Consider the following 531,181-nt stretch of genomic DNA (forward strand, 5'->3'; position numbering starts at 1 on the left):
AGACAGACAGACATGAGTTTGAGTCCTGACAGGCTTTGTGCCCTTCGGCAAGCAGCAAAGCCTCTCAAGTCTTAGTTCCTTCAGCTGAAGAATGGTTTCATGACATCATGGGGGATACCTTCGGTAATAAATGAGATGGCATGTTTAAGGAGCTCACTCCACAACTGGCACCTAGCAGTGCTTTCAAACGAGAGTTTTCCTTTCCTCTCAAATGGATAGGGCAACCATTATTGGTCCCATTTCTCAGATGCACAAACTGAGGTACCAATAGATTAAGTGGCCTACAGCTAGGAGAAGGGTGCCATCTCCTAACTAACAAGCCAAAGCTCTTTCTGCTACTTTTTAATCTGGCTCCTCAAAAGCAAAAACAGGTTGTTCTCCCCAAAACTGCTGATTTTGCCTTGAATATGTAGTGGTCTTCTTTCTTTCTCCTTGCTCCCCTTCTCCATATTCTTATTTTGCCAGTCTCTTTGCTCACAACTCAGACTGATCATCATAAAGCAATAGAAAGGGCCATGGGCAGAATGGGAGGTAAATATAGTCCTCTCCACAAGCAAGACAAGCCCTCCCTGTTGGTGCACAGTCATGACTCACTCCAGGCCTTTTATGAGGGCCAGATGCTGAGCATGTCTGAATTGCTTAGAATTGCTTCGTCTTCACTGTGTGCTGGTTGTGGGGAGAGGAACAACCAACATCTATATATATTTATACATTTACCAGGAAATGTGTTTATATTGTTTTCCAATCAGGTTTTACCACAAGCTGGGAGTTCCACACCTAATGAGTAAGCCAAACCCAGCCCATTGTCAATAGAGAGAAGTACATCTCAAACATAAAAGATTTCAAATCAAAATGGATATTAGAAGAGCATGATTCTTGTCATTGTCAAGCAGCCAGAGTTGTCTCCAGCAGCTGACAGAGTTAGTAGTTGTTTTGAGGCTCAGACTTCATCCTGGATACCTTAGGAGCAAGGCAATGAAGGCTTCCAAGGAAGGAAAGCATCTCTTTATAGCCTGCAACTGCTCGACATTCAAGCCTTTGGAAATCCCTAGTGTGGCCACTGACCACTGAGAGCCCATCCCTGAGTTGGCCCACAAGGCAGTAGCCCTGCTTCAGCATGTCTGTTGCTCTGGGACCACAGCTTGGATGTTCTCTAAGACAACTTGAACCCAGAGCTCTGGATCTTGGACCCCTCACATCCAGATATTGTTACTTTCTTTTTTTCTTTCTTTTTTCTTAAATTTTTTTTTTTTTTTTTTTTTTTTTTTTGTGTCACTCAGGCTGGGGTGCACTAGCATGATTACAGTTCACTGCAACCTTGAACTCCTTGGCTCAAGCAATCCTCTGCCTCAGCCTCTCAATTAGCTGGAACTATAGGCATGCACCACCCTGCCCAGCTGATTTTCAAATTTTTTGTAGACAGGGTTTTACCATGTTACCCAGGCTGGTCTTGAAGTCCTGGTTTCAAGGGATCCTCCTGCCTCAGCCTCCCAAAGTTCAGGGTTTACAGGCGTGAGCCACTGCACCCAGCCCAGACGTTACATTTTGTAGTCTTCCGTCTATGTCCAAAATATAACCCTTCTCATTTGTTCTTTCTCACATTCTCAATGCCACACTATTCTGTGTCCTCTCCCAAATACCAGCTGCTCTCTTTCCCTTCAAGGCTTTCCTCTGTGCCCACTGGATCCTCATTCCATGGCAAATCAATTCCCTTTGTCCTTCATCTTCCTACAGAATGCTCTCTCCTTATCTTGGCCTCCCTAAGGCCTGGTCATCCCCCAGTCATAGGTGTGACTATCAGCTATCTGTATTGATGACTTTTTATTCTCTTACACCTGTGTATCTACCTGAGTCAGCAGATTAGGCCTGCAGGTAGGGTCAGTGTCCTCACACTCCTGTGCTCCTCTGGATCATTACTCTCCTCCCCCAGGGAACTGCCTTAGGGATCACACCATCTGGCTACACCAGCTTCCCTATATTTTGTGTCTCCTGCCATATTCCTGGAGTCCAGTGTCCAGGAAGAGGACTCTCCCAGGCCATGCCTTGCCCTCCTTATACTGAATGACTCTCATCTCCCTTCCACATACATCACCCACTGCCACAGCCACATTATCTGGTTTTTAATCCCTCTGAGATCACTAGTCGGTTGAGCCCTCCTCCTTCTCCCAGCCTATCATCCCCCAAACAGGATTCTCTCCTTTCCAACCTAGCTTTAACTATTATCTCACCCATACCCTCCATGCCTCGTACCAATATTCTGCTGCCCCCCAACCCCTTGTACCATGTCCCATTTGCCTTCTCCTTTCTGCACTGGTAGCTAAGAAGAGCTACAGAAAAAAATCACGTCTCTACCACCCCACAATTTTGCCTGCACAGAGGCTGCTGACTACCAACCCTAACATGTCTATTACTACCAGCTTAGAATCTTGATTTAGAATAAAAATATTTCCCAGCATCCCTTAGAGCAAAACATGGTCACATCACTCAGCTCTGGTCAGTAAGATGTGAGTAAAATTATTATGTGACAGCTCCTGGGAAATTTCTTTTTTTTTTTTTTGAGACAGAGTCTTGCTCTGTTGCCCAGACTGGAATGCAGTGGTGCAATTTTGGCTCACTGCAACCTCTGCCTTCTGTGTTCAAGTGATTCTCCTGCCTCAGCCTCCTGAATAGCTGAGATTACAGGCATGCGCCACCACACCTAGCAATTTTTTTTGTATTTTTAGTAGAGACGGGGTTTCACTATGTTGGTCAGGCTGGTCTTGAACTCCTGACCTCATGATCTGCCCACCTCAGCCTCCCAAAGTGCTGGGATTACAGGTGTGAGCCATCACACTCAACCAGAAATTTCTTTAAAATACACTGGAATGTGCCCTTCATCTCATTTTCCTCTCTTCCATCCTTCTTCTTGGAACATGGACATGTTCATCCTGGACCATGAGGATAAGGGTCACACCTGAAGGGTGGCTGAATGGAAAAGATAAACCATGGAATACTATGCAGCCATAAAAAAGGATGAGTTCATGTCCTTTGCAGATACATGGATGAATCTAGAAACCATCATTCTCAGCAAACTGACACAAGAACAGAAAACCAAACACCACATGTTCACACTCATAGGTGGGTGTTGAACAATGGGAACACATGGACACAGGGAGGGGAACATCACAAACTAGGGTCTGTTGGGGGGTGGGGGGCTGGGTAGGGATAGCGGGGGTAGGGAGGTTGGGGAGGGATAACACTGGGAGAAATGCCTGATGTAAGTGACGGGGGGATGGAGGCAGCAAACCACCATTGCATGTGTGTACCTATGCAACAATCCTGCAAGCTATGCACATGTACCCCAGAACTTAAAGTATAAGAAGAAATTAAAAAAAAAAAAAGATAGAAGCAGTCTGGGTCCTGCAGAACTATAGAACCTGGATTGCCTACAATAGATTTTCTTTTATATGAGAAAGAAAGAAATGTCATTCTTATTAATCCAGTGTTTTTAGGTCACTGTTACTCACAGTTCCTCACAATGGAACTGACCCCTACCAACGCAGTGCCCTACACACAGTCAATTCTGCTTTTCCTTGCTCTTCTTCCTTTCCTGACCCACTCAGACTCCAGGGCAAGACAGTATCTCACAGTTTTCAACACACTCAACTGCCACCCCTTCCCTAATCTCACCAAGTGACCTTCCAGCATTTAGTTAGGTGGCTAGATACAAGATAAACATTTTAAAATTCACAACCTTTCTCCATTCTACCAGTAAGCACTAGCAAAGGAAATGGGGAAAGTATTACCTTTAAGCAACCAAAATTATAACACATTTAGAGATCTATTTAATACAAAAGACACTGAAACCTAAATGAAGAAAATGTATTAGAAGATACAAAACAATATCTGGGTAATAGAAAGCTATGCCATTTTCTTGGAGAAGACCTACTAGCTTAAAAAATATCCGTTTGGGCCAGGGATGGTGGCTTATGCCTGTAATCCCAGTGCCTTGGAAGGCTAGGGCAGGCAGATTGGTTGAGCCCAGGAGTTTGAGACTAGCCTGGGTAACATGGCATGGTGAAACCTCATCTCTACAAAAAATACAAAAATTAGCTGGGCATGTGGCATGCACCTGTAGTCCCAGCTATTCAGGAGGCTGAGGTGAAAGGATCACTTGAGGCTGGGAGGCTGAGGCTACAGTGAGCTGTGATTATACCACTGCACTCCAGTCTGGGCACCAGAGTGAGACCCTTTCTCAAAACAAAAAATGTCAGCCAGGTGCTGGGGCTCACCCCTGTAATCCCAGCACTTTGGGAGGCCAGGGTGGGCGGATCATAAGGTCAGGAGTTCAAGACCAGCCTGGCCAATATGGTGAAACCCCATCTCTACTAAAAATACAAAAATTAGCCAGGTGTGGTGACAGGCGCCTGTAGTCCCAGCTCCTCAGGAGGCTGAGACAGGAGAATCGCTTGAACCCAGGAGGCAGAGGTTGCAGTGAGCTGAGATCGCATCACTGCACTCCAGCCTGGCAACAGACAGAGACTCCATCTCAAATAAATAAACAAATAAATACTTTTTAAAAAGTCAGTTTCCTCAAAATTTGTGTGTATGTGTGATTAGTTCCAATTAGAATCCCAACAATGTTTTTAATAGAATTATATAAAGATCTCTGAGAAGAATAAATGACTGAAAATGCTAAGAAAATTATTTAAAAAAAAAAAAAACAGTAAAGGGGACTTGCCTTGCCAGAACATATTATAAAGTCAAACAGAAATAGAGAAATAGATCAGTAAAATAAAATAGAAAATCCACAATCAATAGAATAAAACAATAAAATTTACCATGATGCATATGAAAGTCCAATTTGGTGGGAAAGAAAGTTGACTTTTTTTATGATATACAATGTGATCTTTTGATATACATTGTGAAACGGCAAAATCAAGCTAATTAGCATACTTATTACCTCACATACTTATTTGTTTTTGTAATGAGAATATTTAAAACCTCCACACTTAGTAATTTTCAAGAATACAGGCCATGGCCAGGTGTGGTGGCTCACACATGTAATCCCAGCACTTTGGGAGGCCGAGCTAGGAGGATTACTTGAGTCAAGGTGTTAGAGACCAGCCTGGGCAACTCAGCAAGACCCTGTCTCTAGTTAAAATTTTAATTTAAGAAAAGACGCCTATGGCCAGGCACGGTGGCTCATGCCTGTAATCCCAGCACTTTGGGAGGCCAAGGCAGGCAGATCACCTAAGATCAGAGCTTGAGACCAGCCTGGCCAACATGGTGAAATACCGTCTCTACTAAAAATACAAAAATTAGCTGGGCTTGGTGGCAGGCACCTGTAATCTCAGCTACTCAGGAGGCTGATACAGGAGAATCGCTTGAACCTGGGAGGCAGAAGTTGCAATGAGATAAGATCACGCCACTGCATTCCAGCCTGGGTGACAGGAGCAAAACTCCAACTCAAAAAAAAAAAAAAAAAAAAAAGAGAGAAAGAGAGAAGGGAAATAGAAGTGGGGAGGTAACCAGCAAATGCCCCCCACACAGCAGGGGTGTGAAGCACCCAGAACTGGAGAGCAAGGTCACAGTCAAGCTGAGACCTGAAAGAGAGAAAGGAGTTAACAGGAAAAGAGGAGAAGACATTCTGGGCACAGGAAACAAACGTACAAAGCTTGGAGGTAAGAGATAATATAATGCATGCAAGAACTGCTAGTATTTCAGTATGCCTAGAGGTGACAGGAGAACATGCTGAGTTGAGTAAGCAAAGAGCAGACAAGGATTGTGAGCTCTTTGGTGTTGGGAATTTATATCTCCCAGGCAGTTTAACACAGGCTTCAGATAAACAGACCTGGGATTGAGTTCAAATCCCAACTCTGTCCCTCAATGATTTTGGACAGCCTCTCTGAGCTTTAGTTTTTTTATGTCTAATTTTATAATCTATAAAATACAGCTATTAATAGCTCTTTTTCAGAGTTGTTGGAGGGTTATACAACAGGGTATATGTATGGCCTCTGACATATAGATAGTCTGGATAAAAAGTAGCTGTTATTATTACTATCAGTGCTTCTTTCAGGCCTGCCATCCCTGCCCTCAGAAACCAAACGACCTAAGTAGTATCAGTAAACGTTTGTAGACTGAAGGACTGGCATCCCCTGTGAATCAGCCTTGCCCCTGTACCTAGCTCCATATTCCAGCAACCCCTTAACCCCTGACCCCTGTTCTGCAGTGTCTTCCTCAATCTCACAGTGCTCACAACTGCCAAGAAGCACCCAAAGCACATACAAAATATTGGGACATCAGGCTGTTGGGCCTGCAGAGATGATTGACTCTGTCCCATAGTGGACTCTTGCTGGCAGGTCCTGAAATGACACAGCAACCACTGCTCAGGAGGGACCAAGAGAAAAAGGAGGACACAGCTGCCTGAGGAAGATTATAGGAAAGCTTGGCTGAGTCAGACATCCCAAAAGTGGTTTTTGTTGGCTCCTCCAGAGCCCAGGAGATGAACTCTTACTGGCATATATTCTGGGACCTTAGCACCCCTTTGAGGGCATTTGGAAGTGAAAAGGGTCACCATATCTGAAGATCTGGACATCAAATCTGTCACTCACTATCTCCCCAGGGGCTGAAGGCCTTTAGGTATCTCTATTCAGAAGCTGCTGGACACAGACCTTTTTCAGGTGCTCCTAAAGGATCTAGGGAATTGGTAAGTATTGACCACATTATATCTGCCTGATCATCAGTGTGCACAGTGCATAAGAACTTGTACGTGGAGGCCAGGCATGGTGGCTCATGCCTGTAATCCCAGCACTTTGGGAGACCTCACTTGAGTCAGGAGTTCGAGACCAGCCTGGCCAACATGGCAAAACTCCATCTTTACTAAAAATACAAAAATTAGCTGGGTGTGATGGCATATGCCTGTAATCTCAGCTACTCAGGAGGCTGAGGTGGGAGAATTACTTGAATCTGCGAGATGGAGGTTGCAGTGAGCCAAGATCACACCACTGTATTCCAGCCTGAGCAACAGAGACTCTGTCTCAAAAAAAGGAACTCTCACAGAACTGGGCTTGAACCTCAGCTCTACTACTCCATATGTGACCTTGGGCAAGGTACTTTACATCCTCATCCTCAATTTTCTCATCTGTAAAATGGAGATGGCAATGCTGAGAGTTAAATAAGAAAAAATATGTGAAGTGTGGCCAGGTGTGGTGGTTCATGACTGTAATCCTAGCACTTTGGGAGGCCAAGCCAGGTGGATCACTTGAGGTCAGGAGTTCAAGACCAGCCTGCCCAACATGATGAAACCTCGTCTCTACTAAAAATTAGCCAGGTATGGTGGCATGTGTCTGTAATCCGAACTACTTGGGAGACTGAGGCAGAAGAATTGCTTGAACCCAGGAAGCAGAAGTTTCAGTGAGCCGAGATCATGGGCCACTGCAGCCCAGGCAACAGAGAGAGACTCCATCTCAAAAAAAAATAATAATAATATATATATACACACATACACACACACACACACACACACACACACACACAAATATATATATGTATATATATGCAAAGTGCTAAAGATGAACATCCTTCATACATATTAGTTCCTTTCCTTCCTCTGATGCAATCAGGCTTTTTTCCTTACTCTTGGGTCCTTTCTCCTATTCTTCAGCACTCATCCATCTTGTTTCCTATTTTTGCTGTGTACTGACTGTCAGGAAGCTTCATAGTGCTGTCCTCTTAGATCAACTTCCTCCCAGTCCAAGGCACTTGCATTTCAGAAGAATCTCCACAGTAAAAAAGAGCCACAATTATTCAGTCATCCAGATTGAGCACTCTATGCTAGGACTTATGCTAAGTGAAGGAATTACCAAGGAGAATAAGGCAGTCTGTTCCTCATGAAGCTCCACCACAGTGAGAGACACCAGCACAAAAGAGCTCATAATAATGCTGTGTAAGAATGAAGTGACTGTGGTGAAGGAGGACCTACCTATTGGGTCTGGGAGCCTCTAGGAGGAAGCAACACATGAGATGAGTCTTAAACGACAAGTAGATACTGGCTAGAGGAGGGAAGGTAAGGGGGGAAGCCTAAGCAAAATCAAGGAGGAGACCTAGAGCCTGGCATGTGCAAAGAAACAGGGGCAGTTCTGCATTGCTGGAAAATAAAGTGGCACATTGCCTATAGTAGATGCCCAATTAATATTTGTTTGGGTAAGCATAGAAAGAGACTGATGGACAATAGATCAAACTGTTCACTACAATTAAATTGAGAACAGGAGGCAAGGGAATCCTTCAGTTTTCACATTATACACTACCACGTTGTTTGAAATTGTTACAAGCATGTATCAATTTTATAATTTAAAAATATTGGCACTTTGGGAAGTGAGGCAGGCAGATCACCTGAGGTCAGGAGTTCAAGACCAGCCTGGCCAACAGGTAAAACCCCATCTCTACTAAAAATACAAAAGATAGCCAGGTGTGGTGGCAGGTGCCTGTAGTCCCAGCTACTCAGGAGGCTGAGGCAGAAGAATTGCTTAAATCCAGGAGGTGGAGGTTGCAGTGAGCCAAGATTGCACCATTGCCCTCCAGTCTGGGTGACAGAGTGAGACTCCACCTCAAAAAAATATATACACTTTTTAAAAAATAATAAAAAGTTAATTTTGGATGCAATGTGTAGAACAAGTTGGAGTAGGGGTAATTCTGAAGCAGAGAGATCCAGTTATGAGGCTACTGCAGATGATGAAGGAGTTTTTTTTGTTTGTTTGTTTTTTAGTATTTTTAGTAGAGACAGGGTTTCACCATGTTGGCCAGGCTGGCCTCAAACTCTTGATCTCATGATCCACTCACCTCAGCCTCCCAAAGTGCTAGGATTACAGGTGTGAGCCACCATGCCCAGCAGATGAAGGAGTCTTAAACCAGAGAAGTGGCTATGGGGGTCAGGAGAAGAAAAAGTCAAGAGCTTCAAGATTGTACAGCTGTGTAGGTGGTGGTCCTTTACTGAGACAGAGACCATGAGAGAAAACAGGTCCGAGTTAGGAGGGGTAGAGATAATGAGAGCAGTTTTGCCCATGTGGGAGCTGAGATGCCCATGAGATAACCAGCTGGTAACTTGACTATATGAGTCTGATGTTTAAAAACAGACAAGAAGGGCCAGGTGTAGTGGCTCACACCTGTAATTCCAACATTTTGGAGGCTGAGGAGGGTGGATCACGAAGTCAGGAGATAGAGACCATCCTGGCTAACATGGTGAAATTCTGTCTCTACTAAAAATACAAAAATCAGCTGGGCATGGTGTCACGTGCCTGTAGTCCCAGCTACTCAGGAGGCTTAGGCGGGAGAATCTCTTAAACCCAGGAGGCAGAGGTTGCAGTGAGCCAAGATCGTGACACTGCACTCCAGCCTGGGTAGCAGAGGGAGACTCAGTTAAAAAAACAAGAGAGACAAGAAGGAAATGTAAATTTGAGACATACTAGCATGTAAATTAAAACCAAGAGAATAGATATCATACAGGAAAAATATGGCAAAGAAGAAAAAGAGAGGGTTTGGGATGGACACCAGCTATTAAACTCAGGCAGAGGAAGAACAGCCAGAGGAGTAGGAAAAGACCAAGAGGTTATGCTCCTCGGAGGAAAAATGGTTTGGAAGAGGGAATAGATACCAATGTCAAATATACTTCTGAGAAGTCAAGGAAGATAAGGCCTCAAAGTGATCTTGATATATCTATCAAGGCCTCTGGGTTTCCTGGGAGTGTCACTCAGAATAATCCTAGGTAGGAAGGTCAGATACTGGAGCTTCCATGCTGCTAATGGCTGTATGTGTGAGCTGACTTTTGCCTTTTCCTTTCTTGTCCCAATACTGCAGGACCCAAACCTTACCACTACACTCACCCTGGCCTTATACATTCTGACTTCTAGAAAGTCTCAAATGGAAAAGGCTACAAACCACAGTTGGACATCCTGGAAAGGGCGCCAATCCTGGCACATCCCTAACTTTCTCTTTGACCCTAAGCAAGCCATAGTTCCTCTGTTGGCCTCAGTTTTCCCATTAGTAACTAAGAGGGTTAGAGGGAATAATCTGTAAGGGCCCCCTCCCAATCCTCATATTCCATGATCCAGTAAACCCCATGAAGAGATAGCGTAGCTTTTTCTGAGCAGGGAGCATTTTAAAATCTGGCTTTTTGGCTGATGCCTATAATCCCAACACTTCGGGAGGCTGAGGCAGGAGGATTGCTTGAGCCCAGAAGTTCAAGATCGGCCTGGACAACATAGTGAGACCCTGTCTCTACAAAAAATTTTTAAAAGAAAATAGCTGTGCATGGTGGCACATGCTTGTAGTCCCAGCTACTCAGGAGACTGAGGCAGGAGAATTGCTTGAGCCCAGGAGACTGAGGCTGCAGTGAGCCATGAAGGCACCACTGTACTCAAGCCTGGGTGACACAGTGAGAACCTGTCTCAAAAAAATAAATAAAAATAAAAATTATCCCAGCACTTTGGGAGGCTGAGGCGGGTGGATTACGAGCTCAAGAGATCGAGACCATCCTGGTCAACATGGTGAAACCCCGTCTCTACTAAAAATACAAAAAATTAGCTGGGCATGGTGGTGCGTGCCTGTAATCCCAGCTACTCAGGAGGCTGAGGCAGAAGAATTGCTCGAACCTGGGAGGCGGAGGTTGCAGTGAACTGAGATAACGCCATTGTACTCCAGCCTGGGCAACAAGAGTGAAACTCCATCTCAAAAAAAATTTAAAAATTAAAAATTAAAATTAATTAATTTAATTTTAAAAATCCGGCTTTCTGATGTAAAAGCTTGCACAGAGATCACAGGCTATGGTTTTCTTTTTTTTTTTTTTTTTTGAGACAGAGTTTCGCTCTTGTTGCCCAGGCTAGAGTGCAATGGCTCAATCTTGGCTCACTGCAACTTCCGCCTCCCAGGTTCAAGTGATTCTCCTGTCTCAACCTCCCGAGTAGCTGGGATTACAGGCATGCACCACCATGCCCAGCTAATTTTGTATTTTTAGTATAGACGAGGTTTCACCATGTTGATCAGGCTGGTCTCAAACTCGTGACCTCAGGTGATCCGCCTGCCTGAGCCTCCCAAAGTGCTGGGATTATAGCGTGAGCCACCACACCCAGCCACAGGTTGTGTGTTACTTAACCATAGGCAACAAATTACAAGGCTTTGAGTGGCTCCCTAACTCTGCAGCCAGGTGCAGAGCACTCAGAAGTCATTAAACACAATTATGAAAGGATATCACCCGAACAGGCATTTGACTTCAGAGAAAGCCCTGCGCTTTAAGTCTCTTTTTGGTGCCCTTGTACAATGAGAGATAGCATAGGATTGGTGGTTAAGTACAGCTTCAAATCCCCATTTATGAGCTGTGTGACTTCAAGCAAGTTACCTTAGCCTTCCTGTGTACTGCTTTTCTCTATCAAAAAATTAAGAAAATAATACCTACTTTGTAACATTATGACTAAATGAATTAATATTTATAAAGCACTTAGAACAGCAGTTGACATGTAACACACGATTGTTAAATGAAATAATGCACACATACAAGTATGCACATGCTGTTTCACCTGTGTCTCTGCCCTGTCTTCTGGGGTATCAGCTTCATTTTTACACATAGCCCTCAGGCAGCTCCATGCACCCCCCTCATGCTAGCAAAATAGACAAACACTATCTTTATATTACATCATGTAGGGAAGGAGAGACACATCCCCCCCACTTTTTTTTTTTTGAGATGGAATCTCGCTCTGTCACTCAGGCTGGAGTACAGTGGTGGGATCTAGGCTCACTGCAACCTCTGCCTCTCCGGTTCAAGTGATTCTCCTGCTTCAGCCTCCCAAGTAGCTGGGATTACAGGTGCATGCCACCACACCTGGCTAATTTTTGTATTTTTAGTAGAGACAGGGTTTTACCATGTTGGCCAGGCTGGTCTTGAACTCCTGACCTCAAGTGATCTGCCTACCTCGGCCTCCCAAAGTGCTGAGATTACAGGCATGAGCTACGATGCCCTGCTAAAAGCACATCTCTTCTAATTGCTTCCACAGAACAGAAAGGAAGCTTTTCTTTCCAAAAAATGTTTATTCTCTGGTTGCCTAAGGAGAAACAGCAGGTCAAAACAGAGCAGGTCAAAACTCCCATGCTAATCAGTAGTGGGATTTCACCTGTGAATGGGCACTGTACACCAGCCTGGGCTATACAACAAGAACCTGTTTAGAAATTTTTTTTTCATTATAAAAATTTAGTATGTTTTCTTCTCTCTTGCTGTAATTGGCTAATGTGGCTATAGGAACCTATTCCTGAAGGTAGGATGAGGTCAGTCCCATCCAAACCTATGGCTCAACAGAAGACATGACTCAACGTGGACAGGTCCCCAGAGGAAGATCAGGGTATGATTTGACCAAAGGATGGAAGATGTTTACTACAGTCTCTGCTAGACACCAAGCACCATGCTACATTCTGTAGACATAATGCTCAAAGACACAATTCCTGCCCTCCAGGAGTTCACAGGAGAACAGTGATGAGGAAACATTTATAACAACACAAGGATAAAATCATGAACTTGAGAACACAGAGGAGCTCACACTGCTCAGCCTCCCCAAGGAGTGAAGGGGCATAAAACAGTGAAAGTGGGGGGTTGTCATGGAGCTTCCCAAAAGAGGTAAATTTAAAAAAAATTTTTTTACATTAGTTTTTACACACAGTCTCCCATAGGAGAAGGGAGTGCATCTTGAAGGATAAGTAAAGCTTTATCAAGTATAGATGGAAGAAAGGATTTCTAAGCACAGAGCAGCACATCAGCAAAAGCACAAAAGAAAACACCAGAAAATGGGAGTAGCTGAGAATGACTGGAGCATAAAGTACATGCAAGAGCAAAGAGAAGAGGAAGCAGTCAGGGGAGAATGGTGAGGCACAGGGCTGGAAAGGTGGGCAGACCCCAAAATCAGGCCGTGCTGACATTTATGCCAAGATTTACATGGCATTGACATAAACTCAACAGTTGAAGATCTGGGTAAGTGTAAAGAATGAGGAAAAGATCAGGCAAAAAAAAAAAACAACAACCCTGAAAAGGTGTTACCACAGAGGTGGAAGGACCCAAGTAAAACAGAAGGAAAAACATTTATTTTTTTTTGAGACAGGGTCTTGCTCTGTCACCCAGGCTAGAGTGCAGTGGTGTGATCTTGGCTCACTACAACCTCCACCTCCTGGGTTCAAGCAGTTCTCCTGCTTCAGCCTCCCGAGTAGCTGGGATTACAGGCGCATGCTGCCACCCCCGGCTAATTTTTGTATTTTTAGTATAGACAGGGTTTCACCATCTTGGCCAGGCTGGTCTCGAACTCCTGCCCTCATGATCCACCCGCCTCAGCCTCCCAAAGTGCTGGGATTACAGGGGTGAGCCACTGCGCCCAGCCAGAAAAACATTTAAAAGGGAAAGATAAGAAGTGGCAGTTGCTGCAAAGAGATTAGGAAGGCTAATTCCTGAGAAGACTTGTGATTAGTAATTAATATTGACCTTGACCTCTGACAGAATGGTTTCAGTGATAGTAAAAGGGCCAGGTTTGCTTGGAATTTAGTGAATGGGATTTAAAGTTGAAGTGATGATGGTAGGCTACTCTTTTGTTTGTTTGTTTGAGATGGATGCTTTATTGCCCAGGCTGGAGTGAAGTGGCACTATCTAGGCTCACTACAACCTCCACCTCCCAGCTTCAAGCAATTCTCCTGCCTCAGCCTCCCGAGTAGCAGGGACTACAGACGTGTGCCACCGCACTCAGCTAATTTTTGTATTTTTAGTAGAGACGGGGTTTCACCATGTTGGTCAGGTTAGTCTTGCGATCCACCTGACCTCATGATCCACCTGCCTCGGCCTCCCAAAGTGCTGTGATTACTGGCGTGAGCCACTGCGTCTGGCCAGCTACTCTTTGAAAATATTTATGTTTTGCAAAAGACATGCATCCAAAATAAAATATGCACTCAGTAATTCCCCTTCAGAAATTTACATTAAAGAATCAGAAATATGTGCAAAGATGTATCACAAAAGTTGTACTATTATTAATTATTGAAAGTAATAGAGAATAACTTTGTGGTTATGGTTTAAAATGGCTAAAATTGAGAGAGAGATCCAAGATGGCTGATCACTAGCAGCTCGGGCACGTAGCTCCCAGTGAAAGCGCAGAGAACGAGAGGACGCCACACTTTCAGACGAATATTTGTTGCTCACGGACCAGGAGATTCCCAGCAGAGGAACCCCGCGGGTCACCAGGGCGACTCTTGTGGCCTGCGCAGCGGTTTTGCTGGCGCCTTAAAGCACCAGTTCTTGGTGCAAAGTCTGGAGATTCCCAGGCAGAAAAGCACCATCAATCTTAACACCGCTGTTTTGGCCGGCGCAGTGGATTGCTCAGATTTCGGCGCTGGGAACCAACAAGTTGGACGTCAGCTCAGAGACCTAGTTAGAAAGTCGGTAATTACAAAGATGACAGACGGATAAATACATAATGAAGGGAAGAAACCAGCGTAAAAAGGCAGAGAATACTCAAAATCAGAATGCCTCTCCCTCTACAGGGGATCGCAATTCCTCATCAGTAACGGAACAAGGCTTAATAGATTATGAGTGTGTTCCAATACAGAAGCAGGTTTCAAAACGTGGGTGATAAGAAACTTCTGTGAATTAAAAGAACTTGTTCTAACCCAATGCAAAGAAACTAAGAACCTTGAAAAAAGGTTTGAAGAAATGTTAACGAGAATGGACAATTTAGAGAGGAATATAAGTGAATTGATGGAGCTGAAAAACACAACACGAGAACTTTGCAAAGCATGCACAAGTTTAAACAGTCGAATTGATCAAGCAGAAGAAAGGATATCAGAAGTCGAGGACCAGCTCAGTGAAATGAAATGAGAAGACAAGAATGGAGAAAAAAGGATGAAAAGGAATGAGCAAAGTCTCCAGGAAATATGGGACTATGTGAAAAGACCTAATTTATGTTTGATGGGTGTACCTGAATGTGATGAAGAGAATGAATCCAAGTTGGAAAATACTCTTCAGGATATCATTCAGGAATACTTTCCCAACCTGGCAAGGCAGGGTAATATTCAACTCCAGGTAATACAGAGAACACCACAAAGATACTCTTCAAGAAGACCAACCCCAAGGCACATAATTGCCAGATTTATTAGGGTTGAAATGAAGGAGAAAATACTAAGGGCAGCCAGAGAGAAAGGTCAGGTTACCCATAAAGGGAAACCTATCAGACTTACAGCAGATCTCTCAGCAGAAACCCTACAAGCCAGAAAAGAGTGGGGACCAATATTTAACATCCTTAAAGAAAAGAACTTTCAACCCAGAATTTCCTATCCAGCCAAACTAAGCTTTATAATCGCAGGAAAAATTAAATCTTTTGCGAACAAACAAGTACTTAGAGACTTCACTACCACCAGGCCTGCTTTACAAGAGCTTCTGAAAGGAGCACTATACATATAAAGGAAAAACCAATATCAGCCTTCCCAAAAATATATCAATAAGCAAAGAGCATTAACACAATGAAAAATTTACACTAACTAATGGGCAAAACAGCCAGCTAGCATCAAATGCCAGTATTAAACCTATATATATATTCTAATTGGATAAAAAGCCAAAACCCATCAGTATGCTGCATCCAGACCCATCTCACATGCAACGATACACAAAGACTCAAAACAAAGAGGAGGAAGATTTATCAACCAATCAGAGAGTAAAAATAAACAAATAAACAAAAAGCAGGAGATGCAATTCTCACCTCTGATAAAGTAGACTTTAAAGCAACAAAGAGCAAAAGAGGCAAAGAAGGACATTATATAATGGCAAAAGGATCAATGTAACAAGAAGAGCTAACGATTTTATAGATCAACGAGACAGAAAATTAACAAGGACATTCAGGACTTGAACTCAGACCCGGAACAAGTAAACTTAATAAACATTTACAGAACTCTCCACTTCAAATACACAAAACATACACTATCACCTTACACCTATTCCAAAAGTGACTACATAATTGGAAGTAAATCACTCCTCAGTAATCGCATAGCATTTCATAGGTTTAAATGAAATATTGGTTGGCTGCTTGTTTGTTATTTTCTTCCCTTATTCCTTCCTGTCTACATCAAGTATAATTATTGGCATAAAAGAGGTTTTCAATACCCATTACTAAACTGCATTCTAGCCTGGGCAAGAAAGCAATACTCCCATTCTCTCTCTCTCTTTCTCTTCCTTTTTCTTCCTCTTCTTCATTTTTTTCTTTCTTTCTTAAAAATAAAATAAAATAAAATAAAATGGCTAAAATTACAATGCATTCATATAATGAAAAGTTTAATGAAGTGATTAAAAATTAATGTTGCAGAAGAATACTTACTGGTAAAGTAAAAGTGTCAGATTACAAAATACAACATCCAGAATGCTCTCAATGTTGAAATAAATGAATATTATATATGCATAGAAATAAGATTGGAAGGATATAAACCATAATGTGAACCTTGGTGGCTACCTCCAGAAGTGTGATTACAAGTATTTGAAACATGTTTGGTTATTTGTACTTTCCATTTTTCTACTATAAATATATATTACTTTTGCAATGAAAAATATTAAGAGCTTGACAATAGTGAAAGGAGAAAGGGATTAGCTTCAAGGGAAATATGAATGAGGCTTCTATAGTTTGAGGAAGACTTGAGCTTATTTATGGGTCAAGGGAAAAGGAGAGGAGAAATTAAAGTTATATGAGAGGAAATAATGGGAGGAGCCTGCCCTGGGGAGAGAAAAGGGAATCTGGGGACAGAGGCCCTGGGGAGATGAGGTGAGGATGGCAAAGAACCCAAAGGCAGCAGGAAAGAGAATTGTTCACGGATGCATGATCACCTGCCACTGTGTTGAGAGCAAAGAGGGGATTAAGGAGATGGAGGAGAGTGGAAAAGGTTTATAACAACTGCTGTGGGGAATTAGGAAGTCAATTAGCAACAAAAAAATGTGGGGGGCGGATTACAGAAAGGCTCCAAGGGAGGGCCCAGCTGCCTCTGAGGAGCAGGACTTGATTCCATTGCCAGTTAATATAGTAGCTGCAGCTAAAGAGGAGGTATGTGGCGTGATCCATCCAATGAATGTCCAAATATCCAGAAAGTGGACCCAGAATAACTAAAACCACTAAGGACTATGTTAACGTATTAACTAATTGAAGCACTGCTTCCTTCTTCTAGTTTGGCCCCAGGCAGTTGTACATCTTCACTATAATTATTATTTTTAAAAATAAATAAGGGAGGTGAACAAAGTAAAAGGAAAAAGGGTTTACAAAAATGACATTTTATCAGCCCAAATGAAGAAGTGTCAAAATACCACTAACATATTCAACCAAAAGACAAGCTGTTCTCAAGGGTTGCTGGTGCTTGTTCACATCTAGATGAATGTCTGTAGAAGCCTTCCTAGTGTCTGACTGTAAATACTCTTGTTGTTCTGCTTTGGCCTTACAGGTAGGTGATTACAAAGGATTCTAGTCACATAAATAAATGATACCAGATTTTTCCAATCTGGCCAGTCTAATCATTATAATTCACCTGGAAGGAAAAGTATAAGAAATTCAGGATTGCTAGCAATCAAGCAGAATCCTCTTATAATGTAGTTTGTGCTTAAGGAAGTTATTTCCTGGACTGAAAGAAAAGAGCTACCATCTGTTAAGCACCTACTATGTGCATGTTCTTTGTTAAGCCCTTTATGTTCACTATTTGTATGTAATCGTCACAACCGTTCTGCAAGGTAGATATAATTTTCCTCACTCTACAGATGACAGAAGCAGCTCAGAGGTGGTAAATGGTAAAGATGATAGTACCTGCCTCATAAAACTGTGTATTAAACAAGGTAACATCTGTAACACATAGCACTTAGTATGCAGTATACTCCCCATAAGCATTAGTTATTCTAATGATGTAGCCATAATAACATACCAGCATTTATGCTATTGTTTGACAACATAAGGTGGATCTTCTTATCATCATACTTACTTCACAACAAATAAAACTGGTTTACCCAAGGTTCCAGTGAGCTCTCTCTAGTCAATATTTCAGTAATCACTTTCGCTAGGTTCTACTGGGTCATCATGCTTCCGCACTAGATTTGAATTTATGTTTTCTCTGTGTTCGCAGTCAAATAACTTGGCAATCCCTTAAGCACACATTGCTGAGGCTGATGACAGCCCAGAGAAGCAGCTTAGGTTCCAGCTAGAATAAGTCTGGCCTCAAAAAAGTGCTGCACATAGGGAAAGGAAAATCTTTTTATCAAATGGTGTCAGGGAAACCAGATGTCCCCAGACACAAGAATGAAGTTGGACTCTTACATTATATCATATACAAAAGTTAACTCAAAATGGATCAAAGACATAAATATGAGACATAAAACCATAAAACTCTTAGAAGAACACAGAGGGAAAAAACTTCATAACAATGGATTTGGCAGAGAATTATTAGATACCAAAAGCACGGACAATGAAAGAAAAAATGGACTGCATCAAAATTAAACACTTGTGCATCAAAGGACACTATCAAGAGAGAAAGGCAACCCACAGAATAGGACAAAATAATTGCAAATCATATATCTGATAAGAGATTAATATCTAGAATATATAAAGAACCCCTATAACTTAAGAAATAAAAACCAAATAGTCCAATTAAAAATAAACCAAAGACTTGAATAGCAATTTCTCCAAGGAAGATGTACAAAGAGTTAACATGCACATGAAAAAACGCTCATCACTAATCACTAGGAAAATGCAAATCAAAATCTCAATGAGGGCTGGGCACAGCGGCTCATGTCTGTAATCTCAGCACTTTGGGAGGCCAAGGCAGGCGGATCACGAGGTCAGAAGTTCAAGACCAGCCTGACTAACATAGTGAAACTTCGCCTCTACTAAAAATACAAAAATTAGCCAGGCATGGTGACACATGCCTGTAGTCCCAGCTACTCAGGAGGCTGAGATGGAAGAATCACTTGAACCTGGGAGGCAGAGGTAGCAGTGAGCCGAGACCACACCATTGCACTCCAGCCTGGTGACAGAGTGAGACTCTGTCTCAAAAAAAAAACAAAAAAAAACCAAAAAACCACCACCACAATGAGATTCCACTTCACATCCATTAGGGCAGCAATTATCAAAAATTGGGAATAGGCAGGGCGCAGTGGCTAACGTCTGTAATCACAGCACTTTGGGAGGCTGAGGTGGGCGGAACACGGAGGTAAGGAGTTCGAGACCAGCCTAGGTAACATAGTGAGGCCCCCATTTTTATTCTTTAAAAGAAAAATGGAAATAACAAGTGGATGTGGAGAAATTGGAACCCTTGTACACTGCTGACAAAATGTAAAATGGTGCATTTGCTATGGAAACATATGGTGGTTCCTCAAAACATTAAACGTTGAATTACTACATGATTCAGCTATTCCACTCTGGGTATTTTCAAAAAAGAATTGAAATTAAGGACACAAACAGATCTTTGTACAGCAATCTTCATGGCAGCATTATTCACAAAGGCCAAAAGGTAGAGATAACCCAAATGTCTACTGACAGATAAATGAATAAACAAAATATAGTATATACATACAATGAAATATTATTCAACCTTAAAAAGGAAGGAGATTCTGGTACACGTTACAACATGGATGAACCTTAAAAACATAATGCTAAGTAAAATAAGCAAGACATGGCCAGACTCGGTGGCTCAGACCTGTAATCCCAGCACTTTGAGAGTCCGAGGTGGGCAATCACCTGAGGTCAGGAGTTCAAGACCAGCCTGGCCAATATGGTGAAACCCCGTCTCTACTGAAAAATACCAAAAATTAGCTGGGTGTGGTAGTAGGCGCCTGTAATCCCAGCTACTTGGGAGGCTGAGGCAGGAGAATTGCTTGAACCCAGGAGGCAGAGGTTGCAGTGAGCTGAGATCGTGCCATTGCACTCCAGACTGGGCAACAAGAGTGAAACTGTCTCAAAAAAAAACAATAATAAAAATTAGCAAAACACAAAAGGACAAATATTGTATGATTCCACTGATATGAGTGCTTAGAAATATGAGGTCCAATTCATAGAGACAGAAAGTAGAAGAGTGGTTGCCAGGGGCTGGGGAAGGGACTAATGGGCAGTTAGTTTCAGTTTGGGATGTTGAAAAGTTCTGGAGGTGGATAGCCATGCCAGTTGCACCACAGTGTGAATGCACTTAATGCCACTGAATTGCATGCTTAGAAATAATGGTAAAATTTACATTGTGTATGTGTATATATGTATATGTATATATACATAATTTTTTTTTTTTGAGACAGAGTCTTGCTCTGTCACCTAGGTTGGAGTGCAGTGGCATAATCTCAGCTCACTGCAACCTCCCCCTCCCTAGTTCAAGCTATTCTCCTGCCTCAGCCTCCCAAGTAGCTGTGACTACAGGCATGTGCCACCACACCCAGTTAATTTTTGTATTGATATTTTTAGTAGAGACAAGTTTTGCCATGTTGGCCAGGCTGGTCTTGAACTTCTGGCCTCAAGCGATCCACCTGCCTTGGCTTCCCAAGGTTTTGGAATTACAGGCATGAGCCACTGTGCCTGGCTGGTACATTGTGTATATTTTATCACAATTAAAAAATGTAGTAAAAAAAGTGCCACAGATAGAAAAACAAAGACAAGAAATAAGTATATTTAAAGCCTCCCAACAGTAATCTGTGGAGTGTGCATTACAGGCAATTTTGTTTTCTTCTTTATACTTTTTCTTATTTTCTACATTTTCTTTGATGAGCTTTTAAAATGAGGGAAAAAAAGTTTTGGGTCTTTTTTTAACTGCTGTCTCTCCACTGGGATGACAATGGAAATGATGTCATCAGGCACCAATTTTTAAAATGCCAATAATGATTTTCTCCAGAAGAAATATGGAGTTTATCTTAATATTACACATTAAAACAGTTCAAAAATATTCTGAAAAGCAGACAAGCAATTTTGATACTTTAAGGAAGATGTGGAATTTTTTTAAAGATGAGTGATTGTTCACTGTACCAACAAAAAACTTTAAATTACCCAATACATACTGAAGACATGATCCATTTAATCATGTCTTAATCAATTTAACAGACATTAGTTGAGCACCCAGGATGTGTCAGACCTGAGCCATGTTGCCCAGAAAACCCTTTTCCTTTGAGCTGAAAATGTAATGGTGTGGCTCTTGACTGCTGAAAGTTCTCCCACTTCCATCATCACTTCCACCCCAGGGGTAACCATTGTTAAAAAACTGGAGTATATGCTTCCAAATCTTTTTGTAATGCACACCATATAAAAATATTCTTTTTACAAATACAGTTACAAAAATTACTTTTTATGTTTCTAAATTTTTATTTTTGTTTTAGAAATAGGATCTTGCTCTGTTACCCAGGCTGGAGTGCAGTAGCCTGATCATAGCTTGCTGCATCCTCAAACTCCTGTGTTCAAGGAATCCTCTTGCCTCAACTTCCCCAGTGGCTAGGACTACAGGCAAGTGCCATGCCAGGCTAATTTAAAAAAATTTTTTTTTTTTGTAGAGACAGGGTCTTGTTATGTTGCCCAGGCTGGTCTCAAACTCCTGGCCTCAATCAATCTCCACCACCTCAGCCTCCCAAAGCTCTGGGATTAATGGGCATGAACAACCATACCTGGCTCAAAAATGACTTTTTAAATTCCACACTATGTTAGTGACATCTTTCTATGTTACTACATAAATACCTACCTTTTTAACAGTTACAGAGCATTTCAAAGTGAAGGTATTCCATTATTATTTCTTATTTAGTTAAGCATGTCCTTATTGATGGACATTTAAATTGCCTATAATATACAATAAAAACACTTTAATATTTACCTTTGTAAGCACCAATGACTTTTTTTTTTTTTTTTAAGAGACAGGGTCTCGTGGCTCACTGTAGCCTCAATCTCTCAGGCTCAAGCCATCTCCCCCTTCAGCCTCCTGAGTAGCTGGGACTACAGCCATGCACCACCACACCTTGCTAATTTTTTAATTTTTTATAGAGGTGAGGTCTCACTGTGTTGCCCAGGTTGGTCTCAAGTGCTTGACCTCAAGTGACTCTCCCACCTTGGCCTCTTGAAGTGCTGGGATTATAGGTGTGAGCTACTGCAGATGGCCTCCTGTGACTGTTTCTGGAGGACAAATTTCTAGATGTGAAGTTGCTGGATCATGTCATATACTTTTAACTTATACTATTTAATTGAATTTTTATAATCTATGTAGGCCACCTTAAATCTATCTTGTAACATGGTATAAACACAAAAAGAACTTTACTTTTTCGACACAAGACCAAGAGGGACCTTTTGTCTTCTCAGGAAGCCCACAGAACTGGAGGTGGGTCAGGAGTGTTTGGTGAAGGCAGAGCAGATGAAGGGATTTTATTCAGTGTGGTCATCACTCTTCTTTGTAACTCTCTCTTGTTTAGACAACAGGAAACCATTTTGGACAACTGTCTATGGTTTGAACCAATAAATAAAGGGAAGACATTCTAACGGATGAAGCTGCTCAATGACAGAACCAGGAATCTTCTGAGACAGTGAGCTTCCCATCACTGGAATGGTTCAAGCTGAAGCCAAATGGCTTACAAGAGAGGTCACACAGTGTGCTGGTTAAAAGCACAGACCCTGGAGCCAGGATGCCTGGATTTGAATACTGATTCTGATACATAGCTGGGAACCTTGGGCAAGTTACTTGACATTTTTGTGCCTCAGTTTCTTTCTCACCCACCCCCAGATGAAGTCTTGCTCTGTCATCCAGAACTGGAGCGCAATGGCGCAATCTTAGCTCACTGCAATCTCCACCTCCCGGGTTCAAGCGATTCTCCTGCCTCAGCCTCCTGAGTAGCTGGGATTACAGGCATGAGCCACCACATCTGGCTGATTTTTGCATTTTTAGTAGAGAGGGGGTTTCACCATGTTGGCCATGCTGGTCTCAAACTCCTGACCTCATGATCTGCCTGCCTTGGCCTCCCAAAGTGCTGGGATTACAGGCGTGAGCCGCCGAGTCTAGTCGTGCCTCAGTTTCTTCATCAGAAAATAGAAATAATAAAGTACCTACCTCATAGAGTTGTTATGCATCATTTGTTCTCTCCATGTTTAAATATACCTTTCAAAAGAAACAAAGAAGAAATTAGTTTTCTAAGATTATATACCTTGTAACAGTTTTTTTGGTTTGTTTCGTTTTTTAATCCCCATAGAAGTTAAATCACTCAAAATAAGGTTGGGAGAGGGAAGGCCCTGAGAATAAAAAACTGATCAAGAACTTGGCTCTGAATCCCTCAGGCCTAGGTCCATTCCAGAGTTAGGGGAGCAGCATCATAAATAGAGAAACTAACAAAACAAAATATATTTAAATACTTCTAGGAAATTCTCTACAGGGAAGTTGGAGGTCAAGCATCATATCTCATCATGGTGAAGTGAAAAGAACACTGGATGGGAGTCAGAGACTAGGGTTTTAGTTATAAATCTGTCACTGTGCCACCATGGTCAAGTGACTTCACCTGCCTGAGCCTCGTTTTCCTCAAAATAAAATCATGTCTATGCACTTTACACCCATCCGCTCCCCAAATCTTTGATTCTAACAATCAGTACTCAAGTTCAGAAGATAGCAGCTGGGAAAGCCCCTTCACACTAAGACAAATGAAGGGCTGCAGTAAGCAAAGCCCCTCCACCAAGGAAGCAAATCAAGGGAATCCTAGAGGGCTGAAATGTGGAATTGAGTGCTTATTAAGGATTCCGTTCTCTAGGGAATAGCTTGACATAGATGCTTTTTTCTAACCATAGATTGTCAAAACTGGAAAGTACCCACTCTTACCCTTTCATTCTGCAGGTTCACAAAGGTTAACTAACCTGGCTGAGGTCATCCAGCCAGGAAGTGGCAGAGATGGGACTAGACCTCATGTCTCCTGACAGGTCAGTTTTGCCACTACCCTTCTTATCTGGAAGTGTGGGGCTCAAGGCCTAGCACACAGCAAGTGATCAGTTACATTTGGCTTTTAGTTAAATAGCATCCTGGACACAAGCTGGGCTGGGACTAAATTGAGGCAATAAGGCACTTGTATCAAGGACAAAATTTTAAAAGGGCAGGGAGCAAAATACTAAGTATTCTAAACAAATAATATTTTACAGGTTGAATATCTCTGATCTGAAATGCTTGGGACCAGGAGTATTTTGGATTTCAGTATGGCTGTTTGTTTTTGCATATACATAATGAGGTACTTGGGGATGGGACCGAAGTTTAAACACAAAATTGATTTATGTTTTCATATATAACTTATACACATAGTCTGAAGGTAATTTTATACATTTTTTTTTTTGTTTTTGAGACAGAGTCTCACTCTGTTGCCCAAGCTGGAATGCAGTGGCACAATCTCAGCTCACTGCAACCTCTGCCTCCCAGGTTCAAGTGAATCTTCCCCTCAGCCTCCTGAGTAGCTGGAATTATAAGTGCCTGCCACCATGCCTGGCTAATTTTTTGTGTTTTCAGTAGAGGGGGTTTCACCATGTTGGCTGGGCTGGTCTCAAACTCCTGGCCTCTGGTGTTCCACCCGCCTCAGCCTCCCAAAGTGTTGGGATTACAGGTGTGAGCCTCCGTACCCGGCCTACAATACTTTTTAAAATGTGCATAAAACCTAGTTTGTGTACATTGAACAATCAGAAAGCAAAGGTGTCACTATCTCAGCACTCATATAGACAATCTGTGGTTGTTTGGCATCACCATCACTCCCTTGGGGATATTAAATAAACTGTGTGCTGTGCGCCTAAGTTTTGACTGTGACCTGTCACATGAGATCGATTGTGGAATTTTTCGCTTGTGGGGTCATGTCACCACTCAAAAAGTTTCGGAGCATTTTGGATTTTGAATTTTCCAATTAGGGATACTCAACCTACAATGCACTATTAAAATTTTTTTTAATCCATTATAAACAAAATACAAAATTTTAATCAAAGGCAGGATCTGACCCTGCACTTGCACAATCCTGTCTCACCCATCTCACCCTACTTCCTAGTTCAAATAAAATGTTTACAAAAAAAGGCAACAATCCACGGTTTGCAAATATGATTGTTTAAAATGCTACATTAAAATATTATCCATCCTGTCCCAGTGGGGTGGCTCATGCCAGCACTTTGGGAGGCTGAAACAGGCAGATCACTTGAAGTCAGGAGTTTGAGACCAGCCTGCCTAATGTGGTGAAACCCTGTCTCTACTAAAAATACAAAAATGAGCCAGGCAAGGTGGTGCATGCCTGTTAACCCAGCTACTCAGGAGCCTGAGGCAGGAGAATCACTTGAACCTGAGGAGTGAGATTGCAGTGAGCCGAGATCTCACCACTGCACTCCAGCCTGGGAAACAGAGAGAGACTCTATCTCAAAAAAAGAAGAAAAAAGAGAAAAGAAAAGAAAGAGAAAGAGAGAAAGATATGAAGGAAGGAAGGAAGGAGGGAAGGAAGGAAAAGAGAGAGAGAGGGAGTGAGGGAAAGAAAAGAAAGAGAAGGAAGGAAGAAGAGAGAAGGGGAAGGGAAAAAAGGGAAAGGAAAGAGAAAGGAAAGGAAGAAAAGAAAAGGCCAGGCACAGTGGCTCACACCTGTAATCCCAGCACTTAGGGAGGCCGAGGCAGGAGGATCTAGACTATCCTGGCCAACATGGTGAAACCCCAACTCTACTAAAAATACAAAATTTAGCTGGACGAGGTGGCTAGAGCCTGTAGTGCCAGCTACTCGGGAGGCTGAGGCAGGAGAATCGCTTGAACCTGGGAGGTGGAGGTTGCAGTGAGCGGAGATAGCACCATTGCACTGCAGCCTGTTAACAGAGCGAGACTCCATCTCAAAAATAAACAATCTTGATTTCCATCCACTTTTGGATGGTTCCTAAAGTCGTGTGTCCAACGCGTAATTTGGCCTCTCCTAGTCAAGAAACTCTGGGTCCTTAGGCCAAGTCATCGGGACATGCAGTACCTAGAATCCAAGGTTTCCTAACCTGGGGTCCATTCTCTGCCCGAGGTGGAAGTCTGTAGATGGGTTCCTCTGATTATAGGCAAAATACTGTGTTGACATTCTCTTCCCAGAGAAATGGCTCTTAGTTTTCGTCTAAATCTCAAAAAGACCCCAAAAAGGTTAAGAAATGCTGCCACAGAATGTGGCACTAAGTTTGCTTCTAATACTCTGAACCTACGCCCCTCGCCGCCCCATTTTCCTACGTCCCCATTCCCAGACTAAAACGTGCCTCCTTAAACAAACCGCCCGCACGTGTTTAAGGCCGGGAATGGGAACGCATTCCCGCAAACGTGCAAATGACTTCAGAGGACACAAAGCCCAAAGCACTGTTCGTTCACTGAAGCTCAAGAGCCTTAGGCCAATGTCAAGTCTCCTAAGGTAGCGATTAAACCAGTGAACACAGGCCTTTCCCTCAAACCACACCTGTCGCCATGCCTAGCGGAGGCCTCCTAACCCTCCCCTGGTGTGTCACGACACCTCCAGATGGCCACAATCCACACCCTTTCGACATGTCGTGGGGCGTGAGCAAAGGCAACACCTGCTTGAAAAGGTCATTAGCTCCGTGAAGCGAGAAACTCCTCTGGCACGCGGCCCGTCTCCTCAGGTAATCGCCTCTGAGAAGCGCAGGCCTCGAGGCCGGAAGCGCGGGGGCGGTGCCCACGCGGGGTCTCACGGGAAAGGGGTGGGGCCGGGACGCTCGAGCAGCTGCGCCGGCCGGGATTGAAAGATAAGTGGTTCCCTGTTTCGCGCTACCGATGTTACTGCAATCGAACTGGCAAATATTTGCCTTGGGATTAGAGTGACTGAAAATATTTGGTTGAAGCCAGATGCGTCGCGTGTCTGTCCCTGAAATATTAGCTAAAGGAGTGATTTAGCAAAATAAAATGGTGGGTGGGGCCCTGCCTGGCGGAGCTGTTTACTTTACTCAGAGTGGAGCTTCTTACAGTCCTGGAGGGAAGTTGAACAGCTGGGAAGCAGGCCAGACCCAGAGGGAGAAAGGGTCTGTTTTGCTTTGGGGCGGATAGTTTTACATAAATCAGAGATGTGGAAATAAACACATCTTCCTTAAAAGTTCATTGTAATATTCTCAAAACAAATGACTCTGGAGGTAAACTCTGAAGTGGTTTTATTATATATAATTGTAGAGCTCATCTGAAATAAAGGCGCTTGCTGCTGTTCTCTGGCAGGCTTGTCTGTTTGTGAGGTGTGGGTGAGCCATTTCATACAGCTCAGCGTTGTCCAACATGCCCACCGCTTCGTGCCTAGCAATGTGGTCACCTCTGTTGGCGCATTGTCTACCAGTCTCACAGCCAGCACAAACCCAGGATGAGTTATCATTAGCTCCATTTTGTAGATGAGGATCAGTCTCTGAGCCACAGCAAGATATGCCCAAGATCTCACAACTCGTGAGTGGCAGAGCTGCGATTGGAACCTAGACCTTCTCTGGACCCCTTGAAAGTCCAGGTGATTGTGACAGGTCCTATAATTCTACATATGAGGGCAGTGGGACTCATGCTGCTGATTGGGACACTGTGTGTCTGTGGCCAAAAGTAAACTCTTTTGCTGATCCTTTTTGCCATCTATGCAGTGCTGGGAGATACTGCTTATGAGGAAAATAAAACTAAAAATAAAACAAATGCAACTACAATAAACTGCTAGTAAAGAACTCAGGGCCGGGCGCGGTGGCTCAAGCCTGTAATCCCAGCACTTTGGGAGGCCGAGGCGGGTGGATCACGAGGTCAAGAGATCGAGACCATCCTGGTCAACATGGTGAAACCCCGTCTCTACTAAAACAAAAAATTAGCTGGGCACAGTGGCGCGTGCCTGTAATCCCAGCTACTCAGGAGGCTGAGGCAGGAGAATTGCCTGAACCCAGGAAGCGGAGATTGCGGTGAGCCGAGATCGCGCCATTGCGCTCCAGCCTGGGTATCAAGAGCGAAACTCCGTCTCAAAAAAAAAAAAAAAAGAACTCAGAAGAAGTGTGCCAGATGCGTTTGCTCACGCCTGTAATCCTAGCAGTTTGGGAGGGCGAGGCTGGCGGATCACTTGAGGTCAGGAGTTTGAGACCAGCCTGGCCAACATGGTGAAACCCCATCTCTACTAAAAATACAAAAATTAGCCAGGCACTGTGGCGGGCATCTGTAATCCCAGCTACTTAGGAGGCTGAGGCGGGACAATCACTCAAACCCAAGAGGCGGAGGTTGCAGTGAGCTGAGATCACACCACCGCACTCCAGCCTGGGTGACAGAGTGAGATTCTGCAACACCCCCCTCCAAAAAAAGTGAATATTTTATTTCTTTTTTTGTTTTCAAATGTAAAGAGAAAACAAGGTTTGTAGGGGCATGGACTTGATAGTTTTTATTTCCTAAGGGCAGACACAAAGATTGAGAGGAGCCAGGCAGGGCGTGGTGGTTTATGCCTTTAATCCCAACAGGGAGGCTGAGTCGGGTGGATCACTTGAGGTCAGGAGTTTGAGACCAGCCTGGACAATATGGTGAAACCCAATCTCTACTAAAAATACAAAAATTAGCCAGGCATGGTGGCAGACGCCTGTAGTCTCACCTATTCAGGAGGCTGAGGCAGGAGACTCGCTGGAACCTAGGAGGCGGAGGTTGCAGTGAGCTGAGATCGCACCACTGCACTCCAATCTGGGTGACAGATCAAGACCCTGTCTCCAAAACAAACAAACCAACCAGAGGAGGCAATTCAAACACCTGATACCTGTAACAGAGTGTGTCCACTTTCTCCAACCCTAGCTTGCTTTTAAAACTATAATCTGTGTCTAAAGACATGACTTTTATTTTAAAAGGTTACTTTCCAATCAGTTACTTTGTAACAACTGATTGTCTTTCATTAAACTAATAATCTTTCTAGAACTGACTCCGTTTATATAAGCCATGTAATATGTAATTACAGTTACCACAATGTAATTTCCAACTTCCCAATCACTTGGCCTAGAAACCTTGAAATTAGCTTCTGCCCCACCTTTACCACTCACATCCTGCTCAAAACTTTTAGTGACTTCCCTCTGCGACGCGACAACTGCCTAACTCTAGCCTGGCATTCAAGATACTCCTTGGTCTGTCCCAACCTAACTGAAAGCTCAAGCATGGGAGCCAGGAGTCCTTGAGGTCTAATTCCATCTCCACCACTGAGTAACTGAGAGGACTCCTGTCTCTGTGAGCCTTAGTGCCTTCATCTGTCAAATGAGCGTATTGGGATAAATGATTCACTGGCCTTTGTAACTGGAACATTCCTGGAATCTGCTCTTCTAGCCTTCTTTCCTGTGTCTTCCCTTCACGTATCACACGCTCTGGCCCTTATGCACCCAGACACTTCAAATGCTCTGAACATTCCCACTCCTGATTTCCTGCCTTTATTTAGAATGCCCTTCTCCCTCTTCTCCAGATGACCAAATCCTTCACTTAAAGACTCAAAGATACTGCCAACCCCCCAGGAAGTTTCCTCAGTTTCCTTGGTAGGAAGTCATTTATGTAGCTGAGGAACTGCATAGCCTCCTATCTGACACCACCACTACCCCCTTATATGTAAATAAGCCATATCTAGATTATTTACATACCATCAGAGTCTAGGTCATCTTTGTGTCTTCTCCAATGCCAGGTTAAAAGAAGGCATTTAACCAAGTAACAGCAGGTAATAAATGGTTATTAAACGTTAATCAATATTAACTATCAGCAAGTGGTAAATACCTATTAAATTATGAACTACTATTTTTTAATACTAATGATAATAACAGATGTTTGTTGAATAAGTAAATGAATGAAATAAATTGCAAACCAAAAAGCCTATGAAAATATGTCAAGTTTTGTTAGGCTGCATCCCTAGAAACAAAGCCAAAGGACATACATTCCCTGGAAACATCCAGGAAACAGAGCCAGTTTTGAGGCCAAGATTTCCAGTTGTACATGTGTAGATATGTTTAAATTTAAAGAAGACCCATAGGAATCTTAAAGTTTTGAATGGGTAGTTTACATCAGATTTTAATCTGATCACCTTGAAATTCTCCATTCTTCCTATTTGAATAAATATCCTCACATACTGAATACTTTTAAAAACAGGATGGCTCCTTTATTAGTTTACCTGAAAATGATATATAAATGAATTTCAAATTCAGTGATCAAATATGACACCAAGCTACCTCAAGTATTTTAATATATAAATGTCTACAGGAACATGCCTGGTTGGAAACAGTCATTGCAAATGAATGAAGGCAAGAAGCTGCTGGTGAGCACTGTGGAGTAAAACCTGCAGTTATGAAAAGAAAATGTCTCTGGGTCTCCAGGAAACTTTTTTTTGTATTGTTGCTTTTTGAGATGGAGTCTTGCTCTGTCACCCAGGCTGGAGTACAGTGGCCAAATCTTGACTCACTGCAGCCTCCACCTCCTGGGCTCAAGCAATTCTCTTGCCTCAGCCTCCTGAGTAGCTGGGACCACAGGCGTTCACCACCATGCCTCGCAAATTTTTGTATTTGTATTTATTATTATTATTATTTTGAGATGGAGTCTTGCGCTGTCTCCCAGGCTGGAGTGCAGTGGCATGATCTCTGCTCACTGCATCCTCCACCTCCTGGGTTCAAGCAATTCTTCTGCCTCAGTCTCTTGAGTAGCTGGGACTACAGGCACCTGCCACCATGCCCAGCTAATTTTTGTATTTTTAATGGAGATGGGGTTTCAACATGTTGTCCAGGCTGGTCTCGAACTCCTGACCTCAGATGATCCACCTGCCTAGGCCTCCTAAAGTGCTGGGATTACAGGTGTGAGCCACCACGCCTGGTTCAAGAAAACGTTTTACCATGAATTCGAATCAGCACCAAATCCTTACCTTGGCTAGTGAGAGGGTACAGCAAGCATTAGTGAGGATAGGAATGGAGAAATGTTTCTAATACTGCCTTTCTTTCTTCCTCTCTTTCTCTCTCTTTCTTTCTTTTATCTTGCTTTTTTGCTTTATTCTTTCTTCCCCCGTCCCTTTCTCCCTCCCTCCATCCCTCACTTCCTTCCTTCCTTCCGATTCAAAAGTAATACAAAATTATATAAAATTCAAACATTGCAGAGTACATAACACATATATCGTAATCTCCCCAAGTTCCATCCCACTTCATCCTATCCCCAAGTAATCAGTGTTAACATTTTGGTGTACTTGTATGTTACTCTGATTTTTTTTCCTATGTATACTAACATTATTGTTATCATTGATTTTTACCATTATGCAATCATACTTTATATACCACTCAGAAACTTGTTTTGCTTCATGTCAAATCCCTAGCATTATGATATATGGACATACCCCTGTCTTTGCTGGGCAGATATTACCAATGTTTCACTGTTTTAAATAATGCTTTGGTGAACATCTTTGTGTGTTATATCTTACGACATTACTTTCAGACAGGGCAGACTCCATCTTCAAAAGCTGTGGAGGAGGAGATTCAGTGGATTTCTCAGTGATAAAGCAGTTAGTCAGCAGAGTAGTTTCAAGGAAGATTAGATAAACCATACTTGAGAACAGCAGAAGGAATCGCACCACACCCAAATTCAAGGAAACTTTCCTAGAGGTTTGGATAAACCCCGGCTCTCTGCCTTCCTCCCTCAGCAGCCACTAAACAAGACCAGATTTATGTTTGGAAACCAAGCCAGTTATCTTCCATACCCAGTTCTCTTTGCAACACCTAGATCTAGAGGGCATTATCATACCATAATGTATGTAAAATCCATAAAGGGCAGGCTATTGTACCTGTGAATTAGAAGGATGATTGCTATTAGGAGTCAAGAAGTTCAACATTGAAGACTTTCAGTGGTGGTGGGGGCAGCAAGGTGGGGTTCAAAAAGTCTTTGTATAATTAGGAGAAAGAGTGGCAGCTTCACATTCCATCTAGCAGCCCAGACCCAGTGCTTCCATGCAGAGCTCTGAGCCTGCAGGCTTCTCCGAGAGCCTCTGGAATTCCTTCCAACCTGGCCAGAAGGGTCCCTTCTCAAGCAAGTCTCCTCTGAATGGGGGTTTGCTTTGTCCCTTCTCAGACAGCCTCCAAACCGGTCAGATTCTGGTATAAGAGAGAAGAGAAGAGCCCCTGCTTCCTACTTGGTGAACCTGAACTTCTGAACTTGTGAGTGCTTATGGTGTTGTGAGGGCTGCTCAAACAATTTCTGATTTTTTTTTTTTTTGGCTTGAGTCAAATTTCCTCTTTCTCTGGGTTCATGAGGATTTAAAAATACAGCATCATCTAATTTGAACTTCTCCAACCCTCTCATTTTACAGACAAGGGAACTGGGGCCACATCATGAAATGACTACCCTCAAGTTACACCTTGTTAGTAACAGAGCTCTTCAGTTCCTCCAGATGCCTTCATTTGAATTAGTATCATCAACTTGTTCACAATGGCGCTATCAAAACAAGTAGACTTGCCTATTAAAGGGTCCCTGTATTGAATGCCACAGAGAGAGATTTATCAAAATAGAAATAACAGCAATAATAAATTATTACATATGTAATAAATATATTTTTACTATTTGATATAATAACAATTATTATTATGATAATATGTCAGGCCCTGGTCTAAGTGCTCTAGACCCTGTTAGTGTCTGTTGCTTTTTTCTCTCTTTCTTGCTTTGCCTTCTTGTGAATTGATTTTTTCCCCAATTTTATTTCTCTCAACTTGTTTGGAAAGTATATGCATTGTGTTTCTTATTTCAGGAGTTACACTAGCTAGTTTAGCATTCTGACTTAATATAAAGGCTGAAGTTGATATCTTTACCTTACTCCTAAATAATCAAGAACCTTGGACAACTTTAATTCTAGTATAAGCCCAGTATGTTAATTTTCTATTTTTCCCTCCAAAAGTTGAACATTGTTACAGTTTGTTGTTCCATAGTCAATGTTTGCTGATATATGACCTCATATTCCATATTCACCTCTCTTATTTATTTATTTATTTTTGAGATGGGGTCTCACTATGTTATCTAAGCTGGAGTTCAGTGATGCAAACAGGCTCACTGCAGCCTGGACTTCCTGGACTCTAGTGATCCTACCACCTCAGCCACCTGAGTAGCTGGGACTACAGGTGCATGCCACCACACCATTTTTTTTTTTTTTTTAAGAGATGAGGTCTCACTGTGTTCACCTGTCTGGTCTCAAACTTCTAGTCTCAAATGATTCTCCAGCCTTTGGCCTCTCAAAGCATTGGATTACAGGTGGTAAATTTTCAAGTTATTGGGGAGGGAGATGTTTTTATTTTTTCTGTTTTGTTTGCCTGAAAACATTCTTTATATAATCTGTTTTCTTGAAATATAACCTCACTGGGTATGAAATTCTAGGTTGATAGCTATTTTCTCTCAACTCATCAAAGAAATTATTACATTGTATTCTCTTTCTTAGTTGCTCTTAAAAAGTGAACTGTAGGAAAGGGGGGCGTGTCAAAAAAAAGTGAACTGTAAGCATAATTGCCTATTTTCTTATAGGTGATTTGTCTTTTCTCTCTGGCTGCTTTTAAGATTCTCTCTCTCTCTCTCTCTCTCTTGCTCCTGTGTGTGTGAATATTCTGCATTTTCACTATGATGTCTCTAGGTGAAAAGTTTCTTTAATGTATCTTCCTTGAGATTCACTGGGTTCCCTGGTTCTGAGAAATACTGTTCTTTCCCATTCTCATTATTATTTTCTTCTGCAACTGTTTGTGGACCTTCATACTCTAGTCTTAGTTTCCTTATAACATATCCCTCTTTCTAGCTTTCTCTAATACGTGTGGATAAAATCTTCACATCCAGCTTTTTAAATTCTTTCTTCAGCTATGTTTAGTTTCTTTTTAGTGCATTGAGATTTTTAAAAGCAGCTTTATTGCTGGGCATGTTGGCCTCCGCCTATAATTCCAGTACTTTGAGAGGCTGAGGCAGGTGGATCACAAGGTGAGGAGTTCAAGACCAACCTGGCCAACATAGTGAAACCCCATCTCTACTAAAAATACAAAAATTAGCCTGGTGTGGTGGCATGTGTCGGTAATCCCAGCTACTCGGGAGGCTGAGGCAGGAGAATTGCTTGAACCTGGGAGGCATAGGTTGCAGTTAGCCAAGACTGTGCCATTGCACTCTAGCCTGGGCAACAGAGTAAGACTCCATCTCAAAAATAAATAATACATACATAAATTCAAAATATATAAATAAAATAAAAGCAGCTTTATTGATGCATCATCAACATAAAATCAGCTGCACATATTTAAATTGTACATTTTGACAGATTTTGACATGTGAATGTGCTTAAGAAACAATTACTACAACCAAGATAATGAATAAATCCTTCACCTCCAAAAATTTCCTCATGCCCCTTTCTAATATTTTCCTCTCATCTTTCCCCACCCTCACTCCCCACCAAGCAACCATTAATTTGCCTTCTGTCATTATTAGTTTGCATTTTCTAGAATTGTATAGTATCGAATCATACAACTTCTTTTTTTGCTCTGGCTTTTTTCACTAAGCAAAATTATTTGAAAGTTTATTCATGTGTTTATTAATAGTTCATTTCTTTTTATTGCTGTATAGTACTCCATTGTATGGATATACCACAGTTTATCTTGTCACTTGGATATTTCCAGTTCTTGGCTATTACAAATAAAATTGCTATAAACATTTGTGTAGATCTTTTAAAATTTTTTTAAATGTTTCTATTGGAGGCCAGGCATGCTTGCTCACGCCTGTAATCCCAGCATTTTGGGAGGCTGAGGCAGATGGATTGCCTGAGGTCAGGAGTTCGAGACCAGCCTGGCCAACATAGTGAAACCCCATCTCTATTAAAAATACAAAAAATTAGCCAGGCATAGTGGCAGGTGCCTGTAATCCCAGCTACTTGGGAGACTGAGGCAGCAGAATTGCTTGAACCCAGGTAGTGGAGGTTGCAGTTAGCCATTGCACTCCAGCCTGGGCAACAGAGCAAAACACTGTCTCAAAAAAAATTTTTTTCTATTGGTATATAATAATTGTGCATATTTATGGGATACATGTGATATTTTAATAAAATGTGTGATGATAAATTAGGGTATTTAGAGTATCCATCACCTCAAACAGTTAACATTTCTTTCTGGTGGGAACATTTCAGATCTTCTCTTCTAGCTATTTTGAAATACACAATAAACTATTGTTAACTATAGTCATCCTACTATGCTATCAAACACTAGAACTTATTTCTTCTATCTAATTGTATGTTCATATCAATTAACCAACCTCTCTTAATTCCACCCCACCTCCACCCCCACGCAGACGCCCTTCCCAGTCTCTGATATCATCTTACTTTCTACCTCCGTGAGATCCACTTTTTTAGCTCCCACATCTGAATGAGAACGTACAATATCTGTCTTTCAGTGCCTGGTCTATCTTATCTAACATAATGATCTCCAGTTCCTTCCATGTTGCTGCAAATAATGGGATTTCATTCTTTTTTATGGCTGAATAGTATTCCTTTGTGTACTAATAATGTGTGTGTGTATATATATATATGTGTGTGTGTGTATATATATATATGTGTATATATATATATATGCATGCCATCTGTTCTCCTTGGAACTTAACCTGTAGGAATTCTTTGAGGTCTGAATTAAAGTTAAATCCTTCCAGAGAAATTTGTTTTTGTGTCTATCAGTTGCCCCAGGTGCTACCAATCTGGGACTATAATTATAGTTGTTTAAAATTTTAGGCTGGGTGCAATGGCTCACGCCTGTAATCCCAGCACTTTGGGAGGCCGAGGCAGGCAGATCATGAGGTCGAGAGATTGAGACCATCCTGGCCAACATGGTGAAACCCTCTCTCTACTAAAAATACAAAATTAGCTGGGTGTAGTGGTGAGTGCCTGCAGTCCCAGCTACTCAGGAGGCTGAGGTAGGAGAATTGCTTGAACTCGGGAGGCGGAGGTTGCAGTGAGCCGACATTGCTTCACTGCACTCCAAGCTGGCGACAGAGCAAGACTCCGTCTCAAAAAAAGAAATTTAGACTGAATTCTCACAAACACACATGAAGGCCAGCTTGCTTTACGAACTGTCAGGGAAGATTTCCATCCCCTCCACCAGCAGCAAGGTGGAAATAGGCATTTCTTCATTATCTCCTTCTGTGCAGAGTGACTCCTTATTCATCCTTACACTGAGGATATAATGGGGTGAGTTTCCTAAGATTCTCTGCCTTAGCTAGCCCTAGGCCTTAAATCCTGATTCTGTGCTCTCCTTCATACAGCTTAATGCAGCCTCAAAGAAGGAAGGACTCTCCAGAATTTGTAAAAAGCCTATTTTCCCAACCAGATTTCCTACTTTCACTACTGTTTTTGAAATCAACAAATTCCTTATTTTGGTGACAGATTGGTGATTTATTTATAATTATGTAAGAATACCCAGAATTTTGGTTGTTTCAATCTAGAGAGTTATTCAGGATATCTAATCTGTAATACTGCCAGAATTGGGAGTTTCCAGCCCTATTTCTTTTTTACTTTTTTTTTTTTTTTGAGACAGAGTCTCTCTCTGTCCCCCAGGCTGGAGTGCAGTGGCTCGATCTCAGTTCACTGCAACCTCCACCTCCTGGGTTCAAGCGATTCTCCTGCCTCAGCCTCCTGAAGAGCTGGGATTACAGGCGTGCCACCACGCCCAGCTAATTTTTGTATTTTTAGTAGAGACGGGATTTCGAAATGTTGGCCAGGCTGGTCTCCAGCTCCTGACCTCAGGTGATCTGCCCGCCTCAGTCTCCCAAAATGCTAGGATTATGGTTGTGAGCCACTCCACCCGGCCAGCCCTGTTACATTTCAAAGCCACTGATTAAGAATAATAGGATAATAACTATTATATGTGATTGTTTCCTCTGGTCCTGGCATCTTGCAAGTATCTGTAATCCTCTCAATAACCCTACAAGTAGGAATTATTCTTCCCAACAGACAAAGCGACTAGGATTAATTTGTACAAAGACACACAACTAGTTAGGAAAGGAATTTGAATTCTGTTCTTTGCAATCAATCCTGATCTACTTCTCAAGCCACAGAGCCTTTTTTCTTAAGATTGACAGATCATAGTGGCTTTTATATTTTAGAGGAGGCACTGAAAGCAAGGTAAGCAAAGAGATTTTACGGGGTCTTTCCACTTCAGAGTTCCAATATATGGGCTCCCATCAGCTCACCCCATATCCATGATAGCTTTCATCAGATTCAGAGTGCTCTATAATGAAATAATTGTGCAGAAACTGACTTCATGATATTAGCAGTGGGAACTCTCAGATCTCCCTTGTTCTCTATTATTTCCAAAGGTGATCTTTGCTTCAGACACAAAACTAGTTCCTTCGTCTGAATTGTCTTTTAAACCCTCCTGTATCTAATGGGACTTTCTCTCAAACACAGACTTTAAATGTCGTTTTCTTCATTTTGGGGGGTTGGTGGCTTTTGTCCTCAGCAGCTGTGGCCTTAGACTTTATCTAGGTTTGCAATCAGGAAGCTGTGATACTTCCTGAGACTGTTCTGGGTAAAATTTACACAATACAAATTGAGTTCTCTTTCTTCACTTTGGAGCTGCTCTGGGCTCTTGAAAGGACAGGCTGCACTCTGTCCAGTTTGCTACAGGTTGAATCCAACAGTTGGTAAGAACCATCCTCTGTGGTTTACAACTACTTGTGCTTCCTGAGCAACATTCGTGGAGAATTTGGAAAGAATGCAATGATTAGGATTAGTCTAGAAAACCGTTAAAAAGGAGGAAGTTTATCAACTTAGTGGGAGTAAATCTCCAAACCACTCTCACAATGCTAACATGCAGAGTTTCTCTTTGCCATGACCAATTGGCAGGCTGATGAAGGAAACCAACCTAACGGCAGAGGCAAAGGGAAAAGCTGGAGAAGAATAATCATTTTAAAATATTCAGATCCTTTGACCAAATAAATAAGTCAGGAATGGACATCGTTGGGTGCCACCTTTTTATTTTTAGTTGGAGTCTTGCTCTCGCCCAGGCTGGAGTACAGCGGCACTATCTCAGCTCACTGCAACCTCTGCCTCCCGGGTTTGAGTGATTCTCCTACCTCAGCCTCCCAAGTAGCTGGGATTACAGGCATGCACCACCAAGTCTGGCTAATTTTTTTTTTTTTTTTGTATTTTTAGTAGAGATGAGGTTTTGCCATGTTGGCCAGGCTGGTCTCGAACTCCTGACCTCAAGTGATCCACCCACCTTGGCCACCCAAAGTGCTGGAATTACTGTGCCTGGCCCTAGTGCCACTTATTATACACAAGTTTTTCCATTTGTGAAATGCTCCCAAAGTTGTAACCATCATTCTGTATTTATATATTCACATATAGACAGGGTTTCCCTCTGTTGCCCAGGCTGAAGTGCAGTGGTGCAACCATAGCTCACTATAACCTCTAACTCCTGGGCTCAAGTGATCCTCCTGCCTCAGCCTCCCACAGTGCTGTGATAACAAGCATGGGCCACGGTGCCTGACCCTATCATTCTATATTTAAAAGTTCCTTCCTTGCTGGGTACACCTCAGAACTCTCTGATGAACTAATCTATTTTTATACTTATTGATAACACATTTTCATACTATCTTAAATACTATTAAAAGTTTCATGAGCTTATTATTGTGTTTGTGTGCTAGGAGTCTAGTTTCTGGGCCTTCATCTCCAGAGTGCTGTCTTTGTTTCATGGTGGTGAGAGGACTTAGAGGAGTAGGAGAGGGGAAAATACACAAGTTGGAGTCTGTGTAAGCAGACTTGGTAAATGAAAATGAGTGAGAACAGGGTGGCCTGAGTTTTGGGATCATGTCTGAATTAGGGGTGTTCAGTTTTGCTGGCCTCTACAAACAACAGTAATACAGAACAAAATGTCAACTCACTGCCTATCAGAAAATAGCATAAATAATGCCTTTGACAACTATAGTATCTGTCTTCTGAAATTTAAAGTATTGCCTCACTAAATCCCATAATGCCCCTGTGAAGTGAATAGGATAGGCATTAGGATTTCCACCTGAAATCCCTTATTTCAGTTAGGGGTAGATTAGGGGTAGGGAGAAGAGCAGAAGAACCAGGTATCTGGGAATGAGACCGCCCGACCATTGTGAGGCTGAACCTGTCCGCCCATCACATGCCTTTTCACCATCACATGCCCAGAAGACCTGATTTGAATCTTGTTTCCACCACTTAGTAGCTCTTGGAGTTTCAGTTTTCCCATGTATAATAAAGGTGTAATGACAATTAACTAACAGGAATGTTAAATTGGGAAAATATTGGCAAAACGCTCCACACCTAATAGGTGTTTAAGATATGTATGATCTCTTCTGTATGAACTCACAACTGACAGTTCACAAAACCGAAATTATCATCACATGTTTTCTATAATTGGAAGGGAACAAAAGTAGTAGAATATCCCTAAGGTTGGCAGATACCACAGTCAAACCACACACCATTTAAGATATGCTACATCAGGTGTTTAAGAAAGTGACCACATGGGGGAATAAAAGAGACATTTATAATGGCAACCAAAACAGACAAACCCCACAAGGACACAATGAAAACTGAAACCAAAATAATCTCTAAATAGAGAAGTAATAATTGTAGCCTATGTTTAAGTGTACGGGAAGCAAGGGTTTAGGTGGGTAGGGTTGCCTGCCATGGCAGTCATGCTTAGTATTTCAAAATTTGTAGAGAGAACTAGAACTAATTTCTTTAAGTCACAGAACATTTCAGGTCTTTCCAGTCTTACAGAAAACAAAAAGTATAGAAATAAAATAAGTAATAAAAAGTGAAGCTAGGGGGATGGGAATGGATCAGGGCAGGAGTATACAGGTAGAGTCAATCATATTCATAAAATTCTTGTGTTTAAGCTCTGGCTGGGATCATGGTTGTTTAATTTTATTAGTGTCCTCACAACTTTCAGTTTCATTACAGATATTCTTCTGCATATAGCAAATGCTACATAATAAAAATTTCTTGTTTTCCTTTTTTTGAGATGGAGTCTCAAGGTTGCCCAGGCTGGAGTGCAGTGGTGCAGTCTCAGATCACTGCAACCTCCACCTCCCAGGTTCAAGCAGTTCTCTGGCCTCAGCCTCCCAAATAGCTAGGATTACAGGTGTGTGTGCCACCATACCTGGCTTTGTATTTTTAGTAGAAATGGGGGTTCACCATGTTGACCAGGCTGGTCTTGAACTCCTGACCTCAAGTGATCTGCTCGCCTCAGCCTCCCAAAGTGCTGGGATTATAGGCATGAGCCACTGCGCCCAGGCAACATAATAAAAATTTCTAAGTGGATTTAAAATAGGTGGTCAAGTTACAATAAAAAAGAATAATCGATATCTGCGAGGAGCTCTGTCTGCAACCAAAATCCCACTTTCCAAATGCTGCCAGAAAACATACTTGCACTTCTGATTTTTGAGTTAGTTAACAAAGAGTACAGCTTTGCTTCTGGACATGAGTGAGTTGCTGAATCAGTTGTACTTATTCAGGGACATAGAGAAGCCTGGTCTCCATCAGGCAGATGGAAACAACTTGGACTATGGCATCAAAGGCCACCAGGCAATGAAATAGTCCTGGGCATGGGAGAGGTGGTCTGTAAATTGCCACCATGAACAATGAGTGGCTAATTTCTTAAATATCCTTGTGAATTTTCAAGAGAAAAAAGTATACCAGGATAGACTTAATTGAATGCATGTGCTTTAATAATAAATAAGATTATCAGGATTTCCAGAATAAAAATTTATCATGATCTAATTGAGAAATAAAATCAACCAGTGACATGAGCTGACCCCAAAGAAATAGTACAAATAACCTGAGATCAGCCTTGAAAACCAGACTGCCTGGTGTTCAATCCTAGCTGTGTTACATATTCACTATGCGACCTTGGAAAGATGTTTAACTTTTCTATGCCTTAGTTTACTCGCCTATAAAATGGTGATATATCTAATGATAGATATATAATGATAGATACTTGGCTTCACAGGAATATTGCTAGGATTAAATGAGAAAATACATGCAGAGCATTTAGTGCATTTCTTAACACAGATCCAAGTCTTAATAAGTGGTGGTAGTTATTCATATTAGAAGATATCAATAATGATAAAAATAGTCATGAATGTGGGCTATTTATTCAGTGTCTGCTCTGCACCAGACTCTTGACACAGATGATATGGTATATATTTTTTTGCTGCAGATTTACCTCACAAATTAGGTTTAATTTTTAAGGTGAGGTGGTGAGCAAAGGAAACTAGACTTTTCAAAGGGACAACGATCACAGTGAAATTGAAAGCATAAACTAAGGAAAGATCAATTATGCCCTTTTTTCAGGGATAAGACAAGTTTCAGGAATCCAGATTTTCTTTATTTGATACACACATAAGGAGTAACTCTAAATCCTATACTCCGTCGGACTAAAAAGAGACAGCTACACTCTCCAGTTTAGAAATGCCTGTTCATACTCTGAAATTGATCATCATCTAATGTAAGTACAGCAATGGCATAACTCTACTAAGGTAACTGGAGAAAGTGCAACCCGACTGAACGCTGACAGCAGATGCTTTCTCGCTTGGAGAAATAGCAATTGCATTCTTAATTTTAACCTTTTTGGGCCCCATGCTTAGGATAATATAGTCTGTTATTGGCCTGCTTCTCATATTATCCTGAAATTTCTAGTGCCCATCTTGTAAGATAAAAACATTACTGGCCAGGCACAGTGACTCATGCCCATAATCCCAGCACTTTGGGAGGCCAAGGTGGGCAGATCACCTGAGGTCAGGAATTTGAGACCAGCCTAGCCAATATGGTGAAACCTCTACTAAAAATACAAAAATTAGCTGGACATAATGCTGCATGCCTGTAATCCCAGCTACTTGGGAGGCTGAGGCAGGAGAATCACTTGAACCCGAGAAGTAGAGGTTGCAGTGAGCTGAGATCATACCACAGCACTCCAGACTGGGCAACAGAGCAAGACTCCATTTCAAAAAAAAATTACTGAGTACGTAAATAGATGTAGGAATTTAATCATACTCCCACCTCCCCAGCCAAAATCCTATTGCACTGAACTTAGGCTAGATTTAACAACATTTAAGTAATACATATCTTTCAAAAAATACTTACTTTATAGGCCCTAGAGATGCAGTAGTAAATAAGATAGACATGATCTCTGTCAGATACGGAAACATGGGAAGTCAGATAATAAACAAGAAAATAATAAATCAAAAATCATCAGAAAATACAGAAGGGAAGGCAATTTGCGAACACAATGACCCGACACAAGCCAGCCTTTTCTGAAGCCCTCTTCCAGGCTAATCTGGGGCCAGGATGATATATCTCGGTCCCTCTCTGATTGTACTCTAACACATCAGGGGAGGAGCCCTAGGGGTCATCATTTTTCACAGCATGAGAATCGGAAGGAGAGGAAATAAGGGCAAAGTGTCATGGCCACATTAGTATTCGCACACACACACCCAGGAAGGGTGCTGACGCTATGACCTAGGGTAAGGCTGCACTCTGTAGGGGTGTGGGTGTCATCCTGATTCTTGGGAAACTCAGGAAGTGAATGAATTTCCCAGGCACTGCAGGTTTCAGCTAGAAAATCCTGGGGGAAACTCTGATTCTTGTTCTTCCCTCTTGGGCTGGGAGAGACCACCTCCAAGCTGGGTGTTTCCAGGGCCCAGCCAAAGTTTTGACAGAATCATGGGACTTAGATGGTCAGAGCTGGAAAGTCCCTTTGAGAGCATTTGACACATCCTCCTCACTTTACAAAGAAGAAAACGAGCTCAGAGACAGGATAACCCCAAGTTTAAAAGCTAGCTAGGGGGCAGGCATGCTGGCTCACGCCTGTAAGCCCAGCACTTTGAGAGGCCAGGGTGGGAGGATTGCTTAAGACCAGGAGCTCCAGACCAGCCTGGGCAACAGGAGGCCCTGTCTCTACAAGAAATAAAAAAGTTAGCAGGGCACGGTGGTACACACCTGTAGTCCTAGTTACTTGGGAGGCTGAGGCTCCAGATTTCTTGAGCCTAGAGTGTTGAGGCTGTAGTGAGCCATATGGTGTCACTCCAGTCTAGCCTGGGTGACAAAGCAAGATCCTGTATCTTAAAACAAAACAAAACAAAACCAAAACTACTTAGGGCTCTAGACAAGACTGGCTAGATGCTCACCATTTTTTCTTCTTCCTTAGCAGAAAGGAAAATTACACTTCCCAGCATCTTTTGCAGCAAGGTTGGGATTTTGTGTTGGGGTCTGATCAAAGGAAGAACAGAAGTCATCTATATATTGCCCAGTCTGGCTTTACAAAGGCCCCATATGATCCTCTACCCATCTTCTGTCTTCATTCACCAGCTAGCTAAATGCAGACAATGCCGGAGAGCCAAGAAATCCCTGGAAGATGGCAGCACTACAAGATAAAAGGAATTGAGAGCTCTCAATTGCCAGTAAAGAAAGCAGTCTGAACACACACAAATCAATGGTGATACGTGTAAGAAATACACTTTACTGTGTAAGCCAGTACCACTTTGGAGTTATTCATTACAGCAGCCACTGCTCTTTACTCTGATAAATACACTGGCAATTTGGAGACCATGATGGTTAGTTTTAGTGTCAATTTGACTGGGCCATAGGTGCCCAGACAGTTGGTTAAACATTCTTGCTTGGTATGTTTGTGAGGATGTTTCTGGATGAGCTTAACATTTAAATCTGAGTAAAATAAACTGAATAAAGTAGACTCCCTTCCCTAATGTAGGTGGGCCTCATCCAATCAACTGAAGATCTGAATAGAACAAAAGACCGAGTAAGAGGGAACTTTGCCTGCCTGACTGCTTGATCTGGGACAGTGTCTTCTCTTGGTCTTGAAGTGGAACTATATCACTGGCTCTCTTGGGGCTCCAGCTTGCCAGTGGATTTCCTGACACCCAAATTCAATGCAGTTTTTAACTAAACAATCTGCCTCTCCAAGCTAATAGAAGATTCCATAGAAAAGTTCAGACACGCCGGGCGCGGTGGCTCACGCCTGTAATCCCAGCACTTTGGGAGGCCGAGGTGGGTGGATCACAAGGTCAAGAGATCGAGACCATCCTGGTCAACACGGTGAAACCCCGTCTCTACTAAAAATACAAAAATTAGCCGGGCATGGTGGCACGCACCTGTAGTCCCAGCTGCTCGGGAGACTGAGGCAGGAGAATCGCTTGAACTCAGGAGGCAGAGGTTGTGGTGAGCCGAGATCGAGCCATTGCACTCCAGCTTGGGTAACAAGAACGAAACTCCATCTCAAAAAAAAAAAAAAAAAGAAAAGAAAAGAAAAGAAAAGTTCAGATACACTTCTCATACCTGGAACCTGCTAGTCTTGGACCAACAGTGACCAGTGGAAAATAAACCTCCATATAGACCCCAGGGGGCCCTTAGTGATGCACAAAGGATAAGTTTGTAGGTGCCCTGAAATCACATCAGCTAAACCTTTGACACTAGGTAGCATTTGGATTGCAGAGAGTCTCCCAGTTCACTGCCCACTGGTTTGGTTTGTTTGTTTGGAGACAGGGTGTAACCCTGTTGCCCAGGCAATTAAAAACATGTTTAGGGACCAGGTCTCATAATGTTGTCCAGGCTGGTCTTGAACTCCTTGCCTCAAGGAATTCTCCCACTTCAGCCTCCTAAGTCACTGGAATTACAGGCATGAGCCACAATGCCCTGCTCCTGGATTAAAAGAGTTTTGAAGGTCATCTGATTCTACTTTTATTTTCAACTTTTTTTATTATTATTTTTTTATTTTTAAATTTTATTTATTTTTATTTATTTATTTATTTTATTTTTTAAAGATGGGGTTTCACCATATTGGTCAGGCTGGTCTCGAACTGCTGACCTCAGGTGATCCACCCGCCTCAGCCTCCCAAAGTGCTGGGATTACAGGCGTGAGCCACCATGCCAGCTAACTTTTTATTTTATATGTTATTTTATATAGTATCTAAACACATGATGTAAACAATAACCATGCAAAGATGGCATGCAAAAATATTACACTCTGGTGAGACTCCCTCAGCCGAGTTAAGAACTTGTTACTCTCGTTCATTAGAGTCCCATGAACAGTGGTTTTTAGTACAGGGAAAGAGGAAGTCAAGTTTCTGTGAAGTCTCTGGGAAGGTATATCCAAGAGGTGAAATACAGAGACAATTTTACTAAGGATTAATGAAAGGATGGTTTCTGGCTTTCCCAAAAAGTCACAAGAGGCATCCACTCAGACCTTCCTTACTCTAAGAAAAACTGAATAATTGCTATTGCAGCAAATCTCATAAAGGTATGCCAATCAGTTCTTCTCAGAAAGGGAAACCTAGGAAATTATTTAATTCCTGTTAAAAGACAGAATTGAAACCAGACTTCCTACTTTACCAAAAATTTAAAAAAAATTCTCAATGAAGTTTGTAAAACTAGCATCAAGAAACAAACCTAACTTCCTGCTTTTGCTTCTCCTCTAGAGTTAAAACAAATGCAAGCTTTAAAAAACCTTTCAAGGGAGAATCCTTCCTCGAATACAAAAAATGGGCTAGCAGAGTAAAGCAGTAAGCATCTTATTCTTTTGGGCAGAGTGAGTACTTTTCTCTCCTCTGTGTGTGAGTGTGTGTGTGTGTGTGTGTAATTTTTTTTCTCTTTTACTTTTTTTTTTTAGACAGGATTTCACCATCTTGGCCAGGCTGGTCTTGAACTCCTGACCTGGTGATCTAACCAACCAAACAAAAAACTAAAGACAATGAGTACAATAGAATGAGGATAAAAAAGGAAGCATTCACCAGGAACACATAATAGTTGAAAATTTTTGCACCTAATAACAAGCCTCAAAATAGGTAAAAGAATTAACAGAATTCAAAGGAGATTTTCTCAAACTCACATGGAAAAAAGAACTCAAAGGAGAAATGTATACCTTAATAATCACCATAAGAGATTTAAACCTATCTCTCTCAGTGATTGGTTGATTAAGCAGACCAAAATTATTTAGGATATAGAAAATCTGAACAATATAATCTAACAGACATATATAGAACTTGCACTTGGCAATTAGAATATACACATTCTTTTCAAGCACACATTGTCTATAAAAACTGACCACAGAGAAGGCTACAAAATAAATCTTAACAAATATTAGAGAATTAATATCATGAAAGTCATGTTCTCTAATCAAAATATAAATTATAAATCACAAAAAGTTACTGAAAAAATGTGTTTAAAATTTTATTTTGCAACTCTAAGGCAGAGAAGTTTAGAAATTTTAAATGTACTTTTAAATAATACATCTGTCAAATAAGAAATATTGTTAGGTAAGATATAGAAATTAATGACAATGAAAATATACTGCAAAAACTAATAAAATAGGAACCTTTGGCAATATTAAAGCAAAAAGATAAAGATACAAATGAACAATATTGGAAAGAAAAATTGAACATAATTATAGGTAGAGTAGACTTTTTTTAAAATTAATTAATTAATTCTTTTAATTTTTTTGTTAGCCAGGATGGTCTCAAACTCCTGACCTCAGGCAATCCGCCTGCCTCGGCCTTCCAAAGTGCTGGGATTACAGGCGTGAGCCACCACACCTGGCCGAGTAGACATTTTTTAAAAATCAAAGAAGTCTACAAAATGTGGGAATTAATTTGGATACTTAGAAGAATTAATTTGAATACTTATAAATATGCTTACATATATATATATAAATATATGTATACACATATATATATGATACAGCATGTTTAAGAAAAAAATTAAAAATCTTAATAGACCTATAGTCACTAAACCTTAAATATACCCTCCTCTTTGCTATCCCTAATCAAAAAAATCCCAGGTGAGTTCTATCAAACATTAAAGAAAATATAATCCCAGTCCTTCACACATTGATCCAGAAAACAGAAAAAGAAGAAATATTACCCTGTTCATTTTGAGACATATTAAACCTTAAACAGTATAAGAAATAAAAATTATAAGCCAATTTCACTAATCAGTATAAATGCAAAAATCCTAAGTAAAGGTCAGCAAACCAAATCTGCAATGTGGCTTAAATGACTAAGTCGGAGTTTGCTCCCTCTAGCTGGGAGTTTATTCCCCTAATAATGCAAGTATAACTTAAAACATTAGAGAAAATTATAAATATCATTTGCCATGTTGACAAATTAAAGGATAAAAGATTAAAAATCTATTGATTCTCTCAATAGATGCAGAAAAATCATACAATAAAATTAAATACCCATTGATTAAAAACACACATGCACAAATGGAAATTCTTACCAAATAGACACAGAAATTCCATTCCTAACCTCATTTTAAAAAAAGTTATCTACCAAAAACCATATGAAGTTGTGAAAAACTAAAAATACTCCCTGGAATAAGGGAAGAAGACAAAGATGCCTATTATTCAGCCCTATTCAGTGCAGCCCTGGCCAGTGCAGCAAGACAAGAATAAGGTGGAAAGGACAAAATAAAGCCATTATCACTTGAGCATCTCACTCTGAAAATCTAAAATAATCTGCAAAACCTAAAGAGAGGGTTCAGCAAACTTGCAGGATACAAGATCAACATATAGAAAAATTAATTTTGTTCCCATACAAGAATAATTACAAAATTCAATTTTCAAAATAAGAACTAAGAAAGGAAGTTTAGACTGGGCATGGTGGCTCAAGCCTGTAATCCAAGCACCTTGGAGGCCAAGGTGGGCGGATCACCTGAGGTCGGGAGTTCAAGACCAGCCTGAAACCCCATCTTTATAAAAAAAAAAAAAAAAAGAAAAGAAAAGCAAACAAAAAAAAAGAGAAAGTTTAAAAAGTAATTAAATTATGCAGACAATAACAAAGTATTATTGAAAGACATAAAAGAAGACTAAATAATCAATATATGGATGGCAAGAATCAATATCAAAATAATTTCACTTCTCCCTAAATTAAATAATAAATGTAATACAAACCAAAATTACAACAGAGTTTATCATATGCAAGATGAAGGGCCAAAAGTAGCCAGGATATTCCTGAAGAGGATGAAACAGGTCACAAGGCAGCCTTCCCTACTAGCTATTAAGAGTTTATTATCACTTAATTTATTTAAGACACTATGGCTTTGGCATAGAGATAGACAAAATGACCAGTGGAACCAATCAGCAAGCCTGGAAATAGAACCATACAGAAATAGAAACTTGACATATGACAGAGGTGGCATTACAATCAGAGGGAAAGGATGAAAATAGCAATACATAATGTTTGGATAATTGGTTATACATTATTAATGGTGAAGAAAATTTTTAAAATTAGGTTCTTATTGTATACTATACACATACAAGTGGATTAAAAAGCTACTGTTGGCTGTGCATGGTGGCTCATGCCTGTAATCCTAGCAATTTGTGAGGCTGAGGTGGGCGGATTGCCTGAGCTCAGGAGTTTGAGGCCAGCCTGGCCCATTGGTGAAACCCCGTTCTAATAAAAATACAAAGCCAGGTGTGGTGGCGCCCACTGTAATCCCAGCTACTTGGGAGGCTGAGGCAGGAGCATTGATTGAACTGGGAAGCAAAGGTTGCAGTGAGCTGAGATCGCGCCACTGCACTCCAACCTGGGTGACAGAGTGAGACTCTATCTCAAACAAACAAACAAACAAACAAAAAACCCTAATGTTACAAGCAGAAATTTAAACACTTTTAGAAGAAAATATAGGGAATCTTATGATTACCAATTAGGGAAAGAGTTCTTAACTGAGACGTAAGAAGCATAAACCATTGAGGAAAAGACTAATACATTTGATTACACACAAAAACAAAACAAGCAAATAAATCCTCTCTTCACAGTGAAAAGGCAAACCATAGACTCAGATAAGTATGTAACACAAAACAGTGAGTGTTTAGAATATATTTAAATAACAAATTGATAAAAAGCAAGCAACCAACAGAAAAATTGACAAAGTACCTGAAGAGGCATTTCATAGGAAAGGAAACCTGTCAGGCCCATCAACTTATGAAAAGATACTCAACCTCACTAGGAATCAGGAAATGCAAATTACAATGACATTTCACATCCATCTGATTGGCAGACATGTTTAAAGTTTGACAATACCAAGTGTTGATAAGATTTGGAGTAACAGGAATTCTCCTACATTGTTAGGGAGCCTGTAAATTGGAGAAACCATTTTGAAGAGCAGTTTGATAATATCCAGCATTTTCATTCCTAAGAATACATCCTAAAGAATCTCTCACAAGAGATACGTAAAAGGTTGTTTGCTTCAGAATCATTTGTAATCGGAAAACCTGGAAATGACCCAAACTCTCCCAACAGGAGAAGAGAGAAATTACCAAGCATTCATCCAGTGGAATTCTATATGCAGTATTTAAAATAAAGGAACTAAACTGCACGTATCAACATGAATACATCTCAAAAACAACATGTTAAGCAAAAAAACCAAAAGGTGCAGAAGGATACATAAACTACCATCCATTTACATAAAGTTAAAATATGCTAAATTACATATTGGTTATGGGCTTGTGTATCAATTAAAGGCATACGAACATTCATGGCAATTATATATACTGATTTTGGAATAACGGATGCCTCTGAGGAGAAAAGAAAGGATATGGGGCTAGGCAGGAACATATTCCAATAAGAAATTCAACTATATCTGTAACATGTTATTTCAAAAGTAAAATCTAAAGTAAATATGGCAGAATGGTGGGTACACTAACGTTTATTATTCTCTGCAATTTCCAGTATGCCTAAAATGTCTTATTTAAAAAGTAAAAAAAATTAAACTTCAGAAAAGACTTTTTCTCAATGATTGACAAGATTCCCAACAAAACACTAATATTTCAATAAAATTTGGTCACAAAATTGTCCAAATTCTCATTGTGAAATATCTGTTTTACATATGTCTATATAATAAGAGAGTTATCTAGACAAAAATTATAAAATATAAATATACACACATGTGCCTAAAGACCAGAAAGAAACACATACAAAAAGAACATAAACTTTTAAGATGGAAGGATTTAGGGTGCAATTTCCTTAAACTTTTTTTTTTTTTAAAGACGGGGTTTCACCATGTTGGTCAGACTGGTCTTGAACTCCCGATCTCAGGTGATCCTCCCGCCTTGGCCTCCAAAGTGCTTGAATTACAGGCGTGAGCCACCACGCCCGGCCCAAACTTTTTAATTTTTAAAATCTGACTTAATGAATGGAAAAAGGCGGTTAAAATAAACATATACTTCCTAAAAAGTTTTTACTGTAGAAATAATATGGCAGCACAGATTTAAACAAACAGTGTTCTAGAAATGCACAGTAAAAATTAGTGAAGTCCATTCAGTTCTTCCTCTGAGTTCATCTCTTTCTGTTAAATGATCAGGTTGAACAAACAGGCACACAACAAAATGACTGGGGTCAAATCACTATCACCACCCAGTTTTCAAGGGCAACGGCGGTCAAGAACTCACCGGGGCATGATACTCTGCTATCCCTTTAATTAAGGCGGGGCTTTTAAAACTCAGTTGTTCCATTCGTGTCTCAAATCAATCAGATGAAATTCACCTTTTATGTGGCCTGAATCCTGATAGCTCAGCACACTTGATAGGTAATTTAATCATGTCTGGTGTAGATGAACACAAACTCAAATTAGCTGCTGAAAGAGTTGGTCTTCTCAGAGATAGCTGTGCTTTTCCACTTTTATGCAAGAGCTGAGCTTCACCAACTGGCTAGCTGGAGGTGTTATTAAAAATTTAGTGAAAGAAACAAAGGTGTGCTCTGGTGTCTCTTGTTACCCTTTCTACTGTTACTCCAGCAGACAAAAGGCATAGAGCCTGCCTCATGAATAATGTGACATGGAATATTCACAATCTATTTTTAATGGAGTCAAGTAATAACATTGAGAGATATTTGCAATCTTCAAATTTCACACGGTAACAGGCACAGTAATTTGTTTTGATTCTGAACTGGGGATATCAAGATACATTTTTTACCAAAAAAAATAAAAAAGGCATACAGTTAACATCAAAGTTACAATTCCTCACTTACAGCATACACGGGGATAATGAAAATGGACCAAATGTTCTGTTCTGAGGGAAGAGCAGGGCAGTACAGACGCCTAGATTTCAATCAGTTTTACTTACCCCTCAGTGCGACTTCTTTACTTTTCGAACCAGGTTGGAAATAACCAACCAGTGTGCAGGGTGACTTCTGTGGGAAGGATGTTTTTGTCATCTTTACTCACTGGGAGGTTTGTCTCCCAGGACACTAGGAAGTGGTTCCTGGATGCTGCAACTGTTCATCATCCATCAGTTCTGAAAAACTATCTTAAACTCCATTACAGAGTAAACACATTTAAATTCTGAATGAAAGTAAACTGACATGGAGAGACGTGGTGCTGGCAATCAGGTGAGGACAGCCAAGAACTGAGATTTGGAGACACCAGAGACAAGCACATTCAAGCCCCGCTTTCCCACCAACCCGAGAGAAAGTCCTGTGGATTCTATTTGTTTCCCAGGCTTTCAAGCAATCTCACTTCCCTTTGTGCTGTAGAGAGCAGAGCCAGCCCACAGGATGAAGCAGGAGTTCATATTCTGTTTATTCACTTACCATCTCAGTAAATATTTATTGATCTCCTACTGTGTGCCAGGCACTATTCCAGGAACTGAAGATTCAGCAATGAGTAAATAAATACTCATATGACATTGTCCTCACTGCTGTATCTCCACCCCCTAGAAGAGTGCCCAGCACATAGTCGGTGTTCAATCATACAGGTGAAATCGATTTGAGTTGGAAATGGGCAATCTTCTGGTCCTCAATATGAGCCATGCATACCTTGAGTATCTGGCTGGGTGTTAAAGCACTAGTAGTAGGGATTTGGGGCAGGACCTTATTCTGGTTTCATTCTCTTAAAGGACTGACTGATATAAAAAGCTCCCACAGGTGGGACAGACCAGAAATAACCCAGATCCTCATGTACCTTTAGATCTGTTACTTGCATTAGGGGAGGCAGCTAACCAATCTCATACTTTTTCTCCTTTCCAGTTTTCACAGAATCAAAGCAGTCAGGGTTGGACTGCAATGACAGAGCTGTCTCCACATTACTTGGTCAAGGAAACCAGTATCAGGGAAGTCAAAAGATTTACCCAAGTCACATGATGTGTTGGTGACAGAGCTGTGACTAAAACTAAAACCTCTAGACCTAAGATCTGTGATTTCTATATTCATCTGGGAGTCTTCAGGCCCATAAAAAATTATGTTGAAATTTTTAGAGGAAAGAGCGTACTTATGTGCCTGTGGAACCATCAGGGGCTCTACAAAGTAGGAGCTTAGTTTTCTACACCTCCTAGTTTTTGTCTTGTTAAAGAAGTATCTCTGAGGGGTAGAAACAAAGGAGAAAGTATATGAAAAACCAAAGCAACTGGATTTTACACTCTTCTGGATGTTAGCTCATCTGCTTCTCTTTTATACTCTACTGCAGTTTCCTGCAGTGCCAGCTTCCCCCCACCCCAGACTAAAACAAAGGTCTTCCCCAAATTCCTTTCCTAAAGGAAAGGCAATCTGTAATAGTCTTAATAGTTTATTAACTTAAAACATCACTCTAATAAATATGTATTAATAAACATAATGCATACCAGAAGATCTAAAAACATTTACCAACCTCATCAAACTGAAAATACCACTTTTTACCCTCTCTATGATACACATGAAGGGTCAAAGAGTTGAAGACAGAGCCTTCACTTCCACATGCCTGCTAGCTCAGACATCTTTAAACTATCAGCTTAACAATAAAAAACTGAATATACACACATATCTTTGAAGTAACTGTTCAGCTGCTTTTTGTTTACACCTGATAAAATCCAAAAGGGTCAAAAGGGAAGATTTACAATTCTGTGTTGTCTTCTCAGAATTCTCTCCAAGGGTAAGAACAGACCCAGCCACTTGGAGGTGCAACTGTTGGATTTTGAGGAGCAGAGTCAGGAGTTGTGACTTCAGTCTCTCTTCCCCGGTACCTAGCATGGCGCTTGGTACCTCGATAGCCAGTGATCCATGAACATGTGCTGAGTCAATGAATGACATCTTGGCCACAGGCATTGCTTGTGCTTTTACCTCCATTGATGAAGCCTTCACAGGCCTCCTGAAGGGAGGACCTCTAATCCCCTCCCATCACCAACTTCTCTTCTGCTCCTTCTTGGGGTAGCCTTGATGGTGCATCTCATGACTTCAAAAGTATTAAACTTCCCAAAATCAGTTTCCGAGTCAGTCTTTGAGGAAGAGAAATGATTCCTCCAAGATTTATAGGCAGCACCCAAAAGAAGGGGGTCAACAGACGCCCCAGAAGAAAAAAAATAAAATTTAACACTCATTCTTCTTTCTAGATAAAAATATTAGCATGTGTCCACCTTGTAAATGATGAGTCCTCCTCTTCCACACAAATGACTGGAGTAGGTCAGGAAGGGGAGGGAAGAACCCTAAAGGACATTCCTGTCTAGATTAGTGCTGGAAATGGGAAGGAATGCGAGGGCTAAGATTTCTTCTGGTCCCCATTTGACTATGCCTTTGTCTTCAGGTGTAGAGGAGCCTATTTGTGTCTGAAGCCTAGAGAGTCACTTGATTCTTACTCTGGGCTGCACTTGAAAAGGTACCTCATCTCCTCTGGCAGCTCCAGGAGGTAAGGCAAAGGAGGAACACCCTGGCGGGATCTGCAGACTGGACCTGGGGCCTGCAAAATCAGGAGGGAGTGATGGCAGGCAGGGAGGCTGCCCTCTGTAGTGTGGTGTAGCTGCTGCTTGCAGCCAGCCAGGGTGCTCATTTGAGCCCGTGCTGCGTCTCCCGGTGCCTCCGGAGGTCCACCTTCCTCTGGAAACCCTTCCCACAAAGGTCACAGCCAAAGGGTTTGAAGCCTGTGTGTTTGCGGCTGTGGGTGATGAGGTTGGAGCTCTGGCTGAATGCCTTGCCACACACCTGGCACTTGTGGGGCTTCTCACCTGTGGGGATGGGAGGGGGAGGGGAGAAAATATGAGCCTATGATAAAGCTAGAGGGGACCCACTGTGACCCACGCGCTCTTAGCAGCAGCTGGCTGCACCACAGTCTAAGGCCTTCAAGCAACTTGGAGGGTGACGTGTTGCAACATGAACTGACTCCCAGTCTGCAATGCGAGTCCCTGGAAGCACCATGGGTGCACCAGGTGAAAGAGAGGTTCCCAGCCAAAGGCCTGAGTGGGGGTTCCCAGCCAAAGGCCTCAAACCGTTTCCTGCTAAACGGAAGCAGAGCAAAGGCCACGTGCCCTCCCCAGCTGAATCTACCCCAGGGAGGGCTCCCCTGACTTTATAAGCTGTGAACACCCAGAGCAGATGTTCAACAGGAAGGGGAGGGGGAAGCTGTCCTAAAACCGTGTGACTCCGTTCTAATTCAGAGGAAGTTTTCAAATCTGAATTTCCAAGTGGATGTTAGTTTGTATGGACCAGTGAGCCTGTCTTCTTTCTTTTTCTTGAAGGACAGCAGAGTATATCTGAAAAACATCTTAACATGGACATTTTTCTTTCTTTCTTTTTAAATTTTAAGTTCCAGGGTACATGTCCAGGATACATTTTTCAATATCTTATTTTAAAAATCCACATTTGGGCCACAAAGTATTTCTTAAGGTAGCTGATATTTTTCTGTCTTGATTTTTCTTTCATTTTATGAGGTTAGTCACATGATTCTTTATATACCAGCAATTCTTTACCACAAATTAATAAATCAGAGAACACAAAAAGGTTTTGTCTTTTTCCCCATCTCATGTGTTGTTGGTTAAATGGCATGAATTTCCAAATAGCCCCAGCATGGCATTTTAGTCAGGGCTCAGCCTTGGAAAAAATTATAAAATAGATGATGTTTGTTTTTGAGGAACACTCTGTACCCCTTGATACACTATTTTCTGTTTTCACGCTTTGGATTTCCTCGATAAGAAACAACCCATCAAAACGTATTCTATCCCTTTAGGGTCAAACAAATCTGAGAAACAAATTCTAGGTATAATGTAAATGTTTGATAAGGGCTTAATGTTTTATTCAGTCAAGATCCTAGTTGCATTTTGATAAGTGTCCTGAATACCTTACTTATAAGGAGTGAATTACATGGAAATTTCAGGTAAGAGGGAATGATTAAAGTAGACTACTTTTCTGGGTTTTCAATGGAAATATATACATTACCCAAGCATATTTATAAACATCAAGGGTGGGTGTTTAGAATACACTGTGATTTGTTCTAAATCAGTATTCATATTCTGCAATACAATTTTCAGAAATTCTGGGTCTCATGTAAATGTCTTTCACTATTAGAGTGTTCTTGGCATTGAAGCTCCCACCCACACACAAAGTGTTAGGCAAAGAGTCCAGAATTAGAAGCCAGAGCATTACATGGCTCCATTATTCGCTCAGTCTGACTTTTGATAAATCATTCACTCTTCCTGAGTTTCAGGATGCTAAGAGTGGCTCATTCTACTTTATTGAGTAGCATTAAGAATCAAATGAAATGATAGATTTGAAAGTACTTTGTAAATTATAAAGCATTGGGCCAGGTGCGGTGGCTCAAGCCTGTAATCCCAGCACTTTGGGAGGCTGAGGCGGGTGGATCATGAGGTCAAGAGATCGAGACCATCCTGGCCAACACGGTGAAACCCCGTATCTACTAAAAATACAAAAAATTAGCTGGGCATGGTGGCGCGTGCCTGTAATCCCAGCTACTCAGGAGGCTGAGGCAGGAGAATTGCCTGAACCCAGGAGGCGGAGGTTGCGGTGAGCCGAGATCCCTCCATTGCACTCCAGCCTGGGTAACAAGAGCGAAACTCCATCTCAAAAAAAAAAAAAATAAATAAATAAATAAATAAATAAATAAATAAATAAATTATAAAGCATTATAATAGGTAAGGAATTATTATTATGGCATAAACTTGCAGATATTTTGAAAAGAGCAATAAGTGAACAGAAGCTTTCTATGTCTACCAACCCTCATGACTCTAAACATAGAATACAATAAACAGTGGTCAAGAGTGGACATTTGAGAGGTCAGACCTGAATTTGAGCTCTGACCCTGTCATTTGCTAGCAGTGTGACCCTGGGTAGATTACCTGGCCTCATTTTTTTCATCTCTAAAATGGGGAGAAGGAGTAGTCTCTACCTCCAAGAGTTGTTGTGATCATAAAATGAAATAATGCATTTTAGAAATGCTCAGCAGAGAGTTTAATCACATCTGTCATTATTTGTTCCTCCTCAATCACAATAAGCTCTCAGACTCCTAAAAATGCAGCTAAAGAGGCCACATGAATCCCTCCCACAAAAGGCCAGGTGGTTAAAGAAAGTCCTCAATCTCTAGGTAAGCTTTAGAGTAACTCTCTTTGCTCTTTAGAGCAGATCTCTAAGAGGACCCTGGAGCTTCATATTTCACCCAGAGCAGGCAGCAGTGGAAGCAGCTGCCAACCTAGAGGAAAATGTTCCTTCCAAGAAGAGAGAAACTGTGAGCTGACCTGCTGAGTAGCCTTTGAGACACAACCCCAAATCAAGGTGGCTCTGGGGAGATTTACGTCTATAAATGAACTTAAGAACCCACCCCTTTGTTTTCTTTAACACAGAGCAGTGATTAACTCCATCAGGAAGGTCTCATCCACCACTCACTGGGGCCAGAAATCAGAGAAGGTGAGTTACGCTGGCCTCGGGATGTTTCCTACAAGCCAAGGGCCTTCAGCTCACCAGTGTGGATGAAGGTGTGTTTCTTCATGTCTGACTTCTGGTGGAACCTCTTGCCACAGTACTGACAGGGGTAGGGCCGGGTGTCTGAGTGGATGAGCAGGTGCGTGGACAGGGTGGATGACCTCTTGAAGCTCTTGCCACAGATCTTACAGTCAAAGCTCCGTTCCTGCAGAGAGAGAGAGATGTGGTACTCCTGCGGTCACCTAGACTGCTGCTCTCCTCGCCCCTGAGCTGACCCTAAAATCCCTTCAACACTTTTTCTTTTTTTTTTTTTTTGAGACAAAGTCTCCTCTGTCACCCAGGCTGGAGTACAGTGGCATGATCTCAGCTCACTGCAACCTTCGTCTCCCAAGTTCAAGCAATTCTTGTGTCTCAGCCTCCCAAGTAGCTAGGATTACAGGCGCCACCACCACACCCTACTAATTTTTGTATTTTTAGCAGAGACGGAGTTTCACCATGTTGGCCAGGCTGGTCTCGAACTCCTGGTCTCAAGTAGTTCGCCCATCTCAGCCTCCCAAAGTACTGGGATTACAGGCATGAGCCACTGTACCCGTCCCTTGAACACTTTTTCTACCAAAACATTCTTTACCCACAATCTTCCACACCCCATGGCAAAAACATATCCACACCCTGCTTTTTTTGACACCATTAACACACACTTCTCCACCCTCTTCAACAGGAGGCTTAGACCTCAGTCACTTCAGATGCCTCCTCCCCCAGCCAGTGTGGGTTCTGGGGGAGATGGGCTGATATTCTTTTTAGCCTTCTCCTGTCATAGCATTCTCCTGTCATAGCTATTGTTATATTTATTTGCTCATCTACTCTCCATCTCTCAGCTAAACTGCAATCTTCACGTGAGCATGCTGTCAAGGACCTGATGTGCTATAGGATTCTTAAGTACTTGGCACCTGGAAGTTAGGCAACAAATATTTATTCATGAAAGAATAGCAGGGGCGGGGTGTGGTGGCTGAGGCCTGTAATCCCAGCACTTTGGGAGGTGAGATGGGCAGATCACTTGAGGCCAGGATTTGGAGACCAGCATGGCCAACATGGTGAAACTCTATCTCTACTAAAAATACAAAATTAGCCGGGTGTGGTGGCGGCTGCCTGTAATTCCAGGTACCTGGGAGGCTGAGGCAGGAGAATCACTTGAACCCGGGGAGTGAAGCTTGCAGTGGGCTGCGATGGTGCCACTGCCCTCCAGCCTGAGTGACAGAGTGAGACTCTGTCTCAAAAAAAAAAAAAAAAAAAAAAAAAAAAAATTAACTGTGACGTGTGCCTGTAATCCCAGCTACTTGGGAGGCCAAGGCACAAGAATCACTTTAAACTGGCAGGGGGAGGTTGCAGTGAGCAGAGATTGTGCCACTGCACTCCAGCCTGGGCAACAGAGCTACACTCTGTCTCAAAAACAAAAGAGAGGAGGGGAGGGGAAGGGAGAGAGAATAGCAAGGTAAATATGCTACTGTATACTCTAAATGAGCTGAGATCCCACCTTTTCAGTCGGGAGGGGTCAATGCAAATTAAGTAACAACCATTTGGTGAAAAGAATAGGCACGGCTGGGTACACGGTGGTTCACGCCTGTAATCCCAGCAATTTGGGAGGCCGAGGCAGACAGATCACGAGGTTAGGAGTTTGAGACCAGCTTGACCAACATGGAGAAACTCCAGCTCTACTAAAAACACAAAATTAGCCGGGCGTGATAGCATGCGCCTGTAATTCCGGCTACTCAGGAGGCTGAGGCGGGAGAATCGCTTGAACCCAGAAGGCGGAAGTTGCAGTGAGCCGAGATTGTGTGCACTTCCCAGCCTGGGCGACAGAGCAAGAGTCCGTCTCAAAAAAAAAAAAAAAAAAAAAAAAAAAAGGCTCAGAGAAATAGAGCTAATAAGTCTGACATATCAGCAGCACGAATCAGTGCATACAAACCTTCTTCAAGCCCAGGATCGCACTCTCCAGGCTCACAGTGATGTGACACCAAAATCTAGGGCTGCCTCAAGACCTAAGCCGGCCACGTGTGTGTAGGGAACGTTATCTTTCCCAGGGCAAGGAGACGCAGCGGAAGGGCTGGGGGAGGAAACTGGGGGCAGTCAGGGAGAAAACTTCCAGGCAAGAGCGAGCGGCTGGCGCTGCACCTAGGAGATGCAGAAGACCCCAGGGTGCAAAAAACCTGAGCGAGGCCGCTCGCAGCGGCGCGCCCGGGGCTTACCTGCGAGTGCACGGCTTTGTGCTGCTCCAGGCTCACCGCGTGCCCGAAGGTCTTGCCGCACATCTCGCAGGCAAAGGGTCTGGTACCGCTGTGGGACCTGCGCACGTGCACCTCGAGCCCATGAGGCGTGGAGAACACCTGAGGCGGGTGGGGCCGGGGAGAAGGCCGCTGAGCGGGGCCGCGGGGCGCGGGGCGGGGAAGCAGGCGCAGGGCGGGCGACGCGGGGAGCTCGGACGCCTCACCTTGCTGCACTTGATGCACTTGTAGGAGCCGCCGCCCAGCAGCAGCCGGGTGCACAGCAGCTCAGACTCCACCTTGACGCCGGCGCCTTTGTCCGCGCGCAGCCCATGGCCACGCTCCGGGTACAGCAAGCCCGCGGCTGCAGTGGGCCGCTCGTACAACCCGGCCGCCGCGGACCCGAAGTCGCCGTAGAGCCCTAGGCCAGGGCTGGCGGCGGCCCCGGCCCCTGAGCTGCAGCTCCCTGGAGCCCCGGCCCCCACGCCGCCCGCTGCCCGCTTCGGGCCGTACAGCGTGGCCGGGTGGCCTGGCTCCGGGGCGGATTCACAGAAGAGGCCCAGGCCGGCGCCGCGCTCCAGGGCCCCGCAAGGTCGGTAGCTCTGCACCAGGTGCCGCAGGTCAGAACCCGCCAGGCCGCTCCATGAATACGGTTTGAAAGGCAGGGGGAAGGGCTGGGCTTCGTCCATTGACGGGCACATCGACTTCTCCGAGGCTGTGGAGGCACAAGGGAGCGGCCGGTCAGGCTTCAGAGGGCAGAGCGGAGGCCGCCGGGCTGCAGCTCTGCAGCTGCGGGTGTGGCCTGTTCGCGGACTGCGGGGCACCCAGCTCTGGTAGGACACTGCGTGCTCCAGGCGCCAGGCCCACCCCAGGGTAAAATGCGGCCCAGGCCCTGGGGCCTTGCCGGCCACTAGAGGAGGCAGAGCAGCAAATACATCATTGAAAAGACCTCGGGAGAGGTCGTAAATTTTGTGCGAGGGCAGCTGAGGCGCTTGGCGTTCTGAGGATCTTTTCTGGCTGAACCTGCGCACCTGGAGATCCTATGGGGAAGGTCACGTCACTAAATGCCCCATTCGGCCTCGCACAGCACTCGTGGGCGAAGGGTCCAGCCAGCAGCGCAGGCATTCTCCCAGCCCCTACATGTTCCCACTCAAATTCTTTTTATTCCCCGAATCCACGAGGAAGGAGGGAGAGGGTCCATAAATGCGGCCTCGAACTACCCGAAAGGTTGGTATCTGAATAAACCGGAAGGTATTAAGGTTTCACAAAGTTAAATGCCCAGTGTACACAGCAAAGGGGCAGCAGGAAGGGGGCTTTTGGGCTTAAGCTGCCCGCCAAATACTCCCAATTCCTGTTATAGTTTGATGGAGGTGGGGAACCCGAATTTCTCAGAGAATAACTGTATATCTCATAAGGTTTTGCCACCACCTGCAAAGAGACAGCTCTGAATTCTCACCCTGCTACGCTCCCACTCACATGAATTTTGCTAAAACTAGTGACCCAACGCACGTGAGTGCATACGGCATTTACACACACACACACACACACACACACTCACTCCATTTCAGGCTGGCCACTTCAGTGAAAGGCTGTACCCAGAGTTTCGTTCCGAGGGGTTTGGGACCTAGTCCTTGCCCGGCCACTTGACGCCCTGGCAGGAAGAATCCTCCCACCGCCGGCTCCCAGACACATTCGCTGGAGCTATGGGTTTAGCCAAGTCAACTCACTGATTGTGGGACGGGTGGTGGTATCTTTTAAAACTAGCAAACATTCTGGGTATAACCGGCCCTTGTCAAAATCTGGCTGGTTAGCTCACTCCTTCCCCAGGCCGGGACCGAGACGCCCCCACCCAACGTGCAGTCACTTCGTTTGCCTGAAGCTGGATTGCTCGCTGGAAATGAAACCTAGAGGGCAGGTCCCTGAGGCTGGGTCAACCTGGCAAAACGAAAAATGAAACAGGGCCCCAATCTGCGCCTGTGAAGACCAAGCCGCGGGCTGAGATTTTCGTCTACCCTAGGACCTCCCTCCTGCCCCGCGCCTAGCTCCTCTGCCTGGCCCTTACTGCCCTCCTCTCCGTTTGTTTGAGGTCCGGGGGTCTAGATTGTGGGATCCTAGCACTTTATGAAAAAATCAAGTCTGGTCAGAAAACGAAACATCAGCGTTGCAGCCAGTCGAAAACCCTGGTTTGTTTTCCGTCGCCAGCCAGCTCCACGCAAACGACGAGCAGCCAGGGTCCCGCCTCCTAGGATGAAGGCAGCGGCCCCAGCGGGCAAGCTGTCCAAGTCCCAGAGAAGCCGGATGCCTCCTTCTGGCCTCCTTCCCCTACGAATCAGCTCGCTCCTCCCGGAAAGACTCTCCAACTCCCCGTTAGAATTTCTACGCCCAAGATCGCTCCCATCCGCCCTACCCCCAAACCACCCCCCCACCCACCAAACACTGCCCGGTCCCTGCAGCTCCCGCCCCAGCAGTTCCCAGTGGGTTCCTACCTGGAGACGCAGAGGGTGACGGGGGCCTCCAGAAGTCCTCAAACTCTGAGCTCCGTTCACAGACGCTGCCCTCGCAGCTGTCTGGGGATGTGGAGGCTCTGTCTGGGGCTTCGGTCAGCTGCGATTCAGGGGACAAACGGTCCCCGGGCTCCGCCTTCGTCCCACCTGCATTTGAAGTGCTATCTGCAGAGAGGAGGCAGGTGAGGGGCTCGGGTTGGGACTGGTTGAGCCTGGGGGTTCTGAAGGTTCCCCCAACCCCCCTGACCAGGGCACCGGAGCGTCTTCCCCTCTCCACCCAGACCCTGGCCAGGAACCATCTCGGATCTGAGGACAGGCGCAGAGAGACCGTGGCACCTAGGAGACAAACCCCGAGGAACCAGGACAGCAGGAAACAAAAACGGCAGCCTAGGGGACGCTGGGGCAGCCCCTCCCAGCTCCCGGGTAATGGTGTGTCAATGTGCAGTCAGAGTCCCCGGGAGCAGCCCTGCCGGGCCCCGCGCCTCGCACCTGCTTGGCTGGGTGCTGGTACATTTTCTAAACGGAGGGAATAGTCTGGTCCTGGGGAGCGCGGCTGGTGGTAGCTGTGCGCCTTCTTGCTCTTGACGAGGAATGAGCGCGGCATGGTGGTCTGGGGCTTTCCCCACTCCGCCCCAAGAGTCCCTGGAGCCGCTGTCACCCACAGTCACTCCGAAGGCTTGCTCAGCCACAGCCCGGCGGAGACCTGAGAGGGGAAGAAAACCAGGTGGAAACGCGGGTCAGTACTCTCAGGTGCTGGGGACTGGGCACCCAGGCAGAGGGAGAGCACCGGCCGGGGAGGAGCGCAGAGGGCCCATGGGAGGAGGGGCTTGGCCCCGCTGCGCCGCGCTTACCAGGTGGCACTCGGACAGGTGGCGCGAACCCGCCGCCGTTGCCGCCGCCGCCACTGACACAGCTCAGCGGTAAAACCTGTCCCGGGGCCCTGGCTCGGGCCCCTTTCCTCCTCCCTGCTCACGCCCCCCAGCTCCTCCCCCTTCCTAGCCAAGCTCGCTCCGGCAAACTCTCTGGAGAGCCGTAGTTCCCATCGGGTGGGTCACCTCAACTCAGCTACTCGTTGCCTGCCTGGCTGTGCTTTATGGCTGGCGAGGGAGGGCGGGAAAACGAGAATCGGTTTAGGGGTCGGGGATGCCCAGTGGTCGAGGACCCGGAAGGGGCAAGGAGCCAAGACCTCCAAGAGCCAGCTACAAACCGGAGTGAAAGGCGGCGGGGCAGGGACGAAACACAAAACAGGGGCGGCGGTGTTGGGACCCCAGCAAAGGGACAGGAAAGTGAGGGGAGTAACAGACGACCAATCCCCACCTCAGGAGAAATTCGCATCCGGGTGATCCCTGTTGCCCCTCACTTGTGCCCCACGTAGGAGAAACTTTGGCCCCGGACTCCCGAGTGCTGCGGGCACCACCTGAGGTGGCGGCGAGCCATCCCAGACCATGGAGACCTAACCTCGGGAATCAGGTCCCGGGAAAAAGCACTTTCCATTCTTCTCACCAAAAAATCTTGTCCTACGGAAGTGAAGCCCGATCCACGAACACTGACTGGGAAATGCTAGGTGTCCCGAATCGGTGGTGCACTGATAATTTAGCAGACAAGTAAGACACGACGCCAGAGGACGCAGGCTGCACTGGCAGAGGGCGAGGGTCGGCCAAGCCGCCCAGGGGGCCGCTCTCATTCACCCCCAATCAGTTCACCTAATCCCAGGTCGAAATCTGAGCCCGGCGGGAGGGCGGGGCTGCGCCAGCCTCGGCTCCAGCCGGCTCCGGGGGGCGGGCCCCCACAGTCAAGGTGGTCTGGGGTAAACGAATCTGCCTTCCTCCCGGGGTGAAGGCGATGGGGACCCGGTTCACACGTGAGCTGCGGTACAGCAGTTCTCGATGGCTTCGGTTGGTTCAGAAACAAGGGTGCTGGGGGCAGGACCCTCAGTCCCCCAGCTTCGTGCTGTTTCCACTGCTGTACTAAGAGCTGCTCGGCTTCCTAGGCAAGACGCAGGCCACAGAGTCTACGTCTGTCTTTCGGAGCTGTCGGCTCAAAACGAGTTCTAGCGGCCTCGGTCCCCGTAGGGTGCAGGCCTCCTGCTTCAGATCCCCAGCCCCATTGTGTCCCCTTCTCTGGAGGAATGGGAACAGACGTGGGAGAAAAGACGCCTGGGACGTGTCGCGGGGCACCAACGACGTTTCCGTGACCTAAGCGCCAGAATGCCCCTAGGGACTAGGGTGCCATCCGCCTCCGTCAGGGTTGGCTCCCGGGGCTAGAGCTTTGCCGCTTCCTGCACTTCTCGGCCGTACAATTAGATGCCACAAACCCCAAACCCAATTCTTTAAACAGCCGCGAAACTCAGAAGAAAAGAAAAACGGAGTGGCGTTGTCCCGAGGGTCCCGCTGCGGCTGGGACACGCGTTGGCTGTGAGCGGGACCGATGGGGACGGGGGAGCTGTCAGAGCCAGAGCTGGGTCTGGGCTAGAGCCGCGAGGGACCAGGCGGACGTGGAGGCCGCCTTCCCACCCGGGCTGTAAGCGCGCGCCTCTCTCACAGTCCGGCCCGCTTCGCTGATTCCTGTCGGGAGGGACGGAGGCGGGGGAGGTAGCGGCGCCGGGCCACCGCCGAGCGCGTGGGAAGGTAACCCCGCACTGCAGCTGGCGCGGGAGGCGGGGCAGACCCTCCGCGAGCTGAGGCCTCTCCTCAACGTCCCAGCCCGGGAAGGCGGGAGCCGAGGGCGCTGAGGGGGTGGCCTCCGAGCGCAGCTGCCGCGGCCTCCCACCAGATGCTTCCTTCCCGGGTGGATTCGGCTCCCCTGCCGAACCACTAGGCTGCCTGCCGCGCGCCTCCGGCTCCAGGTTTCCAGCCGCGCTGCTCGAGTCTCGCCCTAACCCAGCTGCCGGGGCTCTCGGGGCTCCGCACGGCGGTCCACAGCAGGTGGGAACCCGCCCGCGCCCTCTGGTCGCCCCCGCAGCGCCAGTGCTCCGCGAGTCCCCGCGGCCGCCCCCACCAGGGCGGGAGGCGCAGAACAACCTTGGCGGACCTACCTGCGGGGTCAGGGCGCGGGCACCGCGCTAGGAGAGTTTTCAAACGAAATCTTGCTTTTGGAAGAGACCGCTCTGTCTCTCTGACCTTAAAAAAAAAAATCTCCTTCCGAGCTCAGCCCCCAAAACCACAAGCTTCACTTCCTGAGCGTTATTGAGTCGTTCACACAGCCCTCCCAGACCTGCTCCCAACCCCGGTCGGGCGGCCCGGCGCGCTACTTTGCGCAAGTGGCCAGGCGGGTGCGGGGGGCCTGGCCTTTCCAGCGTGTCCCTTAGTCGTCCTCCCAGTTCGCTCCCTGTGGGTCGGCGGGGGATGGGGGAAATTGGAGGTCCGGACGCTCAGGCACTAGAAATGACTCGAAAGAAAATAACTATTCTTGGCTCCGGGGAGACTTCCGCAGCGAGAGAAGCCACAGATTCAGGACAGAGATTGACTGCCGAGTGAGGGGTGGGGGCGCACAGCTCCGAGGACCCTCCCTGCTCCTCTGGCATCCGTCCCCTGCCATGCCCCCCCAACCCCGCCCCCTGCTAGGGCTGCACCACCCCCAGCTCAGGACTGTGAATCACCGGCCCGCGGTGCCGCCGGCCTGGAGCCCGGCGAGTGGCCACGGCGTCCGCAGAGCGAAACCTGCCCTGCAGCCCCGAAATAGCTTGTTGTGGAAACACTTCGGGATAAATACGCCCAACGAGGCTGAAAATACCTTGACACCCAATCCGAGAGGTTTGCTCATTTCCCTTCGGATTTAGGTAATGGTTAAATTTGGAAGAGGTGGGCGAGCGCCGAGCCCCCGGCGGAGAGGGCCCTGGCGGCGCGTCCTGCGGGCGCCCGGCGGGACCGGTGGGCGCACCCTCCCCGCGTGGAGCTCGCCGGCTCGCGGCTGGGTCCACTCAGGCTTCGACTAATTTCCGGTGGTGGAAGCTGCGAAATTAAAGGCAGCGCGGGAGGGAGCGCGCGGGGGCAGCGCCGGCGGCTGCTCTGCTGACTCCGCCCTGCCGGGGCAAGCCAAGGAGAGCGGGACCTCGCACGCGGGCTCTGCCAGGTACCGGGTGCTGGCGGGAAGAGTAAAGCACCATGAAAACACAACTTCATGATCATGAAATTCCATAAAGAAAAGCTTGAGTAAAATCTTAACCCCAAACTATATTTCCTCTCCAAAGCCAGACCAATGAAACTTTGGACAGTAACAAGATTTGAGTTTTGAAGTTCATTTAAGGCATTTTTTAAAAGAATTGGTTTGTGAGCTTTTCTACTTTGTCTTATAAAAGACAATGAACTATATGTGTGACTTTCCATCAGAGTTTGCAGATGTAGCTGACGGGAGTTAATGACTTTTTCAATTTCACCTGGCAAGATAAAACAGCTGCCCAAGAGTTTTCCTGTAGCCGGGTGACTGGTCAATACCTTGCTACTTGCTCTGTCAATGCCATCAAAATATTGTTTAATAATTTAGGAACAACATGTAATTTTCTTCCCCAGCAAGAGCAAATTAGGCACTTACCAAATAATTGACAAAAATACCTTAATTCTAGGGATGTCTTGAAAATGTGCTATTATTCAAAAGGAATTTAAAATAAAATTTTCTTTCACCTAAAAAAAAAACAAACACACAACTTGACGACTATCGCAAAGTAAGCCTTCTTCGCTTGGATTGTATGTTTCATGAGGGTAGACACTGGATCTCCATCTTTATGTCCTCAGCAGGCTCTTAACAAAAAGGCTGTGGACTGAGTAAATGAATGAGTGGGGTTAATTAATTAATTCTATTAATAGAACGGGGGGAATATCTTAAAACCTAGCTCGTAGACACATGAACAAACGCAGCGACCTCCAAAGCTAGACTGTATGTCATGACCCATAGTGTGTGGCGGGCTGTGTATACTTAAAGCCTACACCCTTTGCTCATTGGAGTGGATGGATGTTGTAGTCATGTTACTTTTCATAATGAATTGAGTTGGATTTTGATCACAACTTCGTGCACGATAAGCCTCCAATGTCAGACACACACAAGGAGATGGGGGTGGTGCTCCCCCCTTAAAATAACTATGTCATGTTTTAGGTTAATCTTAAATTGCTATGGTGGGGGGGAAGCCCTTAAAAAGGGCTATTTTTCTAGAAATAATTTTTAAAATTTTTCTTAAAATTTTCTATTTTTCTAGAAATAGTTTTAAAAATTCTTATTTTACATTGTAAATTTAAAATTTTCAGGGAATATTTGGTTAGTATAGCAGTGCTTCGAGCATGTTTTTTTTTTTTTGAGACGGAGTTTCGCTCTTGTTACCCAGGCTGAAGTGCAATGGCGCGATCTCGGCTCACCGCAACCTCCGCCTCCTGGGTTCAGGCAATTCTGCCTCAGCCTCCTGAGTAGCTGGGATTACAGGTGCGCGCCACATTGCCCAGCTAATTTTTTGTATTTTTAGTAGAGACGGAGTTTCACCATGTTGACCAGGATGGTCTCGATCTCTTGACCTCGTGATCCACCCGCCTCGGCCTCCCAAAGTGCTGGGATTACAGGCGTGAGCCACCGCGCCCGGCCCTCGAGCATGTTTTAATAAATTATACGTTTTATTAAGCAATGGCCTGTACCCCTATTGTATGTCAGGTGCTGGGCACATCTTGTCTGCCTTCATTTGCTTAACACACCCATTCTTTATATATAAATGGAGAGGCAAGTGATCTTTGTCAGAAAGGAAAATTAAGGACATGTTGTTAATATTTTATTTCTTGTGTGCTTTGTCCTGGCCTAAGGTATAAAAATCTCTAAGTAGTGCAAAAACAAATCTTTCTCTCATTGCCTTCTCTCCTACCTGATAGCAGAAAAAACAAATTTTTAGAAGAAAATTATAAATGAGACAAAGTAAAATCTTATCAACCAAGTTCTAGAGAAATGGACCATTTCCTTTGCACATTAGCAAGTTCGAAGTCAAGATTTCTTGGAAGATGCTGTGACTATTTCATAGTTTAGTTGAGTGTTGCTGTTTGAAGTCTCAGAAAACTTGAGGGACCCCATGAGGAGGGCATGACTAGACTAAATCTAAATGAAAGGGATTTATTCTAAGGTGATACTGCTCACTGCTCTCGAGGTGCTTATCTAAGCAGTGAGCAGTATCACCTTAGAATAAATCCCTTTCATTTCATTCAGATTTAGTCTAGTCATCTTGCTTTTCATTTGCCCTTCACAGACTCTTGAGATTTCTAAGTTTGCAAAAGAAAACTGAGAACTGGAACAGGGACACCCAGAGAGAAGCAAGTAGGTGGGAGAAGGCACCAATTCTCCCTTTATATCTTTTACATATTGAACCATGTGTACGTATTACTAATTCAAATAAACAAATACATGTCCTAAAGTATTTAACAAGAATTTAACATGTTTAAAAAGTATTAAACAATACTTTTTAATAACAGAACACTCCCAGGTGTATAGTGTTGAAGCGTGACTCCCACACTTGGAGAATAGGAGAAAGGTAAGAAGAGGGGAACCCAGAGAGCTTAAGAACTTTGCCAAGGAATAGTGAAAAGCTAGGACTAGAAGTAACGACATAATGAACCCACCCCTGACTGCCCACTACTACAAACCACCTCTTGCTTCTATTAAACTGAGGGCAAAGAGAATAAGCCACCCTTCCACAAACATTTTGAAAAGACTCCCTCTCCCTCCATATACTCCTTTAGAACTGAAATAGATCTAATGGTAAGCAAAATGTATAATTGAGGCACAATTTTTTATAAATAGTCTTCCCAAATAAATAATTTTAAATTTACGGATTTTTCAGTAATTTACTAATTGTTTGTAAATAGCAATAATAATGTATCTGAAGATGCCAAAAAACAGCTGCCCTTCTCCTATCACAAATATTTCCAAGCCCTGGCCAGTAGCCCATTTATTTCAAGCAGCCTCTCATAGATCAGAATTTCCCTACAACAGAAGTTTTGAGACAAAAAAAAAAAAAAAAGTGGAGATGGAGTCTTGTTAAGTTGCCCAGCCTGGTCTCAAACTCCTGGCCTCAAATGATCCTCCTGCCTCAGCCTCCCAAAATGCTGAGATTACAGGTGTGAACCACTGTGCCTGTCTGAGACATTTTCAAAAAGAAAATTGTAACAGGATATTTTACCAATCTCTCATTTATTTTTTCACAAAGCTTTACAATTATGATCTCTGTCCTTTTGAGGGAGGGCATGGGAAAAGTGGGTGATTCTGAAACCCCTGGAAGGGGCAATGCCCCCATTTCCAGCATGCATTTCTATGTTTGCCTCATTTGATTCTTGCCATGATGCCACCAGGAAGGGAAAAAGGAGTTCAGGCATTTTAAATGCTAGTCGGATGTGATTGTCAATCTCTGTTCTGCTAGTACCAGCTTTGTCTCTGTTGCTCAGGCTGGAGCGCAGTAATGTGATCTCTGCTCACTGCAGCCTCCACCTACAGGGTTCAAGTGATTCTCCTGCCTCCGCCTCCCGAGTTGCTGGGAATACAGTACCAGATAATTTTTGTACTTTTAGTAGAGATGGGATTTCACCATGTTGGCCAGGCTGGTCTCGAACTCCTGACCTCGTGATCCCCTGCCTTGGCCTCCCAAAGTGCTGGGATTACAGGCATGAGCCACCATGCCCAGCCAAAACAGTCTTTTAATTTGCACTCTTTACCTGTTCATCTGGGCAGCAAGAATGGAAGAATGCTCCAAAAGAAGGTTTCTGAGTTTTAAATATAAACATATAACAAATTATGCTATATTATTTGTAAATTATAAATAATAATATATTACAAATTATGCTACATGTAATCTGATAAAGAAAAGAATAAAACCCAGTGAAACAACTTTCAGGCTTTCTTGCTCTATTCTTTAACAAAAATTATAGTCATATCTCAGATACAATTGAGTAGTCTGCTTTTCTCCTTAAATATTATAATTTTTTTCTTTTTCCTATTGTCCTTATTTTCCACATTTTCTTAGCAGAACATAAACTTTATAGTAAATATTATTTCAGTAGAAATCATGACAATCATCCTTCTTGTTTGTTATACACAATCTTTCATCGTTTTCAGTTGCTATAAGAAGTTCTGTCAGCTAGTTTACTATCATTTACTTACTCTGATCTTAGTATTTAGCTTGTTTCCATTTTTTACTATGTTAAGTAATGCAATGAAAAGATTTTGAATATAGCGTTCCCTACATTTGGAATAACTTCCTTAAGATATATTTTTAGGGATGGAATTTCTAGATCCAACAGTGATTATTTTTATGGTCCTTGATACATACCAGAACAAGTGTTTTGAATGGTGCTTATGTAATGCATAAGGCAAAAGAATTCATAACACTTAACAGTTAAAAGACTGCAAAAATAAACTATGGAAAAGTTAGACCTGGATTAAAGACCAGAAATAGAACTGGTCCTTATTTTATGTACAAGCAGTACTTGTTAGACAGAGCCACACCCTGTCATATTGCCATGGTTTTACCCTCACGTATACTAACAAACTATTAACTTCTGTCTTTGGATTAGCTGTCATGATGGGTGTAGTCAAATTGAAATAAGAATTACATATCTTTTAATTGTATTAATTCAAGGAAAATAAATGCAAAGTGATAATTGTGTGATGCCTTAACTTAAATGATAGGTAATATAATTGTCCCCCTTCTACTCTTATAAGAAGCAGGCTATCAAAATAGAATTGAACTGACACTGTAAGTCAGAATATGATTTAATGGCACCCTCATTTGTGGGAAGTGGATAATGTTTTCTGTACTACCATATGCAAAAATTGGGAAATGAAGTAAAGGAGATACGTGGAGATAAGCAAGTTAATAGAAGACTTCTGGTATAAGAACCAACTTTGTATTAACATTTTTTACTTTTCAAACATGAAGGAAAGCATTATTTGCTTTTAATAAACATTTTGGGATTGATATATTTAAATCTCATTACATGTAAAAATATTATGTGTTACTATAAAATTTAAATTAGGCTTTTACAAAAAGGATTTCAAACATCTGAAGAGGAAGGAGGCTGTCAGCTTTGGTGTTCAGGGTTCAAATAAGAAAATTGTTAATCTTACCACATATGTATTTTTACATTGTTCCTAAGAATAGATTGAACGAAGTGTCATCTTACTGTGGGCTGCATGATATGACTCCTCAAAGAAACATACCAGTGTGAACTTTTATAGGGAAAAAAAGGTGTATAGTTTGCTTAGTGAATGGAAAATGAAATGAGAGAAAATGCAAAAATTATCTTTCTTTCAAGTTTTTCATTATTTCCTTCAGTATGTTTGGTGATCAGTTCACCCTACCCCAGATGATACACTTCCCTTTAAAACAGTACAGCCTATATATTGTAAATTTTAAAAATTACTCACAAAACACAACTCCCCTAGAGGATATATATGACCTCATATCTGGAGGTAACGTGGGAGATGAGGCTCTTACAAATCTCTGGCCACTGCTGTCTGCATAAGGCGGGGCTTGGAGGATCAGCCCACATGAACACTCTCAGGTGCCCCCAAAGGGACAGACAGACAGAAGGACAGCATGAACCGGGGTAGGTAGATGCAGCCCACTGGGTGTTCCACTTCTGCTGCTGTCCTGGGCTTCATGGAAGAGAAGGAAATGCTGGGAGTTTTATGGATAAGGACATTTCTGTTTTACGGATAAGGACAACGGTGGTCCATACATGTTAAAGGAAGGGAATAAAAGCAGCGGACACCAGTGGTTTAAGAAGTCCAGGTTCTGATAACTAGCAGCTTTCTTATTCCACCCAAATCTGTTGATTCCAAATACTGTTTCTTTCCACCAAGTCACATCCAGCATAGGGTAGAAAAGCCTGGAGCCAAAAGTAACGTGCCTGTCACAGACTTGAGGGGTGGAGAGGATGGGATGGTGGAAAGGGGACACATTTCCTCCCCTCGTGCTGCAAGGCCCAACCCAACACTCCAACCATGTGGACTTGGTGGGCATGCTGCTCATCCGAAGGTCAGAAAATAATAGCATTAAAGTTGCTGAAAGCAGCATAGTTATGTTAATTCAACAGAACATTTGTAAAGGAGGCAAAATAAAAAGTAAAAATACACCTCTATATCTCACTACCTTAGTTCAACCTCTAGTAACATTTCAGAGTGTTTTCCCCCCAGTCTTAAAAAGAGTCTAGGTGTATATTTTCTATACTATGATGATATTGTATAATTGTCCATTTCGATGATATGCTGTGATCTTTATTATGTTATTGGAAAGTTGGATTATTTTCCTTTTTCCCTACTATAAATGATGTTGTGATTTTTTTTTTTAAACTGTACTTGAGTTTTGCTACATGTAGGATTATTTCTTTCAGATTGATAACCAGAAGTGATTCCCCTGCTGGATCTAAGGTTAGGAACCTCCTTTTTGTTGTGTTTTATTTTTTATGTGTTTGTATGTTCTCTCTGTAGAGGAAGGGTCCCACTATGTTGCCCAGGCTGGTCTTGAACTCCTGGCCTCAAGGTGATCCTCCTGCCTTGGTCTCCCAAAGTTCTGGGATTACAGGTGTGAGTATCCATGCCCAGCTAAAGGCTAGCAACCTTTTAAAGTCTATGAACACATATTGACAAATAATTTTCCTAAATGGTTGTAATAATTACACCCCTGCCAAGAGAAATTATAAATACCAGAGTAGCTAAGAGGCAGAAGAGTGTGGCAATTAAGAGCATGGACTTGAAGCCAGATTTCTAATGTCTGGAAATTCTGGCTCTGCCATTTTCTATCCTTAGACGAGTTCCTTAACTTCTCTGTACCTCAGTCTCTTCATCTGCAAACATGGTTACAATAACAGCTCCTACTTCATACGTTCTCATACAGATTCAATGAGTTAATACATGTAAAGCATAGAGTAGGCATTTGCTAAGTGTTAGTTATTGCCACTATTACAACAGACACTATTGGAGGCCCTTTTTATATACATTATCTCTAACAGGCTGAGAGAATAGACTCAGAGAGGCTTGCCTTCCCTGGATTGCATAGCTGGAGAAGGATAGCGCCCCCGTTTCAACCCAGGCCAGCCTGACTACAGACCCTGGACTGCTGCAGGACGTAGGGCTCAAAGCCTTCCAGTGTCGGGGCAGTAGCTTTGTGCACTGCAGGCAGCCCCTGAGATTTGCCGGGAAGCATTTTTATATGAATTTCTTTCTTTCTTCCTTTCTTTTTTTTTTTTTGAGACAGAGTCTCACTCTGTCCTGAGACTTGCTGGGAAGCATTCTTATACAGATTTCTTTTCTTTTCGAGACAGAGTCTCGCTCTGTCGTCCAGGCTGAAGTCTAGTGGTATGATCTCAGCTCACTGCAACCTCCACCTCCCGGGTTCCAGCAATTCTCATGCTTCAGCCTCCTGAGTAGCTGGGATTATAGGTGCCTGCTACCATGCCCGCCTAATTTCGGTATTTTTAGTAGAGAGGGGGTTTCATCATGTTGGCCAGGCTGGTCTCAAACTCCTGACCTCAGGTGATCTCAGAAATCCATATAAAAATACTCAGCCATTTTTATATGGCTCACACCTGTAATTCCAGCACTTTGGGAGGCCAAGTGGTTCACACCTGTAATCCCAGCACTTTGGGAGACCAAGGCAGGTGGATCACCTGATTTCAGGGGTTCGAGACCAGCCTGGCCAACGTGGTGAAACCCTGTCTCTACTACAAACACAAAAATTAGCCAGGTGTGGTGGTGCGTGCCTGTAGTCCCAGCTACTTGGGAGGCTGAGGCAGGAGAATCGCTTGAAACTGGGGGGCAGAAGTTGCAGTGAGCTAAGATCGTGCCACTACACTCCAGCCTGGATGACAGAGCAAGACTCCATCTCAATAAAACCCACATGAACATACACCCCACCCCTCATCAGTTGGAGAAGGAACAGAGCTTCTGTGCAAATAGGATTTGCTCGTGTACCTCACAATCACTTTGACAGTGAAAGAAATAACGGGTTGGTGGCAACAAGGAGACACCAGAGATAAATCTGCTCAGGATGCTAACCCAGGGGTAACCAGTGTGGAGGGTGGTTTAAAAGCAGTCACTGAGACCTGAAGAATGGAAAGGCCCAGTGCTGGCACATGTCCTAAAGGAGGACAGAGTTTGTGGACTCAGTTGTACAGTTCAACAAATATTCACTGAGCAATCTTTGTCATACACCATGCCAGATGTGGAGTATATAGATTGGATATGGGGTCTCTGCTCTCCTTCAACTCACTGAGAAGTGAATGTAGCAAGGAAGGTGAATAAAGGAGAGAATAAATAAAAAAAATTTCCTTTCTATCGCAGGCCTCTGAGATGGCTGTCTGGCCTGGGACACAGGACTTTTCTTTTGACCAATCAGCATTTTACACAGTTTCCACTACAGATCTCAAACTCACCTGATATGAGGCTGGGGTTAGGATTTTGGAGCATCAAAATATTCTACTGGCTGCAGAAGAATGAGATCTTCTTTTGGCACAAATATATTTTTGCCTCTGGTTTGGGAAGCATTTAGCAGTTTGGATTGTAGAAAGGCATTTGGTATGTTCTGTGATGCTTCTCTAACCCAAACTACTCATTGTTTTTGCTGAGATTCTTTGAGGAAGAAGTTGGAAGACAGGTGGAAATTTTTTCCTTTCCTTCCTTCCTTCCTTCCACCCTCTCTTCCCTCCTTCCTTCCTTCCACTCTCTTTTCCCTTCCATCCCTCCTTCCCCCACTTCTCTCCTTAATCACAAAATTTAGATAACTGTATCTATTAAGTATTTTTGGTACCAAGAAGAACAGACATATTTCCAACTGGGATCCTTAAAAGTGGTTATTGTGATAGAAATGAATAGCGTTCTTATACAATCTTAAAATAGTTGTAACAAAAGTTGTTTCCCATAACACTCAATATACATTGTTGACATCACACAAAAGTGCAATTTGGTAAAAACTATACTTTGGGAAACTATGACACCGTCTAGCAAGGTACCAGCTGTCTACTGATCCGGTTTAATCCACGGATATGTTTGAGACTCGACTGTCTGAAGAAGTGCATAAGCTGATATATGCTTCAAATAATCCTCCCTGAAAATTGCTTCTCCTTACTGAGTTTTTAATAAATATTTGATGACAGGATGAGATTGTACTCTCAGCAAAATCCTGGAACACAGCTATTCTGTATTGTTTAAATTCAGATCCATATGCCTTAATGGACAATTCAAAGGTAGGTTTGACCTATTGTGAAAGCTGAGGTACCTAAGAACAGCTGGCTGTATCAAAGGCTTTCTCACCCACAAGGGAAAACCAAAGTCAGGTGTAAGCTTTACCCCAGGAAATTGTTTTGAGTCTGCATAGCACACAAATGAGACTAGGACCAAAATAGTATTTCCCTAAATTTGTAAATAGAGAAAAGTTTAAAGAATGCTGCAATGAACTTCCAAATAATCCAACTGGATTTGACATCAACATAATTTTAACATTAAACAAATTTAAAATATTAACACCAAATAGAAAAATCTTAATTAAGCACTGTTGGGATTTATTAGTTTGAGTAGGACTACCCCATTAAAAAGTAGGCAAAGAACATAAAACAGACACTTCTCAAAAGAAGACATACATGTGGCCAACAAACATGAAAAAAAGCTCAACATCACTGATCATTAGAGAAATACAAATCAAAACCCCAATGAGATACCATCTCATGCCAGTCAGAATGGCTATTATTAAAAAGTCAAGAAACAACAGATGCTGGCAAGGCTGTGGAGAAATAGGAACGTTTTTACACTGTTGGTGGGAGTGTAAATGAGTTCAACCATTGTGAAAGACAGCGTGGCGATTCCTCAAATACTTAGAACCAGAAATACTATCGACACAGCAATCCTATTATTGGCTATATACCCAAAGGAATATAAAACATTCTATTATAAAGATACATGCACAAGTATGTTCATTGCAGCACTATTCATAATAGCAAAGACATAGAATCAACCCAAATGCCCATCGATGATAGACTGGATAAAGAAAATATGGTATATATATGCTATAGAATACTATGCATCCATAAAAAGGAATAAGATCATGTCCTTTGCAGGGACATGGATGGAACTGGAAGCCATTATCCTCAGCAAACTGACACAGGAACAGAAAACCAAATACCACATATTGTCACATATAAGTGGGAGATGAACAATGAGAACACATGGACACAGGGAGGGGAACAACACACACTGGGGCCTGTCATGGGGGTTGGGGGGGAGGGAGAGCATCAGAATAGCTAATGCATCTGGGGCTTGACACCTAGGTGATGGGTTGATAGGTGCAGCAAACCACCATGGCACACGTTTACCTTTGTAACAAGCCTGCATGTCCTGTACATGTATACTGGAACTTTAAGTTAAATTAAATTAAAAAACAAAGAATGGAGCCAGATGCAGTAGCTCATGTCTGTAATCCCAGCACTTTGGGAGGCCAAGGCAGGAGGATTGCTTGGGCCCAGGAGTTTGAGACCAGCCTGACAACATAGTGAGACCCCATCTTTACAAAAAGTAAAAATAAAAAAATAAAAAATTAGCCAGCTGCGGTGTTGCACACCTGTAGTCCCAGCTACTTGGAGGCTGAGGTGGGAGGATCACTTGAGCTCAGGAAGTTGTGGAGCACCACTGCACTCCAGTCTGAGCCACAGAGGGAGACCCTGTCTCAAAAAAAAAAAAAAAGAAAAGAAAAGAAAAGAAAAGGAATAACGACTGTTCCTAACAATGGTTTTTGGGCCAAAGAAAAATTATAGAAAATCTTTAATTTTATGTGGGCTGAGTAGCCATTCCTGATTTTGGTTTTATTCATTCATTAATTTAAATTGGCAAATAGAGATAGTATATATTTATGATGTATGACATGATATTTTAAAATATATATACATTATGGAATGGCTAAATCAAGCCAATCAACATATGCATTACCTCACATACTTATTATTTTTTAGTGAGAAAATTTAAAATATATTCTCTTAGCAATTTTCAAATACAGAATATATTGTTAACTATATATACTAGCTATATATATATATATATATATATTATAGCTAATAGACAATAGTTAATTGTCACCATGTTGTTCAACATATCTTTTGAGTTTATTCCTCCTGTCTTATTGAAATTTTGTATCCTTTGACCAACATCCCACCCCACCCCAATCTCCTGGTAACCACCATTCTACTCTCTGCTCCTGAGTTCAGCTTTCCTCATGTAAGTGAGGTCCTGTGGTATTTATCTTTCTGTACCTGACTTATTTCACTTATGATTTTCCGTCATTAAACCTACTAAAGTTTTCCTGGCTGCCCAGAAGTCCTTGACAAATCACTTACTAGGAAGATGATACCCTCATTTGCAGTGAAAACTGACAACAAGTTTTCTATATCCAAAGCAGTTTACTTAAAGTTCAGCTAATGATAAATCACTAGGTATCTGAAAGCTCTCAGCCATTTCACTCTTCTCAGTGCCCTGAGCACTTTAATCTCCAGGTATGATGGCCCTAGGACAGGGATGCTCTTAATTAAACCAGAGAAAAGATAACTCTATATGTAATTCATAATATTCACTCTAAGGATGGTAAGAAACATGATAGCAATAATATATGATATAACTACGATCTATGAAGCTATCCCTATGATTAGAGAGGAAAATTTCCCCAACTATGTTCAATATCACAAATTTCTATTTGTAATGAATATAAGTTTTCAGCCTAAATATTAGTGGAAAAACTGGTAGAATCAAAGTCCGTAGTTTAAACTACTGTACAATTGTTAACTTATTAGTTTTAACAAATGTACCATGATTACGTTAGCCATTAGAGGAAGCTGAGAGAGGGGTAAATGGAAACTCTCTACTATCTTTGCAAGTTTTCTGTAAATCTAAAACTATTCCAACACAAAAAATTATTTTAAAAAGCACTTGATTCCTACCTCTCACCACATACAAAATGACTCATCAACCTAAATGTAAAAGCTAAAACTGTAGAAGTCCTAGAGAAAACATAGGAGTGAATCTTTGAGACCATGAATTAAGCAATGGTTTCTTAGATATGACACCAAAAGCATACGCAACCAAAGGAAAAATAGATAAGATGGATTCATCAAAATTAAAACTTTGTGTTTCAAAGCACACTATTAAGGAAGTAAAAAGACAACTCATGGAATAGTAGAACATACTGCAAAATTTACAAATACTATACCTGATAAAGGGTTTGCATGCAGAATATATAAGTAGTTCTTATAATTAAGCAATAAAAAATAACCCACTTTTTAAAATGGGCAAAGGATGTAAGTAGACATTTTCCAAAGAATATATATGGAGGATCAATAAGAATATGAAAAGATGCTGAACACCATTAGTCATTAGGAAAATGCAGATCAAAGCCACAGTGAAATTCCACTTCACACCCACTAGGTTGGTTAAGATAAAAAAAGACATAAAGTATTCAGTCTGACTTAATCATTCTACATTGTAAACATATATCAAAACATCACATTGTATCTTATAAACATGTACAATAATTATTTTGCAATTAAAAATAAAATTAATATTTAAAAAACAAAGAAAAAACAGTAAGTGTTGATGAAGATGTGGAGAAATTGGAACCTTTATCATACTTTGCAGGTGGGATTGTAAAATACTATGGATACTCAAAACAGTTTGGCAATTCCTCAGAATGTTACATGGAATTATTATATGACCCAGCAATTCTACTCCTAGGTATATGATCAAGAGAATTGAAAACCTATGTCTACATGAAAACATGTACATAGATGTTCATTGCAGCATCATTCATCATAGCAAAGGAATGACAACAAACTAAATCTTCATTAACTGATGAATAGATTAACGAAATGAGGTATGTCCATATTATGGAATATTATTCAGCAAATAAAAAATAAAGAAGCGCTAATAGATGCTACAACCTGGATGCCTCGGAGACATTATGCTAAGTGAAGCACCCAGAGAAAGCCCTGTATTCTATGATCCCATTTATATGAAATGTCCAGAATAGGCAAATCCATAGGAACAGAAAGTAGAATAATGTTTGCCAGGGACTGGGAAGAGGAAATGGAAAGTGGCTGCTAATGAGTATTAGGTTTTTTTTTTTTTTTTGGAGATGGGGTTTCACCATTTTGGCCAGGCTCGAACTCCTGACCTCAAGCAATCCACCCACCTCAGCATCCCAAGTGCTGGGATTACAGGTGTGAGCTACCTCGCCCAGCCAGGTTTCTTTTTTCATGGTGCAAATATTCTGAAATTAGGTAGTGGTGATCGTTGTACAACTCTGTGCTGTACTATGCAATTGTATACTTTAAAGGCTGAATTGTATGGCGTGTGAATTATATCGCAATAAAGCCAGTGTTTCTAAAATGTACTCAGAGTAGTCGGTACAGAGTAGGTATTATGTTTCCACATATTCACTGCCTCTCCCTAGAACGTCTTTGCATGTGACTTACCTTAGCCAATGAAATGTACGTCTGGCTGTGCGCAGTGGCTCACGCACTTTGGAAGGCTGAGGCGGGAGGATCACGAGGTCAGGAGTTTGAGACCAGCCTGGACAACATAGTGAAAGCCTGTCTCTACTAAAAAATACACACACACACACACACACACACACAAATTAGATGGGCATGGTGGTGTACACCTGTAGTCCCAGCTACGGGAGAGACTGAGGCAAGAATATCGCTTGAACCTGGGAGGTGGAGGTTGCAGTGAACCGAGATCACTCCAGTCTGGGGGACAGAGCAAGACTCCATCTCAAAAAAAAAAAAAAAAGTGCCTCGAAATGATGTGTATCACATTTGGGCAGAAGCTTTGGGAGCCAACATGTGGTTCATCATATCCCTTTGCCCTCTGCTGCAACATTCAGCAATGTTCAAAATACAACTGGCATCATCAGCCTGGGTCCCAGAGTGAAAACAGCATAGAGCAGAGCTGCAGCCGGCATTTGATGGACACACAACATGAGTGAGAACTGATGTAAGTCACCGAGATTTTAAAGTATTTGTTAACACAGCAAAATCCACCCTATCCTGACTAACACAGGATATTACTGTATAATAATAACTACTATTATCATTACCTCTACCAGCAATCAGGAAGTAGAGGCTGTTGGGCCATCGCCTCAAACAACACCTCCAGCGGCACACATGTGGAGACACCAGGCAGACAGAGGAAATACAGAACAGGGACACAGATGGGAAGTCAAGTCAGAAGGAAGATTCACATCAATAAATATGTACCGAGCAGCCTGTACTGGTTCTGGGGAATTCAGAGATGCCGTGCACAACCTCTCTTTCTCGGGGAACTCAGCTAACAGCAGCAGCCACTGTTGACTGAACACTTCCTACGTGCCAAGCCCTTTGGGCTGCAGTTCATGCATTGTCTCTCGTCTCACCAAAGCGCAGTTTGGTGATGAACAAGAAACTTCTCCAATTTTCACCCACAAACAAACAATTCTATTTTAGAGAAATTAGTGAAGCAAATGAAAGGTTGTGGAATCCGTTTAAAATAGCTGCAGAGTGTCAGCGGCTGTGAGCCAGACCAAACAGCACACCTTCCCACACACCCCACTTGGGCCTGTGATTACTCAAATCCCAGCACTGGCCTGGGAGGTTGCCCGCCAAGAACATCCCTCCACAGGACAGATGGCAGCTTGCCAGAAAGGGACAGAGTTGCACTTGCCTTTAGCTTCTGAATGGACTAAGAGGTAATGGGTGGAAATGCATGAAATTGTTCTTTAAAAATTTGTGCTTAGCATCATGATGCCCATGCTTTGGTTTTCTACCACTTCAATTGGCAGTTTGCTTTTGCAGTTCTGGCCAAGGGAGCTGGGAGAAGGACGTGGCTTCCAGACTCCTGGGTAGCCTAAGCTTGACCTTGAGTTTATTTGGTGGTAAGGAGGCTGCAGAGACAAACATTCATTCATGTGCTAAATGTTTTAAAACTCTCTTTTTGTAAATGGAGCATGGTTAGTCTGATTCTGTACTCCAGTGACAGGCACAAGGACAGATGCTGGACCTTGAGACATACAAAAGTCACAAAGCAGGCCGAAGAATAAGATATCATCTCTTCTACCCACGAAGAAGTCATCCTGGTTGAGGTTAGGCAGGGAAACATGAAATGGTGCCTTGAATGTAGAAGTACAGCAAGCGCCAAGGGGATGCATCTGTTCCAGTCCTGGGGCGGGAAGGGCAGAGGTGACGCCAGAGAGCGGGAAAGCCTCTGCTGGCGGGGAAGAGCCCCGTGGTCGGGGGAAGAGACAAGGTGGAGACACGGTGGCTTGACTGGTCTGCTGTGGAGGGGCGGTGTGCGGTGGCTGCTGTCCCGCCTTCTGAGGCAGAGGCAGGGAACAGTTAGGAGTCCCAGGTGCATCTCAACTGCCACAGCATCTCAGCCTTGGAGTCTCTCATGTGTACAGCGTGCATTTCCTTTAAAAAAAAATCAGAGAAACAACATCCTTAAAGCACCAGTTTCTTTCCACCTGACCCTGCTTTCTCCTGTAACTGAGGACAGCCTCAGAGAAGACCCTGTTCAGTCTCTGAAAAAGTGGCCAACCATAGGCGATGGGAGTGAGGACACAGCAGCCTTCTGATCTCACCGCGGACACAATAGTGGCTGCCTTCTGAGAGTCAGTTCAGGAGGATGTAAAAAGGTTCTCTGGGCTTGGTTTAAGATGCTTCATTTTCAGACATTCTTGGTAAAATCTGGAGTGCAGGAGAGAGGCAGCTATAGACCCAGTTAGGTGACATCAGCAGGTCACCTATGAGCAGGTCATAGGGTAGGAGAGAATGGGGCATGGCACATAAAGATTGTTGCAGGGTCATGGGCACTGCCCTGGTACACAGGGTGGGGAATGGGTAGGGAGGAGGTAGGGGTGCAGAAGCCCCTCCCTGAAGCTGGATGTAACCTCTAAATTCCCACGGCGGTGGATCTGTACCCCTGTATCTCTTGCCCTGTGTGAGAGTAGGAGTTGGTCTGGTTCGTCTTTGCTTCCTCAACAGTAACTGATTTGTGTCTTGTGCCAAAGCAATGTTGTGTAATTAGAGGACTCTGGAGCTAGGCTGGCTACACTGGAATCCTGGACTTTTTTTTTTTTTTGAGACGGAGTTTCACTCTTGTCGCCCAGGCTGGAGTGCAACGGCACGATCTGGGCTCACTGCAACCTCTGCCTCCCAGTTCAAGTGATTCTTCTGCCTCAGCCTTCTGAGTAGCTGGGACTACAGGCATGCGCCACCATGCCCGGCTAATGTTGTATTTTTAGTAGAGCCAGGGTTTCTCCATGTTGGTCAGGCTGGTCTTGAACTGAACTCAGGTGATCTGCCTACCTGGGCCTACCAAAGTGCTGGGATTACAGGCGTGAGCCACCGCACCCGGCGGAATCCTGGACTTTCTACCGACGTTTAAATTTCACAGATGTTTATCTCGTTTCATTAGTGAAGACCTTGAAGTAAAATGATTTCTTCAGTTATTCATGCATTCATTCAACAAATATTTACTGAGAGCCAAGGCACTGCTGGGATAGAGAGAAAAATCTCTGCACTTATAAAGCTTGCGTTCTAATGTGAGGAGATAAACAATACATCAACGAATATGCAAAATGGGCAGGATGTCAGGCTGTCATCAGTGCTATGGAGAACAGTAAAGCTAAGAGGCTTTTTCAAAGGAAGGATCAGAAAAGGCCTCCTGTGCAGGTTGAGCGGAGACCTGGCAGAGGGGGTGAGCTGCCTTGTGTTATTGGCTGAGCATCCTAGGAAGGGCAGGGTCCTGCTGGGAGTCTGGTGTGTCCACGGATCAGCAAGGAAGTCATAATGTTCTGTTATTTGTCCAGGATTAATCAGTACAAAGCTGGAGTCCCAGTCTAGTGCTCTAGGGCTAGAATTTTCTGCCTAAACATTTTCTTATTTCATGGGCACTGCAAATTTTATAACTGCAGGTTTTATATTTTTTTCCTTCTAAATATCTTTATTTGAATATCTTTAATATATAAATTGACTTTAAGTTCTTTCTTTTGAGATGGGGTCTTGCTATGTTGCTCAGGTTGGTCTTGAACTCCTGGGCTCAAGTGATCCTTCTGCTTCAGCCTCCCAAAGCGTTGGGATTACAGGCATGAGCCACCATGCCTGGCTGACACTAAATTCCTACCATGTCTAGTATTTTTTTTTTTTTTAGACAGAGTCTTGCTCTGTCACTTAGGCTGGAGTGCAATGGCGTGGTCTCGACTCACTGCAACCTCCGCCTCCCAGGTTCAAGCGATTCTCCTGCCTCAGCCTCCTGAGTAGCTGGGATTGCAAGCACCTGACGTCACACCCAGCTAATTTTTTGTATTTTTAGTAGAGATGGGGTTTCATCATGTTGGCCAGGCTGGTCTCAAACTCCCGACCTCAGGTGATCCGCCCGCCTCAGCCTCCCAAAGTGCTGGGATTACAGGTGTGAGCCACCGTGCCTGGTCAGTTTTAAATGTACAACTCAGTGGCATTAAGGACAGTCAGTGTTGTGCAGCCATAATCACTATCCATCTTCATAACTTTTCCAGCATTCCTAACAAAAATTCTGTATCCATTAAACCATAACTCTCTTCCCTCACCTCCATTGCTTGGTAATGTCTATTCTATTTCGGTCTCTATGAATTTGCCTATTCTGGATATCTCATATAAGTGGAACCATATTGTGTCTGGCTTATTCACTTAGCATGTTTTCAAGGTTCATCTATTTTGTAGCATGTAGTAGAATTTTACTTTTTTATGGCTGAATAATATTCCATTGTATAGTGACATTTTACTTGCCCATTCACCTGCTGATGGTCACATGGATCGTTCCCACTTTTTGGCTATCATGAGCAATGCTGCTGTGAACACTGGTGTACAATTATCTGAGTTACTGATTTGAGTGTATGTGTAGAGGTGGAATTGCTGGGTTACATGGTGATTCTACAATTAACATTTTTAAAGACCACCAAACTGTTCCTCACAGAGGCTACACCATTTTCTGCTCCCGCAGCACATGTACAAGGGTTCCAGTTCTTCCACATCTTTGTCAACAGTTTTTTTTTTTTTTTTTGAGCTCCCTGGTTTTCACAGGGCATATTTTCATGTTTTAAGTAGCTGCCCTTAATAGGTGTGTACCATGCTGTGGTCTAGATACTACTGTTTTCACTGACTACTGGAAATGGAGTCAAACTTGTGATGCATCTTTAATAGATACATATATGTGTAATTTCTTTTTAAAGAGACTGGGGGCTTTCAATAGATGCAGCGAGGGAGCTGCTCTGCTATGTATGAAACCCAAAGTGATGTATATATGCTTACATTTGGCCCTAGTGGCTCTTTTTTTTTGACCCAATTCTAAGAAATTTATAGCAGTGGTTCTCAACTAGCAGTGATTTGCATTCTCTGTCTTTCCTGCTGGTGACATTTGACAATGTCTGAGACATTTTGGGTTGTCACAACTAAAGGAGGAGGTGCTATTGGCATCTAGTGGGTGGAGGCCAGGGATGCTGCAAAACATCCTGTATACAGGAGAGCCTCCCAAAACAAATAATTATTTGGCTACTTCCAAATATCAGTCCCAAGGTGGAGACTCCCTGGATTATAGCTTGTCATATTTCAGGTATCTTCAAAATGTGCCTTAATTCCTTTTGGGAATAAAGAGCAGAATATAAAGTAAACTCTTGCTTCTGCACTAAATGACATTAACATTGTGATAAAGATGCAGAAGATATAACTTGCCTTTTATAATGGTCTGTATATGTGTACTCAAATTATATATAATTGAATATATTTATTGAATTAGTTGCTAATTAATAACCTAAAGTACAATGTGCGATGAAAATACTGCTACTGATATTTCAAAAATATTACCATGTTCCTGAAGGAAACAAATCTAGACATTTTTCACTAAAGATGGTCTTTCATTAAATTAAAACATTTACTGAATACAATCACGTACCAGACTGTTTGGCACTAAAAATATGTGGGTGGACCAGGTGGATGTAGTTCCTGTACCTCAGAGCACAAACCTTGCTAATGAACATTTCACATCAGGCTAACCTTTTTTTTTGAGATGGAGTCTTGCTCCATCACCCAGGTTGGAGTGCAGTAGCATGACTAGGATTCACTGCAACCTCTGCCTCCCGGGTTCAAGTGATTCTCCTGCCTCAGACTCTCCAGTAGCTGTGACTACAGGCATGTGCCACGATGCCCAGCTAATTTTTCTATTTTAAGTAGAGATGGGGTTTCACCTTGTTGGCCAGGCTGTTCTCGAACTTCTGAGTTCAAGTGATCTGCCTGCCTCGGCCTCCGAAAGTCCTGGGATTACAGGCGAGAGACACCACACCCTGTCAATTTCTTAACAGTGTTTTGATGCCCCTCCTCTTTTAAAGCTGAAAAGGTGAAGGAAACAGAAATTCTTATAAAATGGAAAACTTTAATTATTTAAAGCAAAGGCACAAGTAAACATTTCAGGTTATCATACAATGTTACAATAAAAAATCCCAACAGTAAAATAAAACACATCATAATTTTGCTTCTTGGTAATATAGTGAATGTATTATTCTACCATCTCCTCTTTGGAGTGAAAAGATGAGTGGATGTGATATAAAAACTTGGATGATAAATAGCATCCACCATACCTTTAACCATTAAATTTTTAAAACTTAGTTTTGTTAATTATAGAGCAGCAATAACTTTCAAGCTAAAACTCATTGTTTTAATAATAACTGATTGCATGAAATGTTCACTGTCAATGTCTGGTAAGTTAATATACTTTAATTAAGCTGGTCATGAAACAGCTTTATCAAAATATAATTCATATACTTATTTTAGTTTAAACCTTAATATTACAGTGCATTATATAAAAGATAAATGTGAATAAAGAACCAAATTATTTCTTATGATATCAGAAATAATATACTTAAAAAGGTGTAGACCTTATTTTCAATCAAAGGCACTATCTGGAGAGTTAATAAGCTGCATCATGTTCAGAGCTGAGAAAAAGTTTTACTCCTTCCCAAATAACTGGCCGATTAGTTGAAACCCGACATCTCAGCAAACACTGAGTACCTAGTATTTAGCCATCACCGCAACCTCCGCCTTCTGGGTTCAGGCAATTCTCCTGCCTCAGCCTCCTGAGTAGCTGGGATTACAGGCACGCGCCACCATGCCCAGCTAATTTTTTGTATTTTTAGTAGAGACGGGGTTTCACCATGTTGACCAGGATGGTCTTGATCTCTTGACCTCGTGATCCACCCGCCTCGGTTTTTTTCTTTTTTTAAAGAGGGTCTTGCCATGTTGCCCAGGTTGGACTGCAGTGGTTATTCATTCACAGGTGTGATCATTACACACTACAGCCCCAAACTCCTGTACTCTCGTGATCCTCCTGCCTCAGCCTCTTGAGTAGCTGGGACTACAGGAGTGTGCCAATTTTAAAAAAGGCAGTTGAAGTGTTTTCTTGATCTAAAAGTGAGTTTCATTAATTCAATGCAATTTCCATTTTATTCATATAACTTGTATCCTTTACCCCAGCTTGTCAACCTAGGATGGCAATGACACCAGGAAGGTAATTATCCCAAGGGGGCAAGCTTTCATATTATGAGTCATTTCATTCACTTTTCCCCCCTGAATATTACTCAGCTCTAAGTGTTTAACTTAATAACATTTAAATAACACAAAATGTCAAGGATTAAATAAAATGTATCAAGAAAACATTGTTCATGCCTCAAAGTCTTGAACAACATACTTACATTAATTTGGATGAAATGAAGTCAAACCAGGGCATAATATCCTATTGCATCCTAAAGGCCTGGAAGAGTTGAAGCTCTTCGAAGTGTATTTGAATCAGATCTTCAATGAAAAGAGTGTTATTTCTAGTTTTTTGTTGTCCAAAGTACAAGAGTTTCAACAGATTAAGCTTTCCTCACCATGATTCCTTTAACACCTAATTCCTAATCAGAAATGGTACATGGTTTAGAATTCAAACATGATTCTAGAAAATTCCTTACTTTAAAGTCAGATTATAACCTTTACTCAATAAAGCATACCCTAAAGGTCCGTGATGCATGCTTTAAAGAACAGTGATAGGATTCTGGAATTTTTTTCCTTTCTCCCTCTCCAAAGACACAGATATCTTTCTATAATTTTCTATGGAATAAAAGACTTCATCATATAAAATGCCTGGCACATTTTCCCTTTTGAATAGTTCTGAGTATAAGATCCACCACAAAGTTTTATGTTTCCAAATCATAAGCTTAAACGCAAAAGCAAACAGTTTGACCTACCAATGAGTCACACTGAAGTAAACCTGCATTTCAGAGTGTCTGTATCAAAGGTTAGCAAATTTTTTCTGTAAAGGATCAGACAGTAAATATTTTAGGCTACCTGGGCCATATGGTGTCCCTTGCAATGACTCAACTCTGCTACTGTAGCACAAAGCAGCCACACACAGTATGTAAACGGGTGAGCATGGGCGTGCTCCAGTAAAACTTTACTTATGGACACTGCAATTCAAATTTCATATAAATTTCGTGTGACACAAAATATTAGCCTTTGGAATTTTCCCCCCAACTATTTAAAAAAGTAAAAACTGGCAGCTGACTGGAATAGCTTGTACGCTGCAGTTTGCTGACCCCTGAATGATGTCCAGATCATTCAGATTTCTTGATGTGAGGGTCAAGGCAATAATGTGGCCACAAATCATCTCACTTCACTTTGGCATTGATATCCTTTTGGATTGATTGAACTCCAAAAGACAATCCCCAAAGCATGAGACAATCCTGCAAGTAAGTATCTACATTCCTAAGCTCTGATACTCATATATCTATCTGTATATATATTCAGGAAACATTTAAATCAAATCTATTTAAATTACACTGTCAAAAAAGCAGGGAATTGCCGGGCATGGAGCTCACGCCTGTAATTGCAGCACTTTGGGAGGCCAAGGTGGGTGGATCACCTGAGGTCAGAAGTTTGAGACCAGCCTGTCCAAACATAGTGAAACCCCATCTCTACTAAAAATACAAAAATTAGCTAGCCGTGGTGGTGTGCACCTGTAGTCTCAGCTACTTGGGAGGCTGAAGCAGGAGAATCTCTTGAACTTGGGAGGCGGAGGTTGCAGTGAGCCAAGACTGCGCCACAGCACTCCAGCCTGGGCGACAGAGTGAGACTTCGTCTCAAAACACAACAAAACAAAAACAAAAACAAAACAGGGAATTGAGAAATTCTTCAGCTGAACCTTTTCAAAAACTTTGGTGTCAGGGAAATCAAGGTTAAAATCTTGGCCCTCGCTAGGCACAGCAGCTCACAGCTGTAATCCCCACATTTTGGGAGACTGAGGCAAGAGGACTGCTTGAGGCCAGGAGTTCAAGACCGGCCTAGACAACACAGTGAGACCCCTAAAAAAAAATCTTGGCTCTGCTACTTACTAGCTTGTAACCACAGGTAATTAACCACCAGGATTTAGCCTGGTGTTAAGGACAGACATGGGGGCATGTTTACAATTTCATTCCTCAGGCAAGCAAACTGCTACAAAAACTTTGCTGGAAAGCCTAGTCCACAATGTACCTGAAGTCTTAACTCCTAGTTTCTGACAGAAAACTACGTTTGTCTCTTCTACTCTATTGCACAAGTTTTTTTTTTTGGCATGCAACATACGGTGCAAAACTGTGTCTCCATACAGACTGAATTCTATTTTCTCTTCCAAGGCTGCTTTTTTCCATAGGTTAACACAGTGTTTTTTTCTACAGGCTAACAAAAATGAGAGTAGAGCGTATCCAGTCAACATTTTCATGTCGTCTTTCCGTAGTGCAAGTATAATGTGGGTGCTTTCTCTAATTTATCAATGACAGGCATCCTGTTTTCTAGGAAACGATATTGAAATGATAAAGGTAAAACTGGTAGGAAAGGATTCTTAGGCTTTATCTATAGAACAAAAACTAGACCATCTGAAGATCATGTTCATAGATTATTTGTAGATATAACTGCTATGTTTCTTGGACCTTAGCCCATTGCTTAAATTACATTAAGTAAAAATTAGCACTAACTAATATGCGCTATAACCTCTTCAATCATGAAAAATTTAGTTACATACACATGAAGTAAAAGATTTCACCAATAGTGTTTTTGAACAGGCATCGGTTATGAATCTGCTAGTGTTGAATGCTCAGCAAAATACTAAAGCTCTTCAAATATTAGTGTTTTATTTTTCAATTTTTTAACCTATTATTTATAGAAGTCCTGTTAGATGCCAAAAGAGTCATTTTGCAACATGTGTGTTCTTCATATAAAATGATGTTCGATGTTAGGTGGTACAGATCTATAAATACGTACAAATAAACATTATGTCTGTAGTTAACCTTCTACTCTGGTAACCAACACATGGAAGCATCATATGCACATAAAAGTTAAACATTAAAACCAAACTTAAAACTCTCAAAACAGATAACCATGAATTTGTGTTTATGAAATTATACAGAATAAAGGCTTTGTGTGTGGTTGCGTTCAGTGGCCTACTAGTAATTTTCATGAAAGAAAAAAAAAAACAAAAACAAAACCTCCCAGACACAAAAAAGGTAGGCCGGGTATGGTGGCTCACCTGTAATCCCAGCACTTTGGGAGGCTGAGGTGGGTGGATCACATGAGGTCAGGAGTTTGAGACCAGCCCGGCCAACATGGCGAAACCCTGTCTCTGCTAAAAACACAAAAAATTAGCTGGGCGTGGTGGTGTGCACCTGTACTCCCAGCTACTAAGGAGGCTGAGGCAGGAGAATTGCTTGAACCTGGGAGGCGGAGGTTGCAGTGAGCTGAGATCGCACCACTGCACTCCAGCTGGGGTGACAGAGTGAATCTCTGTTTTAGAAAACAACAGCAACAACAAAAAACAAAATACAAGGTGGATCAGACGTACGTCTTGGTCAAATGTCTGTAGACAGACGCCTTGAGAACAGATTGATAAACATAAATATACAATTTGCTCACTGAGCATAAAATATTGCACGAGAGCAGTTTTGTCTGAAGAAAATTCAATTTTCCATAGTTTTGAACTTCAAAATGGTTCCCACATATATAGTTGCATTTTCTAAACAAGAAACATTAATATTCAGTAATACTGTTAGAACCTTGTTTTACACATTAACCATATACCAGTCTACTTTATGGCAATGGTAAATCAGTGGTAAAGATTTGGCAAAGATAAAAAGGCAGATAAGACTGTAAAATATTATATATATATATATATATATATATATATATATATGTACATATGAAACAGATAGTTCCAAAAATCCCTAATCACATGATAACTGATCCCTTAAAGAAATCCATAGTCTAGGTCACAGTGATGGTCAGACAGTGGTTGAATATGACTCTTTTCTTCTCGGGGGGTGCTCCTTTGGAACCACTCGATCGCTCTCTCTGGTTTCCGGCACACTGTCATGTGTTTCGCTCGCACTACCATCTGCCACTGCAGGGTCCAAAGACATCAAGCCAGATTTTCCGTGCAAAGGAAAACCAACACCAGTTTCCCGTAAGGGATTATCTATAAAATCTTCATCGGAGGAATGGAATGATTCATCATCTCCTATTAAATGGTTGACAATGTGGATTCCATCAAAAGGAGGTTGGCCCGAGAAACCCCTCTGGCCTTTTAGGCACCTGAGCTGTTAAAACAAAATCCAAGTTAATAGAGTCAAATGGGAAAAACATACACGCCAAAAAGCAAACATTCCATGTTTAAGGAGGAAGATGCCTTATTATTTTTCTATTTACAGGTATAATAGTAGTTACTAATTTTTGAGTGCCTTCTATATAATGGACTTATAACTTACTTTTATTTCATTTTATTTTTTGAGATGGAGTTTTGCTCTTGTTGCCCAGGCTGGAGTGCAATGGCATGATCTCCGCTCACCGCAACCTCGGCCTCCTGGGTTCAAGCGATTCTCTTACCTCAGTGTCCCAAGTAGCTGGGATTACAGGCACGCGCCACCATGCCCGGCTAATTTTTTGTATTTTTAGTAGAGACGGGTTTCACCGTGTTGGCCAGGATGGTCTCGATCTCCTGACCTCGTGATCTGCCTGCCTCAGCTTCCCAAAGTGCTGGGATTACAGGCGTGAGCCACCACACCCGGCCACTTTTATTTTTTTGAGACGGGGTCTCACTTTGTCACCCAGGCTGTAGTGCAGTGGCGTGATTTGGGCTCACTGCAACTTCCGCCTCCTGGACTCAAGCAATTCTCCCGTCTCAGCCTCCTGAGTAGTTGGGACTACAGGCATGTGCCACCATGCCTGGCTAATTTTTTTGTATTTTTTTTAGCCATGGTGTTTCACCATGTTGGCCAGGCTGTTCTCAAACTCCTGGGCTCAAGCAATCTGCCTGGCTCAGTCTCTCAAAGTGCTAGGATTACAGGTGTGAGCCACCACACCCTGCCTATAACTTATTTTAATTGAATCATAACAACAGTCCTATGTGGTAGATTTTAGTATTTATTTTTCTCGTTATACAGATCAGGAAATGGAGACTCAGGAAAAGTAACTTGCTAAGGACATAGAGCTAAGTTGCAGAGTTTAGATTCAACCTGAATCTTCATTATACTAGAGATAATATAATGGACTCCATGTACCTATCACCTAATTTCCACAAGTAACACCCGTCATAGATGATGTTGTTACATTATACCCCTCTTGTTCCTGGATAATTGTGAGGTAAACCCCAGACATCCTATCAGTTTATCTGTAAATATTTTGCTGTGATTTCCAGAAGAGATGAACTTAAAAACCATACTATCACACACACTATCTTGAGAGCATGTCTCCATAGTTCTGCAAATGATGAAAATGATTTACAAATCATTAAAACTTTGCTAAGAGTCTCCATTCTGTTATAACAGCCCAAAGGCCACCATATCAATATCACTCACGGTGGGGCAGAAATGCTGCTTCCCACTCATGAGGTTTCCTTCTACCTGGGGGGGAGTGCCAGTCCTGTGTAACATTTCTGCCTTCTCTCCCCAACTTCCTCTGGGAAGAAGGGGCTTCTCTTACAGGGGAGGATGAGAGACGAATGGTATGCATAGCTCAACTCTTTTCCCTTCCTTTCATCTTTTAGAATCAGGCTCTAGTCCCCAGTCCCTGGAGTTATAGTGCAAGACCCTCATATGAGGAGGCTTAAGGAGGTCAAAAGCTACCTGTTACTGGGTGGGCAAGTCTGACTAATTCTAGAGTTTAGTTTTGAAAAAATTGTTGCCACATTTAAATCTAAACCACATTTTCCAAAACCAGTTTTATCAGGATTAAAACTGATTTATTTTCATCATCTGCAACTTCTTTGCCCTAGTTTCCTCAAACTCCCAAACCCACAACCATGATAGTATCACTTCTACTCACATACAATGAACTCATCAGCTCTGCCCTCAAGAGTTTATGTTTTTTGGTTTGAGATGGAGTTTCACTCTTGTTGCCCAGGCTGGAGTGCAATGGTGCGATCTGGGCTCACCGCAACCTCTGCCTTCTGGGTTCAAGCGATTCTCCTGCCTCAGTCTCCTGGGTAGCTGGGATTACAGGCATGTGCCATCATGCCCAGCTAACTTTATGTTTTTAGTAGAGATGGGGTTTCTCCTTGTTAGGCTGGTCTTGAACTCCTGACCTCAGGTGACCTGCCCGCCTCAGCCTCCCAAAATGCTGGGATTACAGGCATACGCCACGGCACCCGGCCAATGTTTTAAATATAAAGTTTGATCTTGACATTCTATCACTTCATTTCTCTCATACACCATGAATTTTCTCCTACAACAAAGCCAAAGAGTGAAAAACCAAAACCAAAAACAAGAATTAGCTACCAAATTATCTACCCTATTAAAAAATCTTGCTAAAATATGCTCCACATCTCCTATCCTCATCCTTGTTTCTCAGGGACAAACTCCTAGTCACAAACTTTCAATTCTTTAGATAAAGGCAATGTGAAATATTCAGGAAATGTTACATACACTTTCAAAACTAACGGCTCTGAGAATAAAGACATTACAGCCTCACCCTAATACCTCCCACCTTTCCTGAAAGACTTCCAGGAAGAAGTGAAGAGACCTTAGCACTTCCCTGCTTGTATATGATAACAAGAATCAACAGGAATGCCGGGACTCAGTACAATGATGTCTGGCCCAAGCAGATCTTAAGTATAAAGGAATTCCTGTGCCCTAGACCAAGTGGACAAATTTATTGTGAGGTACAATGTAATTTAAATAATACCCTTCTCCTTGGCAGCACAGAGGGATCTACAGTTGGAGCTGCATCTTTAGGAAAAGCGCACGGCGCACCACGAAGGCCTCCTGAAGGTTATGATGCCCGCTGCATTGTTACAACTGCCACGTTCTGATGCAACATCCTATCGCCATCTTGCAACACACGATTTATAGCTCCAAGTGTTAAATTAAGTCAGTTAATCTCTTCCTTTCTCTTTTTCCCCCAGACCTTTTTGAAGAAATCATATGGAACATGTGTCTTCCTTCTTCCTGGCTGTTATAAAGGAGGAGTATGGCAGAAGAACCACAACGTCCCAATTGTTTGGAAAGCTGCAGCTTTCCTTTGCTCTAGCAAAATGTATTGCAATTAAAACACTGCAGCCTCATCATCAGATGTAACTATAGAAAATTTTAGGTTGAAGGGTAATTTCCTCAACATCAAAGGAATCTCATTGAGAGCTGTTAATATGGAATAGCAAAGGTAAAGGAATTTATTGGTGGAGAGAAAAAATGGTGAAGGTAGGCAACTATAAGCTATCCCTGAGTTATATGTCCCTTAGACTTAGGTATGTGCACACTGGTTCTGATGAGGGAGGAGTCCTGTACTGGGCCTGGAAGTGGGCATTTGGGGAAGGAATTTCAGGGTACTGAGTACCCAGAGTATGTTCTAGAAGGGGCTGCATGAATTTCAGGTAGGCATGTCTTCTGAAAGTCCTCATTCTGTGGAAAGGGGTTTGGCTAGAAGACAGCCGTAGCTAGGCCCTCTAAAGTATAGTCCTGGTTGTCTGATCTAAATGGTATATTGCTTATCCTTGTTACCAGACTTTCAGAGGCAAACTATATCTAGGCAACCACAAAAATCAGACAATCAACCTTCCCAACTCCCACTTTCCTCCAAAGAAAAAAAAAAAAGAAATCCTTCATGGGTATTATCAGTAGCAAACTGAAATTAGCATATTTCAAAATGTAATACGCTAGTCATCTGCATAAGAACTGAGGCTCTCTCTCAAAAATGTAGAATCCCTGTTGAGATCCAGGATTCAAAATCCTGAAAGTGAAATCCCAGAATATGCATTTTTTCACGTCTCTCAAGAAATTTTGAAATATAGTTGGCTCTCTGTATCAGTCGAATCCAAATCCATAGAGTCAAACAATTGTGGGTCCAAAATAATTAGGAGGAAAAAAAAAAAAAGGACAGTTTGTACTGAACATGTACCAACTCTTGTCATCATCTCCTTAACGATACAGTATAACAACTATTTACATTGGATTAGGTGCTACAAGTAATCTAGAGATGACTCAAAATATATCGGAGGATGTCTGTAGCTTATATGCAAATACTATATGATTTTATATAAGGAACTTGAGCATCCATAGATTTTGGTATCCACAGAGATCCTGAAACCAATCCCCCATAGATACCAAGGGATGACTGTGCTCTAAACTCTGAGAATCACCATGGTAGACCTTTCGGTTCAAATAAAATGGGGCTGCGACAGAAATACGTTGATTTAGCTGAAATGGAATTCTTATTTAGGACAAAAGTCCTTCTGAAGTATGAACATTCAACTAGTGTCTGGTATATAGAAATGGACGCCATCTTTCCAGTAGTACAACCAAGCTGTTCTGGGCCAATTCTACCACCTGGTGGTTGACAGAAGGAAAATTGTTTAAATGAACTTCTGCAATTTCTCCTCATATGGAGGTAAGGTCTAAAGACCTATATGTTCAAAAAGCCTGAGTAACTCTGATGCAGATCTCAGAACAGGGACCACTACTCTAGGCTTCTGTTTGTATTTTGGTTTTGTCTGAACTCTCTTTGGGCTGATCAGGGAATCACAAATCTGATAAAAACTACCCACTTAAAATTATGATAGGTAATTTTCTTTTTTTTTTTTTGAGACAGGGTCTGGCACTGTTGCCCAGGCTGAAGTGCAGTGGTGCAAACTCAGTTCACTGCAACCTCTGCCTCATGGGCTTGAGCCATCCTGCTGTTTCAGCCTCTGAGGTAGCTAGGACTACAGGTGCATGCCACCACACCTGGCAAACTTTTGTATTTTTTATAGAGATGGGGTTTTGTCACTGCTGCGCAGCTGGTCTTGAATTCCTGAGCTCAAGCCATCTGTCTCCCTTGGCCTCCCAAATGCTGGGATTACAGGTGTGAGCCACCATGCCTGGCCAAGCACATGCTTTTGAGGCCCGTTGTCTTTCCTGATTTTTGAAAACATCCTACCTGAGTATCTTCGAATATTGAGCAACAACAAAACTTCTTTGTGAAATGCCAGTAAAAACAGTATTGTATTTCCAGGTAAAACGAGACATGGGTTTTTAAAAGTCACTGAGTGTGTGCGGAAGTATTTTTGAGATTCTCTAAGGAAACAGGCACCAGCACTCTCTGTAATTTTTAGTAAAAGACTCCTATCTGAGGGAATCTTGGGATTCCCCTACAAAGGCTCTCAGCTTGATCACCCTACAATGAAGGTCAACAAGGCCTACCCAGGGATTCAGAACACCTGTCAGTCTTTAGTTTCCTGTCTTAAAGTTTGAGCAGAGTCACATATTATTGAAGATATGAGTACAGTATCTAAGAGAAGCCAGAAAAAAAGGCAACTAGGAGAGAAGAGTCTATTTGGGAGGAAGAAAACTTTTAAAAATCATTTACGGCCTCTGCAGAAACTGCATCTATGTAAAAATAACAGGATGCTCTAAAAAAAAAAAAAAAAAAGAGGTCTTAGACATAAATTTCTCTTACCTGAAAGTCATGAGCTTTGAGGATGAAAAGGCCTATCAAGTGTCCAGGACAGTGGATAAAAGTTGGCCTATACCATGATACATGTATGTATTTAGACTCCACTGTTTTTGCCCATTATAAAATTGCTTTTTATATGTTAGACCATTAGCCTAACACTTTCCTGTTTAGTATATTTCCGTATCCTCTTCATATGGACCCATATGAGAAATTTCTTTCAAATTTTAGAAACAGAAAAAGAATAACTGGTTTGGCTGTGTCTTACTAGACAACATGAATCTTCAACATATTATGCTCCTTACTTTGCTTTGGCTACCAAGTATGTGACTCACTTTGATACTGTATGCATTTTTGGGTGCTAATATTAACTCTCATCTTGCCAGATTTCGCCTTAGCAATGATTCTTTTAACTGTTAGACTGAACCATATACTGCCACTTTTTAAGTGAATGTCGAATGTCGAGCATCAGTAATTTAATTCTGTTTAACCTAATATTTGATTATTTCTGTGTCAGATGTATTCATGCCAACTGCCTAAAAATCTATGGGGAACAAGGTAGGGCATAAATATAAAAATAAACATTTGTCATTGTGTATAATGAGTCTCAGTTTCAATTATTGTTTGTTTGTATTCTATGAATAAGGTCATTAATAAAACAATCAAATATGGCTCCACATTTACTGGTAGCCTGACCATTTAGACAATAATAGAAAGACTAGCCAGAACCAAACCCCTAATCCAATAACAAAATTTAAAAAACCTGTTGTTTTCATTTTAAGTCTTTTGTTTTCTACTATGATGCTGATAGTCACTTTAAAATATTAGCATTTTTATAAACCATTTTAAAATAATGTTTATAGCATTTAAAACAAATCAATGGGCATATTTTCATAAATATTGTACTTAACACATATGATTGAATATACATAGGTAAACTTTTTTCTATATCAGATGATTTGACACTAAGGCTAAATATTTAAAATAAGCACTGTTTGGAAAAATATGGAATAATTTGTTGCTGTAGATATATTCTATCTTTTCTGTTAGTAATAGGGATTATTTCTTAATCATTTCTGTATCCTAGAACTTGGTATTCTTAGTTGATAAGATTAGGCACATAAATGTCGATGAACTACACTGAAAAGATGGTAGGACTCTTGAAAAAGCCCTAGGTACTAATTATTTATCCCAACCTTTTAAATGCTCAATGAGAATATTAATAAGTAGACAGATGGGAGTACTAACCATACAAGACCCAAATAACATATTAGTTCTTACCTGATGTGGACTGTTTCATCATGTTATGCATTAAGAGACAAAGTATAAAAAGTAAAAACATGGAGAATTTATTTAAATATTTAAGACATCTGATACACATGGCACAAGTTTAATAGTTAACGAAATCTTTTTTTTAATAACCTCTAAATCTACTTTAGGTTAACGAAATCTCAACTTTTTGCATTATCAATAGAGATCAGATTTTAGAATCTCTCTGTGTATATTAAACAATGCTGCCCCCCAAAAAAACATTTAGCAATGAGAAAAGGAAAGCAATAAGTTACTATGCAATTTACAAAGAATAAAGCATAAAAATGCAGTATAGTTAATAAGAAAACAGGAAACTGTCATGTTCGTAGACTGATGAAAGGTTTTGACAGGAAACAGCAGAGTTTCTTACTGTAAGATAGTAAAAAATTCAAACATTAAAAAAAATTATTTTAAAAAGATTACGGCTATTCCACACAAAAATGATCATTAAAATTCTACAGCAGGGAGAACCTGTAGAGATATATATATTCTGAAGACCCAAAGGACTTCATAATCATTAAGGATATGTAAGTATTTTTAAATTTTTCATTAGTCTACTTTATTGGCTAAACCACTAAACATTAAGACAGAAATTTCTTTTGTGAAACAGAGAAGTGTCATGGTTTCACAGTTTTGTAGTCTTTAAATACAGGTTCTTTATAAGTGATACAGAAATCTGTGCCGAGAAAATATGATCACCTGGGCAAGTGTTCGTGTGGCTAGAGGAGACAATGTGCTATGTGTCTGCTTTCTTTCAGCACATCATAGGACACTGGCAACTTGAAAAAGTTATGGTTGATTTTTTTTAACACTTGATTTTAAAGAACCATTAAGTTATCCTTCTTCAATTTTAACATTTTGGGTTATGGAATTAATAATACAATCTTATATTTATATAGTGCTTTACAGTTGAAAGTCCTTTCATGCATATTATTTCACATTAAAAAATTTTTCCCCTGTGTGTGATTGGAGGTTACACTCTGCAGACAACTACCACTTTCTGAGATTCAAAAGAATAAGAGGAAGGGCTGCATTGGGTATTTTGAAAGACAATCAATCCACAACAAAGTGGAAAAAAGTCATCCACACACCAAAAAAAACCCCTAACCAAATGAACTTTGATCACTACTAGACAGGGTTTAAACCACTGAAGTGAATCATGTGACACTGAGTGAACTGCAAAACAGTTGCAGTAAGTTTCCAAGACTGAGTCATATCAGATTATAAAAGCTACTTGTACATTTGAGTGTGTATAATCAATCTTTGTAAAACAAAGAGCTATAGCTTTTTGAGCTAAATGTAACATTTCTGTAAGTGATATATAAAATTTTAAATAACTATGTATTTTACTTTTCATGGAAAGATCTAATAATTACATAGTTTGTATTTCTAAGTTCTAGAGGCTTTACTTTTTCTTTTTTTTTCATCCTCAGAGTTTGGTCAGTAATTTTGTTGGATTCCTTACAGAATACATTTAATAGTTTTCTCAGTTTTCAAAATCTAAAGTAAATGTAACGGGAGATGATATGCAAAATTTATTCTTAATTATCAGCTTCTTTAAACACTGAATTGTAAACCTGACAAAGATTAAGCTAGCAATAACCACACAAACAAAATGATTTCCAGAGAATCAGAACAGGAAATCAATAAAAGTGATCAACTGGAGGTCATGATTTCTTGATTACTTTATTACACATACAAGAGCCAAAATTCCAATCTACAGTACTTAAAACTTAAAAAGTTCAAGAATTTTATTGAAAGTGATATTAGGTACGCAAGGCTAAAAACAATTTTGGCTTTAAGCTAAGTAAATCATAAAAAATATAGAACATTTAGAATGGAAAACATTGTAGATTTCATGTAAAATGCATAAAATCCAATAGTTGAAGCTGACATTTTTAGATGGAAAAAACATGTACCCACATTAATAAGTAAAAAAAGTAGAAAGGAAAGGAAAGTTTGGAATTGAAGAAACTTACAACGGCACACTTTTTACCTGAGAAGAAGAGAGAGGGAGTCATTTACAGAGAATTCTTAGTCTTTCTACAGTGCACACTTAGATGTATTCAGTACTGTGGGCAAACAAAATGAAACTGCCACTGAATGTCTTCTTCCTGGCAGCTGACACTTCTTGATAAAATTGAAACCATTAACATTATTTAGAAGGTATTCTAAGGTCAACGGTGATGAGACTAGGAATATGTGAGGTTCTATGTAAATTTATGACCAATTACAGGAAATAAATCACTTCACACTTTTCACTCTGAACTTTTAAAGCTACATCAAAGTGACATGTAGATTTCATTTAACCTTTAGCAAAATGAAGCATTTAAAAATTCAAACCTTTAGCAAAACACCTCATGAAAATGAAGTACTTCTTTTCTATTTGGATTGAATTCTGTTAAGAGGAAATTATTGTTCTTTAAAGCTGTATCATAAATTTTATTGGTCCATCAATCAATTAGCCAAATATGCACTGAGTGCTTAGGTGACAAGTGTTGTGATGCTGGAAAGGCCTGGAAAGGCAAAGACAAATGACAAGGCTCCTGCCCTCAGTTAAAAATCTGAAGGGCAAGACAAAAAAAAAAAAAAAAAAAAAAAACCACACACACACACACACACACAAAACAGCCGATTCCAAAGTGGCATACTGCTAAGAAAACCCCTAGGAGAAGCAATACACTGGCTAGAAGGGATAATTCTTAGGGAAGGACTAAGATTATGTTTGATTTGGATCTGAAAGGATGAGCGTATAGGGAGGAGAAATCAGGCACAGGTGGTATGGGGAAAAGCATAAGGCCAGAGAATGCATTATGTGTTAAGAAACTGCAAGTGGTTTGGTGTGGCTGGATATAGGTCTCAAAATGAGAGGCGAGAGATGAAACTTGAAAGAAAGCTGGGGCTAAACTATGAAGAATCTTATGCCATGTTAAATAATACAATTTTACCATGAAGGCTATGGGTGAGTCACTAAAGCTGTGGAGTAGTGTCATTAGATTTTATCTAATCATTTATAATACCACACTGTGACTTTATAATGTGTAAGTGTTTTGTGGTAAACTGGAATAATAAGAACACTTATTTAGCCCTTACTACATCCCAGGCTGTTTTCCAGCATTAATTTACTTAATTCCCCCAATATCGCTCACAATGTAATTGAGGGATGGAGGAACACTTTTTTTTAGGTGTTAAATCACTCAAGAAATCTGATAAAAATATTGAACCCATTCCCCAAAAGATCCACTTATGTTTATACATAAAATATTTGTAAACACTTTAATAGACCTCATCCATGGGTCCCAGGTAAGGAAGCTGTCCAGAAGAGAAAGACTGAATTTTTTAAATGGCTTTGAAATATAATTTGCAATCCATACAATTTACCCATTTAGAGTGTACAATTTGATGGCTTTTAGTATATGCATAGAGTTGTGCAACCATCACCACAACCAATTCTAGAGTATTTTCATCATGCCATAAATAAACTGCACACCTCTCAGCTGTCACCCGCTAATCCCCCTCTCTTCCCCTCCAACCCCAAGGAACCACTAATCTACTTTCTTTCTCTACAAATGTATCTATTCTGGACATATAAATGAAATCATACAATATGTGGCCTTCTGTGACTGATTTTTGAAAATTTATCATCCATGTTGTGGCATGTGTCAGCACTTGATTCCTTTTATTGCCTAGTAATTGATCATATGGATATACCACATTCTATTTATCCAGTGATCAGATGATTGACATTTGGGTTGTTTCGACTCTCTAAATATTATTAATAATGCTGCTATGAACATTTATGCACATATTTTAATGTGGACATGTTTTCATGTTACTTGGGTATATACCCAGGAGTGGAACTGCTAGGTCATACAGTAACTCTATGTTTCACCATTTGAGGACCTACTACGCTGTTTTCAAGGTGGCTGTACCATTTTACATTCCTACCAGCTGTGTACGAGGGTTCCAATTTTTCTACATCTTTGGAACGTTTTTTGTTGTCTGTTTTATTATAGCCATCCTAGTAAGTGTGAAGTGGAATCTCATTGCCATTTTGGTTTGCATTCCTTGATCACTGATGTTGTTGGGCGTATTTTCTTGTGTCTACTGGCCATCTGGTATATCATATTTGGAAAACAGTCTATTCAGATCCTTTATCCATCTTATAATTGGGTTATTTACCTTTTTACAATTGAATTGAAAGAGTTCTTTATATATTCTAGATACAAGTCCCTTATCAGGTAAATTATTTAATTTTTTTCTCCCATTCTCTAGCTTGTCTTTTTACTTTCTTGATGGTGATCTTTGAAGCACAAAAGTTTTAAATCTGATGATGTCCAACTTATCTATTTTCTTCTCTGTTGCTTGTGCCTTTAGTGTGATATCTAATAATTTTTCCGTAAGTCTCATTTCCTTTTCTATAAAAACAGAAGCCTGGCCAGGCACGGTGGCTCATACCTGTAATCCCAGCACTTTGGGAGGCTGAGGCAGGCAGATCACCTGAGGTCAGGAGTTTGAGACCAGTCTGGCCAACATGGTGAAACCCCATCTCTACTAAAAATACAAAAATTAGCTGGGCATGGTGGCAGGCACCTGAAATCCTAGCTACTCAGGAGGCTGAGGCAGGAGAATTGATTGCCTCTGGGAGGCAGAGGTTGCAGTGAGCTGACATGGCGCCACTGCACTCCAGCCTAAGTGACAGAGTGAGACTCTGTCTCAAAAGAAAAAAACAAAAACAAAAAGAAAAAACAAACAAACGAGAAAACCAGAAGCTTTATCTATAAAGTCAACTACTCTCACTTTTAGTGTTCCATAGAAGAAAGTCTGAAAATCATTCTAGTCATATACAAGTGTTTCAGTTTAAAAAATATAGTGAAGAAAGACACTTAAAAATCAGAAATCATATATCTGATTAGGAACACGTATTTAGAATATGTAAAGAACTCTTGCAACTCAATTATAAAAAGACAATACAATTTAAAAACAGGTGAAGGATCTAAATAAGACATTTATCTGAAGAAGCTATAAACGGCCAACAAGCATATGAAAACATGCTCAATATCATTAGTCACCAGAGCAATGTACATAAAAACCATAATGAGTTGCTACTTCATCAAAAAGATAAATAATAAATGTTAGCAAGAATGTGTATAAATCAGAACACTCATACACAGCTGGTGGGAATGTATAATGGTACAGCTACTTTGGAAAACGGTAGGGTAGTTCCTCAAATAGTTAAACATACAGTTACCAATATGACCCAGCAATTCCATTACTAAGCATATACTCAAATAAAAATATATGATTATATGGAAATTTGTAAATGAATGCTCAAAATAGTATTATTTATGATTGCCAAAAACTGGGAATAAAGCAAATATCAACTGCTGAATGGATAAATGCAAATATCAGAATAAAGCGAGTCAAATGAATTGTTTCCCAGTGCATATAAAAGTTATTTTTATACTATACTGCAGTCTGTTAAGTGTGCAATAGTATAAGTTTAAAAACAATGTACCTTAATTAAAAATAGTTTATTGCTAAAAAATACAAATAATCACCTGAGCTGTCAGCAAGTAATAAACTTTTTGCTGGTGGAGAGTCTTGCTTCGATGCTGGTGGCAGCAGACTGGCCAGTTACTGAAGGCTGGGTGCCTGTGGCAATTTCTTAAAGTTTGCTGCGTTTACTGACTTTGCTTTTTATGAAGTATTTCTCTGTAGCACTAGATGCTGTTTGGTAGCATTTTTCTCACAGTAGAATTTCTTTCAAAATTTGAGTAAATGCTCTCAAACCTTGCCGCTGCTTTATCAACTAAGTTTATGAATATTCTAAATCTTTTGTTGCCATCTCAACATTGTTCACAGTATCTTTACCAGGAGAAGATTCTAGCTCAAGAAACCACTTTTTTTTTTTCTCATCCTTAAGAAGCAACTCCTCATCCATTCAAGTTTGATAATGAGATTGCAGCAATTCAGGCACATCTTCAGGCTCTACATCACTAATTCCAGTTTTCTTGCTTTTTTCAGTACATCTGCAGTGACTTCCTCCACTGAAGTCTTCAATCCCTCAAAGGGTTGGAATCAACTTCTTCCAAACTCCTGTAAATATTGATCTTTTGACTCCCTTCCATGAATCACAGATGTTCTTAATGGCATCTAGAATTGTGAACCCTTTTCAGAGGATTTCAATTTACTTTGCCCAAATCCATTAGGGGAATCGCTGTATACGGCACTGTATGTCTTTTGGACAACCTGCTGCAGCTATTCTACATCAGCACTCGCTGCTTCACCTTGTACTTTCCTGTGATGGAGCCTTATGAAATGATGTCTTAAATAATAAGACTTGAACAGTAGGATAATGACTCCTTGATGTTGAAATGACTCCTTGATCCATGGGCTGCAGAATGAATGTTTTGTTAGCAGGCATGAAAACAACATTAACCGCCTTGTATACCTACATCAAAGCTCTTGGGTGACTAGTTGCATTGTTTGTGAGCAGTAATATTTTGGAAGAAAATCATTTTTTCTGAGCATTAGGTTTCAACAGTGGGCTGTTGGCAAAATATTCCGTTTACCATGCTGTAATCAGATGTGCTGTCATCCAGGCTTTGTTTCTCCATTTACAGAGCACAGGCAAAGTATATTTAGCATAATTCTTAAGAACCCAAGGATATTCAGAATGGTAAATGTGCACCTGGCTTCAACTTAAAGTCAACAGCTGCATTAGACCCTAACAAGAGAACCATCTGAAGCTTTGAAGCAAGGCACTGACTTCTCTGTTGCTATCAAAGCCCTAGATGGCATCTTCCTCCAATATAAGGCTGTTTCATCTACATTAAAAATCTGTTGTTTAGAGTGACCTCCTTCAACGATGATCTTAGCTAGATCTTCTGGCTAACTTGCTGCATTTCTACATCAGTATGTGCTACTTCGCCTTGCACTTTCATGTGACGGATATGGTTTCTTTCCTTAAACTTCACGAACCAACCTCTGTTAGCTTCCCACCTTCCTTCTGCAGCTTCCTCACTTCTCTCAGCCTTCACAGAACTGATGAGTGTTATGGCCTTGCACTGGACTAGGCTTTGGCTTAAGTGAATGCTGTGACTGGCTTGATCTTCTATCCAGACCACTCAAACTTCCTCCATATCAGCAATGAGGCCATTTTGCTTTCTTACCATTTGTGTGTTCACTGGAGTAGTAACTTTAATTTCCTTCAAGAACTCATCCTTTGCAATCACAACTTGGCTAACTGGTGCAAGAGACCTAGCTTTCAGCCTATCTCACCTTTCAACATGCCTGCCTCACAGTTTAATCATTTTTGGCTTTTGATTATATGAGTGCAATTTGTGGCACCCGAAAATGATTACAATAGCAACATCGAAGATCACTGATCACAGATCACCAGAAGACATAACAGTGAAAAAGTTTTAAAAATTGTGAGAATTACCAAAATGTGACACAGAGACATGAAGTGAGCACATGCTGTTGGTAAAATGGCATTGAAAGACTTGCTCAATGCAGGTTTGTGACAAACCTTCAATTTGTAAAAATCACAGTATCTGTGAAGCATAATAAAGCAGAGCCCAATAAAGCCAGGTATGCCCGTATATCCGTATGGCAGAACATTATTAGGTGCCGAAAATGAATAAAGCACTGACACACGCTACAACACCAATGAGCTTTGAAAACATTATACTAAGTGAAAAATCCAGTCCAGAAAACCACAGGTTCTCTGATTCCATTTATATTAAATGTCCAGAACTGGGAAAACTGCAGAGACAGAAAGTAGATTACTGGTTGCCTAGGGGTTGAGGAAATAAGGCTTGGGGAGAAATAGGGAGTGACTAGCTAAATGAGCACAGGATTTCTTTTTGGAGAGATGAAAATGTTCTAGAACTGATTGTGATGATAGCTGCATAACTGTGAATATACTAAAAACCACTGAATTGTAAACTTACATGGGTGAATTGTATCACATGTAAATGTCTCAGCAAAGCTGTTATTTATATATATAAAAGTAGACAGCCATTCTGTATATTTCTTATAGAGATGATACCAGATTGAAAATAAGTAATTTTCTAATTAGAAAATGTAGATATAATTTTTATTATATTTTAAAAATATCCATCAACAATATAAATCTTTTCCATCCAGTTGTCTCCTCAACAGAAAAGACATGGTGGTTATTTGCAATAAAAAGTTTAATGCTTTAGACTGAAATATTAATAAGTAGAAGATGAGTGCATTTGTAATATTCACTTTTTTCAGAAACTATAACTTCTGATGGAAAAATAATTTTTAAAATATGTGATATACACATATAGCCATATACCCACACGATTCTGCCACTTAACCCAAAATAAGCTTGCAAATAAAGTCAGTATCCCTCTCTTCCTCCCGCTGAGGTGCTCACAGTCTGCTCAGTCAAGATTGGGCACTTGCAAACCACATGACCTCATGAATGCTATCTTATCTTATCACAGGTTCCTCAGACTGACCACAATAACTTAAATCAGACAGGCAGCAAAGTAGCATGAAGTCTTTGGCACGTACTATTGGCATGACATTTCTAGCTGTCCAGCTTGTGGGGAGTGACAATCTGACTGTCTCATGTCCACCTGCATCTGTGAGATATTGTTCATAAAAAGCACATGATTTACTGTACTACAGACTCCCAACCACAATTTAAATTTTTTTTTTTTGTAAATCTGAGAGAGCTACTTATTCATCTTTTATCAATTCCTCTTTAATTGACAGTAAATTAGTGGAGCACATTTTCAATTTGAAAAACTGTCAATACTATGTTATTTTTTATTTTTAAAAATAATATTATTAATTAATTTTTTTAAAAAAGAGACAGGTCTTGCTTTGTTGCCCATGCTGGTCTTGAACTCCTGGACTCAAGTGATCCTCCTGCCTTGGCCTTCCAAAGTGCTGCGATTACAGGCCATTGTACCTAGCCAGTTTCTTTTAAAAACTAGTATTTTATTGAACCAAATTCCTTCTCATAGAAAAGAAGAAAAAAAAAACCTAGTATTTTAAAATCAAATTACTTGATGTAAAAGAAAATACGGTTTTTAAAATTAATACTGTATTTCAAAATCATGGTATAGTCAAAGAAATAAGACTTATATTTAAGAATATAGAGACTTAAAAAACAAGTGTGATATATTGGGTAGCTTAGTGGATAACAGCAAAACAATATGTAAATCAGACTGAAAATATTCAGATTGGCTCTGAAACACACCTCAAATGGAGGAAGACCTCAGAAGTAACATAATTCCAAATAATTTTTAAAAACACAATTAAGAAAGTAGATTATATTTTATGGATTTCCTCGTTTGATTAAAAAAGCTTTACGTTCATGGGGAGGAAGGCAGCAAATCACACTGCCATGTGTGCACCTATGCAACAATCTTGCATGTTCTTCACATATACCCCAAAACCCAAAATGCAATTAAAAAAAAAAAACTGAAGAAAAAAAAAAAAGCTTTACTTTCAGCCATTAGATCAGTCTCTCTGAATGCTATTTTCAGTACCACTCTCTAAAAACAAACTAAGCAGTGGAAATCTCTCTCACTTTGGCCTCAGGAGTGCCCCTTTCTACTGATTTTCCTCCTGCTTTTCATACTAATCCTTCTTGGTCTCCTTTATGAATTCTTTACTTGCCTCCAAGGCTCTGCATACATGCCTCTCTGCTTGAAATATTCTTCTATTCTCCTTTTCCTGGCAACCTTCTACTCCTTCTAATACACACTTTAGGCAGCCCCATGATCAGAGGTTTTCTGACATGTTTTTGGGCCATGGAGCCATGTGTTTCTACCACAGTACTGCTCACAGTAACTACCTTTCCTTATCAGTCTGAACTCAACAACTGGAACTATAACTTTTATACACCTAGCACAGCACTGGGATGGAAGGGGCTTTAAGTACCATTTAGCATAAATGCTTTGTGATCAAGAAACTGAGGCATGGCCTAAGGAATCTCTGTGAACTAAAAGATGTTCAAGTATTCACTGATTAAATAGATGTATGAAGTGAATTGGCATCCTAAGGTCATCCAGCTCATCAGTGGCAAAGATAAAACTAGAATCCAGGTACCCTGACTCAAGCCCACTGTTCTAAAGGTAACAGTTTCTCAATCACCTGTAGCATGATGGAGAACAAAGACACACAAAATCTGGAAAGAAAACTAAACTTATTAAATGAAAAAAACACCGGGCACGGTGGTGCGTGCCTGTAGTCCCAGCTACTCAGGAGGCTGAGGCAGGAGAATTGCTTGAACCCAGGAGGCGGAGGTTGCAGTGAGCTGAGGTTGTGCCACTGCACTCCAGCTGGGGCAGCAGAAAAAGACTCTGTCTAAAAAAAAAAAAAAAAAAAAAAAAAAAAATTAAACAAAATCCAGAATCAAGATTAAGAACCAGATAAATTGCATGAGTTTTTTTCTTTTCTCTTTTTCTTTTTTTTTTTTCTGAGACGTGGTCTCATTCTGCTACCCAGGCTGGAGTTCAGTGGCATGATCTTGGCTCACTGCAACCTTGACTCCTGGGTCAAGCGATCCTCCCACCTCAGCCTCCCAAGTAGCTGGGACTATAGGTGTACAGCACCACACCCAGCTACTTTTTGTGGAGACAGGATTTCTCTATGTTGCCCTGGCTGATCTTGAACTCCTGAACAATCCACCTGCCTCAGCCTCCCAAAGTGCTGGGATTACAGGCGTGAGCCACTGTGCCCAGCAACTGAATGACTTTCTATTCCTCCCATTCTCCATTTTATGGATGTGCTTAGAAGTACTGACATGATAATGGAAGAAAAAGTGGAAGTTAGATGAAGAGTAGGAATATTTGAATGAATGGAAAAATATTTAAAAATGAACACTCAAGCTTTGAAACCTGAGTAAGTTCACAGGATTTTAAAACTGTAGCTCATTTTAGCATCCCATATCAAGCTGAATGACACATTTGAGCACATCCTATCACTCGAATGATAAATATGCTTAATACTACAGTCATGCTAAAAGTTTACATGTAATTGAAATGGTTTTTTCTTTTTTTGAGCAAGTCTCGCTCTGTTGCCAGATTGGTGTGCAGTGGTGTGATCTCAGCTCACTGCAACCTCTGCCTCCTGTTCGAGAGATTCTCCTGCCTCAGCCTCATGAGTAGCTGGGACTACAGGCACGTGCCACCATATCCAGCTAATTTTTGTATTTTCAGTAGAGCCAGGGTTTCACCATGTTGGCCAGGATGGTCTTGATCTCTTGACCTTGTGATCCTCCCGCCTTGGCCTCCCAAAGTGCTGGGATTACGGGCATGAGCCACTACACCTGGCCGGTTTTAGATGTTTATATTTCATTTTCCTTATGTCTGGGATCTATGAATATGTTATTAGTATGGTCTCTTTATGGGAATGCTAAAAGACAGAGAAGTCTCTTCCACTCTTAACGAATTAAATCTGCTTAAGAACTGCTGTAAAAAACTACAAAGCCTGTCACTACAGGCTTGACAGTTAGCTCCATTTCCTTCAAAAAATGCTCATCACCATCTGCCTTTATTTCTCATAAACCCAAGTAGTACCTTGACTTCCAGTTTCCGTTGCAGTGATTTCTCATGACTTAATATTTCCATTCTAATTGTCAAAGCGTAATTGTTGGGACCATCTCTTAAGAAATTTACTGATCAGTTTTAATAAACAGTTTTTCAGCTACATTTGAAATCTAGCTCTACTCATGTAATGTAAAGTACTATTAAAAAACTTGCCATCTAATGCCAGGAAACACAGATGTGTTCAAGGACTAATGGGGTTGTAGGAAAAAAAAAAGACACTGGAGCCAGCTTCAAAGAGTTCCGATTGGCCAAAATTGGGACAATCTGAACACCAAGAGAACTGACTGAATTCATGAGTTCAGAATACTGTGCTAGGACTTTCAAAAGACCCTAAGAAATACAATGCTGAATAAGATAATTTTTGCCATCAAGAAATTCACAATTCAGCTTGACTCTGAGCATCAAAGAGGATATAACAACCACTAATTAGAATAAATGAAATTAAGTGCTGTGTTATCTCCCATTTCTGAACTATTAAGTACTCCCTATCAGTGCCAACCATATAGTCCTTATCAAATTCACTTTTCCACTTTTCTCTACCATACTAAAAGTTCTTTGGGTGCAGGGCTGCTCTTCTCATTGTGTCTATAACAATGTTAGAAAAAACCCCATTTAATGCAGCTTAACATCCAAAACTGACTTTACAATTCCACCTGGTTCTGTTTCTTGACCAGTGTGATATATCCTTTGAAGGTATTTATTTGGTCCTCTAATTCTGAGCACCAGATTCAAATCCCTTGTTTTATGTTGATTCTGTATCCTCTTAGTTGGCTGCTCACTCGGATTTCATCCTAGAAATCTCTTAAGTCTTCTGCAAGCATATCCTACCTTAGTTAATATTCCTAAGAGGCTTCCTTACTTGGTTTCTTACATTTTAAAGTTATAATATTTTTCCTCACCTGATTTTTAATTGAGATCTTTTTCTTTTCTAGGTGGTTTCCTTATCTAGCACCTTATCCCTCTCCTACTAGATCTCTGTGTTCATGTTTTCATTAATCAACTCCAGTTTCTTAATGAAATTACTATCATTAGAGGCACATGTTTTCATTAACAAGTTAAAAAAATTTTTTTTATCTATGGCAGCAATTAGATACACAGATGCATATAATGGGTAGAACACCAATTACATTTTATGAATACACCATGAAACTGAAAAGTGGCCGGGCACGGTGGCTCATGCCTGTAATCCCAGCACTTTGGGAGGCCGAGGCAGGTGGATCACGAGGTCAAGAGATCGAGACCATCCTGGTCAACATGGTGAACCCCTGTCTCTACTAAAAATACAAAAAATTAGCTGGGCACAGTGGTGCGTGCCTGTAATCCCAGCTACTCAGGAGGCTGAGGCAGGAGAATTGCCTGAACCCAGGAGGTGGAGGTTGCGGTGAGCCGAGATCGCGCCATTGCACTCCAGCCTGGGAAACAAGAGTGAAACTCCGTCTCAAAAAAAAAAAAAAAAAAAACACTGAAGAGTGGTCTAAAAGTCTTGAATAAAGTAAGGTATCCTGTGTGGGATTATGTATTTATTTATTTTGAGATAGTGTTTCACTCTGTCACCCAGGCTGGAATGCAGTGGTACAATCTCAGCTCACTGCAACCTCTGCCTTCCAGGCTCAAGAGATCTTCCCACCTCAGCCTCCAAAGAAATATAAGACGGTATACAGTAAGTCCTCCCTTAACGTTTTCCATAGGTTTTTGGAAACTGTCATTTTAAGTCAGATGATATATAAAGAAACCATTTTTTTCCCCTCATCATTATTTTTAAAATGACTTTATTCACAGACATGTTATATGTCCTTCGCTTGAAAGTCTCAGTTTCCAAGAACCTACTGATAATGTTAAGTGAGGACTTACTACACTGTCATTTGATTGTTAAAGTTCCTTATTTCAAAAATTCCAGTTTAATAACAAAATGAGTATACATACTAAAAACCATAGTAAGAATGTCTAAGACATTAAAAATACTTTTTGAAAGATACTTAAATCCATAGCTCAGGTTTATATAAACAGATATCAGAATTTAAAAAACTCAAGGAATATTCACATAATTTTTTTCTTACGTTTTTATTTTATTTTTTTAGAGTTAGGGTCTCACTGTCACCCACCTGGACTGCAGTGGCATGACCTTAGCTCACTGCAACCTCAGACTCCTCGGTTCAGAGCAATCCTCCAGCTTCAGTCTCCCAAGCAACTAAAACTACAAGGCCCACGCTATCATTCGTGTCTATATAAACATTTTCGAAGTCAAACTTCAGTAAGGGAGTTATTTAGATTTCTTTTTATTTACTCAAATTACTAATCACACGCTTATCTGGTAGAGATAATAAAAAAGATTCCTGTGACATAAGTTACAAAAATTACCTTCCCAACAAAAAAGACAGGATGACGAAGACCTCTGGGTAGTAGAAACCAATACGATGATCACTCCTAGAAAGCAAGTCGGTTCTATCTACCTGAGTTGTATGTTCTTTACAGCATACTAAAATAGTAATTTTTTTTTTGGCCAGCTTTGCCTTGAAATAGCTTACATTTCTCTCTCTCTCTTTTTTTTTTTTTTTGTTTTTTGGAGACAGAGTCTCCGTGGCTCAGGCTGGAGTACGCTAGTGAGATCTTGGCTCACTGCAACTTCTGCCTGTCAGGTTTAAGCCATTCCTGTGCCTGAGCTTCCTGAGTAGCTGGGATTATAGGCACATGCCACCATGTCCCGTTAACTTTTGTGTGTGTGTTTTTTTTTTTTTTTTTTTAGTAGAGACGGGGTTTAGCCATGTTGGCCAGGCTGGTCTCAAACTCCTGACCTGAAGTGAGCTGCCTGCCATGGCTTCCCAAATTGCTGGGATTATAGGTGTGAGCCACCTCACCTGGCCAAGAAAGCTTTCTTAGTAAGTTTATTCTTCAGCAGGATCAGGGAAGTTTAAAATCTAATTTAAATAATTACACTGAAATGCTCGCTTCTTCCTTCTGGGACTCCTATGTCTTTACTCTCTCCAGTTTCCCACTTATCTCCCTTGTGATTTTGGTCCTCTCCTGGCTCTCTATTCCTTAAAGGTTAAGGAGCTTCAGAAATTCCTCCTGGACACCCTTCTCTTTACATATAAATGCCATTTATATGCCACTGATGACTACACCTATTTTTTAGCCCTGACCTCTCTTCAGAATTTCAGATTCACATATCCACTGCCTATCTGATATCTTCATTTGAATGTTTAATGGAAATCTCAACTTTACCACAAACCTTGGCATAAAAATAGAGCTCTTAGGTGGAGCTGGTATTCCATGCCCGCATCTCTTTGGAGCTGTGAGTACCTTGGCAACTGGAACCCCAGAGCTTTCCCCAGCACCTCCTCTCTAATTTTTATAATTAAAAAAAAAAAAGAAAAAAAAAGAAAAGTGAAAAAATTTAAAAAAAAAGAAAAAAGAAAAAAATAGAGCTCTTGCTTACCTTTCTCTATCTTAGTCAATGGCACCAACTAACCATTCACTCAATTACTCAAGCCAAAACTCTCTGGAGCCACTGAATGCTTTTTCTTATGAGATAAACATACTTCTAACACAGCCACATTACGTTTCCACTTCTTCCATCCTTCTAAGCCATGTTTGATCTTGTCTGGACTGTTGTAACGGACTCCTGATGAATTCCCCTGTTCTCAATCTTTCTCTTCTACACTCAGTTCATCATATGGCAGGCAGAACAAATGAAATTATAAAATTTTCTGTTTGAAACCATCCAAAGAAGGCAGGCACAGTGGTGTGGCCATGCAGTCTCAGCTACTCAGGAGGTTAAGATGGAAGCATTGCTTGAGCCCAGGAGTTAGAGGCTAGCCTGAACAACATAGTGAAACCCCCACCTCTAAAAAAAGCAAAAACCAAAACAAACCCAACCAAAAAACCCCCAATAACAACAACTACAAACATCCAAAAGCTTTCCACTATACCCCCTGGTTTACAAAGTCCTACATAGTTGTCTCCTCGTATCTGTGGAAGATTGGGTCCAGGATGTCCCAAGGATACTAAATCCCATGGATGCTCAAGTCCCTGATATATAATGGCATATTTGTATATAACCCATGCCTGACTTCCTGTATACTTCAAATCATTTCTAGATTACTTATAATACCGAATACAATGTTAATGCAATATAAACTGTTATACTGTATTGTTTAGGGAATAATAAGGAAAAAAGTTTGTAGATGTTCAGTACAGATACAGATACAATAGTCTTTAAAAAATATTTTTGATCCATGGTTGGCTGAATCCACTGATGCAAAACTCATGGATATAGAGGACCAACTGGAAATAATCTGACCTCACCTGGCTCTCTAATCTTATCTTATACAATTTTTCCTACCCTTCACTATACACCAGACACACTAGTATTGTTTCTCAAAATGACCATTTCATTTTCTTCTAGGGTCTTTGGGCTAGTTGTTTCTTCTGTCTGGAATGCTCTTTCCACTGATTTTCACATATTAAGAAGCTTCTTGGCATTACCATGCAACTTACATGTTACCTCAACTGCAAAACCTTCCACAAACATCATTTTTTCATTAGAAATATTTTCACAAAGCACCTACTACATGCCAACATTGTTCTATATACTGGGAGAAAAGTACTCAACCTCATTAAACAATCAGGGAAATGCATATTAAAACTATAATGAGAAATCTCTTTATAGTCACAGAATGGCTAAAATAAAAAAGACAGACAATTCCACATGTTGATGAGGATGCAGAACAGTAAGAACTTTCTTCACTGTTTATAGACAGTATAAACTGGCATAAATCACTAAAGCAATGTTCTTAACAGACCAAACTGGAAATAATCCAAATGTTCATCAACACATCATGGTATATTTATACAAAGGAAAATTGTACAGTGATGAAAATGAACAATGTACAGCTACACTTTAAAATGACACAGTAAAATCTCACAAATAATGTTGGGCAAAAGAAGCAAGACACAAAAGAATACATACTGCAGGTTGGGCACGGTGGCTGGTGCCTGTAATCTGAGCACTTTGGGAGGTCGAGGTGGGCGGATCACCTGAGGTCGAGAGTTCAAGACCAACCTGACCAACAAGGAGAAACCCCGTCTCTACTAAAAATACAAAAATTGGCCAGGCGTGGTGGAGCATGCCTGTAATCCCAGCTACTCAGGAGGCTGAGGCAGGAGAATCGCATGAATCCGGGAGGCAGAGGTTGCAGTGAGCCGAGATCGCACCATTGCACTCTAGCCTGGGCAACAAGAACGAGACTTGTCTAAAAAAAAAAAAAAAAAAAAAAAAAAAAAAAAAAAAAAAAAAGAATACATACTGCAAAAAGCCATTTATATAAAGTTCAAAAACTTAAACTACTGTATTAGAAGTCTGAGATTATGGTTACCTTTGAGGAGAAGGGAGACAGCAGGGGTTGAAAGAGTATAAACAGGGATCTGGGTCTATTTCTTGGACCTGGGTAGTACCTACATGAGTATGATCATTTTGTCATAATTTATTGAGCTTTTGACTTGGACACTTCTCTGTATGTTATGCTGCTATACAAAACTTTTTTTTTTTTTTGAGATAGGGTCTCTCACTCTGGCACCTAGGCTGGAGTGCAATGGTGTGATCAAGGTTCACTGCAGCCTTGACCTCCTGGACTCAAGCAAACTTCCTGCCTCAGCCACCAGAGTAGACGGGACCACAGATACATGCCACCACGCATTTTTTTTTTTTTTTTAAAATAGAGACTAGGTCTCCCTATATTGCTCAGGCTGGTCTTGAACTCCCGGGCTCAGGTGACTCTCTGACCTCGGTCCCCCAAAATGCTGGTATTACAGGCATGAGCCATTCCCAGCCTACATACTTTTTTTTAAAACTTCTGTTCTTTAAATTATTTAACTTTTATGATTATGAAGCCATTCTATTCCAGAATGTTAAGGATAATAACCAGGGAACTCATACCAGGTCTCCTTTGAGGAAGCAATGGATAAACTGTTAGTTAATCTTAGTATCAGGAATAGTTGTGGCTCTTCTAGCTAACTGGTCTGTTCTCATCACTTCATGAAATGAATCTACATTTCAGTGTAGACACTCTGAAATGTTTAAGTGACCAGGTTTTCTTTTGTGCTAAAAGCCTTTGAGCCAAATCTGAGACCCACTTACAGGAAATAGGTATTTTTACGGTATGCATTTTTATAGTGGTCTTATTCATGCTTCCATATTATATTCCTACAGTTTTTTCCTTTTCTTTTTCTCCCAAAATTATAGTTTGTTATTTGCAGCAGTTGCAAATTTCCTTAATTCTATCTGCGATGAGGAAGGGTATTAATAAATAAAAATGCTTTAAAGGTATTTTTTCTTTCTTTTTAAAAAGAAGCAGTTGTTTGGTTTCTACTCTTCAATTTGCGCAATCTAGCTTTTAATTTTAACAGTAGAAAATTCTATCCTGTTGATTAATTTTCTTTTCATGTTTGTATAAGGTAAGGCTCCTTTCTTAGGCCACACATAAAAAACTGACATTAAAGTTAAACTTCATGTGAGTTATTTTCTGGCAGTCCTGATGAGTGAGTTTGGTTGGTTGGTTATTTATTTACTTATGAGAGTCCCACTGTGTTGCCTGGAATGCAGTAGCGTGATCTTGGTTCACTGCAACCTCTGCCTCACAGGTTCAAGTGATTCTCCTGCCTCAGCCTCCTCAGTAGCTGGGATTACAGGCACACACAACCATGCCTGGCTAATTTTTGTATTTTTAGTAGAGACAGGATTTCACCATGTTGGCCAGGCTGGTCTCAAATTCCTGAACTCAAGTGATCCGCCTGCCTCAGCCTCCCAAAGTGCTGGGATTACAGGTGTGGGCCACCATGCCCAGCCAGAATATCATTATTTTTAGTCAAAGCATATGCCAGGGAAAATTAATGTTTGTTGACTGATTTTTAGATTAGTTTTAGAAATAAAGTCAATCTATATGTAACTTTCTTGTTTCAGCAACATTAAAGCTTCCTTATCATGAGATGTCAAAATTTTAAAACAGGAGGTTGCTTTATTTTACTCACAATTTCCTTTGAGAACACCTTTTGAACATAAATAATTCCTAAGGTTCTCAAAAGAATAAAGACTTCTAGAATACACTTATTTATAACTTGTTCTTTCACACTATGGCTATCGATTTAAAGAGATTATAAGAAATAAATACAAATAGGTAAAGGTTATATGTAAGATGCTGAATCCCTCAAATGTTATCATGGCTGAAAATTAATATTTACAGGAATGATCCACCAAATTTCAAAACAAATCAAACTGAGCCACATCTAAGATTTACTGTTTCTGTTTATGCTTTGTTTCTCCTTCATTTAGAATTTACTCTTTGACCGACTACCCCCAGGAGGTATTACCCAAAACACACAGACTTTAACTGAAGGGTGTAATACCAGGAAAGGGTAATGTCTAAACTTTTTCCTTTGAGCTTTAAATTCATTTAGTGTTCAAAATGAGTGCTCTTTTTTCTTTCTTTTTCTTCTTTTTAAACAAATGAAAGTTATATTACCCTCTCAAGTCTCATCACTGTGAATAAACATTATTTTATAAATAATGTAAAACAAGAAATACAGTGTTTCATTAGTGTTCAGCCAAATGTTATCATTAGAATAGAAAATAATAAAGGACAAGAAAATTGACCTAAAGACACATTAACAGCAAGTATCTCTTTAATCAAAACATATTAGCTTAAATTACTCAGTACAGTATTTAGTAAAACTGAGAATTTTGTGAGTTGAATCTCACAGATTCAAGGTAGTGCCAGTTTAAAAAGCATTCAGATACTAAGAAATCTGTTAACTGATATTAGGCAAGTGTCCTTTTTTGCAATCTCAGTACCACCACCACGAGGGGAAAGAAGGCAAGGGTAGAAAGACTTCCCTCTGAGCGCAACGTAAACACCACACACCTACTCTATAGGTGTAAGCAACATTTTAGCTTAGTTGAAGTAACTTTGACATCTATGCAAACTATCAAGAGTTTTTATACCACAATAAAAAAATAAAATATTTGCCAGGAAAATATTAATTGATCATTTTAGGTCATGCTAACGAGGTTAAAGGTAAATAAATCCCCAATATTAGAACAGAAGACCTTGCTAAAAAGAAGACAATCTTCAAAAATATTATTATAACCAATAATTCATAGAAGATATTCAGCATGAGTCAGTCTTATAACCAGTAATTAAGTGTTGTTACAATACAGAGGAAGGAAGAAAGAAATATGTGAAGATCAAAATTTATCACTTACCTCATGATTCAGCTCTGCTATCTGATCTTTCAGTTCCCTAATATACTGGTTAGAATCAGACTTGTTAAGCTGTCCTTGAAACTTTCCTTCTTCTTTCTGTTTTGTGGCAAAACAACAAAGCAAAAACAAGAGGCGATTTTTCACAGCATGTACTCAATTATTTCAAGGTATAGGAAAACTGCAGGCACGTACTCTTTAATCAGCTGAATTCTGCACAAATCCATTCTCAAACCACCTCTGACAAACAGTTCATAGCAAATTATGCTGAATTTCTTTAAAAACGCTTAATAAAGGTTTACAATAAATATAATTTATAAAATATATCTTTTGAAGGAGTCTCAGAAATCAGTAATTGAATGGGTGTACGGACGAAAAAATTATCATAGAATTTCAAAGCCATTTATCTAGTTATTTTGAGGGGAGATGATTCTCTATTCATACCGTAAGAGATTCAATACTAAGTCAAGAAGACAGCAAGCTTCCCATAGCTTCATTGGGAATCTGCTTTTGCTTGGGGAACAGAAGAGGGGAAAAAAAGAAAAAGTTGTCCAAATCACTCTAAAAAGGGGAAGACAGCTTTGAGTCTCCTCTGTTTAATTAGCTCTCAATGTGGATTGGAAGTCTCAGATATAGCTGATTAAAAGCTGCTTCTGATCCTTTTGTTTCAGATGAGTGTTGGGACTATTTTCTAGGGATATAGATTGGTAAAGAGACGAACTTTTTCTTATACTACCTGAAAACAAATATAAATTATTTTTCAGATAAAGAGCTTATTCAACAGTGAAACTAGAACTGTTTTTGATGTCTCCAGATTATTTATAATTAGGAAGCCATGTGTCGATGCTTAAAATGTTAAGCAGCTCTGATCCGGAGCCTTCTACTCAAACTACTGAGTAAGCGCCTGATACCAAAAGAATATGGGCTTATTTTAACAGTTGCCAATCACCCAGTTTCCTTGCATGGAGATAACCATTGTCAATAGTTTTCTGGTGTAGTCTTTCCATTATATTTTACACATATATAATCAAACATACATGAATACATGCACACATGTATTTATCCATACTACAGAGAGTAGGTATGCTATTCTGTACTTTGCTATTCTCTCTCAATAATACAACTTGAAGATCATTTAATATCAATACATACAGAACAGAAAGATACACATTCTGACTTTAGAGAGCTTTGAAGTCCCTGTAAAAGTTACCTTAGTACTATCCAAGTATTCATAGGTTTTTTTTATAAAGTAGGTTTTAAAACGTGTCTTACAATTACCCTGAGAGTAACGGGTTGCTGTGAAAAGTATTTGTCAATGTGCAGATTCCTCCTATCTTTAAAATCATAGTCAGAAGGGACCTTGAACATCCTCTGGTTTAGTTCTCTGACTGAAGACAAGTCCACCCTCCACCTTCATCCTACATACTATTCACTAACATCCTCAGTAGGAAGTACCAAATAGAACTGTTCTAGCAATAGGCAGGGCACAGTGGCTCACACCTGTAATCCCAGCACTTTGAGAGGCCAAGGCGGGTGAATCACTTAAGGTCACAAGTTCGAGACCAGCCTGGCCAACATTATGAAACCTCGTCTCTACTAAAAATACAAAAAATTAGCGGGGTGTGGTGGCGTGCACCTGTAATCCCAGCTACTCAGGAGGCTGAGGCAGGAGAATCGCTTGAACCTGGGAGACGGAGGTTGCAGTGAGTCGAGAACATGTCACTGCACTCCAGCCTGGGCAACAAGAGCAAAAATCCATCTTAAAAAAAAAAAAAAAGAGTCAAGCATCTTTCCAACAAGACTGCTGTTCCATGTTAACAGTCTTTCCTACCCAAATTGCATCTCTAACTACCCTTAGTTTGTTCTTCAAATCCTTTCATCAACTTATTCCTATAAACTCCCTGTTTGTTTCACTAGAATATGGCCTGCTGAAGTGGTTTAGTGTAACTAATATTTGCATAGACACAAAAGGCCAACTACAGCTTCTACAGGCTTAAAATTCTTTTCTCATGTAGTCATGTTCCACATAATGATGTTTTGGTCAATGACAGAATGAATACATGAAGGCAGTCCCATAAGAGTATAATAAAAAAATCCCTAACGCCTGGTGACACTGTAGTTGTACAATGTCATGGTAAAACGCATTACTCATGTGTTTGTGGTGGTGCTGGAGTAGAGAAATCTACTGTGCTGCCAGTTGTATAAAAGTACTGCTATACAATTTTGCACAGTACATAATACTCGATAAAATGTTACAGATTTATGTTTTTAATATACTGTATTTTTTATTATTTTAGTATACTTTTTACTTACACAACACAAATTAACTGTAAGCCTCAGCCAATTAGCCAGGTCCTCCAAGAGATATTCCAGAAGAAAGCACTGTTCTCATAGGAGACGACAGCCGAATGTGTGTTACTGCCCTTGAAGACCTTCCAGCGGGACAAGATGTGGAGGTAGAAGACAGTGATATTGATGACCCTGACCCTATTTAAGTCTAGGATAATGTGTGTGTTTGTGCCTTCGTGTGTTTTTTTTGTTTTGTTTTTTTGAGACAGAGTCCCCCTCTGTCCAGGCTGGAGTGCAGTGGCACAATCTTGGCTGACTGCAACCTCCACTTCCCAAGTTCAAGCAACCTCCTAAGTAGCTGATGCTACAGGTGCATGCTACCATGACTGGCTAATTTTTGTATTTTTAGTAGAGATGGGGTTTCATCACATTGGCCAGGCTGGTCATCTTGAACTCCTGGCCTCAAGTAATCTGCCTGCCTTGGCCTCCCAAAGTGCTGGGATTATAGGCATGAGCCATTGTGCCCGGCCATATGCCTAAGCTTTTAATAAAACAGTTTAAAGAGTTAAAAAATAGCTTATAAAGATATAAAGAAGATATTTTTGTACAGCTGTACAATATATTTGTATTTTAAACTAAGTGTTATTACAAAAGAGTCAAAAAGTTAAAAAAAATTAAGTTTATAAAGTAAAAAAGTTACAGTAAGCTAAGGTTAATTCATCATTGAAGAAGGAAAAATTAAGAAAATAAATTTATAGTATAGATTAACTGTACTGTGTTTATGAAGTCTACAGCAGTGTGCAGTAATGTCCTAGGTCTTCATATTCACTCACTGACTCACCCAAAGCAACTTTCAGTCCTTCAAGCTCCATTCACCATACCATGCTCCACACAGGTGTACCATTTTAAATCTTTTATATTTTTATTGTACCTCTTCTATGTTTAGATACACAAATTCTGACCACTGTGTTACAACTGCCTACAGCATTCAGTAGAGTAACATGTTATACAGGTTTGTAGCCTAGGAGCAACAGGCTACACCATATAGTCTAGGTGTGTAAAGGGCTATACCATCTGGATTTGTGTAAGTATACTCTGTGATGTTCACACAATGATGAAATTGCCTAAGGATGAATTTCTCAGAACATATTGTAGTTGTTAAGCAATGCATAACTGCATAGTTACACATACTAATATCAGATACAGTTATCTAAGCCAAAACTGTCTTATTTAACAATTACTATATTCCAAATATGCTAGGCTTGTAAACTATATACAAAATACACCTTACGCTTTTTAGTCAAAAGCCTGTATTTAGGAAAAATACATATTCTTCTTTTGAAAATTTAGTTAGAAATATTAGTTTGACTCAACTGCCACAGAAAGGCTGAACTAACAGAATAGCAGAGATACTCAGTCAGAGTCCTCATCACATCATCTCTGAGGCCTTCCCTGTCTTCTCATTAACATGGAACAATAACGTCCCTTTATTATTTAAACCAGTCTAAATATAAATTTCTGCCTGGGTATGGTGGCTTATCCCTGTAATCATAGCACTCTCAGAGGCTGAGGTGGGAAGACTGCTTGAGCACAGGAGTTCAAAACCAGCTTGGGCAACATGGCAAGACCCTGTCTCTACAAAAAAATTTTTAAGAATTAGCTCGGCATGGTGATGGGCACCTGCGGTCCCAGCTACCAGGGAGGGTAATGTGGGAGGATTGCTTGAGTCTGTGAGGTTGAGGCTGTAGTAAGTTGTGTTCATGTCACTGCACTCCAGACTGGGAGACAGAATGAGAACCTGTCTCAAAAAAAAAAGAAAAAGAGAAATACAAACTTTTGCCACTTGCAACCAAATAGCTATTATATATTGAACACTTAAAACACAAGCCCTTCTCATTTGAGATTCCCAAAGGATTAAGTCCTAATGTCTAAAGCATCATTGTATGTGTACGATTTAATGTCTATGCACCTAGAGTAAGTACCATGTACCATCGCTGGAAGAAGTGAGAAAATACAGTTGACCCTTAATATGGGTTTGAACTGTGCAGGTCCACAAATAGATGGACTTTTGTCTGCCTCTGCCACCTTGAGACAGCAAGACAACCTCTTCTTACTTTAAGAACACACTCTATAATGCATGTAACATACAAAATGTGTTAATTAGCTGTTTATCAATAAGGCTTCTAGTCAAAAGTAGGCTCTTAGTAGTTAAGTTTTGGGGGAGTCTAAAGTTATACGTAGATTTTCCAATGTGCAGGGATCAGCATCCTTAATCCTCATGTTGTTCAAGAGTCAGTGTAGTTTACTCAAACCATTTTCTGTAGAGTTTAATTCTCTTGTGGAGCTCTCGTGGAGAAATATTGGCACTTACAATGTGCCAGGAATTTTCTATGCTTGCTTATGTGTAATCATCACAACGACACTGTGTGACAGGTAATATTATTCCTACTTCATAGATGAAGAAATGTAAATGAAAGACTGAGTGAATTGGTTGCCTAAGAGTCATAGAGATGGTTAATACATTTTTCACCTTAATTTATAGCATTCTGAACATGAGAAACAATGAAGCAGACAGAGATTTATGCAAAGAATCAAGCAACTTTGCTTTCTTGGATTTGTTACAGAAGTTTATGTATTTACTTATATATATATATTTAAAGATGGGGTTTCACCATGTTGGTCAGGCTGGTCTTGAACTCCCGACCTCAGGTGATCCGCCCGCCTTGGCCTCCAAAGTGCTTGGATTACAGGCGTGAGCCACTGCGCCCGGCCTATTTACTTTAATATTTATTTTAGCCCCTGATAATTTAAATTCGAACTACAGTATATAAAGAATGAAGATGAAATGCTACAGTCACTTGCATTCATGGTCCAAAGCTAATGACTCATATTAAACAAGTTGTCCAACACCATTTACATGTGCTTATGTCTGCCTCTTATTTTTAATCACCCACTTTTAAAATGAAATATTTCAAAGGCACAGAATAAGAACAAAAGAGTACTATAAGTACTATAAGAAAGATAAACTGACCATTGAAATTCAGTCTGTTTCATGACTATCTCACCCTAGATTTTCACTGGCTCTAGACTTACTCCATTCTCAGTTCTGTCTGTATACCCTCAAAGTGGAAAAGGATGATGTCAAACAGAGAATAAGAGAGTGAGTGAAACAGGAAGGAAGAATGTAGAAATGAGGGGAAAAAAACACAAGGATGAATCCTCATTCATATAAGAAAAACAAAACCATTGTTCTTTTTTTTTGGTTTGTTTTTAAATTAGAGATAGGGTTTCACCATATTGGTCAGGCTGGTCTTGAACTCTAAATCTCAGGTGATCCACCCGCCTTAGCCTCCCAAAGTGCTGAGATTACAGGCATGAGCCACTGTGCCCGGCCCTGTTCTTTTTTTTTTTTTTTTAAATGTACTTTGAGTTCTGGGATACATGTGCAGAGCTTGTAGGATTGTTGCATAGGTACACACACATGGTGGTTTGCTGTCTCCATCCGCCCGTCACCTACGTCAGGCATTTCTCCCAATGTTATCCCTCCCCAACCCCGCTATCCCTTCCCAGCCCCCCACCCCCCAACAGACCCCAGTGTGTGACATTCCCCTCCCTGTGATCATGTATTCTCATTGTTCAACACCTGCCTATGAGTGAGAACATGCGGTGTTTGGTTTTCTGTTCTTGTGTCAGTTTGCTGAGAATGATGGTTTCCAGATTCATCTATGTCCCTACAAAGGACGTGAACTCATCCTTTTTTATGGCTCCATACTATTCCATGGTGTATATGTGCCACATTTTTTTTGTCCGGTCTATCATTGATGGGCATTTGGGGTGGTTCCAGATCTTTGCTATTGTAAACAGTGCCGCAGTGAATATATGTGTGCATGTGTCTTCATAACAGAATGATTTATAATCCTTTGGGCATATATCCACTAATGGGATTGCTGGGTCAAATGGAATTTCTATTTCTAAATCCTTGAGGAATTGCCACAGTCTTCCACAATGGTTGAAATAATTTACACTCCCACCAACAGTGTAAAAGTGTTCCTTTTACTCCACATCCTCTCCAGCATCTGTTGTTTCGATTTTTTAATGATTGCCATTCTAACTGGCATGAGATGGTATCTCAACGTGGTTTTGATTTGCATTTCTCTAATGCCCAGTGATGATGTGCATTTTTTCATATGTTTGTTGGCCTCATAAATGTCTTCTTTTGAAAAGTGTCTGTTCATATCTTTCGCCCACTTTTGAATGGGTTTTTTCCTTGTAAATCTACTTTAGTTCTTTGTAGATTCTGGATATTAGCCTTTTGTCAGATGAGTAGATTGCAAAAATTTTTTCCCATTCTGTTGGGTGCCAGTTCACTCTGATGATTGTTTCTTTTGCTGTGCAGAAACTCTTAACTAGATCCCATTTGTCTATCTTGGCTTTTGTTGCCGTTGCTTTTGGATGGTAAAATGATCAACGCAACAAGAAGAGCTAACTATCCTAAATATATACGCATCCAATACAGGAGCACCCAGATACATAAAACAAGTTCTTAACGACCTACAAAGAGACTTAGACTCCCACACAATAATAGTGGGAGATTTTAACACTCCACTGTCAATATTAGACAGATCAACGAGACAGAAAATCAACAAGAATATCCAGGACTTGAACACAGATCTGGACCAAGCGGACCTAATAGACATTTACAGAACTCTCCACCCCAAATCCACAGAATATACATTCTTCTCAGCACCACATCACACCTACTCTAAAATTGACCACATAATTGGAAGTAAATCACTCCTCAGCAAATGCAAAAGAACGGAAGTCATAACAAACAGTCTCTCAGACCACAGTGCAATCAAATTAGAACTCAGGATTAAGAAACTCATCCAAAACTGCACAACTACATAGAAACTGAACAACTTGCTCCTGAATGACAACTGGATAAACAAAGAAATAAAGGCAGAAATAAAGATGTTCTTCGAAACCAATGAGAACAAAGACACAACGTACCAGAATCTCTGGGACACATTTAAAGCAGTGTCTAGAGGGAAATTTATAGCAATAAATGCCCATGTGAGAAGCAAGGAAAGATCTAAAATTGACACCCTATCGTCAAAATTGAAAGAGCTGGAGGAGCAAGATCAAAAAAATTCAAAAGCTAGCAGAAGACAAGAAATAACTAAGATCAGAGCAGAACTAAAGGAGATAGAGACACAAAAAAAACACTTCAAAAAAATCAATAAATCTAGGAGCTGGTTTTTTGAAAAAACCATTATTCTAATAGGAGGATTCTCCAAATCCCATATGTGACATGAGAAGTGGCAGCAGCATCTGAGTAAACCGATATACTTCCAAGGGGGACTAATTTGATAAGAATCGCTCATTTGGATACGTAAGCTCAGCTATCCTTTTAGATGGTATTTTTTTCTTTTTGCGGGGGGCAAGGGAGCCTAATTTTTGTATGAGGTCATACTCACTTCCTTGGTTGATTAAATGAAAAGTGAAATACACTTCTGGGAAGAAACCCTTCTGGATGAGATAGAAAGGTTAGATGTTTGCAATATGGAATCCGACTTGGAGAAAAGTACCTTTGAATCCGGTCCATTAAAGGTAAAGTTCTTGAGGATTTTGGACATCTCACAGCTATAAAATTAGGGATAATATAACATTTTCAGGGTAAATAAGATGACAATGGCCAAGGTAAACTCTAACATTGTAAGACAGAAGTTCAAAAATGCAGAAAAACTTTAGATTTGAAAGGCTGTAGAATGCCTAGTAACAACAATTAATACCAATTCTGTCCTCCAGAACAACTTGCAATGAAAATAAATTCTAGTAAAACAGGAATCAATAAATTTGTTTTACAGAAAGCTACCAAGTGACTCCAAAGATGTTTTTTTCCAAAGGTGGGTCTTAGTAGAGTTTAGCTTAAAACTTTGTAATAGCATTTTATTTGGAGGAAAAATGGCATTTGATGAAAAACACAGAAGCTAAGAAACTTTATGATAAAACAGATGGAATATTTTTAACTTTAAAAGTGTTTCCTGGTGTGGTGGCTCATGCCTGTAATCCCAGCACTTTGGGAGGCCGAGGTGGGTGGATCACCTGAGGTCGAGAATTCGAGACCAGCCTGACCAACATGGAGATACCCTATCTCTACTAAAAATACAAAATTAGCCGAGTGTGGTGGCGCATGCCTGTAATCCCAGCTACTTGCAAGGCTGAGGCAGGAGAATCACCTGAACCCAGGAGGCTAGGATGAGCTGAGATCACGCCACTGCACTCCAGCCTGGGCAACAAGAGTGAAAGCACATCTCAACAACAAAAAAGTGCTTCCTGGACTTCTATTCACTGTGGAAAAAAGAATTTCAAAGAGGAAAACTATATTTTTTATTAAATCCAATTATTTTGTTGTCCTATTTAGATTTAAATAAAATTTAATAAAGCTTAATGTTGGGTTTCTTCCGCGAAACTTCCACAAACAAAAAGTTGGACTATGATGCCCATTAAGTCATTGTTTCTGTGGTGATGCACACATACATAAACACATGCACACACACGCAGAAAACAAACAACATTTAAGGCACACTGGATAAACTGAGGAAAGAGAAAGGGTGATTAAGCAACTCCAGGCTATGGCAGTAACCCCTGGACAAGACAATTACTATCTCAGCATATTTGTTACACATTAGTAGTACACTAGTGTGACAGACCAGTTAGAAAGCTCTGCATGGGATATTCTGATTCAACAGTCTGCCTTAAGGAAATACAGCTGACATTCCAAAAACAGAAGTAAAAAATGAGATGTCCTAAATGCTATTTAATAAATCAAAATGTATCCATGACCATTTATCTAAAAGTCTGTGATTTTTATGTTCTACTAACAGGCTCTCATTTAAACATGTTAATTCAAAGTCTTTTAGGATCCTCTTTAGAAGTTAAAACAGGGTAACTATATTTACAAAACCAAAAGACATTACCAATGAACTACTATAACCTAAGTGGATACCACTTTCATTTCAGTTCTGGGACAGTTCATTTAATTATCTAATGTTTAAGATTTTTTTCCTAAGTATTTTTATAGCTTTCTATTTTCAAACAGTGTCCACATGGTTGCTTCTGATAAGCAGGTGGGAAAATGTCAACTACAGTAATAAATTTGCCAGAAACCTGCGTTTTCTTGAGGTTTTCTTTTGGTCTAGCTGATAACAACAGATTGCCAGTTAACTGGTTTCCTAAGTAAAACAATTAGGTAAGTAACAAACTTAAAGAAAAAGAGGCCCAACATATCAACAATTTAGGTATTCTGCACTTTCACTGAAGAGACCTTAAATACATACCTTTTCTCAAAGCACAAATAAAACCTTCTACTAAGAGGGCATAATGTAACATGTGTAAAAGGTATACATGTATATTTCACTCTTCGTTCTATCTTTGAATAATTCTTTCAGCAATTACCATTATAATGTCCATAATAATCTGATTCACACTAAGGCCTTAAGCCAAGACAGCTTTATATGTATGAAGTTCTTAATCAAATGGTCATCAATAACTCAGTTAATGATATGCATATATAACTGTTTAGGGGCAAAGCATAACAATTTAACTTTGAAGGGAACTTATTAAAAAATAAGATCCCTACAATGGTAGATGAATATCTGATAAAGCAACAGAAAAAGTAAATATATCAAAATATTAATAGAATGGAGATAGTGGCTTTACAGTTATTCACTGTACAATTCTTTCAAATTCTATATGTTTGAAATTTTTCATAGTAAAATAGTGGGAGGAAAAGTTATCAATGAAAAACAATTCATCTCCTCTTTCCTACTATCATCTGCTAAAAAGTAAACACTGGTCTACACTGCCCTTCATGTACACACACGAATGAGATGTAGGTCCCCCAAATATTAGAGTAGGCTGAGTTACAGTTTATCTCTTTAATATTTTACAGTAGATTTTGTGGAAGTTACTTCAAGATCTATTTGCTCTCTTCCACTACATAGTGGTGAAAGGATTGGAATGATCCCACCCTAACTCCATGGGTAGGATCTCACTGGTCAAGTCTAAACCAAACAGGATAATCTTATCTGTTTTGTACAGTGATTGGTTCAGGGGTTGTTCAAATAGCATGACTAAAAACTTTTGCAAGTAATTATAGAGTACAGCTTCTTATTCTGAACTGTACGATATATGGATATAAAATTCATCTGTTAGCCATTTTAATACAATGAGATAAACCTCCTGAGGATAGAAATGAGAAAGACAGCAGAGCCTTCAGAATCATGGCTAGTTACAAGTTGGAGCCCAAATCAAACTTTTCCTGAAGCATATTTCACTTCTAGACTTGTTAGCTATATAAGCCAATAAATCCCCTTTATTTAAGCCAGTTTGAACTGAATAGTCCATTATCGGCAATAAAAACATACTACCTAATAAATATATTTTAAATGGCTAAGAAAATGAATATAGTAATATGAACAACATACCCTAGAAAATATTTAAAACAGTGATCCCCAAAGTTAATTAGAGAAGTACCACTTCAGGAGTTTTATAAACATACAGATTAAGGAAACTCACCCCTGACCTACTAAATATCTAGGAACAGGACTTGAAAATCAGTGTATTTTGAAAGCTACACAAAGAGTAATTCTGACACAGCCAGTGACTTACATTTGAAGTGTACTGGTTTGAACAACCTTTGAAAATTAACTATTTTTAAAAACATAAATTAAAAATTCTATGTATATACCAAAGATAAATGCTTTTATCCTATTTCCTAAGGATCTCAAATATTATAAGTTTAATCTCATTATAGATTTTTTGTATAGTTTTACATATAACAAAGAGATAAATATTTCCTTTATCACCACCACCACCATCACCACCGTAAATGTGGTACAAGACCAAGACTCATACACTTATTTACAAATAGTCTCCACATTTCCAGAGTGAATATATCTAAAAACAAAAATAGAGGAAAACTGTCAAGGGTCCTTAAATTAATTGCTTTTAATTCTGCCGGGCACGGTGGCTCACACCTGTAATCCCAGCACTTTGGAAGGCTGAGGTGGGTGGATCACCTGAGGTCAGGAGTTAGAGACCAGCCTGATCAATACGGTGAAACCCTGTCTTAAAAAAAAGTTAAAAAAATTTTTTTTTTCTTTCAATTCCGCTATCAGTTTCACTTTACATTATTTCCACGTTAGTTTTCAGCTGGTCAGTTCCCTGTCTACAGAGTTGGTTCAATTTTGAACTCAAATCCTGCTCTTGGTTAACCCAGCTCTCAAACAGAAAACATTATTTTAAAATTTAGTAATGTATGATGAGGAACTAAATAAAATGTTTAGGATCTGAGAAAATTCCACACATGACTCCCATCACTGAAAATTAAGATAATCATTCTAAGGAACAAAGAAAACCCGAACATTTGGGGACCAGCAAAATAATTATTTTAGCACTCAAAAGCATTATATCTGTAAAGAGAAATGGCAATAAATAAGGAAATAATGAATCTGATTTTCTAACCTATATATTATATAGGTAACAGGTTGACAGTAAAAAAGCTGCGTTTTCTAATATAACACATAGGAGTGTGTAGAGGAATATCACACTAAGAGCAGTAATTCTGGTGTTCGATTACCTGAATTGCTTGTTAATGACCTAGGCATACACATTCACTTGTTTTATCCCTGCAATCATGGAGAGCTATCATCACAGAAAGGATGAAGAAGAGATGGAATTTGCCCAGGATGTGTCACATATTCTGTTTGCCGAAAAATCAATAAATGCTGTGATCCACAGGAAAATAAAAAGTGAGTACGTATTTGTGCAGTGTGTATACAGCCACAGTAGAAAGTGGGCATTTTATTCAGAGGTACCTTCACCTGTATCAGCTGCACTAAAACATACCACTTAAAAAGCTGAACAATTACATGTGGTGGTGCAACAACCTAGGAGATTAAAGAGAAAATGAGAAAGGTTTTCTTTATAGTTCCAAGCAGCAAGCTTTTAATACATTACAGTGCAGCAAAACTGAGACAAATACAATGTCAAGTTGCTTTGAGCAAGTGTTTGGGATAAAAGTGGGGTTTAGTAGTGTGTAATACCGAAAAACACTGGGGAGGTAACAGAAAGAAAAGACATGGATCTCAAGCTTGTTTAAATTCATACATTTAATGTCAGGCTAATTTTTAAAGAGAAGTTCTAAAGGGTATGTCTAAGAGTCCATTCTTGTTTTTTAATCTATGTTTTAGTTTGGTTTTCTATAAACACAGTGGGGGAACATTTTAAAACATTGCATGAACTACGTTTATAAATTAATCTATATATAATTTATAAGGTCCTAAAAATGAATTTTTAAAAATCTATGTTTTTAATATTGGTTTAATATTTCCAATATTTAATATTAAAATATTTAATATTGGAACCTAGTGTAAAGAATAAAAACAAGGATGGAAAGGCAGTAGGGTCTCATTGTGAGAAACTTACATGAAAAGTGGTTATGTCCAATATCTGGGACACTTTTTAGATAGGAAGATAGCAGAAAGCTGTGTTTCAAGTCATAGGTTTAAAAATATACTATACAATTGGACAGTTTGCTTACAAGTTGTGTTTTTATTTTTTGAGAATTTAATCAGTTAACAACTACTTAGTGTAACAGAAGCATAACTGAGGTAGTAGAAAGTATCCCAGACTAGGAGGCAAATATAAAAACATCAACTCCATTATTTTACGTCTTACAAAATTTTCCCCTAGCTTTGTTTTCAAAATTTTCAAATGTATAGAAGAGCAGAAATAATAGTACAGTGACACCCATATACCCTTCACCTATATTCACCAATTACCATCTTGTTACATAGGCTTTCGTTCTTTTGCTTTTTATGTACGTGTGCAAACACAGATTTTTTTCCTGAGCTATCTGAATGTAAATTGCATGTGTCATGACATTTTACTGCTATATATTTCAGCATGCATCCTCTAAGAATAAGGAACTGCCCTATGCAATCAAATGCCATCATAACACTTAAATTTACAGTAATTCCATAGTATCACTGAACAGATGGTTCTTATTCAAATTTCCCCAAAAGGACCCAAAATGTTTTATTATTGCCCATAATCAAACCAAGGTTCATGGTTAACATTTGGTTTTTACATCCCTTTAGCCTCTTTTAATCTACAGTCATCCTTGTGCCTTTTTTTTTTTTTTTTTTTTTGAGAAAGTCTCATTCTGCTGCTCAGGCTAGAGTGCAATGGCACGATCTTGGTTCACTGTAACCTCTGCCTCCTGGGTTCAAGCAATTCTCATGCCTCTTGAGTAGCTGGGATTACAGGCATGCCACCACACATGGTTAATTTTTGTATTTTTAGTAGAGATGGGGTTTCACCATGTTGACCAGGCTGGTCTCAAACTCTTGACCTCAAGTGATGCACCCACTTCAGCCTCCCAAAGTGCTGGGATTATAGGCATGAGCCACCCTGCCTGGCCTTTATGCATTTTTAAAATTTTTATCACATTGTTAATTTTTCTGAAGAGTCCAAGTCTGTAGACTGTATATTATCTAAGCTGCAACAGAAACATTTTCCATTCCAACATTACTCCAAATAAAATACTGTTTTTATTACTTTTATTCAAACCAAGTCGGCAGCAGAATAAACTAATATAATGCATATTTAAGGGTAGGGTGGATCAAAGGATTAAGTATAGAAGACATGGGCACAAAAATTAAATATCTGAAGTGAAGGACTCAGAAAACAGGAACAGTGCTAAAAGACACTGGTAAATATGTATGACATGTATTCCATTTTAGAGTCATACATGTATTAGATATATCTATGTATACATATGTATACTGGTTAACATACATATTTTATATATGTACATTAAAAGCTAAACATAATATTGGTAGTTATGATTTTTAAATTTTTTTGCTTCATGTTAAACATATTTGTAATTATAATTTTTAAATTTTTTGCCTCTTATTAAGAGACCAATCTACAGATTTAACCTTTCAGTCCTATGAAGTCCAAAGAATTCTCTCTATATTTAGCATAACTTTATTTTTAAATTTTTACTAAAATATAAGTAAAATTATTAAGAGGAATATTGATAAAATTTATCAAGAGGGATAGCTAATGGGGTAGAAAAAAAGGTCAAATACAAAATAGTTGGTAAGCAAGTAACTGAATAATTTTTGGAGTGGCATTCCTACTGGAATATCTGGTACAGAAGAGGCTTTTGAATGGCTGATTTTTACATACAAACTTACCTATAGCTTAAGACATCTGATAGACTGCTAGCCCACTGATTCTGGTTCCTAGTTCTGTCTATATTAGTGGGCAAATACAAGAGTGGTATGTATTCTCCCAGTTAAAAATAATAATCTGAACCCTTTGATACAACTCTTCATGGCTGAGCCTCTTGTCAATCTTACACGTTCATTGCCATCTTTGGTAGTTCAATGATAACCACTGGAATAACATGGTGAGCATTCAAAACTTGTCAGAAACCTGGAATTCTCTTTGTAGCTTTGAGGCTACGATTGTCAGTAATGTCCAAAGCATGAAAATAAGTATTGAGTGCCAGAAAAGGATATGAAAAAAACCTTACAAGATACTTAAGACTTGAGTATACACTAAGAAAACGGCATTATCTCTATAACAGGGTGGGAGAACTCTAGGCCATACTCTTGCCAAGTCCAAATCAGCCTGTATAGATGTTAGTCTACCAGTTCAGCAGAAGGGCTCCAATATAATTCCCTTTAAGGAACACAGCCTTCTCCTTTCACCCCATCAAGCTTCTCCTGTTTTGTCAGGCATAGGCATACTAAGGTTCACTCATCTTTGCCAGGATCCTGCCCATTTTTCCTCCTCCCTTAATTTTTATTCCAGAATATGCTGGTCTGATTTGAAATATAAACGTAAGGAATTAGCTCACACCACTTGTAGGGCCTGGTAGCTTGGAAGTTTTTGTATGGCTTGCCAGCAGGGTAGAAATCCATGAAATGCAGGTCAGAGTTGATGCTGCAGGATAGAATCAGCAGGGCAGGCCAGCAGGCTGTCTTGAGGCAGGTTGGTTAGAGAATGCTTCATAAATTGTCATCTGAACCAAAAGTGGTTCGTAAGATGCCTTCTTCAAACTGTGTTGGCATCACTTTAAATACATACCAAAACCTTTCAGCCTGTTTTGTCCTTTGTCTCTGCAAAAAATATTCTATAGAGTAGGTGGATGACTTTAAATTCTGGGAAAAGCATAGGGTTAGTCACAAAGAAACCTCTAAGAAAGGGAGGATTTGCCATAAAAGGAAAGCATCAAATATCCACTCATTAAGCTTCATCTTGCTCATGAGATATTGCTCACACAATTGGAAAATTCTGTAGCTGAAGAAAATGTGATTCATATTCTAGATAGACATTTTAATATCCTCATATTCCACGGCACGAGGATTATCTCAGTGAATGTTTTATGCCTGTTTTTGTTTTCTGGCTTTGTTGCTGTTGTTTTGGATATGATAAACTGTAAACAGATGCTTCTGTTTAGTGCAAGGCAACGTTCATCTTTTCTCTATAAGGAAAAGATGTATGGTGCTGTATTTCACTTACTAGTGATAAACACTGCCATGCTAGACTAAGTTAAGATTCTGACAAGTCCTTTGGGCAGTGGTGTGCACTGGATACCACTTCTTTTAAAGAATTAGTTTGAAAAGGCCTTTTTAGATTCATGTGAATGCTATTTCATCTTTTTGTCATTCAAATCCACACTGTTATTTCTCTAGATGCTCTTCTCCCAGCTTGATGACTATTACGGTCTAGACCTACTGTTTCCACTTGGTAGATTCTTGTCACCATTTCTTTCTTTTAGCAAGACTAAAGTCTAGAGAAATCTGGACTGAAAAAGTAATGCTAAGTCCTTTTTTTTTTTTTGGTATGGCCCCTTTACCTGCTTATGTACTCATAGGTGGCTTGAACTAAACATAGCTTGAGCCTGGTCTCAAAAGCACTAGAGATTAAAAATGGACTCATTTTAATAAAGTGGTTTAGTAACTTATCAAGGACCACATGACTAACCAGGAAAAAGCAAGGAGTAGAAGCCAGGTTTCACTCTTAGTCCCATACTCTTTATATCATTATAAATGGCTCCAATATAAACAATGGTTTTGTTTGTTTTTAAATAGAGACAGGGTCTTGCTACATAGCCCAGACTGGTCTCATACTCCTGGGCTCAAGTGATCCTCCTGCCTCAGCCTTGCAAAGTGCTGTTATTACAGGTGTGAGCCATCACACCCAGTCTAAACCTAAACTCATGATTTTGATTTGAGACAGATCATAGCAGGGTTATTCAAGTATCTTTTCCTGAGCCCTCTGTAAAGAGTGATATCAAGTCAAAAATGGGAAGGAGAGTTGTCAAAGTTTCTCTCCTTGTCAAAATAGCATCAGATGACCAGACAGCTCCTATATATTCATCTTATTAATAAACCATTCTCTTCCCTAGTCTGTTTGAAGGACCTACGTAGAGTTTATTTTGCCAAAAAACATGTAAATCAAACATTTAAATCTAATAGTCTAATTAGACTATTAGATTATTAGAATTTAATAGACAGTCAATGGAAGGAGGCCAGTGTGGAAAACCAGATTATAATTACTTATGAATTCAGTAATCCCTTCTCATATGAAGTCAAGGGAGGCCAAGGTACAAAGAATAAAACAAAGATCAACAAAAGACAGCCTACATAAAGATATCAATGATATTTTATACATTTCAGGGCAGTAATACACTATAAAATTAATTTCCTTTTTCAGCAATTTTAATGTGATGGTTTGGTTTTGCTGTGACTAATAGTTATTAATAGTCATTTTTCCCCTCTGTATACATTTCTCCATCAACTATTTATTACCTTTAGCTTGTAAATGGGAGTTCACCTTTTGTACAGAAAAATCTAAATGTTTGAGGGGAAAAAGTGAGAAAAAACAGTTCTAATAAAAAACAAAAGAAGAAACCTATGAGCTCTCAAAATCCCGAGTTCAAGTGATCCACCCGTCTTGGCCTCCCAAAGTGCTGAGATTACAGGCGTGAGCCCCCACGCTTGACCTAAATTATTTAACTTAAATGGTCGCTTATGATTAACAATCAATGTAAAAATGTATTATAGTTTGTACTAGTTTACAAATTATAGTAAAATACTGAATATTCAAGCTTCTCTTTAACTGTTCATTGTAAATAACCAATGACTCAGGAAGAGGGAACACTTAGAAGAATAATCTTATATGTATTATTAAAGTAGAAATGAGAAAACCTTCAGAATGACAATGTATTTAAGTAAAAATCTTGTTGGAATTTTGTATCTATCATTATTACTATATACTTATCTGATCAAGCTAAAGAAAACCCATGAGGCTAATGCTTGAACAAGAATAGCATAAAACCAATTTCTATGTAAACATTTTTTTCAGCAAAATTCTAGAAGTTTGTCCATTTTAGTCGTTCTTTCCCATTTAGTCCAAAAATCAAATTCCATCAGCAAGTTCTGCTATTCCAATGTTGTAATGTTTTTGGTCTGCTAGAGATCCTGATTCATATACTGCATTCATAACAAGCAAAAATAAAAGAATATTTAATGAACACTAGGCATTCTGAAAGCTTCAAAGCTTAAGTAATAAATTTTAAAAACCAATCAGTGATAGTGAAAGTAAGGGTTTCTAAATTTCACATATTTTGCAGACTCTGTACTACTAAGTTGCTTATTGCATTTAGTACTTTCTTGTAATAGCTCCTGTAAATGTCCCATTTGTTCATCACCAAAGTTGTTAGGTTTTTCTTCTGAGAGGGAGGTGCCAAAACATGCTTTTTCAGTTGAATTTTGTGTTTTATCTTGTTTGCCATAACTTTGCTGCATACACCTCCATTCCTGCAAATACGCTGGGCCTTATCAGACCCAACAGTCTTCTGTCTCCTAAATTAGTCCTTCATGCACTGGCTGCCCAGGGCTTTGATGTCTGGGGGCAGAACCAGGTGCAACTGCAAGATATGTCTATACAAGGCCTGGACACGGCGAACATTATTGTTGGTGGACTACCAGCCACACTTGTTCAAAGGGCTATCTTATCTTTCAATCTGTTAATTTTACTGAATTAATGTTAACTTGTTTTACAGTGTGAAGCAACTGTAATTCCTCTTATCCTTGAATTACCTTTCTTCTTGGTGGGGATTTTTGGTTTTGTGAATGGTATGTCTCTCCCTCTTTCTGCTATAATAATATAAACTAAATTGCTGTGCTATTTCTTTTCATCATATTCATGGCTAGGTGATTGTCCACATATTCCAAATACTCTAATGATATGGGTGACACTAACTATCTCTCAACTATATTTGAGATCCATTTCCTTTGCCTTCCAAGCTCAAGCTTTTTCTCACTTTTCTATAGTGTCAGGGAAATCCACAGTAAAAGAAAGAACCTGGCTAAACAAGGGCCCTGCTTACTCCTCTGAGATTTTGTTAAATATCTTCTACTTCCTAGTTGGGGGAACTTCCTAGCTTGGGGAATATATCACAAAACCTGAGTTTTAGAATTCAGATCATTTCCCATATTCAGTGTGTCACCCTGGGGCCTTCACTTTCGTTAAGAGTGAGATGTCACTTTTCTGATCTCTTTCACTTTGTTATCCTTTGCAGAAGTTTCTACCACTCATTTTCCTTCTCTCCATATGTGGGATACAAGTGAATTCTCTTGGGATTTTGCTGACTTATCTACACAGCCTGGAGATGGGATAAGAGAGGACAGATAGTCAAGGTTAGAAGCCAAGCCCTGGTAGGACTCTGCTCTACCACTGTCTGCTCCTTTTGTTAGCTGTCACCTTTTAAAGTTTATTGCATTAACTTATGTTCCTTTTCCTCTCAGGTTGTTTTTATTGGGCAAGTTTTTGGTTAAAAAAAAAATTTACTATTTCGTGAGATAGTTGGGGAAGGTAAGTCTGGGAGTTTCAAGCCATCTCTGGTGCAACATTTATTTAAATAATCTTTACACAGAAAGTACTTGGAACCTGCAACCTGCTCTTATGGCACAGAAGGTCAGTACATGACTATTTTCTCCCTCCTAAAATTCATTCAGCAATTATTTTGTTGAGCACCTGTGATATGCCAGGAACTAGGCATACAGCAGTAAATAAGTCAAACAAGGTTCTAATGTAGTCATGACTCGCTTAACAATGGGAATACATTCTGAGAAATGTGTTGTTAGGGGATTTCATCATTGTGTGATATCATAGGGTGTATTTACACAAACTTACATAGTAAAGCCTACTATACTTTTAGGCTATACAGTATAGTCTACTGCTTCTAGGCTATAAACATATACAGCATGTTACTGTATGGAATACTGTAGGCAACTGTAACACACTAGTTAAGTATTTGTGTGTCTAAATATCTAAACATAGAAGAGGTACAGAAAACATACTGTATTATAATTTATGGGACCCAGATGATATATGTGGTCCATCACTGACTGAAACATCATGAGGTGTGAGAGTTAATTTTCAAAGTAAAAATAATTTCAGGCACTGACAAGAGCCGTAAAGAATATAAAACATGATAATGAGACAGAGTAACAATGTGAGGGCCCTACTTTACAAAGGTGGTCAGGAATCTCTATGAGGCAGTGACTTCTACCTAGGCTGAGATTTAAATGATGAGAAGGTATCAGTCATGGGAAGATCAGGAAGCACAGAACTGCAAACATAAAGAGTATGAACAAAACCTTAATGTAGGAGCTTGATTCAAGAAACAAAAAGGAGGTGAGTAGTTGCTAGAACTAACTGGTGAAGGAGAGTGCCATTTAAAATGGGTCAGAGAAATGGGCAGGAGCCAGACAACACTGAGGGACTTTAAGGCCAGAGAAAGATGGAACGTTTGCTTGGGTGACCAAGTTTCCTTTGTTGCTTTTCCCTATAATTATTTGGAAGTTCCAATTCTCTTTCTAGCAACAGTTACTTTAAATGTATGTACATAAAAATTATAATGATAATCATATAAATTCATATAGAATAAAAAGTGAACCCATATCCACTAGTCTTTTGCAGCAAACCCTTTACTATCTCCTGAAAAAATATTTTAACAGTTTTGATGGGATCACTGCAGCCAATTTCAATGCATTTAAGTACATATGCATGTAACATATGTACATATTAAATGCATATGTATTTAATATACATAAATATAATACATATGCTTACATTTGCTTTTTAATACATATAAATGGGAATATATATTCTGCTTATAATTTGTTTTTTTCACTTAATATGTCTTGTAGATCTTTATTCTTTCTGAAAGATGCAGAATATTCCAGAGTATGAATATACCATAGTTTAACCATTCTCCTGATGGGTAGTTACCATTTTTTCTACATATTAAAAATAACACTGGGGCCAGGCACAGTGGCTTACACTTGTAATCCCAGCACTTTGGGAGGCCAAGGTGGGTGGATTACCTGAGGCCAGGACTTTGAGACCAGCCAGGCCAACATGGTGAAAACCCATCTCTATTAAAAATACAAAAAATTAGCCGGGCATGGTGTCGCATGCCTGTAATCCCAGCTACTTGGGAGACTGAGGCAGAAGAATTGTTTGAACCTGGGAGATGAAGGTTCTGAGATACTACTCTATCTCAGAAAAAAAAAACAAAAAAAAATACAACATTGGATTTTTCATCCACTTTAATCAGTTACATAAAGAATACAAAAGAAATATAAAGTAGAAGGAAAAAATAAGAATAGGAATAAAATAAGACATTTAAATTTGCAATTATTTTCTAGTATTATACTGGCCTATTATTAGAGGTATAGGCTAACGGAAGTACCAATGCCTTCTCTCTCTTTTTTTTGGTACATTTTTTCCAAATATCTAATGTAACAAACTGAAACTTAGAATTAGTTATTAAATTTTCACATATTAACTTTAGGATAGGAAATCACTACTTAATATACTTTAACATTTTACTCTTGGCTATTAACATTTACAACATGGGTCACAAATAGGTATCATACCCCTAAAGGAAGTAACAGAAACAATTAGTAATCTCTCTGTGCTCTTTTCATAGAGATTTCAAAATAAATCTAAGGTTATGCATAGGATGTGGGTTTTTCTCCGGGAGTAGTATTACAGAAGGTTTGTGGTATTAGAAGGGTCATGACACAATGCAAGTTGCTTATTCTCAAACATAGTGTAAAGCTTTCATTTTAAGAATATTTTTTATTACACCCACACACAAAAAATCTAACAAAAAGAGAGACTGTAGTACATAAAGATATATTCAAGTGCTCTCTCTTTTGTAAAAAATCAAACCTTTTTAGTGACAGTTTAAAAAGTAATCTCTTGATTGTTTAAAAGTTTAAATAATGCTTTTTTTCCCCAGGCTTTATTACGAAACTATGTTCAACGGTCACAGAGGCCACCACATTAATTTGCAGCATAGACACAAATTTTAAGTTCTACATTGATGTTTTCAATGCACATATTAAGCAAAATGTCTTAAGCAAATTATAACTGCATATAAAATTACTACAGTAAAAGAAAGCCCAATAATTTGAGTAAATCTGTAACACTTGGTAAGTAATCACTCTGATTAATCAACATCACCTTACTGAAACATCAAGAGCAACCACTAAGCTTCAGTAGGTTATTACTGATTTGTGCTTTGCCAAAAGAAAAATTAATCAGAACAGTAAATGTGGTAAAGTGGTAGCCTCTCAATGACTTCAAGGTGACTCATTTGAAAACATCTAAAAACAAATCATACTCAAATCATGTACTACTGATAAGTTTTTGAAACAGTTTCCTGTAATTTAAAGTCCTGGACAAAGGTTTGAATATTCTTCTTAGTAATTAGAAAAAGTAAAAATATACATAAATATCTTTTAAAAACCAATAATGCAATCTGAAAAGTATAGAAGGGATAAAAGAAATCAGATATTTGTCTAGTATTTTTCAGTGCTAAGAATGATTTAATTCTATTTCAGAAGAGAAACATACATATATACACATTTTTCAAAGTGATATTCTTATAGGACCAGCTAAAGGCAGAGTTAAGAAATATCAGCCCAAGGTCGGGTACAGTGGCTCACGCCTGTTATCTCAGGACTTTGGGAGGTCAAGGCCAGCGAATCACCTGAAGTCAGGAGTTTGAGACCAGTTTGGCCAACATGGTGAAACCCTGTCTCTACTAAAAATACAAAAATTAGCCAAGCATGGTGGTGGGCGCCTATACTCCCAGCTACTTGGGAGGCTGAGGCAGGAGAATCGCATGAACCCAGAAGGTCAAGGCTGCAGTGAGCTGAGATTGTGTCATTGCACTCCAGCCTAGGAGACAGAGCAAGACTCAGTCTCAAAAAAAAAAAAAAAAAATCACCCGACTCCTTTGGTAGGCTGAGTCAGGAGGATTACTTGAGGCCAGAAGCTCAAGACCAGCATAAGCAACATAGCAAGACCCCATCTGCACAAAAAATTAAAAAATTAGCAGGGCATGGTGGAGTGCGCCTGTATTGCTAGCTACTTGGGAGGCTGAGGCAGGACAACTGCTTGGTCCCGAGTTCAAAGCTATAGTAAACTACGATTGCACCATTGTGCTCTGTCCTGGGCAAAAAAGAAGACCCTGTCTCTCTTAAAACAACAAGTCAGCATTCACACAAGGTCTAAAAGGTGGAAAATGTTTCTCATAAATCATAATTTAATTGAAAATAAATCAATTTTGTGACCAATACTTAAAATTTGATGTAATTCCAATGGCTCCTAAAAACCACGGACTCACGAAGTAGTTTTAAAAAAATATTGAAACTTATTATAAAAGTTTTAGAGTTACAGAAAAATTGAGAAGATAGTTTCCACATACCCCCACATGCAGTTTCCCCTATTATTAATATTAGTATGTTACGATTAATGAAACCAATGTTGATACATTACTACTAACTAAAGTCCTTAGTTTATTCAGATTTCCTTTGCCTTTGTTTTTTAACCTGTCTTTTAATTGTTTTTCTTTTTTTCTGTTTCTAGAATTTTACCCAGGATATATTATATTTAGTTGCAATGTTTCCTTAGGTTCCTTTTGGCTGTGATAGTTTTTCAGATTTTGCTTGTTTCTGATGATCTTGTCAGCTTTGAGTCATTACTATTCGGGTATTTTGTAGGATCTTCACAAGTGAATCTGTCCGATAGTTTTCTCATGGTGGTAAGACTAGGGTTATCAGTTATCAGGAGGAAGACTACAGGGGCAGAGTGCCATTTTCATCATGTCACATAATATCAAGGGTATGTACTACCAGTGTAATTTGTGACTGTTGATGTGATCTTAATCACCTGGCTTAGGTAATCTTTGCCAGGTTTCTCCACTATAAAGTTACTTTTCGTCACTCACACTTTTCCTTTGGAGGGAAGTCACTAAGTGCAGTCCATGCTTATGGAGTGGAGATTTATGCTTCCCCTCCTTGAGGGTGGAGTATCTACAAAAATTATTTAGAATTCTTCTGCATATGTGTCTTGTATCTCCCATTTGTTAATTTATTCAATCATCATTCATATCAATATAGGCTCATGGATATTTATTTTATATTTTGGGTTATAATCCACTTTGGGGATGGGCATGGTGGCTCATGCCTGTAATCCCAGCACTTTGGGAGGCAGAAGTGGGCGAATCACAAGGCCAAGAGATCGAGACTATCCTGGTCAACATGGTGAAACCCCATCTCTACTAAAAATACAAAAATTAGCTGGGTGCAGTGGCGCGTGCCTGTAGTCCCAGCTACTCAGAAGGCTGAGGCAGGAGAATGGCTTGAACCCGGCAGGCAGAGGTTGCAGCTAGCCAAGATCATGCCACTGCACTCCAGCCTAGCAACAGAGTGAGACTCCATCTCAAAAAAAAAAAAAAAATCCACTTTGGGTTATTATACTTTGGCTTGTGTATTTCAAGTACATAATACTTCAAATTTTTTTTCCTCAAATTGTCCTACCTTTGGCCGTTGGGAACTCTTTCAGTTGTTTCCTCTGTCCCTTCAACATATTTCTAATTAATGTAGGGTTTTTGTTTTTGGTGTGTGTGTGTGTTTTGAGCACTTCCTTAGTTACTGGCATTACAAGATGCTCCAGGCTTATCTTGTGTATTTCCTGTCCCAGTACTAGAATCAGACATTTCTGTGAGGAACCCTGGTTCCCTTCATTGGATAATAGTACTAGAAACCAAAATCTGGACACTAAGTATGCATTAACTAATTTTTAATAACCCCAAGTGAGCAAATATATTATGGTACGTAAGAGTCCAAACTCCCCTAATTCTTAACTGAGATCTTACTATGAGCTCATCTTGGGGGATCCAAATAATGCTCTTCCATTCTAGATAATAGCAATACCCTAAAAACCTCTATACGATTCAACTAAATTTTAACTGTGTACTGAAGTTGGATACCAAAGAATCTATGAACATTTCAGAAAATACTTTCTAAACAGAATCTCACAGTCCCTAATGACTAGATAGCAAGCTGAGTAAAGCAGTCTATATACCTTTCTTTATTTCATATTAGTATTAAGACTAAATACAATTATAGAATATTTTTTCAAATTAAAAATGCTTAAAATTGAGAAATGCCTTAAAGAAAAATGAAACCTATTTTAATATTTAGGTAAGCTGCTCCAAATGAAAGCCATAAACAATGTGCTTCAGGGGCAAAAAACCAAAACAAAACAAAACAAACCTTCCCAAAAGTTGTTTTTTTAGCTAAAAGTTGGCATATAAACCATCACCCATTGTGAAACTATTAACAAGTTAGCTCAGGAAATTGGAAAGTACAAAATAATCACAAAGCTTTATGATAAATTCCATCATTTAGTAATGTCACTGTAATTTCACATAATTAAAAAATATAGTATTTTTAAGTTAATGGTAAAGATTTTATCACTTCCTCTCCATCTCTGTCAAAACTACATACTGATCTGAGCACACTGATTTAAACCTAGCACCCTCATTCTATGTCAGAACAGAATTTTGAGTGGGCGTTTTTTAAGCCAAGAGTGGTTGGGGTATTGCCCATCTGAGGCATCCGTAGAGGTTATCTGTTGGGCAAACTAACCAAAGTGGGTAAATGTTACTAGGTACCAGGAAAAGAACCAAAAGTTGGATTTCAGTAGACTCACATTCTTTTAAATGAAAAACTTTCCATTATTTGTAACAAAGCAGCATTAATTTTATAGACATGCTTAGCCCACAGAAGCTTTTAATACAGTACAAAAACCAATATGCTTATCTTTATAATAACCAAAATATAAACTCAATCCCAGGTTAAATATTAGAAGGCTTGGATTTAATTCTTACCTATTTTTCTTAACTAATTGAGCAAAAAATTAACTTTTCTATGTTTTGTTCTACTCCCTGGAAATTACAGATAGCTCTATTTAGTACTGATGTAAAAATAAAGTCTTCAAATAATAGATAGCACTTAGATTGCAGAAAACTGCAGTAACAAGAGGAAACTTAATTTTTAACTCCATTTCCCTCCAAACTAAATACTATGAATGCTTACAGTATTTTTTTGAATCAGTTCAATTAATCTTTTTAATAGGTTAAATGTCATCTAACTGATCACTCCCATGCTCAAAACCCTCCAATGATTTTCCATCTGAGTAGGGAAAGGTCAAAGTTCTTAGGTCTTACATAATTGGCTCTACTTACCTCTCAGACTTCCTCTAATTCCCTTGTCTCACTCCACCTAGACTCTACTTCAGACATGCTCCTTATGTCTGGCCCTTTGCCTGTAATATTCTCCTAGTAGGTAGTTCTTCTCCCAAATCTTCATGCCTCATCTGCTTCAAATGTTTGTTTAAATATCCCTTTCTAATGAAGCTTTATAGACTACATTATTAATATAGCAACAGTCCTCCACCCCCAATACCAGTATCTTCTCTTTCTCACACTTTTCTCCATTGTCATTCATCATCTAAATTACACACCATAAGATTAATTTATTTTTTTCATCTAATTTCTCCTTCTGCCATAAAGCTCAATGAGGAAAAGGATTTTTGTATATTTTCCCACTATTTCAGGTAGTATTTAGTTAGAATAGAGACTGGCACATAGTAACTACTTCATAAGTATCTACAAAACTGAAATCAATACCCCATTTAAATTCGTAACTTAATCTGTTCTTCACATGTTCTTCACATCTGTTTTGCCCAACAGATAACCTCTAGGGATGCCTCAGATGGGCAATACCCCAACCACTCTTGGCTTAAAAAACACCCACTCAGGCCAGGCACGGTGCCTCCTGCCTGTAATCCCAGCACCTTGGGAGGCCTAGACGGGCGGATCACAAGGCCAGGAGTTTGTGACCAGGCTGGCCAACATGTTGAAATCCTGTCTCTACTAAAAATACAAAAATTAGCTAGGTGTGGTGGCATGTGCCTGTAATCTCAGCTACTCAGGAGGCTGAGGCAGGAGAATCGTTTGAACCAGGAAGGCGGAGGTTGCAGTGAGTCAAGATCATGCCATTGCACTCCAGCCTGGGCAACAAGATCGAAACTCTGTCTCAAAACAAAAACAAAAACAAAAAACACCACTCAATTTAAATTAAATTCTAATTTAAATTAGAATAACATTTAAAGTCAAATTGGTATTTCAAGAAATAAACTATTCACATGAATTATTTTAGTAAATAAACATATTTTGACTGTCTGTAGTATGCTGATGTTGGAAATATAAACTCAAATAATGGTCCTTACCCTCAATAAACTTCAGCTGCACACGGTGGACAAAAAAGTTGAAAAAGTTAATTACAGTAGTGTGAGATGGTATGAGAAGAGAGGTCTCTAAAAGGGTGTTAGAAAAGCAGAGACACATGAAATCAACAGGGATGGTGTTATCAGGGAATGCTGATCACAGCCAGTCAAGCTTAAGACTTTAGAAATAAAAAGCAAGATCAAAGGAGGAGGGAAAAAAACATGGAGTGAAACAGGATGACAGATTTGAAGGGTTCTTAACTAGCATACTGGGCCTCAAGTACAGGGCATATATATGTTGGGGCAACTGGGAAATAAAGCTCGAAAAGTAGGCAAGAATTTGAGTGGGAAGGATCTTACAAGGAGAGTCAGAGTTTGAATTCTGTCCCCAAAGCTAGGGGAAACAACTGAAAAATTTTAAGTAATGAACAGGGAACTAATAGTAACTTTAGCTGTCTAATAAGCAGATCTACAGGAGGCTGTCAATATGCTATTAATAAAACTTATAAAACTACCATAACAGTATGTTGTAATACTAAAGGAAAGAAATTCATTTTGTTCCTGGAAAAAATTCAAGAGTGGGTTCTTGTACAAACAACAAAATCTCATTTTAAAATCTTTTCTATGCCTCAGTTTCCTCTACTATAAAATGAAGATATTTACACTATCTTGCTGGGCTTGGTGGCTTATGCCTGTAATCCCAGCACTCTGGGAGGTCAAGGCGAGTGGACTGCTTGAGCTCAGGAGAGCAAGACCAGCCTAGGGAACATGGTGAAACTCCATCTCTACAGAAAAATGTACAAAAATTACCCAGGCATGGTGGCATGCACCTGCAGCCCCAGCTACCTGGAGGCTGAGGTTGGGAGGATCTCTTGAGCCTGGGAGGTAAAGACTGCAGTGAGCTGTGATTGCGTCACTGCATTCCAGCTTGGATGATGAAGTGAGACTCTGTCTTGAAAACAACAACAAATCCCAAAACCACTATCTCATATGATTTTTGTGAGGATTAAATAGGTGAATATACTCAAATGGCTTAAACACTGCCTGGTATGTACTAAGTGTTCAGTAATGCCAGCTATTAGTACTTTTATTATTAGTATCCCAGAATAATTAAAGTTGTTATGTAATAGGCTCTATATTTCTAAACTCAGCAAATAAACAAAAAATGAAGTATAACTAAATAGGATTTCACAGCGGACAGAAAGAAGCTTACTTAGTAACATTACAGAAAAACCAAAAAACCAAGATAATTCTTGAACTACTGACCTCAAGTGATCTACCTGCCTCAGCCTCCCAAAGTGCTGGGATTACATGTGTGAGCCACCATGCCTGGCCCAAAGATAATTCTTAATTTCAAGCTTTATATAATTTTTGGAAAGGGATATATTCAGTATCTGAGGTTGTTAAAGCTGTTTTTAAAGAAACCCAAAGAGTTTCAGAACTTTGCCATTTGGTTGTAATTTTTGGGACTCTACAGTGTTGAATGTGACTTTTTATATAAGGTCTATGAGCTATTTTCCTGGATATTACATAGGCAAGAGAAGACTTTACATGAGCTTTCTCATTTGATCACAACAACTCTAAGGCAAATAGCTTTAGAATCCTGTTTTGAACGAGTAAATCAATAAATACATTAAATAACCTGTCAAAGATAAGAGGCTAATAAGAGGTTGGACTCCAAAAATCCGTTCTTTTAACCAATACAGAATCTCTATAGAACAAAAAGACAAAAAGATGGAACCACAGAGTCACTTACGATTCTAAAATCCTCTTGTTCTTCATAACTAAATTTCTTGAAGCTCTTTATTCTGATTAAGATATGTCATATCTATTTTTGCAGACTACTAAAAGAAGTTCCTTTAGCCTGAGACATTCAACCAGAAAACTGGCTTCTAAAGCATATGTGAGGATAGAAAAAAAACAAATTCTCTCTAATGATAATAGTTGGCATCTTCTCACATGTTATTATAGTCAGTAATACCAACAATAATTTTCAGAGGTTTAAATTCTACTCTAAAACATTTCAAAGAAGGGACCTAGGCTCAATCACTTCTTCTCTGTAATGGTAAATACATTTGGATAGAGGCAGAATTCATTCTCTCCTTCCTGACAGTGATCTAATAATAAAGGAATGTATACAAGTTGATGCATGTGTGAATACAGTGACGACTGCATACATTAAAAATCATTTACTGGAGCAACAACATTGGAAAATGAATGAATTATTGTCAAAATTCAAATATCTGCTGGTTAAATTTGGTCAAATACAAATATCTACTGAATGATTATGTACCAGGTATTATATAGTAAGCACTCAATAATATATCAACGAGGCTGTGTATGGTGGCTCACGCCTATAGTCCCAGCACTTTGGGAAGCCCAGGTGGGCAGCAGATCGCTTGAGCTCCTAAGTTCGAGACCAGCCTGGGCAATACAGTCAAACTCCATCTTTACAAAAAATACAAAAATTAGCCAGGTGTGGTGGCACACTCCTGTAGTCCCAGCTACTTGGGATGCTGGGGTGGGAGGATTGCTTGAGTCCAGTAGGTCGAGGCTGCAGTGAGCTATGATCACACCACTGCACACTAGTCTGGGCAACTGAGCGAGACCTTGTTTCTCCCACAACTGCCCAAAAAAGAATATAGCAATGAATAAGACAGTTATGTCTTATTTCACTCCCATGGAACTTATGCTATAGTGGGAAATGTGGACAATTAAAAATAAAAGTATGTAGAGGGGGAAGGGTGGGAAGAGAGAGAAAAGCAGAAAAGATAACTATTGGATACTGAGCTTAATACCTGGGTGATGTAATAATAAATACAACAACCCCCCATGACACATGTTTATCTACAAACCTTCACACATATCCCCCCCACATCTAAAATAAAAAAATGGAAAAATAAAAAATAAAAATATGTATAAATTATAACAAAAGGAATAATTGTTGTGACAATAAAGCAACATGAGTCTAGTAATTAGGATAGGAATGCTATTTAAGGTAAAAATTAGGCCAAAGAGAAAGTAATAGAGGTATTAATAAAGTGAGATGAGTATATAATAATTAAAATTCATGGTAACTTGAAATTGTCAAAAAATATTAAAATGATATACATGGTATAATACTGTTTTATATGTGATAGAACCTTAGAGTTCAACTCCTTAATTTTACAGGTTGTATAATCTGATCTCAACTGAGCATTACAGCAGAACAGTGTAATAATTTTATAGCAAAAAAATCCACCAATAAGTAACTGCCTTTCTGTTAGAGAAGAAACCTAGGTAATAGTAACTTTCAAAAACAGTTCTAGGAAAATCTCTAAAATTTGAAAGCTGCTACACTTAAAAATGGTTAAGTTCACTGTAAGACACGAATACAAAACAGCTCCAACAAAGACAGGGCACTTGGGGAAGCACTGTTATAAAACATATAATTAGACTACAGATGGAGTTAAGTCAGAATAATAACATGGGGGTAGATGATAAACTTTAAATTAGATCTAAAAGTTCCAAATAATCTTTGAAAATGAATTTCAGTCTTATAAGTATCTATATACTACAATGTTACAGTATTTATAAAAATGGCTGGCTGTGGTGGCTCATGACTGCAATCCTAGCACTTTGGGAGGCTGAGGCAGGCGGATCACGAGGTCAGGAGTTCAAGACCTGCTTGGCCAACATAATGAAACCCTGTCTCTAATAAAAATACAAAAATTAGCTGGGCATGGTGGCATATGCCTGTAGTCCCAGCTTCTCCGGAAGCTAAAGCAGGAGAATCACTTGAACCTGGGAGGTGGAGGTTGCAGGGAGCCGAGAACGCACCACTGTACTCCAGGCTTAGGCAACAGAGTGAGACTTCATCTCAAAAAAAAAACAAAAACAAAAATGAGTATTTCTTTTTCTAATGTATTTTCTCATCTAAATATGATGTTTACAAAAGTATAATTTTCATAACTACATTAAAAAGCAGGCTTTCATATGAATAACAGATTAAATAATAATGTTATTTATTATAAGAAGAGTTTGGGAGAATTTTGTTTGTGCAAAAAAATTTTACTCACAAGAGAGTACCAGTAATTGGAAGAGTCAATCTGAAGAGATCTGAAGTACAAAAATCTTAGACTAAGTTGAGTTCTCCCCCTAGTGGAACCTGAAAATGATTTAAGATATTTCCATGACTAAGAAAATAACCTAAAATATATTACTTTGATAACTGAAAAAAAAGAGTTTCAGGTTTTAATGAAAGATCTATTTATGAATCTTAATTCTTAATTTGCATTAAAATCTATCTATATATATATACATATAATTAAATATTGAAACCTTAATATCTAAGATGTATTCAGTAACACATCTACTGAAAACCCATTTACTAAGCAAATTAACAGCAAGTTACTAAGGAGCACTCAGTCTTAAGACCTGAAAGAGAAACAGAAATACTTCAAAAGTAGAGGAGTAGGAAGTTCAGAAAAATACAGCAATTTAGGAAGACAGAGCAGCATGCAGAATAGCACAGAATTTTGAAAGAATGTGAAAGTTGCAGGAATAAGATAATTCACAATAGGTAGAACACAGCGTGTGTCTGTGGGGGGTGAGGATGGGAAGATAATGGTGAGAAATGAAGCTAGAAATTCAGTTTGGGCATTAATAAAAAGGATTTTATGCTAAGGAGTTTTGATGTGATTTGGTATTTTAAAGGCAGTCTATAAAATTTCTGCGTTTTAGAGAGACAGCTTTTGTAACTGCAGAAAAGCTGAAGCTGGAGAAAAGGAAACTGGATGGGAGGTTCCAACAACAGTTCAGGTAAGCGATAAGCAGATGAACTCAGAGAAGAGAAATGTTATTGAAGACAAAAAAAGTTTGAAAAATGATTCAAATTACCTTTTATTTAGTTTAATACTTAAGACTTTTCTATTTTGAAAGATTGAAGAGTTGGACAACACACTTTAACCTGTATGAACTCTTGAAAGACGTAAGATTCTAAACATAATATTTTGTCCATAGGGAAAACTTACTACTTTTATCATGTTATACAAGAAGAAGTAAGGCATAAGAAGTGACAAAACACATTTATTTTATTTTTATTTATTTATTTATTTATTTATTTTTTTGAGACGGAGTTTCGCTCTTGTTACCCAGGCTGGAGTGCAATGGCGCGATCTCGGCTCACCGCAACCTCCGCCTCCTGGGTTCAGGCAATTCTCCTGCCTCAGCCTCCTGAGTAGCTGGGATTACAGGTGCGCGCCACCACGCCCAGCTAATTTTTTGTATTAGTAGAGACGGGGTTTCACCATGTTGACCAGGATGGTCTCGATCTCTTGACCTCGTGATCCACCCGCCTTGGCCTCCCAAAGTGCTGGGATTACAGGCTTGAGCCCGGCCGATTTTTATTTTAAAAACATTTTTTTAGAGACAAGGTCTCACTCTGTCACTCAGACTGGAGTGCAGTGGCTTGATTATAGCTCATGTAATGCGGAACTCCTACTTCTGAAGGGATCGTTCCACCTTGGCCTTCCAAGTAGCAAGGGCTATAGGGTTGTACCATCATGCACTTAGCTAATTTTTAAAAATTGTTTTGTAGAGACAGGGTGTCATTATATTGCCCAGTCCTGCCCTCCATCAATCCCACGATCTTGGCCTCTCAAAAAGCACTGGGATTACAGGTGTGAGCTACTGTGCCCTGTCAAAACATGTAGTTTTGATAATATAGAAATATGATAAATTTTCACTAAAAAATGGACTTGGAACACAGTCAACACCACCAAAAAAAAAAAAAAAAAAAACAACAAAACAAAACAAAAAAACCAACCCCAGGTAAGTTGATTCAGCAAAATTCAAAACTTTCGTGCAAAAGACACTATCAACAGAGAAAAGGCAACAAACATAATGAAAGAAAATATTTGCAAACCATATATCTGATAAGAAAATGATATTGAGAATATATAACTCCTATAACTCAACAACAAAAACAATGAACAACCTGATCCAATTAAGCAAAGGACCTGAATAGCCATTTCTCCAAAGAAGATACAGAAATGCAAAATAAGCACATGAAAGTATGCCCAACATGGTGAATCATTAGGATATCAAAACCACAATGAGATACCAGTTCACACCCATTAGGATGGTAATCGTAAAAACAACAACAACAACAACAGAAAATTAACAGGTATTGGTGAGAATGTGGAAAAGATCAAATCCGCATGCACTGCTGGTAGAAATGTAAAATGGCATAGGTTCTGTGGAAAATGGTATAACAGTTTCTTAGAAAATTAAACAACTACTATACGATCCAGCAATCTCACTTCTATGTACTCAAAAGAAATAAAAGCAGGGACTGAACAGAAATTTGTACACCTGTGTTCACAGCAGCATTATTCACAATCGCTGAAACATGGAAGCACTCTAAACGTCCATCAATGAATGAACAGATAAAAAATGAAGTATATTATTCAGCTTTAAAAATGAAGAAAATTGGCCGGGCGCGGTGGCTCAAGCCTGTAATCCCAGCACTTTGGGAGGCCGAGGCGGGTGGATCACGAGGTCAAGAGATCGAGACCATCCTGGTCAACATGGTGAAACCCCGTCTCTACTAAAAATACAAAAAATTAGCTGGGCATGGTGGCGCATGCCTGTAATCCCAGCTACTCAGGAGGCTGAGGCAGGAGAATTGCCTGAACCCAGGAGGCAGAGGTTGCGGTGAGCCGCGATAGCGCCATTGCACTCCAGCCTGGGTAACAAGAGCGAAACTCCGTCTCAAAAAAAAAAAAAAAAAAAAAAAGAAGAAGAAAATTTGGACATGTACTACAACATGAATGAATGAGCATTGAGAACATCAGACTAAGTGAAGTCAGTCAGTCACAAAAGGACAAATACAGTCACACATCTCTTAACAATGGGGATATGTTCTGAGAACTGCATCCTCAGGCAGTTTCATCATGCTAACATCACAAAGTGCACTTACACGAACTTACATGGTATAGCTTACTGTATACCTAATCTATATGGTACAGCCTATTGCTCCTAGACTACAGCCGGCACAGCATGTCACTGCACTGGGTACTGTAGGCAACTGTAACACAATGGTCAGTATTTGCATACCTAAACATAGAAAAGGCACAGGCAAAGTATGTTATAAAAGATAAAAATGGTATACCTGTACAGAGCGCTTACCAAGAATGAAGCTTGCGGGACTAGAAGTTGCTTTAGGTGAGTTAGTGAGTGGTGAATGAATATGAAGTCCTAGGACATACAATACTGTAGACTTTATAAGCACTGTGTACTTAGGCTACATAAAATTATAAAAAATGGTTTCTCAGCCAGACGCAGTGGCTCATGCCTGGAATCTCAGCACTTTGGGAGGCCGAGGCAGGCGGATCACGAGGTCAAGAGATCGACACCATCCTGGCCAACATGGTGAAACCCTGTCTCTACTAAAAATACAAAAATTAGCTGGGCGTGGTGGCGCGCACCTGTAGTCTCAGCTACATGGGAGGCTGAGGCAGGAGAATTGCTTGAACTCGGGAGGCGGAGATTGCAGTGAGCCGAGATTGTGCCACTGCACTCCAGGCCTGGTGCCTGGCAACGGAGTGAGAGTCTCAAAAAAAAAAAAAAAAAAGGTTTCTCTTTCAATAAAAATTAGCTTTAGCTTACTGTAACATTTTTATTTATAAACTTTGAATATTTTGTAAACTTTACTCTTTTATAACATTTAGCTTAGAACACAAACGTACTGTACAGCTATACAAAATATTTTTTATATCTTTATTCTATAAGCTTTTTTCTATTTTTAATTTTAATTTTATTTTTTAATGAATGAATTTTTTGAAACAGGGTCTCACTCTGTGGTCCAGGCTGGAGTGCAGTGGCGTGATCACAGCTTACTGATCTGGAGTAAGCCATTGCACCTGATGAAAAAAAAATTTTTAAGTTAAAAAAAAAATTAACACTGGGTGAGGTGGCTCACACTTGTAATCCCAACACTGCAGGAGGCCGAGGTAGGCAGATCACTTCAGGCCAGGAATTCAAATCCAGCCTGGCCAACAAAGTGAAACCCCATTGCTACTAACTAACTAACTAACTAAGCAAGCAAGCAAGCTGGGTGTGGTGGTGTGTGCCTGTAGTCCCCGGTACTGGGGAAGCTGATGAGGACTGTTTGAGCCAGGAGTTGGATCTGTAGTGAGCTATGACTGTGCCACTAAACTCCAGCCTGGACAACAGAGTGAAATCCTGTCTCAAAAAAAAAAAATTAAAACATTTGTGTTAAAAACTAAGACACAAACACACATATTAGCTTAGGCCTGCACAGGGTCAGCATCACCAATATCACTATCTTCAACCTCCGCATCCTGTCCCACTGGAAGGTCCTCAGGGGCAGTAACGCACATGAAGCTGTCATCTTCTATGAAAACAATGCCTTCTGGAAAACCTCCTGAAGGATCTGAGACTGTCTTACAGTTAACTCTTTTTACATAAGTAGAAGTATACTCTAAAATAACAATAATAGTATAGCAAAACAACAAAGAGTAAATACATGAACCAGTAACATAGTCATTTACTATTAAGTATTATATACTATACACAACTATATGTGCTATACTTTCATAAGAGTGGCAGTACAGTGGGTTTGTTTATACCAGCCTCATCACAAACACATGAGTAATGTGTTGTAATATAACATAATGATGGCTATAGTCACCAGGCAACAGCAATTTTTCAGGTCCGTTAACATCCTATGGGACCATCATCATTTATGCTGTACATCACTGAAATGTTCTTATGCAGCATATGACTGTATTGTATGATTCCACTTATATGAGGTAACCAGAGTGGTCAAATTTATAGAGACAACATAGAATGGTGGTTGCCAGTTGCTAGGGGAGGAAGGGAGTGGGAAGTTAGTATTTAACAGGCATAGAGGTTCAGTGAGGGAGGTTCAGTTCTGGCCATGGATGGTGGTGATGGCTGCACAACAATGTCAAATATACGTAATGCCACAGAACTGTATACTTTTAAATGGTAAGTTTTATGTCTATTTTACCACAATAAAAAAAATAAAGTTGGAAATAAATAAGTGTTGAAAAAAGAATCAGAGTCATGAGGATAAAGAATAAGTTACTGTTCAGACAAAGAGGACAGAAGAACCTATATTTTACATGCACTTTATGACTTTCATATGGTACCTGGATTGCAAGCTCGGCCATGTGCTGTTGTAGCTCAGCCACGGCAGCTATGCTCTCTGCCTCCCGGAGCCTCACGGCCATCACTTCTTCCTTGTTCTAGTGTAGAAACCAAAACAAAACAAAATAAACCAGGTGTGTGTGGAATTCAGATTTTTCATATTTTAGAAAAGTAACAGGTCGCATAAACCATACATTAGTATAATCCAGCAGGGTATAATGCAGCACCTATAATGAAACAATATGCTTAATGCATACAACGAAGCAGTGAGATACAAATGTTCTCATCAAGTAGAATAAATAAAATTATAAATGACCACATATCGATTCAAATTAAGTTTTGCCTCCAAAGGAATCTGTGTGAAATTTATGAAAAAACTCTAGGGTTTTAGAGTGTTTTGCATTTTGAAACTGGGGTTCACAGGCTTGTAATATTTCATCTTTAAGTGAGAACATTCAAATTCAGTTGTAGAGGGAAAAGAACATTAATATTATAAACAATATCCACACATCTTACACAAATAAAAAATAAAAAAGCTTTAATAATTACAAATTAATCATAAGCTATAATCTTATAATACTAAGTGAAAATGAATCAGATTTATTTCAATGACTGGCTTTTTGAAAAATTAACTTTGTTCCTGAATCATTCCAACATGACAAGGTAAAATATATACATTTAATCAGAATGTACTAGGTGCATTCTGCATAACAATACATTGGTCATTCTCGAAATCTTCAAAAGGCATTACAAAAGACTGAATAAATTAATACAAAGCTTAAACACAGGGAGATAACAGAGTCTGCATCTGTAACATACTTCACAGAGGTATTAATGAACAATTAAAAATTAAATAAAATCCCATATTAGTTCGCAAAATCCTTTAATATTCTGAATCTGAGCCCATTACTTAGATACGTTCAAAGAAAATTGTTTTCAAAAGCAAGTTCCTCAAAGATTTATTGCCAAAGAACATTTTACTTTGCTCAACAGGTACTACGGCATTTGAAGAGAAATATTAAATCTAGTAACACAGTTATCAAAATATGTTTAAGGAAAACTAACACCAATAATAAATAAAAGACTAAATTTAGTTCTCTGTAAGATGTCAGCACAGACAATTTAGCATAATAAAAACTCAGATATTGGTATGACAAATCAGATTGATACCTCATTTAATATTTTATTTATAAACTAGTTTAATCATAGCCTTCAAAAGTGACTGTGCTTTGCACAAATTTCAGTACTGCCTAGAGATTTCTGTCAGTATAAATTGTAACAGTCATGCATATTTATAAGGATGTAATTTCATCTCTGGATTTCAGTGACACTGATAAACCACTCAAGCTTCACTCTTGGTTTTTAATGACACCATAATAAGCTGATGGAATTACAGCTTTATATGTGCCATCAAAAGTCTTATTTCTTATACAATAATAAGGCTGGAATCTTTAAAGGACATGATTCCTACTATCTCACCATGGAAATGTAGATGCCTAGTTTATTTTTTTAAATCCCAAAACTTGCCTTTAGTAAACCATTCTAATTCCCAGTCTACAGTCATCTCTTGCTATTTCACACGCATACACACATACACATACACACACACACACACACACACACACACACACACACACTCCCCAAACCCCCTCCCCTCTTCTTCCATCTCACTGCCTTTCCCCATGCTCTCACCACTGCTATACTGTAAATTTACTTCAGGAAAGAATGTACTTGCATTTTTTTTTATGCTTTTTGAATCCAAACACTTCACAAAAAAGCCAAAGTATATAACTGATTAAAATAATAATGGGTAACATAATGCATTCTTCCCAACCACTGGTACATACACATTTCATTTGCTCTCCAGTCTATCCAGAAAGCATATGTCAATGTTAACTGCCCACTAATAAGATGCCAATCAAAGCAGAGGAGCCCTAACCTCTGTAAATGACCTATCATTTTTTTATCAAGCCATTAAAAGCTCTGGTTTTAAACAGTTACCAGCCAAAAGAAAAAGTGTAAAGCGATACTATTAAATGCCAATGCAGGAAATTAAATTAACCAAGGAAGTGACTGAAAATGTTTCTTGACTGAAATCCACCACAGAAGCAAGATGAGCTAACCTGGTTTGAAAGCAACCACCAAAACAAGTTCACAATAAGTAGAAAACTAGCCTTTTTGTTTTGTTTTTAAGATAATCTAATCATGACGAGACAAACAAAAGTATTATTATATTATTATATATTGACAAAAAAACAAAATCAGTTAGTTGACATATTTACCTTGCATTCTATCTCTGCTTGTTTGCGCTTTGCTTCACTTAATTGAGTAAGGAGTCCTTTGTTCTGCGCGGAAAGATACTGCACTTTCTCCTGTAGGCTAACCATCTCTTGTTCTGCTCTTCGAAGATGGTTACTATTGATCTGGTTCTAATAATCAGAAATATAAATATTCAGACTATAGATACAAGACCTGAAAATTAAAAAAAAACTATCTATCCATTTTATACCACAATAGTATTATTAAAAATGTTATTAGTTATAGGTCAATGTTATTCAGCAAATCAACATTAAAAAAATAAGATACAAAACTGCTTTTAAAATGAAGTCATCCAAAGGAATGCATAATATCAATATAAAAACTAATTATAGCTCAATATACCATTTATACAAGAAATAGCTGTAAACTATAAAAATGCTTACATACAACTTGAAGGTGTTCCTTTCTAAGACTGGCAGTGGGAGTGCAAAGTGGATAGATACAGGAATGGTGAATTTCACTCCTCTTTCCAGTTCCAGAAAGCAAGCACAAACCAGTCAAAAGGTACCATTAGGCCTGGTGCAGTGGCTCATGCCTGCAATCGCAGCATTCTGGGAGGTCAAAATGGGCAGATCACTTGTGGCCAGGAGTTTGAGACCAGCTTGGCCAACATGGTGAAACCCTGTCTCTACTAAAAATACAAAAATTAGCCAGGCATGCTGGTGCACATCTGCAATCCCAGCTACTTGGGAGGCTGAGGCACAAGAATCACTGGAACCCAGGAGGTGGAGGTTGCAGCAAGCCAGATTGTGCTACTGCATTCCAGCCTGGGCGACAGCAAGACTCTGTCTCAAAAAAAAAAAAAAGGTCCCATCATTATTTATTGGGCTGTAAATTTGATGTCACAAAATATGGCATATGTGTACCTCTACATGCTCTCAATGTCTAGCACAGTTTTTTTTCATGGACAGATTTTGGATTCTGGTTTTAATATTTGGTCATTAAGCAAACAAGCGAGTATCTCTAAGTCTTTATTTCCTTATTTTAAAAATGTATATAAAATACTTTCTCATTTTGGGGTCTTCAGAATTAAATGAGATAATATGTGTAACAGGGCCTATGCTAGTTGTTTATTGCATTATAATTATAAAACGTGCTAAAAAACATAGAGATCTTGAACTAACTTGAGGTAGTTTTCACACTCATGTACGACCCAGACTGCATTCTCTCAACCCTAAATTATTCTATCAGAGGCCTGAAAGAAACAGTAGGGACTTTCACAACCAAAAGAAGTAAAAATCTAACTTCTCATTTAACAGTTCTTAAAGCTTGGCCAAGTTAATCCTACCAAATTTCAATAGAGATAGTGACTACTTGCCCTTTGAGGCTATGTTGTGAAGATTAGATTATAGGAGAAAAGTTTATGAAACGAGTCTCACACAATGCATTAGATTTTATTATTATTATTATTATTATTATATTTTTAAGATGGAGTCTCACTTTATTGCCCAGGCTGGAGTGTAGTGGCATGATCTTGGCTCACTGCAACCTCTGCCCTCCTGGGTTCAAGTGATTCTACTGCCTCAGTCTTCCAAGTAGCTGGGATTACAGGCACCCACCACCATGCCCTGCTAATTTTTGTACTTTTAGTAGAGACGGAGTTTCACCACGTTGGTCAGGCTAGTCTGGAACTCCTGACCTCAAGTGATCTGCCCACCTCGGCCTCCCAAAGTGCTTGGAGATTATGGGCATGAGCCACTGCACCGTGGGAATTTTAGATACTTAATAAATGTTCAGTTGTTACCATTATTGTTCCTACTTTACCTCACCCTATGAAAAAGACCCTGCTTCCAGTTTGAATGAAAAAATTTAGATCATCTAATAGATCTAAGTTGTAAAACTTTCAACCATTTAAAACTTGCTTCATCTTTACTTTTACTTATCTTCCTGTAACACATATTCTGGTCTTTCTCATTTTCAGTCTCTCTCTTTTTTTTTTTTTTTTCTTTTTCAGACAGGGTCTTACACGGGCTTGCTCTGTTGCCCAGGCTGGAGTGCAAAGGCACAATCACAGCTCACTTGTAGCCTCAATCTCCCAATTCTCCTGCCTTAATCTCCTGAATAGCTGGGACCATAGGCACACACCGCCATACCCAGATAATTTTTTTGATTTTTAGTAGAGATCAGGTCTTGCTACGTTGCTCAGGCCAGTCTTGAACTCCTGAGCTCAAGTGATCCTCCCATCTTGGTCTCCCAAAATCCTGCGAACACAGGAATGAGCCACTGCACCTGACTTCTTTCTCATTTTGAATCAACAAATAAGTCTGTCTACAAAATTCAGTAAACTTCTTAGTATTGTATTCAAAATGTATCACAGTCTTTTTACTGTCTTACCTGCTACCATTAAAACAAATAACTACACTTCAGAGGGACACATCTTTGACATAAGCTGCAAATAATTTCCACAGATAAAACTCCCTGCCTGCATCCCTGAACACAAGACCATAATTCAGGATTACAAAAGACACATAAAACCCAAGAACTACCATGAGCGAGAGACAGCAGACAGAAAAAAATGTATTTTAAGAACTTGAGAGACAATAAATTATAGAAATTTTTATAACACAGGTTATGCCTAAAATTACAGAATTAATGACATAAAAGGAAGATGCCAAAACATAAGCAAAGAACAAGTCACTATCAAAAACATTAAGCAAATCGGAAAAATAACTAAAGAAAATTTCTAAACATATAGTCACTGATATTAAAAATTCAATGAATGGGTAAGATTGGAGATTAGCTGCACTGAAGATATAATCAGTGTCCTAGAAGAAGTCATTAGACACAGAAAATAGAATAAGGTCCAAAATATACCTAATAGAGGTTACAGGATAAAATAGAAAAAAAAGTGAGCTATGATGGTCTAAGAGACGGTAATATTTGAGAATGTTTTACAATTTAAGAAACAGAAGATATGACTCTACAGTTTAGGAAACACAACTAGTTGCAACCAGGACAAATACAAATAAATCTCCACCAAAATATACTGTAACAAAACTCAGAATGCTACAGAGGCAAATCAAGGGGAAAACCGAGATCTATAAAGGAAGGATAATAACATGTCTAGCAGATATTTCAACAGCAAAAATTTGTAGTGCTTAAAAAAAAAACTTCACCCTATAGTAGTACACTGAGCTACGCTATCACACAAGGGAGAAAAGTGACAGATTGACAACGCAGGATGGAAACTAGAAACTGTCAAATATAAGAGTAGAGAGCAGCCTGTAATCCCAGCTACTTGGGAGGCTGGGGCAGGAGAACTGTTTGAGGTCAGGAACTTGAAGCTGTAGTGAGATATGATGGAGCCTGTGAACAGCCACCACACTTAAGCCTGGGCAAAACAGTGAGACCCTATCAAAGAAACAAAAAACTAAACTAAACTAACTAAAAAAAAGAATTCAGAGCAACAATAATTGGTTAACAGGAACAAATCAGGATAAGCTCTGATTCCATAAAATAATACCTAGTAGTTCAGAGGTATTAAAAAATGTACAATAATAACTTGTAAGTCAGAAGAACACATAAAGTTCTTTACAGGCCCTTATAAATGTTTGGAAGGGATACAGAGATGAAGACTAACTTAAGACTTTGTTCAGCCAGGTAAGCACTTCCAATTTTTTTCAGGTACTAAACACTAATAGGAAACAAAAGGAATTATAACACTCAAACTGAAAGTGAAAGAAAAAACTAAATTAATCCAATAAAGAGGAGGAAAGGAAGAACAAACACGGGAACAAAAAAGAAAGAAACCGAAAGTACAAAATAAAACTATCACAAATACATCATAATCAGAACTTCTGATTTGTGATCTGGGATGAAGAGGCTCAAAGTACTACTGTTCCCATCCTTCCAGTGAAAAAAGAAGGCAAGCTGGGCATGGTGGCTCACATCTGTAATCTCAGCACTTTGGGAAGCCAAGGCGGGTGGATCACGAGGTCAGGAATTTGAGGCCAGCCTGAATATGGTGAAACCCCGTTTCCACTAAAAATACAAAAATTAGCAGGGAGTGGTGGCATGCACCTGTAGTCCCAGATACTTGGGCAGCTGAGGTAGAAGAATCTCTTGAACCCAGGAGGTGGAGGTTGCACCGAGCCAAAAAGAAGGGAACAAAGAAAGCTAGCCAAACTCCAAGGGCACCTTCCAAGAGAGATGGGGTGGGATTTCAGCACTTTCTCACCGGGGACAGAAACAGCCACAAGCTAAGAATGATTCAGCTAGAGTAAATATCAAACTGGTGGAAGCTAAGTACTGGCTGGCTAGACAGTGTGGAGGCTCAGGAGGCAGCAGACCTAAAGTCTAAGTTCACAAACTCTTGTACCCCAACAGGGGCATACAAGAAAGACTGGCGAGAGTCTTGAGAAAGAAATTTCATGGTACAGGACTCGGGAAGGGGAATACCAGCCACTATAGGAAGGCACTAAACCCTGCCTAGGGAACATATGCTTTGATCTGTGTGGATTTGGGGCCAAGAAACACTGCTGTCTTTGGGGCACTGATGAAAGCCATTGCATCTGGGGAAAGGGGCAGAACTGCCTTGTTCTTAGGACCATCTAAGGGTGGGCAGGAGCACTAAAAGACCAAATGCACCAGATCAAAGGACATAATGATGCCTAAGACTGAATTCATTTAGTTTTTTTAATTTAGAAAAAGGATCTTGCTTTGTGGCTTAGGCTGGAGTGCAGTGGTGTGATCACAGTTCACTGCAGCCTCAAACTGCTGGGCTCAAGCAATCCTCCCACGTTGGCCTCTCAAATAGCTGGGACTACAGGCACATACCTCCGTATCTGGCTAATTTAAGACATTTTTTATATTTTTTATACGAGACAGGGTCTCACTAGGTTGTCCAGGCTGGTCTCAAACTCCTGGCCTCAAGTGATCCTCTTGCCTGGGCTTCCCAAAGTGCTGGGGATCACAGGCATTAGCCACTGTGCCTGGCTGAGACTGAGGCTTTATCAGAACAACAGAAAGCACTGTTGCCCCTCCAACTCTTCTGTAACAAGTAACAAACGGAATACTGCTAAAGACAGATCCTTCTGAAATGTTATGCAAAGGAAAGACCTAAAGACACAAAATCCCTCTGGCAAACCAGCTCCCACTCTAAAAATAAGGTATTGCTAAGGGAAAAATAAGGTATTACTAAGGGAATTTGAAACCTGTAGTGCACTGATAACCACAAAAACAGCAAACCTCAAACTCAGCCCATCTCTGGACTATATTAACTCAAACCTCCCATATCAGAGGCCTAGCAGAAGGAAAAATGTGCCCATTTCCAGGCACAACACTATTTGATTTAGTCTGCAGTTCTACACAAGATATCCAGCTTTCAACAAAAAAGTTACAAAGCACAGGAAAAGGCAAAGAAAAACAAAGCTCACCCAAGAGGCAAAGCAATCAACAGAACCAGTATTACATATGACACGATATTAATAATACCTGTGATGGTTAATAATGAGTGTCAACTTGACTGGATTGAAAGATACAAAGTATTGATCCTGTGTGTGTCTGTGAGGTTGTTGCCAAAAGAGATTAACATTTGAGTCGGTGGGCTGGGGAAGGCAGACCCACCCTTAATCTGGTGGGCACCATCTGATCAGCTGCCAGAGAATATAAAGCAGGCAGAAAATCATGAAAAGGAGAGACTGGCCTAGCCTTCCAGCCTACATCTTTCTCCTGTGCTGGATGCTTCCTGCCCTTGAACATCGGACTCCAAACTCTTCAGTTTTGGGACTCAGATTGGCTCTCCTTGCTTCTCAGCTTGCAGACAGCCTATTGTGGGACCTTTTGATTGTGTAAGTTAATACTTAATAAACTTCCCTTTATATATATATATACACACACACACACAAACACACACACACATATACACACACACATATATATTACATATAGCATCTATGTATTATTTATGTAAGTGTATTATATATGTTTTATATACATACATATTCTATTAGTTCCTATATATATATCCTATTAGTTCTGTCCCTCTAGAGAACCCTGACTCATACAGAGTTTGGTACCAGGAGTGGTTCTAGATGAACAGATAAGGTTGGAGTTCTTTCATTGGTTTAGGGGCTTCTGGAGTTGGCTACTTACTATGATTAACCCCAAAATGCTAAGGACTCTACTTCTAATAGTATGGAGAACACTGATAGTCCTTGGTATGAACTGTTTAGAGAATCATGCAAAATAAATGCATTTGACACTCTTGATTTACCATTTGTGAGAGGCAAGAAGTTCAGTTACTCTATACATAATACCTTTGACTATATGTGGAGAACGAAAGAACTTAATGAAGCTCATTGGTTGCTCCAAAGTTCACTGCACAAAGTGAAGAAAGAAAATGATGAATTCAGAGATTCTGTCTCCCGGCTTCAGAAGCAGATACTAAGCTTCACATCTGCTAAGACTGTCCTGACTGACAGTGAACAGTCACAAGCTCTTATCATGCCAGTGGCTGACCTGCAATGAAATATGCATGCACAGCCTTGTCAGGTGTCTACTGTTAAAATGAGGGCACCGATTGGAAAAGAATGAGACCCTAAAACTTGGAATGGGGATGTGTGGGAGGACCCTGATAAAGCTGGGAACATTGAGGTTTGTAAACTCTGATGAACCTTTTTTGCCAGAAGGAATAGCTTCCTCATCCCTAGTAGTGGTAACAGCCCCTCCTCAGCCTACACTGCCATTAGCCTTTCCACCTTTGTCTGAGGAGATAAACCCTGCACTGCCTGAGGCAACAGTGATGGCCTCCCCGGAGCCAGCTGCCAGGCAAAACGATGTTGATTCTCCTCAGGAGCCACCCCAACATCCCTGTTTGCTTCTAGACCTATAACTAGACTAAAGTCCCAGCAGGCTCTTAGAGGTGAGGCTGAGTGTGGCCGCTGAGGAGGTGCACTATACTCGAAAAAAACTGCTTGAGTTCTCTAATTTATACAAACAGAAATTTGGAGCACAGGCATTGGAATGGATATTAAGGGTGTGAGATAATGGTGGAAGGAACATAGATATGCATCAGGCTGAATTTATTGATTTGGGCCCACTAAGTAGGGACTCTACATTTAATGTTGCAGCTTGGGGTGTTAAAAGAGGCTCTAATAGTTTATTTGCTGATAGCTGAAAGATGGATTAAAAGATGGCCCACTATGAGTGAGCTGGAAATGCCTGATCTTCCTTGGTTTAATGTTGAGAAAGGGATCCAAAGGCTTAGGGAGATTGGGATGGTGGAGCAGATTAGTTACTTTAGACCTACTCATCCCAGCTAGGAGGGTCCAGAAGATATACCCTTGACAATTATCTTATGAAATAGATTTGTGAGGGCAGCATCTGCATCTTTGAAGACTCCTGTAATTGCTCTTCTCTGTATGTCAGATCTAACAGTAGGAACTTCAGTCACTCAACTACAAAATTTAAATACAGTGGGAATAATTGAATCCCTAGGTGGCAGGGGCCAAGTGGTGGCACTCAACCATCAAAGGCAAGGTAAGTGTTGCTACTGTAATAAACGGCAGAGGCAAAGCGGCAAGCAGAATAGTCTGGACTTCTGTAGAGCTCCGGCACTGGCTAATTAATCGCGGTGTTCCTAGAAGTGAAATGGATAGGAGGCCTGCTGCATTCCTACTTTATACAAGCAGAAAACTTCTAGGTCTAATGGACAAAATGCTAATTTGAATTATAAAAACAGAGATTCATGGCCCCCATAGGTGAATGACAGCAGAAGCCTCTAGGATTTTGGAGCAAGGCCCAAAATCTTCTGCAGATAACTACTCTCCTTTTGAGAGACAGCTGTTGGCCTGTTAACTGGGCTTTGGTGGAAACTGAACGTTTAACTATGGGTCATCAAGTCACCATGTGACCTGAACTGCCTATCATGAACTGGGTACTTTCTGACCCATCTAGCCATAAAGTGAGCTGTGCGCAGCAGCACTCCATCATCAAATGGAAGCAGTATACATGTGACCAGGCTCGAGCACGTCCTGAAGGCACAAGTAAGTTACATGAGGAAGTAGCTCAAATGCCCATGGTCTCCATTCCTGACACCCTGTCTTCTCTTTCCCAGCCTGCACCGATGGTCTCATGAGGAGTTCCCTATGATCATTTGATAGAGGAAGAGAAGACCAGGGCCTCGTTCACAGATGGTTCTGCACGATATACAGGCACCACCTGAAAGTGGACAGCTGCAGCATTACAGCCCCTTTCTACGACATCCCTGAAGAACAGCAGGGAAGAGAAATCTTCCCAGTGGGCAGAACTCTGGGCAGTGCACTTGGTTGTGCACTTTGCATGGAAGGAGAAATGGCCAGATGTGCAATTATATACTGATGCATGGGCTGTAGCCAATGGTTTGGCTGGTTGGTCAGGGACTTGGAAGAAGCATGATTGGAAAATTGGTGCAAAAAAATTTGACCACTCATACCTCTTCCCAGAGGTATGTGGATGGTCCTCTCTGAGTGGTCAAAAACTGAAGATATTTGTATCCCATGTTAGTGCTCACCAACGGGTGGCCTCAGTAGAGGAGTTTAATAATTGAGTGGATAGGATGACTCGTTCTGGGGACACCACTCAGTCTCTTTTCCCAGCCACCTCTGCCATCGCCCAATGAGCCCATGCCAAAGTGGCCATGGTGGCAGGGATGGAGGTTATGTATAGGCTCAGCAACATGGACTTCCACTCCCCAAGGCTGACCTGGCTACAGCCACTGCTGAGTGCCCAATTTACCAGCCGCAGAGACCAACACAGAGCCCCTGATATGGCACCATTCCTCAGGGTGATCAGCCAGCTACCTGGTGGCAGGTTGATTACACTGGACCTCTTCCATCATGAAAAGGACAGAGGTTTGTCCTCATTGGAATAGATACTTACTCTGGATATGGGTTCGCCTATCCTGCACATAATGTTTCTGCCAAGACTACCAACTGTGGACTCACAGAATGCCTTATCTACCATCATGGACCACAGTAGTGCCTCTGACCAAGGCACTCACTTTTTGGTTAAAGAAGTGTTGCAGTAGGCTCACACTCATGGAAGGGTGGAATGGCCTTTTGAAGTCATTACAATGCCTACTAGGTGACAATACTTTGCAGGGCTGGGGCAAAGTTCTCCAGAAGGCCATGTATGCTCTGAATCAGCAGTCAATATATGGTACTGTTTCTCCCATAGCCAGGATTCATGTTTCCAGGAATTAACAGGTGGAAGTGGAAGTAGCACCACTCACCATCACCCCTAGTGATCCACTAACACAATTTTTGCTTCCTGTTCCCACGACATTACGTCCTGCTGGCCTAGAGGTCTTAGTTCCAGAGGGAGGAATGCTATCACTAGGAGACACAACAACAATTCCATTAAACTCAAGTTCAGATTGCCACCTGGACACTTTGGGCTTCTCCTACCTTTAAGTCAACAGGCTAAGAAGGGGGTTACAGTGTTGGCTGAGATGACTGACCCAGACTATCAAGATGAAATCAGTCTGTTACTCCACAACAGAGGTAAGGAAGATTATGCCTGGAATACAGGTGATCCATTAGGGTGTCTCTTAGTATTACCATGCCCTGTGATTAAGGTCAATGGGAAACCACAACAGCCCAATCCAAGTAGGATTACAAATGGCTGAGATCCCTCAGGAACGAAGGTTTGGGTCACTTCACTAGGAAAAAAAAAACACGACCTGCTGAGATGCTTGCTGAAGGCAAAGCGAATACAGAATGGGTAGCCAAAGGCAGTCGTCAATACCAGCTACCATTATGTGATCAGCTGCAGAGCAAGGACTGTAACTGTCATGAGTATTTCCTCCTCCTCTTGCTAAAAACAAGTCTGTGCATGTATACACCTGTACTAAGAAAATATCTTTATCATGTGACGTAAGATTTATTGACTTCGTATCAGCATTTAAGTATTATTGTTTACCTAATAGTATTTGAGTCAGAGATTGGTATATTTCCAGTTATATAAAGGATAGCCGTATTATGTTAGGCATAATTATGACCTTATCATTATCTTTATTTGAAGATTATATATGATCTCAGGAGATGTGTATAGGTTCAAGTTAAGTTGACAAAGGGTAGACTTGTGATGGTTAATACTGAGTTAATATCCAGGATCAATACTTTGTATTGTGTGTCTGTGAGAGTGTTGTCAAAAGAGATTAACATTTGAGTCAGTGGAAAGGTAGATCCACCCTTAACTGGTGGGCACAATCTAATCAGCTGCCAGTGAATATAAAGCAGGCAGAAAAACATGAAAAGGAGAGACGAGCCCAGCTTACATCTTTCTCCCATGCTGGAAGCTTCCTGTCCTTGAACATCAGACTTCAAGGTCTTTGTTTTGGGACTTGAACTGGCTCTCTTTGCTCCTAAGTTTGTAGAACAGCCTATTGTGGGAACTTGTGATTGTGTAAGCTAATACTTAATAAACTCCCCTATTAGTTCTGTCCCTCTAGAGAACCCTGACTAATATAATATCTGATAGAGAAATAGGAACACTTTTACACTGTTGGTGGGAGTGTAAATTAGTTCAACCATTGTGGAAGACAGTGTGGCGATTCCTCAAGGACCTAGAAATAGAAATTCCATTTGACCCAGCAATCCCATTACTGGGTATATATCCAAAGGATTATAAATCGTTCTACTATAAGGACACATGCACACGAATGTTCATTGCAGCACAGTTTACAATAGCAAAGACCTGGAACCAACCCAAATGCCCATTGATGATAGACTGGACAGGAAAAATGTGGCACATATACACCATGGAATATTATGCAGCCATCAAAAACGATGAGTTCGCGTCCTTTGTAGGGACATGGATGAACCTGGAAACCATCATTCTCAGCAAACTGACACAAGAACACAAAATCAAACATCGTATGTTCTCACATAGATGGGTATTGAACAATGGGAACACATGGACACAGGGAGGGAAGCACTATACACTGGGGTCTGTTGTGGGGAGTGGGGGGGACAGCGGGGGGTGGGGAGTTGGGGAGGGATAGCATGGGGAGAAATGCCAGATATAGGTGAAGGGGAGGAAGGCAGCAAATCACACAGCCACGTATGCACCTATGCAACAACCTTGCATGTTTTTCACATGTACCCCAAAACCTAAAATGCAATTAAAAAAAAAATAAAAAATAAAAAATAAAATAAAATAACTGTGATTAATATGCTAAAGGCTCTAAGGGAAAGGTGAAAAACATACAAGATTATCATAAGCAATATCAGCAGAAAAATGAAAACTAGGAGTCAAAAAGAAAAGCTAGAAATGGGCTGGGGATGGTGGCTCGCGACTGTAATCCTAGCACTTTGGGAGGCCAAGGCAGGAAGATCATTTGAGCTCAGGAGTTTGAGACCAGCTTGGGCAACATAGCAAGATTCTGTCTCTTTGAAAAATAAAATAAAATAAAGGAAAAGCTAGAAATGAAAAACAGTAACAGATGTGAAGAATGCCTTCAATGGCTCATCAGACAACTTGACAAAGCAATGGAAAGAATGAGTGAACTTAATAATTTGTCAGTCAAAATGTCTTAGTCAATGGAAACTGAAAACACAAAGAGAAAAATAATAGGGACAAAAAGAACAAACAAACCAAGAGTTGTCAGACAACCTCAAACAATCTAACATATGTATAACTGAAACCCCCGAAGAAGAGAGCATGAGAAGAAACATTTGAAGAAATAACAATCAAAGACTGACTGTGGTGGCTCATACCTGTAATCCCAGCACTTTGGGAGGCCAAGGTGGGCAGATCATGAGGTCAGGAGTTCGAGACCAGCCTGACCAACATGGAGAAATCCCATCTCTACTAAAAATACAAAATTAGACAGGTGTGGTGGTACACGCCTGTAATCCCAGCTACTTGGGAGGCTGAGGCAGGAGAATGGCTTGACCCTGAGAGGCAGAGCTTGTGGTGAATGAACCTCTGCCTCTTATTGCACTATAGTCTAGGCAGTAAGAGTGAAACTCCGTCTCAAAAAGAAAAAAAGAAGTAATAACCACAGATTTTCCAAAATTTATGGCATACACAAATCCATAAATCAAAGAAACCCAGAGGAAAAAAAAAACCCAGATCTAGGTATACCATATTCAACCTGCTACAAATAAAGAGAAAAGCTTGACGACAACCAGAGGAAACATACATTACATGTTGAAGAACAAAAGTCAGCATTACAGCAGAGCCCTGGCTGGCAAGGTTCCTGACAAGACAGTAGAGTGATTTAAAGTGTTAAAAGAAAAACAACTGTCAGACAGAATTCAGTATGCAAATATATCTTTTAAAACTGAAGAAATAAACATTTTCTCAAACAAAAACTAACAGAATCCACTGCCAGTATACCAGCACTACAGAAAATGTTAAAAGAAGTTCTTTAAGCAGAAAAAATAAGATACTGGACAGAAACGTGGATCTACACAAAGAAAGAGTGCTGAAACAGAATATCCTGGAGGAAAATCGAATTTTATTAAAATTTTTACATTTCTATGAAAGATAACTTTGATGCAAAATTAGTAGCATATATTATATGTCTGGACAATATGTAAAATGTATGACAACTTCACAAAAAATGTAGAAAGATCTGAAAATATGCTGTTGTAAGAGCCTTGGATTACACATGAAGTAATTATTTATTCATTATTCATAACTTATTATTTGAAGGTAAACTCTATTGTAAAACCTGGAACAACCACTAAAAAAACTCTTGATAGGTGTATAAATAAGTGAAGATAAATTTTGAAGATAAAAATTGAATCATAATATCTAATAAATCCAAGAGAAGGTAGAAAAAAAGAAAGAACAAACGGAATAAACAAAATAGCTAGCAAGTGACAGATTATCAATCCAAATAAAATCACCAAACTGAGACCAAACACGACAGCAAAAGAAACTGAGACTAAATGGTTTTTATAGTTTTTTTTTTTTCTTTGAGAGGGAGTCTCACTCTGTCACCCAGGCTGGAGTGCAATGGCATGATCTTGGCTCACTGCTGCAATCTCCACCTTCTGGGTTCAAGCGATTCTCCTGCCTCAGCCTTCCAAGTAGCTGGTGCTACAGGCACGGGCCACAGCACCTGGCCAATTTTTTTGTATTTTCAGTAGAGACAGCGTTTTACCATGTTGGCCAGGCTGGTCTCAAACTCTTGACCTCAGCTGATCTACCTGCCTTGGCCTCCAAAAATGCTGGGATTACAGGCATGAGCCACTGCACCCAGCTGGTTTTTATAGTTTTACTGAAATACAGTTCATATATTATAAAATTGACCTCCCCCAAGTAGATGTATATTCAGTGGTTTTTAGCCTATTCAGAATTGAACAATAATTTGTCAGACTCAATTTTAAAAAGTACCCATCTATATAATGTTTACCAGAGATGTAAACACACAGATAAATAGAAATTCAAAGTTAGGAAAAAATATAGTAAAATATATCTTAAGAAATCTAAATCCAAAACATTAAAAACCTGAATCCAGCAATGGAAATGTGTTGTATCTGTCTATGTGATCTCCATCACAAATATGTTTTTAGTATTTTGACCACAAACATGTTTTTAGTACCTCAATAGAAGTGGCTTGCTTTGCAATCTTTTGTATTTGGTTTTATGCATTAAAAAATATTATTTTAAGAAGAGTTCCATAGGTTCCAGATTGCCAAAAGTGTTGACAGCACATACAAACACAAAAACAGTAAGAACCTTTATACTTAAGAAACTCTTGAAGATATAAACAAGGAAACATAAACAAGAATGTTCAGAGTAGCACTGCTGGCAACAACAGGAGAGTGAATCAATCAATGAGGTATAGTTGCTGACAGACTTTTCCACAAGTCCCTAAAATAACAGAACTGGAGTGACATGGACAAATTTTTAAATCTAAATGGTGTAGCCGGGCATGGTGGTGCATGCCTGTAATCCCAGCTACTCAAGAGGCTGAGGCAGGAGAATTGCCTGAACCCAGGAGGCGGAGGTTGCAGTGAGCCGAGATCGCGCCATTGCACTCCAGCCTGGGTATCAAGAGCGAAACTCCGTCTCAAAAAAAAAAAAAAAAAAAAAAAAAAAAAAAAAAAAAAATCTAAATGGTGGATACGTGGGTGTTTGATATAATGCTCTTTAGATTACTATATACCACCACCATTACACCACACCATTTTTATTTATTTTTTTATCAACGTGAAAACTGCCTGGATCACCACCATGATGAGAACTAAAACAAAGGATGATGGAAATGGAAACACAGGGAGCGTGTTTTATTTCTCTTATTTCTGCCTGTGTTTCAGCTTCTCTAAGTCGAATGGTCATCAGTTCATCTTGTAACTCATTCATAGCATTTTTCTTAGGTGGGTCTTTCCATCTCCCAGTAATACAAGCTAAGTGGCACTAAAGCAGAAAAAAATTACATTGCAGCAAATACTCATCACCAGTTCAAATACTGACATTTTTAGAAACCAGTGCCTTAAACCATCCCGCTTCCAGCAAAATCCATCCAAAATCACACTTATTAGTCAGGAACAGCATTAGTCAGGCACAATACAAATTCCTTAGGAAACCTTTCTCCAAACCACCTAGTTGAAATTAATTTTCTCCTCCTAGTCTCCATAGCAATTTCTACCTCTCTACTTACCAAATTTCTGAATTATATTAAATATAGTCTGTGCGCATCTGCTTTATCAAGTGTAAGTCCTTCAATGGCTGGGACAGTGCTTTGCGTTTCACAAGTTCTCAATACCATGTCTGTTGGATTTGATTTATTCACCTCTACCCACTGTGAAATAAATCCTCAACACTGGCTTAAAAGCTGTGTTTGCATCTTTAGTATCTATACTAAAATATCTGATTACAAAAATAAGACTTCCCATTGTAAAACTTAGATTTCTACTATTCATAATCTCAATAGTACCTCTTCCTATTTTAACTATACTATAAAATAATATGTGGAAAGTATTTTATATAGAATAATACAAGAAAAATCTAAGAAAATAACTGAACAATGCAAAACAAGATATATTTATTCTGAAGAAATTACATATTCATATTATCATGTTTGAGATAATTATCATTTTGCACATTGGAATACAGAATGATGTATGAGTTAAGTATGCCCCCTACTGACTAAACAAATATTTTAAAAGCCAAATAACAACATTCACAGAGTATAAAGAATATGGTCCAAACAACTGTACCACATGAAAACCAAGTATGTCTTTGCCATGCAAAGGGGTTTCATAAAAAAGACTTCTGCAGATCTTAAGTATATTTAAGATAGAATTTATTGGAGAGAAGAGAGACCTGAGAAGAAAGAAGGGGAATTTTAGAATTCACTGCCCAGGATCACCACATTAAACAACTTTATGAAGCATCATTCACGTCGTAGTATACATCTGTGGTTTCCAATTGGGGCAATTTTGTCCCCAGGGGACAATGTGTGCAGAAACATCTTTGGTCATCGCAACCTGGGGTGGGAGAGACGTGAGTGGCACCTAGTGGGTACAGGCCAGGGATGCTGCTAAACACCTACAATGCACAGGCCAGCTCCATAAAACCAAGTATCATCTAGCCAAAATGTTCCAAGTATTGAGGCTGAGAAATTTTGCTGTACAGAGTATTTCTTCTCAAGTCAGGCAGAAGGGCAATGCTAGGAGTTTACTCAATAAAGTCAAATAAAATTTGACTTGCTTGAACTTTGAATGGGTTAAAGAAGGATTAAATCTCAGAAATCAAAGAGAACAATTTTTTGCCCTCTTCATTTGGCCTAGAAAACTGCAGTCTATACAGTTCCATATTGTCACTGTTCACCTCTATTCTAGGGATGATACAATCTGTGCATAAACCCTCAATCAGCTAATGATACTTTTAAGATACTGGGCCTTCCCATCATACCTGTGTTTCCATTTCCATCATCCTTTGTTTTATTTCTCTTATTTCTGCCTGTGTTTCAGCTTCTCTAAGTCGAATGGTCATCAGTTCATCTTGTAACTCATTCATAGCATTTTTCTTAGGTGGGTCTTTCCATCTCCCAGTAGTACGAGCTAAGTGGCGCTAAAGCAGAAAAAAAAATTATATTGCAGCAAATACTCTCAGTATCAAAACAAGAGCTAATATTACTGAGCACTTATTTCAGGGTGTGCTATATAAAACACTTTCTAAACATTACTTTATTTAATCCCTAAAAAATCCTATTAATCAGGCACTGTTATCGTCACTTTACAGGTAAGAAAATGAACATTGTGAGTAAGTAACTTCAGGAGGATCACAGATCTGGGATGGAAACTCAAATATAGTTCAATTTTTTTCTCTATATACTGCGGATTCATTCTTCACTATAATTTTTTTCTTTTGAACCACACTTGTCTGAGACACAATTTTTTTAATGAGAGATTTTTCATATTATCTTCAATGAAATCCCAATAAATCAGAAAAAAAATGGGGCCATTAAAAAAGGAATGTAAGAAGTTAAGGGCAGTGTTTCTCAAGGTATCTGTGGTAAAGGACAAGTTTTGTCTTTTTTGTTTTAAAATTTCAAGTTCATTGCAACCTTTTCAAAACACGGTAAAAAAAATAAAAGGCATGACAGTGTCAAGGCCCAATTTTGGTCCTTGGATAGAACATGTATTTTGTTCCTTGTCAACATTTCCCTAATACATGAATAAATTTGTGGGCATATACCAGAAAAATGTGATTTAATTGGTAAGATAACTAAGTAAGTTACTAATTTACAGATAAAATTTATAATGTCACCCTTCTAGTGTTTCACACTAACCAACAATGGACTTAACACCAACATAAGACAAAATACGTACTACATAGAAGAAATACTTTTACAGATTTTCAGAAAAAGTTATACAAGGCACAATGGTACAACAACAAAAATATGACGATTTCCACTGTATCTTTTATTTTACTATAAGAGGGAGAAACAGCTTATATGCACTTTCAGTTTATAAATACTCTCAATTTTGACATTAAACAGGGTCAGTGAGAGACACTTTAAACTCATCTCCTACTGTAAGTCATCAGCTACTTCAAACTCTTACAAATTTGATATTCGGGTTTTACTCTCTTTTAGAAAAGCACACAAAATATATTAACATACCTGCCAGTGTTCCTCTAAATCCTTGACTTGCTGTCTAAGTTCTTTCAAACCCATAATGGCTTCTGCTTCTCTCAGTTTCACAGCAATTAGCTCTTCCTGAAGCCTTGCAATATTATTCTCATCAGGAAGGGAGTTATTTCTCTATAGAAGAAGAAAATTTAATTTGAAATTTTTAAATTTAAGGAATAAGATAAAACATAGCACATAAAAGAGCTATTTTGTTCCACACTTAAATGTTATTTAATTTTATATAGCTGTATTGAAGTATAATTCACAAACTATGAAACTCACTCTTTTAAAATATACAAGTCAGTGGTTTTTAGAGTATTTACAGGGTTGTTAAAGATCTAATTTCAGAATATTTTTATCATGCAAAAAAGAAAACCTATACTCATCACCAGTCATTCTACATTTCCCATTTCCCCAGCCCCTGACAACCACTAATCTACTTCTTGTTTCCATGAATTTGCCTATTGGGACATTTCTTGTAAGCGAATCATATATATTTATAGCTTTTTGTGACAACCTTACTTCACTTAAAACAATGTTTTCAAGGTTCAATCTTTTTTTCATGCCAAACGATATTCCACTGTATAGATATACCACATTTAATCTATTTATTCGTCAGTTAATAGGGGTTGTTTCAATTTTTTGACTATTATAAACAATGTTGCTATGAACGTTGGTGAAAAAGTTTTTGTGTAGACTTATGCTTTCAATATTCTTAAGTATATACTTAGGAACAGAACTGCTGGCTCAGATGGTAATTATTCTGTGTTTAACTTTTAAGAAACTGCCAAACTTTTCCAAAGCAGCTGTACTGCTTTTCATTTCCACTAGCAATGTATGAGGGGAACTATACTTAATTTTGAGGACACAGAAATCTAACTCTGATTTGTTAATAAAATACTAATCAGAGTTATGGAGCAACAGGATTAAAATTTTTTTCAATATGGCAATAAACTTACTAACCTCTGATTAGACTCCAAATAAAGCATGAACATCATTTACTTTTAAAATATTTATAGAATAGTTCAAAATCTGTTTCTGTTGCATTTCCTCAGCATGTTATCTTTGAGAGCAGTATCAAATCTATGTGTATTAGTCACTATTTACATCAAGTCAAGAAATACAAATTAAACAACAATTGATTCAAATTAAACAACTGAAATTAAACAATTTGATTCATGAATACAAGATTTATTATTTTCCATAAGTTATTGGAGAACAGGTGGTATTTGGTTACATGAGTAAGTTCTTTAGCAGTGGGTGATTTGTGAGATTTTAGTGCCCAAGCAGTATACATTGCACTTTATTTGTAGTCTTTAATCTCTCACTCCCCGCCCACTCTTCACCCCAAGTCCCCAAAGTCCAGTGAATTATTCTTATGCTTTTGTGTCCTCATAGCTTAGCTCCCACAATCAGTACCATGTTTTGCTTTCCATTCCTGAGTTACTTCACTTAGAATAATAGTCTCCAATCTCATCCAGGACACTGCAAATGCTGTTAGTTCATTCCTTTTTATGGTTGAGTAGTATTCCATTGAGTAGCATTCCATATATGCATACACACACACCACAGTTTCTTTATCCACTTGTTAACTGATGGGTATCTGGGTTGGTTCCATGATTTTGCAGTTGCTAATTGTGCTGCTATAAACATGTGTGTGCAAGTATCTTTTTCAAATAACGACTTTTTTCCCTCTGGGTAGATACCCAGTAGTGGGACTGCTGGATCAAATGGGACTTCTACTTTTAGTTCTTTAAACAATCTCCATATTGTTTTCCATAGTGGCAGTGGCAGCACTAGTTTACATTCCCACCAGCAGTGTAGAAGTGTTCCCTGATCATTGCATCCATGCTAACATCTACTGTTTTTTGATTTTTTTATTATGGCCAATCTTGCAGAAATAAGGTGGTATGGCATTGTGGTTTTGATTTGCACTTCCCTGATCATTAATGATGTTGAGCATTTTTTCATATGTTTGTTGGCCATTTTTATATCTTCTTTTGAGAATTGTCTATTTATGTCCTCAGCCCACTTTTTGATTGGGACTGTTTTTTTCTTACTGATTTGAGTTCATCGTAGATTCTAGATATTAGTCCTTTATCAGATGTATAGGTTATGAAGATTTTCTCCCACTCTGTGGGTTGTCTGTTTACTTTGCTGACTGTTCCTTTTGCCATGCAAAAGCTCTTTAGTTTAATTAGGTCCCAGCTATTTAACTTTGTTTTAATTGCATTTGCTTTTGGGTTCTTGGTCATGAAATCCTTGCCTAAGCCAAAGTCTAGAAGAGTTTTTCCAATGTTATCTTCTAGAATTTTTATAGTTTCAGGTCTTAGCTTTAAGTCCTTAATCCATCTTGAGTTGACTTTTGTACATAAGGTGTGAGGATCCAGTTTCCTTCTCCTACATGTGGCTAGGCAACTAACCCAGCACACGGATACAAGATTTTAGATTAATTTCCCACCATATTAAAAGATAAGAAGGACACAGGGTAACCCATTATCAAACTGCTCTGGAGAATTACCAAGAGATCCAAAACTAGGCTCTAGGGAAAACTCCCTAGGTAAACAGGTAAACTGAGGTAACCAGTAACACTGAGATTTCAAGGCCTGATTCTATGAAATTTTCTTTTTCATACACACACACACACACACACCAACTACTGCACTTTAGGTTCTGGGGTACATGTGCAGAACATGCAGAATTGTTGCATAGGTACCTACATGGCAATGTGGTTTGCTGCCTCCATCCCCCCGTCACCTCTATCAGGCATTTCTCCCCATGTTATCCCTCCCCAACCTCCCTAAACCACCTTGTCCCTCCCCTATTCCCCCGCAACAAACCCCAGTGTGTGATGCTCTCCTCCCTGTGTCCATGTGTTCTCACTGTTCAACACCTGCCTGTGAGTGAGAACATGTGGTGTTTGATTTTCTGTTCTTATGTCAGTTTGCTGAGAATGATGGTTTCCAGATTCATCCATGTCCCTACAAAGGACATAAACTCATCGTTTTTTATGGCTGCCTGGTATTCCATGGTGTATATGTGCCACATTTTCCCTGTCCAGTCTATCATCAATGGGCATTTGGGTTGGTTCCAGGTCTTTGCTATTATAAACAGTGTCGCAATGAACATATGTGTGCATGTATGTCTTTATAATAGAATGATTTATAATCCTTTGGATACATACCCAGTAATGGGATTGCTGGGTCAAATGGAATTTCTATTTCTAGGTCCTTGAGGAATTGCCACACTGTCTTCCACAATGGTTGAACTAATTTACACTCCCACCAACAGTGTAGAAGTGTTCCTATTTCTCCATATCCTCTCCAGCATCTGTTGTCTCCAGATTTTTTAATGATCGCCATTCTAACTGGCGTGAGATGGTATCTCAATGTGGTTTTGATATGCATTTCTCTAATGACCAGTGATGATGAGCATTTTTTCATATGTTTGTTGGCCTCATAAATGTCTTCTTTTGAGAGTGTCTGTTCATATCCTTTGCTCACTTTTGAATGGGTTTGCTTTTTCTTGTAAATCTGTTTTAGTTCTTTGTAGATTCTGGATATTAGCCCTTTGTTAGAAGGGTAGATTGCAAAAATTTTCCCACTCTGTTGGTTGCCGGTTCACTCTAATGATTGTTTCTTTTGCTGTACAGAAGCTCTGGAGTTTAATTAGATCCCATTTGTCTATTTCGGCTTTTGTTGCCAATGCTTTTGGTGTTTTAGTCATGAAGTCCTTGCCTATGCCTATGTCCTGAAAGGTTTTGCCTAAGTTTTCTTCTAGTGTTTTTATGGTGTTAGGTCTTAATGTTTAAGTCCTTAATCCATCCGGAATTAATTTTAGTGTAAGGTGTCAGGAAGGGGTCTAGTTTCTGCTTTCTGCACATGACTAGCCAGTTTTCCTAACATCATTTATTAAACAGGGAATCTTTTCCCCATTGCTTGTTTTTGTTAGGTTTGTCAAAGATCAGATGGTTGTAGATGTGTGGCATTCCCTCTGAGGCCTCTGTTCTGGTCCATTGGTCTATATCTGTTTTGGTACCAGTACCTTGCTGTTTTGATTACTGCAGCCTTGTAGTATAGTTTGAAGTCATGTAGCATGATGCCTCCAGCTTTGTTCTTTTTGCCTAGAATTGTCTTGGCTATGCATGCTGTCTTTTGGTTCCATATGAAGTTTAAGGTGTTTTTTTCCAATTCTGTGAAGAGGGTCACAGGTAGCTTGATGGGGATAGCACTGAATCTATAAATTACTTATGGGCAGTATGGCCACTTTCACGATACTGATTCTTCCTAACCATGAGCATGGAATGTTTCTCCATCTGTTTGTGTCCTCTCTTATTTCATTAAGCAGTGGTTTGTAGTTCTCCTTGAACAGGTCCTTTACATTCCTTGTTAGTTGTATTCCTAGGTATTTTATTCTCTTTGAAGCAATTGTGAATGGCAGTTCGTTCTTGATTTGGCTCTATTTAAGTCTGTTATTGGTGTATAGGAATGCTTGTGACTTCTGCACATTGATTTTGTATCCTGAGACTTTGCTGAAGTTGCTTATCAGTTTCAGGAGATTTTGGGCTGAGACGATGGGGTCTTCTAAATATACAATCATGTTGACTGCAAATACAGACAATTTGACTTCCTCCTTTCCTAATTGAATACCCTTTATTTCTTTTTCTTGCCTGATTGCTCTGGCTAGAACTTCCAATACTATATTGAATAGGAGTGGTGAGAGAGGGCATTCTTGTCTAGTGCCAGATTTCAAAGGGAATGCTTCCAGCTTTTGCCCATTCAGTATGATATCGATTGTGGGTGTGTCATACATAGCTTTTATTATTTTGAGAAACGTTCCGTCGATACCTAGTTTATTGAAAGTTTTTAGAATAAAGGGCTGCTGAATTTTGTTGAAGGCCTTCTCTGCATCTATTGAGATAATGTGGTTTTTGTCTTTGGTTCTGTTTGTGTGGTGGATTATGTTTATAGACTTGTGTATGTTGAACCAGCCTTGCATCCCCGGGATGAAGCCTACTTAGTCGTGATGGATAAGCTTTTTGATGTGCTATTGCAATCAGTTTGCCAGTATTTTATTGAAAATTTTTACATCTATATTCATCGTAGATACTGGCCTGAAGTTTTTTTTTTTTGTTGAGTCTCTGCCAGGTTTTGGTATCAGGATGATGTTAGTCTCATAAAATGATTTGGGAAGGAGCCCCTTTTTTTTGGAAATTTTCTATCTCTAATATTTCATGGTGCACATGTAGCTTTCTGCTCACAGGGATGATGAAATGGAGTTATTCTTGCCAATTATACATTCTTATGATGGACTTTAAATATTTTCTCAGTTGAAAACCAAAAATTTACTGCATATGCATTTAAAGGATTGCTGGAAGCAGAAAAAAAGAGGATGCTGCATGAAGATATTACCACAGGAAGCATGCTACCTTTCTCTACTTTATAATGTGAAAACACAGCCACCGAAGAAATCCATTTTTGAATGGAACCCAAATACACTTCTACCCAATATTCAAAATCTTTCTAACTGTAAGACACAAATTCTTATCTAAATCATGTAACCCAGAATACACCTAAGTTAGGGACCAAATATTCTGTTAGGCATTCCTTTCAGCATTCTTGCTGGCTTTTTTTTTTTTTTTTTTTCAACAAATCAAGAGAATACATTTTCTGGAAATATAAAAATAGCAAGCCATTTTCTAACAAAATTATTCCACTACTGATTCTAGTTATACTTGTTCTAGTTCATTAAGAAAATAGTTAAAAACACCTGAGACTGCTATGTCCATTATCGATTAGCTTTTTGGATTCAATAGCTAGCTATTACCTAAGTGTAAAAAGGAACAGACACCACAGACGCCAGGCCACCAATAATTTGATAGATGAGAAACAAGAGATTCAGAGTTTGTGATCTAGAACTTTTAAATCTGAAAGTTATAAGAAACCTGAAGTTCTTTTATTCCCATTACTTACCTAATTTTTGATGTTCTTTAATATCCTTGAAGTAAGTTAGCTTCTGTATACCACAGGCTGAAAGGAAATTCCTACATATCCTGAGGTAACTTGTTCTGGATTGGACAGTTCTAGCAACTACATTCAGATGAAATTTTCCCTAAAATGTCTATGTATTAGTCCTATTCTATCTCTTCCACATGAAAATACTACAATATTTGAAGACAAGAGTTAATTTCTGTCACCTGAATTTCTTTTCTGCAACATTTAGATATTCTTTTTATGAAAATTATTCTGGTTGCTTTCCTCCAAAAGGGCTCTAATCTCCATTTTTATCCTTAAATCTGGGGCTTTGATTAGTATGAAGGCAACAAGGAATAACTGACAATTTAAAAAATCTTTTCTTCCTTTTCTCTCTTAGTAACTAATATGTAAGGCTTCTAATGTGTAAAAACACCAAGTCAATTAAATTGCTCAGTACCTTATAAATATTACATATCCCCTCTAATTTGGGAGTGACTACATTTGCGTAGGTTTCTTACCTTCTCTATATCCAAGACTTTATCCTGCATCTCTTTTAGTGCACACTGAGACTCAGCTTCACTCAGTCGGGCTTGAACTAATTCCTTCTCTAGCTGTAGCACAAAATCTTCATTGTAGTTGGAACTGCATTTATGCTAAAGGTTACAGACATATTCTGAAATTTCATGGAAGTATAAACATGCATATATAGTAAAAACAATGCAACTACATAATACAGTTATATTAAGGGCAACTAAATAGTTCGTTCCATCTACCCAATATTTCCAGCATATCTCCTCCAATTAACTTTTCAATGAGTAAAAAAGCCCAACTTTGATATCTATAAAGATGACAAGATTATTGGGTTTTGGTAACTAGTTATTACAATGATCAAATATGATTCATATAAGATAAACATCTCCTTTTATCTGTCCATCCATCCAGATACTAAGAATTTGTTCTGACTTTACAGACCTGCACTACACAACAAATAGGATAGCAATTAGCCACATGTGGCTACTGAACACTTGAAATGTGCTAATCCAGATTAAAACAACTTGTAAGTATAAAATAAAAACTAGATTTTGAAGACTTGATGTGAAATACCACAATAAAACATCTCAATGATTTTTATATTGATTACATGTTAAAACAGTATTTTGAATGTACTGAGGTAAATAAAAATATTTTACCTTTTTTACTCCTTTTAATGTGGCTATTAGAAAATTTTAAATTAAATATGTGACACATTATATTGCTATATTGCTATTATTCTGTAGTTCTGTTACATACTACAGAAGACATGTAAACATTACTGAAAATTGTATTTTAATCTAATGGAAAAAAAAAAAAACAGTGTATTGGCCAGGCATGGTGGCTCATGCCTGTAATCCCAGCACTTTGGGAGGCCGAGGTGGGTGGATCACCTGAAGTCAGGAGTTTCAGACCAGCCTGGCCAACATGGTGAAACCCTGTTTCTACTAAAAATACAAAAATTAGCCGGGCGTGGTGGCGCACACCTGTAGTCCCAGCTACTCAGGGAGCTCAGACAGGAGAATCGCTTGAACCCAGGAGGTGAAAGTTGCAGTGAGCCGAGATCGCACCACTGCACTCCAGCCTGGGAGACAAGAGCAAGACTCCACCTCAAAAAACAGGCAACAAAAAAACAGGGTACCCACAATAACGTGAACCATCTAAATCCCAAAATAACAAAATTGTATTTGCCCTTAGAAATCTTCTTTAAAAGATATGCATAGTTTCCTAGCACTTTGGGAGGCTGAGGCAGGTGGATCACTTGAGGCCAGGAGTTCAAGACCAGCCTGGCCAACATGGTGAAACCCTGTCTCTACTAAAAATACAAAAATTAGCTGAGCATGGTGGCGCATGCCTGTAGTCCCCACTACTAGGGAGGGTGAGGCAGGAGAATTGCTTGAGCCCAAAGGTGGAGGTTGCAGTGAGCTGAGATCATCATGCTACTGTATTCAAAAGACTCTGTTTCAAAAATTAAAAAAAAAAAAACACACATGCATGGAAATAATTGCTGGAAGCAGAGAAGAAGCAGATGCTGCACAAAGAAATTAACCATGGAAGTATGCAACCTTCCCATTTCCTTTTGATGCAAACACTGTAGTTGTCATTTTTAAGCCAATACCCATATGAAAGCTTCTGTACAAAAGCAGTACATAATTCATCATAATAGAAGACTTTCTAAAATAAACCGTCTATCACTTCACATTTAATTCATGTAGTAAAGAAAATGTGGCAACTCAAAATTTCAAAATAAAGTCATTAAAAAAATCTACTGAACTAGAATGAATAAACCACGGTTATTTTTACTCTTTAATATGTTAGGACAAAATAATAGATGTCAAATTAAAACCATTAAAAATTACTAGATGCTTAATTAAAATACATGGTACTCTCCTGTCCCAGTTTACCAAAAAAGATGTGCAAATGAGGACTTTAATTCAATGCATTATATATTATTTCTTCTAGTAATTTTGATACAACTGAAACAATATTTCAATACAAGAAGTACATCTGCAACAGAGACATCATCTTAGCAAATACTTACTTTATATCAATTAAGACCTTTGGAATAACCACATCCAAACTGGACATGCCATAATTTACTTAATCAGATCATAGTTATTTCATTGGTACTGGTAGAATTTTTTGCCCTCAACTTAAAGTCCTGGCAACTGTAGTACAGGTTTGCTTGCTAAGACTTTATATTAGGAGATCCCCAAGAAAACACTGAACTCAAAAGGCCCATATGAGAATGGAATTCTTGATTGGTATAAACCAACTAATCCAATGAAGTACAAAAAACTATGGTAATATTGGGAACAAATCTTTATTAATAAAATTTACAGAGAGCTGAAATGCTCTGATAACAAGTCATTCTCGATAATATATATCTTATGCTTTTTATACACTAAAAAATATTGTTTTAGTGCTCTGGATTAAAATAATTCTAAATGTATTATGTAATTTTTTGCCACTGACAGAGTCGACAGAATATAATTCTTAATTCTCAGGTCATCGTCACGATGACCAATTAACACACTGCAAATTATACAGGGTCTAAGGAATACAGAGTATTTCTGGTGGTATAACAGATAAAACATGAATCTGTACCTTTTTAGGTTTTTTATGCCTGGTTTAATTTTCTCATCAGCTTTCCCTCTGTTGTCATTTTCTGTAACTTTTTATCCTAGTTTTATCTTGGTTCTCTCATCTTGATGCTTATTCTTGCCTGTATGATCAGTCACCTGCTTCACTCTCTTATCCTTTGAGTCACAGACTCTTTGGGAATCGTCTAAGGGCCATAGGACTCTCTTCCAATAAAAAAAAAATATATATATATATTCACAATATTTTAGATACAATTTCAGACTTCTCTGAAGCTTCCATATACTCCAACTTAAGAATCTCTGCTCCTACAAGGTACTCTAATTCCCTGGCTATTTTTATTATCATTAATTCAATGTAAGAGACTATACTGGATCTCTAATACCAAGTATTACCATTCTCAGAAGTTCTAGTTTCTGACTCGTGGTCATTTCCACACAAATGTTCTATATTCAAAATCAAACTAATTAAAAGGTTGATCGTCATCTTCCCCAAATCACTGCTTTTCCTTGATTTCTCTATTTGCCACTGGCCTAAAATCTGTCACATGGCCCCCTAGTGTTGCTGCCTGTCATGGAACAATAAGATTTTTTTTTTTTTTGGCTATAGAATCTTGCCCTTGTCATTTTTTTCATTTCCCACCATTACCCTAGTATCTGATCTCTGCATTTCCATTTTGACCCATTGTGTATGTTGGCACCAGAGTGCCCCAAATCACCACTTTAAGTCATGCAATTCCTTAAATCAAAAACATATAATTGTGCTTTATTCAGCTCTTACCTTCACTGGACAGTCTAGGATGTTGAACACACTGGTCACTCTACCTAAAACTCCTCCCCTTAGATTTTCAGGCATTACTCTTTTGTTGATCTCCTGCCTATTTTCTGTCTTCCCTGTGAATTCTACTTCACATAACTGTGTATGTGTATGTATATGTGTGTATATCAATCAGTAGTCCCAAGGGTTTCATCACTGTGTTGTCTCTCAATTTTTCCTTTTTTTCTTATTTTATAATTATCCCTACATTATTTCATGTACTGTCTGTAGAGTCTATGTGTATAGGAAGTATCAGATACTGTCTAGATCTATATATTGTCTACATAGACAATGAATAAAATCACCAAGGAACAATTTATAAAACAGTAAAAAGGGGAAGGTAGAGGGAAACAGAGACAGGGAGACAGGGGGCATGTAATGATAGAAACTTGCAGGGGGGAAAAGAGAAAGAAAAAGGAGGGGAGAGTAGAGGAGGGGAGGGGAGGAGAGGAGAAAAAGGGGAGAAGAGGGAGGAGAAGCAGCAGAAGGAGGAGGAGAAGGAAGAGGAGGAGAAAGGAGGAAGAGGAAAAGGAAGAGAAGGGGAGGAAGAAGGAAAGAGAAGGAGGAGGAGGAGAAGAGAGGAGGGGAAGGGAGGGGAGAGGATCCAAGTATGGATTTGTGATGACTTTCAAATCCACATTTCCAGCCAAGACCTTCCTACTAAGCTACAGATCCACATTTACAACTTCCTACTGGTCAATTCCATCTGGCTGGCTTCATATTCATCTCATATTCAACATGTCAAAACTGAACTCTCCATCTTTTCTTCCTCATGTATTTAATATTCTGTTAAGGACACCCCAATCTCACAAGAGATCAAGTCAAAACTCTCTTCTATTCAACCTGTACCACCCAATCACAATATCTCAGTAATTTTTCTTCCAGTTATTTTGTTAACTTGCTTCTCTCCATCTTCATTGCCATTATTTTTATTCCTGCCCTCATCTCTTTCTTTGGATTACTGCAGTGGTCTCATATACCCTCCCTCCTAACCACTGCAGCACTTACTGTGAGCATTATTATTTAATATTTTATGCTACCTTTCAGACTAGATTGTAATGAATAGAAGGCATTTTTACAATTCCACCAACTGGATCAGGTAGGTGTTTTCTGGCACTACTGTTTTGAGCCTGAGAAAGTTTTGATTCTATGATTATTAATGTGAACATGTTAATGAAAAGTATACACTTTAATATTCACAATGAATCTAATTCCATGAAGCCAACTTCATTCCATTATCAATTTTTCTCTATACCAATTAGCCCTGTCCAATTCTATCCACTCGACTTTTATTCATATTTTCATTAGGATCAATTCTTAATGGGTAAATTTTGCAAATAAGTCTAAATTTATTAACTAGATGTTTTATTGTTGTTGTTTGTTCCAGTCCAAATTTGACCCATTAGAACTTCTGAATTGAATTTTCTTTTTTGGGCATTGTTTCTACCATTTCTGAACTTCCCTGTTCAAATTTTTGCAGATCTAAATTTGGTCAGGAAGGTGATACTTCTTTTAATATTTAGTCTATGAAAATTTTTACTGTATCATTTTTAGCTCTTTGTAAGTTTTGGTTCTAATTATTAGCAGCCTATGACACTGGCTGAGCAAACTGGTAGAATTGTGATAATGGAATAATGTTAATACTACTCCTAATAATAGCTACCATTCACTGAACACTCACTATGTACCAGGCATTGTCCAGAGTATCAATTCACTTAAGTCTCAATAACTTTCTATTATAATTACCTCTGTTAAACACAGGATGAGCTGTGGCACAGAAAGGTTAAATAACTTGTTCAAAGGCACACAACCAATGAGTGGCAGAATTCCTATCAAAATGACAACATGAATAGATGCTGCTGTGAACTATAAATTATCTGAAGCTAGCCACTGCAGTTTCAATTTATTCTATTTTCCACAAGGAAAAAACAGCTTTATAAACACGTTTTAATGTTTGACAGTAATAACGATTATGATAGCAGCTAACATCTACTGAGCACTTACTATGTGCCAGACATGTTAAGCACTTTGTATTTGCCTTTAACCTTTACCACAATTACCACCTTACTAATAAGGAAGCTAATAGGGTGCACCAAGGTCAAAGAGGAATTGATAGTGCTATTGAGAGTTTGTATCACAGAGCCCATGTTCCTTATCTTTAAGCCATATAGGTGTTGAAGAGCTTAATATATTGCTTTAATATATACTTTTGTAAAAACTAATGATATAATATTCAAAAAATCTAAACTTCTACAAAAATCTAAGCATACAGATCTCACATAATATTCTTGTATTAAGAAATTCCTAGAACAGTACATTTCACATTCAAGTGGGTAACTTGGACAGATATAAATTTAAATACACATTAAGCTTTTAATTAAGTTCAAGATACGACATTTATATGTTCTTTTCAGGAACCCAAACATTTCATGGAACCCTGTTCTCATCTCTTTTGTAACACTTATCACGAATCTAAATAATAAATTTTGCATATTGCCCAAAGTAATTTATAGATTCAATGCTATTCCCATCAAACTACCATTGACATTCTTCACCGAATTAGAAAAAAAAAAGAAAAAAACTACTTTAAATTACATATGGAACCAAAGAAAAGCCTGTATAGCCAAGACAATCCTAAGCAAAAAGAACAAAGCTGGAAGCATCACGCTACCTGACCTCAAACTACACTACAAGGTTACAGTAATCGAAATAGCATGGTACTGGTACCAAAACAGACATATAGACCAGTGGAACAAAACAGAGACCTCAGAAATAACACCATACTTCTACAACAATCTGATCTTTGACAAACCTGATAAAAACAAGCAATTGGAAAAGGATCTCCTATTCAATAAATGGTGCTTGAAAAACTGGCTAGCCATATGCAGCAAACTGAAACTGGATCCCTTCCTTATACCTTATACAAAAATTAACTCGAGCTGGATTAAAAACTTAAATGTAAAACCCAAAACCATAAAAACGCTAGAAGAAAACCTAGGCAATACGATTCAGGACATAGGCATGCGCAAAGACTTCATGATGAAAACACCAAAAGCAATGGCAACAAAAGCCAAAACTGACAAATGGGATCGAATTAAAGAGCTTCTGCACAGCAAAAGAAACTATCATATGAGTGAACAGATGACCTACAGAATGGGAGGAAATTTTTGCAAGCTACCCATCTGACAACCAGAATCTACAAGGAACTTAAACAAATTTACAAGAAAAAAAGCCATCAAAAAGTGGGCAAAGGATATGAACAGCACTTCTCCAAAGATGATATTTACAAGGTCAAAAAACATATGAAAAAAAGCTCAACATCACTGATTATTAGAGAAATGCAAATGAAAACTACAATGAAATACCACCTCATGCCAGTCAGAATGGTGATTATTAAAAAGTCAAGAAACAATTGATGCTGGTGAGGCTGTGGACAGACAGGAATGCTTTTACAGTGTTCGTGGTAAAGTAAATTAGCTCAACCATCATGGAAGACAGTATGGTGATTCCTCAAGATTCTAGAACCAGAAATAACATTAGTCCCAGCAATCCCATTACTGGGTATATACCCAAAATAATATAAATCATTCTACTATAAAGACATATGCACGTGTATGCTTACTGCAGTACTATTTACAATAGCAAAGACTTGAAATCAACCCAAATGTCCATCAATGACAGACTAGATAAAGAAAGTGTGGTACATAAACACCATGGAATACTATGCAGCCATAAAAAGAAATGAGATCATGTCTTTTGCAGGGACATAAAAGCCATCATCCTCAGCAAACTAACACTGGAACAGAAAACCAAACACCACATGTTCTCACTCATAAGTGGGAGTTGAACAGTGAGAACACATGGACACAGGGAGGAGAACAACACACACCAGGGCCTGTTGAGGGGTGGGGAGGAAGAGGAGAGAAGTTACAGGATGAGTCAATAGATGCAGCAAACTACCATGGCACACCCTATACCTATGTAACAAACCTGCATGTTCTGCACATGTATCCTAGAACTTAAAGTAAAATTTAAAAAAAAATTAATTGTGCGATTAATTTTTAAAATGTTTAAAAACATTTGGTTCTGGTTAACAGAACCAAACAGTGCTTTTCATAGGTAGGTGAGCAAAATATATCTGCTAAATGAATCAGCTAGTTTTTAACTCTTGGTTTAAGAACAAAACTCCTGTATTATATAATTGACATTAAATATGGGAAGTAGAAGTTGAATGCTGCAAAAAAAAAATCTGTAAAATTGATGGTTAATCTATTTGAAATGCCCACCTAGAAATCTTGAACCACTTTCCCAAAACAAAATAATGATACAATGTTTCCATTTGTTCCAAAACAAAATTTGTAAAAATATGGGAAGATGGCACATTTGGACCTACATATCCAAAAGCATCTGAAAAAAAGTTACGAAAAGCCAAGTACTCTGGAATAGGTTTCTATACCACAAAACTATAGCAGAAAAAAATAAAAAGTATATCTTGCTCTCCCTCAGCATATGACTTCAAAAAGATGCTTATAATCCTCCCTACCACATGCTGTAAACAGGATTTTTAAAAACCCAAGCAATATGATTACATGATTTAAATATTTGCTACACTAAATTTGTTGAAAAATATATAATTTTTATATGATTTGTGCTCAACATCCAAAAATTACATACATCCTTTAAGAAGATATTTACCTCTGGTTATTTATGTAACTGTAAGATTTTCTGTTGTTAATGCTGAAGAAAATGTAAAGTAACCCCTCCCTCATTATTTAAACTAAAAAGAAAATATGATCACATAGGAATGTAAACATTTTATCCTTAGACTAAGGTAAAAATTGGTTCTGGAAAAAAAATCTCTGTCCAGATTTATAGGTATAGTGACCAAAAGTTGAAGAATTTACCAAATTATATGTGTAAAGTCATCTATCTATCTTGGATTTTTGAGAGACCTGTATCATGTTCCTAAAGAAAAACAAACCCACCAGGTGTATCAGGTGTGGGTAATTCCTAAATGCTACTGAACAAACATTTTCTAAAACACATTTTCTAGAAGAATTCACAACTTCAGTGATAAACAGGTAGTCTGAATTTTATTAACATTTATTCACATGTTTAATCCAGGTAAGGTGGGTTTATATTTCTCATATCAAATCCTTGGTTCTTAAAAGTCCTACATAATTCCTTGATGTTGTCTCTAGAATTATAGAAAAGGGAAGGAAGGTCAGAAGAATTCTGTCCAGTCTCCCTTTCTAGTATGAAGGTCCCAAGAACTTCAAAAGGCGGTCATGTCAGCATTCAGCAACTTTTAACTCAAATTCCTCCTTACTTATGCTGAACTAAACTGCATATAAAAACACCTGAACGATAAGACCAAGAACAGCTCGACAAACAGCATAATAAAAATACCTGAATGATAAGCAGTCAGAGGTGGGTCACAAAGCTTTTAAATAGATCGAGCTAGATTCAGACAGTTGGTCTCATTAGGAAAAGCTGTCCAACATAAACACATTTGTTCCACACTACATTAGGAAGAGTCAGATGTGCAACTGTATGAAATATCATTGGAAGATTTCTATGTGAGGGGATTCTTGGAAAAACTGATGTGGAGCATGTAAAATACTTGAAGGGACAGTTTAATCTGTATGCTCACTTTGATCTTATGCTTAGTTTTAAATTATTTATTTAATTTATTATTTAGTGCACTAAATACCAAACTCAATAATAAATTAACTCAATTTTTTTTTTTTTTTTAGAGAGACAGGGTCTTGCTCTGTCGCCCAATCTGGAATGCAGTGGCATCGTCAATGATCACTCAAGGGATCGTCCCACATCTGCCTCCTCAGTAGCTAGGACTTACAGGCATGTGCCACCATGCTTGGCTAATTTTTTTAATTTCTTGTAGAGACAGGGTCTTGCTATGTCACTAGTCTTGAACTCCTGGCCTCAAGCAATTCTCCCATCTTGTCTCCCAAAGTGCCATGGTTACAAGCATGAGTCACCGTGCCTGGCCTTCAAATCATTTTTGAAAACTAAAAATATTAGGTTCAAACTATCAAGTGCCAGCATAAAATGGAAGCAGTGACCTAGTGACCTATTAAAGACAATCATTCTATAACTGGAACTGCAGAAACACTTGCTAAAGAATGCCAATGCTCAAAATTAGTTAAAAATAAACTCTACCTTTTAAAAACTGCTGCTCAAAAGTTTAATGTACTATTGTAAGATAACTACAGCATATCATTGTACCAACAGCATTAAAACTATTAAGAATATGAAATACTGAATAAAAGTCAATAAATTTTGAGTAACATAAAAGAGTCCATAATAAGTCAGAGGAAGCTAGAGATATTAAAAGGGAAAAAAGAGAAAGATTCTTGTTTATAGCTAATAAATGTAGAAAAATGAGAGAATATGAAAATCACCATTTTGGAAACCTAATGTAATAACTGACTCCATAAGGATCATCTGTGGAGGGTAAAACCATTAGGTAAAAGGTGGACAGAGAACAAGATAGTTATTTGGTACAAAAATATTTCCAACAGATCACTTAATAGTTGCAAACATGAAATCATACCTTTTACAAGGGAGAGACTCTGTGATAACCAAACCTAGCATGGAAATCAAACTCAGCATCACTAATAGTGGGCACAATTTATATCATATGCCTTCCTGATTTAAAGCAAAAAGAAGTTTACAACATCATCTATGATCTAAATGTTTAACTGAGTCTAGTTTACAAGAAATAAAATGACACCAGGGGGAAGGAATTAGACAAATCTAGAATATGAAACAAGACAACTGGGCCATGTTAATATCATTTCTGACATTGGTTTTTCTTCCACCTTAATTAGTCAGTCTGGACAGAGATTTGTCAACTTTACTGATCATTTCAAGAAACCAGCTTTTGGTTTCACAAATTTTCTCAACTGTTATTTTCAATTTAACTGATTGCTGCTTTTTATTATTTGTCCATTCTGCTTGGTTAGCTTGAATTTGCTTTATATGTCTAGTTTCTTAAGGTGGAAGCTTAGATTTTGAGACTTACTGACTTCCCTAATGTTATACACACTTAATACATTTTTCACTTAGTACATTTTCCACTTCATATTATAAGAACTTAATATATTTTCCACTAAACATTGCATTAGATGGGTCCTACAAATTTTTAGATACTGTGTCTTCATTTTCATTTAATTAAAATATGTTCTAATTTCCTTTTAGACTTCCTCTTTGACCCATGGGTAAAAATGTATTATTTCCAAATATTAGGGGATTTTCCAGATACCTATTATTAATTTCTAACTGAATGCTGTTAGAGTCAGCGAAGATCCTTTGTATGATTTCAATTATTTCGAATTTGATAAAGTTTCTCTTATGGCCCAGAATATGTTCTATATTTATACATCTTCCATGTATGCTTGAAAATAATATGTATTTTGCTGTTATTAGGTACAGTGTTCCATAAATATCTATCAGGGCAGGCTGGATGATAGTACTGTTCAGGTCTTCTATATCCACACTGATCTGCTACCTACTTGCTTCATCAATTACTGAGACAAGGGTGTTGAAGACATGAACTGTAATTGTGAATTTGTTCACTCTACCTTTCAGTTCTATCAGTTCAGGCTAATGTTCCTGTTAGCATACATCTATTAGGTGACATACATTCCTAAGCACATATCATCTTAAATAGGATTGTTATGTCTTCTTGGTGAACTATCATTATAGACAGTCCTCTTTACTCCTGGTGCTATTCCTTGTTCTGAAGTCTACCTTGTCCATGATACTAATGCAGACACTCCAGGCTTTCCTTTGCTTAGATTTCCATATGATATCCTTTTCATCCTTTTAAATTTTTTCCAGTTGAAATTAAAATATTGGGCCATGCGTGGTGGCTCGCACCTGTAATCCCAGCACTTTGGGAGACCGAGGCGGGTGGATCATGAGGTTAGGAGTTCGAGACCAGCCTGGCCAATATGGTAAAACCCTGTCTCTACTAAAAATACAAGAAATTTGCTGGCCGTGTTCACATGCACCTATAGTCCCAGCTGCTCAGGAGGCTGAGGCAGGAGAACTGCTTGAACCTGGGAGGCAGAGGTTGCAGTGAGCCAAAATCATGCCACTATACTCCAGCCTGGGTGACAGAGCAAGATTCCATCTCAAAAAAAAAAAAAGAAAGAAAAAGAAAAGAAATTAAAATATTGGTGTCCAATAGTTATAAGCAGATCATCATTCACTCCTAGAAATTCACTGTGGGGAAAAGTCACTGTCATTAGTTACCAAGCTCTATGCATTTCCAATAGCTACACAGCAACCTACTTTGGCCTCTGTAATTTCCAATCTTTGCAACTGAGACTACTTCACCCCTACCTACAGACTCAGATGCACTGATATTTTGGGACCAATCTTATTTCTAACTAGAAGAACATAAAGAATCTTATGTCTGCTCTACTCTGGCACATTAAATTGAGCTATCCTATCCAAATATCACATCCCTAAATTACATCTAATCTTAGCTGTGGATAATTGCCCCCATATTCATCCTCACAATGCACACTCTAAGCTGCTCTTCCATTAATCTACTGAACAATGATATTCCAAATTCATGTCTCTTATTTCTTAATCCCCTTGCCTTTGGGATATAGGCCATTGGTCTGATAATCTGTTGAGACTCACTTCTCTTCCTGCCACCCAACCTGCTCTGCTTGACTTCATGTTGCATTCTCCCTTTTAAGTCTCAATGCAACCACAATTCTAATCAAGACCTGCCCAAACCCAGACGTAAGTGAATTTCTTAATCCTCCCAGGCTCCTTATGCAAACCAGATCACTTGTTGCTGGTTCTACCCTGACCCTCACACCAATGGGTTCTAGTACTGGGACTTTATATGTTCCCCCATAAACTCATCTTCTACTGTAATTACTCAAATGTGTCATGTTTCCTTGAGCTCTATACTGTCATTTATTTCACCATTTTTTTTTTTTTTTTTGGAGACAGAGTTTCTCTCTTATTGCCCAGGTTGGAGTGCAATGGCATGATCTTGGCTCACTGCAACCTCACCCTCCCGAGTTCAAGTGATTCTCCTGCCTCAGCCTCCTGAGAAGCTGGGATTACAGGAAGGCACCACCACACCTGGCTAATTTTGTATTTTTAGTGGAGATGGGGTTTCTCCATGTTGGTCAGGCTGGTCTCAAACTCCTGACCTCAAGTGATCCGCATGCCTCGGCATCCCAAAGTGCTGGGATTACAGGCGTGAGCCACTGCGCCTGGCCTCATCTTTTTTAAAACAATTTACTGAAGCAAAATTCTAATAATCATTTTTAATACTGTTTATTTAACTTCAAAAACATTTCAGCATTCTAAACACACCAAGAAAAACCCCAGAACACTGAAAATCACATTTAAGGACAGAAGGTTCTTAAACTTTCATTGATGCAGTGGCTCTTCATTTTGCCGACAACAGTTCTATAGCTTGTTCAAAAAGTTTAACTAAAAAAATCCAAACACTTCTCAGGCTAGCTAACCCCGCTTCGTCCACAACTAAGAATGGTAGCAGAGTGTTATATTACCATATGTAGAAACAGGACAAGCTGAAGCTAAATGGATACACATTGCAGGGGAAACAGGACTAGCCTCACAGTGCACACTCTAAGTTACGACCCCTCCAAAAGGTGTTGTCCCCACAGGCTCAGTGCCAAGGAATGAGCACCAAGAGTTTGTCTTGGTTGTTTTGCTCTTTTTACAAAACAATATGTAGGTACAGTTGATAACTGGATTTCTGCCAATAACCTACAGTTGACAGCACTTTACAAATGCTTTAAAAAATGCCAGAAACATCTTTAAATGCCTTGTCACAACAGCAAAGTGCACACAGTGAGGAAAACACAAGATTATCTTTGTATTTTTAGGATGTTTGGAAATATATACAACTTTGATACAATTTTAGAGTGTTCCAGACACACATGGCCACTTCATGTAAACCACTGACAAATTTTAGAGCACTCTCTCATATAACTGTGATCGAATTTTATAATTAAACCTAATGAGGGCAACAGACATTTCTCAAACAACTGATGTGTCAACTATGGCATTCCCCTACTCTAAGGTACTCACAAGGAGACAAACAGTTTTTTATTCATCATCACCTTCTTCTTCCTCTTCCTCCTCCTCATCCTCTTTGCCTTCTTCTACCTTTTTCCAGGGAACTTTAGCAGGACCCTTTGTATCAGACTTCTTGTTAGACTTAAAGTCAACAACATCCTTCTCATATTTCTCCCTCAGTTTCACTGCCTTAGTGATGCAAGGCTGCTTTTCACTGACACTTAAATTATTCCACATCTCACCCAGCTATTTTGCTACATCTCTAATAAAGATGTCAGGGTTTGTGGATTTGATCTTGGGGCAAAATTCTGAACAGTAAAGGAAAAATCCAGATGGTGGCCTTTTGGGAACATGAAGGTCCTTCTTGTCTCACTCAGCTGGTTCACAATCCTTCATCTTCCAATCATAGCATACTTTATCTGCCTTTGTCATTTCATCGAATTTAGGGTTCTCTTTTCCCAGACACTGTCTTCCACCTCTCAGAGCAATTCTTGGAAAATTCTGCAAAATTGACAGAGACCTCTGGGTTTTTCTTACGTTCTTCTCTGCACGTCTGCACAAAGAAGGCAGAAGCAGACATCTTTCCCTCTGGTTTCTTGGGGTCACTTTTAGCCATCCTGACTAAATTCCTTCTTCCTTCCGGGTCACCCAGCAAAAGGGAAGATGAAGGGGGCAAGAATGGTACATGGAGGAGGGGCAGGGGGTCAAATAATCATTTTTTAGCGGCGGCGGGGGAGGGGGTAGAGTGATAGAATTTCTCCCTGTCGCCCAGGCTGGAGTGCAGTGGCACAATCTCAGCTCACTGCAACCTTCACCTCCCAAGTTCAAACAATTCTCATGTCTCAGTCTTCCAAGTAGCTGGGATTAGAGGTGTGCACCACCACGCCCAGCTAAATTTTATATTTTCAATAGAGATGGGATTTCACCATGTTGGTCAGGCTGGTCTCAAACTCCTGGCCTCAAGTGATCTGCCCATCTCGGCCTCCCAAATTGCTGGGATTAGAGGTGTGAGCCACCATGTCTGGCCTTAAATAACCATTTTAAAGTAAACAAATGAGGGTCTTAGCATACATTAAGAATGTTGTACAATCACTCATATTTAGTTCCATATCATTTCCATCATTCTAAAGTAAAACCCCTTACCTATTAAGCAGTTTGTTGTCCTTCACCCACCACCACCTTCTGGAAACCACTAATCTATGTTCTGTTCTCTTTAGATTTATCTATTCTAGATTATTTCCTATAAACGGAATCATACAATATGTGATCTTTGTGTCTGGCTTTTTTCACTTAGCTTAAGATTTTGGAAATTCATCTACTTTACAGCATGTATTAGTACTTCATTCCTTTTTATGGCTGAATAATATTCCATTGTGTGTATACAACGATTTGCTTATCCATTCACCACTGAAGGACTTCCGGGCTGAGTCTACTTTTCTGTGAATACTGCTGCTACAAACGTATATATGCGTACTTGTTTGAGTGCAAACATTCTCTTACTTTGGGCACATACCTATGAGCTGAATAGCAGGGTACCGTGGTAATTCTATGCTTAACTTTTTGAGAAACTGCCAAACTGTTTTCCACAGCAGCTTTATATTTCATTTTATATTCCTACCAAAAAATATATGAGGATTTCAACTTCTCCACTTCATTGCCAACATGTTTTTAAAAAAATCACAGCCATCCATTATAATGGATGTGAAGAGGCACCTCATCACAGTTTTGCTCTGTATTTCCCTCATGACTAATGATATTGAACATCTTTTCATTTGCTTTTTGGCCATCTGTATATCTTCTTTGGATAAAGTCCACTCAAGTCTTTTGCCCATATTATAACTGGGTTGTCTTTTTGTTGCTGAGTTGTAAGAGTTCATGATATATTCTAGATGGCAGATCCTTATCAGTTCTACAACTTGCAAATATTTGCTGCCATTCTACAGGTTGCCTTTTCACTTCCTTAATCTCCTTTGATGCACAAAAAGTTTTCTTTTAGATGAAGTCCAATTTATCTTCTCTTTTGTTGCTCATGCCTTTGGTGCCTAAGAAGCAATATCTAAAACCACTGCCAAATCCAAGGTCATAAAGATTTATCTCTATGTATTCTTCTAAGGGTTTTATGGTTTTATAACCATAAATATGTTATTTTTAAATCGTAACATTGGCTGGACATAGTGGCTCATGCTTGTAATCTCAGCACTTTGGGAGGCTGAGGCAGGCAGATCACTGGAGTTCAGCTTGAGGCCAGCCTGGGCAACATGGGGAAACCTGGACTTTATAAAAATACAAAAACTAGCTGGGCATGGTGGCATGTGCCTATAGTCCCAGCTACTTGGGAGGCTGAGGTGAGAGGATCACTTGAGCACAGGAAGTTAAGGCTGCAGTGAGTTGTGATTGTGCCCTTATACTCCAGCCTGGCAAAAGAGAAAGACTCTGCCTAAAACAAAACAAAACTGTAAAATCTATCAACTATTGACCTATTTAAATTTTTTTTAATTGCATTTTAGGTTTTGGGGTACATGTGAAAAACATGCAAGATTGTTGCATAGGTGCATACGTGGCTGTGTGATTTGCTGCCTTCCTCCCCTTCACCTATATCTGGCATTTCTCCCCATGCTATCTCTTCCCAACTCCCCACCCTCCGCTGTCCCCCCCACTCCCCTGCAACAGACCCCAGTGTATACTGCTCCCCTCCCTGTGTCCATGTGTTCCCATTGTTCAATATCCGTCTATGAGTGACAACATGCGATGTTTGATTTTGTGCTCTTGTGTCAGTTTGCTGAGAATGATGGTTTCCAGGTTCATCCTATGTCCCTACAAAGGACGCGAACTCATCGTTTTTGATGGCTGCATAATATTCCATGGTGTATATAATATATGCCACATTTTTCCTGTCCAGTCTATCATCGATAGGCATTTGGGTTGGTTCCAGGTCTTTGCTATTGTAAACTGTGCTGCAATGAACATTCGTGTGCATGTGTCCTTATAGTAAAACGATTTATAATCCTTTGGATATATACCCAGTAATGGGATTGCTGGGTCAAATGGAATTTCTATTTCTAGGTCCTTGAGGAATCGCCACACTGTCTTCCACAATGGTTGAACTAATTTACACTCCCACCAACAGTGTAAAAGTGTGCCTATTTCTCCACATCCTCTCCAGCATCTGTTGTCTCCAGATTTTTTAATGATCACCGTTCTAACTGGCGTGAGATGGTATCTCAATGTAGTTTTGATTTGCATTTCTCTAATGACCAATGATGATGAGCATTTTTACATATGCTTGTTGGCCTCATGAATGTCTTCTTTTGTAAAGTGTCTGTTCATATCCTTTGCCCATTTTTGAATGGGCTTGTTTGTTTTTTTCTTGTAAATCTGTTTTAGTTCATTGTAAATTCTGGATATCAGTCCTTTGTCAGATGGGTAGGCTGCAAAAATTTTTTCCCATTCTGTTGGTTGCCGATTCACTCTATTGACTGTTTCTTTCACCGTGCAGAAGCTGTGGAGTTTGATTAGGTCCCATTTGTCTATTTTGGCTTTTGTTGCCAATGCTATTGGTGTTTTGGTCATGAAGTCCTTGCCTACGCCTATGCCCTGAATGGTTTTGCCTAGGTTTTCTCCTAGGGTTTTTATGGTGTTAGGTCTTATGTTTAAGTCTTTAATCCATCTGGAGTCAATTTTAGTGTAAGGTGTCAGGAAGGGGTCGAGTTTCTGCTTTCTGCATATGGCTAGCCAGTTTTCCCAACACCACTTATTAAACAGGGAATCCTTTCCCCATTGCTTGTTTTTATCAGGTTTATCAAAGATTGGATGATTGTAGATATGTTGTGTTGCCTCCGAGGCCTCTGTTCTGGTCCATTGGTCTATATCTCTGTTTTGGTACCAGTACCATGCTGTTTTGATTACTGTAGCCTTGTAGTGGAGTTTGATGTCCGGTAGTGTGATGCCTTCCGCTTTGTTCTTTTTGCTTAGAATTGACTTGGCTGTGCGGGCTCTCTTTTGGTTCCATATGAAGTTTAAGGTGGTTTTTTCCAGTTCTATGAAGAAGGTCATTGGTAGCTTGATGGGGATAGCATTGAATCTGTAAATTACTTTGGGCAGTATGGCCATTTTCACGATATTGATTCTTCCTAACCATGAACATGGAATGTTTCTCCATCTGTTTGTGTCCTCTCTTATTTCATTGAGCAGTGGTTTGTAGTTCTCCTTGAAGAGGTCCTTTACGTTCCTTGTTAGTTGTATTCCTAGGTATTTTATTCTCTTTGTAGCAATTGTGAATGGCAGTTCGTTCTTGATTTGGCTCTCTTTAAGTCTGTTATTGGTGTATAGGAATGCTTGTGATTTTTGCACACTGATTTTGTATCCTGAGACTTTGCTGAAGTTGCTTATCAGTTTCAGGAGATTTTGGGCTGAGATGATGGGGTCTTCTAGATATACAATCATGTCAACTGTAAATAGAGACAATTTGACTTCCTCCTTTCCTAATTGAATACCCTTTATTTCTTTTTCTTGCTTGATTGCTCTGGCTAGAACTTCCAGTACTATATTGAATAGGAGTGGTGAGAGAGGGCATCCTTGTCTAGTGCCAGGTTTCAAAGGGAATGCTTCCAGTTTTTGCCCATTCAGTATGATATTGGCTGCTGGTTTGTCGTAAATAGCTTTTATTATTTTGAGATACATTCCGTCGATACCTAGTTTATTGAGAGTTTTTAGCATAAAGGGCTGTTGAATTTTGTCGAAGGCCTTCTCTGCATCAATTGAGATAATCATGTGGTTTTTGTCTTTGGTTCTGTTTATGTGGTGAATTACATTTATAGACTTGGGTATATTGAACCAGCCTTGCATCCCCGGGATGAATCTTACTTGATCATGGTGGATAAGCTTTTTGATGTGCTGTTGCAATCGGCTTGCCAGTATTTTATTGAAGATTTTTGCATCTATGTTCATCATGGATATTGGCCTGTAGTTTTCTTTTCTTGTTGAGTCTCTGCCGGGTTTTGGTATCAGGATGATGTTGGTCTCATAAAATGATTTGGGAAGGATTCCCTCTTTTTGGATTATCTGGAATAGTTTCAGAAGGAATGGTACCAGTTCCTCTTTGTATGTCTGGTAGAATTCGGCTGTGAACCCATCTGGACCTGGGCTTTTTTTGGGTGGTAGGCTCTTAATTGCTGCCTCGACTTCAGACCTTGTTATTGGTCTATTCAGGGTTTCGACTTCTTCCTGGTTTAGGCTTGGGAGGAGGCAACTGTCTAGGAATTTATCCATTTCTTCCAGGTTTTCTAGTTTATGTGCATAGAGTTGTTTGTAATAATCTCTGATGATGGTTTGAATTTCTGTGGAATCTGTGGCGATATCCCCTTTATCATATTTTATTGCATCTATTTGGTTATTCTCTCTTTTCTTTTTTATTAATCCGGCTAGTGGTCTGTCTATTTTGTTGATCTTTTCAAAAAACCAGCTCCTGGATTTATTGATTTTTTGTAGGGTTTTTCATGTCTCTATCTCCTTCAATTCTGCTTTGATCTTAGTTATTTCTTGTCTTCTGCTAGGTTTTGAGTTTTTTTGATCTTGCTCCTCTAGCTCTTTCAGTTTTGACGATAGGGTGTCAATTTTAGATCTCTCCTTTCTTCTCATGTGGGCACTTATTGCTATATATTTTCCTCTAGAGACTGCTTTAAATGTGTTTCAGAGATTCTAGTATGTGGTGTCTTCGTTCTCGTTGGTTTCGAAGAACATCTTTATTTCTGCCTTCATTTCAGTGTTTATCCAGTCAACATTCAGGAGAAAGTTGTTCATTTTCCATGAAGCTGTGCGGTTCTGGGTCGGTTTCTGAATTCTGAGTTCTAACTTGATTGCACTGTGGTCTGAGAGACTGTTTGTTACGGTTTCTGTTCTTTTGCATTTGCTGAGGAGTGATTTACTTCCAATTATGTGGTCAATTTTAGAGTAGGTGTGATGTGGTGCTGAGAAGAATGTATATTCTGTGGATTTGAGGTGGAGAGTTCTGTAAATGTCTATTAGGTTTGCTTGTTCCAGGTCTGAGTTCAAGTCCTGGATATCCCTGTTAATTTTCTGTCTCGTTGATCTGTCTAATATTGACAATGGTGTGTTGAAGTCTCCCACTATTATTGTGTGGGAGTCTAAGTCTCTTTGTAAGTCTTTAAGAACTTGCCTTATGTATCTGGGTGCTCCTGTATTAGGTGCATATATATTTAGGATCGTTAGCTCTTCTTGCTGCATTGATCCTTTTACCGTTATATAATGTCCTTCTTTGTCTCTTTTGATCTTTGTTGCTTTAAAGTCTATTTTATCAGAGATGAGAATTGCAACTCCTGCTTTTTTTTGCTCTCCATTTGCTTGGTAAATCTTCCTCCATCCCTTTATTTTGAGCCTTTGTATATCCTTGCATGCTAGATGGGTTTCCTGGATACAGCACACTGATGGGTTTTGGCTTTTTATCCGATTTGCCAGTCTGTGCCTTTTGATTGGGGCATTTAGTTCATTTGCATTTAGGGTTAATATTGTTATGTGTGAATTTGATCCTGTCATTTTGATGCTAGCTGGCTGTTTTGCCCGTTGGTTGATGCAGATTCTTCATTGTGTTGATGCTCTTTACCATTTCGTGTGTTTTTGGAGTGGCTGGTACTGGTTGTTCTTTTCTATGTGTAGTGTCTCCTTCAGGAGCTCTTGTAAAGCTGGTCTGGTGGTGATGAAATCTCTGAGTACTTGCCTGTTCACAAAGGATTTTATTTTTCCTTCACTTATGAAGCTTAGTTTGGCTGGATAGGAAATTCTGGGTTGAAAGTTCTTTTCTTTAAGGATATTGACTATCAGCCCCCACTCTCTTCTGGCTTGTAGGGTTTCTGCTGAGAGATCTGCTGTGAGTCTGATGGGCTTCCCTTTGTGGGTAACCTGACCTTTCTCTCTGGCTGCCCTTAGTATTTTCTCCTTCATTTCAACCCTGGTGAATCTGATGATTATGTGCCTTGGGGTTGCTCTTCTAGAGGAATATCTTTGTAGTGTTCTCTATATTTCCTGGACTTGAATATTGGCCTGCCTTGCTAGGTTGGGGAAGTTTTCCTGTATAATATCCTGAAGAGTATTTTCCAGCTTGGATGCATTCTCTTTGTCACATTCGGGTACACCTATCAAACGTAGATTAGGTCTTTTCACATAGTCCCATATTTCTTGTTGACTTTGTTCATTCCTGTCTTCTCTAATCTTGCCTTCTTATTTTATTTCATTGAGTTGATCTTCGACCTCTGATATCCTTTCTTTTGCTTGGTCAATTTGGCTGTTGAAACTTGTGCATGCTTCGTGAAGTTCTCGTGTTGTGTTTTTCAGCTCTATCAATTCACTCATGTTCCTCTCTAAGTTGTCCATTCTTGTTAGCATTTCGTCAAGTCTTTTCTCAAGGTTCTTGGTTTCTTTGCATTGGGTTAGAACATGTTCTTTTAGCTCACGGAAGTTTCTTATTATCCACTTTCTGAAAGCTGATTCTGTCATTTCATCACACTCATTCTCTATCCAGTCTTGTTCCCTTGCTGGTGAGGAGTTGTGATCCCTTGTAGGAGGAGAGGTGTTCTGGTTTCAGGTGTTTTCATCCTTTTTGCGCTGGTTTCTTCCCATCTTTGTGGATTTATCCACCTGTCGACTTTGTAGTTGCTGTCTTTCTGATTTTGGTAATTTTAAGTCTGCAGCAGCTGAACTCATAAACCCCCTTTTCTTCCCCCCAGGTGTTCTGTCCCAGGGAGTTAGGGCTTTATCAATTTTCGCTGTGCTGCTGCCGTTTTCCCTGCCCACAAGGTGGCAGCCTAGTCACACTCAGCCTTCAGAGGCTTCGCTGAGCTGCTGTGGGCTCCGCCCAGCTTCCGTGTGAACTTCCCTGCAGTCCTGTTTATATGGGTGTAGTTAGAACTGCTTCCACTATGTTGGCCCACCCCTGTAGTGACGGAGTCTCTGTAGTGGCGGGTTGCCCTGGTGACAGCAGATTGCCCTGGGAACTGCAGGGTGCCTCTGTAATGGCGGACGCCCCTCCTCCATAGAGTTGGACCATCCCAGGTTCAGTTGTGTTTGCCGCGGCACTTTTTTGCCCAGGAATCTCCTGCCCTGGCTCCCTGTTTCAGCCCCCCTTGCTGGCTAAGAGGGGACACTGTCTCGTTTGCTCTGCCCTGGGAGCTGCTGTGTCGGCTGAAACCACGGCTCTGAGATTCATGGCGCTTTTTTGCCCCGGAATCTCCTGGCCTGGCTCCCCGTTTCAGCTCCCCTTGCTGGCTTAGAGGGGACTCAGTCTCGCTCACTCTGCACTGGGAGCCGCTGTGCCAGGGTGCAGGCCAAGCGGCTGCGCTGGCCAAAACAGCGGCGCTGGCGACCCGTGGGTCTCCTCCGCCTGTGAATCTCCTGGTCTGTGGGCAGTAAAAATCCGTCTGGAAATGCGGCGTCCACTCACCCTCTGCGCCTTCTCTCATACCTGCAATCCCGAGTTCCTCCTAACCAGCCATCTTTCTTTCCCTTCTTATTTAATTTTTGTATATAGTGTGTGTTAGGAGTCTAATTTGATTCCTTAGCAGGAGAATATCCAGTTTTCCCAGCATCATTTGTTGAAGAGACTATTGATTCCTAAATGAATGTTCTTAGCACCCTTGTGGAAAACCAACCGGCCATAGATGTATGGGTTTACTTCCAGACTCTAAATTCTATTCCATTAATCTGTGTGTCTATCCTTATGCCAGTACTACTTGACTACTCTAGCTTTGTATTAAGTTTTCAAATCAGAAAGTGTGAGTCCCCTAACTTTGTTCTTTCTTTTCAAGATTGTTTGGCTATTCAAGGCTACTTGCAATTCCATGTGAATTTTAAGATCAATTTTTGCATTTCTGCAAAAGTCCATGGGAACTTTGAAAGGTTTGACAGGAATTGAATCTGTAGGTGATTTTGGGTAGTACTAACATCTTAATATTAAGACTTCCTATATACAAATATGAGATATATTTTCATTTATTTATGTCTCCTTTATTTTGACAGATGAATAAACATTATTTCAGTTTTCAGCATACAAGTCTTTACCTTCTTGGTTAAATTTATTCTTATGAACTTTATTATTTTGGAAGCTACTGTGAATGGACTTTTCTTTCCTTAATTTCCTTCTCTAATTGTTCACTGCCAGTGCATTCTTTTACTTTTAACCTACCAATATCTTTGCATTTAAAACAAGTTTCTTAGAACAGGTTTTGACTTTTTCACCAACCTTATATTTGGTATATTTAAAATACTTACATTTAATATCATTATTGATACGGTTGGAATAAAATCTATAATCTTCTGAAGTTTTCTAACTGATCCATTTACTTGTTGTTACTTTTTTTTTCCCGTCTGATTAAATACATTTTTAAATGACTCAATTTTATCTCTGTTTTTTGCTACTTAATTATATATATTTCTTTTAAAAGATTTTGGTGGCTTCCCTAGGGTTTATAAATATATATTTTACTGTTCCTTGAACATCACAAACTTATTCCTTGATCAAGGCCTTTCTACTAGGTATATGTTCTGTCTGGAATGTTTCTTCCCAAATCTTCAAATAGTTTCCATCTTCACATCACTCAGTCTCTGATCAAATGTTAGCTCCTCAGGGAAGCTCTCCAAAACTAGCTTATCTACAGTAGCACCTGCACATACCACCTCTCCTCTGCTTCATTTTTATTTTTCTTCATCACCTTATCACCACCTGAAATTATACTTGTTTAATGTGTCCCCCCAACTAGAACACTTCATGTAATAGCAGCCTTCATTCTTCTTACTTACTATTACTGTACCTTCAGCACTTAAAACAATACTTTGCACATTATTTTCCAAATGAATATATGAATAAGTTCATTCTATTATAAGATGACCTCATACAGGACTAAGGAAATACAAATGTTTACACAAACTGAACCTGATATATTTACAATAAATTACAGATTAAAGAAATAAGTTGTTACCTTTCTCATGACTAAATTGGCTGCTACTTATATTTGGAGAAAAGGAGAAAGAGAGGAACTATAAACAAAATCTGGGTCAAAAAAATAACTCTTTAAATGTCTATTTGATACAGTCTTTGAAATGAAAGAATTTTTAAGTTAAAAAATATTTGAACCACAATGAGATACTACTACACACCTACTATGATAGCTATTACTTAAAAAACAAAAACAAAAACAAAAACAGAACATAACAAGAGTTCGCAAGGATATTAAAAAATTGGAACCTGTGTACACTGCTTGTGGGAATGGAAAATGGTACAATTATTATAGAAAAGTCTGACACATCCTCAAAAAGTTAAACATAAAATTACTTATGATTCAGCAACTTCACTTCTAGGTATACACCCAAAAGAATTAACAGCAGGACCTCAAACAGATACTTATAGGGCAACGTTCATAGCAACATTATCCACAATAGTTAAGAGGCAGAAAGAACCTAAATATCCATCAACAAACAAATAGATGAAGAAAATGTAGTATATACATAAAATGGAATTTTATCAGCCATAAAAAGGAATGAGATTCTGATACATGCTACAATGATGGACTTTGAAAACATAATTCTTAGTGAAATAAGCCACACACAAAAGGACAAATATTGTGTGATTCCACTTATATGAGTTACCCAGAATAGGCAAATTCATAGAGACAGAGGTAGAATAGAGGTTACCAGGGGATGGTGAGATGGGAAAAGGTTATTGTTACTAGAGACAGAGCTTCTGTTTCTAGATGATGAAAAGGTTCTAGAAATGAACAGTGGAGATGGCTGCACAATATTATAAATGTACTTAATGCCACTGAACTGTACACTTAAATGGCAAATTTTAGGTTGAATATATTTTATCACAATAAAAAAATCAGACCGAGCAATTCTACTGCTGTCTCCAAAAGAAATCGGTATGTCAAAGAGATATCTGTACTCCCACATTTACTGCAACACTACTCACAAGAGCCAAGATATGGAATCAATTTAAATCTCCATCAACAGACAAATGGATAAGGGAAATGTGGTGTGTATGCACAATCAACTACTATCCTTTGGGAGAAGGTTCAAGGTGAATGACTAGAGTTGTCCAACGCCAGTTCTCTTCAGAAAGAAGAACCAAAGTTACAAGTGAATAACCAATTTAATGTGAATAGACTATCAAGCAGAGAGTGCTGGAGCCTAGTAGAGAACTCATGAGAAGAAACTAGGGCACAGAAAAAGGAGGAAGCAAGAGGCTGGCAGAAATCAGCGAGAAACCCTGAGGGACTTGGTATTTAGTTGAAAGGGTAGGTGGGAGTGTTTTGGGCTTCTCATTCCCCTGTGACAAACCGTTGGTATCTGAATTGTCGGAGAGCTCTTCTACCCCTGCAAACCCAGACACTGGTGCTGGCAGTGATGTGGGGACTTATTGAGGGCACTGCACCAGACTACCAATTTGCACTGGGTTGCTTACTCTGCCCCTGGACTCGAGCAGCAGCAATAGGGCGCCATACTGGGAGCACAGCCATCAGAGGTCTGTGTCCTGCTGAGGGAACCTCAGCCTTTGTGTCTCCAAATCACCAGAGCCCCATAGATATTCCCTGGCACCTGCTCAGATTGTGGCAGCAGTAAAGGGCTGGCCGGACCCAGCGAACTGCAGGGTTCCTAAGCAAGTGCTGCCCCGAAGAGAAAAACAAGTATGGTGTACCAAAGGAGTGCCCCCTGGACAAAGGAAACCAGAACACACACTTTCCTGTGCCCAAGAGCTCACCACCTGTGGGCTGTGAGTGACTGTGCTGCATCCAGCAAAGATGTGGGCAATGTGCTTGGTTCTGCAAGACTCTGCAAGTATGATTTCATCCCAGGGGCCAACCTGGAGTGAATGCTCAGACCCAGGCATGGAGATGGGGACTCCTCCCTACCCCTACTGCTGTAGACATATCCATGGCTGATCCCACAGGAAACTTGCATGAGCATGTCAGAGGACAAACTTTCTGGGGCAGACGGGTGACTGTGGTCTTACTGGCAATCAGTCCACCACATTTAAGCTTGTGTAAAAGGTGAGAACCCCTTCCCCTCTCTATACAGAGCAGCAGTGTTCCTGCAAGGGAGAGATGGAGAGCCAAAAAGCTGTGTGTTTTGGACTGAGGGAGAAGATTTCAAAACAAAGACATTCTGACAGCAAGCCACAGGGCAGTCATCTTTTATGGCTCTCAGCTACATTGCAGTCTGGAGACAGACAGTGGTGTCTGACCAGTTTGAGTGTTCTGAGTATGGGGACATGGGCATGACAGGAAGGGAGATCACATTCCTGCCTGCCCAAGCTATGGAGCTGGGATGGCTCCCTGCCTCACTGCAGAGACCTCAGTGTACTTACCAGGAGCTTCCCTGCCACCCCCATTAGTACTACTGCTTGTACTTACCATTGGGGAATCCAAGGGCAGGCTTGGCTGTCCAACTCTGCCATGACTTTTCCCCTGCTAGAGGGTGAGCAGAGAGCTCAAGCCACTGTACATTCCACAGCCCAGCCCACTGCCTGAAGCAACAGAGAGCTTTCCTCAGTAAACAAAGACCAAGCACATCTGCTTCTGTTGCAGCAGGCTCTTACCCACAACCACCACCTACTGTTCTGGAGGCTGAAATGCACATCCCAGTAGAAAATCTGCTGACACAAGGGCACAGTGCTGCGTAATGAGATGATTCTTGAGACTGCTGCCATCTCAGCCCTGCAGGAAGCTATGATACTGCTCATATACCCAGTACACTGCTACTACAATTAACATATGAGAAAACCACCACACAAAGGCTATATTCAAAGAACTCATACAGAGTCTCTGCCAAGGAAGCACCCAGAACCAAAGCCAAATGATCTTACATAACATATATTACAGTTATATCCTTAAGAGGAAAAATTCCTGTCCAAATGAAAGTAAATTCAAAAATAATAATAAGAGATAGTTTATCCATATGAGAAGGAAACAGCAAAACAATTCTGGAAGAATAAAAACAGTGAGTGGTATGATACCCTCAAAGATTCAAACTAAATCTCTAGCAATGGATCTTAACCAAAATGAAATCTTTGAAATACCAGATAAAGAATTAAAAATACGAATTCCCAAGAAGTTCAATGAGATCTAAGAGAAAGCTGAAAACCAACACCAAGAAATATGAAAATCAAGTCTGGAAATGAAAAAAATCACCAAAAAAATTATAAAATATCATTCAGGACTTAGGCATGGGCAAGGACTTCATGACTAAAACACCAAAGGCGATGGCAACAGAAGCCAAAATAGACAAATGGGATCTAATTAAACTTACGAGCTTCTGCACAGCAAAAGAAACTATCAATAGAGTGAACTGGCAACCAACAGAATAGGAAAAAATTTTTGCAATCTAGCCATCTGATAAATGGCTAATATCCAGAATCTATGGAAAACTTAAATTTACAAGAAAAAAACAAAAAACCACCATCAAAAAGTGGGCAAAGGATATGAACAGACACTTTTCAAAAGAAGACATTTATGCAGCCAACAAACACATGAAAAAAAGCTCATCATCATTGGTCATTAGAGCAATGCAAATCAAAACCACATTGAGATACCACCTCATGCCAGTTAGAATGGCGATGATTAAAAAATCAGGAGACAACAGATGCTGGAGAGGATATGGAGAAAAAGGAACACTTTTACACTGTTGGTGGGAGCGTAAATTAGTTCAACCACTGTGGAAGACAGTGTGGCGATTCCTCAAGGACCTAGAAACAGAAATACCATTTGACCCAGCAATCCCATTACTGGGTATATACCCAAAGGATTATAAATCATTCTATTATAAAGACACATCAACATATATATTTATTGAGGCACTGTTCACAATAGCAAAGACTTGGAACCAACACAAATGCCTATCAATAATGGATAAAGAAAATGTGGCACATATACACCATAGAATACTATGCAGCCATAAAAAAGGAAGAGTTCATGTCCTTTGCAGGGACATGGATGAAACTGGAAACCACCATCCTCAGCAAACTGACACAAGAACAGAAAGTCAAACACTGCATGTTCTCACTCATAAGTGGGTGTTCAACAATAAACACACGGACACAGGGAGGGGAACATCACACACTGGGGCCTGGTGGGTAGGGGGCTAGGGGAGGAATTGCAGGGGGCCGGGGGATTGGGGAGGGATAGCATTAGGAGAAATACCTAATGTAGATGACGGGGCGATGGATGCAGCAAACCATCACCATGGCATGTGTATACCTATGTAACAAACTAGCACTCTCTGCACATGTATCCCAGAACTAAAAGTATAATAAATAAATAAACAAACAAACAAACAAACAAACAGTTGAAAGCTTCATCAGTAGACTAAACCCAGCAGAAAAAAGAATCTCAGAGCTTGAAGACAGGTCTACTGAATTAGTCAAGTCAGACAAAAATAAGGAAAAAAGAATTTTCAAAAATGAACAAAGCCTTTGAGAAGTATAGGGGTTATATAAAATGTCTAGATCTACAAGTCATAGGTATTCCTTTTTTTTTTTTTTTTTTTTTGAGACGGAGTTTCGCTCTTGTTACCCAGGCTGGAGTGCAATGGCGCGATCGCGGCTCACCGCAACCTCCGCCTCCTGGGTTCAGGCAATTCTCCTGCCTCAGCCTCCTGAGTAGCTGGGATTACAATCATGCGCCACCATGCCCAGCTAATTTTTTGTATTTTTAGTAGAGACGGGGTTTCACCATGTTGACCAGGATGGTCTCGATCTGTTGACCTCGTGATCCACCTGCCTCGGCCTCCCAAAGTGCTGGGATTACAGGCATGAGCCACCGCGCCGAGCCAGGTATTCCTAAGGAAAAAGAAAAGGCAAAAAGTTTGGAAAATCTATCTGAGGAAGTAACTGAGGAAAACTTCCCTAATCCTGTTAGAGATTTAGACATCCAAATAGAAGAGGCCAAGAGAACTCTAGGAAAATTCAGTGCAACAATGACTTCACCAACACATATAGTCATCAGACTATCTAATGATAACATGAAGGAAAAAAATTTCTAAAATCAGCAAGAGAAAAGTATCTTATCACCTATAAAGGAAATCCCATCAGACTAACAGTGGACATATGGCAGAAACTTTACAAGCTAGAAAAAAAAATCATGATCCCATTTTTTCAGACTTATTAAAGAAAAAAAAAAAAACAAAACCCTGTCAACCATGAATTTTTTATCCTGCTAGAATGAGCTTCATAAATGAAGGAGAAAAATCTTTCCCAGACAAGCAAATGCTAAGGGAGTTCATCACCATTAGACCAGCCTTACAAGAAATGCTCAAAGGAGTTCTAAACATGGAAACAAAAGGTCAATGCTCAACATCATAAAAACAGACAAAACATAAAACTTACAGGTCTTATAGAAAGAATGATCCAGTAATATGCTGCTTATATGAAAACCACCTAACACAGACTGAAGGAAAAAGGGGTAGAAAATGATATTCCACACCAACGGAAACCAAAAGCAAGCACGAGTAGCTATATTTATCTCAGATAAAACAGACTTTAAATCAACAACAGTGAAAAAGGACAAAGAAGGTCATTTTAAAATAGTAATGGGGGCCGGGCACGGTGGCTCACGCCTGTAATCCCAGCACTTTGGGAGGCTGAGGCGGGTGGATCATGAGGTCAAGAGATTGAGACCATCCTAGTCAACATGGTGAAACCCCGTCTCTACTAAAAATACAAAAAATTAGCTGGGCATGGTGGCGCGTGCCTGTAATCCCAGCTACTCAGGAGGCTGAGGCAGGAGAATTGCCTGAACCCAGGAGGTGGAGGTTGCGGTGAGCCGAGATCGCGCCATTGCACTCCAGCCTGGGTAACAAAAGCGAAAACTCCGTCTCAAAAAAAAAAAAAAAAAAAAAATAGTAATGGGATAAAGTCAATGGGAAGGTATAACAATCCTAAATATATATGTACCTGATATAGGAGGTACCCAGATTCACAGGACAACTACTACTGGGGCACATGTTCACAGGACCTCCCAAGACAGTGCCTTGAAACAAAAATAAGTAAAAAAGAAAAGAAAATTAAAGAAAAACTACTCTAAGAAAAGAGGCAGAAATATAATCACAAAAAGGGACTTCACCACCCCATTGACAGCATTACAGATCACTGAAACAAGAAATCAACAAAGACACACTGGGCATAAATTGGACTCTAGTAGACATTTATAGAACATTCTATTCAATAACCACAGAATACACATTCTTCTCATTAGTGCATGAAATGTTCTCTAAGACAGACCATACTTTAGGCCATGAAGCAAGTCTCACTAAATTTTTAAAAATCAAAATCATATCAAGTATCTTCTTGGACCACAGTGGACTGTAACTAGAAACTGATTCCAAGAAGAACTCTCAAAACTATACAAATACATACAAATTAACTTGCTCCCAAATCATCTTTGGGTCAACAAAATTAAAATAGGAATCTAAAAATTTTTTGAAACAAATGAACATGGAGACACAACATACAAAAACCTCTCGGATACAGCAAAAGCAGCACTAAGTGGGAAGTTTGCAGCATTATATGCCGACATAAAAAAACCCAGAAAGATCACAAATTAACAATCTGACATCATACCTCAAGAACTAGAAAAACAAGAACCCAAAGCAAGCACAAGAATAGAAATAAAGATCAGAGCAGAACTAAATGAAATCGAGAACAACAACAAAAATACTAAGGATCAAATAAAAGTGGATTCTTTGAAAAAAATAAACAAAATGAACAGACTGCTCAACTAACCAAGAAAAAAGAGAAGACCCAAATAAACAAGATCAGAAAAGAAAAAGGAGATATTACAACTGATACCACAGAAATAAAAAAGATAATCAGAGACTACTACGAACATCTCTACACTCACACTAAAAAACCTAGAGGAAATGGTTAAAACCGGCAACATAAAACTTTCTAAGACTGAACCAGGAAGAGACAGAAATCCTAAAAAGACTAATAATGTGTAGTACAATTGAATCAGTGATAACAAATCTCCCAACAACAAAAACAAGCCCAGGACCACATGAATTCACAGCCAAATTCTACCATACACACAGTGAAGAACTAGTACCAATTCTTCTGAAACTCTTCCAAAAAAATCAAGGAGGAACTCCTCCATAACTCATTCTATAAAGCCAGCATCACCCTGACACCACGGAAGGGCCCACAAAAAAAAAAAAAAAAACTACAAATCAGTATCTCTGATGAACACAGATGCAAAAATCCTCAACAAAATCCTAGCAAACCTAATCCAGCAGCACATCAAAAAGATAATACATCACAATCAAGTGGGTTATATTGCAGGGATGCAAAGATGATTCAATGTAAATAAATCAGTAACTGTGATTCACCACATAAATAGAACTAAATACAAAAACCATATGATCATCTCAATACATGAAGAAAAAGCACTTGATAAAATTCAGCATCCCTTCATGATTAAAAACAAATAAACAAACAAAAACCAAACACAGGCCAGGTGTGTTGGCTCATGCCTGTAATCCCAGCACTTTGAGAGGCCAAGGCAAGTGGATCGCTTGAGCCCAGAAGTTCAAGGCCAGCCTGGGTAACATGGCGAAACCCATCTCTACAAAAAATTAAAAAATTGGTGAGGCATAGTGGTGTGTCCCAACTAATCAGGAGGCTAAAGCAGGAGAAACACTTGAACCTGGGAGGTCGAGGCTGCAGTGAGCCATGACTTGTGCCACTGTACTCCAGCCTAGGTGACAGCGAGATCCTGCGTCAAACAAATGAACAAAAAACCTAAAAAAATCTAGGCTCTTTTTGCATTATTATAAAGAAGTATCTGAGGCTGCGTAATTTATAAAGAAAAGAGGTTAATTGGTTCATGGTGCTGCAAGCTGTATAGGACGCATGGCACTGGCATTTACTTCTAGGGAGGCTTTTATTTGTGGAGGAAGGCGAAGCAGGAGCAGGCAGGTCACATGGTGAGAGTGGGAGCAAAAGAGAGTAGGGGTGGGAGTTGCCACAGTCTTAAACAACCTGATTTCACAAGGACTCACTCACACAAGGACAGCACCAAGCCATGAGGTCTCTGCTCCCATGATCCAAACACCTCTCAGGTACCACAAGGACTCACTCACACAAGGACAGCACCAAGCCATGAGGTCTCTGCTCCCATGATCCAAACACCTCCCAGGTACCACCTCCAACAATGAGAATTACATCTGAACATGAAATCTAGAAGGGAGATCCAAGTCATATCATAGGCATAGAAGGAACATAATAAAAACGATATACGACAAACCCACAGCCAACATCATAATGAACGGGGAAAAGTTGAAAGCACTCCTCTAAGATCTGGAAGAAGACAAGGATGCCTACTTTCTCCACTCTCATTCAACATATACTAAAAATCCTAGCCAGAGCAACCAGGAAAGAGAAAGAAAGAAAAGATATTCAAATTGGAAAAGAGGAAGTTAAATTATCTGTTTGCTGATGTTATAATGTTATACATAGAAAACCCCAGACATTCCTCCAAAAGGCTCCTAGATTTGATAAAAGAATTCAGTAAAGTTTCAGACTATAAAACCAACGTAAAAAAACGAGCGACATTTCTATACACCAATAACAATCAAGCTGAGATCCAAATCTTGAAGTAAATTCCATTGACAACAGCTACAAAAAAATATAAATACCTGAGAATACAATTAACCAAGGAGGTGAAAGCCAAGCAAAACTTCAAAACACCAAATAAAGAAATTGCAGATGACACAAACTAATGAAAAAAATATTCCACGTTCATGGATTGGAAGAATCAATATCATTAAAATGACCATGCTGCCCAAAGCAGTCTACAGAGTCAATGTATTTCCTATAAAAATACCAATGTCATTTTTTCACAGAGTTAGAAAAAAAATATTTTATGGAACCAAAAAAGATAGCCAAAGCAATCCTAGGTAAAAAGAGCAATACTGGAGGTATTCCATTACCTAACATCAAATTATACCACAAGGCTTTAGTAACAAAACAGCATGGTACTGATATAAAAACAGACACACAGATCAATGAAACATAGAAAACCCAGAAATAAAGTCACATACCTACAGCCTTCTGATCTTCAACAAAGTTGATAGAAACATACACTGAGAAAAGGACACCCTATTCAATAAATGGTGCTGGGAAAATCAGACAGCCATATGCAGAAGAATGAAATTGGATTCATATCTCTCACCATTTACAAAACTAACTCAAGATGGATTGAGGAGAAAGAAAAATAATAAGAAAGAAAAATTTAAATTTCCAGCCTGGCCAACATGGTGAAACCCCGTCTCTACTAAAAATATAAAAATTAGCTGGGTGTGTTGGCAGGCACCTGTAATCCCAGCTACTCAGGAGGCTGAGGCAGGAGAATCATTTGAACCCAGGAGGCAGAGGTTACAATAAGCCTAGACCGTGCCATTGTACTCCAGACTGGGCGACAGAGTGAGACTCTTGTCTCAAAAAAAAAAAAACCACTTAAATTTAACACCTGAAAAATTTAAAAATTCTAGAAGAAAACCTGGAAAGAACCTTTCTAGTCATTGGCCTAAGCAAAGAATTCAGGACTAAGACCTCAAAAGCAAATGCAACAAAAACAACAACAGACAAATGGGACTTAATTTTGCACAGCAAAAGGAATAATCAACAGAGTAAAAAGACAACTTACAGAATGGAAGAAAATATTTGCAAACTATGCATCAGACAAAGGAAAAATATCCAGAATCTACAAGGAACTCAAACAACTTAACAAGAAAAAAAACAAAAAAACAAAAAACACCTCTATTAAAAAGTGAGCAAAGGGCCAGGTGGCTCATGCCTGTAATCCCAGCACTTTGGGAGGCCGAGGTGGGCAAATCACAAGATCAGGAGTTCAAGACCAGCCTGGCCAACATGGTGAAACCCCATCTGTACTAAAAATATTTTAAATATTAGCTGGGCATGGCGGCGCATGCCTGTAATCCTAATCCGGAGGCTGAGGCAGGAGAATTGCTTGAACTGGGACCTGAGAGGCAGAGATTGCAGTGAGCCAAGATCATGCCACTGCACTCCAGCCTGGGCTACAGAGCGAGACTCCATCTCAAAAAAAAAAAAAAAAAAAAAAAAAAGTGAGCAAACAGATGTTTTTCAAAAGAAGACACACAAATGGCTAACATATGAAAAAAATGCTCAACATCACCAATCATCAGAGAAATTAAAATTAAAACCACAATGAGATACCATCTCACATCAGTCAGAATGGCTATTAAAAAGTCAGAAAATAACAGATATTGGTGAGGATGTGGAGAAAAGGGGACATTTATAACTAGTGGTGGGAATGGAAATTAGTACAATCCATATGAAAAATGGTATGGAGATTTCTCAAAGAACTAAAAATAGAACTACCATTCAATCCAGCAATCCTACTACTGAGTATCTACCCAAAGGAAAAATCATTATATCAAAGATACCTGTATTCATATATTTCTCATAGCATTATTCACAATAACAAAGATATGGAATCAACCTAAGTGTCCATTGATGGATGATTAAATAAAGAAAAAAATGGTGTGTATATACACCATGAAATATTACTCAGCCATTAAAAAGAATGAAATTGCCTTTTGCAGCAACATGAATAAAACTAGAGGATGTTATCTTAAGTAAAATAACTCAGAAAGTCAAATACTGCATACTCTCACTTACAAATGGAAATAAATAATGTACACACATGGACATACAGTGTAGAATAATAGACACTGGAGACTCAGAAAGGTAACAGGGTGAAAAGGGGTGATGGATGAGAAATTAACTCATGGATACAATGTCTACTATTCAGGTGATGGTTAACTAAAAGCCCAGACTCCAATACTATGAAATATATTCATGTAACAAAACACACTTGTATCCCCTAAATGTATAAAAATAACATTATTCAGGCCAGGCTGCTGGCTCACACCTGTAATCCCAGCACTATGGGAGGCCAAGGTGGGTGGATCATGAGGTCAAGAGATTGATACAATCCTGGCTAACATGGGAAACCCTGTCTCTACTAAAAATACAGAAATTAGCTGGGCCTGGTGGCGGGCGTCTGTAATCCTAGCTACTCGGGAGGCTGAGGCACGAGAATCACTTGAACCCGGGAGGCAGAGGTTGCAGTGAACCAAGATCGCACCACTGCACTCCATCCTGGGCGACAGTGAGATTTTGTCTCACAAACCAAACCAAACCAAAACAAAACAAAAACACTATTCGGCCATTACAAAAAATAAAATTGTCATTTGTGACAACATGGATGAACCTGCAGGACATTATGTTAAGTGAAATAAGCCAGACACAGAAAGACAAACACCACATGATCTCACTCATATGTGGAATCTAAAAGAGTTCATCTCATAGAAACTGAGAATAGAATAGTGGTTACCAGAGGCTAGCGAGGGGATTGGGAACATGGTGATAGGAAGAGAATGGTCGACAGGTACGAAGTTACCCTTAGATAGGAAGAATAAATTCTGGTGTTACATTGCACAGTAGGGTGACTACAGTTAACAATAATGTCTTGTATATTTGAAAATAGCTAGAAGAGAGGATTTTGAATGTTCTCACTACAAAGAAATAGTAAGTGTTTGAGGCAATCAATGTGTTAGCTAATTATTCTGATTTGATTTATCAATTACAAATAAAACTTTCAAAAATCATCAAAAAAAAGTGAATAGATATGCTAAGTGAAAGAAGCCAGACATAAAAGTCACATACCTTACAATTTCATTTATATTAAATTCTAGAAGAGGTAAAACTATAGTGACAGAAAGCAGACAGGTTGCTGGGGTTAGGGTTGGTGAACCGTAAAGGGAATGATAGAAATATTCTTTGTTTTGATTGTGGTAGTTGTTCACAACTACATACATTTCCAATACATCAAGCTACATACTTACATTTGAAGAATTTTATTACATATAAATTATACTTTAATAAAGTTAATTTTAAAAGTGAAAGAGAGAGACCCAAGAAGATCTAGCCCGATTTAATCAGCTGGGAGGAAAAAAAACATAAAAAACTGTCTCTGAGTATACAAGATCACAAACAGGACTAGAACCTAGTTCCCTAAATGAAATCCAAAGCTCTTTATATTGTATAAATTGCCACTATTTGGCAGTAGGGAGTGGTGGTGAAGGATGGTTAATATCGGTAATTCAATACCTCCTGCTGGAATACAGATTTAAAACCCTTATTCTGAGAGTTTGAAGAATTCATAAAGTTGTATTGGAAGGCTATAATCAAAACACTGGGCAACAGATGTTTACTTTCCACCAGTAATATGCTTATTCAGTTTATTCTGGCCAGTTTTGCTCACCATGTGCGAACCTACCCTGTATTAGCCAGACAGACTCCATTTTGCTGAAAGTCAGACAGACTCCATCTTAACCTGTGCCTCACCCTCCCACCGCCATTTCTCCTGAGTGCATATCTGGGTCATGTTCCTGTGCTGGGTCATGTTGTACTTAGAGCTATAGAAACAGATAACTGTTGTAACCTTATCCTGCTTGACAAGCCCACTTGCTATTGTGAATACCCCGTTGACTGAGTGTATGGAAAACACTGAATGGGCCCCTGCCCCCACCCCGTTAACCAGCAATCGTGGAACCGCTTGTGTACACCCTCCTTAGTTAATCAACAATCATGGGAGCCTCCTGCCTCCTGGTTACCAGCCTCCTCCCCTAACTTGCTTATTCTGCTTCTGTAAAATTCCGCTTTGCCCCTTTACCCTGAGCAACATATAAAAGGAAATCAAATACCTTCCTCGGGGTGGAGAGATCTGGAGTGTGAGCTGACGCTCAGTCACCAGCAATAAAGGACTCATAATTCGAACTCAGAGTGTGGTGCTTTCCATTCAACTCGATTGGTTACAACAACCGAGTTAAATTTTTCACTATAAACCACATTCTAGTGGCCAGGCGTGGTGGCTCACACCTGTAATCCCAGCACTTTGGGAGGCTGAGGCGGGTGGATCACGAGGTCAAGAGATCGAGACCATCCTAGTCAACATGGTGAAGCCCCGTCTCTACTAAAAATACAAAAAATTAGCTGGGCACGGTGGAGCGTGCCTGTAATCCCAGATACTCAGGAGGCTGAGGCAGGAGAATTGCCTGAACCCAGGAGGCGGAGGTTGCGGTGAGCCGAGATCGCGCCATTGCACTCCAGCCTGGGTAACAAGAGCGAAACTCCGTCTCAAAAAAAAAAAAAACCACATTCTATCCCTTTGATATACATCTATCTATTAGGTCTCAATATTTGAAAAAAATGTAAAACATTTAACTCATGATTCCAATGTATTATGACTGTAGCTTATACTAAATGCAAACAATACTGTCTTTTCTTTAAAAAAAATCACATTAAAGTAACTTATTTCAAGCTAAATTCCTAACATAACTCCACAATTTTTTTTCTTTTTAATGTTTTGATATCACTGGCATTTCATATAAAAGGGGAGCAAAATATGAGTTCCCTTCTTTTTAGTATTATTTTATCACTCTCCTATTCATTTTTATTTTTAGCAATCTTCAATAACATAATAGAAAAAAACAACGTTTACGGCTCTTTCGATTGGCAGTTTTTCTTTTTTCTTTTCTTTGATTTTTTTTGTACTGAGATGATAATGCTATTCCTTAACTTTACTGAGTAAAAAGAATGTCCTACTTTGCAGTCACTCTATTTGCCTTCTAGATCTGCACAGACTTCTAGGATTAACACAGCTTTTTCTGCTTATTACAATCTAGCACCTACTTGAGGATGGAAAACTAAACAAGAAATAGTATCTTTTCAAAGATAAACAGTTTGGCTTTTCTTCTACCCTCATATTCCTGATTAAGATCACCCCAATCTGATTTGCCAATGGAAAATGTCTAAGCTGCATAGGATACCTGAGGCTAGCTGTACAATTAATTAGTAACTGTTGAGTACACACCCTAGGTTAAGACAATTAGAAACACACCCTAGGTTAATTAAGATAATTTTTAAAGGGTTAATCTTTTTCATCTTTGCAACTTCTTTCCCTTTGAAATACAGACATAAACCTTAACCCATAATTTAATGTCTTGATGTAGGAAGTCTAAGCAATAGAATTTCCTAAGACACAAATTGCCACATTGTCAAAGCTTTAAATGAGATCATTACATATATTCCCGCATGTTGGGTAATATTTCATCTGCACAATGAACAAAAACTAGCTGAAGTAAGGATTTAAAAATTACTGTTAGCAAAATGGTATGTATTATAAAAACAGATTTCTAAAAACTTAAAAGCAATTCTGACACACACTGCTTATTTCCCATGACTTAAAACATAGTGTAAGGAAAGATTATATTACCTATTTCTAACAAAACGGTGTAGACAGAAAAAAAAAAATTAGAACAGGACTTTTTAGGCCACAATAAGACCCCTAAGTATCACAGAACACAAAATGGAATAATTTAAAAGTTCAATTAAAGTTGAAAACAAAATTATTTAAAACAACAGCACAGAATCTGTGCTATAAAAAAAAAAATGACTGAAAGGGAGGGGGATGAGAAAGGTGAGAAAAGGACTACCAGACTCCTTACCCATTGTTGTTGGTGCTGGAGCTTCCTGATGGTATTTTCAGCTTGCTCCAGCTTAGCACTGGCCTCATCACTCTGCTGTTTGATGGTGGCCAACTCCCGTTTTATGAGGTAGTTTTCCTCAGCCTCCTGGGCTCTTGTCACTTGTCCCTTAGGACATAATTTTTTTGTGTGTAAAGCAATTTAGGATAGATTCAAGAAAGACTGCCTTTGTGAGGTTTAGTTATTTACTTTGACATGTTAAAAAAAAAAGTCACCTCAGCGAATAGAACAGCCTAGGTAATCATTAGCTAGCAGCTTGTTATTGCTCCAGCAAATTTTGGAAAACTAATGAAAAATTCACCTGACAATCTTAAGAACAAATCTTGTTTCAGTCAATAAAAATTTAATTCATGCAATATTACTGCGTTGTACATGCAGGACTAAAATTTTCAACGAATAGTAGTTAATTTCACAGAATTCACTGACTGCCATTTTGAATAAATACTTAAAAAAATAAGGTTAGCTTTAAAACGTGCAAAAATAAACCAAGATAACACCTTGTTATAAAAAATTAAGTTTATACCCACATATACCACCCAAAAAATTATTTCTAAGAAAATGCATATAAAATTGCATGCATTAAAAATATGAATTTCAAGGTTTAGGACTTTGCTTAGAAGTTAGAGAAGATGTTTAAAAAACAGAAACAAAAACAAAAACTATACCTGTAGCAATCTATCTGCCAAGGAAGCACTTTCCTACAAAAGGAAAAAGTCAGATAGAAATAAAAGAGAGAGAAGTAAGATAAAAGTGATAAAATTAGGAAAAAAGAAACAAATATACCCAAATTCCATCTACTTTTCATTGCTAATTAAAATTGACTTTATATTATTTTTTACTGTATGTTTCTATTTTTCTCAAGAAAATATACGAAAACAAGGATAGCTGGTTGAAAATCATGCGTTTCCAGAAGATACCAAACACAAATTCCAAGTGGTTTTTCATTACCTGGAACAAGCAAATGTCTTTTTTTTTTTTTTTTTTTTTTTTTTTTAAATAGAGACAGAGTCTTAAAACGCTGTCACACGGGCCAGAATGCAATGGTATGGTCATATAGCTCATTGTAACCTCCAACTCCTGGGCTTAAGTGGTCCTTCTGCTTTAGCCTCCTGAGCAGCCAGGACTACAGGTGTGTGCCACACGCCCAGCTAGTTTTAAATTTTTTTGTACAGATACGGTCTTGCTATGTTGCCCAGGACAGTGTTGAACTCCTGGCCTTAAGCAATCCTCCTGCCTCAGCCTCCCAAAGTGCAGGGATCACAGGCATGAGCCACTGCACTGGGCCAAATATTTCTTCCTTTTTTGATATCTTTGTATCTTTTAGACTTAACCCATATTGTCAACCCACTTACATGAAAGGAAGAAGGAATTTGACTAAGCAATTCCACTTATAAAGTGTGACAGCAATTTGTGCAACAGCAACTCTCAAAGAAACAAAGCAAGGAAAATATGACAAAATTAATAAGCTAAACTTAAACTTTAGCAATAACTGAGCAAGTATACTTTTTTATTACAGAATTCAATTGATACAGAGTATTTATAGAATTCTAAGTGCTAAGTGACACACCTGGGCCATCTAAGCCAGTAAAAAAAAAGGAACTTAGTTTTCTAGAAGCAAAATCCAAACTTAACATTATCTTACAACATCGTTATCATTCTGAAGGTTCAATGAAATAAGAATGCTTTCCTGGTTTAAATGTCTTACTCCAAAGATTAAAAAACAAAAACAAAAAAACTAAGAAGATGCATATTTGATTGTAAGCTAGATATTTAATGAGAAAAAAGAGTACATAATTAAAACAACTTAAAAGTAAGCTCAACCTTCCTGTGAAGTCACCAAAAGTAGAATTATCTGCATAGCAATCCTAACATGATGAGAGAAAAACAGGGAAACTATTTTTGACTTAAAATGATGTCTCTGCAATTATTATACAACAAAGGCAGACATGTAATAAATATCCTGTCCTTATACACTTTTATCTAATATGAAATCATCAATACTTCTTAAGCAAAAGACAAATACTGCAAAATATCCATACTTCCATTTATTTATGTCTTGAATTTTATCTGTAGATTTGCAGGGAAGATTTTAAGATCCTTGGCAATAGGATGAGGGGTATGTTTAAATCTACTTACTGTCATCTCTAGTTAAAAAAAAAAAAAAAGAAAAAGAGTGGCCAGGCACAGTGGCTCATGCCTATAATCCCAGCATTTTGGGAGGCCGAGGCAGGCGGATCACAAGGTCAGGAGGTAGAGACCATCCTGGCCAACATGGTGAAACTCTGTCTCTACTAAAAATACAAAAATTAGCCAGGTGTGGTGGCGCATGCCTGTAATCCCAGCTACTCAGGAGGCTGAGGCAGGAGAATCGCTTGAACCCGAGAGACGGAGGCTGCAGTGAGCCGAGATTGGACCACTGCACTCCGGCCTGGGTGACAGAGCAAGACTCTATCTCAGGAAAAAAAAGAAAAAAAACACCAAAAGAGTTTGTGAATTCAGATGTTTTTCCTTCAATAAAGCAAAATTCTTAAACCAGACTTCTACTACTCAATTCATTCTTCTAGCATCTGAAAATGACTATAAAAGATTTTTCATCAAAAGCACAGTACAAAAAATAATGCAAAATTTCCACATTTGCCCAGTTATTCTATATGAAACAGAGAAAATGTAACAAGTAGATATCAAAATAATTCTAAGAACTAAAAGCTTATGCACAATTCCTTTGTGTTGAAAATCAACTTGAGAGTGAATTTTTATATGAGGAATCAGTCACTTACTTTAACTAAAAGCAATCCTAGGCCTTAAAGGACTCATTGGCACATTAAATATGCTAGAAAGTCTAGCGCAACATTTGAAACTCATCTTTAAAATGCTTTATCAGAATGGACTCCCAACTAGATTCTAAAAGAACATACTTTTTAGAAATTATGTGTAAAGAAAACAAATAGTATCAATATGTCACTCTTAATCTCAGTTAAAACTTGACTATGAAAGTTCAAAAGAACCAGTACAACTGATCAATTTTTAGTAGTAACAAGTAATCTGGCTATAAATAGTAAGGTAGGCGAGTTAAGCAGTCGATACTACAACACAGGAGATGTGTGCCAGAATTTTTGAGGATTTTTAATAAATACACACAAAAAAACACTAGGCATTCAACAGAAGCTTGCTTAAGTAGTCACTTACTTTTTCTAATGTCTCGATGCGCTGTTTTAAAAGTCTATTTTCTGTGCGTAACCTCTGCCAAGAAAAAAAAATGTTTTATTGGCAAGCATTCTTGAGAGGAAAAAAGATTCCTAAATCACAGTCCTGAAACTGTACCACCTTTTATAAATAAGAAAGGAGTCTAAGGAATGATTACATTATCAAATGCCAAAGACTCAGAGTAAGAAACACACAGCAGGCAGGGCGCCATGGTTCAAGCCTGTAATCCAGCTCTTTGGGAGGCCAAGGTGGGCAGATGGCTTGAGCTCAGGAGTTCCAGATAAGCCTGAGCAACATGGTGAAACCTCATCTCTATGAAAAACTAGAGACACAGACAACAGAGACACACACACACACAAACACACACACACACACACACACACACACACACACACACGCTCTTTAGCCAGGAACAGTGGTGTGAGGTTGTCATCCCAGCTACCTGGGGGGCTGAGGTGGGCAGCTGGGAGGTGAGCAGCTGGAAGGTGGGGGCCGAGGTGGGGGCAGAAGAAGTTGTAGTGAGCCGAGATTGGGCCACTGTATTCCAGCCTGGGTGACAGAGTGAAACCCTGTGTTAACAAAGGGGAGGAGAGGGGAGGAAAGAGAAGGGGAGGGGAGGGGACAGAGGAAAGGAGAAAAGAAAGAAAAAAGGAAAAGGAAAGGAAAGGAAGATAAAGAAATGGAAATAAATATACCATGGTAAGGGAAATAATCATATTAAAATGCACCCTATAGTACATATAGAAATAAGCCTTTTCATTTCTATATTTACCATAATGACTCGTAATCAAATTTTTTCTTATGTGTTTTAACATCCTCATTAGACAGAAAAGATTCTGACTTGCCTACCTCCAACAGAGCCTATCTACATAATTAATATTCAAATGTCAGTTGAATGAAGAAATAAAGAGATCTAAAAAATGCATGTTCATAGGCTAAACATCATTGTCCATTTAGGGCCTGGCACAATGGCTCACACCTGTAATCCAAGCACTCTGGGAGGCCAAGGCAGGGGGATCACTTGAGCTAAGATGTTCAAGACTAGCCTGGGCAACATGGCAAAACTCCATCTCTACAAAAAATTTAAAAATTAGCTGGGTGTGGTGGCATGTGCCTGTAGTCCCAGCTACTCAGGAGGCGGAGGGGGAGGATGACTTTAGCCCTGGAGGCAGAGGTTGCAGTGAGCCAGTATCACATCACAGTACTCCATCCTGGGCAACAGAGCAAGACCTTGTCTCAAATTTGAAAAGAAAAAAAAAAAATGCCCATTTAGACTACAATAGTCTCCATATATAAAATGGCATAGATGACAAGTTGTAAAATTCATTACATTCTGAAAATACAAAAAATTTAATTGTTATTTTTTTCTGAGAAAATAGCTCCAATTACTAGCATTTTCTCTTAATTCAAAAAGTAAAACCAGATTTTTTAAAAAAGCACTTCACCTAATTATTCGCCTGGTTCCCAAAAACTTGTCTAATTACTGTCATCAAGTATTAAATCCAAGTCACTCTACATTTTTAAAAAGTTATTTTTGCATATCCACCAATACCATTGCTTATTAATCCCCTTTATAAGTGATCTTTTCATTTTCAAATTCCTTAGATGTTGTCCCTTCATTTTTGCCATCAAATTTCAGTTTCAAAGTAATCACTCTTACCTTTTTGTACAAATTTGTTCCAGAACTCAGTCAAGCCTTCTTCCACCCCACCTTCCTATAAATTTCTTCTAAAAAATGTCTGTCTCAGAAAGTTCTTTCATCAATTCAGCCTATTTTGCCAGTAAAGACTTACATATGGTTTTATATAACATACAAAGTCTTAGTTCAGGGAAATGAGAGGCTCTGAATTACTGCATCTTATTATTAAGTGAATCACAAATTGAAACAAATCTTAGAGTTATTACAAGGATACTTTGCAAATTAGATTTCTTGTTTTATTCACTAAAATTTAGATGATCTGAAATGGACATGACATATAGGAAAGTTAAGAACTAATATCCGACAACAAAATAACAGCTGGAGAAGTAGAAAATGTTCTCATTTCTTGGCTCCTCCTACTATGTGCAGCATAGTGGTCTACATAAATAAGCAATTATTAAATGCTGCTAAAGTCTAGATAGCCAAAGAAATAAATGAGATTCTCAAAATATTCTCAATCATATTTCATCAACAAAAGGTAACTTTTCGTTTTTATCTTGAAAGATGTAGAAAACTAAGTTCCAACCAGACAACGGAGTGAATTAAGTTAGGACAGAAATCATGCTAAAATAAAATTTAGAACTGAAAACGTTCACCTGGATTTCCTTCCCCAATGACTTTCTTCCACAAACAACTATCACCGCTTCCTCATTTGTATAATATTTACATTAGGAATTGATCCAACAGACTTTTTCAGTTAATACAGACCATTTCAGGGTTACCTTTAAGTTTCAAGTGTTATTGTCTTTTTTTTTTTTTTTTGGAACTAATATCACAGTATTTTGGTAATTATAGCTAGGCTATCTGTGTTTTTTGGAGGGGTGGGGCAGGGGTTTGAGACAGAGTATTGTTCTGTTGCCAGGCCGAGTACAGTGGCGCAACCTCGGCTTACTGCAACCTCTGCCTCCTGGGTTTAAGCAATTGAATCCAAGTGACTGCCTCCAGCCTCAGCCTCCTGAGTAGCTAAGACTACAGACGCATCCACATCTTACATGACAAATACATCAAAGTGTCTCTTGGAAAGCAGCAGCAGCACACTGTATATACTGAAGAATACACACGGGCCTTAGAATAACACAAATCAGACTTCAAATCCTTGATTCTCTCACTGTTTCCTCATAATGTGACTACTGGCATATTATCTGAGCTTTCTGAGGCCTAATTTCTTCTTCACAGGTAAGGATAAGAACCCTTTCATGATGCTGTTGTAAGAATAAGGGGAAATAATGCATGTAAGTGACCCTCATATATTAAGGGCTAAATAAATGACAGCTTTCATTCTAATACTTCACATTGATTGTTCAAATGTAATTCCTGGGCAACTTAGATAATGCTTATTTTTATTTTTTTCATTTTTATGCCAGGTATACAAATTCATTATATTCAATGAGCACTTTTATGTTATTTTATGTTATGTTATTTTCTGGCTTTCAGCATATTTGAAATATACCACAGTTTTTGAAACAGAAAAAAAAATACTTAACTTTTGACTAAAAACTAGTCAGAATTTCTAGTACTTCCCTTCCCTTAGATCTTTGCATCTCAAAGCATAAATTTAAATATAAAAAAGAGATTATCTGTTCGTGTCTATCAGAATCAAAGTTTTTCTTTTTTAAATATTTGTGGGTTACCCTAATATAAGCTAGAACTTTATTTTTATAATTTTCTTTTTTAAAATTAAGATGAGGTCTTGGTATGTTGGCCAGGCTGGTCTCAAACTCCTGGGCTCAAATGATCCGCCTGCCTCGGCGCCCCAAAGTGCTGAAATTACAGGTGCGAGCCACTGTGCCTAGCCAATCTAGAATTTTAATATTTCTTGTCTTCTCCACAACAGGTAGAACATAATAGACTGTAAGAAGATACTGATAAAGATGTTCTTTTAACAAAAAGTTTCACACAGTAAAATTTAAGATTCTCCAAACATGGTGAAACCCTGTCTCTACTAAAAATACAAAAATTAGCTGGGTGTGGTGGTGCGCACCTATAGTCCCAGCTACTTGGGGTCTGAGGCGGGAGAATCACTTGAACCTGGGAGGTGGAGACTGCAGGGAGCTGAGATTGTGCCACTTGCACTCCAGCCTGGCAACAGAGTGAGACTCAGTCTCAAAAAAAAAAACAAACCCAAGAACAGATTCTCCAAATGAAGACATTATTATCAAATTCTTCCTATAATAGTTTTAGAGAAGAGGTGAAAAAAAAATATTTAAATGTCACATCTTAACCAGGGGGCTCACTGACAGATACAGTTCTTAGAATAGAAGGTCATCACCCCAAGAGTCTTTTAATTAATGTGAAAACAACAGAGACCTTATAAACACATTTCATAACACCAATGGCTAATTTTATACTTCCATTTCAAAACATCAAACAATCTGATAATCATGCTATTTGCCTATAAAAATAATGGCACAAAACCATCTTCCTGTGGACTTTTAAAAGGATCAAGGCAAGAAAGTATTAGTTTACAACTAGAACCCATTCTCTTGTAAAAGAGACTTATGGGAGAGGGACGGAGTATAAGAAGTAGCATTTTACAGCAAGGCTCAATTAATATTTTACCTCACTAATGAATTGTAAATAAGGTGGCCATCTGATCATGATTGAAATGAGATGCCAGGGTCCAAGTAAAAAAATCAGACACCCCTAAATATGAAGTTTAAAAAGTACAGTCATTCAAAAATTGCTTTGGTTTTAATATTTTGTAGAACTGGGGAGTGAAAAAAGAGATGAAAATGGTATAAGAGCTACATGGAAAAAGTATTAGAAAAAGAGAAAAGACTACCTTTGAGATCAGCATACTTTATTTACCTGATATGTTCCATTAACTTTCAAAGCTTTCCCCCACCTCATATTCTTCTCTATACACAATTTTATGCCAACTGCCTGAGACACATGGAGCCAGATTTAAAAGCATTTCTTCAGGCATATGAACTATAACTCTCCCCAAAAAACAAAGGATAGAAAATACTGCAAATGGCTGGGCATGGTGGCTCATGCCTATAATCCCAGCGCTTTGGGAGGCCAAGGCCGGTGGATCGCCTGAGCTCAGGAGTTCAAGACCAATCTGAGTAACATGGCAAAACCACGTCTCTACCAAAAGTACAAAAAATTAGCCAGGCATGGTGATGTGCACCAGTAGTCCCAGCTACTTGGAAAGCTGAGGTGGGAGGATCGCTTGAGCCCGGGAGGTCAAGGCTGCAAATGAGCCAAGATTGTGCCACTGCACTCCAGTTTGGGTAACAGGGAGACCCTGTCTTTAAAAAGACAAAAAATAAGGAAGGAAGGCAGAAAATACTGCAAGTATAGGTGAAAGTCTGCTAAAGATTTGTTTTCCGAAAATGCCTTTTGGTATTCCTGTATTCATGTACTTAATTTTATAAGAAACTTCTTCAAGAGTAAGGATTGTTCATAGAACTGTGATTTTTTTTTTTCAATGACATAGTGTGGTGAAATGAATAGGATGGCTTCCCCATCCTCAGATTTTTGATTTGCAGTTCCGAATATTCATAGTAAGTGAAAACCCATACTCTCTCCCCATTCGTCAAGATTATGTAATTTTACTTTCAGTAAAAGTATCCTTACTCATGGTACCTAAAAGAAAAGCAAATAGTAGAGCAGCAGTTGTGTGACAGAATTAAAAAAAAAAAAAGGGAAAAACATCCACCAGGGTCTTTTCTCTATGTATTAAAAATCTGAAAGTATCTATTTCCATTTGATAAGGAAAGGTGATAGAAATGGGAATAGAACCTCTAGAAAAGGGAGGACAGAGTTGGTAAGAGAGAGGTATCATAAGAAAACTGGAGAGACTGTTTCCCTGGAGGCTTTTGAGGAGGGCCATGGCAGGAAAGAGTATTAGTTTAACAGAACCCATTCCCTTGCAAAAGGAGCCCGTGGGATGCGAGTGTTATTTTATAGCAAGGCTCAATTAACATATGGCTGATTATAAATAAGGTGGTCATATGTCTTGACAGGTCCGAGTCAAAAATCGGAAACATTCAAACATAAAGTTTAAAAAGGGAGGAGGGAGTCATTCCATTAAAATTATTTTACATTTAACCCTTTTCTCTAGGGAGTGGAGGGGAATAAAGAGATTAGAAATTAAATTAGCCTGTCAGTAAGTTCTCTGACTCATGCTTCCACTTATCATATCCATCCTGCAGTATCAGCCTAGAAGCCAACACAACTTTTCTCGAGTCCCAACTCCAAGAGTGCCACAGACCCCCAATTCAGGAATTCCTTGGCTTATGGGGGGGTACAAACTTGATATTTTTAGAGTATACATATGGTATTTATATGCCCTTTGAATTGAAACTTTCCTTGATTTACTGGAGAGAAGTAGTTCAAAAGTATAAACCTTGCTTAGAGAAGAAAAAGTTGTACCAGTCAAAGCTTTCTGTTAATGTGCTCTATTTAATGTTTGGCTGGGATTATACTCTTGTTGGTCTCAGCTTAGAAAGTGTTATTATAGATTGTCTTCTCTGCAACTTTAAAAAAACATGCTTAAATGGAATGATAATTATCTTCTCCATGGAAGTATTTTCTCCTGATGAACCACCAACAAATCTAGAAAAGCGAAGAGCTTGCTCTCCTTCACACTGGAATGAAAGCCACTTTAGTCACATTATTCTGCTTTTCTGAAATGTCTATTTTTAACTATAATCTAGTAGGATGGTAAATAAATTTATGAATATAAGAAGTACAAACTTTAACATCTACCATCCAATAATTGATTTCAGTCAATTAATCTTCAGTACTTAAAAAAGCCCCAAAATGCTTACTTTAATTTCAACTTGCTCTTCCATTTCTTTCGTTTTTATTGTAGTGTATTCCTTTTCAAGCCTGAGAAAGGAAAAAAAAGAATGTTTTCATTCAAAAGTAGTTATTAAATTACAAAATTTAAAAATACATATGAACATAAAAATACAATTTCTTTAGTTTCCTCTAGCTTATAACTTGGAGATATTTGATGTGAGAAAAATCATGCAGTTTCATGAGTTCTTATAAAAAATATAACTTTACAAATGACAAAAACAAAAACCACACAAAAAGAAAATTTAGAAAGTAAAATGTATAAAGCACAAAATAACAACTGAGTTTACAGATTCTATTCAGTCCTAAACTTACAAATAAACCATCTAATCTTTCTCCTCAAATTAAAACATATCTGTAGGTTCAACTGGCTCTTAACTTAAAAATCCTGGTACCAACACTGACTTTAAAAATTTTAATGAGGGAAAGCAGACAACTCTTCTTTACAGAAGAATTCCAATTAATAGACATAGGAGGAATAAGGTAAAGATAAAAATCACCATTAGAATTCTACAGCAATAACTACTGAGGGAGGAATCACTAATGGATGCTAAAATTAGTGAGTGAAAGTTTAAGCATAGTCTCAAATTCTCTCTCCTAAAATGTAAGTGTTAAAGGAAAATACTAAATTTATAGTACAGAATCCTGGCAGACTGCACCTGAATTGATTAAAGTTAACATCACCAGTAATACATACTGACATCATGTATCCTTGTTAAGATGTACTGAGTTAAGTGAATTAACATAGAAACAGAAAACCAAAACCCATGTTCTTCCTTACAACTAGGATCTAAACACTGGGTGCTCATGGACATAAAGAAAGGAACAACAGATACTGGGGACTAATGGGGGGGAGGTGAGAGAGGGGGACAAGGTTTGAAAAACTAACCATTGGGTACTATGCTCACTATCTGGGTGATGGGATCATTCATATCTCAAACCTTAGCATCACGCAATATGCCCATGAAAGAAATATGAGCAGGTACCCCCTGAATTTAAAATAAAGGTCAAAATTGTTTAAAAATAAAAATAATTTAAAACATGACACTGGGCACAGTGGCTCATACCTCTAATCCCAGCACTTTGGGAGGCCGAGGCAGGCAGATCACGAGGTCAGGAGTTTGATACCAGCCTGACCAACATAGTGAAACCCTGTCTGTATTAAAAATACAAAAATTAGCCAGGCGTGGTGGCATGCACCTGTAATCCCAGCTACTCAGGAGGCTGAGGCAGAAGAATAGCTTGAACCCGGGAGGCAGAGGTTGCAGTGAGCCAAGATCATGCCACTGTACTCCAGCATGAGCGACAGAGTGAGATTCTGTCTCAAAAAGAAAGGTTGAAATTATTAAAAAACAAAAATAATTTAAAATGTGACACTGGAACACAGTGGCTCACATCTCTAATCCCAGCACTTTGAGGGGCTGAGGTGGGCCAATTGCTAGAGGCCAGGAGTTCAAGACCAGCCTGAGCAACATGGTGAAACCCAATCTCTACAAAAAATATGAAAATTAGCCAGATGCAGTGGGGGCGTGCCTGTAGTTGCAGGTACTGAGAGGCTGAGGTGGGAGGATTGCTTGAGCCATGGAGGTCAAGGTTGCAGTGAGCCGTGATCACCACTGCACTCCAGCCTGGGTAATAGAGCAGGACCCTTCCCCTTATCCCCCCAAAAAGTGATAAACTATTTAAAAAAAGAGGTACTGAAAAGGGCATATCACCTCTGTGGTAGGAGGAGAGTAAGCATGATAATCCAACTCTATTTTAAGTCTAAAATTATCTTTATAAAAATGTATAGGCCACACAAAAACTGGTAGCACCAAATTTTTCTATCTTGCTCTTGACAAGAAGTATCAGTACCACGTTTACTCTAAATATAAGCCAGACCAGGCTCAAATAACTTATAGCTGCTTTCAAAAACAAAATTCTCCCTCAAAGGACAGAAATCTATTACTTATCTCATTTAGCTCACAATAACTTTTTAATGTAAGTTGTTATACCTACTCTGGGGTTTAGAAAGCTTGAGAAACTTCTGTACAGTCACAGCCTTGACTGCTACATTACTCTGTCTCTCACTAAAGTATATCTTAAAACATGGGTCCCCAGCCCCTGGGCCATGGACCAATACCAGTCCGTGGCCTGTTAGGAACCGAGCTGACAGAGCAGGAGGTGAATGGCAGGCAACTGAACATTACTGCCTGAGCTCCACCTCCTGTCAGATCAGCGGCAGCATTAGATTCTCATAGGAGTACAAACCCTAGTGTGAATTGTGCATGTCGGGGATCTAGGTTATGTGCTCCTAGATGTGTATAAATTGAACCTGGAACATTCTGGTGCCCATTGAGAATCTCATGCCTGATGATCTGAGGTGAGGTGGAACAGTTTCATCCTGAAGCAATACCCCCAACCCCTATGAGTGGAAAAATGGTCTTCCACAAAAGCAGTCCCTAGTGTCAAAAAGGCTGGGGACCACTGTTTTAAAAGACTGCAAATAGCCGAAAGAATTTACTAAAGACTCCGAAGAGCTGCAAAACATTTTGAACCGCTGCACTACCGAAATAAGTTTATAGCCTTCACAAATGACTACTCTGAAGAAGTTATCATCATGCATTATGTGAAAATATCACTCATTTACACGCCTAAAAAAATCCCTTCTAACTCCACTGATAGTGTTTTTTAATAAACTTTTTTTTAAAAAAGTATTCAGTTTACAAAAAGACTGTGAAGACAGTACAGAGAATCCATGTATCCCATTCCAGTTTCCCCTATTATTAACATGTTAGAGTAGTATGGTACATTGTTATAATTAATCAATCAATATTAACACACTGCTGTTACCTAAAGCCCATGACAGTTTTGAGAGTACCTTCATGGTTTTGAGGAGTACTGGTCAGGTATTTTGTAGTTATCATTATGTGACCTTCAAATGGGACCATTATGTCCTTCAAATGGGATTTGTCTCATGCTTTTCTTATGATTATACTGGGGTTATTGGGTTTTCAGGAGGAAGACCACAAGAGATAAATGCCATTTTCATTATCCCATATTAAGGGTACAAACTATCAACAGATCATCACTATTGATGTTGACCTTGATCACCTGGCTGAGGTAGTACACACCAGGTTTCTCCAGGGTAAAGTTATTTGTTCCCCCTTCATTGGCAGTGTTTTTAGACCCACATTATGGTTTGTTTAAATTACTAGAAAAGACTAATAATCTAATAATTGTTCTTTCTATGACTAGTTTCATAACTCGATATTTTCTACACACTATTACCAAAGTGGTCTTTTTTATTCTTATTTATTTTTTAATATTTTTATTATTATTTTTATTTGGGGGAAAAAAAAGGTCGGGCCAGATTCCGTACCCTAATGCCTCCCAACACAGCCCCCACAGGCAGGGAAGAGACGCAAGGGGTCCCCACAGGCAGGACAAGAGCGGTCCCATTCACCATGAATGTCCGTCCCTCACCCACCGTGGATCGGTGGTGGCCGGGGAGAGCGTGACGTCACCACATCGATCAGAAACAAAGTGGTCTTTTTTAAAAACATTGATTTGGATCATGCCACACACCCAGAGTGTCAGTGGTTACCCATTACCTTCAGATTAAATTTCAAAGGCTTACAAAAAGTAATCAAAGCTCTTTGGAGAAACGGCTTATTACTGAGCAAGAGCCAAAAAGGTATAAATTGAACCTAGAACATTCTGGTGCCCTAAACAAAGGAAATTCCCAAATAATAATGGGAAAATAACAAAAGAACACAGCCTCCATCTTGGAAGGGTTCCCAATGGACAAATTAGGGACAATTTAATAGTAATGCATTACAGCTCACTGAATAAAATAACCCATGAATTCACACTGATGTAAATAAGTGAGGGTGAAGGGAAAGTTCTTCCTTATAGTAGAATGCTGATTAATAAATAAAGAATGAGGGAGTGGGAAAATCATAAATGGATATAAAACTGGTATGCTAAATTTGGTAAAGAAAGAGGTTACTACATAATCTCAAAATAGTCTGCCACAAATTACTTATTACAAAAGGGAAAATAATAACAGTAGTAAAACCTGGCAGACATTACCTTAATCAAGTGATCAAAGCTAACACCAGTTTTGAGAGAAAGCATTATCATATATATCATATGGTAAACTGAGAAGATACAGTATCAGTGGTATACTTGCCAAAAATGTAAAACCTGAATCTAATCTTGGGAAAACCCCAAAAAAATTCAAACTTTGAGATTTTCTACAAAATAACTGGCCTGTATACTCTTTAAATATATCAGAAACACAAAGACTGAGGAAATGCGTCAGATTAAAGAAGACCAAATAGGTATAACGCATAAATCCTACATGTGATCCTAGAGCGGACCCCGGACTGAGGGGTGAGGAGATAGTTATACAGCATATTATTGGGACGGTTGATAAAATCTGAACATACATGTGGATTAGATAATAGTAGTGTATCTATTAGGTTGGTGCAAAAGTAACTGCGGTTTTTGCCACTGAAAGTAATGCAAAATTGCAATTACTTTTGCATCAACCTAATAAAATCTCCTTGTTTTGATTAACTATTGCATTTGTGTTAAAGGAAACTACGGATAAAGGGCCCAATACCTCAATTTATTCACAAATGCATTTTACATATACATACACACACATTGTATTTATATACGTATATGGAGAAGAGAGGATAATAAAGCAAATGGGATGAAATGTAAACAATTGGTGAATCTTGGTAAAGAGTGTATTGGACCCCCTTGTACTATATTTGTAACTTTTTAATAAGTTTAAAAGTACACCAACATAAAAATTCATCAAAAAAAAGTCAACGGCTAAGACTCAACTCTTAAACTTTCATGTAGTAAGGGAACCTCTGAGCCTTTGTACCTATTACCATTCTTCTTATAATGCCCACCTTCTCTTCATCTGGCCAACCTCTATTACAGCAAAGAGTAAAACTTTTAAAACCAGATCATGTCACTTTTCTCAAAATTCTCTACCAGTTTCCCCTCAGATGTGGAATAAAGTCTGGCCCATGAGGAGGCCAATAACCAACTAAACATTTAACAATGATGAAAACATGCTAGATCTGTGCTGTGCAATAGAGCAGCCATTAGCCACGTGAGTGACTAATTAGCACTTAAAATATAACTGGTGAAATAAATTTTTAATTATAATCTACATAGACCCATGTGGATACTGGCTACCACAGTAGATGGCATGGCTTTAAATATCCCTAGCACCCTACCATGTTTCTGACTTCATTGCTCACCACACTCCTATTTGCCTATGCTATTCCAGTCCCACTGGTTTTCCTCCCTTTCCTTTTTGTAGAGATGGAGTTTCACTGTGATGCCCAGGCTGGTCCCAAACTCCTGGGCTCAATGCATCCTCCCAGCTCAGCCTCCCAAAGTGTTGGGATTACAGGTGTGAGGCACTGTGCCCAGCCTCTCACTACTTTTCTATTCCTTGAATGTATCAATCACATTCTTGCCTCAGTCTTTACATTTACTGTTATCTTACTGCAGGATATACTTCCCCCAGATAATCCCATGCCTCCTCCTCGCACTTCCCTCTGGTGTCTTGTCAAATGGTACCTTAGCCTGTGAGCCCTATCTCTGAGTGCCCTGTCTAAAAGAGTGCCCCATTACTCCATGTCCTTTATCCAGCTTTGTTTCCTTCATGTCACTTTCACCGATGGATGTTACGCTGTGTATTTGTTCTGTGTCATTCTTCTGTATTTCAGTAAGTTTCATATCAGCAGGGATTGTCTGTTGCAGTCATAATTTAACCCTAGCAATTAGAAACAAAGGTCTTCAGCCAGGCATGGTGGCTTATGCCCATAATTCCAGCACTTTGGGAGGCTGAGGCAAGTGGATCACCTGAGGTCAGGAGCTCAAGACCAGTCTGGCCAACACAGTGTAAACCAGTCTCTACTCAAAAATACAAAAAAAAAAAAAAAAAAAAAAAAAAAAATTAGCTGGGCATGGTGGCGCATGACTGTAGTCCCAGCTGTAGTCCCAGCCTCAGGAGGCTGAGGTCTGAACCTGGGAGGCAAAGGTTGCAGTGAGCCTAGATTGTGCCACTGCACTCCAGCCTGGGTGACAGAGCGAGACTCTGTTTCTCAAAAACAAATAAACAAACAAACAAACAAAGTTCTTCAAAATTGTACTCAGGTGTCATCTCCTTCAGAGAACTACTTGAAACTTCCTCCTCTGCCATCATCCTGTGCCATGCCTGTGGTCTTATTTTTCTGCTCACGTATCTGCTAAAAGAATGTTTCCTCACTTACATTTTAAAGACTTCTAAATTTTGTTTTATCTTGTGTAAATATAGTTAAAAAGGACATATAGTTGTAATTTATATGTACTTTAAAATCTTTCCATGGCAACTTAAGTGAGATTTCTCTTATTTATAGACAACGTCTACTCTAGGACCTAACTGGCAAAGGCAGTCATCATTGTTTGACCAATGAATCAAATTATACTTACTTCCTATCATTAAAGTATTGCCTTCACTTTTCAATTCAAATAAACGTGTTAATAATTTGTCCCATGATCACAATTCCACTTCTGAATTCTAATTGTAAGAAAGATAAAGCAGTCTTGCCTTTGTCAGCCAGATAAAGTTAGAAACCCAAATTAGAAATTAGAAAAATCCCATTTTTCTTGCTTTGCTCTTTCAGGGGATACTTTCTCAAGAGCAAGTCATTTTGAAATTGTTCTTTTTGTTTGGAGCCGCAGAGATTTTTTATAAACTAAAGTAATGTACCATAGTATGGTCTAGATTGGGTGACAGGTTTTCCTTCCTTTAATAAAGTGGGAGAAGGCATGCTGTAAAAGGAAAAGTGCGAAGGAGAACCAAGACACCTCTACTACAGAAATGTTATCAGACAGATAAACTGTAGAAAAGAATATAGATAGAAATTGAAATTTTACTTAACCAAGCTCTGAACATTTTCCTGACACCCAGCAGACTTCATATCCCAGTCTGGGTACCTCTAACATATAATTTTAATAATCTGTTATATATTTGCATCTAATAAGCCATTTACTTTTCTGTGCTGCTACCCTTCAACCAACAGGAAGCTTGGGCGTTTTTAAGGTAGGTCCAATTGTGAGACCATTATATATTCCAAGACTGATACTTAGTAGAAATAGACGAGACTTATCTTTTAATATTGACAAAAGATTACGATCCAGATTATAAACAACTAGTAACCACTAAGAAGTCAAAGCAATTATGAAGTAGACACTGCAATAGAAAAAGGAGGAAAAAGAAAAGAAGAAAAACGAGGCAAATAAACATATGAAAAGATGTTTACTCTTATTAACAATCTGGGAAATGCAAATTAAGTAGAAAATCAGATTTATATTCAGTAGATTGGTAAAATTTAAGAATACCCAAGCATTGATGACAAAGTAGAACAATGAAACTCTTTTTTTTTTTTGAGAAAAGGTCTTACTCTGTCACCCAGCCTTGAGTGCAGTGGCACAATCATGGATCACTGCAGCCAGGATCCCCCAGGCTCAAGTGATCCTCCCACCTTGGTTTCTTGAGTAGCTGGGACCACAGGTATGCACCACCACCTTGGCTTCTTGAGTAGCTGGGACCACAAGTATGCACCACCACATCCAGCTAATTTTTGTATTTTTTGTAGAGACAAGGTTTCACCATGTTGCCCAGGCTGGTCTCAAACTCCTGGACTCAAGCAATCTACCTGCCTCAGCCTCCCAAAGTGCAAGGACTACAGGTGTGAACTACTGCACCTGGCCACATTAACTCATACACTGCTGGATTAGACTGTAAATTAGTGTCACTGTGGCAAAATTTTGTGATGTTGAACATAGTTTACTTTGTAACCTTAAAACATTCTGAATATAAGCCTGTATGTCCTTAATAATACCCCCTGCAAAAGAATAGACTAATTTAAAAGAACACCATTCCCACTAACTCTTTCCTCTGGAAATTGGTGATTACAGGGAATAATTAAGGTTTTTTCCTTTTTTTTTTTTAAGAGAGAGGGTCTCACTCTGTCACCTAGGCCAGAGTGTAGTGCTGTGATCATAGCTCACTGCAGCCTCCATCTCTAGACTCAAACAATCTTCCCACTTCAGCCTACAGAGTAGCAAAGACTACAGGCACCTGGTTAACTTATTTTATTCCTTGCAGAGATGTAGTCTTGCTATATTGCCCAGGCTGGTCTCAAACTCTGAGGCTCAAGCAATCTTCTTGCCTGGGCCTCCCAAAGTTCTGGGATTATGGGTGTGAGCCACCATGCCTGGCTGAAATAATGAAGTGTTTATAAGTGTTTCCAGGAGAATGAAGTTAGCTGCAGTTAGTGAAGAAAAGATTATGAAGAAAGATGACTGATAAATGTGAAGAATGACATTTTAAAAATAATGCTTTTGTTATCCTAAATAAAATAATTTAACATGAAAAGTATCCCCAATGATACTTTTTTTTTTTGGAGACAGGGTCTCACTCTGTTGCCCAGGCTGAAGTGCAGTGACAATCACGGTTCACTGCATCCTTGACTTCCCAGGCTCAAGTGATTTTCCTACCTTAGTCTCTTGAGTAGCTGGGACTACAAATGCACACCACCACACCTGGCTAATTTTTGGTCTTTTTTTTTTTCTTTTTTTTTTTTTTTCGTAGATAGGACTTTACCATGTTGCCCAGACTGGTCTTTTTTTTTTTTTTTTTTTTTTTTAAGTTAGAGACAAGGTTTCACCATGTTGGTCAGGCTGGTCTCGAACTCCTGACCTCGTGATCCACCCACCTCGGCCTCCCAAAGTGCTGGGATTACAGGCGTGAGCCACCGCGCCTGGACCAGACTGGTCTTGAATTGCTGGCCTCAACTGATCTGCCCACCTTGATCTCCCAAAGTACTGGGATTATAGGTGTGAGCTCCTGTGTCTGACCCTCAATAATACTTTTGAGCAGAGTGTGCCAAGAGGTGGAAGGTCATAATGAACTGGAAATTCTTACAATGCCAAAGTATACAGAGTACTTACTGGGTGCCAAGAAGGAAAACATAATTTTATAATAATGAAATCTGTCATTACTTCAATCTAGCCATCAATCATGGCATCTCTAATAACAGTGAGACAGATATTATGCATCTTTTAAGATGAATATGAAGTAGGCAGTATCACCTATTAAGTATTCTTGCCAGAAATGTTTGCACTTAATTAAGTCTTCACATTATCCTCCAGTTTACAGAAAACACAAGAGATACAGAAGCTAAATGAGATGACAAGGAAATAATCAGAGGAATCCTTCAGATTGGATATTCTCCATAAAACTGACTTGGTCTCTTCAAGTCAATATATTAAAAAGAAAGATTGGAATAGGTGGTGATGATTTAAATTTTTAAAAATGTAAGTGAACAACTGAATACAATGCAATCAATGGCAAAGACATTTTTGACACAACTGAGGAAATGTGAACACAGACTGAGTATTAGGCAATATTATGGAATTATTGTTAAGTGGCAAAAGTGATGTGGTAAAGGAAGCAAATGATTTTATGGACATGAATACTGATATATTAAATAGTGCAGTGCCACAATTTCTGAGCTTTACTTTGAAATATTTTGAAAGAAAATAAATATGACAAAACATTAACAATCATTAAATATAGACAATAAGCAATGGATACTTATTATTCTATTTTTCTGAATGTTTGAAAATTTTCCCAGGGGGAAAAAAGCAAATAGAATGTGATCCGTAGCTATGAGTAAAATCTATTCTTTCCTTCATAGCTAAGCTTCATAAAAGAAAAATGAAATGCTATGTTGAGGAAGGTTGTTTCTAAGTCAGAACTCAAGATTGAAGAAAATGAAACAGAAAGAGAGAGGTTGAAGATACAAGACAGAAGGAATAATTAATGGAGCAAGGACCTGGAAGAGATGAGAATGAATAACATCACGTATTCTGAAGTAGCATTATAAAGGAATAAAACATTGTATTACAAAAAGAGAAAAAAAACATAGCTAAGTCTACAAGCTGGAAGACAGCAAGTTCAGGAAGTCTGAAAATGATGGCTGAATTAAGAATAAGGTAATCTGCTGAGAGTTAAATATGGTAAAAAGGGGATGGGAGCTGGGAAGAATGGTAAAGTTTGAAGTAACCACTGTGAGGAATGAGATAATTAATGAAAGCCAATATAAACATGGAGGGCCACTGAAAACATAATTTACTGTCAGCAATCTCAGTAACTATGCAGTAACACTTGGCTACATGAATACAGGATACAAAAGAGCAGAAGAAGTACAGTTGTTCATATCAGAAGAAGGCTTTTACACGTCAATCTAGAGATCTTGATAAAGCAGAACGTGGAGAGCATAAATAAGGAAGTGAAAGAACTAGGGGGCCAGAACTCCAATAAGTAAACAGGATAACTGAAATTTCAGAAATGGATTTTACATATGACAAGATCTAAAAGGAGAATTAGTTACCAAGAAGATTGGGAAATCTCATTCTCTATCAGACTTTTAAAGTAAAATAAATTCTCTACCTGGCTAGTGTGATTTCAATGTGGTTTTACCAAGTGAAAAAAATTGAGATGATTCCTTCTTATCAGTTATAAGGCACAGCAGCTTTTTGGTCTATATGATGTCTCCACATGATGGTAGTTATTTAAAACATATCAACATGATGGTGGTTATTTAAAACACCACAAGTAATTCATTAATATAGTTTGTGCAATAGGAATACCCATGGGAGTAGTATGTTATATATGTTAATGTAATTTCACATTGCAGTAGAAAAGACACTGCTAACTGCTAGCATAAAGTATTGTTATCATTTTAAAGCATTTTGTACAATAGAAAGTACAGTATCAGAAAAGCTAACTATGACCTAAGGCTAAGAATTAAGTACCGGAAGCTAGAGAAATAACAGCTATTATTTTAATTAATACTCTTAATCTGATTCAAAAATAAAACTAATGAACCAAGACTGTTTATTTTGAACTTTTATGATACGCATACCAAGAAAAGCTTCATTAGAAAGTAGCACAATAAATAACATTTGGCCAGGTGCAGCAGCCACACCTGCAATCCCAACATTTTAGGAGGCTGAGGTGGGAGAATCACTTGAGCCCAGGAGTTTGAGACCAGCTTGGGCAACATAGTGAGACCCTGTCTCTACAAAAAGTTTTTAAAAATTAGCCAGGCATGGTGGTGTGTGCCTGTAGTACAACTGTACTTTAGTAGAAACAGGGTACCTCCTGCATTCAGGAAGCTGATATGGGAGAATCACTTGAGCCCAGGATTTCAAGGCTGCGGTGAGCCACGATCACACCACTATTCTCCAGCCTGGTTGACAGAGCCAAAGGCTGTCTCTAAAATAAATAAATAAATTTTTAAGTTCTTAATCCGTACCTCATGTCTATCTTGCTGGTTATGCTAATTTTGAACTTAAGTGACACTTTGGGGTCAAACTAACAGGCAAAGAATGTCAATGAATGGGACCACACCAGAAAAGTTTTTTTAAAAAAATAACAGCATCCTCAAATATGTATATCCATTCCAGACTCCTAATTCCAGTCAATGTGGAAAAGGAGGAAAGTTTTAAAGGTAGTACATGCTAGTCCCATGTGCCACTATTAAAGGCAGCACATTCTAACATTAGCTTTATGTTACGTTGAAACCAATACTACCAAAGAAAATCATATAGTTCTATAACCTAAGGAGGAAAGCTATACCACTAGAATGTTTTGTCACTTCCACTGAATTTCCAAAAAATATATAAAATACTTACTTTTTCATTTTTTTTGAGTTGTATTTGACTTGGTAAGCTGCTTGGATTAACTTGTCTGGGACTCCATCAAACTGATGAGGAATGACCTTTTGAAAGTGCTAAGATACAATAAAAGAAAAACATAAGAATGATTTAGTGCTGTTAACAGTGAAATCCAAAGACACTAAAGAAATTATGGACTGGGCACGATGGCTCATGCTTGTAATCTCAGCACTTTGGGAGGCCAAGGCGGGCAGATCACTTGAGGTCAGGAGCTTGAGACCAGCCTGGCCAACATGGTGAAACCCTGTCTCTACTAAAAACACAAAAATTAGCCAGGCATGTTGGTGCACATTTGTAATTCCAACTACACAGGAGGTTCAGGCGGGGGGAGGATCACTTGCACCTGGGAGGTGGAGGTTGCAGTGAGCCGAGATCAGGCCACTGCACTCCAGCCTGGGCTACGGAGTGAGACTCCATCTCAAAAAAAAAAAAAAGAAATAAACAAGTAATTATGAATTTACCTGTAACATCCCTTCCATGTCAAGTTGCATCAGTTCTGCCTGATTCATTTGAAGAAGTGCTAATCCTACTCGAAACACTATTTCTAAACCCTGAGGAAACAAGGAAACAAATTAAATAAATCCAAATTTATCTTACTCTTCCATCAACAAAAACAAGTCATTTCAAATAATACTAAGGTAAACATTTAGGAATCTAAACTAGAGGCTGGCAAACATTTTTTGTAAAGAGTCAGAGAGCAAATATTTCCGGTTTGGTGGGCTACACTGTCTGTCAAAATTACTCAGCTCTGCCACTACAAACCCAAAGCAGACATACAGAACATGTAAATATATGGTCAGCGCTGTGTTCCAGGAAAACTTTATTTAAAAACAAACAAACAAACAAACAAAAAACAGGTGTGGAAAGACATATTTGGCACAAAAATCTGTCCATCTGATTGGTACATGAATCATACTTGGCCAACTCTGATCTGAACTAATTTAGATAGGTACTACAAATTGATTTTCCCAAGATGTAATTAATAACAACTAATATTGAGTTCACAGACTAGAAAACAAAGGATTACTACAATGTGCTGCTGGCAAAAGGACAACAACCTGCAACGTGTTCATAGAATAGAAGAAATATGCTTATTATGTCTTTTCTCTTTGGATAACAGATGCATTGCAACAATATTAACTGTAAGACAAATTTTACCTCTCACTAACTTTCACTGTATCAGTTAGGAGGTGATAAAGAGGTATGATTAACAGTGTAGGCTCCACACTGCCTATGTTTGAATCCTGGTTACAATATCACTTATGTATTGTGTGTTCACAGACAAGCTACTTAACCTTTCTCTAAGTCTCAGCTTCCTTATCTATCATCTAACAAATAGAATAAAAACAGTATCTACCTGATAGGGTTATCATAAGGTTTAAATGAGATTATCCATGTAAGCACTTGTGCATGGGACACGTAGCTTTCCTTCATTGCTCTCTTCGTTGCCCTGCTCTCACAAACTCAATGACCCCTTTGCTCAGTTCCTGCTCCTTGTCTCTCCATTAGCTTACCTCAGACATAAAGATATCAAATATTCTTGTTGCAATTGGTAGTGGAAAAGTTGTAAGAAAGATAGTCAGAAACCAGGATGATGCATACATTGAGGTATGAAAACTCTGAGACTGAAAATGTACAAAGAGCTCTGGAAGATGCTCCTAAAGAGAAGAAAATAATTAGTTAAAACATAGTAAAATTGAGCATTTTAAATTAGATCATTATATTTATACTAGATTAGCCTATACCAAACACAAAGATTATATCAAGCATCAAATGGAAAAGGTAAGATGTAGAAATTGAAACATTCGGACATGTGAGTTTCGAATTTTGAATATAACATTTATTAATAAAAAGAAACTGAAAGAAAAGTTTTGTATTTGTTTAATCCTGTTGGATACATGAGTGACTAATATTTTCTATACTTTTCTATCAACTATAATATTTTTTAAAAAGTTTAAAAAGGAAAGAAACTGTATGTTAAAATACTTTCAGGCATTATCTACCACTGATCACCTATTCTTACCTTCCTAAAGAATACGAAAAATACTCAAAATACAGCTGTTTCAGCAACTCTAGTAATTCAAAACACAAATGAGACCTTTTTTTTTTTTTTTTTTGAGACAGGGTCTCACTCTGTCACCCAGGCTAGGGTACAATGGCACGATCTTGGTTGGCTCACTGCAACCTCTGCCTCCCAAGCTCAAGCAATCCTCTGATCTCAGCCTCCCAGGCAGCTGGGACTACAGGTGCACACCACCATGTGCAGCTAATTCTAAAATTTTTAGTAGAGACAAGGTTTTGCCATGTTGCCCAAGCTGGTCTCGAGCTCCTGGACTCAAGCAATCTATCCACCTCAGCCTCCTAAAGTGCTGGGATTACGGGCATGAGCCGCTGCGTCTGGCCATAAATGACATACATTAATTGAAAATATAACACCAAGAGAGTTTAAGGCTGCTAAAAACAAGCTTACTATTTCAGGAAAAGAGTTAATTAAGAATCATCTCAAGTCCAGGCACAGTGGCTCATGCCTGTAATCCCAGCACCTTGAGAGGCTGAGGTGGGAGGATCACTTGAGCCCAGAAGTTCAACACCAACCTGGGCAACATAGTGAGACCCTGTCTCTACAAAAAATTTAAAAAATTAAAATTAAAATAAAAAATTAGGTGCAGTGGTGTACATCCATTGTTTCAACTATACAGGAGGCTGAGGCAGGAGGATCACTTCAGCCCAGGAGGTTAAGGCGGCAGTGAACCATGATTGTGTCATTGTACTTCAGCCTGGGTGACAAAGCTAGACTGTGTCTCAGAAGAAAAAAATAAATAAATAAAATAACCTCCAGACCTATTCTGGCTTTTTCTTTAAAATACATAAAAACAAAATATATGTACCCCATAATGTACAATTATTGTATGTCGATTAAAAAAATAAAGATAAAATGTAAGAACATTTTATATATCCCCTTGTTCCCACCACAGATGGCAAAACAGGAGTTTATAAGGCTGCCAGGAGAGAAGAAACTAATAAAAATGGCTCTCATGCCAGCTGAATCATTAACCTATTTTTTTAAATTCTGCTCATTTAATTGAAATTGGAATTTAAATGAAATTGAAATTGAAATAAATGAAAATACTTATACCATAGCAAACTTATTTAAATACATAAAATATAAAAATTAAATTCCAGAAAGGTAAAATACTTCAAAGGTAATTTTCCCTTGATTTTGATTCTGCTCCTATTCTCTCCACTTTCATACAGTCACTAGATAACTTGTCTTTAATTAGCAACATAAGAAGAAAACATTACAGGAAAAAAAATTATGGGCTAGCAAAAAAGTAAGATAAAAGTAAAAAGGCAGGGGCAAGGACTCAAAGAGACAGATAGTCTCAAAGTAAATGGACTGATGTCAGTGTCATAATATCATAAAGCTCCTGTAAAAGAGCTTAGACTATGTAAAAATAATAGAATATAATAATAAAGTTCATGTGCTTAGGTAAAGGGTTTATAGTACATTTGCTTAAGGTTTGAATACAAAAAACTGGAGTCAAGTTTTAGACTGTGATCTACCTAAAGATAGCACTTCATCTGAAAGTAGGTCAAATTGTATGTTAACCAACCAAAAATCAATCATGTAATTAAAACATTTATTTCTTTAAGCGCTTTAATGCTTTTAACATTAAATTTGCTTAGCTGGCACTTAGAACAAGATAAGAAAAAATATAAAGGCAATATGTCTTTTGATCAATACTGCACGTTTACCTGTATCATACATTCAAACTGGTACATACAAAGGCCTAATTCTGCCATACTTGGTTTAAAAAGTTCGCGAAGTCTATAGTCTTGCATTAATTTAACAAATACACAGAAAGCTTCTTCTTCTGGCATCTACATTGGAAGAAAAATAACAACATAGGTTAATGTTCTATGATACGCAAATAAACCAAATGATCCTTAAACCAAGTACCCAGCCAACCATAACACTGAGTGGCTGTGTGTTGCAATGTTAAGAGCAATGAGCTAAGAATCAGAAAGTTCTAGTAGTCTCCCATTCTATCACCAAGAATGAGAAGTTGGACAAATCTTACAACCTCTGAAACCAACTGCCTCAACTTGCCTCATTCATTAATTCAACCAACAAATACTGATTTATAGTCAGATACTTTTCTCTCTCTGGGTATACACTAGTGAACAAAATAAACATAGTATCTATTCTCAAGGAACCTGAACTTTCTAATGCAGGGAGACAGACAAGACATGGAATAAATCAACTAATATGAATGTCAGATGGTGATAGGTGCTATAGAAACAAAGTAAAGTAGGGTAATAGGGAATGCTGGCGAGACACACGGCTATTGATGTAGATCAGGAAAGGTCCTCTGATATGGTAACAGCTAGGCAGAATCCTGAAGAAAGCAAGGCAGCATCTGAGGAAAGAACAGTTCCAGAAGACCAAAGAGTACAAAAGCCCTGAAATGGAATCACACTTGGCATGCTCAAGAAACAGCAAATAGAGAACTATTAAATTAGTACATTATGAGTGAAGGTTATACCATGGAGGGAAATAAGAGGGAACCAAAATGCAGAGGGCTGTGGAGGCCACCATAAGGATTTTGACTTTTACCTTAAGAGAGAAGGTTTTTTGAGGATTCTGAGCAAAAAAATCGTATGATGTGGCACAAGCAATAAAAGAACATGTAAATTAAGTTTTCACATTATCTGAAATTGGGGTTTAAAGGTACCAATTTGACATGTTTATGTGTAAATCATTAGGAAATCATATCAAATAAGACAATGAATGTGAAAGCTCTGTAACGAGCTACAAAGATATTCAGAATACTTAGGCAAATAACTATCCAAATTGTTAAGCCATCTTTCTCAAAATAATAAAATCTGCTAACTCTCATTCATTCTCATTATACCAGTGTGCTTCAAAAGAGAACACCCCAAAGTATCTCCAGGCCTTATTCTTACTCAAGACTGCTGCTAATAACAAGACATTTTCCCTGGCCTTGACACAGCCACGGACAGAAACCAAGAGTTACTCTTGGCAAAACCTGCTCTTCCTTCTTCCCAACACAAATGGCCACAGTTCTACTTTGGAGACTATCTCTATTAATTCTATCAAGCCCCACAGCCGCACTGAATTATTTCAGTCACTACGAGAAGCCCCAAATCCCAGGACTCTCATCGTATATGATTTTACTGTTCCCCTAATCTGATCCCATTTCCAATCTTTCCTCAGCCTTTTCTGGAACCCACATTCTGCCATCAATAGAATAGTCTACCTATATCCTCAATCTTTTTTCCAAATGTTCCTCTCTTCCTTTAGCTGAAATCTGGATCTGTCCTAAGAATATTTCAATATTGAAAGCTGGCTCTCCCCTAAGGTAGTTCTTTTCTTTTCCACAGCATGGAAGGGGACAGAGATTACTGAGGCATATGTCCTTAGGTGATTTCATCATTGTGCAAACATCATAGAGTGCACCTACACAAACCTACATCGCACAGCTTACTATACAGCCTATTGCTCCTAGGCTACAAACCTGTACAGTATGTTACTATACTGAATTCTGCAGGCCAACTGTAACATGATGGCACATATTTGTGTATCTAAACATAGAAAAAGTAAAGTAAAAATAGAGTACTATAATCTTATGGGCGCACCATCACACATGTAGTCCACTGTTGACCAAAATGTCATTACGCAGTACATAATTATAATTTCCCTTTTTGTCTTACAACAATTTTTTCTCTTTTGAACATATTAAAACAAGTTTCATTCCCTCTCCTCTTTGCAATCACATTGATATGGGAACTAGGGAGAATTTTTTAATGGGAACATTCTAAAAAATAAGTTAAGGTAATTTGAAGAAAGAGGAAAAGAAGACAGAAAAAGTATCACTAGGTCCTTCTCAAAAAAATTGAAACCATGGTGGCAAAATGAAAACACGTGACACAGAGTGGCATATACCAAGTTGCCTTATAGTCATTCCTTTCCATTAGAAAGAAATCAAGACGCTTGAGTCCTAGAGCAATGTGGTGTATGTACTTTCTCTGTGACTCTGGGCTGATAAGAATCTGTGTCTTTTGCAAAGGTCTAATGCAGACAATATACCAAATTTTATAGGAGTAAGATAAACACAAAACATACATATCTAGCACTTTTATCCATTTTGATACAATATATACTAACTTCACAAATTTTATCAGACTTTCTGAGTTACATTTCTAAACTAAAGTTATGGGAGACAATATAGCATAAGGAATAAGAGCATAAACTTTTAAAACAAAAAGAGGAGCTTTTTCTACCTCATGGCCCTGGGCCATAAGCGATCATCATTGTTGTGTTGGTATATTGCTGACACTGACAACAGCTAAGTCAATCAATCACCAAAATATCATTTATTACTCCAATTATGGTAATAATACTTATTGAAGTTAGTATCTCTACCACCATTGCTTGCCTGTTTTGAAGGAAACTGTGATTCCTAGAGGATTCACAGGATCTAAAGGATTTCTAGAAAGCTAGGTCAGCTGTTGAGAGATTCAGACCTCAAGCAAGAAAAACTGCTCTTCAGATGTCCAAGAGAAATGACTACTAAAAAGTTACTGTGGAGCTAACAGGAAAATAAAAGGAACAGAACCACAGCAAAAATCACTAGACTGATAATAAGGATGTCTCAGTTCAATAATGAAAGATCTACCAATACTAAACAATTATAAATTAGGAAAATCATAATTTTCAATTAGCAATAATCGCGCCTTGGATAAACCTCATTGGCTACGAAACTGCCACTGCACAAAGCTGAAAAATCGTAATTCTGTTAAACAACTATACCTCAACATTAACAAATCTAGTTTTGCATTGTATTATTTATAACATAAGTCCACTTTGAAATCAATAACCACTGGGAGCACTTCTTATATGTTCTTACAAATGCTGTAACACAAAGTAAAAATTATTTTTCTTATAAACCAGTGTCTCTGACATCATGTTTATTCTACTCAGAAAACAGGTATGTGTATACTCCTGACAGCAACAGAGCTTCAAAACTCAGAGCAGTTGGGAAGTGGAAGCAAAGCATCAGGAAACAGTTTCTGATTCCTACTCTGCTTTTATCTACCAGGATGTGTGATCTTGGGCAAGTCAGTGAACTTTCACTGCATTTCTCCTATGTGCCAAACACCATGCTAGGCTTCTACATAACATTACCTCAAATAACCTCCAATAATGAGGAGTAATCTTTTTCTAACCAAGGAGGGAATAATTACAGTGTTGGTAAGAAAATCTTTTTTTTTTTTTTTTTTTATTGCATTTTAGGTTTTGGGGTACATGTGAAAAACCTGCAAGGTTGTTGCATAGGTGCATACGTGGCAGTGTGATTTGCTGCCTCCCTCCCCTTCACCTATATCTGGCATTTCTCCCTATGCTATCCCTCCCCAACTCCCCACCCCTCCCGCTGTCCCCCTTCCCCCTCAACAGACCCCCGTGTATAGTGCTCCCCTCCCTGTGTCCATGTGTTCTCCTTGTTCAACACCCGCCTATGAGTAAGAACATGTGGTGTTTGATTTTGTGTTCTTGTGTCAGTTTGCTGAGAATGATGGTTTCCAGGTTCATCCATGTCCCTACAAAGGACGTGAACTCCTCGTTTTTAATGGCTGCATAATATTCCATGGTGTATATGTGCCACATTTTTCCTGTCCAGTCTATCATCGATGGGCATTTGGGTTGGTTCCAGGTCTTTGCTATTGTAAACTGTGCTTTATATTGTACAACATCTTTAGAAATTTACAGAGAATTTAATTGATCATGGAGCTAAAGGACTGTTATGCATACCTCACTGCATGCTATAAAATAGTGGTACTCAGCCACTTTTACTCCCTCAAGGATATAACTTTGTTACTGAGTAATTTTGCAATGGGTTTGGGTGGGATGTTTTCAGAATTCAGGGGCAGCATAATCATAGCTTTGAAGGGAACTAATCACAACTAATCTGAAAGTAGATAGTATTATCTTGTTAAGCCTCAGAGACAGGTTAAATAGTCTACTCTAAATTCATACAGCATATGCAGAACTGAGTTGCAAAACCATCCTATATGACTCAAACCAAGTTATCTCCATGATTCCTTTTCAGGACTAAAATCTGAGACTAAATAAAGAGTAAGATGGACTTAACATTTCAACAAAGCCAAAGAGATAATACTATATGCCATTTCCCTTCAAAGCTATGATTATCCTATGCATGAATTCTGAAAACATCCCACCCAAACCCACTGCAAAACTACTCAATTACAAAGTTATATCCTTGAGGGAGTAAAAGTGGCTATTTTAGAGCATGCAGTGAGGTGTGCATAACAAGCCTTTAGCTCCATGATCAATTAAATTCTCTATAAACTTCTAAAGATGTTATACAATATAACTAAGATTTTCTTACCAACACTTTAATTATTCCCTCCTTGGTTAGAAAAAGATTACTCCTCATTAAATGTTGACAAGTAAGATTTTAAAATACTGTAAATACAAACTTTAGACTATCATAGTAAAAATGTATATATCATGAAGTTGAAATTTCATTTGGTAGTAAGATATTATTGTATGTTATTTTAACACATTTGCCCTTTTAAAGTTCCAACTAAATATTTGTCTTTGAATTATGCCTAGAAAAAAATGTCCAATATCCACTTATATTTAATAAAAACAAAGATGCTTTTAAACTCTCCAATCTAACTTTAACAAAGAACTTCATTGAACATTTAATACTTAGATTAACTTACCTGCATAAGCAACAATCCAACTATAAAAGCACTTCCTTGACAGTAACCAACCTCACGATCCACTAAAGAATAAGCCTAAAAAGTAAAAAAATGTTGTTCAAAATACACGGTAAGTTACACCTTCCTTGACCATTTGTTTTTTAGAAAAGCTCTTGCTTGCTTGTTATAGATGTTATCCTATACATATTTAAAAAGCAAATGTTTTATTACATGAAATTTTGTCTTGACAATTTCCCAATTCAAACTTGGTAGCTCCTGAAGACAATAAAATAAAATAAAGGAATTTGTACTCAGGTAGGTGATAGGGCTTAAAAATCAAGTAAAATGTATATTGATGTGGATAAAACTAGACTAGGTTTAAGGCAAAGGATTGGTGAAATGAAATGATTAAACAAGAATCAGTATTTCACAGAGACAGCTGAAACAGAAAGTAACCGTGGGAAGGGAAATGGCAATACTGAAGAAAAAATGACAATGGTACACCTTTTAAGGGCTAAGTGTTCTTAACAATGCTGGTCACAGCAAGGAGAAAAATTTGCTGACTGTAGGAACTCAGATCTGCCAGGAGAAACCCACATCCCAGGTTCTGAACTTCACAGATGGTGAATTATCCATTTTTATGAGGAGCCCTTTATGGTATGTGATTTATAAGCTATCGCATTTCTATCAACTAATGTTGAATAATGTAGTAAATGTTCTAATAAGTCCTCTACACTAGACAGTAATGTAGCATCAGAATTAAGGCAAAAATAATGCTAAAACCAATTTTATTGCCAAAGCAACTGATTACTGTGGTGGGAGGTCATGCTTCATCATGAAAAATGTGTGATTTCAACCTTCCAGGAATTCATTTCATTTCAAAATACGAATAAATAAAACTGAACAAAAATAAATAAATGAAACTTACCTTCATTACATTAAATAAAACCTCCTGTCCAAGGCTATCTTTTTCCTTAAAAAAATTGTGCTCAGGATAAGTTCTAGCAATGTCCCTTCGGATCAATTTTTCACAAGGTGAGGTCATTTTCAGTAGTTCTGAATACTGATCCTTAATTGGCATACTTTGTGCACTGCATAAAAGTTGCCAAACTATTGCTCTAAAGTGATGAGGTATCCCTTTACGGACAAGTTCCTAAAAATACAATAAAAAATTTTAAATGAATTATTTAAGCCTATCTTGCAAGCAAAGAAGACTTATTAGGGGGTTGGAATGAAGTGGAAGACTTCATCAAATTTGTAACTCACAAAACTAGCTTTATAATAAGACTAGGGAACCCTTTAAGCCAAGGGTAATATTGGGCCCTGGGTGTGGTCAGAGGATTAACAATGGTCATTTCACCTCAGTGTGTGGCCTCTTAAAGTAATGGACTGGAAACCTGCAAAGCTGTGAATGATGGTACAGTACCCATCATTCAAAGGGCTACTGAAGGCAAAAAAAAAAAAAAAAAAAGTATAATACTGTAATTCAAGAATTCAGGATATTACAACTTCATTGCTGAACCTATATAAGTAGAGAATTTAATTTCTAAAACAATTTTCAGGCTGGGCATGGTAGCTCACAACACTTTGGGAGGCCAAGGCAGGAAGACTGCTTGAGGCCAGGAGTTTAAGACCAGCCTGGGCAACAAAGTAAGACCCATCGCTACAAAAAAGTGAAAATAAAAAATTAGCCAGGTGTGGTGGCACACACCTGTAGTCATAGTTACTCAGGAGCCTGAGGCAGGAGAACAGCTTGAGCCCATAAATTCGAAGTTATAGTGAGCTATGATTGCACCACTGCACTCCAGACTGAGTGACAAAGTAAGTCTCTATAATAAGTAAATAATTTTCAGCTGTATATTATATATTTCTACATTATCAGGACCTCTGTAACAACTGATGTCTTCAAATTAAAATTTCTAGGGGTGAAAGTAAGTGAAAGCAAATAAAGCAGACCTCTTTAATATATAGCTTGAAAGTTGTCAGAATTTGGGGTTTTTTTCTAATACTCTTAAAGTTATGCCTGATGCACTTTGGAATAAGAATGTCAACAAAGAACATGAATACCTTAACTTGTTTTTCCTTTTTTTTGCGTACATCTTCCCATTCATTAACAATTCTTCCCCAAAGAATCCAAGAATCTTCTTCAAGGTGACTGAGGTTGCTAGAGGCTGATGAACTCGACACAAGAGAAGAGCCACTGTTTCTTCTTGACCCATTTACAGATCTTAAAGATTTACTATCCGTTTCTAACAATCTAAAACATAATTAAAAACTGTTCAAGATCTAATCTAACAGTGATATTAGAAGACGCAGTGATGATACTTAGAGCTTTATTACTGTAATTCAGCCTTTGTTTTAAAATACAGTTTTAATAATATACATAACTTAAATAAATTTTGGTCGGCATCAATAAAATTACTGCTATATTTTTTCACCTATCATAGAAGTTTGAAAATTTGAAAAGCAAATTAAGTTAAATATTTTCAAGTTACTAGCCCCATTATAATCCCCTTCATCTCCATTAAAATTTCAAATTGGGGTATATCTGATGAGAAAAGTAGATGGGTAGGCTTCAGGAAAAAAGAACTTACACTTGGAAGAGATATAATAAATCTACGAAATAACTAATCCTAAAATGTTTACAATATGTCCAAGGCTTAAAAGTAAGGCAGAGCCCCCAAAATTAACCAAATCACTTCTCTTTTTTCATTTTGCTTCACACATGCAGAACTAATCTGCCCAAACAAAAAGTATTTATGTGGCCCATGCAGTATTTGTGTAAAAAACTGAGCTATTACTAATACGTTAAAATTGGAGGATTTCATGTATTTGCTTATATGCATTTATACTTTATTTGTAATTCTAGATTCTCCTGAAAAATAAAAACATAAAACCAGTCTACACTCCTGCACAGTAATAACAGGATACAGCTGCATGGGAGCTTCTTCCTTCAAATGCAAGACTTTAATCTGATCAATTTCCATAATCCCTACAGTCTCCCCTAAAACTCAGACCAGCTAACAGCTGCTATTTATTACTGGGCTTACACTGTTAAACTGGGACCTCTTCACTCTTGAAATCCCTGTTGACTTTTGAGCTTGCAACCCTGCATTAGGCCTCCTCCTTATCTGATGAAAGATGGGTTAAGATAATTTCCAAGAGCCAATCCATGACTAATCACAACATTAAGTCTTTTATTTCTTTCACATATGCACCAGCTATAAAGGAAGTTTGGAAAATGTGACTCTATCACTATTTAACATAGCTACTACTCACTTCCAGTAATTCTTCCAGGAAAAGTCATTTGCTTAGGGTACAACAAATGCTCACAATACTAATTCATAAAATACAAAAGCTGAGAAAGAAAAGAAACATATAGAGGTTGAATCCTATTTAGCAGATTATTAGAAGCACCCTTTGAGAGCCAGATTTATATGTGACTCCTCTTTATATCCCTTAGAACATTTAGTTCAATGCAAAGTATATTAACTATCGAAATAAAATAAAATCGTTAAGTCCAAAATTTTTAAATTCCAAATTCCAGGTATGTCATATTCAGTAACACAACAGTATAAACTGAACAAACAAATTCTATCCCTATTGAGGGAAAATTTAACATATTTTCATGACAACAATAATTAAAATAAAATTTCCCAAATATTGCTAAAAACATAAAAACATACCAAACAGCCAAAGTAAGCATCAACTAATTACTATAAATAATTTTACTTGAGAAAGAGAATTAATTTGGAACAAGGTTCCTGAGGAAAAAGAAAAAGATTAAAAAAAGAATTAATGATGATGTTTTACTTTAAATAATATTTTTAAATACATATTATTTCAGTAAGTCCATAATATATCTTATGGAAAAATAAGGTTACCTAAGTAATTTTCCATATGATTCTAAATCCTAAGAATTGTAGATGGAATAGAGAAACAAATTTTACTCAAATAATCTAAATCTTAGTTCTTTGCCTCACTTATTTACTGAATGCTTGCTACATCTCAATTAAATTGCATCACTAACAACAGAGATACGCAGTTCAGAGAAAGTAATTGTATTTCCCAAGTTAAACCTAAGTTTGAGGTGTAATGCAAGTCTAGATGAAGAAGCACCTAAACAGAAGGCTTTTAGAGAATCAAAAAGTCTTGGATTGCTGAGTTATTAATACAACTTCTAGTATGGGCAAGAATATTAAGTGAATTCATAGCATTCATGGGTTAGAGAAGATTAAGCAGTCAACCTTCCAAGAATATGGAAATAGCACACCCAATTATACAAAGCTGTGAGGAACGTTTACAAATAAAACATCTCAAGACATTACACAATTTAAAGATACTGTCCCTGCTTTACCTCATATCATATGTAAAAATGATTTAAAGTGAATAAGCCTAAATGTAACAAAATTATAAAACTCCTAAAAATAAAATATAGGAAAACCTCTTCACAACCTTTGGGGTAGGTAAAAATTTGTTTACAGGACATAAGGAAATAGTAACCACAAAAGAAAAGATTACAAAACTGGACTTCACCAAAATTAAAGAGCTGTGCTCCTCAAAAGATACTATTTTAAAAAATGAAAAGGCAAGCTAGACCAGAGACTAAGGAAAAAAAAGTCTCAATACAGGTATCTGACAAAAGATTAGTATACAGAATACATGAACCACCCTTAAGGTCAACAACTAAGACGTCAAACACTACATTTTAAAAAATGACTAAGAGACGTAAACTGATACTTTCCAAAAAAAATAATCAAATAGCCAATAAGTACTTGAAAAATGTTTAACATCTTTAGTTATCATGGGAAATGCAAGTTAAAACCAAACTACATACATATTAGAATGGCTACAATTCAAAAGACTGACCATACCAAATGTTGTCCAGGATGGAAGCAATTGTAACTCATATCAAAATTAAAAGTATAAAATAGTATAACACATTTCAGAACTGTTTGATAATTCCTCATAAAGTGAAAATACATTTCCATGTGGTCTAGCAAGTTAAACGAAACATATGTGCAAAGAAGATATAGTTGAAAGTTCATAGCAGCTTTATTCACAGTAGCCCAAAACCAGGTACAATCCAAATGTTCAGAAAAATAAGTGATCAAATTGTGGTACATTCATTCACTGTGATACTATTCAGCAATAAAAAGAAAGAAACTACTGACACATGCATCAACACGGATGAATCTTATAGATGTTAGGTAGAATGAAAGAAGCCAGGTGCAAAAGGGTACATACGACGTGATTCCATCTATATAAATTTCAAGAACAAGCATAATATCGAAGAAAATACAGGAATAAATCTTCATGACTTTGAGTTAGGTAAAGCCTTCTTAAATATGATCAAATGGACATGTGACAAAAGAAAAAACTAATTTTTCCAATATACATTGGAATTCATAAAATTAGAAACATTTTGTACTTTACTGGCTACCACCAAGAAAGTGGAAAGACAATCTAGAGAATGGGAGAAAGTACTTGCAAATCATAAGGGACTTGTATCTAGAATTTATAGAGAACCCTTACAAATCAATAATAATGCGATTTAAAAATGAACAAAAGATCTGAATAGACATTTTTTCCAAAGAAAATGGCCAATAAATATGTAAGAAGATATTCAACATCACTAGTCATCAAGAAAAAGCAAACTGAAAACATGATGAGATACTTTACAACCATTAGGTTAGTTACAATCAAGATGACCAATAACAAAAGTGTTTGTGAGAATATAAAGACAATGGAACTGTCATACACTACTTGTGGGAATGTAAAATGGTACAAGCACTTCAGTCTGACAGTTCCTCAAATGATAAGCACAGAATTATCATGACTCAGCAATTCCACTCCTAGGTACATACACAAAAGAAATGAAAATTTATATCCATGAAAAACTTATACACAAATGTTCACAGAAACTTTATTCATGATGCAAAAAAAAAGAAAGAAAGGAAAATCCAGGCTGGGCACGGTGGCTCACGCTTGTAATCTCAGCACTTTGGGAGGCCGAGGTGGGAGGATCACGAGGTCAAGAGATAGACCATCTTGGCCAACATGGTGAAACCCTGTCTCTACCAAAAAAAAAAAAAAATACAAAAATTAGCTGGGCATGCTGGCACGCGCCTGTAGTCCCAAATACTCGGGAGGCTGAAGCAGGAGAACTGCTTGAACCTGGGAGGCGGAGGTTGCAGTGAGCTGAGATCACGCCACTGCACTCCAGCCTGGCGCCTGGCGACAAAGCAAGACTGTCTCAAAAAAAAACAAAAACAAAACAACAACAACAACAACAATTAGCTGGGTGTGGTGGTGCGTGCACCTGTAGTCCTAGCTACCCAGGAGGCTGAGGCAGGAGAATTGCTTGAACCCAGGAGGGGGAGACTGCAGTGAGCCGAGGTTGTGCCACTGCACTCCAGCCTGAGGCCTGGTGACAGAACAAGACTCTGTCTCAAAAAAAAAAAAAAAAAAAGGAAAATCCAAATGTCCATAACTGATGAATGAATAAACAACATATGATATACCCAAACAATGGAATACTACACTGCCATGAGAAGGAATAATGTTCTGATACATGCTATGACATCAATGAACCTTGAAAACATTATGCTAACGAAGCCAGTCACAAAAGGGCACATATTCCATGAATATATTTACATGAAATACCTAGAATAAAGAAAATAGATCAGCAGCTGCTGAGGACTGCAGTAGGGGTGGAGGTAGTCAGGGAAACACGGGCTGCTAATGAGTGTGCAGTTTCTCTTTGGAGTGATGAAAAACATTCTAAAATTGGCTGGGCGTGGTGGCTCACGCCTGTAATCCCAGCACTTTGGGAGGCCAAGGCGGGTGGATCATGAGGTCAAGAGATCGAGACCATCCTGGTCAACATGGTGAAACCTCGTCTCTACTAAAAATACAAGAAATTAGCTGGGCACGGGGCCGCATGCCTGTAATCCCAGCTACTCAGGAGGCTGAGGCAGGAGAATTGCCTGAACCCAGGAGGCGGAAGTTGCGGCGAGCCGAGATCGCGCCATTGCACTCCAGCCTGGGTAACAAGAGCGAAACTCCGTCTCAAAAACAAACAAACAAACAAAAAATTCTAAAATTGATTGTGTTGACAATTGCACAATTCTGTGAGTAAACAAAACACAATTGAACTGTACACTTTAAGTGGGTTAATTAAATATATGGTATATAAATATCTGAATAAAACCATTATTCAAAAAAGGACAGGTAGAAGAGAAGTTCTGACAGAGGGCGGAGTTGCTAGAAAGGACACAAAGGAAATTTCTGAGATGATGGACATTTGCTAAGATGACAGAAACTTTCTAAGTCTTAATAGGTTTGTGGGTTATACACAGGTATAAACACTTGTTGAAACTCAAATCCTACACTTAAGAACTACACATTTCTCAGCCAGGTGCAGTGGCTCATGCCTGTAATCCCAGCATTTAGGGAGGCCGAGGCAGGCGCATCACGAAGTCAGGAGATTGAAACCATCTTGGCTAACATGGTGAAACCCCATTTCTACTAAAAATACAAAAACTTAGCCGGGTATGGTGGCACTCTCCTGTAGTCCCAGCTACTCGGGAGGCTGAGGCAGGAGAATCACTTGAACCTGGAAAGCAGAAGTTGCCATGAGCTGAAATCACACCACTGCAGTCCAGCCTGGCGACAGAGCGAGATTCCATCTCAGGGGATTAAAAAAAAAAAAAAAAACTACACATTTCTCTGCATATTATTCATCAATTTTTATCACTTCATCAATATTTGTAAAAAATATTATCTATTTAATGGCACTAGAGATAGTGCCATTAAATCTTAAATCTTTATCTATGTACCGTAGATAAAGATTCGGTAAGAATCGACTGCACTTTATTATTGTAAGCTCTTCTGAACTTTTTAAAACCATAACTACTACTTTTTATAAAAGATTATTTTGGATATATTTTATGAATAAAAGAAGATATACGCATTACTTCATATTTGCCTTTTCAAATTTCCTGGTGATTCAGCAAATTTTAAAATTCTCTAAAGAAAAACTTTCGAATTTTTATAATGAAGAAGCCCTTCCATGTGAGAGAGTCGGAACATTCTGCAGAAGCAGTAATACTTGAATTGATACTATAAAGTCTCTCCCCAGTGAACTACTCAGCTGTAGCATGTAGAAAAATAATTAACTTGTTCCTTAAGAATATGTAAACTTTAGAGACTATGTAGTTAGAATAAAGCATTTTTATTCCTTATTGCTAAATGTGATGATGAACAACTCAACTCAGGAAGACTTTTAAACAGGTTTCCACCTAGTTTCAGTATAATTAAGATATTCTGACATGGTGGGGGAAGGACACACTGCCTAAAAGTCAACAATTTACAAAGCCTTGAGCTTGGGAGCTGGGAAAATGGTAATACAGCATTGCTGATAGGTCTGTGGGCCAGTGAGAAGTATATCTAAAACTTTTTGACATATTTTCCTCCTCTCAGATCACACGGGTTCACTGTCTTACCTGGAGTTATTGCAAAGCAAAAAGAAAAAAAAAAATTAGGAGGCCGAGGCAGGTGGATTGCCTGAGCCCAGGAATTTGAGACCAAACTAGGCAACATGGCGAAACCCCATCTCTACAAAAATACAAAAAATTCGCCAGGCATGGTAGTGCACACCTGTAGTCCCAGAATCACCTGAGTCCTGGAAGTCGAGGCTGCAGTGTGCCATGATCGCACCACTGCACTCTAGCCTAGGTGACAGAGTGAGATCCTGTCTCAAAAAAAAAACAGGTGGGATGGAGTGGGAGAATAATTCACCTCACTTCCCACCCTATCCCATCATAATCTCCTTCTAACACAAGAATTCTGACTAACATAGATTAAAGAAAAAGAATACTGTCCAAGCAAGAATATTTGTACACCATAATCTAAGGCGTCCCCACAGGTTTGTGTAGTCTCCTGGCCATTTCTTACGTGCAACTTTTATATAGTAAGTAATTCATAGGCCTAGATTCTTTCATCCTCCCAGAATGACAGCCTAGGACATAAGAGGTTGTTTTTCTATCAGCAAGGGAACACACAATCCTGTCTCCTAACTGGGTAACTACAAGGTTCTCTTAGAGTAGCTCCAGATCCAAGGGCAGTCATTCAAAATGGCTACAGCCACACATTAGTGGAGTGCCAACATACCAACTGGACTTTAAATAGTATTAAAGATGGAGAGTCTAGAAGTGGTTGCTTTCAGAAGTTTGGCAGACTTTGTAGGGAGAGAGCATTTCTAATTCCCTAATGGGTGGGACTGGGGAATAAGTTGAGAACAAGAAAATATTCCAACATGGAGAATAATCTCGGTCTTATCTTAGGCAAATGACCTTCACCATATCTTTGCTTCTGAGAATCAACACTTCTCCTCACCAAGATGCCACCTATGTAAGGAAATGACAGAGTACACACTTCATGATGGCCATGTAAGAAAAAAGAACATCTTGTGTATGGCAGCATGCAGATGATAACCCCTCAAAAAAGCTTATCTACAATACTATAATTTGAAAATACAAAGGAGGAAAGGGAAAATAAGTTCTCTTTTGCATATTTGGAGCTTGGACTACTTGGGGAAAAATCAATGTAGACAATAAGCAGAGCAGTTGAAAAGACAAGTCTGAAGTTCATAAGCAAGGTGAACACTAAAAACAAAAATCTGGTAATTATCTGAAAACAGTTGATATTAAACTTTTTGAATATCCTATTGTACTCAGCATAATGTTTTCCTATGGATACCAGAACTCAGCAGGATACAACAGCAACTAGTCAGCATGCCAGCTGGTAATTTATAAACTGCTAAGATAAATTATATGGAGCTAAGAAAGGGTCTAAGAAAATGCTGTATGATAAAAACACCTGGGAAGCTAAATACACTGGCATTTAAAAGCGCAGAGATGCTGGGAAAGGTGGCTCACAACTATAATCCCAGCACTTTGGGACGCTGAGGCAGGTGGATCACTTGAGCCCAGGAGTTTAAGACCAGCCTGGGCAACATGGTGAAACCCTACCTCTGTCCAAAAAAAAAAATTAGCCAGGCATAGTGGAGCGTGCCTATAAGTCCCAGCTACTCCGAAAGCAGAGGTGGAAGGATTGCTTGAGCCCAGGAGGTCAAGGCTTCAGTGAGCTGTGATCACACCACTGCACTCTAGTCTGCATGACAGAGCAAAGACCCTGTCTCAACAAAAAGGCAGAGAGATTTATTATGGAGAAAGCAACTTTTCAAACACAAGATTCAAACATCTCTTTGTAATGTAACACCAAAGAAACAGGATATGAATGTGCTAGGTGAAAGATAGCAACTTACCAGCTAAAAGAAAGGAAAATGAGTAACAACAAATTTCGTTTAGTCCATCTGCACTTCTATAACAAAATATCTTGTACTGAATAATTTTTAAACAACAAAAATTTATTGCTTACTGTTCTGGAGGGTGGGAAGCCCAAGATCAAGGCACCTGCAAGTTTGACATGAGGTAAGGACCTGTTTCTCATAGATGGAGGCTTTTATGTGCCCTCACATGGTGGAAGGGGCAAAAGGACTCCCTCAAGCCTCTTATAATGGCACTAGTCCCATTTATGAGATTACAGACTCCCAAAGGCCCATTATATTACTACTGGGCCAGATCCAAGGGATAAGATTTCAACACATGAATTTTAAAGGATAACAAATAGACCATAGCAAAACTACATGCCTAACTCAGAGAGGAATCACATCCTTTCACAGCAACAAAATAAAGCACAAATTCATGTCTCACAGCAATACAAATACTGTAACAGAGAGAATTCAGAGAAGACACAAGGAATGAGAACAGGAAACACCTCAGAGACAACACAGAAGAAAGGTACCTAAATGACAGGGATCTCTCTAGTTCTGAAAAATACAGATTTTTTTTCTGTGTTTCTTTAAGATCAGGGCTTGGAGAAGACTTATAGGATCCTCCTAAATATTATGATCAGAAACTAAGAGTATAGAGATTACTTTATACAGACATTCCAGACAGACAAGCCTAGCCAACTTCACTTCTTAGATTTCTTAATTTCAAGAGACTATCTTAAGCTAAGTTAATTGCCACAGAAAAGGTAGTAAAATGAATTCTTTTAATTAATTATATCATTAAATTCTTTAGGAAATCAGACAACTGATAAAAAAAATCCTCAATAAAACAAGAATAAAGACTTCAAATTAAGATATAAAGACCTTTCCTATGATTAAAAATACACGAAATTTTAAATAGAGACTTGAAAATACCTCTTTTGCTAGCAAGCTCTTCACTTTCTTGGTATTGCTGGATGTTTTATGGAGAGCATCCTCAGGAAAACTGAGGTAATGCTATGGTGGTAAAATTATAATATGAACATTAGATCACCTAGATCAGCCTATCCAAAAGAAATATAATGCAGTCTACTTATATAATGCTAAATGTTCTAGTGACTACAATTAAAAGCTTTAAAAAAAAAAGATGAAAAAACATATTTTTTTTATTTTTATTTGTTTAAATAGAGATGGCATCTTGAGAGGCTGGTTTCCCACTCCTGGGCTTAAGAAACCCTCTCACCTAGACCTTCCAAAGTGCTAGCATTACAGAAGTGAAACACCATGCCCAGCCTGAAATTAATTTTAATAATTTATTTTATAAAATACAGTTGAAATGTCACTTCAATAGGCAAACAAAATTTTTTCAATTACCAAGATAGTCTCTTTTTCAAATCAAGTTTTAAAATCTAGTACATATTTTACTCTTACAGCATATCGCACGCAAGTCAAACCAGCCAGATTTGGGGTATTCAATTGACACATATGGTTACTGGCTACCATACTGGACAATACAGAACTACCTTTTAGTAGGATATAAAGATATATAAATTAAGGTTTCAAATATTCCTGTTTACTATTTTAAAAATCATAAAATACATTTACTAGTTTAAAAAGAACACTTTCTGGCTGGGCGCAGTGGCTCACACCTAATAATCCAGCACTCTGGGAGACTGAAGCAGGCCAATCACTTGAGGTCAGGAATTTGAGGTCAGCCTGACTAACATGGTGAAACCCCGTCTCTACCAAAAAATAAAAAAAGTAGCCGGGCACAGTGGTGCACGCCTTTAATCCAAGCTACTTGGGAGGCTGGGGTCAGAGAATCGCTTGAAGTCGGGAGGCAGAGGTTGCAGTGAGCCAAGATTGCACCACTGCACTCCAGCCTGGGTGACAGAGTGAGACCCTATCTCATAAATAAATAAATCAGTAAACCCTTTCTGTTTCTTCATTCTCATGTCAGCCCCCAAAATATGCTAAAAAGCAAAATATGATTCCAAATAACAGAATAAAAGGGAACAAATATTTCTGGATTGCCAAATAATGGCTCACTCAAAATTTAAATTAGCAACATTCCCCTCCTCAGTTAAAATGCAATTCTATTACACTTGAGACTTACCTCCATAAATTCATCTCTGCCAAAGACTTTGTGTTTTTAAAATGAAAAAAGAAAAGCGCATTTAACACACAAGGGGAAAAAAAGTATCCTATTTCAACTTTAAAGCTATCAATTATTAACTTTCATCAAACAGATCTTTGACACTACACTAAACCATTTCTTCACATCTTTCTGGGGTTGCCACATGGCACTTATTTTTAAAAAGTAATAGCTGCAGTAAAACTACGAAAAAAGTTTCTTTATAGAATTTGATATTTTCATTATTTCTTAAATTTTAATTTTCTAAAATGTTGCTAGTTTTATGCTTTCTGAATCAAAGAGAGTTAACACAACCAAAGAATCATCGACATTTGGGGAAGGGAAGAATAAATCCTAAATAAAAGCATCTACTTTGTTATGCTACAAAGTACAAGTTGTATCTCACAATTTTTATTTTAGATATATAACTTACATATCTACATTACAAAACCACAGAAGTAGAGAGAATTTAAATTATTATTATTTTTTCCCCTTCCTTTCTCCATTCATAAATTATTATTCTTACAATTTTTCTCCAGACTTACTAGTTGGTGGGGTGGTAGGACAGAACAGGAGGAAGAGCACTAGGGCTTACTGTTTGTCATTTTACTTTATTTAATCTTATTTTTCAGAAAGGGTCTTACTCTGTCACCCAGGCTGGAGTGCAATAGTATGATGAGAGCTCATTGCAAACCTTGAATTTCTGGGCTCCAGCAACTTTATGCCTGAGCCTCCTAGGTAGCTAGGACTATAGAAACATGCCATCACACCAGCTAATTCTTTTCTTTTTTGTACTAATGGGGTCTTGCTATGTTTCCCAGGATGGTCTTGAACTCCTGGCCTCATGCATTTCTCCCGCCTTGGACTTTCAAAATCCTGGGATTACAGGCATGAGTCACACACCTGACCTTTACTTTTTACTAAAGTCAGAGAGGTGTTTTTCGACCAGGATTGTTCTCCTAAGGGAACAATCTCTACATATAAATACATATAAAACTCATTCTCTACATATAAATCCTTCCCATGGATTCTGAGTTTTAATGATTTTTAAAAGCGCACACACACACACGACTCAAAATTTGAACCCCAAAGTTCAAATTTTTTAGTATTTCCACACAAGGGTAAAGAGTGACTTAAACTTCTGCTCCTTTTATTTCTTCAAGTTCTTGTCAAAATCTCTTTTCTGAACATCTTTAAACAACTCTAGTAATTATTCCTTAGTTGTCAACATATACATCAAACACATCTGGTGCTCTGGGGTAAATTGTGAATTATTTGGGAACAAGCAATTCATCTATACCCACACCTCGCCTACAACAATTTTAATATAGTGCTTTGTGTATATTGGTTGCACAGTAATTATTGATCACAACCATAAAGACGAATTCAACTTTGGTCTTACAAAATCTATACCAGAAGTTATCTTTATTATAAACTACTTGATCCTTGTAATATAATAACGAATTGAACACTTAACACTCCTTTACACCCTTTAGAACTGTCTATAAGTGCTTTACTTTGTCAGTCCTGCCCCAGCTTCATGTCCCACTATTTTTCTATCATGTACCCCCTTTTGCTTTATTTAATGGTCCCTGTCATTTCCTGTTCTCTAAGAAGCTATTTGCTCATAACGGCCTTCACACAACCTAACACTCCACTTTGATCTTTCAAGATCCTCTTCTAATTTCATCTTATCCAAGAAACTTTTTCTACATATTATTTTAAAAGACTATCTCTTCCCAAAACTTCTGACCAAGTGATTTGCTCAAAACCTTTAAAATGTAGTAAACAAACAGGTAAAAAGTTAAAACTGAAACACACATACACACACTAAACCCACAAATCACATGTGGCACATCCAGCTTTCCACCTTACCCATTGAGCGCTGAGAGCAAAAGAAAACCTTTAAAAGGACTTTCTAGGACTTTCTAGGAAATGATCTAGAAAGTCCTAGATTCTGCCACCAGCTGTGTGTGAACTGACATTAGGTCCTATTCTATGGGGCTCAATTAGGCCAGATTCAAAATCTACATCCTGTTCCCTGTGAATTTCCTTCAAGCTTCTGTTGTCTATCTCCATCTCAATAGGAAGGGACCAAGCCTGAGAACAGGTCTATTTAAAGTAAAAATTACCTCAGCAATAAAATTATGCAATTACTTCAACAATTACCTCAGCAGTAAATTTTTTTAAAGCTAAGCAGAGGTAACGCTCAGAATATATTTATATATGGTATTAACTCCAATATCTAATTGTCATATAATATAAATCAATTTTTCTAATTCTATTCAGACTTCTTCCCATGCCAAAGAAAATGTAAAACTTTATATGAAAAATTGTTTCATTCTTGCCACGATGAAATAAGAGAGACTAGATTTACCCTCTTTCCTGAAACAACCAAAAAAGATTGAACAAAATATATTAAATTATATCAAAACAATGTTCAAGACTTTAGGCTGAGTGCAGTCACTCATGCCTGTAATTCTAATACCCTGGGAGGCCAAGGCAGGCAGATTGCTTCAGCCCAGGTGTTAGAGACCAGCCTGGACAACATGGTGAAGCCCCATCTCTATAAAAAATACAAAAATTAGCCAGTTGTGGTGGCACACACCTGTAGTCCCAGCTATTCGGGAGGCAGAGGTGGAAGATCACCTGAGCCCAGGAGGTCAAGGCTGCAGTGAGCTGTGACTGCACCATTACACTCCAGCCTGAGCAACAGAGTAAGACCCTCTCTTTAAAAAAAAAAAAAAAAAAAAAAAAAAAAAAAAGATTTTAGACAACAGGCAGCATTGAAAAAAGAATTCCTGAGACTCAGGACATAAGTAACGTAAACTCCATGACTGCCATCTTAACCACCCTGAAAATTAAGTTTCTGGGCCCTGTAAAAGGTGGGGAAAATTGAGGTGCAGCCTTGTGTGCTCCCTGAATTGAGGAGATGATGAAGACAGTCATCACAAGTCAGACAAGCCACATTTCAGGTACTCAATGGCAGTGAGACCAAGGTGGCTAGAGTTCATAGGACACGACCAGAGATAAAAGAACTATACAAAGATCTTCACAGATTAGTAGATCTCCATCAAATATTCAGCTGGGAACTGATCAATGCATTCATGTAAGGAAACTACCCATAGCCAGAGAATCAACCACCAGGAAAGATTAGATGTAACCATGGCTAACATTCACACAAGGATAGAGAATTATACCTATTCCCGCCAGCCAGACTGGAAAAGCTACTGTTTCAAGACACATTGGGTAGAGCACACAAAAGGGTCTGCCTCAGTAGTGGAGAATAATAGTCCTAGGCTCTGCATTACTCTAGAGCATATTCTTTTGAAGTAATTTAACTGCATACCAGAACAAAATTCAATATTTATAGGAAAACAGAAAATAATCAAACACAACAAGATAAAATTCACAATGTCAGTTATTCAATCAAAAATTATCAGGCTTCGAGACCAGCCAGAGTAACAAGGTGAAACCCCATCTCTATAAAATATACAAAAATTAGCCAGGCATGATGGCGCACACCTGTAGTCCCAGCTACTTGGGAGGCAGACGTGGGAGGATCACCTGAGCCCAGGAAGTCAAGGCTGCAGCGAGCCACAATCAGGCCACTGTACTCGAGACTGGGTGACAGAGTGAGTGAGATTTTATTTCAAAAAAAAAAAAAAATGAGGCATGCAAAGCAAAAGAAAGGTATAAACAATAATGAAGGGGGAAAATCAATCCATCAAAAGCAAACCAGCATTAACTCAAATGTTAGAATTGCCCATGTTTTTAAATTATCGTTTCCAGCTTTATCAAAGACATATTTGAAAAATAAAAAGCATCCAGCTGGTGAGACCACGTGCTGCTGGCACAGTATAGACCAGATGCTGACGGTCCCAACAGGGGAGCTCAGGGCTGCCCAGCACCCACAGTGCACAGGATGGCCTAGTGGCAGAGGGAGCCAGCCCAGGAGGTCAGGAACGCGGCAGGCAAGGGCCCTGCGTAGACCACCTCCACCCAGCTCAGAGATCTGCCCCAGCTGCCTTGTTGCCTCCGCTCAGGATGAAAGAGGAGCCGAGAGAAGTGCTCAGCCCCCAGTGCAGTGCCCAGCTCCAAGGCAATGGAGGGTGCTCAGGTGGGTCTCCTGGAGCCATGGGCAAAGACTGGTACAGACCCCACCTTACAGTATACACTTGCCACAGCGAAGTCCAGGGTGATGACGCCTGTGTGTCCATGATGGGCCTAAGAAACCAGAACAGGGGCAGAGGGGCATCCCACTACCCCCAGACCCGGGGAACTCAGACCCGAGAAGGGAAGCTCCGTGGCTTTGGTGGGGTGTGCTCCGCCCAATGTCAGGAGCCCTATCTGCATGTGTCCACACAGATCTCGTCCCAGTGTGGCAGGAAGGGGTGCTGCTTAGGGCTCATTGTTGGGGATACGACTAGGTTCAGAGGCTTGAACTTCTGCCCCACACCAGCCTTCTCCTCTACTGAAGAGGGTAGTTGTCTCCCTGAACCAGTCAGAGTGGGCGTCTCAGGCCCCTCCATCACCACAGTGGGGTCTTGTTGAAGCAGACTGTGCGGGGTTTTCTGCACATGCAGAAAGAAAGGTGTCTTAGCTGGCCTTCCTCCAAGCAGGCTCTTGCACACTCCAGATAAAACACCTTGTAAGTCTGTGCATTTTTATTCTTGTCTTGATAAATTTTATTTTTTTCTAATGGGGATTGGGAGATGGACTTACTTTTTAAAAATACGTGGATTTTGGTTACAAAGTTTAGTCTTAACATATTCCATTTACATACAAAACTACCCAGTATGTCTGGCTTTTCCCTTCTGTCAGAAAATAGCTAAAGTGAGCCTGATTGCTCCCTGTACCACCCCAAATAAATGAGTGCCTCACCTTGCGGGGCCTGAGCAGCTGCCTGGAGATCCTATGAGGTGCACCTTTCCTGGGTGGACAGGCAGGTACAGGGAGTCCCACCCTAAGCCGTCCAGGCAGGAGGAAGGCAGCCAAGGTGACTGGGTTCAGGGAGGCCTGGGTGGGGCAGCTGTGGGGAGGAAGCTGATGATATGCAGGAGCCACTCTCCCGGCCAGGAGACCAGAGGCTGTGCACTGCTCCTAGGACACCGCGTCTGTAGTCAGAAAAAAAATACAGAATGCTGGCTCCTCCCTGAGACAGATGACGAAACTTAGCACTTTAATCTTCCTTCTGAGCGCTCATTGTGCATTAGACTATAGCTGTTCCATTGAGGTGTCATTTTGCATCCCGTGTCCTTGATGTGGGTTTTAGAGACTTAGCAGAAAATTGGGCACAAGCAAGAATTTGATTTTTTTAGAAAAATCTTACATTTTGAGGATATTTTGACAAGTAGGGGAAGAGAGGGCTTCTGTTTTGTTTCATTAGCTAAGCCTGAAGTATTAATTCCACAAACACACTGTCCCTCGGGACCACTCAGGTACAGCTCTGCCAGGGACAGAGTCCTGCTGTTCGGAGGTCAGTGCTGCGAAGGTCTCAGGTGGGTGGTGTGTTCTGTGCCATGAGCAGTGAAAGGTCTCAGGTGGGTGGTGTGTTCTGTGCCATGAGCAGTGAAGGGTCGAGATGGACGTTGTCACCACTGTCCTCAGCACTTATCACCCAGTCATACACCAGGCCCACCTCTTCCCAGCAAGGGACGCCAAAGAACTACAGTTCTGATTCTGAGTCTTAATTTAACTTTTCATCATCTTTTCCTATTTGGAGAATTTTTTATAATTAAAAGCAATTACTTTAAAATGTACCAGCCAGTATCTCACAAGAAAAAAAAATTGCCAGACCATCCCATTAAAAGTTATTATAACCGTATTCAAAAGTTTAATATGCTTTTGAATATACAGAATGCAGTTACAACTTTTGAGACATATTAAAAAACAGCTCCAACTTCTAAAGATAAAACTGTAATACAATGTGAGAGATAAAAAATACACTAGATGGGGTTAACAGCAACACATGGCAAAAGACAGTATTAGTGAACTTGAATACGTAGCATCTTTCCAAAAAATGAGCAAAGCATCAGTGAGCTGTGGAACAATTTCAAGTGGCCTAATATGTGAGTCTCTAAGGAAGAGGCATGAAAGGGGCAAACAATTATTTGAAGAAAACACTGCCTCCAAAATTTCCAAATTTGAAGAAAACTATAAATCCATAAGAAGTTCAACAAATTGAGAAGGTAAGAAACATGGAAAAGAACAATGGCACCTCAGAATCAAATTGCTTAAAACCAGCGATAAAGCAGAGAAAAAAGACATATACAAAGAAACAAATATGCTTGACAGTAGCAAACAAACAAAAAGATAGGAACACATCAAATTTCTCACTGAAAACATGACAGAAATAGATGAAATTGCATCATTAAAATATTTAGAAAATAAAAACTGTCAACCTATTAAATAGAATTCTATAGTCAAAGAAATATACTTAAAAATCAAAGCCAAAATGACAACTTTCTCAGACATACAAAAGCTAAATAATTCATCACCAATACCACCACACTACATGAAACATTAAAAAAAAGTATTTCAAGAAGAAAATGATACCAGATGGAAATCTGGATCTAAAGAACGGACAGAAGAGACTAGAAATGGTAACTAAATAGGTAAACACATAAAAGTTTTTTCTTATTATTTCAATCTCATTTAAAGATAATTGACTGTTGAGTTAAAAAATAATGTAGTATAGAGTTTATGACATACATAAAAGTAAAATGTATGACAAAACTAGCACAAAGTCCTGGACAGGAGAAATGCAAGTGTGTTATTACAACGTTCTTACAGTACATGTAAAGTGGTATAACCCTCAAAGGGAGGGTCTTTTAACTGATAAGTTAAAGATTTATATCTTAACCGCTAAAATAACAGAGTTATGGCTTATAAATCAATAAATGAACTATAACAAAATCATAAAAATATTCAATAAAGTCAAAAGACGGCAGAATTAAAGGAAACAACAATAGAAGATGATAAGTTTAAATATAACAATATTAATAATCACCTAAATGTAAATAACCTATTTTCCTCAAAATCTCAAAAACATTATGTTGTATGAAAGAAGCCAATTACAAACTGTTTATTGTATCATTCCATCATAACGAAATGTCCAGAATAGGCAAATCCATAGACAGAAAATATATTAGTGGTTACCAGGGGCTGGAAGGAGAGTGAAATGGGGAGACTAATGGGTACAGAGTTTCTTTTTGGGGTGATGGAAATATTCTAAATGGGAATTTGGACAGTAGTAGTAGTTGCAAAAACCACTAAACTGTACCCTTTAAAAGTGTGAATTTTAGATCCATCTCTGCTAGATTCACTCATAAAAAGTTTGGCCCTCTGACTTACTCTGGCCAATAAAATTTAAGTAGAAATTATGTGTACCACTCCCTAGAGGATGCTTTAAGGTATTTCAACTAGGTGTCTTTTCCATCTGTCGTGAGTCTGGTGTATTCCAGATAGAGGCCAGCTGCTGGTCACAAAACGAAGCAGTGTAAAGCAAAGATGTATCCAACCTATTGCTTGAGATGAATGTAAATGTCAGCAAAAAATAAAACTTCAATAAAAAAATAATAAAATGGTTTAAATAACCCAATTAAAAGACAAAGACTGTCAGATTGTATTTTTAAAAGCAAGACCCAACTATATGCTACCAAATAGACAAACTTTAAAGATTTTTTAAAAGGCTAGGTATGATGGCTTGCACATGTAATCCCCAACATTTTGAGAGGCTAAGGCAAGAGGATTGCTTGAGTCCAGGAGTTCAAGAACAGCCTGGGCAACATAGTGGGATATCAACTCTAAAAAAATAATAATTTTGTAGTCCCAGTTACTTGGGAGGCTGAGATGGGGGAACTGCTTGAGCCTAGGAGGTGAAGGCTACAGCAAGCTATGATCATACCACTGCACTACAGCCTGGGTGACAGAGTAAAACCCTGTCTCAAACACAAACAAACAAACAAAAATTTAAAGATAAAGAAAAAAATAGAATACAAGTAAAAGGCTGGGAAAATATATAAGATGTTAACACTATTCAAAAGGAAGCTAGGGTGAGTATATTATTATAAGATAAAGTAGATTTCCAAGCAAACATTACCAGAGATAAAGAAGGTCATTTTAGGCTAGTCACAATGGCTCACACCTGTAATCCCAGCACTTTGAGAGGCCAAGGCAGGCAGATCACAAGGTCAGGGGATCGAGATCATCCTGGCTCACACAGTGAAACCCAGTCTCTACTAAAAATACAAGAATCAGCCGGGCGTGGTATGCACCTGTAGTCCCAGTTACTCGGGAGGCTGAGGCTACAGTGAGCTGAGATCGCGCCACTGCACATCAGCCTGAGAGACAGAGCAAGACTCCATCTCAAAAAAAAGGTCATTTTATGGCCAGGCATGGTGACTCACGCCCGTAATCCCAGCACTTTGGGAGGCGAAGGTGGGTAGATCACGAGGTCAAGAGTTCAAGACCAGCCTGGCCAGTAGGGTGAAATCCCGTCTCTACTAAGAATGTAAGAATTAGCTGGGCGTGGCAGCGTGAGCCTGTAGTCCCAACTACTCGGGAGGCTGACACAGAAGAATTGCTTGAACCTGTGAGACAGAGGCTACAGTGAGCAGAGATCATACCACTGCACTCCATCCTGGGTGACAGAGCACAACTCGGTCTCAAAAAAAAAAAAAAAAGTCATTTTACAAGAAGACATAACAATCCTAAATGTTTAAATACCTAAAATAGAACTTCAAATTACATGAAAGACAGAATTTAAAAAGAAATAGATAATCCACAATTATAATTTGAAGTTACTACTCTTCTCTCAATACCTGATATAACATGTAAACAGCCAACAAAGATGTACAATAGTCGCCTCTTATAGACGGTTTCACTTGCCATGGTTTCTTTCTTTCTTTTTTTTTTATTTTTTATTTTTTTGGAGATGAAATCTTGCTCTGTCACTCAGGCTGGAGAGCAGAGTGCAGAGGCATGATCTCTGCTCACTACAATCTCTGCCTCCTGGGTTCAAGCAATTCTCCTGCCTCACCCTCTGGAGTAGCTGAGGTTACAGGTACCCGCCACCATGCCCAGCTAATTGTTGTACTTTTAGCAGAGACAAGAGTTTCGCCACATTGGACAAGTGGGTCTCGAACTCCTGACCTCAGGTCATCCGCCTGCCTTGGCCTTCCAAAGTGCTGAGATTATAGGTGTGAGCTACCGGGCCCAGCCAATCATGGTTTCAATTATCCACAATCAACTGTGGTCCAAAAATATTAAACAGAAAGTTCTAGAAGTAAATAATTCAAAACTTTTAAATTGTGTACTATTCTGAGCAGCACGATGAAATCTCATGCCATGCTACTCTGTTCTGACTGGGAAGTGAATCATTGCTTTGCCCAGTGTATCCACGGGGTCTGTGCTACCAGCCCACGAATCCATTAGTGGCCATCTGAGTCAGCTATCAGATACACTATTGCAATATCACAGTGATTGTATTCAACTAAACCTTATTCTACTTAATAATGGCAATGGCCCCAAACCACAAGAGTAGTGAAGCTGGCAATTTGAATATGTCAAAGAGAAGCTGTTAAAGTGCTTCCTTCAAGTGAGAAGGTGAAAGTTCTCTACTTAATGAGGAAAGAAACAAAACTGAATGCTAAGGCTGCTAAGATTTGTGGTAAGAACAAATCTTCCATCTGTGAAACTGTGAAGGAAAAATAAATGTACACTAATTTTACTGTTGCACTTTAAACTACAAAAGTTATGGTCACAGTGTACGATAAATGCTTAATTAACATGAAAACAGCATTAAATTTGTGAGTAGAATTCATGAACAGAAATATGTTCCAATTGATGACAATGAGGTCTGAAACTATCCACAGTTTCAGGTATCCCCTGGGCATCTTGGAACATATCCCCAACACATAAAGAGGGATTACTATAGCACTAAATAACTTTATTAGAAAAGAAAGGCTGCACAGACATTACAAGGTGACAAGACATTACAGAGAAAGGTCAAAGACATTTCAAGACAACTTCATATCCATTTCCCTAAAGAACATAGATGCAAATACACTCATCTCTCCATATCCTTCAGGGATTGGTTCCAGGCCAAATATACCAAAACCTGTGGGTGGTGACATCCCTTAGATAAAATGATGTAGTATTTGCATATAACCTATGCATATCCTCCTTATATTTTAAATCAACTCTAGATGACTTTTAGTACCTAATGTAAACATTATGTAATAGTTATATGTAGTTTTTATTTGTATTATTTTTTATTGTTGTTTTATTTCTTATTTTAAAAAATATTTTCCATCTGTGGTTCTACAAATGCAGAACTTGTGGATATGGAGGGCACACTGTATTTCAAACAAAATTTTAGCAAACAGAAGCCAATATTTTACAAAGACAACCTATCATGATGAAATGGGGTTTGTCCTAAGAATGCAAAGTTGATTGAACACTGAAAAATCAATGGAATTTACCCTATCATCAGACTAAAAGAAGAAAAACATTTATGACCATTTCAGTAGAGGTAAAAAAAGCATTTGACAAAATCCAAAATCAGTTTTACATAAACTCTCAGCAAACAAGAAATTTTGGGACGCTGAGGTGAGCAGATCACGAGGTCAGGAGTTCAAGATGAGCCTGGCCAAGATGTTGAAACCTCGTCTCTACTAAAAATACAAAAATTAGCTGGGTACAGTGGCTGACACCTGTTATCCCAGCTACTTGGGAGGCTGAGGCAGGAGAATCACTTGAACCCAAGGGGTGCAGCTGCAGTGAGCTGAGATCATGCCACTGCACTCCAACCAGGTTGACAGTGTGAGACTCTGTCTCAAAAAAAAAAAAAAAAAAAAAAAGAAATAGAAAGGGGTAACAAGTGCAGTGGCTCATGCCTGTAATGTCAGCACTTTGGGAGGCAGAGGCGGGAGGATCACTTGAGCCCAGGAGTTTGAGAACAGCCTGGGAAACCTGGCAAAACCCTGTCTCTATAAAAAAGCACAAAAATTAGCCAGGCATGGTGGCACACGCCTGTAGTCCCAGGAGGCAGAGCTTGGAGAACCACTTGAGCCCAGGAGGTCAAGGCTACATACATCGAGCCCTGATTGCACCACTGAACTACAGCAGCCTGAATGACAGAGCAAGACCCTGTCTCTAAAAGAAAGAAAGAAAAAGAAATGGAAGAAGAAAGAAAGAAATGAAAAGGGGCTGGTCACAGTGGTTCGCACCTGTAATCCCAGCACTTTGGGAACCCAAGTCCTTGAGGCTAGGAGTTTGAGCACAATCTAGGCAACAAAGCAAGACGCTGTCTCTACAAAAATATATATTTTTAAAAATTAGCCAAGTGTGGTAGTGCATGCATGTAATTCTAGCTATTCAGGAGGCTAAGGTGGAAGGATCACTTGAGCCCGGGAGACTGAGGTAGCAACAAGCCAAGATTGTGTCACTGCATTCCAGCCTGGGTGACAGAGCAAGACACTGTCTCACCCAAAAAAAAAAAAAAAAAAAAAAAAATTCCTCAATCTGACAAAGGGCATATACAAAAAAATATGCTTAACACTTTTTTCTTAAGATCAGAAAAACAGGTATGTCTATTCACCACTTCCATTCAAATTTATACTGGAGGTTCCAATCAGTAGCAATAGTCAAGAAAACAGATAAAAGGCATCCAGATTGGAAAGAAGTAAAAGTGCTTTTATTCACAGATGATAGGCTCATCTATATAGAAAACCTAATGGAATCTAGACAAAAACAAAACCAAAAAAATCGACCAAAATAATAAGTGAGTTTAGCAAAGCTGCAGGATACATCAATCAATATAAGAAAAATAATTGTAGGGCCAGGTGCAGTGGCTCATGCCTGTAATCCCAGCACTCTGGGAGGCCAAGGCAGGCAAATCGCTTAAGGTCAGGAGTGACCCATCTCTACTAAAAATATAAAAATTAACTGTCGTAGTGGCATACGCCCATAATCTTAGCTACTCGGGAGACTGAGGGAGGAGAATTGCATGAACTCGGGAGGCAGAGGTTGCAGTGAGCAGAGATTGTGCCACTGTACTCCAGCCTAGGTGACAGAGTGAGTCCCCATCAATGAAAAAGGAAGGAAGGAAGGAAGAAGGGGAGGAGGGGAGGAGGGGAGGGAGGGAGGGAGGAGGGGGGGAGGAGGACAGAAGGGGAGGAAGGGAGGCAAGCAATTCTATTTTCTTTTTAACACAGAAGGTGTTGACAATTGTATTTCCATATGCTAGCAATGAACAATTAAAAATGAAGTTTACAAAAACAATATCACTGACAAATAATAATTGAGAAATACATTGTGTTCATGGAGAGGAAGGCAATACTGTTAGGGATTTAATGCAATCCCAACCAAAATTTCAGCAGACATTTTTGTAGAAATTAACAACTTGATTGTAAAATTCATTTGAGAATGCCAAAGACCAAAATTAGCTCAAAAAATAGAACAACCTTGGAGGTCTAACACTATCTGATTTCGAGACTTAGTATAAGCCTACAATAATCAAGGCAGTATTCTACTGGCATTAAGACAGACAAATAGACCAAAAGAACAGAATAGAGCAAGCCCAGAAACAGACTCATAAAAATATGGCCAACTGATATCTGACAAAAATGCAAAAGTAATTAAGTGGAGAAAGAATAGTCATTTCAATAAATGGTACAGGAACAATTAGATGTGCATATTCAGAAAATGAACTCAAAGTGTATCACAGAGCTAGATGTAAAACTATAAAACTTCCAGAAAAAAACACAGGAAAGAAACCATAATCTTGGATCACCAAAAAAGCACAATTTGTAAAAACAATTTGAAATTGTGACTTAATCAAAATTTAAAATTTCTGTTCTTTGGTGGCACAAGAGAGATGGCAGAGTTGAACACTGGGCAGCACTGCAAGATTTTCTTTCATTTGTGTGTGATATTCAGGAATATTTTGCCTTGAACACAGAAGTGGCAGTCTCATGGCTGTCCTGAGATGACAGTAATCAATGAGAGATTGAAGACATAAACATAAATTTTACCCATGCTCTTTCAAAGACTGTGCTGAAAGAGAACTTGTGGCAGTTATATGTCCTTACTGTGAGAATAATTTTTGTGTGAGACATCGTCATCAGTCAGATCACAAGTGTGAAAAACTGGAAATCCCAGCCTCATATGGCTGCCACTCAGAAACTTGTTAAAGACATTACTGATTTCAAATCAGGAGAGACAGCAAACAAACCAGGGAAAGGTGCCAAAAATAGTGAAACAGCTGCAAAGGAATTGCACTGATGAAATTAAGGATGTATGCTGATAGGAATAAATCATTGCCATAGACAGAAAGTGTTTGTTTTCAAGTTTTCTTACCTAAGGGGAGCAAAGAGAAGGGCAAACCAATGTTCTTTTGCCACAGAAGGAGCATCAGAAAGGTCACAGACTTTGCCTCTTCTCTAGCCAGTCTTAAAGATGACAATAACAGGCCAGACACAGTGGCTCATGCCTGTAATCCTGACACTCTGGGAGGCCAAAGCAGGAGAATCACTTGAACTCAGGAGTTTGAGACCACCCTGGGCAACATAGTGAGACCCTGTCTCTATTTTATTTTAAAAAAGGAAAAAAATGACAAAACAAATGAACAGCTAAGAAATTAAGCTGTCACATTACTTCAGGAGAAGCCCTACCCATGGAACTTACTTTGGAAACCTGGATTGCTAAATTGGACTGTCCTTTGTAAAATGGTGGAAATATAATCTTGGAATATCTTAATTTTGAATAACAATTTGTAAAAATGTTGAATCATACTTGGAGTAGTCATTCAAGGATTCAGGCCAGAAATCACAAGGAAAATTCTATATACATGTTTAAGTCGATTTCTTTTACTACAAGCATTTTTTTTAATTCTTAAAAGCTGCTTTTTAACTTATTTCCACTTAGGTCATATTTTACATTATTAGTTTTTTTGGGGGGGTGGGGTTTGGTGAGATGGAGTCTTACTCTATAGCCCAAGCTGGAGTATGGAGGCACAATCTTGGTTCACTGCAACCTCTGCCTCCCAGGTTCAAGTGATCCTCCTGCCTCAGCCTCCCAAAGTGCTGGAATTACAGGCATGAGCCACAGCACCCTGCCTACATTATCAGCTTTCTGTTAAATTTGAGTGCTTGTGTTTAACTATGTACTGATCCTCAATTATTAACAAATTCTTATAATTAATTAGCTTTCATTAGGTTACACTGCAGTTAACAACAACAAAGGTGCATTTCCTGGTGAGTAATGTCAGTGTTGTTGACTAGCTATAGCACTGCTCCATGTCATTTTCACTCCAGGATCAAAGATGAAGGAAAGTACCCTTTGGGGACACTGTCATTCTTTTGGCAGAGGGAGAAAGAGATGAAAGAAACTTCGGTTTTCTGTTATAAGACACATGTACCACATTTGCTTTAAGCAAGTTATATGGCCACGCCCAGCATCATGGGGGACGGAAAGTATAGCCTTGCTGTCTATCTACATCATGATGTATAAATTGATGTGTATACATGAATTGTAGAAACATAGAGATCATCTTCATTCAATGTCCTAATTTTTGCATAAAGAATGTTAGGCCTAGGACAGGAAAGTGATTTTCATGGTATCACTCAACTGCACTGGGGCATATTTCTGATAAAGACCTACTTCCAGTAGGATTCATCTTTTTTGTTTGTATGAATGTGTTACAAATGAGAAGAAAGATGGGATAGCTCAACTTCATTATAGTCTATGTATAAATACCAAAGCAAGACACTTGCCAAAAGTAAATACATTTTATCAACAAATTCAGATTAATGCTCTTGACTGATGCTTTCTATTGACACCCAGAAAAATACTACTATATAGGCAGAACAAAAATTATTTCTATTTATCCTTTGTCTCTTTTCTAATTGTCATGGACATGTATAACGGTTTTAGATTTACTTAAAGGAGTAAACCTGGAATGCTCAAAAATAAATACAATAAAGTAAGATAAAACTGCTTCTTGAAAGAGACACTTTTAACAGAATGGTAAGCTGCCAGCTGGGGGAAGAATTTGAGAGTCATATGCTTGATAAAGACTTTTACCTCAAACATACAAAGAACTTTCAAAACATAGTAATAAGAAAGCAAATAACCAAACTTAAAAAAAAAAATCAAAGACGATATACAGATGACAAACACATAAAAAGATGCTCAAAACAAATAGAGAAAATCAAATTAAAACCAGAGATACTAATACCTAATAAAATGGCTAAAATTAAAAAGACTGATCATATCAAGTGTTGGCAAGGGTGTAGAAGAACTGGAAATTTCATACACCAGTGGTGGGTTATGAAAAAGTAAAGGCCCTTTGAAAAACAGTTTGGCAGTTAGACATACCATATGATTGCGTCATTCAGTTCCTAGGTATTTGTCCAAGAGAAATGAAAGTGTACCTTCATGCAAAAGCTTATACAAAAATGTTTATGGCATTTAACAGCCATAACCATATGTGTATAAGTTGTGAATAAACTATGATATTTCCACATGATGGAATACTATAAAAAGTACTGATATGTGCTATAGCGATGACGACTTTTAAAATTACTATGCTGAGTGAAATAATCCATACCAAAAAACTACAAACTATATGATTCCATTTCTACAAAATTCTAGAAAATGCAAACTACAGTGGCTGCCTGGGGACAGCAAGAGGGATAATGGAGATGTTCATTTTCTTGATTTTGGTGACAATTTCACAGATGTATACATATGTCAGAATTTATCAAATTGTACAGTTTAAGTATGTGTAGTTTATTATGCCAATGATACATAAAAAAAAATTAAAAGTCATTTTTGTTATGATTCTAAGCCAGTAGCATTACATACCTTGACTGAGCACAAAATGGTGCTCTTCCACCCTAATAAACATTTGTGTGTGTGTGTATATATATAAACATATATATAAACATTTACGTATATATAAAAAATATAAATTTATTTTATATCTAATATATAAAATATATAATATATATATTATTTTCTTTATATAGGGCATCTATTTTATTTATAGATATTATATATAATATATCTAATATATAAAATATGTATTTTATTTTATTTATATTTATATATAATATATAAATATATAAAATTTATATTATATAATTTATATATATCTAATATATAAAATAAATAATATATATTTTATATTATATAATAATAATATAAAATATATATTTTATAAATTAAAATATATATTTTATATATATTTTATAATATATTTTATATGATTATGTAATAATCATATAAAATATATTATATAATAATTATATATATTACATATAACATGTATAAATAAAATAGATGCCCTATATATTTTTATATATACAATATAAATAAAATATATGATGCCCTAAAGATCTTCTGGCAATGGCACAGTAAGGAGGCACGCAGGGTCCAGAGTATGCATTCCTAGCAGAACAGAAAACTACTCTATTTAATATCTATTAAGAGAAAAGGATATTTTGCTTTTTATGAATTATTTCTTAAAAGATTTTCCACTCTAAACCACAAATTAGGTATCTATATTGGATTAAATTATTTTATGCTTTTACCAAAGGAGACTGTTCAGAGAGTTTAAAATTAAAAAGTGATAGTTTCATTTACTTTTTTAAAATTGATAAAATTCAAGGATTCAGGGATTTTGTCATATTAAGAAAACAAATCTCTAAAGCTCTTTGAGCCAGAAGAAAATTTTAGTCTCTTTTAAGACCAACCTCCCCATAAAAAAAGATGAATACTTTTCTAAGTAACTTTGATAAATAAGGAGCCAAAAAATAGAAAAGAAACATTCTTAATGTAAGTACATATGAATGGCTGAATATGTATGATAATGGGAGAGGAAAAAAGCCAAGCAACCTCACTTACCTATTCTGTTCTTCCAGTTTAGCCAGGAGTTCTAAGTCGTCTGGACTCAACTGTGATGGGGAAGATGGTGAAAGGGCTGGTGTTGACAATGTGGTAGATGAGGATGTGGTATGTAATGAAGCAGATGGACTTGCCACCTGACTGGCCATCTGACTGACTGTATGCGATACTGTGTTCTTCACCCATGAGAGAGTAGAGCTCAGCTTTTCTGCAACCTTGTCTGTCGCCACCTAAAGACAAAAATAAAAGTTGCATATATTTTAGTTTCACTGTATTTACTACCAATAACTTAATAATTCTGTTAAGATTTACTTAATAACCATCATCATCAGAATATTCTCTTTGAAGAATTAAAGGTAAAACCTGTTTTAGCAACATTACCCTAATATCCAGCTTTTGCCAACTGTTTATTTCAGTTCTGCAGCAAGAACAAATCAGAACAGTGTTCCGAACTGAGACCCATCAGGAAGTGACAAAATCAACCGCATGTTTTAAAAATGGAAAGGATCAAAAATATCAAATTAAAGATATACTGTCTAATGAAATTTTTGTTATATTAAAAATACATCCTACATGTATATATGTATACAGGTGTATTGAGTCAGGATGCAAAATGTATTCTTTCTTGGGGTTTTAGTCAAAAACATTTGCAAGTCAAGGAATTAAAACATGTTCATTAGATGATTAGCGAAATCCTGTAACATGACTAACAATTCAACAAAAACTGGGTGTATTTAACATAAATAAAATGTAATGAGGCCCTTGATCAAGCTCTCTCTTTAAATCACTAAAGAGTGTTGTTATAAAAGAGGGACTAGCACCACAGGAAGAAAATTATGATAAATGGCTGGGTTAACAGAATGACGGAGGTTCAAGGTAGAATTTCTAGTAGTTGGTTTATTCAGAAATAGAATGGGATGCCTAGAAAGAGTAGTACATTCCCTACTAATAGCTACCTTAATGTGGCAATTGTAAAAGCCAAATGTCAAGAGTTGGTTAAGTTTCTGTTTTAGGTAGCTAACCTCAAAGGAAAAAAGCCTTTAAGTTTCCTCTCTTCTCTAAGATTCAATGAATTATATAAGTGCTCACATATTTGTCATAAACCATGCCAATCTCCTAAGCAGATATGTATACAACAAATTCAGCTGAAAAAGGAAATGTACATATTGTTCAAAGCTAACACTGGTTTATACATGGCAATCCATATGAACATGCGTACACACACACAAATTAAAACACCAACACACAGAAAAATCCTGTCCAGACTCCTGGTAGTAGGTACTACTCTCCTCATTGGTTACCCAAGCATTTCCTCCTCCCCTCAATATATACATGGCTCTTTCTCTGTCCCCACTTCCTCCACCTCAATTTAGCAGGAAAATTCCATGTACAGAAAGGATAAAACGGAAAAGCAATTCTAAGGACATAGTTAAGCCACTTAACCTGAGGATAGAGTGTCTAAAAGGACAAAGATTCTATTACAAGTGCTGAATATGGGCAAGAGTTTTATTAAACTCAAGTTACTTCTCATTTTCTTTTTATTTGCCAATAATTTTCCCCTTTTAGAACTTACTTCCTTTGGGAATATTATAGAAAGGACCAGTGGGCTCTTACCATTAAGAGAAGAACCCCAAGAAAGAAAAGTCAAATGCTGTAAGAAACCTAAGAAAGAGAAACATGAGATGATCGTTCATGCCTGCTTCCAGGCAAAAGAAGTCCTTCCTGACAACTCATAGATAAGCATAGCTCATCAGGGCAAAAGGCCTTACAGGAATTAAATAATAATTTAGCCAAAACTTTATTTATGCCAAGAAATGGCAGAAGCCATAGTAGGCACCAAGACAGTCTATTGTGTGATTTGTTATCCTACTGATTTTAGGATAACAACTACAAACTCAATTGTGAAAATGACACAAATTTGCATCCCCAAAGCACATTCTAATATTTAAAAAGAGAAAACCTAATGTAAAAAATTTATAGAAAAATGGTATACTTTACTAATACTGGCCATTAATAATTTCAAGTATACTTACAATTTTCAAGAATTAATGCTTTACATTTTCATTAAATTCCCCTACTAAAATTAATTGCCGAAAAAGAAAAAGACATCTATTGATTGCTTCATTAAAACAAATTTATATCATACCCCTTCTGCATACTATAGCAACAGACTTTCATTTAAAAAATTCAGAATAATCAAGAGCACAATTCTGACATACTTTCAACCTCGCTGAAATGGAATTCAGCCTATAACTTCTAAGGCTCAACAACTCATCTTCAAATTTTAAGTTCTTAAATAAAGCTAGAGTATTTAATTACAATTGCAATTTAATAAAGTTTAGTATTTATAGATTCTAGAAATACCACAGGACTAAATTATTTTATCATGTATCATCATGTACTATTTTTCCTTTAACTCCACCCTGCCACCTTTGAATCTCTTTTCCTCAACCTAGGGTAAATTGAGGTCACATAAATAAATATAAATAAATCTGACAATGTAACTATGTCACAAAGTTCCTATCTACCTCATAGAGGTGTTATGCATTTATTTTAAAAAGTGAACATACGGAGGCAGTGGCGGCGAAGGGTTAACATGGCAGCGCCTGTCCTCCTGAGAGTGTCGGTGCTGTGGTGGGAGTGGGTGGCCGAGTATGCCGTGTGCGCAGCCGGGATTCTGCTCTCCATCTGTGCCTGCCACTTGGAGTGGGAGTAAGAGAGGGACCCCGAGCACCGGGCACTCTGCGACCTGGGGACCTGGGTGAGGTGCTTTGCTGTCCCTGCCTCCAGATTCAAGTTTAGAAAGGCATTTCCTGAAGATGGCCGATTAGGAGGAAGTCGGGATTGCAGCTCCGAGAGAAGGCGCAGAGGGTGAGTGGACGCCGCATTTCCAGATGATTTTTTACTGCCCACAGACCAGGAGATTCACAGGAGGAGGAGCCCCACGGGTGGCCAGCGCCGCTTGTTTGAGCAGCAAGGCCACTCGGCCTACGCCCTGGGGCAGGGAACAGCGGCTCGTTGTACACAGCGAGAGCAACTGAGTCCCCTCTGAGCCAGCAAGGGGAGCTGAAGCAGGGATTCAAGCCAGGAGACTCCCGGGCAAGGGCGCGCCACGAATCTCAGAGCCGCTGCTTTGGCTGATGCAGCGGCTCACAGGGCAGTGGATTTTTACTGCCCACAGACCAGGAGATTCACAGGTGGAGGAGCCCCACGAGTTGCCAGCGCCGCTGGTTGGACTGGTGAGGCCGCTTGGCCTGCACCTGGGGCAGGGAGGAGCGGCTCCTTGTGCAGAGTGAGCGAGACTGGATCCCCTCTGGGCCAGCAAGGGGAGCTGAGGCAGGGAGTCAAGCCAAGAGATTCCTGGGCAAAGAGGGCGCCACTGGAAACACGGCTGAACCCGGGACGGTCCAGCTCTGTGGAGGAGGGGCGTCCCCCAACAGGAAACACCCTGCAGTTCACAGGGCAATTTGCCATAACCAAGACAACCCGCCACTACAGAGACTCCGTCACTACAGGGGCGGACCAGCATAGCGGAAGCAGTTCTAACTACACCCATATAAACAGGACTGCAGGAAGTTCACACGAAACCTGGGCGGAGCCCAGAGCAGCTCAGCGAAGCCTCTGCAGGCTGAGTGTGACTAGGCTGCCACCTTGTGGGCAGGGAAAACAATTGCAAGCCAGTGGAAAATCATAAAGCCCTAACTCCTCGGGACAGAACACCTGGGGGGAAGAAAAGGGGGTTTATGAGTTCAGCTGCTGCAGACTTAAAATTACCAAAATCAGAAAGACAGCAACTACAAAGTCGATAGGTGGATAAATCCACAAAGATGGGAAGAAACCAGCGCAAAAAGGAGGAAAACACCCAAAACCAGAACACCTCTCCTCCTACAAGGGAGCACAACTCCTCATCAGCAAGGGAACAAGACTGGATGGAGAATGAGTGTGATGAAATGACAGAATCAGCTTTCAGAAAGTGGATAATAAGAAACTTCCGTGAGCTAAAAGAACATGTTCTAACCCAATGCAAAGAAACCAAGAACCTTGAAAAAAGACTTGACGAAATGCTAACGAGAATGGACAACTTAGAGAGGAATATGAGCGAATTGATGGAGCTGAAAAACACAACACGAGAACTTCGTGAAGCATGCACAAGTTTCAACAGCCGAATTGACCAAACAGAAGAAAGGATATCAGAGGTCGAAGATCAACTCAATGAAATAAAACGAGAAGGCAAGATTAGAGAAAACAGGGTAAAAAGAAATGAACAGAGTCAACAAGAAATATGGGACTATGTGAAAAGACCTAATCTACGTTTGATAGGTGTACCTGAATGTGACGAAGAGAATGAATCCAAGCTGGAAAATACTCTTCAGGATATTATACAGGAAAACTTCCCCAACCTAGCAAGGCAGGTTAATATTCAAGTCCAGGAAATACAGAGAACACTACAAAGATATTCCTCTAGAAGAGCAACCCCAAGGCACATAATCATCAGATTCAACAGGGTTGAAATGAAGGAGAAAATACTAAGGGCAGCCAGAGAGAAAGGTCGGGTTACCCACAAAGGGAAGCCCATCAGACTCACAGCAGATCTCTCAGCAGAAACCCTACAGGCCAGAAGGGAGTGGGGGCCGATATTCAACATCCTTAAAGAAAAGAACTGTCAACCCAGAATTTCATATCCAGCCAAACTAAGCTTCATAAGTGAAGGAAAAATAAAATCCTTTGCGAACAAGTAAGTACTCAGAGATTTCATCACCACCAGACCGGCTTTACAAGAGCTCCTGAAGGAGGCACTACACATAGAAAAGAACAACCAGTACCAGCCACTCCAAAAACTCACGAAATGGTAAAGAGCATCAACACAATGAAGAATCTGCATCAACCAATGGGAAAAACAGCCAGCTAGCATCAAAATGACAGGATCAAATTCACACATAACAATATTAACCCTAAATGTAAACGGACTAAATGCCCCAATCAAAAGACACAGATTGGCAAATTGGATAAAAAGCCAAAACCCATCAGTGTGCTGTATCCAGGAAACCCATCTCACATGCAAGGATACACAAAGGCTCAAAATAAAGGGATGGACGAAGATTTACCAAGCAAATGGGGAGCAAAAAAAAGCAGGAATTGCAATTCTCATCTCTGATAAAATAGACTTTAAAGCAACAAAGATCAAAAGAGACAAAGAAGGACATTACATAATGGTAAAAGGTTCAATGCAACAAGAAGAGCTAACGATCCTAAATATATATGCACCTAATACAGGAGCACCTAGATACATAAGGCAAGTTCTTAATGACTTACAAAGAGACTTAGACTCCCACACAATAATAGTGGGAGACTTCAACACACCATTATCAATATTAGACAGATCAACGAGACAGAAAATTAACAAGGATATCCAGGACTTGAACTCAGACCTGGAACAAGCAAACCTAATAGACATTTACAGAACTCTCCACCCCAAATCCACAGAATATACATTCTTCTCAGCACCACATCACACCAACTCTAAAATTGACCACATAATTGGAAGTAAATCACTCCTCAGCAAATGCAAAAGAACGGAAACCATAACAAACAGTCTCTCAGACCACAGTGCAATCAAGTTAGAACTCAGAATTCAGAAGCGAACCCAGAACCGCACAGCCTCATGGAAAATGAACAACTTTCTCCTGAATGTTGACTGGATAAACACTGAAATGAAGGCAGAAATAAAGACATTCTTCGAAACCAATGAGAATGAAGACACCACATACCAGAATCTCTGGAACACATTTAAAGCAGTTTCTAGAGGAAAATATATAGCAATAAGTGCCCACATGAGAAAAAAGGAGAGATCTAAAATTGACACCCTATCGTCAAAACTGAAAGAGCTAGAGGAGCAAGATCAAAAAAACTCAAAACCTAGCAGAAGACAAGAAATAACTAAGATCAAAGCAGAATTGAAGGAGATAGAGACATGAAAAACCCTTCAAAAAATCAATAAATCCAGGAGCTGGTTTTTTGAAAAGATCAACAAAATAGATCACTAGCCAGACTAATAAAAAAGAAAAGAGAGAACAACCAAATAGATGCAATAAAAAATGATAAAGGGGATGTCACCACAGATCACACAGAAATTCAAACCATCATCAGAGATTATTACAAACAACTCTATGCACATAAACTAGAAAACCTGGAAGAAATGGATAAATTCCTAGACAGTTGCCTCCTCCCAAGCCTAAACCAGGAAGAAGTCGAAACCCTGAATAGACCAATAACAAGGTCTGAAGTCGAGGCAGCAATTAAGAGCCTACCACCCAAAAAAAGCCCAGGTCCAGATGGGTTCACATCCGAATTCTACCAGACATACAAAGAGGAACTGGTACCATTCCTACTGAAACTATTCCAAATAATCCAAAAAGAGGGAATCCTTCCCAAATCATTTTATGAGACCAACATCATCCTGATACCAAAACCCGGCAGAGACTCAACAAGAAAAGAAAACTACAGGCCAATATCCATGATGAACATAGATGCAAAAATCTTCAATAAAATACTGGCAAGCCGATTGCAACAGCACATCAAAAAGCTTATCCACCATGATCAAGTAGGATTCATCCAGGGGATGCGAGGCTGGTTCAATATACCCAAGTCTATAAATGTAATTCACCACATAAACAGAACCAAAGACAAAAACCACATGATTATCTCAATTGATGCAGAGAAGGCCTTCAACAAAATTCAACAGCCCTTTATGCTAAAAGCTCTCAATAAACTAGGTATCGACGGAACGTACCTCAAAATAATAAAAGCTATTTATGACAAACCGACAGCCAATATCATACTGAATGGGCAAAAACTGGAAGCATTCCCTTTGAAATCTGGCACTAGACAAGGATGCCCTCTCTCACCACTCCTATTCAATATAGTACTGGAAGTTCTAGCCAGAGCAATCAGACAAGAAAAAGAAATAAAGGGTATTCAATTAGGAAAGGAGGAAGTCAAATTGTCTCTATTTGCAGACGACATGATTATATATCTAGAAGACCCTATCATCTCAGTCCAAAATCTCCTGAAACTGATAAGCAACTTCAGCAAAGTCTCAGGATACAAAATCAATGTGCAAAAATCACAAGCATTCCTATACACCAATAACAGACTTAAAGAGAGCCAAATCAAGAACGAACTGCCATTCACAATTGCTACAAAGAGAATAAAATACCTAGGAATACAACTAACAAGGAACGTAAAGGACCTCTTCAAGGAGAACTACAAACCACTGCTCAACGAAATAAGAGAGGACACAAACAGATGGAGAAACATTCCATGTTCATGGTTAGGAAGAATCAATATTGTGAAAATGACCATACTGCCCAAAGTAATTTACAGATTCAACGCTATCCCCATCAAGCTACCAATGACCTTCTTCACAGAACTGGAAAAAACCACCTTAAACTTCATATGGAACCAAAAGAGAGCCCGCACAGCCAAGTCAATTCTAAGCAAAAAGAACAAAGCGGGAGGCATCACACTACCGGACATCAAACTCCACTACAAGGCTACAGTAATCAAAACAGCATGGTACTGGTACCAAAACAGAGATATAGACCAATGGAACAGATCAGAGGCCTCGGAGGCGACACAACATATCTACAACCACCTGATCTTTGACAAACCTGATAAAAACAAGCAATGGGGAAAGGATTCCCTGTTCAATAAGTGGTGTTGGGAAAACTGGCTAGCCATATGCAGAAAGCAGAAATTCGACCCCTTCCTGACACCTTACACTAAAATTGACTCCAGATGGATTAAAGACTTAAACATAAGACCTAACACCATAAAAATACTAGAAGGAAACCTAGGCAAAACCATTTCAGGACATAGGCGTAGGCAAGGACTTTATGACCAAAACACCAAAAGCAATGGCAACAAAAGCCAAAATAGACAAATGGGGCCTAATCAAACTCCACAGCTTCTTCACGGCAAAAGAAACAGTCAATAGAGTGAATTGGCAACCAACAGAATGGGAAAAAATTTTTGCAGCCTACCCGTCTGACAAAGGGCTGATATCCAGAATTTACAACGAGCTAAAAAAGATACACAAGAAAAAAACAAACAAGCCCATTCAAAAATGGGCGAAGGATATGAACAGATACTTTACAAAAGAAGACATACATGAGGCCAACAAACATATGAAAAAATGCTTATCATCACTGGTCATTAGAGAAATGGAAATCAAAACTACATTGAGATACCATCTCACGCCAGTTAGAATCGCGATCATTAAAAAAACTGGAGACAACAGATGCTGGAGAGGATGTGGAGAAATAGGAACACTTTTACACTGTTGGTGGGAGTGTAAATTAGTTCAACCACTGTGGAAAACAGTGTGGCGATTCCTCAAGGACCTAGACATAGAAATTCCATTTGACCCAGCAATCCCATTACTGGGCATATATCCAAAGGATTATAAATCGTTCTACTACAAGGACACATGCACACGAATGTTCATTGCAGCACAGTTTACAATAGCAAAGACCTGGAACCAACCCAAATGCCCATCGATGATAGACTAGACAGGAAAAATGTGGCACATATACACCATGGAATATTATGCAGCCATAAAAAACGAGGAGTTCACGTCCTTTGTAGGGACATGGATGAACCTGGAAACCATCATTCTCAGCAAACTGACACAAGAACACAAAATCAAACACCACATGTTCTCACTCATAGGCGGGTGTTGAACAAGGAGAACACATGGACACAGGGAGGGGAACACTATACACGGGGGTCTGTTGGGGGGAGTGGGGGGACAGCGGCGGGGTGGGGAGTTGGGGAGGGATAGCATGGGGAGAAATGCCAGATATAGGTGAAGGGGAGGGAGGCAGCAAATCACACTGCCACGTATGCACCTATGCAACAACCTTGCAGGTTTTTCACATGTACCCCAAAACCTAAAATGCAGTAAAAAAAAAAAAAAAAAGTGAACATACTTTGAAAATGCTAAAACCATCATTAAAAAAGCTTAGCAATCACACACAAAAGGCCACATATTGTATGATTCCATTTACATAAAATTTCCAGAATAGGCAAATCCAGAAACAGAAAGTACATTAGTAATTTCCAGGACCTAGGAAAAGGAATGGGAATTGACCACGAGCAAGTACAGGATTTCTCTATGGGGTGATGAAAAATATTCTGGGATTGGTCAGTGGTAATGGTTGCACAACTTTGTGAATATAATAAATGCTAATGAATTATACACTTTAAAAGGGGCAAATTTTATGGTATATAAATTATCTCTCAATTTTTTTAACTATAGTAAAAGCTTTATGTACTACCACAATATCTGAATACAATCTCCCATGAGAAAGTCATGATTATAACATCACTTTCTATTTTATTGAAAGGATGCTCGTAACTTCCCTAAAATAGATCTATTTTTAAAGATTCCCATTTTAGATCAAAAATCATGAGGGAGAAAAGGCCATGGCAATGGTTAATTACTTCCTGAATCACATTTCTAGAGTATAATCTTCTCCTTTGGGTAGAGGTACTATTGTGGCTAAAGAGAAACTATGAGTAAGAGCACCTGTGCTGTCACTGAGAGTCAGAAACCCAACAGATCTTTAAATGGCAAAAGTACACATTTCATAATGTCAAGACTTCAGCTATATACAGATGTCACAAAGATTCACCAATCAATTCTGTAGTTCTATCTTATTACCCTTCCTTAGAACCAGGGAATACTTCCTATCACTTTTTCCTATCTGTTTACTGAATGAACACATGAGATGATTTTAAAATATAGTTACCATTAATGTACATACAGTTTGTTTATATAAACAGTTCACCATCTAGTATCATTTTATAATCTTCCTTCAAAAAGTACAGGAACCAGAGGCAAGTAGCTTTTAACACAGAAGCTCAAATACTTTCAAGGGCTATTGAGGACTAAGAGACTTTTCCACCATCACACCACAATGCAAAACTGCTTTATTTTCTGTCTCTTACTACCTTCTCCAAAGTATCTGCTGTTTATTCCCGCCCCTCTAATCTGTGTTACACTCATCTTTATCTCTGTTTTTCTTTTCTTTTCTGGTTTTTTGACTCTTGACAATTTTCATACAGTTTTTGATTCTCACAAAGCTGGCCTTTATGAGGCACTGCCAATGAGACATCTCATGTTCCTTGAGATGAGTGGACCAAAAACATACAGGTCAAGATTCGGTTTTATTTTTTATTGGTCTCACTTCTACTATGTCAGATATGCATGTGTATGTGTGTGTGTGTCTGTGTACATGTACATATAAAATAAACTAATATTTACTGAGTATTCTGTGTAAGCATGAGAGACTGTTTTAATTAAAGATAGTCCCTGGCCGGGCATGGTGGCTCACGCCTGTAATTCCAGCACTTTGGGAGGCCAAGGCGGGTGGATCACGAGGTCAAGATATCGAGACCATCCTGGTCAACATGGTGAAACCCTGTCTCTACTAAAAAATACAAAAATTAGCTGGGCGTGGTGGCACATGTCTGTAGTCCCAGCTACACGAGAGGCTGAGGCAGGAGAATCGCTTGAACCCGGGAGGCGGAAGTTGCAGTGAGCTGAGATCATACCACTGCACTCCAGCCTAGCAACATAGCGAGACTCCATCTCAAAAAAATTAAAAAAAATAAAAAATAAAAAAGATAGTCCCTTACCCTGTCATTATTCCTGCATTTCATATAGTCATATGGAAAAGTATCTAAAATAGTATCTCTATCACTCCCTTTAGTATGTTTGTTAATTGTATGGCAGTCTTAGACTTAGTACTGAAAGCCAGTATAACAGTTTCCACATGGTATGGTTTTTAGGAACATTGATGTGAAATTTTGACCAGCTTTCTGTGCTACCTAAACTCTACATTCCATATAACTCCCACTGTATGGTACCACAGAGGTTTAGAAACAATTTTCAAAGAAGAGAAAGGTGACTTTATCAGCAAACACTTTTTCAGCATTTAAATCACACCAGGTACTATTCTAAACACTTTATATGTATTAAATCTATTTAATCATTAAAATGCTATAAAGTAGGTATTACTATTTTCCTCATTTCACAAATGAAGAAATGATGGCACAAAAATGCTAAACAACTTACATAAGGTCACAAAGCTAAAAAGAGTCAAACATAGGCAGTCTTGTTTGAAATTCTTTGCTCTTAGCCACCATCGAGAATGAGTAAGACCAAAGGTTGGCAATGGATGTGGTCACTAATGACTTCATTTCACCAAGAGGAGGCAGAAACCAGATTATAGTAAACTGAGGAGTATCTGAGAGATAAAGATATAGGAGCTGGAAAATATTCCCATTCCTACCACAATGACCTTTATTCTTGAGATTTCTTGAATCAGACTAATTTCTAAAGGTTGGAGATTCCAGAAGGATGGTCAGGATATTATTACATAACAAATCCTACTTTAGAAAAAGGCCTTCAAACAAACAGTATATTCATTTGATTTTTATTTTAAAAAGGAAAAAAAAACTGGTACAATCCAGATAACTGGGCTGATGGGGTTATTCTTTGTCATTGTGGGGTTAGCTTGTATTACCATATAAAGGCTGATTCCACAACTCAGTATTTTTTTTTTTTAGGACTTTTCACATCATTTAATATTAACTCATTTTAGTGCTCATTCATAATTCTATCAAGTAGGTAATGTCTCCATTTTAGAGATAAGAAATCCAAGATTCGGCTCACTTAAAAGACCTATTAAATCACAAGAGATCGAAGACCTAAACAATAGAACTAAAACTATAAAACTTATAAGAAAACATAAGGGAGGCTGGGCATGGCAGCTCACACCTGTAATCCCAGCACTTTGGGAGGCCAAGGTGGGCGGATCACCTCAGGTCAGAAGTTAAAGACCAGCCTGGTCAATATGGCAAAACCCCATCTCTACTAAAAATTAAAAAATTAGCTGGGAGTGATGGCAAGTGCCCGTAATCCCAGCTACTCTGGAGGTGAGGCTGGAGAACCTGGGAGGCAGAGTTTGTAGTGTGCTGAGATCGTGCCATTGCACTCCAGCCTGGGTAATAAGGGCGAAACTTCATCGTCTCCAAAAAAAACAAAGGGAAGAAAACATTAAGGGAAAAATTTCATGACAATGATTTGGCAATGATTCCTTAGATTTGAGGCAAAAAGCGCAGGCAACAAAGGGGAAAAAAAGATAAACTGGACTGCATCAAAATTAAAAACTTGTGCATTAACAGAGTAGAAACATTAACCCACTAAAATGAAAAAGAAATTTGCAAATCATATAGCTGATATGGAATCAATATCTAGAAAATATAAAGAACTCCTACAAATTAATAACAAAAAAAAATCTAATTAAAAGATGAACAAAGGACTTGAATAGACATTTCTCCAAAGAAGATATATAAATGGAAATAAGCACATAAAAATATATTCAACATCACTAATTTAAGAGATGAGGTCTTGCTATATTGCCCAGGCTGGTCTTGAACTCCTGGCCTCAAGCAGTCCTCCTGCCTCAGCCTCCTGAGTAGCTGGGACTACAGGCACGAGCCACTGTGCCCAGCTAACATCACTAATCATTAATGAAATGCAAATCAGCCAGGCACAGTAGCTCACATCTGTAATCCCAGCACTCTGGGAGGCTAAGGCAGGTGGATTACCTGAGGTCAGGAGTTAGAGACCAGCCTGGCCAACATGGAGAAACCCTGTCTCTACTAAAAATATAAAAATTAGCCAGCTGTGGTGGTGGGCGCCTGTAATCCCAGTTACTTGGGAGGCTGAGGCAGGAGAATTGCTTGAATCTAGGAGGTGGAGGCTGCAGTGAGCCGAGACAGAGCCATTTTACTCATGCCTGGGCGACAAGAGCGAAATTCTGTCTCAAAAAAAAAAAAAATTAAAATTAAATAGAATAAAATGCAAATCAAAACCACAACGAGATTCCATTTTGTGCACATTTTGATGGCTATTATCAAAAAGGAAAATAACAAGTGTTAACATTATTGTTGGAAATGTAAATGGCACAGCTGCTGTGGAAAACAGTACCGCAGTTCCTTAAAAAGTTTAACAGAATTGTAAGATCCATCAATTCTACTTCTGGGTATTTAACCAAAGAATTGAAAACAAGGACTTAGATATTTATATACCCATGTTCATAGCAGCATTATTCACAATAGCCAAAAGGGGTAAACAACTAAGTGACATCAGTGGATTAATGGATAAACAAAATGTGGTATCTCTATACAACAGACTATTATTCAGCCTTAAAAAGGAAGGAAATTCTGACTTACTACAACATAAACGAAACTTGAAGACCTTATAAAGTGAAAAAAGTCAGCCATAAAATAACAAATATGGTGTGATTCCACTTTTATGAGATAGAGTAGTCAAATTCACAGAGACAGAAAGTGTAACGGTGGTTACCACAGGAGAAGGAAATAGGGAGTTATTGATTAATGGGCACAGAGTTTGTTTGGAAAGATGAAAAAATTATACAGATGACGGTGATGATGGTTGTACAACAATATGAACAAACTTAATGCCACTCAATTATAGACTTAAAATGGTTAAAACTGTAAATTTTGTTACGAATATTATCACAATGAAATTTGGGGAAAAAATACCGCTTTCATTCTTGACATTAGTAATTTGTGTCTTCTCTCTTTTGTTCTTGGTTACCCTGGCTAGAGGTCTGTCACTTTCATTGACCTTTTAGAAGAAATACTTTTTCTTTCACTAGTTTTTAAAATTGTTTTCCTGTTTTCAATGTTACTGATTTCCACTAAATTTTGCTATTTCTTCTATCCTGCTTGCTTTACGGTTATATTGCTCTTCTAACTCTAGTTCCCTAAAGTGGAAGCTTACCGACTTTTGAATTTTTTTTCTACTATATGATTCAATATAAATCAACCTCTAAGCATTGCTTTTGCTGCTTTTCATTTTCCTTTAGTTTAAAATATTTTTACTTTGTCTTGAAACTTCAACTCGTGTGTTATTTAGAAGTATGTTGTTTAATTCACAAGTATTTTCACATTTTTCCAAATATGTTTCTAACTATACAACACAAGTCACATAGATAATTGTTAGTAATCTCTAACTTAATTCCACCATGGTCTGAGAATACAAGTTAAGATGTGTTTTATTTCCCGAATGTGGTCAATCTTGGTGAATGTTCCATAGAAGTTTGAGAAGAATGTGTTTCTTGCTGTTGCTGGATGAAGTAGTCTAGGTATATCAATTAAATCCGGTTGATAGATAGTGCTATTCAGCTATAACCTAATTGATTTTCTGTCTGCTGCACTATAAATTACCGAGAGGTGTTGAGGCATCCAACTGTAATAGTGAATTTGTCTATTCCTCCTTACAATGCTATTGGTTTTTGTCTCACAGACTATTTTATCTTCTTGGAGAACAGGCCTATTTACCATTATGTAATCCCTATCTTTATCCCTACTAATTCTCCTTCTTCTCAAGTCTGCTTTGTCTGAAATTAATATAGCTATGCCAAATATCTTTGTATTAGTCAAAAGTAAGTAAAATATCTACACACACACACACACACACACACACACACACAGAGAGAGAGAAGGTGGATTTGAAGGCCATCTGGTAGTTTCTAGTTTCTGGCTCTGTTTTTGGACAAGAGGCATTTTCTTTACATTCTTGAAAATACAACTTTGCATTTAAAAGGATTTGTTTTATAGAGGAAGAGTTTTTCCAAACTATGCAGTGAATCACATTATTAAAAGCTGAAGTCCTTAGGTTAAGTAAAAAATTTTTTTTAATTACAGAAATTCTCAGACATTATTATACACTATCAAAAGTAGAAGGTGGAGGAACTTACTTTCCAAACTTGACTAGTCAGGAATCATTTTTCTCTTTTTTTCTGAGACAGGGTCTTCACTCTGACACCCAGGCTGGAGCGCAGTGGTGCAATCATTGCTCACTGCAGTCTCAAACTCCTGTGCTCAAGCAATCCCCCGACCTCAGCCTCCTGAGTACCTGGGACACAACTACCATGCCTAGCTAATTTTTGTATTTTCTTTTTTTTGAGATGGAGTCTCACTCTGTCACCCAGGCTGGAGTGCAGTGACTCGATCTCGGCCTACTGCAACCTCCACCTTCTGGATGCAAGTGATTATCCTGCCTCAGCCTCCTGATAGCTGGGACTACAGGCACGTGCCACCACACTCGATTGATTTTTTTGTATTTTTAGTAGAGACAGGGTTTCACCATGTTAGCCAGGATGGTCTCGATCTCCTGACCTTGTTATCCACCTGCCTCGGCCTCCGAAAGTGCTGGTATTACAGGCATGAGCCACCATACCCAGAATTTTTCACTCTTTACTGAAAAAAAAAAAAATCTGAGAAATTCTGCTCAGTTGCCAACCGTACTCATTCTTTAAGGTGTTTGTGTGCTCTGTGTCACCTTTCTCTTCACTTCTGTGGTACTTCTTGTTTATATTAAATATTTTGACATTCATTAATAATATTCACTGAGTGCTTTTAGATACATTACATTATCACCTAATTTAATCTCCCACAGTGCTATATATGCCATATTATGCTTATATTGTTATATTATTAACCATTTGATGTACTACTGCATCTCAGTACCTTAAGAAAGAAAAATAGGCCAGGTACGGTGGCTCATTCCTATAATCCCAACACTCTGAGAGGCAGACCAAGGAGGATCACTTGAGATCGAGAATTCAAGACCAGCCTGAGCAACATAATGAGACCTCATCTCTACAAAAAAAAAAAATTAGCTGGGTGTGGTGGCACAGACCTATAGTCACAGCACTTGTGAGGTGAAGCGGAGGATCATTTGAGCCCAGGAGCTCAAAGCTGCAATGAGCCATGATTATGCCACTGCACTCTATCCTGAGCAACAGAATGAGAACTTGTCTCAAAAATAAAACAAAAAACATTATTTCATATGTATTCCTGTAGGTCAAAGAGAGATCATTCATTACTTTTCATGAATCTTCTAGATGACTTAAAAACAAAATTTTGTGAACAGTGTTAAACTTGTTAATTTAACAAAATTAATCTAACAAGTTAATTTTACAAGTCTAAAACTTGTAAAATTTTGTGAACAGTGTTAAATTTGGCTGAAAAATGCCTCTGTACTTGAGTTCCTACATAATAAAGTACAACCTAACTTAGTTGGCAAACTAACTGAAAGCCTAAATCAGGAGTACAGTACACTTATGTAATAAATAACTGAGTCTCAGCCGGGTGCAGTAGCTCACGCCTGTAATCCCAGTACTTACGGAGGCCAAGGCGGGTGGATCACGAAGTCAGGAGTTCAAGACCAGCCTGGGCCAACATGGTGAAACCCAGTCTCTACTAAAAAATACAAAAATTAGTGGGGTGTGGTGGCAGGCACCTGTAATCCCAGCTACTTGGGAGGCTGAGGCAGGAGAATTGCTTCAACCCGGGAGGTTACAATGAGCCAAGATCACACCACTGCACTCCAGCCGAGGGTTAAAAAAAAAAAAAAAAAAAAAAGAATAAACAGCTGAGTCTCAGTCAATCATAGCAACCAAGTTTTAGGCAGCCAACATTCAAACTATGTTCTAATAAAGCAAATGCCAAGCTGTAACCAAAAGAGCTGTCTCTTTACTTGCTTCTGTTTCCTGTCCATAAATGCTGCTTGACCACATTGCAGGCAAGAGCTCTCTGAACTTGTTCTGGTTCTGAAGGCTGTCTGATTCGTGAATAGTTCTTTGCTCAGTTAAACTCTGGAATGTGTCTAAGGTCTTTCCTTTTTACCAGTGAGTACTCAATACTCCTCAATGACTTTTGATTACTTTTGATTGTTAAATAGCACACTTCAATGAAGGTATCTCTTATTCAAAATTTCCTTTGCAACTATACACACTAAAAATAACTTTTAAAGTATTATACTGGTTAGGTGCGGTGGCTCATGCCTGAAATCCCAACACCTTGGGAGGCCGAGGTGGGTGATCACCTGAGGTCAGGAGCTCAAGACCAGCCTGGCCAACATGGTGAAACCCCATCTCTACCAAAAATACAAAAATTAGCTGGGCGTGGTGGTGCATACCTGCAGTCTCAGCTACTCAGGAGGCTGAGGGAGGAGGATCACTTGAGCACATGAGATGGAAGTTGCAGTGAACCAACGTTGCGTCACTGCACTCCAGTTTGGCCAAAACAGCTAGATTCCGTCTCAAAAAAAAGAAAGTATTATACTCATTCACCAAAAAAAAAAAGTTAATATATAAATTAGTCTGACGGCTATTAAAACAGTCCCTCCTGGTAAATTGCTGTTGGATATAGAAAAATGTAAATGGGCCAGGCACAGTGGCTCACACCTGTACTCCCATTACTCTGGGAGGCCAATGCAGGACGACTGCTTATGTCCAGCAATTTGAGATCAGCCTGGGCAACAGAGTGAGACCCTGTCTCTAAAAAAATTAAAAAGAAAATTAGCCAGGCATGGTGGCATGTGTCTGATCCCAGCTACTCGGGATGCTGAAGCGGGAGGATTGCTCGAGCCTGAGAGGTCAAGGCTGCAGCGAACTGTGATCATGCCACTGCACTCCAGCCTGGGTAACAGAGCAAGACTCTGTCTTAAGAAAAAAAAAAGAAAAGAAAAGAAAGAAAGAAAAAGAAAAAAATAAAAGGTCTTTTTGAAAAAAGTGTAAGTGGGTAAAACAACCATATATTATTACCCAATACAAGTAAGAGGGGGAAGCTATAGAATAATTTTTACAACACATCTGTAACCATCTATTTTTTTTTTTTTTGAGGTGGAGTCTTGCTCTGTCACCAGGCTGGAGTGCAGTGGTGCAACCTCAGCTCACTGCAACCTCTGCCTCCCGGGTTCAAGAGATTCTCCTACCTCAGCCTTCCGAGTAGCTGGGACTACAGGCACGCACCACCATGCCCAGCTAATTTTTGTATTTTTAGTAGAGACAGGGTTTCACCATGTTGGCCAGGATGGTCTCAATCTCTTGACCTCGTGATCCACCTGCCTCAGCTTCCCAAAGTGCTGGGATTACAGGCACAACCTACCGCACCTGGCCAACAGTCTGTATTTCCAAAAGATGGCCTATACAGTCCATAGGTTCCACATCCATGGTTTCTGAACCAACCATGTATCGAAAATATCCAAAATATAATAATACAATTAAAAATAATACAGATTTTAAAAGACAGTACTGTATAACGATTACATATCATTTACATTGTATTAGGTATCATGAGTAATCTAGAAATGATTTTCAAGTATACAGGAAGATATGTGTATGTTATATACAAATACTGCATTATTTTATATATGGGACTTGAGCATGCATGGTAGTATGAGGGCGGTGATCTTGGAACCAATCCCCTGCAAATGCAGCAAGACAACTAATTGTTATCTTAGTTTCCTAGTGCTGCATTACAAAGTACCACAAACTGGGCAGCTTAAAACAACAGAAAGGTACTGTCTCACAGTTCTGGAGGCTAAACATCCAAAATCAAGTTGTCAGCAGGGTCATTCCCCCTCTAAAACCTGTAGGGAGAATCTCTCCTTGCCTCTTCATAGCTTTGGGTGGTTTACCAGCAATGATTAACATTTCTTGGTTTGTAGTTGCAGCACTTCAAGCACTTCAATCTAGGCCTCCGTGATCACATGGCATTCTCCCCTCCAGTGACTGTGTCTTCCCTAATTACATTTGCAACAACCCTGTTTCCACATAAAGTCACATTCTGAGGTATTGGGGTACTGAGATAGCTGGACTTCAAAATATCTTTTTGAAGGACACGATTCAATCCATAACATGGCCATGTTTCCTATCCCACGTCTTCCCATGGAGTGGTGAAGTCCACATCCCCTCTCCTTGAACCCAAGTAAAGCTGGTTGACTGCTTCAACCAAATGTGTGCACCAAAAGTGATTACTGAGCTTAAGTCTTGGAATCCAGCTACCATGTTTTCAAGAAGCCCAAACTAGCCCATGCAGACATTACATAGAGAGTACAAGCATTCTCACTAACAGCCCAGCTGAGGACCCAACATCAACCACCAAGCACAAATGTGAATATACCTCCAACTGATTCCAGGCCTTAACCCAAGAGTCAACCCCAGCCTCTAAGTCTTCCCAGCTAGACCAAAGACATCAAGCAGAGACAAGTCCTCCTAACAATGCTGTCTACATTCCTGACCCACAGAATCTAAGCACATACTAAAATGATTATTTGAAGCCATTAAGTTTCATGGTGGTTTGTTACACAGCTACAGTAACTGGAATATCATATTATCCCACAAAACAAAATTAAAATATTTAACAATGCTTGAAATAAAACCAGGAAACTAAAAGTATAGAGTATCAGTAAAGACAGCATACCAGACTTATTTTTATTTTTGAAGAGACAGAGGATTCAAATAATTGAGAAAAAAACATATTTTCATTTGTCTGTAGTGTGCTATGAGTATGTACAAGGACACTAAGAAAATATAAATAAATATTATAACTAGAAAATCCTATTCATGCTCTGGAGGTAACATTTAATTAGGCTAGGGAAACTTATTGATTTGTGGCTCAGAGTCACAATGCATATAAACCCTGAATATAAACTTAAACCACATCATTACTTTTTCACTGCTATTAAAATAGCATTTTGATTAGCATGCTAAGGCAATGCTGAGACATAGTCTTCAATTTAGCCTTTTGTTTAATATGTAGACTATGTTCATGAAATTAGAATCTTGTCTTTTAAGTAACATAGGAAACAAGTTGAAGATCTTATTGTAAATTTTCATATCTTCGCTGACTAAAATAAAGCAGAAACATTTCAGTAAAGATACTGAGATGAGTTGGGTCAATGTCATAGCAGTTCCTAATTAAATTCACATTTTAGAAAATTAGATCCCAGCCATAAAAACAAATGAAGTACTTATATAGTCTACATGGATTAATCTTGAAAATATTATGTTAAAATGAAAGAAGCCAGTGACAAAAGACCACATATTATGATTTCATTTATATGAAATGTCAAGAGTAGGCATATTTATAAACAGAAAGTAGATTACTGGTTGCTTGGGCCTGGGGAGAACAGAAGGATAGGGGGCAACAGCTAAAGGGTACAGGGTATCTTTTGAGGTGATGAAAATGTTCTACAATTGACTATGATGATGGTTGCACATATCTATGAACATAATAAAAACCACTGAATCAGGCCGGGCGCGGTGGCTCAAGCCTGTAATCCCAGCACTTTGGGAGGCCGAGGCGGGTGGATCACGAGGTCAAGAGATCGAGACCATCCTGGTCAACATGGTGAAACCCCGTCTCTACTAATACAAAAAATTAGCTGGGCATGGTGGCGCGTGCCTGTAATCCCAGCTACTCAGGAGGCTGAGGCAGGAGAATTGCCTGAACCCAGGAGGCGGAGGTTGCGGTGAGCCGAGATCGCGCCATTGCACTCCAGCCTGGGTAACAAGAGCAAAACTCCGTCTCAAAAAAAAAAAAAAAAAAAAAAAAAAAACCACTGAATCATATCCTTTAAATGGGTGCATTGTCCAGGGTGTGTTAATTATATATCTAGAAAGCTGTTTTTAAAAATTTGTTGGCCAGGCACAGTGGCTCATGCCTGTAATCCCAGAACTTTGGGAGGCTGAACTGACGTCAGGAGTTCGACACCAGCCTGGCCCATATGGTAAAACCCCGTCTCTACTGAAAATACAAAAAAAGTAGCCAGGTGTGGTGGTACGTATCTGTAGTCTCAGTTACTCAGGAGGCTGAGGCAGGAGAATCACTTGAACTCGAGAGGTGGAGGTTGTAGCAGTGAGCCAAGACTGCACCACTGCACTCCAGCCAGGACAATGCTTGACAACCCTATTCCTCTCTAATCAGGACTCTACCATATTCCTATCTTCATATCTTTTTCCAACTTTCTTCACCATGTGGCTCTTTAGATAGTCCCAAGTGGCCTCATCTTAATAAATCAGAAGTGATCTAATATTAAGTTCCCCATCTCCTTCTCCATCCACTTCAAGACATCTTATAGCTTAATGTATTTTAACAGCAAACTTATAGGAACAGCACAGAAGACAGACAACATTAAAAACAATACTTTCATGTAGAACAACTCAAAAAAGTATCATGAAAAGATGGCATCTACTGAATGATAAAAATGCTACAGATATCATTTAGTTGCCATCAATAAGAAAGTTACTTGTTTTTTTAAAATCTAGGCCAGATGCGGTAGCTCACGCCTATAATTCTGGCACTTTGGGAGGCCGAGGTGGGTGGATCATCTGAAGTCAGGAGTTCGAGACCAGCCTGACTAACATGGGGAAACCCCGTCTCTACTAAAAATACAAAAATTAGCCAGGCGTGGTGGCACACGCCTGTAGTCCCAGCTACCCGAGAGACTGAGGCAGGAGAATCACTTGAACCCGGGAGGCAGAGGTTGTAGTGAGCCAAGATCGAGCTACTGCACTCCAGCCTGCTGGCATTATCCAGAAAATTTTAACAGGTTTATTTATAATTGTTACAAATTTGAACTGCTGAAATTTAACACTGGCTTGCATTAATGCTTTAGATTGCCACATTTATATTAAAAATTCACACAAAGGCCAGGCACAGTGGTATGCATCTGTATAGTCAATCTCAGCTTCTCAACAGGCTGAGGCAGGAGGTTCACTTGAGCCCAAGAGATTGAGGTTGTAGTGAGACATGATGGTGCCACTGCATTCCAGCCTCAGCAGCAGAGCAAGACTATCCCTAAAAAAAAATTCACACACAAATGAAAATGGAAAACCTGCCCATACCTGATTTCTGTCCCTATTTTTTCCACTCATAATCATATACTAGGTACCTTTTGATCCCATGGGGAAAAAAAAATCTAACAAAAATAAAAGAATTTTTGTTTTTTATTGAAATGTTTTCCACCATAGTGACTTTTTTTTTTTTTTTTTTTTTTTTCTGAGACAAGGTCTCGCTCTATAACCCAGGCTGGAGTGCAATGGCATGATCTTGACTTACTGCAACCTCTGCCTCCCAGGCTCAAGTGATCCTTCTGCCTCAGCCTCCCAAGTAGCTGGGACTATAGGTGTACACCACCACACCCAGCTAATTTCTGTATTTTTAGTAGAAACAGGGTTTCGTCATGTTGACCAGACTGGTCTTGAACTCCTGGGCTCAAGTGATCCACCCACCAGGGCCTCCCAGAGTGTGGGGATTACAGGTGTGAGCAACTGCACCCAGCCCAGAATAGATTCTTTTTTTTTAAATTAATTCAAGAAAGAGTAGATTCTTAAGTACATTCTCCACATATGAGGCATGTTAGTCAAATGACTTTTGGAATAATTGTTACACATTTGGCATGGAGAGCACACAGGTTGCTGTCTTCAGAAAGGCCAACCAGATAGGCCTCGCTTGCCTCCTGCAAAGCACCAATAGCTGCATTCTGGAAGAACAGATCTGTTGTGAAGTATTGAGTAATTTCTCACACCAGATGCCGGAAGGGAAATTTGCAAATTAGAAGTTCAATGGACCTTATAGTGCCTAACTTCATGGACTGCCACAGTACCAGGCCTGTAATGATGAGGTTTCTGCACTCCTCCAGTAGAAGGTACACTCTTGCTAGCAGCTTCTGTAGCTGGTTGCTTCCTGGGTGTTTTACCACTGGTGCATCTGCTGGCAGTTAGCTTTGTACCAGCCATGATATAGAGCTCTCCTTACTTAATCTCCTTCTCCTTCAGCTGGAGCTCCTAATTTTTAACAACTTTTTTTTTTTTTGAGAAAAAGTTTCACTCTTGTTGCCCAGGCTGGAGTGCAGTGGCATACTCTGGGCTCACAGCAATCTCCGCCTCCCAGGTTCGAGGGATTCTCCTGCCTCGCCTCAGCCTCCCGAGTAGCTGGGATTACAGGTGTGAGCCACCGCGCCTGGCCAATTTTTAACTTCTTAAAAGGCAATCATTCTACAATATGAACAATTAAATCTGAGCATTCAGAAGCTTTTAATCTGGATACTCTAACACATTTTTAATAACATATACAAAGTTCAGTTTCATCTATTATTTAACTTTCCAAATGAAGAAACTGCCTTGAATACCTTTATATCCCCAGTAACAAAGATCTTGTCTGTCATAAAGCAGATGCTCAATAAATGTCTCTGTGGAATAAAGAGTAATTTCTACATATATATAGAGTATCTATAAATATATATATATACCTATTTAAGCAGGAGAGTACTAACTACTGAATACTGGTATTCATTTAATTAGCCAAATAATGCTAACTTCAGACAGGGAAAAACTCCCTTCTCATTTAGAGCCCCGAAAGTGTTATAAAATAATGCACTTTGCCAAGCATTCAAAGAGTCACTAAAATGTAGATCCAACCTTATCATACATAATATATATCCTGCTAAAAGTGGGCCCATAGCCTCAGATTTCCAAATATCCATACTAATTCATGTTCACATAACTGCTAAGTTATTCTCTTAAAATGCTCAATCACGCCACCAAAGTTGAGACAGATAAAAATAAGCTCACCATTCAAAAATATAACTCACACAAGAATCAAAACTCGATAAGTAACAGATGAGCACAGCATTAGACCCACAAGCACTTCAACTATTCAAATTACCAAATACAGAATATATAAGTACTTCTAAAATGCTTAAAGCAATTAAAGAATAGTTTTAATGAGCAAGGGACAGGATACAAAGATCATGCAAAATTTTGAAGTATCCAAATGGAACTTATGGATATAAAAAATGGAAATGAAATAGGAAAAAAAGAGAGGTGAGATGTGGGGAAGACAGAGGGATAGAGAATTAAACAGGCTATTACACATAAACAGAAAATCAATGAACTAGAAGAGCTGAAGACATTAACTCAGAAGGCAGCACAGATACAAAGCAATACTTAAGAGGTTTATTTTGATATAAAACCTAGTACAAAATGGTATTTGGTTTACCAGACTAAGTTGTCTTTCATATAACAAGATAATGAAATAATACATGAAAACATAAAAATAAATCAATAATCAAAACTAAAACTAATACTTTCATGAACACGCTGAAAAACACCACCATCATCGCACTACCCTATTCACTCTAGACATTTTAGGGGTCACAAACTCCTTTGAGAAATTCATGCACATATGAACAAAATTTTGCAAATAATTTTTTAACGTTCCTATCATCCCCAGATCCAGAAGTAGAACTCCTGGCCCTCCTTTGGCTATAGTAATAATTGTCCCCATTACCTTTTTCCTCTTAAATTTTTACAAATTATATGAAGCCTATGACCAAATAATAATATTTTATCTGTTGACTTCTTCCTGCGAAAAAGGTCAATTAGTTCTTTCCCCATCTTCCATACCATCAACCTTGCCCACCATAATATACAAACACTTCATACGTTCCATCATCCCCATGTAATTAAAACATATTTTTCTTACATCAATATTCAGTGTATGCATTAACATGACTATGTAACTTTAGTCACAGTTGTTCTATGAGGTATACTCTGATTACTTTTACTTTCTTGGACCAACTTTTTACCTTCCCTGGAGCTAATAAGTGTCTTAATTGTTTAGCTTTATTTGTACTTATTAATTCACCCCCGATTCATCCAATTATATAAATCTCCTCAACATATTCAAGCACATCACACGTGCTATCAATTTTATATTTTTGTACAAGTCCTTTCTGCAACCTTCTAACTTGCTCCACTTTGGACTAGTTACTGTCTACATCTGGTACATAACTGTGATCCCAGGTATTCCTTTCACCTCTCTTGGGTTGGATCATTTCTTTCCTAAGCCCTTTGTCTTCCCTTTGCTCAAAACACTCTTATTTTGGTGGGGTACCTCCTCTACTATCTTCCTGAAAAGGGTTGCATGAGAGGTGAGTTTGAGACTGCATATGTGAAAATGCTTTTTCTACTGTTACACTTGAAAATGACTGCACTGTAAACTCTTAGATTAAAAATAATTTTCCCAGCCAGGCACAGTAGTTCACACCTGTAATCCCAACACTTTGGGAGGCCAAGGTGGTTGGATCATCTGAACTCAGGAGTTCAAGACCAGCCTGGGCAACATGGTAAAACCCCAACTCTACTCAAAATGCAAAAAATTAGCCAGATGTGGTGGTGAGTGCCTGTAATCCCAACTACTCAGAAGGCTGAGTAGTAATCCCAGCTACTCAGGAGATTACAGGTGAGTGCCTGTAATCCCAACTACCCAGGAGGCAGAGGTTGCAGTGAGCCGAGATTGAGCCACTGAATCAAGCGTAAGTGACAGAGCAAGACTGTGTCTCAAAAATAATAATAATAATAATAATAATTTTCCCTTATACTCTTTAAGATATTGCCCTCTATTGTCTTTTCACTTCCAGTATTCTTGTTGAAGAGTCTGAAACTACTCTAATTTTATTAACTAACCCATTTTTCCTTTACTTCTGGGAACTTCTCTATGTTCTCCTTAGCCTCTTAGTTGTGAATATTCAATTAAATGTCTTTTTTTTTGAGCCGAGATCATGCCACTGCACTCCAGCCTGGTGACGGAGTAAGATTCTTCTCGAAAGGAAAAAAAAAAATCATTTTCAGCTGGTAGATATGGCTTAGGTCTGCGATCTCAGCATCTTGGAAGGCCAAGGCAGGAGGATCACTTAAGCCTAGGAGTTCAAGATTACCCCGGGTAACACAGTTAGACTTCATCTTAATCAATCAGTCAATCAACTAATCAATCAATAGAAAAGTACTCTCTAATAGAAATATAAGGCAAGCCACAAATGCAAGCCATATCAGTTATTTAAGATTTTCTAGTAGCTATATTTTAAAAATTAAAAAGGGCCGGGCGCAGTGGCTCACACCTGTAATCCCAGCACTTTGGGAGGCCGAGGACGGCAGATCAGAGGTCAGGAGATTGAGACCATCCTGGCCTGGTGAAACCCCATCTCCACTAAAATACAAAAAATTAGCTGGGAGTGGTGGCACGTGCCTGTAGTCCCAGCTATTCAGGAGGCTGAGGCAGGGGAATCGCTTGAATCTGGGAGACAGAGGTTGCAGTGAACCAAGATCATGCCACCGCACTCCAGCCTGGCGAAAGAGCAAGACTCCGTCTCAAAAAAAAAAAAGTAAAAAGAAGTAAAACAAATGAAATTATATTTTATTTAACCCAATATATTCAAAATATGATTTCAATAAAGAATATGAAGAAATTATTAGTGTAATATTTTATATTCTTTAATACTAAGTCTGAAATTCAGTATGAATTTTACATGTACACCACATCTCAATTCAGACTAGTCACAGTGCAAGAGCTCACTCATCACATGTAGCTATGGGCCTCCATATTAAACAACACAGGTTACAAGAACTCAAAAGTACCAAACGTGTGACTCAAAATTATACCTAAATGTGTGACTAAAATTATACCTAATTTTGGAATATATTTTCTGAATATAATTAGGTATAATCCTCTGTAGTAATACTGTCTCCTTCTCCATAATCTATAAATAAAAATAATCTATTAAGATATAGTTAAGTACTGTCTCTTGCTACATATACCAGCAAAACCCTCAAGTGACAGGACTTGAGGTCTTTTATATTCTTCCATATTTTGAAAAATGAAAAAAAAAAATTTAGCTTCAGTTAACATGCCTAGAAGGAAGTCTGAAATAAAAGTCGTCTATGAAAAAGACTGTATCCTAACCTAACTCCCAGATAACAATAGTCAAGTAAAAGCCACATGCCATAACTTCAGAATCAATGCTATATTCCCATAGCCAGGGTAGCACTCATAGTTGAGAGGCTTACTTTAAGTACTATTCAGAAGAAACAATGTGACTTTACATGCTATCCAACAATGACTCATAATTCAAACATCAGGCTACCTCAGCTTTAGGGATTTAATATCCCTTCTAAATTTTTTACCTCCACCAGAACACTACAAATTTCACTAAACAAATATTTACTAAACATAGGTATAAGGCTAGACATTGAGTGGGAAAATTAGTAAGACATATGGTTCCTGTCCTGTATTCAAATTGCTCACTAGTAATGAAGTATGGAGAGGCAAATATGAAAACAATTACAATACAATGTGACAAATGCTATAAAAAAGTAGGTACAAGATGATATGGAAACACATAAAAGGGAGCAATTCTGCCTCCTTTGGGAGAAGTGTTCGAAGGTATTATAGAATAGCTCTGGTCATACTAACAAAAGATTCTAGCTGATCTGTTTTCCTCCCACTCCATCATTTCCACTCTTGTCATTCCATTGTTGCCATTCTCACATTAATATTTCCCTTCTCCTTAAAAGTACCTAATTGTGGTTGTGGTGGCTCACGCCTATAATCCCAGCACGTTGGGAGGCCGAAGCGGGCAGATCACCTGAGGTCAGAAGTTCAAGACCAGCCTGACCAACATGAAGAAACCTCGACTTTACTGAAAATACAAAATTAGCCAGGCATGGTGACACATGCCTGTAATCCCAGCTACTCGGGAGGCTGAGGCAAGAGAAGCACTTGAACCCAGGAGGCAGAGCTTGCAGTGAGCTGATATCGCACCATTGCACTCCAGCCTGGGCAACAAGAGTGAAACTCCATCTTTAAAAAAAAAAAAAAAAAAAACTAATTGTACAATGACTTTGCTCTATTAATTCCTCCATTCATTAATCCCCTCTTATTTTTATACTTTCAAGTGAGAGTAATATAATTTTTAAAATGGGAAGAGGGAGTTAAGATATGGCATTATACAAACTTTGCAATGTAGACATTACTATCGTCATTCTTTTTGGCCACCCATTATCTAAATCCCCATTTGTATTTTGGGATTTCCCCCTATGAAGAAGTCTAAAAAATACCAGAGACTCACTTTCCCAGTTGCCCTCGAAAATAATTCACAAGCATAGGACCAGGGCTCCCTAATTTACCTAAGTCTCTTTCTCTCATCCATTACTACCAAACTAGTAGTTTAATATATCACATAAGTATTATCTCACGGTTTCTGTATGTCAGGAATTAGAGTAAAGTTTAGCTGGGCGATTTGGCTCAGGGTCTCTCACGAGCTTGCAGACAAGATATTGGCTAGTGCTGTTGTCATTTGAAGGCTTGACTGGGGCTGGAAGAGCTGCTTCAAAGATGGCTTCCTCCATGGTTATTGGCAAAAGGCCTCAGTTTCTCACCATATGGACCTTTCCTTAAGACTGCTGAGTATCCTCATCATGTGGCAACTGGCTTCCCCCATAACAAGAAAGCAAGACAGAAAATATTTACCTGACTTAGCTTCGTAAGTCATTCTGATATTTCTGCAATTTTCAATTGGTTACATAAGTCAGCCCTATTCAATGTGGGAAGAAAGCACAAAAGAACATAAATATACGGAGGTGGAGACCACTGACAGCCACCTGGAGGTTAATGATCTCATGTGACATATGCTCAACACACAAAGTTGAGCAAAAAATGAAAATGTAAAAGGGTATGTTTATATGATATACTAGTTATAAACATATATATAATGTTGCATCTTAAAGAAGATGGGGACTATGTTTACAAGTACATTTATAATGTTTATTTCTTAAGATGGGAGATGTGAACATAAGTAATATTTTTTTTTTATCTTTTTTTTTTGCATCTGAAAGATCCATTATAAAAAACTGATGCTTTGGGTCAGCTGCAGTGGCTCACACCTATAATCCCAGCACTTTGAGAGAATGAGGTGGGTGGATCACTTGAGGTCAGGAGTTCAAGACCAGCCTGGCCAACATGTTGAACCCAGTCTCCATTAAAAAATATGCAGACTCCATGTTTGGGTCCCCTTCCACAAACACTCCCTTCATGGAAGCCATCTTTCTCTCTCCTGGATTTTCCCTCTGGAGTACCCTTCCACACTCTCTTGTGGAAGCCTGTCTTTGCCTCCTAAATTCCATCTCTCTCTCTATTCCCTAACACTCTCATGAACATCTTTCTGTATTCTCTCACTCAGTGTGAGAGTTAGCTGTTTCTTTCTCTCTCCTTCTCCTGTTTCTGTCTCTCTTTTTAAATCACTTTCTACAAAAAAAAAAAAAAAAAAAATTTAGCTGGACATGGGTGGCACACACCTGTAGTCCCAGCTATTCAGGAGGCTAAAGCAGGAGAATCACTTGAACCCAGGAGGCGGATGTTGCAGTGATCATGCTACTGCACTCCAGCCTGAGCAACAGAGCAAGACTCAGTCTCCAAAACAAAACAAGGAAACAAACAAAACCTCAAAAAAAACTGATGCTTTGCTTCAAGGAAATCAGTATTTTTAAAGATATTATTCCTGAATACATTCATTAATACAGCTGTTTTAGAATGACTATTTGGAAGTATCCATAATATATGTGCGTGAACTGACTCAGAAATCTGTCCCAACGAAATAACTCAAATAAGCAAGGATCTACATACTGAAATTAATCACAAAATTGGGAGCTGCCTACCAGTCCTGTAAGAATACGGGGGTGCGCTTCGCCAGAGCTGACACTGAGCTTCGCAGCCAACGACTCTCCGCAGCACCAGCGGGGCCGACGCTCCCTGGCAAAACTGGGGCTGTGAGGGCTGCAGGGCCAGACTGCAATTGCCATGTCTGGCTGAGTGCACCTCAGGGTCCCACGGAGCTGGAGAGGTAGTGATGGAGAGGTAGTGATGGTGAGGAGAGCTGGCTGCCAATATTCACCAAGCACTTGGTACAAAGAGCTGAAGTTGCTCTGCTACAAAGGCTAGTCCCTTCAACTGAGTCTCAGCCAGTATTTTGCTGACTAGACTGTCATTGTGAGTGATCACTTCACACTTTGTCCTTCTACCTAGCAGAGTGCTATTTACTGGAACTGTTTATGGATTGCTATGACATCTCTATTCAGCAGCTGTATTTACCTGCAGTTTCTTAACTGCTTCTAGAAAGTAAATTTGAAGAAAAAGAAGATAGTGTGCCTAAGCTGGAACAGCTCAACGGCCTAGATTGTATAACTAATATGAAGGTAGTATTAACGAAGCAAAATTTGCTACATATGTAACTATTATTAGAAACCCATCAGTGGAAGTGACTTCTGCCTTCCAACAGCTGCCCATTTCATTGAATACGCTCTGTCTGAAGTAGTACACAAAACAGATCTTCATGACGGCTGGCCAAGAATTTGCCTGGAAAAGATTAAACACTACATGGCCAAATACGTAGATTTCCTGGAAGTACTGTTGTAAAATTGCGCCTTTCTAAATTATTCACCTTCTTCAGTAGCTGCTACATGTATGGCTTCTTCAAGGATTAGACTTCGTCTTTCTCCAACATGGCCTGTAAGACTACATTACTACATTACCTTACTGCTTACTCTTGGGATTTCTTACTGCAGTGTACTAAACAGCTATTGACTGCTCATAATAATGATGTGAAAGAAGCAAAGAGAGGATCGGCAGGACCTCGGTTGGCACAACTAAGTGTGTTCCAGGTAGCCTCCCAGCCCTCGCAGGCAGTTCACTTTCAGCAACCTCAGCATGTCCAACAGTCATATAGGCCTCACCACTGTATCGCCATCCTACATCAACCAAGCTGTCTACAGATGGTATCTACCACACACACCTCATCTTACACGCTACAGACATGTCCTCCCGGCTTCCAAACCAGTGTTCAGGGCCTTGGGCACATGTGGACTGATGGTGTTGGGATGTCACTCACTGGCAATGCAGAAGTTAAGCCCTGTCTGAATGTTTCTTATAACCAGAGCTTTCAGACAAATGAACATTACCCTTGTATTACTCCATGCTTTTAAAGGCAATTATGTGTGAAAGTAATAACTGACCCAGACTGCTCTGTAATTGAAGCTCTGGGTAAGCTTTTTGTAAACTTCTGTTCAAAAGTAAAGAGATCCAAATGACATCAGTTCTCTTCAGATACTAGCACCAGAAGACTGAATATCCCTTTCAATGCACCACAAATAGCAGGGAAGACTAAATAAACACTTTGACAATATGCGTGTCAAATTCTGTTACAACAAATCCCTGTATGACAAAAATGCTCAAGCCCTGGCTGATAGTTCAAATATTTCAAAAATATTCAATACAAAGGAAAATTTGGACAGACTCTAATTTGCCATTTTGAGATTTGACCTGTGATAGATTCTGGGCCTAACATTGCCTTATAGGTCAAAAATGAATGTTTATCTTGGACTTGCCAAACAGTTTTTTATGATGTAAAGTTTAAGTTTTAATTTTTGAAGAGGTTTTTTTATTCTACAGTTTTGAGTTTTATTTTTGTTCTATAGATGAAATTTTGACTAAGTTTAAAGTCATGTATTGCTATGCTATACCAATCTGTACAGTAAAAAAAAAAAATTTAGACTATTCTATATAACTTTCTATTATAAATAGTAAAGGTATATGGATTTATGTACTAAAATTAAGGCTGGAGTAGATCTCTTATTTTTAAAAAGAAAAAAACAATCAGGCCAGGTGTAGTGACTCACACTTGTAATCCCAGCACTTTGGGAGGCCAAGGTGGGTTGATCACTTGAGGCTAGGAGTTTGAGACCAGCGTTGCCAACATGACAAAACTATGTCTCTACTAAAAATATAAAAATTAGCTGGGCATGGTGGCACACACCTGTAACCCTGGCTACTCAGCAGGCTGAGGCACAAGAATCACTCGAACCCAGGAGGCAGAGGTTGCAGTGAGCCGAGACTGAGCCACTGCACAATCCAGCCTGGGCAACAGAGGAAGTGATACTCTGTCTCAAAAGAGAAAGGAGGAAAAAAAGTGAAGAAAGGGAGGAAGAAAGGGAGGGAGGGAAAAAGGAAAGGAAAGGAAAGAAAACTTTCCACAATGCCCATCAATCAGAAAATAAGCAAATAAATTATGACATTACCATACAACAGAATGTGATCCAGCCATTAAAAACAACATGGTTCCCAATTTGATGGAGCCAATCAAATATAGGTAAAGAATAAGACATACATACAATATAATATTATTTTTTGATAGGCTATCAAACTATTAACAGCTACCTCAAAATAGTGAGAATGTAGCAAGGGAAATAAAAACAGAGAAAGTAAACTTTCCTACTTTAGAGACTTCTGTATTTAAAATCTTTTAGTATCATGTAAGCCTTCCATAATTTTGTTTTAAAAAGGTGGTTAAGGCTGGGTGTGGTGGCTCACATCTATAATCCCAGCACTTTGGGAGGTTGAAGCAGGTGGATTGCTTGAGCCTAGGAGTTCAAGACTGGCCTGGGCAACATGGCAAAACCCTGTCTCTACAAAAAATACAAAAATTAGCCAGGCATAGTGGCACACACCAGTGGTCCCAGCTACTTGGGAGCCTGAGGCAGGAGGATTGATTGAGTCTATGAGGTTAGAGGCTGTAGTGAGCCATAATTCAGCCACTGCACTCCAGTCTGGGTGACAGGGCAAGACCCTGTCCCAAAAAAAAAAAAAAAAATCTGGTTAAGACAACAATCAGGCAGACCATATGCAAAATGTTAATGCAATAAAAACTGAAGAAAGAACTCAAATTATATATATATATTCGAATTACTCCTGGGATTTCTTACTGAAGTGTACTATATCAGAGATATAGGCAGAGACATGAAGAAAATACATTAAACTTAAAGGTTATGTCAAAATACTAAATTTGGGGTCCGAGAAAGTCCTTTCTCTTTTTTCTAATTATCTCCAATGTGATTATATAAAACTTATAATTAAGGAATGAGATCCACACATCAAAAAAAAAAAAAAAAGGTGAAAAATGATCAAGAGGAGAAAGAAAAAAAAAGACACTAGACAGCAGCCTAAAGAAGATAAATGCTGACTGACGTAATTTTGTTTTTTAAAGTAATTCTTGGCCAGGTGCAGTGGCTCATGCCTGTAACCCCAACACTTTGGGAGGCCCAGGCAGGCAGACTCCTTGAGGTCAGGTGTTTGAGACCAGCCTGGGCAACACAGTGAAACCCCATCTCTACTGAAAATACAAAATCTTAGCCAGGTGTGGTGGCGCACATCTGTGGTCCCAGATTTAGAAGGCTGAGGAGGGAGGATTGCTTGAGCCCAGGGGAAGGAGGTTGCAGTGAGCCGAGATCGTGCCACTGCACTCCAGCCTGAGCAACAATGAGATCCCATCTCAAAAAAAAAAAGTAATTCTTATGTGTAAATGTTTTCATTATAAGTGATCCATATTTTTGGGAAAAAAAGAAACCAAGAAGAAAATTTAATTGTCCACAAACTCACTACTCACATAATCAGTGCTTTTTGTGAAAAAATGATGGTGCATGAACAAGAATATAGAGAGACACCTAAGCCTCACTCAGAAGTAAAACTGTGAACTAGCCACAAGTCCTTAAGGGTTTCAAATAGACTTTTTTTTTAAAAGTGTATTTATAGTAAAACATATAAAATTTGCCATTCTGATTATTTTTAAATGTATGATTCATGGCATTTAATACATTCACAATCTTGTGCAAACATCAGTATTCTTTCCAAAACTTTTTTATCATCCCAAACAGAAACACTATATCCACTTCCCTTTCTTGCACCCCTGGGTAAACTCTAATCTACTTTCTGACTCTATGAATTTGCCTATTCTAGATATGTAATAAAGGTGGGATCATACTTGTATGATTATATACAAAACTAGCCTTTTCTGTCCATCTTATTTTACTCAGCATAACATTTTCAAGGTTCATCCATGTTGTAACAAGTATCAGAACCTCATTCCTTTTTGTGGCTAAATAATATTCACATTCATACATATACAAACACCTCCCACATACATTTTGTCTATGCATTTATATCCATGCTGATGGACATTTGGGTTATTTCTACCTTTTGGCTCTCATGAATAATGCTGCTATAAACATTAGCATGTAAGTACCAAACTGAGTTTTAATAGTTTGCTCTGGCTGAACTATAAAGAAACACAGTAAGAGAAACTGACATAAGCATTTGCCACAATAAAATTCAATAGACTATAAGACATTAACTTTATGATTTTAATATAATACTTCTGATTTTTCCAAATTTTCTTAAATATGTATTATTTTGCATAAATGAGGGGGAATTAATTTTTATTAGAGTCGTTTGTCATGACAAGATAAATATACTCTAATCTGAAAAAATATAGAGTAAGGAAATAAAAACGAGAGAACAACACAATGCTGAACATATCAGGAGATCATTACTGAGGTCAGGATTGCAGGTTAGCAGCACCACTGAGAAGGGAGCAGAGTTAGAGCCTAAAAGCATCTTTTTTTTTTTTCTGTTCAGAATAAGAGAAGGTACTAATCTGCCCTCCATAATGAAGAGCACAGCAGCTAGTATACACCAAACAACAAAAGTTGGCTGAAAGAAGCTGGGCACAGTTGCTCCTACCTGTAATCCCAGCACCTTGGGAGGCCAAGGCAAGAGGATCACTTGAGGTCAGTTCAAGACCAGCCTGGCCAACATGGTGAAACCCAGTCTCTACTAAAAATACGAAAAAATTGGCCGGGCGTGGTGGCTCACGCCTGTAATCCCAGCACTTTGGGAGGCCAAGGTGGACGGATCATGAGGTCAGGAGTTCAAGACCAGACTGGCCAACATGGTGAAATCCCGTCTCTACTAAAAAATACAAAAATTAGCTGGGCAGGCGGCTTGTGCCTGTAATCCCAGCTACTTGGGAGACTGAGGTAGGAGAACTGCTTGAACTAGGACCCGGAAGGTAGAGGTTACAGTGAGCCGATATTGTGCCACTGCCCTCCAACCTGGGCTACAGAGCGAGACTCCATCTCAAAAAAAAAAAAAATTAGCTGAGTGTGGTGGCACACACCAGTAATCCCAGTTTCTCGGGAGGCTAAGGCAGGAGAATTGCCTGAACCCAAGAGGCAGAGGTTGCAGCAAGCCATGATCACGCCACAGCACTCCAGCCTGGGCAACAGATTCAGACTCTGTCTCAAAAAAAAAAAGGTAGCAGAAATGATTAATAAATGGATAATTCTGTAGACCTCTAAGCTCTACTATGTCATATTTTTTAAATTATTTATATTTTTAGTCTCAAATTGACTATTAAAAGCATCTCAAGTTTCATAGTAAGTTTTATAGAAACCATAAACTCAGGGGGAAATTGGCAGGTAGGTGAATGGCAGGTAATTATATCTCAGGGATCGTTATTTAAACTGCAACTTTGCTTAAACAAAATTACAAACTAAAGTGTACTAACTTATAGCATGATTTTTTTTAGTGGGTATTTGTCTATTTGTAATGCCAAATGTATCCAGAGTTCTTTTCTTATTTGCTTCCAAAATAAATAGCAATATATCAAATTGAGAAGTACATCCTAAAATGTTTGCTCAAATTTCAAAATGCTGTATCAACACAAATATAAAAGGTCATTAATTTGTATCTGTATACATCATTATGTCTCTCTCTTCAAGGAGTTTTCAAGGAGTTAAAAACTCTGAGCCCATAAAAAAACCGATATATAAGTGAATTAATATGTGGAAGGTTAAAAATAATATTTACACCAGTTCCAGTAAGATTTTTTTAAGAGATGGTGTCTTGCCACATTGCCCAGGTTGGTCTCAAACTCCTGGGCTCTCGTAATGCTCCCGTCTTAGTCTCCCAAGTAGCTGGGACTAACAGATGTGTGCCACCACACATGGTTTCATTCTAGTAAGATTTAAGGTTGGTACAAGTATCTTATTACAGTAGGATTTACAGCTGGTACAAATGTAATATCTATCTTCAATCTTTTAACAGGTTATAATAATTGTTGTTCCAACTCTGTAAATGGGAATAAACACCCATGCAATGTCTTGAGTGTTATAAGTATTATCAATAAAAATGGAATACAGGTTTTAAAACATATCCAAAAAGAAGATTTTCAAGTTATGTCTTTCACTTATTTAAGCTAACAACTATCAAAGAGAGAGTACCAGCTTCAACAGAAATAAAAAAACAAAAGAGTAGGAATTACAGAGAAAAGGGAAAAAAGAGGAAATAATGTTAACACCACAGACGATTATCTTTTCTTAGATGTCTATATGGCATGTTTCTCCAAGTTAATGTTTTCTGTAAGCATATAACATATTCCTATTTCTCTCTGATCCTTCCTGCCTTACAGCTAAATTTCAGGAAAGCAAAACTTGTATACAATGACACATTACTCCTGCCACTACCACCATCATTTACTATATCCTTTATTATGTGCCAGGCACTGTGACAAGGCTTTAGATTTATTATCCTATTTAATCCTCACCATAACCCTGAGATAGATTTCACTGAAGCTTATAGAGGTTAAACTACTTGCCCAAGATCCTTTAGCTAATTAATAAATCATAGAGCTAAGATTCTAAACATTCAGCCCTAAAACAAACGTCCTGACAATTATAAATCTCTGGTAAGAAGGTAAGCTAAAACTAACTGTAGAACATAAAAATCAAAACACAGCACATCAGAGTATGTCATGACCCTGAGGATTTTCTTGCCTGCCTGAAACTAATCTTATTACCTATTTAAGAAATTCTATTAACTAAAGTATTACAGTGAAAATTATATTTGAAAATGAAATTGTGAACATGCAACATGAAAATTCCTAATTTCTCTGAAAACAGTCTATTGTAGACTATATTTAATCTTTTTCTCCTATATCTATGTAGTAATACCAGTATTTTTAAGAAGGTCTTAGAGAGGCAGGTAAAGAAGGAGAAGTTACTTACTGGGTACAATATACACTATCTGGGTGATGGCTAACTAAAAGTTCAGACCTCACCACTACACAATATAACCATGTAACAAAAACTGCACTTGTACCCCTAAATCTATGAATAAAAATTTAAAAAGGGGGGCTGTGCAAGGTGGCTCACTCCTATAATCCCAGCACTTTGATAGGCCTAGGCAGGAGGATCCCTCGAGTCCAGGAATTCAAGACCGGCAACCACAGCAAGACATGTCTCTACAAAAAAATTAAAAATTAACCAGGTGTAGTAGCACAAGCCTGTGGTCCCAGCTACTCAAGAAGCTGAGGTGGGAGGATTGCTTGAGCAGGGAGGTCAAGATTGCAGTGAGCCGTGATCACATTACTGCATTCAGCCTGGGCAACAGAGTGAGACCTTGTCTCAAATAAATAAAAATATAAAATAAAAATGTTTAAAGGTCTCAAGAATATAAATTTTTTTTTATAATTTTATATTAAATATAAACCCTATAAGCCCAAATAGAAACATTTGAAATTTTCCTGACTTTAAAATTAATATTTTGAGTCAGGCATGGTGGCTCATGCCTGTAAGCCTAGCGCTTTCAGAGGCCAAATTAGCCAGCATGATGGTGTGTACCTGTAGTACCAGCTACTTGGGAGGCTGAGGCAACAGGATCACTTGCACCCTGAAGTCTCAGGCTGCAATGAGCTATGATCATGCCACTACACTGTGGCCTAGGTGATAGAGCAAGACTTTATCTTTAAAAATTAATTAATTTAATTTAATTTAATTAACATTTTGGGCTGGGCATGGTGGCTCACACCTATAATCCCAGCACTCTGGGAGGCCCAGGCGTGAGAATCACTTAAGGCCAAGAGTTTGAGGCTACAGTGAGCTATGATCATGCCACTGAACTCCAGCCTGGGTGACAGACGGAGTCTCTTAAAAAATAAATAAATAGCTGGACGCAGTGGCTCAAGCCTGTAATCCCAGCACTTTGGGAGGCCGAGGCAGGTGGATCACGAGGTCAAGAGATCGAGACCATCCTGGTCAACATGGCGAAACACCGTCTCTACTAAAAATACGAAAAAAAATTAGCTGGGCATAGTGGCGTGTGCCTGTAATCCCAGCTACTAAGGAGGCTGAGGTAGGAGAATTGCCTGAACCCAGGAGGCAGAGGTTGCAGTGAGCCGAGATCGTGCCATTGCACTCCAGCCTGGGTAACAAGAGCGAAACTGCGTCTCAAAATAAATAAATAAATAAATAAATAAAAGTTGCATGAAAGGAAACCTACCAACTTCATAAACTATAGCAATAGTTTCTTAAAGGCTGACTCTAGGCAAACTGCCTATTAGCCCTGCTCTGCAAGTTAGAAAAAAATTATAAAAAATATATAAAAATTTTTTTGAAAAAGAATAGTTTCTTAAAAAAAAGAAAGGAAGAAAAGAAGATGAAAGAAAATTAATAAAGAAAAGCAACCAATGGCTACCACATCATAATTGCATGCCTATATCAGAGCCAAATGGAATTTTACGAAGGGTAAGAGAAACATTAAACTAAGTTGGTTACAAGACTTAAGTTTAAAAAAAATGATAATCTACTGTAATCTCAGCACTTTGGGAGGCTGAGGCAGGCGGATCACAAGGTCAGAAGATTGAGACCATCCTGGCTAACACAGTGAAACCCCATCTCTACTAAAAATACAAACTATTAGCCGAGAGTGATGGTACATGCCTGTAGTACCAGCTACTCGGGAGGCTGAGGTAGGAGAACCAATTGAACCTAGGAGGAAGAAGTTGCAGTGAGCTGAGATTACACAACTGCACCCCAGCCTAGGCAACAGAGACTCAGTTTCAAAAACTAATAATAATAATCTAAATACAAAATGTCAGGTTTGTGATTTTTTTTTTTTTTTTTTTTGAGACTGAGTTTCGCTCTTGTTACCCAGGCTGGAGTGCAATGGCGCGATCTTGGCTCACCACAACCTCCAGGGTTCAGGCAATTCTCCTGCCTCAGCCTTCTGAGTAGCTGGGATTACAGGCACATGCCACCATGCCCAGCCCCAGGTTTGTGATTTTTATATTTAATGCTTCAGTAGTATGAGTTTGTAATTTTTTAGTTGCAATATATATTTATATTCACTGTTAGAGAACTTTACTAAACAGTACCACATGCACTGCTCTCCAGCTAACTAAAATCCCCTAAATCGGCTAGACAGCTCAGAAATATCTTAAGCTACATACACATACCTACGCTCATTTTTGCAACAATTCAAAACATCGGAGTACTGCTGATATTTTTGTGTTATCTGATCAAGGCATTTCACATGAATAAATGAAATATTACTCAGTTTTAGCATTTTCAATGTTTGTTAATCTAGGAATATTTTAAATGATAGTAGACCACAGGTGTGGCAAGAAGTCTTTTCATAATTCCATATCTACTCTGAGACAGAACACTTAAACTTCCTCTCCCTGGTCTAATGTAAGGAAAAATACCAGCCACACTCTTAGATTCAATAAAACCATAGTTATCAGCTGGTGAAACTGATCACCAAACTTATTTGAAGATATCTAAAACTGTATGAGATACAGCATGTAATTGCCTTCAAGAATTAGCATTTATTGGCATTTGAAACCTTTTGAACTATACAAGTGCAACTTCGTTCAAAAATAATTAATGAAATATTTTAACCATTAAATCTACTACCTAGCATTAAAAGATTTTTCAAGTTAATACATCTAGTATATCCATTGGTAGGTTATACTTATTTCTTATGAAGAAATAAATAGTGACTTGAAAACTATAAATAACAACTTACAATTTATTTGTTACAAATAACAAAAATTACCATGATCTGTGAATATGAAATAAGTTTCCTACATGCTAAAAAAATTATGTCTTATTTAATGTTATATGCTTTAGTAAACACAATCTATATTCCCTGGTCATCTAGTGGTTAAAAAAAAAAAAAATCAGTCTATTAAAGAATTATGCAAACCCAGGACCTCTTTTGCTACTAGGCCAACCTAAATCATCCAAAGATAGAATAATTAACAATTTTAAGCACAAACATTAATTTTATGAGGTGGACAATATAATCCTCCATATTAACATAAGATAACTGTCATACAGGCAATTTTGATAATATATTTCACCATTTGGTAATTCAACAAAACTGAAATCAATTACGCTATCAGATAGATATTCCTTATATATATATGTTCAATTCCATTTCAGCTTTCTGAATTTTTCTTTCTTCCTTTTTATTTATTTATTTTTTTAAATACAGACAGTCTCAGCATGTTGCCCAGGCTGGTCTTGAACTCCTAGGCTCAAGTGATCCTTCTGCCTCGGCCTTTCAAAGCGCTAACATTACAGGCGTAAGCCAAAGAGCCTGGCTACTTTATGCATTTTTTTAGCCTTCCTTTAATATCATAATCACAAAATCAATATAGCTGCTATTTATATTGACCACCAAAACATACAGCAAGTACCGTTCTAGGAACTATATGCCATTACTTCCACTCCTCATGACCACTTTACACAGCAAATATCAAAACACGTATTTTTCTGATTAAAAAAAAAAAAAAGGTCTCTTGCTGCAGCAACGCGAGTGGGAGCACCAGGAGCCCGGGCTTGGAGCGGGACCGTACGGATTGTTTTAAGAAAATGGCAGACAAACCAGACACGGGAGAAATCGCCAGCTTCGATAAGGCCAAGCTGAAGAAAACGGAGACGCAGAACACCCTGCCAACCAAAGAGACCACTGAGCAGGAGAAGCGGAGTGAAATTTCCTAAGAGCCTGGAGGATTTCCTGCCCCTGTCACCTTCGAGACCCTAGTGCTGATGTAGAGGAAGAGCCACCTGCAAGATGGACATGAGCCACAGCTGCACTGTGAACCTGGGCACTCAGCGCCGATGCCACCGGCCTGTGGGTCTCTGAAGGGACCCCCCCAATCGGACTGCCAAATTCTCCGGTTTGCCCGGGATATTATAGAAAATTATTTGTATGAATAATGAAAATAAAACACATCTCATGGCAAAAAAAAAAAAAAAAGGCCCACAAAGGTTATAAATGACAAAGACATGAAACAAAACCCATGCTATACTACACCATGCCACTTTTTTCCCCCGCCATCAATTATTTTTAAAATCATATTATTTTCAACACAGAATTTTGCAAGACTCCCAACCAAACCTAAAGTTGTCTTTCATCATAGAGAAAGAATTATTATTACATGAACCATTTTGCTATATTACCAAATTACTGATTTCCCCACAAATTCTTTTGTATTAAAACTGGGAGGAAAAGGGCGGAGCATGGTGGCTCTTGCTTGGAATCCAAACACTTTGGGAGGCCAAGGTGGGAGGGTCGCCTCAGGCCATGAGTTTAAGATCAGCCTGAATAACATAGCAAGACCTCATATCCACAAAAAAAAAAAATTTTAAAACTATCCAGACATGGTGACATGTGCCTGTAGTCCTGGCTACTCAGGAGTCTCACACAGGAAGATCAGTTGAGCCCAAAAGTCTGAGTTTACAGTGAGCTATGATCATGTCACTGCACTCCAGGCTGGGTGACTGAGCAAGATCCTGCAAAAACAATAAATAAATAAATAAAACAAAACAAAACAAAATATACTGAATAAGAACACTGGAAAACTAAAATTTGATTATTTAAGCTGCACCTAAAATTGTTATACCTAGGCTGTTCAAGCTCACAAGTGAGGAGCTAAGCCTTTTCCCTATAAATAGGGAAATCAGCAATTTGGCAACATAGCAAAATGGTTCATGTAATAATAATTCCTTCTCTATGAAGGAAGACAACTTTATTTTGGTTAGGAATCTAGCAAAATACCTTCCAATGCCACAACACAAAATTGTTTTGTTTCATTTTGTTGTTTAAAAAAGGCATATCCACACACAATTTTTTCTTGGCAGCAGCAAAGATATTAAAATATCTGTTTCCTGGCGAGGCGCAGTGGCTCACGCCTGTAATCCAAGCACTTTGGAGGCCAAGGCAGGTAGATCACCCGAGGTCGGGAATTCAAGACCAGCCTGACCAACATGGTGAAACTCTGTCTTTATAAAAAAAAAATAAAATATGTTTCCTTATGTTTCATGCTAGTCCTAAAAAGTACAAATTAAGAAGAAATAACTTAAAATATAGCATATATTATATGAATTTTAAATTTCAATATACACAATATATCAAGCACTGTGTTAAGTATGCTCAGCAGCACTCTCATTCCCTGCCCAATGTGAAATAAGAATTATCACTGTTTTGAAAAATCCTAAAATGTCAATAAGAATCTCAATATAATCCTCCAAATGGGTAAATAGTGCCTAGATCATATCAAAGGCCTAAAAACTCATTTTAACGCTAGTCTTTTTTTTTTCTGAGACGGAGTCTCACTCTGTCGCCCAGACTGGCATGCAGTGATGTAATCTCAGCTCACTGCAACCTCCACCTTCTGGGTTCAAGCCATTCTCCTGCCTCAGCCTCCTGAGTAGCTGGGACTACAGGCACCTGCCACCAGGCCTGGCTATTTTTTGTATTTTTAGTAAAGACAGGGTTTCACCGTGTTAGCCAGGATGGTTTCAATCTCCTGATCTCATGATCCACCTGCCTTGGCCTCCCAAAGTGGTGGGATTATAGGCTTGAACCACCACTTCCAGCCAATGCTAGTCATTTTAATTACTTTAATCACGCAGGTACAGTAGTTCCTCCTTATCTGAAGTTTCATTCTCCATGATTTCAGCTACCTGCCATCAACCCGGTCCAAAAATATTAAATGGAAAATTCCAGAAATAAGCAATACATTAATTCCTGGTCGGACGCAATAACTCAAGCCTATAATCCCAGCATTTTGGGAGACCAAGGCAGACAGATCACTTGAGGTCAGGAGTTTAAGACCAGCCTGGCCAACATGATGAAACCCCATGCCTACTAAAAATTTAAAAATTAGCTGGGTGTGGTGGCACGTGCCTGTAATCCCAGCTACTCGGGAGGCTGAGGCAAGAGAATCACTTAAGTCTGGGAGGAGGAGGTTGCAGTGAGCTGATATCACACCACTGCACTCCAGCCCAGGTGACTGAGCAAGACTCCGTCTCAGGAAAAAAAAAAAATCAATTCATCAATTATAAATTACATGTCATCCCAACTTGTCCCACCTGGGACGTGAATCATCATTTTGCCCAATGTATCTATGCTGCATATGCCATCCACTCGTTAGTTACTTAGTAGGCATCTCAGTTATCAGATCCACTGTTGTTGCTATATGAGAGTGCTTGTGTTCAAGTAACCCTTATTTTACTTAAAAATACTTGACTGGTAATAATTATTAGTTGTTGTCATTCTCTGTTACTGTGCCTAATTTATAAATTAAATTCTATCATAGGTAGGTATGAACAGGTAGCCACATACTATGATAGGGTTTGGTCCTATCCACCGTTTCAGGTATCACTAGGAGTCTTAGAATCTATCTCCGGAAGGTAAGGGGGAACTACTGTACAGGTAAATGAAAAGATTGATGAAATTATGAGAAGGAAAAAATGTTCTATCTTAATCAAAACTGGATAAAAGATACATATGAAAATTCAGGGAATCCTGGCACAAATATATTAAATATCAATGAAATAATTTTTTTCTTTTTTTTTCTTTGTACTTGTAAGAAATAATGTACTCAGCATCTCAGTAGGTAAAGTATCATGTTCTATTAACAAGGTGTGGCTTTGATACATTATTAAAGCTCTTTGAACCTCAGTTTCCTTGAAGTAAATAATAATTCTAATGCTTTCCTGTTGTAACATTCTAGAGAAAACTGATACAGACTCAAATAAGCAGAATTTTTTTTGGCTGAGTGTGGTGGTTTATGCCTGTAATCCCAGCACTTTGGGAGGTCAAGGTGGGTGGATTACTTGAGGCCAGGAGTTTGAGACCAGCCTGGCCAATGTGGAGAAAGCCTGTCTCTAGTGAAAATATAAAAATTAGGCCAGGCATGGTGGCTCACGCCTGTAGTCCCAGCACTTTGGGAGGCTGAGGTGGGCAGATCACAAGGTCAGGACTTCAAGACCAGCCTGGCCAATAAGGTGAAATCCTGTCTCTATTTAAAAAAAAAAAAAATAAAAAAAAAAAATAAAAAAAATTAGGTGGGCATGGTGGCAGATGCCTCTAATCCCAGCTACTTGGGAGGCTGAGGAAAGAGAATCACCTGAACCTGGGAGACAGAGGTTGCAGAACCAAGATCATACCACTGCACTCCAACCTGGGCGACAGAGAGACCCTGTCTCAAAAAAAAAAAAAAAACCCACTCATATAGGCTGATTTTTTTTTATGCAATGGTTAGTTTCAAAGATAACAGAAAAAAAAATTCTCAAAATATTACACTATAATAGAAAACTAAGGTCTTAATTCCCTGAGCTCCATATACCAGGCTACAGAAACAATCGGACGTTTCTGGAACAAGTCAATACAATAAGAGTACATTAGTACAGCCGGGCGCGGTGGCTCACGCCTGTAATCCCAGCACTTTGGGAGGCCGAGGCGGGTGGATCACGAGGTCAAGGGATCGAGATCATCCTGGTCAACATGGTGAAACACCGTCTCTAGTAAAAATACAAAAAATTAGCTGGGCATGGTGGCGCATGCCTGTAATCCCAGCTACTCAGGGGGCTGAGGCAGGAGAATTGCCTGAATCCAGGAGGTGGAGGTTGCGGTGAGCCAAGATCGTGCCATTGCACTCCAGCCTGGGTAACAAGAGCGAAACTCCGTCTCAAAAAAAAAAAAAAAAAAAAAAGTACTACAACTAAAGATACATAGCTACACAATAACTGACTTTCAGAAGATGCCAAATAAGCATTTAGGACTGCAAGAGATTTTTTTAAATCTGATAATATTAAAGGAATCTAAAGTGTTACATACTTAACTATGACACATACACACATCTCTCTAGTTCTCACCTGCCATAGGCAAGTAGGCGTTTTGTCTAAAGTCAGAAGACTTCCGTCAGAGTTTATAGTCTTTGCCCTCTCCTAGAGCTCATGTGATTGCTCCCTTCTTCCCAGTTTCTGCTCTCAATTTTTAAACATGCTGCTCTGCCATATTTAAAAATCTTGGCTGGGCATGGTAACTGACACCTGTAATCCCAGGACTCTGGAAGGCGAAGACAGGTGGACTGCTTTCTCGCAGTTCAAGACTAGCCTGGGCAACATGGTGAAACCCCATAGCTACAAAAAATACGAAAATTAGCCAGATATGGCAGCACATGCCTGTAGTCCCAGCTACTCAGGAGGCTGAGGTGAGAGGACTGTTTGAGCCCAATAATCGAGGCTGCAGGGAGCCATGAATGCACCACCATGCTCCAGTCTGGGTGACAGAGCAAGACCCTATCTCAAAAAAACAAAACAAAAACAAAATCTCACTGGATCTTACATCCCCCTAAGTATCCTGTGTCTCACTGTATCCTCCCCCATAGCTAAGCAGCTACAAAAAATGTTTAACTTTTCACTCTTTCCTTCTTCACCTCCCACTTTTTCATTGCAACCTGGCTTCTATTCTACCATTTTTCTGAAACCACACTTAACCAAGGTTACTTGCTAACAACCTCTTTCAACCTCTTTGTTGCTAAATCAAGTAAAGACTTTATAGTCCTTATCTTAGTTGATCTCTCTGCTACATGTCCAGTGCCATTCTTTCCTTTTATTGTGATTTTTCTGATTAAAAAAAAGAATCCAAATATCACAGAAAAAAAATGGAAGTCCAAGTACTCTGTAATCTCACTTGCAAAGACAATCACAGTTGTCTTTATACCATCAACAATATGGTATTAATGTATACCATTAACAATATGGTATATATTCATAAAGATTTATTTTATAATACATATGACATATAGGTATATATGTAATTTTTTTAATTTTACAAAATTAGAAAATTTTACATATTTCCTTGATAATTTTTTTACTTAACGTATTTTGATCTTCCGTCCTTGTCAGTATTTGTGGTATGAAGATTAATTCCTCCCCTCTCCCCATAACCCCTGCCACCCTAACTCCTACCCTAGGCAAAGAGCTCCACATCCCAATACCTGGAAACTGTGACTATGTTATCTTATATTGCAGAAGGTGCTTTGCAGCTATGATTAAGCCAAAGATCTTGAAATAGGTGGTTATCTTGAATTATCTGGGTTGTGCCTGATATAATCACAAAAGTCTTTATGAGAGAGAAAACAATGTGAAGGCACAAATAGAAAAGAATTTGAAGACGCTATGCTGCTGGGTTTGAAGACAGAGAAAGGGCCAACAAATGCAATGCAAGGAATACAAGGAACGCAACTCGAGAAGGTGGAGAAGACTCTCCCCTAGAGCCTCCAGAAGAAACCAGCCCTGCTACAATCTTGACTTTAACCCAGTGAAATATTTTGAACTCTGACCTTCAGAACTGTGAGAAACTAAATTTAAGTCACTAAGTTTGTAGTAATTTGTTACAGTAGCATAGAAAAGTAACACAGTATATATACCATATTCCATCACCTGTATAGCATTCCATCATATAAATGTACTATACTTTATTTAACCAATCCTCTCTTGATGGATACTTGGGTGCTTCCAATTTTTGACTATTATTAATATATGCTAAACACATTTTTCCACGTGTATGTTTCTCTAGGATTTATTCCATAAAGTATAACTACTAGGACAAGTAACAGGATGCCACAAGTTTTAACAGATATAAAAAGAAATCTCCAAAAGTCTGTTTTGTTTGTTTTTGTTTTTTGAGACAGAGTTTCAATGTGTCAACCAGACTGGAGTGCAATGGTGTAATCCCAGTTCACTGCAACTTCCACCTCCTGGGTTCAAGTGATTCTCCTGCCTCAGCCTTCCAAGTAGCTGGGATTACAGGCACCCCCCACCACGCCCAGCTACTTTTTGTATTTTTAGTAGAGATGGGGTTTCACCATGTTGCCCAGGCTAGTCTTGAACTCCTGACTTCAGGTGATCCACTCGCCTCAGCCTCCCAAAGTACTGGGATTACAGGAGTGAGCCAACCACATTCGGCCAAAAGTCTGTATTTTTACTCACACTAACAACATTCCAACCCCTCCCTTACTCTTCAAAGTTCTATTCTTTTAACTTCTGTTAAATCTCTTTCCTGGATTTCCTTTTATAATGGCTATTCCTTTTGTTCTTATACAGACTCTTCATCAGCTCATTTCTTAAATGTTACTAGTCCCCAACATTCCAATTCCACTCTATCCTTCCTACACACACTCCCAGAGATACTGCATACTTCCTTTTACCACCAATTGCTACTTACAAACAAAATGGAATTCATCACTCCTTCTTTCCTTTAAATCTTTTCCTCTACTGTGCTCACTCTATTGTCATACCAACATCCAGCAGCCTATAACAGATACATAGGGGTCACCTGATCCCTATCTTTTTTTTTTTTTTTTTTGAGACGGAGTTTCGCTCTTGTTACCCAGGCTGGAGTGCAAGGGCACGATCTCGGCTCACTGTAACCTCCGCCTCCTGGGTTCAGGCAATTCTCCTGCCTCAGCCTCCTGAGTAGCTGGGATTACAGGCACACGCCACCATGCGCAGCTAATTTTTTGCATTTTTAGTAGAGACAGGGTTTCACCATGTTGACCAAGATGGTCTCGATCTCTTGACCTTGTGATCCACCTGCCTCGGCCTCCCAAAGTGCTGGGATTACAGGCGTGAGCCACTGCGCCCAGCCCTGATCCCTATCTTATCCTCACCCCATATATCAAGTCTATGGATTCCATGTCTTTATAGCACTAGAATCCATAAGTTTCTCTACCTCCCTACCAATTCCTTGGATGAGAATACATCAATTTTCAAGTGTATTACTTTACTGTGTGTTTTCACTGTTCCAAGTCTTCTATCCCACTGTACCAGAATAATCTTTCTAAAACTCAATTCTGATTTATCACTCAACTAGATCTTTTATAGATTGCAGGTTAGAATGTAAAATAGTGTAATTTCTTGGGGGAAATTGTTTAGCATTGTTGTCTAAAGTTAAACATACATCTGACCTAAGACTCAGTAATTCCACCACTATTTATTTATCCAAGAGAAATGAAAGTGTATGTCTACAAAAGACTCACAGTCAAAACTTCATAGCAGTGGGCACAGTGGCTCACGCCTGTAATTCCAGCACTTTGAGAGGCTGAGGCAGGTGGATCACCTGAGGATAGAAGTTCAAGACCAGCCTGCCCAACATGGTGAAATCCTGTCTCTACTAAAAACACAAAAGTAAGCTGGGCATGGTGGTGGGTGCCTGTCATCCCAGCTACTTGGAGGCTGAGGCAGGAGAATCACTTGAACCCAGGAGGTGGAGGTTGCAGTGAGCCAAGATCACGCCATTGCACTCCAGCCTGGGCAACAAGAGGCCCTAACATTCCAATTTTTTTTTTTTTTTTGAAACTCCATCAAAACAAAAACTTAATAGCAACTTTATTCATAATAGCCAAATGAGAAAAGGGACAAATAAATTGTGCTATATTCATACAATGGATTAATATGCATGGATTAAAAAGAACTACTGATATGTGCAAGATCACGGATGAATTTCAAAAACATTATTTTGACCAAAAGAAGCAGATACAAAAGAATACACACTATGTTATTCTATGTATGTGAAGTTCAAGAACAAGAAAAACTAATCTATGGTAAAAGATATCACAACTTCAGACTGGGCACCAGAGTAAGACGCCCAAAAATTAGCCAAGTGTGGTGGCACACATCCTTTGTCCCAACTACTCAGGAGGCTGAGACAGGAAGATCACTTGAGCCCAGGAGTTCAAGGCTGCACTGAGCTATAACACCTGGGCAACAGGGGGAGACCTCATCTCTAAAAACAAAACAATCACAACAATGGGAATTAACTAAAGCAACCACAATGGGAGTTAATTCACATAGGTGTATACCTTTATCAAAACTCATTGAATTGGTCAGGTGCAGTGGCTCAAACTGAAATCCCAACACTTTGGGATGCCAAGGCAGGAGGATCTCTTAAGCCCAGGAGTTTGAGACTAGTCTGAGCAACATAACAAGATCCCATCTCTATGAGAAAAAAAAATTAATTATCCAGATGTGGTGGTGCACACCTGTAGTCCGAGCTACTGAGGAGGCTGAGGTGAGAGGATTGCTTGAGACTGGGAGGTCAAGGTTGCAGTGAGCTATGATCATGCCACTGTACTATGGTCTGGGCAACAAAGCAAGACCCTGTCTCAAAAAAAAAGCTTATTATTTATTTCTGAAATTTTCCATTTAATATTTTCAGACTGTAATTGACCATAGTTAAGTAAAACTACAGATAAGCGAGGACTACTGTATTCAAAGACACTACATTTTTCATGGCTTATTCCCCAAAATTGATTTTCAACTTACTTCAAGGTCTTTTCATCATCAAATTATGCTCAGTCTTCCAAACTATCTGATTTCTAGTATGCCTAAAGATATATTTTTCTTCTACCTTTCTCATGTATTTCATTCAAATATATTATATAATTAATCATTAAAGCTATACTTTTATACAGTATCTGCTAATCCTGTTCTGATAAAGTCTCTAGCATAATTGATGAGCACACTGGATTCATTTCTGCCATACAAAAGATTCAGGACAAAGATGACAGCAAATAATCATTTGAGCATCAACTCAAAAACAAAATCCTCATCCTTCCATCTCATGCTTTCCTATGAAAAAACAAAAAAAAATCATTTACCCATAATAAAGCAAGTTTTGTTCCTATCTTTCATCAAGGTCCCTTTCAAGAACAAAGGAGCTAGCAGTTCCTTAAGAGTCCTGATAACAAACTTACAGAACACTAAATAGCAAAAACAACAAGGAAAACCCAGATAATAGTCATTTTAACTAACTTTAGGGAACACTTTGCATAGAGTTTAACTGTGTGAGTTGGATGAGCACAAAGAACAATTAACAAGCCACTAAACCCACATTGTCTTTGGCCACTTAAAAGGAAAACTGCAGGCAGTACAAGCAGAGAAAACTCTCTTGAAGTACAGATGCAGTAACAAACAGCTAGAAATGCAACAAATAAACACACCAGGCTAGTGGCAATACCTCGACCACCCAGAAACAAGATGACACTTTGAGAACAAACTTATGGGGTCACAATCAACAGGTTCTAACAACAATTAATCAATCTACATTCTTCCAATGAGGAAGGACTATCATAACACCATGAGAGACAGTAAAAATTCCCCATGTTATCTAACTGATATCTTGAATTTTATACACAAACACAAAAGTAAAATACAGTCATGCACCACACAAGAACATTTCAGTCAATGGATACCACATACAAGAGGGTGGTCCCTGGCCGGGCGTGGGGGCTCACATCTGTAATCCCAGCACTTTGGGAGGCTGAGGTGGATGGATCATTTGAAGCCAGGAGTTTGAGACCAGCCTGGCCAACATGGTGACCCTGTGTCTCTAATAAAAATGTAAAAATTAACTAGGCATGGTAGCATGCGCCTGTAAGCCCAGCTACTGGGAAGCTCAAGCAGAACAGTTTGAACCCTAGAGGCGAAAGTTGCAGTGCGCTGAGATAGCACCAGGGTACTCCAGCCTGGGAGACAGAGCAAGACTCCAACTCAAAAAAAAAACAAAAAAAAAAAAACAAAGACGATGGTCTCATAAGATTATAATATAGTACTTTTGTTGTATCTTTGGTATTTAGATACACAAGTACCACTGTGTTACAAATGCCTACAGTATTCCATACAATAACCTGATGTGCAGGTTTATAGCCTAGGAGCAACGGACTGTACCATACAGTCAAGGTGTGTAGTAGGCTCTACTATTTAGGTTTGTGTAAGTGTACTCTATGATGTTCACGCAACAGTGAAATTGTCCAACAACTCATTTCTCAGAACATACCTCCACTGTTAAGCAATACATGACTGACTTATTAACTTATGGCAGAAAGAAAAGGCCAATGGGGATTTTGTGCAGTGAGAAGCAGGCTTTTGTATTTTATAAAACTTGTTAAAAATTAATTTTTAGAGAAATATGTAGGGCTGGCAGGTTTTTATTTTTTGCCAAATATTAGAAGGAAAAACATATCTACTATCCTAGAATCACAACTTCATAAGAAAAAGGACATTTTAATACAGAAAAAAATAGATATAATTTAAAGGTGAATAAATTGTATAAACATTGAGAACATTTCTATTTCATCATGAGCTTCATGGTAAAAACTCTGACTCAAAGAGCAGCATTTGGGAAGCTACTGATTTAGTAAGTGTTTTAAAGAAAATAAAAATATAGAATGACAGAACAAAGCTATTAGAGATATTTAAAATAGAGACTTTAATGGGTGGTTTTATCATTCACTTTATATGAACTATACACAAAAATCTCCGTAACTTTATTAATCTTTAATAATAGTTGCTAACTTTTTCTAGTTTAGAAGCTTTTTGCAAAATAAAAAATTCTGAGTACTACCTCTCCCCATGATTGGATTTAAGCGTACTAACTGAAATGATAAAACCATCAGGACTTTTTTATTTTTTTATTTTTTTGAGATAGAGTTTGGCTCAGTGTCACGCAGGCTGGAGTGCGGTGGTGCAATCTCGGCTCACTGCAACCTCCACCTCCTAGGTTCAAGCAATTCTCCTGCCTCAGCCTCCCAACTAGCTGGGATTATAGGCACACACCACCACACCCAGCTAATTTTTTGTATTTTTAGTAGAAATGGTGCTTCACTACGTTGGCGAGGCTGGTCTCCTGACCTCAGGTGATCCACCTACCTCAGCCTCCCAAAGTACTGGGATTACAGGTATGAGCCACCATGCCTGGCCCGTTATGACTTTTTACTAAATTTTACAGATCTATCATTTTTCATGTAACATTCAACGCACACATGGATTTCCAGAACCCTTGTAGAGATCTACAGCCCAATCCATTTCTCCAGGCACTCATCTCCTTTTACCACGAGTCTCCCACATTTTAGGTGGGACAATTCCTTTACAGAAAATATCAAATAGCTCATTAAACTGGATTATCTTCAAAATCACTCCAATCTTGAGATTATAAGATCCTGGGACAATGAGTACTTCCAAAAAGAATTTTGAGACTTCTAAAGAAACGACAGCTTGACCAATATTTAGGTCCTGTACCTCCTGACACTCTTTTCAGACAACTGTGAAGAAATTTAAAAGACATAACCCCATAAGGAGGAAACAACAATGGAGAACAAGTGGCAACAGGTTTCTGTGTAATGGAAAGCAACAGTGGACTTCCAGAGTGAGATGGCAGATTGAACGCACACACATCTAATTTTGCTTCCTCCCAAAACTTTACTAAAACAAGGATAAAGAAAGTTTTGTTACTATTGTTTACTCTGTGTTTAAGACACAAGCCATAAGGACAGGGAGAATAAGACAATAGCAACAAAATTTTGGAAGCTGAAAGAAGCTGGATAACTGACCCAGTCAAAGATGGCCAAATTCTAAGCCAACAATGCTGACAACTGAGAACAAATCAGTTTACACCATAGAAACCTCAAAAGGTTCAGGAACTGCCAGAACAAAGAGGGGAAGGGGGACTAAAAGGATCGGGTGAAAGCTGAAAAGTTAGAAACCTAGATTTCCTCCAAGCTGCTGAGTGCCACTCACAATGTGGCAGATGATGGTAGATTTCTTATCTCAAGGGTGTAAACCATACAAGGTGGAAGACATAGGTATCCTAACAAACAGAGACAGATTATGTGAGCCTATATACTAAATCCTCTATGGCTCTTTACCCAGCCCTCTTTTTCTGAGTTCCCAGATACTGGCAATTAGACCTCAGCTCTCCAAGCAGAAAACTGGAAGATACTCTCTGGAAAACATAACTGGGACAAAAGGAAATATAAATACACTAGAGATAGCCTCAAACAATTCACCCAGACCAATAGTTTCAATGTTAGCCACAAACTGGAATTATCTGGGCAGCTTTAAAAAATACTGGTGCTAATCTACAGAGACAGAAATCAGAACAGTGGTCACCTCTGGGCCAGGAGTGAGACAACAGAAGGGATATGAAGAAATTTGGGCCAGGGGCGGTGGCTCACGCCTGTAATCCCAGCACTTTGGGAGGCCGAGGCGGGTGGATCACAAGGTCAGCTGTTTGAGACCAGCCTGACGAACATGGTGAAACCCTCTCTCTGAGCCTATTCTGTCTCTATTTAAAATAAATAAATAAATAAATATTCCAGAATTTTTGCCATCCTTTACATCTTGTGTCAGTCACATGGTAAAAATGAAACTACACACTTAAATTCTGTGCATTTTATTGTATGTAGCCACACCTAATTTTTTTTAACTATTGCTACCGGGGGCCTATTCTCAGACATTCTGACGTATTAGCAGCAGGGATTTTTTTTTTCGAAGCTCTCCATGTGATTCTAACGTACAGCCGAAGCTGAGAACCACGGCTTTAGACTCTAGAATACTAGGCAGAACTACATGTTCTCAAGCCCTACTTACCACCTCAGGGCTTCCCATCAGCTTTCAGTAGCCCACTCTTAATCATGAACAAACAACCAAAGATAATCATTCCTCCGAAGAGGGTCTCTACTAATAAGACTACACCAAATAGAAAAAAAGTAACTTGGAGAAAACTATGCAAGGAAAGGAAGGTTGAGGCTGGACGCAGTGGCTCACGCCTGCAATCCTAGCACTTTTGGGGGTCGAGGCAGGCGGATCACCTGAGGTCAGTTCAAGAACAGCCTGGCCAACATGGTGAAACCCCGTCTCTACTAAAATACAATAATCAGCCGGGCATGGTGGCAGGTGCCTGTAATCCCACCTACTCGAGAGACTCAGACGGGAAAATCGCTTGAACGTGGGAGACCGTGGTTGCGGTGAACGGAGATCACACCACTGCACTCCAGCCTGGGCAGCTGAGCAAGACTCCATCTCAAAACAATAAAAATAAAAGAAGATTTTTAAAAACTATTTTTAACATTCTCAGAAATATAAGAGCAGATAAGAGCAATAAAAATAAAAGAAGATTCTAAAAAACTATTTTTAACATTCTCAGAAATATAAAAGCAAATATAAGCCATATCTGCTCTTAAATCTTATCTCTCCATAAAACAGGAAGAGATGGAGGAATAAGTGGCTGAGTAGAGGAAGCTGAACCTACAGGCCTGCAGAAGGGAATACAAGCAAGAAACAAGCTGATGGAGTCTCTCTGAGCCTATTCTGGCTCAGGAAGCTGCCCGATAAAGTGATATAATTTTTTAATTAAAAAAAAAGGAAGCAAGCTGATTTGGCTAAGTCACAGAACCCCAGAAAGGCTCAAAATCTAGGTGCCTAGGAGTTCCCAAGTATAGAGTCCGTGGTAGAGACACATGGGGCTAAAGAGTAAATCGTTTAAAGTCTATATAAGGTACAGCTGGGCTCTAGGCTCCCTCCTCCACCACCATTCCTATCTCATAAACGTATTTTCTAGAAACACCAACCTGGTGATATGTTTTGGCTCTGTGTTACTACCCAAATCTCACCTTAAATTCCAATAATCCCCACATGTCAAGGGCAGGACCAGGTGGAGAAAACAGAATCACAGGGACAATTTCCCCCACATTATTGTGATAGTGAATTCTCACAAGATCTGATGGTGGGGGACTTCCCCCCTTTTTTGGGCACTCTTTCTCTCTCCTGTTTCCCTGTGAACAGGTGCCTTCCACAATGATTGTAAGGTTCCTGAGGCCTCTCCAGCCAAATGGAGCTGTTAGACAATTAAACCTCTTTTCTTTATAAATTACCCAGTCTTGGGTATTCTTCATAGCAGTGTGAGAATAGACTAATACACCTGGAGAGACTCCAGACTCAAGTAAAGTGAGGCTCAAGGCTAAAAGCCAAGGGACTAAACAGAAGTGGCTGGGCACGGTGGCTCATGTGTGTAATCCCAGCACTTTGGAAGTCCGAGGAGGGCAGATCACAAGGTCAAGAGATTGAGACCATCCTGGCCAGCATGGTGAAACCCCATCTCTACAAAAATTAGCTGGATGTGGTAGCATGCGCCTATAGTCCCAGCTACTGGGGAGGCTGAGGCAGGAGAACTGCTTGAACCCAAAGGCGGAGGTTGCAGTGAGATGAGATCGCACCACTGTACTCCAGCCTGTCGACAGAGCAAGACTCTGTCTCAAAAAAAAAAAAAAAAACCAGAAGTGTGTTTGGTGAAAAGCAGCCCCTTCCCACAGCCCACTTCCTTTGCCCACCTTTCAGAACACTGGGAGCCAAGCACAGACCCTGTCCCCCCTCCCCTAGATTTGATTACCAAGAGAAATTCTTAAAAGACCTAGATAGATATTGTAAGGTCTGTTCTCGCCGAGGACGAAATGAAGAAACTGAGGCCAGCACGAAAATAATCCAATGCAAGGGGTTTTATTCAGGCTCCCGGACGAGGTTCGATTCAGCGTCCCGGACAGGAAGGGCCGGAGAAGTCGCGCAGACTCCTCTCAGGCACGGGGTTTTATAGGTAGTGGAGGCGTCCGATTGGCTGTGGCCAAGGTGAGTGGGACAAAATGGAGGGGAGTGGGACCCGGATGAAACAAAATGGAGGGGAGTAGGACCCGGATGGTGGGGAGTGGGGCCCAGATAGGACAAAATAGTAGGCAAGGAGTGGAGCCTGGATGGGACAAAATGGTATCAGGTAAGTCCTGATGGGGCTTTTTTTCCCAGGGCTCCCGGCGGGGGGGGGGGAGGGGGCGTGTCTGAGCTCCCGGCAAAGGAAGGAGGCGTGTCCAAGCTCCCCGCGAGGGGAGGAGGCGAGTCCGAACGCCCCGCGAGGGGAGGGGGCGTGTCTGAACGCCCCGCGAGGGGAGGGGGCGTGTCCGAACGCCCCACGAGGCAGCCAACCTTACAGATATGCCATGTTATTATTACATCTCTCTATCTACGTCTTTTAGGAATTTCTCTTAGTAATGTTCTCTTGGTAATTTCAAGAATTTCAATTTTGATATAAAATTGAAAGACTCAGTATTAAAACATCAATTCTCCCCAAATTTATATATACATTCAATTCCAATTCCAAAATTTGTGGAAAATGACAAGCAGATTCTGAAACTTATATGAAAATGCTAAGAGCCAAAAACAGCCCAGAAAACCTTAAGAAACAAAGTTGAGGAGCTTATATTACCACATATCAAGGCTTATTATAAAGTTACATCAATACAGTGATATTAACACAAGGATAACCGGTGCACAATAAAACAGAACAATCCAGAAACAGACCCACACTAATTTCATAAATTAGCTGACCTTACTCTCACCTAATTTATGAAAAAAAAAGTGCCACACCACGCCTGGACCACCTGCACATTTATAATTGTGAACTTTTTATCTATACTTCCAATAACTTTTCTAAGATTTCTTTGACACAAAGTTTTTGGAAATCTTAAAGCTAGCATTTAGAATACAAAAAAAGAGTTTCTGGGACGGGCGTGGTGGTTCACACGCCTGTAATCCCAGCACTTTGGGAGGCTGAGGCAGGTGGATCACTTAAGGTCAAGAGTTCGAGACCAGCCTGACCAACATGGTGAAAATATACCAAAAATACCAAAAAAAAAAAAAAAAAAATTAGCTGGGCATGGTGGTGTATGCCTGTAATCCCAGCTACTCAGGAGGCTGAGGCAGGAGAATCGCTTGAAGCCGGGAGTTGCAGTGAGCCAAGATCACGCCACTGCACTCCAGCCTGGGTGACAGAGTGAGATTCTGTCTCAAAAAAGAGAAAAAAGAAATAAAGAGAAAAAAAGAAAAAAGGGCTTCTGGTACACTGGTGAAATTTTATGACAAAAAAATTTTAAAACAAAAAAAAAGTTACTAACACATATCAACTCAGAACAAAGATTAAAAACCACCAGATGAATTTTCCTTAACTTCAGGAAGCACTGGGATTCATTCTTTAGGCAAAGAAAGGAGTTTATTATTCAACACTGTAACCCAAAGAAAAGATATCACTTCAACAGAGTACTTCTTTTCGGAAGCAGCTCTACCAGCAACAGATAGGAGGAAAGCGAAGAACCCATTCCAAACGTCGCGGCTAACTCCTGGATGAAAGGATGGCAAATGAGATCACACAAGAAGCCCCAAAGACAGACACAGGTAAATCACAGCCACTCTTCGGAGCGCAAACACCAACACCACAATCCAACCTACCGGAAACCCTGCGGTTAATCTAAGGCTTGCCCCACTAGTCACGAGGCGACTCAGTGATGGCTACGAACGCTCCTGGAGTGCACCCTGGACGTGGCTCACCTGCCTTGCCCGTCACCAGCCTGGAGACACGCCATGCGTAGAATCCAGGAGGCCAAGTGAAGACGCCAACTTTGGCTTTCGCCCCTCGGGTCCGCTGAGGGAACCGACTTCTGGCCTCGAGAGTGGGGTACAGGGTCAGCGTCCTCCGCAGGATTTACGAGGACGTGCCCCGAAGCCGCTCCGTCCCTCCACCTCCCTGTCAGAACCGCCGGCGAGTTTCTCCCCCAGCGCCCACGGGGAGGGCTGCGGGAGGCGGCGGCAGGCGAGGAAGCGAGCGCAGGGAACTCAGGCCCTGGCGGCGCCGGGCGCACCCGCCCCGCTCGCGCAGCAGAACTTGCACCGACCCCGCCCGCCGCGCCTCGGCCCAGCCGCGCGCCAGCGGAACCCGGACTCACCGCCCGCCCGGCCTCCCGGCCCGCCTGGCCTGGCGCGGCGCCCTCACCTTGGAAACGTTGGTTGGACTTCGCTGTAAACATCAATTTCCCATGCAGCCGGCAGCCGCGCCGCCGCTTCTTAGCGCCTCAGCCCCGCTCCCAGCTCCGCGGGTCGCCCGTCCGGCATTCCCGGAAGCACAACGCTCACTCAGAAGCTCAGGGCTGCCTCGCGACCCTCACCCGCCCCGCCCGGCACCGCGGTGGTCGGAACCGCCGCCAGCCCGTAAGCTACCGGCCCGCGGGCTCCTCCAGGGTCCGGCCGGGCCGCATCAAGAGAGCCCAGGGCGCAGGCGCATCAGGCCCTTAAGGAGACTCGGCCGCCTCTCCTGCAGAATTGGTTCGAGCAGGTTAGGGGCCGGGCGGGCCGGCTGAGAAAAGCAGAAGCCGAAGGGATTGGACGGAGTGCAGAGGGGGCGGGGAAATCCGTCTCTCTCCCTCAGCCCTGCAAATCGTCGACTTCCCCCGCCACTTGAACCGCCCCTTGCATATTAAAGCGACAGAAGACACACCCCCTGAGGGGTCCCGAGGCGGCCCGCGCCCTGGACTGCGGGTGTCGCGCTGCCGCACCGCCCCCGAGCCTGACTTCCAGGCCCCGGGCACGCGGTGCAGACGCGCAGGCTTCGGAAGGCAGCCCCGAGCTCCCCCGAGAGGTGACCTTAGGGCACTCTCAAAAACAATAATCAACGTGTAAATGCCACTTGTAATGTACTCTTCCACGTCTCTACGCACTAAGTTTATGCAGACTCCTGCAGGGGGCAGAACGTGGGCACAAATATGTAAGAGTCAGCCGGGCAGCCCTCCAGTGTCAACGAAGAAATTCTTAGAAGGTAAGTAAACAGCCTATTAATTCTGATCTAGGAAAAGCAGGCAAGAAAAATTAAAAAGGCAATACAGGTTACTTTCACTATATGTTTAGAAGTGACAAATATTATAATTATCAGCACAAGAAACTCCAAAATTATTTGTCTAGAAATTAGATATCCCTAGTTATTTTCTAATTTGAATTTATAAGACAGAATTCACAGATGGGCTTCCACAGAACTAAGCATTTCAGATTAAAAAAAAAAAAACACTTTTTTTTCCCAACAAGATTAGGAAATACCAAGAAATAGGAAGTAAAGCCATGCCCTTCACCCAGCTAAAACCTTTGAAAACTTGAAATTTTATCTGAGGCAAATGTTTACATAACTTTAGGTCGTGCCATTATTTAAAGTCAATTTCAATTAACAATTTTATTGCAACTGAATTCATCTTGTATAAGAAAACTAAGATACATCCTTACTAATGTACTTCTCTCTTCTTAATATTCCATCCGTCAGCAATTTCTATTGGTTTTTACCTTACAAATTGTCCTTGAATCTGTCCTCTTCTATCTCCTCCATCACCACCCTAGTCTAGGCTACCTTCACTTGGGGCCTGGGGGTGAAGGGATTACTAACCTAGTCTTCTTATGGTTTACCCATATCCCCTTTATCACCTCTATAATCTCAACACACCAGGCAGAGTGACTTTTTCAAAATACAATGTAACCCTGTCACTTCCCAGCCTAAACCACTTAAACACCTTCCCATTCTCCTAGACAAAACTCCTAACTAACCAAGCCCTGAATGACCAGGTGCCTTGCTCACCTCTCCACCACTTCTCACTGCTGAGACCATTTCCACACTGCTCTCTGTGTTCCAGCCACACTGGCCTCTTTTATTCCCTATTTACCAGCTTCCTGGCCTCAGCAGAGCTTTTGCTCATGCTTCGTTCGGTGCCCGGAAAGTTCTTTCAGTCCTCCTCCTTCTGACAACAGCTCTAGTATCCACTTCTGAGAAGCACTTTCTGACCTCCCTATGGTGCTCTCTTACTCCTGTCACATCGCATGAAACTGTCATTGGGTGGTTATAATGGTGAACTTTTTACTATTAGCTCCGTAAGTCCAGGATTTGATTTTGTTTGGTTCATAGTTGTATTTCCATATTTGTTAAATACATATTTGTTCAGTAAATGAAAATTATAGATGCTAGAACTTGAACTAAATTTGGCATAAAGTCAAGGAAAGGTAAAATGTAACAGTCTGACATTTGGAATCAGAATCTAAAAACTTCAGTTATATTAAAACTGCTTTTAAATCATTTTAGCTGGGTTGTCACAAGATTCTTTGGGTAACCTTTAAAACAGTTCTCAAAGAGCCTTGTATAGACACCTGAATTAATAATGATAAGACATGGATGGCCCACATAAAACTAATAACATTGGTTGCTTCAAGGGAGGAAGACTGAGCCAGGCAGAGTGGCTCATGCCTATAATCCAAGCACTTTGGAAGGCTTAAGCTGGCGGATCATTTAAGATCAGGAGTTCAAGACTAGCCTGGGCAACAAGTGAAATCCCATCTTTACAAAAAATACAAAAAAAAAAAAAAAATTAGCCGGGTATGGTGGCCGGCACCTGTAGTCCTACTACTTGGGAGATTGAGGCAGGAGGATTGCTTGAGACTGGAAGGGTGAGGCTGCAGTGAACCATGATCACACCACTGCACTCCAGCCTGGGTGACAGAGCAAGATCCTGTCTGAAAAAAAAAATAGAGAGAGAGAGAAGAGGAAGACTGAGTGATTGGTGGATACAGGTGGGAAGGAGATTTTTACTGCATGCCCAAAACGCTTAAAATTGTACCTTTTTAAAGTATATGAATTATCTCTATGACGATAAATAAATGACACAAGAGTGTCATACTATTCCATTTATCTGAAATTCTAGAAGAGGTAAAATTAATCCATGGTGAAAAAATCCTCACAGTGGTTTCTTGTGGCAGGGGATTAACTGGGACCGTACATGAGAGAAATTTCTGGGTGGTAAAAATGGTCTCTATCTTGACAGGGATATGAGTTATATAAGTATATTCACTTGTCAAAAATATGCAGGTAACATTTCAGTGAACGTAAATTTTACCTTAAAAACTATAAAAAATGAAGAAAATAAAATAAAAAATAAAAATAGTAAAAAAATTAAAAATAGGAAAAAAAAAATGAGCCAGGCACGGTGGCTCACACCTGTAATCCTAGCACTTTGGGAGGCCGAGATGGGTGGATCACCTGAAGTCAGGAGTTCAAGACCAGCCTGGCCATCATGGTGAAACCCCATCTTAAAAAAAAAAAAGGGACTCCATGTTTGGGTCCCCTTCTACGAACACTCTCGTGGAAGCCATCTTTCTCTTTCCTGGATTTCCCCTCTGGGGTCCCCTTCCACACTCTCTCGTGGAAGGCTGTCTTCCCCTCCTAAACTCCATCTCTCTCTATTCCCTTCCACTCAGTGTGGAAGCTGCTTTCCTCTCCTGGATTCCATCCTTCTGGATTCTTTCACTCAGCGTGAGAGTTAGTTTCTTTCTCTCTCCTCCTATTTCTCTCTAAATAAATAAATAATCACTTAAAAAAAATAAAAAAATAAAAATAGTGGCCGGGCCCTGTGGCTCACGCCTGTAATCCTAGCACTTGGGGAGGCCAAGGCGGGTGGATTGCCTGAGCTTAGGAGTTCGAGACCAGCCTGGGTAACATGGTGAAATCCCATCTCTACTAAAGTACCAAAAAAAAAAAAAAAAATTAGCTGGGCATGGTGGCGTGCACCTATAATCCCAGCTCCTGGGGAGACTGAGATGGGAGAATGTCTTGAACCCCCAGGGGAGGGGGCGGGGGGAGGGTGGAGGTTGCAGTGAGCCGAGATCGAGCCATTGCACTCCAGCCTGGGCAACAAAGTGAGAGACTCCGTCTCAAAAAAAAAAAAAAAAAAAACTCCTGTAATCCCAGTACTTTGGGAGGCCAAAGCGGGTGGATCACAAGGTCAGGAGTTCAAGACCAGCCTGGCCAAGATAGTGAAATCCCATCTCTACTAAAAGTACAAAAAAATTAGCCAGGCATGGTGGCAGGAGCCTGTAATCTCAGCTACTCAAGAGGCTGAGGCAGAGAATTGCTTGAACCCAGGAGGTGGAGGTTGCAGTGAGCCAAGACCATGCCACAGTACTCCAGCCTGGATGCTACAGAGCCGAGACTCTGTCTCAAAAAAAATATGTATATATAAAATAAATAAAATGTTAAAATCTAATAGCTAACACCTTGTTGAGCACTCAACATGTATGGGTATTGGCTAAGGCTATGCATACGCTATTTTGTTTAATCCTCATACTGTCCTCATGGTGTAGGTATCATTATCATAACCCCCTTGCATATGAAGAAGCTGAAATTTAGTAAATACCAAATAACTTGCCTCAGTTTATATCCCTGGAAAATGGTGGCAGAGCTTTGAACACAGTCAGCTGAATGCCAGAAGTAGTTAAACATTAGGCCCTATAGCACTTCTCTGAAACTGTAATATTTTGGTTTATATGCATTACTCATCTACTAGATCAAGAGCTTCACAATGATTGAAATCATATTTTGTCTTTTTGTTTGAGGTTTGTGGTTTCATTTTATTTCATTATTTTAAAAGACTGGGTCTCACTATGTTGCTCAGGCTGGACTTGGACTCCTGGATTCAAGCCCTCCTTCTGCCTCAGCTTCTTGAGTGGCTGGGACTACAGGCACACACTGTCACACCCCATATTTTTGTCTTAAGCTTCTCCAGTAGTCCCTGCACTTTGTGCAGTAGCTGTTCAATGTATTTTGAATAAGTGATTAAAAACAAGCCTGGTGTTGATTTTAGTGATACAATTTATATTTACATATGTAATATTTATATTATATGCTTTTATATATTTGTCTATGTGTGTGTATATAATTTATATCAACTTAGCACTGCTGTGCTTAAGTGCCTGAGACATATCGCAGATGCATTGGCCTGAGGAGAGAAGCTTGTGTCATTAGCTCTGATTCTCCAGCACTAACCCTGATTTACCCCTTTCTTTCACTCACCCTGAGCACACCAGTTTATTTGGTGAAAAAGCTTACACTGTAACATCTCACTGAAATAGCTCATTCTAACCAAAGAAAGAGCTAATTCTGACCTCTCACAAGTGCTTGAGCGTTTGCATAAGTGAAATTCCATGGTGTGAATTTCACCCAACACCACCTCTGCTCCAGGTCCTGCCACTCTACTGCTCACATCCTGGAACTCCACATGTGGAGTGGAAGATGGAGGATGCAGGGTGCAGTGGGCAGTAGCACCCTTATCAAACGGTTTTATTTGTGGTAAATTCAGTGAGCAATTCAAAGTTTTCTGTGTTCTAATACTGTACACCCTTAGCATTGACTTGGGTCACTGTCTGGGAGGGGAACCCCTCTAAACCTAGCAAGGATTAAACCCTGAAACACCATGCTCTAAACTTCCAACGGTGTTTAAGTCAGCTCCATTGCTCACAGAAAGGAAATCAAAGGAGATATTCCTCTGAAAGGCAAAAACAACCCAAGGTACAAAGGAGGACTCACCAGAGAAGTCAAACCCACTGGTGAGCAATATTCCTCCCTCACCCTGGGCACCTGGTATTTGGAGCTTTTTTAGAGAACCAGAGTATCTCAGGTACATTCTAGGATTGCAATGTCCAATACAGCAGCCACTAGAGACACTAGCCACATGTGACTATTTACATTTAAACTTAAATTAAGCCAGTCATGGTGGCTCATGCCTGTAATCCCAGTACTTTGGGAGGCCAAGACAGGAGGATCACTTGAGGCCAAGAGTTTGAGGCCAACCTGAGCAACATAGTCAGACCCCATCTCTACAAAAATAAAAATAAAAACTTAGCCAGGTGTGGCGGCACAAGTGTAGCTATTCTGGAGACTGAGGTGGGAGGGTCACTTGAGCCCAGGAGGTGGAGGTTCTAGTGAGCTGAGATCATGCCACTGCACTCCAGCCTGTGTGCCAGAGTGAGGCCCTGTCTCAAAAATAAACTTAAATTAAAAGTTCAGTTTCATAGTCACATTCACATACTTCAAGTGCTCAGTAATAGCACATGTGGCTAGTGGCTTGTCTAACAGCACAGATACAGAACATTTCCACCCAACGGAAAGTCCTATTGGTAGCACTGTTAAAGAAAAAGGAGAGATAACACTCTATTTCAACTCCTTCTAATGTTCAAAACTTTTTTTTTTTTAAATGAAGGCTCACAGTGAAATAGTGACAGCCTATCTTACCAGGATCATTACTTTCTAGTATACGAATCTGAAAGGTACTCAAATAAAAAGCTATGGCCACCATGCACTGGAGTTATAAGAATAGCTTTAACTTTGCAGGGCATGGTGGCATGCACCTGTAGTCCCAGCTACTAGGGAAGCTGAGATGGGAAGATCACTTGAGCCCAGGAGACAGAGGTTGCAGTGAACCAAGATCATGCCGTTGCACTGCAGCCTGGGCAACAGAGCAAGATCCTGTCTCAAAAAAAACAAAGCTTCAACTTCACCACTTTACCTCCACCATATTCATTCTTTAGAAGACCCTGACATCATCTTAGGAAATAACATTGTTAAGAGACACACAATTCTGTTAATCTCTTGCTTTTATATCTTTTTTTTAAAGATGGGGTTTCACCATGATGGCCAGACTGGTCTTGAACTCCTGACCTCAGGTGATCCACCCACCTCGGCCTCCCAAAGTGCTAGGATTACAGGCATGAGCCACTGCACCCGGCCAATCTCTCGATACTTGTGCACAGGTAGAGACTAGATCTGCCATGATTGTGGGAGAGAACAAGCTCTCTGGCTCTCGAGCTTAGACGTCATTTCTATATGTGACACTACGCATTAACACTGTCAGCCCAAAAATCTTCTGAAATTGTGCCAGCAGAATGGAACATTCATAGTGTGCTAATTTCTACCCTACCCACCAAAAGGAGTTCATTCATCTCTTGACTTTCCAAAATACTTGTTTTAAAGCAAGATAAAATCTGGTGGAACTAGAGTTAGTATTCCACTTAAACTGTCCAATTATCTGGGAGCTAGTAACTTCTACACTGATGCAAGTGACTAGACTGTGACCTAAAATTTCAAGTGTTCTTGCCAAAAATGTGATCAACCCTTTTGAGTTATTTGACCTCCAATCTTCTCATCCATAAACTGGAGATAATAATATCTACTTAAGCACTGAAGTGACAGTTAAGTGGAATAATATATACCATGCATATAACAAGTATTCAAAAATAGTAGCTATTGTAATTGCTATTTTCCAAAGCCACAAAGCACCAATGTGCAAAAATAAAAAGACATAAATAATAAAGAATCAATTAGAAGAATCCTGACTTTGACACCTGCTAATTGTCTAGCTTTTAACCTCTGAAGCTTCAGTCTCTTCATCAAGCAAATAAGAATGAGAGTCCCAATCATAGGTGCGACATGAGATGTGTTTTTATTTCCTGTAAAATGGTCTAATTAAAGCCAGGTACAAACATTAGCTAACGTTAATTAGCAGTCTTCTCCCACCACCACCAAAAAAAAAAAACAAGGAAACTATTTTAGGAACGTGATACTTTACAGAAAAATTAATGTAGCTTTTATTATGAACTGCGTTCCCAAACATGACGGGAGGCAACACTTCTGAAATCATCGTTGAAAGGCCATGCAACCATCAACATTGCCACCAAATAGAGTTTGTGAACAAATGCTATGGTAACCAGTCATTTTCTTTTTCTCCATATGAGAAATTTGAAGCCCATACAGACACGCTAGTTCTCCTCTGTGAATGTGTATTCAAAGAAACATAAACAGCAGCCAATTACAGCAAGGAGAGAATTGTGGCAAGTGTTGAATTACAAAAAAACAGTTACTAAAATACCTTTCTTGCAGGTGTGGAATTAAACCTAACACTTCATAAATTTTGTTCATCACTCGAATGGCCGCAATACAATGAGATAACATTCTTAAAATAAAACTGAAGAAATGTTAACAAGCTGTTCCTGTGTTTTGAAGATTAAGCAAAATATACAATCCTAGCTGAATAACAAAATATTTTCTATTACAGCAATTACATTTTTGTAAGTTTTAATATAAAATCAAACATTGTTTTACACATTTACCTGTTTTCCACTAGGGTTTCTAAAAGCAGCAGTCATTTTGGTGGAGACCATGATAAGCAGAGAAGACAGGGAGACTGAGGATTTGAATTGAATTTATAGCTGACTCATAGGGAGTGTTAACGACATTGCCACTGGGATCCACCCATTTCACACCCTTTCAGTTCCACCTTACACATTTGTTAGGTAGTGGGGAGCTGGGAATGTGGAGGACTAAGAATGCTGAAAACAAAGCTTTTTGGTCTTATGTATGCTAATTGATTTTGTTTTCTCATTCCTTCTTCCCTTTTCTCCCCTCCCTGCCTCCCTCCCTCCCTTCTTCCTTCCTTCCTTCCTTCCATCCATCTTCTTCTTTCCTTCCATGACTTGATTTATCTCAGAATGACATTATAATTGTTATTGTGTTTGAGTGTCAATGCTGAGGCATTGGCTAGAAACTTCTATAATTAGGTGTTTTATGGCACTAGACAAAATTATTAATTTGGTAGAACTTTCCTCTTTGGCTTTTTTATTTTTCACTCCTGACCTGAGGTTTTGGTATTCTGCAGGCTATTGTGTTCTATTAATGAATGTTACAGTTCTGTCACTCAGGGGCTATTGAGAGTTTACTATGCAATAAAGCAGCAAATAATATACCTTGTGAGAGGTACCTAAATAGAGAGAAAGCCACTTCTTCAGTACTTTTCTAGATCTGATATATTGGTTTTAAAGAATTACCTCTCTCATGATAGCTTGGATTTTGTTTTGCTTTTTAAAAATAGGGTTTCACTGTGTTTCCCAGGCTGGCCTTTAACTCCTGGGCTCCAGCGATCCTCCTGCCTCAGCCGCGTAAGTGGCTGGGACTATAGGTGCACACCCCCATGTTGGTGATGGCTCATGCTTTTAAAGCACTTAGCATAGCTGCACACTGGAAGAACTTTTCATCTATCATCTCACTTAATCTTCAACATAATCCTATTGTTATCCCCATTTACAAGTGAATCTCCAAGCCAGTCACTAAGAATCCTTCATTTATTTATTCCTTCATTTATTCACAAACATATTAAAGATATTCAACTGTGTCAGCTACTTTCCTAAGAGGAATGACAGTAACGTTTTCAGCTCCTACAACATGTCAGAAATAATGTTATGTAATGTTATGTGCTTCCACTTGAGGCAACTATTATTTGGCCCATTTAAAAGATACGAAGTTTGCCTGATCCAAAGTCACATTGTTAGTAAAAGGAAAAAGCAAAAATGCAAGCATAAGTCTCTCCTGACTACAAAACCTGTATCATTTGGAGTTACAAAAATGTGGTACCTGTGTACATTCTAGTGTAAGAATGTATACTCTAGTACAGAAAACAAACATATGAACAAGTAAATGAACAATAACATTATATGTCCTGTTATACCAAGACATGATATGGTGGGAACATATAGAAAGGGGAGTGCTTAGCGTGGCTGAGAGAGTTGTACTATGTTTATTGTCCATACCCTCTTCCATCTTTTTCCATTAGCAGGTATAGTTGCCTGACTCAAACGAAGCCAGTCATATTACCTTAACTCTCGATTGTACTGATTGATTCAAGGGGTTAGTCCTGGGAGAATCCTGCTTTGGGGTGTTTCAAACCAGAGCTGGAAAAGTAAAAGCCCTTTGCCCTCTCATTATGAAGCTCTAAGGATGAAACTCTAAGGAGATGCTGGCTATACTCAGAGAAGCTAAATGAGATGGAGAACCTCCTGGGGATATTAAAATCCCTAGTTCCAGTAATCCTGTCTTTCCTAAGCCTTTTCTGTTCTAATCTTTCTTTAATGCTTTGACCACTCTCATAACCTTCAAAGGAAGGAGGGAAGGAGCAAAGGAAAAAGGAAAGAAGGAAGGACTCATGTACTCATCAAACATTTTTTTGAACATATTATACCAGGCATTGTCCTAGGCACGGGATACATGTGGTAACCATTCTCTGATTTGACCCTGAGTGATCCTTGCTTTTGACCCCCAATGATCCTTTCTGCCTGTTATTCATTTATGTATCCATGTGGAGCCCCTCCTACATCGAATAAGGCTTGTCTGTGTGACCAATCGAATATGGTAAAAGTGACCAATTATGGCTGGGCATGGTGGCTCATGCCTGTAATCCCAGCACTTTGGGAGGCTGAGGCAGGTGGATCACCTGAGGTCAGGAGTTTGAGACCAGCCTAGCCAACATGGTGAAACCTGTCTTTACTGAAAATACAAAAATTAGCCAGGAGTAGTGACGTGTGCCTTTAGTCCCAAGTACTCGGGAGGCTGAGACAGGAGAATTGCTTGAACCCAGGAGGCAGAGGTTTCAGTGAGCTGATCACGCCACTGCACTCCAGCCTGGGCAACAGAGCAAGACTCCATCTCAAAAAAAAAAAAAAAAAAGGCAGGGGGGGACCAATTATAACCTCTGAGACCAGGTCATTGCGTTTTTGCCTTGTTTTCTTAGATTGCATGCTTTAGGGGAAGCCAGCCACCATGTGTGAACAGCTCTGTGAAGGAAAAGAACTGAGGCTTCCCATCAACATCCAGAACCAACTTGACAGCCATGTCAATGAGCCACCTCAAAAGCAAATCCTTCGACCCTAGGCAAGCCTTCCGATAACTCCAGTAGCAGCTCACGTCAGACTGAATCTCACGAAAAACCCCCGAGCTAGAACCAGTCAGCAAGCTGCTGCTAAATTCCTGTCACATAGAAACTGTGAGTGCACAACTGCACTCTAGCCTAGGCAACAGAGTGAGACTTTGTCTCAAATTTAAAAAGGGTGGGGGTAGCAAAGAACTTGACCGTTTCTCCAAAGAAGATATGCAACAAGCACGTGAAAAGATGCACCACATTATTAGTGGTTAGAGACACGCAAATCAAAACCAAATGATGCACCAGGTCACGCTTACTAGAATGCTAGTATGAAAGAAACGGAAAATTACAAACGTTGGTGAGATGTGGAGAAATGTAAACCCTTGTGCATTGCTGGTGGGAATGTGAACTGATACAGCCACTGTGGAAAACAATTTGGCAGTTCCTCAAAAAGTTAAAAACAAAATTACCATATGATTCAGTAATTCTACTGCAGGCTAAAAGAATTTAAAACAGGAGCTCAAATAGACACTTCTACACCAATATTCATAGCAGCACTATTTACAATAGCCAAAGAGGGGAACAAGCAAATGTCTATCAAAAAAATGAATGGATGAGGAAAATGTGATACAATGAAAAATATTATTCAGGCTTACAGAGGAATGAAGTTCTGATACATGTTATAACATGAATGAGCCTGGAAAACATTATGGTAAGTGAAATAAGCCAGTCGTGAAAAGACAAATATTGTATTATTCCACTTACATGAGATACCTAGAGTAGTCAAATTCATAAAGACAGAAAGTAAAATGGTGATTACTAGAGGTGAACTACTGCACCTGGTGGCTTTTATAATTTTAAATAGGACAGTTAGGGAAGACCTCACAAAGGTGGTGGGGGCTGGCCACAGTGGCTCACGCCTGTAATCCCAGCACTTTGTGAGGCTGAGGCAGGTAGATCGCTTGAGCTCACAATGTTCAAGACCAGCCTGAGCAATATGGCAAAACCTCATCTCTACAAAAAAAATACAAAAATTAACCAAGTGTGGTGGTGCATGCCTGTAATCCCAGCTACTTCAGAAGCTGAGATAGGAGGATGGCTTGAGTTCGGGAGGTGAAGGTTGCAGTGAGCCGAGATCGCACCAGTGCACTCTAGTCTGGGCGATAGAGCCAGACCTTGTCTCAAAAAAAACAAAAGGTGACAGTGGGCAAGCAAGCCACATCTGGGGAAGAGCATTCTCAGCAGAGAGAACAGCAATTACAAGGGCTTTGAGGCAGAAATGCACCTGGCATATTCAAGGAACAAGGAGATTAGTGGTATGGTTAGAATGGAGTAAGCAAGATAGATAGTAGGATGTGAAATCAGAGAGAAAACAGAATCAGGTTACATAGAAGGCCCTCTAGGCCATTTTTAGGACTTAGGTTTTTATTCTGAATTGGATGGATAAGCAAAGTGATGCCTGTGTGTGTGTGTGTTTTAAGAGATAGAGTCTTGTTATATTGCCCAGGTTGGAGCGCAGCAGCTCTTTACAGATACAATCAAAGCACACTGCAGCTTCCCAAGTAGCTGAGATCACAGGTGCATGCCACTGTGCCCAGCTTTCTGATTCATGTTTTATGTTTAAAAGCCTTGGCTGCTGTGAAGTAAATTCTCTAGGGGATAGGGGTATAAACCTGGAGACCAGTCAGAAGATATTGAGAGATGATGATCGCTTGAACTATGGTGGAAAGCGCAAGTGGTGAAAAGTGATTAAATTTGGGTATATTTTCAGCCAACATGATTTGCCTTCAGGTTGGCTATGAGATAAAAGAGAGAAAGCAAGGTTAACTTTGAGATTTGGGGCTTGGGCAACTTGAAGGATGGAGTTGCCATTTACAGAGACTGGGAAGACTGACAGAGGAGCAGGTTGAAAGATTGGGTTGGATCCGAGTCACGGCACCAAAAAAAAAAAAAAAAGGTTGGGTTGGGTTTCCATTATATGCAATCAAGAGTCCTAACCAGCCTGGGCAACATAGTGAGAACCTGTCTCTGAAAAAATAAAAATTTAGATGAGTGTGGTGGCTAATTTTATTTTATTTTATTGATACAGGATCTGACTCTGTTGCCCAAGGCGGCACTTGTAGTCTCAGCTACTTGGGTGGCTAAGGCAGGAGGATTCTGTGAGCCTTGAGTTAGAGGTTACAGGGAGCTATGATGGCATCACTGCACTCCAGTCTGGGAAAAAAAGGAAATGAAAAGTCCTGACTAAATACTTGAGTAGCCAGAGAAACAAAGTAAGTAATATTTGAAGCAGATCTTACTGAACAAGATTCCATTCTTTCTGTTAGGGAATGAAGTGTGTGGGTGTAGTTAATGCTTATTGAACTATCTTTGGAATCTCATCTGCTGGTCCATCTGTATATGTATGTTCTATATGCTGTATCATTGAGCTTTTGCTGGTTATGCTACATTAACAAAAGCCCCAAAATCTTAGCAGCTATGCAAAGGTTTATTTTTCATTTACATTTCCTTTTATAGCAGGTTGACTGTGACTCTGCCCTATACAATCTATTTTATTAGTTACATGGTAAAACCTGTAATACTTGGATAATTGTTAAATGTGGTATCAGTATTTTCATTCATTCATTCATTTAACAAATATTTATTCAATATCTGTTTCATGCAAGGCAAGATCAAGTACTGAGAATAGAATGATGAATAAAATAGACAAAATCTCTAATTTCTAGGAGCTTATATTGAAAATGAGATTAAACATATACAAAATTATCATAATAATAATGAATAATATATTCATAAACAATAGCTGTAAGAGATTTTAGTACCTCTTTTAAATTACAAAAATATAAAAATTATTAAAACTAGCTGGGCACGGTGGTTCACACCTGTAATCCCAGCAGTTTGGGAGGCTGAGGTGGGTGGATCACCTGAGGTCGGGAGTTCAAGACCAGCCTGACCAACATAGAGAAACCCTGTCTCTACTAAAAATACAAAATTAGCTGGGTGTGGTGGCACATGCCTGTAATCCTAGCTACTCAGGAGGCTGAAGCAGGAGAATCGGTTGAGCCCAGGAGGCGGAGGTTGCGGTGAGCCGAGATCGCACCATTGCACTCCAGACTGGGCAACAAGAGCAAAACTCCATCTCAAAAAAAAAAAATTAAAACTAAAATGGCCAGGTGTGATGTCTCATGCCTGTAATCCCAACACTCTGGGATGCCAAGGTGGGAGGATCACTTGAGCCCAGGAGTTTGAAACCAGCCTGGGCACCACAGGAAGACCCTGTCTCTACAAAAAATTAAAAATTAGCCAAACATGGTGATGCATGCCTGTAGTCTCAGCTACTCAGGAGGCTGAGGTGAGAGGACTACTTGAGCATGAGAGGTTAAGGCTTCAGTGAGCCATGATAATGCCACAACACTCCAGCCTGGGCGACAGAGCCTGTCTCAAAAAAACAAAATTTAATCAATGTAGACTTGAAGCTATTGTGTAGAATACTATTGTCTACATCACATTATATCAGCCTTTTAAACGGCTTAACACTTATTTAGGTATGATCCATGAAGTTTTTCTGGTAATTAAGTACGCCTAAGTACAATTAAGTATAAGAGTTAATGCCTTGACAGAAATATTGAAACATTTTAAAAAGACAAATAAATAAATAAACATTTTAGCTTTGTGAGTCTCAAATAATATGTAATTCAAGTCACAGTGAACATCTAGAAATAATTCTTAAAACCAATTACTTCACTTAATACATTTTTGCCTGAACATCCAACTGAGTTATGAACACCTGTGTGTAGCCAATAAGTTGACAATCATTTATAAATTATTACTTATGTCTCCATCCACTCTATACCCACTTATTTTTTAAACTTTATTTATTTTTTATGTATTTATTTTTGAGGCAGAGTCTCCCTCTGTTGCCCAGGCTAGAGTACAGTGGCATGATTTTGGCTCACTGCAACCTTTGCCTCCCAGGTTCTAAGCGATTCTCCCGCCTCAGCCTCCAGAGTAGCTGGTATTACAGGCGCACACCTCCACGTCCAGCTAATTTTGCATTTTTAGTAGAAACAGGGTTTCACCATGTTGGCCAGGCTGGTCTCGAACTCCTGACCTCAGGTGATCCAACCACCTCGACCTCCCAAAGTGCTAGAGTTACAGACGTGAGCCACTGGACCCAGCCAATTTATTTATTCATTATTTATTTTTTGTAGAGACAGGATCTTACTATGTTGCCCAGGCTGGTCTCAAACTCCTGGCCTCAAGAAATTCTCCTGCCTCAGCCTCCCAAAGCACTGGGATTACAGGCATGAGCCACTGTACCCAGCCTAAATGTAACTATTTTTTTTACATTTTTATCTTAGATCTTCCCAGACCTATACCACAGGAGAAATTCTGAATCTATCCAAAGTTAGAAACATTGTAATAAAACTGAAGACTATCAAAGAAAATATCTCAACAGCAGCCTGAGATAAATGAATAGCAGACTTAAGGGCAAATAAAGCAAACTAGAAGACAATAAAGTAAGATCGTTAAAAATGCTAAGAAAAAGTAATTGTTAGGCCGGGCGTGGTGGCTCACACCTGTAATCCCAGCACTTTGGGAGGCCAAAGTGGGTGGATCACCTGCGGTCAGGAGTTTGAGACCAGCCTGGCTAACATGGTGAAACCCCGTTTCTACTAAAAATATAAAAATTAGCTGGGCGTGGTGGTGTGTGCCTGTAATCCCAGATAACTGGAAGGCTGAGGCAGGAGAATCGCTTGAACCTGGGAGGTGAAGGTTGCAGCGAGCCAAGATTATGCCACTGCTCTCCAGCCTCGGTGACAGAATAAGATTCTGTCTCTAAATAAATAAATAAGTAAAATTGTTAAAATAGAATTGTGTGCCCATTCAAGAATGGTGAAATAGGGACATTTTGGGATAAATAAGAACTGTTTACCTCAAGAGACCTGCACTAAGGGAATTTCTAAAAGAAATACTTTGGGGCACTGCTTTTCTTTTTTCTTTTTCTTTTTTGAGACGAAGTTAGCTCTGTCGCACAGGCTGGAGTGCAGTGGCACAATCTCGGCTCACCGCAACCTCTGCCTCCCAGGTTCAAGTGATTCTCCTGCCTCAGCCTCACGAATAGCTGGGACTACAGGCATGCACCACCACGCCCAGCTAATTTTTGTATTTTTAGAAGAGATGGGGTTTCACCATGTTGGCCAGGCTTGTCTCGAACTCCTGACCTCGTGATCCACCCGCCTCAACATCCCAAAGTGCTGGGATTACAGGCGTGAGCCACCACGCCTGGCCCAAGTGCTTTTCAAACTTTAATGTACATACAAATCACTCAGATTTTATTAAAATCAGATACTGATTCTGCATTTCTCATAATTGCCCGGGTGATGCCAATGCTGCTGGTCATAGAGCCAGAGCATCGAAAGACGGAAGAAGAAAAAACTTAGCTGGAAGTTAGGAGATGAACTAATGAGCAAAGGTATAGACAAGCACGTAGTTAAATATAAACAAATATTTATATAACAATAAACATTTCTAATTTGGAGGATTAAGAAAAAGATATAACTAAAAACTGGAAATAATGCATCAAGTGAGAGTCACTACATAATGAAAATTTACCAACTCACCAAGAATAAACACAGCAACTCTGTTTTGTTTTGTTTTGTTTCGTTGTTGTTGTTGTCGTTGTTGTTGAGATGGAGTCTTGCTCTCGTCATGCAGGCTGGAGCGCGATGGCGCAATCTGGGCTCACTGCAACCTCCACCTCCCGAGTTCAAGTGATGCTTCTTCCTGAGCCTCTTGAGTAGCTGGGATTACAGGCATGGGCCACCACACCAGGCTAATTTTTCTTTCTTTCTTTTTTTTTTAGAGATGGGGTTTCACCATGTTGGTCAGGCTGGTCTCGATCTCCTGACCTCAGGTGATCCACCCACCTTGTCCTTCCAAAGTGCTAGGATTATAGGGGTGAGCCACCACACCCAGCTGCAACTCTGTTTTTAAAACAATGTCATGGAAATAGTCAAACATACACAAAAATAGAATAGTATAATACAGTGGTTCTCAAACTTTGGCATGCATCAGAATCACCTGGAGGGTTTATTAAAACACAGATTGTAGGGTCATGTCCCCAGAGTTTTTGATTTAGTAGATCTCAGGTGGGATCCAAATATTTGCATTTCTAGCAACTTCTGAAGTAATGTTGATGCTAATAGTTGAGAGACCACATTTTGAGAAACCTTCATATAATGATGAACCTCTAAGTACTATCATACATTTTGGCAATCTTGTTTCAGATATTTCATTAATTTTTTTCAGAGGGTGGGGGTGGTGAGTGAGAGGAACTGGATTTTTTTGTTTTGTTTTTTTTTTTTTTTTGAGATGCAGTCTTGCTCTGTCACCAGGCAAGAGTGCAGTGGCGCCATCTCAGCTCACTGCAACCTCTGCCTCCTGGGTTCAAGCAATTCTCCTGCCTCAGCCTCCTGAGTAGCTGGGATTACAGGCATGTGCCACCATGCCCAGCAAATTTTTGTGTTTTTAGTAGAGACGGGGTTTCACCATGTTGACTAGGCTGGTTTCAAACTCCTGACCTCGTAATCCTCCCACCTCAGCTTCCTGAAGTGCTGGGTTTACAGGTGTGAGCCTCTGCACCCAACCTGGAACTGGAGTATTTTAAAGCAAATTCTGACAGCATATCATTTCACCTGTAAATATTTAAAATTTTGTAAACACGGTAATTAACAGCCTTAATTTATTATGTGAAGATAGAATCCTGTATCCAACATTTTGAAAATGTTCATTCTTCTCAAGCACACATAAAACATTTATAAAAATTAATGTGAGACTTGGATTGTCTCTAATGTGAGTGATGCCTCTAATCCCACCACTTTGGGTGGCTGGGGACGGACTGATGGCTTGAGCTCAGGAGTTCGAGCCCAGCCTGAGCAACATGGTGAAACCGTTGTCTTTACACAAAAATACAAAAACTAGTAGGGCATGATGGTGCATGCCTATAGTCCCAGCTACCTGGCAGGCTGAGGTGGGAGGATTGCTTGAGCCTGGGAGGTCAAAGCTGCAGTGAGCCAAGATTGTGCCACTGAACTCCAGTGAGACCCTGTCACTCTCACACACACACACACACACACGCACACACACAAAAAACAAACAGACAAAAATAAACAAACAAACAAACCAACTGTGGATCCTTGAGTTTCAGGTTCTTCCATTGTCTTTCCTTAGGGAATGCCCCTGACTCTCAATTACTCAGTGCCTGGGAAATATAAATAGGTCCATCCTGGAAAACGCACCAAAATTGGCATAGTTTTTGATGACCAAAGCTTTTCCTCTCCCAACTTTAAGGAACTGCTCCAACTCTGCATGCTTCGCATTCATTTCCAAAGTGTTCTGATGCTCAGAGTGGGAAGGAAATGCTTCAAAGTTCATTGGGTAAGTTTTCTCTGCACTGTTCCAGCCATGCATCTTTTTTGTTTTGTTTTGTTTTTTAATCTGATTAAAGAAATATTACGTATTAATTCTGTAAAATGTGATTATAGAAAAGCACAAAGATTAAAATCACTTGTAACCTAGCTGAGCCGATGGCGGGTGCCCCTAGTTCCTGCTACTCGGGAGGCTGACACAGGAGAAACTCTTGAGCACAGGAGTTGACCACAGTGGCTATGACCATGCCTGTGAATAGCCACTGCACTTCAGCCTGGGCAATATTGCAAGACCCTGTTTAAAAAAAAAACCCATCACCAAATGATAATCACCACTGATATTTTGGTCTTTTTCCTTTCTGTTTCATTTCAGTGTATATAAATACATAGAATTTATTTGTTTACAAAAAATGGGATGATGAAAAAATGGAATACTTCCTGAGTTTTATATATATATATATATATATATATATATATATATATATATATATATATATTTCTTTTTTTTAGACAGAGTCTCACTCTGTTGCCCAGGCTGGAGTGCAGTTGTGCAATCTTGGCTCACTGCAGCCTCCACCCCTGGTCCCCCGCCAGGTTCAAGCAATTCTCCTGCCTCAGCCTCCCAGGTAGCTGGGATTACAGGCCCCAGCCACCAGGCCTGGCTAATTTTTGTTTTTTTGGTAGAGACTTGGTTTCACCATGTTGGCCAGGCTGGTCTCAAATACCTGACCTCAGGTGATCCACCCACCTCGGCCTCCCAAAGTGCTGGGATTACAGGCGTGAGCCACAGCACCTAGCCAATCCTAGTATATTTAAAGCTATTAAATTGAATCAGATTTGAGATCCCAAAGGGTGTAAGTATAGATGGAAAACAGAAGTTCAAAGGTTGAGTCTCAGCTAGGGCACAATTAGAAGTTGGGGGAAAGAGGAGCGAATAGACTGAATGACCAATGAAGTAGAAGGAAAATCAGGAGAGTGTAGTGTCTGGGAGGACACACAGAAAAAAGCACTTCAAGAATATTGAGTTGACCAGGTCCAGTGGCTCATGACTATAATTCCAACACTGGGAAGTCAAGGCGGAAGGATTGCTTGAGGCTAGGAGTTCAAGACCACTCTAGGCAACACAGTGAGACTTTACCTCGACAAATAATAAAATAAAATAAATAATACTGAGTCATTGCTACTAATGGGTCAAGAGAAATGACCATTGGATTTAGCAACATGGAAATGTCAACCAAAGGAAAAAAAACACCAGAGAAAATTATCTCTAAATATGTTGAGTTTACACAGGAATATAAATAAGGATTCTAATCTGGAATGCACAGAATGATAAGCCACCAGTGCATTCAGTGAGAGACTAGTAAGGAGAGCTTTTATTAGCAAAATAGAGATTTACATAAACCGCCTAGAAACAGAGTTTATTGGTCACGGAGGTTCAAAGCCAGAGTTATTGTCACTTCATTGGTGGAGATGCCATTACTGGGCAAATGTTCTTTCAAGAACATCTTATCTGAATTACTGCAGTTTTAAAGAATATCTAGTGATAAACCTTATCAAAACAGGATGTGCTGGCTGGCCTGGTGGCTCACGCCTGTAACCTCAGCACTTTGGAATACTGAGATGAGAGATCACTTGAGCTCAGGAATTCAAGACCAGCCTGGGCAACATAGTGAAACCTTGTTTCTACTAAAAATTTAAAAAAAAAAATTATGCAGGAGATGCATAAAGAATCAAAAAGGGTCTTTAGAAAGTACTAGAGACCTGTGTGGTGGTTTATACTTGTAATCCCAGCACTTTAGGAGGCCTACACAGGAAGATCCTTTGAGCTCAGAATTTTGAGGCTGCAGTGAGCTATTTTGCCACAGCACTCCAGGCTGGGTGACAGAACAAGACCCTGTCTCTTAAAAAAAAAAAAAAAAAAAGACTTGAAAATAGTTTTTATCTCAGACACGTAGGCATGAACTGCCTCTCCTTTGGGGCTTCCTAGCCCTAGTTTGTTTGGATGTAACAAAAGTGATTTCATCCTGGTATCTGCAACTTTCACAGTAGTCATTGGTGATCATGATAGGACCTGTTTTCACGGAATGCTGGAGGCAAAAGCCTGACTGGAATGAATCCAAGAGAAAACAGGAAATGAGAGAGTAGAGTCAGAGGAACAGGGAATCTTTGAAAACATTTTGTTATACAGGAAAAGAGAAAAATGGAGGGGTAGTTGTAAGGAAGAGTGTTTTTTGTTGGTTTGTAAAGTGGGATAAATAACAGCAAGTTTGCATGCTGACACGGTTTGGCTATATCCCCACCCAAATCTCACCTTGAATTGTATCTCCCAGAATTCCCATGTCTTGTGGGAGGTGGTAATTGAATCATGGAGTCTGGTCTTTCCCATGCTGTTCTTGTGATAGTTAATAAGTCTCATGAGATCTGATGTGTTTATCAGGGGTTTCCACTTTTGCATTTTTCTCATTTTCTCTTGCTACCACCATGTAAGACATGCCTTTTGCCTCCCGCCATGATTCTGAGGCCTCCCTACCATGTGGAACTGTAAGTCCAATTAAACCTCTTTCTTCGCAGTCTCGGGTATGTCCTTATCTGCAGAGTGAAAACACACTAATACACATGCTGATAGGAAAATCCATCAAAGGGGGGGAATTGGAGATGCAGTAGAAAAGGGTAGAATTACTGGAGCAGCATCACAGAATAAATGAGAAGGGATAGGATCTAGTGCACTGGTGGAAGGGTTAACCTCATGGCCTCGCGTGGGAGCATGGACAATTCCTCTATTATTACAAGATGGAAAGCAGGATATATGCACACAAAAGCATGTAGACATGCTGGAAATTTGTAGACATTCTTTTCTGATTGTGCTTACAATTTCTCAGTGAAATAAGAAGAAAGGTCATCATTTGAGATTGAGGGTAGAGGAAATATTGGCAGTTTGAGGAGCAAAGAGAAGGTATGAAATTGCTGCCCGAGTAAGTATGGTCTAAATGCTCGGTTCTCCCCCAACCCAAGTTCATATATTGAAAACCTAACTGCCAATGGGACAGTATTAGGAGGTAAGGCCCTTGGTCGGTGATTAGATCATTAGGATAGAGCCCTCATAGTGAGATTCATGCCCTTATCAAAGAGGCCCCCAGAGACCTGTTTTATCTGTTCCTCTATGTGAGGACAAAACTAGAAGGCGCCATTTATGAACAAGAAAGTGGGCCCTCACCAGACACCAAATCTGCTGGGGCCTTGATCTTAGACTTCCCAAACTCCAGAACTGTTAAAAACAAATTTCTGTTGTTTATAAGGTACCTAATTTATTATGTTGTGATATGGCAGCCAGAATGGACTACAACATTAGGAGAATGAAAAAGCAGGCTGCGCTCGGTGACTCACACCTGCAATCCCAGCACTTCGGGAGGCCGAGGTGGGTAGATCACTTGAGGTCAGGAGTTCAAGACCAGCCTGGCTCTATTAATAGAGATGGTGACACTCCATCTCTACTAATAATACAAAAATTAGCCAGGATTTGTGGAACATACCTATAATCCCAACTACTTGGAGACTGAGGCAGGAGAATCACTTGAACCTGGAAGGTGGAGGTTGCAGTAAGCAGAGATCATGCCACTGCACTCCAGCCTGGGTGACAGAGCAAGATATAATATAGTAGGCAAAGATATAAATAAGATTAAAACTCAGATTTTTGTCAAATGAACAATATTTTTCTGTGGCTTTAAAACTGCATTTTCTCCCAAATTATTTTTCTTTCTTCCTTTTTTTTTTTTTTATACAAAGAGTCTCGCTCTATCACCCAGGCTGGAGTGCAGTGGCATGATGACATCTCACTGCAGCTTCAACCTCCCATGCTCAAGGGATCCTCCTACCTCAGCCTCCCAGTTAGCTGGAACTACAGGCACACACCACTATGCCCAGCTATTTTATTTTATTTTATTTTATTTTTTAGGTAAAGTCTGTCACCCAGGGTGGAGTGTGGTGGCATGATCACAGCTGACTGCAACCTTGAACTCGTGGGCTTAAGCAATCCTCCTGACTCTGCCTTCTGAGTAGCTGGGACTACAGGCTTCACCACCTTGCCCAGCCAATTTTTTAAAATTTGTTTGGTAGAGATGGGATCTCACTATGTTTCCCAAGCTAGTCTTGAACTCCTGGGCTCAAGCAATCCTCCTGCCTCAGCCTCCCAAAGTGCTGGGATTATAGGTGTGAGCCACTATGCCTGGCCCCCAGATTATTTTTCTCATGGAAAATGGAATGAAACATATTTCTACCAATACAATGTTTTACAAATATCTGTTCAATATTCCTATATTCATTCTAGTCTTTCAGTTTCATAGTTATCAGCCTACTGTCTACCTAATTCATTCTGCCCCTCCAAGCTTTTATCAGCATTTTTCACCTGTGTAGCTGTATTTCTCCTTCCTATCACTTCTGATTTGGCTTTTTGGCTTAGTAAATTCTTGGATACTCCAAGAGTCACACCTTTTCCTGTTTAATCTTGTCCACAAGACCCTCTTTCCCTACCCTTGAGTAGGATCTAGGACACATATAAACCCCTGATGGGAGGTAATTAATTCCTCACTCAGGCTAAACTTTTGTTTTTTGAGATGGCGTTTTGCTGTTGTTGCCCAGGCTGGAGGGCAGTGGCGTGATCTGGGCTCACTGCAACCTCTGCCTCCTGCGTTCAAGCGGTTCTTCTGCCTCAGCCTCCCAAGTAGCTGGGATTACAGACACCCGCTTCCACGCCCGGCTAATTTTTTGTATTTTTAGTAGAGATGGGTTTTCACCGTGTTGGCCCAGCTGGTTTTGAACTCCTTACCTCAGTTGATCCACCCACCTTGGCCTCCCAAAGTGTTGGGATTACAGGCGTGAGCCATCATGCCCATCCAGGCTAAACTTTTTCAGAAGTAATTTTTCCAACTCCTGACATAATTTCCAATAAATACCCACCGCCATGACAATGATTTTGCACCATCTTTGGAAATGCTTTTAAAATGGGAAGAAAATTTCATTTTTAATCAGAAAATATGAATAAATATTGCTTACTGTTTTATGTACTTGAAGTTAGAGGAAGCTCATTATTAATCATGATCTATGATTATGATCTCATTATTAATAATGATCTCATTAATCATTATTAATCATAATCACTTCTTTTCTAAAAGTGGAGTTTTAGAAAAGTAAAACTTATAGAAGCATGGAGAACAGATGGAGGAAGAAAATGCTGTGATAAGTTGGAAAATTATCCATAGTACAATAACTTAAGTGAGATAAAAGGGTGTATTTGTTTATTTATTTATTTATTTATTTGAGACAGGATCTCATTTTGTCACCCAGGCTGGAGTTCAATGGTGTGAACATGGCTCACTGGGACCTCGACCTCCTGGGTTCAAGCAATCCTCCTGCCTCAGCCTCCAAATGTCTGGGACTACAGCCCGGTGCCACTACACTGGCTAATTTTTTTATTTTTTGTTGAGACAGAGTTTGGTCATGTTGCCTAGGCTAGAAGTGTGTTTAATTGGCCATGTTTAATTAGATAGCCATTTAATATTTATAATACCAAAAAAATGTTTCTCACGGAGACAATCCGCACTACTACTATTTCTATTAGATTTTCCTTTGTTCAGATGGTCCTCAAAGCATAGAAGTCCTTTGATTTTTAAGTAATTTTTTTAAGAATGTGAAGTGAGTAGTTTTTGAGTCATTTGGCAAGTTGAATTTTTAAAATCTGAATCATTAATATGAGTAATGTCTGAACAAATCCTGGTTACATAATTTCTTCTTTCCCAGGTATAGCAATTAGTTTATCTGAATTTTAATCATAGCTGAGTGCCCTTTGGGACTCCAAAATAGCAATTCCTAACTCAGATCCCAATCAATATGTGATATCTACAATAGATTTGGAAACATATAATGGCTGATATATGCCATAAGTCAGGAAAGGGTCTGTCACTTGGAATCTTTAGGGTTTGGAGGCTATTTCTGTTTCCCATGCATTTTTTTTTTTTTTTGGTCTTTACCTTTTGTCCTTAAGGAATAGGATGCTGGAAGGGTCAGTCTTCCTGCAATGATCCCACTACAGTGGAAGCTGCAGTCTAACTGTTAAGTCCCTGAGCCACAAGAAAAGAGGCACCTCTGACAGCTCCTCCCTGGGGATCCCAGAGGCCACAGAGGAAGTTGGTAGAACAAGCAACTGATAGTGGACAGATGCCCTCAGTAATAACAGTGAAGTGAATGTTCTCTGGAGGGACCAGGCCCAGCTCTGTGCAGCGCTTTGCATTGAGCACCTGTTGAGGGTCCCCCATTTCCTGTGGGAGTTTTAATTCCGTGAAGTGAACTGCTTGGAGGATCCTCTTTTTATTAGAGCCTTTCTTGCATTGTGTCCCTCCTTTTACTGTCTCTATTGGATTTCGTTGACCCTGTGTTGACCTGTGTCCAAAGTAGACCCCACATATCAGAGAAACAGAACCAATGTGACACACATCCAGCCTACCCTACACTCAATGCCTTTGTTTTAGGAAACTGTCCCATACGATTGGGGGTTCATTAGTCTGAAATCTCTAGGACAGGCTAGGAAGATAGATAATCAGGTAGGAACTGATGTTTCAGTCTTGAGTCTGAAATTTGTAGGGCAGACTGGTTGAGTAGAAGCCCAGGCAGAATTTTTTTTTTTTTTTTTTTTTTGAAATTTAAAGAAAAAATTTATTGAAGATCTGAAAAAAATCCTAAAAGATTGAGTTTTCCAGAAAACTAGCTACACAGTGCATTGCATCTATCATGTTAAAACGTGCACTAGACACAGATACAAAAACCATGAAACAAGCCACCATTCTTCAACAATTTGAGCAAAGATAAAATGCCTAAGTAACAACATGGATGACTTGCAAAGGATGGGCTCTTTACTTTAAGCACCATCAAAAAAAAAAAAAAGTACAAATGGATGAGTGTGTTCAGTTGTATACACTGAATTGAACCTTTGGCACTAGGAACCAGAGCATTTTGTCATATAGCGTTAACACGTATTATAAAAGTGCGTAGTGTCAAAGGAATAGAACCACCAGCATTCAAAAGCAGCTTTGTCGACTAGGCCATAAAACACTGTACAGCATATCCCTCTGTTGTCCATCACTGAATACACTGGCAGCAACTTTAAAATGAAAAAAAAAAGAAAAGAAAGAAAAGAAAAAAGGAGCTATTACCCCTTTTATTTTCTCTGTGTAAAATCAAACAGAAAACAAACATCAATTGTTATACACTAACATCTTCAGAGCACATCGTTTGTACAAGAGATAGACTAAGAAAAATGTGTTTACGGAGATCCAAACACACATGAGCGAGAGCGCCTCTCACACAGCTTTCCCATGGTACTCAGGAGGGGCCACTTCATAATCACTGGCACTCAACAAAGTTGCAGAATTCTTTGCCAGGTACTTTAGGAAATCGTGAAGATAATTCAGTAATAAAGCAACGCTCTTCTCATCCAGAGGTGTATAGGCCACCATTGCTCCAATTCGTACAAATAGTCTTAGTAGATGTGGCGCTCCATACACTTGGGACATGGGTGCATCAGGGTGATCTGGAAGAATTTCAGCATACTGTGGTGTCTCAAATTTGTAGAGTAGCTGGGTACCCAACATTACATTGAAGTATTCTTTTATCCCTGCCACAACTTCATTAACCTCATACTCCTTATTATCTGTGTTTCCATGAGATTTCTTGTAATTTGCATAATCCTCAAGAATGGAATCCACATTCTTCCTGGCAGGAAGATAAAAGAGCTGCTTTTGCCTGGTGATTAAGTCCCAGTCATCAACAAGCCACGGTTTTAGTTCTTCAGGAATCTTTACTTTATTTTATTTTATTTTTTAAATAAAATAAAGGGGTTTCACCATGTTGGTCAGGCTGGTCTTGAACTCCCGACCTCAGGTGATCCACCCGCCTTGGCCTCCAAAGTGCTTGGATTACAGGCATGAGCCACCATGTCCGGCCAGGAATCTTTCCTAACTTCAACTCTGTTCATGAATGTTTCCTCATTTTCAACAGTAGGATCTACCCGGGCCCTTTTCTTCCGAGGAGGCTGAGGGGTTTCACTGGTACTGCCATCGTCTCCATTTCCAGGTGTTTTCTGTTTGTTCTTTTTTGTTTTCACGTCAACATTTTTCTGTTGCAGAGCAGATGTCTTCTTTCCTGGGGCAGCCCCGCTCATCTTCCCCTCTGCGTACTGCTCCTGATTGGCTTTTTGAAGTTCTCGCTGTTTCTGCAAATTGGTGTCCACATATTTGAGTACTCAGCTCTCCGGAACCCACTCATCCCAATTTTTTTATTCCAACCACTGTAATGTATGAAGTATTTCACTTGTTTGTCCTTCATGGCAACCTTTACACACTTTGCTTCATACAGAAGAGGCCCATGAAAGCACAGCGCTCGCTCACCCTCCTGGAATTTAGGCTTCGGGTCCTGCTTCGGCGCCATTTATAAGTGATTCACCGCCCAGGCAGAATTTTATGCTACACTTCTTTTTCTCTAGGAAACCCATTTTACTCTTTAGGCCTTCAACTGATTAGATGAGGCCTACCCACATGTTAGAGGGTAATCTCCTTTACTTTCAGTCAACTGATCACAGATGTCAACCACATCTACAAAATACCTTCACACAACTTCTGCATTAGTACTTGATTAAGTAGCTGGGTATTATAGCTTAGCCCAGTTAACACATAAGGCTAACCACCACACCTAACATTTACAAAAACAATTACAAAAATAACTATGTGCCAAATGTAAGGCTAAGCACTTCAAATGGACCATATTATTTAATACAACAAACCCAACAGGTAAGTAGTATTATTAATCCCATTGCACAGATAGGGAAACTGAGGGTTAGAGTAGGTAAGCAATTTGCTTAAAGTCACACAATGAGTGAGGCATTGAGTCAGTACTCAAACTTAAGTCTGTCTAATTCCTGAGAAATTTGTGTTCTAGGAAGTTCTTTGTATCTAGTAGGTCTCCTGTGCTAACTGCATCGAAGCTGAGAGCCACAGCCCGAGAGCAGCCGACACACTGATTCTTAGTTCCAGTTCTCAGCCTGTAAGACCACAGGAGCTTCCAGAGAAATTAGCCCAGACGAATTGCAACAGGATGGTTAAGCAACGTAAGAATGGAAGGCAGGAAGGCAAGCCTAACCACAGCACCCACAGATGGAAGTTTCCACTCTCCCTTTCGACTTATCTAACATTGCCTAGATTCATCATCTACCATGCTGTTAAGATTTTGAAGACGGACTCTTTTAATTCCTAACATTTTAATCACTAAATCCTTCAAGTTTGCCTTTGGGACCCTCTTTATTTTTCTATTTGTTTTTTTCTCTTTTTATCATTATCAGAAGCCCATTGTCCCATACTTTCTCCTTCCTAATTTCATTCGAAGCCTTTCCTCTTAGGAAAAGAATGTTTAAAATTATTCATTCCACGGTGTGACTAATTATTCATTCCAAGGTTATCTTTCCTAGCAGCATTTACGTTTACACTTCAGTAAAACCTTCATTTAGATGACTAGATTTCTAATTATGGAATATTAGGCACTAGCCAAGGAGGCGTTTAGTAGTCATAAAACCTTCCAGCTGAGGTTGTTGTGAGAAATTCCCTGCTATCACTGCCTGCCTTGTTTATGTCTAGCCCTGTTCAGAAGAAACTCTCTTTGTGTTCAAGTACTGACACTTTCCCCATATCCATTTCAAGAGATAAGCCTGAAACCAAGATGATAGTGAAATAATAGGGTAGGATTTAGGTTTATATGTTGCTGTGGTTTGAATGTCACTTTCAAAATTCATGGTGAAATTCAATTCTCAGCTGGGCATGGTGGGTCGTGTCTGTAATCTCAGCACTTTGGGAGGCCAAGGCAGGCAGATCACTTGGGCCCAGGAGTTTGAGACCAGCCTAGGCAACATGGCAAAAACCTATCCCTACAAAAAATACATAAATTTGCAGGGTGTGGTAGCACACACCTGTAGTCCCAGCTACTTGGAAGGCTGAGGTGGGATGATTGCTTGAGCCTGGGAGGTCAAGGCTGCAGTGAGCTGAGATCACTCCACTGCACTCCAGCCTGGGCAATGCAAGACTGTCAAGAAAAGTGAATAAATAAAAAAAATAAATTTGTCAGCTTCCCTTTAAAATAAATATTTTTTAAATGAAATTTAATTATCATTATTACAGTATTAAGAGGTGGGACCTTTAAGAAGTGATTAGAATCCTCTCTTTGACTTTTGAGAGCTTGATTATCATATATCTTGGGTTAGACTTACTTAGATTGAATCTGGTTAGTGATTTTTTTACCTTCCTGTAAGATGTTTTTATCTTTCTCTAGATTTGAGAAGTTTTCTGTTATCTCTTGGAAGAAGCTTTCTACTCCTTTGGCATTTTCAAGAACCTCTTGAACCCCAACAACCTACATAGTATTGGCATAAAAACAAATAGCCCAATGGAGCAAAACTGAAACCCCAGAAATATGCATCTACAGTCAACTGATTTTTAACAAAGGTGCCCAGCACACAAACTAGAGAAGGAATGGTTTCTTCAATAAAAGGTGCTGGGAAAACTGGCTATCCACATGCAGAAGAATGAAACTAGACCTTTCTCTCTCACCATAGGCAAAAATTAACTCAAAATGGATTACAGACTTAAATGTAAGACTCAAAATGACAAAGTACTAGAAGAAAACACAGGGGGGAAGCTCTGTGATATGTGGTCTAGGCAAGGATTTTTTTTTTTTTTTTTTTTTTGTATAAAACCTCAAAAGCACAGACAACAAAAGCTAATGTAGACAAATGGGATTACATCAAACTCAAAAGCTTCTGCACAGCAAAAGGAACAATCAACAGGCTGGGCACAGTGGCTCACGTCTGTAATCCCAGCACTTTGGGAGGCCGACGTAAGTAGGTCACCTGAGGTCAGGAATTCGAGTCCAGCCCGACCAATATGGTGAAACCTTGTCTCTACTAAAAATACAAAAATTAGCCGGGTGTGGTAGTGGGTGCCTGTATTCCCAGCTACTGGGGAGGCTGAGACAGGAAAATCACTTGAGCCAGGGAGGCAGAGGTTGCAGTGAGTCAAGATCATGCCACTGTACTCCAGCCTGGGCAACAGAGTGAGACTTCATCTCTTGTATTTTTTTTTGCCACTACAAAGCAGAGGCTTCATCTCAATTTAAAAAAAAAAGAAAGAAAGAAATCAACAGAGCAAAGATAACCTTCAGAATGGGAAACTACGCTAGTTAGCTTCATCTCATAAGGGGTAATACCGGAATATGTAAGGAACTCAAAGAACTCAGCAACAACAACAACAAACAACGAACAAATCATCTGATTTCAAAATGGGCAAAAAACCTGAACAGACATTTCTCAAAAGACATGCAAATGGCCAGCATATATGTGAAAAATGCTCAACATTATTAATCATCAGGGAAATGCAAGTCAAAACTCCATGAAATATTATCTCAGTCCAGTAAAAATGGCTACTATCAAAAAATAAAAAGATAAGTATTGAAAAGGTTATGGTGAAAATGTTACCCTTACACACTGCTGGTAAAACTACCATATGATCCAGCAATCCCACTACTGGATATATATCCAAAGGAAAGAAAATCAGTATGTCAAAGAGATACCTTTACCACATGATCTCATATAGAACCTAAGAAGTTTTTCTCATACAAGTACAGAGTAAAATAATGGTTGCCAGTGGAGGGAGAGAGGAAGAAGGAGGAGGGGATGGTGAGAGATTGGTTGATAAGTACAAAGCCACAGTTAGATAGGAGAAATAAGTTCTGATGGTCTATTGTGTAGTAGGATGACTAGAGTTAACAATAATATACATCTCAAAACAGCTAGAAAACATTTTAAAATAGTCTCATCACAAAAAAATGATAAATGTTTGAGGTGATGAATATGGTAACTACTTCAATTTGATCACTAAATAATTTATATATGTATCTAAACATTATATTGTACCCCATAAATAAGTATAATTATTGTATGCCAATTGTATTTCTTTTAAAAGAAGTGACTGGCTGGGCATGGTGGCTCATGCCTATCATCTCAGAACTTTGGGAGGCCAAAGTGGGTCAATCATGAGGTCAGGAGTCCGAGACCATCCTGGCTAACATGGTAAAACCCGTCTCTACTAAAAATACAAAAAAATTAACTGGGTGTGGTGGCACACACCTGTAGTCCCAGCTACTCAGGAGGCTGAGGCAGGAAAATAGCTTGATCCCAGGAGGCAGAGGTTGCAGTGAGCCGAGATTGAGCCACTGCACTCCAGCCTGGGTGACAGAGTGAGACTCCATCTCAAAAAAAAAAAAAAAGTGGTGACTAGGTCATGAGGGCTCTGCCCTCCTGAATAAGTTAATGTTTTGGGTTTTTCGGTTTTTTTGAGACACAATCTCATTCTGTTACCTAGGCTGGAGTACAGTGGTGTGAACACGACTTATTGTAGCCTCGACCTCCTGGGCTCAAGTGTTCCTCCTTCTTCACCTTCTTATGTAGCTGGGACCACAGGTACATGCCACTATGCCTGGCTTTTTTTTTTTTTTCAGACAGAGTCTCACTCTGTTGCCAAGGCTGGTGTGCAATGGCATCATCTTGGTTCACTGTAATCTCCGCCTCCAGGGATCAAGGGATTCTCATGCCTCAGCCTCCTGCATAATTGGGACAACAGGCGCCCACCTGGCTAATTCTTGTTTTTTTTTTTTTTTAAGTAGAGATGGGGTGTCACCTTTTGGCCAGGCTGGTCTTAAACTCCTAGCCTCAAGTGATCTGTTCACCTTGGCCTCCCAAAGAACTGGGATTACAGGCATGAGCCACTGTGTCTGGCCTAATTTTTTTATTTTTTGTAGAGACAGGATTTCCCTGTTTTGCCCAGGCTGGTTTCAAACTCCTGGGCTCAAGTGATCCTCCTGCTTGAGCCTCCCAAAGTGCTTGGATTACGGGTGTGAGCCACCATGCTCAACCTAAATTACAGTTGTTATTGTGGTCGTGGGTTAGTTATTGTGGGAGTTTGGCTTTCTTTTCTCTCCATCTCACATGCTCACTTGCCTTCCACTTTCCACCATAAATTATCCTAACCAAACACTAGACTATGCTGATGGACTTCTCAGTCTCCAAAACTGTGAGCCACAGAAACTTCTGTTTTTTTTTTGTTTTTGTTTTTGTTTTTGTTTTTTTAAAGATGGAGTTTCGCCATGTTAGCCAGGATGGTCTCGATCTCCTGACCCCGTGATCCACTTGCCTCGGCCTCCCAAAGTGCTGTGATTACAGCGTAAGCCACCAGGCCTGGCTTTTTTTTTTTTTTTTTTTTTTTTTGAGATTAAGTTTCTTCTGTCGCTCAGGCTGGAGTGCAGTGGCACAATCTCAACTCACTGCAACCTCTGCCTCCTAGATTCAAGCAATTCTCTGCCTCAGCCTCCTGAGTAGCTGGGATTACAGGCACCCACCACCACACCCGGCTAATTTTTGTATTTTTAGTAGAGATGGGGTTTCACCATCTTGGCCAAGCTGGTCTTGAATTCCTGATCTCATGATCCACCCACCTTGCTTCCCAAAGTGCTGGGATTACAGGTGTGAGCCAACGAGCCAGGCCAACTTCTGTTCTTTATAAATTATCCAATCTGTGGTATTTTGTCATAGCAGCAGAAAATGGGTTAAGACAGAGTATTTCCATCAATACTACTACTAAGAATGAATATTGAGTGTTTGTTTAATCCTCACAATGATTCTGGGAGGTAGTACTATCCCTGCCATCTTATAGGTAAAAAACTTGAGGGCTCAGGGAGGTTAGTAAATGTTGGAGCCACGCAGAAACCTTGAGCCTGCTGACTCTCAAACTCAGGCCTTAACAGGTACAGCTAACATTCATCCCAAAGAAAGAGGACGCAGAGGGATACAGCAGGAAAATGACATAAGTTACTTCCGGGGAGATTTCCCAAAGTTTACTCAAGTATATAGAAATTTCAGTCTTAAGTCTCATTTTCTAACAGTTAACTAGTTTAAAATGAGACATATTTCTGCAAAGTTTTGAGGATGGAGAATGTTTCTAAAAATACAACCAGTATATATATATATATATATATATATATATATTTTTTTTTTTAGGCAGAGTTTTGCTCTCATTGCCCAGGCTGGAGTGCAATGGCGTGATCTCTCGGCTCACTGCAACCTCAGCCTCCTGAGTAATTGGGATTACAGGCACCTGCCATCATGCTCAGCTAATTTTTGTATTTTTAGCAGAGACAGGGTTTTGCCACGTTGGCCAGGCTGGTCTTGAACTCCTGACCTCAGGTGATCCACCTGCCTCAGCCTTCCTGTAATCTCAGAGTGTTGAGATTACAGGTGTGGGCCACCGTGCCTGGCCACAACCAGTAGACTCTTGAAGGTAATATGGAAAAGTCAATTCTGGATTTGTTTGTTTGTTTTGGGGATTTTTTCGTTTTTTGTTTTTTGAGATGAGGTCTCACTCTGTCACCTAGGCTGGAGTGCAGTGGTGTGATCACAGCTCACTGAAGCCTCTACCTCCTAGGCTCAATTGATCCTACTACCTAAGCCTCCCAAGTAGCTGGGACTACAAGAACATGCCACCACACAGAGCTAATTTTTTTTTTTTTTTTTTTGGTATATAAATACACAATTTTACTGGCCTAAAATTTGGGAAGGGAAGAAGGATATAGGTGAAAGCCTGGGAGAAGCTTGTCAAGATTCCTCTGTTTCCAATAACGGAGGGGCAGAAACAGGTATCACCTTCTAAGGCACACATTCTCAGTTTGAGAGAGAGAGAGAGAGATTGAGAGACAGAGAGTGTATATTGTAAGGGTTATTGCCGAGTTTAAAATGAGGAAACTGAGGCCAGCACAAGAAGATCCAATGCGAATTTATTCAGCTCCCGGACGAGGTTCTGCGGTCCGACAGGAGGGGCCGGAGAAGTCGCACGGGCTCCTCTCAGACGGGGGTTTTATAGGGAGTGGAGGTGTTCTGATTGGACTTCTTTTGCATTTTGACGAGGTTCTTCAACGGATGGCTAGGTGCCAAGTGCAGAAGTGGGCGTGGAGTAATGATGTGGTTTCCAGGCACGGATGGGGCATGTCCGGGCTCCCGGAGAGGGAGGGGGAGTGGGCGTGTCCGAGCTCCCAGAGAGGCGACCGGCCTTACATGTATGTGTGTATTTGTGTATATAAAGATGAGGTTTCACCATGTTGCTCAAGCTGGCCTTGAACTCCTAGGCTCAAGTGATCTGCCTGCCTTGGCCTCCCAAGTGCTGGGACCGCAGACGTGAGCCACCGTGCCTGGCTACTAATTCTTATTATATGAGTTTTAAATTTCTAAATTATAAAGTCAGAAACTAGTTACACTTCCTTGTAATATGAACTTTCAGGCCTGAAGATTTGTGTTAGGCAGTGCTTTACCTTCCCAAAAGAATTCTCTTTGAGAATTATTTCAGATGTCAACTAGGGAATCTCTTTCCTTTCAGAAAAGTAGTTAAATTCCCCTCCATCTTTTGGTTTCTGAGTTCTGTGAAATCCAATGTCCTAACCAGGATTTTTGTTAATTCCCAGTGACTTATAATTTCATGGTCATTTCTGCCTTCAGCTCATATTTTATGGCTTGCTGATTTTGTTCTCTTTCATTAATGCCAGCCCAGAATTTAGCCCTTCATGACTTTTCACAGGAAATTCACTTCTACCAACATTTTGCAGATTTTAGTAAACTTCACTGAAGGTAATGGGATCATGGAGAACGGTAAATTCATAGAAAGCCATCACGGTGGCTTCATTCTCTTCTCTTTCCTTTCCCCATCGATTCATATGACTTCCTTTTAGAAGCAAAGCAAATTCATCCCCCCTGCCCTGGTCACCCGATGGAGAAAGGAGTCTTGCTATGTTGGCCAGGTTTTTTGTTTTATTTTGTTTTGTTTTTAGAGAGATGAGATCTCACTCTGTCACCCAGGCTGGAGTGCAGCCGTGTGATCCTCCTACTTCAGTCTCCCAGAATGCTAGGACTACAGGTGTGCAAAGCAAATTCTTCACCTGGCTTTCTGCATAGCAGTTTATCCAGCCTGATGCTTCAGCATGTCCTTGAGGCCTCACCCTCCACAGCAGTGTCTTATTCAAGTATTTCCTCCAGCAAACAGAGGATTCTAGTAGAAAAAGAAAAGTATAGCTATCCTATTATGAAAAAAAGTTTATTTTGTTCTGGGAAAGAGGACTTGTTCTATATTCTTCAAAAAGTATGTAAGTAATGGTGACTGTAAAATTTAAAGTCTCCTGTAGGAAGTCATGTTAAGTGTCTACTTTTGGTGAATGAAAAATTATTCTAAATTGGGTGGTTTTAAAGTAGAGAGCCATCCAGAGATTTTTTTTGCCTGGGCCTTTTCTTCACCTATGATGGGGATGACACCATGGTTTAATGATCACTTCAGTAATAAATGACCAAAGAAAGTACACATGGTGATCTAAAGGCAAACATTCTAGTATAGTATGGAGTTAAAACTGCACCCACTCGTGCCCACACTAACGCTGATCAGAACCTGTTCTTCCAATGTAAATGCTGCAACTACACTAGCTGTGTTATACTTAAAATTGGGCAAAGTTCAAAGAATCTCAATCACACCTACTCAAAAAACTGAAGGTAAAACTGTAACAATGAATCCAAGAAGCCAAATGTTGTGGCTTATTGCAGATAACCATCCAAGGACAGCTTTAGGATTTTTACATAGCGCAGCATACAGCAGCTTTCTAGGTGGAAAAGTAGTGTGAGGGAACAGGTCTTGAAAATATAGGTGCATAGCCCTTTACAGAAATTGAGAAAACACTAATCATCTGATCAATGACCGTGTGGATGGTAAAGCCCATTCTCTCCTTTAGTGCCACCCGTAGCCCTGGGTGCTGAAATGGTCTGGAGTCTTTCTGACTTGTTGGTTTCAAACTTGAAGCCATCCTAAAATTGTTTCAGCCCCTTTTGGTATTGAGAATATATAAATTCACTACTACTGATAGCCTCAGACATTCTTGAAAAAAGGAGTCCCCACTCAAGCCTGGTCTTTGTCTCAACCAAAGACTAGTAGCAGGGAATCATTGATTAAAGAGAGCAGCAAGAATTAGGAGGTAGTGGTTCCAGGAGGTAAAACGGATTTCATAGCTGAAGGGAGAATGGCCATTTGTGTACTACAGAAGATAAAATGCAAAAAACAGTTGTGGAACACATATAGGGTATCCCACGTTTTTGGACTAAACTCAGAAGTGCACATGAATGCGACCTGTGTAAAACCCATGAAGTCCTGTGCTTACTGCCTAGTTTTAGGATAACGACACTTTGAATTGCGAAGTCACTTACTGACATCTAATGATCCTGTCATTTAGCCACCTTCTCTCTCTGAGGCATCACCCCAAACATCCACAAACACACACACTCAAACTCACCTGTTCCTGCCCCTCTGTTACTGGAAACAGATGAATCTTGGCAAGCTTCTCCCAAGCTTTCACCAATATCCTCCTCCCCTTCCCAAATTTTAGGCCAGTGGCCAGTAGCTGCACCCTTGTTCAGGTATACTTGGAAGGAAAGAACTACTTCTTTGCCTATGTCATGTGTTCATTTCCAATTTTCTTTCCGCCTCTAGAAATACAGCTTGATCTTCCGGCAGCTTGCTGGCCACGCTCCACCTTCTGGTGAATAGAAGCACTGCAGGCAAGACCAAATAAATTACCCTTAATCAACCGCAAACCAGTATTTGTCAAAAACAAACAAACGAACAACAACAACAACAACAAAAAAAAAAAAACCCACCTAGGCCGGGCGCGGTGGCTCACGCCTGTAATCCCAGCGCTTTGGGAGACCGAGGCGGGCGGATCACAAGGTCAGGAGTTCAAGACCAGCCTGGGCCGGGCGCGGTGGCTCACGCCTGTAATCCCAGCACTTAGGGAGGTTGAGGAGGGTTGATCACAAGGTCAGGAGAACGAGACCATCTTGGCCAACTTGGTGTAACCCCATCTCTACTAAAAATACAGAAAAATTAGCTGGGCATGGTGGCTCACGCCTGTACTCTCAGCTACTCAGGAGGCTGAGGCAGGAGAATTGCTTGAACCCGGAAGGCGGAGGTTGCAGTGAGCCGAGATCGTGCCATCGCACTCCAGCCTGGGCAGCAGAGCAAGACTGTCTCAAACAAACAAACAAACAAACAAAAATAACTTAAATAAAATTAGAGGCAGGGCGGGATACCTCATGCCTGTAATCCTAGCACTTTGGAAGGCTGAGGGCATATTACCTGAGGTCAAGGGTTCGAGACCAGCCTGGCCATCATGGCGAAACCCTTTCTCTAATAAAAATACACAAAAATTAAGCTGGGTGCAGTGGCTCACACCTATAATCCCAGCACTTTGGGAGGCTGATGTGGGAGGATCACTTGAGGTCAGGAGTTCAAGACCAGCCTGGCCAAAAGCATGAAAGCCCCTCTCTACTAAAATTACAAAAAATAGCTTGGCGTTGTGGTGGGTACCTGTAATCCCAACTACTCAGGAGGCTAAGGCAGGAGAATCACTTGAACCTGGAAGGCAGAGATTGCAGTGAGCTGAGATCATGCCACTGCACTCTAGCCCGGGTGACAGAGTAAGACTGTGTCTCAAAAACAAAACAAAGCAAAACAACAGGAAAAAAGCCCCACAAAAATTAGCTGGGCATGATGGTGTGCCTGTAATCCCAGCTACTAGGGAGGCGGAGGCAGAGGCAGGAGAATTGCTTGAACCCTGGAGGAGGAAGTTGCAGTGAGCCGAGATCACACCTCTGCACTCCAGCCTGCACAACAGAGTGAGACCCTGCATTGAAAAAAAAAAAAAATTAGACACTCAGGCTCAGTGGCTCACATCTGTAATCCCAACACTTTAGGAGGTTGAGACAGAAGGAAAACTTGAGCCCAGGAGTTCGGGACCAGCCTGGGCAACATAGCAAGATTCCGTCTTGACAAAAAAATTTAACAGACCAGATGCAATGGCTCACACCTGTAATCCCAACACTTTGGGAGGTTGAGGTAGGAGGATTGCTTGAGTCCAGGAGTTTAAGACCAGCCTGGGTGACATAGCAAGATTCCATCTCTACAAAAAATTAAAAAATTATCTGGGCACGGTGGCATGCACCTGTAGTCCCAACTACTCAGGAGGCTAAAGTGGGAGGATCCCAGGAGGTCAATGCTACAGTGAGCTCCGATGGCACCCTTGTACTACAGCCTGGGTGACAGAGTGAGATCCTATCTCAAAATAAATAAATAAATAAGTGTTATTATTTTAAGACTCTATATTTTCAAGTAGATTGTTGTGTACTAATTTTTTTTTTTTTTTTAATAAAGACGGGGTTTCACCATGTTGGTCAGGCTGGTCTTGAACTTCCGACCTCAGGTGATCTGCCTGCCTTGGCCTCCAAAGTGCTTGGATTACAGGCGTGAGCCACCACGCCTGGCCTGTTGCATACTAATTGATAAATAGAACAACTATAGTAAATGGTGAGAGGTTATAATGTGCTTGCCATAAGAGTATACTCATTTCATTTACTCATTTTATTTATTTATTTATTTATTTATTTATTTATTTTGAGACGGAGTTTCGCTCTTGTTGCCCAGGCTGGAGTGCAATGGCGTGACCTTGGTTCACTGCAACCTCTGCCTCCCGAGTTCAAGCAATTCTTCTGTTTCAGCTCCCAAGTAGTTGGGACTACAGGCATGTGCCAACACGTCCAGCTAATTTTTGTACTTTTAGTAGAGATGGAGTTTCACGATGTTGACCGGGATGGTCTCAATCTCTTGACCTCATGATCCGCCCACCTCGGCCTCCCAAAGTGCTGGGCTTACAGGTGTGAGCCACTGAGCCCGGCCATTAAATTCATTTTATACCAAACTCTGGTATGCACGCTGGGGATACAGCAGTGATTGCAACAGATAATGTCCCCTTCCTGACTTCACAGACTGCTTGGGGTAAGGAAGGTAGATGCAGTAAACAAATTAACAAATAAATGTGTAATTCCTAGGTGGTGACAAATGGTGGAGAGAAAGCAGGCTACAGGGAAGAGAGAGTGATGGGGTATTTATTTTAGACGTAATGATGACAGAAGGCCTTCCTGAAAAGAAGACCTACAGAAGTAAAGCAGCACACCAGATGAATATCTGATGCTGAGCAGTCAAAGCAGAGCGGACAGCTAGTATAGCGGCTCTGAGCTAGAAATGTGCCTACAGGCCAGGATCTGGAACGGAATGAGGAAAGGGTGGAAGGAGAAGAGATGAGGCCAGACAAACATGGTGGAGTCCTGAGCACGTAGGGCTTTGTGGGCTGTGGTGAGGAACGTGGCCACTGGAGAGTTTGCGCACAGGAATGCCACGCTCCAACTTGTATTTTCAAAATACCAGGCAGGCAGTGTGGAGAATAACCTGTAAGAGAGCAAAGTTCAAAGCAGAGTGAGCTGTGAAGTTAATGCAATGAGCCGCGCAATGATGATGGTAGCTTGGACCAGGGCAATAACAGTGGAGGGCAGGAGAAATGGTTTGGGCTATTTTATATGTGTGTGTGTGTGTGTGTGTGTGTGTGTGTAAAAGTACAGTCACCAGGATATGAATGTGAAACTTGAGAAAAAGAGAATCATCATGTATGGGTTTCTGGCGTTATTTGCTCTGTATCAAGTATCTTTAATGTACATGTCCTGGGTCTTCCATCAGAGCTCCTAGAGTCATTCTGTATATTCAAACACTCATCCGATGGCTATGGTGTCAATGCCAAGTGCCACTCAGATGACTCCTTTAAGCACAGACTCTCTAAGATGCTGACCCCATGCGGAAACATGAGAATGACTAAGAGCATTATGAGCATCACTTTGAGGCTGTCTATAACAAATATAATCACACCTTTGTATTTGCAATATTTCCTTGAAGAAGTTGGCTTTATTGTTATGTGCTAAGGGGAAAATCCATAATTTACGTTTTCTTCCAAAGAACTTGGTAAGCTTTCATGTATATGTCTTAGGTCCTCTTTCTACACCCAAATAACTGGAGAGGGAGAGAGACATTAGTGTAATTTAACAGGCAGATTCTCAAAAGGGTTTATAAATTTTGTCATTAGTCATATATTTTTAAGCCTTGATGAACTGGCAAAATAAGACATGGTCACTTCCAATAATTCCAGAAAAGATGAGACTCATAATTTTAGTTCTCAGGTAGGATTCCTAACTTGTAACACACTCCCACATGCCCAGCCAGCTGCTGCTTTGTCCTTATGTCACAGCTCCCTCAATCAAGTGGCAATTATATATATATATATGAGATATAGATAGACAAGCAGGGTGAATGAAAACACTTTTAAAGTGGCATTGACCTCTAAAGTTTAGCAATCCTTGGGAATTCCAACTTACCTTTTTTTTTTTTTTTGAGACAGAGTTTCACTCTTGTTGCCCAGGCTGGAATGACCTCAGCTCACCACAACCTCCACCTCCCAGGTTCAAGCAATTCTTCTGCTTCAGCCTCCCAAGTAGCTGGGATTACTGGCATGCGCCACCATGCCCGGCTTATTTTGTCTTTTTAGTAAGGATGGGGTTTCTCCATGTTGGTCAGGTCTGTCTTGAACTCCTGACCTCAGGCGATCTGCCCGCCTTGGCCTCCCAAAGTGCTGGGATTATAGGCGTTAGCAACCGCGCCTGGCCCCAACTTACTTTTTATGAGTTGTTATAAACTTCGCATTTAGGAAACCATCTAAATATTATAGAATCACTTAAATATTTTGGCTTTTGTATATTAGCTGTCTGATAAGGTGATATTTAACTTCTCAGAGTTGTCCTGAAACTGCCTTCCTTAGGTGTGCTGGGCTTCCCTCACATTTCCATTCATAGGAGCTTTAATCCGATAACAGGACTAGGTCCCTTAGTTCACGCTGATCAGAATTTTGAAAGTCTTCATTTTCTGGAAGATTGTAATGCTACAGGTTCAGCCTGATGACCTGAGAGATAACAATCAGCTTCCCAGCTATAGTTTTATCTTTATTTTGTTTGTTTGTTTGAGACAGGGTGTCCCTCAGGAGGCTAAGGAGGAGAGTCACTTGAACCCTGGAGGCAGGGATTGTGGTGAGCCAAGATCGCATCACCGCACTCCAGCCTGGGTGACAAAGTGAGACCCTGACTCAAATTAAAAAAAAAAAAAATTTTTTTGGTCGGGCACGGTGGCTCACGCCTATAATCCCAGCACTTTGGGAGGCTGAGGCGGGTGGATCACGAGGTCAAGAGATCGAGACCATCCTGGTCAACATGGTGAAACCCCATCTCTACTAAAAAAATACAAAAAATTAGCTGGGCATGGTGGCACGTGCCTGTAATCCCAGCTACTCAGGAGGCTGAGGCAGGAGAATTGCTTGAACCCAGGAGGCGGAGGTTGCAGTGAGCCGAGATCGCGCCATTGCACTCCAGCCTGGGTAACGAGAGAGAAACTCCGTCTCAAAAAAACAGAGATTGGATCTCCCTATATTGCCTAGGATGATCTTGAACTCCTAGACTTAAGCAATCCACTCACCTTGGCCTCCTAAAGTGCCACTATTTGTGCCCAGCCCACTATTTTTACTATATAGAAATCTGAGAGCCCCTTTCTTTTCCCCATGCACTATCCCAATCAAGTCTGAGCCATCAACGACAGATCAGTGGAAGCCAGTGAAAGTCTAGCACAAGCCAGGCATGGTGGTACACGCCTGTAGTCCCAGCTACTGGAAAGGCTGAGGTGAGAGGAGTGCTTGGGCTCAGGAGTTCAGGCTGCAGTGACCTGTGGTTGTGTCACTGCACTCCAGCCTGAGTGATGGAGCGAAACCCTGCCTAAAAAAAAGAGAAAAAAGTCCAGCACAGCAGTTCAGCAGGGAGGGGCTTAGGCACTGTGATCTTTGTGGGGTGTGAAGTTTCCATGAAGTACCTCCCCTTGACCCAGGCAAAAGGGAAACTTCCTCTGATCCTGCACTTTATAAAACTTTTCATGTCACAAACATACAGAAAAGTAAATTTAAAGAATACATGGCTACAGGCTGGACACGGTGGCTCACATCTGTAATCCCACGACTTTGGGAGGCCGAGGCAGGGGAATCACCTGAGGTCAGGAGTTTTTAAGACCATCCTGGCCAACATGGCGAAACCCTGTCTCTACTAAAAATACAAAAATTAGCCAGGCATGGTGGCAGGCGCCTGTAATCCCAGCTACTCGAGAGGCTGAGGCAGGAGAATAGCTTGAACCCGGGAGGTAGAGGTTGCAGTGAGCCGAGATCGTGCCATTGCACTCCAGCCTGAGCAATAGAGCAAGACTATGTCTCAAATGGCTACAAAACAAAAACAAAAACAAGGAACAATGCATAGTTATGATTGCCTCTGTCACTTTGTCCCTTAGGACTTGGTACTCAGTTCTGACCAGAAACTCTAAGCATCTGCCCTGGAAATCAACACCTTCCAGGCTCTAAGGATATGTTCCTTCTCATCTGTCATGCTGTGACCTGAAAACAAAAGGCAACTGTGTTTGAATGTCATGAAGATTTTGGAGTTGTGCTGCAGTTGACATTTGAAATGGAGACTACTTTGGAGAGCGGGGAGATTTGAGTAATGGAAAGTTTTTTACCTAAGAGAGAAAAAACAAATTATCAAGTCCTGTCTTTCTGATAATGGGAATGCAAAGAATTCTTGAATAACTAGTAGCCTGCCATGAGTAATGAAGAAAGCATATTCATTTCCTTGCTTGTCTTTATGTTCTAATTCCTGGTTTCAGGGGCATTCATTGTGTTGAAATAGATTTGGTTTAAACAAGATATGAGATGCTCTAGAAGGGTAAAGTGAAATAACAGAAGATGCTCCAGTAAAGAGCAAATCAGGGGGCCAGGCAGAAAAATGAATTGTTTTTGAGTTTGTACTATCTAGTTATTTGATATATAGCATTGCTTGCTCTTTTTATTTATTTTTTAAGACAGGGTCTCACTCTGTCCACCCAGACTGGAATGCAGTGGCACTATCATGGCTCTCTGCAGCCTCGACCTCCTGGGAACTCATGCAATCCTCCCACCTCAGCCTCCTGAGTAGCTGGGGCTACAGGCACTCGCCACCATACTTGGCTAATTTTTTCTATTTTGTATAGAGACGGGGTCTCACTGTGTTGCTTACGCTGGTCTCGAACTCCTGGACTCAAGCAATCCTTCTGCCTTGGTCTCCCAAAGTGCTGGGGTTATGGGCATGAGCCACCACACCCAGCCTTGATTGCTTTTAATAATTTTTCTTTTTTTTTTTTTAGACAAAGTCTTGCTCTGTTGCCAGGCTGGAGTGCAATGGCACGATCTCAGCTCACTGCAACCTCTGCCTCCCTGGTTCAAGCAATTCTCTGCCTCAGCCTCCCGAGAAGCTGTGACTACAGGTGTGCGTCACCAAGCTCAGCTAACTTTTGGAATTTTTTTTTTTTTTTTTTTTTTTAGTAGAGACAGGGTTTCACCAGGTTGGCCAGGATGGTCTTGATCTCTTGACCTCATGATCTGCCCACCTCGGCCTCCCAAAGTGCTGAGACCACAGGCACGAACCACCGCACCAGCTTGCTTTTAATAATGTTAATATAGCCAGGATTGGTAGCTCATGCCTGTAATCTCAGCATTCTGAACAGCCAAGGCGGGCGGATCACGAGGTCAACAGGTTGAAACCATCCTGGCCAACATGGTGAAAACCTGTCTCTACTAAAAATACAAAAATTAGCTGGGCGTGGTGATGCACACCCGTAGTCCCAGCTACTCAGGAGGCTGAGGCAGGAGAAGCACTCGAACCCGGGAGGCGGAGGTTGCAGTGAGCCGGGATTGCACCACTGCACTCCAGCCTGGAGATGGCGCCAGACTCCGTCTCAAAAAAAAAAAAAAAAGTACAAATCTTCAAAAACTCAAATAAATTGAAATTGTAAAAGAATTAACATTGTTTAGAGAATTTTTTTCTGAATTGAATGAAAACCAACAAAAGTGACATTCTAATTCAATACAAGGGAGTTAGAATGAGGAAACAGAAGTTTATATAACTGTAAGGAAGAAAACTTATGTAAAAATAAACTTAAAACTAATTTTATATTGTTTTCTGAACCTGATAAATTAGTGTACAGTCTAATTGAAAAGACATTTGAACCATCAAGCAACACACTGCTGGCTTTGTTTCCCAGTATTGAATATTGGAAAGGAGAAGAATTTACCAAAATTGTCATGGATGTAGGTACAACTACAAGACAGTGAAAGCAGCAAATCAAAGTGACAGTGATTTACATGACAATATTTAAATATGTAGTAATAGTTTCTGTGAAAAGAATGATTGATGTATGTGACCACATTGTTTAGATGTGACATGTAAAAATCATGGCTCATTTCTAAAAAATCTAAGTATGCTTTAAGAATTTCATTTAAAATTCCAGTTTCTCTTGCTTCAGCAGAACAAAATTTCTCCAAATTAAAGATAATAAAACTAAGAATGACAATGGGCTGGGATCGGTGGTTCACGCCTGTAATCCCAGCACTTTGGAAGGCCGAGGCAGGTGGGTCACTTGAGCCCAGGAGTTTGAGACCAGCCTGGGCAACAAAGCAAAACCGAATCTCTTCCAAAAAAAAAAAGAATAACAATGACCCAAGAAACATTACCTAATTTGATATTACTATCTGTAGAATACAAATTATGTGATATCTTAATAATGATAGCAACATAGAAACTTGCCTGAAATGAAGACACAAAAAGGAATTTTATGGATACATATAATTTATGAATTATATGTGTCTTTATTTTATTAGTCATCCAAATATCAATAGCCTATCAGCAGAACACCCAGACATAATCATAATTGTCATTCATATTTTGCTTTCAGTCCCATTAAAAACCATAGATTTACACATTTTTTTTTAAAAAGAAACAAAGTTTACTCTTTCTTTGGCTAATTTTTCCTAGGTAAAAGTACAGTTTTAAAAATGTTTCGGTGGGGTGAAGGGGCTCACACCTGTAATCCCAGCAATTTGAGTGGCCAAGGCTGGAGGATCACTTGAGCCCAGAGTTCGAGACCAGCCTGGGCAACATGGCAACATTCTGTTGCAACAAAAAATTTTTTAAATTAGCTGGGCATGGTGGTATGTACCTGTGGTCCTAGCTACTCCAGAGGCTGAGGTAGGGGGAATCGTTTGAGTACAGCCAGGAGTTCGAGGCTGCAGTGAGCTTTGATTGAGCCAGTGTACTACAGCCTGGGAGAGAGCAAGACCCTGTCTTAAAACGAGCAAAAATGTTTCAGCTGGGCAAGGTGACTCACACCTTAATCCCAGTGCTTTGGGAAGCTGAGATAGGAGAATCGTTTGAGGCCAGGAGTTTCAGACCAGCCTGGACGACATAGTAAGACTGTCTCTTAAAACAAAAAATTGGTGAGGTTTGGTGGCAAGTGCCCATAGTTCTAGCTGCTCAGGAGGCTGAGGTGGGAGGATTCCTTGAGTCCAGTAGTTCAAGGATGCAGTGAGCCAGGATCGTGCCACTGCACTCCAGCCCGGGCAATAGAGCAAGACCCTGTATCAGAAAAAGTTTCAAATATTTTCCACTAGATTAAGATCTATAAAAAAGAGTCAACTGTAAAGTAGTTGGCCCTATACACTCTCATGTAAAGCAAAAGCCAATTACAAAAAAATTTTGTAAATAACATGATATTTTAAAAATATCATGATTGACAAATAAATATTAGATACATTTATTGTGTACAAAATGTTGTGAAATATATGTAAACTGTGATATGGCTAAATAGAGGTAATTAATATACCCGTTATCTCACATACTTATCATTTTATTGTGATGAGAACACTTAAAATCTATTAAGTGATAAGATTTTAACACAAAATCTTTCTTAGCAATTTTCAAGAATATGGTACACTGTTATTAACTATGGTCATCATATCATACAATGGATCTGTTGGACTTATTCCTCCTAACTGAAATTTTGTATTAAGTTGTTCTTTGATCAGCCGGGCATGGTGGCTCATGCCTGTAATCCCAGCACTTTGGGGGGCCAAGGGCGGGTGGATCACAAGGTCAGGAGTTCAAGACCAGCCTGGCAAACATAGTGAAACCCGCCTCTACTAAAAATACAAAAAATTAGCCAGGTGTGGTGGTGGGCGCCTGTAATCCTAGCTACTCAGGAGGTTGAAGCAGGAGAATCACTTGAACCTGGGGAGGCAGAGGCTGCAGTGAGCTGAGATCTCGCCATTGTACTTCAGCGCAGGTGACAGTGCAAGACTCAGTCTTAAAAAAAAAAAGGTGTTCTTTGATCATAATTATGAAAGTTGCTGGTTTCAATACATAACCAGCTAATTAGGGCAGTATGTAGGCACCTCAAAATCATACTATATAGTTAACATCTTAGAAATCTTTTCACATATTTGTATTAAAACATCAAATAAGTCATCACTGCCAGAACTAAAAATTGATGATTTTTTTTTAAAAAAACTTAAAACAGACATTTATTTCTCACCAGTTCCAGGAACCTGTAAGTCCGAGATCAGGGTGCCTGCATGGTTCAGTTCTGGTGAGGGGCTCTTCCAGGCTGCAGACTGCTGACTCCTCCTTGTGTTCTCACGTGGTAGACAGCAGAGACAGCTGCTGATTTATTTTCTATTCGTAATGTATGTTTGACATATTTGATGAAACTGAGTTCACTTTCATTTCAAATAATAAAAGCCATATTCTAGCAGGAATAATAAGTAATAAATAGCTTCCATTCTAGCAGGAATCAATGTTTAGGTGTTTTGTTTTTTGTTTTTTTTTGTTTTTTTTTTGTTTTTTGAGACGGAGTTTTGCTCTTGTTACCCAGGCTGGAGTGCAATGGCGCGATCTCGGCTCACTGCAACCTCCGCCTCCTGGGTTCAGGCAATTCTCCTGCCTCAGCCTCCTGAGTAGCTGGGATTACAGGGACGCACCACCATGCCCAGCTAATTTTTTTTTTTTGTATTTTTAGTAGAGATGGGGTTTCACCATGTTGACCAAGATGGTCTCGATCTCTTGACCTCGTGATGCACCCGCCTCGGCCTCCCAAAGTGCTGGGATTACAGGCATGAGTCACCGCGTCCGGCGTTGTTTTCTGGTTTTTTGAGACAGGGTCTTGCTCTGTCACCCAGGCTGTAGTGCAGTAAGATCATGACTCACTGTAACCTCTGCCTCCTGGGCTTATGTGATGCCTCCCAAGTAGCTGGGAACACAGGCATGTACCACTACACCCAGCTAAAATTTTTGTATTTTTTATAGAGATGGGGAGTCGTCATGTTCTCCAGGCTGGTCTCGAACTCCTGGCTGCAAGTGATCCACCTGGTTAGGCCTCCCAAAGTCGTGGGATTACAAGCGTGAGCCATGCCGCCCAGCCAATGTTTTATTTTTTATTTTGAAATAATTTCAAAACCATTGATTGGGTAAGAACCGTACAAAGAATTGCCATATACCCTTCTCCCAAGTCCTTCACTGTCACCATTTTAACACATTTTTGCCTTATTAATCTCTCTTTAGATGCACATATATATGTGTATATACACATATTAATTTTTTCCTAAGCCATTTACTGAGTCTAAGTTGCAGAAATGATGCCCACTACTCCAAAACAGTTCAGTGTGTATTACCTACAAAAAAAAGGGGGTTCTCATTTATAACCAGTCTACCTATGAAAATCAGAATTTAACACTGATTCATTGCTATCACCTAATCCAGACTCCAGTCAAATTTCACTGATTGTTCTGACAATATACTTTGAACAAAATAAATACAAAGCCTTCTTATTTCTCTTTTTCCTTTCTTGTCCAGGATGCAATATGGAATCACACATTGCATACAGTTGTCACGTCACTTTTGTCTCTTTCAGTCTGGAATATTGTTTAGGTTTTCCTTATCTTTCATGATCTTGTCATTGTTGAAGAGTACAGGCCAGTTACTTTGTAGAATTATTGAAATCTGGGTTTATGTGTAGTTTTATCATGATTAGATTTGGTTGGTACATATTAGATAACTATTTTAGATTAGATTATGTAGGAAATGCTTTTATATTCTTCTCAGTGTCTCAGGAGGCACGTAATTTGAATTTATTTTTTTCTTTCCTCTTTTTTATTTTGTAGAGATGGGGATCTTCTTTTGTGACCAGGCTGGTCTCGAACTCTTGGGCTGAAGTGATCCTCCTGGCTCAGCCTCCCAAAATGTTGGGATCACAGGTGTGAACCTATAATGTTAATTCATCCCACTATTAGTGATTTTTAACTTTTGCCACTTGAATAAGGTGCTGTTGGCTGAGGGTGCTGGACAATTACCCCCAGCTCCTGGTGTCACCAACTGCACTGGCTGAGCCAGTCATGCTAGCCACAAACCCCTGGTGGTGATCAAGGGAAATGGGTATACATATTTTTTATTTTGCCATTATGTATGTATAAGGTAAGAAGGAGGAGGATAAAGAAGATAAAGTATATTTAATTTAACATGTTATTTGTTTCATAACTTATTTTTTTGGATTTTATTTTTTATAGAGACAGGGTCTCACTATGTTTCCCAGGCTGGTCTTGAACTCCTAGGTTTAAGTGATCTTTCTGCCTTGGCCTCCCAAAGTGCTGGGATTACAGGCATGACCCACCACAACCAGCTTGCTTCATGACTTCTAAATATTCAGATGAATGGTGTGTGGGTCTTCCTATGAACCCTTGCCCTGAAACATGCGAAAGTTAGGAGCGGGCCTGTTTCCAGGCAGACTTTCCTTCCTGATGCTTCTGCCTCCAATGTAAGCAGGGCCTGACCAAGACATGTAGTGCCTTTGGTAGGCTAATAACTTGCTAATCCACCAAAATGAAGGTTTGTAAATATTTTCTACAAATATGAATTGAATACCTTTCTTTACACTTTTAAAGGCAGCTCTGCAAAAATAGAATCACACTTCCTGTGAGAAGTGTTTTAAGTTTTCTTTTCTAGAGTTCTGTTGACATCCGCCATAGTGGACTCTGTTTATTTTTCCTATTATATAAGGAATTACAAGTTGGAATCAAAGGTAATTGGATCATCATTCTGATTTATTCTAGAGGCAGTGTTTTGGAGTCATTTAACCCTGTCATCCTGGTTGGCAGTCCCTTCTCCCAGCTCGGACGGTGAGAAGCTGATACCCTGCTAGGTGCTGGAGAAGCAAAGATGGACCTGACATCAGGGCCCACCCTCAGAAGGTTGACAGTCTGTGGTAGGCTGAAGCTGATACAAAGCTGCTGTAGGAAGGCAGAGGAATGGCCCCTATCCCAGGCTTGGGGCTCTCGGGGAAGGCTCCTTGGGTGTGAGGTGGGAGGGTGGGGAGGGTGGGTCCCCTATGCTCTTGGACCAGGGTGAATAGCCCAGAGAGGGCAAGAGGGCTCCCAAGCAAACTTGTCCTATTTAACTTTATTTTTTTTCCTGCTTAGAAAAGTAAAATATGTTTGTTATGAAAACAACAACAACAACAACAAAAAACGCAGTAGCAAAGAAAGTGAAAGCCTCCAGTAATCCTCTCTGCTCCTCCTCACGGCCGGGATCCTAGGCAGTCCTGTGCCCAGAGCGTTGGAACACCTTGAGAGCTTGTGACAAGGCAGACTGGTATTGACCCTCCTGCCAGCAGGGGGCGGAACACAAAACGCCTTGTGGCGGACGCACTCTCTCTTCCTCACGTCACTTACGTGACAGTCGGCGTTACATACTGCGCCTGCGCAAGGGCACTGGTCCTTTCCCCCCACCTAGCGCTGCCGGGCCTGCAGGTCTGTGTCGAGCCGCGGACGCGGGTCTCTGTTCCGCAGGATGGTGAGTGAATGCTTCGATCTCGGGACTCCAGATGCACGGAGGTTCCCTTTTCTCGCCGGCACGCCAGCCTAGGGCCCGTCTCGTGCGTCGCAGGGACCGGATGGCATTAGATTGCTGGCCCTGACTTGGTCTAGCTGCAGCTCCCAGCGTGGCCTTAATGGCTGCCGCCCGGTGCGCGAACTTGCGGGGGAGGGGTTTGCGAAGAAGGAAAGCGTGAGCTTAGACGGCGGGGTTGGGAGGAGAAGTGAGTTCGGCAGGCGTCCTGCGTGGGGGATGCTGCTGACCAGCGCGAGGGGCACCGGCAAGCGGCCGGGCGGGAGAGGTCGCGGGCAATGGACCTCAGCCCAGCTGGAGAACGCCGGAAGGGAGTCGGGCTGCAGGTCCCCGGGCCGCGCTCGACCTCCGAATATCGAGCACTTTTCGAGTTTTCCGGGAGAACGTCGGAGCCGGCAGTTTTTTAGGAAGCCTGTGCCCGTCGGCCGAGCAAGTGGCTTTTAAGCCAAAAGTGTCAGCGGCGCTTGGAGGCAGAGGTGTCCCTGGGCCCCGGAAGCTCCTTGAACGTGGACTGTGTGCCTCCTGCCTCTTCTGGAGTCCGTCGCCGGATCGGTTTTTAATTATTGGGGTGGGGCCCCAAAGGTGGAATGAAATGCTGTTTTAGCTGGTGGGGGAACAGTGCTGTTTTAGCGAGGAATTATTGATGAATGTGCTCTTTTGCCCATTTAAGCTTTGTGGCAGGTAATTTAGGCTTTTGAAAAACAAACTTGGGACTCGAGAGAGGTACGTAGTTATGTGAGGTTAGGTTTTCGAAGTGGGACATAGCATGTTCCGAACAGACTGACGTTTGGTGCCACTCACTGACTTGTCTAGAGCAGTGCTTCGCTAAAGTTTGACACAGTTATTGGTGCTGGTCCTCGAAGAAACAGGTACAGAGGCTGAGAGTTTAAAAACTTTTGGAAGCAATGTAACAATTTTATGCCTGTTAAATGTAATAAATCGGGGCCTGCATTTTGTGTGCTGCTTTTATTCCGTATTTCTCTAATGATTCATTTTTATTGTGTTTTATAAAACTATCAGTCTGTGAGATGGAAAATAGGGGAAAAGTAATCTTGACCGTAGTGGCTTGTGAAACATGGGATTCTACAAGTGACAATTGTCTGTTTCTGCTCTGGAAGTTCAAGTGTTATTTTGTTACATGGTTAAATCATGTCAGAAGTATCACAGACTAAGACATTATCAAAGTTTTAATAACATTCTTTTTTCTTTAAGGGGTTTGTTAAAGTTGTTAAGAATAAGGCCTACTTTAAGAGATACCAAGTGAAATTTAGAAGACGACGAGGTACCGTCATCTTTTTGTGTTTACAATATTTATCTGCTTTGCAGTAGAATATCCTTTCTAAAAATTTTTTTTTTCTTTAGAGGGTAAAACTGATTACTATGCTCGGAAACGCTTGGTGATACAGGATAAAAATAAATACAACACACCCAAATACAGGATGATAGTTCGTGTAACAAACAGAGATATCATTTGTCAGGTAAGTTGTATTCTAGACGCAAGTATTCCCCTTTTTTCACTGCAAGAAATTGTGCTTGGGAAGCAAAGCACATGGTGTATTTGCTTCCCCGCAACACATGGTGTTAAAAGGGCTGTCTAGCACCTCCAAAAGCATTCAGTGAATTATTCTTTTCCTTTTAGTAGGTCTAGAATTGGAGCCTGGGAAATTGGTACTTTAAAAACACGCCCCTTGGTTGGGCGTGGTGGCTCATGCCTGTAATCCCAGCACTTTGGGAAGATTGCTTGAGCCAGGAGTTTTGAGATCAGCCTGGGCCATATAGTGAGAGTTTGTCTTCACAAAAACTATAAAAAAGTTAGCTGGGCATGGTGGGGCACACCTGTAGTCCCAGCTACTCAGTCAGAGGATTGTTTGAGCCCCAAGGTTGAGGCTGCAGTGAACTGAGATCACACCATTGCCCTCCAACCTGGGCAACAGAGAAAGACTGAAACCTGTTTTATGTGTGTGTTGGGGGGTGGGGAGATTAGAGGCAAGTAAGAAGTTCTTGCCCATCCCACTTCCAGTAGAAGAACTGGGTTTGTCCTGATTTTTCCTATATGGCCTTATATGCCACTCAACCACTGAAGAGGTAGTTGTGAGTTAAACAGGGCTTTAAGATTATTCTGGTTATTGTTTGAAATAGGGTTTTGTATTTTTTTTTTTTTTTTTTTTTGAGATGGGGTTTCACCATGTTGGCCAGGCTAGTCTTGAACTCCTGACCTCAGGTGATTTGCCTGCCTTGGCCTCCCAAAGAGCTGCAATTACAGGCATGAGCCACCACACCTGGCCTGAAACAGGTTTTAATAAAATGTACAAAGGTGGCTCCTGCATGAAAGGCCTTTGGGAGGTGGCAGTTGTTCTTGTACCAAGAGCATTCTCACTAGACTCTGTAAGCGAGAATCTTGGCTTTTAATTAGGAAAAATTCTGAGAGTTAAGATTTATCGATATTTTGTAGCGGGTAGGCACGCATGTTTTCTGGGCAAATTAATTTGTTTGTTGTGAAGGCAGCGTCTTCCTCTGTGTCCAGGTTCAGGTAACTAAACATTAGGTTCCTGAGACTTCATTGAACTTAGTTATGTTTAGTTCAAAAGATGGTTGAAATAATTGGATATCCTCTGTGACTTTTTAAGTACCTCTAATTTACCAGTAACCCAGCTAAGAGTTTTCAGCATTTCAAGTGATGTACATCTATATCCATCGATTTTTTTTATTCCTTTGAAAAGAAACGAAGACATAATGAGACAGTGAAAGCAATAGATTACTAACCTAGTTTTTCTCTTACCGTAGATTGCTTATGCCCGTATAGAGGGGGATATGATAGTCTGCGCAGCATATGCACACGAACTGCCAAAATACGGTGTGAAGGTTGGCCTGACAAATTACGCTGCAGCGTATTGTACCGGCCTGCTGCTGGCCCGCAGGGTATGTACGAGATGACTTTCATTGATGTAGTTCGTGGCTCATTGCTTGGAGAGTTTTCTGCAAGATATTTGCATGTGGATGAGATAGCAGTGCTACAGGAGAGTGCCTGCTTCCAGTTTTCTGCCCTGTTTATGGATCTATCTAGGTCGGCTCTTTCCAAAAAAATTTTCTGCAATGACACAAATCTGTAATTTGCTGTCCAGTGGTTTTGCCACTCGCAACCTGCAGCTGTTGAGTTCCAACAGTGTGTAAACTTGAACTTGAAAGTCCACTTGTAGCTAGTGGCTACTTAATTGGACAGTGAAGACCCATGCTACTCAGATACACATCTTCTGAATGTTGGCAGACATTGAAAACACAGATCTGTGGGAGCTCCACTCTAGACCCTACTCTGGAATCTGTATTTTGATAGTATGTACCACGCCTGTAATCCCAGCACTTTGGGAGGCCGAGGTGGGTGGATCACTTGAGGTCAGGATTCGAGACCATCCAGCCAACATGGTGAAGCCCCGTCTCTACTAAAAATACAAAAAATTAGCTGGGTGTGGTGGCAGGCACCTGTAATCCCAGTTACTGGGGAGGCTGAGAGAGAAGAATCGCTTGAACCGAGGAGGCAGAGGTTGCGGTGAGCCGAGATTGTGCCATTGCACTCCAGCCTGGGCAACAAGAGTGAAACTCCGTCTCAAAAAAAAAAAAAATTGAGAATCTTAGTGTTTTGGAGAGTGGTCATTGATGGGAAGATTCATTTTGTTTTAAACATTTTTCCATCTGGGTGGCAATGTTTCCTGTATGTGCTCTATTTTGCTGGTAGATGAAGATGAGATTTTTGCCTTATTTTTATTATCTCAGTTTCTGACTTGTTTTGCAATGGAATTGTTAAGCATGTGCATCAAGGTTGACACAGCCCACCCACATCATTGGTTATACATGTTTGAGTGGCGGGATCGTTTTCATAATACATGAGAACAGTTTGGTGCAAAGGTATTACTTGTGGAACAATAGCTAGGTGACTGTAGCAGTAGAGGTGGCCTGAGCTAACATAATGTAGTGGGAGAATAGAGCCACAAAAGATGTTTCTTTTGCCGAGGATTCTACCCCTAAAATTTTATTCCAGATTAAGTTAAACTACATGTTATGACATCAAATATTTAATTGATGAATTATAACAAATATGACTGGATAAATGTGGAGATTACCTCCCTTGAGTAAGTATAACAATCAAATTTATGCATTCTCATTGATTGCTATAAGTCAAATGTCAGCATGTAGCAAAGATGCGGAAGTCATAAGACAAAATTGTTTCAGGTGAAATTGAATGTCTTAAGTTTTTTTTAATAGCATTTAAAAATTCATGGCCAAGTGGATCTGGTGAAAGGGGTAGGTGTGGAAGGAAAATTTTTTTTACATGTCAGTGGTCCTCATGGTTATGACATAAACTATTTTAATTTTAGAGCAGTTTGAATAATTCAAACAGGCATTTACGTTGGTTTCTTTAATAGCTTCTCAATAGGTTTGGCATGGACAAGATCTATGAAGGCCAAGTGGAGGTGACTGGTGATGAATACAATGTGGAAAGCATTGATGATCAGCCAGGTGCCTTTACCTGCTATTTGGATGCAGGCCTTGCCAGAACTACCACTGGCAATAAAGTTTTTGGTGCCCTGAAGGGAGCTGTGGATGGAGGCTTGTCTATCCCTCATAGGTAAGAATACTATTAAAGACCTTGGTGCCTAGACTCTGGTACTTCCCTGTTTTTAACTGACTGGACTGTGGAAATAACCAAATTAAAGTAGCTGTCATTCATTAAATGCCTGCTGTGTGAGGTACCATGCAGGATGAACCTGGTAAGGCAGGAAGGAATTATAGCCCATTTTATAAATTAAGAGACTGAGGCTCACAATTTTTTGTCCAAGTTTTTTGAGCCAGTTAGTGAAAGAGATGGGATTGAAACCACTACCTTTTGCGTATGACTTAATTTTTATTAGAAACGAGCAACTCCATCCTCCTTCCCCATGCACTTTTTTTCATTCAGAATAAAAATTTACTGAATTATGCAAAAAGGTAGATCTAGAATTTTATAAGGAGTTTGAGGAAAAGGCTTATGAAAGATTTCTAAACCTGCAACTAGGAATAAGATTGTAGGCCATTTGGGGAAGTTAAATAGGTTAATTTGTGGTTTCGTTGGTTTGAGTTAATGATTTTTTTTTTTTGTTGAGTCCACGCATCTTGATTTATTAACTTCTTAGGAATATTTTAGCATTTGGTGATTTTAACAACCAAGAAATAGTAATTTTTGGTAAGCCTAAAAATAACAACCTAACTGAAATTTTGCTTTTATGCTGCGGAGGTGGGTGGGGGCAAGTATATCAAGAGCATTCTCACTTGACAATTTCATTAACTGTGATCTTGGAACAAATCACTCATTCCCATGTACCCACTGAAAATTAAAGGATTTAGGGGATAAATTTTGAAACTCCTTCCTGTGCTGATATGCTGGATAATTAATTTTGTAGTGGTAGAAAGCCTTGGTCGTGGCTTTTAAAGGTGTTTTTAGCATGAATGTGTTTTCTGTCCTGGAATTCAGAGGTGAGCTGCTGAATGATGATATCCCACTAACTGAGCAGTCAGTAATGGGTCCTTTGGCTGCATATGATGCAATAATTGTTTCAAGACGGGACTGATGGCAGCTACTGAAGTAAATTCTTACTAGTAAACTAAATTAGATGAGTCTATACTCAAATATGAATAACTTTATTTCAGTACCAAGCGATTCCCTGGTTATGATTCCGAAAGCAAGGAATTTAATGCAGAAGTACACCGGAAGCACATCATGGGCCAGAATGTTGCAGATTACATGCGCTACTTGATGGAGGAAGATGAAGATGCTTACAAGAAACAGTTCTCTCAATACATAAAGAACAGCGTAACTCCAGACATGGTAAAACATTTACCTAAAACATGCCTATAGTGGTGAATTTATGGAAATAGGTTTATTACTTGTTTTGAGGGGAGCTAATATTATATAGGTTTGTTTCAGGCTAGTGCTGAGCTAAACTTGTCAACATGCTTTTAGTAATCTTTTAGATGCTCAAATATGGGGGACTTCAACTTCTGAAGATTTGGCTACCTTTTGTGTTTTGGCTGTTCTGTGTTTGTAGATACTCTCTAGTCATAGTTGTAGTCTGCTTTGTTTGATAGGGGATGCTAGATAATAAACTTCACTAATTTTGATACCATGGGAGAGGAAAGCTGTTCATGGCATATATGTGCTATATTCTGGACTTTGCAATTATCTCAGATACGTACACAGGAAAGGAGATTTGATCACTGGGTCTACATGGTGTTACAGCAATGAGGGGAGCCATGTTTGCAACAGTGAGTCCCAAAGTGCTGGGCTTACAGATGAGAGTCATCGTGCCTGACCCAGGTTCTCTTTTGTTAGTGTGTAGTAGCTTCTATTTTGGCATAGCTATGGCTAGGAAAATTTTAAAAAACAAGAGTTGTAGTTGGGAAATGACCACTTTCTGTTAACTTCTGTGCTTTGGACACAGTGTAAGGCTGAACAAACGAGTTTGAGTTGGGAAAAGAAGTTTTTTTTTTGTTTTTTTCCCTTCCTTTTCCTAGTCCAGAGTTGTTTTTTTATCAGTAATGTAGGTGTATGTTAATTTTTACTGTATTATACTTCTTTGTTACTTATGACTTCATCCTGGTAAAGAGGTCATGTACTTTTGGATCATGATCCTACTTGTTCTGCAAAATTTACTTCCTAATCTATATCTTGATGTAGTCATGTTTTATACTTGCTCAGAACTCTACAGACTCCTAATTTGTGCTTTCAGATGTTTATTTCCTAATGGCTTCCTGTATACATGCTTTCCTTCAGCTAGACTACTTTTTGGCTAATGTATTTTTCCACTTGGCTCATTAACTATCTTCAGTGGCCTCTCTCCTTCTCTGTGCCTGCTGAAATCATCTGCAGACATCTGATGTGTCTCCAACAGGAAGTGGTCTTTGCCTGAATTCATGGCATTATCTACATGTCTACTTGTCTGACGTCTTGGAAGGAACTGGGTTGCTTAGATTTCTGGAATGATTATATATGAAGTCATCAAGTGGATTTATTAAATATGTTAGTGAACAGCTATAATAGACTGCTAAGAGGTAGGAAAATTAACTTTCAAAATGGATATAGGTAGTTGAGGTTTCAAATGCAGTGAGCATTTTTGCATTATTTTCCTTTATTAATAAGCTTTATGCAAGTGCATGTAGTAATCACATCTCCAAATTTAATGAATAATTTTAGAGACCTGGATTACTGTGACATAGTCTGTAGTGGGCTATAATTTTTAGGTATTCAGAGTTGCAGCATTTTTTTCCCCCTGGTGAGTTTTAGAACAAAATTGCCCTGGCCAGGTGTGGTGCTTCATGCCTGTAATCCCAGCACTTGGGAGGCTGAGGCGGGCAGATTACCTGAGGTCGGGTTTGAGACCAGCCTGGCCAACATGGCGAAACCCTGTCTCTACTTAAAATACAAAAATTAGTTGGGCATGGTGTCTCACGCCCATAATCCCAGCTACTCCGGAGGCTGAGGCAGGATTGCTTGAACCTGGGAGGCGGAGGTTGCAGTGAGCTGGGATCACGCTACTATACTTCAGCCTGGGCAACAGAGCGAGACTCCGTCTCAAAAAACAAGCAAATGAAAAATTGCCCAATAACATATCTGATCGGTTGGCTTTTCAGGAAAACTTCAGACTTCTTAGTGGTCCTAGAGGCCTTACAGGAAAACTTTAGGCCTCTTTCTGGCTTTCTAGAGGTTTTTCAGGAAAACTTCAGACCTCTTTCTGGTCCTAGAGGCCTTATATTACCTCCAGATACCAGGGATAGGTAGTAGTCAAAGGCAGAAGAGGTCTTTGGTACATAATGCTGGGAATTACTTTAAAAGGCCTATGAGATAAAGATGGAAAAAAAGGTCTGGGGAGTGTGGGATGACAGATGAATTTGCTTGTTGGCCTGTGTCCAGTCTTTGGTTTCGGTTAAGCTGTCAGTGTTGTGACTCTTGGTCCCATACGTTGATCATCTTAATACTTCTGGCATGTGTTCTTGAATGAAAGATTTTAGAGCAGACAGTATTTAAAATGAGAAGTGCAGTATTTGTTTCTGAAGACAAAAATTTGATTTAGAGTGACTCAAGTGTGGCTGAATTTCTCAGAAGTATATGCAGGTTTTTCTTTCTTTTTTTTGGTGTGTGTGTGTGTGTGTGTGTGTGTGTGTGTGTGTGTGTGCAGGATCTTGTTCTGTTGCCCGGGCTGAGGTGGCAATGGCACAATAGCTCATTGTAACTTCAAACTTCTGGGCTCAAGCAATCTTCACACCTCAGCTTCCCAAGGTAGCTGGAATTAGAGGTGTGCACCACCATGCCCTGCTAATTTTTTTTTTTTTTTTTTTGAGACAGAGTCTCATTTTTTGCCCAGGCTGGAATACAATGGCGCACTCTCGGCTCACCACAACCTCTGCCTCCTGGGTTCAAGCGATTCTCCTGTCTCAGCCTCCCGAGTAGCTGGGATTACAAGCACATGGCCCCACACCTGGCTAATTTTTGTATTTTTAGTAGAGATGGGGTTTCACCATGTTGGTCAGGCTGCTCTCCAACTCCTGACCTCGTGATGCATCCGCCTTGGCCTCCCAAAGTGCTGGAATTACAGACTTGAGCCACTGCACCCAGCCTTCTAATTTTTTTTTTCATTGTTGGTAGAGATGAGGTCTCATTCTGTCATCCATGCTGGGGTGCAGTGAGCTGTGATTGTGCCACTGCAACCTTGACCTCCTGGACTCAATGTAGCTGGGACTGCAGGTGCATGCTACCATTAATAATTGCCACCTGGCTAATTATTATTTTTTTTGTAGAGACAGGTCTCACTATGTTGCCAAGGTTGATCTCTCAAACTCCTGTGCTCAAGTCATCCTCCCACTTTGGACTTCCAAAGTGCTTGAGATTACAGGCATGAGCCACCACACCTGGCCTGACTTTTTCTTGAATAAGATGGAGTTTTATGAATAGCAATAGTTCACATTGCATAAGGCAAAAATTGGGAATTTGTTAGGAAAAGGTGAGTTACATTTAGAAATTAAAGTGTTTACCAACATTGACTTAATTAGTTCCTTTTGAGAATCTGGCTTAGAAGGACAAAATAAGTCACGGTTACCTTAATATAGTAGGGCGTATGAAATGAGACCAAGTACTGTTTGCTTTCCTTTGTTTCAGATGGAGGAGATGTATAAGAAAGCTCATGCTGCTATACGAGAGAATCCAGTCTATGAAAAGAAGCCCAAGAAAGAAGTTAAGAAGAAGAGGTATGTCTCTTTTTTTTTTGTCTTTACAAGAAAACAGGTCGGGAGAGGTTCTGCGGTGGCGAAGCTGTGCAAACTCGATCACTAGCTCTGCGTGATGTGGCAGAAGCGAAGGGAACCAGGTTTGCGAAAGTAACTGTGGTGATAGAAATGTGTCGGCTTCAGACGCTACTGATGCGGCCCTTTCTATCCTAGTACAGTCTCAGTACTGGTTACTGTGTTTTGTAGTGGTTAACAAAAAGTTGCTTTTTGTTGATCTTTCATGTTTTCGGCTATCATCTGTCCATTCTTTGCACCCACCAGCCTACAGTCTTCGCAGTCACCATTCTACACTCTTGCTTCTATGAGTTCCATTGTTTTAGATTCTACATACAAGTGAGACTATGAAGTATTTTTTTTGTGCCTGGCTTATTTCACTGAGCACAATGTTCTCCACTTCTGTTTCTCTCACAAATGGCAGAATTTCTTTTTTAAAGACTGGGTAATACTCCATTATGTATATGTGTACCACATTTTCTTTATCCATTTATCTGTTGCTATTAATATATAGTGCTGCAGTGAACATGGGAGTGCTGATCTCTTGGACAAACTGATTTCAAAACTTTGGGCAAATTCCTAGAAGTGGGGGTTGCTGGATCTGACATGTCTTCTATTTGACTTTCGGCCCTATACTAGGAGTACATGACAGAAGTTGGGGTTTGGGAAAGTTAGCTTAAGATCATACATGAGTAAATGTATTTGAACTTGGATTATTTAACCTCTGTCTGATTGCAAAATCTATTCTCTATTAAAATTTTATTAACATTAATTTTATTAAAATTAAATTTTTAATTGAAATATTCTCTATTCTCTTCAGTTATGGTTTAAACATACATATATTCCTATCTTTTGTAGGTGGAACCGCCCCAAAATGTCCCTTGCTCAGAAGAAAGATCGGGTAGCTCAAAAGAAGGCAAGCTTCCTCAGAGCTCAGGAGCGGGCTGCTGAGAGCTAAACCAAACAATTTTCTATAAGGATTTTTCAGATAAAGACAATAAACTTATGGACAGCAGTTATATCTGTGTTAAGCTCTTATTCTCATGAACCTTATAGGAAATACCCTGAAGTATTTTGTAAAAGCAAAGGAGTTGACAGGTTTTCTTCTCCAAGAAAACAAGTGTAACTCTTTTAGAAAAAGTTGTTTCCAACAAAGTTTCCCATTTATATTCTTGGGCTTCTATTTTACCTGCCAGGGAGTCATTATCACTAATGTTGTATGATGTACAGCTCTTCCTAAAAATCTGGCAAGCAACAGACCAGCCATCAATAGGAAATATTTCTTCCATCCATTTATTATAACCAGATGATTAATGGGAAGAAAAAGTACCTTAAAGCAAACAAAACGGGTGCTAATCCATGGCTTTGAAGGAACGTTTTGAGAGAAAGCTGTCCAGTGAAGGTCACATAGATTTTTAACACATCCACTTGACCTAGGTGAAACCTTTGAGCAGAAAATACTGGATCTTTTCTCCAAAAGATGATATTAATTTTGTGGAGATGTTGAAAGGTACATGCCAAATCTGAGTATACATGTGAAAATAACATGGAAGAGGAGCAAATATTAAACCTTGTATATCAAGTTTACATGGGGAGAAAAAGGTCGGATGAATAAATTTACATGCCTCTTTAAGAAATAGCCCTTTGGCCCACATGATATACTATTACTTGAAAATGGAGGGCCGGGCGCGGTGGCTCACGCCTGTAATCCTAGCACTTTGGGAGGCTGGGGTGGGTGGATCACCTTGAGGTCAGAAGTTCAAGACTAGCCTGGCCATCATGGTGAAACCCCATCTTTTAAAAAAAATAAAAAGGAAAAAAGAAAATGGAAAGTTTTAGTCTTGCACTTATAGTCCCACTTTGACATAGCTCATAATCGGGATATGTGGATTTTGGGCCTTAAGATGTCAGTTTTCAAGGGCTCAGCTGTTTGATACTAAGATGGGCCCTTTGAATCTTTAGGAAAGTTCATCCATTTTCAGTCACTAAAATTGGCATATTGTCAAGTATAAGATTTGAAGTAAGCCACTTGAAACACTGTGAAGCTACACCTAACAGCTGATGTCTGAATGAGGTTAAAAATTGTAAGTCTATAATACAATAAACCATGCTATTAACCCAACATCTGTTTATAAAGGAACAAGTTTAACCTGCTTTGCAGTCTTAATTTCTGTTAATGTGCAAACTTTACCATGCTAAGATGTTAGTAAATGTATAAATTTTCTTGAACAGCAGCTTCAATGCAAACAATGTTTCCAGCACTGGTATTTTGGCTACGGTAAATCTACATATCAATCAGTCACTATTAATGTTTATGGAATGAGGCTTTTCACAGCATTGGTTTTTAAAGTCAGTCAAAATAGTTACACGATGAATGTACTTAGGAGATGTAACGGGGCTTCTAAAAGGGCAGGAATGACATCTTGGGGACCTGTTGATCTTACATCTCCTGCCATCACTTCAGTAATCACACTGATGGCTTCTCAGGCCTGACAGGGCAGGAGTTTTGTGTAACTGGCAGGAATCCGAATCAAGCCATTTTTTTTTTAATGCTCAAAATTGTTCCTTAAAATTTGCAGGTTTCTTAGAATGGTAACCATGTCCAAATGAACTAAGAATCATTAGTGTAGGAAATTTTCTTCCACAGTAATGTTTTTAAGTTATTTAGTATCAAAGAATGTTCCATTTCCATTTGATTTGCTGTGACTTTCAGAGCAATACAAGAATAAAGCTGCTTTTCTAATTCTTCACGAATTTCACTTGGAGCACCACGCAGTAGGTAGTCTTTGAGTAACTGACAGGCTTTTGCCAAATTTGGTTGTATCACTTCTGAAGTACACTTCATTGTACTCTGATCACAGCTAGTTCTACAATCCGTGCCATAGACACAGTCCAGATCAGACTCACAGTGACGATCCTTAATAAGTTCTTTCAGGTTTGTCTCTGGCACAATTTTTCTCATATCGACCATTTTCAAATCATACTTATCATTATATCCTAGGTTTTTGGCACTGGTATCGCACATGAGGAAATTTCCGTAGGGGCCATGAAAAACATCTTCCACAAATTCCAGAAGTCCTATGGCTATTTTTGCCTTTCTAGGCCATGATGGTGTGAACAGCTGATCCATGCTTCTTCTGAACCCAGATGGAATAAAAAGTTCAATGACCCAAGGGAGGCTTATTCCATAAAGAGAGGTATATTCAACACTTTCCATCACATAGAGGTCACCACAGAATCCCATTAATTTGGGGGTGTGTTCTTTATCTTGAAGTATCACCATGAGAAGAAATTCATTTAGTTGAAGAAGTGCCCATGCTGACTTTGCTTCTCCCAAGGAAACCTGGCCATCTTTGTCTCCGTCAGCCACCGTCAAGATGAGATTAACCAGTTCAGAGAGGTTTCCTTGGTCACCCAATTTTGCCTGTCAAGAATTTGGCTAATTATACAGAAGAAATGAAAAATATCTCCCATGCAACATACTAAGTTCCTTTATGGGCACTATTACCATGCTAGAAATCATCTTGCTCCTGAATCCTCATGAAGGAACTTATGTATTACATCTCCAAATATTTGTGAAGCTTCCTAAGTGACTAGAACCATGCTTTATGTAATTGTAGTAACACCCACTTTAATACACTTGTCTATTAGGAAATGGCCGTTCTAACACCCCATCCCCTTCTGACCCTTTAGATAGTTAACCAACAAAGTAATTATTCCTCATTCATACATTAGCAAACCACCCCTTTGTAAGTGGACTTGGCAAAATTGTACTGTAATGTACTTATATCAAAGTTAGAATAAGAGTCCACTAAAAATTATTTTCTCTCTCTTTTTTTTTTTTTTTTTTTAGAGACAAGGGTCTCACTGTGTTGCCCAGGCTAGTCTCAAACTCCTGGGCTCAGGTGACCCTCCCACCTCAGCCTCCCAAAGTGGCTCAGGATTACAAGCATGAGCCACCATGCTTGGCCTAAGTATTTTCTCCTATTCTGTATTTGTCACATTAATAATTATTTTGTTCAAGTAGTAGTATTACAGTAATGGAGGTTAAAAAGTATTTCCCTGTTTCTCTGGGATAAAAGTCTGAAATACATGGAAAATGGCCAAAAAAAAATTTGAGTGAAAATAAGAGCAATGAAAATAATTTTTTCGCAAAACTTATTTCTATTTAATCTTTATATGTGTATTTGTTTAAACTAAAAAAAATAATTCAGAGTACTTTTTTTTTTTTTTGGCATGGGAGGAACTGCTATGCTTTTTTAGTTGACATGTAATTATTTTTAGTTGACATGTAATAATTGTACAAATTTATGGGATACTGCCAGGCGTGGTGGCTCACACCTATAATTCCAGTACTTTGGGAGGCCAAGGTGGGCAGATCACTTGAGCTCAGAAGGTCTGGACCAGCCTGGGCAACATGGTGAAACCTGTCTCTAATAAAAATAAAAGAAAAGAAAGATTAAAAACAAATCCCCAGGCCTCCTGGTGCTTACCCCAAGCTGTGTTCTTACACTGACTGTTTAGAATGAGGAGGCGGGGTAAACCCCCAGGTACACCTCAGCCCAGGCCCTGTGCCTCGTCTGTATTGTGAATGGGGGCACATTGCATGAGATACAGAGTGATATTACAATACACACATACAACATGTTTATTAAATCAAGGTAATTAGCATATTATACAAACATTTATCATTGTATTGTGAACATTCAATCCTGTCTTCTAGTTTTCTGAAAATACACAAAAATTGTTAATCCTTTTACCCTCTAGTGCTATAGAACACTAGAACTTATTAGCCTATCTAGCTGTAATTTTGTATCTGTTATCCAACCTCTCCTTACCCTCCTCTCCTCCGTACCCTTCTCAGCCTCTAATAACCACACTTCTAAGAGTATATTAATTTCATTTCACCTTTTTTGTATTAGTTTTCATGTCAAACTGCACAGCACTCGAACTAATTAATGAACTCTCTCCTCATATCTGGACATTTTTCGCTATCATAAATAATGTTAAAGTAAACATTCTCCAACACAGATTTTTCTTTCGAAAATAGGGTCTCGCTTTGTCGCCCAGGCTGGAGTGCAGTGGTGAGATCGTGGCTCACTGTAACCTCAACCTCCCAGGCTCAAGCAATCCTCGCACCTCAGTCTAAGTAGTTAGGACTACAGGCACATGCCATACTCCTGGCTTTCTTTTTTTTTAGTAGCTGAGGTCTTACTATGTTGCCCAGGCTGGTCTTGAACTCCTGGGCTCAAGCGATCCTCCTGCCTTGTTCTCCCAAGATGCTGGGATAACAGGTGTGAGCCACTGCGCCCGGCCTCTTTTAATTATTTCCTCAGGATGGAGTACTTGACAGAGGTCAAAGAATACCAACACTTACAGGATGAGGTCCTGCCAATTCGTCTGAAGAGTCCCACTTCACACTAGCAACATGTGAATGGATATACTTACCTTAAAGAGACTATAGACCATTTCTTTGAATTTCTGTACAGTAGTTCCTCTAGTTGGCTTATCAAATAGCACTATTTCTTTTCTTGGTTCCAATTCAGTTCCAAAATCAAGATGAAGCGCTTGTTCCATTTGACATTTCACAACACCTGGCAGATTATCCCAAATCCCTAAATACATCTGTAAAAAAAGAATGGCAAGTTATGTATTATACTGAGTAGAAAACTCTAAAAAACATACCACTATATTTTTAGGGTCCTCCTCCTCTAAACAAAACAAAACAAAATAAGCTTCAAACATTGAAGTTGAGGTGTGACTTTATTTTTGAACTGAAAACTTGAAATCATACTCAAGATTTTTTCCTTAAACTGTTTTAAATTATAAAAGTAATGCATGCCTCAATATATTTTTCAAAACGTCCAGTGAGAAGGATGGAAGGCAAAAGCAAAGTTTCCACACATTCTACTTTCATAATCCCACTTCCCCAGAATTAACTACTACCTAAGTAACTAGTTATTTATCAAACTAATATTACATAGCGTTAACTATGGTCTACTGATTGTTTTTGGAGACAGGGTCTTGTTCTGTCACCCAGGCTGGAGTTCAGTGGCACAATCATAGCTCATTGCAGCTTTGACCTCCTGAGATCAAGGGATCTTCTTGCCTCAGCATCCCAAGTAGTTGGGACTATAGGTGTGTACCACCATACCTGGCTAATTAAGCAAAATACTGTGTAGAGATGAGGTCTTGCTGTATTGTCCCAGGCTAGTCCTGAACTGCTAGCCTCAAGTGACCCGCCTGCCTCAGTCTCCCAAATTGCTGGGATTATAGGCATGAGCCACCACACCCAGCTTTTACTGATTTATGTTATTATTTTAATCCTTGTGCCAACCTTAGGCGGTAGGTACTATCATTATACTTATTTCACTGATGGGGAAACTGAAGCAGAGACGGGTGAAGTAACACACTGAAAAGAGCTGAGGTTTTTACCACTAGGATAGGTTGCCCTTCTTCTAGATATAAAAATAAGTCAGATTATATTAATTTATAATATTAATCCAAACAAAACATTATTTCACTGCCTTGTTCCAAACCCTCCAATAAATTCCCATTTCAATTAAAGTCCAAAGTCCTTTCTGCGACCTGTTGGGCTCCATTTGAGCTGGCCTCACCTATGTCCCCAACCTGATCCTGTACCACATACTCCCTGTTTCTCTAAGTCCCAGCTACATTGGTCTTTCTGTGATAGGTTGAAGCCATCATGTTTGTTTCTGCTTCCTGAACTGCTTCACTTGCTGCTGGCTCTGCCTGGAATGTACTCTCCCAGATCTTTTCACGTGGTTGGCTCCTTTACATCATTCAAGTCTCATATCAGACGTTCCATTTAGAAAGCCTTCTCTGACCCACTGTCTAGAATAGATGCTCTTCCACCCCCAGGTCACCCCTAACCTGTTATCCTGTTTCATTATCCTCGTAGCCATTTGCACTGTCTAAAATGATCATATTTATTTATCAGCTCATGACTGTCTGTCTCAGCTCACATTAGAACACAAGGCCAGAGGCTTTATCTGTCTCCCTCAGTGCCTCAGACACTGGCTGAACTGCAGCAGACACGCTGGTGTTGGACTTTGTTTAGAAATTGTCTTCAACGTGATTAGTATTGTCAACCTAAAAATTATTTTAAATTTCTATAAGAGTAATGCATATTTATATAGGAAAATTTAGGAATCAAAAGATGAACATTAAAATGCAATTTTCCGCTGCTCAGGATGATTGCTGTATTTTCTTTTACCCCAATTAGATATCCTACTGTTTTATTCTTATTTCTCTGATGAAAAGTAAGGTGGAACTTTTTTTCTTTATGTTCATCAGCTGTTTACAGTTCTTCTTTTGTGATTTAGTTCATCCTGTCCTTTACCCATGCCTATGAATTCTCTATTAAGGTATGAGCACAAATATTATCTCAGAAACGTCTTCTCTGATCACATCCTCTAAAGCACTTCTCACCATTCCTGACACTGCATTCTCTATCAATGCAGTGAGCTGAGATCTCACCACTATACTCTAGCCTAGACAACAGATCCTGTTTTAAAAATATAAAATAAAATAAATATTTGTTGAATTAATGAATCAAAGCATATAAAATTGAAATACATATAATGTCTCAAAGCTTTAGTTCAAGAATTATTTTAATAATGCCTTTAATTTCTGGTAAAATTACAGTACACTCTAATTCTGGAATGTTAATTCATAATGTCCATACCTGATTGTTGGGCTTGGTGGATAAGCATTTTCCAAAGTAAAGAGTTTCTGTGACACAAAGGCTGTTACACGCAGGCCCATCAATAACTCCAGTCTTGTACTTGTCACACTAAAGACCAGGAAATAAAAAAGTAAGTTAACAGAAAAATATAAGAAGAAACATAAAGAGATATCTATATCCTTTATGAGGAAGTTCTATGACAAAAAGAACTGAGGCTTTGGACTTAGACCTGGATTTCATCTAAGCTCTGCTAATTAAACCTATATGGTGATGAGAAAGCTTGTTGCTGTTGGGGTGCGCATAGAATTTTGAAACTATTTTTCCCACTTGACATGGTCTGAGGTGGTGTGTTATCTACTCCTTCCAAGAACAGAGGCACTCTATTATTATTATTATATTTATTATTATTATTTGAGACGGAGTCTCACTCTGTTGCCCAGGCTGGAGTGCAGTGGCACGATCTCAGCTCACTGCAGCCTCTGGCTCCTGGGTTCAAGTGATTCTCCTGCCTCAGCTTCCCGAGCAGCTGGGACTACAGGCATCTGCCACCACGCCCGGCTAATTGAGGCACTCTATTTTTTTTTTTTTTAAAGATGGGGTTTCACCATGATGGCCAGACTAGTCTTGAACGCCTGACCTCAGGTGATCCACTCACCTCGGCCTCCCAAAGTGCTAGGATTACAGGCGTGAGCCACCGTGCCCGGCCAAGGCACTCTATTTTTAAAACTGGTTCTGGTTTTAGGCCAGGTGCGGTGGCTCACGCTTGTAATCCCGGCACTTTGGGAGGCTGAGGCAGGTGGATCATTAGAGGTCAGAAGTTTGAGACCAGCCTGGCCAACATGGTGAAACCCCGTCTACTAAAAGTACAAAAATTTGCCAGGCAATAATGGTAGGTGCCTGTAATCCCAGCTACTCAGGAGGCTGAGGCAGAAGAATCACTTGAGCCTGGGAGGCAGAGGTTGTGGTTAGCCAAGATCACGCCACTGCACTCCAGTCTGGACAAAAAGAACTGAGGCTTTTCTTTGTGTTACAGAAACTTTACTTTGGAAAGTGAGAGAGACCCAGTCTCAGGGAAAAAAAAAAAAAAAAAAAAAAAAAAAAAAGGCTGGGCGTGGTGGCTCACGCCTGTGATCCAAGCACTTTGGAGGCCAAGGCAGGCGGATCACCTGAGGTCGGGAGTTCAAGACCAGCCTGACCAACATGGTGAAACCCCGTGTTAAAAACAACAACAACAAAAAAGTTACTTCACCTCTGTCATAAAGGTAACTGACAAAGAGATTTGTGTGATCTCTTTGTCATCCTTGAGATCACCAAAAAAAAGAAAAAAAAAAAAGAAAGGGAAAAAAACCCCACCCACTCTCTGAAAAAAATAAAGTACCAGTGAAACCCTAGGCACGATAAATGAGGATGACCTGCTAAATTCAGTGAAGATTACACCAGAGCCTAGAAGTATGCCGAGATTAAACACCCGACATGGTCCCCACTCTCAGACGAAGTTGGCAGAGCATCAAGTAGATGGTACATCTGTGGAGCAGAACCATTACCCTGATTGCAACAAAGGTCTAAGGGGCACCGGCTGTGGGAACTTTCCAGGACACTATTTGGCATCATGAAATAGTGAGATAAGGTGGGGCTGAATGATCAAATCCTCAGAAATATAGCAAATCTGTAAGAATTAGGAAGAATGAAATAGAAAAAGCAGATGTCAGATAAAAAAAATTTCTAGGCTGGGTGCAGTGGCTCACACCTGTAATCTAGCAGTTTGGGAGGCCAAGGCGGGCGGATCACCAGAGGTGGTGAAATCAAGACCATCCTGGCCAACATGGTGAAACCTCAACTCTATTAAAAATACAAAATTAGGTGTGGTGGCACCTGGCTATTAAAAATACAAAATTAGCTGGGCATGGTGGTGCACACCTGTAATCCCAGCTACTCAGGAGGCTGAGGCAGGAGAATCACTTGAACCCAGGAGGCAGAGGTTGTGGTGAGCAGAGATCATGCTGTTGCACTCCAGCCTGAGCAACAAGAGCAAAACTCCCTCTCAAAAAAAAAAAATTCCAGAAGAATGTTGCTGTGAATCAGTCTAAACATATTGCTATGAATTTAAAGGACTTACTGAATCAGTTTAAAATAAGACTTCAAAGCAGAAGAAATGATGAGGCAATAGAAGGAAGTTTAAAATAAGCTAACAGAATTCAGACAGGAAGGAAAAGAAAACATCCGAGAAATAAAAGCCACATTATAAATGAGGGAAAGACAGGGATAAAACACAGTAAGATTTCGGAGGACTAGGCAAGGCCCATCCCTGTTATAACATCACTTTGGGAGGCTGGACAGGCAGATCGCTTGAGCTTAGGAGTCTGAGAGCAGCCTGGGCAACATAGCAAGACCTTGTCTCTACAAATAATACAAAAGAATTAGCCGTGCGTGGTGGCACACATATGTAGCGCTAGCTACTCATGAGGCTGAAGTAGGCGGATCGCTTGAGCCTGGGAGGCAGAGGCTGCAGTGAGCCAAGATTCCACCACTGCACTCCAGCCTGGGTGACAGAGTGAGACCCTGTCTCAAAAAAAAAAAAAAAAAAAAAAAAAAATGTAGGAGGACAAAATTGAGAAAAGCAAGCAAAATGAAACAAATTCAAAAACAACTAGAATTAATTTAAGATAAATTTATAGATATAGAAGACAAAGTATATCCACCATGTTCATATGAAGGAGAAAATATTCAAAGTAGAATTCAAGAGAACTTCACGTAAATGAAAGAACACTTTAATCTACAGATTAAAGGGACATACAATGAACGTCCCAAGAAAAACTGACACGAATGACCCCTGTGACATATCCCACTGAGGTTCACTGAACTTCAAAAATAAGTTATCCTTTGAGCATACAGGTAAAAAGATCAAGGCACCTTTAAGGGGAAATAGATCAGATTGGCCTCAGTTTCTCCATAGCCACATTCAATAGTAGACAACAGTGGTACCAGCAAAGGCTTTGGGAAAGGAACTGAGACTCGCCTGTGTCCTAACAGTCCCATCCGTGAAGGGGATGTGAATAGACCTTAATTTACGGTGTCATTGTGAGGATTAAATAGTGTAAGTATAGATCACCTGTGACTTTAATGAGTGCCAATCACAGCTATTATTATTTCACATAGCTGAACTTTATTTTAGTAGGCACCAAATGTTTTTGAACACATAAGATTCAGAAAATACAATTTCCACAAGCATTTCTGGAAGAAATGACTAGAGAATGAATTTCAGCCAACAAAGCGATGAATGGATAAATGGAACATGAAAGCTAGTTGAAATGGACTGGAATGGGCTGGGCATGGTGGCTCACGCCTGTTATCCCAGCACTTTGGGAGGCCAAGGCAGGCAGATCACAAGGTCAGGAGTTCGAGACCAGTCTGGCCAACATAGTGAAACCCCGTCACTACTAAAAATACAAAAATTAGCCAGGCATGGTGGTGCAAACCTGTAATCCCAGCTACTCAGGAGGCTGGGGCATGAGAATCACTTGAACCCAGGAGGTGCAAGTTGTGGTGAGCCAAGATTGCATCACTGCACTCCAGCCTAGGCAACAGAGTGAGACTTTGTCTCAAAAAAATGGACTGGAATGAAAACAGTGCAGGAAACAATTAATATAAACTGTGTGTTTTCTTTTCTTTCTTTTTTTTTTTAAAGACAGAGTCTCACTCTGTTGCCCAGACTGGTGTGCAATAGTGTGATCATGGCTCACCAGAGCCTCAACCTCCCAGGCTTCAGTGATCCTCTCGCCTAGGCCTACGTAGCTGGCACGACTCCAGAGGCTGAGGCAAGGGGATCCCTTGAACCCGTGAAGTTGACGCTGCCATGATCATGCCACTGTACTCCAGCCTGGGCAACACAGTAAGACTGTCTCTAAGAAAAAAAAAGAAAACAGAATAATAATGAAAATACAGTAAACTCCCTAAAGAAGTAGAAGAAATAATAAATGAAGAAATAAATGGAAAAAAAAATCAGGCCAGGTATGGTAGCTCATGCCTATAATCCCAGCACTTCGGGAGGCTGAGGAGGGTGAATCACTTGAGTCCAGGAGTTCGAGACCAGACTGGGAAACATGGCAAAACCTTGTCTCTACAAAAAATACAAAAATTAGCCAGCTGTAGGCACACACCTGTAGTCCCAGCTACTCGGGAGGCTGAGGTGGGAGGACAGTTTGAACCCAGGAGGTAAAGGCTGCAGTGAAATGTGATTGTGTCACTGCACTCCAGCCTGAGTAACAGAGTAAAACCCCGTCTCAAAATAAATTAATATAAATAAAAGCATAGTTCTTTAGAAACTTTAACAGAAAAAATACACCTTTAGCAAGACTGATTATGAGAAAAAGAGGAGAAACAAATAAACATTATTAGCAAAGAAAAGAGTAGTGATGGTGAAAATTAGAAACAATTTATGGTAATACAGTTGAAAGAAACAATTTTTCTAGAAAAATATACATAATAGAAAGTCAGGCGGGAAGAAATAGAAAAGCTGAATAAGATTAATACACATTGGGCCAGGCGCAGTGGCTCACGCCTGTAATCCCAGCACTTTGGGAGGCCAAGGCGGGTGGATCACGAGGTCAAGAGATCGAGACCATCCTGGCCAACATGGTGAAACCCTGTCTCTACTAAAAATATAAAAAATTAGCTGGGCATGGTGGCATGTGCCTGTAATCCCAGCTACTTGGGTGGCTGAGGCAGGAGAATCGCTTGAACCCAGGAGGCGGAGGTTGCGGTGAGCCAAGATTGTGCCATTGCACTCCAGCCTGGGTAACAAAAGCAAAAGTCCATCTCAAAAAAAAAAAAAGATTAATACACATTTAAAAAAATGAATTAATAACCAAAAAATCTTGTCCTCCAAAGAAAGCAGGCCAATAACTCTATGAGAGATTAGTTTTAAGGAAAAAAATAAAAAAGAACGCAGGCCAGGGTACACTCTTGGGAGACCTGCAGCATGCCATCCAGACGTGGGCCCGGGAGACCCGCCATCCAGACGCAGGCCTGGGAGATCCGCCATCCAGATGCAGTTTGTGAGAGTGGAAAATGGGTAAGAAGTTAATGCCCATCAACAGGAGCATGGCTGAATAAACTGCGCTATATTCACAGTATGAAATACTATGCAGTCATTAAAATGAAAGGATTAGGCCCACACATATCAACATAATGTTAAATGGAAAAAAATTCAGAATGACATGGGCAGTTTAGCAGCATTTATTAAAGTTTAGATGCATGTAAACATAAACACAGTGTCTATGTACCCCTGCCACACGTAGTGAAAACTCATACCAAATTCAAGATGGTGCTTCCTCTGAAGAGGGAGGAAGGAGAATATCAGGCAGGATAAGAGAGTTTCAACTACATCTGTAATGTTTTACTTCTTTTTGGAGACGGTCTCACTCTGTTGCCCTGGCTGGAGCGCAGTGTCATGATCTCAGCTCACTGCAACCTCTGCCTCAGCCTCCCGAGTAGCTGGGAGTGCAGGTGCCCACAACCACGCCTGGCTATGTCTTCCTTCTTTTTAAAAATGAAGCAAATAAGGCAAATGGTTAAGATTTGTTAAGAAGGTGGTAGTTACACAGCGTTTGTCATACTTTTGTTTTTGAGATGGAGTTTCACTCTTGTTGCCCAAGCTGGAGTGCAATGGCATAATCTCATCTCACTGCAACCTCCACCTCCCGGGTTCAAGTGATTCTCCTGTCTCAGTCTCCCAAGTAGCTGAGATTACAGGTGCCCACCACCACACCTGACTAATTTTTGTATTATTAGTAGAGATAGGGTTTCACCACGTTAGCCAGGCTGGTCTGGAACTCCTGACCTCAGGCAATCTGCCAGTCTTGGCCTCCCAAAGTGCTGGGATTACAGGCATGAAACACCGCACCAGGCTGTCATATTGTTTTTTATATGCCAATTCTGTTCTAGGAGATTTGCACGTATATGTATCTTCAATTCTCACAATCTCCCTATGGAATAAGTATTACCATTATCTCCATTTTATTGATAAAGAAACCGAGGCAAGGGAGGTTAAAAAGAGGGTAAGAAATTTACAGAGAGCAGGTTAATGGCAGAGTTGGAACCTGAGCCCAGTCTGTCTGTCTCACGAGCCTGTTTGTTTTAACCACAAAGGTAACAGAACCAGGAATATTTATGTTGGAGAGGGCCAGGCAGAGCAGGTTTAGTACCGGCTGGGTCAGATGCCCCTCCTGAGTGCACCCACTAAAGGTTCTCTGGTCATTCCCTCCACACAGGCAACTCACAACGGGGCAAGGACTTTCATCCTTCTTTCCTGAGGACTTTGTACAATGCCTGGCACATAATCAAATACATATAAAAAAGCACTTGCCAACTGGATGAATGAATGAAGTGTATGCCAGGTTTTTATCCAGAAGTAGGACATTCTATTGTGAACGATCCATGGGATTGGACTTAAAGAGTGATACCCTTCCACTGTCCTGATCTTGGGCTTCTGAATCTTAAGAAACACTTTATCTTAACTCTGTTTAATGTCAGGATTTAAACATGACTCTTTCCACAACAACGATCTTTCAATAAATCACCTTAGAGTGTATATTTCTTCCCTGAGCCTACTTTCTTCCTCCCTTCTCTCTGTATATTTTCAAATCTAACATTATTTGTGTCCATGTTATTTTCCCTGTGGAAAGCTGGGTGATTTGAAGGCAGAGACTTGGTTACATGCATCTTCGAACCTCCTCTCCCCTCTAGCATACAGCACAGTTTGGTATTTAAGTGTTCAGTAAATATTTATTTAAAAACCAACATAAATAGTGGTTCTGGCTTTAGAATCTCACTGAGGATTAAAATGCATACTTTTCTATAATATCTAATTAAATTTTTTTAAAAAGCTCAAACCAGGTATCTCATTAGTAAACTTATGGGGAAGCAGTAAAGACTAGTCTGGCATTCAGCTAAAAGACTGAAATTCTACTTCTGAGCATAAGCCTCAAGCCAACCCTGCATCAGAGAGACAGTTACAATAAGCAGGCTCTTCAGCCTGTGGCTTCCATCAGAAACCAAAAGCAAATTTCCCACATGCTTGTGTAGAAAGGATGGTTGACCACGTTCTGTTTTGTTTTCGGGCACAGCCTTACACAAACTGTAATTACTGTGAGTAAAATGATCTTGTAAATAAAAAGACACAGAAATTATAGAGAACGTTCCACTTTACCATAGGATAATCAGCAGAAAACATCGAAGGTTTTTCCTGCCTAAGATTTTTCTTTAGTCCGGTGATTCTCCCAAATGCCTCTCTTGTTTGCACATACCTCATGACACCAGGAGATGGCACTCTTTAGTCTTATTTGACAAAGCCCATCCGAGCTGAATGATTAATTTCATGAACTATGGAAACTGTACCACAAGGGGGCGATAACGATGAACAGATGTTCATCTACTACTAGGTTTTAAGTCATTTCCTAAAATTTGTGTTCTAAAAATGTATTTCAGACAAACTCATCAATTTTTCCTAAGGGAAAAAATAGCAGAGTTGGGTTCTTAACAACGCCTGAAAATCTTCCATATCTCTAGTCAACACCCTCTCCCGTTCCCTATATCAACGATATTAAATCTTCACCATTTTCTAGACTTTCACTTCATTCAACATCCTCCTCCCTTTCTCTCTCTCAGTCATTAAAAGTGCTCAAATCTCTCTCTCCCCTCCCCTCAACACACACATCCTCTCCACTCTTTCCTTCCTTCGGTTATAATAGAGTCTGCAATTCATTTTAAAATTCCTCAGCACACACAGTTTAATATATGTGTGTAAGTTATACTCCAGATGCCTCTCATATCCACATCAGGAATACACAGATGCTTGGCTAGAGCTGGAATCAGGAAGCCAATGCTTGAGGCAGCTACTCTAGGGACTTCTATATTCCTTATCTCCTTACTTTGATCAGATTGGTCAATTTCTGAGATTTTTAGTAATTAGAAAATCAGGCTTTTATTGGTAAAATGTGTGGTTTTCCTCTGAGACAGGGTCTTGCTCTGTCGTCCAGGCTGGAAGTGCAGTGGCATGATCACAGCTCACTGCAGCCTTGACCTCTTGGGATCAAGCAATCCTCCTACCTCAGCTTCCTAAGTAGCTAGGACTATAGGGGCATGCCACCACGCCAGGCTAATTTTATTTGTAGCAGATATGGTGTCTCAATTGGTTGCCAAGGCTTGTCTCGAGCTCCTGGCCTCAGGCAACTCGCCTGCCTTGGCCTCCCAAAGTGCTGGGATTACAGGCAGGAGCCACTGCACTGGGCCTGTGGTTTGTTGAATGGCATGATAAATGGATAGAAAAATGTTACAAATGGATAATGATTGGTAAAATTAAAGGTATCTAAGATGTGTGGATTGGCTAAAGTATGAGATATTCCATACCTTTTCAGGAAGAGGGTTTAAGAACCAGTTGAGGCTATAATCTTTTTCTGTTTTTCCCCAGACGAATTCTTACTCTGTTGCCTAAGCTGGAGTGCAGTGGTGCAACCTTGGCTCACTGCAACTTCCACCTCCTGGGTTCAAGCAATTCTCCTGTCTCAGCCTCCCAAGTAGCTGGGACTACAGGGACACGCCACCATGCCTGGCTAACTTTTGCATTTTTAGTAAAGATGAGGTTTCACTATGTTGGCCAGGCTGGTCTTGAACTCCTGACCTCATAATCCACTGGCCTCAGCCTCCCAAAGTGCTGGGATTACAGGTGTGAGCTACTGCGCTCGGCGGAGGCTATACTCTTTACATTTAGGGAGGTGCCTGCAGCTAACAGTTTTACAGTTAGAGGTTCTCAAACTTTAGAAAGCTTCAGATCGCACGGGGGAGCTGATTAAAACAGTTTGCTGGACTCGTCTCAGAGTTTCTGAGACGACTCGTTTCAGTAGGTCTTGGATTAGGCTGAAAATAGGCATTAATTTTAAGTGCCCACGCTGGCCTAAGAGATCACATATTGAGAATTGCAGGTTCAGAATTTCTAGTGGCCTGATGCTAATTATAAGGAAATAGAAGGCTGTCTCTGAATTATCACTGCTTTTGCCTTTGCTAAATCTTTAATGCAAGTTGACAGAGCACTTAAAAAGGCGGAGTTGGCTGGGTACTGTGGCTCACGCCTGTAATCCCAGCTCTTAGGGAGGCAGAGGCAGGAGGATAGCTTGAGCCCAGGAGTTTGAGACCTGCCTGGGCAATATAGCGAGATCCCATTCTCCACAAAAAGGCAAAAAAGAAAAAGACAAAAAATAAAAATAAAAAAAGCAGAGTTAGGGACCAGGCGCAGTGGCTCATGCCTGTAATCCCAGCACTTTGGGAGGCCGAGGTGGGTGGATCACCTGAAGTCAGGAGTTCGAGACCAGCGTGGCCAACATAGTGAAACCCCATTTGTACCAAAAAAAAAAAAAAAAAAAAAAAAGCCAGGTGTGGTGGCATGTGCCTGTAGTCCCAGCTGTAAGGTCTGTTCTCGCTGAGCTTAAAGAGAAGAAACTGAGGCCAGCACAAGAAGATCCGATACAAAGGGTTTTATTCAGGCTCCCAGACGAGGTTCTGCAGTCCAACAGGAGGGGCCAGAGAAGTCGCACAGACTCCTTTCAGACGTGGGGTTTTATAGGGAGTAAAACAGCTCGATTGGTTGTGGGAGAGCAGGACTGCTATTGGGTAAGTTATAAGCCTTGACCTAGGACTTGGCTTGTTGTTGGTTGTTAAGACTCGGCTGCTATTGGTTGTTAAGACTCGGCTGCTATTGGTTGTTAAGACTTGACCGCTATTGGTTAACAAGAAGCTATGGTTACAGCACCTTGTTTGCATACTGGGCTCTTTAAGGGAAGGTCAGGCTGTGCGAGCATGGGAGAAGGGAACAAGCCTGAGCATGTCTGAGCTTGCCCGAGCTCGTCTGGGCTTGTCTGGGCTTTTGAAAAAGAAGGGGAGGGGTGTGCTTCTGAGCTCCCGGTGAGGCAACTGGCCTTACACCAGCTACTCGGGAGGCTGAGGCAGAAGAATTGCTTAAACCCAGGAGAAGGAGATTGTAGTGAGCCAAGAGTTGGAACTTTAACTTTAGTGAGTTTACAGGCAGATTATATGAAATGTTTCATGACTGCTTGAAAATAAATTTATTTATTGCAAATAAAATGTTTTATGACTGAATAAATGTCTACATGTCTAGCAGAAATTGCTTTCATTACAACCTAGTAATAAGATTGTGTGGGGGTAGTTAATCCTCACTTATATCAAACATCAGTGGATTCTGTTCCTTCCCTCCCTCCGACCTTTCTTTCCCTCCCTCCTTCCCAATCTCTATGTCTTTTTTTTTTCTTATTACAGTGACTAGGATATTCAGTAATATGTGGAATAGAAATGAGAATGTATATCCTTGCCCGATCCTAATCTCAGAGATTATATATTCAGACTTTCACCATTACATCTGATGTTGGCTGTAGGTTTTTTATAGATGTCTTTTACCAGGTCGAGAAAGTTCCCTCCTATTCTTAGTTTGCTAAGAATTGACTGAATTTTGTCAAATGCATCTATTTAGATAATCATATATTAGTGGTTTTTCTATTCTCTCTTTTTTTGAGACAGGGTCTCACTCTGTCACCCAGGCTGGAGTGCAATGTAATCTTGGCTCACTGCAACCTTTGCCTCCCAGGTTCTAGCAATTCTTGTGCCTTAGACTCGTAGGTAGCTGTGACTGCAGACAAGAGCCACCAGGCCTGGCTAAGTTTTGTATTTTTAGTAGAGACAGGTTTTCATCGTGTTGCCCAGGCTGGCCTCAAACTCTTGGTCTCAAATGATCCACCCACCTCGGCCTCCCAACGTGCTGGGATTATAGGCGTGAGCCGCCTCGCCCAGCCAATACTCCTAACGGTTTTAACAATGAACTCTGACTTGCAAATTTTAGTCCTTATATTATTTAACATCCTTCAGCATTTGTTCTGGTTGACCACACAGTTTTAAAACTCTTTCCTATGGCTTCTCTCTTCATGTTTTCCTCTTCCTTCTCTAGCAACTCTTTTTATTTTTTTCCTTTTTTGAGACAGGGTCTCACTCTGCTGCCCAGGCTGGAGTGCAGTGGCGTTATCACACCTCACTGTAGCCTCGACCTCCCTGGGCTCAGGTGATCCTCGCATCTCAGCCTCCCAAGTAGCTGGGACTATAGGCATGCACTACCACACCCGGTTAATTTTTGTAGTTTCTGTAAAGACAAGGTTTCACCATATTGCTCAGGCTGATCTTGAACTCCTGAGCTCAAGAAAACTGCCTGTCTTGCAACTCTTTATGAGTGTTCCTTATGGAGTTATCTTCCTTTCTCACCATCTTAAGTTTTAGTGTTTTCCATGGCTTTGTTCCATTTTCCTTGTGTTCTCTGTATACCATCATCAGTGACATTCCCACAGCTCCGAGGAATCCTGGCTCTATCCCAGCCCAGGCATTTTTCCTGAACTAAATATCCAAGTACTACCTGGACATCTCTTGTTTCAATTTGGATAACCCAAAAGCCATTCATTCACTCAACCTATCCAAGATGGAACCCATCACCCCCTGCCCTCCTCTGTCCCAAGGGCTGTCCTCCTTTATGGCCTGCGTCAGTGGAAGGTGCAATCAGCCACCCAGGCACTGAGGGAGGAAGCCGTGACTTGTTCTAAATTTCTTGTTCTTCTTTATGTCCCCAAACTAAACTGGTCACCAATTGCTGGCTATCAAATTATGTCCTTCATATCCTTTAAAGCTGTTTCATCCCTTCCATTCCCACTGTCAATGCCACAGTTTAAGCCCTCACTTTGTGCCTGGATTATTAAAACTGCCATAAAACACATCCCTCTGCTTGTGCTGTCTCCTATCTAATCCACCCTCTCACTACAAGAAGCAACATTTTTCTAAAACATAAATCTGATCAGTCACTTCCCTGCTTAAAATATTCTACTGCCTTTATTGCTCTGAAAGTAAAAGGCACACTCCCTACCATGACATACAAGGTCTGTTACGAGTCTGATCCTGCTTCCTTCACCTTTGCAAACTGCCCTTCATCTTCTCTGCTCTAGCCATGCTATGCCTGGAATGTGGCATTATTTCTTTTGTCTGTAGCTTTGTACATGCCTCCTTCTGTCTGCAATGCTCATTCATCAAGATTCAGCTCAGACCTTCTTCATTAGGGCTTCCCAGCAAAATACTGCCTAGGATATACTTATGCTGAAAAATTATTGTTGTTTATTGGCAATATTTGGGATATACTTACACTCAAAGTAGTCCTAGTTTATTTTAAATTTGAATATAACTGGGCATCCTGTATTTTTATTTGCTATGTCTAGCAACCCTACTCCCATTCTCAATCACGTGCTCCTCCTTTTTATTTTCCCATATCCCTTACTAACTTGTAAGCATTTTCATGGCAGGGTCACCTCTCATTTTTGTATTTTTAGGCTCAGGCACAGTGCTAGTAAGCAGACAACGAATATTTAACTAAAATAAAATGTTTTATTGCTGATTTGTTTCCTTCAAGTTGGCTTTAACCCTTAGTCTCTTTCTTGCTTCACAGGAATGAGCTAATCCTAACAATGATGCCACTTGTCCCAGGATTACAACAAATATCACAAAATATAACAGAATGTAGCATAAGACATGAGGGCCACCAGAAGTGCTACTATGATTTAAGATTGGCTGGGCAGTGGTGGCTCATGCCTAGTACAATCCCAGCACTTTGGGAGGCTGAGGTGGGGGGACTCAATTGAAGCTAAGAGTTCAAGACTAGCCTGGGCAACACAGCAAGACCCCTGTCTCTAAAAAAAATAAAATAAAATAAAACAGAGATTTCCTTAGAAGAGGGTTTATGTGTGTTAAGATTTCAAATAAACTTGTTTAATACATTTTTTATAAGTTCATAAAGACTTAAGTTGGTATAAGGAGAAAAGAGCTATACTTTTCTTAAAAGGAAAAAAGCTTGTACTTTAAAAACAGTGTGTTCTGGACAGGCATGGTGGTTCATGCATATAATCCCAGCACTTTGGGAGGCTGAGGTGGCAGGATCACTCGAAGTCAGAAGTAGGAGTTCAAGACCAGCCCGATCAACACGGTGAAACCCTGTCTCTATTAAAAATACAAAAAAATTAGCCAGGCGTGGTGGCATACGCCTGTAATCCCAGCTTCTCGGAAAGCTGAGTCAGGAGAATCTCTTGAACCCAAGAGGTGGAGGTTGCAGTGAGCCAAGATCGCACCACTGCACTCCAGCCTGGGCAACACAGTAAGACGCCATCTCTAAAAAAACAAAAAACAAAAAACAAATGTGTTCCCAGTAGGACTGGTTCAGTTTATTTTAAAAACACAGTATAATGGCAGAAAATAAACTTGTCAAGTTAAATAATAATTGATCCTAAGCAAAGGCAAAACTAAATGAAATACAGTGTTATATATAGTTAGCTATATAGTACTATCTAATTGAAAACATGGTTCCAAATCTCTTAAATTTATGCTGGTTGCTTTAAGCAAGAAACCATTATCCCAAGAAATCAAATTTCAAAAGAGACTGTAATAAAATTTAGAGGTCCTTTTATTTTTTAATAATTCCATTTAAAGGATGTGCTCATAATGGCCACAAAGGTTTGCTAGAGTGATGTAGTGAGTAATTTCTTCATTATGACCCAGGTAGAAACTTAGAACTCGCTTGTCTAGAGGAACAATCTCGCTTGTCAGAAGAGATCAATATTAAACAATGTGGTCCTGAGAAATGTATAGAAGGGAAATATTCTTCTCTGCCTCTTTTTTCCCCTTTATGAAAGAACCCAACAAACAAAATATGCTGTGTCAAGAGAATCTTACTTACAAAATCAAACTGTAAAATTTCTTTATGGTTAGATACCAAATAGGATTGGCTGAAATAATGAATAAATTAGTGATTTCTATAATCAGAGAAAATGTAAAAAATGATATAACAAGGCCAGGTGCAGTGGCTCACACCTGTAATTCCAGCATTATGGGAGGCCAAGGCGGGTGGATTACCTGAGGTCATGAGTTTGAGACCAGCCTGGCCAACATGGCGAAAGCCTGTCTCTGCTAAAAATACAAAAAAATTAGCCAGGCATGGTGGTGTGTACCTGTAATCCCAGCTACTTAGGAGGCTAAGGCAAGTTAATTGTTTGAACCCGGGAGACAGAGGTTGCAGTGAACTGAGATTATGGCACTGTATTCTAAGCCAGGACGACAGAGTGAGACTCCCTCTCAACAACAACAAAAAATGATACACTATATAGTCAAGTACAGTGACTCACACCTGTAATCCCAGCTACTCAGGAGATCTAGGCGGGAGATCGCTTGAGGGCAGGAACTGGAGATCAGCCTGGGCAATACAGTGATAACTCATCTCTAATAAAAATTAAAAATATCAGCTGGGCATGGTGGCTCATGCCTGCTACTTGGGAGGCTGAAGTGGGAGGATCCCTGGAGGCCAGGAATTCAAGGCTGCACTGAGCTATGATCATCATACTACACTCCAGCCTGAGTGGCAGAGTGAGATCCTGTCTCCAAATAAAACAAAAAAAGCAACTCCTCAACCCTTCTTCCACCATATTATATACTTAGCTTACCGGAAAAAGAAAAAAGCACAACTGAAAATAAAAAAGGATTTTTCTAAGCACATCTAATTAGGGTTAGTTGTTGCTCTCAGTTTTAGAGAGTTCTCGTTCCCCACAACTTTGGGCTTTTCTGGGTGTACCATTCCCATTCCATTTCGCTTCTTGGAGTTTTAAAAGCCTATTATCCATCTCACTAGAGTCAAGCCCTAAATAATGGATGATGACAGTGGAAAAGTTTCATATTTTTATTAAAACTCTAAACAATAAACTTGAATTCAAATTGCAAACTAATGTACAGTGTGCAAAATTAATCACAGTTCTGGCTCCTACCTTATAGCATTACCCTAAATCTTTTAACGAACATTATCCATTAGTTAGAGAAAACATCTCAGGAAAATAATACTAATATTCTGCAGTGCTTTCCAGTGTTAAAATGATAATATACTTGATTACTAGATTAATACACACTGTACATAATTTATATGAATACATATATAATTTGTTCAACATTGTTTGTTTTTAGAATTTACTATAAAAAAGACAAAAGAGAAAAATATATTAATTTATAGGCAGTTAAAAGCCCCAACCAAGGCTGTGGTTCAGTGACTACTAATACATGGTTCTGGGAATTCTCTGATCTAATGCTAACAAGCATCTTGTTCTTTGGGATAAAAGTGCTAAGGTAAGCCTGGTTTATAATGAGAAGGAAAAAGAATCTCATTTGTCTTTCCAAATCCTTTCTATTCTAAAAGGCCCTGTAGAAGTTCTGCCTCCTCTATGAAGCCTTTCCCCTCTATTGTATCTAAAATCATCTCTCTATTCATAGATGCCTTCTTTCTTTACATTTTTGTAGTACAACTATTTACAGTACAAACCAAATCATTTTAACCTGATGTGATGGTCTTTTGATGTACCAACTTGGTTGGCTAGGCCATAGTCCCTAATTATCAAAGCAAACAATCTAGGTGTTGCTGTGAAGGTATTTTGCATATGTAATTAAAATTTACAATCAGTTGACTTTAAGAAAGATTATCCTAGGTAATCTGGGTGGGCCTGATTCTATCAGCTCAAGGGCCTTAAGAGCACTGTTGAGGATTCCCTGATGATGAAAATATGTTGCCTACAGACAGCACCTTCAGCCCATGCCCAAGAATTCCAGCCTGCCCTTCCTGATAGCCTTCCACATAGAGTTTAGATTTGCCCAGCCAGTCCCCACAACTGCATAAACCAATTCCTTGCAATAAATCTCTCTATATTGCTTTTGCTTCCCTTTTGCTTCCTTGGTTGAACCCTGACTGATACACTTGATTAAATGATGCTGTGTGTGTGTGTGTGCACGCGTGCGTGTGCATGTGCGTGTGTATCTTATCTTCACAGTCAGACTCAAGGGCAGAAACTTGAGAATATAACAATAATAACTTCCTGTACATTTACCATGTGTCAGATTCAGTCTTAAGCCTTTCAACACATGAACTCATTTTATCCTTACAACCACCTGATATGAAGGTATTAATCTCCATTTTACAAAGACTAAATAATTTCCCCAGCTTATACAGCTCAGAAATGGCAAAGCTGGAACTCAGGCCTAAAGTTCTTTTACTCCAATGCTTATGCTCTTTACTACAAAGGAAGGGACCCTTCATACATAAATGGAGAGGGAGAAGGAAGAAGACAGAAGCATGTAGAGAAGAAGAAAGCTATGGAACACAAGATAGACCACGACTGTAAAACAGATAGAAACTGCTGTTTTTGTTGAGACACGGTCTTGCTCTGTCACACAGGCTAGACTGCAGTGGCTTGATCTCAGCTCACTGCAACCTCTGCCTCCTGGGTTCAAGCAATTCTCCTGCCTCAGTTTCCTGAGTAGCTGGGATTATAGGCGTGGCGGTATACTAATTTTTGTATTTTTGTAAAGATGGGGTTTCACCATGTTGGCCAGGCTTATCTCAAACTCCTGACCTCAAGTGATCTGCCTGTCTCAGTCTCCCAAAGTACTGAGATTACAGGTATGAGCCACCGTGCCTGGCCATAAACTGGTTATTACACTTTGTTGATAATCTGTCCTCCCTAACTCCTAAGCAATGATTTCAGCTGGGAGGCAATGCTCTCAATGGGCCAGTTACAGCAATTTTCCAGGAAATTTTTGAATTACGATGCTATGTTACAGCAATGACAAGTAATGGGGTATTTGTCCCAGATCAAATGAAATAAGTCAAGGCCTTGAGAACCTTCTCTGTGTTCAGTGGCTGTGTCAGAGTATTATTCAGTGTTAGATTACCAGGTTAATTGGATCAATTCTACTTCATCTTCACAAAATCTGTTGATGCAGGTAGGACAGAGACACTTTTTTCTGAACCTGTATAGTGTAGTTAAAGCAAGCCAATGAAATAAAGTCACTTACTCAAAGTCACACAGTATAGCACAAGAAAGAGTGAGGCTGGGGCTTTTACTGCAGCCTAGCATTTTTTCCCATAGGCTGACATGATACAGTTTGGCTACTAGTAATCAAGAAGTTCTTCACAGAGAGTAGATTGTACCACTAATATCCAACATTTAAAAAATGTACATGGTGTTACTAAGCGGTAAGACGACGTTCAGAAGCCACATGCGAAAGCAATCAGGTTCCTCAAGCTTGCTCCCGTCTTTAGATATTTGCATTCACTGCCCTTTCTCTTCGTGCTTTTCGCCTGGATTCTCACACGACTGCTTCCTCTCATCAGCTTTCAATAGGAGGTTTTCCCCAGTCACTCCAGTTAAGATAGTATGCCCTAGTCATTCTCTATTAAATATTGCTATTTTATGTTTTCATTGCACATGTCAGTACCTTATTTATTTACTTGTTTTTATTATACACATTCCACAATAAGAATGTAAGCTCCTAAAGGCATGAATTCTATCTTGTTTACCACAATATCCCCAGCACCTAGAAAAATAACTTAGATGTAGTAGATGCTCAATAAATATTTAACTGATAGATACCTCTTCTAACATGGATTATACTTTTTTCATGATTGCTATATGACAGTAGTTACCTTGAAAATAAATATTAATTATTATTATTATTATTTTGATACAGGGTCTCATTTCGCTACCCAGGCTGGAGTGTAGTGGTGCAATCATGGCTCACTGCAGCCTCAACTCTTTTGGTCAAGTGATCCTCTCACCTCAGCCTCCAAGTAGCTGGGACTACAGGTACATGCCACCATGCCTAGCAAATTTTTTATTTTTTTTAGAGATGGGTTCTCACTATGTTGTCCAGCTGGACTTGAACTCCTGGGCTCAAGGAATCCTCCCACGTTGGCCTTACAAAGTGCTAGGATTACAGATGTGAGCCACCGTCCCTGGCACTGGCTAAAGTATTAAGAATAGGAAAAATGAACTAAAGGAAAGACTTTGCCAACTTTTGAAGAGAATTAAAAAAACCCACACTTTAAAACTTAAAACTTTAGCAAATAATATTTGTGGAACGTCTTTTGGATCTTCTGTGTCTCTTTATAATCTTTCTTAGTTCACAAAGATGAAATTGACTGAAGATTTTGAAGGATGTCTGTTCAAAGGTTATACACAGGATACTGTAATCCTTTGATGAGCATGTGTTTACTAAGTCTGACTTTAAGATTATGCAGTTTTATATTCATATACCTAAAACTCAATATTAGCAATTTTATTATATGCTTTGGTTCTCTGCCATCCACTTAAAAAAGAACAGCCTCTGCACTAATACAGAGGGAAAGGGGCAATCAGTTTAGACTCCACATTTCAAAGCAGGAACGACCAGGACCAGAAGTATGTGTGGATATTGCCATAATTTATGAAATGGCCAGGTAACTACTTAGGCAGATATTGTAAAACTGAACCATGAGAGAAACAAATTTAAAATATATTACATTTCAAGTTAGGAAGGGCTGATTCAGATGTTAAAAAGAGGTATAATCTGCAATATAAAACTTACATGAATTATACACACACACATACATCTGTTGCTTTCCTCTAAACATCTAAGAATTTGCATATTTGCATAAGTGAATTCGTATTATTTTACTTTCAACATCTTTATATATTTCAGATGTCTCTCTTATAGCTGGATTTTGATTTTTAAATACAGCCTCAGAATCTTTGTCTTTCAACTGAATCATTTGGTCCACTGATACTTGCTGTAATTACCATCATACGTGGGTTTGAATATACTACATCTGATGCCACGGTAAGTCACCCAAATCTCCTTCTCCAGGACTGGAGCACTTACTCCTTCAGCACTGGGAGTGTCTAGGTAGTAAACAGCTCTCAGCTGAGTCCTTTTTTAGGACCGCCCTCAGCTAGAGTACAACCTTGCCCAAGGTCATATCCCCTTGCAGGGATTGGGGTAAAGGTGGGAATCTGCATCCACTGACTGGTCAGTGAGCAGGGATAAAGGTCTGGACCTTTGAAAGGTCATCCTAGCTCCAGAATTCGCTGTAGGGTAGACCCTTAAGGCCTTCGTTACTACTGCATCACAGTTCAACTTTTCCCTCTGACTTACTCTGCTTCCTCATTCTCTACAGATGTTTATATACATATATATTTAATTGCATTTTAGGTTCTGGGGTACATGTGCAGAACATGCAGGATTGTTGTGTAGGTACATACATGGCAGTGTGGTTTGCTGCGTCCATCCCCATCACCTATATCTGGCATTTCTCCCCATGTTATCCCTCCCCAACTCCCTACCCCTCACTCTCCCTCCACTAGTCCCCCACTGCCACAGACTTCAGTGTGTGATGCTCCCTTCCCTGTGTCCATGTGTTCTCACTGTTCAACACCCGCCTATGAGCGAGAACATGCGGTGTTTGATTTTCTGTTCTTGTGTCAGTTTGCTGAGAATGATGGTTTCCAGGTTCATCCATGTCCCTACAAAGGACACGAACTCATCATTTTTTATGGCTGCATAGTATTCCATGGTGTATATGTGCCACAATTTCTTTGTCCAGTCTATCACTGATGGGCATTTGGGTTGGTTCCAGGTCTTTGCTATTGTAAACTGTGCTGCAATGAACATTCGTGTGCATGTGTCTTTATAATAGAGTGATTTATAATCTTTTGGATGTATACCCAGTAATGGGATTGCTGGGTCAAATGGAATTTCTATGTCTAGGTCCTTGAGGAATCGCCACACTGTCTTCTACAATGGTTGAACTAATTTACACTCCCACCAACAGTGTAAAAGTGTTCCTATTTCTCCACATCCTCTCCAGCATCTGTTGTCTCCAGATTTTTTAATGATCGCCATTCTAACTGGCGTGAGATGGTATCTCAATGTGGTTTTGATTTGCATTTCTCTACAGATGTTAATCCCAAGAGCTCATTTTAATCAACTTGCTGCAGGCAAATCTCAGTCTCTATGTCTGCTTTCCAGGTAATTCAATCTGTGACATCTATCATCTTATTATGTGTGTGTTGGTTTTTTTTTTACTTATCCTGCCTGTTCTGTTTCTTTTTCTTTACTTTCTTGCCTTCCTTTGGACTAACTATTCTTTCATCATTCCATTTTTTCTATGTTAGTTTGGAAATGATATATTCTTTCCATTCTACAGGTTATCCTAGAAAGAATAATATACATCCTTGAATTATCAAAGTCTAAAGTTAACTGATTGATTCTTTTATCCTATTCTCCAAATTGTAAGGACTTAAACACTTTAACCTCCTTTATCATTCTCACATTTTATTTGTAACTGTTATTCTAGGTATTGCAGCTTAGAAATGGAACCATATAATATTTGCAGCTTAGAAATGGAACCATATAATATTTGCAGCTTAGAAATGGAACCATTTAATATTTGCAGCTTAGAAATAGAACCATGTAATATTTGCAGCTTATAAATGGAACCATGTAATATTTGCAGCTTATAAATGGAACCATGTAATATTTGCAGCTTATAAATGGAACCATGTAATATTTGTCTTTGTGTTCAGCTTCTTTCACTTAGTGTAACATTTTCAATATTCATCCATGTTGTAGCATGTATAAGAATTTCACTCTTTTCAAAGGCTAATATTCCATTGTATCTATATATTTTGTTTAACCATTCATCTGCAGATGGACAGCTGGCTTCTTTCCACCTTTTGGCTACTGTGAATAACACTACTGTAAACACTGGTGTGCCTCAGCCTTCCAAGCAGCTGGGACTACAGGCACCCACCCCTATGCCCAGCTCATTTTTTATTTTTAGTCCACTTTGGACTTGTTAGCACTTTGAGGCTTTAAAATATACTTTTTAAAAAGTTGTTTTATTTTTTGAGATGAAGTTTTGCACTGTGGCCCATGCTGGAGTATTGTGGCATGATCATAGTTCACTGCAACCTCAAATTCCTGGATTTAAGGGATCTTCCCACCGCAGCCTCTCAAGCAGGTAGAACTACAGGTGCATGCCACCATGCCTGGCTAAAATATATTTTAACAATGCTTTTTCCTACTTGCTTTTTTAGTTCTAATCCCATAATTCCTATACAATATTAATACTCTCTTAGTACTAGTGACTTTAGTACTACTAGTTATGATAGGTTTTAAGAACATAATCCCAAATGCAGAATAACTATACTTTTTTTTTAAAGCCAGCCTCAGGAAAATGATGTATTTTAGACTCAGAAAGCTCTTTCATTATCTTCAGGTTTTGATAAAATAAACATTAAATTATGCTAGAATTATTTTCCATTTTCATTTCTTATAAATTAAAGGGAAATTAAATTAAAGTGAAAAGTAATGAAGCACTTCAACTCTAATTTACTCACGACAGAGTATGTACCAATATTTGCCTTACATTTGAAGGATATTGTAATAATACAAGATATTTAAAAGCATATCCATTTCATTTTGTCTTAATCTCTTAGAACAGTATTTCTGACATTACCAGATGATGTTAACAGGTCTTCCTGGGAGGGCTGTGGTGGGGATACGGTTTTTTCTGATCAAGTATATTTGCTGTCTCATAGAGATGCGTAACACACATTAGTATTTAAAAGACCCTAAGAAGTCCTCAGTAAAGTCAGTTGTTATCTTTATTTAACCCTCTGTTTCCAAATATGTCTGACCAGGGACATATTTTATCCATGGAATATCTATCAATGTGCTCCAAGATACCTAGGTTGAAAAAGGTGGCCTAGAGAAAGAGAAACAAACATTTCAAATAGTTTTGGTTATTTGTATGTTTTTGAACTTGATTATCTACCTCCTGTTTCCTCCTTCTTCACTGAAGGTTAGCAACTGAGTTTTGTGGGGTTTTATTAGCTTTATTAAACTGTAACTTCTTATCAGTCCTCTCTGATGTAGGGTAGCAGAAGGAGTATGAGCTTTATAGAGAGACAGAATTTGGATCAAATTCTGGTTCCATCATCTTGGACAAATTCTCCTCTGTCTCTCTGGGTCATAGTTCTTTATCTGTACACTATTATTTTAAAGATTAATAAACGTGTAAAGTACCCAGTGCATTGGCTCCAGTGGTTCCTTCTATCTTAAAATTCCTTAAAGATCTAGAATGGCCAGTTGGAATGAATGTAGGATTGATATCTTTGAACTCCGGCTTCAGACTCTTCTTTTTTTTTTTTTTTGAGATGGAGTCTCGCTCTGTCTCTCAGGCTAGAGTGCAGTGGCGCGATCTCAGATCACTGCAACCTCCGCCTCCTGGGCTCAAGTGATTCTCCTGCCTCAGCCTTCCAAGTAGCTGGGACTACAGGCACCCACCCCTATGCCCAGCTAATTTTTTGTATTTTTAGTAGATGGTGTTTCATCATTTTGGCCAGGCTGGTGGACTCTTCTTTACTAACTCATTCCCTTGTTTCTTGTATTAATAATTCCTCCCTTGCCTAATTGAGAGACTGTAACATTTTTGCAGAATAACGTTTTTGTATTCTGACTGATAGAGCACCTTGTGTTTTAAACTGATTTTTATTTTCTTAGAACTTGGGGAGACTCCAGGTTTCCATCTTATGTTTCTATAACAGTTGCTATGTTATTTATCTTATCTTACTATAATTACTCATTTTCTTTCCCAATCCACTGTAAATTTTATAAGGTCAAAGACATCTTGTTCCCTGTTATATACATATACCACCAGCCTGGGTAAAGAGCAGCCACTCGACTTCAGAGGGAGCGATCCAAGATGGCTGACCACTAGCAGCTCGGGATTGTAGCTCCCTGTGAAAGTGCAGAGAACGAGAGGATGCCACACTTTCAGACGAATTTTTGTTGCTCACGGACCAGGAGATTCCCAGCGGAGGAGCTCCATGGGTCGCCAGCACGACTCTCGTGGCCGGCGCGGCAGTTTTGCTGGCACCTCAGCACAGCGGTTCTTGGTGCAGAGTGAGTGGGACTGGGTCCCCTTTTGGCCGATTCCCAGGCAGAAAAGCACCATCAATCTTAACACCGCTGTTTTGGCCGGCGCAGTGGGTTGCTCAGATTTCGGTACTGGGAATCAACAAGTTGGAAGTCCACTCAGAAACCTAATTTGAAAGTCGGAAATCACAAAGACGACAGGTGGATAAATTTACAATGATGGGAAGAAACCAGCGTAAAAAGGCTAATACCCAAAATCAGAATTCCTCTCCCTCTACAGGGGATCACAGTTCCTCATCAGCAACAGAACAAGGCCTGATGGAGAATGAGTGTGTTCCATTAACAGAAGTAGGCTTCAGAAGGTGGATGATAAGAAACTTCTGTGAATTAAAAGAACTCGTTCTAACCCAATGCAAAGAAACTAAGAACTTTGAAAAAAGGTTTGACGAAATGCTAACGAGAACAGACAATTTGGAGAGGAATATAGGTGAATTAACGGAGCTGAAAAACACAGCACGAGAACTTCACGAAGTATGCATAAGTTTTAACAGTCAAATTGATCAAGCAGAAGAAAGGATATCAGAGTTCAAAGACCAACTTAACGAAATAAAATGAGAAGTCAAGATTAGAGAAAAAAGGATAAAAAAGAATGAGCAAAGTTTCCAAGAAATATGGGACTATGTGAAAAGACCTAATCTACGTTTGATAGGTGTACCTGAATGTGACGAAGAGAATGAATCCAAGTTGGAAAATACTCTTCGGGAGATTATTCAGGAAAAGTTTCCCAACCTAGTAAGACAGGACAATATTCAACTCCAGGTAATACAGAGAACATCACAAAGATATTCCTCAAGAAGACCAACCCCAAGGCACATAATCGTCAGATTCATTAGGGTTGAAATGAAGGAGAACATACTAAGAGCAGCCAGAGAGAAAGGTCAGGTTACCCACAAAGGGAAGCCTATCAGACTTATAGCAGATCTCTCAGCAGAAACCCTACAGGCCAGAAAAGAGTGGGGGCCAATATTTAACATCCTTAAAGAAAAGAACTTTCAACCCAGAATTTCATATCCAGCCAAACTGAGCTTCAAAAGCAAAGGAAAAATAAAATCTTTTGCAAACAAGCAAGTACTTAGAGATTTCACCATCACCAGTCCTGCTTTGCAGAAGCTTCTGAAAGAAGCACTATACATATAAAGGAGCAACCAGTATCAGCCTTTCCAAAAATATATCCAGCTAGCATCAAATGGCAGTATTAAACTCATATATATTATTAACTGGATAAAAAGCCAAAACCCATCGGTACGCTGTATCCAGACCCATCTCACATGCAACGATACACAAAGACTCAAAACAAAGGGACAGAGGAAGATTTACCAACCAAACGGAGAGCAAACATAAATAAATAAACAAAAAGCAGGAGTTGCAATTCTCACCTCTGATAAAATAGACTTTAAAGCAACAAAGATCAAAAGAGGCAAAGAAGGACATTACATAATGGTAAAAGGATCAATGCAAGAAGAACAGCTAACGATCCTATATATACACGCACCCAATACAGGAGCACCCAGATACATAAGACAAGTTCTTAATGACTTATAAAGAGACTTAGCCTCCCACACAATAATAGTGGGAGACTGTAACATCACATTGTCAATATTAGACTGATCAACGAGATAGAAAATTAACAAGGATATCCAGGACTTGAACTCAGACCCGGAACAAGTAAACTTAATAAACATTTATAGAACTCTCCACTTCAAATACACAAAACATACATTACCACCTCACACCTATTCCAAAAGTGACTACACAATTGGAAGTGAATCACTCCTCAGTAATCGCATAGCATTTCATAGGTTTAAATGAAATATTGGTTGGCTGCTTGTTTGTTATTTTCTTCCCTTATTCCTTCTTGTCTCCATTGTTAAGCACAATTATTGGCATAAAAGAGGTTTTCAATTCCCATTTTTAGACTGCATTCTAGCCTGGGCAATAAAGCAATACTCTGGTTCTCTCTCCCTCTTTCTCTTCCTTTTTCTTCCTCTTCTTCATTTTTTTTTCTTTCTCTCTTTTTTCCTTTTTTTTTTAAAAAAAAAGAAAAAAAGAGCAGCAACTCAATAACTACAGAATCTTTAATAAGTTATAATAATTGGAACCACCAAAATTATTATTAAAATATAATTCTGAGATGAAGTGTTTTAATATTCTCTATATTATAAAAGTACTGGTAGAGGCTGGGCGTGGTGGCTCATGCCTGTAATCCCAGTTCTTTGGGAAGTCAAGGAGGGTGGATTGCTTAAGGCCAGGAGTTTGAGACCAGCCTGGGCAACATGGTGAAATCCAGTCTTTACTAAAAATACAAAAATTAGCAAGATGTGGTGGTGCAAGCCTGTAATTCCAGCTACTTGGGAGGCTGAGGCAGGAGAATAGCTTGAACCTGGAAGGCAGAGGTTGCAGTGAGCCGAGATCACACCGCTGCACTCCAGCCTGGGCGATAGAGTAAGACTCTGTCTCAAAAAAAAAAAAGAAAGAAAAAGAAAGAAAAGAAGAAAGAAAGAAAGAAAAAGGAAAGAAAGAAGGAAAGAAAGAAAGAAGGAAAGAAAAAGGAAAGAAAGAAAAAAAAGAAAGAAAGAAAGAGAAAGAAAGAAAGAAAGAAAGTACTGGTAGAAGGCCAGATGCGGTGGCTCACACCTGTAATCCTAGCACTTTGGGAGGCCGAGGTGGGTGGATCACCTGAAGTCAGGAATTCAAGACCAGCCTAGCCAACGTGGTGAAACCCTGTCTCTACTAAAAACACAAAAATTAGCTGGGCATGGTGGCACATGTCTGTAATCTCAGCCACTCGGGAGGCTGAGGCAGGAGAATCACTTGAACCTGGGAGGCAGAGGTTGCAGTGAGCAGAGCTCCCAGCCTGGACAACCGAGTAAGACTCCGTGTCAAAAAAAAAAAAAAAAAAAAAAAGAAAGAAAGTACTGGTAAAAAAAATATGGAGTTAAATTTACTTGAAATTCTCAAATTTTAAAAATATCAGTCTTTAGAATCAATAATCAATAATCACTACTAGAAGTCCTAGACTGGGCTGGACACACTGGCTCATGCCTATAATCCTACCATTTGGGAGGTTGAGGCAGGTGGATCACCTGAGGTCATGAGTTCGAGACAAGCCTGACTAACATGAAGAAACCCCATCTCTATTAAAAATACAAAATTAGCTGGGCATGGTGGTGCATGCCTGTAATCCCAGCTACTCGGGAGGCTGAGGCAGGAGAATCACTTGAACTCGGTAGGTGGAGGTTGCAGTGAGCCAAGCTTGTGCCATTGCACTCCAGCCTGGGCAACAAGAGCAAAACTCCATCTAAAAAAAGAAAAAATTCTTAGACTGAAAGAGTCATTTTTTCTGATATATCTCCAATCACTAGGATAGAAACAGAATAATAAATATATTCTTTTTAGACAAATTTTGGTATTTAAGAGTAACTTCATTTATTCAAAAGATGTATTCTAGAAAGACTGCCTGTAAATAAGCTTTTATAGTCTAAACATTAAAAAATTCATCTGATTAAAATAAACTAAATCTGAAAAATATTTAAATATTGAAATATATTTGAAATATATTGAAATATAACAAGAAATTATATATATATATATAAAATAAAAATCCCTTTTTGTATTGAGGATGCTCCCACACTAACTTACTATGTGTTACATATTTAAATTTCTAAACATCAAAGTGGAGAAAACTTTACTCACAGGTCATATCGAAAGCTAAGAAGATTAGCACAATTCTAATGTCAAATTAGTTTTTATTTTTAAAAACATCATTAGTAAGTACATAAGTAGTAAATATAGTATGTTATGAAGAGGCTTTTTAGTAACTAGAAAAATTAAACATACTTACTATTATTTTCTTACAGTCCTTTCCTCTGCACAATTCTGTATAGGTAGAATACTGCACATATATAATCCAGCTTCCAACAAAAACCGCTAACCAGGAAAAGAAAAGATATTTCATCCGCACATATGAGAAGCGAGCCTGTGAGGAAAAGAGAACAGAACAATCATTCATTCAGCACCAAATCAGCATCAGTCCTAGAACGTGACTTCTCACCCTTCTTAGAATACTCAATATATATTCTAGGCTTTCACATGGCAATTCTAGAACAAAGTGCACTTTCACTGAGTCCAAACAGCACTGGTCTTAGAAAAGGAAGCTCCAGGTCCTGCCAAGGAAAAAGGGAACAAAATATCCTTTAAGATGTATAACCTTTCAAATACCACCATTATCAAAAGGTACTTTTTAGGCACAAGCACGTACACCACACTCTCGTGGGCACCTTGTGAGATCAGGTAAAAAGAAGTACAATTTCTATTTATTAGGAGCTTACAAAAGACTGTTTCACATAAGAATCTCAAAGGTCTTTAGAAAAATCATGATAAAAATAATTTTGTTTTAAATAAATAAGAACAGAGTATCTGGCTATTTGTCTAATGTCTCATACTGACAACCAGAACAAGAAATTAAGCTCTCCAGTCACTTCTATTTCCCTATTGTATGCACCAGAGCTTTATGTTCCTTTTGTTCAACCAACCAAATGCTTCACCTAATAGATATTCTGGAAACTGAGGAGAATCTAACAACTGTTAAAGGAGAAATGATTGCAGAAGGGTTAAGATTTATTAAGAATGAATTACTCTTTGCACGTCAGCTTGGAAAGCCACACAATAGGATCCTCTTCGCATTGTTCTGTTTCCAGTGCTCTGGTATCTAATTGCAACTCGGGTTGGTTGATGCCTTTTCTCTATCAACTACATATCAAACAGTTTCATCTTCAAAAGTGACACTTGGTCAAGACTATTTGACATTCATTTTTTGAGTCTGTAGCACCCATGGTCTGGTTTTATAAGCATCAGAACTGAGGACTATGAAGAGAATTGAGCAGAATAAATTAAAGATATGTAAACAAACAATGAAAAGCTAGTTTTGCTTTTACGATCACGAGCCAGTTTCTCACACTGGGAACAGTAGGATACTGTGAGCGTTGTGTGCACGCAAAGGAAGCAGAAAGAGATGAGAGAGACAGAAGCGCACCTGCAGAAGACAGTGAGTGCAAAGGAAAAGGAGACTCAGGAAATACTGAATTCTGTTGGCCCTATTTGTGGTTTAGGTATCTTTGTGAGGTTCACAGATGGTGAATACCTGCACCAAAGGCTTGAGTATAATGAATTCTCAGTAAAACAGGAGGTCTTTGAGCTTTATTATTATTGAAATAAAAAGTACTTTTAATGCAAGATACTTTTGTATTGCTCTAAGTAAAAAGAAAATTCAGATAAAACTGCAAATTAAATCACATAAATGACAATGGGGTATATACCAAGGGGTTTGTTTGAAAGCTATTTAAGATGACTCATCTCTAATAAGAGGTCTGGTCATCAGATAGAAATTGACATGTACAAATACTGTGAACCTAAATAAGATTAAATGACATAATGCCTATAAAACATAGGCACAGTGCTGGGCATGAAGTCAGTATTCAGCAAATGTTAGCTAAATAAATATGCAAGTCACTGAGCGAGAGTCGAACAATGCTCTTCAGAGCTATCACCTTGTTTTCTGACTTGCCAAAAAGAAAACTGAATCTGAATCTGACCAAGCCTTTCAGCTCCAGCTACCAGTTTAGAGGAAATACATGAGCGAGAGGAACACAAGTGACACTTATGGGACACTATAAGGATATAATCAGCAAACTCCAGGTTGTGGGAAACACTGCAATACAAACAACCCAGTTACTTCAAGAAATAAATTAAAAGGAGGAAAAAAAAGGAAGGGGAAACTTAAAGATTAAAAACATTTAAGAACTATATTAGGCTGGACACGGTGGGCTGGACGCGGTGGGTCACACCTGTAATCCCAGCATTTCTGGAGGCTGAGATAGGAGAATCACTTGAGGACAGGAATTTGAGACCAGCCTGGACAATATAGTTAGCCAAGGCCAACCAGGAGCAGTGGCTTACGCCTGTAGTCCCAGGACTTTGGGAGGCTGAGGCAAGTGAATCACTTGAGGTCAGGAGTTTGAGACCAGCCTGGTCAACATGGTAAAACCCCGTCTCTACTAAAAATACAAAAATTAGCCAAGCATGGTGGCACGCACCTGTGATACCATCTACTCAGGAGGCTGAGGCAGGAGAATTGCTTGAACCTGGGAGGCCGAGGTTGCAGGAGCTGAGATTGTGCCACTGTATTCCAGCTTGGGCGACAGAGCAACACTCCATCTCAGAAAATAACAATCAAAATTAACCAAGCATGGTGGCTCATGCCTGTAGTCTTAGCTCTCTGGGAGGCTACAGTGAGAGGACTGCTTGAGCCCAGGAGGCAGAGGTTGCAGTGAGCCAAGATCGCACCACCGCACCCCAGCCTGGGTGACAGAGAGAGACACTGCTTCAAAAAAAAAAAAAAAGTATCAAACAATTACAACACATGCATCTTTTCTTAGTCCTGATTCAAACGAAAACCTGTAAAAAATGACATTTGAGACAACTGAAAATTTTAAGGATGGCAGGATCCTTGACGGTAGTAAAGGATTGTTTCAGTCTTTTTTAGGTGTGATAATGGTTCTGTGGTAACATTTCAATATTTTTCTTCTCTAGCTATCAAATAGCTACATTTTTCTAGTTCCTCTGGCATGTGTTTAAACAGAGAAACACCCTATGAACTGGATTGCCCAATGACTGCTTGTCATGATAAAGAATGCCAAACATTTTGGAGAGGAAGTGAGATTGATGATGTTCCCAGCAGGGCACTGGGCATCACCTGTTGCAGACATAATGACAAAGGGAGTGAGACACATTTTTATTCCAGCATGCCATAGAGAATTGCTGTGCTTTGGGGGTAACACCAAGTAGTAAAAGGACCTTCATGTGTCCTTTAATATCCGCAGATCCTGCAGCCTCACAGTTAAAAATAATGATTGAAGAAAGAAACAGCCATACATTACATCTGTAGCTATTAACCGATTTAATTTTCCTGTGTGCCACTAACAAAAATGTTTCTAGAGGTCTGTTCTGTACCAATTACCTAAATAATGTAGTCTTTGATTAAGAAACGTAGCCTGACCTTTTTATTTATGCTGAACTATTCACAACGACTGCCCAGCAGTTTTTTTATTCTGCAGACTGTGTGCCTTACTAGTAATGGTATGTTGCTTTAGTCCTTATTTTGTTCCTGAAAAGCATGGTAAGAATTTTAGTAAATACACTATAGCACTGATTCTCAAATGGACTTTGTTTTGCTCCATAGGGGACACTTGGCAAGCTCTGGAGACATGTTTGGTTTCCCAGCTGGAGGCTGCAACAGAAGTCTTGTGGGGTAGCAGCTAGAGATGCTGCTAAACATCCTACATCGTGCAGTGTAGCCCCCCACAGCAAAGCATCATCAGGCCCAAAATGTGTTTGAGAAACTCTGTATCACAGTTACACAATGAAATGAAAACAAAAATTGTGGGGTTGAAAGAGCCGAATTTGTACAACACTAGCATTTTATCTTAAATTAGCCTTTAATGCAAAAACTATTACTAATTTTAAAAATACGATAACATCTGTCTGGAAATAACAAGCAGTTCTTTATCATTAGAGTAAATGATTGCCAATCTTTTATTGTAAGCCCGTGATGACACAAAACACCAATTCTACTCTAAAAATAGTAATTTTTCTTCTTTTAAAATATTGTTTGATTTCATTGTGATAACCTATTTCAAAACAAATCTGAAAATCTTTGATCTTGTTTGTAACTTTACATTAAGTTTTAAAAATAGGCAAAAGGAGGCAACACACCAAAATTTAGCCATTTAAGACCACTTCTGGCCGGGTGCGGTGGCTCATGCTTGTAATCCCAGCACTTTGGGAGGCCAAGGTGGGTGGATCATGAGGTCAGGAGTTGGAGACCATCCTGGCCAACACAGTGAAACCCCATCTCTACTACAAATACAAAAATTAGCTGGGCATGGTGGCAGGTGCCTGTAATCCCAGCTACTCAGGAGGCTGAGGCAGGAGAATTGCTTGAACCTGGGAAGCAGAGGTTGCAGTGAGCTGAGATCGCACCATTGCATTCCAGCCTGGCAACAGAGCTAGACTCTGTCTCAAAAAAAAAAAAATGCTTCTATTATCTAGCTATTTTTCATACTCTGTATCTTTCATAAACATGTAAAGCACAAAGTCCCTTTACTTTGCCCCTAAATACTCCATAAACAAATGTTCTTCATTTTGAGAATGGGAACAGAGAATGGGGACTCTGTCTCAAAAAAAAAAAAAAAAAAAAAAAAAGGCATTATGAGTCTACTGGTTATAATTTCAGCATTCTTAATCTATTTTTAAGAGGTGAATTTTTATATTTATAGAAAGAATCCAAATTATTCTTCAATCTGAAGTTTGAAGATTTTATTTGCAGGAGCATATTCTCTGTTTTGATTTTATGAAAACTCTAGAAATAAAGTTTCAACAGAAAGCAGATAATTTTCACACTTTCTCTGAATGCTGGTTCATATTTCTTATGCTTAGAGGCTGACAGCATAATAAAATGCCAAGAAAAACTGAGGAATTAATTGCATGGGTGATTCTCAAGCCTGTGTCCTGGCTCAACGTTAAAACACTATTTCAAGGAAGTGGCAAAGTAAAAGAAATAGCTCGTAATATATTAAGTGAAAAAAAATCCGTTTTCAAAATCATATGTATGATATGTTCCCAATTTTGCTTTTAAAAAGAGAAATCACCGTGGGGGGTGGGTGCTAAAAAAAAAAAAAGAAAAAAGAAAAAGAGAAATCATCAAAAGACTTTAGAAACTGAAAGGAAATAAAACATTACAAGTTGTTATCTCAAGATGTCAAGAGGTGGTGGAATTACGGATAATTTTTATTTTTCTTCTCTTAATTTTCTATAACTAATATGTATTATTCTTTTTTTTTTTGAGATGGAGTTTCACTCTTGTTGTCCAGGTTGGAGTGCAATGGCATGATCTCAGTTCACTGTAACCTCTACCTCCCAGGTTCAAAAGCTTCTCCTGCCTCAGTCTCCCAAGTAGCTGTAATTACAGGCATGTGCTACCACACTCGGCTAATTTTGCATTTTTAGTAAAGATGGGGTTTCTCCATGTTGGTCAGGCTGGTCTTGAACTACTGACCTCAGGTAATTCACCTGACTTGGTCTCCCAAAGTGCTGAGATTACAGGCGTCTCTCAAAGGGCTGAGATTACAGGCGTGAGCCACCGTGACTGGCTATATTACTTTTTTAATTAGAAAAAACTATACGTATATATATGTTTAATGTACATATCAAAATATATGTCTCTAAGATCTTCAAGTCTCTTAATGCTTTAAAAAATATTTTTTACTGTGAAATATTAATATATAATTGTTTAAAATACATAAATACATCTTATATTATAATTATAAAGCAAATATCTAAATAACTACCACGTGGGTTAAAATACAGAATTTTCTGGCTGGGTGTGGTGGCTCATGCCTGTAATACCAGCACTTTGGGAGGCTGAGGCGGGTGGGTGGATTACCTGAAGTCAGGAGTTCGAGGCCAGCCTGGCCAAAAATTAGCTGGGCATGGTGGCACATGCCTGTAATCTCAGCTACTCAGGAGGCTGAGGTAGAAGAATTGCTTAAATCCAGGAGGTGGAGGTTGCGGTGAGCTGAGATCGTGCTATTGCACTCCAGCCTCGGCGACAAGAATGAAACTCCGTCTCAAAAAAGAAACAACAACAACAACAACAAAAAAAAAATAGAAACAAAAAAAGCCCCATAATTTTCTAATACCTTCACTGGCCCCTGTCCTCCCCTCCCCAATAAAGGGTTAATTAACATGCTCCTGACTATGATAATCATTTATTTATGTACTTTTCTAAGTAGTTTAACCACTGATCAGGTATCCCTATAATGCAGAGTTTGATGTTGACTGCTTGAATTGTACCTAAGTAGAAGCATATTCTTTTGACTTGCATCTTTCTCTCAGCATTATATCATGAGATTTAACCATGCTGATACATACAGCCAGTTTGTTCATTTTATTTGCTGTAGAGTATTCCACTGAGTTTTCAGTAAGCAATCTTTATACTTTTATATATAAACAATATAAAGATTTAAAAATGTATACTTTTCTCTTCAACTTCCGTAAGGAAAAAAAATCCCACATAATATGGAGCTACGTTCTGTGCCAGGCGCTGCATGAGACACTCTGTGTATCTCATATAGTATATGCAATTTTCCTGAAAATCACACACTTAGAAGGTTTGAAAGAGACTTTGGAAACATATAATTCAACCATGTGCTGATGTGATAATTAGGCTTAGAATGTTTAAACAGCTTTGGCTCTAAGTTGGTTGTGTCAGGAAGAAGTGTAAGGTTTTACACGGGAAGTGTCACAGACATGCCCTGGGGTAGGTGCAATTCTAGGTCTTAGCCCCTGAGGAAGTGACTTCTGGCAAAAGCTGAGGACGCGGTGGCTCACGTCTGTAATCCCAGCACTTTGGGAGGCCGAGGCGGGTGGATCACGAGGTCAAGAGATCGAGACCATCCGGGTCAACATGGTGAAACCCCGTCTCTACTAAAAATACAAAAAATTAGCTGGGCATGGTGGCGCGTGCCTGTAATCCCAGCTACTCAGGAGGCTGAGGCAGGAGAATTGCCTGAACCCAGGAGGCGGAGGTTGTGGTGAGCCGAGATCGCGCCATTGCACTCCAGCCTCGGTAACAAGAGCGAAACTCCGTCTCAAAAAAAAAAAAAACAAAAAAACTGAGGATTACAATTTCTTTCCTTGCTGCTGCTGCTTTACAGAGCACAGGCCAGGCATGTGTTGAAAGAGCTTCAAGGACAAGAAAGCATAAAAGGCATCCAGGCATCCCCAGGGTTAAAAAAAAGTAGGCATGCAGATGGCTTTTAATTAACAATCAGACAGCCAGCATCTTACAGGGCATATGGGACGAAGGTGTAACCTCCATTAGCATCTATAAATAAAAGGAATGCTGGCATTTGCAATTGCAGGTGAAAATAACTCATCACAGGGATCTTCAACATCCCAGTGCAGGACAAGGTTATGCAAAAAAACTAAGTGTTTTGATTTTCTATTGCTGTGTAACAAACCATCTGAAAATTCAGAGGCTTAAAATAACTATCTATTTGTCTCTCACGTTTCTGAGGGATGACTGGACTCAGCTAAGCAGTTCTCTCTTGAAGGTTCTCATCCATTTGTGGTGAAGACTGGGGCTATCTGAAAGACTATCTGGGTTGGACGTGCAGATAGATGGCTTCTTCATGCACATGTGCAACTTCTCAACTGTGGCTGGAATAGCTCTATGTGGCTAGCTGGGCTTTTTCAAAGTATGGTGGCGTCAGCTGGGCGCGGTGGCTCACGCCTGTAATCCCAGCACTTTGGGAGGCCAAGGCGGGTGGATCACCTAAGGTCGGGAGTTCAAGACCAGCCTGACCAACATGGAGAAACCCGGTATCTACTAAAAATACAAAATTAGCCAGGCGTGGTAGCACATGCCTGTAATCCCAGGAGGCTGAGGCAGGAGAATCACTTGAACCTGGGAGGCAGAGGTTGCAGTGAGCCGAGATCGCGCCATTGCACTCCAGCCTGGGCAACAAGAGCAAAATACCGCCTCAAAAACAAAACAAAACAAAACACAAACAAAAAACCTAAACGATCCAGTTTGACATATTCCTTTCCTGGCTGTTTTCCACGTTTGTGCATATACAAACTACATTATCTTTTAAGAAAAATAAAGTTGGGATCATATGATACATATTAATTATCTCCTTTTCTCATTTAACATAAACATGTTCCTATGCCATTACACAGTCTTGATATATTTTCAAAAAATTTATATTTAAGACTGGGCACAGTGGCTCATACCTGCAATCCCAGCACTTTGGGAGGCCAAGGTGGGTGGATTGTTTGAGTCCAGGAGTTTGAAACCAGCCTGGATAACACAGTGAGACCCTGTCTGTACAAAAAATAAAAAATTAGCCAGGCATGGTGGCTTGCACCTGTAGTCCCAGGTACTTGGCAGGCTGAGGCGGGAGGATTGCTTGAGCTGGGGAGACTGAGGCTGCAGTAAGTGATGATGTGCCACTGTACTCCAGCCTAGGCAACAGAGCAAGACCCTGTCTCAAAAAAAGTCAATATTAAAAAAAAAATTCTGCTGGGTACAGTGGCTCATGCCTGTAATCCCAGCATTTTGGGAGGACAAGGTAGGTAGATCACAAGGTCAGGAGATCCAGACCATCCTGGCCAATATGGTGAAACTCTGTCTCTACTAAAAATACAAAAAATTAGCTGGGTGTGGTGGTGCATGCCTGTAATTCCAGCTACTTGGGAGGCTGAGGCACAAGACTTGCTTGAACCCAGGAGGCAGAGGTTGCAGTGAGCCAAGATCGCACCACTGCACTTCAGTCTGGCAATAGAGCAAGACTCAGCCTCAAAAAAAAAAAAGTCTTTTTAAATAAAGATAGGGTGTCACTATGTTGCCCAGTGTGGTCTTGAAGTCCTGGGCTCAAGCAATCCTCCTGCCTCAGCCTCCCAAAGTGCTAGGATTATAGGCGTGAGCCTCTGTGCCCATGCTGTAAAATGTTATATGTGCATTTAAACATCAATTTTATTTGGTCTTTAAATGGACGTATAACATTTTACAGCACAGGTATGCCATAACTTACTTAACCCTATCTGTATTGTTGAACATTTTTTTTATTTCCAATACTGTACTGTAATATTGGATAGTGATAAATAATATGAATGAAAGCCAATATTTATTCGTGCTACTCTGTACAGGAACTGTTAAAAGTACTTTCTATATGTTAATATACTTAATCCTCATAAAAACTCTATGAGCTGATGTGGTATATTATGAGTTGGAAAACTATGGCCTTTGAGCCAAATCCAGTCTGCTGCTTGGTCTTGTAAATACAGCTTATTGGAACACAGTCACTCTATCTGTCAATACATTATTATCTAAGGCTGCTTTCATGCTGTAACAGCAGAGTTCATTGGTTGCAACAGAGACAATATAGCCAACAAAGCAAAAAGTATTTACTATCTGGCTCTTTAACAAAATAGTTTGCTGACCCCTGAACTGTTCAGCAAATACTCATTCTCTCTCACTGCCTCACCTTCCCTGACCCATTGGTGTTGCTCTCAGCCACGTGACTTGCTTTAGTCCATGTTTGTTAAGTGCAAACATTACATGCAAAGAAAATTATGCAATTGGGTCAGGTGCAGTGACTCATACCTGCAATTCCAGCACTTTAGGAGGTCAAGTGGGAGGATCACTTGAGCCCAGGAGTTCGAGACCAACTAGAGAAACATTGGAAGAGCCTATATCTACCAAAAAAAAAAAAAAAAAAAAATTAGCTGGGCAGGGTGGTACTCGTCTGTAATCCCAGCTACTTGGGAGGCTGAGGTGAGAGGATTAATTGAGCCTGGGATGTCAAGGCTGCAGTGAGCTGTGATCATGCCACTGTACTCTAGCCTGGGTAACAGAGGGAGACCCTGTCTCAAAAAAAAAAAAAAAAAAGAAAACTATGCAGACGGACTTGCTTTCTTTCACTTCAGATACTGCCAGTAGAACAGATCCCTAGTAGTCTACTGACACACACAAAAATAAGTGACACTATAGCCCACCTGAACCAAAATGTCCTGAAGTCAAGCCAAGCCTAGAATAGGGGAACTCTAGCTGACCCGTAGATATGCGATTGAGAAATAAATGCTTACAGTGTGTCATTAAGTTTTGGGGAAATTGATTATGCAGCATTGCTGGGGTAACTAACTGATATTGGAGGGGACTACTTTATCCCTTTAGAAGAACTCTATGAGTAGGGGACTATTCGTCATTTTACAGATGGAAAAACTGAGAAACATACAGAGGATAAGCAAGGCCGTACCAGTCGGAAGCAGGAGAACCAGGCTTTGAATGGAGGCCGTGCTGGCTTCAGAGCCTGCACTTTACTCTACTGACTATTGCATTAAATACATAGTGACCTGAGCTTTTTAAAAACTTCAGTAAGAATTTATTAAATAACAATCTAGTATGGACCACTATTCTTTTTTTCCCCATCACCTCAAACGTTGATTATTTCTCTGTATTTGGAACATTCAAAATCCTCTCTTCTACTATTTGAAAATATACAATAAATTGTTAATTATAGTCACCCTATATTGCTATAGAACACTAGAACTTACTCCTGCTATCTAGCTGTACTTTTGTTATCTGTGAAACAATCTTTGTTCATCCCCCTCTTCCCCTTCCCCTTCCTCACCTCTAGTAACAGCTCTTCCATTCTCTACTTCTATAAGCTCAACTTTTTAAGCTTCCACATGTGAGTAAGATCATGCAGCATTTACCTTTTTGCACCCAGCCTATTTCACTTAATGTAATGTCCCCCAAGCCACATCCATGTTGCTGTGAATGACAAAATTTCACTTTTTTTCATGGCTAAATAGTTTTCCATTATGTATATATATCACATTTTCTTTATCTATTCATCTGTTGATTGACACTTAGGTTGATTCCATACCTTGGCTATTGTGAATAGTGCTACAATAAATATGAGCGCAGACACCTCTTCAACAAAGTGATTAACTTTCCTTGGGATAGATGCACAGTAGTGGAACTGCTGGATCATACAGTAGTTCTATTTGCAGTGTTTTGAGGAACCTCCATACTGAGTTCCATAGTGTCTACACTAATTTACATTTCCATCAATAGTGTAAGAGAGTTCCTCCTTCTCCACATCCTCACCATCATTTGCTATTTTTTGTCTTTTTGATAATAGCTATTCTAACTGGGTTTAGATATCTCATTGTGGATTTTATTTGCATTTCCCTGATGATTAGTGATGTTAAGCACTTTTTTCATGTACCCATTGGTCATTCGTATGTTTTGAGAGATGTCCATTTAGCTCATTTGTCAATTTTCAAATCGAAATTTGTTGTTGCTGTTTTGCTGCTGAGTTCTTTGTATATTCTAGATATTAATCCCTTATTGGATGAATAGTTTGTAAATATTTTCTCTCATTCTGCAGGTTGTCTCTTCACTCTGTTGATTTTTTTCCTTTGCTGTGCAGAAGCGTTTTAGTTTGCCATAATCCCATTTGTCTATTTTTGTTGTCTATGTTGCCTGTGCTTTTGAGGTCTTCTCCATAAGATCTTTGCCCAAACCAGTGTCATGAAGTGTTTCTCCTATGCTTTTTACTAATAGTTTCATAGCTTCATGCCTTCTATTCAAGTCTTTAATCCATTTTGAATTAACTTTTAACATGTTGAGAGACAGGGGTCTAATTTCATATTTCTCCATATGGCTATCCAGTTTTTCCAACACAACTTATTGAAGAGACAGTCCCTTTCCCAATAAATGTTCTTGGCACCTTTGTCAAAAATCAGATAGCTGTTTATTTCTAGGTTCTGGGTTCTGTACCATTGGTCTATTAGTCTGTTTTTATAGCTAGTACCATGCTGTTTTTGTTACTATAGCTTTGTAGTATATTTTGAAATCTGGTAGTATGATGCCTACAGCTTTGTTGTTTTTTTCTCAGGATTATTTTGTCTACTTAGGGTGTCTTATAGTTTCATATCTGTTTTAGGATTGCTTTTTATATTTCATTGAATAATGTCATTGGTATTTTGATAGGGATTGCACAGAATTTGTAGATTGCTTTTGGTAGTATGGTCATGTTAACAACATTAATTATTCCAATCCATAAACATGAGATATCTTTCCTTTTTTTTTTTTTTAATTGAGACAGGGTATCACTCTGTCACCCAGGCTGGAGTGCAGTGATGTGATCTCAACTCACTGCAGCCTGTCTCCTGGGCTCAAGCAATCCCACCTCAGCCTCTCAAGTAGATGAAACTACAGGTCTATGCCACCATGCCTGGCTAATTATTTTGTATTTTTGGTGAAGACAGGGTTTTGCCATGTTGCCAGGCTGGTCTTGAACTTCTGAGCTCAAGCAATCTGCCTGCCTCAGCCTCCCAAAGTGCTGAGATTACAGGCATGAGCCACTGTGCCTGGCTGTCTTTCCATTTTTTTTGTGTGTCCTCTTCAATTTCTTTCATCAGTGTTTTATAGTTTTCCTTGTAGAGATCTTTTACCCCCTTAAATTTATTCTTAGGTATTTTATTTGCTCATTGTAGCTGTTGTAAAAGGGATTGCTTTCTTAATTTCCTTTTCTGCTGTTCATTGTTGGTGTATAGAAATGCTACTGATTTTTGCATATAGATTTTGTATTCTGCAACTTTACTGAATTCATTGATTAGTTCTAAGTTTTTTGGTAGAGCTTTTAGGGTTTTCTATATATAAGATCTTGTCATTTGCAAACAGGGACAATGTAATTCCCTCCTTTCTAACTGGAATGCCCTTTCTTTTCTTTCTTTCTCTCTTTCTTTCTTTCCTCTCTCTTTCTTTGCTTAATCGCTCTAGCTAGGACTTCCAGTACTACGTGGAATAAAAGTGGTGAAAGTGGGCATCCTGGTCTTGTTCCAGATCTTAGAGAAATAGCTTTCAGCTTTTCGTTGTTCAGTATCATGTTGGCTGTGGGTCTGCCATATGTGGCCTTTATCATGGTGTGGTATTTACCTTCTATATCCAATTTGTTGAGTGGTTTCATCACGAAGACATTTAATTTTATTGAATCATTTTTGGTATTTATTAAAATGATCATATGGTTTTTGTTTTTGGTTTTGTTAATGTGATGTATCACATTTATTGATTTGTGTACATTGAGCTATCTTTGCATCCCTTGAATAAATCCTATTTGATCATGGTAAATGACTTTTTCAATGTGCTGCTGGATTCAGTTTGTTAGTATTTTGTTGAGGATTTTTACACCTATGTTCATCAAGTATATTGGCCTATATTTTTCTTTTTTTCTGGTGTCCTTGTCTGGTTTTGGTATTGAGGTAACACTGGCATTATAGAATGAGTTGGAAGAATGCCCTCCTTTTCAGTTTTCTAGAAGAGTTTGAAAATTGTATCAGTTCTTTAAATGTTTGGTATAATTCTACAGTGGAGCCATTGGGTCCTGGGCCTTTTTCTGACAGGAAACATTTTATTACAGATTCATAGATTCAATCTCATTACTTGTAATTGGTCTGTTCAGGTTTCCTGTTTCTTCTTGGTTCAATCTTGGTAGAATGTATGTGTCCAAAAATTGATTCATTTCCTCTAGTTTTCTAATTTGTTGATGTATAGTTGTTCATGATACAAAGTCTCTAATGAGACTTTATATTTCTGCGTTATCAGTTATTATATTTCCTTTTCATCTCTATTTTATTTATTTGGGTCTGTTCTCTTTTTTCTTGGTTAGCCCAGCTAATGGCTTACCAATTTTGCCTTTTTGAAAAACTAATTTTTCATTTTGTTGATCCTTTTTTCTTTTTTTTTGTCGATCTTTATTATTTCTTTTTTTTTTTTTTTTTGAGAAGGAGTTTCACTCTTGTTACCCAGGCTGGAGTGCAATGATGCGATCTCGGCTCACCGCAGCCTCCGCCTCCTGGGTTCAGGCAATTCTCCTGCCTCAGCCTCCCGAGTAGCTGGGATTACAGGCACGCGCCACCATGCCCAGCTAATTTTTTGTATTTTTTTAGTAGAGACGGGGTTTCACCATGTTGACCAGGATGGTCTCGATCTCTTGACCTCGTGATCCACCCGCCTCGGCCTCCCAAAGTGCTGGGATTACAGGCGTGAGCCACCGCGCCTGGCCTCTTTATTATTTCTTAATTTATAATTTTGGGTTTGGTTTATTCTTGCTTTTCTAGTTTCTTGAGATGCACTGTTAATTCATTTCTTTAAAATCTTTCTACTTTTTGGATGTAGGTGTTTATTGCTATAAACTTGTCTTAATCTGCTGTCTCCCATAGGTTTTGTTATACTGTGTTTCTATTCTCATTTCGATAAATTAAAAATTTTTTTTATTTCTTCATTGACCCATTGGTCACTCAGGAGCATGTTGTTTAATTTCCATGTTTGTACAATATCAGAAGTCCCTTTTTTTTTTTTTAAGAGACAAGGTGTATTAGTTTGTTTTGTGTCACTATAAAGGAATACCTGAGGCTAGATAATTTATTTAAAAAGGGGTTTACACTTTGGGAGGCCAAAGCAGGTGGATTGCTTGAGATCAAGAGTTTGAGACCAGCCTGGCCAACATGGCAAAACCCTGTCTCTACTAAAAATACAAAAATCATCCTGGCATGGTGGCAAGTACCTGTAGTCCCAGCTACTTGGGAGGCTGAGGCAGAAGAATTGCTTGATTCTGGGAGGTGGACGTTGAAGTGAGCTGAGATTGTGTCATTGCACTCCAGCCTGGACAAAAGAGTGAGAGACACCGTTTCAAAAAAAAAAAAAAGGTTTAATTGGCTCACAGTACTGCTGCAGGGTATACAAGAAGCATGGTGCCAACATCTGCTCAGCTTCTGATGAGAGCCTCTGGAAACTTACAGTTATGGTAGAAGGTGACAGGGAGCCAGTCTGTCACATGGTGAAGAGAGCAATGGGGGAAGTGCTACACACTTTTAAACAACCAGATCTCACATGAACTCAGAGTGAGAACTCACTCATCACCAAGGAGATGGTGCTAAGCCATTCATGAGAGTTCCCCTGCCATAATCCAAACACCTCCCACCAGGCCCCACCTCCAATACTTGGGATTACATTTCAACATGAGATTTGGAGGGGACAAACATTCAAACGATATCACAAAACATATCATCCTGTCATCTGGAATAGAATGTGGCAGTATGAACTTAGCTCACTGCAGCCTTGAACTCCTGGGCTCAAGGGATTCTCTTGTCTCAGCCTCCTGAGTAGCTGGGACTATAGGTGTGAACCACCATATTTTGCTAATTTTTATTTATTGTTTTTGTGGAGATGAGGTGTTGTTTTGTTGCCGAGGCTGGTCTCAAACTCTTGGCTTCAAGTGATCTTTCCGTGTTGATCTCCCAAAGTGCCGGAATTATGAGCCTGTCTTATTTAGAGACAAGATCTCATTCTGCCACCAGGCTGGAGTGCACTGGCACAATCATGGTTCACTGCAGCCTTGACCTCCTGGGCTTGACCTCCCACCTCAGCTTCCCGAGTAGCTGCAACCACAGACATGTGCCACCATGCCTGGCTATTTTTTTCCCCAATGTTTTGTATAGACTGGGGTCACCCTATGTTGCCCAGGCTGACCTCAAACTCCTGGGTTCAAATATCCTCCCATCTCGGCCGCCCAAAGTGTTGGGATTACAGGCACAAGCTATTGCACTTGGCCTAAAATGTACTTTATACTCATCTCTGTCATTGATTTTCTGTCTAGATGATCTATCAAAATGCTGAGTGTGGAGTGCTGAAACCCTCAACTTTTATTGTATTGGATCAAATAAGATTTGCATTATATATATCTCGGTACTACAGTGTTGGGTTCATATATATTTACAATTGTTATATCTTCTTGCTGAATTGATCCCTTTCACCTTATGTAATGACTTTTGTCTCTTCATATAGTTTTTGACTTAAAGTCTGTTTTATCTGACATAAGCATAGCTACTTCTGCTCACTTTCAGGTTCTATTTGTGTGAACTATGTTTTTCCATCCCTTCACTTTCAGTCTATATGTCTTTACAAGTGAGTTTCTTGTAGGCAGCATATAGTTGGGTAATGACTTTTTCATCCATTCAGCCAGTCTATACTTTTTAAGTGGAAATTTAATCTGTTTCCATTAAAGCTTATTATTGATAGGGGAGAACTTGCTTATTCGTTTTATTGTTTTCTGGTTGTTTTGTACATCCTTTGTTTCTTTTTTCCCTCTCTTAATGTTTATCATTGTGGTTTGGTGGTATTTTTAGTCCTATGGTTTGATTCTTTTCTTGTTCTCCTTCATGTATCTGCTCTACCAGTAAGTTTTATACTTTTGTGTGTTCATGATAGTGATGATTACCTTTTCACTTCCAGACATAAGACTCCCTTAAGCATTTCTTGTAGGGCTGGTCTAGTGGTGTTGAATTCCCTTTGTTTTTGCATATCTGGGATTTCTCCCTCATCTCTGAAAGAGAGCTCTGCTGGGTGTGGTATTTCTAGCTGGCTATTCTTTTTTTTTTTCTTTCAGCACATCCCACTCTCTCCTGGACTGTAAGGTTTCTGCAGAGAAATCTGCTGTTAGTCTAATGAGGGTTCACTTATATGTGACTTGACACTCTTGCAGTTTCTAGAAGTCTTTGTTTTTGACTTTTGACAATTTGACTATAATGTGCCTCAGGAAGAATCATTTTGGGTTGAATCTTTGAGCTTCCTTGATCTGGATAGTCTATACCTCTCCTCAGACTTGCGAAGTTTTCAGTTATTATTTCATCAAGTAGGTTTTATACACCTTTTCCCTTCTGAAATTCCCACAATACAAATATTTGTTCACTAAATGGTGTCCCATAAGTCTTGTAGGCTTTCTTCACTGTTTTTCATTCTTACTTTTTTTTCCCCTGACTGGGTAATTTGAAATGATCTGTCCTCAAATCCAGAGATTCTTCTGCTTGATCAAATCTGCTGTTGAAACTATTGTTTTGTTTTGTTTTTTTGAGACAGAGTTTCGCTCTCGGCCAAGCTGGAGTGCAATGGTGTGATCTCGGCTCATGGCAACCTCCACTTCCTGGGTTCAAGCGATTCTCCTGCCTCAGCTTCCTGAGTAGCTGGGATTACAGGCATGTACCACCACACCTGGCTAATTTTGTATTTTTAGTAGAGATGGGGTTTTACCATGTTAGCCAGGCTGGTCTCAAACTCCTGACCTCAGATGATCTGCCTGCCTCGACCTCCTAAAGTGCTGGGATTACAGGCATGCGCCAACTCCACCTGGTTTTTTTTTTTTTTTTTTTTTTTTTTGAGACAGAGTCTCGCTCTGTTGCCAGGTGCCAGACTAGAGTGCAGTGGTGCAATCTCGACTCACTGCAATCTCTGCCTCCTGGGTTCAAGCAATTCTCCTGCCTCAGCCTCCTGAGTAGCTGGGACTACAGGTGCATGCCGCCATGCCCAGCTAATTTTTGTATTTTTTTTAGTAGAGATGAGGTTTCACCATGTTAGCCAGGATAGTCTCAATCTCTTGACCTCGTGATCTGCCCGCCTCGGCCTCCCAAAGCGCTGGGATTACAGGTGTGAGCCACCGTGCCCAGCTGTATTTTTTTATTTCATTCATCAACTTCTTCAGCTGAAAAATTTCTGTTTGGTTCTTTTTTGTGATTCTATCTGTTTGTTGAATTTCTTGGTCATATCATGAATTGTTTTCCTGATTTTACTGTCTATCTGTATCTTCTTGTATTGTATCTCATCGAGTTTCCTTAAGATCATTATTTTGAATTCCTTTCCTAGAAATACACTGATTTCCTTTTCACTGTGGTCTGTCACTAGAGAGTTATGTTTCTTTGGTAGTGTCAGATTTCCAAATTGCAGCCCTACCCTACTCCTGAGGTCCAAATCTTCAGAGCACCTTTTCCTCCCCAGAGTGGGGCCAATGTTGTACCTTGCCCCCTAGGGTAGAATTACAGCTACAATCTAGCCCCGTGACCAAAGCTGCTCAGGGGTATCTCACAGTCACAAATCCAAGCTTGGTAAAACTGGCTTTCCTTGCTTTCTCATGTTTCTTATGTCCATGTGTTGATGTCAGTTCAGCTGAAGCAAGAACTGCCTCTTTGAAGCTTTCTAAAGTGGTTTTCATAGAGAAAATCTTTCACCCATAGTTGGAGCTTAGTGTGCTGGTTAGGAAAAGTGCAATGACTCCGTCCAGATAAGTGCAATGGTACAGTCTCTGTGCAGCTTCTTCAGCTGTGTTCAATGTTAGCAATAATTGTGGCTACTTCAATGGCATAGGCTATAGAAGTCTGTGGCTGTGGCAGGGTGGCAACATAGGTTGTTAATGTCCTCAGTGTCAAGGGCCTTTGGGGTCCTTCTATTCTTATTTTCCCCACAATGGGGAGACTTAGCTGAGGGGATCCTTCTTGGTATCAGGTCTGACATGGCCTACAAGCACCTGGGTTCCAGGTGCTGGTGTTCAGAGTAGCTGTGACACCAGGGTCCTAGGGTTTTGCCAACCTACTGTAGCAGCTGGGTCTTGGGGCACAGGTTCATTTTCTGTGGTAGGTTGGATGTAGGCTGCCTAGTGAGCTAGGATCTGTGATTGTTAAGTACTCCCTAGCAGCTTGGGTCCATGGAGCTAGGCTGTAGCTGTGACTGTACCCCTAGGGGTCAGGGCAAAACACTGGCCCCACTCTGGGGAGGAAGAGGTGCTCTGGAGATTTGGGGTTCAGGAGTAGAGTATGGCTGCAATTTGGAAACCTGAGCCAATACAGCTCAGTAACAACTCAGGTCCCGGGGATGGGGCACCGTGCAGCACTGACTCTATACCCTGGGATGGTGGGGCTTGGAAGTATCTCAGATTCTGTGATGACAGGTGCAATGGCGGCAAATATCCCAGAATAATGGAACACAGTTGTTATTTGGCCCTTGGGAGGCAGGGAATGCACAGCAATGACAATATACCCCAAAGAGAGGGTTATAGGCAGCTCAGACTCTAGGGAGCTAGTCTAGCTCCAGGGAAGCAGGGTACCAAAGTTGTCTGGCTTGTAAGGTGGGATGTCTCAGCTCAGACACTGCTCTATTTCCCTAGGACACAGAATATTACATCAGCTCAGCCCTGGAAAGCACAGCTGCTCAGCTTAGCCAGTGTACTGATTACCTAGGCGGTGAAGTGCCACTTTAGCTCAGATTGGCTGGTGGGGGGTATGGGAGAGCAGTGTGTCAGTGTTCTGGGATGTCCAGGCACCATTTCCCTGGGATGCAGGGTGCCACTTCAGCTTAGGTACTGAGGTGTGTGACCACTCTGGGCAGCCAAAGCATTGTTTCCTGGGATGCAGAGTGCTGTTTCAACTTAGGCACTGGGGAGGCTTGAGAAGCCTAGGTACTGTTTTCCCAAAAGACAGGTTACCACTTCAGATCTGGCCCAAGGGACAGGGTAAGGGGTAAGTGGAGTAGCTCCACCTCCACTTGTCCCCACAGGGAAGGGTGTAAAAGCTACTTACAGCTTGGCTTGAGGATGTCTGGCCACTGGGCTGGGTAGTTCAGCAGTGGCTTAGCCTCAGGGATGAAGGGGAGCTATGGCTACTCACCCATGGAGAAAGACACACTCCAGCCACAGTACCAGATCCAAGATGGCGTAGTGCAGTAGCCAAGAGACCCACAAGAAGTGGAGCACAGTGTCCACTTCTTCTTTGTCTTTGGGGAGACCACAGCTCTGTGGACTCCAGGCAGCTCTCTCAGCTGGCCTTAGTGTCAGGGAGAACTTCAGGGGACCCTAGTGGTGAGGTGTGTAGTTGGCCAAGGTGTTGACAGGGGTTGCTAAGATCCCCTTGCTTAACTCCTCGCTGTAGGGAGAAATTCCCCCTGGTTTCCAGCTGATCCTGATTGGGGGACAGGGTGGTGAAGGCCGGCATTTCCTTCCATTCTCTATGTGGCCTCCCAAGTTCCTGTGCTCACCTGTTTCTTTTATTTCTCCAATGTACTCCAGTACTCTCCTTCAGATATTTTCATTAAAATGTGGTTTAGTCATTGCTTTGGTTCTTTGTGAGGGTGATGTGCGCTAGGGGCTTCTGGTCGGCTATCTTGCTGATGTCACTTGGAGCGTGCCTGAGTTTTTGATAATTTCCTCAAGAGAGATATTCAGTAAGTAAAACTCTTCGGTCAAAGGGTATGCATTGCAGTTTTAAAATATTTATGAAACATAACATTACGCTGCTTTCTTTTTCTTTCTTTTTTGAGACAGGATCTCACTCTATTACCCAGGCTTGAATGCAGTGGCAGAATCACGGCCACTGTAGCCTTGATGTTCCAGGACCTCAGGTGATCCTTCCACCTCAGCCTCCCAAGTACCTGGGACTATAGGTGCACACCACCACTCCCAGTTAATTTTTGTATTTTTTGTAGAAACAGGGTTTTGCCATGTTGACCAGGCTGGCCTTGAACTCCTGAGCTCAAGAAATCGTCCCACCTTGGCCTTCCAAAGTGCTGGGATTATAGGTGTGAACCACTGTGCCCAGCCTAATGTTACACTGCTTTCTAAAATGCTTCTTAACAATTAACATTCACTGCATTTTACCTTCCCCAGCATCCAATTCTATAGGTAATTATAGTTTTAGTTTCATTTCTTTGACAGTGGCCTTAACATTTTGGAAAATATGCTCTCTGAATATTAAGTACTAACTCTGGTAAAAGTCGTTATACCTAGATCTGTGAGGTACTGATAAGAACTGGTGAATGACCAACTCAGAACTTCTAAAATGCAGAATGTCAGGAATTTAGGAAATGTATATCAAAGTGATCATAAGAGGCAGGAGAGCTAGTCAGAAATCTAAAGGGCCCTCAACACAGGGATGACCTAGGTCAAATTCAGGTATCTTAAGAGCTGCCAAGGTTTAATTCTTTGAGCTTGACCTAAAATAATTAAAACAGTGAAATCTAAGATAGGCCGTCAGGTTATGTGGGTCCAAGCAAAGAAACAGGGCCTTAAATTGCCCATCTAAGTGTCTCAGAGAACAGAGAGAGGTTGTTACTGCAGCATTCCCTCTTAGAATGAACATCACCAACACCTACCTAACTATCCTCTTTTCAGTATGATAGGAAAATGTTGATGGCGCAGCAGTTTTAGAAGAGTCTAAAAATCTCTTTGGAATGGTAAAACCCTATTTTGCAAAACATGCAAACCAGATGGCCATTTCTAATTTTGGAATTTCTCAGACAGGTGTTAATCCAAAATTGTCTTCCCATTTCTCTCTAAAATTCCAGCTAAGACCAAAACAAAACTTACAGAAATTGTTTCAGAGACAAATGACAGCTCTTTTGATCAAAGCAATTTTTACCTGGAAGGAAACAGCTGACTTACAAAGGAAATATACTGAGAGTATTTCTAAATAAAAGAGTTTTTGCTGTGACACTGCAGGAAATTGAGGCACCTTCCACACTGGTGGTTATTCACAGCAACACAAGTACTTAGAAAAATAATAGGCTTCACCTTGCCATACGGGAAAATGCTGAAGAACAATTACCCAAAGATCTTCGTGAAAATATACTGATAGAAGTATCTGTGGTGTTTAGGGTAATGAGTATCTTGTAAATTATGTTTGAAGTGATTGTTGCTATAAATCTCTTAAATATGCAGCATATACCTATAAGCAAAGAGGGTTTTTATGGGTACTTTATAGGTATATATATTTATGGGGTACATGAGATATTTTGTACAGACATGCAATGCATAATAATCACCTCAGGGTAAATGGGGCATCCATCACCTCAAGCACTTCTCCTTTCTTTGTGTTATGAACATTCCAATTATACCCTTTTAGTTATTTTTAAATGTACAATAAATTACTGTTGACTGTAATTACTCTGTTGTGCTAACAAATACTAGATCTTATTCATTCTAACTATATTTTCATAGCAATTAACTATCTCCACTTCCCACCCACCCCACTACCTTCCCATCATTCCACTCTTCAATTGTTTTAATTTTTAGCTCCACAAGTAAGTGAGAACAGGTGAAGTTTGTCGTTCTATGCCTGGCTTATTTCACTTATCATAATGACCTCCAGTTCCATCCATGTTGTTGTAAATGACAGGATTTTTTTTTTTTCCTATGGCTGAACAGTACTCCCACCCATGTTGTTGTAAATAACAGGATTTCTTTCTTTTTTTTCCCTATGGCTGAACAGTACTCCCACCCATGTTGTAAATGACAGGATTTCTTTTTTTTTTTTCCCCTATGGCTGAACAGTACTCCATTTTGTATATATACCACATTTTCTTTACTCATTCACCTGCTGATGGACACTTAGGTTGCTTCTAAATCTTAGCTATTGCGAACAGTGCTACAATCGAATGGGAATGCAGAAATCTATTTTATTTAGTTAATTCCTTTCTTTTGGGTATAACCTAGCAGTGGGGTTGCTAGATCATATAGTAGATCTATTTTTAGTGTTTTTGAGGAACCACCATGCCACTCTCCGTGGCCGTACTAATTTACATTTCCACGAAAAACATACAAGGTTCCTTTTTATCTACATCCTGGCCAGCATTCGTTATTGCCTGTCTTCTGAATAGAAGCCATTTTATCTAGAGTGAGATGCATTTCTCTGGTATCAGTGATGTTAAGCACCTTTTCATATACCTGATTGCCATTTGTATGTTTTCTTCTAAGAAACATCTATTCAGATCTTCTGCTCATTTTAAAATAAGATTATTAGATTTTTTTCCTATTGAGTTATTTAAGTTCCTTATATATTCTGGCTATTAACCCTGTTGTCAGATGGGTAGTTTGCAAACATTTTCTTCCATTCTGTGAGTTGTCTCTTCACTTGATTGATTGTTTACATTGCTGTGCAGAAGCTTTTTATTTATTTTTATTTTTTAAAATTTATTTTATTTTTTTAAGACAAGTGTGAGAGAGTATGCAGAAGCTTTTTAACTTGATGTAATCCCATTTGTCCATTTTCACTTTGGTTGAGTGTTCTTTAGGTATTACCCAATAAATCTTTGCCTAGACCAATTTCCTGGAGAATTTCCCCAATGTTTTCTGGTAGCAGTTTCATAATTTCAGGTCTTAGATTTAACTCTTTAATCCATTTTGATTTGATTTTTGTATTTGGCAAAAGATAGGGGTCTAGTTTCATTCTTCTGCATATGAATATCCAGTTTTCCCAGGGACCATTTATTAAAGAGACTGTCCTTTCCTCAATGTATATTCTTAGCACCTTTGTCAAAAATGAGTTCACCATAGATGTATATTTTTATTTCTGGGTTCTCTGTTCTGTTCCCTTGGTCTATGTTCTTGTTTTTATGTCAGTACCATGCTTGTTTGGTTATAATAGCTCTGTAGTATAATTCAAAGTCAAGTAATGTGATTCCTTTAGTTTTGTTCTTTTTGCTGAGGATGGCTTTGGCTATTCTGGGCCTTCTGTGGTTCCACATAAAATTTTTTTTTTATGTTGCTTACACAGAACCGCATAAATTTTAATATTTTTTTTTCTATTTCTGTGAAGGATTTAAAAAATTATGCCAAAGAACAAGCTAGCTTGATACTGTTTAAAATGTAAGTTTCTCTTCTTCCACCCACTATTTCCTAACATTGCTAACTATTAATATATGGATCGTAATAGGGCCATATCTGCTAAGAAATATTAAATCAGAGACTAAATCTTAGATAGATGAATGTTAGCTAGCAGAGAAGCACAGGTTGTTAAGGGTTAGAAGAGGCCTTGAAGATAACATAGTTGGAATAACTATATAAATGAGGCTCCAAAATGGTTTGGAATTTGTCAACTATCACCCAATTAGTAAGTTAGGTGACCTTGAGCAAGTTACTAAACTTCTTTGAGCTTTAGTGTCTTCATCAATAAAATGCAGTCATAAAATTTAAATAAAATCATGAACAAAATATATATACTAAAAATTCCTAATTATATAAGTATGATAATGTATATAATATAAATACAATGATACCTACTTTAGGGGATATAAATCAAAAAATTTCTCAGTTGAGATGCACAGTAAAAAAAGCATGGAGATCAGTGAAAAAAAGGCACAGTATGTGGAGCCTGGTAGTGTTGGTTTCTCCCGGGTAAGTGTAAGATCTGGCACTCTTGCTGTTTTCACTATGCCATGGAATTCCATAGAGAATCTATGGACCTAAAACCAGCCTACCTATGAATGAAACAGCTGAGCTACCTGTGTATGAGAACCTAAATTACCTCTTATCCTTAAAGATAGTACCTCTGAATTAGAAATGAATCCAGTGTGGACCAATAAACAAGCTCACATTTCACTGCCTCTACTGTACCTATCTATAAATAAAAAAAAGAAGTCAGTGTCTGGGTTCAGTTAGGCTCTTTAAATGTTTAATATTCAAATGAATGACAAAATAATTTAAAATTTCTAATTTGTATTTTAAATTGCTAGGAGTCTTAAGGTATGATTTAAGCAAGTTAATTGGGGAAATAATATAATAAGGAGATGGAAAGATGTTGTCACAGCACAGTCCATAAGGCTAAGTAAAAATTTTAAAGTTCAACAAAACAGGGCAGCTAAAGTTAATAATCACATGCCACAGGTCCTATGTTTTAGAGCAGCTCCACTTGAATACTACCAATAAATTATTTTTAAGGTTTGGAGCATCTTTCTGTGTTTTATTCTGCAGTGTTATTTTAAAAATACATTAAAACATTAAAAAAATTGAATCAGATCAGTGGTTGCTTTGGAGAGTGACTGACTGAGAAGGGTCACAAGAGAAATTTCTAGGAAGATGTAAATGTTCTGTGCCTTAAGATTTTTAATTAAAAAATTTTTTTTAGAGACAGGGTCTTGCTCTGTGGCCCAGGATGGAGTACAGCGGCACAATCATAACATCGCAAACTTGAACTCCTAGATTCCAGGGATCCTCCCACTTCATCCTCCTGAGTAGCTAAGACTACAGGTGTACTCTGCCATGCCTGGCTTACTTTTCATTTTTTGTAGAGACAGGGTCTTGCTATGCTGCTCAGGCTTGCCTTGAACCCTGAGCTCAAGCGATCCTCCTGACTCAGTCTCCCAAAGTGCTGGGATTACAGGTGTGAGCCACCACGCACAACCGGTTCTGTTTCTTAATAGGGATAAGCCTCACGCTAATAATGGATTTGTCAAAGCTGATCAAACTGTACAACTTAAAATCTCAGCATTTCACTTTATGTAAATTAGATCTCGATAAGAAAATTTTAAAAATAATTTTTTTGAGACAGGGTCTCGCTCTAGCAGCCAGGCTGGAGTGCAGTGGCATGATCACAGGTCACTGCAAACTCTGCCTCTCGGGTTCAAATGATCTTCCTGCCTCAGCAGGTGATAGGAAGAAATCAAGTAGCACCCCCAAGTTTCTGGCTTGAGTAACGAGATGGATTCTAGTGTCATTTTCGAAAACACTGAAGGACAAACCATTGGGGGAAGGATGAGTTCAGTTTTGAACATGTTGAGACCGAAGTGTCTATGAGTCATGCAAGTGATATTTAGCAGGCAGCTGTATGTACAGGTCTACAGCAGGAAACACAGGGATAGAACGGGAGGTAGAGGTGTAGTAATCACAGGGAAAGCAACAAACTATGGAAGTAGATGTCATCACTTGAGGAAAAAAATTAAGAGTGAGAAAAGGGTTTAGGACTGACCCCTGAGAATCTTCACTATTTAATGACTGGGTAAAAAAAAAAAAAAAAAAAAAAAGATAAGCTGATAGAAGAGTTCATGGAAGATCAGATAGGGTACAAGAAAATGAGAATGTCGTAACACAGAAATTATGGAAAGGAAAGAATTTTGAGAAGAAAGTGGTCAGTTGTGTCAAAAGTCGGAGACTGGAAAATATCCACTGGATTCAGTGACATGGAGTCAATGTTGACCTTGATATGAGCAACTTCATGGGAGAGAAGCCAGACTGGAGTAGGCCGAAGAGCAGGAGGTGTGAATATAAAGACAACCAGCTAGATGCCTCTTCAGAGAAGTTCAACTACGAGGCGGGGACAGACAGAGAGCATTGGGAGCTTGAGGCAGAGGTTTTTTTTAAAGCCAAGAGAAACTAGCACATATTTAAATGTTGACAGAAAAGTGAGGTGTTGACAGCTACACAGCACAGACGTTCCTGAAAGGCTGGAAGGGAGGGATCCAAAGAGGGGACAGAGGGGCTGGACTTGGACTCAAGGAGAGATACTAACTCTGCTGTCCCTAGAGCAGAAGGAAGGGTGTAAGGATGGAAGCACATCTGAGGGTGGGGAGGTGGGACAGCTTCTATCAGATGATTTCTGTTTTCCCGGCTTTGAGAATTTCTCTGTCTTTGAGAGAGAAACTTAGAGCAGAAGAACTACTGTAACCTAGATTGACTTTTCCATCTAGTAACAATTTTAAATTATAAAACATTTCCAAATTCAGAAAAAAAAATCCATGTAGAAAATTAGGAAAGTAATATAAAAGGCAGCCCTGTACCCACCGCTAAATGTAAACAGATGTCAACAGTTTGCTATATCAAAACTCTTTTCTAAGAAGAAATAAAATATTATAACTAGACTTACCCTCTCTCCATAAATTCCTCATCTTTCCCTTCATCTGCAGAGGAAAATATCTGAAATTCAGTGCGTCTCATTCTTATATATATTTTTGTGTCTTTACTACGTACAATACCAAGTTACATAAAACACAAAATGCTATGTGCTCTTGCTATGAGGCATGAAGATAAAATAAAAGCTGCACCTCAAAATGAGGTGCCCAGCAAATATGCACAGTAAGCCAGATGGGGCAGGGCTGGTTCTCTGATGCCATCCCTGAGTCCTATCTGGGGTCAAGAGGAGAGGATTTGCAGAGGTTTCTTTGAAGAGATGTACTTGTTCTCCTGTGATTACTCTGGAAAGGAAGGAGTAAGGACATCCTTCCTGGCCTCAAGTCCAGAGAGAGTAACTTCCACAGGATCACTCACCAACTCAATGTGTATATCCAGGAGCGTGGGAAGCAGTAGGACTGGACTCTGACCTAGGCTCAAGCCACGATGTTCTGATTATTGGCCCCAGGTGTAGAGCAGAGAGGGTCACCCAGATTTCAACAAGCTGCAACCTAAGCATCCCAAAAGGTAGAACAGAATTTCTCTGTATCTGCTTTTCAATAACAGCAATCATTTTAAGTGACTTGACTACCAGGGTGTGAGGGGAAAAAAGGGACTAGCCAAGTACTTCAGTTGCAACTTCATTTACAAAAAATGAGGAATTAAATGAATAGATTATTTCAGAGCTTATAAAGTACATTGGAATTCTTCACGCTAATAGAGCACTCCCTTTGTACAGTCTATGTAACTAAAGCAGAAGTCTTTGCCTTCTTTGTACCAAATAAATCATGAGTGGTCAGGCGGCTAGGAGACAGGCAGGGCTCCTTCAACCTAAGAACCTAGGGCACGCTCTTTCCGTTCAAAGTTCTTGTTGATTCAGAGCAAGTACAACCTTCAGTTTGGTCAAACATTCTTTCTTCAACACGTGGGTGTCTGGAAAATTTTATCAGTACTTTGCTATTAAAATTCTCACCTAACTACAAATCCTCTATGCCACACAGAAATGTAAAGGATTATTTGCTCACCAGAACAAGTATGATTTATTGTTTACAATTGTTACCTCTTGAGTCAGAAGTCAATGGACTGATCTTCTGAATCAGAGTCAGCTAATAAAACTCTTTAATTGGAGGTTGCCAGGATCCACCCCCAGACCTATTGAATCAGAATCCTTAGGGAGTAAGCCTGGAAACATGCATCTTACAAGTTTTTCAGGTTATTTATATTAAATTTAGGGGACAGTGTATAGACAAAAGCTAAATAAAGAGTGAAAACCTCTCAGAAATACCTGTTTAGTTTAGTAAAATGAGATTGCGGTGAACAGCTACCAACAATGTGCCAGGGCTAGAATGCATCATGCAAAGGTCCTTCCCATTCCAAGATTTCATTCCATTATAAATAATTATTATTGTTATAGTTCTTAAAAAATTGAACCAGTAATTTTATTTTAAATTGAATTTTTTTATTTTGAGATTATGGTGCAACGATTGATATGCAGCTGTAAGTAAGAATACAGAGATCCCTGTGCCCAGTTTTCCCCAATGGTAACATTTTGCAAAATTATAGTATCACAACTATGATATTGACATTGATACATTCCATTAATTTTATTCAGATTTCCTGTTTTACTTCTACTCTTCTTGTCGGGGGGGGTGTAGGAAATGTATTTAGTTTTATACAATTTTATCATGTGTAGGTCTGTGTCTCCACTATTACTGGCAAGTACACAACCACTCCATCACTACCAGGATCCCTCGTGTTGCCTTTTTATAGCCACAACCACCTCTATCACCTCCCCAGTTCTCTGGCAATCATTAATCTGTTCTCCATCTTTATGATTTCCAGAATGATAATAAATGAATTCATACAATATGTAAACTTTTGAGACTGGCTTTTTTCGCCCAGCATAATTCCCTGGAGATTGATTCAAGTTGTTGTATGCTATGGTCTGAGTGTCTGTCTCCCCCTCAAAATTAATGTTAAAACCTAATGTATATTGTAATTGTATAAGAAGGTGAGTTTTGGGGAGGTGACTAAAACATGGGGGAAGAGTTCTCATTAATTGGATTAATGCTTTTGTAACAGGGGTCCCAGAAAGCTGTCTTGTTCCTTCTACCCTGTGGGAACACATCTAGAAGGTACCATTTTATGAACCAGAAAATGGGTTCTCACCAGACATTGAATCTGCAGGTACCTTGTTCTTGGACTTCCTAGCCTCTAAAACTTTGAGAAACAAATTTCTGTTGTTTATATAAGCTGCCCAATTTATGGTACTTTGTTATAGCAGCCTGAACATTAGACTAAGACATATGTATCAACAGTTCCTCACATGGTATTGTTAAATAGTATTCCGTATTATATATGTACCATAGTTTGTTTAACCTATTTAAGGACATCTGAGCTGCTTACAAATTAAGCAGCTATGAATATATATAAAGGATTTTGTGTTAAGTTTTCATTTCTCTGGAATAAATGCCCAGGAGTGTAATTGCTGGGTCATATGAAAGTTACATGTTTAGGCCGGGCATGGTGGCTCATGCCTATAATTCAGCACTTTGGGAGGTCCAGGCAGGTGGGTCACTTGGGGTCAGGACTTTGAGACCAACCTGGCCAAGATGGCGAAAGCTCGTCTCTACTAAAAATACAAAAAAATTAGCCAGGTGTGGTGGCAGGTGCCTGTAATCCCAGCTACTTGGGAGGCTAAGGCACGAGAATCGCTTGACCCCAGGAGGCAGAGGTTGCAGTGAGCTGAGATCGCACCACTGCACTCCAGTCTGGGCAACAGAGCAGGACTCTATCTCAAAAAAAAAAAAAAAAAGTACAAGTTCAGTTTTTAAAGCAACTGCCAAACTATTTTCCAGAGTAGTTACACCATTTTATCCTCTCAACAGCAACGCATGAGTGATCCAGTTTGTCCACATCCTTACCAACAGCTGTCATTAATTTCCATTTGTTTTAATTACAACACTACACATTTTACAAATAAGGAATGATATGTATCAACATAAGGGTACTTATTAGGAAGAGCACTGGACTTAGAATGAGAATGTTTAAGTTGCTGATCCATCCCCAGCACTTACTAACAGACTAATTTAACACTAAAGTTGTGATAGGTTCATGGGTGTTCATTGTTATATGATTCATAATTACAAATATTATATTCATAACTTGCAAATAACATATATGCCAAACATTAAAGTAATTTTAGAAGAAGACCTCTCATTATAGATCCAAAGAATTCCCTTAGAACTAAAGCGGAAGATGCAGAGAACAAAAGTGTTATATGAAAATACACATAATTTTCAAACTACTATAGAATGTTAGATACCTATAAAAAATATATTAGATCACCTTCAAGCCCCACATACCCTCTTCTCCAAGGCTTGATGAGTCCAAAGATCTAGAGCTTAGAGTCCAACGTCCTCACTCAACTTTTCTCCAAAACCCAAATGGTTACAAAGAAACTAAAAGTCAGAGGCCAGGCTTAATCATCTAAACTATGCACCATTTTTTCCCCTGATGTAGCTATACCTAATACATTATACTACCAGCCACAACATCATGTATCTATATATATAAGAAGCCACAGAGGCCAGGCACAGTGGCTCACACCTTCAATCCCAGCACTTTGGGAGGCTGAGGAAGGAGGATCACTTAAGTCTAGGAGCTTGAGAACAGCCAGTACAACATAACAAGGCACTGTCTTTATGAAATTAAAAAAAAAAAAAAGCTAGGCATGGTGGCATGCACCTGTATACCCAGCTACTCAGGAAGCTGAGGCAGGAGAACTGCTTGAACCCAGAGGTCGAGGCTGTAGTGAGCAGCCTGAGGGACAGAGTAAGACTCTGTCTCAAAAATATAAAGATAAAATAAAATGAAATAAAAATAAAGATGCGGTAGGGTTAATCATGCCATTATTTACAGCTATCTTATTCATGCCAAAACATGTTAGCTTCCTTTTTTAAAATCAAGCCACCAAGATGAGATGTTAGCTTTCTAATTGCAGGATAAAATTCAATACTAAATTGACTACAATACTGCGGTTTACACAATTTATTTCCAAGCTACCGATTGCCTAAGCCTCAGGTCAGTCACCTAAGTTGACAGTAGCCCTGTATGTTTGCTCTAGTGCTTTACAAATTATCATTCTCTTTCATGCCATGATGTGAAAACAAAACATGGGGAAATACTGGTCTACTCATTTGTCTCCCTAGTTGGAAAACATTTCTGCTTTGAGAATACTACAAGATGGATTCTCAGTCAATAAATAGAAGATGGCGAAAATATCCAATTTATCATCCCTATTATTGGATTAATTAAGGTGAAAAGAGTTCTTTGCATGTTCCATGATGCATTCTTTGTAAGTGAATTAAATAATCTCTAAAGTTCCTTCTTGCTCCATGAGGTGAAACTGAATTATCTTATTGAACTGACACACAGAAGGCAGCAGTAAGTAATACACTGCATACAATATATTATGTGCCTGGGGCCTCAGTCATTTCTCTGCCTCGTAGCGCTCCTCTCGCAAAGCCTTTTATTTTGCTCCTCTCTGCCTATCTCCTCTGATTTATATCTTACTTTCCCCTCCTGCCAGAGCTTTCTTCCCATTTTGTCAGACTTAAAAAATCAAGAATAGATCAATATTACATTCTGGAAAAAGATAAGCTGACCAGCAAGAAGTCCTTAAACCCAATGTATACACAAATGGGATGTCTTGTCACACACACTCTGAGGCATTTCTTCAATCAAAGCACACAATGTTTTGAAATCAAAGAAAATCAGTGAAATGATTATTAGAATATGCAGAGAATGTAAGACACATAGACACTCCATCCAATTTCTTTTTCTCAGTGGTCTCTCCTCTCTCTGACATCCAATTTAGGAAAGGAAAGGATCTAGAGGTATAGAAAAAGGAGCAAAAGGCGATGAAGAAGAGAAACAGGAACCTAAAACAGTGCCTGACACACACTAGATTATCAGTAAATATCTGATGAATTGGATTAATGAGCATGAAAGGAAAGAAAACATTTTAAAAATGTAGCAATGGGGAAAAAACCCCCACAAACAGTGTTAAACAATGGCTTATCCTAGGTCTTTGTATTATCAACATTTTAATTATTAATCACATGTGAAGTCCTTTTATATGCACTTCCCCTTAAAGCAGAAATAGGAAGACATCAGGGAGGCAGCAAGGAAGTAAGGAAAAAGAAATACAGCAAAGGAGGTGAGGACAGGGAAGAGAGATCACACATAAGAAGTGGGCGCCAAAAAAAAAAAAAAAAAAAAAAGAAGTGGGCACCGGCAGGGTACGGTGGCTCACGCCTGTAATCCCAGCACTTTGGGAGGCTGAGGTGGGTGGATCACTTGAGGTCAGGAGTTCAAGACTAGCCTGGCCAACACAGTGAAACCCCATCTCTACTAAATACTCGAAAATTAGCTAGATGTGGTGGGCACCTGTAGTCCTAGCTACTTGGGAGGCAGAGGCAGGAGAATTGCTTGAACCTGGGAGGTGGAGGTTGCAGTGAGCCAAGATCGTGCCACAGCACTACAGGCTGAGTGACAGAGTGAGACTCTGTCTCAAAAAAAAAAAAAAAGGAAAAAGTGGGCACCTAGGGCTGGGTGCGGTGGCTCATGCATGTAACCCCAGCACTTTAGGAGGCCAAGGTGGGTGGATTGCTTGAGACCAGGAGTTTGAGACCGGGCTGGCCAACCTGGTAAAATCCCATCTCTACTAAAAAAAAAAACAAAACAAAATTAGCCAGGCATGGTGGTGCACGCCTATAATCCCAGCTACTCAGGAGGCTGAGGGACCAGAATCTCTTGAGCCTGAGAGGCAAAGGTTGCAGTAAGCCGAGATGGCACCACTGCACTTCAGCCTGGGTAACAGAGTGAGACTGTCTTTAAAAAAAAAGGAGGTAGGCACCTAGCCACACACACCCTCCTGTATTTCTAATCACAGTGATGCTGGTGCTCAAGGCCCAGGTCTCTATTTTCCTTCTTTATCTTCCCTTGCTCTAATTGCCTGCAGCTATACCACAGCAATATCTGTAGATCTCTCTCCACTACTGCAGGGCAGCATGATTCAGGAATCAGGAGGACAAAATGGCATGCCCTAAATATATGAGTCTATGTATTTAATATTTATAGACTTCAGAGCCATATGCAAGTAGTTTACTTGAAGAAAAAGAAAGAAATTGCCAGGCACGGTGGCTCACACCTGTAATCCCAGCACTTTGAGAGGCCAAGGCAGGCAGATCAGGAGGTCGAGATGGAGACCATCCTGGCCAACATGGTGAAATCCTGTCTCAATTAAAAATATAAAAATTAGCCAGGTGTGGTGGCGTGCGCCTGTAATCCCAGGTATTCAGGAGTGTGAGGTAGGAGAATCGCTTGAGCCAGGGGGCCAGAGGTTGCAGTGAGCCGAGATCATGCCACTGCATTCAAGCCTGGTGACAGAGCGAGACTCTGTGTCAAAAAAAAAAAAAAAGAACGATTTATACACACACATTTACAACCTCTCTCTATAAAATATAATTAAAGAAAATATATACCATTACCAATAAATGAGAATAACAAAGGCAAGATGCAGTGTCGTAAAGGAAATAATACAGGAACATCATTTTACATGTAGTTAATGTATCTCAGGTAATTATCAGCTTTCCCTAATAATAGTGAGGACAATAGGCAGTCAGAATAGTTGGCAATTATTCTTCGGTTTCCTATTTAACAGGCACTGCATTAAGAACTGGAAGAAGTTGTCAAAAGATCATCTGGGAACCCTCCTTCATTGCTAGTTGGGATGTAAAATGGTGCAGGTACCTTGGAAAACAGTTTGAGAGTTCCACAAAAAGGTAAACACAGGCTTCCAACATGACCAGCAATTTCATTCTTAGGTATACACTCAAAAGAACTAAAAACGTATATCCACACAAAAATTTGTACACAGATATTCATAGCAGCATTACTCATAATAGTCCAAAAATGGAAACAATCCAATTATCTATCAACTGATGAGCAGATAAACAAAATGAGGTATATCATACAATGGAATATTATTTAACTACAAAAGGAAATGAAGTATTGATACATGCTACAACACGGATGAATCTTGAAAACACATTTTGCTAAGTACAAGAAGACAGGCACAAAAGGCCACATATTGTATGATTTCATTTATATGAAATGTCTAGAATAGGCAAATCCACAGAGACAGGAAGTAGATTAGTGGCTGTCAGAGGCTGGGGGAGGGAGGAATGGGGGTATGGTTGCTAATGAGTATTTTAAAAGTAATGTCCTAAAATTAGATAGTGGCAATGGTTGTAGAACTGTGAATATATTAAAAATTACTGAATTGTGTGCCTTTAAAGTGTTTTATATTACATGAATTTTATTTCAATAAAGTTGTTATAAAAATATCAGATTTCTTTGTTTTTTTTTTTTGAGATGGAGTTTCACTGTCATCACCCAGGCTGGAGTGCAATGGCATGATCTAGGCTCACTGTGCCTCCTGGGTTCAAGCGATTCTCCTGCCTCAGCCTTCCAAGTAGCTGGGATTACAAGTGCCCACCACCACACTTGGCTAATTTTTTCATATTTTTAGTAGGGATGGGGTTTCACCATGCTGCCCAGGCTGGTCTTGAACTCCTGATCTCAGGTGATCCACCCACCTCAGCCTCCCAAAGTGCTAGGATTACAGGAGTGAGCCACTGTGCCAAGTCAATCCATCTTCTATAAGATGAAAAAATCAATCAATACCGCTTTCTAATTTTTCTTAATAATCTCTGAAAACAGAAACTACCATCTCCCCCAGGAGGCCACTTCATTATCATTTGCCCTGAAATTGTTCATTTTTATAAGTTTCTGGGAAAGTAGAAGTTTCCTTATTTCCTACAATGTAATTATTTTGGTCCATGAGACAAAGAATAAAGGGGCTCAGATTCCAGAGTCCTTCTTTCTTTTTGCTGCAAAACTCTCAGAATAACAATAATCTAAGTTAACTGACAATCTGAAACTCAAATTTTTCCCATGTACCGAAAAAGCATTCAATGAAATTTCAAAACTTTCCCATAATTCCAATACACTAGAATAGCTGTTTTCATTATCCACTTTCCTTTCTAGTTTTCCACATGCAATTCATTTTATACACAGCTGTAATCAGTGTATATATAATTGTGTATTCTTTTCTCTCTGTACTGTAAACATTCAGTGTTGTTAACATAGTTTCTGTAATAATCATTTTCAGTGTTGCAATAATATTCTATCCAGTTGGTGTATCATTGTTTACCTAACTCTTGTCACTATGTTGACTTTAAAGTTTTCTTTCCCCAACTTTTCTGTGTCTAGACAAGGCTATATATAGATTTTTTAGATTTTCATTCTTTTGAATTATTTCCTCAGGTTGCTTCTCAAAAGTAGAGTTCCCAGGTCATAGGGTATCAACATTTTTATGGCTTTTGCTTTCCAAATTATTATGAGTTTTTCCACACTATTTTGCACTACATTGGTAATAGGGTGTGTGATGTGCATGTACACATATAGATAGACAGGTTCATTTAACAGACCTGAAACGGTAGAAAAGGATCTATTTTTTATTTCATTTTTCAAAATTGAACCATCTTTACTTTTCAGTTACAAAAATAGCAAATGCTCATTGTCAAACTTAAATAATTTATAAACTATATAAATAGAAAGCAAAAGGTTCCCCCATTCTTATTTTGGAGGATTAAAACACCCCTCCTCCTAAGTTTAGTTTATATAAGTGTAAAATGTATTTACTGATCAAAGGCTCTAGGAGGGTAAGTACAGAAACTGCTATGGTCTGCCAAAAGTCCACACGAGCTCAATGGAAGACGAATACCCAACCAGAGAGCTGCAGGAATGGGAGGAACTAGTGGGGCAAGGAGAAGATCTGAGTTCCTGTATTCCATAAGGAAAAGGACAGAGGCTGTGGTGGGTTTTTGAGAACAAAGAGATGAAAGGAAGGGCTAAGATAGTCCCTGTGTGGTATAGACTGAAAGTAGTCTGCCAGAAACACAGGGACTCAATTTTATACAAACAATAAACAATCTCTAAGGCAAACTCAGTATCTAGAGATGCAAATAAAAATAGTGGAAAATAACTGTTAACTAAAGATGTAACACATAGGCTCCTGTCCTTAGCAGAGAATAAGACAATGAATTTATTATAAAGAAAAATAAATTTGTTTTTTGTTTATATTACAAGGCTTAAAGATCATTACTTGTTGGTCTAAGTAAGGAATCATTTCTTCTTCTTCTTTTTTTTTTTTTTTTGAGACAGAGTCTCGCTCTGTCACCCAGGCTAGAGTGCAAGGCTCACTGCAACCTCCGCCTCCCAGGTTCAAGTGATTCTCCCACCTTGGCCTCTGGAGTAGCTGGGATTACAGGTACCCACCATCATGGCTGGCTAATTTTTGTATTTCTGTAGAGATGTTGTTTTTCCATGTTGTCCAGGCTGGTCTTGAACTCCTGACCTCAGGTGGTCTGCCCACCTTGGCTTCCCAAAATCCTGGGATTTAAACTTCAGAACATTAAGACATTTCTAATTTATAAGTACATTCCTCACTTTTGCATTTTCCATGCCCAGCTAGCTCTTAGGGAATTGTTTTTCTTAAGCCAAAAAATCAGGTTGTCTCTTTCTAATTAACCACTTTCCTAATCATTCTTATAACACCATCAAGATTGTGCTTACACCCCAACTACACAATTTTGGTTGGCACCAGTCTGTAGATTGCTTAGTAGGTGCTCTATCTAAACAAGCAGCCCCCAAACTTTTTGACACCAGGAATGGGTTTCATGGAAGACAGTTTTTCCACAGATGGGGTGGGGAGTGGGGTGGGGTTGGAGGATGTTTCGTGATGAAACTGTTCCACTTCAGATCATCAAGCATTAGTTAGATTCTCATAAGGAGCAGGCAACCTAGATCCCTCGCATGCACAGCAGTAATGCTGCTGGCCCACCACTCACCTCCTGCCGTGCAGCCTGGTTCCTAATATGCCATGGGCCGGTAGTAGTCTGCAGTCTGGGAGTTGAGGACCCCTGCTCTAGACTGTTTATGTGGATACATTCTGAATACTCAACAAGACTACAAACTACAGGGAGCATCTTCTTTTTTATTCTCATCCACCCATATAATAAATGCTAAAATATAGCTAGATGACCACGGAACTTTGTATAAATGCAATATATGGCTTCATGTTTGGATTATGAATATCATCAGTTATATTAGAGACCTTACCGTTCTCTTAGAAAGTCACCCACCCATAAAAGATTTTGGCACTTAAAATATTGCCTATTGTCCTAGCTTCATCTCTCGTCATCACTTGCATCATCATTCTTCTGACCTTAATGCCACAACAATACCAAAGTACTTATTGTTTCTGGAATATATGGTACTTTCACATCTCTAGGTCTTTGCATATTCTGTTTCTTCTACCGGAGTACCTTTCACTGACCTGAGCATGGAGAGTGTCTTTTCACCCTGGTAACTCGCTCAGAAGTCACCTCCTCCGGGATACCCCATACCACCCTAAGACTTCTATTAAGCTTTCTTCCATGCTATCTCTGTATCTGGAACATGCTTTGATTGTTGCTCTGAGTATACTATGCTATAATTAACCTCTTTACGTTTATCTACTCCATTAGATGCAAATCCAGGCTCAGTAAAAATTTATCCAGACAAGGATGAATGAGAAGGAAGAATGAAGAAATGGAGGGAGGGAGATGCAGGGAAGTTTCTTCTGAGCAGGAAACATGTCTCACTCATTTCCATATATCCAAGGGGCAAGGCAGTACTTAGGATACCTGGGTGCTCATGAAAATGTTTGATAAATTGATTTGACATCAATCTTAAAGGAAAAAGAACCACCTTGGCAGATAATTCTTATCAAATGGCAAACGGCTATTCATCAAAATGATGTAATATTTGAGCCAAATCTATTGTGTTGTACACAAGTACATCACAGGCTCAACTTGAGCCTCTACAGAACCTACGAACTGACAAGAACTAAGCCAAACATTCAGAATTCAAAGATGCACGAGACATGATACTTTCCCTCAATCAACTCATAGTTTAGATGGGGATCAGGTAAGTAAAAAGATAATTACCATATAATATGATAAAAACTATATCCAAGTGATATGATTTGACTGTGTTGTCACCCAAATCTCACATTGAATCATAATAATCCCCATGTGTCAAGGCAGGACCAGTGGAGATAAATGAATAATGGGGGCAGTTTCCCCCGTACTGTTCTCATGGTAGTGAATAAGTCTCACAAGATCTGATGCTTTTATAAATGGGAGTTCCCCTGTACAAGCTCTCCTTGCCTGCCGCCATGTAAGACGTGACTTTGCTCCTCCTTCGCTTTCCGCCATGATCGTGAGACTTCTCCAGCCATGTGGAACTGTCAGTCAATTAAATCTCTTTTTTTTACAAATTGCCCAGTCTCAGGTATGTCTTTATTAGCAGTGTGAGAACGAACTAATACACCAGGACATGTTCAGAGTACCATGGTACAAAGAAGAGATATATATCTAGCTGGAGGTGATAGAGGCAGAGGGAATTCTGAAAGGACTTCTTAGAGAAGGCAGTTTCTTAACTCAACTTTAGATGATTAAAAGATATTTTAACATGTTTGATTAGTGAGTTAGTCCACGAAGCAGGGACCACTTGTTCTATGGCTCTAGTATCCTCCTAGGAAAAAACTGATTCTAAAGGAAAGTGAATCCAAGCACACAAACTAGGGTAAAGACAATGGTTTGGTAATGCAGAGGCAGGGCAATGCGTTGCTTGAACTAGATCAGCCAAAGAACCAAACCAAAGAACTGGGTCTCAGAGAACATTGTGTAATCAGAGCATAGCGGTGGCAGAAGATTTTGCATAGGAACCAGAGTGTAAGAGGAAGGAAAGGGGTGTGGGACACAGTATCTGAGAGAAAAACAGTCACGGAATACAGGCTGGGGGAAATGGCCACCCACAGAGTAGTCTAGAGAATTGTATTCAAAGGCAAACTTGAGCTATCCCTGGGGACTCCCTGGACTAGTTGGGGAAGGGTTTGGAGGAGGCCACTTTCCACAGTTAGGAGGCTAATGCAGAGTCAAAGAAATGCTACTTGCTACTGTTACTGATACTTTAGTATTGTTTTTTAAATCCCAGGTTGCTTTGTTCTAGGTTGCATAAGGAAAGTATGAGACACGATTTTAGCCCTCAGACACTATTTATTTCAGGACTTTACAACTGTATTGAGAAAGCAATTGTGTGTTTTGGTTTTTAATTGCTATAGAAACACACTCAGGATAGACAAATTGTGAATGATGTCCCAGAAAAGGAGAGCCCAAAGGAGAGAACACAAAGATGACCATATCAGACCAAATCCAGAGAATGTACGTAGAAAATGTAATGTGTTTCAAAAAACTTGACAGAATTATAAGGTAGCACATACAGGCTTACGAATTAGAAGGGAGAATTTGGTAGTAGGGAGAAAAAATTAGACAATTTGCTACACCCTAAGTCCCTGGAGAACATGAAGACAGAGGGAGCTGAGGAACCTGGCTCAGTGGGAGGGGGGCTGCGTGTCAGTCTTGGGCAGGACATCTCTGGAGTGGAAGCACGGTCTGGAGAAAGACCAGCTCCCTGGAGTTGGGCAGTAGTAAGAACAGGATCCAAAGTGAAAGTTAAAAATTTGATCCTGCCTCTATTTTCAAGTATCAAACCAGGGTAATCACTAAGTGCAAGGAAGTCAACTATAAAAGGTACAAGGAAAGGAACCAGAAGTCACCTTACTAACAAGGGAAAGAAGCCCCCAAAGCCAGAGCCACAGAGACTAGATCAGGCATAATTTAGCTTCTCTTGAACCCTTTGCTCTACATACCTAACCCCCTGTTGTGTTCTTTTTTTTTTTAATTGCATCATTCTCAGCAAACTGACACAAGAACAGAAAATCCAACACCGCATGTTCTCACTCATAGGTGGGTGTTGAGGAACCAGAAGTTCTATCCTCAGCCGTTGGCTCTCCACCCAGAGAACAATTACCTGGAAAGCCCTCAAGCTTGAAAGTCATCTGAATGTGCTCTTTTTGTTTGCCTCAGGTTGGAAGTTACTACACAAAGATATTAAGACCTCACATTTATTATCTTTTTTTTTGAGACAGAGTCTCACTCTGTACCCCAGGCTGGAGTGCAGTGGCGAGATCGGGGCTCACTGCAACCTCTGCCACCTGGGTTTAAGTGATTCTCCTGCCTCAGCCTCCCAAGTAGCTGGGATTACAGGTGCCTGCCACCATGCCTGGCTAATTTTTGTAGTTTTCAGTAGAGAAGAGATGGGGTTTCGCCATCTTGACCAGGCTGGTCTTGAACTTCTGACCTTGTGATCCAACCGCCTCAGGCTCCCAAAGTGCTGGGATTACAGGCGTGAGTCACCACCTGTTTTTAAAATTTAAGAATTTTAAATCTAAAAAGGTTAGTGTTTTAAATGTTCCTTTTTACATTGTGTAAGTTAATACTATTGTCTCAATAATATTTATGTCCCCTAGTTTAACTGTTTAACTGAAATCTTAATTGGTTTTGGCTTTCTTTTGTTTCACTATTTTGTATGCCCTTTTGCTTAAATATCATTTTCATCAAAATTTTTATAGCTTTTTTTCATTGAAAAATAATACATGCTCATTTCAAAAGCTGAAAAATAAAAGGAAGAGGAGTTAAAAATCACAATAACTTAGTAGTCAATTTTTTAACATTTGAAATATTTCTTTTCAGTTTTTTTGGAGAATTTTTTTTTTTTTTTGCATTATTGTACTGTAATCTTATTTACTTGAACTTCTGGATCTTGTGGTAAATAATGCCTTAGGGAGATTCTAGATGAATTGTTTGTGCCCAATTACACAATTTTGTCCAGGGAGAATAACTCATGAGAAAACCGTTTGCTTTTAAGTGTAATCCAGATGCCAACACAACACACATTCCTGCAGAGTCATCCATGTACTCAGTTCAATCAGTGTGGTTTGCTAAGATGAGGACTCTAAGAATGTGGGAGGGCCCTGTGCTTGCTGGCAGTCCTCTGGAAGTCTGAAGGTGTTTAGAAATATAAATACTATTCTTAAGTTCATTTTGATTTGTCTTTCAGTCAATTAAAACTTTATTCATTTGTTTTTGTTCTCCAAGAAGGCTATGTGCATAGCATATTTTGAACCTTGGCATACATGAATGTCTGTAACCTTCAAGGATGAAACAAAACGTGGCCAGTACAACACTCTAGTCACAACCTTTTCCCTTGAAAACTCTGGCTCACAATTTCTGGCACTGGTGTTGTAGAAAAATCTGTCACCCACACTACCATCTCCCTCACAGTTTTCATCTCCTTTTTTTCCTCTGCATTCTGAGAAAATCTCTCAAATGTGTTTTCCACATCATTGCTTCAGGACACATCAGAGTGAATCCTGCTTTTCACTATCTCCCGTTTGTATCTTCACTGCTACTGCACGTCCAGTTTACCTGTAGCTCTCCATGCTTATTTTCACCTCAGCCTATTCGTTCCTTACTTCAGTTCCACAGAGGCTATATCTTCCTCAATCAACTAAGGATGGTAGAAAAGGTTTTAAATTTCTTACAGTTTTATAATAAATAATTTTCAGAGAGTTGCTCTTCCTCTAAATCTTCATAATGATGTTCCCTTTGTTCTGAAAGTTTTGTAAGTCCTATATTGTTATGTGATCTCTCATTTGAGGATGAGAAAAACATCTAGGCTTAGTATTTGACAACAGACAGGTAGGTATATGAACTGCCACTGGCCCCATTCTGTCAACATATGTGCTGGTGGAATCTTCTGCTCTAATCTACTGCTGCATAGTTGATGAGCACAACTTCTAATCAAATTCCCAGTGTCTTAACAGGCTTCCATCTGGGGCAGGTCTGCTAAACTCAAATCCAACCATCAGCCTTAGTGTTACACAGAAATGATGGAATACTGAGAAGCAAAACAAAACAAAATTACAATCTCCAGCATATTACTTGAGACTCCATTCATTGTAAGTCCACAGAAAATCCATCTCTACTTGGCTTCAATAGAAACAGAATTTAGGGACTCAAATAACATACTTCTCCATTTATTTACATCTTTTTAAATTTCTCTCAGGAGTATTTTATACTTTTTAGTGTAGAGCTGTGCATGTTTGTTAAATGTATTCTTAAGTATTTTTGATGCTATTAAAAGATAATTTTAAATCTTATTTAAGTAAAAATACAATTAATTTTTTATTGCCCCAGTAGCTCAAGACTTAATTAAATTTATTTATTGTTTATAGTAGTTTTAAAATTGATTCCCTAGGATATTCTATTATATAAATAATCTGAAAACAGAGTTTTTACTTCTTCCTTTCTAATCTTTATCTTTTTCCTTCTCCTCGCCTTATTGCATTGGCAAGGACATTCAGAAAAATGTTGAGTAGAAATTTTGGGAATGGCATCCTTGCCTTGTTCGAGATTTTAAAGGCATAGTGCTCCGGGGCTTACTATTAAGAATGATGTTAGCTGAAGGCATGTTGTCAAAGCCCTTTATCAGACTGATGAAACTATTTTCTAATTCCAGTTTGCTGGACTTTATTTAAGCCAAGTATGAATGCTGATTTTGGTCAAATGGTTTTACTGTGTCTACTGAGATGGCCAAATTTCTTTTCCTTATAATTAATATGGTGGATTAAATTTATTTATTTTCAAATAGAAAACCAATCTTATATTCCTGGGATAAAACCCACTTGGTTATATTGTATTAATCCTTTTATTTATACTGGATTCAATTTGTTAATATTTTGTCAAAGAGCTTTATGTATGTTCATAAGAGATTTTTATTTTAACTTTTCATGATGTCTTTACTAGATTTTAGTATCTGACTTATACCAGCCTCACAAAATTGGTTGAGAAGTTATTTCTTCTTCCTTTATTTTCTGAAACCGTTTGTTAGATTGTTACGGTCTCTTTCATAAATGTTTGAGAATTCACTTGTGATACTCTCTGGGCCTGAAGGTTTCTTTGTAGGAATGTTTTCTATCACAAAGTGAATTTCTTGATACATACAAGACTATTCAGTTTTTAAATTTCATTTTTGTGTCAGTTTTGGAAAGTTGCATTTTTCCAGGAATTTGTTTCATTGAAGGCATCAAATTTATTGCTGTAAAGTTGTTTTTAGAAATCAATTATCTTTTTAAAGTTTACAGATACATAATGATGCTCCTCTTTCATTATCAATATTGGTATAATAAGCTTTTTCTAGCAGTTTTCAATTTTTTTTTATCTTCTGAATAAACATATTTTGGTTTTGTTTATGTCTCTATTGTCTATTTTCTAATTAATAGATACCTGCTATTGTCTTTGTTTTCTTCTTTTTTGGGTTTAATTTGCTTATTTTTTTTCCAGCTTCTGGTAATTAAACATTACATTTTAACATTTCTTCCTTTCTAATATAAACAATTAAAGCTAAAAATTCTCTGTAAGCAATGCTTTAACTGTAACCCCATAAATGCTAACATATTTATTATCATTCAGTTTAAAATACTTTCAGAAACATATCATTTAATTTCTAAATCTTTGGGGATTTTCCAAATATCTTTTTGTTAACTGACTTACACTTTAATTCAATTGTAATCAGAAAACATATTCTGTTAGATCTCAATCTTCTGAAACTTATTAAGACTCGTTTCATGGCCCTGTTTACGGTCTATCTTGGTAAAAGTTCCACGGTATGGCCAGGCCTGGTGGCTCACACCTGTAATCCCAGCACTTTGGGAGGCCGAGGTGGGGGATCACAAGGACGGGAGATTGAGACCATCCTGGCTAACACAGTGAAACCCCATCTCTACTAAAAAAAAAAAAAAAAATTAGCCGGGTGTGGTGGCACGCACCTGTAGTCCCAGCTACTCGGCAGGCTGAGGAAGGGGAATTGGTTGAACTCAGGAGGCAGAGGTTGCAGTGAGCCATTGCACTCCAGCCTAGGTGACAAAATGAGACTCTGTCTCAGAAAAAAAGTTCCATGGTACCTAAAAAGCCTGTTTATTCTGTATTTGTTGGGTATTGGGTTCTATAAATATTAACTGGGGCAAGCTGGTTAACACTGCTGTTAAGATCTTCTATATCTGTACAGATTTTTGGCCTAGTTGTTCTACTAATTGCTCTAAAAGGGGATATGAAAATCTCCAAGTATGACTGTGGACTTGTATCCTTTCTTCCATCTGTCAGTTTTATGCTTTATGTATTCTGAAGCTAATTAGGCATATATACATTTGGGATTATGTCTTTCTGATATATTGAGTTTTAAAAACTATAAAATGTCCCTGTTTATCTCTGGAAGTACTCCTTGTTTTGAAATCTTTTCCATTATTAAAGTATCTATTCTAACTCTCTAATTATTTATGTTTACATGGTATATCCTTTTCCATCCTTTTACTTTGAAGCTTTGTATCTTTTTGTTAAGGGCCTGCCTTGTAGACCGCTTATAGTTGAGTAATGCTTTAATCCAATTTGACAATCTCTATCTTTTAACTGGAATGTTAAGTCGGTTCACGTTTAATTTGGCTGGATTTTGGCTGCACTAGCCATTTCAGTGTTGTCTATTTGTCTCACTGTTCGTTTACTGTTTCTCTGTTCCTCTTTTGGGGCGAACTGAAAAAAAAATTTTAGTATTCTTATTTCTCCATTGTCTTTTAAAAACAGCTTTATTGAAATATAACTCATATATCATACAAGTCACCCATTTAAAGTATAGAATTCAACGTTTCATTGTTGTTGTTGTTGTTCTGAGACAGGGTCTTGTTTTGTCGCCTAGGATGGAGTGTAGTGACAATCATAACTCCACAAGGTCTCAGCCTTGAGCTTCTGGCACAAGTGACCCTCCAATCTCAGCCTCCCAAATAGCTGGGACTGAAGGTGCATCCCACTATGCCCAATTAATTTTTTTTTTTTTTTTTTTTTTTTTTTTGGAGAGATGGGATCTTACTATGTTACTCAGGCTAGTCTCAAACTCCTGGGCTCAAGCAATTCTCCCACATCAGCCTCTCAAAGTGCTGGGATTACAGGCACGAGCCACTGAGCTTTGCCCAATTCAATGTTGTAAAAAATACATAAATAGGGTTGTACAAACATCACCACAATCTAATTCTAGATCATTTTCATCCCTTTCAAAGAAACCCCATACTCATCAGCTGTCCTTCCCCTCATTCCCTCAACCCGAAGCAACTACTAATCAACTCTCTCTATAGATTTTCTTATTCTAGATATTTTATGTAAAAGATATAATACAATATGTGGTCTTCTGTGACTGGCTTTTTTTTCACTTGATATAACTTTTCAAGATTCATCTATGTTACAATATGAATCAGTACTTTGTTTCTTTTTATTGCTGAACAATATCCCAGTGCACAGATATACCACATTTTATTTTTCCATTCATCAGCTGATTGGACATTTGAATTGTTTCCACTTTTTTACTATTTTAAATAAGACTGCTATGAACATCCATGTATACCTCTTTCTGAGGATGTGGGTTTTCATTTCCATTGGGTATATATCTAGGAGCAGAACTGCTGGGGCTTAGTTAACTCTACATTTAACTTGTTAAAAAAAACTATGAAACTGTTTTCCAAAGCAGCTGCAGCATTGTACATTTCCACCAGCAGTGTATGAGTTCCTATTTCTCCACATCCTTGTGAACACTTGTTATTGTTCTATCTTTTTTATTACAGCCATCCTAGTGGATGCAAAGTAGTATCTTGTGGACATCTATTGTCCTTTGCTGAACACTTGCATTTTTGTTTTACTGGTTACTTTAAAAATTAAAATATACATCTTTGGCCGGGTGCAGTGGCTCATGTCTGTAATCCCAGCACTTTGGGAGGTCGAGGCAGGTGGATCACGAGATCAGGAGATTGAGACCATCCTGGCTAACATAGTGAAACCCCATCTCTACTAAAAATACAAAAAATTAGCCAGGTGTGGTGGCACACGCCTGTAGTCCCAGCTACTCGGGGGAGGCTGAGAAAGGAGGATTGCTTGAACCTGGGAGGGAGAAGTTGTAGTTAGCTGAGATCATGCCACTGCACTCCAGCCTGGGTGACAGAGCAAGAGGGGAGGGGAGTGGAGAGGAGGGGAGGGAACATCTTTAACCAATACAATCTACTTAGAGTTAATGCTGTAGTATTAAACACTAAATACAGATATCTTGTAACAGCATAATTCTATTTGCCCTAATCCTTTGTGCTACTGTTATAAACCCTACAATACAGTGCTTTAATTTTTCTTTAACCATTTTTTTTTTTTTTTGAGACGGAGTTTCGCTCTTGTTACCCAGGCTGGAGTGCAATGGCGTGATCTCGGCTCACCACAACCTCCGCCTCCTGGGTTCAGGCAATTCTCCTGCCTCAGTCTTCTGAGTAGCTGGGACTACAGGCACGTGCCACCATGCACAGCTAATTTTTTGTATTTTTAGTAGAGACGGGGTTTCACCATGTTGACCAGGATGGTCTCGATCTCTTGACCTCGTGATCCACCCGCCTCGGCCTCCCAAAGTGCTGGGATTACAGGCGTGAGCCACTGCGCCCAGCCCCATTAATATGTCTTTTAAAAAATTAAGAAAATAATCTATGGTCCTTCATATTTATTCACTGATTTGCCATTTCTACTGATATTCATTTCTGAAGATATGAGTTACCACTTAGTGTCATTTCCCGTGTTATTTCTAGTGTTAGTTCTTTAGCCTGAAGAACTTATTTTGGCATTTGTTTTATTACAGGTCTGCTGGTGATGAACTCTTATTTTTATGTAAGAAATGCCTTTAACCTTCATTCCTGCAGAATAGTTTTTCTGGATATAAAATTCTAGAAGCCAGGTACGGTGGCACATGCCTGTAATCCCAGCACTTTGGAAGGCCAAGGTGGGTAGATTGCTTGAATTCAGGAGTTCCAGACTAGCCTGGCCAACATGGCAAACCCTGACTCTACTAAAAATACCAAAATTAGCTGGGCGTGGTGGCACAAAGCTACTCGGGAGGCTGAGGCATCAGAATTGCTTGAATTCAGGAGGTGGAGGTTGCAGTGAGCCATGATTGCACCACTGCACTCCAGCCTGGGTGACAGAGTGAGACCCTGACTCAAAAAAAAAAAAAAAGAAAAGAAAAAGAAAAAAATTCCAGAGTGACTTATTTCTTATAGAAATCTAATGATGTAATTCCATTGTTTTTGGCCTCCACTGTGTCTAATGAGAAGTCAGCTGTAATTATGTATTATTGGTCTCCTGTGTGTAAAGTGGTGTTATTCTCTCACTGCAGCCAGGATTTCAGCAGTTTTATTAAAATGTATCTGATGTGGTTAACTTTGTGCTTATACTTTTTGGGGTTTGTTAAGCTTCTTAGATCTACAAGTTGATATTTTTTCACCAAATTTTACTGTTGGTGAAATTTTCTCAAAATTTTTTGCCCCATTTTCCCTCCTCGTTCTTTTAGGAACTCTAATTACATACATGCTTAGACTGCTTGCTAGTGTCCTGGAGGTCTCATAGGCTCTGTCTAGTTTTCATGAATTTTTTCTCTCTGCTTTTAAAATATTTTCTGCTGTCTTCAAATTAATTGACTCTTTGATGTCCCAAATCTGCTGTAAGGTACATTTTTCATCTCAGTTATTATACTTCAGTGTTCTATAATTCTCACTTTTTAAAAATTTCTCTTGGGAGGCCAAGGCAGGCAGATCACCTGAGGTCAGGAGTTCGAGATCAGCCTGGCCAACAACGTGAAATCCCACCTCTACTAAAAATACAAAAATTAGCCGGGTGAGGTGGCGCATACTTGCAATCCCAGCTACTCAGGAGGCTGGGGCAGGAGAACTGCTTGAACAAGGGAGGCAGAGGTTGCAGTAAGCCAAAACTGCATCACTGTACTCCAGCCTGGGCAATAGAGTGAGACTTCGTCTGAAAAAAAAAAAATTTCTCTTTCTCTGTTTGAGGTTTTTCTACCTGTTTAATTATTATACACGTATTTTCTTTCATAGTCCTTGAGCATATTTAAAACGACAGCTTTAACATCTTTGACTTCAAATACGAACACCTGGTCATCTTGAAGATAGTTTGTTATTGACTACTATTCTCTTGAATCTGGTCACATTTTCCTGTTTCTTCATGTGTCTAGTGATTTTTGGATTGGTTATTACATCTTATGTATAATATGTTGTCAAGACTCTGGATTCTGTCATGTTCCTCTGAAGATGGATCTTTGTTCTAGCAGGCAGTTAATTTGGTGGGACTCAATTTCCAAATCTGTCTCCCCTGCCATCAGCATCTGCTGAAACCTCTTCTCCCAGGTGCTGCTTTTTCCTTGCATTTCCTGGGCCTCCCCACACATATGAAGGAGTTGGGCAGATTTTAAATGAAGGTTTGGGGACTAATCTTTCTGCATCTCCTCCCCTTCCAAGATTTTCTGCCTAAGTTTCTGGCTGCTCTACTAGTCCTGAGCCCGGTTATCTAAGATCTTTGGAGCCAGGCACAGACTGAGGAGTACCTTCAGGGGCAGTGCCTTCCTTTCAGATTGAGTTGATTTTTTTCTTTCACTTCCTTTTCAGTGCCTTTAAATAGTTGTTTAAAATATATAAACACATATATGTAATTTTTAAATCTACATTTCAATCATCTTTATCTGTAGGAGGTGTGAGTAATCTCTTATGTCATCACCGGCAGCTGAAATAATCAGTGTTGTTTTGATTCAGTACCTTACACTGGGTCTGTTTCTTTGATTCTTCATTCACATTCCAGAAGTGCATCTTCATGCTGGCTGACCCTCCAAGTTGTCACAAGATGGAACTAGCAGCTTTCAAAGCTACATGTTTCCATCTTGAAAACCAGAGAAAGGAAAAAGAGGTTATCACTAGCCAAACCAACAAACGTGGTCCTGGGCTTCATTCCAACTAAACGAATTTTTAGAAAATATAACCACCCTCGAACCAAGCACTGTGGCCAACAGAATGCTACGAGCCGACTGGCTTAGGCTTGGGTCACTGGTCATCTTCTCCCTCTAGCCCTGTTCCTTGTTTCTGACCCCCTGAAGCCCTACAACCCCCCTTACAGGTCCCTGTTGCTTTCGTAAGCCAGGGGAGTGATGCTGTTGAATACCCTTCCTCAAGGGCAGCACAGCCTTTTGTGGCTCCCAATTTTAAAGACACGGGTCAATTGCAATTCTCTGACTCTCACAAGCCTGAAGTCTTTTCTCCTCACTTCATATAGGCCTTAAAACTATAGTTTCCAGGAGAATCACCTGAACCCAGGAGGCGGAGGTTGCAGTGAGCCAAGACTGAACCACTGCACTCCAGTCTGGCAACAAAGCGAGACTCCGTCTCAAAAAAAAACCAAAAAACAAAAAACAACTATGGTTCCCGCTTCCCATTGGCCACTTCGGCTTTAGCTCTCTTTTATACCTGGGTCTGAGTTTCTTTCTCATTTCTGGTATCTGGAGATTTCCTTTGCTTGCTTTCAAGCTTAATTAGGTAGCAATTAAAAAAAAAAAAAACTGGCAAAAAGGGGGCTTATATTTTATCCAGCATTTCTATGTATTTGAAGAAAAAAAAGAATCTTCTCATATTACCTAAATCCACCATCAGTAACTTTCCTTAGCCTTCAGGATATAGAATCAATTCTAATTTATTTAACATACAGGGCCCTTCATGGTATTATTTACCCTCTTAGTTTCATGACCTGAATACCCCCAAATGCAATCTTTTCTTTTGCCAAGGAAAGAACTATTTGTAATTCTCTGTTCATGCCACACTGCTTCTTCTTTCTATGCCTTCTCTGATACTGTTTACTCTATATACAATATTATCTCCTCAAGGTGAGCATGGCCTCACACACAAATTTTTATCTAGTCAACTGATACTCATTCTAGAAGTCTCTAACTAAACAAGGCTTCTTAAAAGTCTTTTCTGTCACTCCCTCCCCTATACCAACCAAGACTAAGATGGTCCCTTCCTGGGGTCTCGTAACACTCTATACACACTTCTGACATGCAACTATCACTCTAATTGTTGACTTACTTTTCCCACTAGGCTACACTGCTGAAAGAAATACGTCTTACATAATTGATTACTTCTAATACTTCATTCTTTGTTTGGCACGTATTAGATATTCGACAAATATTTGTTGAATGAATGGAGAGACAGATTGTCTTTCCTTATTTTTTTGAAATTAATAGAATCATTCTTTACAGCAATTTTTTGGTTTACAGAAAAACTGAACAGGAAGTATAAAGTTCTCATATAACTGGCAAAACCTGGAAATAACCAAGACGTCCTTCAGTAGGCGGATGATATATAAACTGTGGTACATCAGATAATGGACAATTATTTTGTAATAAAAAGAAATGAGCTGGCCTGTCACCCCATGTGCAGACCCCACCATTGGAAGGCCTGGTGCCCACACCATATCAAAGAAAAAGGGACTGAGTGCAGAAGAAAAGAGAGCCTGCATGATGGAAACATTTTTTAAAACAAAAGATGTATTTCAATTAAAAGACATGGAGAAGGCCAGGCACAGTGGCTCACGCTTGTAATCGGAGAACTTTAGAAGGTTGATGCAGGACGACTGCTTGAGGCCAGGAGTTCAGGATAAATCTGGCCTCAAGACCCCATCTCTAAAAAAAAAAAAGACATGGAGAAGACTGCTCCTAAAGAGAAAGGCATTACTACTGTGTCAGTAAAGGAAAAAAGTCCTCCAAAGTTTAGCTGATAATGATATGGTTGACTATGAGAGGACTAGAACTCTAATTATTATCAGGCTTTTCCAAGTAAAATTCTTCCTGCAAGGACATGTACACTGGAGGTTTTGGAATCTCAGTTGTTTCAGGGAAGCTACAGAAAAGCATCAGAACAGCTAAAACCGGCCGCATGAGACGAAGGAGCGACCATGAGAGCCAAAGGCATTCTTCACTTTGGGATCAAAGGGAACAGCCAAAGCCAGAAGTTGAAAAATGCAAATAATATGACCCACAAGTTGTTGAAGAAATACTTCAAGCAAATAAAGTAGTTGCTAACAGATGGACTGATGACATATTTGCAATAAAATCTTGGGCCAAAAGAAAATTTGGGTTTGAAGAAAATAAAACTGATAATACTTTTGGAATTCCAGAAGACTCTGATTAGATAGACTAAAATATATTATGGTGGTAAAGAATCTGTGAGCTCATAAATATGTAAATCTTAAAATATTATCCAACTAGGCTGGGCACAACTATAGTGGCTCACGCCTATAATCCCAGCACTTTGGGAGGCCGGGGCAGGCAGATCACTTGAGGTCAAAAGTTCGAGCCCAGTCTGGCCAACATGGTGAAACCTCATCTCTACTAAAAATACAAAAATTAGCTGGGTGTGGTGGCACATGCCTGTAGTTCTGAGGCAAGAGAATCACTTGAACCTGGGAGGTAGAGGTTGCAGTGAGCTGAGATCATGCCACTGTACTCCAGCCTGGGCGACAGAGCGAGACTGTCTCAAAAGAAATTTAAAAATTAAAAAAAATTATCCAACTAAATGTTCTGAATTGTCTTTTACCTGTAACAGTGTTTATAATTTTATTAAAGTATAAAATACAAAAAAGAGAAAGAAATAAACCATCAAGCCATGAAAAGATATAATGAAATCTTAAATGTGTATTCCTTATGTAGTCATTTTAAGATTTTTAAAAATTATTTGTCAGACATATCCTACCTGATTAAATGTGTAGTCCTTAGTGAAGGAAGCCAATCTGAAAAGGCTACATACATACTGTGGAATTCCAACTATATAATATTCTAGAAAAGGCAATGGTAAAAACATCAGTGGTTGCTAGGGGTTAGAGGGATGAACAGGTGGAGCACTAAGGATTTTTAGGGCAGTGAAACTACTCTGTTTGATAGTATAATGGTAGATACATACCATTATACACTTGTCAAAACCCAAAAAATGTACCTCAAGAGTAAACCCTAATGTAAACTATGGATTTCAGGTGATAATCATCTGTCAATGTAGGTTTGTCAACTGTAACATATGTACCACTCTGGTAAGGAATGCTGATAGTGGGGGAGGCTGTACATGTGTGGGGCAAAACGGTATAATGACAATGTTCTGCTTAATTTTGCCATAAATTTTAAATTGCTCTAAAACATAAAGTATATTTTTAAAAACTATCAAAGAGCTACACATACATGTCAAGAAGAAAAAGCACAGAAAAACAAACCAAAACACCCCAAAACCCAAGAAGTAGAAGGAAAGGAATCATAAAGATAGAAACTAATAAAACAGGAAATAAAATAAAAATCAACAAAACTAAAACTGTTTCTTTGAAAAGTTCTAAGAAGAAATCGAAAGGTGAATAGTTTCTATACCTAAAAACTATGGAAGGAAAAAGTATCGGGGAGACAGGCATGGTCAATAGTATATAATGCCATAACAAAGTAAAGTACAATTAATATTGAAAACTGTCTGGCGTGGTGGTTCCCATCTGTAATCCCAACACTTTGGGAGGCCAAGACAGGAAGACTGCTTGAGGCCACAGTTTGAGACCATCCTGGGCAATATAGCAAGACCCTATTTCTGAAAAACAAAAGAAAACTGTCTGATCTGCCAATAAGGAGATAATTGATAACTTAAGCAAGAATAATTTAAGTGGAATGGAATGAAGTAGAACAACTTTCTAAAAAGAAAAAAAATCCTGGATGTGTTGACATGAATGCTGACATTATATATCTGCAAGAAGCTAGATGTGATTTATCTTCACCTTTGCACAATGATTCACATGTCGCTGCTTGCAACACTATTTGCTGAATTAATTTAGCTGGACGGAAAGAAAGAACCATACATAAAGGGCTTTAAATGCTTGACAGTATTGAGACTTAAATGAAGAAGTTTTAAGATTTCTAGGCTGGGCACAGTGGCTTACACCTGTAATCCCAGCACTTTGGGAGGCCAAGGTGGGTAGATCATGAGGTCAGGAGTTCAAGACCAGCCATGGTGAAACCCCATCTATACTAAAAATACAAAAATTAGCTGGGCATGGTGGCGGGTGCCTATAATCCCAGCTACTCGGGAGGCTGAGGTTGCAGTTAACTGAGATCATGCCATTGCACTCCAGCCTGGGTGACGGAGCGAGACTCTGTCTCAAAAAAAAAAAAAAAAAGATTTCTAAACAGACATACAGTCTGATAAATCTGATGTTTAAAGAAGATTAATCTGAATGTTAGCTTAAGACTTTTAAAGGGAATACTGAGGAAAGGGAGATTAGTCAGGAAGCTGTTGCAGCAATCTAGCCCCTTCTGGATTAGGATGGGCCAACAGCAGTGAAGATAAAGGGTGAAATTTGAGAGACATTATGAAAATAAACTTCCTAGGATTTGTCAACAAATGGAAATGGAAGTCAGCAGAAAAAGATGTTAAAGGATTGAAAGACTGAAAAAATTAAGATTATGAAGAATGAAGGTCAGTGGTGACACACAAAGGCATTTTAACTAAATGCAACCTCAACTGATCTATTTCTATGGTTTAAGAAATTCAGGTATTTAATTTTCAGCATGTAACTTTTGGTGACAAATTTTCTTGAACAAATGAATTTTAAATCCAGATAGTAACTGAGATCTTTACCCTACGAATGAATTTTAAAAAGTAGAGAATTTAGATACCTTTATATTGATTTCCAGAAGGCAAGACAATGGTATGGTTTTGAAATAACTAGTAGAATATGCCCATTTTTCATAAAAGAAAAGGGTTTTTTCTTAACAGTTTTAACAGTTTAAATCTAGGAGACTAGTTTAAAATTAAAAAGTTATGCATGAAAAAAGCTAAAATGACAAATCTGACAAGATATTTACTATTATATGCATATATCAGAAGTTTTCTATTTGTAGAAACACACATAGTTCAAATGTATTTCCTGAGTCAGCATATACTGGAAGGTTTCTCACCTTCTTCTTTTCATCTTATTTTGGCTCCCCTTCTCCCTCAAAACATCTTGAAACACAGATAGTATGGAACAAATAAAAATGATCTACCTCTGAAAGCATTCAGAGTCAAATAGCTCAGCATTCTTCTTCTTTTTCACTAAACCGTGCTCTGCACCACAAAATTAAACAGACATCTCTAGGGATACAGATTTGCCAAGAGTGTTCCTGGCAAATATAAAACCTGGCCTTTCTCCAGACTGCTACACATGGACAACAGTGGAAGTTCTATGGATGGAGATTGATTGCTGGCTGGCTGGCTGGCCTGTGGTTACTTAGTAGTGTCAAGATGAAGAATATCAGGCACAGATCATTTTCATGTCCAAAGACTTCTGACAACAAATGTGCTCTGCCGGACTTCTCACATTCAGCAATAGTGAGTCATTTACTGAAGAGACAGTTATAATTCCAGCTCTATTCCTTTATGTATCAGACACGCAAACTGAAGCCCAGAGAAGGTGGGTCATTAGCCCAAAATTATACAGCTAGTTGGTGACAGGACGAAACACATGTCTTGACACTCCCAGTTCAATATTTCCACCTCTTTACTGAGCAACACTACTCTTTACATAATACTTAAAAGAATATGTTGCTCATGTCTTAAACTCCATCTCATAACTTGACAGTCATAGGCTTTCCTATTCAGTATTTTGCTAGAAATTGCAATACACATTTATTTTGTGAGATGTTATATATTAATATAACAGTTTTTTTAAAGGACTATGTATTTTAAGTCCCAGAGTCGCCAAAGTAAAATGAGATTAAAATAGTTTAAAACTATTAAAACACAATTAATAAATTCTGAATCTTTAAACTTGGGGAGATTCTTTAAAAATGACAGCTCAATATATTTAAAAGCGGAGAGGGTATGGGAATCAGGGTCACAAGACCAGGATTTAAGTCCTGTTCCTGCTACTGACTAGCTGTGTGACCTGAGCATGCTTCTTCCTTATCTTTAAAATGAGCAGGGTCAATCAGGATCACTGAAATTAGTTTTATCACATAAAATACAGTTCCAGGCAGCTCAAGGATGGGACTGCTATCTTATCCTTATTATATTATGATGTGATCAAATAATTGAGCAAAAAAACTCACACTGTTCTATACCTAATTAACTAAAGACATTAAAACACAGGAAATGGCTGGGCATGGTGGCTCATGCTTGTAATCCCAGCACTTTGGGAGGCTGAGGTGGGAGGATCAGGAGTTCACGACTAGCCTGGGCAATAAAATGAGACCCTGTCTCTACAAAATATAGGAAGATAAAAATTAGCCAGGATGGAACAGCTACTCAGGTGGCTGAGGTGGGAGGACTGATCACCTGAGCCTAAGAGTTCAAGGCTGCAATGAGCTATGATCACACCACTGCATTCCAGCCTGGACAACAGAGAGGCACCTCATCTTAAAAAGAAAAGGACAGAAGAACAGCAGCAGCAACAACAAAACCTCACAGGAAACACGTCTCTACTGCAAAAACCTGGCAGGAAACACGTCTCTACTGCAAAAACCTGGCAGGAAACACGTCTCTACTGCAAAAACCTGGCAGGAAACACGTCTCTACTGCAAAAACCTGGCAGGAAACACGTCTCTACTGCAAAAACCTCGCAGGAAACACGTCTCTACTGCAAAAACCTCGCAGGAAACACGTCTCTACTGTAAAAACCTGGCAGGAAACACGTCTCTACTGCAAAAACCTCGCAGGAAACACGTCTCTACTGTAAAAACCTGGCAGGAAACACGTCTCTACTGTAAAAACCTGGCAGGAAACACGTCTCTACTGCAAAAACCTCGCAGGAAACACGTCTCTACTCTAAAAACCTCACAGGAAACACTTCTCTACTATAAAAAAGCTGTAGACTTGCCTCTGCATAGAGTCGGCAAGAAAAACAATGTCAGAAAAATGCAGCACACAGTTGAAGTTATGGAAATCTGGATCACATCTTTCTGCATTCATTTAACTAAATAGACGGCTTTGAAAACCTAAGTATAGTTTTTCTGAAGAAGAAACAGAAGGAGAACATAAAAGAAGCTCAGAGAAGCTGTTTTAGTCCAGTTCTGCCAGATCCTCCATAGCAAGTACCACACAGCGGTGTCAGACATCCAGACCCCTTTATCTTTTGCTCTACTGAGGGCTGTTATACATGGTCCCGGACAGTTAAGTTTGAACCTGTTTAATACATAGGTCATTTAGATCTTTGCGGGGGAAATCTACCATCAGTAAAAACAACTTTTACTTTGCTTTTCTACTACTTGAGACAATTGTGAGTTCACAAAGATATAGATACCCTTACATGCAATTCACTATTCATTTACTCTGTGGAAAACCAGAAAGTATAAACACAGTCCCTGTACCCACCAGCTACCAAGAGTTTACAATTGAACAAGATCATGCAAGTATGATGATCTCTGAGTTTTACTATTTAATAAATTCTTATCAGTTTTTATGTCCAATTTAATTGCACTTAAGTCCTTTGTCTCTTAACAGACATAAAATAGAAAAATTAATTTGTAAGGTACTAGAAAAAGGGATTAAGGAATCCTAAAGAGCTAATCCAAGGCCGGGCATGGTGGCTCATGTCTGTAATCCCTGTACTTTGGGAGGTTGAGGTGGGCAGATCACTTGAGGTCAGGAGTTCAAGAATAACCTGGCTAACATGGTGAAGCCCTGTCTCTACTAAAAAATACAAAAAAATTAGCCAGGCATGGTGGCGTGTGCCTGTAGTCCCAGCTACTCGGGAGGCTGAGGCAGGAGAATCGCTTGAACCAGAAGGCAGAAGTTTCAGTGAGCCAGGATCTCATCACTGCACTTCAGCCTGAGCGACAGAGCAAGACTCCATTTCAAAAACAAAACAAAACAAAACAAAACAAAACAAAAGAAGAGCTAATCCAGTTGATGATCATAAGAGAAAGACAACAGGGGAATGAGTGTGAGATTATCAAGCTCTATGAACCAAAACGCCTCCAAACTCCAGCTCATTTGTTAGACCTACAATATTTTATTTTGATTAAATATTGACGTTTTAGATCCCATCAACAGAATAAATCATGTTTTGAGGCTCTGCTTCTCTGGTCAGTTTGCCTAGAACAGTCTGGTAAAGATGGTTAGATCAGGGCAATAAGACTACTGGGTTATAAGTTTTATCAAATTTATTTATAAAGCTAATTAACTGATCTAAATAGTTTTTTTTTCTCTTCTGTTAAACTGGGACAAGAACGACTATCTTGAAAACCTTAAAGGCCAGGGCGGTATCTCATGCCTATAATCCCAACACTTTGGGAGGCTGAGGTGGGTGGATCAACTGAGGTGAGGAATTAGAGACCAACCTGGCCAACATGGTGAAACCCTATCTCTTCTAAAAAAAATACAAAATGAATTAGCTAGGCATGGTGGTGGACGCCTTTAATCCCAGCTACTTGGGAGGCTGAGGCAGGAGAGACGCTTGAACCGGGGAGGCAGAGGTTGCAGTGAGCCGAGGTCACGCCACTGCACTCCAGCCTGGGCAACAAGAGTGAAAGTTCATCTCAAAGAAAGAAAGAAAGAAAGAAAACCTTACAATGCTAGTTAGCATAAGGATCAAAATGAAATAGTGTAAATTAAAGTACCTTATAAGCTTTTCTATAAATGTAAGGCATTATTATTATTAATCTTAATTTTTTTAAACCTTTCATGTAAAGTCCAAAACTGGATATTGTCAGATCTATACCTTTCTCCAACCACTCTGACTTCTTCCTAGCACATACTTTGCAAGTATTACTTAACAGATATTGCATGATATACTTCTACCTGACTTTAGCAGATGTGACTTTCAACTTGTGGGAATCACAACAGAAATCCCCACATGCTTTATTTGTTACAGACTAAATGGTGAATCAGGAAAGAAAAAAACCCTGACATAATCTTTTCAGCCTCCTTTTGGGCTAGGATTGGAATTCATTCTAGTGGTGAATGACGCAACTATTGCCAAAGTTGCTTTTTTTAGCAATGCTACTTAAAAAAAAAAAAAAATCTCAGTATCACGTCATTTGAATAACTAATTGGAAAAAATATACATATCTTTAACTCTAATTACACCATACACAAAAACCAGTTCCTGACTGACTGCAGTTCTAAATGTGAAAGATAGGACAGTAATGCTTTTAGAGAAAAACAATAGAATATCTTTGTGACCTCTGAACATTTAAAGTATTTATGTCTTCTTAAACTGGACACAAAAACTCTAATCATAAAAGAAAAAATTATAAACTTCATTATATTAAGAATTTCTGTTCACCAAAACACAGTATTAGAACAAAATGACAACAGAAGTAGAAAATATAGCAATCATATATCTGAAAAAGGACTTACATTGCACAGAGAATTCCTATGAGTAGATAAAAAATAAATTCAGAACACCAATAGAAATATGAACAAAATACCTGAACTTGTATGACTTCATAAAAGAGGATATCCAAATGGAAAATAAACCTTAAAAAGCTGCCCAACTTCATTAGCTGTGAAGGAGATGCAAATTAAAATTGCAACATGGTATCAGGCTGGGCCTGGTGGCCCACGTCTATATTGCCAACACTTTGGGAGGCAGAGGTGGGCAGATCACTTGAGGTCAGAGGTTTGAAATCAGCCTGGCCAACATGGTGAAACCCTATCTCTACTAAAAATACAAAAAATTAGCCAAGCGTGGTGGTGGGTGCCTATAATCCTAGCTATTCAGGAGGCTGAGGCAAGAGAACCGCTTGAACCCAAGAGACAGAGGTTGCAGTGAGCCAAGATCGCATCATTGCACTCCAGTTTGGGCAACAGAGTAAGACTCAATCTCAAAAACAAACACCACAATGTGGTATCACTCTACACCCATCAGAACATCTAAAATGAAGATGTGAAAGATTAAGTATCAAGGAGAATGTGGAGCCACTGGAACTCTCATACACTACTTGCTGTAGTTTGAATGTTTGTGTTCCCTCCAAAATTCAAGTTGCAACTTAACATCCAATGCAACAGTATTAAGAGGTAGAGCCTTCAGGAGGTGATTAGGTCATGAAGACTTCACCTTGGTGAATGTGATATTAAGGCCTTTAAAAAAATGGTTTCACACAGCAAATGGCATCTTTTTTTTTCTGATTCTACCATGTATGACATGGCAAGACCACATCTCTAAAAATAAAATAAAATAAAGATGGGCATTTAAAAAAACTGAACATAGAGGGAGATGTTGGGCAAAGGATTCAAAATTTCAATTAGAAGGAATAAGTTCAGGAGCTCTATCATATAACACTGTGGTTACAATTAATGACAATGTATCATATACTTCAAAATTGCTAAGAAAGTAGATATTAAGTGTTATCACCAAAAAAAATGTGAGGAATGCATATGTTAATTATTAATAGTTCAATTTAGCAATTCCACAATGTATACATATTTCAAAACATCATATTGTACATCATAAATATAAACAATTTACATCAATTTTAAAAAATAAGTAAAATAATTTTTAGAAAACAGAGCATAGGCATATCTATGACCCAGCCATTCTATTCCAACAGAAATGCTTATGTATGTTGTTCACCAAAAGATAGGTACTAGAATACCCATAGCTTCAATATCTGCAATACCTAAAAACTGGAGAGGGCCAGGCACAGTGGCTCATGCCTGTAATCCCAGCACTTTGGAAGGTCGAGGCAGGAGGATCACTTGAGCCCAAGAGTCTGAGACTAGCCTGGGCAACATGGTAAGATCTTGTCCCTACAAAAAAACAAAAGAATTAGCCAGGTGTGGTGAATGTGCACCTGTAGTCCCAGCTACTTAAGAGGCTGAAGTGGAAGGATCACTTGAGCCCAGGAATTTGAGGTTACAGTCAGCTATGATAATGCCACTGCACTCCAGCCTGGGCTACAGAGCAAGACTGTCTGTAAAAACAAAACAGAGTAGAATGAATAACTGAGGTATGTTCACACATGAAATACTAGACTAATGAAAGCGCAGGATATATAACTACACATGACAATAAGGAAGGATCTCACAAACATAATGCTGAGCAACAAAAGCCAGACCCCAAAGGTATGAGTCCACTTATATCAAAAACAAAATCAGGCAAAACTAGACTTCCATTAGAAGTCAGGAGATGGAAATGACAAGGTAAGAAACGAGGGGTTCAGAAACTGCTGGTAAAGTGGTGTTTCTTGAGCATAAATGTACATTTCAATATTCATATTATACTTTAATGAAAAGTTAAGAACTACTTTTTCTCGCTACTTCATGTTAAGGTTCTGGCCTTTCACATAAAAAGCCAGCACCCCCACCTTTGGATAAATACCAAAGTATACTATAACAGCTAGTAATGAAACTGGTTTTAAGCTAACTACAGATTAACCTTTACCCCAGGTCACAGCTTCACAGAATTAGGAACCTAGTAATAGTCTGGCAGAACAAATTTGTTCTTTTCTGATTTAAAAAATTTAAAAGACATTAGAAATGAATGATTTTCCTTCCTCTCCCCACTTACTGTTATGAACTATACACAAAGTATATCACATATTATTTAATTTTCATAATTCCATGAAATAATATATACATATATTTTTTGAGACGGAGTTTCACTCTTGTTATCCAGGCTGGAGTGCAATGGCACGATCTTGGCTCACTGCAACCTCCGCCTCCTGGGTTCAGGCAATTCTCCTGCCTCAGCCTCCTGAGTAGCTGGGATTACAGGCACGTGCCACCGTGCCCAGCTAATTTTTTGTATTTTTTTTAGTAGAGATGGGGTTTCACCATGTTGACCAGGACGGTCTCGATCTCTTGACCTCGTGATCCACCCGCCTCGGCCTCCCAAAGTGCTGGGATTACAGGCGTGAGCCACCGCGCCCGGCCCCTATTTTCATATTTTTTATAACTTTATAAAGAGATTTAGGTTAAGCACGTTGTCTAAGATCAGTCAGCACATATGTAGCAGAGCCAGGATCTGAATCCTGGTTTGTCTGACTTCCAAACTCTTGTTCTTTACCACTTTATACTGAGTGATGATCATCTTCTTTAGCTTTTTAGTCACTTTAGAAGGCCATGTCTGAACAGAGCATTTCTTTCCACCTCTTTTTTATAAAGATCCATAGAGGGGCTGGACTGTTGTGGCATGAAAGCCAGGCATTAATAATAGCCCATGCCACCAACAGGCCTGTAATAAAAGTGTTTGACTGCTTTTAACAACTGGCTAAATGGAAAACTGGACAGAGTTCTCAGCAGATTGGTCTCATATGAACCAACAATTTAGGATGAGTGTTTTCCTTAGGCCATAGTGGAAGAACCATGGATACACTATGCAATTTTGTTAAAAATAAGGATTAATGAGAAGGTTCTTAACTGTGTACAGGTATCTGCATTTCTTTAAATCTTCTAGGGTATACTATTTTTTTCAAAAGTTATACTGACAAGTATGTATTATTTAATATGGATGATAATAAAGCTTTGATAAAAGTTTAGGTTGGTGGAAAAATATGACTATTGATTTTTAAATAGCTTCTGATCTTTAATCAGGTACTTCATTCAGTAAGTTAGCAGATACTTTCCTAAGTTGCAGACCTGGTACCTAAGAAAAACTAAGTGTTTTTACTCATCTACTTTGGAAAATCCTAAACTTAAAAAGTAACTGCCAGGTTGTGTGAAAGGTCAATTTCATAGTTAAAAATCACACCTTGACCTGGCCTGAGATTTTGTTGTATAATCACAGCATTCTTCATAAAAAGAATTTCAAAGTTTCTTTGTTTGTTTATTGATTGATTGACTGAGACTGGGTTTCACTCTGTTGTCCAGGCTGGAGCGCAGTGCTGCAATTATGGCTCGCTGCAGCCTCGACCTCCTAGGCTCAAGCAATTCTCCCACCTCAGCCTCTGAGCGGTGGGGACCACCTAGCTAATATTTTATTTTTTATAGAGCCAGGGTCTCCCAGTGTTGCCCAGCTGGTCTTGAACTCCTGGGTTCAAGCAATCCTCCTGCCCTGGCCTTGCAAAGTATTACAATTACAGGTATAAACCACCGCACCCAACCCAAAGTTTATTTTTGAACCACTCACTATCAAAGACATTTTTAAAATTTAAACGTCATCCTTAATAATAGAGGGAAAATATATTTACCAATATTATAGAACTCTATACTTGATATGTATGTTAGAGGTTTTTTGTTTTTCGTTTTGTTTTGTTTTGAAGTCTCACTCTGCCACCCAGGCTGGAGTGCAGTGGCATGATCTTGGTTCACTGCAACCTCTGCCTCCCAGGTTCTAAGCGATTCTCCTGGCTCAGTTTCCCAATTAGCTGGGATTACAGGCGTGCGCCACCATGCCCAGCTAATTTTTGTATTTTTGGTAGAGATGAGGTTTCACCATGTTGGCCAGAAACACAAAGTCATAATCTTAAATTCTGAACTACAGATATTTCCACTTGCGCCCCTGACAATACACCTACAGTTGAAGCAGCTTGCTGCTGATGTAACAATCCCCACAACTTTCTGAGTGGAGGCTCAATGTTTGACTCTAAGCTATATCCACCTGCTGTAAGCCTTAGATGAAGGGTATCCCATCTACATATATATTTATTAATATTTACAGATTCGGGGGGAAAAAACTACATATGGCTCTCTTTAATAAATATACATAATATCTATTATATCTCCATTGTGTTATTCTATCTAGGCCCATCCCCTCAAATAAAAATGTAACTGCAGCCTGGGCAACATGGTGAAACCTTGTCTCCACAATACATACATAAATTGGCCAGGCATGGTGGTGTGCACCTGTAGTCTCAGCTACTCGGGAGGAGGCTGAGGTGGGAGGATCACCTAAGCCCAGGGAGGTCAAAGCTGCAGTGAGCTGTGACCATACCACTGCACTCCAGCCTGGGTGACAGAGCGAGACCTTGCCTAAAAAAAAAAGTTGATTCCTCTAAGGCAACTCATAAACATATACCAAAGACAGATAATCAATTTGAAAGAAGAAATTAGCCATTTCACTAATTAGACTTCAAAAAATTCTTAAAATAGGCAAGAGTCCAACATAGAAAGTCATAAGGTATTTTTGGAAAGTCATCCAAAAATTTGTAATTTTATAATTTATAAATTTATAATTTTTGGAAATATCATTTTATGAGCAAGCTAAAGCATTCATCTTTGAATAGTGAATTAATTCTCCCAGAATTGTGATTAGGGAGGTAAGGAAAAAAAAAACTGTCCTATCAATCATCATCTCACTGGTAAATGAAAAATATAAGGCTCGCAAGGACAAAGAAGCTTGAAACAAGTCAAATCGCAACTTGAAATCTCATGCTAAAGCATATCATTCATCTTTAAGTTGGATAATATAAGAATTCTTTCCACTTTTCTTTATTTTTTTGAGACAGAGTCTTGCTCTGTCTCCCAGGCTGGAGGCAGCGGTGTGACCGCGGCTCACTGCAACTTCCATCCCCAGGTTTAAGTGATTTCCCTGCCTCAGCCTCCATGAGTAGCCAGGATTACAGGCATGTGCCACCATGCCTGTCTAATTTTTTGTATTTTTAGCAGAGATGGGGGTTTCACCACGTTGGCCATACTGGTCTTGAGCTCCTGACCTCAGATAATCTGCCAGCCTCAGCCTCCCAAAGTGCTGGGATTACAAACATGAGTCATGGCACCTGGCCTTCCATTTTTCTTTAAATTCAAAATTACTTCAATAAAAATACTTGCTCCATAAGACATTTATAACCAAATACTATCATTTTGTACAGTTAATTTCCATCACCTTTGGGGAGGGAAGTCTATATAACTGAATGACTTTTTTTTTTTTTTTTTAATTGCATTTTAGGTTTTGGGGTTCATGTGAAAAACATGCAAAGTTGTTGCATAGGTGCATTCATGGCAGTGTGATTTGCTGCCTCCCTCCCCCTCACCCATATCTGGCATTTCTCCCCATGCTATCCCTCCCCAACTCCCCCCACCGCTGTCCCCCCCACTCCCCTGCAACAGACCCCCGTGTATAGTGCTCCCCTCCCTGTGTCCATGTGTTCTCCTTGTTCAACACCCTCCTATGAGTGAGAACATGTGGTGTTTGGTTTTGTGTTCTTGTGTCAGTTTGCTGAGAATGATGGTTTCCAGGTTCATCCATGTCCCTACAAAGGACGCGAACTCCTCATTTTTAATGGCTGCATAATATTCCATGGTGTATATGTGCCACATTTTTCCTATCCAGTCTATCATCGATGGGCATTTGGGTTGGTTCCAGGTCTTTGCTATTGTAAACTGTGCTGCAATGAACATTCGTGTGCATAACTGAATGACTTTTACATTCCGTTGGTAGATCCAGCTATAGGCCATTTTTACATTAGTCTGATTTAACAGGATCTATTTTAGGTTAATTAATCTTCAGAGATACAAATTTCTTAACAGAGCAGTCAGCAGTATTTTTAAAAATTAACCAAAACATTCCTAAAATCATGTGAAGTAATGCATTAGCAAGACTAAAATACCTCATTTTCTGCTATGTGTAGCCTTCAAATCTTAACTGTCTGCTTCCCCACCTTCCCAAATGCCCCTATCACCCAATGATACCCCTTTCCTCCACATTCTTCTCTGTCAACTAAAAATTGATCATAGAAAATTTACATTTATCAGGGCCGAGAGCAGTGGCTCCTGCTTATAATCCCAGCACTGTGGGAGGCCAAGGCAGAAAGATCACTTGAGGTCAGGAATTCAAGACCAGCCTGGCCAACATGGCGAAACCCTGTTTCTAACAAAAAATACAAAAATTAGCCGGGTGGTGGCCCACGCCTATAATCCCAGCTACTCAGGAGGCTGAGGCAGGAGAATTGCTTGAACCCGGGAGGCTGAAGGTTGCAGTGAGCTGATATTGCACCACTGTACTCCAGCCTAGGTGACTGAGACCTTGTCTCAAAAAAAAAAATTTATATTTATCAAATGACTGAAATTCCTTTATACTACAATCCTGTAAGACAAATGCCAAGTTCTTTAATATTGCAACTACCTCTGATATTTAAGATTTTGATTTCTTAAAAAGCATTCTTTTGGAACACAGCCCCTTCAGCAACGGAAGTATGATGTTTTTAAACTCTAGCATTTTTGTTTGTGGATCCCACAAAGTATTTGAAAACTATATACCCCCTTGCATATTTCTGAAGTTGACATCTACAATTTTTCACCAGAAGTTTAAAGAGTCGCAAACTTCTTTCCATGGCTGTATCATTGTACAACAATGTATGAATGGTCCAGTTGCTCTGCGTCCTCGCCAGCATTTCGTGTTGCCACTATTTTTAATTTTAAACCATGATATCTCATCATGGTTTTAATGTGCAATTCCCTAACGGCTAAGAAAATTGAATGTCTTTTTCATTTGTGTTTACTTGCCATCTATATATCTTTGGTAAAAAGCCTACGTGTGTCTTTGTCCCACTTTCTAACTGGATTATTTTTTCAATCTGAGTTTTGAGAGTCCTTTATATATTCCAGATACTAGTCCTTTGTGAGATATATGGTTTGCAAATACTTTCTCCCAGTCTGTGGCTTGTCTTTTCATCTTTTTAACAGGGTATTTAGAAGAGAAAAAGATTTTAATTTTGATGAGCTAAAATTACCAAGTTTTCCTTTATGGACCATGCTTTTGGTGTCAAGTCTAAGAACATGCAGTTACTATTATTTCTTGCCAGAATGAAATAGGACTCAGCTATTAAAAAATAGAATTATCCCAATTTTTTGTTTTTATAACTTTAAGTGGTGAGAAACCTTTTTCACATAAATGAAAAGATAAAAATGGAAGTCTTGTTATAGCAATTATCTCTCCATTCTTGGAAATCTTTTAAGTTATGTGACAAAAATAACAGTAACCTACCATCAAAAATATACTTACTGATCTACTAGTTACTTAACAGACAAGTCAATAATGCCTTCCTTCAGTTTTGTTGAGAGCAAAATATTGTAAACTAATATTTTAAAAGACCGTTATGTAGTCATTCCCTGAGACAGCGTTTCTCATCATTCACCATCTTAACGCAGACATCACATTTTCAATTGCCCTTTGTTTAGTGCCTTGGTAGTATTTACATCCAGGGCAATGGATCTTTGTGAGATGTGAAATGGATGAGCAGTGTGTCTTTCCTTTCTAAAAGTGGGAAAGGACAACTATGCAAGAGAAGGTGGGAAAGCAGAGCATGCACCTTCACTCCAAACATATTCTCAGGCAGAGCAATGTTAGGAGAAACTACATTGGAAATTCAAAAATCTAGAAATTGATTCCCTTATCCACTCTCCACACTTGGAAAGTGGAATCAAGTTTACAGATAAAAGCTGGGTGTGGGTGGTACACACCTGTAATCCCAGCTACTCAGGAGGCTGAGGCAGAAGAATCACTTGCACCTGGGAGGCGGAGGTTGCAGTGACTGAGATCATGCCATTGCACTCTAGCCTGGGCGACAGAGCGAGACTCCATCTCAAAAAAAAAGCCAATGTGCATCTACAGCCCACACTACTGCCCCCAGCATCCAAACCAGCACAGGGAATACATGGACATGAGCAGTAAATACTTTTTGATGAGGAAAAGAGAAACAGCAAAATGATGAACAGCAAAACAGCAACATGACACAGTTTATGAAAGGAAGAACTCGAAAACTAAGAATCAGACAGAGGCAAATCAAGTTGTTGCTTAAAGCATAATAATTAAGGCTTTTAAATTCACCAAACCATTCTGCTATCACAGACTAAAAAGGCTTGTTTATCCCGTCTCTGTCCTAGGGGAATAAATTATCTCATGAGTCTTTCTATTTTACCAAATTGCTATTGAAAAGCTGGTGAAATGTTTAAGCAATTCATTACATTAATATAAAGATCTTTTATAGGACAAAGGCATTATCAAAACCAAAGTATAAACAGCATTAAGAGTAAAGTGGAAATGATATTGTTTACTTAAAATCCATTGAAATCAGCCACAAAATTCATTCCAATTTTAAGACCCCAATCTTTGAGTAGTTTTTTCTTCTCCTTTTTTTTAATCAAAATAAGCTGTATACAAGATTTTCTGGGAAAAAAAGTTCCATCTTATTTTTATTCCTCTCAAGTTATTTACTCTAATTTTCTTGCCTTATTTTATTGAAATAATTTGTTAATTATGTTATATTATGTTATGTTATTTATTTATTTATTGTTGAGACAGAGTCTCACACTGTTGCCCACACTGGAGTGTAGTGGCGTGATCTTGGCTCACTGCAACCTCCACCTCCCGGTTCAAGCAATTCTCCTGCCTCAGGCTCCCAAATAGCTGAGATTACAGGCATGAGCCACTACACCCGGCTAATTAGTTAATTATGTAATGCTTAAACAGACACTGTAACCACGAAGACAAGCAGGATAGGTAAACATTCAGAAAACAGATGCTCCAGTTTAAAATTCACATCAGGACTTTTAGTTTAAGACAGCAGACTAAAGATGTATGTTTGCTACTTACAGCTTGCAAAACCACACTCAAAAAAGGAAGGCAAAGGAAGCAATAAGCCTCTAACAGCTGGAAGAAAGAAAAGTAAGAGATTCACCAGTGGATAAAAGATCCAACACATTTCTAGTTTCCAAAAGCAAATGGAATTGTGTTGATGGATGAGGCAGGCAGAGAAAGCCACAGCCCAGAATACTCTACCAGGCAACCTAAAAGGAGCTGGAAGCCAAACTGCTTCTTGGAATGCTAGAGGGAATCTAGAGAGCCAGTCTGTCAGCTGGAATACCTGATGGCTCTGGGCTCTGAGCCAACAGGTACAAGGGAGGGCAGGAGTGAGAAGCGAGGCTGAAGACAGTGGGAATAATTGAAGATCTGTACCTGGAACCGCACAGGCTGGCACCCCCATCCACCTCCCCCACCCCACAGAGATCACAGGCAGCCTAGCATTAACCCTCACTCAAAAAACCAGATAGCTGAAAGAACAAACAAGCTGCAGAAAGCCAAGGCTTCTAGTGTGGGTACGTACGGTCCACCCAGAGTAAAGTACTCCACTGGCACGAGGGACCAGCACAGGCTCACCCCAGAGCAAACAGGCCAGCCAAGGCATCCCATGCTGCACACAGGGCTCAGTCAGTCATGCACTCAGGTGATAGGTCTAATGGGAAAACAGACTTCTAAAACAGCAGAGGAAATCCACACCAGTTACCTGGTCCTTCTTTCTGAAATATGAATAGTCAACCAACAATTACCAAGCACATGAGAAAGTCCAGCAGCATGAAAAAGGAGAGCTAAGATAAACACAGAAAATAAAATCTCTGAAAGAAATAAAGACAATTATGGGGCATAAGAAAACATTAAAGCTGCTGTGATCAAAATACTGAAGAAGATAGTGCATCCACATAAACGATGAACAGGAAACCATAACAAAGAACAAATAACTTTTAAATTAAATATAAGATCCTTAGAACTTAAAAAGTGGTTAGAAAAGGAAAGAAAGTCGCCCGCCACCTTGGCTCCTGTGGAGGCCTGCTGGGAACAGGACTTGTAAAAGGACCTATGTCTGGAAGGCTGTGGTCCAAGGCTATTTTTGCAGGCTCTAAGCGGGGTCTCCGGAACCCAAGGCAGCACACAGCTCTTCTTAAAATTGAAGGTGTTTATGCCCGAGATGAAACAGAATTCTATCTGGACAAGAGATGCGCTTATGCATACAAAGCAAAGAACAACACAGTAACTCCTGGCTGCAAACCAAACAAAAGCAGAGTTGTCTAGGGAAAGGTAACTCGGGCCCCTGGAAACAGTGGCACGGTTCGTGCCAAATTCCGAAGCAACCTTCCTGCTAAGGCTATTGGACACATAATCCGAGTGATGCTGTACCCCTCAAGGATTTAAACTAATGAAAAGTCAATAAACAAATGTGGATTTGTGCTCTTGTATTTTTGTTAAGTGGATTAAAAAACTTACTACCTTAGAAAAATTAAAATTAAAAAAAGGAAAGACAACAAATGGTCTGAAAAATAAAATGGAGAAACTCAACAATGAGAGTACATGAATAAAAGATAAAAATAATAGAGAAGCTAGAAAAGACATAAACAGCCAATCCAATAGGCACACCATTTGACTAGTAAGAGTCCTAGAAAGAAGAAACAGAAAACAGGAATGAAAAACTATTAAACAAATAGAATTTCCCAGAGCTGAGAAAAGACCCAAGTCTTAAGATTTAAAGGGCTCAGTGAGTAACCATACAACTGATAAAAGACCCCTATTTATACGTTTTCGCTGGAAATTTCAAAATAAAGAGTATAAAACAGAGATTCTGAACAGGAAAAACAGGTCACCCACAAAAGACTGATAATCAAACTAGCTTCTTATCAGCAGCAGGGGATATCAAAAGACAAAGCAGCTGCATCTCCAAATTTTCTAAGAAAATTATTTTTGGCCCAGAATTCTATACCCAGCCTAACTACAAACAAGAACTAGGGTACAATAAAGGCAATTTTTGTTTTGTTTTGTTTTTCTGAGATAGGGTCACCCAGGCTGGAGTGCAATGGTGCAATCTTGGCTCACTGCAGCCTCCGCCTCCTGTGTTGAAGGGATTCTTTCACCTCAAGCCTCCCAAGTAGCTGGGAGCACAGCTAATTTTTGTATTAGAATCACTTGAACACAGAGGTCTGAGACCAGCCTGGGGAACAAGGCAAAACCCCACAGGCTGCCTCAAACTCCTAGGCTCAGTTGATCCTCCTGCTTCACCCTCCTAAAGTCCTGGGATTATAGGCATGAGCCACTGTGCCTGGCCAAAGACAGTTTTAGACATGAAAGCACTCGAAAAGTTTAATTCCCACACATCCTTTCTAAAGAAGGAGAAGATTAGAACAGGGAAAGACTTAGGGTCCCAAGAACAGTGACACCAACCAATGAGAGGAACGCAGGGAAATCCTAGGAAGCCAGCTGTGTAGTAGGCCTAGAAAAGCATCTGGTCACCATGGGAACGCACGCATGGAGGAGGGAGGTTTCTGGCAAGAAGAAAAAAAAGGAGGAGGAGGATTCTACCACAGACTATGAAATATAAGTGAGAGTACAGAAAAAATAAGGCTATGATAAAGGAAGATTGTGCCAGAAAAAGAAGGCAATTAGAAACTCCCGCAAAAATTTTTTAAAAGGAAAGAAAAAAAAAATAGCATTCAAAAGCTGCATTTCAAATAGGAAACAAGCTTATATGTACCCTGATTATAAGGAACTGATAGAGTGTGAGAAAGAGGATCCAATTGCTATTAATGTTGAAATCTTGAGAGCCCAGGGTCACTACCCTGGCCCTAGGAAGAAGAAAAAGTAGTCCTAACATAGAGTTGGCTCTGCACTAAACAATATTTATAGAATCATATTTTAGGGAGTACTAAAATTAGAAATGTCCTTCATCTTAGGCCAAAACTAACTTCGATATATTTGGTCTCAAGACATAAATTTCAGGATCCTAAGAGAAAGACTGGCCCAAAGTATCTCAATCCTCCCGTATTTTCTATAAACACAGAATCAAATGATGCCTAGTTCCTTCCTGCAATTAACTCCCTGAAGGTGAGAGTCATTTTCATTATTTGAATGGTCCAGAACAAGCTCAGGTCACTTGGATTTGGGGGGCAGATGACAGAAGAAATGTCCACTTTCTGCAGCTAAGTATAACCAGGTAATTATTGCAAAAGACAACAACTGCATATTGACCACTCAGGGGAGAAACTGTGGGCTACGGTGATGTCAAGTCATAATTCTGTTACTTCGTTAGGGATCCCAAAGGCTAGGTTTTAAATTATTATTTTCTAATAGAAACATCAAAATGCAAGCAAGCATAATTTCTAAATACAAGGAACTTTTTAATAGGGAATTTACAAACATCACATGTTCTTTTCCCTATTGGCAGAAATATGGTCTAGCTTCTGGGAAAGGACAAATCCTTGTAGTAATGTGCTAAATAACAAGGGGCAATTGTTGAGGTCTGTTAATTCTACTTGCTTCCTATAACAAAAGGAAAATAATTATAAGCTGCAGAAAATGGGTTTCAGGTTTATAAGGGAGATTTTCCTTTATGGAAGAATTAAAAAATCATAATAATATAATATTATTTATAGTTTTCATATTTAAGATTCAACTTATGTGGAGACTTGGCTGTATAATAGGAAAAAATATAAATGTTATCAACTTTGGCAGTGTAAAAGTAGCTGACAGAAAGTGGGAAGTAGAAGAGAGGGAAAAACAGGTAGAAAAAGGAACACATGTTCTAATGTCCCTTCTAAAAAAGAGGAAAGTCAAGAAAGACTGTCAAAAGTGGATGAAATAAGAAACAGTTGTTATTTCTGAGGTTACCAAGTTATGCAACAGAATAAGTTAAATTAAAATTACAACTATCAAACACTAAAGAGGATAATGATGTGAGAAATAAATATTCACGTTTTAAAACCAACTTAGCAAATAAACCTGATAAATCAAGAAACAGAGGTAGGCTGGGCCCGGTGCTCAGGCCTGTGTCCCAGTACTTTGGGAGGCTGAGGCAGGCAGATTGCCTGAGCCCAGGGGTTTGAGATCAGCCTGGGCAACATGGCAAAACCCTGCCTCTACAAAAAAAAAAAAAAAATTAGCCAAGCTCGGTAGCACCTGCCTGTGGTCCCAACTACTTTGGAGGCTGAGATGGGAGAATCACCTGGTAAGAAGGAAAAAGACGGTGAGCCTGAGATGTTGAGGCTGCAGTGAGCTGAGATTGTGCTACTGTACTCCAGACTAGGTGGCAAAGTGAGACCCTGTCTCAAAAAAAAAAAAAAAAAAAAACCACAAACATAAGAGTGTATTACATAGAGCTGTAGTCTCCAAAGTTTTTTGATAGTACAATCCTTTCAGGAAAATAGTAATAAGCACAAATCCCTAATATGATTATGTTTACTTATTGATATTCTGTGTAAAATTATGACTATACTCATCTTTTTTGTTTTTTTTTTTTGAGATGGAGTCTCGCTCTGTCGCCAGACTGGAGTGTAGTGGCACAATCTTGGCTCACTGCAACCTCCACCTCCCTGGTTCAAGTGATTCTCCTGCCTCAGCCTCCTGAGTAGCTGGGACTATAGGCGCACACCACCACGCCCAGCTAATTTTTGGATTTTTAGTAGAGACAAGGTTTCACTAGGATGGTCTCAATCTCTTGACATCGTGATCCGCCCGCCTCGGCCTCCCAAGGTGCTGCGATTGTACAGGCGTGAGCTACCATACCTGGCCGACTATACTCATCTATTATATGTATACTGTAAATTACACAAAAATAAAAGTTTAAAGTATGTATTTTGAATGAATTTTCAAGATGGGAAATACTTATAATAAATCAAATATAGAAAATCATCAGTTATTCTTATATAAAAATAAACATTTTAAGGTATTTTAAAAAAAGCACTTCACCTGGGCAAATGATCTGAATAGACCTTTCTCAAAAGAAGTCATACAAGTGGCCAAAACAATGATAAGAAAAAATGCTCAATGTCATTCATCACCAGGGAAATGCACATCAAAGCCACAATGAGACATCATCTCGCCCCAGTTAGAACGGCTATTCCCAAAAAAGACAAGAAATAACAAATACTGGTAAAGATGCAGAGAAAAGGGAATTCTTAAACACTGTTGGTGGGAATGTAAATTAGTACAGCCATTATGGGAAAGAATAGAATTACCATATAATCAAGCAATCCCACTACTGGATATTTACCCAAAGGACAGGAAATCAGTATGGAGAGACATCTGTACTTCCCCGTTTACTGTAGCACGATTCACAGTAGCCAAGATATGAAATCAATCAAAGGAATGGAATACTATTCAGCCACAGAAAACAATGAAATCTTGTCTTCCACTGCAACACGGAAGAGCCTGTAGGACGGTATGTTAAGTGAAACAAGCCAGGCACAGGAAGACAAATACCACACGTTTTCAAACATATGTGGAAATGACAAAAGTTGATCTCACAGAAAGTAGAATAGTGGTTATCAGAGGTAGGGAAAGGTACCGGGGGAGAGAGGAACAGGCAAAGATTGGTTAACAGATACCAAAGTGCAGCTAGATAGGAGGAATAAGTTCTAGTATTCTACAGCACTGTAGGGTGGCTCTAGTTAATAATAATTTACTGTATATTTTCAAATAGGCAGGAGAGGATCTAGTGTGTTCCCAGTTTAAAGAAATGATAAAAGTTTAAGGGGATAGATATACTAATTGTCCTGATTTGATCACTATACTTATATGGAGACTTGTTTGTACAATAGGAAAAACTATAAATATTATCAACTTTGGCAGTATAAAAGTGTAGCTGACAGAAAGTGGGAAGGACATTTCAAGGCAAAGAGGAAAGGTAGGGCAGACACACTGACACACAGCAGAGAGCATGTTGTCTGGAAACGGGAAGTTTTTCAGGATTGCTGGAGCAAATGGTGCATGAGGTGGTGGTGGCAGGAATGGAACATGTATTGAAATATCACATTGTATCCCATAAATACGTACAATTATGTGTCAACTAAAAGCAATTTTTAGAAACTTTTTTTTTTTTTTGAGACGGAGTTTCGCTCTTGATACCCAGGCTGGAGTGCAATGGCGCGATCTCGGCTCACCGCAACCTCCGCCTCCTGGGTTCAGGCAATTCTCCTGCCTCAGCCTCCTGAGTAGCTGGGATTACAGGCACGCGCCACCGTGCCCAGCTAATTTTTTGTATTAGTAGAGACGGGGTTTCACCATGTTGACCAGGATGGTCTCGATCTCTTGACCTCGTGATCCACCCGCCTCGGCCTCCCAAAGTGCTGGGATTACAGGCTTGAGCCACTGCACCCGGCCCTAGAAACTTTTTTAAACAGGTAATTAACTTCCTTTTTCTTTTTCATTAAAAAATAGAGACAGGGAACTCTCGGGCTCAAGTGATCCTCTTGCCTTGGCCTCCCAAAGTGCTGGGATTACAGGCATGAGCCACCACACCCAACTAAAAGGTAGTTAACTTCATTTATTTTTTCTGAGGTGGAGTTTCATTCTTGTTGCCCAGGCTGGAGTGCAGTGGCGCAATCTTGGCTCACTGCAACCTCTGCCTCCTGGGTTCAAGCGATTCTCCTGCCTCAGCCTCTCAAGTAACTGGGATTACAGGCAACCACTACTATGCCCAGCTAATTTTTTTGTATTTTTAGTAAAGACAGGATTTCACCATATTGGCCAGGCTGGTCTCAAACTCCTGATCTCAAGTGATCCACCTACTCTGGCCTCCCAAAGTGCTGGGATTAGTTACCTTCATTTTTTAAAAGCAGCATACAGATAAAGAACCAACGATTTGACCATTCTGCTTACCCACTTCTCTACCCTCCCACCCTCATCCACAAAATTAGAACTTCACCTCACTCCAAGAAGCATTCAGGGAACTTAAAAAACTTAATAAAGTTAATATGCTTTCCAAAAAATCTATACAATAAATAAAATTTCAAATAATTTCTTTCTTTTTTTTTTTTTTGAGACAGAGTTTCACTCTTGTTGCCCAGGCTGGAATGCAGTGGTGCAATCTCGGCTCATCACAACCTCTGCCTCCCAGGTACAAGCATTTCTCCTGCCTCAGCCTCCCAAGTAGCTGGGAGGCATATGCTACCATGCCTGGCTAATTTTATATTTTTAGTAGAGACGGGATTAGAGGCATATGCTACCATGCCTGGCTAATTTTATATTTTTAGTAGAGACGGGGTTTCTCCATGTTGGTCAGGCTGGTCTCGAACTCCTGACCTCAGGTGATTTGACCACCGCGGCCTCCCAAAATGCTGAGATTACAGGCATGAGCCACTGCACCAGGCAATAATTTCTTTCAGTACTCGAATTAAGCATCTTATGTACTTCCCAGGATGTGTACTATTCCCTTTAGAGGCATAGCCTTAGAAGTTAGAGGCACAGTCACCAGGAAATCCAAAAATATAAATGGTTAAAGAGGGGGTACCTTTAGGGAGTAAAGCTGGGGGCAGGAAGAAGTGGAAGGAGAAACATAGTTTGTATCATAAGCTCATCTATACTATTTTACTTACTGTGTACACACTCCTTCAGATAAGAAATTAGTTTATCTAATCAGTTCTATAAAACTCTATCTTTACAAGTATATATGCTGATTCATTCATTCAACAAATATTTTTTGATCATCTGCTCTGCCCTAGGCATAAAAGACAGAGAGAAAACTGACATTTTAGCTTTCAAAGAGAACAGTCTGGGATGGAAGAAGAATCTGGAAACCACTGACAACATTTCAGTCTTCCAAGTGCTTGAGAGAAGAGCATGCCAAATATCACGCACTCACAGTCCGGGGCACAGAAGAGGTACACTAGTACTGTGGAGTGTTAAGGAGGGACTGCTGAAAGGTCACTTCCTCTTTGAGTTGAGACTTAAAGGACAAGTGAAAAAAAGACAACAAACTAGATGCATAGGTATGTGGAGCAGATGGGGAACGGACATTCTACGGCAAAGAAGAAAGGCAGGTAGACACGTTGACACGTGAGAGAGCATGTTGTCTGGGAGACAGGAAGTTTTTCTGGATTGCTAGAGCAAACGGTGCACAGGGTGGTAGTGGCAGGAATGAAACAGCAATATAGTAAGGGGCAAGAAATGAAGAGAGGTGCTCAGAACTCTGAGCAAAGGGAAGCCACTGAAGGATTCTACCAGCAGGAAGGGAGACCTGAACAAATTACTTTGGAAGCAATGTGGAGGACAGATCTGAAAGGGGTAGACTAGGCTATTCCAATGGGCCTAATTAGACAAAAGGAAGATGTGAATTACAGTATCAGCAGAAGAATGAGGATGAGATGATGCATTCAAAAGTTATTCGGGAGGCAGGAGGAATAGTTGCTTGAGCCCGGGACAACGCTGCAATGAGCTATGACTGTGCCACTGCATGCCAGTCTAGGAAACAGAGGGAGACCCTGTCTCAAACAAATCAACAAAAAAGAATAGTGTTTCTGGTAAAAATAAGTTTTTCCAAATGTAACTATTAGTAGCTATTTCCACTTTCCTTCCTTTAATAAATACCCAAGACTCCTTTCATAGTTATTGCAAGAAAGATTAATATAGTCATAGCTCTCTTATAAAAATCTCTTCTTTGGTACCACCTTTAAACCTAATACTAATAGGAAAAAAAACATAATATTTTAAGAAATAATTACTTTTTTTACCTTTAGAATTCAATTGTATGTTCCTGTGGAGGCAGAATTCTACAGATATCCACCAACATTCCCAACCTCTGGTTATTTCAAATACTAATCTAAGTACTGCTATGAAGGAGGGACTTTGCAAGTAGAATTAAGGTTACTAATCAGACGACTTTAAAATAGAAATTATTCTGGATTATCTGAGTGGATCCAATGTAATCATATGAGCTCTTAAAAGCAGAAAAGGAAGGCTGAGGAGTTAGTGAGATGAGGCAGAGGAGGAAGACAGAGAGATGTGAAACAAAGGACCCCACCCATGGTTGCTAGCTTTGAAGATGGAGAAAGGGAGCCATGAACCATGAAATGCATGTGGCCTCTAAAGGCTGAGAACAATCCCCAGCCAACAGCCAGCAAGGAAATGGAGACTCAGTCCTGCAACCACATGTAACGGAATTCTGACAACCTGAAGGAATCTGGAAGCCACGTCATTCCCAGAGCTCTAGAAAGAAACTCAGCACTGGTGACACTGATTTCAACCTTGTGAAACTTGAAGCAGAGAAACAGCTGAGTCACACTGTGTCATGACTTCTGAGTTAACAAAACTCTGAGATGAGGGTACAAATAAATGGGCGTTGTTTTAAGCTACTAAATTTGCAGTAATTTGTTACAGGAGCACTGGGAAACTAATACACTTTCTTTAATCACTGACTTCAAACTTGCCCTGTCAAATCTCATTTTTCTATTAAGAGATGTAACTTTGAACAGAGTTCATACATTTCCAGTCATACTCAATTACTATACAATACAGTCTAATTTATTTTCCCCAACCTCACTTTGAAAATGTTTAAGCCTACAGAAAATTGAAAAGACTAACACAATGCATACTCTTATACCCTATACCTATATTCATCAATTGCTAACATTGTTCTAATTTCCTTGCTTTCTCACTCTTCCTAAATGTACTTAAATATTTTCCCCCCTCCTTCTCCTTCTTTTTCCTTCTCTGTATCATACATTCTAAACTGCGGATGTTTTTGCCCCCCAGAGGACAACTAATCATCAAGAAAATGAAATCAAAACTACAGTGAGATATCAATTCACGCCTGTGAGAATGGCTATTCTTAAAACAAAAACAAAAACAAAAAAACAGAAAGTCTGGAGACTTATCTGATAGTCACTACTGGGGGAATGCTACTGACGTCTAATAGGTAGAGCCCATGGATGTTGCTAAACATCCTACAACGCAAAGTCCCACACAATTATCCAGCCCAAAATGTCAATAATACTGAGATTAAGAAACCCTGCTTGTAAAAATGTTTGTAGGCCGGGCGTGGTGGCTCACGCCTATAATCCCAGCACTTTGGGAGGCTGAGGCAGGCAGATCATGAGGTCAGGAGTTTGAGATCAGCCTGGCCAACATGGTGAAACACCGTCTCTACTAAAAATACAAAAAAATTAGCTGGGCATGGTGGTGGGCGCCCGTAATCCCAGCTACTTGGGAGGCTGAGGCAGGAGAATCACTTGAACCCGGGAGGCAAAGGTTGTAGTGAGCTGAGATTAAGCTACTGCACTCCAGCTCAGGGGACAGTGTGAGATTTCATCTCAAAAAAAAAAAAGTTTGCATATGTGTATACAAACATTTTTCCTGAACTATTTGTAAGATAGTTACAGACTTACTTTTACCCTACTTTTTTATGATACTTTTTACCCTAAATGCTTTAGTTTTGGCTGGGCATGGTGGTTCATGTCTGTAATCCCAGGACTTTGAGAGGCCAAGGTGAGCCCAGGAGTTTGAGACCAGCCTGGGCAACATGGTGAAACCACATCTCTATAAAAAATACAAAAACTAGCTAGGTGTTGTGGCACATGCCTGTGGTCCCAGCTATTTGGGAGGCTGAGGTAAGAGATCACTTGAGCCCAGAAGGCTAGGTTGCAGTGAACCATGATGGTGCCACTGCACTCCAGCCTGGGCAACAGAGCAACACCTTGTCTGAAAAAAACTGCAGTTTAAATTTTCTAAAAACCAGAACAGTATCCCATACAGCACATGTTAACATTGATACAATACTACCATCTATTATACAGTCCATTTTCAAATTTCTCCATTATCTCAAAAAATACTTTTATGGCTTTTTAAAAAAATATCCAGGATTCAATGAAGGGTACATAGGATAGCGGCCTGATCACCATTTTTCTTTCTTTTTTTTTTTTTTGAGACGGAGTTTCGCTCTTGTTACCCAGGCTGGAGTGCAATGGCGCGATCTCGGCTCACCGCAACCTCCGCCTCCTGGGTTCAGGCAATTCTCCTACCTCAGCCTCCTGAGTAGCTGGGATTACAGGCACGCGCCACCATGCCCAGCTATTTTTTTTGTATATTTAGTAGAGACGGGGTTTCACCATGTTGACCAGGATGGTCTCGATCTCTTGACCTCGTGATCCACCCGCCTCGGCCTCCCAAAATGCTGGGATTACAGGCGTGAGCCACCGCGTCCGGCCCTGATCACCATTTTAAAAGAAATAAGAAGTCCCAATTTTCAAACAATGGGGGAGAGGGAGTAAACTTGTGGCACTACTCTAAGATCTAATAGTCTGTGGCTCTGACATTATGTTACATCTGAAATGGATGTACTAATTCAGAAGGTTGCTAATACATTAAAAGTCTCTCAGCTATCGCCCTTTTTGCCTTAGCCCACCTGCACCCAGGTGAAAAAAAAAAATCTCTCTTGGGAGAATATCTTCAAACCTGTTTACCCTGTTCTTAAGAAAGAAAAGGGAACACTCTTCACAATAATCCATAACCCTGTTGAATAAACATCAATCTGAAACAACAAATCAAGAAGGAAGTTTCTCCAAAGAAGATATACAAATGGCCAACAAGCATATGAAAGTTGTTCAACACCACTAATCATCAGGAACATGAAAACTACAACAAGGTATCAACTCACACCTATGAGAATGATCACTCTTAAAACAAACAAACGAAAAGAAAAAAAAAAGTGCTGATGGGGATGTGGCAAAATCGGAACCCTTGTGCATTATTGGTGGGAATGTAAAAGATATTTGCACTCCCATGTTCACTGTGGTACTATCACAACAGCCAAGAGGTGGAAGCGACCTAATTGTTCACTGACTGATGAATGGATAAAGGAAATGTGGAACATAGATACAATGGAATACTACCACCTTAAATAAGAAGGAAACCCTGTCATACTGTACATGGGTGACATTATGTTAAGTGAAATAAGGCAGTCACAAAAAGACAAATGCTGTGTGATTCCACTTATATGAGGTATCTAAAGCAGTCTAATGGAAACAGAAAGCACAATGTGGTCACCAAAGGCTAGGCGGAGGAGGAAATGAGGAGTTGTTCAATGGGTAGAGTTTCGACTTTGCAGGATGAAGAAGTTCTAGAGATGTGCTGAACAGATCTCTAGATCTCTCTACACAGATCTTTGTTGCTGCACAAAGTGCATAAAATACTTACTACTCTACTACACATTTAAAAATGGTTAAGACAGCAAATTTTATGTGCTTTTGACCACAATTTAAAAAAAAAAGAAACAAAAAAACCCATCATTTCAGGATCACACTTAAAAAAGATAACTATGGCCAGGCATGATGGCTCATGCCTGTAATCTCAGCACTTTGGGAGAAGGAGTGGGCGGATTGTGAGGTCAGGAGATCAAGACCATCCTGGCCAACATGGTGAAACCCTGTCTCTACTAAAAATACAAAAATTAGCCAGGCGTGGTGGCACACGCCTGTAGTCCCAGCTACTCAGGAGGCTGAGGCAGGAGAATCACTTGAACCCAGGACGTGGAGGCTGCAGTGAGCCAGGACTACACCACTGCACTCCAGCCTGGGCAACAGAGCAAGACTCTGTCTCAAAAAAATAATAATAATTATTATTATTTAATTTCATTAAATACCCAGTCAACAACAACAAAAGGAATTACTTATTTTCAAAGATAAATTCATTTACTAATATTTTGGGTTATTAAAACATGCACATAGTTTTCTGTGCATGTTTTAATAACTCAAAATATTAGTATCCTGGTTTTCTAAACTCGCATACTTCATAGATTAAAGGTTTTTAAAGGAAAATTATTTGAACATCTAGAAATGGATATGGCCAGGCATAGTAGCTCTCACATGTAATCCTAGCACTCTGGAAGTCCAAGGTGGGAAGATCTGCTTGAACCCAGGAGTTTGAGACCAGCTTGGGCAACAGAGCAAGACCCTGCCTCAAAAAAAAAGAAAAGAAAAAGAAATAGATATGTTAAAAATATTATTACTTTACCTTTTCTTTCTAACTTTTTTTTTTTTTTTGAGGCAGAGTCTCAGTCTGTCATCCAGGCTGGAGTGCAGTGGCATGATCTTGGCTTACTGCAGCCTCCTACTCCAGGGTTCAAGTGATTCTCCCACCTCAGCCTCCCAAGTAGTTGGGACTACAGGCACGGGCCACCATGCCAGGCTAATTTTTGTATTTTTAGAGACCAGGTTTCGCCATGTTGGTCAGGCTGGTCTCAAACTCCTGACCTCAAGTAATCTGCCCACCTCAGCCTTCAAAAGTGCTGGGATTACAAGCATGAGCCTCTGTGCCCAGTCGACAACACTTTACCTCTTCAATCAGGCAATGCAAAATGATGGTATTTAACAGAATGATACAGTATTGCTTTTAGAAACAACTTTTAAAAATAAAAACATTAAAATGTACCTAACTGCTAAAAAAAAAGAAAAGAAAACTTTTATGGCAAATATAAAATAATACTATAATCCATCAAGATGAAAAACTGGGGCATTCCACAAAAAAACCTGCACACAGATGTTTACATAGCAACCTTATTCATAATTGCCAAATATTGGAAGCAATTAAGATGTCCTTCAGTAGGTGAATGGATTAAACTCTGGTACATTCAGACAATGAAACATTATTCACCGTTAAAAAGAAATGAGCTATTAAGCTATGAAATGACACGGAGGAGACTTAAATGCATATTACTAAGTGAAAGAAACCTACTTGAAAAGGATACCTAACACTATATGGTTCCAACTAGATGACATTTTAGAAAAAGGCAAAATATAGAAACAACAAAGACCAGTGGTTGTTGGGGGCTCAATGGGGATAGAAGGATGAAAAAGCGAAACTCCTTTCTATACTGTAATGATGGATACATGTCCAAACCCACTGAATGTACAACATAAAAAATAACCCCTAATGCAAAATATGGACTTTGGGTGATGATATGTCTGTGTAGGTTAATCAACTCTAAAACATGTACCATTAGGTGGGGAATGTTGAAAATAGAGGAGGAGCCAGGCATAGTGGTTCATTCCTATAATTCCAGCACATTTGGGAGGCCAAGGCAGGAGGGTCACTTGAGCCCAAGAATTCAAGACTAGCCTGGGCAATGCAGTGGGACCACTGTCTCTAAAAAATAAAATTAAAAAATTAAATTAGCTGGGCTTGGTGGCATGGGCCTGTAACTACTCATGAAGTTGAGACAGTAGGATCACTTGAACATGGAGGTGGAGGCTGCAGTGAGCCATGATTGTGCCACTGCACTCCAGCCTGGGTGACAGAGGGAGACTTCGTATCAAGGGAAAAGAAAAGAAGAAAAGGAGGGAGAAAAGAAAAGAAAAAAGAAAAGAAAAGGAGGGAGGCTATGCATGTGTCCGGATAAGGGGTACATGGGAAATCTCTGCATTCCTCTCAATTTTGCTGTGAACTTAAATGGCTCTAAAAAATTTAGTCTTTAACTTAAAAACAAAAACAAAAATCTGAGGCACTGAGAAGCCTACAATGAAGAAACAGTTTTATTGTACGGTTTAGTCTGAAAGAAATGTGTTAAGGATGCAATCTGCCTGAGAATTCACCATTTCTTTGAGCGTCTAACAAAGGTTTAAAAGCAACTAATGGTGATATCAAATGGCTCTCTGTACACATACCAGTCTCAGAAAACTAATCATAGCTCTGGAGATTAAGTTTCAGGCAAAGGCAAAAGCTAATCTCTGAACAGCAGGTCCAGTAAAGTTAATGAGAACTACACAAACTGCAGATCTTCTCCCTCTATAGTCTTTGGATGACAGGGAACAACCATAGGTTCTAATTATTCTTAGATTTAAAATAGTCCTGGAGAGTGAAAATGGGCAAAAAGCCATATTACTCTTACTACAGTATTCAGCAACATTATTACTATTACCAGTTAATCTGTATCAGTCTGGCACTAAATCCCACAAAATATCTACATTAACTTATAAGGAACCAAATCATCCACAGCAGTCATGTTTGAAAAATTATGCTAATATGAGCCAAAATGCTAGGTATCAGAAATGTTAAACAAGTGCCAACACCCTAGTTAGAACATGCCATCTATCTGTTCACCCATGACAGTCCTACTGAACACATATTGAAATTGCTAGGGCAGTCATTTTCAAGAGGATACTTCAGAAACTTTAAGCCCTTTACAAGCAGAAGGGCTTGAAAATCTTCCAAGGACTCAAGTATATGGGACTTCAAATTCCATGAGAACTGTACCAGCTTTTCATATGCAACAGAATAGACAGGCAGAAAGACTGGAATGGAAAATGAGTATAATCTTAGTACAGAGAATTATGCTGAATTGTCTTAACTTTCATTCTTTTAGGACTTAACAAGAGTGAGAAGGAAGAAGGTATTTTAAACCAAAACCAACAAATTACAGGGCGGCTGTGTTATCAGCTTCACTCAGACTATGAGAGCAAACCCTAAACAAAGGAGAATCCTAGTTTGTAGAAAACACATTGCTAAACACAGACAAATGAAGGTGTCATTCTGGGTTACCACACCCAAGCAGGCCACAAGTAGTATACACCATAATGGGACATGGAAGAAAACTACCGCCTAAAAATGGTTTAGGCAGTTAATACACCCACAGTTTCTGATCTCAGAGGCAGGGTTCTACTCTGTGCAATGTGCTGCATCATTTAGCCACTCCAGGAAGTGTTATTTCCCAAGTCATGTTTCAACGAAATGTCTGGAAAGCATGGCACTGTAAATTGGCTTGCTCTGGGCAAGATGCCTTGCCATGAGAAGCTCGTTGCTCGGGTAAATGTCTGTTGGCTCTTCCGGGAAGGTCACAAGTCTCCCTAGCCCAAAGAGGGGCTGCGACATAACAGTGTGCCTGCCCCGCTCCCCTGGAAGAAGTGCTTCCTGCACCAAAAAGCTGGCCTTGGTGGAATCTGCAGCAAAAGGTAGAGAGAAGGACCACTTTCATGATAAACTCAGGTCATTTATTTTTCTTTTTTAACAGTTTTATGGAGATACATAAATAATTCACATATCCTACAATTTATTCATTTAAAGTATAAAGTTCAGTAGGTTTTGGTATATTCACAGACTTGTGCAACAATTACCACTATCAATTTTAGAACATTTCCATTCCCCTCAAGAATACCTCGTATCCATCAGTAGTTACTCCCCATTTCCCGATAGGTAATCACTAACCTATTTTTTTGTCTTTATAGATTTGCCCATTCTGGACATCTCATATGAATGAAATAACACGTGATCTTTTGTGACTGGTTTCTTTCATGTATTTAAAGTTTTTAAGGTTCATCCATGTTACAGTATGTATCAGAACTTCTTTTCACTTTATTGCTGAATAATATACTATTGTACGCATATAAAACACAAGTTCGTTTTTTCACAGGCAGTAAAATCTCCTTTGCTATATAAACAAAGCTATGAACAGTGATCAGGTGCCTGTATTAGCCCATGAATACCCATTATGGCTGAAAATATATCATAAATTGCATAATGCTACAGTTCTCCAAAAGTGTTGCCAAATGCCACAGTGATATCTGGATTAATAAAAATACTGAGAATGAAGTTCCCTTACAAGTCAGCTTACTGCTTAAAAGTTTTCTCCTGTAAACTATAGAAAAAAGGGAACTTGCAACTCCTAAGGCCTGAACACCTCAGGACATAACTGGTTTGTGACCCCATCCAGTTAAAGACAAACAGCAAAACTATAAGTATACAAAGTTGGTCTCTGTAACCTTTCTCTCCTCTTCCTGGCCCTTCATCTCTTCCATCTTTGAAATAAATCCAACTGCTTCCCAAACTCTCTCTACACCCTTTCCCTACCCCAAAACCGAACAAGACCTCTTATACCTGCTGAATAATTACACCCTCACTTTAAATTAAAATAATACATTCATTCACAGGAAAAGTTACTTAAACTAGACATCTGTATTCTAAGACATTCTTCCACAACATGAAATGAAAACTAGTTTCCCTCATAAGAAGAATTTCTGGCATGAACGAGCTGATAAGAGGAGGGTTTTTTGTTTTGTTTTTGCGGAAAGACTCATTCAAATCACAGTAAACCCACTCCATGGCAAATAAAATTTAGTCAGTAATCTCAGGTTGATGCATATCTCAGGGTGGGAAAAAATAAATTGTTCTTAACTTCGTTAGGCATGATAATAGTGTTATGATTATGTCTAAAAATATGCTTATCTATTAGAAATGCATACTGAGGTACTTAGATTAAATGATGTGATGGCTGAGATTTGCTTTAAAATACTCTGGTTCAGGTAGGCTTGGTGGTTTATGCTTGTAATCCCAGCACTTTGGGAGGTCAAGGCAGGAGGATTGCTTGAGCCCAGGAGTTTGAGACTAGCCATGGCAACATGATGAAACCCCGTGTCTACAAAAAGTACCAAAATTAGCTGGGCATGGTGGTATGTGCCTGTAGTCCCAGCTACTCAGGAGGCTGAAGTGAAAGGATTACCTGAACCCGGAAAGTCGAGGCTGCAGTGAGCCCAGATGGCGCCACTGCACTCCAGCCTGCGCAACAGAGGAAGACCCCATCTCAAAAAAAAAATGAATGAACAAACGAACGAATGAATGAATGAATACGTTGGTTGGAAGGGGTGGGGGAGGGGAAATGAAACAAAATACTGACTGTTGAGGACAGGTGATGGGCATATGACAGTTCACTATTCTGTTTTCTGAATGTATAAAATTTTCCATAGTAAAATATTTTGGTGTTTTTGTTTTTGTTTTTGTTTTTTAAAGACATAGGGTCTCACCCTGTTGCCCAAGCTGGAGTGCAGTGGCTGATCTCGGCTGACTGCAATCTCTGCTCCCCAGCTCAAGCTATACTCCCACTTCAGCCTCTCGGAGTAGCTGGGACCACAGGCACCCTCCATCCCACCCAACTATGGTTTTTTTTTGTTTTTGTTTTGTATTTTTAGTAGAGACAGGGTTTCACAATGTTGCCCAGGCTGGTCTCAAACTCCTGAGCTGAAGCAATCTGCCCACCGCGGCCTCCCAAGTGCTGGGATTACAGGTGTGAGCCACCGTGCCTGGCAGGTAAGATTTTTTTTTTTAACACTGGTGTGAGGTGTTACAAAGGATTATAAAGAGGTACCTGGCCTGGGCTGAATTCTAGATGGGGTTGTGATAGTGTTACTCAAGGGCACAATTACTATTACTATTACTATTGGTGGTGCTTGCTACAAAGACTCTTTTATTCGTAGACGTTTAATATCATGGGTTGTCAAATCATGCTTCCAATTTGCAGTACATCACTCATTTCAGGGTAATGACTCACACATACAATTTTCAAACAAAAATGTAATATTTACTTGCCCCATGATGGTTATCTTCTCAACTTTTTTCTTAATTTATAAAAGCACCAGCTGACCCCAAATCATCTACCAATACCTTTAGGCCTTTTAATGTAAGCGGTAAAGGAATACTGTCCTCTGAATGCAGTGTTGGCTAACACTGCTGACCCATGCAAGGCATTGATTTGTAGCTGCTTTTCCATCGGAGTGACGGATTTGCGCTCAGCTACTCGCGGTGTCTACTAGGTCCCCCTGGTGACCAAACAGTACACTTAGGCAGTAGTAGGGTTCCAAGGCACAGGCTGGCAGCGGAACAGAGGGTGGAACGGGAAATCATGAAAAATTAACACGCGAACAGTACACACGACATGACTGAGAATTACGTTTGCATTGCTGGGTATTTGGGATCCGCAGACCAGCCACCAGCCCCTTTCCTTTAAAAAAGCGAACACCCAGCCGCCCGGTTCAGGCTTACCGATCTCCACCTCCCATTTAAATCCTGGGCGTGATGGAAAGACGCAACCAAGGGGCTCGGCGCTGTTGTTTGGGGTCTGGGGAGACACTGGAGTAACAAATCGTCATAATTTCCTAAGATACGGAGGAATGCTACACCACCTTTTCTACCACCGACTTAAGACCCAAGACACGGAGTCTAAGAGCAGCCGACCTGCGGGGGCGCACGGGGGAGGTGGGAAAGCCCCGAAACGACCAGGGAGAAGGCGGCCCGTCGAGCTCTGCCTGGAAGGGCGCAGGGCTGCGGGCAGCACCCGGAGCGCGCAGGTCCTACCCGGCTCACGTCTCGGGGCTCTCGGGGTGCGAGGATGAACCCAGGCGGGACGACCCGGGCCCCGCACCCGGGCCCTGGAGCCGGGCCGGCCGCGGCGCGGGAGGCGCGAGGGCCGCGGCGGGGGGCGTCGGCAGCGCCGCCGGGGAGGCTGGAGAGGGCGCGCCGCCAGGTGCCGGACGGCAGGGGGCAGCGGGGTTCGGGCAGGCGCGGACCCAGTGAGGGAGGAGGGGAGCGGGCAGGTCCCGCGCGGCGCGGCAGGGCGCGCGGCCGGGTGCTCCCGCAGCGGGTAGCGGGGCGGCCGCCGGCCTACCTGGAGGTAACAGGGTTTCCTCAGCCAGGCCCCCGGACAGAGACTCCTCGCCATGGTAATCACACATCGCCCCGCCGCGCTGCAGTCAGAGGCGGACCCGAGCGCCGGCGGCCGCGCTGCCCGCCTCCCCACGCCTCCCCCCGCCTCCCCGCCCCCTGCCGGGCCGGGCCCGCCCCCTCCCCCGCCCCCGCCGCGGCGCGCGCCGCGCTTCCCTCGGCCCCGCTGCAGCCACTGCAGCGGGCGGCCCGAGGTCCGGCCTCCTGCCCTGTCAGCCCGGCAGCCGCGGCCGTCAGAGCGGCTGCCGCCGACTCCGCCATAAAGGGGAGTCACACCTCGCCTCCGCCGACACAAATTGACTGCGCCTGGAGCTTAAAGGGGACGCGCGCGGAGGCGGGAGGGGGCGCCGCGGAGGCTGGGGTGTCGCACGCTGCGCGCGGATTGGGGCGTGCGCCTCGCCCGCTGGTGCGGCGACCCCCGGACCGCGCCGGCCTCGCAGCCTGCTCCGGCTTCCGGCTCCCCGCCCCGCGCCCGGCTGCGCGTCCCACCGCCCCGCCCCGGCAGCACCGATGCTTCCCGAGGACTCTGCTCCTGGAGTCAAGACGTGTCTGGATGGGTCGTTTCGAAATTCAGGGGAAGCTTGGGGCTCCTTCCCTGGGGACCGGCTTGTCCTCCCTCGCTCCCGGTGGCGGTCGGGGGATGGGGGTGTCTGCAGCTGCTGGAGACGCAGACCGGGCATCGCCCCAGGACTGGGCTCCGCGCTGAACGCGGACAGGCGCCCCGCCGCCGACCTCGGTGCCTCTCTGCCCTCCTCCAGTTGGCCTCCAACGGCCTTCAACTTTTCAAAAAATGTACTTTAAAAAAATTCCATCTTTTTTGGTTTGTATTGTTTTTAAGACTGCTTCAGAGTTTTCCTGGCCCCACCCAGGAACATTGATTTCAAAAGAAAAAACAAACAAACGCACGCACAGAATTAAGTACAGTCCTGAAGGCAGGGAGCCTGGACGTGGCCTGCTACTTAGTTAAGGCTACATAACACAGGGTGTGGTGTCTTTCTTTTGACAATGAGTTCCAAATAAGGGAAAAAAAAAAGAGCCACCCTAGTGGGAGAACAGCTGTTGATCCAAGTGACTTGTAATGGAAGAAGTTTGTTGGTTTTTTTTTTTTTTTTTTTTTTTTGGCTTCTTTTTGCCCCACCTACCATTTCTTCACGTGATGCTAACAAAGTTTAGGTGGCCGGTGAGAGCTCATTCAGGCCTATTGCTCTGACAAGTGGTTTCCCCAGAAGCAAACCATTACTCATTCTCACTTGGTTTTTACGTAAGCCTTGTTCAGGTGCCTTGTTTCTGAAGAGTACCTTCACGTCTGCCCCTTCCCTCAACCCAAATACACAGTTTTTAAACCTCGGTGTTTTTTTTATGGTGGTGGTTCTTTCTGTTTTTGAGAGGGGTCTTACCATGTTGCCTAGGCTGGACTCAAACTCCTGAGCTGAAGCCATCCTCCTGTATTGCTAGGACTACAGCTGCTTGGTCTTATTTTATTGCTTTCAGATAAACCAATTTTTCGTTGATTTTGTTTGGGTTAAGAGACGGTAATTTCTGAATAAGGTAAGGATGGATCCCAGTGGTTTCATTCATTCATTTAGTAAAGATTTATGAGTACCTAGGCACTATTCAAGTGTTTGTTCAACGAATGAACAAAACACACAAATCCTTGCTCTTGTGGATATTAGAGAGAGGGGCAGTAAATAATAAATGCAATCAATAAAACCAAATAAAGGTTATGGGGGAAACAGCAAGGGAGATGGGGAAGACTACAAGTAGAGGAATTTTGAGGCAAAAAAGGAGTTCAGTTTTGGACATGTTACATTTTAAGGTATCTATTAGAAATTGAAGTGATCTTGATTAGGCAGCTGTATGTATGAGCGAGGCTAGGATTAAGGATAGTGGTCCAAGCTAGAGGTATATGAGAGATACCAGCATTTAGATGGTGTTTAAAGCCAGGAGACTACCTAAGATCACCAAGGAAGGGAGTGTAGATAGAAGAGAACCGAGGATGGAGCCCTGGGGACTAATGCAGCTATAAGGCAGCGTAGCGGATGAAACCAGCCAAGGAGACTGAAAGGGAGCAGCCAGTGAAGTGGGAGACCTGAGTAAGGCGCTGTGAAGCTCCTGGATCTGGTAGGCGCGAGTGCTCCTATGCAAATGAGCCCTGAGAATTGACTGTTGGATTTAGTGACGTGGAGGCTATTGATAACCCTTCAGTGGAGCAATAGAGGAAAAATTTGATTGGAGTGGGTTTAAGAAAATAAACGACAGGAGCAAAACTGGAGATGGCTAACAGAAGCAATTCTTTTGAGAAGTTCTCCTACAAAGGGGAGCCCAAATCTGGGACAGTAACTGGTGGTAGAAGTAGAGTCAAAAGAAGATTGGAAAAAAGTGGGGAGAGACTGAGCACAGGAGGTCGACTGCAGTGAGCTATGATCGCCTCAATGCACTCCATCCTGGGTGACAGACCATTTCTTTAAAAAAATAGATGGTGGGGGGAGAAATACTTGTTTTTAATGGGAATCATCCGGAAGAAAAGGAAATTCATGTAGAAACAAGAAGTGAGAAGTGCTGGAGTGGTGTCCTTGAGAAGGAAGAGAAAAAGGGTTTGAAAACTAACACACGGGGCAAGGATCATTTGTAGACAGGAGTACAAACTGTCCATCTGTGGAAACAGGCAGGCAAGTGGATAGGCAGGGTAATAGGAATCTTTGGAAGTTCTCTTCTGATTGCTTCAATTTTCTTAGAGATGTAGAAAATAATGCTATCAGCTGGGAGGAGGTGGGAAAGATTATGTGAGAAGGGGAGAGAAGGTGTGAAATGTCATCTAGGAGAATGAGAAGACAGTGGACTAGAAAAAATTTGTGTGCTTGTTGAGTGTCATGCAGGGCCCACTTCAGTTTCTGGTCATGAATTTAAGTGAGACAAGTTAGTATGATTGTGCTTCTTTCTCCAGCAATAATTAGCTCCTGGGAAGCAGGTCCAGAGTAGGCTGAGAATTCTGCTTAATCATATTTTACCAAAGGAATAAGAGCAAGGAGAAGAGAGCAAGGAAGTTGAGGATATAAGCAAGGGTGAGATTACGATTCACCGTGGAATTTAAGACGAGTGACCGGGGAAGAGTGGCTATGGAGAGGTAAAGACAGGTAAAAGGTGGTAGGATCAATGAATGGCAAGTCCTTCTGGGGTTGAGGGATTGTAGGAGTCTAGGGAAAAGAGAGAATGATCTGGAAAGATAGGAGGTATATAATAGTCTGAGGCTGGGCATAGCGTCTCATGTCTGTAAAGCCAGCACTTTGGGAGGCTCAGACAGGAGGATCATTTGAGGACGGGAGTGCAAGACCAGCCTTAGGAATATAACAAGACCCCATCTCTACAAAAAATTTAAAAATTAGCTGAGCATGGTGGTGTGCACCTATAGTCCCAGTTACTCTGGAGGCTGAGGCAGGAGGTTGTAGCAAGCCATGATGGTGCCATATACTCTAACGTGGGCAACAGAGTGAGACACCATCTCTAAATATATAGATATTTTGTAAGTCTGACTCCATTTTTTATATGTGCTGACAACTTTGAAGCCCTACCATTCCTCTTTCCCCTGTGCAAACATAAGAAAGCCTAGATGCCTTTGATGCCAGCAGGAAGTTCAAACCATGCAAGACCCAGCCCGTGTGAGAGAACCCTCACCGCAGTCCTACCCCTTAACCACCATGAAATCCTAAGATAGTCTCCTTTCTTTGCTCTCATAAGCCATTTTTTAACCGGTCTGGGAGCCTCCCCTTCTCTCCCTAGAAAGCTGCAGTATGTTAACAAACCTCTTCACACCATCTTGGTGCATGTGTGGCATCATCAGTCTCAACATCCAAATGAAATTTTAGGTGGAGGAGCCCATCCGGCTTCTGCAGGATGACCATAACAGTGTGGTAATTTGAGTGGGATCCATGAAATTGATACTATGGAGGACCGATGAAACCTAGGGTGGGATGTGACCATGGCAGTGAATGGCTAAGGGATGTGGAGGCAGGATCGTTGGAAGAGAGTCAAGGACAGACTTTCATACAGATTATATGCTTGTGCATTAAAAACAGTAAGACTTAGAAGAGGGGAGGTGCTGGGGAAGATGCCAGTAGCAAAAGCTAAAGTCCTTGATAAATAAGACAGTAATCTGTGAGTGAGTAGGTGAGGAATGACGAAGGTGAGTGACAATATCAGAGGAGACGATTTTTAAAAAAGATAACAGGCAAGGGGAGGAATTAGAGAAGTGGGAGGAAGAAGAGCTTGAAAGAAGCAAGAAGAGCCCTCTCCTACCTCCCAGTCCAGCGGTATGAGGGCACCGGGAAGGCTGCAGGGACGACAGCGTCCACAGGGATGAGTCAGGTTGGCATTAGGACAAGAAGCTGAAGGAGATATTCAGAGAAGCAGTTGAGGATGTAGAGGAATTTGCTGATGATAGAGGGCACAGTGGAAAAGCCTCAGACACTGGGGAGTCTTGAGAAGAGTTCAGAATAGGAGATGTGAAGAGCTTTGAGAGGGTCAGGTGGGAGGTGAGAGGGGCCTGGTGGTCTGGGGTTTCTCATGGTAAAGGATATAAACAAGGATAACAAGGACAAAATTTGAACCAAATGAGAAGAAATGGTGATTCAGGCTTCCATTTAGAGTCACCCAAGACTAAATGAAATTCATGTTTCATTTGAATGGCGAAAATTAGTTTACAAGATTTTCATTTCAAACTTGAGTTGCTTCCCTTGTCTTCCTTCACATGCCCCAAGACCCTGGCCCTGCAGGGGCCCATGCTGAGAACCTTGCATCCAGGTGGGCCCTTGTACCACTGGACTTGCAGTTTGGCTATAAACCCACTTGGATGAGTCCCAAGATGGATCCAAGCAGGTTGGCCTTGGCAAATTTGGGCAAGATCCCTTCTGCCTCTGGTCTGATGTTCTCCTGAACGCTCGCTGCAGAGGCCCGGCCATCCCTCATGTCACACACCGGACCTACTTTACAAACATCCAAATGTACCTGTTCTGGCACCTGTTCTTATGGAACTTAAAGATTGCAGTTTTTCTAAGTAAAAGCTCGCTAATCCAAAACTAATTCATCTGGTTGTGTTCAGAGGTGCTAATTTGCGACCTCTTAGTCATCATGTATAGTGTAACTTTGGCCTTCCAGAAGTTACATTACACATGATGGAGACAAAGAAATGACTCCAGTGGGTTCCAATACAGGAAAATCAAGATCAATGGTCTTTGAACTTTCTTGTTTATACATTCTCAAAAGAATTTTGAAAAAGATATGAATTCTCTGATGTTTTATAGCAACATCCAAAATTTTTATCATAAAATTAAACAATTGTAAAGGAAGTAAATTTCAGTTTTGTGTTGTAAATATTGGCATTTAAAAATAAAACTGTGGCCAGGCACAGTGGCTCACACCTATGATCCCAGCACTTTGTGAGGTCAAGGTGGGTGGATCACGAGGTCAGGAGTTCAAGACCAGCCTGGACAACATGGTGAAACCCTGTGTCTAAAAAATATAAAAATTAGCTGGGTGTGGTGGCGGGTGACTGTAATCCCAGCTACTCAGGAGGCTGAGGCAGAGAATTGCTTGAACCTGGGAGGCAGAGACTGCAGTGAGCTGAGACTGCACCATTGCACTCCAGCCTGTCAACAGAGCGAGACTCTGTCTAAAAAAAAAAAAAGAAATTAATAAAAAACCCTGTCACACAACTCGTAAGTGTATACAATATAAATATCATGCACCTTGATACCATTTAAAGAGTATCCTTTAAAGAGTAAGTTACAAGGTTGTTTAGTTAGCTATCAGAAATATAACATTGTTCCCTTTTCTTCTTGAACTTTTTAAATTCTGCTTCCCTCATACAATGTTATAGTTCTATATTTTTATGCTTTCTAATTTATTTATTTAGTCTTGATCTATCACCTAGGCTGGAGTGCAGTGGCAAGATCATAGTTCACTGTGATTTTTTTTTTTGAATTTTAATTTTTGAATATGTAATATGTTTATCTGGTTCAAAAATAAAAACTAAATTAAAAATATTCATTGAGAAATTTTATTCTCTCTTGTACTACCTCCATAGGTAATCACTTTTATTAATTTTAAATTTATCCTTCTAGTGCCAATATTTTTTCTTTATATAAATAAAAGCAAAATTGAATGTGTATTTTAAAAATTGAATATATATTTATATCATTCCCCCTTTCTTAGCTAAAAAAAAGTTACTTTATTACATCTTTTTTTCAACTGCAGAATGGAAGCCTACTAATTAGACTAATGAAAATGTGCTAATTCAACCAACATCAAATCACACTCCTGATAAGAATCTTTGCCTTCTCTTTTGCCTTGACTGTAAGGTTAGATCATAGAACTCAACTATGATCTATGTCCAGTTCTTCAAGGACATTTCAGAGACCTGTGGTGTTTTCAGTGCTTTGAATTCAATACCAATGAGAACACAGGTTGTTAATGGCAGCCCTTGGCAGATTGTGTTTTGTTTCTTCCAATATTTACAAATTGGGACATTTTACATAAACATCTAGATTCTGGCTGTTTTAAAAATCAGATCAGCTAACCAAACCTCTCACACACAGGCTGGTGTGACCTCTCTGTGGCACTTGTCCTGCGGTCTGCTGTAGTCCCTCTCACTTCCTAGCTTTCTTGCTTCAGCCCCCAGCATTTATTTATCTTTCCCATCTGGTCCCTGTAGGCATTTGACCTAGTGACCTCTGAGTTAAAATCAGAGCAGTGACTTGGGAAATACACTTAAACAGGAGCTTCTTTGAAGCTTCAGAATGGGAAGCAAGAAAGGAGCAAGGGAAAGGAACAGAGGAAGATTAGGCTCTGGATTCATGATTCCATCAGAAAGAACCCATGTTTTACCTGAAATTCCTCAGGACAAGTGTTTTTTTCCAGATACTCTGTAGTCCATATTCACCTTCTCATGCCACTAGTTGGTGCAGAGTATTGGTAAGGCAAGGTGGTGACTGAATTTGCACCCCATGAAAAATGAAGTCTATTGTGATTTAATCATGAGATCGTAGACTGAAATGAGAGACAGAGCTCTTTTTTATCTTCTGTGAAAAGGCACATTGGACATTTGAATTTAAAAATACAATGGGTCCCTAATTCAATGCTTTAAAAAGGAAGAATGATAAGAATTTTAAGGGAAATTATAATTTATTGTTATTTCCTTAACACCTGGCATAGAGAAGGTAATTCATAAACATTTCTTAAGAGAATAAAAGAATGAATGAATAAATGAAGCTTCCAAGAAGATAAGAAGTATAAAAATAAAATAGGTTTTAAAAACGATTTTACCTTGAAAGCAGCATTCAAAACCTGAAAGTCATGAATGACAATTTTTATTTTGTTCTTTATTTTTATCAGTACATTCCCAGAAGAAGTGCTGGGGTTTCTTGGAATAGTTCTTCAAGAAAATGAAACACCTATAATAATTTGGTGCTAAGATTTTTGTCTGACTTAAGGCATAACACTGTAATTCTGGAACTTGAAATTCCTCCTAATCACAATGTTGCACTAGAAGACTTATATTGAGAATTCACAGTGACTATGGCAAGAATGTCAGAAGTGAACATCATAGGAGACCTGCCACATGGAAGTCACTGAAAGAGTCACTTATTGTGGTGGGTTATAGACTTCAGGAGGATGTGAACTTGTCCTGAGACCACCTGATGACATCTTCAGTCTCTGGCAATAGTCTCTGGGATTTTGTATAAACTGTCAATGTCATAATATACAGATTTAAAAAATATGGAATGCCTCACAAATTTGCATGTCATGCTTGTGCAGAAGCCATGATACTCTTCTCTATATGGTTCCAATTTTACTATATGAGCCGTCAAAGCGAGCATGACAATGTCATAATATTAAAATAGTATTTCACAATAGGGTTTCCCTGCTCTCTTAATTTTGTATATAAGGATATGCCATGTTCTCTACAGAAAAGGAAAATCACATAGAAACAAACGCGGCAAGGGATGACCTGATGGCACTACCGGACCACTGTTCACTGGGTGATTTGAGTGTTTTCTTCCTTCTGATGACTAACCCTACACACTTCCCAATTGTCTTGAGCACAAGCATAACCATCCAAGTCCAGGAAACATTCGATTCTCTCAGGTGACAGTAAAGATTTTAGAGAATCCAGATGTTTCCTTGCTGATTACCCCCCATAAAATCCAGTTAGAACCAACAAATTCAGAAAATGTAATAAGGGTTTCAAACATCTGGTGGAGTATATTCTTCATCTTTTCCTGAGTTTTTTCCTTTCTTTTCTTTTCTTTTTTTTTTTGAGACAGAGTCTTGCTCTGTCACCAGGCTGGAGTGCAGTAGCACAGTCCTGGCTCGCTGTAACCTCCACCTCCTGGGTTCAAGTGATTTTCCTGCCTCAGCCTCCTGAATAGGTGGGATTACAGGTGTGCGCCACTACGCCCAGCTAATTTTTGTATTTTTAGGAGAGATGGGGTTCCACCATGTTGGCCAGGATGATCTCGATCTCCTGACCTTGTGACCCACCTGCCTTGGCCTCCCAAAGTGCTGGGATTACAGATGTGAGCCATTACGCCCAGCCAGTTTTTTTCTTTTTTTCTTTTTTTTTTTTTCCAATATTTCTTTTTTCCATTAGAGTGGTTAGGAGCTCTACAAGAACCACTGAAAACAGAGTCTCTTTGTTTAGTTCTGCCACTTTTTAGCTATATGACCTTGGGCCAGCTATTTAAAATCTTTATGCCTCAGTTTCATCTTCAGCAAGAGGATTAAATGGGTTTATGTGTTAAAAAGTGTTCAGCACTTTGTGCTTAGCACAGAGTAGGCACTGGACTTATGTAGAAGGTCTGAAAAAATGTCTAAATGCCATGCTATAAGGCTGTGTAGGATTACTTTTTTTTTTTTTTTTTTTTGAGACAGTCTTCCTCTGTTGCCCAGGCTGGAGTGCAGTGGCACAATCTCAGGTCACTGCAACCTCTGCCTCTTGGGTTCAAGCAATTCTCACATCTCAGCCTACTGAGTAGCTGGAATTACAGGCATCCACTACCAAGCCCTGCTAACTTTTTTGTATTTTTAGTAGGGACAAGGTTTCACTATGTTGGCCAGACTGGTCTCAAACTCCTGACCTCAGGTGATCTGCTCTCCTCTGCCTCCCAAAGTGCAGGAGTTACAGGCGTGAGCCCCCACACCCAGCCTGATTACTCTCCTTATTGAACAACTTGATGGAGAGCCAGCATCTTCAACAAACCTTCCCAAAAAACTTTAGGTGAAAATTTATTTTTGAGTTATAGGGAAATGGGCTTTTCCACACAAATTAATCTTCTTAGTAAACAAAACTAGTCCCTTTAAGGCACCAACGCTTGTAAAACTTTTGACCATTGTTACATTGATAGAGATCCTTTGGAACTATGTCACCCATGTCTCTGTCTTATGCAACACTTTGATGAGCATAATCTATCTCTTGATGCTGTAGAATTATACAATACAGAATCACATATCTGACGTCTCAGAGTGGGCCGAGTATGGCCTGCTAATACCAGAGAAGAGAAGAGAACCAGTGTTGAACACATCCGCTGGGATGGACTGGAGCCTGGTGATGCTGACAGGCCAACAGTTTCAAAATATTTCCAGGTATCAGGCTGCAGTTCGTGAAAGCAGTTGTCAGTGTTGAATTAGGCAGCAACTGGATAGAATCAAGTTGACACAGAATCACATAGTTCAGAGGGAGAGACACTTCTGAAATTCCGGCCAGCGGGTCAAGGTTGGTAACTGGGAAGTCTGTTCAAAAATTGTCAAGGTCTATAACCACCTGTATGAAGGCAGAATTTAAATTCCAGTTGCTTGCACAGCACAGTTACTTCTAGTTATAAGAATAAGAACTCACATAAAGAGCTCAAAGTCACAAACTGTGTGGTCAGAGTTGGTTAAAAATCTTTCTCAGGTGGGGAAAGGTTGGGTAACTTGCCCGAGGGCATGCTGTGAAGGTGCACCGCCAGAATTCTATCACAGGCAAACTATGTGTTTCCGCTACTTAGCTCTACTCACTTTAAAACAAAACAAATGTTTTACTATTCTGGCAAACATAGAAATGACTGGATTTGGTTTTTCTGATTCTAAGAAAAATTCCAACTATACAACTCTAGAGTCACATAATTCATCATTTTTGAAGGAACAAGAATGAGTCACATGTTTATCTATAAGAAAAACATACTGTTGCTCTAGAACTGATTAAAATAGGGGTACTTTAAGAATTAACTGTCTTAAATTCCCACAACTTAAAATTAAACCTTTCAAAAGGAGCTAGTGAATCGCTATGAAAATAGCACAGTTCAATTAGATTTAAAATTAAACACCGGTTTCAAATTTGGGACACTAAAAATAAATTATTATAACTGTGAATTTCAAATTATCTTACCCATTAAAAATCTAAATTCATATATTCAAAATCGGATAATGAGCTAAAACCATCTAGTTCAAAGGAATTACATTTTCATGAAAAACAGATCCTTCATTCTTCCTCAGCCTGACTCTCAAAAACAAAGCCCAGAGTATTATTAAGAAGCAATGATCTATCAGAGTTCTTATTTTAAATTCTTCTTAGATGGTTACTATTTTGTTACTTAAATTACCAACAATAAAAAGATTTCTATTTGAATTCAGGTATTTTTCACTTTATATTTTCCATGATTGCCTTCCTGAGATTCAGTTCTAAAGAAGACTAAACTTGCCTCCACTCTAATCCTGCATTTCCTCTTCCCCAAAAGGCACTTTCTCTTGATTAGTCCACCTCAAGCTCTAAATATATGTCAGTTCTGGGACTGTGAACAATGATGATGCTTTGCAAAAAAAAAAAAAAAAAAAAAAAAAACAGGTTAAAAAATAACACGTAGGTGAAGGAAACTGCGGGTAGGGTCTTGGCCAGGCAATGGGCCAGCAAGATGGAAAGATGGAAAAACAGGAGTCAAGAAGGACCCAAGAACAAAAGGACAGGACAAATTAGTGATGTAGAAGCCAAAAGCAGGCAGAATTTAGAGTGTGCCAGAAACTAGGCATGCAGATAGCAACAAAAGAGACCAGAAATTCCAAAGGGGAATGCTTTAGGAGACCAGGCACGCCGAAAGCCAGGCAGGGTTAGGAAACCAGTGAGTAAAAGGGGTGGGTCAGGAGGTAAGAGCACAGCCTCAGCAGGAGGTTTGGGCAGCAGGAGTCAAGCACCCACGCAAGGAAGCCTCCAAGGAGACCTCGATTCTCAGGCCAAACACTGTCCTGCCTAGGGCTGTCAGAAGTAGAGAAAGACACCTAGTTGCCCAGAGAATACGGAGTTGGACCCACCAGAGCAGGTCTTTCCTTTTCCTACTGTTAGCAAACGATTTGGCTCCATGACTAGATAGTTGGCGAATTTTCTTCACTTTTGGATGCTTTTATCCTGACACTCTCTGCTGCTCTCTTCCTAGGTAATGTAGAGTTCTTAATTGGTACCCACAGATGCTGCACTGATTCAACTTGGCAAGAGATTTAGAGCGTCTCAGGACAAGTTGGAAACTGAAAATAGATTCTGCCCATTGACTCAGCAGGATTGAGGGGTTGCCTCTTAATAATCTCATACCAAGTTAGAACTTGTCAGGTCTAAGACATCCTATTCCATTCCAGTGTGGTCTCCCTTTGTTCCAAAGGTGGTTTTCTTTTTTAAAAACAGAAGTATTGACAGCTGGTCCCATGTTATATTTTTCCTCTTCACAAACTCTAACAAAGTTCTACTGATATGAAAGTCTGGTGACATTTCCCTTCTCTCTATAAAGTATGGATTTCACAGAACCCACTCCCTGTCAAGGCCATCTGGGGAAGTAGAATCTTTATCTCTCTAAGCAAAAGGATTTTTATCTGTTTTACTTCCTTCTTTTAAGCTGAGGACCTTCTTAGGTAGTTTCTTCAATAAGTAAATTACTTTCTTCCCCTGTCTTGCCTGACTGGGTTGAGAGAAGTGAGGGCATTTCCTCAGAAGATAAGATTTCTTTTACATTGGGTTCATGAATTGGTGGATCCAGACCTCACCTCCCCACCATGGGGCTGAAATAAAGAGCTGAAGGTCTCATAGGCAATTCTGGGCCACATTTAGTCTTGGTGAGACCTCTTCGGTGTGATTTATATGAATTTGGATCAGACTGCCTGAATCTGAGTCCCAGTTCTATGATTTTCTGGCTATATGACTTTGAATAAGTCATACACTCTCATATACTTTGATTAAGTCATATACCTAATTTCTTTGGCATTAGTTTTCTCATTCCAAAACAGAAAAAATAATATATCCCAACCTTGTTGTGTGGATTAAACAAAATATTATATCTTAAAGTGCCTTATGTATTGTCTGTAAGTGTTCTGTGCCTGTTAACAAAACCCTAAGCAGGTAGGGCAGACGCTGCTCCCTGTTCTGATCATAGGACTATTTACACCTGAGGCTCTTCTTTCAAAGTGCCTAATTTTATTTTATTTTATTTTTAATTAGAGAGGAAGTCTTGCTTTGTCGCCCAGGCGGGAGTGCAGTGATGCAATCATAGCTCGTGCAACCTCAAACTACTGGGCTCGAGTGATCCGTCTGCCTTGTCCTCCCAAAGTGCTAGGATTACAGGTGCGAAGCCACCATGCCCAGCCCATAATTTGATTTTTATTTTATTTTTAAATCTTATTTTGGGAGACTGGTTCTGACTATGTTAACTATGAGTGCAGTGGCTATTCCCAGGTGCAGTCCCCCTACTGATCAGCATGGGAGTTTTGACCTGTTCTGGTTCTGACTTGGGCCAGTTCACCTCTCCTCGGGCAACTTGGTGGTCCGCTACTACTGGGAGGTCACCGTATTGATGCCGAACTCGGTGTGGACACCCAATGACCAGTGATCTTCCTGCCTCTGCCTCCCAAGTAGCTGGAACCACAGGCCTGCCACTGTACCCCACTGATTTAGAAAACTCCCGAAAGGCCCTTTTTCTATAACCTTCCTTCTGAGTAAGTGGAAATTCCAGTATGCTGTTCCCTAAAGAAAGTTTAGCTCAAATTTGTTTGTAGCTTTAATGGTAGTGCAGCATCACTGTGTGTGCTTAGGGGGCAGTTTTTCACTCTAGAAAACAGGCTTCGGAAAGGTGAGTTATTTATCATAGCTCATGTGGTTAGTCACTTGAAACAGTTCAGTGGTTTAGTGGCACCTGTCTTCTGCCCCACCCTCAGCTAGTATCACTGTCCCTCAGATGTTCTGCAGTTAGCCACAGGGCTCTTCTTTCAGTTCTTCCAGTGCCTATGCACCTCCCGCCACATGGCTCCTGCACATGCTCAGTTCCTCCAGTGCTATGCACCCTCCCGCCACATGGCTCCTGCACATGCTCAGTTCCTCCAGTGCTATGCACCCTCCCGCCACATGGCTCCTGCACATGCTCAGTTCCTCCAGTGCTATGCACCTCCCGCCACATGGCTCCTGCACATATTCTTCCCACTTCCCACAATGCTTCTTGCCTCACCTCATCCTCCACCAAACTTCTAATTATCCTGCAGCTCTCAATTCAGAGAAGTCTTCCCTGACTTCCAAGAAAAGTTCTGATCCCTCTGCAGTCCAACGCACTCATCACCATTGTTAATTACTTGTAACTATATATGTGATTATTTGATCGATGTTTGTCTTCACTTCTAGATAATAAACTCTATGAGGACACAGGCCATGTTCAGTTTCTGTTTACCATTGTTATCTGCAGAACCTGCCTGGATGCCTGGTACGTAGGAAACTAATTACAAATATTTAAATGAATGAATGAATTAACCAGGTCTAGAATTCAGGTTGTAACAACTTTTTTCACTAACCCAAAACAAAGTAACTTGATTTAGAGACGGTTGACTTAAGAGGGGTCTGTGACTCTCATGGCCACCCTAGAGTTGTGACGTGTGTGTAAATATAGTGTATCAGAAACCTCATAGAACACTATAGGATCCTGGTTTGAATTATGCAAGGTTTAGTAAATTATATTTTCAAAAGTAAAGGGGATTCCCCATCCCCTCACCCGAGTATCCTTCATTCAAAAAAGAAAAAAGAGGATTTGAGGAGTTTACAGAAATATATAAAACATAACAATTTAAAATGTACTAATATAAATAAGGAAATGGGGCAAAGGGAAAGTGAAAAGGTAGGAAAATATAATACTGGCCAGGCCTGGTGGCTCACGCCTGAAATCCCAGCACCCAAACTTCAGGGGTTCGAGACCAGCCTGGCCTACATGGTGAAATCCCGTCTCTACTGGGCATGGTGGCACATGCCTGTAATCCCAGCTACTCAGGAGGCTGAGGCAGGAGAATTGCTTGAACCCAGGAGGCAGAGGTTGCAATGAGCTGAGATTGCGCCACTGCACTCCAGCCTGGGCAACAAGAGTGAAATTCCATTTCAAAAAAAAAAAAAAAAAAAAGAAAAGAAAAGAAAAGATAATACCTAGGGTTAAAAATTATTAATATAATATCCAGGCACTAAAGATTCATTCATGAGCTCCTAGATAGGCACTAAGAAGTATATAAATTTGGCTCAAAATTCCTAGTGGCCAGGAAAAAACAAAGCTATTACAAGATTCACAGTGTCTATAAGATAAAAGAGGACCAGATACTCACAAAAAGATACCAGCATTTCCTGTGTTATTGTGATATGTAGATAATGTTCTTGTAGGGGAGAAAAAATATCTTTTCCTTCTACCCATTTCAGATTCATTGGCTGGGACCAGTGTAACAAGAGAGAGATTAACAAGAGAAAAGCATGCAAATTTATTCAATATAAGCTTTACATGACACGAGTGACTTCATGAGGAAATGAAGAGCTGAAGAAGCGGTTAAGCTGAGAGTTTTTATGCTACGTTTGATGAAGAGTAGAGAGTCATGGAGAAATGTGAAAGGCTAATGAAAAAGTACGAGCTAGCTAAGTGTAATAAACTGGGGAGACGGCACGGGCTGTTCATCCGGATTCCCTTTGGTGTTCCTGTGTTGATGGAGATAGGGATGCTCCTTTTCTCCAAGTATGGGAGGGCAGCTCTCACATCAGGGTCTTATGACTTGCTTCAAGGGAAGGCACAAATATCCTTCCTGTACATGTTGTTTCTCAAATGCCTTCAGCTTAAAATATTCAATATGCCGAGGTGCCACGTTTTGGAATAGTGTGTTCTTTTTTTTTGAGAGACAAAGTCTCACTGTGCTGCCCAGGCTGGACTTGAACTCCTGGGTTCGAGCAATCCTCCCGAGTAGCGGGGATTACAGGTGCATACCACTGTGCCCAACTCAGTAGTGCATTTCATCATTCTCAACAATAATCCTACAGTTGATACAACAGCGAATGTAATATATTCTTCTTTTTCTTTTTTTATTTTGGGACGGCGTCTCACTCTGTTGCCCAGGCTGGAGTGCAGTGGCATGATCTCAGCTCACTGCAACCTCTGCCTCCTGAGTTCAAGTGATTCTTCTGCTTCGGCCTCCCCAGTAGCTGGGACTACAGGCAGGTAGAGGTGGGGATTCACCATGTCGCCCAGGCTGGTCGCGAACTCCTGGGCTCCCGCACACCACCACATCTGGTCTCGAACTCCTGGGCTCCCGCACACCACCACATCTGGCTAATGTTTGTATTTTTAGTAGAGACAGGGTTTTGCCATGTTGGCCAGGCTGGTCTTGAACTCCTGACCTCAGGTGATCTGCCTGCTTTGGCCTCCCAAAGAGCTGGGATTACAGGCATGAGCCACAGTGCATGGCCACGTATTCCTTAAAACACCTCTCAGTATAGAGTCAAAGCAAAATGTTAAATGTAAGTCAGCAAAGGGCCAAGTCATGGGGGAGATTCGTATTGAGACAATGTAATCCAAGAAATCTCTCCAAGGATCTGTCTCCAAACCTCCCAACATTTAGGATGACTGTGGAATGAGCCCATTCCCATCAGGCAGTTCTCCTCAACATGATCTTTACAACTAAACGTTTGCAAATAATTCGACATCAGATAGTTCAAGATTATGTTTTCTAAGAACTTGAAGTGTGGAAGTTCCCAGATGTAGTTAAGCATAATTAACTGAGAATCGATGCCCCTTCTGAAAGGAAAGCACCTGACCAGTATGCATACTTAAACAGAAAGCCACCCAACTTCCCCGTGGGGGTGAGCTGGAAAATGCAGGGCAAAGATTTTCCTTAGATTATATTTTGGGTCCATTCTAACATATACATGATGAGCATATAACATGAATTCTCAGTCAGAAATAAAAGCATTTTAATTATGAAAGTCATAAGCACAGCTGGGCACGGTGGCTCATGCCTGTAATCCCAGCACTTTGGGAGGCCGAGGCAGGCAGATCACAAGGTCAGGAGTTTGAGACCAGACTTGCCAATATGGTGAAACCCTGTCTCTACTAAAAATACAAAAATTAGCTGAGTGTCACACCAGTGGCACACACCTGTAGTCCCAGTTACTTGGGAGGCTGAGGCAGGAGAATCACTTGAACCCAGGAGCAGAGGTTGCAGTGAGCTGAGATCACACCACTGCACTCCAGCCTGGGCGACAGAGTGAAACTCCAGCTCAAAAAAAAAAAAAAAAGAAAGAAAGAAAGAATGAAAAAGAAACTAATAAACGCTTGTAAAATATTCAAAGCACATAGAAAGCCCTCCTACCCCCATCCTCCCTATTCTTGCTCCTTCTGGGTAACTGCAAGGATGGTTTCTTGTGTCTCCTTCCAGGCCTTTGTCTATGTGTATCTTTAAGAAAATCTCCTGGGGTGCACGATATCCCTAACACTGTTACTTAATGATTCTGCTCTTCCACAGAGCAGATGAGATGAGCAGGCTGTAACTATTGTCTAGTATTCTAACGCAAGGTACAGCAAGATCTGTGTGGTCCTGCCAAGAAGATGGGACTCAAAATCTGCAATAAAGGAGAATTTCTGGAGCATCTGTAAATTCTCTACTTTTAGCTGCTTCATACAGAAAGTAATGCAGCTTTCTGTGTTTCTACAAAAGACTGGGCAGAAACCTGCCTGTCCTTCAGGGTCCCAAATGAAGGAAGAGGCCCCAGCTGCCATCACCGTGGGGATCACGATTTATGCCCTGAGAGAATTAATGGGGGGCATCAGAACATCTCATTTTGGAACATTTGCTCGCTCGGTTTGGCAGAGGTTGAGCAGAGGTAGAGGATGTCCCTCCTCCTGATGCTCATGCCTAGTGAGCAGAACCCACCGTGGGGCCAGTCCTCTTCAGATCACTGAGGAAGCTTACCTTCAGGCAGAGAGGCAGGGGTAGTGTGGGAGGTATCAAAACATCGCCAGGTCTAACTGCACAACAACCCCCACCCTCACTAAATATAGATGTGTGTGTGTGCACATGTGTGTGTCCACGTGTGTGTGTGTGTATTTTAAAGTAAACAACCCCCCTCCCCCAAGGCCCTCATAAAGCTCTCTATGTATCCTTTGATTTTCATCTCTTGATTTCTTTAAAAAATGAAAATAGAGTCCTACTCAGAGAGATGAGGAATCCCCAATTTTGGCAGATTCTATATATGTGTATTGTTTAAACAGAGGAAAATAAATGAAAGTATATTCTATATTCTATTCTATAATTTGTTCTTTTTCATTTTATACTGTATTACCTATATACTACCACCTAAATTCTTTTTTTTTTTTTTTTGAGATGGAGTCTTGCTCTGTCAGTGCAATGGTGCAATCTTGGCTCACTGCAACCTCCCCTCCCGTATTCAAGCAATCCTCCTGCCTGAGCCTCCCGAGTAGCTCAGATTATGGGCATGTACCACCACACCCAGCTCATTTTTAGTAGAGATGGGGTTTCGTCATGTTGGCCAGGCTGGTCTTGAACTCCTGACCTCAGGTATCCACCCGCCTTGGTCATTCTAGTCTTTATAACAGTTTTTTGTTTGTTTGTTTGTTTTTTGCTTGAGACAGAGTTTTGCTCTTGTTGCCCAGGCTGGAGTGCAGTGGTGCGATCTTGGCTCAGCATAATTTCTGCCTCCCAGGTTCAAGCGATTCTCCTGCCTCAGCCTCCCGAGAAGCTGAGATTATAGCCATATGCCACCATGCCTGTCTAATTTTGTATTTTTAGTAGAGACTGGGTTTCTCCGTGTTGGTCAGGCTGGTTTTGAACTCCTGACCTCAGGTGATCCACCCACCTCGGCCTCCCAAAGTGCTAGGATTACAGGTGTGAGCCACTGTGCCCAGCTCTTTATAACAATTTTATAATAAATATAGGGCCATAGTTATAAAGGATCATGTTATAAAATTGTTATAAAATGTACCATCACATGAATGTACCACAATTCACTGAAACTTTTTTTTATTAACAAATATTTTACATTGACTTCAATTGTTACTTGTTCAAATCATGTTTTAGTGACTATTCTTATGTGTATCTCCTTAAACTGTAGAGTACAATGTCTTAGAAATAAAATTGTTGGTCAAAAGATACATGGGTTTTAGATTGTGTTGGGTATAGACTATCCCTTATGTGAAACGCTTGGTACTAAAAGTATTTCAGATTTTGGATT

At 39.8% G+C, this 531,181-nt stretch overlaps 5 protein-coding genes, 1 long non-coding RNA gene, 4 other non-coding genes and 6 pseudogenes across 22 annotated transcripts; 10 read left to right on the forward strand and 6 right to left on the reverse strand.

Moving 5' to 3' along the window:
- Nucleotides 1-34,143: 34,143 nt before the first annotated feature.
- Nucleotides 34,144-65,298, reverse strand: GFI1 (growth factor independent 1 transcriptional repressor). Of its 6 annotated transcripts, XM_064371159.1 has the most exons (10): nucleotides 64,401-64,478; nucleotides 61,856-62,069; nucleotides 61,349-61,531; nucleotides 59,090-59,577; nucleotides 58,848-58,985; nucleotides 56,644-56,809; nucleotides 51,057-53,900; nucleotides 50,385-50,536; nucleotides 44,092-44,214; nucleotides 34,144-43,346 (listed from the first exon to the last, which is right to left on the reverse strand). In XM_064371159.1, exons 2-7 carry the CDS (start codon nucleotides 61,968-61,970, stop codon nucleotides 53,722-53,724), a joined length of 1,269 nt encoding a protein of 422 aa, XP_064227229.1. In that variant the 5' UTR covers nucleotides 61,971-62,069; nucleotides 64,401-64,478; the 3' UTR covers nucleotides 34,144-43,346; nucleotides 44,092-44,214; nucleotides 50,385-50,536; nucleotides 51,057-53,721. The 6 variants fall into 6 exon arrangements, with proteins under 6 accessions (XP_064227229.1, XP_012290865.1, XP_012290863.1 ...); XM_012435442.2 differs by lacking the exon at nucleotides 64,401-64,478 and adding an exon at nucleotides 65,099-65,298 and having other exon boundaries at nucleotides 50,385-53,900; XM_012435440.2 differs by having other exon boundaries at nucleotides 50,385-53,900; nucleotides 64,401-64,485.
- Nucleotides 65,299-85,015: 19,717 nt separating this feature from the next.
- On the reverse strand, nucleotides 85,016-341,831 carry EVI5 (ecotropic viral integration site 5). 6 transcript variants are annotated; one of them, XR_010340665.1, is made up of 21 exons: nucleotides 341,814-341,831; nucleotides 276,442-276,671; nucleotides 249,125-249,314; nucleotides 247,986-248,210; nucleotides 247,079-247,153; nucleotides 242,063-242,188; nucleotides 239,821-239,964; nucleotides 238,768-238,857; nucleotides 238,265-238,362; nucleotides 226,471-226,531; nucleotides 219,976-220,029; nucleotides 217,455-217,487; nucleotides 216,751-216,897; nucleotides 178,608-178,742; nucleotides 172,106-172,246; nucleotides 170,893-171,051; nucleotides 155,001-155,147; nucleotides 152,721-152,816; nucleotides 116,512-116,607; nucleotides 89,235-90,020; nucleotides 85,016-85,455 (listed from the first exon to the last, which is right to left on the reverse strand). XR_010340665.1 is itself a non-coding variant. In XM_021668008.2 (20 exons), the coding sequence occupies exons 2-20, from the start codon at nucleotides 276,588-276,590 to the stop codon at nucleotides 89,706-89,708; spliced, it is 2,481 nt and encodes an 826-aa protein (XP_021523683.2). In that variant the 5' UTR covers nucleotides 276,591-276,671; nucleotides 341,814-341,831; the 3' UTR covers nucleotides 88,315-89,705. The 6 variants fall into 6 exon arrangements, 5 of the variants coding, with proteins under 5 accessions (XP_021523683.2, XP_012290858.2, XP_012290861.2 ...); XM_021668008.2 differs by lacking the exon at nucleotides 85,016-85,455 and having other exon boundaries at nucleotides 88,315-90,020; XM_012435435.2 differs by lacking the exons at nucleotides 85,016-85,455; nucleotides 341,814-341,831 and adding an exon at nucleotides 333,844-333,939 and having other exon boundaries at nucleotides 88,315-90,020.
- LOC135272668 (U4 spliceosomal RNA) lies at nucleotides 244,988-245,110 on the reverse strand (annotated as a pseudogene).
- On the forward strand, nucleotides 263,575-273,336 carry LOC105705516 (AN1-type zinc finger protein 1-like; annotated as a pseudogene).
- Nucleotides 279,038-307,208, forward strand: LOC105705517 (cyclin-J-like; annotated as a pseudogene).
- On the forward strand, nucleotides 316,741-316,901 carry LOC110567732 (thymosin beta-10-like). The gene has a single exon (XM_064371136.1). The coding sequence runs from the start codon at nucleotides 316,773-316,775 to the stop codon at nucleotides 316,899-316,901; it is 129 nt and encodes a 42-aa protein (XP_064227206.1). The 5' UTR covers nucleotides 316,741-316,772.
- LOC110567733 (uncharacterized) lies at nucleotides 334,491-363,848 on the forward strand. Its single transcript, XR_002478083.2, has 5 exons — nucleotides 334,491-334,662; nucleotides 344,264-345,104; nucleotides 346,482-346,665; nucleotides 351,626-351,832; nucleotides 362,185-363,848. It is a non-coding gene; the product is annotated as an uncharacterized LOC110567733 (long non-coding RNA).
- LOC105705519 (mortality factor 4-like protein 1) lies at nucleotides 359,172-360,464 on the reverse strand (annotated as a pseudogene).
- Nucleotides 363,849-382,568: 18,720 nt separating the features above from the next.
- On the forward strand, nucleotides 382,569-393,033 carry RPL5 (ribosomal protein L5). Its single transcript, XM_012435445.3, has 8 exons — nucleotides 382,569-382,657; nucleotides 383,924-383,993; nucleotides 384,074-384,189; nucleotides 385,496-385,630; nucleotides 387,130-387,332; nucleotides 388,391-388,568; nucleotides 391,893-391,981; nucleotides 392,873-393,033. The coding sequence occupies exons 1-8, from the start codon at nucleotides 382,655-382,657 to the stop codon at nucleotides 392,970-392,972; spliced, it is 894 nt and encodes a 297-aa protein (XP_012290868.1). The 5' UTR covers nucleotides 382,569-382,654; the 3' UTR covers nucleotides 392,973-393,033.
- On the reverse strand, nucleotides 385,529-512,673 carry DIPK1A (divergent protein kinase domain 1A). 3 transcript variants are annotated; one of them, XM_064371157.1, is made up of 5 exons: nucleotides 512,585-512,673; nucleotides 426,496-426,630; nucleotides 399,723-399,830; nucleotides 397,463-397,639; nucleotides 385,529-395,438 (listed from the first exon to the last, which is right to left on the reverse strand). In XM_064371157.1, exons 1-5 carry the CDS (start codon nucleotides 512,636-512,638, stop codon nucleotides 394,626-394,628), a joined length of 1,287 nt encoding a protein of 428 aa, XP_064227227.1. In that variant the 5' UTR covers nucleotides 512,639-512,673; the 3' UTR covers nucleotides 385,529-394,625. The 3 variants fall into 3 exon arrangements, with proteins under 3 accessions (XP_064227227.1, XP_064227226.1, XP_064227228.1); XM_064371156.1 differs by lacking the exon at nucleotides 512,585-512,673 and adding an exon at nucleotides 474,513-474,633; XM_064371158.1 differs by lacking the exon at nucleotides 512,585-512,673 and adding an exon at nucleotides 432,154-432,427.
- LOC135272669 (small nucleolar RNA SNORD21) lies at nucleotides 388,224-388,318 on the forward strand. Its single transcript, XR_010340668.1, has one exon. It is a non-coding gene; the product is annotated as a small nucleolar RNA SNORD21 (small nucleolar RNA).
- Nucleotides 392,048-392,180, forward strand: LOC135272670 (small nucleolar RNA SNORA66). The gene has a single exon (XR_010340669.1). It is a non-coding gene; the product is annotated as a small nucleolar RNA SNORA66 (small nucleolar RNA).
- On the forward strand, nucleotides 396,491-396,619 carry LOC135272671 (small nucleolar RNA SNORA51). Its single transcript, XR_010340671.1, has one exon. It is a non-coding gene; the product is annotated as a small nucleolar RNA SNORA51 (small nucleolar RNA).
- LOC105709535 (meiotic nuclear division protein 1 homolog) lies at nucleotides 476,443-476,942 on the forward strand (annotated as a pseudogene).
- On the forward strand, nucleotides 494,260-494,659 carry LOC105709534 (large ribosomal subunit protein eL33-like; annotated as a pseudogene).
- A 7,731-nt stretch (nucleotides 512,674-520,404) lies between the features above and the next one.
- LOC135272674 (U6 spliceosomal RNA) lies at nucleotides 520,405-520,509 on the reverse strand. Its single transcript, XR_010340674.1, has one exon. It is a non-coding gene; the product is annotated as a U6 spliceosomal RNA (small nuclear RNA).
- Between the last annotated feature and the right edge of the window lie 10,672 nt (nucleotides 520,510-531,181).

This window comes from Aotus nancymaae, unplaced genomic scaffold (genome assembly GCF_030222135.1).
Source record: "Aotus nancymaae isolate 86718 unplaced genomic scaffold, 86718_ANA_hifiasm-v0.15.2.pri h1tg000122l, whole genome shotgun sequence".
Lineage (NCBI taxonomy): Eukaryota > Metazoa > Chordata > Mammalia > Primates > Aotidae > Aotus > Aotus nancymaae.

Bases quoted from the DNA above. Each gene is read 5' to 3' on its own strand.
- GFI1 (XM_012435442.2), bottom strand. From the start codon at position 61,970: ATGCCGCGCTCATTCCTCGTCAAGAGCAAGAAGGCGCACAGCTACCAC. The intron at 58,986-59,089 runs GTGAGGCGTCCG...CACCCGCCTCAG, and splicing joins AGTGCATCAAGTGCAGCAAG to GTGTTCTCCACGCCTCATGG. The intron at 56,810-58,847 runs GTAAGCCCCGGG...CTCTCTCTGCAG, and splicing joins ACAAAGCCGTGCACTCGCAG to GAACGGAGCTTTGACTGTAA.
- DIPK1A (XM_064371156.1), bottom strand. From the start codon at position 474,569: ATGAAGATGCACTTCTGGAATGTGAATGAAGAATCAAAGAAACAGACC. The intron at 426,631-474,512 runs GTACTGAATCAA...TTTTCCTCACAG, and splicing joins AGAAACAGACCCAGTGTAAG to GCTCGCTTCTCATATGTGCG. The intron at 399,831-426,495 runs GTAAGTATGTTT...CCTGGTCTTTAG, and splicing joins AGGACTGTAAGAAAATAATA to TGTGACAAGTACAAGACTGG.
- EVI5 (XM_021668008.2), bottom strand. From the start codon at position 276,590: ATGGCCAGTCAGGTGGCAAGTCCATCTGCTTCATTACATACCACATCC. The intron at 248,211-249,124 runs GTATTCATGTTC...TTGTATTTTTAG, and splicing joins AAAAGGAAAAACAAGTTAAG to GAACTTGTCCGTAAAGGGAT. The intron at 90,021-116,511 runs GTAAGTGATAAA...TTGTTTTAACAG, and splicing joins TAGCAGAGCTGAATCATGAG to CTCAGGTGCCTAAAAGGCCA.
- LOC110567732 (XM_064371136.1), top strand. From the start codon at position 316,773: ATGGCAGACAAACCAGACACGGGAGAAATCGCCAGCTTCGATAAGGCC.
- RPL5 (XM_012435445.3), top strand. The intron at 384,190-385,495 runs GTAAGTTGTATT...CTCTTACCGTAG, and splicing joins ACAGAGATATCATTTGTCAG to ATTGCTTATGCCCGTATAGA. The intron at 391,982-392,872 runs GTATGTCTCTTT...TATCTTTTGTAG, and splicing joins AAAGAAGTTAAGAAGAAGAG to GTGGAACCGCCCCAAAATGT.